The 576,716-nt window shown below is 36.5% G+C and overlaps 4 long non-coding RNA genes across 5 annotated transcripts; 2 read left to right on the forward strand and 2 right to left on the reverse strand.

The window, feature by feature from the left end:
* Positions 1 to 19,455: 19,455 nt before the first annotated feature.
* LOC139363748 (uncharacterized) lies at positions 19,456 to 31,194 on the reverse strand. Its single transcript, XR_011624613.1, has 3 exons — positions 31,122 to 31,194; positions 19,898 to 19,966; positions 19,456 to 19,618 (listed from the first exon to the last, which is right to left on the reverse strand). It is a non-coding gene; the product is annotated as an uncharacterized lncRNA (long non-coding RNA).
* Positions 31,195 to 155,921: 124,727 nt separating this feature from the next.
* LOC105466943 (uncharacterized) lies at positions 155,922 to 279,982 on the forward strand. Of its 2 annotated transcripts, XR_011624614.1 has the most exons (7): positions 155,922 to 156,001; positions 164,044 to 164,097; positions 191,451 to 191,527; positions 204,126 to 204,253; positions 260,805 to 261,019; positions 270,086 to 271,911; positions 277,697 to 279,982. It is a non-coding gene; the product is annotated as an uncharacterized lncRNA (long non-coding RNA). The 2 variants fall into 2 exon arrangements; XR_011624615.1 differs by lacking the exon at positions 204,126 to 204,253.
* LOC105466941 (uncharacterized) lies at positions 201,369 to 381,470 on the reverse strand. Its single transcript, XR_003014743.2, has 8 exons — positions 381,437 to 381,470; positions 366,848 to 366,911; positions 332,553 to 332,609; positions 241,168 to 241,412; positions 219,718 to 219,833; positions 206,076 to 206,221; positions 204,032 to 204,155; positions 201,369 to 202,615 (listed from the first exon to the last, which is right to left on the reverse strand). It is a non-coding gene; the product is annotated as an uncharacterized lncRNA (long non-coding RNA).
* A 92,624-nt stretch (positions 381,471 to 474,094) lies between these two features.
* Positions 474,095 to 479,487, forward strand: LOC105466945 (uncharacterized). The gene is made up of 3 exons (XR_978537.2): positions 474,095 to 474,107; positions 475,755 to 475,914; positions 479,414 to 479,487. It is a non-coding gene; the product is annotated as an uncharacterized lncRNA (long non-coding RNA).
* Positions 479,488 to 576,716: the final 97,229 nt, after the last annotated feature.

A 576,716-nucleotide genomic window follows, 5' to 3' on the forward strand; every position in this document is an offset into this window, starting at 1 on the left:
CGATGATTTCAAGAAATGATATACTTCTTGTTATGACGGTCACTGAATAGACTTCAAGCTCCCATCAAGGGAGGAGTACATATGTAAGTGTGTGCTTGTGCGTGTGCATACATGTACATGTGTGCAAATGTGTGTGTGAATCCAAACTTGTACTTTGGCTTAGGAAGAAAAACTTCTAAATTTCCATGAAAAAATAGGCACTTTTTTGCATATGCACACATACAAGCACACACATTTAACTTTCAACTTTGTCATTCTGGGGAAAGGAGAGACTTGTGAGCTAATGGTAGTGATGACAGCTCCAACCACCATCGCTATTGCCCACCTTCAACCCTTTGCCAACATCATCATCATCATTATTCATAGTCACAACAGAAAATAATTAGCATGTCTAAAATCTCATCCCACAAAAGCAGAGGCATTTTAATTAGGACTTGTAATTGATATACATGAACTAACATACAGTGAGGTCCATGCTAAGGCAAGGAATCAGTGAGATACAACTGGAGCTTTATGATTACTGCCAACACACAAGACAACAGATTTTGTGGTAAAACATGCAGCTTCATGCATTCTATCATCACTGCTGCCCTTTGTCTTGGCACCCCCACCTCTTGCCGTCCTCCCTATCCCTCACCCACAACCCTGAAATCAACCTTAAGCTGCCAGGTTCCTCTGTGGTTGATCTTTCATTCCCCATCTGCAGTTGAGAGACCTGCAAGGGTCCCAGTCCCACTGTGAAATGTGTGTTTCAGAAAGCCACTGGAGCTCTGACTGCTCACAAAAGTCACACAGATGATTGAGGTAATACACATTTAAAAGGCTAGTTTCATGATCTTGTGTATCTTTTCAAGCTGCATATAGAAAAAGACCTAGGAGTTTACGTATTCATTCAACAAATATTTATTGTGTTTCTACTATGATCAAGGCAGTGGACTAGTTCCTGGAGACATAACCTGTATTCAGTCTTCTTGGTTAAACATTCAGCTAGAGTCAATTACTGACATTAAAATCATGTCATTCATTGTCATTTTTTCTGTTTTTCTCTGCACTGTATTTCATGACTCTTACACATGAATGTCCTCCTTTTGTTCTTCCTCTGCCTAAGTACCAGCCATTCTTTTTCTCCTCAGCTTTACTGAGGTATAATTGACAAATAGAAATTGCCCATATTTAAGGTATGCAATTTGGCATTTTGGTATACATATGCATTATAAAATGAATTACCACAATCAAGCTAATTATTGTATTAATCATGTCACATAATTATAATATTTTGGGGTATGATGAGAACACTTAAGATCAACTCTCATAGCAAATACAATTTAGTATTATTAACCATAGACATCATGCTATATGTTAGATCTCCAGAACCTATTCATCTTGTATAAATGGACCTTTGTACTCTTTGACCAACATGTTCCTAATTTCCCAGACCCCAAGTCCCTGGCAGCCATTCTACTTTCTGCTTTTATGAGCTCAACAAAAGATAACAAGTGTTAGCAAGGATATGAGAAAAAGGAACACGCTGTTGGCGGGAATGTAAATTGGTATAGACATTTATGGAAAACAGTATGGAGATTCCTCAAAAATTAAAAATAGAGCCACCATATGATCCAGCAATCTCACTTCTGAGTACATATCCAAAAAGTCAGAATCTCAAAGAGATATTTGTGCCCCCCATGTTTATAACAATATTATTCACAATAGCCAAGATATGGAAACAACCCTAGTGTCTGTCAAGAGATGAATGAATAAACTGTGGAAACTATGTGTATATATACATACACACACAATGGAATATTATTCAGCCTTAAAAAAAGAAGAATATCCTGCCATCTGTGATAACATGGATGAACCTGGAGGACATTATGCTAAGCGAAATAAGCCAGACACAGAAAGACAAGAACTGCATGATCTCACTTATATGTGGAATCTAAAAAAGTCAAACTCATAAATGCAAGCCATTCTTAAAATCTCAGTTTCAATGCCAAGTCCATGAAGTCTTCTCAGATCACCCCAATGAGAAATAATCTTGCTTTGATAAAAAAAAATATATATAATGCCTTTATTGTTTGTTTCACTTATAATGAACATTACGTAATCCTTTACTTCTAAGGAACAAAATTTGGCAAAAGTGATACAATATCACTTCTGAGATTAGATTATAAAAAGGGTGGCTTGTATACCCCTCTCTCTCTTTTTCCCTTACTCTTACAGACGCGAGCTGCCATATTGCGAACTGCCTTATGAAGACATATCCATGTGGTAAGAAACAGAAGCCAGCCTCAGGCCATAACTAGGGAGGCACTGAGTCGAGCCATCAACATTATGAGTCAGCTCAGAAGTAGATTTATCTCACTTGAGTCTTAATATAACTACAGCCCCAACTAACACCTTTTTTCCATTTATTATTTTATTTATATATTTTTTAATTTTTTTATTATTATATACTTTAAGTTCTAGGGTACATGTGCACAACATGCAGGTTTGTTACATATGTATACTTGTGCCATGTTGGTGTGCTGCACACATCAACTCATCAGCACCCATCAACTCATCATTTACATCAGGTATAACTCCCCAGTGCCATCCCTCCCCGCTCCCCCCTCCCCATCATAGGCCCCAGTGTGTGATGTTCTCCTTCCCGAGTCCAAGTGATCTCATTGTTCAATTCCCACCTATGAGTGAGAACATGCGGTGTTCGGTTTTCTGTTCTTGCAAAAGTTTGCTGAGAATGATGGTTTCCAGCTGCATCCGTGTCCCTACAGAGGACACGAACTCATCCTTTTTTATGGCTGCATAGTATTTCATGGTGTATGTGTGCAACATTTTCTGAATCCAGTCTGTCACTGATGGACATTTGGGTTGATTCCAAGTCTTTGCTATTGTGAATAGTGCCGCAATAAACATACGTGTGCATGTGTCTTTATAGCAGCATGACTTATAATCCTTTGGGTATATACCCAGTAATGGGATGGCTGGGTCATATGGTACTTCTAGTTCTAGATCCTTGAGGAATCACCATACTGTTTTTCACAATGGTTGAACTAGTTTACAATCCCACCAACAGTGTAAAAGTGTTCCTATTTCTCCACATCCTCTCCAGCACCTGTTGTTTCCTGACTTTTTAATGATTGCCATTCTAACTGGTGTGAGATGGTATCTCATTGTGGTTTTGATTTGCATTTCTCTGATGGCCAGTGATGACGAGCAGTTTTTCATGTGTCTGTTGGCTGTATGCATGTCTTCTTTTGAGAAATGTCTGTTCATATCCTTTGCCCACTTTTTGATGGGGTTGTTTGTTTTTTTCTTGTAAATTTGTTTGAGTTCTTTGTAGGTTCTGGATATTAGCCCTTTGTCAGATGAGTAGATTGCAAAAATTTTCTCCCATTCTATGGGTTGCCTGTCCACTCTGATGGTAGTTTCTTTTGCTGTGCAGAAGCTCTTTAGTTTAATTAGATCCCATTTGCCAATTTTGGCTTTTGTTGCTGTTGCTTTTGGTGTTTTAGGCATGAAGTCCTTTCCCATGCCTGTGTCCTGAATGATATTACCTAGGTTTTCTTCTAGGGTTTTTACGGTATTAGGTCTAACATTTAAGTCTCTAATCCATCTTGAATTGATTTTCGTATAAGGAGTAAGGAAAGGATCCAGTTTCAGCTTTCTACTTATGGCTAGCCAATTTTCCCAGCACCATTTATTAAATAGGGAATCCTTTCCCCATTTCTTGTTTTTCTCAGGTTTGTCAAAGATCAGATGGCTGTAGATGTGTGGTATTATTTCTGAGGACTCTGTTCTGTTCCATTGGTCTGTATCTCTGTTTTGGTACCAGTACCAAGCTGTTTTGGTTACTGTAGCCTTGTAGTACAGTTTGAAGTCAGGTAGCATGATGCCTCCAGCTTTGTTCTTTTGACTTAGGATTGTCTTGCTTAATTGCAGCCACGTGAAAGAGACCACTGGCCAAAGGACCTAGCACATTCATGCTTGGATTTCTGACCCACAGCAATTTTGAGATAATTGTTCTTTTATACCACTAAGTTTATAGATAGTTTGTTGCACAGCAATAGGGAATTGACTCAATCCTGCAACTGTAACACTTTGTATAATATAGTATTTCATTCATTCATTAATTCATCAAATATTTAGTGCATACCTACTATTCTTTCTTCCAGGCACTGGGTTAGGCAAGGTGAGTCAGAAAGGAAAAGAGGAGGGAGAGCAAATATAATGGTGTTATTATTAAGAAGCAGGGTAGAAGTCAGACAGATCAGGGTCTGAATCTTCAATTTGCCACTTCATAGCTCTGTGTCAGTTGAATAAATTATTCACCTCCCTAAATCTGTTTCCTAATCTGTAAAATGGGGATAATGATACTATATTTCTCCGAAAGTTTTTGTAAGGATTCTATGACATCAGTCACCTGAGGCATTAAGCATGGTGGTTGGCAAATGATTTTGAAAATGGAAACAGTCATTATTTTTTAAAAGTATGTTCCTAATTTGTCTTTAAAACCAAGTTCAAGTCAAACAACATTGGCAGACATTAAAATATAACGCCCTGAGGGGCAGACCAGCTATTTTGTACGAAACACTTCCACTGGGAAATTATTCTTCCCACTGCCTGTGTTTTGCTGTTCCTGTGACACACTTCTTCTCAGAGTCCTCCCTAGCAGGAAACCAAAGGGGCATGAGCTGAAGTTCTAATTTCCAACCATGATCAAGACCTTGGTCTGAAAGGCTGAGATGAGACTTACTAGGAGATGTACCTGCAGACAACTGGATCTTCTCTCATTTAATGGTGGTAAGGGAGGTCTTAGGGTTGGACTTCAATGAAAAATTCAGAGAAACTTCTGTTTCACTTGATGGGAAATGTACTTGCCCAGAATAGAAGATGTTTACATTGCAGCCCTAGCTAGATTGTTAGGACTGTACAAACTTGAGCAAGTCATTTCAATTTTTTCATGATACTCTTCTCATATCAAATAATTCTCTTCCTACACATCTTGCAGAAGCTTTCTTGTTATATGAATTAACTTCTCATTGTAAACAAGTAGGAAATTTCACAGAAGTATAAAGAAGAATTATAACCACCCCAAACCCATCTCGCATTTTGTTGTAGATAATCCATTTGTTCTACAGTTAATTTTTTGGATTCCTATCATGTACCCAACATTGTTATTTCAACTTTATTATATAAGTTGTTATACTTACATATATAATTAAAAAATATAAAATGGATATGAATGTGCATAGTTGCATGTCTTCTCTGCTTCATTTAAGCCCAAGCCTTGTAGGATTGGCCTTTGAAAATATCTTTTTTAATGAGTTGCATATCAATGCATCAATTAAGAGGTTATACAATAATTAAATCTTTAAATTTATTATTCTACTGATGATATTTTGGTTTCTGGTTACATTTCTCTTCACACATATAATGTTAGTCTCTGGATATTTCCATAGGATAGCTTTCCAGGAGTGATCTTATTGGAAATGGACTTGGAGACATTTTAAAGCTTTTAATAACTTTTTAAGTAGGATGTACCAGTTTATGTTTTCTGCAGTAATATATGAGTAATCATTCTCCCAAGTCTATTTTTAACATTTACACGTGGAATCTTAGGTCAAAATTAGAAATGACCATGCAGAGCAACCTAGAGTAGCAACTTTTAAGCTTTTCATTCTTGCAGTGTGTTTGGAAACACTGTGGGCTATGACAGACAAATGAGCTTGTAGAGCTCGAAGGGTTTTTCCTCAGGTGTTCTGAGATATTCTCATTGAACAGACATTGGGTTTTGAAGGCTCTTGCTCAAAGTAGACACTTTTACAAATGTTGCTGATGGATGAGTGACTGCACCAAACTGATGATGATAAAGGGGAACACTAAGAAAAGACACACACACACACACACACACACACACACACACACACACAGAGAGAGAGAGAGAGAAACAGGGTTTTCATTTACTTTAGCCAAATCTTCTCTGTGGTTGAATACATCTGCTGTATTTTCATTGAAAATAAAACATTTTTGGTTGAATGTGAAAATCTATGTCATGAAATGTCCCCAAGAGAACAAAACATGTATCAGATGATAATGGATGTTATTACTAGAAGCAACATTTTTTCCTTTCTTTTTTTTTTTTTTCCTGGCTCTCACTCAACCATCTCAACCGTAGTAAATTTTAATATGTGTGTCAGGTTTCCTGCAATTTATATAAAATGAAACTCTTTGGGGAAGACAGCATCCGAATGTCCATATGATTTCATGCTGCTGTCTCAACTTAGATCTAAAGCTAATGTCAGTTCCTTGTACTTTCTCCTGGGGAGATGTCAACAGAATATGCTGGTTCAAAATAAATGTGTCCTTGTGACTGGTATTTTTGATGGACCTGGCTGCGTTTCTGCTCTCAGCAATCACCCCCTTCTATGATCACAAGAAAAATAGGCCCATCTTTTAAGACAGGAATAATTTTTGCTTCACTGAATACTGTTTTTAAAGTTGTTTTTAGTCTCAAAGTCTATTGGTCAATCTTTGTGTAATATCTTATCATGCAAAGAAGTTTAGTGTGTACTGGTTCCCAAAACAAGCCTTGAGCTCTAATGGAATATGATTGGTTCTTGAAGATTTCAAATAACCAAATAGTTCTTGAAGAACCAAATAATTCTTTCTTTTATTTTTATTTTTCTAGTCTTCTGAATTTGCTTCTACCAGCTATCATTCTTTTGCTCTTTTTACCACGTGAGGGTTGATATATATACTTGGAGGCATCATGAGATATACCACCAATACATATTGAGAGTGTATATTTGGACTAAAATAACCAGAAGGGTAGAGGATGTCAGTCCACAGTCAATAGACGACCATTGGAATATCCATGACTTTGCTACTTGCATAAGTCCAAGTTAGGAAAGCAGATAAGAATGATATCGTTTGACTTGAAAAAAAAGCTGAAGTGTGATCAGGTGGACATGTGAACCTACTTACGTTGTATAATACAGCAGAGTGAACTAGTATCAACAAGTAGGTTCTACCTCCCAAATATCTCTTAAATCCATTTCTCTTCATCTCAACCCTCCACCGCTCTAGTGTATGCCATTTGCATCAGTTGCCTGGACTACTACCACAGCTTCATAAGTGGTCTCCCCAGTTCACATTTGCTTCCCTCCAATTTGTGTCTTTCCCCGGCATATAACACTTCAGTAACTTCACATCACTTTAAACAAAGAGTTCAGAGTCTTAGATGGCTTACCTATTCCTGAATAATTCTGTTCTTTCCCCTCTTCCAGTCCTATTGCCTTGCCCTTTAGTCTTTGCTTCTCCTGTAGTGGGGTCATTGAGGAAGTGAACATGCATGCATCCATGTAATTTCATGCTGCAGTCTTGGCAGCGTACTCAGTTCCCTCTAGTTTTGGAAACTTCAAATATATTTCTCCTTTGGTTGGAACTGCCCTTTCTTCTTCTAGCACTTCCTTCATGCTCCTACTTGTACTATCTAACCCATACTTAACCCTTTAGGCTTCATGTATGCTCCTCCCTTCCTGTCCAGGCTATGTCCCTCAGATACCAGTTCTAGTGGCATTCTCTACCCCTTTTTCAGTGCTTTTCCTGTAATTATGTACACAGTGTCTATTTTCCCAGTTGCCTCAACACTGTATAAGGGAAGAGGCTGCTTTTTTTTTTTTTTTTTTTTTTTTTTTTACACATTGCTGTATTGTAGCAACTACAATATAGTATTCATTTGCCAGGAGATGCTTACATAATAAATAAATAAATATGTGTTGAGAAACTAAATACATAAAATGAATAAAATGAAATTCATTTGTTTTCTATTTGCACCAACTCTAACACTGAAAGTTTTCAGCTGATAAATTGGACAAGTTTTCAGTGAGGGTGTTGTCGTTTACTAGAAGTATTCTCATAGACGCTAGAAAACCTCTTGGTAGAAACAATGCCATGGCATACAGAAGACAGAGTAGGATAACTGCACTATAAACTTTAGTTGTTCTTCCAAGTCCAGTGATTCTATGATTTGTAAATTACTTTAAAGCTGTGTTTCGGGGATGGAGGAGACATAATATGTATAAGATTAGTAAGGAAGAGATTAAACTTTTAGCTAACGATGAATGATTTGAATATCTGGTTCTCCAATTTGCATGAGAAGGTTTGTGCTTGTATGGATGCTATGTCCTTGAGCATGGACAAAGGTGATATTCATTCATTCATTCGTTCATTGAACAAAGGTTTCCCTCCTGGGAACATAGCAGAGAATAAGAAAATAATGTGTTTCTCCTCAAGAAGCGTCTATTCCAATGGATAATAAACACAAAATTCATGAATAAATAAATGAGAGAAAAGTAGTAAATAATAATGAATAAGGATGAGATGGGAGAGTGGCTTCTTTAATCATAGAAGACTTACCTAAGAAGATAATATTTGAGTTGAGATTTGAATGACACGAAGGAGAAGCTGTGCACAGATCTGAAGGAAGAGAAAGAAGGGTAGGGTGGACCCCTAGATGAAGGCGCTAAGGCAGAAGTAAGCTTGGCATGTTGAAAGGGGAGAAGGAAGGTCACTGTAGAAGGTGCAGTGCAAAGAACAAAAGGGTGGCACAGAGACAGATCAGGTGGGGGTTTGTAGGCTGTGATGAGGAGACTGAATTGCTTGCTAATGAAATGAGCAGTCATGGAAGTAGAGGACTTACCTACTCACAGTTTGAGTTTGCCTTCCTATCCTTACTGTAAACAACTTTTAGACCCATTTACCCTGTGGCTCAAGGTGGGACTTTGTGACTTTGGTCACACGTGTTCTACTCTGTTCCTAGTTAGAGGAGAGCTCTGCTTATACTACCCAAAACAATTCCAAATGAATATCTTCTGAAAGTATTGGCTTAAGTAAAAAGCACTTTTGGAAGCTGGAAACATTGTGCAAAAGCTCAAAGTTGAAAGTAAAGACAACAACAAAATGCTATTTAACTGATGTGTCAATTTCTACAATTTTAAATCTTCCACCCTCTTTTATGTATTTCTAGAGAAATCACAGTTTCTCCCTCAGGACCTTTTAAATAGCAGGTAAGCTTCATACAAAATGAAAGAAGTCGACCTCATTCTGCATGACTACAAAAAGTCCAAACTCTCAGAATATATCTAAATATTTCCAAAAAGTGCTTGCCTGTCCTGGTTGATTTTTGTCATTCTTGCTCTGAATTGTAACTTCTAATTCCTCACCCTACCATTTTTGGATGTTTATCTCTACCTCTCCTTGTCATTTAACTTTCTTCTCTTTGTTTTGCTTAAAATGTTGACATAGCACCTTCCTTTATTTTCAAGACAGTGCTAACGAGAGACTGAAATCAAGTTGTAGCAGGATAGTAAATTTTGCTTGAAAATTGAATATATTATAAAGTCATGTTAATTGAGATGAGAACAATTTGACTCAAAACTAGACATGACGTTCCCCTGAACTAGTCATCTTTCCTGTGTCACGGGAAACTCCTTCCAGACAGTGCTCACTGTGGCTCCAGATTGGCATCCTGTTGATGAGGCCTTCTGGTTAGTTCTCTCATTTTGTCTCTTCAACCAAAAAATGGAACCCCAATTTTTGTTTCTTGACCTGTATAGAAATCTGCAATATTTGTTAGTGTCCTTGCTATGAGTTGAATTGTATATTCCACAAATTCTTGTGTTGAAGTCCCAATCCCTAGTACTTCAATAAGTGACCGTATTTGGATATAGGATCTTTAAAGAGGTAATCATGTTGAAATGAGGTCATTAATGTGGGCCAGAAACCAATATTATGGGTGTTCTTGTAAGAAGAGGATTTTGGACCCAGACATACATGGAAGAATGCCATGTGAACATGAAGACAGCCATCTACAAGCCAAGGAAAGATACTTCAGAGGAAACCAAGCCTCACATCTAGATGTTAGACTTCTAGCACCAAGAACTGTGAGAAAATAAATTTCTGTTGTTTAAGCCATCCACTCTGTGGTATTTTTGTTATGTCAGCCCAGCAGTCTAACACAACCCTCCAGTCTCTTTCCATACCTCTTCAGTTTTTTTTTCCCCCAGAGTTGTACTCTTCCTCAATAAAACACATGTTTATGTTACTAAACCATGCACTTACCATTATTGTCTGTAGTGTTTCTATTCTATTACCTCTATCCGTGGTAAAATTAACTAATATCAAATAGATATTTGAACTGCACTAGTATGAACAAGAAGCCTTTTTAAGTGATCACTTGCAGGAAAACAAAGAATCTGTCCTAGAGGTTTGTTCATGTCTCTGGGAAAACTTTTGCCATTCTCAGAGGAACCAGATTATCACTTGTTTCTAGCCATCACTTCCTCGGAAGTATTGATGTTTGGTTTCAGAGCACTCCATTATTTTCCTTTATAAATCCAGGCTTGAGCTTTTCCTAAGCTCTAAAAGCACTCATTTACAAATATTGATGCCTTCCTTTGGCATGACAATCAGCCCAGAGCTTTTCACACCTCTCTGTTAGTGTCCTCCTGGACTGCCGAAGTCAGCTCAAGCAAACTGTAGCTGGCCGAGCAGCATGCCAAAGCCAGGCACAGAGGTACACAGCTGTGTTTTCTGCTTCATTAGCACATGTGCCAAGTGGAAGCTGCCCCTAGTGTCTTCCCCTTCCAGCCATGTCAGTCTAAATTCCACATGCTGAATAAGATCTTATAGAAACATTTTGTGTGTCATGCCTTATGCTAAGGACTCGATATTTTATCCCATTCGGTCCTTACCACAACCCTCAGATATAGTAGTTACCACATTTTACAGATGAAGAAATGGAAGTTTGGAGGATTTAAATGGCTTACCAAAGTCACAGGCTGGTAGTACTGGGTTCCTGTGCTAAGGTGTACGTGCTATAGAAGTCCTCAATTTTTATCCTTCTGTTAGAATCATTGTGAGCCTGTCCCGGTTTCTTTAGGCTTAATCATCACTCCCTTCTATCACTTTTTATATCAAATGTTGCCATAACCACTCAGCACTTAGCTGTGGCCAACTTTGAATTGTTCTCTGTTTATTTAATGTGTGCTTGTCTGGTGACCCCAGCTATATTATCCTTCTTCTGTGACAGAAACAGTGCTAACAGCTATTCTATGTTTACTCCCATGCAGTTTTGCACTCAGTGCTGCTGATTTCCTAGGAACTCAATGAAATCTTATGAAATTCTCCTTTGGAATGTCTTATAATAACAAACACCAAACAAGGGGTAATTTGGTGAATTTTTTTGAGAGACAATGCAATATCAAGGTAAGAGCTGCAGCCTAATATTCAGAGTATCACAATTCCAGTCTCAACTCAATTCTTGCTGTCTCTTTTGTTCTAGAAAAGTTACTTTAACCCCTCTAAACCTCAGTTTTCTTATCTGTAAAGTGGGAATAAGCCACATTTCAAGGACTTGCTATGAGAACTGGAGGTCAGACTGGGAATGAAGGTGCTTCCTAGATAAAGTGCTATCATATACAAGGGACTATATACTTCAGCATTTGTACTTTTGTCAGAAATCTTCACCTACAATAAATGACATCTCTCAATGATTTAATTTTCTTCATGAAAAAAAAAAACCATGGGTGGTCTACAAAGTTTCTTCTTATTTTAACACTCTATGAATTTCTCCTTCTGGTGATCGTGAGAATGTGTGGGATTGGCTGGGGTGGCTGTGTAAGCCAGACCTTCCAAAGTGAGAACTGATGCCTTATATTCAAAGGGCTTCTCACTCACATCCCACTTGCAGCCAAAAGGATCACATCTCATGTGGGGGCTGTTTGTGTCTTCAGGGAAGGGGTGGTGTGGTTATATGAAATGCGTTATCACCAGTGCAGATTGAGAAATGCCATTCTCCATGAATATATGATTCCAATGACTTTCTTTCCTTCATGGCGTATATTAGCTCACATCTGTATGCTGATGTCTTTGAACTCTTACCCCAAAAAGAGAAAAACAAAATCTGAAGATAAACATTTTCTCACTTTCTTTCAAAGTGCAGTTATTTTTAAGATTACTTCCCCATACCCCCAAACACAAATTCCTTACATTTTTCTCTTCTCTCGACAAAGAAAGTGGGAATGAGGGCATGTTTAACAGAGGTGGAAATGGAACAAACATATATTCACAAACTAACTGTTAAAATGCAGTTTTATTTTCTATTGAACAAAAGCTCCAAGAGTGCTAAAAGGGTCTAGAAATGGCACTAGGTATGAACGTGAATGTGTTTGTGACATTACATTTCATGACTTTGCTGCAACTTCCTGTCTTGAGTACATTGAAGCAAAGTAGGCCATGCAATTGTAGAGGTTTAGCTTCTTCTGTAGGAAAGGTGGCAGTTGGAATTTTTACTACTAAAGTGCTCAACTACTGAAGACCTCTTTTCTTCAGGGAAAGTGGTTTTTAAATATTTAAAAATAACTGATTTCTTTCCAGATTTCCAAACATGTAAAAGCTAAATGGAGAGGTCAGAAGAGTTAAATTGACTTTGGGGAGCACAGCACCCATGAGTATAAGTCATTTTTCTCTGAGTTATCTTTTGAAACACAGATTATTTCACAGATTATTCAACTTCTTACCAGCAAACTGTACTGGCTCCAAAATATCTGTAAAAAATAGTGGACCTTCTGTGCTCTGGATTTCAGGATCCTCCATAGTTTTTCTCCAAGCAACTATCTTTCTGGTCATATTCCTTTCTCTAATCCTCTAGACATTCTGCATTTGGCCATACAAATCTCTTATTTTCTTCAACTACTAAGCAAGTTCGCACATCCTAGACTTCTGTTCCTAGTGTTCCCTCAGTTTGGAACAGTCTTGTAGTTATTAAAATCTTTATTTGTTCCTTAATTCCCCATTGAAATGTCATTTCCCCCACAACATTACTCTTGAGCTTCCAAATGGAATATTTATCCCATATTTCATGTTTTGAAAGTTTGTTATTTATAGCATTATTCAGTATTTTATTTGGGCTTGCCTAGAAGTTATGAAGCATCTGTTTTCCCTCTTTGATCATAAGCAAGTTGAAGACAAAAATGTTTTGAGTGTTGATTTCTTTGGCCCCTTTTAAATGCCTAGTTCTTCATAAACATGTTGTGAATGGATGAATAGAAGAATGGATGAATGGATGAATTAGGAAATAGCATAAACCGATGTAATAAATTATGAATTCATTATCTTACCTTTACCCTGTCTTAAAAGGATAGCTTGACACCATTGCAATGTATGTCAGTTAGTTGAATATCTGTTAGTTTTATTTTTATGCATTTCACAGCCTTTCATCTGAGGAAGAGTCTTTTACCAATTTCTTAGTAATCTGCTTGGTACACAAAGCTCAGATGAAGCTTACTCATGCTCAAATTTAGGCACACGATCCAGGCCTAATAGAGTATTCCTTTCACTGCAGTGCAGGGGTTGGCTTGGGGATGGAAAGAAGATCCAAGTTGGAACAATTCGATTTTTCTCCAAGACACTGAACAAAGTTAGTGGGGGAGACTTTCTTCTGGGAGATTTTGAGTATAAAGTTGATGTGAGCTGGAGCTACTGAAACCTTTATTCCCATCAGCAGGGGAAAAAAGTAGAGTTAAAGGAAAGAAAGAAAAATAATTATGATGATGGTGTTTGAATCATTTAGACTTAGCCAAACCTATATCTCACTTCCCAGGATGAGAGTAGACACATCCCATTATTTATTTTTTTTTATATTATTTTAAATTCAATTACAACTACTTGAAAGCAAAATAATTCTAACACAGGAATATTCAAATAAATTGTCCCAGTAGTGCCACTTTTTTTTTTCTAATAAACAATTGTATCTCTGAAGAAAATCATTGTAGTAAATGGGAAATCTAACCAGCTATTAAGACAAAGAAGAACAATTGTCAAAAATAAGTTGTATAACAATCTATAACTCTATGCCTTTGCCTTAACTTCTGCAAGTCCTCATTGCTGAAATCTTTTCCCCCCCTAGCCTGCTACTTCTTTCTCCCTCCACTGCCACTCCTATGACTCAATTCATCACCTTCCCTCACTCCACACCAACAGCAACCTCCAACTGGACTCTTGTCCTCTAATCCCCTCACACTTGGTCCCCTGCCCAAGAGCAGGAGGATCTTGCTTAAAGAGTCTCATATCAATCCTTTATTTGAATCACATGTCATTGTCTCCTATTATTCTCAGAAGAAAGTCCAAATTCCTCAGCTTAATTGACAAGGCTCTCCTTTCTGTCCATTGTTGTCTCTTTCAACTCCCGCTTGCCTTCCTTCCTTCAGCCATATTGACTTTAAAAATGAATTTTCTCAGTGCATCATACTCTTTCTTCATTCTAGGATTTTGCATAGTCTGTCTCAATTACTCTTTAAAGTGGCTCCTTCTCCTTTGGGGTGAGTTGAATAATGCCTCCCCAAAATTCATGTCCATCTGGAACCTCAGAGTATAGCCTTATTTGGAAATAAGGTCTTCGCAGAAGTAATTAAAGTAGAGATAGAGATTATATTGGATGAAGATGGGCATTAAATCCAATGACAGTGTCCTTATAGGAGACAGAAAGGGTCGTAGAGAGACACAGAGAAAAAGGTAATGTGAAGATAGAGTCAGAGACTAGAGTGATGCATCTGCAAGCCAAGCAACCCCAAGCAAGGAGTGCCCACAACCCACAGAAGCTGGGAAAAAGGCATGGAACAGCCTTTCCTCAGAGGCTCCAGAAGAAACAATCTGTGTACACACTGATTTTGGATTTCTGGCATCCTGAACTCTCAGCATACTGTTGTTTCAAGCCACCCTATTTGTGTGACTTTGTTATGGCAACCATAGCAAACTAAAACAACTTTCATCAGGTATCACTATCTATGGTGATACGTTCAATACCACTAGATTAAATCAAGGGTCCCTTGATGTGTTGCCATAGAATCCTCTACTTTTTCCACCTCAGTACAAGTTTTCTGTTTGCTTATCCTCTGGTAGGCTGTACCACGTGGGGCTCTCTCTTCCCCTGTTTTGTGCCTAGGACCCATCAAGGTGCCCAGTAATGAATATGTTTCCATAGCATGCTTTCATTGATTTTGTATATCATAGAAAATATTTCATTCTTTGACACCTAGTAGAGTGGCTGAGATGTAACAAATGCTCCTTTACTCAGTAATGGTTTCTGTCCATTGATTTGTGTTGTTAGCTGTAGTACAACCTATTGACTGTGCTTCCCACAAATCCTGGTCCTTACTAAGCAGTGGAGAGCTCACGCAGAGGGGGTTCTATTTGTAGAGCCCTTAAAAATTCCATAATTCTCTCTTATGCATAGCCACAGGTGACTGTGCAAAAACCCTCTGAAGAATGTTTAGGTAAGCAGGTGTATTTATCTCCAATTTACAGGGGCAGGGGATGGGAGCCAAATCTTATACCTAGGAAATGACCGTAGAACTGAGAAGTTCTAATTCTGAATCCATCATTCCTGCGACTGAAACCTAAGACCCTTGTTAATATTGGGACAAAAACATTCTAACAATTTTTTTTGATAGGGAGTTTCGATCTTGTTGCCCAAGCTGGAGTGCAGTGGCGCCATCTCGGTTCATTGCAACCTCTGCCTCCTGGGTTCAAGAGAGTCTCCTGCCTCAGCCTCCCAAGTAGCTGGGGTTATAGGCATGCACCATCATGCCCAGCTAGTTTTTTTTTCTGGTATTTTTAGTAGAGATGGGGTTTCACCATGTTGGCTGGGGTGATCTCGAGCTCCTAACCTCAGGTGATCCACCTGCCTTGGCCTCTCAAAGTGTTGGGATTACAGGCATGAGCCACTGCACCTGGCTACAAAATTCTGTTAGTGATCCTTGTGATAGGTAAAGAGAAGGCTGTTGGGAGAATTTAAGCAAGATGACAGGGGGTGTAGGGCAGTAGGATTCTAAAGGCATAAATCCCAAGGAAATGTCAAATAGCAGCACACAGCTATGGATTTTGAATGAGCTCTTATTAGTCTTCTTGGCCCTTTCTGAATGTGTTCTACCTCATTAGAAATATATTATGGAGCCAGCAAACTGGTAGGTGATACGAAAACTAAATGGACAAAGAGGTGGAGGAAAGACTGGAGAGTGCATACTTGTGCTAAATAAAGCAAGAGGGAATGCAATTGTGCATTATGATGAACAAGTAGTCTACAAAAGCCATGGGGTTGGTAGACGCTGAGGGCAAGAGCAATTGAGAGTGAAAAGCAGAGCACTCTGGGAATGGAGAGGCAGTCAAAAATAGCAACATGTTCTTGCTTTCAAAATTTCCACTTGAGAGGCATTTGGAGGGGCTAGTCAGGCCTTGGATTACCAGATTTCTTTGGGATAAATAAATAATGTTTGCTCTCTTTGTGTGTGAATGCTGATAGAAGAAAACCTTTTTTTTGTATTACTAAGAAAAAATACATAGAATGTGTTGAAACAGTATCTGCTCTTTGGAGATAGAAAAACACAAGACAGTGTGTATGTTAAGTAGTTTGAAGCAGGAGGCGCAGAGGAGTCTCCACACATTTTTACGCTGGGTGGCACACTGTCTGACTAAATGCATCGGCTTTGCAGTTAGACTGACTTAGCACAAATCTTGAATCTATTACTATTTCACTTGTATAGTCTTGGACAAGTTACTCTACTTCTCTGGGTCTCAGAATTCTCATCTATAAAATGAGTACAAATGATATACATAATTCTAGGTAAGAGTAAAGGGAATTATGATGTAAATGACGTAGAATAGCGCACAGCACACAATAAGCACTCAATACATATACACCCTTAGTTTTAATATCTATTTTATGTGGACTCAGCCATAAAAGTAGAAAGGTGAGAGAGTAATACACATTAAGAGTTAAATGCTCAGACTGTTGGGACAGGTAGACCCTTCCCCTCATTGACAGCTCACTACTGGGGAGCGATTTAACTTCTATAAGCTTGATTTCCGCTTTGGCAAGATAGGATAAGATGACAATAGAACCTTTCTCATAGGTTGTTGTGTCATATGAAGCACTTGCTTGATTTTCTGGCACATAGTACAAGGTCTACAAATAGCAGCTGTTATTATTACAGAGTTGGAATTAGGCATTGGCTGTGAAACCAGAATGCTTTAGTAAAATATAATGTGTTAAGCAGTGAAGCTTTTTATTCCATGGGCCTCCAAAAGAATAAGCTGATTTAATTCAGCCCTTTAAAGAAAAACAAACAAAAAACAAAACCAACCAACCAAACAGCGGCAGCAACAATAAAGCAAAGAAACAATCTTGCTGAAAGAAGGCATTGCATTTTTTATTACAAGGTTAAACGTACTTTCTCTCTCTCTCTCTCTCTCTCTCTCTCTCTCTCTCTCTCTCTCTCTGTGTGTGTGTGTGTGTGTGTGTGTGTCTGTGTACCAAAATGATAGCAAGTGTTTTTTTTTTTTTTTTAAATCAGACTTTATTTGGGGATGGCACCAAAAATGAGATAGCATAAACTCCTTTATGTAGCTTCAAGGTATTATCTTTGACCAAGAGGACTTTTGATCTGTGGAGTCAGTTTGATAAATATAATTAATTGTTAGTGTAGTCATTGGAAGTCTATATAATTTTGGAAAACTTTAAAAGTAGGAGGGTAAGAAGATTACTAAAATATTTCACACATTTCGGCTTTCAGTTGTATCTAAAATCATGAATTCAATTTAGAACATCTAATGGCTGAGGTACAATCACTAAGGCAAAAAGTTGTTGACAAAGATACCCTTTGAGGTGGCTTAAAATCTATGCTAAGAGGCAGGGATGAGGAAAGATAATTAGTGCTTCAATACACATGAGTGTGTGTGGGAAGGGGGGTTGAGAAGCTAAAGATTTTTCTCTGTTTAATTCTTACCACAAGCCTCTGAGGTATGTAATATGGTTGTGATTTAAGTCCAGATACTTTTGTTAAAGTAGGCTATGACTTAAATCCCAGCACTACCACCTTCTAGTTGCATAAACCTGAGCATCATAAGCCTCCATATTATCACTTACAAATTGGGGCTAATAAATCAGTTTTCCTGGTTTCTTGCCAGAATTATGTAAAACAATACATGTAAAGATGCTTGCACAATACCTGGCACAGAGTAGTTGGCCCACAAAAGAAAGTTATTATTGTTGTTATTATCAATTTTTACAGAATAGAAAATTATGGCTTTAAGAGAAGGCAAAAGCTGTCTAAAACTTGAAATCTTAACTGATGGAGAATTTGGCAAGATGATATAAAATCCATGTTATTCATAGGCGCTACCAAGTTTCTCAATTCTCCCTCCACAAACCACACTTTGGAATCTCAAGAGCTCACTCACCCACCTCCTCATGCTGTCACACTTAACATTCTCCTTCCCAACAAGAACTGCAAGAATTACTGCCACATGTGTAATATTTACCATGTGGAAGCTTTTGTGTAAAAAAAAAAAAAAAATCCTCCAGTGGCTTAACACACAATTATAGACCGAAGCAGGTTGGCAGAAGGGTCAGGATTGATAGTGGAGAAAGGCTGTGCTTTATGCAATCACTCCAAATCCCATGTTACCCTGTACTCAGCAGGCAGATGGGAAAATAAAAGAGATTAGAGATTTTGGGAAAGATTCTAATGGGCCAGGTCTCAAAATGATATCCACTTTCTCTTCCTTCTACTGTCTAGATCTCAGTCCCATGACAAAACTTAACTGCAAGGAAGTATGGGCGATGTGGTGTTTAGCTGGGTACCCCAGCAAAAGGCTGGGGTGAACAAGTTACTAGAGTCTGCAACAACAGCTGACCTCCTCCTACCCATCACTATTCACACACGGAGACACACACTCTTATAGAGAACTGGCCTGCAGGAGGGGACATGAAAATCTTGGCCATAACATTAATGAAGAAAACAAACAACAAAATCAATCTAATATATATTTTTCATGTGAGCATCAGCTACTGATGCAGTAGCTGAGATGCAGTAGATGAAATATGTACATCAATTACAAACAGGAATGGCTTGTATCCATCAATTATGTTTCTAGGTACTTATCTGAAGTAAATAAGTGAAAAACATACAAAGATATATGTAAAAGATGCTCATTACAGCATTATTGGAATACGGAAACCATAGATTAAAATGTACACCAATAGAGGATTGATTATGTAAATTGTGCATTTCTACAGTGCAGCACTCTGTAGCCTTTAAATGTAAAAAAGCGTTTTCACATACACTTATATGATAAATTGCCAAATACCAAATATATTACATCCTATGCAATTATCTGAGTCACTGTGTGCTGCCTGCACTATGTGAAGCCTATGCTGTGAAGCTGAACAGCACAGCAACCCTGCAAATATGTATAGCTATCTTTATATTTATGTCTCTATATGGAGACTCCTCCTGTTCCTATCCAGTAGATACTTCTTACAAACTTAGGGAGTGAATAGAATCACATCTTTTTAATTTTACCAGATTAATTGCTGAAGTTCCCATATACCTTAATTGCAGAAAATTCAGAATCTCCTCCATGATGCCCTTCTAACCCTCTGAGAAGTTCAAGAAAATGGAAGGTGTGAGGAGAAGCAATGGATCAGTTTGGCTTCCACTCTCGGTGGGGCGAGGGGAGTAAACCACAGTACGCTGTCTCCCAGTAGAGTCACTGGCACCTAGTGTGAGAGATGGTGTTGGTCTTCTACCACTCTGGCATCCTGCATAGCCCACCACCACGAAGCCGTGGAACTGTACCATCTTTCTTCACAGGGGGTCCCCCTGAATAATGGCCAGCTTTCCTCTAAATTCTCAAAGCAGAAATTGTTGGATTACATTAACTGTCACTTAATAAAGGTATCACTCACTAATTCCTCTGAGGGAACATTCTCTCAATGACTCTCAGGCAGTTTTCCTTTTTAAGAAAGACTCTTTAAGAGATTTCAAGGTGTACTCACATGAGTCCTTCCAGAAGGATGAGAAAGAAGAAGTTCCATCAATAATTGTGGATTACTGTACCTCTGACACTAGAAAATAAGTGATACAAATTTTATAAATGTAGAACGAATATATATGAACTTATAGAAAATATTTCTTTTTCTTCATATAAATGTGTCTATGTGCATATAAAGTTTTATATGTGACCTACGTATAATTTATAAAATCTACATAGATATGTATGAAAAGAGAGAGGGATATCTGGAAGGAAGGTCCCAAAATAGTATCAGTTGTCTGTAATAGAGATGTTGTTTTGCTCATTTAACTTATTTATTTATAAGTATATTATTTATTTTGGATATATAACTCATAAAATCCCATTCCTTGCATTTCTATGTGCTATATAATGCCTTAATTTAGCATGATGTGTAGGTATGATTGCGTGTGTATGTATTCGTATTTTAGTAAATCCTTGTTTAAATTTGTTTTTGCTGTCCTAGGTGAAAAGTCTTAGGAAACAAATTATTAAGAATTGTTTGTTAGTGCTTAAAGTTCATGCAAATTGGGCCTCTGGAAGGATCTGGGTGAAATGTAATTAGTTACATTCTTCTCTAAGCAATTTTAATTCCAAGATACCTTCTTTTCCTCAGTGACAGCCTGGTATCTGTTCATTAGGCATCTTTCTGTTCCTCTCTCCTTCATTAGAAAGTGTTGGCAGTCAGTGTTGGTGGCATTACCATTATGTCTTTGGGAATGATTTCACTTGTTCCTAATTCTATAAACAGTGTCTAATCATAATGGATAAAGGCTTGCAGGTGATGTATTTGCAAGTACATGGCCCCAGAGAAATAGAAGCTCTGGGTTAGAGGTAGAGGTTAGGTTAGAACCTCTAGAGACAAGTGTATTATAGTTCCACTGTCCCTTATAGAACCTTCACATAGTAGGTTCTCTATGAGTATTTGTCAAACTGAAATGACCTAAATTAGTTTATTGATTATAAATTAACCTGTTTCTTTTAGGGCCTGGGGTATCTCACAGTTTTCTCTTTCCAAGTAAATTTTCAAAATATTTCAAACAGAAAATTAAGGCCAACACTAAGAATATTTGTCACTGTTTAATGTACCTGAAGCAACAAAAATAAAAGGTTTCCTGTTGGTTCTAGGTTAAAAAAGAAAATCCTTCCTTAGCAAGCAGTCCACAGCGAGCTGTGAAGGAATGAGAATGCTATTTGGCGGAAGGCTCCAGTGACGTGGAAGGATGTTTAGGTGGCTGTGTTCAATACATTTTGCTTGACTACCTCTCCCACATGGGAGAGTTGCCCTTAAAGTGCATTATTTTGCTATCAAAGCTAGAAGCAGTGTGGCTGAAGTGAGACTCAGGTTTCAAACCCCTCTACTTTGAACACGAAGGGTCCCTGGGTGACCTGGCTTCTGACCGAAGGTTTAGGGTATCCTAAGCCTTCCTTTGAGTCCAGGCTGAGGCAGATAGGGCTGATTTGCAGAGATCCTCACCTCATTTCCTGAAGTTTTGATTCAGCTCAATGTGGGCTGGGACAAAAGTTCCCTTTCCACCATCCCCTGACTGTGAGCTGATGCTGACTTGAGTCCTCTACTGGCTTAAGCACATTTTTAAAAATTAAAAACAAGCTTTGATCCCTAATACAAAATTGCACAGTAAGTCCTCACTTAACAGTACCAATAGGTTCTTGGAAACAGTAACTTTAAGTGAAATGACATGTAACAAACCATTTTTTTTTCGTCAATGTTATAATGCTAAACAAAATGATGTTATTTTGAAGACCTGCTGTATATAACTTCATTTCATCACTTAACTGCTGACATTGAAAACTTACATTAAGTAACTTCTTTGTCAAAAAGTTAAAAGATAATATAATTAAAAGATTGAAAATAAAAACTACTCACACTCTCATCTCACACACACACACACACACACACACACACACACTCATGCTTGTTTTTGTGTGCATGCTGTATGGTAGAATTTGATGTACAGGTGCTCCGAAACTTATGATGGGGTTATATCCTGACAAACTCAGAGTGTGTTAAAAATATTACAGCTGGAAAGTGCTTTTAATACATCTAGCCTACAGAGCATCATAGCTTAGCCTAGCCTACCTTCAGTGTGCTCAGAATACCTACTTTAGCCTACAGTTGGGCAAAACCATCTGGTAACACAGTACTAAAGAGTATAGGTTGCTTATCCTCCCGATCATGTGGCTGATTAGGAGCTGTGTCTCCCTGCCTCTGCCTAGAACTGTGAGAGAGTAACATTCTGCATATCCCTAGCCTGGAAAAAGACCAAAATTCAAAATTTGAAATGTGGCTTCTGTGGAATGCGTATTTCTTTCACACTTTCATAAAGTCAAAAAATTTTAAGTTGAGCCATTATAAATTGAGGATCATCCATATTACTATGTTGTTAATATGTTAATATTTTAGATACATAAATATAAATATTTATCTTCAATATTTATTATCAGCTATTGACGCTAAAATAATGTACTGCAACCATTTCTGCTCATCCTTCATTTTGTTGGTATTTAGTTTGCTTTAAAACTAATCAGAATTCGTGGCTGAAAAGGAGGCAAGGAAGAATTTCAGCTGAAGAAATTTGAGGGTGGCCAGACAGATATTTGGGTGTGAAGGGAAGGTATAGCCTAGTAATCTTCAAATCTCATTTATTCTTGTAGGCACCAGCTCTTTTCAAGATACCATTTTTTATCTCCACCTAAGTAGTTAGCACAAGTTTCAGGAAGATTCTATAAAGATATTCTCAACTTCTTAAAACTCTGTTTTGAAGGACATATTCTTATCTCTGTATCTCTAACATTTAAAAATAATAAGTGACACACATGTACACACTATTTGGGATCAAAAGCCCAACTTAAATCACTGTTTTAGGTAAATTCCTCCTCCACTTATAAGGAAAAATATCTCATTTGTAAGAATTCGTGTGGCTTTGGAAAAATTTCACCATGTCTTATGGGAAACAATTTTTCTATTGGCCTAAGATTTCAAAACCTCAAAAGTTTTAATCCTTGTTTCCTAAAAAATATCTTAGGAAAACAACTGTAATGGTGTCTGGAAGTCAAAAGATTCGGTTAAGTCCTCTCAGAGAACTCAGAAAGCATTATTAATTTGATTTTTGGGAGGAGTACGGTAGAGGAAGGCACATATCACAGATTTTTGACAAGGCTTTGTCAGTTTTCATCTGTGTACATATATTATAAAAAGCACCTTCCCCCATTGCTTGTTTTTGTCAGGTTTGTAAAAGATCAGATGGTTGTAGATGTGTGGTGTTATTTCTGAGGCCTCTGTTCTGTTCCATTGGTCTATGTATCTGTTTTGGTAACAGTACTATCCTGTTTTGGTTACTGGAGCCTTGTAGTATAGTTTGAAGTCAGGTAGCGTGATGCCTCCAGCTTTGTTCTTTTTGCTTAGGATTGCCTTGGCTATATAGGCTCTTTTATGGTTCCATATGAAATTTAAAGTAGTTCTTTCTAATTTTGTGAAGAAAGTCAATGGTAGCTTGATGGGGATAGCATTGAATGTATTTGGAGAGTATGGCCATTTTCACAACATTGTTTCTTCCTATCCTTGAGCATGGAATGTTGTTCCATTTGTTTGTGTCCTCTCTTATTTCTTTGAGAAGTGGTTTGTAGTTCTCCTTGAAGAGGTCCTTCACAATCCTTGTAAGTTGTATTCCTAAGTATTTTATTCTCTTTGTAGCAATTGTGAATGGGAGCTCACTCATGATTTGGCTCTCTGTTTGTCTGTTACTGGTGTATAGGAATGCTTATGATTTTTGCACATGAATTTTGTATACTGAGACTTTGCCAAAGTTGTTGATCAGCTCAAGGGGATTTTGGGCTGAGACTATGGGGTTTTCTAAATATACAGTCATGACATCTGCAAACAGAGACAATTTGACTTCCTCTCTTCCTATTTGAATACACTTTATTTCTTTCTCTTGCCTGATTGCCCTGGCTAGAACTTCCCGCACTATGTTGAATAAGAGTGGTGAGAGAGGGCATTCTTGTCTTATGCTGGTTTTCAAAGGGAATGCTTCCAGCTTTTTCCCATTCAGTATGATATTGAGGGTGGGTTTGTCATAAACAGCTCTAATTATTTTGAGATACATTCCCTCAATACCTAGTTTATTGAGAGTTTTTAGCATGAAGGGGTGTTGAATTTTACCAAAAGCCTTTTCTGCATTTATTGAGATAATCTTGTGGTTTTTGTCATTGATTCTGTTTATGTGATGGGTTGCATTTATTGTTTTGCATATGTTGAATGAGCCTTGCATCCCAGGGATGAAGCCAACTTGATCGTGGTGGATAAGCTTTTTGATGTTCTGCTGGATTCCCTATTTAATAAATGGTTTTGGGAAAACTGGCTAGCCATATGCAGAAAACTGAAACTGGACCCCTTCCTTATACACTATGCAAAAATTAACTCAAGATGGATTAAAGACTTAAACGTAAGTCCTAAAACCATGAAAATCCTAGAAGAAAACCTAGGCAATACCATTCAGGACATAGGCATGGGCAAAGACTTTATGACTAAAACACCACAAGCTATGGCAATAAAAGCCAAAATTGACAAATGAGATCTAATTAACTAAAGAACTTCTGCACAGCAAAAGAAACTATCATCAGAGTGAACAGGCCACCTACAGAATGGGAGAATTTTTTTTTTTTTTTTTTTGAGACAGAGTCTTGCTCTGTTGCCCAGGCTGGACTGCAGTGGTGCAATCTCGCTCACTGAAAGCTCTACCTCCCGGGTTCACATCATTATCCTGCCTCAGCCTCCTGAGTAGCTGGTACTATAGGGGCCTGCCACCACGCCCGGCTAATTTTTTTGTATTTTTTTTAGTAGAGATGGGGTTTCACCATGTTAGCCAGGATGGTCTCGATTTCCTGACCTTGTGATCCAGCCGCCTCGGCCTCCAAAAGTGCTGGGATTATAGGCATGAACCACTGCACCTGGCCAAAAATTTTTGCAGTCTATCCATCTGACAAAGGGCTGATATCCAGGACCTACAAGGAACTTAAACAAATTTACAAGAAAGAAACAACCCCAGCAAAAAGTGGGTGAAGGATATGAACAGACAATTTTCAAAAGAAGATATTTATGCAGCCAACAAACATATGAAAAAAAGCTCATCATTACTGATCATTAGAGAAATCCAATTCAAAACCACAATGGGATGCCATCTCACACCAATTAGAATGGCGATCATTAAAAAGTCAGGAAACAACAGTTGCTGGAGAGGATGTGAGAAATAGGAATGTTTTTATACTGTTGGTGGGAGTGTAAATTTGTTAAACCATTGTGGAATACAGTGTGGCAATTCCTCAAGGATTGAGAACTAGAAATACCATTTGACTCAGCAACCCCATTACTGGGTATATACCCAAAGGATTATAAATCATTCTACTATAAAGACACATGCACATGTATGCTTGTTGGACACTATTCACAATAGCAAAGATTTGGAAGCAACCCAAATGCCTATCAATGATAGACTGGATAAAGAAAATATGGCACATATACACTATAGACTACTATGCAGCCATAAAAATAGAATGAGTTCGTGTCCTTTGCAGGGACATGGATGAGGCTGCAATCAACATAGGAACAGAAAACCAAACACCACATGTTTTCACTCATAAGTGGGAGCTGAACAATGAGAACACATGGACACAGGGAGGGGAACATCACACACTGGACCCTGTCAGGGATGGGGCAAGGGGAGGAATAGCATTAGGAGAAATACCTAATGTAGATGATGGGTTGTTGGGTGCAGCAAACCACAGTGACACGTGTATACCTGTGTAACAACCCTGCACGTTCTGCACATGTATCCCAGAACTTAAGGTATAATAATACAAAAAAAAATTTAAAAAGCACCTTATTTGCCTTTTTATGCTTCTGATTTAGGATGTTAATGATACTTAGTGTGACTATACTAGTTGTGTTTTCTATTTTATTTTCTTTTGAATTTTGTGAAATAAATTCTCTAACTGAATGAGAACAAGAAAAGCGACAGCCCTCTCTCTGATTTTTCTCCAGAGAGACACCTAGTTTCAAATTCAAGCAAGACAGATGGTTCAGAGCCCTTGATGGTCACTGCCTATGCACTTCCTTTTAATGACTACTGTAAGTAAATGTCAAAATGTCTTGTTCATTCAGAGATTAAAATGGTTCTGCATAGTCAGGAGGCAGCCTGACTTCATAACTAAAACACCAAAAGCCTTATTCTTCTTGGTAGAAGGATGTTTGTTCTCCAAAGGCCTGGGCTTAACTCTTGGGTATGTGAATTCATAGTTACGGGATCTTAGGCTAGTCCTTCCACCCCTCTTAAATTGGATTTCCTTATCTGTAAAGAACCCAGCACAGTACTTCTCTGAATGTGTGGAAAGTGATAAGAATCAGATAATATAATGAATTAAAATAAAAACATAGTGTATCAAATGTATGGGTTTATGTTAAAGCAGAAATCACTATTAGAAAAAGCTGACAAAATTAATGATCTAAGCATTTATCTTAAGGATATTGAAAAAGATAAGAAAATTAAAAACAAATTAATAGAAGAAAACAGCATAAGAATCAGAACAAAAACCATTGAAATAGAAAACCAACAAAATAGAGATTATGAGAACCTAAAACTAATTCATTAAAAAGAGTAATAATATTGTCAAACCTCTAGCTAGGTCGATCAAGCAAAACCAAAGAAAGCAGAAAGTAACCACATCAGTAATAAATGAAGGGGCAGCTTTAGATCCTCCAGCCGTTAAATGTTTAACAAGGGAATATAATAAACAACTTTATGAGGATAAGTTTGTCAATATAAATTCGTCACACAAAATCATGTAACTAAACAATTGCAATATTAATATAAGAAGAACTTTAAAATATGGGCAGTTCTATAAATGGTTTTTAAAACCACTTAATTTGTATTAAGTGAATTGTCATGATACATGAATGTGTTGGTTTATTTCTGAACTCTTAATTCTGTTCCGTGAATCTATGTATCTCTTTTTATGCCAATAACATGCCTTGGTTACTGTTTCTTTGTAATAAGTTTTGAAATAGGGAAGTGTGAATCCTACTTTGTTCTTCTTTTTCAAGAATGTTTTAGCTATTTAAGGTTTTTTGCTATTTCCTATGAATTTGCGAATAGGCTGTCCCACTACAGTAAAAACATAAAATAAAATAAAAAGCTGTTAATTTTTTTATAGGGATTGTATTGAATCTGTAGGTCATATTTTGGTAACACTGACATCTTAACAGTATTGTCTTCCTACCCGTGAACATGGAATGTCTTTTCACTTAGTGAGGTAGGTCTTCTTTAATTTCTTTCATCATTGTTTTCTAGTTTTTAATGTACAAGAATTATACTTCTTTTGTCAAATATATCCCTAAGTACTGTATTGTTTATACTATTGTAAAAAGTACTATTTTATTAAGTTAATTTTTATTGTTCAATGCTAATATATAGAAGTCAAACTAATTTCTTTATATTGATGAGGAATGCTGAATTTGTTTATTACTTCTAATAGTTGTGTGTGTGTGTATGCATGCATGATGATGCATTCGAATTTTCTAGGTATAAGCTCATGTAATCTGCATATAATCTACACAGAGACAGTTTTATTTTTTTTCTTTCAAAACTGCATGCCTTTTATTTTTTCTTTTTACCTAATTTCCCTGGCTAGAATTTCCAGTACAATGTTTTATAAGTGGTGACAGCAGACGTCTTTGTCTTGTTCTTGGTGGGCATAAGTATTCAGTGTTTCACCATTTAATGTGGTTAACTATTGGTTTAGGATAGATGGTTGTTATCAGGTTGAGGAAGTTTCCCTCTATTCCTCGTTTGTTAAGTGCTTTGTCATGAATAGGTGTTGATTTGTCAAATGCTGTTTATGTGCATATTGAGATGATCATATGGTTTTTGTCCTTTATTCCATTAATATGTATATTACATTTTTTGATTTTTATACATTGAGCTAACCTTGCATTTTTGGGGTAAATATCACTTGATCATTTTATGTAATACTTTTTATATGTTGTTAGTTCCGTTTTCTAGAATTTTGTTTGTGGCATTTTTTGGGAGTGGTGTTTTCATAAGGCATGTTATTTTGTTGTTTTCTTTTCCTATGATGTCTTTGGTTTAGGGATCAGGGTAATGCTGACCTCATTAGAATGAGTTGGTAAATGTTATCTTTTCTATTTTTTGGAGGTATTTGTCAATGATTAGGGTTAAGTCTACTTTATTTATTATTTATTTATTTATTGAGACAAAGTCTGGCTCTATTACCCAGGCTGGAGTGCAGTGGTGCCATCTCCACTTCCATGCAATCAACCTCCTCCTCCCGGGCTAAAGGCATCCTCCCATCTCAGCCTCCTGATTAGCTGGGAGTACAGACATGGAGTCTTTTTGTATGTTTTGTAGAGACAGGGTTTCGCCATCTTGTCTCAAACTCATGAGCTCAAGCAATTCCCCAGTCGTGTCCTCCCAAAGTGCTGGGATTACAGGCACGAGCTATCGCCCGTGGCCAAGTCTACATTGAACATTTGGTAGTCTTTTGTCAGTAAAGCCATCTGGATCTGAATTTTTCTTTGTGGATAATCTTTGGATTAGTAACTCAATTTCTTTACTTGCTATAATTTTATTTAAATTTTCTATTTCTTTTTGAGTCAATTATGGCATTTCTTTTTTTGTAGGAATTTGTTCATTTCATCTAGATCTTCTAATTTGTTGGCATACAATTACTCAGTATTCCTTTATAATCCTTTATATTTTTATAAGCTTGAGAGAAGGGTCTCTTTTTTCATTTTTGATTTTAGTTATTCATGGGTTGTTTTTGGCTGTTGTTCTTGGTCAGTGTAGCTAATGGTTTGACAATTTTGTTGATATTTTTCAATGAGCCAACTTTTGCTTTTGTGTTTTCCGTTGTTTCCATTCTCTCTAGTTCATTAATTTTCACTCTAATCTTTTATTTGTGATTTAGGTGTAGATTACTCTTTTCTAGTTTCTTAAGGTGGAAGGCTAGGTATTGATGTGAGAACTTTCTTTTTAAAACACTAAGTCATTTATAGGTATAAATTTTCCCTTAAACACTGGCTTTGTTACATTTCGTAAGTTTTATTTATTGTATTTTTGTTTTCTTTCATTTCAAAACATTTTCTAATTTTTCTTGGGTTTTCTTCATTAACCCTCTGGTTATTTAGCAGTGTGTTGTTTAATTTTCACACATTTGTGAATTTTCCAAGTTTTCTTTTCTCATTGATTTCTAATTTAATTCTGTTACAGTCAGAGAAAACACTTTATAAGATTTTAATTCTTTCTACTTTATTGAGGCTTGTCTTATGGCCAAGCACACAGACAATTCTATAGGATATTTCATGTGCACTTGAGAAGAAAGGGCAGTGTACTGTTGTTTGGTGGTATCTACTAGATTTTAGTCTTTCTATATTTTTAATAATTTTAGTGAGTGCTATAAGGATAACTATACACATATCTACTTTATTATGATCTATTTAATATTATTAGTTAATAGTGTGACACTTAATATAAAATGTAGAAATCTTCCATTCACATAGCTTTTTTAAAAAAATTTCTGCCACCACTGAACTTTATGCTTCGGTTGTCATATTTATTACATTGACATATGTTGAAAATTCCAGATGACAACATTGTGATTTTTGCTTTAAATAATTATATGTATTTTAAAATATTTATGGGGAAAATAATCTTTTATATTTACTCAAATATTTAACTTTTCTGGCTTTCTTCCTCTATTTGCAAAAACTCAAGTTTTCCCCTTTATTTTTGCCTTTAGCCTGAAGACCTTACTTTAGCATTTCTTATAGAATGGGTCTATTGGCAACAACTTCTCTTAATTTTTCTTCATCTGAAACTATCTTAATTTTGCCTTTATTTCTGTAGAACGTTTCTATAAGATATAGAATTGTATATTAATAGTATTTTATGTCAGCACTCTAAAGATGTTTTTACCATTTTCTGGTCTCCATAATTTCTACACATTGGACACTATAAACCATAAGCAGGCAAGCAACATACTGGTAGAAAATATTCACAGTACTGATTTCTGAAAATAAACTTGTATCCAAGTTATGTAAAAGCTTTTAACGACTCAGTAATAAAAATACAAATAATAATACAGTTTGGTGAAAAATTTTGAATACATTTTTAATAAAGACATATTACACATAACAAATAAGCAAATAAACATGTTCAACATCATTAGATGTTTAATGAAAGACAAATTAAAACCAAATGAATAACTAAAATTGAAAGAAATGAAAAAGCAAAATATTGGCAATGATGTGGAATGAAACTGTGAACCTTTGTTTATAGAAGTATGAAATGGCACATACACCTTGGAAAACTTTTAGTTTATTTTAAATTTAAATATATATTTGCCCATGACCCTTCAATTTTACTGATAGGTATTCCCCTGAGAGAAATAAAAATATATGATTACATATAGATTGGAAAAACATTGTTCATAGTAGCTTTGTTGATCCAAGTCACAAACTGAAATCCAAGTAAATGCTCATAAGCAGGAAATGATTTAACAAATTATGGTATATTAATGAAATAAAAATTTATTCAACTACTGAGACACACAATATTCTCAAAAGCATAATGCGGAGTATTATTTTGCTCAAACGAAAAATGTATTTACCTTATAATTACATATGTATGAGGTTCTGAATCAAGCAAAACTAATATATGGGGATAGACATTAGAAACTTGGTTGTCTTTGCCAATCCAACAGAAATACAAAAGATTTTCAGAGATTATTTTGCACACGTCTATGCACACAAACCAGGAAATCTATAGGAAATGGAAAAATTCCTGGAGACACACAAATTCCCAAGATTGAATCAGGAAGAAATTAAAAACCTTAACAGATCAATAACAAGTTCCAAAATGGAATCAATAATAAAACACATACCCACCAAAACAAAAGCCCCAAACCAGACAGATTCACAGCCGAATTCTACCACATGTACGAACAAGAGCTGCAGGCCAATCACGCTGGCTCGTGCCTGTAATCCCAACCCTTTTGGAGGCTAAGGCAGGAGGATTGCTTGAGCTCAGCACTTCAAGACTAGTCTTGGCAACACACTGAAACCATGTCTCTATAAAAAACAATTAAAAATCAGTTGGGCATGGTGGCACAAGTACCTGTAGTCTCAGATACTCCGTAGGTTAAGGCAGGAAGATTGCTTGGATCCAGGAGGTCAAGGCTACAGTGAGCCCTGATTGTGCCACTACATTCCACCCTGTGTGACACAGCAAGATTCTGTCTTAAAACAAAACAAAACAAAACAAAAAAAACAGAAGAGCTGGTGTAAATCCTACTGACACTATTCCAAAAAATAGAGGAGAAGAGACTCCCTCCTAACATTATATGAAGTCAGCATCATCCTGATACCAAAAGCTGGAAGACACACAACAAAAATAGGAAACTTTAGACCAGTATCACTGAGAAGCCTAGATGCAAAAATCCTTAACAAAATGCTAGCAAACCAAATCCAGCAGCATGCCGTGATCAAATAGGCAACATTCCTACGACTCAAAGTTGGTTCAACATATGCAAATCAACAATTGTAATTCACCATATATACAGAATTTAAGACAAAAACCATATGATTATCTAAATAAACCCAGAAAAAGTTTTCAATAAAATACAACATCCTTGAATGATAAAAACCCTCAAGAAACTAGACATCAAAGGAACATACCTCATAATTATATGAGGCATCTATGAAAAACCCACAGCCAACATCATACTGAATGAACAAAAGCTGGAAACTTTCGCCTTGAGCATTGGAACAAGACAAGGATGCTCACTCTCACTACTCTTATTCAACATAGTACAGGAAGTGCTAGCCAGAGAAATCAGGCAAGAGAAGGAAATAAAGGCATCCAAATAGAAAAAGAAGTCAAACTATCTCTCTCTTCACTGACGAAATGATTCTATATCTAGAAAACACAGAGGTCTCCATCAAAAGGCTTCTAGAGCTGCTAAACTACTACAGTAAAGTTTCATGATACAAAATCAATGTATACAAATCAGTACCATTTTAAAATTATACTTTAAGTTTTGGGATACATGTGTAGAACATGCTGGTTTGTTACATAGGTATACATGTGTCATGGTGGTTTGCTGCACCCATCAACTCGTCATCTACATTAAGTATTTCTCCCAATGCTATCCCTCCCCTTGCCACCCCACACCCTGATAAGCCCCAGTGTGTGATGTTCCCTTCCTTGTGCCCCTGTGTTCACATTGTTCAACTCCCACTTATGAGTGAGAACATGTGTTTGGTTTTCTGTTCCTGTGTTAGTTTGCTGAGAATGATGGTTTCCAACTTAATCCAAGTCCCTGCAAAGGACATAAACTCATTCTTTCTTTATGGCTGCATAGTATTCCATGGTGTATATGTGCCACATTTTCTTTATCCAGTCTATCATTGATGGGCATTTGGGTTGGTTTCAAGTCTTTGCTATTGTGGATAGTGCTGCAATAAACATACATGTTTATGTGTCTTTATAGTAGAATGATTTATAATCCTTTGGGTATATGCCCAGTAATGCAGTTGCTGGGCCAAATGGTATTTCTGGTTCTAGATCCTTGAGTAATCACCACACTCTCTTCCACAATGGTTAAACTAATTTACACTCTCACCAACAGTGTGAAAGTGTTTCTGTTTCTCCACATCCTTCCAGCATATGTTGTTTCCAGACTTTGTAATGATCATCACTCTAACTGGTGTGAGATGGCATCTCATTGTGGTTTTGATTTGCATTTCTCTAATGACCAGTGATGATGAACTTTTTTTCATATGTTTTTGGGCACATAAATGTCTTCTTTTGAAGTGTCTGTTGTAATCTATCCCTCTGAAAAAGGGCTAATAAGCAGAATCTACAAGGACCTTAAAGAAATTTACAAGAAAAAAACATCCCCATCGAAAAGTGGGCAAAGAATATGAACAGTAGCATTTTTATACATCAAAAATGTTGAAGCTGAGTGCTAAGTTAAGAATGTAATCTCATTTGCAATAGACACACACACACACACACACACGCACACACACACGCCCCTAGGAACATGGCTGTTGAAGGATGTTAAATATCTCTATAAAGAGAATTACAAAATAGTGTTAAAATAAATCAAAGAAGGAAGAAATAAATATAAAAGCATCCCATGCTTATGGATTGGAAGAATGAACATCATTAAAATGGTCATACTGCCCAAAGCAATCTACATATTTGATGCTATTCCTATCAAATTACTAATGTCATTCTTCATGTAATTAAAAAAAAACTCTTCTATAATTAATAGAACCAAAAAGAGACCAAGTAGCCAAAGCATTTCTAAGTGAAAAGGACAGAGCTGGTGGCATCACATTATCCAACTTCAAAGTATACTACAGGGCTACAATAATCAAAACAGCATAGTACTAGTAAAAAAACAGACATATAAATCAATGGAACAGAATAGAAAGCCCAGAGATAAAGCCACATAGCTAAAAAGATCAGATCTCTGACAACAATGACAAGAATAAGTAATGAGTAAAATACTCCTTATTCAATAAATGGTGCTGGAATAACTGGCTATCCATATACAGAAGAAAGAAGCTGGACTCCTACCTCTTACCATATACAAAAATCAACTCAAGATAGATTAAAGACTTAAATGTAAGGCTTCAAATTATAGATATAGACATCGTAGAAGAAAACCTAGAAAATATCCTTCCTGACATTGCCCTTGGCAAAGAATTTATGGCTAAGTCCGCAAAAGCAACTGCAACATAAACAAAAATTGACAAATGACATAAACTGAAGAGCTTCGGCACAGCAAAAAAAACTATCAAGGGAGAAAATAGACAACCTACAGAATGGGAGAATATATTTGCAAACTATGCATCTGACAAAGATCTATTATCCAGAATCTATAAGGAACTTAAATCATCAAGTAAACAACAACAGCAAACATTAAAAAGTAGGCTAAGGAAATGAATAGACACTTCTCAAAAGAAGATACACAAGAGGAAAACAAACATGAAAAAATGCTCATCATCACTAATCATCAGAGAAATGCAAATCAAAATCACAGTGTGATGTCATATCACACCTGTTAGAATGACTTTTGTTAAAAACTCAAAAAACAACAGATGTTGGTGAGGCTACAGAGAAAAGAGAACACATACACTGTTGGTAGGAATGTAAATTAGTTCAGCCACTGTGGAAAGCAGTTTGGAGATTTCTCAAAGAACTGAGAGTTGAACTACCATTTGATCCAGCAATTCGACTACTGGGTATATGCCCAAAGAAAAATAAATTGTTCTACCAAAAATACACGTGTACTTACATGTTCAACAAAGCACTGTTCAGTGTGTCAAAGACATGGAATCAACCAAGGTGCACATCAACAGTGGGTTGGATAAAGAAAATGTTGTAGGTATACAGAGTGGAATACTACACAGCCATAAAATGACCAAAATCATGTCCCTCACAACAACATGGTTGCAACTGGAAATGATTATCCTAAGTGAACTAAGGCAGAAACAGAAAACCAAATACTGTATATTCTCACTTATTAGTGGGAGCTAAAACACTGGGTACTCATCATCATAAAAATGGGAACAACAGACACCGGGGAATTTAAGATAGAGGAGGCAGAAAGGGAGCAAGGGTTGAAAAAACTACTTATTGGGTACCATACTCACTACCTGGGTTAGAGATTCATTCATACCCCAAACCTCAGCATCATGCAACATACCTTTGTTACAAACCTACTCATGTACCCCCTACTCTAAAATAAAAGTTGAAAAAAAAGTCTCTAATAGAAGAAAACAAACTCGGTCGTCTTTAGAGAGGGATTAAGGGACAGGAGGAAATTTTGGTATTAGTGTTGGTTATGTGATTGTAATTGCCAAAACTAATTAACTGTATATTTTAGGTTTTACATGTTACTGTATTTGAATTATGCAACAAATTATAAATAGCAAAATACATAAAAATGCAATAAAAAACTATACACAAAGAGAAGTTTTAAAAATTGACGAGTTTTAATTTAACAATAGCTGAGGTTAATTTGAAAGAAGATGTATTCTGAAAATAAACATTTAACTTAGAAATCCAAACATATCTATATGATCTAGTTACTCCAAGCAGGTAAGTCATACCAAGCTTGTTGTGTTAGATATGGTATGTCCAGGTTCCCTTAACAAACTGCAATCCAAGCAGCACATAAGAAACACAACATTGGTTGTAAGAGAGCTTCTGGTTTTGGACTTGCAGGTATAAGAGAAATAGAAGAGATATAAGAGAAGTGATTTATCTTCAGCCTGTGAAGCTTTCCTTCCACTGGTGCCAATCCTTTCAAATGCTGCTCAGTAAGTGCAGAATGAAGACGTACAAGAAAGGCATCCATTTATCAAAGAAAGAAAAATCTAAAAGCAATAGAAGTGCTTGCCATTTTAAGTTTACTTATGTTAAATTAAGTTTAATCTAAAGCTGTATCCTTACATATTTTAAGTTCAGCCTAAAGGTTTCTCTGTACATAGTGAATCATAACCTAATCAGGTGTAAACAGACTGTAACCTACACTTAAACAAGTAGCTAAGTCTCAACCAATCACAGTAGCCATAGTTCAACCACTCACAGGCAGCCAACTGCAAACTGTGTTCAAATAAGACAAATGCTGACCTATTTTGTTTTCTGTACCTCACTTTCCTCTTTCCGTCCATAAATCCTCTCTATGTGGCACCAGTGAAGTTGTTCTGAACCTCTTCTGGTTGGAATAGTGTAGCGGGGGGTGGTGCTTAATTTGTTAATTGTTCTTTGGTCAATTAAATTCTGATAAATTTAATTTGTCTTAAGTTCTTATTTTAACATTTATACTTCAGTGTCCAAATTGTTTAATTAGTGAGAATCTATCTACCTATCATCTCTCTAATGTACCTTATATATATCTTATATCTAATAGATACATTAGATATTTAGGTAGTATATAAAATATTATATTCATACGTGTGCAGAGAGGATGAGGGAGAGAGTAGGTTAATGCAATAATAATAATACAGACAGAGACTTCTATATGATTATCTTAATAGGTTTCTATTTTCTTCCTCATTCCCTATTTTCTAGCAGTTTCAACACACTCTTTTATGTCTACTTCGATCCTCGATCGACCCAGCCACACCATGGGCACAGCTCTCTTGAAGGTCACCAATGCCCATCATTTGGCTATATCTAGTGGATACTTTTTACTGTCTAATGATGACAACCTCTTTCTTAAAGTACCTTACTTTTTGACTTCTATAGCTCTAGTGTTTCATAATATTCCTCCTCCATTTGGGTAAGTTTTTTCTAACTCCTTTTTGGGCACATCTGCCTCTACCTCATCTTTAAATACTGGTGTTGTTCAAGCCTAAGTCCTAAACTCTGTGTTCTTCTTGTTCCATAGTTGCCTCTTGAGAAACATCACTGATCTATGTCATGGTGCTTCTCAAGTTCATATTTTCTTCTGGATCTTTTTTTCTGAGAGTCAGACTTGTATATCTAATTTTCTACAAAAATTTCAGCACGACTGTCTCACAGATGCCCCATTCTTCATACCTTCACAACTGGGTTCACCATCTTTGTGCTGGCAATACCTCAACCTACTTCTCCTTATCTCAATTAATATCCCTTTTGCCTATGTCATCTAAGACTACTCTCTTGCTGAACTGTCCGTAAACCTCATAAATCCCTCTGACGTCGTCTATTCCAAGGTACTGTCATCTTCTGGATACCTTTTAACTAGTCACCAACCCTTTCTCTGTATAAACTGATATTTTAAAAATTATCATACTATAGTATATGTTTTTCCTCAAAATCTATATTCCTCACCTGTGAAATCCTTGAGAAGAGGACCTGTGTCTTCCATGTATGTATTTCCAGGTATTGGCCATAGCAGGGACTCAATAAACTTATTAGCAGGGACTTAACACATTAACTAGTAGATATGATGTTATTTCATTTTGTAAGTAAAGAAGCCAGGCTTAAGAAAGTCAGATGATTTTCTGAATATCTGTTGTTAGAAATCTACATCATTTAAATTTTCACTGTACCTCATTCCTTCTTCTTGGCCCTGGATACTGAAATTCAAAATAATTCCCAAAGTTTCAAGCACCAGAACCTCTACTATTCGGTCTCTTCTGTGATGGTCACAGGCAATAAAATTACCAGATTATAGTTTTGTCTACTTTCTTTCACCTTTTATCACTTTGAGTGGAAACTCTAATAATATATTTGAAACTAAAAGTAAGATAAAAAAGGAGAAGAGTAAAAAAAATCTTGTATACTTTGCTGACGGAATAGCAAACCCGGTATAATTGAGAATAGCCTGGGTTTTTAACATGCCTCAAATCTCCATGAATCAGGAGGCATTTGCACTTGTATGAGTAAAAATGTCAGGAAATGATTTTGAAAGGCTCCGTTTGAGGGTGAAATGTTTCTGCATCTGAAATCCATTTTACTGAGCAAAGTACAGTAGTTATAAAGGCTAAGAGGTTTTCATTTCCATAATTTCATCTTTTTTTTTCAAAAAGAAGTAGAAAAATCCAAGCTTATAAATTTGGACCTGCACAGCTTAGCAAGAAATATATTTTAAATAATTGTTCTGACTGGCTTAACAAAGAAAATAGAAAACTATATGTGAGGTGTCCCATGAAGCTTCATCTAGTCTCTTAGCTGGATAGATCCAACAGTCTTCGAATTTTCTGTTGTATAGCATTCAAAACTTGAGGTAAGCTCCTTTTGCTTTCTGGATTCCTGAGAACAGCAAAAGATCCAGTTCATTCATTGAATTCATCCAATAAAACTTATTGAGCATCTTCTATGTATCAAGGAATTTTCTAGAAATTAGGCAAAAATCCCTGCCTTTGTGGAGTTAATAGTCTTGTAGAGGTAGGCTGACAATAAATAATGAAGAAATAAGGACTATTTGATCTTTGTAAGTGGAGAAAAATAAAGCAGGGGATTATGGTAGACAACCTTTGGGGTACAAGCAAACTGGGTAACATTTTAAATAAAATGATCAGAAAAGACTTTACTGAGATAGTTGAACAAAGAACCAAAGGAAGTGAGGTGGTGAAAAGTACAACCTATGAAACACCTAATATGCAACGTGGAAGACACTGTAAAATAACTGGCTAATACTTTCAAAACCTCAAAGTCTTGAAAGACAGAAAGATGAAGGAACTGTCAAGAATGGAGGAGACTAAGGAGACAGCGCAACTAAATACAATGTGAGAACCTGGATTGATTTCTGGAATGGAAGACAAGGGGTCTTAATTTATGAACTGGTGAAATCCAAAGAAAGTCTGCAGTTCAGTTATAGTATTACACTAATATTAATGTCTGAGTTTTGATAATTGTACCAGGATTATCTAAGATACTAATATTAAGGGAAGCTAGGTGAAGGATATATGGCAACTGTATACTATTTTTGTGACTCTTTTGTAAGTCTATAATTATCTCAAAATAAAAAGTAAAAGTAAAGGTACATACTATGAAAGAGTCTTCTGAAGAGAGGGAATAGCTAGTGCAAAGCTCTGTAACTTGTTAAAAAAAAAATCAAAGATGCAGTGTGGCTGGAGCCCAGTGAGTGGTGGGGGAAGATAGCAGAAGATATAATTGGGGCAGGAGTGAGTAAGGCTCTTCAGGCCATTGCAAAGGACTTTGACTTGCACTCTTGGTTACACAGAAACCATTAGAACTTTTTGAGCCAAGGAATGCCATGATCTGACTAAGACAGCAGAATCATTCTGGCTGCCGTGAAAATGGCAGGAAATCAGGGGAGAAATGATAGTAGCTTAGATTAGGGTGGAGAAGTGAGGATAAATTACAATTCTCAGTAAAACTATAAAATCCTTGATTTTGTTTTTCCATGTCTCTGGCTTATGACTTCTATCTTCTTCCATCTTGTCAATTCATATCTGTAACGTAGGGGTGGGAGTGTATTGAATTGAGCATTCTCTAAGTTTCTTCTAGTTCTAAATAAATAGGTCTCCAGTACTCATAACACAAGGTTTTTTTCTTCTAAAAAAAAAATGATCGAATAATTAACTCTATGGTATTACAACTTGGTATGTCCTTCTTCCTAGGAAACAAGAGGCTACCAGGGAGAAGCAACATATACTCAAAAGAATGAAGAGCTAACTTTGTCTGATACATCAGGGAGAGAAAGAGATTTGCTTGTGAGGCTTTCATGGCACCTCTTGCCATCCCCCATTGCATAGACTCTCCGCTAGTTTACTCAATGTGCATTTGTGAAGTGCACCACTATGCTCTCCCTTAAAAAGATTAGTGACACCTGGGCTGGGCACAGTGGCTCATGCCTGTAATCCCGACACTTTGGGAGACCGAGGCAGGTGGATCACTTGAGGTCAGGAGTTTGAGACCAACCTGACCAACATGGTGAAATCCGTCTCTACTAAAAGTACAAAAATTAGCCAGGTGTGGTGGTGGGCGCCTGTACTCCCAGCTACTCGGGAGGCTGGGGCAGGAGAATCGCTTGAACTCAGGAGGTGGGGGTTGCACTGAGCCGAGATCTCACCATTGCACTCCAGCCTGGGTGACAGAGAAAAAAAAAAAAAAAAAAAAAAGATTGATGACACCCTCAATATTCACCACATGTGCTGAGTGAAAAACTTGCTCTTTCCAGATGGCCCCAACAATGATTATATATTGGGTTACCAGGGCCTATCCATTTCTGCTCAAAGTGGGACTTCTCCAAAGGGCCATACTTCCCAGGGAGCTCTCTTTGGGGCCAGTTCAGTCTTGGTCAGACCTGCTTGTTGTCTCAGACAACCCTGCTCAATCTTGTTCCTTCTTTCCCTGCTCAATCCTACCTCCTCATACGTTTACTGTTTCCAAGTATACCCTCTCCCCACAATAAACCTCTTGCACCCCTAATTCTGGTTCAGTGTATGCTTCCTGGAAAACCTAACATACTCAGCTTGTTCTTAAAATCAATCTTGTCTTGCCTCTGCCTCTTCTGCCTTTTCCAGTATTTTATGCTTAGGCTATTATGTAATTTCTGGCACATGTAGATAATAAATTCATGGGCCCTAGTTCCAGTTTTTCTACAGGTGTTGTGTGTCACAGGATAGTTAATATCCTTAGAAAAGATCCATCTCTGTGTGCTTTCCATACTTCTGTCCAGAGGAGACCAAGCCTAGTGCCTCCATACCTCTGGAAGCATAATTTGATCTGACAATAGATGGAACCCATTAATAACCATGTTGAGTTGCTTTCATTAAGCAAACAAGTTTGATAGCAGAGGCTCTGCTGGCAGAATTGTAACAGACCAGTCACTGCGGGTTGGACAGTGATAAAGCAGAAAGGTCATAACCAAGCCTTTTAGGGCATGGGTTGGCAAGGTTTTTCCAAACAAAAAGCCAGATAGTAAATATTTTTGGCTTTGTGGTTCACATACAGCTTCTGTCACATGTTCTTCTTTGTTAATTTTCAAAACACTTTTAAAATATAAAATCCCTTCTTAGCTTGAGGTCCATACAAAACCAGATTTAGCCATTGGGTCATAGTTTGATGATCCCTGTTCCAGATAAGAGTTTTTTAGGTATAAAATATCCTGGGTAAGCACAAAAACAAACAGGCATTGCATCTTCTTTATATTTAATGTAAACCCATGGTTTCACCTGCACTATTCTCTGAGCTGGCAGGGCTTTTGTTTGCTGTATGGGGGTCTTGTTCCCAAGATTACCCTAACTAACTGGTTTCCAAATTGTTTCTTGGGAACTTCACAGAGTGCCTTAGTGGTTAATCAGGGAGGAATCGGATAAGAATCATGCACCCCCACCCCCGCAACCTGCAGCAATCCTGAGCGCTGCTCTACAAATGCACTATATGGGGTTCCTATTCCACACCTATTTTCCTTCCCTCTCTTCGTTTCTTTTCAAAAAATATATTCTTTTAAATCAAGAGTTTAAAAATCTCTACGTAAGAGAGAAACTACTGTGTAAGAGAGGGCAAGTTCCTGAAGTAGCCAGATTAAAGAAAAGCAAAATGCAGAGCAGGTGGGTAGGCCCTGGAATCAGGCCCACCTGGTTTCTAATTTAGACCATTTTCCCTTAGTGGCTGAAACAATTCACTTACTTTCCCTGTGACTCAGTTTCCTCATCTCCCTTTGGGGATTATTATATTATTCTTACCCTCTAGCTTATATATGAGGAATGAACTAGTCAATTCATATAAAAATGCTTATCAGTGTACTTAGTTCATAGTAGGTATTTCTCTAATATGTACCATTTGGTGATCATTGTAATACCCAGAACATGTGCCCTCCCAAACTCACAACTATAGCATATGCATTTTCTATTCATAGGCAAAGCTAAAAAGACAAGCAGTGAGCCAAAGTGATTTGAAAGCCCCCAAAATTTCATCATTTACACCTATTTATCCACAAGTCTCATAGGTCTCATATTCTCATGAACAGAAGCATTTATGATTACCTACTGCTTGTTGAAGGGGTAGGGGCAAAGACCCACACTTTTAGCCTTCTCTCTCTTCTACAATATATGCGTGAAATATCCCCACATGAAGGCATTAGGATCTCTGAAGTCCCTTGAGAAGCGAGCGTTGTGACAAATTCCTATCAACTCCAATGGAGATGGCACCAGATTTGAGAGGACTAAGAAGAAATTCAGAGACAGCAAACAAGACATGGGGTTTTATTGGAAGCTTACATACAGAGGAGACAGCCCAGTGGCCACAGACTGGACAGGAGAACCATAATCGTTTGCAGAAGGCGTGCAGTTTACATGCCATTTTCACTTAGCACCTTCCCTCTAACAAACTCCACCTGACAACCTTAATTCAACCCAAAACTCAGAGCCTTGATCCTCTGTACAGTCGGTGTTCCACAGGACAGACAAGAAGCTCAGATGTTTTTCAAAGGCAAGGAATGAATCTACAGGTTGGCCACTGCCATATTTCCTGGCTTGGAACACACATTCAGATGCATTTGCCATATAGGGTAGTTCTCAGGATATGCTTAAGTTATTGCTAGCAAGTGCAGTTACCCTAGAGCATGAATATCCCAATAAGAGCAAACACATTTATCCATGAGAGCCACTGCTGTGTTTGTAGAGTTTTGTTCTTTGTATAAATCTATAGGCCTCATTTTTTTTTTCTCATCTGATAAAGATGATAAAGTACTCCATTCTCTGGCTTTAAATTTGTGTCTGGCAAATCTGAAAGGTACATAGGACTAATCAGTCCTGACTGAACTCGGAGATCTGCTTATAGAATGCAGTTTGTTTGGTAAACCATCTTAATCAAAAAGAAGTATAGACAAGGACATAAATCTAACTGATTTCTAAATACATAGAAGGCCTTATAGCAGGAGAGATGGAGGAGGATGCTTAGTGTATTAGCCCATTCCCACACTGCTAATAAAGACATTCCCAAGACTAGTTAATTTATAAATAAAGTAACTAGAATTCCATGAATTCTCTAAAGATTCTGGATCATTGGAGTTCTTCTGTGAATAAGGAGCATGAAGATAAGAGCTATCCCTCCAACATGATTCCTTTTTAGCCTTTCAATTGGAATTTTATGAGGGTAAAGTGAGATATGAGTTTATGTAAAATACATAACCCATGACTACACTCAACTAGGCACTTAATATTCCTTTCATTCTCAAATTCTTTCATTGCTACAAGTTTTTAGTCTCTAGTGATCTCTAACAAGAAAGACTACCATAAATGCAGAGAACCAAGATGACTATTTCCCAAAATAATCTAGAATGTCATGAACAGGGAGTCTGTCAAGACTGAACACATTTTGTACTTAAGATGTTTCTGTTAAATATGCTAGTATTTTAGTGCCATTTAGGTATGCTCATAACTGTTAAAAAATGTGGAATGCCAAAGTTTTACAACTCTATAAATGTACATTCTATGGGATGAATAATCTGATAAATTTTGGTGGAAAAGTATGGTCACCATTTGCTGCTTGAAGACACCATTTTAGTCAAAAGAGATCTACTTGATTAACTCATGTCATCAGAACCTCTTGGGAGTTTTGTGTCTTCTTGCTGCCCCTCACAATAATGCTGCACTTCTTATTTACCATTAAAGAGCTTTTTAGATATCATTTTCGATCCATAACTCTGTGTTTAATTTTTAATTTGAACCATCATACCACTGGCTAGAGGGTGAATCTTAAATACTGCCTTTTAAGAGTATGCCCTGCCCCATCTCTTCATGGTTACTTTCTCATTGCTGCCTGGGTTATTTGGGTTCTTATTTGGAATTAGCGCATCAGAATGGCCTTACTTTGGTAGTGCTAATAACAACTAGATACTATTCTGGTGTAGCTGCCCCTTTATAGAATTCTGATGGACAGATGACCTTCTCGTAGCTTCTTTTGCCCCAATTTCCTCCTCCAAAATGGTTGTTTGTCACTGAAACCCTCATTCACAGTCCTTTCAGCAATATGTCAACCCTGACTCCTTTGACATTTCTGATATGTACCGTATCATGATAAATTGATAACTGAGGCTTTTTCTCTTTGACAACAGGAGTAGAATAGGGTCAAGAGACATGAGACCCAATCCATGTGCATGCTTGAGCTGACACTAATGACTTTTAATTCACCTGCTGTATCTGCTTGTCACCTAGAGATCTAGCTAGTGTTTCCAAAGGAGAAACCTTCCTATTAAAAAATTTAAAAAATCATTCCAATATCCTTGGATTTTTTTCACTTAACCAAAATCTAATTCATCTAATTCAAACTGAGAGTAACTCTTTGATCTACTTCTGGTTAAAAGAAAAGAAGAAGAAGAAGGAAAAATCGCTTGTCCTAATATTACCTGTATGGGACTATAATATGGTTTCATATTTATAAAACAAACTTTTTAATCTAAATAAATGGTAACCAGTTTGCAATTGGAATTTATTCCCTTTACTTCTCACCACTCCTACAAACAGCTCCAATCTGTGTGTACCAAGACCTATTGGCTCTAGCTTCAAAATACATCACCTTATCAGTACACTTCTCTTTATATCCACTGCTACCACCTTAGTCTAAATCACTATTGTGTCTTACCTAGAACATAGCAATAACCTCTAACATGTCTCCCTGCCTGCTAGCACATAATTAATTCTAAATAGATGCCTGTTGACCATAATCTAAGTAAAGATCCCAAACACCAAAAGACCATTAGATTTACCATCGCTTATAAAAAGGCATTAGGTGGCTAGACATCTTTCAATACCAAGCTCTCTTGGTATATTTAAAGTTAGATTCAATTTTTAAGAATTCTATTTTCACATTATTTATTTGTTTGTTTATTTATTTCAGAAATAACTTTATTTGTGGCTTAGAGATTGGGAGGTGGTGATGTGTAACTGGAGCAGAATCTAGCAGAAAACGGGAGGATGGGGGTCACCAAGGCTGATGGCTAGGAGGGCATGCTGGAGTAGCTGGATCTTGTTGGTGAAGGTGCAGTCCTCGGCATGCTGTTCCAGTGCTGCACCCAGCTGCCGGGCTCAGTGAGCAGAGTGCACAAGAGCTCCTCACAGGGCTGTGCGCTCTTCCTGCAGTGGCTCTTGGCCTTGATGGCCCATTACTCATTGTAGGCCAGAACATTCTTGTAGCAGTTTCAGGTCTAATTCTGGCTGGGGAAGTGTGAGCAAAAGGTGGCATTGGCCTTTCACATTCTGAGGTACTAGGGTTTAGGATTTTAACATACGAATTTTGGGAGGGCACAAGTCAACCCATAACAGAGGGTTTGCAAGGATGAAGTAGCATGATCAGTCAGAAGCACTTAGCAGAGTTGCTGGTTCATTGTAAATCTTAGGTTTTGCATTTATTATCTTTTTTCTATGAAACAACTTTTGTTTTTGTTGGTCAATGCATATAGCTGTTATAATCAGGGAGAAGGAAAACATCAAATGCTAGAACTAGAACTGAACTTTTTAACAAGTGATTTCTAGGGAAGAAGCCTTGATGGGACCCAGCTCAGCAGTCAATTGTCTGGGTCATAACATACCACTTTCTGGGTCTTAGAAACACAGTCTGGTTTCCTTACTGGCTTATACAAAAGATATAAAGTTCTGCAAGCCCGTCTCATTTAATGCACAGAGAGAAATGTCCTTCAGTAACAGCTGCAGCTAAATATAGTTCATGCTCATTGAAAATACAGCTCTCAGCTTCACAAGCCTCTCCCAGGTTTCTGAAATTTCCCTGACTTTTAGGTGGCCAAGCTAAAAGAGTCTAACTACTCAGCTTTTGGCAAAGACTGATATAATGTATATGTACTGATGTCTCATAATTTAATTCAAGTTAGCATTTAAGAAATTTAATGAAAAATACTAGTAACCATAACAGTAACAATAACCATGCATTCATTTGCAGTAGTCTTACAATATGTTAGATACTGTGTGTAGTGACTTATGTACGTCATTTAATTCTCTCATGCAATATTTATTGAGTACTTACTACATACCAGACTCTGTTCTGGTTCCTGGAGATACTGCAGCAAATAATACACACAAATTTTATTCCAACGGGAGATTATACATTAGAGAGAAGATAATGACATGGAATTCATATAGATATAGATAGATAAAATAGTATGTCAGTTGATGGAAAGTATTACAGAGAAAAATAAGGCAGGTAAAATAAATAGAAGAGTCTGTAATGCTAGAGAGTTTTGGGCAATGGGGCTCACTGAGAAGATAACTTTGAGAAAAGACCTACAAAAGATGAGGTCATGAGCCATGAGCATGTCTTGGAAGAGAACATTCTAGAAATAATGGAGAGTATTTAAATAATCTGAGGAAGTAATGTACCTGTGTGCTCAATTGTGAGTACACATATGGTGGCTGAAAGGAAGTGAGAGAGAAAAAACTTGTGGATGATAACATCAGAAGTAATGGGAATGCACCATTTAAGTAGGGTACTATCAGACATTGCAAGGATTTTAAATTTTATTTTTTAAAGATGGGGAGCCAAAAGAGGATTCTGGGCAGAGGAGTAACATGGCCTGACTAGCATTGTAAAAATGTAAGCCTGGCACTCCATTGAGACTTTAGAGGTCATGGATAGGATATTCAGTCCGACCTCTCTGATAGTCATTGCACCGAGTCATATCTTCCACACGGTTTCATTTTTACAACTTGTATTATTTCTATAATATTAATTGTGCAATGGAAAAATTTAGAATGGATAAGAAGTGTCTTTCTTCAGGTGCTCACAACATCATCAACCTCCTCACCCAGTCCTGCCTTCTAATCATTCTACTGAAAAGTTGTCATGTTTGGTCAATAGGAGCCCATTCTTACATTTTAGTCCAATCCTGTGACTGAGTGATATTTTCATTCCATATTTAAAGTAACAGCAACAGATGATTGAAGGGGAAAAAGGAGGAAGACCACCATCTACTACCAAAACCTGACAATTATTCTCTGAGAAGTATGTCATCTTGTACTGTCTTTACTTGTGTAGTTTTTGTTCACATACTTAATAATGAATTATATAGTTGCCTTATTGACTTCAAATTTCATTGGCAACTTCTTACCACTCACTATGGCTAGGTCCCCCTTTTCTTCCTAAACTCTAACTGTAAAAGTGACACAGGGATCACTTGTCTATATAGCCTCTCTAGGGAATCTCATCCCATGCAACGGTTTTAAATATTACGGAGACCCAGTAACTCCCAAGTGTAAATCTTCAGCTCTACCTGAGTCATAGACTTATATATCTGGTTCAGATCTCTTCTCTGAACTTCAGCTTGTATATTCTTCTAATTACTTGACATCATATCTTGTATGTTTTTGAGGCATCTCAAGCATAACATATCTAAAAGACTCTTTCTTGATTACCTTTCGTGAAATGTTTTCTTAATCTATATATACTATCTCAATATGAGTTACTATCATGACCTAATTGTTCCAGATTCATCTTTTTCTCTCATATGTAATGTCCAATTTCTCAGCCAGTCCTTTTATCTGTACTTAACCCTGAAAGTCGTATCTTTAAGTTGACATTTCCAATGATGGTCGTGAGTCCTTCATGCAAACTGCTATCATGTCTCACCTTGACCACTGCAACAGCCTTCTTCATTGCTTTTCTGTCTTCTATTCTTACCCACTATAGTCGGTTTCCATTCAGCAACAAGAGCAATAAGTTCAAAATAAATCTGAAAGGCAACAATCAAAAATAGACAGAAACACTTGCAGGTGAAGATGCAAAGCAACGGGAACTTACACATTGCCCGTGAGAATGCCAAACCATGCAGCCACTTTGGAAAAAAAGTTTGGTACTTTCTTCTAGAATTATACATATACTCATCATATAACCTAGTAATTCTTATAGGCATTTGTTTAAGTGAAATGAAAGCCTACGTTCACTCAAAAACTTACATGTGGATGTTTATAGCAGATTACTCTGTATATGGATGTTTGTAGCACATTACTTTGTAATTGGCAAAGAAAACTAGAAAGAAACTGTGGAACAGATAAATTGTGGTATATCCATTTATAACAATAAAAACTCAGCTCAGTAGTAATAAGGAATAAATTACTGATACTGTCAAGAACATGGATGAATAATGCATTATGCTAAACAGGAGAAGCAAGACTCAAAGACAAAATATGGCATTATTTATATGATATTCTGAAAAGGCAAAAAACTATGATCGAAAACAAATTTAGTGAAAGTGAAGGTGACCACAAAGAGAAATGGGGGAATTATTTTGTGATATGGAACTGTTGCATATCTTGATCATGGGGATAATTACGTAATTATGTGCATACATCAAAATTAGGAGAACTGTACATTTTTTAAATGGTAAATTTTACCATTAATAAAAATAGAAAAAAGATTAATCTAATTCATTTAATTCACAGTTTAAAACATGCAGTGACTTCCAATTTGACTCAGACAAAATACAAACTCCTTATGTATATAATCTGACCTCGGCCTACTCTCTGACGTCATCTTTTGCTCTGAGAAGATATGAAATTAGTTTTCACCTCCAGATGTTTGTATTTTGTTTCTTCAGAACATCTTTTTTTAGATCTCTCCATGGCTGAATACTGAATTCAGATTCTTTGCACAAATGTCTTCTGTGACCTCTTAAGATAAACAACATACTCTTTCTTTTTATTCCCTTTTTCTTCATAGCATTTAACCTGAATTAATTCTGACTTACTAATAAACTTCTTTACCCAACTGAAATGTAAGTTTCACTAGAGAAGGGACTTAGTCTGTTTTGATCACTACTTTTCCTTAGCACTTAGAATGATAGAAAGGAAGCATAATTAATATATATATACTGTTAAAAAGATGTTGAAAAAATTGACTGTTAGAAGGCCCCATGATTACAGCTGAATAGTTTCCCAGATTCTTGTAAAGCAGCTGTTGAATTGACATGTATTTTATTCTCTAGTTCCCATGGTGCTGCTACAGAAGCAAATGAGGCATGAAACCCTTTCCCACATACTGCACATGAGCTAACTGGTTCTTTAGGAATACAGAAGGAGTTGCCTGGGAAGTCTCCTGGCTCAAGTGACAGAACAGTAACTTAAGATACTTACAGATGAATACTAGTTCTGTGTCTATCTTCCTGTGTGAATTCCAGGGATACAAGAAAGAGAATGGAACCAACTTACCTCCCAGAATTGTTCAGTTGAATAATAAATTAGACTCTTTATTTTTTTGCAAAAATGAAGCATTGTTTTCTTTTTTTCCCTTCAACCTTTGATTTCTCTGATTCTACAATTAGGGTCCTCAGATTCAGTGATTATGGTGTATCAGGATGTTGCCTACGGTGATGGTCATGTGCACATAAGCATACCGTGAAAGAATTTAAGCATTGCTGAGATGTATAAGAATGTTATTTAACCGGCGGATGGTACCCTGTGCTTGCTATAGTTTGGATGTTTATCCCCTCCAAATCTCAGGCGGAAATTTGATCCCCAGTGTTAGAGGTGGGACCTAATGGGAGGTATTTGGGTCATAGGTGTATATCCCTCATGAAGTATAAGATATATATAACTAACACATAATTGAGTAATTCTATTTATAACATTTATAACCTTGGTAAGATCTGAAGCTTTCTTGTTTAAGTTCCAGATTTAACAAATTCGAGTCAAATGGAGAAAGTCAATCTGGAAAACAACATTAAATTAAAATTAATATAGAAAAAGGAGAGAATAGAATAGTCTGTAATTGATAATTTATATTGTTGAAGTATAAATGATGATACTAAGTGGTCAAAGATGCTAAAGATAAATTTAAATTAGATTACACTCTTCCTTTTTATTCAGGCTATTAAGCTACTTAGAAACTGCTTTATACAACATGGGAGCAAAAGGAAACTTAAGTTGATATGAATAATCAAAAACTCTAAGTTAAAAGTGTAATCATAATAACTAGATCTTATTGAGAATGAGGTCAATAGTTGAACATCAAGCCCTGCCCCCTCCATCCAATCTTGGAGGAGATAAAAAGAGGTGAAGGTAATTGGCTAAGCTCAGCTAATTCCTGAGAAAATCCCTAGGACATCAGAGAATAAAAATAATTCTATAAATATTTGTAAAATAATGTTATTTCCAAACTCAGTGCTTAGCTGACGCCCAATTAACTGGCAGGACTTTAGATCTCCAGGCATCGCCTTGGGATCAAGGGGAGGAAAAAAAGGAGGAAGGCTGACTTAATTTCTTTACTGATTTATTGCTCTAGCCAGGAACATATTCATTTCTAAATAGGGTTATAGTGTGTTTGATTAGTACATGATGACAAACATCTGAACAAAACCTTAAATTACAACCAAAATGTCCTTTGTTTTCTATGATGACTTACAGATGATCATACCATTTCTTGGTAATTGAGGTCTACTTGAGATTCTGGGTGCTATGAAATCTGACTTTTTTCCATGAGGGGTGACACTTGCCTTATCATTAGCCTAATTTTGCACTTCCACCCTCTTGGTTTGTGATAACAAAACGTTTACACCTTTAGATTCAGGTCTAACTCTCTCCTAACTCAAATCAATTTTAATTTCTGTGTCTCTGTATACACTTTGAAATCCCTGTAGGGGATTTAAAAGAAAAATGGACTTATGTCAGGCACTATGGTAATCACTTACAGGCCATATCTCCTCTAACCTTCAGACTCCAGAGTGGAAATTATTTAAAGATGGAAAAACTGAGTATTACGGAGCTGTAACATTTTCAAAGTAATACAGTTAAAGAAAAACAGAAATACCTGCTTCAAATACACTTCTGTCTAAAACTTATATCCTCCTTTCATATCATGATTTCATAAACCAAATCTCATGTCAAGGAACAAAGTAATTAACAAGTATTTATAGAGCTCCAGGCTCTGGTTTAAGTAAAAGTATTCAATTTTTACTTTTGCTTCATCCAATTCTGCCTAATTCTGTTCACATTCATATGCTCACTCACAGTTAATAAAATCCATTTTAAAAGTTCCAAGCCATGAAACCTACAACATTGGTTGCTAATAGAGTTGCAAAAATGAAGCACATTTGCTTTAACTTCATTTACTTGGTTTTAATTTTTACCTTTCTTTGTCAGGAACATTGTTGGATTAGAACATAGGTGTTGAAATTCATTCACTTAATGTCAGCATCACGGGTCAACCATACAGTTTTATCCCAGTAAGAATTTCAGCAAGTTGGCTGGCATTCTAGCTCTGTGAAAATTCTAACTTAGTAGAAAGCCAAAAGTTTCCCCAAGAACTAAGGAAAAAATCAAATCAAAGGGATTTAATGAAAAGTAAAAGTGAATGCACTGATCTTTTCTATACTGGAAACTCCCCTTCTATCCTCGAAATATTATGGAAACTTACAGCTGGAAAAGAAATTCAACACAATCTAAAAGTCTCATTTTACAAGTGGGAAAACAGGATCAGAGTTCATGGATAGCCTGTAGTACCACTATTGTTCTCATTTCACACAGTTTACATGCTTAGCTGGTGAAGAACTCAAAAACTAGTATATATGGCACTATTTCACATTCAAACATGTCTGGAAGTACCCTATGTTATGAAACTGTAAGTCAAAAAGGAAAGCAAAAGGGATCATTTTAACAATAAGAGAACAATCAAGAAAATAGAAATGACTATCAATGATATCTTACTTTTCTCAATTCCCATTTTATGTTATCTTGGCTCAGAGACAACACCTCAGATGATAATGATTGTTTTTATGAAGGGTAACCCAAATTTTCATTCCTCAAGTCTCAGTCCTTAGAAGTCACTTCTCTGGTGGGTTGCAGTGATCTTCTCTTAACATTTACCTCTGTAAGTGAAAGTAGACCTCGATAATCCTTTTGGTTCCAAAAATATCCAGACTTACCCCTTATGTTGAAACAATCTATTTTCCGTTCTTAGTTGGGATTTTTCATCGCATCCTCTTTTTTTCCTATTGATTTAGTGGCGTAGGGAACCCAAAATGACCAGGTGATATTCTTAACTTCGGGATCCATTCTGTTTTCCCTTGTGAAAATAGATTTTGTTTGTTTGCCTTGAGAATCAAGACCTCACAGGTCCCAAAGGTGTAGAAACATGCAAGAACAAAACACAAAAGTTGCGTGAATCTACCATTAGGTGGAATAGTGAAAACAGTTACTCTTTCTTTCACCCGTAGTTACAGGAGAAAATACACCAGACATTGGTCACTGGTTCAAAGCATATGCCACAATTTATAGGGTTAGCTTTCCAAAAATCCTAAGTGTTGTCACCCTGTTGGCCCTACAACTGGATCTTTAGTAGCTTTTCCACATTTTCTTCAGTCTGTTGCTTCTGGATGATGGGGAGCATAGAGAAGTAAATCTCAGAGGAGCAAGCTCATCGCCTGACTTCTAAAATGAGTTCCTGTGTCAGGGCAATGAAGTGTATGAGATCAAGATGGTGCATAAAGCATTAATAAATCCATAGATGGTGATATTGGGAGAAATTCATGTCCTACATGTTTATTTCATTTGAAACAAATCATGATGAGAGGGGGCTTAGAGGAGCAACCTGCTGCTGGAGAAATGATGTGCCAGTATTGGTCTCTGTCATCAGCAAGTTAGACCCTCAGTACTGGTGGTAGCCAGATCAGCCTTCGTGAGGGAAAGCCTAGACAATATCTCTGTAACTAAAGTCCTGACCACTATCTCTGTAACTAAAGTCCTGACCACTTTATTATAAAAACCGTTTTATCAAACAGTGGGCATTTGGGAAAACGGTGTGTATGACATGCATAGAGTGGGTCAAGTTACACATTTGGTTTTTGAGATTTTGAGATTCTTCTATAAAGGGAATGGTCTTTGGTTTTTGAGATTCTTCTATAAAGGGGATGGTCTTGGAGTACATGAGATGCAAATATTCTCACAGTCCATGCCCATTTCCAAGAGGTCTGTCCACAAAAACTTCTCCATTTTTGTTACTCCAAAATATCTGCCACATTATCAAACTGTTGGCCACTGGCCATGTGTCATTATAGACTACATTTCTGATCATCTTTCTTTCCAGAAAAAAATGGCCAACAAGATCACTGATCCACGCTCTGCTCCCTGGGAATGTTTCCTTTCCAAACAGTATTTTAAGGCCACCCTGAGTGAGGTTTTAATGTTACAGCCATCTGTTTCTAGCCAGTGCCAGCATATCACATAATATATTCAGTAATGAGGCTATAATTTTTTTTTCTCCTTCAGTAATCTGATCATGTGAAAATCTCTACTGGGTCACAGGTGTGGGTTGATGGAAGAGTACAATGCATTAGTCACAAGTGTCACGCATGTCAGAGTCAATATTCATCTAACTTTCTTGCACCATAAGAACATGCTTGAGCCTATCCTCATACTTACCATTTTAAATTAACAATAGAGGGCTTCTCTCCATGCTCAAATATATGACCAGTGAACACCCAGTTAATGAGTGGAAGATCAGGTTCCAGGGTCAGTTACAAATATTGTCCCACAATCAAGCATTTAGTTTCAACCAGTGCCAACAGAAGCTATCTCTCAATAGAATAGTTTTGTGAGGTTTTCCCCCAACGTTTGGTGATCTCCTATCAGAATTTATCAGAAGTTCCATACTGCACCCTGGTAAGTAATAGACCCCTGAGTACTGTAAGCCTGGTCACAGGCCCAAATAGAACACCTTAAAATCCAGCCTGGATCAATTACAGACCTTTTTTCTTGCTCTGAATTTCACTCAAAACAGTCAACTTTACAGATCATTTCAGAAACGGACTGAAGAAATACATTCATATATGGTGGCCAGTTATTTGGAATCTGAAGAGGTCTTACAAGTATTATGGTTTTTTTTCATATTAAAGAAAGTAATAGGTGCAGCAACTTGTCCTTTGGAGTAGAGGAACTGCAAAGGTATGTCGTAGACCAGTAGACCCCTAAGAACCTCAGTGAGGTCACAGGTACTGTATTTTTTTCTTATTTTCATCTCCTACCTTCTGGTGCACATTAATTTCACCACATCATTCCTGATTAGTAGATCTGATCATCCTTGTGTAGACCAATAGGATGCCATGTGAGATGGCAGGGTGCTCAAGATTTCTGCATGCCAGATTTTAAAAGAAAGTTGGTAAACCTGAGGTAAGATAGTAAAGTAAACTGCTTGCCCTGTTACAGATGAGAAAATTGTGTCTGGTGGATTTTGCTCATTGGTACAAAGGAAAATAATTTGACAGATCAATAGCTGCAAGTTGAATGCTAGGATTTATGTTGATTTGCTCAAATAAAGAGACAATGCTTAGAACAGCAGCTAAAATTGAGGTTACTGTGTTATTAAATATATGAGAATCCAGTCTAATTCCCCAAGACAGGTCTGTCTGCAACATAGGCAATAGAAGTAAATTAAATGGTGTAGGCATCACTACTCTATATTTCAGTCTTTGATACAACTGATAATCTCTAAAACTTCTCTAGGAATATAGTATTGCTTTTGGCTTACTATATTGTGATTATATGTGTGCATGTCTTTGATCAGCGGACTGGGGAGCAGTTCTAAAGACGTCAGTTTATCCTTCCTACCATAGTAGCCCTCACCCCAATAGGTCAGGAAGTGAAAGCAGGGATTCATCCAACATTCAGGTATGTCTGATTCTACTATGCATTCAGGAACTGAGAAATGACCCCAGATGCATTCTTAAATCCATCTGGTTTTCTGTAAGATGGACTTAAGAAACGCTTATTACTAAGCTTAAAAAACCCACATTTTTCCTGGTGAATTATAATGGAGTTTTAATTTCTCAGGATTAGTATAGTCTCAGAGTCCATAGCTAATGATCCTTCAAACATTGGAATGTTTCTTTTTCCCTTGGAAAATGGTCTTGGATTTCTTTAAGAAAAGTTGGGTGAAAGACTTGGGATATTGAGTCTTTCCTCAAAGAGACTTGGCCTACCTTCTATTCAAGGAATTCTGAATCTGTGAACAGGTTCAGGTCTAAAAGTTGGGTGGGAGATGACAGAGTAGGTTATATTATTTTCAAAACCCCACTTCCCTGGCTGTCAAGTGGACCAGAATGCTTGAGTTAGCTTTAACAGCAGAGGGGAAGCCAGACCCTCAAAAGATTAGTTGGTGAGGATGGAGTCAGAAGAACCTAATGTTTAAAATACCTTATACTTTATACAATTAGTATAAGAACAACCTTCACAGAAGAGCAATATATGCAAAGTTACGTGCCGTAAACTAATATTTTTTTAGACAGGACCTATGGGGGTCCTGATGAAGGATTTCTCTATATTCTCTCACGGTTGTCTACTCATTTTTTTTTTGTTCTCATTTATTTTTTCAAAACAGATGATACATGCATTTCATTATTTTTTTTACAAAACACATTCTAGTCCTGAATTTGAAATTTTCCAGAAAAATTGTATTCAAGCTTTTAGAATGCTTCTGCTAATTTGTTCCCACAAATGGATCACGGTCCTACTATGATACTTTTATGACTTTAAGATAGAAAAAGTCACTTTATTCCTAATTTGGGGTGGTATGTAGAGGAGAGGGACACCTCACTACAGCTCTTTATGGCAGTCAAGGGGACGGACACCTCACTATGGCTTTGATGGCAATCAGCAATAGTAGTCTAAACAAATAGGTACCTAATCCTGACAGAGCAAAAGGTTTGTGTGTATTACGGATCAGTTTTTTTTTCCTCCTAGATAGTAGGTAAAACCAATCTTGAGGTTTAATAGTCTCAGAATAATTTTCTCTCTCTTTCTCCAAGTTCATAGAAGAAAGTTCTTCTGACTAAAAAATTGATAAGCATGGAATGAAATCCTTATCTTCACAGCTGATCTATAATAATAGTGATATTCACTTTGTGTAAACCTATTAAAATGAATAATGGTGCCTAATACACTATTCAAGTTGTTTTACTATGGGAAATCATTCATCAAAAATGCGTATAAATCTGGAATTAAATTAATCATCTCATACAATGGGCTAGTCTCTTGCAATTTTTATTCTAATACATTTTTTCTTTAGAAAAAAATGTAGTTGTCACTGGAAAAATATCAAACCGGCACTTCTGAACAAATACATATGGATTTATAATTAAGCCCAGTAAAACCTATGATGAAATATAAAAGGTAGAGAGCAAAAGTCCAAATAAAATTGTTATAGAAAACAGTACTAGATTTCTTTTGGGTAAAGTATAACACATTTTGGTTTTTAACAAAACACATCAGTTTTTAAAATAAAATGTAACATGCAATTTCATGATATATTTGGTGAATAATCGATAGCAAGAAAAGCATGGCAACTATTAGAAAATTCCTATGGTTGTCTAATGTACTCTATTAAAATAGCCAGGCATACTACATGTTAACTTTAAAAATACCTTATGGAGCTAAAAGAGACAGTTGTCTGTCTGCCAGAAAAAATCCATATATTAAGGCCAGGACTATGCATTGCTAGACAAATAAAGGCAAACAGAATTGATTATCAAGGTTTTATTTTTTCCTTTCTTTTCTTTTTTCTTTCTTTTTTCTTTTTTTTTACAAATGGTAAAATGTTGCTGCCAACCACATGATCAATTAAAATAATACCAAATCAGAAAAATATGGGAGTGACTAATTTTTATTTCTTATTATTTTCTATTTAGTGTAATTCTTTTTTTATTTTTTATTTTTTATTTTTTTTTTTGAGGCAGAGTCTCGTTCTGTCGCCCAGGCTGGAGTGCAGTGGCCGGATCTCAGCTCACTGCAAGCTCCGCCTCCCGGGTTTACGCCCTTCTCCTGCCTCAGCCTCCTGAGTAGCTGGGACTACAGGCGCCCGCCACCTCGCCCGGCTAGTTTTTTGTATTTTTTAGTAGAGATGGGGTTTCACCGTGTTAGCCAGGATGGTCTCGATCTCCTAACCTCGTGATCCGCCTGTCTCGGCCTCCCAAAGTGCTGGGATTACAGGCTTGGGCCACCGCGCCTGGCACTATTTGGTGTAATTCTGATATCAGTTCAAGTCATTAAACTATTTTGTTAATTTACAACCAAAACTACTTTGACCTCAAGTACAATTTGTAAGAAATTCTGATGGTGCTACTATCTGCTTCAATCCTTCTCCCAAATCCTCTGGAATAAACCCAATTCACGTTTATTTTTCAAAACTGTTTCTACATCCAAAGTGAAAAATATATATCCATCATTTCCAATGTTATTATTACTACTATCTATTCTTTTTGATACACTTGAGATATGAATTAGGTAATAGTGTTTAACCCATAACACTGACACTGTAAGAAGTAAAAATTACAGTGCACAAGTCTGTATATTAAACATCATGTAATTATTCTAGTTTCATGTGAATATCAGAATATCAGAAAGACGTATTATGATACAAGCAATTTTTGTTGTTTATTTAAAGGATACATCTTCCAATAAGCCAGGTGAGTCCGTTCTAAGTAGATGACATGGGAACACAAATAGAAGTTACATTTATTCACACCCACTCTGTCCTGTTCCTGAAAACCTTTTTTATGAGGAAAAGCTGAAGTATATTTTACCGTTTCCTATTGCAACTGTAACAAATTCCTACAATGATAGTGGTTTAAAACAACAAAAACGTCTTATGATCTTATAATTCTGGAGGTTAGAAATCCTAAAATCAATTGTCAGTGAGACTTCATTACATATGGAGGCTGTAGGTGAGAATGGTTGCCTTGCCCTTTTAAGCTTCTAGAGGCTGCTACCTGTTGGGCTTAGCACCTGACCCCATCCTCCATCTTCAAAGCCTGACTCTCCTTCTGCCATTACGTTGTCTTCTTTGACTTTGATACTCCTGCTGTTCTGTCTTAGCTAAGCCAGGATAATCTCTCCACGTGAAGATCCTTAATTTAATCATATCTGCAAAGTTCATTTTGCCATGCAAGGTAACAAATTCATAGGTTCTGGGGATTAGGATATGGGCATCTGGGGAATGAGGCATTCTTCAGCCTACCATAGGTATATTTATGACATCAACTTGTTTTATTTTCAGCCTCCTTTTACTTAGAAAAATCTGGTCAAAATATTGATTTGTTCAGTTTCAGTATCTTCTAGACAAGATCAATATTACTTTGCCACAGTGATCCATTAATTAAATGAAATCATATTGGGCATTCGTATGTGCTAAACACCATTCTAAGTGCTGAAGGCACTATGACGAATATGACAGATCCCTGCTCCCAGAGAGTTTATAATCTTGAGGTAAAGAGCCATGTAAAAGACAATTGTGTTATTTATGAAGGGCTTTGGGATCAATGAGGAGGGATGCCTAACACAGACAACATTTCAAAGAAGCCTGCGTAGAAGAGGTGTCATTTAGGTTGAAACCTGAGAGAAAAACAGCATTGTAGGGAGAATTCCCGGCATTGTAGTGAGAATTCCGGGCCATGGGAACAGCATGGGCAGAGACCTAGAGGCATGAGGGAGAGCAAGTATGTTTGAAGATGGCAGATCGTTCTGGAATGCAGTTCGTGGGGGAGGAGTGAGAAAAGGAATGATTGTGGAGAAGTAGTCAAGGGCCAGCAGTGGGGAGCCATTAGGAGGTATAAGTGAAGGCATCATATAATTAGATTTTTATTTTATGAAGATTATTCTGGTTTACAGTGAGGATAATATATTCTAGAAATAAAACAAAATTGGGGCCAGAAATCATTGTTTAAAGGCTTTCTTGATAAAACTACCCCCTGTAAATGTCTGGATATCATTTTTGAGACTATATATCTAGTTCTATCTTGAAACAGTCTCCCATTCAAGCTTTGGGTGACTTTGTATTTTTGTTTCTATAAGATGCCAACTTCTTTCCTGTGTCAGGGACCTCATGAAAATTCTTCTTTCTGCTTGGAATGCTTTTCCCCCCTCTCTTAACCTGGAAGATTTCCTGATCTTCATCTGGAATTCCACTTTTGCAGATAAATCTGCCTGGAGCTCTCAAACAAAGGCAGGTCTTCTGTTATAAACTCTCATGATATCTGCCACCTCTTCCTTGTGTTACATAAGTACTGTTTTGTTAAATAAATTCATCAAAAAAGAATTTAATAAATTAATAAATGAAATAAAACAAATTGAACTACAGACCCAATATTTTTTTCTGGGAAAATTATGACTGTTTCATTTTGCTTGTTAATTCCAGATTTTCTATGTTTTTACAATTCTTGTATCTTTGTTAATAATCTCTATTGACAAGAAATTGTCATTATAGCTTCCTTGATTCTTTAGGATGGTTTCCTCTAATTATTTGAATATTTTTATAATAGCTACTTTGGAATCTTTTTTCTGCTAAGTGTGTCACCTGGGTCCCTAAAGTCAATTTTTATTTCCTGTTTTTTTCTTGTGCATTGATCATACTTTCCTACTTCTGTGCTAGTGCATTTTTCCTACTTCATTTTTATATTTTGAAAACTAGACATTGTAGATAATATTGCAGCAATTTGGGGAGACTGATCCGCTCTCTCCACTCCAGAGTTTATGGTTTGCTTGGTCATTTGCTTATGTGTTTAGTGATTTGAGTGAACTAATTATGAGAATTCTACTCCCCCCTGCCCTCCCGACACACACAGTTTACATGCTTAGTCTTTTTTCTTCCTGTTTCTCTTAGTCTGGTTTTGTATACACTCTAGACAAGTAAAGTCAGTTCCCTCAGATAGAGCTGCTCTTCTTCCTTATGGCTTGAACTTTCCCCTGGGCAGAAATCCTGTACCACTGCACCAGAACTGAGGGCAGGGATTTGCTTTCCTGAAGTGACATCTCCTGCCCTAGAAGTGGACACTGTGAAAATGACAAACTCTGAACTTCTCAGCTTGCCCCTCCTGTCATGCAACCTCTACCCTAGCAAGTTGGGGCAGAGGCAATCAGGGCCTCATGAATAATGATGCCTGCTATGCTAGAATAGAGCTTCTGTCCTACTAGTCCACAAGTGAGGACTGGATGGAGGAAGGTAGACCTGATCACCTCTGCCATGCCTGCCTGAAACAAAGCTTCTGCAACACAGAACTGAGTGTGGTCAAGGAAGGCAGGCAGTCTTCTTTCCTCTCCCAGGATAAAACCATAGTCTCAGACTAGAAGCTGTGAGGAAAATGATCCCAGGTTTTCTTGGCCTCACTTGTTGGAATAGGGCACCAGATGTAGAGCCTCCGTAACACAAGTTGGGGAGGAAAAAGGAATGGGTCACAGCTCAAATGCCATAGACTCATTTGCCCTTATATGCCCTTATCATATTTTCTTGAGACTTTACATGAGTTTTAAAAAATAATTTTTACCTGTTAAATTGTTGATTTGTGACATTCTTTACAAAACTAGAAGAAACTATTTTAAAATTCATATATTATAGAACCAAAAAAAGAGCCCAAATAGCTAAGGCAATCCTAAACAAAAAGAACAAAGCTAGAGGCATCATGCTAACTAACTTCAAACTATACTACCAGGCTATAGTAACCAAAACAGCATGGTACTGATATGAAAACAAGCACATAGACCAATGGAATAGAGTAGAGAACCTAGAAACAAGGTTACACACCTGCAACTATGTGATCTTTGACAAACCTGACAAAAACAAACAATGGGGAAAGGATTCCCTATTCAATAAATGGCACTGGGATAAATGGCTAGCCATATGCAAAAAATTGAAACTGGACCCCTTCCTTACACCATATATAAAAATTAACTCAATATGGATTAAATATTTAAATGTAAAACCCAAAACTGTGAAAACTCTGGAAGACAACATAGGCAATACCATTCTGGACACAGGAATGGGCAAAGATTTTATGACAAAATCACCAAAAGCAATTTTAACAAAAGCAAAAATTGACAAATGGGATCTAATTAAACTAAAGAGCTTCTGCACAGCAAAGGAAACTATCAACAGAGTGAGCAGATAACCTACAGAATGGGAGAAAATTTTTGCAAACTATGCAACCGACAACAGTCTAATATCCAGCATCTAGAAGGAACTTAAACAAATTTACAAAAAAAACAAAAAACAAAAAACAAAAAAAAAAACAAGCCCATTAGAAAGTGGGCAAAGGACATGAACAGACACTTTTCAAAAGAACACAAATATGTGGCCAAAAATCATATGAAAAAAAAGCTCAACATCACTGATTATTAGGGAAATGCAAATCAGAACCACAATGAGATATTATCTTACACAAATCAGAATAGCTATTACTAAAAACTCAAAAAATAACAGATGCTGGTGAGGTTGTGGAGAAAAATGAATGCTTATATGCTGTTGGTAGGAACATAAGTTAGTTCTACAATTATGGAAGACAGCATGGAAATTCCACAAAAACCTAAAAACAAAAGTATCATTCAACTCAGGAATCCCACTACTGAGTATATACCCAAAGGAATATAAACCATTCTATGGTAAAGACACATCCACTCGTATGTTCATTGCAGCACTATTGACGATAGCAAAGACATGGAATCAACCTAAATGGCCATCAGTGATAGACTGGATAAAAAAATATGGTACATATACACCACAGAACACTATCCTGCCATTAAAAAAATAGGATCACATTCTTTGCAGGAACATGGATGGAGCTGGAGGCCATTATCCTTAGCAAACTAACCCAGGAACAGCAAACCAAATTCTCACTATAAGTGGGAGCTAAGTGATGAGAATACATGAACCCACAGAGGGGAACAACACACATTGTGGCCTAATGGAGGGTAGAGAGTGGGAGGAGGGAGAGGATCAGGAAAAATAACTAACTGGTATTAGGATTAATACCTGGGTGACAAAATAATCTGTACAACAAACCCCCACAACATAAGTTTACCTATATAACAAACCTAAACATTCATCGCTGGACTTAAAAGTTAAATAAAAAAATTGAAATTGTTGATTTGCTAGAGTAGTGTCCGTCAATTTTCTTACTTCACCATTCTGGAATTCCTACTCTAACTTCTTCTCCCCATAGTTTGTTTATACTTGTTATTTATAACCAACATTGTATAATAACTCTTTACTCCACTAAGTATATATGCCAACAGTTATCTATCCATTTCATGTTGACAGACACTTAAGTGGCTTCCCCAGTGTTCCGTGTTATAAACAGTCCTGCTATTGTGGTATATTCAGGTCCTTTTGTGAGCTAAGTAGTTTTCTAAGATTGTTATACCAATTTACACTCCCACCAGAAGTGTATGAAAATTCTGGATGCTGCACATCTTCAACAATATTTGGTGTATTTTGTCTATTGAATTTCAGTTATTCTGGTGTGTGTGTGTATGTGTAGTAATGTGTTAAACTGTGGCTTTTATTTATATTTATCTGATAACTAACAAAGTTGACCACATTTTTATAAATTCTTTGGCCATTTGTGTTATGTGCGTTGTCTGTCTTGTCAATCGATTTATACAAATTCTTCACATGTTCTGAATGCCCTATTATGTTTTAAAAGAAATAAGAGGAAATACATGAATAGCGAGTCTGTTAGATATATTTTGAGAAAAAAATTAAGAAAATTTCAAAACCAGGAGGTTATGCAGAAAACAATTAGTGGACAGGGTTAAAAAAAGACAGGCAATTTAGGAGTTGAAAAATATTCTGAAGTTAATGTGGTTATGGTCATCTGGAATCTTGAATATTACTAAGACTGGATTTCTACTGCTAAAATTCTCAAACAGTAAACACTAATTTTAAATGAGTTCTAGGCACCAGGCTGAGCAGTTGTATTTAATTCTTCATGATCTTGTAGGGAAAATTTTATTAAGCCCATTTTAAAGGAGGAAATTGAGGCTAATTTTCCCAAACACACTGGGACCAAGGGCTACTAATGATTCCAAAGTCTAAGCAATGAGTATCATAGTACATGAAAAGACCAATTGGTCTTTTAGATACACAGAACCATTGATGAACAAAAGATATTTAGGAGAAAGAAAATAGATTCTAAAAGAAATTCTTAAATAAAATTAGTGTTCTTTATCCTGAAGAAGAGGAGTTTTATCTAAATGAACACCTTTAAGTACAAGTAGACTTTTAAGGGAGAAAATATCTTTGGAAACTGTAATAAGAAATAGAAATTGATGCAAATCGAAGCATGGTAGATTTCAGTTATTAATTCTCCTGATAACCTTGATAGCAATTTAAAAATTATTGATCATAGCATTCAAGGTCCAGCCTCATTATCTTATTGCTCAATCTTCTCTTCAGCCTCCTATGAAAGTCCAATAAATTGCTGGTCCTAAGTCTATTTCCATGTCTCTCTGACATTTTGTGTACACAAAATGTTTTATCTCACTTTCTTGATCTGACAAGTCTTACTTCTTCTACAAAACCATGTTTAAATCACCTCCTCTATGAGGTCTCCCCAAGTTCTTCCATTGTATTCAGAGAAATGCTCTTTAAATAAGCTTTAGCGAAAGCACATATCATGAGCTATAACAGAATAAATTTTGATATCTGTATCTCTTGCATAAACGTGTGAACTTTAAGTGGGGAAAAAGGGGGGTTTCATAATTATCCGTAGCTGGAATGTAGTAAGTACTTAAATAATATTGAATAAGTGTCAGCACCACAAATATGCAAGCAATTAGGGTTCTTAGATAACAAACAAAGCATGTGAATATAATAATACATGGCAGCAGATACTCTGTCCCAGCACCAAAGGACAAGAGGGAGGGTGAGGACTCATGAGTTGGAGAAAGCCCTCTCAGGCTGAAGTGGAACCCACTACTGAGTTCTGGCTAACTATTGCTATGCTGAAATGCAGAGCCTTTTTTGCTACATCCTCAGATTTGTTCACAAGAAGCCAAAATCAAAATCAAAATAAAAATCCATCCACCCATCCATCCACACATCCATCCACCCATCCACCCATCTGTCCGTCCATCCCTCCATCCATCCATCCATCCATCCATCCATCCATCCATCTATGTATGTGTGTATATGTGTGTACATATGTACATATGTGTATGAAACCTCCTGATGTTTACATACTGCTAAATTATTAAAACATAAATCATTTTGCAAGACAAAAAATGACAACCAAAAAACATATCTGTAGGTCGTATACAAATAAGAATGTGTAACTCTTGGCACAAAGGGATACTTATGAGAATTTAGTACTAAATTCTTCTGATACCTCTGCTTTTCAGGGACTTATGGAAACCTTGGAAAAGTCTCTAATGAAATCAAGAATACTATAGCTTGTAGTGGTCCACAGCGGGCCAGTAGTCAAAATGCCTTAAATAACTTAGTCATTAATTTTTAGTCTTTTCAGGACAACTGATCTTGAAGGGCTCCTCTTATTCTAGGATCTGAAAATCTGTCAGATGAGTCACTGAGGAAAAGTATTCAACTAGGCAAAATATGACCCTACATTTGTACTTTCTGTTTCATAATGCATATCAAATTATATAAGGATCTTAAATAAGCACTGTGTGTGCATACCAGCCTTTTGAGGAAGCCTGAGGCTTGATACAACATCAATAGTAAATTGGCTTATAAGCACGTAATTAGCTCATTTTTCCAGGCTTACAAAAACTAGACAAAACAAAGCCAACAAGAACAGCAAATCAATGTCATTCTTGTAAGCATGACATCTCATGAATCCTGCAAGAGGGTCTGACCCTAACCTTTACCCTACTTGCAGTAGCTTAGTTCAACTAAGCTTTCAGTGACTAAGGCAAAGAGTTTCCTTCTTTTGCCTAAATATATTTAATCAAACAAATCAAAGTGACAAACTCTCACTGGGAGTAAACATAAACCTTTTGATGTCTTAAGATTCATTCATTTGCTGGCCTCATGGAGTTTTTGTTAAGATTCAGGGGACTGCTATAAAGAAATAACATTGCACCCTGGAACACAGTATAGCTTTATAACTACTGGTAATTATTTTACTTTTGTTATTAATCAAGCTAGCCAGACATAAAAACATGTGATGGTTTAAGAAATAATAAAAATTATCGGTTTATTTTTAAAGATAATTGTAGGAAGTTCCTTATGCCCAACATGATCTAGAGTGTTGTTTCAGGATATTAATCAGAAATCATCAGAAACAGCAAACAGAGGAGGGAGGGGGGATGAGTAGACTCACCTGGAGGCTGTCTCACTTCCATTTGAACTCTTCAATCATTTTCCACGAATTCCCTGATGATCTGGATAATATCTTCCCCCTGCCCCAAAGGAATATAAAGTGCTTGAGGGGAATGAGAATCTATTTCAAATATTCACAGTGGGCTTCATGTTGAGAATTTCAGATACTGTACCAAGGTGAGTGTTGCATCACATGACCACAGAATCTATAATAAATTATGTTATAAAAATAAATCCTGTATTTTTGAGCACAGAATAGTACATTACATTGAGTTGTAATTTTCATGGCTAAATTGTGAAATGTAAAAATTAAAACTTTGTTATAATTTTGGAAACTCTATTTTGGGATGTCTTCATTTTTTAAAAAAAGTACTAGGTTAGTTTAATAAGTGAAATGACCCAGGTCTCACTCCTTTGAGAAGCTCGGTGGTCATACAGCCCTTTCCATATAATAGCTTCATTAGATGATAAGCTCCATGAAGTGTCAAATGTCCATTTCTGACATAGAGACAATTGCTTCATTGGTTTATTCTGTCTTGTGTCTTCCACATAGTCATTTCTCCATGGAGACTCCAAGAACAAATAATTTAACTGTAGAGAAGGTTGCTGAGCAGCTAGCTCCATTGGTTACACTGCCTTAGTTTACAATGATGCTAGCAGAGGCAATAGAGAAAATTACTTTTCTTTCTAGCAATTTTGGTGATATTTTTGATACACAATTGATGTTAGAGGTAGAAACTGTGCAATTATTTGGAAAAAATGAAGCCATTACAATAAAATGAAAAGTGTTCTGATACTCTTATGCAGCATGACTGGTATATAAAACATTCTGAAGTGTTATGCTTTATTCCTCTTGTTCTCTCCACGCACACACACTTATGCACACATATCCACACATTTTTATATAAATGCACAAATAAATGGACAATAAACTCTTATGGAAAGAATGAATCACTAGAAAGAAGAAAGCCTTCAGTTTTGTCTGAGAGGCACAGCGTGTGCTCTGCTTGAAGCCAGATAAAAGACAGGATGCCCAGAAAAATTTGAAAAAACAAATAGTTTTCTTAGCTTAAATGTATAATATATATTTAGTGTAAATATATTTCATATAAGGCTAAAGTTGGTAATCCTAACTTGGAGATAAAGAAGGAACAGAACCACAGTATTTGAAACAGCTGTGTGAGGAGTGGGTGAGGGAATGCACAGGACACTGAGGCATATGGCTGTAACCAGCACATAGTAGGTGCTCAGTAAATGTTAGCTTCTAACATTCGCCCAGGTACATGTGATAAGTGGCAATTCCTCCTTTCAGATCCTCTTGGAGAATAAGAGAAACCTGAACATTTTCAAAACAAAATCATATAACTCATTTTTAAAATATGTGTATTTAACAAATCAACACTGCCAGTACCATTAAAACCCTGAGGTGGTATGTTATTTATAATTACAGAATTTCTTTTTCAATATTAATTCACAAGACTCTAGATACTGCATGGTTCAGAGATAGCTAGAAGTTTAAAATTGGCTGACATCCTCCTTCAATGCTGTCAGATTACCTTTTTGACTATTAAATTCAGGTGGCCCTTGTGGGCATAGGGCCTGGGCCTATAATAGGCTCTATCTCCATGTTACAAGGAGGAAACTGAGTTCTAAAAGTGCCATATGAAGACCAGACCCAGTGAACTAGAAATGGCAGAACAGGGACTAGAATGTGGAATCCCGATTGGCTATATAGGCTGAGACCTGACCAGTTACATGGGCCCTGGGCTTGGGGCTTAATACTTTGCAATCACAGTTTTGAAATTCTTACTGATTTTATTGTTGAATCTGTGTCTTGTAAGTGAAGTCTGGTGGGACAGTGGCCCATGTCCTGGGGCTGTGGCACCTTAGCTCACACTCATCTTTCCTCCTACAGCTTCTCCAGAACAGGCTCTTGGCTGCCTGCTTCTCCACTCCCTACACACACTCCCACCTCCATCCACTGCCACTCTTCGCCCTGGCAGGGGCCAGGGTGCTCCCACAGGGAAGGTCCCACTGGGTGAACAGAACCTCAGTGGTCCAGGGCAGGGCATGGTAACAGCTGTCCTGAACCTGGGACAGCATGGCACAACTGATGAGGGGCCAGAGGTCACATTTTTATAAAGACTATGCCTTTTGTTTCTATGATTCAGGTACTAAGCAATCTTAGCATGGAGGGTGTGATGTCCTTAGGAGTCACTTTGTCCCCATGTTTTGGGGAAGGAAATGGGTCTGTGGGAAAAAGACACAGACACCCCTGAATCATTGTCTCTAAATCCTGGCCCCGACTGGGGTACCATATGCCAATCTGCAGCTGGCAGGTGAGGATCCCAGCAGTCTTCAGGCCTGAACAAGCCCGCATATGCTCCACCTTCAGGGACAGGGACCCTGGCACTGGAAGGGGTCTGCACGTATCCATAAGTATCCTTGTCCTGAGGAAACACTCCTTTGGGCTCACTCCATGTCTGGATTGGGGAATCTTCTCCTCCTCCTTCCAGCCTTCTTGAGTCTCACCTGTGTTTGTCTCTTCTGGCTTTCTCAGGTCATCCTTTAGGGAAATGCAAAAATGTAACTTTCATGATTTTGGATATGACTTAAATATTCTGATGTTTGTACTTAAAACTAGCCCTGCAAACTACAAAGATAAAACAGTAAAATTCATGCTAATAATTTCAAATTTCAAATTTTCTTTGCTCAAAATGACATTGAATAATAAGAGTCATCATGAGAAGTTTAAAAAGAGACTGCAGAAGACAAGGAAAAGTTTTATATTTTAGTATCTGTTAATGACACTTTTCCCCTTACTTTTAGAACAAAAGCCCTAGAATTTACATTTTACACTGTGTCCTACAAATTACATATCCAGTCCAAGAGAACCTCAATTCATGGTTGAATGGGCATTCTAGCCTGCAGGATTAACCATTTAAGAGATGGTTGGCCTCAATGTCTCTTTTCTCTTCCTCATGTAGATCAATTATCAATTTAATAGACTATGATATCAACAGAAAATCTTTCTGAACAATGGTCCATTTTAGAATATCACAACCAAACTAAAGATAGTGATCAAATCCTTTTGCTGGTTTTGATACTTTCATGTTGTTGGGTAAATTGCAATGTATTTCAGAGGGTGTCCATAAAAGCTAAAGGTGCATCTTCCATTTATGATAGTATGACACATAGGAGAGGTTCAATAAAGGAGAATGAATACATGATTAATTTGTAGGAAGTAATATTGCATGGTGATTAAAAAGGATTTCTTTAGAGTCAGTCAGACCGCTAGGTATTTTTCCTAAAATGACTTTTTCCACATTGGGTTGGCAAGTGAGTGCAGTATAATACCAGAATTATATGATACACAGTGGTGGAAAGAACCCAGGCAATATAATCATATAGGCTTCCTCGTGGCCATACTGCAAATTAAGTGAGGTAACATACAAAGTGCTGGTACTCAGCAAGTTTTTATTCCCTTGAATGGTGTTTTAACTTCTTTTACTGCTTACAAATATTTATTAAGTAACTGCAGCTGACACTCATTTTACTAGTTGCTTGAAATACATCTGTAAACAAAACAAATTACGATCTCTGTTCAATGGAGATTACATAGCATAAGTATTATTAGCATAGTTTTGTTTGTTTGTTTGTTTGTTGAGACAGAGATTCCTTCTTTTTGCCCAGGCTGGAGTGCAGTGGCACCATCTCAGCTCACTGCAACCTCCGCCTCCCGGGTTCAAGTGATTCTCCTGCCTCAGCTACTTTTAATCTCAGTAGCTGGCATTAAAAGCAAGTGCCATCATGCCCAGCTAATTTTGTATTTTTTGTAGAGACGGGGTTTCGCCATGTTGGCCAGGCTGGTCGGGAATTCCGAACCTCAGGTGATCCATCTGCCTGGGCCTCCCAAATTGCTGGGATTATAGGTGTGAGCCACTGTGCCCAGCCTTAGCATAGTTTTTATTACTATATAAATTTTAAAACATACATTAAAGTAGAAGAAATGGCATAATGAGCTCCTGTGTACTGATCATTTGCCTTCTGTAATTGTTAACTTTTGCCAATCTTGATTGCCATATCTCTCACTTTTCTTGAAATATTATAAAGCAAATCTCAGGTATCGTATCATTTAATTTGTAAATTTTTCAGTTAATCAAACATACTCTCTCTTTCCATATATGCACAACCTATCTATGTACACAGATATACTTGTATGCATAAAGTATAACAACATAGAAATAATTACATAAGTCATTGAATATCCAGTCCATTGTCAAAATCCTATAATTATTTCAAAAATGCCTGTTTAGTGGTTGGTTTGCTTAATTCGGGTTAGAAACAACTCCTATAAATTGCATTTGATTGTCATTTTAGGTCTCTTTCATTGTATAGTTCTTACCTCTCTCTTTTCTAATGTCATTGATTTGTTGGAGAGACTAATTTCTTTTTTGGCCTTGTATTATGTTTTATATTCTGGATTTTCCTGAGTTAATAACCATTGTGGCAGCTGCCTGGCACTGGGCAGCTAGAGCCTATCCAAAGAGGTCTAAACGTGAAGAAAGAAAAATCAAGAGTTATTTCTCATCGACGTCTAAATATTGATGATTCACAAATCTTATCTCTAGTTCAGACCTCTCCATTAAACTTCTGATCCCATATTCTACTGCTAACTTGACATCTTCCCTTCCTTCATATGTCCAAAACAAAGTTTGATTTTAACTTCTCTCAAAAGCATGTATTGCAGAATTCCCCATTTAGTAAATGGCAACTCCCTCTTTTCAGTGCTTCAGAAACTTTGAAGTCATCTTTGACTCTTCTGTTTTACCAAAACCCTACATGTTTTCCAGCAACAAAACCTGTTTATTTTACCTTCAAATCTGTACAGAATCTGAGCACTTTTTACCATCCCCACTCCATGTCTGATTTAAGACACTTCCATGTCTCTCCTGTATTATTGGAATAGCTTCCTTTATGTCTTTCCCCTGGGGATCTATTCTCAAGACAGCTGTTAGAATCACCTTGATGAAATATAAATCTGATCAGGGCCGTTGTCTGCTGAACACCTTCCAGTGTCTTCTCATCTCATTCAGCATAAAAGCCAGTGTTCTCACTATAAAGTGCCGTGAACTATAAACCTTTCATGAGCTGGCCTCTCATTAACTCTCTGACCTTATATCATGTTTTTATGCCTCTTGTCCATTTTGTCTTGAGCCATCTACTTTTCCTATTGTTCCTCAAACATGCCAGGCTTACGTCCGTGTGAATTTGCTATTCCCTATGCTTGGAAGGTTATTTCTCAGCTCCTATTTTGATAAATTCCCAATAAAATATAAACTACTTCAACATTTTCCCCTGCCTGCTTGAGCTTTCTCTTCATATTTATTTCTCTATATAACTTACCTTGTTTGTCTCTTCCACTAGAATGTAAGCATCATGAGTGTGGGATTTATTTTTCTATTTTATTTCCTAGTATAGTCCCAAGCATTAGGAATAGAAGAACGACATACATGAAAGATACTAAATAAGTCATTGTTTAGTAAATAAGACATAATTGTCATCATCATGATTGTCATCATCATCATCACCATCATCTCTTTCAATATTTTCTGTTTGTGAGAATTTTTCTTTCATTTCTACCTGTGTGGTGTCTCCATCCTCATTTATACATCTGCTTCTCTTTTAATTTTACATTTTATTCTTTGCAGAAGCAGGTTGACAAAGATCCCTTAGAGCTGCTGTGTCCTCAGTTTTTTCCACGCCAGTGGTCATCAAGATAGGAGGAACTGTAGCAGCAGCTCTAATTACCTCACTTGAAAATTATTTCTTTAGTGAGCAGAATTGCTTCAGTTTCTGGTCCTCCAGGCACAGAGACACCAAGAAAACAGAGTTAATTAGGCACTTCTGAGTCTAGACAATTGCCTGAAAAAGTCAAGCCGGAGGATTTCTATTTTACCCTGAAGGTTGGTAGAGTTAGATTTTGAGAGAAGTGTTTCAAAGTTGCCCTGGTAGAAAATGATGCTAATCAAGCTAGCGTTGAAAGGCAGTTCAGCCATGAAATAGATGGTCTGCCCATCTGTCTAGAGTAAAGGCTGCTGATTTTCTGTTGATGATTCTCAACCTTCTTGATAGGGGACCGGCTCTGCCTTAACTCTAAGGCTTTTCTTCTGCCAGTAATGCTAGGCTTCCAACTTGGCTGGGGGTAAATAAAAGGAATACTGTATGTTAGAAAATATGTAGAGCAGTGCTCCTCAACCAGGGAAAATTACATCTTCAAGAAAATTGGCAATACCTAGAGATAATTTTTATTTCACAATTTAGGGCACTGTACTAGCATGCATATATATAGGCACACACACATTACACACACGCACATATATACACATACACGTGTGTGTATATACATTTGTGTGTGTGTATGTGTGTGTGTGTATGTATGTGTGTATAATGACCAGGGATGTTGGTAAGCATACTGTAGTGCACAGAATAAACACTCACAGCAAATAATTATCTGGTCCCAAAATGTCAATTTTGACTTGGTTGAGAAACTGTGATGTAGAGTCATCATACCATTGTCTATAAGTATTACTCAAATCACGTGAATTAGAAGCAGCATATAGAAGAATTGCTATCTTCTCTGGGTCTCAGAAATCATAACACATTCTCCTGTTTATTCTTTTTCCTCTTGGCAATCTTTCTGAATCTCCTTGACTCTTTCCTCTTATCTCCCAGACCTCTTAAAGCTGTCATGCCTCAGGGTTCAATTCTCAAATCTTTTTGCTCTACATACTTACTCCCTAGGTGATCTCATCCAGTCTCATGACTTTAACCACCATGGACATGTTAAATACTCCCAAGTTTATGCCATTGCTGATAACTCCAGACTTGTACATCCATATGCCCACTTGGATTCTCTATTGGCCTATTAGACATTTCAAATCTCACATGCCTAAAATTAAACTTCTTCTTCTTTTTTTTTTTTTTTTTTTCAGACGGAGTCTTGCTCTGTCACCCAGGCTGGAATGCTGGAGTGCAATGGTGCTATCTCAGCTGACTGCAACCCCTGCCTCCCAGGTTCAAGTGATTTTCCTGCCTCAGCCTCCCTAATAGCTGGGATTACAGGCATGCACCACCATGTTTGGCTAATTTTTGTATTTTTAGTCGAGATGGGGTTTCACCATGTGGGCCAGGCTGGTCTTGAACTCCTGACCTCAAGTAATCTGCCTACCTCGGCCTCCCAAAGTCCTGGGATTACAGTTGTGAGCCAACGCACCCTGCCCAGCCTAAAATTTAACTTCTAATCCTTTCCTACATCCCAAATATGTTTCATCCACACTCCGTCAGTTAACGTTCTGGTGAAAAATGTTGCCGCTATATTTGATCTGTCTCTTTCTCATTGCACATTCCATCTGCCAGCAAATTCTGATGTCTTTAACTTCAAAATATCTCTAGAATCAGATCAACTTTTATTATTTCCACTATGAGCACCCAGGTTCAAGTCACTGTCATCTGGTGCCTTGGTTAATGCAATAGTCTCCTCACTGTTCTTTGTACTACTGTCATCCACTGAGGCAGAGACTACCAAATATCCCCCAGTATTTTATTTTAAACAAATGTTTATTTGTGACTTACACAAATTAGTCATATGCAAAGAAGTACTATCCAATGAGAAATAATTATTATTGCTAAGTGTATTTATTTCCTATTACTAATACAACAGGTTATCGGAAACTTAGTGGCTTAAACAACCTAAATTTATTTTCTTATAGCTTTGTAGGTCAAAAGTCCAATACAGGTCTCACGGGGCTAAAATGAAGGTGTCCACTGGTCTGTATTTCTTTCTGGAGGCGCTCAAAGAGCATATATATTTGTGTATATATGTATATATACACACATACACACAAACACACATATGCGTGTGTATATATATGCTTTTACAGGTATATATATTTATAGTTCATATATGTACATATCATATATAGCAAATATACACACATATATGCACATATTATATATAGTAAATATATACATACATATGCATGTTGGTAAAGTACCCCAGTTCTAATAATCAAAAATAAAAATATCTCCAGATAATGCCAAATTTCTTTGTCTTTTTTTTTTTTTTTTTTGAGACAGGGTCTTGCTCTGTCACCCAGGCTGGAATGTAGTGGCATGATCTTGGCTTACCTCTGTCTCTGCCTCCCGGGCTCAAACAATCGTGTCTCAGTCCCCCAAGTAGCTGGCACTATAGGCATGCGCCACCACACCTGGCTATTATTTTTTTCCCGGTAGAGATGGGGTTTCACCATGTTGCCCATGATATTGAAGTCTTGAACTAGTCTCCAGTTCCTGAGTTCAAGCAATCCGCTGACCTTGGCCTCCTAAAGTGCTGGGATTACAGGCGTGAACCACTGTGCCCAGCCCCCAATTTCTTTTATGAAGAAAAAATTTCCTCTGGTTAAGACCCCCTGCTCTACATATATTCTAACATGTATTACCTTTTTCAGATTTGAGAGGCATTCTGGGTGCCTTGGTTTATGGTTTTTTTCTTCAATTGAAGTCAGCAACAGTGAGTCTAATCGTCTAATCTTTCTCACATCACATTACTCTGACTTCTGCTTCTGTTTTTCTACTTTTAAAGACCCTTGTGATTCTATTGGGTCTGCCTGGATAATCTAGGAAAAATTCCTTATCTCAAGATCAGCTGACTATTTTTTTCACGTGCATTCTTAATTCCCTTTTGCCATGTAATGAAACAGAAACACAGTTTTCAAGTATTAAGACACAGACATTTTTAGGGTGATCACGATCTGTCTGCCACACTAATGAGAGCTTTTCCTGGTCCAGTGCTAACATTTTGATACTTGCAGCTCAACTCCCCCAATTTAATTTAATTAGAACAAACACTTGATATTGCATATTTACAAAATAAAATAACAAAATAATTTGTCATAAAGAAAATATTGAATTTTAAGCATAGTAGTATTTTCTTGGGAACATGTCTTATTTAAAAAAACTCAAATCAAAAGGAAAATGTTATTTTGACATGGAATTTGTTCAAAGCCAAATTTTCAAGACAAGGTACATTGAGAAAATGGAGTAGTATTTCAACTTATTTCTTCTCTGATTAATTCAACTACTTAACCATATACCTGTTTCTATGAGACAATAATAATAACAGTTAGCTGAGTGTCTGCTTTGCGCCAAGCTCAGTACTGAGTGTTTTAATGAATATTTCATTTAAGCTCATAGGACTTTCTGAGGGAGGCATTATTCCCCTCTCACCATCAACAGAAACGAGGCCTAGCTAGTTACTTGCTTGCCCTAATGAGAGGTAGCAGGGGGCTTGAACCCAAACAAGAAGGCCTAAGAGCCTTAAGTTACTTTCCAGGGGGAATTCAGAAAGATAGTAGCAGAGACAGAACTGGAATCTAGGAGTCGCAAGTCCAATCCAGACATTTTGTCACTAATCAGACAAAAAAAAAAAAAAAAAGTTATTAAGTGAGTTTTTTGTTGGTTTGTTTTAAAGGGCCTCTCCTGTCTGGGAGAACACTTCTTCACAAACAAGCAGTGTGGGAAAAGCAAAATTTTAATGGTCATGTTTACTGTATTCTTCATTTAGAGGAAATATCAAATTGCAGGCATAGGTTCACCAGCGATAAATTTACTTTAACTGGAAAAGTTACAGAGGATTATCTTAATTACTGCAGAACAGAAAAGACAAGTCAGAGAAACTATCCATTTCATTCAGTGGTAATTGGATACAAAGTGCTAATCTTAAAAGTTCGTGTTCCAATAATGCAATTATTTGCCAAAAATCTTAATAAAAAGCACATTTTGTTCCCTCATGCTTCTCAGACGAAAGTCACTTAAAACATTCCAACCAAAGACAAATGCAAAGGTTCAGAATACTTGAGATTCTTGTTACACACTTGCTTTCTAATCTTATGGTAAAAATATTAATATAAATGGTGTTATAAGGACCAAAACATTACTAAATGTGACACCATAAATCATCTCCATTACTAAATGTGTGTCAGGTTCTTATACATTTCAGTCTATTTTAAACTCACTCTCCAATATTTTATAGTATGCCTGAATGAATCCTGGTGGTTTGATATGGCAACTGAATCAGCAATCAAATCAACTCATCTTTCCTGGCCCAACTCCCAGCAGGTCCTGGAGGCTGAACTCCCAGTTTCAGCATACATCACCTTACCCGTTCCTTCAACTATTGGATCAAAGGGACCCTTTCTCTTCTTTTTCAGAAACTCTATTTTATCTTTTTTCCCCATTCAAGGGTGTGAGGATAGACTAAGGTTATGCATGTACACTTCACTGGTTTTACTGCCCAGGTGGAAACTGGGTGTCCATTTCCTTTTCCTTTTTCTTTTTTTTTTCTTTACTTTTTTTTTTTTTTTTTTTTTTTTTTTTTTTTTTTTGAGAGGGAGTCTCACTCTGTCGCCCAGACTGGAGTCCAGTGGCGCAACCTCGGCTCACAGCAAGCTCCGCCTCCCAGGTTCACGCCATTCTCCTGCCTCAGCCTCCAGAATAGCTGGGACTACAGGCGCCCACCACATCGCCTGGCTAATTATTTGTATATTTAGTAGAGACGGAGTTTCACCGTGTTAGCCAGGATGGTCTCGATCTCCTGACCTCGTGATCCGCCCATCTCGGCCTCCCAAAGTGCTAGGATTACAGGCTTGAGCCACCGCGCCCGGCCTGGGTGTCCATTTCCTAAACCAGAATGACAGCATGACATTTTCACTCCAAAAGTCTCTTCCTTCTTTAAAAACTTTGATTTGCAAAAGCAAGTTTCCTTGCCTTTCATGCTTAAAGGTTGAGATTTATCAGGGGATCTTAAAGATAAACAACTTCGGGGGCCTGTAAAGTCCTAGAAATTTTGCACAAATTTTATGTGTATATAGGGGGAAATGTGCTTTTTTAAAGGAGAACAATTAATTAGATTATCAAAAAAATTAAAAAGCCCCTGTGATCCATAGTAGTTAAAAAAAAAAAAAACTGGAAAGAAGATTGATAAAGGCTTTTTCCACTCTAAAATTGAAATGTTAATTCTAAATTTGCCGATGTCGCAATTTCCTTTGACAGGAACTGATGAGTATTGGTGTTTGTGCCACAATTTGAACAAGGCTAGATAAAAATATATATATATATTATATATAAACATATATATAATATATAAACATATAATATATATAAACTATATATATAAATAAAAAGAAAATCAAATAAGTAAGTTAGGTGTTTGTGATAAGAGGAAAAAAAATCTCCAATTCACGAAGTCCTGTGAAAGGAATAGGGCTCCCCAGTATAAACAAGCCTGCGTCTGCATTTTATGCTGTCAGAGAGAACAAGGAAAAGCACAGCTTCCCAAAGCTTGCCATGATTGAGCATAGCGATGAGGTCCCTCCTTTACTCACTGTTCCCGCTATGTATGGATATCAGTGAAAATACGTCAAGATAAGCACCACCACAAGGCTAAGCATAGAATGTTTTGAGTAACTATGGAGCACCTAACCTAGTTTAGGGAGTGGTTAGGTGCAGGAAGGGTCTTTAGAGGAGTTGAAATTTAAATTTAACAACAAACCATAAGGTCAGAATTAGCTAGGCAAAGGCTGGATGTTACAGATAGGAAGAAAGAACATTCCTTGGCAAAATGAATAGGATATTTAAAAGCCAAGGAACTGGACAAAACATGATCTTGACAAACTGAAATAAGCTCCAAATGGCTGAAATTCAGAATGGGAGTCTGAAACCTTCTTTGATGGCACTGTCCAAGTGCCCTGCTCTTGTTTATTTTATTTTATGGAAAAAAAAAAATTTTTTTAAACAGAGGCTCGTTCTGTCGCTCAGGCTGGAGTGCAGTGGCACAATCTTGGCTCACTGCAAGCTCCGCCTCCCGGGTTCACGCCATTCTCCTGCCTCAGCCTCCTGAGTAGCTGGGACTACAGGCACCACCATGCCCAGCTAATGTTTTTTTTCTTCTATTTTTAGTAGAGACGGGGCTTCACCATGTTAGCCAGGATGGTCTCAATCTCCTGACCTTGAGATCCACACCCTCCTCAGCCTCCCAAAGTGCTGGGATTACAGGCGTGAGCCACCGCACCCGGCCAGTGAATGTCCATGTTGAATTCTTGAATTACTTTATAGTACATATGGTCGTCTTAAATTACCCTTATTCAGTCAGTCATTCCACATTCAGTCAGCCATTCAACACCTACTATGTTTAAGGTTCTATGCTTGCTGTTGGGGATAGAGCAGTAAATAAAACAGATTATGCTCCTGCTCTCATGGGGCTTGGCATCTACTTCCTTTACTCATTTATCCACTTAACGCATATTTCCCCCACACTCAACAAAATGTCAGTTCTGTGAGGGCATCTTGTGGATTTTCTACATTATTCTCTCTTCAGTGTCTAGGACAATGCTTAGCAGGTAAGAGATGTTCAATGTTTCTTGAATAAATGAATGAAAGACAGAAAGAAGGATTTGGTGAGAGAGATGACATTGGAAAAGTGACTGGAATTCAGCTCATGGAGCTCCTTGTGAGCCATGTTAGGGAGATCAAGCTTTATTTTGTAGGTACTGTAGAGCCATAAAATATTTTAAGGAAAAACATAATATGATCAGATATTTGCTTAGAAAGTTCTTTCTGCCATGTTGTGGAAAATGGGTTGGTATAGGCAAGAATGGAGATAAAATGCTTTGTTCTTTGGATTCCAGGCCATCATGCTCATCTGGTTTTCTCCCTGCCTCAGTTGCCACTCCTGTTGGTCTCTCCTCCCACCATCTTAACACTGGAAAATCCCACTTGCTGTCCTTGAACTTCTCTTCTCCATCTTGCTTCTTCTTATTTGGTAGATCTTATTCCATCCGCTAGTTCTAAATGCCATTTGTATGCTGACAAGTCCACATATTTATCACCAAAGGGATCTCTTCTTTAAACTCGAGATTCAGCTTAAGGATTTCTCATTAGCTGTTCTTCTGTTTGGAATGTTCTTTTCCAATAAATGTACATAATTTATTTTCTCATCTCTTTTGAATCTCTGTTTAAATGTCACCTTCTAAGTGAGGCCTTCTTTGACCTCTTGGTTCAAAATGGAACCGTCTCCTTTATTACTCCTTAAATGGTTTTCATTTTTATCCATACTATTTATGACCTTCTAACATACTATATGAGCTACTTATTTAGTTCATTTATTGTTTTCCTCCCTCATGTGTAATATAAGCTCTTGGAGGTTAAGAATTGCTAACTATTTTATGCATTTATGTGATACAGTGGCTGGAAGTGTAACACATACCATACACATACAAACATACATGTATAATGATGTTGAGTTGCCATTATTAATAATATACAACCAAATGAATAACAAAAAAATGAATAAATTATCAAGGGCTAAAGTGTGCCAAGAAAGAAGCTAGATCTTAAGACTGTAAGGATGAGTAAGTCATCATCATTGTTTTAACAGACTTTGGTCTGTGTATATAAGTATGTGTTCCCTCCAACAGCAAATAGTAAAATAGGTGCCTAATAAATATTATTTTATTGAATCATTACCCAAAATATGCTTTTACTTTTTTTGAACTATACTATATACAAGAAAATTGAGAAAGTGAGACATTTTACAGGTTTTAAGAATTTAAGGGGGTAGGGACATGTTGTGTGTCTATGCATGTCTGTGTATAAATGTAAGTGTGCAGAATTTGTACACTAGGTGAAGTTTTTACAAGCAGCTTTAATTTCACTCTCACTTTTTGAGTAGTTTTAAAAATCATGGTTAAGCATTAGAAAGACTGGATTTGAATTGTAACGGCAGCTGTGTGAACTAGGGTAGGTAACGCCATCTTTTTTAGCTTCAGCTTCCTTATTGTCAAGCTGAAATTATAATATTGCTAACTGCACGGTTTTTTTTTTCTTTTCAGTGTGGGGAGTGAATGGTAAGAACAAAGTGAGATAATATTTGTAAAGCCCTTACAGTGCCTAGTGCCTGGTGAAGATTCAGTATAATGATATTCCACAAATATCAGATATATACCGAAATATTTGGCACTGTCTTTAGTTTTGAAAGACAACACTAAAGTGATAAAGAACTTGCATGTTCCCTGCATTTATTGTTGTAATCATTGTCATAATTATCATGTATTAACCCTTCAGGTGTATCTTTTCCTTTCTTTTCCACTTTGGCAACTTGATCCAACTAAAGAAATTCAACTTCACAAATATGCTGTGCTGCTCTGGTATAGAAATAAACTCAGTATGGCTTGAGCGCTGTCTATATTCGCATTCAGTTAGTTTAGAGTCATGTCATAGTGGGGCACTGTCAGTGACTTGGGGCCTTTGTATGGTGCTGATATTGACGGAGCCTCTGAAAGGAAGGAAACATGGGAGCCATTTGTGTAAAATGGTTCGAGTTCCTTGAAGTAGTCTCTCATATTTTTCAATCTTGTGAAAGTAAAAGGAGAGCAATATTCCAGCTCCTGAGGGAACACATTGTTTATCTCTGAGCCAACACATTCTGTATAGAAGAGCTTTGTAGGACAGGGTATTGGGGTGGACTGACTTGAAGGATGTGGAGCTCTGCTCTTCCCTGGAAGCTCTGCCAGGCTTGCACTGATGCAATTATTAACTGGAATACGGTATAGGAATCAAAGTGGCTGAACACACAAACAGTGCTTTTTGACAAGGAAATAAAATATTGGATTTTAAAAATCAACACTCAATGAAGGACTTCAAGATCATATATCTTTAGTTTATGACAATTAGCTTATGCTCCCTTAATTCTGTTCTAGCCTGCGTTATTCTATTCTACTTCCTCCCTAAAAGATACTGACAATACATACATCTGACAGAAGACTTGCATTTAGAATTTATAAATAGCTCTTATAACTCAATAATATGACCAACAACCCAATTTAAAAAATGAATAAGGGATTTCAACAGACACTTCACAACAGAAGATATATGAATGACCAACTAAGCACATGAAAAAATGCTCAACATCATTATTTATCAGAGGAATGAAAACTAAAACCACATGAGATACCATTACACACAATTAGAGTAGCTAAATAATAGAACAATTTGACAGTCTCTTATAAACATAGATATGAACTTATCATATGACCAGCAATTCTATTAGTAATACTTAGCATTTACACAAGACAAATGCAAACATATCTCTACATTGACACGTAGTCACAGCAGTTTTGTTATTAATAACTAAAAATCATAATGTTGAACAACAAATGATTGTGAAAACAAATTATTATATAGTCACACAACGGAATATATTACTCAGTTACATAAAGGAATGAACTGATACACAAAACAACATGAATATTTCTCATAAACATGTCAAATTTTAAAAAGACACAAAAAACCACATACTGTATCCTTTCATTTATGTTAAACTCTAGGAAAAACAAAACCAACTCTGTAGTGATAGAAAGCAAATCACACATGGACTTTGATGGGAGATGAGTGGTACATTGTTTGGGAAGGGACACAGGGAACTTTTAGAAGAAAACAGAGGAGTGTTCTATATCACTATATCAATAAAACTGTTGCATTTACTGCATATAAATTATAAGTTAACATTGTATATAAATTATATGCAATATATGCATTAAATTGCATATAAATTATAACTTTCAATCCTCTTAAGGAGGATTGAAAACAATGAATAAGTAAATTAGATATTATGGCATAAGACAATGAATAGAATAGAAAAAAGCAAAACTATAACACATTGAAGGTGAGATTCCTGAGGATGGTTGACAGTTTGTAACAATAAGTAAGTTAGATAAGGTCTTCAATTACAAAGCAACCTGTGAATAAAGGTGCAAAATACCTAAGCAAGTTATCTCCCTAGATATTTAAGGAAAGAATATTACATACAGAAAAAAAAAAAGCAGCTAATGCAACAGCTTAAAGGCAGAAAAATGCCCAGCATATTTGAAGAACAGCAGAGTCCAAAGTGATAGTAATATGAAGTCAGGTTAGAGTGTGAAGTGAGTGGACCATGAGGTCAGGAGTTCGAGACCAGCCTGGCCAACATGGTAAAACCTCGTCTGTAATAAAATTACAAAAAATTAGCCAGGCATGGTTGTGCATGCTTGTAATCCCTGCTACTCAGGAGACTGAGGCAGGAGAATTGCTTGAACCCAGGAGATGGAGATTGCAGAGAGCTGAGATTGTGCCATTGCACTCCAGCCTAGGTGACACAGCAAGACTCTGTCTGCCCCACCCCACCAAACCCTGGAAAAGAAATTAAAAAACAAAAAGAGTGATGTAGAAATCAAATCATATAGGAATTTATAGGCCATCATCAAGATTTTTAGACCGTTTCATTTTATTCTTTGTAAAACAGGAAGCTATTAGAAGGTTTTAAGCAGAGGAGTTGACTTATAAGTTTGTGGTATCATTCTATCTGCTGTGTTGAAAATAGACTATGAGAGACAGACAAGAATAGAAGCAAGATGATGAATTAGGCTACTGAAATAATTTGGGTAAGAGCTGAGAGGTTTTTTTGTCTGTTTGTTTACTAGTGTGGTAGCAATGGCAATGTGGAAAAGTAGCCATTTTCTGAGTATATTTTGAAGGTAGAGACAATGAGATGTTCTGTTGGATTAAAATTTGAGGGAAAAAAAGAGTCAAGATTCGTCAAGCATTTGGGTTGGAGCAATTGTAGTCAACTGAGTTGTGGAAGGCTATGAAGGGGATGGTCAGGAGTTCACTTTAGGATGCGTTTAGTTTGCTATGTCCAACTACACAGCCACATGTAGGTGTTGAGTAATTGTATACAGTGAGTGAACAGTTTAGAGAAGAGTTCCGAGCCAGAAGTATAATTTTGCAAGTCAGAATTTAAAGTGACCTGATATGATAAGAATCATTATGGAGAGAGTGTATATAAAAGAGAAGGTAAGGGAATAAATTTTAAAAAAGGAAGAAAGGAGCAAGAAACAGAAAGAAGAAAAAAAGAGAACGACTGATCCTGGATTGTCAACATTAAAACAATTAAGAAAAGAAGAGGAATTTCCACAAGGAACTGAAACAAGTGACCAATGGAATAGGAAGTAAATCAAGAGAGTGTGGTGTTATCAACATCAAAATTAAAAAGTATATCAAAAAGGCAGGAATTATCAAATATATCAAACACTTCTAATAAATAAGATGACAACATGAGTGCCCATTGTAGTGAACAAGCCATAGATCATTATTAACTTTGACAAGAGTGGTTTCAGATGAATGGTGGGGATAAAAGCACTATCAGAGTGAATTTAAGGAAAAATTTAGAAGTCAGAGGTGGAGTTACCTTAGATGACTTCTTAGAAATGCTTCGAAGCAATAATGAGCAAATATAAGAAATTGTTTTCGTTTTTCAAGATGATAACATGTTCACATGCTAATGGAAAAAAAATAATACAGGAGAAAGAGGGGAGAATTTCTGGAGCCCTGTTCTTGAGTAGTTAGAGGAGCTAGAATCTAGTACACAGTAGAGGGATTGGCTCTAAAAAGTAACATGGAGGGCCAGACATGGTGGCTCACACCTGTAATCCCAGCATTTTGGAAGGCTGAGGTGGGTGGATCACCTGAGGTTAGGAGTTTGAGACCAGCCTGACCAACATGGAGAAACCCCCATCTCTAATAAAAATACAAAATTAGATGGGCATGGTGGCACATACCTGTAATCCCACCTACTCGGGAAGCTGAGGCAGGGGAATCACTTGAACCTGGGAAGCAGAGGTTGCAGTGAGCCGAGGTGGTGCCATTGCACTCCAGCCTGAGCAACAGGCGTGAAACTCCATCTCAAAAAAAAAAAAAAAAAAAAAAAGGTAACGTGGAGATGGAGAGTTCACTTGTGTTAACAGGTGAGAAGGTAGGGTGTGGGGGTGTGGGCAATATTAGGAAGATAAATTGTTTCACCAAATCCTTACATTAATGTCAAGGTTTAGAAATTATTTAACTTTTTGGAGTCTTTTGCAGTTCGAAATATTTTTTTAAAATCTCTTTCTGTGAAAAAAATGTAATTGGAATTTTGGTAGAGGTTGCATTAAATCTTTAAGTTGCTTTGGATAATATGAACATTCTAACAATATTCTACTAATCCATGAACATGGAATATTTTTCCATTTATTTGTTTTTTATTTTATCAATATTTGGTTAAATTTATTAAGTGTTTTATTATTTTTGATGCTATGATAAATGGGATTGTTTTCTTAATTTCTTTTTTGAATAGTTTATTGTTAATATATAGAAATGTAACTGATATTTTATGTTGATTTTGTATCCTGCAACTTTACTGAATTTGTTTAGGAGTTGTAGAAAAAAAATTGTTTTTTTAGATGGAGTCTTTCTCTGTCACCTAGTCTGAAGTGCAAGCGGCACGATCTCGGCTCACTGTAACCACCGCCTCCTGGGTTCAAGTGATTCTCCTGCCTCCTGAGTAGCTAGGATTACAGGCACATGCCACTATGCCAGGCTAGTTTTTTATATTTTTGGTAAAGACAGCATTTCACCATGTAGGCCAGGCTGGTCTTGAATCCCTGACCTCAAGTGATCTGCCCGCCTTGGCCTCCCAATTATATGTTTTAAAGTATATACTATGCACTCATATTATATTTATATATATATATATATATATATATGCATAATGTGTTTATATAATGGAATATTATTTAGCCATAAGAAAGAAGGAGATCCTGCCATTTACAACAACATGAATGAATCTAGCGGACCTTATGCTAAGTGAAATCAGCCAGACAAAGACAAATACTATGTGGTCTCACATGTGGAATCTCAAAAGTGGATCTCACAGGAGCCGATAGTAGAAAGGTGGTTTCCAGGGGCTGGGGTTGGGTGGATGGGGAAATGTTAGGCAAAGGGTACAAACTTTTAAAGTAGTAAGATGAGTATGCGATAGAAATCTAACATACAGCATGGTGACTGTAGTTAATACTGTATTTTTTACTTGAAAGTGGCTAAGAGTGGATTTTTTTTTCTTTTTTAATACTTTAAGTTCTAGGGTACATGTGCACAACGTGCAGGTTTGTTAAATATGTATACATGTGCCATGTTGGTATGCTGTACCCATTAACTTGTCATTTACATTAGATATATCTCCTAATACTATCCCTCCCCCGTCCCCTCTCCCCACAATAAGACCCGGTGTGTGATGATCCCCATCCTGTGTCCAAGTGATCTCATTGTTCAATTCCCACCTATGAGTGAGAACATGCGGTATTTGGTTTTCTGTTCTTGCGATAGTTTGCTGAGAAGGATGGTTTCCAGCTGCATCCATGTCCATACAAAGGACACAAACTCATGCTTTTTTATGACTGCATAGTATTCCATGGTGTATATGTGCCACATTTTCTGAATCCAGTCTGTCACTGATGGATATTTGGGTTGATTCCAAGTCTTTGCTATTGTGAATAGTACCGCAATAAACATACATGTGCATGTGTCTTTATAGCAGCATAACTTATAATCCTTTGGGTATATCCCCAGTAATGGGATGGCTGGATCAAATGGTATTTCTAGTTCTAGATCCCTGAGGAATCGCCACACTGTTTTCCACAATGGTTGAACTAGTTTACTGTCCCACCAACAGTGTAAAAGTGTTCCTGTTTTTCCACATCCTCTCCAACACCTGTTGTTTCCTGATTTTTTAATGATTGCCATTATAACTGGTGTGAAATAGTATCTCATTATGGTTTTGATTTGCATTTCTCTGATGGCGAGCGATGATGAGCATTTTTTCATGTGCCTGTTGGCTGTATGAATGTCTTCTTTTGAGAAGTGTCTGTTCATATCCTTTTCCCACTTTTTGATGGGGTTGTTTGTTTTTTTCTTGTAAATTTGATTGAGTTCTTTATAGGTTTTGGATATAGCCCTTTGTCAGATGAGTAGATTGCAAATATTTTCTCCCATTCTATAGGTTGCCTGTTCACTCTGATGGTAGTTTCATTTGCTGTGCAGAAGCTCTTTAGTTTAATTAGATCCCATTGCCAATTTTTGCTTTTGTTGCCATTGCTTTTGGTGTTTTAGACATGAAGTCCTTGTCCATGCCTATGTCCTGAATGGTATTACCTAGGTTTTCCTCTAGGGTTTTTATGGTTTTAGGTCTAACATTTAAGTCTCTAATCCATCCTGAATTAATTTTCATATAAGGAGTAAGGAAAGGATCCAGTTTCAACTTTCTACTTATGGCTAGCCAATTTTCCCAGCACCATTTATTAAATAGGGAATCCCTTCCCCATTTCTTGTTTCTCTCAGGTTTGTCAAAGATCAGATGGCTGTAGATGTGTGGTATTATTTCCGAGGGCTCTGTTCTGTTCCATTGTTTTACATCTCTGCATTCATACCAGTACCATGCTGTTTTGGTTACTGTAGCCTTGTAGTATAGTTTGAAGTCAGGTAGCGTGATGCCTCCAGCTTTGTTCTTTTGGCTTAGGTTTGACTTGGCAATGTGGGGTCTTTTTTGGTTCCATATGAACTTTAAGGCAGTTTTTTTTCCAATTCTGTGAAGAAAGTCATTGGTAGCTTAATTGGGATGGCATTGAACATATAAATTACCTTTGGTAGTATGGCCATTTTCACAATATTGATTCTTCCTATCCATGAACATGGTATGTTCTTCTATTTGTTTGTGTCCTCTTTTATTTCACTGAGCAGTGGTTGGTAGTTCTCCTTGAAAAGGTCCTTCACATCCCTTGTAAGTTGGATTCCTAGGTATTTTATTCTCTTTGAAGCTATTGTGAGTGGGAGTTCATTCATGATTTGGCTCTCTATTTTTCTCTTATTGGTGTATAAGAATGCTTGTGATTTTTGCACATTGATTTTGTATCCTGAGACTCTGCTGAAGTTGCTTATCAGCCTAAGGAGATTTTGGGCTGAGACAATGGGGTTTTCTAAATAGACAATCATGTCATCTGCAAAGAGGGACAATTTGACTTCTTCTTTTCCTAACTGAATACCCTTTATTTCTATCTCTTGCCTGATTGCCCTAGTCAGAACTTCCAACACTATGTTGAATAGGAGTGGTGAGAGAGGGCATCCCTGTCTTGTGCCAGTTTTCAAAGGGAATGCTTCCAGTTTTTGCCCATTCAGTATGATATTGGCTGTGGGTTTGTTGTAAATAGCTCTTATTATTTTGAGATACGTTCCATCAATACCGAATTTATCGAGAGTTTTTAGCATGAAGCGCTGTTGAATTTTGTCAAAGGCCTTTTCTGCATCTATTGAGATAATCATGTGGTTTTTGGCTTTGGTTCTGTTTATATGCTGGATTATGTTTATTGATTTGCCTATGTTGAACCAGCTTTGCATCCCAGGGATGAAGCCCACTTGATCATGGTGGATAAGCTTTTTGATGTGCTGCTGGATTCGGTTTGCCAGTATTTTATTGAGGATTTTTGCATCGATGTTCATCAGGGATATTGGTCTAAAATTCTCCTTTTTTGTTGTGTCTCTGCCAGGCTTTGGTATCAGAATGATGTTGGCCTCATAAAATGAATTAGGGAGGATTCCCTCTTTTTCTATTTATTGCAATAATTTCAGAAGGAATGGTACCAACTCCTCCTTGTACCTCTGGTAGAATTCAGCTGTGAATCCGCCTGGTCCTGGACTGTTTTTGGTTGGTAGGCTATTAATTATTGCCTCAATTTCAGAGCCTGCTATTGGTCTATTCAGGGATTCATCTTCTTCCTGGTTTAGTCTTAGGAGAGTGTAGGTCTCCAGGAAACTATCCATTTCTTCTAGGTTTTCTAGTTTATTTGCGTAGAGGTGTTTATAGTATTCTCTGATGGTAGTTTGTATTTCTGTGGGGTCGGTGGTGATGTCCCCTTTATCATTTTTTATGGCGTCTATTTGATTCTTCTCTCTTTTCTTCTTTATTTGTCTTGCTAGCAGTCTATAAATTTTGTTGATCTTTTCAAAAAACCAGCTCCTGGATTCATTGATTTTTTGGAGGGGTTTTTGTGTCTCTATCTCCAGTTCTGCTCTGATCTTAGTTATTTCTTGCCTTCTGCTAGCTTTTGAATGTGTTTGCTCTTGCTTCTCTAGTTCTTTTAATTGTGATGTTAGAGTGTCAATTTTAGATCTTTCCTGCTTTCTCTTGTGGGCATTTAGTGCTATAAATTTCCCTCTACACACTGCTTTAAATGTGTCCCAGAGATTCTGGTATGTTGTATCTTTGTTCTCATTGGTTTCAAAGAACATCTTTATTTCTGCCTTCATTTCGTTATGTAGCCAGTAGTCATTCAGGAGCAGGTTATTCAGTTTCCATTTAGTTTTGATTGAGTTTGTAGTGATTTTGATTGAGTTTCTTAGTCCTGAGTTCTAGTTTGATTGCACTGTGATCTGAGAGACAGTTTGTTATAATTTCTGTTATTTTGCATTTGCTGAGGAGTGCTTTACTTCCAACTATGTGGTCAATTTTGGAATAAGTGTGATGTGGTGCTGAGAAGAATGTATATTCTGTTGCTTTGGGGTGGAGAGTTCTGTCGATTTCTGTTAGGTCCCCTTGGTGCAGAGTTGAGTTCAATTCCTGGATATCCTTGTTAACTTTCTGTCTCGTTGATCTGTCTAACGTTGACAGTGGGGTGTTAAAGTCTTCCATTATTATTGTATGGGAGTCTGAGTCTCATTGTAAGTCTCTAAGGACTTGCTTTATGAATCTGGGTGCTCCTGTATTGGGTGTATATATATTTAGGATAGTTAGCTCTTCCTGTTGAATTGATTCCTTTACCATTATGTAATGGTCTTCTTTGACTCTTTTGATCTTTGATGGTTTCAAGTCTGTTTTATCAGAGACTAGGATTGCAACCTCTGATTTTTTTTTTGTTTTCCATTTGATTGGTAGATCTTCCTCCATCCCTTTATTGTGAACCTATGTGTGTGTCTGCATGTGAGATGGGTCTCCTGAATACAGTAGCAAACTGATGGGTCTTGACTCTTTATCCAATTTGCCAGCCTGTGTCTTTTAATTGGACCATTTAGTCCTTTACATTTAAGGTTAATATTGTTATGTGTGAACTTGATCCTGTCATTATGATATTAGCTGGTTATTTTGCTCTCTAGTTGATGCAGTCTCTTCCTAGCATTGATGGACTTTACATTTTGACATGTTTTTGCAATGGCTGGTACCTGTTGTTCCTTTACACGTTTAGTGCTTCCTTCAGGATCTCTTGTAGGGCAGGCCTGGTGGTGACAAAATCTCTCAGCATTTGCTTGTATGTAAAGGTTTTATTTCTCCTTCACTTATGAAACTTAGTTTGGCTGTATATGAAATTCTGGGTTGAACATTCTTTTCTTTAAGAATGTTGAATATTGGCCCCCACTCTCTTCTGGCTTGGAGAGTTTCTGCCAAGAGATCTGCTGTTATTCTGATGGGCTTCCCTTTGTGTGTAACCCGACCTTTCTCTCTGGCTGCCCATAACATTTTTTCCTTCATTTCAGCTTTGGTTAATCTGATAATTACGTGTCTTGCAGTTGCTCTTCTCGAGGAGTATCTTTGTGGCGTTCTCTGTATTTCCTGAATTTGAATGTTGGCCTGCCTTACTAGGTTGGGAATATTCTCCTGGATGATATCCTGCAGAGTGTTTTCCCACTTTGTTCCATTTTCCCCGTCACTTTCAGGTACACCAATCAGATATAGATTTGTTCTTTTCACATAATCCCATATTTCTTGGTGGCTTTGTTCATTTCTTTTTCTTCTTTTTTCTCTACACTTCTCTTCTTGCTTCATTTCATTCATTTGATCTTCAATCGCTGATACTCTTTCTTCCAGTTGATCGAGTCGGTTACTGAAGCTTGTGCATTTGTCATGTAGTTCTTGTGTTATGGTTTTCATCTCTATCAGTTATTTTAAGGTCTTCTCTGCATTGATTATTCTAGTTATCCATTCATCCCTTCTTTTTTCAAGGTTTTTAGTTTCTTTGTACTGGGTACGTAGTTCCTCCTTTAGCTCTGAGAAGTTTGATGGACTGAAGCCTTCTTCTCTCAACTCTCAAAGTCGTTCTCTGTCCAGCTTTGCTCCGTTGCTGGCAATGAGCTGCATTCCTTTGGAGGGGGATATGCGCTCTGATTTTTTGAGTTTCCAGCTTTTCTGCCCTGCTTTTTCCCCATCTTTGTGGTTTTATCTGCCTTTGGTCTTTGATTATGGTGACGTACTGATGGGGTTTTGGTTTGGGTGTCCTTTCTGTTTGTTAGTTTTCCTTCTAACAGTCAGGACCCTCAGCTGTAGGTCTGCTGGAGTTTTCTTGAGGTCCACTCCAGACCCTATTTGCCTGGGTATCAGCAGCGGAGGCTGCAGAAAATAGAATATTGCTGAACAGCGAGTGTTGTTGTCTGATTCTTGCTCTGGAAGCTTCGTCTCAGGGGTGTACCCCACTGTGTGAGGTGTGAGGTGTCAGTGTGCACCTAGTTGGGGATGTCTTCCAGTTTGGCTACTCAAGGGTCAGGGACCCACTTGAGCAGGCAGTCTATCCATTCTCAGATCTCAACCTCTGTGCTGGGAGATCCACTGCTCTCTTCAAAGCTGTCAGACAGGGGCATTTACCTCTGCCGAGTTTTCTGCTGCTTTTTGTTTAGCTATGCCCTGTCCCCCAGAGGAGGAGTCTACAGAGGCAGGCAGGCCTCCTTGAGCTGTGGTGGGCTCCACCCAATTCGAGCTTCCCAGTGGCTTTGTTTACCTACTTAAGCCTCAGCAATGGTGGGCACCACTCCCCCAGCCTCACTGCCGCCTTGCAGTTAGATCTCAGACTGCTGTGCTAGCAATGAGGGAGGCTCTGTGGGCGTGGGATCCTCTGGGCCAGGTGTGGGATATAATCTCCTCGTGTGCCATTTGATAAGACCCTTGGTAAAGCACAGTATTAGGGTGGGAGTTACCCGATTTTCCAGGTGTCGTGTGCTTCAATTTCCTTTGGCTCAGAAAAGGAATTTCCTTTCCCCTTGCACTTCCCAGATGAGGTGATGCCTCACCTTGCTTCAGCTCTCACTGGTCAGGCTGTACCCGCGGACTAGCGCCAACCGTCTGACATGCCCCAGTGAGATGAACCCGGTACCTCAGTTGAAAATGCAGAAATCACCTGTCTTCTGTGTCGTTCACGCTGGGAGCTGGAGGCTGCAGCTGTTCCTATTCGGCCATCTTGGGCATGCCCTCAAGAGTGGATCTTAAGTGTTCTCGCTTACATACACACACATGAGGTGAGGTATGTGAGGTGATGGGTGTTTTATTTAGCTTGATTGTGGTAATCACTTTAGAATGTGTTTATGTCAAATCATCATGTTTTGTACCTTGAACATACACAATTTTTATATTTGTCAATTATATCTTATTAAAGTTGGATTTTAAAAAATCAATCATTATTTAAAAGTTGCTTACTCAGGAGGAGCTCAGTATATATTTATTGCCTCTTTCCCCTTTTGAAATAATCCGATTCTGTAGGCCTATTTACACTAAGATGAAAACACTGAGTTAGAACATTAGACAATAACATTTAGATGATTAAGTTAAACACTCATGTAGAACCGGAATGCTGTTTTCAACATCCTTGAGAAAGTTTAGAGTGTTAGCTAGAACACTGTTCATGACAGAGAGATCTCTACCCTGAAACTTGTCAGGAACATTTAGTGGATTCAGAGTCCAACATTATAATACCATGGCTAGCCTAATTCTCTCTTTGGGAGCAGCAGAGTCAAACCACCTGAGGGGCAGAACTTCCCAAGTCCTTATCCTGAAAACACTCTTCTGGGAGATGCTTGGCATTTCAGAAATAGCAAGTTCTGTTCCCGAATATGTGGGGAAATATCATCACACACATTACCATACGCAAGCTCTGAAAGGCCATGTAGTAAAGGAACATTTTCACACTGTTTAATTTAGTGTTCCAAAATTTTACCTACACGTGGAACCACACTCCCCTGGCTTTTTTATTTAGTACACTGCATTAGGCACCTGTAAAGCAGTGCTCCCCTGAACAGCGAGGTTGGGACACTGACTTTAAAGGGCAATACTGTAGGCATCTGCCCTTTCACAGAATCAAGGCCTAGAGACTGGGTCTCTAAATATGAACTTGTTAGACATGCAAATTCCAGGGTCTACTGTGTCAAAATCCCTGAGGGAGAGGCCAAGAAATTTGCATCTAACAAGTGCCACTGGTGATTTTTATGTACATTAAAGTTTGAAAACTATTGCCTTCAGTCTGGGCTATTAAGAGAGTGGCCTGTGGAGCAGCAGCATCTATATCCTTGGGAGCTTGTTAGAAAATGCAAAGCTCTGACTCCATTCAGACTGGAGTCTGTGCTTTCACGAAGTCATCAGGGAACTTGTATGCACCTTAAAGACTAAGGAGCATCGTACTGGCCAGTATGAAGCTCTCTCACACAGAAGTTTTGTTGTTGTTTTTGTTTTAATTCTTAACTCCTGGTCCTTTTTTTTTGTCATTTTAATCACCCCAGAGAAGTAGGTGACACAATTAGTAGGCCAACAATGTCACTTAAGATCACAGTTAGAGAATTTCTGAAATTTGAGTGGTTGACAGAAGAAAGCTATTCCCCTGCCAAGTACCCAACCTCATCTTAATCAATTATAAACAGATTACTATCAAGAGTATCTACAGCAGAGTAGTAAGCTTAATAGCATACTGTATGAACAATAAGAAAAGTTGCTAATAGTGAGCTGTGACTCTGTGTGCCTTGGCACCATTTTAAGTGTATGAATGGTCGGGCATAGTGGCTCACACCTGTAATCCCAGAACTTTGGGATGCCAAGGCAGGTGGATTGCTTGAGCACAGGAGTTCAAGACCAGCCTGGGCAACATAGTGAGACCCCAGTTCAAATAAATAAATAAATAAACAATATAAATAAATAAATAAATAAATAAATAAATAAAATTAACCAGGAGTGGTGGTGTGTGCCTTTAGTCCAGCTACTTGGGTGGCTGAGGTGGGAGGACTGCTTAAGCCCAGCAGGTAGATGCTGCAGTGAGCTGTAATTGCACTACTGCACTCCACACTGGGCAACAGCAAACCTTGTCTCAAAAATAAAAATAAATAAATGAAAATTATGTGTACAGTGTGTGTGTGTGTGCTCAAGTGTATGTGTAAAACTAACACCATGACCCTAAGAAGTTGGTACTGTTATTATCCTCAGTAGCCTGAAAGAGGTAAGGCTTTTTATGAAATTTATTACCAGGCAAAATGAAAACAAAGTTAAAAAAAATTAAACTATTTGAGGTGTTTTTTCCTGGACAAGTACATTAGAATGCAATAAAGGCTTAACTGTAAATAAAGTAAAATCCAAGACATAGAACTTTCTTAAAAGAAAGGGAATTTGTTTTACAGTTTAATTGATTTGGAGACAGAAATTTGCTGAGCAGGTTCTGATTATCTTGCTGAAGATGCAGCCAATTGGCAACAATCATACCGATTACAAGCCATTTAAGCAACCTCAATTAAATTAGTGGTAATTCTAAACTACTCTATCTTGCATAGAGATTGGTTTAATTTTTATGCAAATTCAAATTCTGGTTGTGCAAAACCTAATTGGCTGACAAGGAATCATGCTAGATTATTTTCATTTCTTTTTGTGGAAATCAAAGCTGTGTTCAAAGCTCTGGTAGGTATATACACAGACTGAAAACATTCTTGCAAGAAAGTCTTGCATGGCCGGGCGCGGTGGCTCAAGCCTGTAATCCCAGGACTTTGGGAGGCCGAGACAGGCGGATCACGAGGTCAGGAGATCGAGACCATCCTTGCTAATCCAGTGAAACCCCGTCTCTACTAAAAAATACAAAAAACTAGCTGGGCGAGGTGGCGGGCGCCTGTAGTCCCAGCTACTTGGGAGGCTAAGGCAGGAGAACGGCGTGAACCCGGGAGGCGGAGCTTGCAGTGAGCTGAGATCCGGCCACTGCACTCCAGCCTGGGCGACAGAGCGAGACTCCATCTCAAAAAAAAAAAAAAAAAAAAAAAACAAGAAAGTCTTGCAAAGAAGAAAAAAAGGGCCATTTTCTTGGCTTAGTGTGACAGGCCGACTATATAAAATAAGGAAAGTGGCAGATTGAGGATCACCAGGACTTAAGAAAAAAATAGAGTAGGAAATACACTGGACTTGGCGAGGGGACAGGGCATCTGGAGCCCTGAATTTTAATGCTGATTCTGCCATCTACTTACTGTGTAGTCTTGAGAAAGTCTCTATTATGTAGCTGCTGTGTAACAAAGAAATACAAACTTTCAATGGACTGAAACAGCATGCATTTATTTCTTGCTTAAGAATCTCCATAAGTAGGTTGACTGGGGTTTGGCTGATCTCAGTTGACTTCACCTGGACTTGGCTCCAAGCTGTAGCTTGATTCTAGGTCTGCTTTATATGTGCGTATCCTCCTTGGGCCAGCATTACCTAAGAGGCATTGACAAAAAGAGCCAAACTCTGAAAAATATTTCGAGAGATTTATTCTGAGCCGAATATGAGTGACCGTGACACAGCCCTCAGGAGGTTCTGAGAACATGTGCCCAAGGTGGTCAGGGTGCAGGTTGGTTTCATACATTTTAGGGAGGCGTGAGACATCAATCAAATACATTGAAGAAATACATTGGTTTGGTTCAGAAAGGTGGGGCAACTCAAATGGGGGAGGAGCTTCCAGACTATAGATAAATTTAAACATTTTCTGATTGACAATTGGTTGAGTTTATCTAAAGACCTGTAATCAATAGAAAGGAAATGTTCAGGTTAAGATAAAAGATTGTGGAGACCAAGGTTCTTTTCAAGTATTATAGTGGCTGCCCTTAGAAATGATAGATGACAAATGTTTCCTATTAAGACCTTTAAAAGGTGCAGGCTGAGGTGGGTGGATCACCTGAGGTTAGGAGTTAGAGACCAGCCTGGCCAATGTGGCGAAACCCCATCTGTACTAAAAATACAAAAATTAGCTAGACTTGTTGGTGCATGCCTGTAATCGCAGCTACTCTGGAGGCTGAGGCAGGAGAATCGCTTGAACCCAGGAGGTGGAGGTTGCAGTGAGGGGAGATCACGCCATTGCATTCCAGCCTGGGCAACAAGAGTGAAACTCCATCTCAAAAAAAAAAAAAAAAAAAAAAAAAAAATTCTTTACACATGCAAAATTTTCCCCACAAGGGACGGCTTTGCAGGATCATTTCAAAATATGACAAACATGTTTGTAAAATATTTGGGTTGGTAAACATGTTGGTAAAATATTTTGACTTTCTTTTTTGCCACGTAATTTTATGCCAGAGTCAGACTGGAAAGTAAGTCATGATTATACGGTTAAATAAAACATACCTGATGAGAATTTATGGTTTGTAGAGCATGACTCCCCAGACTCCTTAGATAGGAATTTGGACAAGATTTAAAAATCAGAGCTTAGTCCTCAGAGGCATCCTACCCAAAGCCAAAGGCAGGAATGCAAAAGAACAAGCTCAACCATGCAAGCTCCCTTCAATTCCTGCCATCATGTCTGTCTGCCCAATAATTGGTAAAAGCAAACCACAAAGTCAATCCTTCCTAAATTCAAGGGGAAAATAAGTCTATCTTCTTGGCCATGATGAGGGCATAACATAGGTGTGAAAGATCCAATAATTCAAGCTATCGTTTTCTTCCACTTCTAACATTTATGAGCTGTGGTAGATGGATTCCATGACTATTCAGGACACTTACAGCTCTTAATGTCAGTGTGCAATTTTAGGAGAAATATTATGAGATTCTCTAGCATTACGTATAAATGATTGTCCTGCAGGCTAGATTCAGCCATGTTCTGGTTTCTCTGCAGAGAATTATACAATAATTTTAATTAGTTGAAAGTATTTTTAAAACCAGGTTGTTTCACCCAAACATTAAAAATACTGATTTTTCTTGAAGACTCGGAGTAGCAGGTGATGGTGATTTTGACTAACAACTGACCCTTTTATGCAGAGCATTCCTCTCCAGATGAGCACGCACATTCCATCCATCCCACGCACTTTCTAGCTATTGTCATACACCTGGACCACTTCATTTATCTATATTAATTCCCTGAACCTTGTTAGCAGTTTTTGTTTCTGTCCTACAATTCCAGGTTTGAGCTCTAGCACTTCCTCTCTCACCAGCTACTTGCATGGCAAGATAAGTCATTTAATATATCTGGGAAGAGAAACAAAATTGTGGAGGTCTTTATGGGCTTTCCTGCTGTACCATCCTGTGATTCTAAGGAGGTTAGATCAGAGAGTATCATATGTTTCAGGGCATCTCATGAAAACAGGAAAGTAGTCTATTTCAAGAGACGACTGGATGACTCTTCAAATGAAGATATACAGACTGAAAGCTGGAAACTTAAAGCAAGCAGGGCAATCAGGAATGGTGCTTGGCTCTGTGGATCTCACGGGAGCTCAAGAGGGAGAAGGAGCAATTAAAGAAAAAGAGAAATTGTTGAGTTAGGCTGAATATCAGCAAGGTTTTAATAGGCAAGTCTTTAAACTGGCGTGCTTTCCCAGGAGAAGTGGCAGAAAGTTACCTAAGATAGAGCCACACAAAGCATTTTAATAACCCACTGTAAACAACATTCTCACTTAAATTAGAGCTATTGACTCAAAGGTAGGTTGTTTCTTTCCCTTCATTTTGTAAGTTGATTTAGATTTCTGTTGCATAAATAATGAACAAGATTAAATTCTGGAATGGAGGCTTGGAAACAGACAAATCCAGGCTATGCTCACATGCATTCTTCAGGCCTATTAGTTTAATGCAGATGGTTGAGGTATCTCAGAAATGATCTATTTTGCACCAGGCATCTGTGTTAAATAAACATATACAGAACATGAATGTAGTTATATTGTTTTGCACGTTGTCATGAATGTGTAGTTTCAGACTGTCATCCAGTTTGCCCTATAAAATTCAGAGCTTTTTGCTTTCCTCCTTATCTTCTGCACATCTGTTTTGGAGGTATTTTGGGATAATAGTGCTTGTTATTCAATTATTTAAGATAGACTGTTTGCTGACAATTCAATATTCTATTTTTTTCTCTCTTCTCTTTGAAAAGTGCAAAATGGGCAAAGTAAAATAACTGGCTTGGCTTTGGGATAGAGTAAGAGAATAAACAAACAAACTAACTAAAAATAAGCAAAAATGCTTGTCATCTTTTCAGCCAAGGTATTCAGAGTGACGAAGGTAAAAACTTAGGAAAGCATTTTGAAGTGCTGCATGCAGTTCACATACTCCTAGAGGATTAACATAATGGCAGCAAGTCGGCCCCTGGAATCAGCTCATTGACATAAGGGGAAAATTTGATTACAGACATACAAGAATGTGAGCTGATTACATTTGTAATAATCCATTATCCTAAGCAGTATCATATTCACTCATTGAATAAATAATTTCTATGCATCAGAGTTATTCTCCTAAAACTTGAGAGGCTGAGAAAAGTTGTTTTCTGTATATCCTCCCCCACCTCCCTTTCTGTTGCAGGACACTCCCACCTCCAAATTCATAAGTTCTTCCTTGGCCTTTTTGTGCTGCCAGGGAATCACCTGACACTCATGGAATCCTTTGATAAGTGTGTTAATAATTAAATGAATTCCACCTTGTAGATCTAGAAAGGAAACTAATTAAAAACAATGCTGTGAATCATTAATAGGAATCATAGTGGGGAGGATCTGGTTGGGGAAAAGAGGAATATTTCAGAGGACAAGGCCATTTAAACATTTTGGGGCTGGGTGCAGTGGCTCAGCACTGTAATCCCAGCACTTTGGGAGGCTGGGGCAGTAGGATCACTTGAGGCCAGGAGTTTGAGATTAGCCTGGGCAACAAAGCAAGAGCCCAGCTCTACAATAAATAAATAAATAAGCCAGGCATGGTGGCACGTGCCTGTAATCTCAGCTAGTCTGGAGGCCTAGGTGGGAGAATTACCTGAACCCGGGAGATCAAGGCTGCAGTGACCTGTGATCGTGCCATGGCACTCCAGCCTGGGTGACAGAGTGAGACCCCCATCTAAAAATAGTAATAATAATTGGACTCTTCTCCTCTGTAGAAGGTTGTCGAAAAATAAGTTTAAGGAATTCATAGAAAAGGAAACACAAGCCACTGATAAACATAAAAGAGGTGCACCTAACAAGTCATCAGGAAAGTGCAAAACAAAATAACAAAACCCAACTATAAATGCTTAAATTGGAGAAAACGCTATAAAGTATTAAAGAAGCCATAAGGAAATAAGCATTGTCATGTGGCAGACGATACTGCAGATTGATTCAGGCACCTTGGTGGGTAATTTGGTCACATCCATTAAAATGTTAAATGTCTCTTCCCTATGATCTAACAGTTTCACATTCCCAAATCTAACCTAGAGACACTCCCTGGTCTTTGATGGAAGACATGTTCAAGCACTGTTTATTTATATTAGCAAAAAATTGAAAAAAAACCTAAATATCCATCAATAAGAGAATAGTTTAATTTAGATTTGTCTATGGAATCTCCCAATTAAAAAACATTGCCAACTAAGCTGAATCTGTAAAAACAAAGTACATACAGAAAACAAGTAACCACATAGAACAAATAAAACATGGCTGTAGGCAGAATTCAGTCCACAGGTCCCCAATATAAATCTTTGGTTCAGTAACCAATCAAGTCCTTTAAATTCTGAAATTCAGAATGTGCCTTTGGAAAGTGAATAATACTAATTAGTAGATTATTTTTTACTCTCTGCTAAGTGTCCATTACCATGTTTGGGGTTTTTATGTGCTTTTATTATCTTTGCAACAACCCTGAAAGATACTTTCTAAGTTTTACAAGTGGAATGGTTTGAGAATTTCCATCTACGGAGGACAAGCTGTCCTTGTCACCAGCCTAATCTTGAAAGAGAGTCTCAGCCAGAGTGGCGCTGATTTATGTTTCCAGAGAACTGAGTCTGAAAGTCTCAATAGCTTTACAACTGAGCAAATCCAAAGAGGTGCCCGAGCCATTTATGCAGTTGCTCACACAAAGACAGTGCTTGGGGGAACATTCAGCATATCTCACATTGCCTGACTAAGGGGGCCTTAATGTTTTTTCTCAGCTTGACAAAACTTAGGTTTCTTACAGACTCTAAGCTCTGACTCTTTGCTTAGAGCATTTTTCTTAGAAAACTTGAAAGTATAAATTATTTCTCTGCCCCTTTGAGATGTAAATCTTTTTAACGTTCCCTTTCTACCTAGGACAGATTTTTTTCAAGGACCAGGGTGCTAGCTCTTTGAAATGTAAATATTAACTGAGATACCCCGCCTATTTCCATAGTTTCCATGGGAGAGTAGGAACCTGAATTAGGTGGACTTCTTGCTCCATGTTGTAAAACTACCTTTGGTCACAAAGATATGAGAAAGAATGTTTTCATTTTCTTCTTTGGGTAAGGCCAACTAGCAACCATAGATGGCCTAAGATCTCCCTTTCCCTGATGCCACCCAGGCACTCTCCTGCCCTTTGTTCCAGTGGAATTAATTCCAGACCGAGTTCTGCCTCTCTCCTTATTGCAATAGTCTAGAATAAAGTCTCCTTTGCTTGTTTAACTTTGGTGAAATTTTTGCTTTGACATAGCTTGCTTTGCATTTCAGGCTGACAAAGCTCTGATTGGAGAACCTCAGAGGTTATCAGGGAAAAGTGCCTAAGGGAAATGGATAGTAGAGTTCAGTCAACATACAGACATATCATGTCTTCTATATTAAGAAGAAAAGGAGGAACAAACAAAAAATCCCAAAACACATATATGTAAAGCCAACAAAAGTAATCTAAAGTCTGGCAGGCTATATAATAAAGCCATCTTACATTTTTGTAGCAGTTAGTAGTAGTTAGGTAATTTGATGTTTTCTCTAATCTTTGTTTAAATGCCCAGATACCATCCATCTTTTAAAACATGTCTTTCAACAAAGTCTCATTTCTTTGCAAGTGACAGAAGAGCTGATTCAGATGGGCTTAAGTATAAAAGTAATTAATGTTTTGCCTTAATAATGAGACAGTAGAGTGGTACTTAAGCAAGGTGGGATCCAGATACTCCTCAACGTCTTCAGTAGTTGTTCTCTGTTTTTAGGCCCTGACCTCTTTCTTTACCTCCAGTTATAAGCTGGAGCTGTCTCTCCATGAGGCCACAAAGTGCATGCCAACCTTAGGGTTATATCATAGCGAGTTGAAAAGGGTAGTTTTCTCAAGTAGTTTCATCCAAGGTCCAGAATTTGCTTATGATAAAAAACAAAACAAAACATAACCAAAAACTGACTTGTATGACAAAATTTTCTTTGAACTCATCAATATGGCCTAAGGCATGCAAGTGTTCCAAATTACTAGGCATGAAGAAGATGCCATCTCACTAAAATCACAAATACTAAAAATAGGGGAGAGGGTTCTTCCAGGAGAAAAGCAAGGTGTGGTGACAGAAAAAGAGGAAATGGAAGCTTATCAGTCTGTAGCAGGCCGATTACACTCTACTTTAATGACAAGCAATGTTCTCTGCCTCCAGTCAACATACAGAAAACATTGGTTGTCCTTCTTTTGAAGCACGAAGCTTCTTCGACTTCATATTACAGTTAATTGTGCCACCCTGAAAGCGACATCAAATTTATGATTTTATCTCCAATATCTACTTTCAATCCTTCTAAGGATGCCTTATATGTCTCTGCTAGGCAAGAGGCAAATAAACCTTAGTAAGTTCTTCAATTTTCCTATGCCCAAGAGGCAAATGAACCTTAGTAAGTTCCTCAATTTTTCTATGCTTTGATTTTTCCATTTCCCAGGAGCATTCATATTCATTTCTATTCAGACATTGACTTATTAATTCAAAAGTAATTTATTAGTTCTAAGAAAATAACAAATAAAACTATAACATGACAATACTAGCAACTAAACTGGCTAATATTATTGAGTTATTACTGTGTGCCAAGCAGGATTTTAAGTATATTTTGGCTTCTGGCTCTTTCTCTCCCACTGTCTAACCTACAATATAATAGTACCTCTAATTTCTTTCTTGCTTATTGTACTCTGGTCACACTGGCTTTCTTGCTGTCTCCGGTTACCCAAAGCTCATTTCTATGACAGAGGCTTGCTGATCCCTCTGACTAGATTGTTCTTCTCTCATTTACTCACTCACATGGCTGGTTTCTTCTTGCTATTTAAATATCAGCTTAAATACCATGTTCTCAGAGAGGACACCCTTGAACACTTGGTATAAGCTTATCCAAATATCTGATTCCCTTTACTTTTCACACATTAACCTTTTTTTCTTTATCCTCCTTTTCCTCTTCCTCTTTTCTTCTCCTTCTTTAAATTTCACTTATCATTTCTTAACTTTATCTTGATTATTTGTTTATTTATTTTCCTCCTTTTATTTTCCTTCTGGAATATGAATTCACAAGAGCAAGGACCTCATTTGTCTCAGTTACTATCATGCCCCCAATCCCTAGAAACATGCTTGGCATATAGCTGCCAGTGCTTTAGTTGCCTTATAAATTCGTCTCATTTAACACTCAAATGATTCTGTAATGTAGGTATAATTAATTATCTCCATTTTATAGATAAAGAAGACCAATGCTTAAAAACTAAGTGGCTTGCCCAAAGTCACACAGTTGGTAACTGGCAAAGACAATATTTTAACTGAGGAATTCTGACTGTTACTACGGCTCAGAACTAGGATTCTAAACTTTTGTGGCCAGGCTCTGTGTAGTGTGTTGGGCATAGAGACGTGAATAAATCACAATTCTCTATAGCTCATGGGCTTACATTCTAGAGGTAGCTAGAATTCAACAAGCAATAAATAACTGTAAAATTACAAATTAATAAATAATAGGAAGGAAAAGCACAGGACATTATAAGAAACACATAAAACCAAGACTTAATCTATGGAGAAATTAAGTGAAGTTAAGGTTTAAGAACGATTAGGTTTTAGCAAAAAGGAGAGTGTGAAGAGAGCTTATCAAATAGAATGGCATTGGCAAATCGCTGAGTCATTTGCCTAGTGCCAGGCTGGAGACAAGGACTGGGGATAGAAGAATGTGACCCTTTCATTACCCTTGAGGTGCTTTCGTTGATGATGTGAAAACAAAAGGTATACAAGACATTATTAGGCTTTAAAGGAATTTCAAGTCATTAAAAATAAAAAGGGCCATAAATAGTTATGAAAATGGAGAAATAAACAATTAGCTTGATTTATAGCTAATATTGAATTTATTTACCTTAAAAACTGAGAATAGATCTTCTTTTAAGGACTCATTGAATATTTGCAAAAGATTGACCTTGTTTCAGGAGCATAATTTCAATCAATAAATCAAGAATCAGGAAATGTTATAGTCCACATTCTCCATAATCAACTCTATGAAACTAGTAATTAATAATATCAGCATAAACAAATCACTTCAAATCACTTGGAAATTAGAATAATAATAGCTAATGTCTATTGAATGTTTACTATATACTCGCAGTTTGCTGAGATTTTTGTCTTAATCAGCTCATATAATCTTCACAAAATCTTTATTAAGTTATTATTTTCATTTTATAGATGAAGAAGCTTATGACAAGAGAGATATAAGATGTGTCCAGTTACAGAGAGAGTAACTTACATATGTGGAATATAAACAAAGCAGTCTAATTACAGTGTGTATGTGTGTGTGTGTGTTCAACCACTTTGCTATTCTGCCTCCCTTAATTAGCTTCTGGGTTAAAGAAAGAACCAAAGTGCAATAGCAGTTAGAGGGGAAAATGATAATATAAACAAACTAAAGAAAAGCAAGAAGAATTAAGAGGAAAGTATGCTAATAATTATTGAAGGTGTGTAGTGGGTACATGAGGCTTTATTGTACTGTGGGTTTTTTTGTGTGTATATTTGAAAGTTTCCATTATATAAATTTATAAATAGAAGATAAAAACAGAGATTAAAAAGGGTCTTTTAGCTCCAACAGGACTTCAATCAAACCTTTTTTTGTGGTGCTTATTGCTCCCTCCTTTTTATTGTAGATATTCAAGCCTAAAACTCTTCTGTAAATTATGACCTTTATTAAACATTTACTATTAATAATATTATATTATTGTATTTTATGCTCATAGTAACATTATGAAATAAACATTATTTTCTCCATTTTAAAAATGAGGGGAAAGGGGGTTCAAGAAGTTTTAGTAAGTCGCCCAAAGGCCTCATTTAAAAATAGAAAAATTAAAATTTGAGTTTGAATCTTTTTCATTCTGAAGTCCTTCCTCTGTACACTCTACCATGTGGCCACAATTATACAATTATAAACGTTCTGATGGCAAGACACTTTTCTAACTTATCTTTTCAGATAATTCCTGTATCATCTAGCATAGAAACTGTCATAAAGTAGGCATTCAATAAATACCCTGTGATAGGAACAAGGGAGAGAAGAAATGAAGGTGAGTTGACAGTCTCACTTTTTTATAAATAATATCAGTGGGAATTTTATTTTGTCTCTAAGATAAACTGTTAACTGACTTGCCTAAGATTGAACCCTTTGTTTTTGATGAGTTTAAAATGGCAGCCCAATAATTTCAAATTTCATGCAATTCTGTGAACAGAAACCCTTTGCTTCATTAACCAAGAATACACAATGTGAGCCAGGAGAGGCTTGCCATAGCAACAACTGTAAGATTTTAAGTTTAGGATTGATCAAATTTCTATTAATGTTTCACATGACTCTGAAATATTTTGAATCTGCACCCAATTGTCCTCCCTAATTTTGAGTCACCTGAAAAACATAATACAGATTTCATCTTTGATTTCACCTCAAAAACTGTAAAAACTTCACATAGAAAAATGATTAAGGGATAGCCTGAGACTTATTCTTCTAAAGAACTTAGAAACTGGTAGTTCACACATCATCTTACCCAAAACCAGAGCAAGGATGACTTTTTTTTTTAAATTTTGCTAATTTTTCTGATCAACTATATTAACAAGATTCTTGTAATCTGCAAATTTAGCGAAACAACTTAAAAATTAGACTGTTAGCACAATATGATTTGTCATAGTAGATCCCCATGGGTGTATCGTGGACACAACATTTTTTCCTCGGTATACTCATAAGTCTAGTAGTACATAAGCTACTTATGGCTTCATCTTTGTGATCATAATCAGGTTTGCTGGTTTGTAATTCTGAAATCGAATTAATTATAAACTGGGATTCTATGTACATACAAGTTTTTGATGACTCATCTCTTTTGCAATATTTCGTATGCATTCTGAAATGTATTTTTCTACTTGTGTGAGTTAAAATAAAACAATTTATCAAAATGGAATTCATCTTTACTTTCATTCTTCTCATATCATGCTCTTCTAATGACTTTTTGCCTTAAATCTCAATAATATGTCTTGAGTGCCTCCATTTTTTTTCCTACATCCACTGTACTGTCTATTTCATCTGATGGTAAATGTCATTGAAATATCTTCATTTATCTCATTTTGACACATTTCTCTCTTTCAAGATATATCCTGCAAATATGTGCTTAAACTTTTGCTGTGATGTGGGCAAAGAACACTCTGGCCTTTAAAATATGTACTAGCATTTAAGTGGCTTTAGGATGTTTAAAATACTATCTTATTCATTATTAATCTAAAAAGACATATCAACCCCACTATATGTCCTTTATTAATTCTGACAAAATATCACAAAAATTGGCAACCATTCTCTAGCATGTAACTTTATTTTATTATAATTTGAGATCACTACAAGTTTGAAATACACTTAACATCCTGTACTATTATGATAAATAAAATTATAGTTTATCAAAATTATGGAACACTATGTGGAACTTAAGAATAATGGTTTTTCTCTGTGTAATGATGTATAAAAGTCTCTGGGTCATACTACTGAGCCAAATTAAAGATGACTCAAAAATACATATTTATGTATCTATACATATAAGTACACATTTTAATAAATCTGAAAGAGTAAATCTTGGAGTTATAAAATTAGGAGAGAAGTTTGCTTTTTATCATTAACTTCTTACTTTAAAATTTATCAGGAACATATACTAACATTATCACTAGAAAACAATATAGACTTTTTCTATTTGAAAAGAAATGTAGTTTTTATATTATTTGTGAATAATCTCCCTATAAACACTTTTATGTTTTCATAGGTAATTTGGTGTTACAGACACCACAGAAATAATCTCTTTAATTAGAAAAAGTCCTCCAATAGTAATAATGCCAATGAAAATAGATAAGTGTAATAATTCATTGAACTATTAGCATGTGCTAAGCCTATGTGTATTATCACATTCAATCCTAAGGACGTTAGGAAAAATTATTATCTATATTTTACAAATGGAGTATAGCTGAGATTCAAATCTCATTCTATTAAATATCAAACCCATTACTATTCTACTAAATAATGTTCATTATGAAGTTATGAAGTGCAAAACCAACAACAAGTTTTCAGAATTTAGGCCCATAAATGTCTTTCAGTTATTTTGAGTAAATTTAGTAGAGCTGGTAAACAATTAGAATAAAGTGCTTAATAGAGATGAGAATTATAATTTGTTCAGGCCTGCAGCCTTCAGATCTGTTTTCTTGATGAAGATGATGAAGCTGCAGAGCACCAGTTCAATCCAAGCACCAGCTCTATTCATTCTCCTTCCAGAGGCTGTGCTGTGGTGGACCCCACTGTCCCATTCTAAGACCAGACCACACTTTGACTTTCACTCTTTAAGAGAAAGCACCACGGTTCTATGAGAAGTCTTCTGGGAGTCTGGCTGAGAGTCTCTAATAAAGAAATTTCACTTTCAGCATCTTGGCCACCATGAACCTTCTCCTTGACTGCCATTTCCAAAATGGAATGTTTGTGTGAACAATGCCAAGTTTGAAAGGAACCTAATTAGGCATAAGGTAACTAAGAATGCATGGTGCATCCCAGTTAGTTTGCTCAGCTCTGGAATGTAAGAAAATGTGAAAAGGTAACATCCAACAACCCTAGACCAAAACTGTCTCACAGTGTTGTATTTTAATATTTAACATTTCTATAGTAGGTCTCCTGAGCTACTTCTTGTTCTCAAAGATCAGAATCACCATATCTGTAAAGTAAGAAGACAGAGTCCTTCTAAAGTTTGGCAATATGAGACACACTGTCTAAAAATAGCCAAAAATGGTGTTGCAGTGGCAATTGCATTCTGACTGATAAAATAATATTATTTTGCTGATACATTGCTTATAGTAAAGAGAATATGCTACTTACAGTAAATAGAATATCTTTTGGTGGGGTAATTTTGTCTTAGTATGAATGAACACAGAGTGATCCAAATATACAATTCCTCTGCATATTTCCTCTCTGAAAACTGCATTACCATTCCTTGCTACTCTGCTGAATGCTGTCAACAGAGAGATAAAAGAGAATTTTAATATCATGTAATGCTTTACTTCAGAATTTTAAGCTCCCACAGTGGTTGCTTTTGGTTTTTCTTTCTGAAATGCTTAGTATTTTTGTTTCCAGTGTAGCATTTTATGTGTAAGTGGAATCTACATTGGCCGGTCAGTTTAGATTCAAAGTCAAGATTTGCCTGTAGCTCTCTGTAACTTTCCTTTATAGTTGACTATATCTCAAGCATGATGAGTTAAAATAGAAGCTGGTCTAAGAAATTTTTTAAATGTCATAGTTAGAAGTATATTCAGCCATGAAAAGATGCACGTGGAAAGTTCAAAGAGTACATACTTGTGATGGCTCCATTTCTTTGTCCACGAATACTCATCATTTCTTTTAAATAAGCAGGTTTTTCTTTTAGCCACCTACCTGAAGGTACATCAGAACTCCTTCTACTGGGAGGTGGTGTTCCATTGGTTCAAAAATATTATAGGGTTACAGGTGTTTTACTGAATAAATGCAAGACAACTCTCAGAATTTTCACAAGTAAGATACCTGCATATTGATGATTTCTAAAATGTAAACAATTATAATAAAATAGTCTGACTGACAATGACACTTTGGTTATAAAGAAGGACTATTGTTGAAGTTTTTTAGCTTATGCTCAGTCTGTTTTTTAAAGCAAACTGGTAAACATAGTAAGCTTTATACATGTATTTTACCTCCATAAAAAAAGTTTTAAAAAACTTTTAAAAATCAAATGGCATGTGCAGGAAATTATAACCTATTTCTTACTTCTCAGGAGATAATCCTGTAAATAGAAATATGGTATATTCTTTGAAAACTACCCAGAGTGGAAATAAATAGTGTAAATTATGTGGCCTTTGAATACTAATAGGTGTAATATAATACCATGGAATCAATCTTTAATTGGTGCTAAGATACAAAATAAGCATTTAAACTGGTGTGCTTGTCATTTATTTCTTGAGTTATAACCATATTAATTGAATTTTAGAACAGAAGAGGACTCCACGACCAGTTATGGATTCATAGAATAAGACCTGCCTTGAATCATGGCATGCTTAAAAATATCAATGATGGTCCAGTAGAAAAGGCATAAGCTCTATCATTCTGATTTATTGTTTTATCAATTGTTTAGGTTTAAGAAAATGGTGCAAATTAAATTTAAAAGTGTGTCTGGTCTGTAGCTGTAACGTTGCAACTAACAAATAGTTGAGAAAATACTCTTCTGGTACTTGAAAATTATCTTATTCAACAAAGAATTTGCTTAGGGTGATTGATAAAGAGGTAATGTTCTAAAGTATGTCTTTATTGTTTCATTTATGTATTTTTCATCTTGTTAATGTAAATGAAAATATTAACAAATACTCATGTCTGCACTATATTTAGAGAGCCAGTTATTAAACATCTTCTGCATGGAGCATAGTTCTCACCCAAACTTGGAAGGTTCTCGTGGCTAGTTCTACTGCCCTTATACTTCAGAGGCTGCAGCAAGACTGGAATTAGGAGGCACACACAGAGGAATGTGCAGTGGCAGCTGCAGCAGGAAAATAAAGCTACACAGTTGGAGAATCTCTTAAAAATACCTTTCTGTATTTTGTAAATTTTCTGTAATAAATATGTAGCACTTTTGGTTGAAAGTATGTTTTAATTTTTAAAGAAATTAAAGAGATGGAAATTGGGTGATGTGAGTATAGATGGAAAAGTTGAGGTGTGACCTTTGAGAAGAGGTGTGTGTGCACACATGTAGTGTACAGGGCCTGGAAGTGCAAAAAAGAATGCATGTATGTATTCAGAACACATGTAAGTGTTCAGAATTACATGTCTGAGAGCTTCAATATAAAGTTTTTTTTCCTGTACCTGGACAATTACACATTTAGCTGTGCAAAGTGTTTTTGTAAAATCTGAAACTTAGTTCTGCAGGTAACAGTTTGCCTTGATGCACAAAGTTATTTTAACCCTATGCAGGGTTGATAAAAATGTAACCATTTCTCTTTATGATCTTAGCGTTTAACAAAGTAAACATTAACGCAAAAGGTTGACGAATTTGCCAGGGATAAGTCTCCAACTAAAGATTTTGTATTACTCAGATTTCTTACAAAAAATATATATATATATATTCAGTCAAATGATCCAGACTGGGTTTTGGGTCTGGGTAGAGGTGGGGAAATAAAGAGGGTAACCCTTTGATGAGCCATCAGATTGTATAAATGCCTTCTTTTCAAATCTTAATACTTTCTAGGAGTAAAATTCTCAGTTTTAAGCTGTCATCCAAGGGATTATTTTACACTGCTAGTCCTCAGGACCAGGAACTCTCTCCCCAAAGCCTCTGTGTTTCTCAAGGCCTGTTTACCTGATTTAATGTAGAAATAAACCATTTAAAGTTAATTCTCATAAAACCTTGAAAGCTTTCCAGTGAAGGGAGCTTTTCAAAGAAAATTTATAATAGGAGGCTTTTCACATCTTGCCGATAAGATTCATTTCTCTCTATTCTCTATGTTCATTGCCTTTGAACCTTGGAGATGAGTTTATCCATTCAATGCCACCACATTCAGCACCTGCTATATGGTAGGAATTAACACAGCATTTTCAGGGTGGCTGTAGTTACTTTTACTGCTGCATAACCCACCACTCTGAAACTGAATATCTTACAATAACAATGTATTATTATTTTTCACATTTTACTGAGGATTGAGGGAGCTCAGGTGGTCAGTTCTCGTTAGAGAACTCAGGTTTGCAGTCAGCTGGCACCTGGGACTGGCTGAAGGCTCAATCAGGCTTGAATCCAAGATGGTTTCCCTACTCCCAGATGTGGTGCTCCCATCTTCCTTGTCCTCTTCTTTCCTTCTTTCCACATGGTCTCTCATATTCCATGGGCATCTTCACGTGGCTTGCTCTTCTGACAGGATGGTGGCCTTAGGATAGTCATACTTCTTACCTGTTGTTTGACTTCCAAGGGAAAAAAGAATAAAACTGATGGATCAGTTGAGGACTATACGCAAAATGGACACAGTATCATTTTGGCGATATTTTGTTGATCAAAGCAGTCACAAGATAGGCTCTACCTCTTGATAGGGGAATGACAAAACTCTATTGCAGAAGAGCATTGTTATGGGGAATTTTATTCTGGTTATCTTTGGAGGAAACAATATGCTTCATTTAGTATCTCAGGGATGGAGAACAGCAGAGCTATTCTCTTTCCATATCACATATCATGTTTCCAAATCCTTGAAACCATAGGGAACAGAGTGCCTTCCCTGTTTCTACCTTTCTCTTCTCTGTTTCTCATTCACAAAAAGTTATCAAATTCTCACAGAGGCATAGCCTCTCTATTACAGTCACATAATTGGACTCAGGTATTGGTCTCAGTTGTTATATGTTGTTTTTATGAACAAACTATATTCCTATGTCTTCTTCCTTTTTTAAGTCAAAAATTTATGGTTAAGATAGAAGAGAATAAATAACAAAGGAATAAATCCTTTCATGTTCAGAAGATAATCCCCATACCAGCTAGCTTTGGCTCAATAAATACTAGAAAACATCATTCATCTCTCTATTTACTTATTGCTGTTTCACTGTTTAGCAACTGGAAACTCAATGGTGGGCAAAACAGACATGATCCCTGTTATAGGATGAATTGTGTCCCCCAAATATATATGTTCCCCAGAACATCAAACTGTGACTTTACTCAGAAAATGAGTCACTGCACATGAAATTAGTTAAAATGGACTAAGGACCGTTATTGTGGACCTTAATCCCATATGACTGGCATCCTTATAAAAAGGGGAAATTTGGACACAGACATGCATAGAGGGAAGGCTATATGAAGAGACATCAAGAGAAGACAGCCATCTACAAATCAAGGAGAGAGGCCTGGGAACATATACCTCCCTCACAGCCCATGAAGAAACTGACTCTCGCATTACCTTAATTTCAGATTTCTAGCCTTCGGGAAAGTGAGACAATAAATTTCTGTTGTTGAAGCACCTCATTTCGTAAATAAGTATTTGGTTACAGCAACCCTAGCAAATGACTACAGTCTGCATTCTCATAAAGCTTATGAGCCAGGCATTAATTAAGTAATTTCAAGTAAAAATTGAGCTAGGAAATATGAAAGAAAAAAATGAAATTATATGACAGCAGAAGCCAGAAGAATCTTTCCTAGGCTTGTGGGTCAGAGAAAGTTCCCATAAAGAAATGATGTTTGAGTTCAGTCATGGTGGTTCACACGTCACCCAGCACTTTGGGAGGCTGAGGCAGGTGGATCATCTGAAGCCAGGAGTTCAAGACCAGCCTGGCTAATATCACCTGAAGCCAGGAGTTCAAGACCAGCCTGGCTAATATCACCTGAAGCCAAGAGTTCAAGACCAGCCTGGCTAATATCACCTGAAGCCAAGAGTTCAAGACCAGTCTGGCTAATATGGTGAAACCTCATCTCTGCGAAAAGTACAAAAATTAGTCGGGTATGGTGGCTGGTGCCTGTCATCACAGCTACTTGGGAGACTGAGGCAGGAGAATCACTTGACTCTGGGAGGCAGAGGTTGCAGTGAGCCAAGATACCACCACTGCACTCAAGCCTGGGTGACAGAGCAAGACTCCATCTCAAAAGAAGAAGAAGAAAAAAAAGTAGAAGTGATGTTTGTGATGAGAGATGAAAAGTGATAAGCAGTAACTTGAATAAAAATCAAGACAAACATGTCCTGGGTTGGAACATGAAGTGGTGTGATGTGGGGGCAGCACGTGGCAGAAACCTCTGTCAGGTGACAGTATGATGCAATTGAGAAACAAAAAGAAGGGCAGTGTGGTGTTAGTACAGAAAAGCCAAAAGGCCCATGCTCATGTGCGCCTTGTTAAGATATTTTGCAGTATCACAGCTCATTGAGAATCCCTAAAAGGTTTTTAGTTAGAGGTAATGTGATTATATCTGAGTTTAAAAAGATCATTCACACTGTCTTTGGGAAAACAAGTTGGAAAGGGTGAAGACTAGAGGAAAACCTGGACTCAGGGAAGACAAGGCAGGAGGCTTGTACAGGTGGGAGAGAATGCTAGCTCAATACAGAGAAGGGCCGGAAATAAGACACAGAAATGGATGTATTTGAGATATATTTTAGAAGGAAAAAAGGATAAGACTTGCTGATGGCAGAAATCAAAGATGACCATGGCTATTTCTTTCTACCTTCACTCAGTTTGAAAAATGAGAAGACCCATTTTGAGGGAGAAGCTTGTGGATATTGTATTACTCATGTTTTATTTGCACTGGAGAGCTGCAAGCTGAGAATTCAAGAGGCAATTGGATATACAGGGAGCTCAAAAAGTGAGTTCTGGGTTACAGATATAAATTTGAGGATCATTAGCAAATGGATGTTGATTGGGGCTTTGTGTGTAGTTCAGATTGCTAAGCAACAGAATAAAGAGAAGAGAAAAGGGCCTAGAACTGTGACCTAATTAATTACAACATTTATTTGATTTGTTTCTTATTTTGCCATTATATCATAATGGCAGTACTAGAGTTTGTATTGAATTGCTCCCGTTGGATCATTTCTTAAAACTTGGAGGCTTCTGAAACAAGCCATATGTCTCCAAGTTACTGTACAACCTTGGATATTTGTTAACTCCAGGTATTTTCATCAAACACAAAGACAAAAACAAAAAGATATTACAGTTCCTTTTTCCATTTCAGATTACAAAAGTAGAAAAATCTTTTTATGAATATTTTAGATAAAAATAAAGTAAGAATTGATTTTACTTTTCAAAACTTAAAAAAAAAAAAAAAGGATATCTAATTGTATCTTTAAAAACAACCTATTGCCCACAGGGAGAAAGAGGCCTTATCTGATTGTAATAGTGATTGGATTTTTTTTTGTATGTACTGACATTTGGTACAGGCCTTATCTTTGAATCCTTCAATTTCTAGCAGCATTATGACATTATTTGTGTTTATTGTGCCTGTTAAATAGAAACGCACATACATAAGCTGTTTCTCTCTTAAAGAAAACCCATTAGAGTTGTACCATTCCGTTGGCCTTCAGAAATTTTTAAATTATGCCTTTGCTAGTAAAAGGAGAGAATGTAAGTTTACTTAACTTCATCATACTAGGAGAAATGCTCTTATTAGGCTTTCAGGTGCCCACTGCTGCTAACTCCAGCCTTGACACAGGTATAGCTGAGAAGAAAACAGGACTAGAATAGGCTTTCAACAGAGTAGACTAGGCAATGATATTCCATCTTTGGGATAGGTTGGTCAGACCACAGGGTGAACAACACATATCCTTTGAGTTTACATATCCACTTTAAACACTTTTTAATTGTTTTAATGATGATGCCCAGTAATAGTGAGAATAGGTGAAAAGTGCTCATTCTCTAAGTATTCTTGGCTGTAGTGGTTTGGTAATATGCCACTGTATGTTAAAACTTTGCACACCATTTGCACCAGCAATTGTATTTGTAGAACTATAATAAATTCCGTCCAAAATTTGAAAGGTTTAATCTTGGAAATTATTAACTTTTATTAGGATTTTAGAAGCCACAACTTAGAAACAATTGCCTATCCAATTATAGCACGTGAGTTTAAAGCTGGCAAGGTTCATCTACATGATGTAATAACTTGCAGCTATTAAAATTACGATGTAAAAAATATAATGAATAGAAATGCTCAATATATAAAAGTAGTTTACAAAGAAGTTTATAAAGTACTATTTTTTTGTGAAAATGGCTATTTACAGAAAAATTTTGAAATCGTATGCATTAAATTCTTTCTTTTAACTGATGAATAAAAATTGTGTATATTGATGGTATACAACATGTGTTGATATATGCATACATCGTAGACAGCTAAATAAAGCTAATTAACATATCAATGGCTTTACACATACATTTTTTGTTATGAGAACATTTAAAATCTACTCTCATTAATTTTCAAGTATATAATACATTGTTATTGACTATAGTTACCATGTTGTGCAATATATTTCCTATGTTCATACCTCCTATCTATTGAAATTTTGTGTTATTTGACTCTCATCTCTCTGCTCCTTCTTCCTCCTAACCCCTGGTATAACCACCATTCTACCCTCTGCTTCTACGAGTTCAACTTTTTTAGATTCCACACATCAGTAAGATAATGCAGTATTTATCTTTTTGTATCAGTCTTGTTTCACTTGGCATAATGTTCTCCAGGTTCCTCCATGTTTTTGCAAATGACGAGGTTTTATTATTTTTTAATGCTGAATAGTATTCCATTCTATGAATATATCACATTTTCTTCATCCATTCATCTGTCAGTGGACACTTAGGTTGAATCCATAGCTTGGCTATTGTAAATAATACTGGAATGTACATGGGAGTGCAGATATTTCCCTGACTGATTTCATTTCTTCTAGATACCTATATAAGTGGGATTGCTGGATCATATGGTAGTTCTATTTTTAATTTTTTAGGAACCTCTATAGTGTATTATATAATAACTGTACTAATCTACATTTCTGCCAATGGTGTATAAAGATTTCATTTTCCTCACATCTTCACCAACACTTAACTCTTCTCTTTTTGATAATAGCTACCCTAACTGGTGTGAGGTGATGTCTCATTGTGGTTTTAATTTTGTATTCACAAAATTTGGGTTACTTAAGTCTGAGCATTACGTATATAGGTGACATTCAGATTTTCCTCAGTGGATGTATATGATTTTTACATAGATATAGCAAAAAAATGTAAAATATGATTCCTGTATGCAAAAGCATACCTATCCTTTTGTCTATTATCTGCTTGCTAATGTTTGACATCCTAAAACTCTTATTCTTCATCAATCCTGAAAATTACACTTGCACCCCATGAATTTATACAAATGAAAAAAAGAGGATTTACAAAGCCATATCAGTTGCTTACACCTCAGCTAAAATAACCTCATTAGCATCTTCCAGTGAGCAGTTTGTTGGGTCTAAATGAAAATGAAAAATGGGACAATAGGACACTTGAGAAGAAGCCAGAGTGCTCACAATATAAACTCACTAAGGCTCAGTCTTCCCATAGGAACCTCTGACGTTTTAGTATTTTTCCCATCTGGGGGAAATTGATAGTAACTTATTAATGTAGAAACTCTGGTCAAGGTCTTGGCGTTTTGAAAATTTTATCAGTATGTTTTGAGTTCCTTGTTTGTTTTTGAGAAGATTCAAATGGAGACTCTACCTCTTATTGCCCTAAAAGTAAAAGAATAAACACAGATTTGAGATCTGTGCATCTACTGAATAGGTTCTGCCACATTAATTCTGTTGGTCTTCAACTGTTTAAAATAACCTGGATTATTCTTAATCTTTTTCTTCTTTTGGAAATTTTCATTATTTATTCATTTCCACTGGGAAAATTGATTTTTGAGTAGAATATCATCCAAACAACCTAAATATTCGTCAGTTTTAGACAGGTTAAAGTAGAATTAGGCTACATCATTAAAAATAAAAATCACCCTATTTCTAGAAGTTTTATTACTATTACTACCAATGCTATGGTGATGATGATGATGATGATGATAAAGGAAGAAGGATTTATTGATTATCTTTTATGATTCAGTGACTAAAGAATTAAATTACACATCAAATTATTTATATAAGATAATTATATAAACCAGTTTAACTATATAGTTTTTAAAGTCAATGATTCGTTCTTGTTATACAGATGAAAAATAGAAACTTGAAGACTTTAAGCAACTTGCCCAAGTTCACACAGATAGTAAGTCCCAAACTAGATTTAAATCTTCATCTTCCTCCACTCTAAATTTCTGCTTTCATTCCGTATGCTGTGCTACTTATCTAGATTTTTAGAAGACAAAAAATAGAGACTCTATAACATGACTACTAGCACAGGCATCACTCCTGCTACCACCACCAACTAGCATGTGAAGTTTAGGAATGTTTTTACTGGAAAATGCATCACTGTAGCCAAGCTAACTGATTGTCACTCTGAATGCTTTTTAATGTTAAAAACTTAAAGTCAATCACAGTGTCTGATTCCTAGGTGATCTGTGCTATCTAAAGTGCTCAGATGGCCTTAGAGTCACTCAGAATTCTCTGACATCCATCTCCATTTTTTCTTGGCATAGCTGTCACTTCACACTTGAGTTTGTTTTCCTCATCTATCCTTAGAATCTTTGCAATCAAGTTACTTTAGACAATTGATGACAAAGTGGCACTTAAGTAACCATTTTGGATGATTTGAAGCCCTTATTTATTTTATCTCTGGTAGACATTTATTTTAGCATCCCGTAAGCTTGTACATATAAATGACAACTTAGGTTGAGTATATTTTCACTGTACTTGACAAGCTCACTTGACCAAAAGACCTCTAGCCCAGGTGGGAATAAACATGTGGAAATGTCTAAATGGCTGAAACATATTTTCTCTCAATCAGAAATGTGCTTTCTCACCAGGTTTCTTGAATGCAATTGGCCATTTTAAGGCCCATAGGAAGGAAAAAGAAAATAGTATTTTAAAGAATAGATGAACAATCTTGCTGGCATCCTGATTTCCTAGGCAGGCACGTTTGATTGTTGATTTGGTGGGGCTAGAAGAGAAACAACAAGAAGACTAAGGTATGGCCAAGGAAAAATGTATTTTTATATTTTTATTTAGAGTATATTAAATACACACACATGCACACACACACACATATACAATTTGTATGTATAATTCTCAATATTTCCCAATTAATTCCCATTTTACAGATAGGTAACAGACTCAAGCTGAATAATAAATTCATTCAAATGCAGATCATGGTTAGTAAGTCACAAAACCAATAATAATGTAAATGCAAGTCTTTTGTCTTTTGGCTCCACAGTGATGATACTAATCTATGTACTACACATCTTCCATAGTGGTATCCTGTCACTTACCCACATTTCTCAAGTTGTGGCCTGATGCTGTCTACATCAGATTCCCCTAGGGTACATGCCAAAACAATTCTGAGGCTCTTTCACTTACTTTTCAAATTAGAGTCTCTAGCGGGTAGGGAACAGCTTCAAAGATCAACATTTTAATTTGCTCCTTGGGTGACTTTCAAATAATGGAAATATTTCAGAACCAGTATGGCTAACAGGTAGGCCTATGACTGAAAGTAATACAGTGGAAAGAGCATAGTATCAGAAGTCAGGCATCCTGAGTTTTAATCCCTACTCTGTTAGTAATTAGCTCTGTGACTTTGGAAAAATCTCTTCACCTTTTGGGGGCTACTTTATCCCATCTGTAAAGTGGTAATGTTAGAGCAGGCATCTGCTCTATGTCCCATATTGTATGAGTCTATTGAAAATATTCATAAAATGTTAGAGCAGGCATCTAACATTTTATGAATATTTTCAATAGACTCATACAATATGGGACATACTAGTTCTGTTATGCTTCGCATTGATCAGTCTATATATACATAAGTCCTGTTACAGAACCAGTGACTATTTTAAAAGGGACTTTGACTGTCTGGAGTAGAGTCAAGAACTCCACTCCAGCACTGTAGCCGTTATAGACTCTATATAATCTGGCAGCAAGAGCAATTGGCTTTTTCCAGGATTTTCAAAATGCCATCAGGTATAATTAAAGACAGGTGAGTGAGTGCTGCCATTCCAGACTAATAGGGTTTAAGCATACCGGGTAGTTTTCTGTGAGCAGTAGCATACTTTCATGGAAAACAAGCAATGTTTCCTGTTTGAGAAAACAGAAGCCTATAGAACTGACAGCAACTGCTTCCTAATCTATTTCAGTGAAGAGGTAATCATTTCCAGTCTGTGAAACTATTCCTGCAAATCCAGCAGCATGCATTCATTTATGGCCCACACAACTGTACTGGCCTTTACAAGGGAAGTAAATATGTCCTCAGTGGCTGTTTTGTGTTTGCAATTAACTGATCTGTCAGAAGAATTTGGCATCTGCATATGCAAATGCACGTTTAGCAGTACACTGTGGAATGCAGGGACACATTTCATTTTGCAGGCATATTTTGGGAGCTTGGAAGAAAATGTAGTCTTTATTTTAATCTTCAGTGGCTTGTCCAGTGCTTTCCATACCAACATTTTACTAAATGAGTGTTTGATATTTAGATCCCGAAATAAACAGCTACTGAATATTCATGTATGTTGAATGCAATCAGAGAAAAATCCAGGAATAGAACCTCAGAGTGCACACTCCTACTTCCCATCTGTAGCCATTAGGATAAGAGGACTACAATGCCACAAGCTAGGTATAGTGTTATTCATTCAATAAACAATATATTAATTGCATATTACGTACAAGCCACTGACATAAGTAATGGAGGCTTGGGCTCTTTTTTAATTTCAAGGAGGATAAAATACCTGAAAGTAGAGAATTATAGCTAAGAGTATTCAACAAATATTTATTGAATTCATGCTATATAACAGGTACTAATATAGGCACTGGGGTTCAATCAATGAATTTTTAAGAAGTGACAAAAATAATTTCCCTCATAGGATCTATGTCTTAGTTTCAGAAAGGCAAAAAATAAAAATAAAATATACAATATGATAGACATATATAACAGAGTAGTGAATAATAGAGGATACCAGTGAAAGCGGATTGGTTTAAATAAGGAAAGCAGAAAAGTCTTACCAAAAAGATAAAATATTAATATAGATATGATGGAAATAAAGGAGTGCGCTACGGGGGTGCCAGTGAGAAGAGCATTCTAGGCAGAGGATGTTGTAAAAGCAATGTCTCCAAAGCAGGTGGATATTCAGTGAGTTAGAGGAACAGAAGGGAGGATACTATGGCTAAAGTAGAGGGAGTACATTTGAAGAAAGAAGAGAGAGAACAGGATGCCAGATCATTGGAGGTCTTGTAGACCATGAAAACTCCTTAACTCTGATTCTGCATGAGGTGAAAAATCCATGAGATTTGAGCAGAGAAATGATATGATTTAACTTATATTTTAAAATAATGGCATTAGCTTTTGAGTCGAAAGTGAAATCTAGAGGAATAGGGGCAGAAGGAAGTCCAGGTGGGTGGCTAACGCTGCTAAAAAGTTAATGAATGATGAAGGCTTGGGTCAGTGGAATAGTGGTAAAGGTTGTGAAACATGGTTTGGAATATGTTTTGAATGTGGAGCTTATATAATGACTGAAACACTAAACTACCTACTTTATTTTTTAATAAGATTTTACAGCTTTATTGAAGTATAATAGACAAATGAAAATTTATATATGTGTACATTCCAGAATAATTACCACAATCAAGTTAAATAATACTTCCTTCACCTCACATTGTTACCTTTTGTGTGTGTCTGTATGTGTGTGAGACAGAACACAACATCTCTCAGCAAATTTCAAGTATACAATCCATGATGATTACATACAACTGTGATGCTGTACATTAGATTACTGAACTTACCTATCATATTAGTTTATACCATCTGATCAACATTTCCTTATTTTTCACACCTCTCAGCCCTGGTAACCACCATTCTACTCACAGCTTCTGAGTTCAACTTTCTTAGATTCCATATGTGAGTGAAAACATGTAATATTTGTCTTTCTGTGCTGGGTTATTTCACTTAGCATAGCATCCTCCGGCTTTTCACTTTAACACAAATGACAAGTTTTCCTTCCTTTTATGATTGAAAAATATTCAGTTGTGTGTATATATGTATATATATGTGAGACACAATTTCTTAGAGTACTTGGCCATCCTGACACTCGTCTAATGATTACAATTTCTTTATTGATTCATCTGTTGATGGACACTTAAATTGATTCTGTATCTTGGCTATTCTGAATGATGCTGCAAAGAAGATTGGAGTGCAGAGATCTTTTTGAGATACTGATTTTATTTATTTTGTATATACACACAGAAGTATAATTGTTAGATATTATGGTAGTTACACTTTTAATTTTGTTGAGGATACTTTATACTGTTTTTTATAATGGGTATGCCAATTTACATTCCCACCAACAGTATACTAGGTTTCCCTTACCTTAATAGCCTTGCCAATACTTGCTGTCTTTTGTCTTTTTGATAATAGCAATTCTAACAGGTATGAAGCGATATCTTACTGTAGTTTTGGTATGCATTTCCATGATGATTACTGATATTCAGCACATTTTCATATACCCATTGGCCATTTGTATGTCCTTCTTTTTAAAGTCTATTCAGGTTCTTTGTCCATAATTTTATTGGTTTATTTGTTGTTCGCTGTTGAGTTGTGTGAGTTACTTATATATTTTGCATATGAACCCTTTATCAGATATGTGGTTTACAAATAGTTTCTCTCATTCCTTTTCATTTTGTCAATTGTTTCCTTTCCTGTGCAAAAGCTTTTTAGCTTAGGAAAAAATGTAACCAAGCAGGTAAAAGATCTCTATACTGACAATGATAAAAAATTGGTAAAAGACATTGAAGACAAAAAATGGGCCGGGCACGGTGACTCACGCCTATAATCCCAGCACTCTGAGAGGCGGAGTTGGGCGGATCACCTGAGGTCAGGAGTTTGAGACCAGCCTGGCCAATGTGGTGAAACCGTCTCTACTAAAAATACAAAAATTAGCTGGGCATGGTGGCACATGTTTGTAATTTCAGCTACTCAGGAGGCTGAGGCAGGGGAATCACTTGTACCTGGGAGACAGAGTTTGCAGTCAGCCAAGATTGCACCACTACACTCCAGCCTGGGCAACAGAGTGAGAGTCTGTCTGAGAAGGGGACGGGAGGGTAGGAGAGGGGACTCTGTGTTAGTGGATTAGAAAAAGTTATATAGTTAAAATGTTTATACTACTCAGTGTGATCTACTGATTCAATGCAATCCCTATCAAAATCCCAAAGGCATTTTTCAAAGAAATAAGAAAATCTTAAAGTTAATATGGAACCACGAAAGACTAAATAGCCAAAGCAATCTTGAGAAATAAAGAAAAAGCCTATTTTCTGATTTCAAACTATATTATAGAGCTATGATAATCAAAACAATATAATATTGGCATAAAAACAGACACATAGACCAACAGTATAGACTACAGAGTCCAATAATAAACCCAGGCATACATGGTGGACTAATCTTTGTTAAGTTTGCAAGAATACACAATGTGTAAAAGATAATGTCTTCAATAAATGGAGTTAGGCATTTCAGCTTCTATTTTGAAACATAACACACATGTAGAAAAATACACAAAATATAAATGCAAAGTTTAACAAATAATGTGAAGCAGATACCAAGTATCTACCACCTTGGTTAGGAAATAAAATGTTGTCAATATTCAAGATATCTATATATTCAACAGCTTGAAAGAAATTTTAAGCATAGTAGGTAGAAGCATAAGAGATATAAAAGAGACCAAATCAAACTTATAACAATTACAATGTCTTAAATAAAAAATTCACTAGATGGAATGAACAGCAGACTAGTCATTGTAGGATTAAAGACTAGTTAATTTTCCAAGAGATATATTTAATGATAAGGGATGGAATGACATTCTTGAAAAGTATGATGAACATCTCTCAAGAAGTAAAAGCTACTCCTGAGAGCTCTGTCACTTGCAGAAGAAATGTTTTCTTCACAGTGAAAAATGCAGATTGGATTAAGATAATTATTATTCAAACCTGTATATAATCATAGTGGCCACAAAATCTAGGGAGAAGAAAAAAATGCTGGCCTACATTCTAAATATTTGTTAGAAACTTCTAGTAACTTAAATGTTCTGGAATACAAGTTACATGATTATGGCCACAGTCAAGTCTCTTCCCAAGAGCCTGCTGGCATAGGAGTGCCTGCTCATTTTTTTCTAACTTCAAAGGGACAGTTACAGTGGCAGGAATTTTTTTAATTTAAAAATACTCTCCTAGTTTGGCTGCTATAACAATACCATAGACTTGGGAGCTTAACAATACATTTAGTTTTTATAGCTCTGGAAGCTTAAGTCTATGATCAGGATATCTCTAAGTTCTGATTCTGGTGAGGGTCCTTGGGATGGTTAATTTTAGGTGTCAACTTGACTAGATTAAAGTATACCAAGATAGCTGGTAAATCACTATTTCTGGATATGTCTATGAGAGTGTTTACAGAAGAGACTGACATTAGAATAAATGAACTGAATAAAGGAGGTCCATTCTCACCCAGTTTGGGTGGGCACAATACAATCGACAGAGGGCCATAATAGAACAAAAAGGCAGAGGAAAGGTGAATTTTCTCTCTCTCTTTCCTGGATCCAGGTCATGTAGGTTCTCTAACCTTTAAACTTGTACCAGCTGCACCCCAGGCTCTCAATCCTTTGGACTTGGACTGAATCACTCTAATGGATTCCCTGGTTCTCCAGCTTGCAGATGGCATATTGTAAGACTTTTCAGCATCTGTAATTGCATGATGCAATTTCCCTAACATATCCATTTATCTGTGGATATCCTGTTGTTTTTGTTTCTCTGGAAAACTCTAATACAATCCTCTTCTGGGTTGTAGACTGCCCTGTTCTTATTGCATCTTCACATGATAGAAGAGGACTAGATAGTTCTCTGAAGTTTCTATTACTAGGGCACTAATTTCATTCATGAAGGTTCCACCTTCATCACCTAAATTACCTCCTCAAAGCTATACCTTCCTAATACCATCACATGGAGGGTTAGGATGCCAACATATGAGTTTGCAAGAACATTCAATCCAAAATACTCTATCCTCAGCTCCTCAAAATTCACACCTTTCTTACGTGCAAAACACACTAATTTCACTCCAACAATTCCCACATTCTTAATTCATTATAGCATCAACTCTAAAGACTAAACACAAGTGTCTCATCAAAATATCATCTAAATCAACTATTAATGAGACTCAAGGTGCAATTTATTGAGACAAAATTCCTGTGAAACCAAATAAGTTATGTGCTTCCAAAAACAATGGTGGAGCAAGCATAGGATAGACATTTCCATTCCAAAAGAGATAAATAAGAAACAAGGAAGGAATGAACAATACCAAGCAAGCTAAAAACCTAGCAAGACAAGAACCCCGAAACTTTAAGGATCAAGAATAATCTTCTTCAGCTTGAAGTTTTGCTTTATAGACTAACGTGGGTGGAGGAGGTTCCACCTTCCAGACCCACAGAGGCAGGAATATCACCTCCACAGCTTGGCAGGGTGCTGTTCAACTTTGGCTTTCTGTGGCGATTCCACTATGCCTTTCTTCTCTTTCACAAGCAGTGGGGGGTCATGTACCTAGGACTTCAACAGGCAGCCCTGCCCTCACAGCTCCACTGGGCATGGGTCCCACTCTTTGAAATGGAGGTGGGAGAGCTGTGCCCTACAGGCCCATTCACTTTTGGCCTGTGGCAGGAGTGGCAGCCTTGATGATCTCTGAATTTCCTTTGAAGTTCTTCTGCTCTCAGCTTAAACAATAATACATGTTCACAGTTTAATAGCTCTATTGTCTGGTTCTACAGGGTCTAAGAAATCTAAGTCTTTCTTTATTTTGTCCCATTTTCTTTGTTTCCTTCAATCCCAGCTGGCACTCTTTCTGCTGGTATAATCCCATCTCTATTGCTGGCTTTTGTTGAGATTGTTATTTAAGTTGGTTCATATTATGGTTCATACTAATCTGCTTATCGAACAATTACTTGGCCACGCCCTTAGTATTCTCTTCTGAACATGCTTTCTTACTTTTTACAATACTGATAGGCTGAGAATTTTCCAGGTATTTAAGTTCTGGTTCCTTTTTGCTGAACAATTTCATTTTCAAATTATTTCCCTCTTTTTACATTTTACTATAAACAGGCGGAAGGAACCAAGATGCTTCTTCAACACTTCACTTAGAAAGCTCCTCAGCTTAATATCCAATGCCATTTCTTATGAGTCCTACTTTCCACAAAACACTAGAACACAAACAATTCAGCCACATTCTTTGTGACTTTGTTACAATAATCATATTTTCTTCATTGTTCAATAACTTGCTCCTTATTTTCATCTGAAGTATCATCAGAATGGCCTTTACTATCCATATTTATAGCAGTGTTCTGTTCATAATTACTCAGGTATTGTCTAGAAGAGTATGGTGAAAGCTTTCTCTACAGTTCTTTTCTTTCTGAGCTCTCACCAGAATTGCCTTTAAAGGTCCATTCATAGTAATATAGGCTTTTTTAAAGCATGCACCTCAAAACTTTTTCATCCTTCACCCGTTACCCAGTTCCAAGCTGCTTTCACATTTTCAGGTGTTTGTTAAAACGGCATCCCTGATTCTTAATACTAATTTTGTTTTGGGTACTATAACATGGAACCATAGACTGGATGCCTTATAAACAACAGAAATTTATTTCTCACAGTTCTGGAGACTGGAAGTCTGAAATCAAGGTGCCAGAAAATTGAGTGTCTGGTAAGGGCCTCTTTCTGGGTTCATATATGGCCATCTTTTTGTGTCTTTACATGATAGAAAGAGAACTAGATAGCAATTCGGGGTATCTTTTATAAAGGCATTAATTAAATTCATGAGGGCTCTACCCTCATGTCCAGAATTATCTTCCAAAAGTCCTACCTCCTAATAACACCACAGTGGAGGCTAGAATTTCAACATATGGATTTTGAAAATGTGCATTTAGTTTATAACAAATATGATTAAACAAAAGATCCTATTCCAGACTCTTCTTTTCAAGCAGCTATTGTGTTCCAGTAGCAGAAACAGTACCATAACAGTTTGGAAGAAAGAGCATGTAAAAGATGCTTTTGAACATATAGTGACAGTTTTCATCAGTGCCTCTATCTGTGGTCAGTTAAGCATATGAGAGAATATAGAGTGAAGATCTAACACATTTAATAGTATCAAAATACAGAGATGGCAATAATAATCAGGTCTGATTCTGAAAATCCCCTGGAAATTCTATTAAAAGTTTTAGATATTTTAGGTGAGGAATCTGTTGTTGAAAACTCAAAGGGCTACAAGATGGTGCTACCTTATTTTAGAGTTATTCAATAGAACCGAGTAGATATTTAATATCTTACAAAAATAGTAGAAGGCATGAAACAAAAAACAAAATGGGGCATTAAAGATATTACCTTCTGTTCTGTTGGAGCTGTGCTACATGTTAACAAGAGATATCTGAAATTGTTCCTTCAAGTTTAGTTATGTTGCAACCAAGAGCTTTGGAATGAACGCCTTCAAGGACCCATTTGCTGATCCCAATAAAAAGTCCCCAAGGGTCAACTACCTTTACATAGGATACTAGCAGACAATTTTGTTACACTTGAGGAAGGGAAAGGAGATGTTGAGGAATATGTTCATGATCTCCCTACTGTCTTCAAGAATGGGAAGGTAACAAAAAACTATTCATTTGATGAAGTGAGAAAAAGTGCACAGCTCATGATGGAACTGGAAGCAATGCCTCATTAGGCTTTATTTTATGACTGGCTGTGTGTGCATGCGGGTGTGTATGTGTATGCATGCATACACTTATTCACCCCTGAGTGTATGTAATGCATAATGATCATTGTATATATATATATATATATATATATATATATATATATATATATATATATGAAGTTTCTTTGTGTTTTATAATATGTTCCAGGCAAATTATTCGATGGCTTATGAACACACTGTCCTTATATTGTTTTTCCTTTTTTTCTTAATGTTTTGGTAATCTCAAATTAGAAAACTCAAATTAACCATGAAGAAAAGTAATGCCAACATAAGATTTTGAAGGCCCTGTATCAATAGAGAGTAGATAGTAATTCAATAGATAGTAATTCAATTTGGTATTTTTTCACAATAGCAGAACTGTGAAACTTTTATATATAACTGAAGATTACATAAAATAGATTGGCATTAAATTATCATCATTGACTTTTGTTTACACTTAATTTGTATTTTCATACCAACAAAATTATGTAAGATATATTAAAACTTTCAGTGATTTGTCTTTCCAACTTTTCATGAGAGTAGACTTTAAACAAAATCCTTGAAAATAATTTACATAGCCTTTTGTCCACTGACCAGCAAATGAAACATGGTCTTAACAAAGTTGTTTGTGTTATTGTATACTTTGAAAATTATGTCCAGGCATACCCTATAGAATTTCTAACCTAACTGCCCCTTGTAGAATATGTATTAATCATTCTATGTTAAGAAAAACAATGGTTCTTACAGGAAAGGTTGGGCATTCTGTAGTGACTAAATATGTATTAATCATTCTACGTTAAGAAAAACAATGGTTCTTACAGGAAAGGTTGGGCATTCTGTAGTGACTATATACCTTTGTCTTTATATTATACCAGTAAAATTTCAAATTTGAAAGACCTGTAGTGCAATTTTATATGCCAGATATTGCCTGTTGCTCTAGCATGTACTGTATAATGCTTTTAGAGAGAATTATTGTTTCTAATGTATAATATATGTAATTTTACAAAATGGGAAATAGTATATTTGAATTAATTATACTTCTGATTTTATTTTTTTCATATTCTGCATTTGATATGACTTGAATTACTGAAATGAAGAGTTATTTTAAATGTCTCATTTATGTTATATTTTTAATTTACATTTTAAAAATGTAAATTAGATATTAAATTGAAAATGATAGTGAATTTGAAGACATGGTAATGGAAATTATGAAAAATAAAATAGAGAAATAATACTGGAATAAAAAGAGCATCAGTGAACTGAGGAACAACTTCATGTAGAGTCCCCAAAGTTCCCAAATAAAAGAAGATAATAAGGGGAAAAGAAAAATGTATTTGAAAAATAATGGCTGAATAATTTTCAAGTTTGATAAAAACACAAGCCCTCATATCCAAGAAGCTCAACAAATCTGAAGGACAAGAAATATGAATGAATATACACTAAGGCACATTGTAGTCAAATTGCTTGAAACCAGTAAAGAAAGAAAATCAGCTAATGTAAAATGGATATATTATAAACAGAGGAACAAAGATAAGAATGACAGCCAACTTCTGATTGGAAGAAAAGCGTAAAGGCACTGAAGAAGCATCCTAAAAATACTAAAAGAGCAACATAAACAAGAGATGTCAACGTAGAATTCTATACCAGTGAAAATATATTTCAAAACTAAAAATCAGAAAGCCATAAAGACTCAGCTAAAAGGCTCCTGGAATGAATAAATGAATTCAGTAAAGTTTCAGTATACAAAATAATTATGTAAAAATTATTAGCATTTCTATACACCAATAATGTTCTAGCTTATGACCAAATTAAGAACACAACAATATTCACAGTAGCCACAAAGAAAATGAAATATTAGGAATTCAACTAACCAAGGAGGTGGAAGATTTCTACAAGGAGAACTACAAAACACTACTGAAAGAAATTACAGATGACACAAATAAAAAGAAAAATAATTCATGCTTATGTATTGGAAGAATCAATATAAGTAAAATGGTTATGCTGCCCAAAGCAATCTATAGATTCAGCACTATTCCTATCAAAATATCAATGTCATTTTTCACAGAATTAGAAAAATGTATTTCAAAATTTGTTTGGAACCAAAAAAAACATGCCGAATAGTCAAAACAATCCTAAGCAAAAATAACAAGGCTAGAGGCATCACATTGCCCAGCTTCAAACTATACTATAAGGCTACAGTAATCAAAACAGCATGTTATTGATGCAAAAGCAGACACATAGACTGATGTAACAGAATAGAGAACCCAGAAATAAGCCCACACAACTTCAACTATCGGATCTTAAACAAAAATAAGCAATGGGGAAAGAAACCCCTATTCAATAAATGGTACTGGGATAATTGGCTAGCCACACGCAGAAGAATGAAACTTAACCCCTACCTCTCACCATATGCAAAAATTAACTCAAGATGCATTAAGCATTTAAATGTAAAACCTCAAACTATAAAAGTCTGTGATGGTTAATACTGAGTGTCAACTTGATTGGATTGAAGAATACAAAGCATTGATCCTGGGTGTGTCTGTGGTGATGTTTCCAAAGGAGATTAACATTTGAGTCAGTGGGCTGGGAAAAGCAGACCCACCCATGATCTGGGTGGGCACAATCTAATCAGCTGCCAGAACAGCTAGGATATAAGCAGGCAGAAAAATGTGAAAAGAGAGACTGGCCTAGTCTCCCAGCCTACATCTTTACCTGTGCTGGATGCTTCCTGCCTTCAAACATCGGACTCCAAGTTTTTCAGTTTTGGAACTCAGACTGGTTCTCCTTGCTCCTCAGCCTGGAGACAGCTTATTGTAAGATCTTGTGGTCATGTAAGTTAATACTTAATAAACTCCCCTATATATATTCCATTGGTTCTGTCCCTCTAGAGAACCCTGACTAATACAAAATCCTAGAAGAAAACCTAAGAAATGTCTTACTTGACACAGGCTTTGGCACAGGGTTTATGGTTAAGTCCCCAAAAGCAATTGTAACAAAACAAAAGTTGACAAATGGGACATAATTACCCTGAAGAGCTTCAGCACAGCAAAAGAAACTATCAAGAGAATAAACAACCTACAGAATGGGAGAATATATTTGCGAACTACGTATATGACAAAGGTCTATTATCCAGAATCTGTAAGAAATGTAAACAAATCAACAAGCAAAAACCAAAACATCCAATTAAAAAATGGGCAAAGGACATGAACAGACACTTCCCGAAAGAAGATGTACAAGTGGCTAATAAACATGAAAAAATGCTCAACATCACTAATCGTTACAGAAATGCAAATAAAAACCACAATGAGCTTCCATCTCACACCAGTGAGAATTGCTATCATTAAAAAGTCAAAAAACAACAGATGTTAGCAAGGATGCAGAGAAAAGGGAACACTCATACAACTCATACACCGTTGGTGGGAATGCAAACTAGTTCAGTCACTGTGGAAAACAAACTGAAGACTGTGCCAATAACTGGAAATAGAACTACAACTTGACCCAGCAATCCCTCTACTGTTGGATATATACATAAAGGAAAATAATTCATTCTGTCAAAAAGATATATGTACCCATATGTGCATTGCAGAGCTATTCACAATAACAAAGACATGAAATCAACCTAGATGCACATCAACAGTGGTTTGGATAAAGGAAATAGTGTGGTACACATACACCATGGAATACTCTGCAGTCATAAAAATGAATGAGATCATGTCCTTTGTAGCAAAATGAATGGAGCTGGACGCCATTATCTTAAGCAAACAGATGCTTAGGATAGAAAACCAAAGCACCTGGTTTGATGCGAGAACAAAACAGAGTTATTCAAGAACAGAAAACCAAATGCCACATGTTCTCACTTATAAATGGGAGCCAAGTACTGAATACACATAAATGTGAAGATGAGAAGAACAGACACTGGGAACCATTAGATGACTGAGGAAAGAAGGGGGCATGGGCTGAAGAACCAGTTGTTGTATACTATGGTTACTGCTTGGGTGACAGGATCACTGGGATCCCAAGCCTCAATGCCACACAATATACCTATGTAACATAGCTACATGTGTATGCTTTGTTCTATAATAAAGTTAAAATTATAAAAGAATTATTAGGTATAATTACAATTAATTAGTAAATCTTTAGCATTTAAAAAAACAAACAAAAAAGAGAAAACATAAAGAACTCTTAAAAATTATTGAGAGAAAATTGCCCCAATTTGTTAATGGGCACAGTTCTTAAAGTGGCATTGTGTCTGTATGATATAAATATCAACGTAGTCAAAAGTGTATAATTAGTCATCAAATAAAGTGAAGTTAAGACAACAAGACCCTTTCCTATGCATCAACTGCAACAGATAAAATAAAAAAATTATTTAACATAATAAATGTTGGTAAAAATATGGAGCAACTGAAATTTTCATTTAAGAGATGGAGTGTGGTTTGGTAAAAATACTTTGGAAAGCTGTCAGCAATGCTTAAAGCTAAACGTATGTTATCCTATGATCTAGCAATCCACTTCTAAGTATATATTCAAGAAACATCAGTGTATTCGTACACCAAAAGAAATGTACAATAATGTTCATAACTTCTTTATTATAATCAAATGATATAAACAATAAAAATAACTATCAACAATAAGAAAGCTGAAAACATAAATTGTGATGTATCAAGTCATGGAATACTACATATAAATAATAATAGTAAAATAACTGTCATACTTGCAGTAAGCCAGATACAAAAGAGACCATGATGCATGATTTTATTTATAGAAAGTTGAAGAATGGGAAAACTAATTAATGATGATATATGATGCTATTGACTCGAAAAATGTCCAAAGGGGCTGTAATTCATGCTGTACCGACATTCTATATCCTGATTTGGAAGACAGTTAATTATATGTGTGTATACATAAATAATCGAGCTGTGCACTCAAAGTTTAGAATTTTATATGCGTTATACCTGAATAAAAATTAATTAAAAAAACAAAAGTCAGATGAAGACTATTCCAACACACAAAAACCATACATAGGAATTTACTATTTGCAGACCTTCAGTACAACAAATGCTAAAGGCAGTTCTTGGTACAGAAGGAAAATGATGGCAAAAAAAAAAAAAAAATCTAGATCTTCAAATAGGAAGAAAGAACACTAGAAATTGTAATTATATGAATAAATTTTGAAACAACTTTTTTCTTATTATTTAAATTTCTTTTAAAATAATTGGCTATTTAAAGCAAGATAACAATATACTGTGGCTGTTATACATAAAATAATAAAACATAATAATAGTAGCTCACTGAATAAGAGAGAAGAGAAAGAATTATAGCATTGTAAGGTTCTTATGCCATACGTAAGATAGAATATCATTTCAAGGTTGAATGTGATAAATTACAGATACATACTGTAAACCCTAAAGTCCAGTAAAAAAATCATAAGAAAGATTTATGTCTAAAAATCAATAATAAAGATAAAGAAAAATCATTTTAAAATTATTTAATCACAAGGAAGGCAGAAGCAGAAGAAAAGAACCAAAATTGATAGTAAATAAAAACAAATTGCAAGATAGAATTAATGCAACTATATCAATAAATACAAGAAATGTACATCATTGGAACACTCAATTAAAAGACAGAAACTGTCAAGTTGAATGATAAAACAAGACTCAAGCATATTATTTCATTAAGACATCCCGCGGTGGCTCACGCCTGTAATCCCAGCAGTTTGGGAGGCCGAGACGGGCGGATCACGAGGTCAGAAGATCGAGACCATCCTGGCTAACACGGTGAAACCCCGTCTCTACTAAAAATACAAAAAACTAGCCGGGCGTAGTGGCGGGTGCCTGTAGTCCCAGTTACTCGGGAGGCTGAGGCAGGAGAATGGCGAGAACCCGGGAGGCGGAGCTTGCAGTAAGCCGAGATCAAGCCACCGCACTCCAGCCTGGGCGACTGAGCAAGACTCCGTCTCAAAAAAAAAATATATATATATATAACATATATATATAATTTGAAGAATATAAATTATGCTAATGTTAGAAGAATGGCAGATGAGTACATAAATATCTGGCATAGTAAATTTTAGGGCAAAAAACAAAAAAAGAGGGTTACTTCACAGCAATGAGGCCGTTATTTTATCATGAAAATAATCCTTGATGTATCTAATAACAGAGATTTAAAGCACACAAAGTAAAAACTAATAAAATCTGGAATTTAAATTACACAATTCAGTGATAAATGATGCTTTAAGCATTCTTCTCTCAATAGTTGATTTAAAAACTAGAAAACTAATAAGAACTTGAATGACATCATTAACCAACTTTACCTAATCGTCACTTTACGACTAGTCTACCCAAACAGAAGAATACATTTTCATTTCCTGTGGAGACAGAGCATTTAACAAAGTAGACCATATTCTCCACCAGGATCAGCTAAGTGCCATCTGTAGGCAAAATTTGGCCTACTGCCTATTTTTGTAAATGGAAGTCTCAATGAATATATCCATGCTCATTAATATACGTATTTCTGTGACTTCTTTTGTTCTACAAGAACAGAGTTGAGTGGCACAAAGAGACCACATGGCCCCAAAGCCAAAAATAGTTACCATTTGAATCACTATAGAAAATGTTAGCCAGCTTTTAGAACGCAAAACAAATCTCAATAAATTCAAAAGAATTTAATATAAAATATGCCTTATGGCTATAAATAAAATAAAATTTAAAATCAGTATTTTATTAATAATGAAATGAAATTACAAATTAATGGTGAAAGATAACTAAAAAATTCCTCCAGAATATTTGGAAATTAAATATCATGCCTCTAAATTACTTATGGTTCAAAGAAGAAATCTAAAGAAAAAATAGAAAATATTGTATATAAAATAAAAATATAATACATCAAAATTTATGAGATACAGCTAAAGTAGTATTTCAAAAAAAATTACAGCACTAAATGCCCATATTAAAAATATAAAAGTAATTGAATCAATAACTTCAGTTTCATCCTTTGAAAAAAAAACTAGAAACAAAAGAGCAAATTAAGCTCAAACTTATAAGAATAAAATAATAAAGACTAGGGTAGAAAGAGAGGGGATAGAAAATAGAAAAATAGTGAATAAAAAATTAATCAAAACAATATTTTTTAGATAATCAATAATATTGATAAACTTATAGGTAGAATGAATAAATAAAGGTGACACAAAGTATCAGTATTAGGAATGGGAGAGGTACCATAACTACTTATTCTATGGATATTACAAGAATAGTAGAGAAGTTTTATGAGTAACTTTATGCCAATACATTTGACTATTAGACAAAATTTTAAAAACCTTGGAAACCACAAACTGCCAAAGCTAATTCAAAAAAATATAGATAGCCTTACTAGCTCTACATCTTCTAACCAAATGAATGTGTACTTAAAATCTTTTCTACAAATTAGGCATCAGATTGAGGTGATTTCACTGGTGAATTATACCAAACATCTAAAACAGAATAATTAAAATTCTTCTGGAAAATTAAAGAGAAGGGACTACTTTCCAATTCATGCTCTGATGCCAACATTAACCTGATATCAAAAACAGATAGGGGTAAGGGATGTAAAACACATCAGTAGCCCTTGTGGACACACACACACATATGCAACATACCCACACTCACATACTTTCTCTCTCTCTCTCCAAATTAAATTTTAGCTAAATTAATTCAAGAGCATGTAAGGATAAATGCATCATGACCAAGTGCGGCTCATATCAGCAATGAAAGGTCACTTTACATTTGAACATTAATCAATGTTAATTTTTATATTAAAATAATAAAAATACATATGAAAAAATAAAATATGTCACACTTATCATGATAGACTGAATGATTTTCTCTTTAGATCAGACACAATCCAGGAATATTTGTTCTTACCATTTCTAGTCAACAATATACATGAGGTTCTAGGTAATGCAATAGGAAAAGAAACCAAAGAGAAAAATAGCATCTAGTGTGGAAAGTAATAAGTACATCTATGTTGATTCACAAACAACATAATTCTCTATGTAGAAAATTTACTATCATCTACAAAAAAGTTTTCAGAATAAGAATGCAAATTCAATGTGCAAAAATAAAGTGTATCTCTACTAACAATAATCAAACTAAAATTGTGGGATAATATCATTACAAAAGCACTAAAATATGACAAGGATAAATCTGACAAAAATGTGCAAGATTTGCTCACTGAAAACTGTAAAATACTACTGAGAGATATTAAGTAAGACCTAAATAAGTAGTATGGATTAGAAGACTAAATATTATTAAGATATCTATTTTATGCAAGAATGATCCATATATTTGATGCAATATAAATGAAAATTCTAGTCACCCTTTGTAGAAATTGACAAGCTGGTTTTAAATTTATATGAAGATGCAAAAGATCTAAATTAGCTAAATTATTTTTGAGAATGTAGAGTCTAGATATAGATTTATACATACGTGGTCAATTGAGTTTTGATAAAGGTACATAGACACTTTAGTGAGTTTTCCACTAAAAATGTTCTAGAAAAATTGGATATCCATACGAAAAATATAATCAACTTCATTTCAAACTCATATACAAACTCATAAAAATAAAAAACAAACCTTGAAATAGATTATAGGCCTAAATTTAAAACCTAAAGCTCTGAAACTTATAGAAAAAAACCATAGGAGCAAATTTTTGTGACTTCGGTTTAGGGAAGATTTCTTAGCTGAGACATCAAAGCAATGAATGCTAAATGACAAATTTGAAAAATTGAACTTAATGATAATTAGGAGTTTCTGCTCTTTGAAAATCATTGCTGAAGAGAATAAAAAATCAAATCACAGATTGGGATAAAATGTTTTCAAATGTATCTGATAAAAGAATTGTGCCCAGAGTATTTAAAAATATTCCAAAGCTTTAAACAACAAATAAAACAACTCAACAAAGAAATGGGAAAAATATTTGAACAGGCATTTCACCACAGATATAGATGAATGGCAAGAAACAAAATGAAAAGATGCTCAGGATTATTAGATATTAGAAAAATACAAATTAGGCTGGACGCGGTGGCTCACGCCTGCATGTAACCCCAACATTTTGGGAGGATGAGGTAGGCAAATCACCTGAGGTCAGGAGTTCGAGACCAGCCTAGCCAACATGGCGAAACCCTTTCTCTACTAAAAATACAAAACTTAACTGGGTGTGGTGGCACATGCCTGTAGTCCCAGCTACTCAGGAGTATGAGGCAGGAGAATCACTTGAACCCGGGAGGCAGAGATTGCAGTGAGCTGAGGTGGCACCACTGTACTCTAGCCTGGGCAACAGAATGAGACTCCAAAAAGAAAGACAGAGAGGGGGAGGGAGAGGGAGAGGGGGAGAAAGAGAGAGAGACCCCAGAACATACCTATTATACCATCTAAAATTCAAGTCTGGTAATTACAATTATTCGTAAAGATAGGTAGCAACTGGAACTTCACAGTTTGATAGGAATGTAATATAGTAAATCCATCAGCAAAACAGTTTGGCAATTTTTAAAATAATTTAACCTACAGCTGCCAGGTGATCTAGCCATTCTTCTATCAGCACTTACCCAAAGGTAATTAAAATGTATGTACATACAAAAGGTTGCACATGAATGTTCATAATACCTTTATTTGTGCAAGCCTCAAGCTAGACACAATTCAAATGTTCATCAACAGATAATGGGCAAACTTTGGCATATTCATAAAATAGAACATTACTTTGAAATGAAAAGGAAAGAACTATTGATACATTAAGTAACATTGGTAAATCTTAATATGCTAAGTAGACATTCTAGAATACTTTCTCCAAGTTTATGTTCCATTATTTAAAATTCTACAAAGTACAAACCAATCTAGAGTGACAGAAAATCAGATCAGTTCCTTCATGGGGATCAGGGCAAGGGATGACATGAAATGGCAAGAGGGAGAAAATACAAAGGGACATAAGAAAATTCTTAGAGGTGATGAATATTAGTTATTTTAATTATAGTGATGATTTCAGATATATATATATATATATATATATATACATGTTAAAAATTATGAAATCTTATATATGAAATACATGAAATTTATCATATGTCAACCATAATTCAGTAAAGCTCTTGGAAAATAAAAATATATATGTGTGTGTGGGACTATTTCTGAATGGTTTTTCTGTTTTAATGATCTATTCATCGGTCCTCACTCTCTTTTTTATTTGTATTTTTATAAATTCAGGGAGTACAGGTGCAGATTTGTTAGATGATATATTGCATAGTGGTGGACTTTGGGCTTCCAGTGTTCCCATCATCCAAACAGTGAATGTTGTACCCAACAGGTGATTTTTCAACCCTACCCCTTTTTTGTCCTCCCCTCTTTTGTAGTCTTCAATGTCTGTTATTATCCCTTGTATGTATGTCCATGTGTACCCAATGTGAATATGAGATACGTGGTTTTCTGTTTCTGAGTTACTTCCCTTAGGATAATGGCCTCCAGCTCCATTCATGTTGCTGCAAAAGACATAATATTTTTTCTTTTTTATGGCTGTGTAGTATTCCATGGTGTATCTATATAGCACGTTTAAGTATCTTTTGCATGTAACAATTTATTTTCCTTTGGGTAAATACCCCATAGTGGGGTTGCTGGGTCAAATGGTAGTTTTATTTTTAGTTGCTTGGGTATTTTCAACACTGTTTTCCATAGAGGTTGTACTAATTTCCATTCCTACCAACAGTGTGTAAGTGTTTCCCTTTTTTAGCATTTCTACCATCTGTTGTTTTTTGACGTTTTGATAATAACCATTCTAACTGGTGTGAGATGGCATCTCACTGTTATTTTAATTTGCATTTCTCTGATGATTTGTGATGTTGAGCATTTTTTTCATGTTTTATGGCCATTTGTATGTCTTTTTTGAGGAATGTTGGTTCTTGCCCTTTACTCACTTTTTAATGAGGGTACTTGCCTTTTTCTTGTTGAGTTGTTTGACTTCCTTAAAGATTCTGGATTTCATCCTAAAATTTATATGAAACCAAAATGGAGCCTAAATAAAGCAATTTTAAGCAAAACTGTAACAAAGTTGGAGGCATCACATTACCTGAATTCAAATGATACTACAAGGGTATAGTAATCAAAAGAGCATTGTACCAATATACAAATAGAGACATAGATAAATGAAACAGAATAGAGAACCCTGAAATAAAGTCACACACCCACAACCAATTGGTCTGTGACAAAGCTGACAAAAGTATACACTGGAGAAAGAACACCATATTCAATAAGCGGTGCTGAAAAAGTTGGATAGCCACATGCAAAAGAATAAAACTAGACCCCTATCTCTCACCACATACAAAAATTAACTCAAGATGGATTAAAGACTTAAATGTAATAACTGAAACAATAAAAATCATAGAAGAAAACCTAGGAAAATCTCTTCGGAACTTGGGCATAGGCAAAGATTTATGACTAAGACCTCAAAAGGCAAATAAGATAAAAACAAAAATACACAAATGGGACTTAATTATACTAAAAATGCTTCTGCACAGCAAAATAAACAATCAGCAGAGTAAACAGACAACGTACAGACTTGAAGAATATATTTGCAAACTATGCATCCAACAAAGGAATAATATCCAGAAACTATGCATCCAACAAAGGACTAATATCCAGACTCTACAATACCACATTATATGAATTAATGCAGCTTTATATTAAATTGTAGCATAAGGATATTCCTCCAAATTTGTTATCCTTTGTCTAAAAATATTTTTTAGGTTTTAAAGATAACTTTTAAGTTTCTTTGCATTTTCATGTAAATTTTAGCATCAATTACTCAAGTCATAGAAATATGTGCTGGAAATTTTGTTGAATTAATACCCCAATTTTAGAAGAATAATCTTTGCAATACTGGGGTCTTCAAATCAATGAAAATGGCATATCTATTTAGGACTTTAAAAATCTTCTTTAGGTCTTGTTTAGCAATGTTTTGGAGTTTTCAGTGTTTAAACTTTTTGTATATCTTTTGTTCACTTTATTTCTTATTTATTTATGTAATTATATTTTAAGTTCTGGGTTACATGTGCAGAATGTGCAGTTTTGTTACATAGGTATACATGTGCCATGTTGGTTTGCTGCACCCACCAACCCATCACCTACATTAGGTTTTTCTCCTAATGTTATGATTGCCCTATCCCCCCAACCCCCAACAGGCCCAGGTGTGTGATGTTCCCCTCCCTGTGTCCAAATGTTCTCATTGTTCAACTCCCTTTTATGAGTGAGAACATGCAGTGTTTGGTTTTCTGATCTTGTGGTAGTTTGCTGAGAATGATGGTTTCCAGCTTCATCCATGTCTCTGCAAAGGACAAGAACTCATCCTTTTTTATGGCTGCATAGTATTCCACAGTGTGTATGTGCCACATTTTCTTAATCCAGTCTGTCACTGATGGATATTTGGGTTTGTTCCAAGTGTTTGCTATTGTGAATAGTACCAAAATAAATATACGTGTGCATGTGTCTTTATGGCAGCATGATTTATAATCCTTTGGGTGTATGCCCAGTAATGGGATGGCTGGGTCAAATGGTGTTTCTAGTTCTAGATCCCTGAGGAATCGCCACAGTGTCTTCCACAGTGGTTGAACTAATTTACAGCCCCACCAACAATGTAAAAGCATTCCTATCTTTCTACAACCTCTCCAGCATCTGTTGTTTCCTGACGTTTTAATGATCACCATTGTAACTGGCATGAGATGGTATCCCATTGTAGTTTTGATTTGCATTTCTCTAATGACCAGTGATGATTAATATTTTTTCATTTTTTCTGTTGGCTGCATAAATGTCGTCTTTTCAAGAGTGTCTGTTCATATCCTTTGCCCATTTTTTGATGGGGTTGTTTGATTTTTCTTGTAAATTTGTTTCTTTGTCGATTCTGGATATTAACCTTTTGTCAGATGGATAGATTGCAAAAATTTTCTCCCATTCTGAAGGTTCCCTGTGCACTCTGATGATAGTTTCTTTTATTGTGCAGAAGCCCTCTAGTTTAATTAGATCCCATTTGTCAATTTTGACGTTTGTTGCCATTGCTTTTGGTGTTTTAGACATGAAGTCTTTAACCAATGCCTATGTCCTAATGGTATTGCCCAGGTTTCCTTCTAGGTTTTTTATGGTCCAAGATCTTACGTTTAAGTCTTTGATCCATCTTGAGTTAATTTTTGTATAAGGTGTAAGGAAGGGGTCCAGTTTCAGTTTTCTGCATATTGCTAGCCTGTTTTCCCAACACCATTTATTAAATAGGGGATCTTTTCCCCATTGCTCGTGTGTGTTAGGTTTGTCAAAGATCAGATGGTTGTCGATGTGTGGTGTTATTTCTGAGGCCTCCGTTCTGTTCCATTGGTCTATGCATCTGTTTTACTACCAGTATCATGGTGTTTTGGTTACTGTAGCCTTGCTGTATAGTTTGAAGTCAGGTAGCGTGATGCCTCCAGCTTTGTTCTTCTTGGCCAGGATTGTCTTGGCTATGCAGGCTCTTTGTTGGTTCCATATGAAGTTTAAAGGAGTTTTTTTCCAATTCTGTGAAGAAAGTCAGTGGTAGTTTGATGGGGATAGCATTGAATCTATAAATTACTTTGGGCAGTATGGCCACTTTCATTATATTGATTCTTCCTATCCATGAGCATGGAATGTTTTTCCATTTGTTTGTATCCTTCTTATTTCCTTCAGCAGTGATTTGTAGTTCTCCTTGAAGAGGTCCTTCACATGCCTTGTAAGTTGTATTCCTAGGTATTTTACTGTCTTAGTAGCAATTGGAATGGGAGTTCACTCATGATTTGGCTCTCTGTCTGTTATTGATGTATAGGAATGTTTGTGATTTTTGCACATTTAATTTGTATCCTGAGACTTTGCTGAAGTTGCCTATTAGCTTAAGGAGATTTTGGGCTGAGATGGTGGAGTTTTCTAAATATACAATCATGTCATCTACAAACAGAGACAATTTGACTTCTGTTTGAATACTCTTTATTGCTTTCTCTTGCCTGATTGTCCTGGCCAGAACTTTCAATACTATGTTCAATATGTGTGGTGAGATAGGGCATCCTTGTCTTGTGCCGGATTTCAAAGGGAAAGCTTCCAGTTTTTGCCCCTTCAGTATGATATCGGCTGTGGGTTTGTCATAAATATCGCTTATTATTTTGAGATATGTTCCATCGATACCTAGTTTATTGAGAGTTTTTAGCATGAAGGGGTGTCAGACTCCCACACAATAATATTAGGAGACTCTAACACTCACTGTCTATATTAGACAGATCAACGAGACAGAAAATTAACGAAGATATTCAGGACTTGAACTCACCTCTGGACTAAGCGGACCTAATAGATATCTACAGAACTCTCCAACCCAAATCAATACCATATACATTCTTCTCAGCACCTTATCACACTTATTCTAAAATTGGCCACATGGTTGGAAGTAAAACACTCCTCAGCACATGCAAAAGAACAGAAATCATAACAAACAGTCTCTCAGACCACAGTGCAATCAAATTAGAACTCAGGATTAAGAATCTCACTGAAAACTACCTAACTACATGGAAACTGAACAACCTACTCCTGAATGACTACTGGGTAAATAGAGAAATGAAGGCAGAAATAAAGATGTTCTTTGAAACCAATGAGAATTAAGACACAACGTGCCAGAATCTCTGGGACACATTTAAAGCAGTGTTTAGAGGGAAATTTACAGCACTAAATGCCCACAAGAGAAAGAAGGAAAGATCTAAAATTGACACCCTAACATCAAAAGTAAAAGAACTACAGAAGCAACAGCAAATAAATTCAAAAGCTAGCAGATGACATAAAATAACTAAGATCAGAGCAGAACTGAAGGAGATAGAGACACGAAAAATCTTTCAAAACATCAATGAATCCAGGAGCTGGTTTCTTAAAAAAAAATCAACAAAACAGACCACTAGCCAGACTAATACAGAAGGAAAGAGAAAAGAATCAAATCGATGCAATAAAAAACGTATGTTCTCACTCATAGGTGGGAACTGAACAATGAGATCACTTGGACTCGGGAAGGGGAACATCACACACCGGGGCCTATCATGGGGAGGGGGAAGGGGAGAGGGATTGCATTGGGAGTTATACCTGTTGTAAATGATGAGTTGATGGGTGCTGACGAGTTGATGGGTGCAGCACACCAACATGGCACAAGTATACATATGTAACAAACCTGCACGTTATGCACATGTACCCTAGAACTTAAAGTATAATAATAATAATAAATTAATTAAAAATAAATAAATAAATAAATAAAAGTTTGGGCCGGGCGCGGTGGCTCAAGCCTGTAATCCCGGCACTTTGGGAGGCCGAGACTGGCGGATCACGAGGTCAGGAGATCGAGACCATCAAAAAAAAAAAAAAAATGATATAGGGGATATCACCACTGATCCCACAGAAATGCAAACTGCCATCAGAGAATACTATAAACACCTCTATGCAAATAAACTAGAAAATCTAGAAGAAATGGATAAATTCCTGGACACATACGCTCCCCAAATCTAAGCCAGGAAGAAGTCGAATCCCTGAAAAAAACAATAACAAGATCTGAAATTGAGTCAGTAATTAATAGCCTAGCAATCTAAAAAAGTACAGGACCAGACGGATTCACATCCAGCTTCTACCAGAGGTACAAAGAGGAGCTGGTACCATTCCTTCTGAAACTATTCCAAACAATAGAAAAGGAGGGAATCCTCCCTAACTCATTTTATGAGGCCAGCATCATCCTGATACCGAAACCTGGCAGAGACACAACAAAAAAAAGACAACTTCAGGTCAATATTCATGATGAACAACAATGAGAAAATCCTCAATATAATACTTGCAAATCGAATCCAGCAGCCCATCAAAAAGCGTATCCACCATGATCAAGTTGGCTTTATACCTAGGATGCAAGGCTGGTTCAACATACACAAATCAATAAATGTAATATATCACATAAACAGAACCAATGACAAAAACCACATGATTAACTCAATAGATGCAGAAAAGGAATTGTTCATTTTATTTCAAAGTACTTTGTAGTTTTTAGAAACTTTTCAAATTGTATTGATTTTTAAATTTTGTTTTGTGATTCTTTGTTACAAGATCTTACCATAATTTGTTTGTTTGTTTTCATTTTGAGACAGGGTCTCACTCTGTTGTCCAAGCTGGAGTGCAGTGGTACAGTTATGTCTCACTGTAGACTCAAACTCCGGGGCTCAAGCTATCCTGCCACCTCAGCCTTCTGAGTAGCTGGGCCTACAGGTGTGAGCCACCATGCCTAGCTGATTTTTTAATTTTTTGGTGGAGATGGGCTTGCACTATGTTGCCTAGTCTTTCTGTTCTCAAACTCCTGGGCTCAAGTAGTCCTCCTGGCTTGGCCTCCCAAAGTGCTGTGATTACAGGTGTGAGCCACTGTGCCTGGCCCACAATTTGCTTTTGTTTTGTTTTTGTTTTAATGATTATTATGTGTTGGTCTGTGTCCCCTCAAAACAAATATGTTGAAGTCCTAACTCCCTAACTCAGAATGTGACAATTGGAAACAGAATCTTTACAGAGGTAATCAAATTAAAATTAGGTCATTAAGGTGGGCCCTAATCCAACATGCCTGGTGTCCTTACACAAGGAGAAATTTAGACACAGGGATGGACACATACAGAAGGAAGGTGACGTGAAGACACACAGGGTGAATGCCATATGAAAACAGAGGATTGGAGTGGTGCATTTATAGACCAAGGAAAGCCAAAGATTACTAGCAGATCACATAGAAAATAGGAAAATATAAGGAAGGCTTCCTCTACATATTTTAGAGGGAATGTGGCCCTGCTGACAACTTGATTTGGGACTTCTAGCCTCTAGTACTATGAGACAATAAATTTCTGTTGTTCTAAGCCACCCAGTTTGTGGTTCTTTGTTATAACAGCCCTAGGAACCAATGCAGTGCCTATAGACCACTTCATTCTCTCTCACATTTCAAAAGACATATGACTTCTCTAGTTAAATTCTCAATGTTATTTATGTGCTTATCCTTATATGTTTTAAGCAGATTCTTTGGCTTTTCTGGTGTGTCTATGATCCAATTATAAATTTATTTTCTGCTTTAATTATCTGGAGTGTTGTTTCTTGTTTGCAACAAAAACCCCTTACAGATACACATTATTTTCAATTATTTAAAGTGTAGAGAGGATTTTTTTTTGTCTGTGGTTTTTCAAAATTACTAACTCTGCCTTATGAAGAAGGTAAGTGTTTGGGAATAGGCATTAAATACTTCCAAACATCACTATTTTGATAATAATGTATTATATCATTTTCAGTCACCATCAACAATTGTATTTTTCTGAAAAATCACTATTCTGTAATAATTACATTTGTGTTTGTATGCTGATTTATATTTTTCAAAATCCTTGCTAAGGAATGCTTGTTCCAATAAACTTAATTACCTTTTTCATTAATATTTAACTAGAAAGCCATTACTACTGCCAAATCTGTCTAAAAATTCTGTGTTTTTTCTATTGTCTTAATAAATTCAGAGCAGTATAGTGGCAGTTCTACACATACTCCGAACCAGAGGTTGAGGATTAGAGTCCTAAATCTCTCTAAAATTCTAACTTTATTTAAGTTGCTATCTTAGCTGACTTTTCTACAAAATGGAATTAACATTAACACCCACTTTGCTTATCTGACAGGACTCTTGCATGGATTGATAATAATATGTGTGAAAACATTAGATAAATGTATAATACTAAAATTTGGTTATTATTTTGTGTTTTTATATTAGTCTAAGCTCTATTGAACTTGAGTCTGATCTCCAAAAGATTTAAAAAAAAAAGATGTGTATTTGAATAAACAATAAAGAAACTAATAAATAAGTAACAAAAACTCTGAAGCATACTGAAGGCAAGACAACTGCTGCTTCTGTAGCCTTCCCACAAACGTTAAAACTGAGGAGGAAGAAAAATTTTAACTTATTTGGTAACTCCTATTTCCAGGATTCCCATGCTATTATACTTTAGTCAAATTTAGCAAAGTTGCAGTTTTCATCTCCTGGTGTAAGTTTCAGGGCCAGTTATAGTGTCAATAGAATTGTGGCAACATCTTGCAAGACCCAGTTAGTTCTTTTTTCCTTTTTCTTTTTTAGATTTTATTTCATTGTGATAATAACACAAGATGAGATCTGCACTCAACACAGTTTTAAGTGTATAATACAATTCTTTAAGTGTAAGCACAATGTTGTGCTTCTACCTAAAATGCTGTTCAGCAGATCTCTAGAATTTATCTTCCATAACTAAAATTTTATGCTCACTCATTAGCAGCTCCTCATTTTCCCCTACCTTCTGTCCTTGGCAACCACCATTCTACATTCTATGAGTTTGACTACATTAGATATGTCATTTAAGTAGAAACATGCAGTTCTTGTTCTTTTGTGACTGCCTTATTTCATTTAGGATAGTGCACTCAGGATTCATGCTTGTTATTGTATAATGTAGAATTTCCTTTTTTTGAAGCTAAATAATCTCATCATATCAATATACCACATTTATTTATCCATCCATCCACTGGTGGACATTTAGGTTGTTTCTACCTCTTGGCTATTGTAAATAGCCCTGTAATGAATATGAGAGTGCTAATATTTCTTCCATATTCTGATTTTAATTATTTTGAATAAATACGGAGAAGTGGGACTGCTAGATCATATGGCAGTTCTATTTCTATCTTTTTGAGAAGGTTTCATACTGTTCTTCATCGTGTCACACTATTTTGCATTCTCACCAACAGGGTACAATAGTTGCAATTGCTTCACATTTTCACCAGTAATTCTCATCTTTTGTTTTTTGGTAATAGCCATCTTAACAAGTGTGAGATGATATCTCATTGTGGTTTTAATTTGCATTTTTCTGATGATTAGTGACATTGAACATCTTTCATTTACCTTTTGGCCATTTATATGCCTTCTTTGTAGAAATCTCTATTGAAGGCTTTAGCCTATTTTAAAATTAGATTATTAGTGTTTTTGTTATTGAGTTGTAAGAGTTTCTTACATATTTTGGAAATTAACTCATTATTGTACATGTGGTTTATAAATATTTTTTCTCAATTATAGGTGACCTTTTCATTGTATTGGTTACTTCCTTTGTCTGCAGAAGCTTTTTAGCTTGTTGTAGTCTCATTTACTTATTTTTGCTTTTGTTGCCTGTACTTTTGGTATCATATACATGAAATTATTGCCCAGATCATTATCTTGACATTTTTTCCATATGTTCTTTATGTAGTTTTACAGTTTTAGATCTTGCATTGAATTACATTAATTTATTTTAGTGGATATTTTGTGTGTGTGTGTAGTGTAAGATAAGGGTCCAATTTTATTTTTTTCATTTGCATGTCCAGTTTTCTCAGTACTATTTGCTTTAGAGATGATCTTTTCTCTACTGTGTACTCTTGGCACCCTTGCCTAAGATCAATTGACCATATATGGGTGGATTTATTTCTGAGCTTTCCGTTCTGTTCCATTGATTTATATGTTTTTATTTATACCTGTTTCATAATTTATAAGTTACTGTAGCTTTGTAATTTATTTTGAAATCAGCAAGGGTTATGCCTCTAGCTTTGTTCCTTTTTCTAAAGATCAATGTGGCTAAAAAATTGTTTATTTTTAGAAAAAATACCATTGGAATATTCATAGGGATTGCATTGAATCTGTAGATCACTTTGTTTAGTATGGACATTTTCACAAAAGTAAGTCTTTAAATCTATGAACATGGGATGTCTTCCCATTTGTTTGTGTTTTCAGTTTTTTCATCAATATTTGTACTGTTCAGTGTACAAAGATTTGTAAGATTAACTAATATTTTACCGCTTTAGTTAAGTTTATTCCTAGGTATTTTATTTCTTTGATGCTTTTAGAAAATTTTTTGGCTACTTTCTTTTAGATACAATGGAATATTTTTCAGTCTTAAAGATACATTGTTATGGTATAGAAATACAACTAATTTTTGTATGTTGATTTTGTATCCTGCAACTTTAGTGAATGTGTTTATTAGTTCTAACAACTTTTTGTTAGAGTGTTTTCTATATATAAGTTAATGTTATCTGCCATCAGGGACAATTTTACTCTTTCCTTTCTAAGTTAGATGGCTTTTTTTTTTTTCTTGGCTAATTGTTCTGGCCAGGACTAGAGTGAGCATTCTTGCCTTGTAGAAGAAAAGTTTGTAATTATTCACAACTGAGTATGATGTATGCTATAGGCTTGCCATATATGGTTTTTACATTTCTGTTCCTAATTGCTTTTTATTGCATAAGATTTTTATTATCAAATTTGTAATTGATACATCATTGTACATGTTTTTGGCATAATTGTGAAATTTTGATACACACATAGACTGTGTAATAATCAAGTCAGGGTATTTAGGATATCTGTCACCTGAGCATTTATCATTTTATTGTGTTGGGAACAATTCAAATATTCTCTTCCAGCTATTTTGAAATATAAAATACATTGTTACCTGTAGTCACCGTACTGCGCTATCAAATATTAGAACTTATTCCTTCTATCTAATCACATATTTGTACACATAAACCTACCTCCACTTATCTCTCCACCCCCCTGCCTCCACCACACATACCCTTCCCAGCCTTTGGTAAATATTGTTCTACTCTCTACTTCCATGAGATCAGCATTTTTTAAAACTACCCCGTATGAGTGAGAAAATGTGATATTTGTCTTTCTGTGCCTGGTTTATTTCACTTAACATAATGACCTGTAGTTTCATCCATGTTGCTGAAAATGACATACTTTCATGCTTCTTTTTGTCTGAATACTATATAAAAGAATTTATTTCTATTTATAGTGTATTGAGAATTTTTATCATAAAAGGGTGTTGAATTCTGTCCAACCCTGTTACTGCATCTGTTGAGATAATAGTGTGATTTTTATACTTCATTCTGTTAATGTGGTATGTACATTAATTGATTTGTATCTGTTGAAATTATACTTGTAGTCTAGGGATAAATCTCACTTGATCATGGTGTATAATCCATTTGATGTGTGGCTTATTCATTTTTCTAGCATTCTGTTGAGAATGTTTGCATCTGTATTTATCAGAGATATTAGCATGTAGTTGTATTTCATACTTTGTCTGGCTTTGGAAGTGGTCATTCCTCTTCAACTTTTGGAATTTTTTTTAAAGGATAGGTATTAATTATTCTTTAAAAATTTGGTAGAATTTACCTATGAAACCATCTTGTCCTGTATTATTTTTGCCAGTGTGATTTCATTTTTCATCCTGGGGAAGCCTGAGAAATATCAGGTTGCAAATCTAAACCATTTGGAAATGTGGGCAAAGGGAATAGTAGAACAATCTCAATAATTAGGTTCTAGGTAGACAACATTTTATTATAGTTTAGTTGGTGAATATGTTTTATAAAAATGCCTTTATTCTCCCCAAAGAGGAGCCAGTGGTGTGCTGGATCCAGTTCACAGTGACTCCCCAGAATCCACATGTGCATCTTTCCCAGATCACCTTTCAGTGACATCATGTTGATAGCTTGAAATCAGCCATGATGACAGCATTTATGCCATGAAAATTGGGAAATGTTACAGAATAGGATTTTTTTTTCTTTTTGAAAAACCAGTCATTTAACACTTACCAGTGCAACATTTGGAGGACTAAGAGGCTAAAACACTATGCATTACAGGTATTGAGACTTAAGTCATTTTGTACCTGGCTCCCAGGCAAACAGACTCTGAGATAAAGATTTCTATGTAGAAAATTATATTAACCACATCTTTTATTTTCCATAATGTCAAGTTTGACAACTGAAGTGGTTTCTTGTCCTTCCTCGGAACTAAGGTATCCATTCCACTAGCTGCTGAGAATATTGGTGATTCATGGTAATTATCAGATCCCTCTCTGGGTAATGCCCTTAGGCAAAGAGCTTCTTCAAAGCCCAAGGTCAAGTCTCCTCTCTAGAGTCTGGACATGCCCTATTCTCATCAATACTGGGTTTCTAAACGTTTCTGAGGGAGGGCTATGGAGGTGTACCTCTGCTCATACTATATTATAGGAAGACAAAATCATCTGCCAAATACTATCTAACTTATACAATTGATGAACTTTCTCATGAAGTCAACATCACTTAAGAGAATAAATGCTGTAGTTGAATAGGTGCTAAAAGTTTATGCCAAATGCATAGTCAAATATTTCCCTTCAGTCTTGGCAGAAAAATAAATTAGCCATTTATAGCTTCGCAAAATCCAGCACACTGTGAAGATTTATCAGCTAGATCATGAAAAAAAAAATTGATGTCTTTGACAAAACAATTAAAATTAAAAATTGGTGCAACTGAAGTCCAAACAAAATAAGCTTCAAGAGCATAGTAAATGTGGAAATAAAAGTTGGTTGGATCTTGCCCTCTCTTTCTCCCTCTCCTCTTTTTTCTTGGCTCTAGCCTTTCATATCATTTTGAAGACTGGTGATTGACTGAACAGGATAGGCCTGAATTTAAGGACTGCTAAGTGTTAGGAAAAGTTGACAAAGGCTGATTAAAGCTGTTCATCCTCTAACACTAGTGAGCATGGGGCATGTAGCCAGTGTAGATTCTGAGTGGCACCAGTGTGATTCTAAGAAAATTTTTTGTTCCTAGTTGTTTTACCTTCAGCATTTAGAAAATAAAAGCTGTGTAATTTACACTGACTATGTCTTCATTATTTTAACAAGCAATAATAAAAATAAAATAATTAAAATATATCGTACTTGAGTAACAAAGTTATACGAGTTACTTAAAACCGATAAGAACCATTAAATCATTAGAAAACATACCAAAGAGAATGAGCTTCATTCAAAGAATGTTAGCAACTTTATATAGAGGAAGCAAACCTTGAGATTTCATAAGTATTCAAAGAAACAACTCTAGAGGTGCAGAGGGAACCGAGTCAAGGGGGTCAAAAGAAGACTACATTTCATCGTGAAGTTGAATATGTGGAGGTGTCTGTAAGGATACATCCTCTTTAAGATATGTTGTCTGAGTGCAATGTCTTAGTTGCTTCTTAATTCTTGCTTTGCATTCTATTCTAAATATTTATACAGCTATTCTAAATATTATACATGATCTTTTACTAGTGTCTGTACAATTCAGCACATATTTACTCTTCTGGTTCTATCTTTGAAGCAGTAGAAGATACAAAGTTGACTATTAACATTAGCTAATATATTTGAACATTTACTAAGGACTTGACCCTACATATATTTCTTTAAACCCTCAAAGCAGCTTTTTGGGGATTAGCTTATTATTATTTTTATTTATAGATGAAAAAGGTGAAGCTTGGGAATATTAAATAACTTGCCCAGAGTTTGTAAGTTGGGTAGGACAGACCAGGACCATAGTCAGTGTGACTGCAGAGTTTGAATGTTAAATCATTCTATTCTATATTATGTAATCTATAGGGAGAGAGTTATTGTTACAAGTATGTTTCTAGGAGATAGGAGAAATTGATTTTAACTTTGAAGAATTAGTTGGAATTAGGTCAGAAAGTGGTAGTTTCAGAGGGAGAAGAGTTTTGCTCAAGACACAGCTTCAGAATATTGTAGGACATCCTTAGAGAACACTAGTGGGAGTTGTATCAAGAATTAGTAGAAAATAAGATTCAGCAAGATTATAAGAGTTCTAGAATTTTTCCATATGTAAATAAATCCAGTAACTATTCTGAGCAAATGAAATGTTTACTTACATTTGATATTTAGAGGGATAACTGCATTGTCACTGTAGAGACCATATTACTGAGGGCCATATGTCAATGGAGACTTCTTAGAAACCAGCACTGCAAAAAGGTGGGAAAGTAAACTAAGCTTGTATGAGCCAGTCCTGTCATATAGATTGAATTGTTCGTGCGAGCTGACCTGTTGGGGTCAACTGTGGCAGGAAAGCACAGTGTGGTTGTATATTAGTGTGAAGGAATACCAACCATTTATTTTACATACCATTACCATTATACTGTTCTCCTAGCATCACTTGAGAGCCAAAGCATGGTTCTTCCTTATATGACTCATTTGCAGTAGGGTGCTCCATATTTAGGTTAAACGCCTAAAGAATTTTCATACGTAACATTTTCTAAGGTGCCAGATTTAAATAACAACCTTTTATAGACAGGGTAATTAGAAGACTGAAATTAGAAGATTGCAATGGTGGCATTTGTATTTGTAATAAGGGATGTAACTGGGGCATTGTATTCCTTGGGCCTGCCCCTCACAGGTTCTGGAATATAGTAAATGATCAGTGGATGCTTGTTAATTTCCTGGTCACCCATAAAACATATCCACCCTCCCTTTTGCTTTATTATTGTATGTTAAAGCCAGAAAAAATCTTGGTTCATAGCCCTTAGAATGCCCCTCAAAGAAAAGGAGACTCAAAGAAAAGAATTAATAAGGTAAGTTATTTTCCTACAAGCTATTGATTCTAAATGTTATTTCCTCTCCCTTGAATCTCCTTGTACGTTCTCAGACCTGTCGATGACACTCACCATGGTGAGAAAGCAGTTTTCCTTCCTGACTCCAGCTGATCTTTGATTTTACTGTCTACCCAACATCTACCCAGACCACCAAATGGATAAAAAGGCCATTGGATGGGGCTATTTTGAGAGGTTGTCTCTGGCTGTACAGAAACCATTAGTCCGAGTTACAGAAAAAGACTTATGGATTCCTGACTAGGGTGAGGAAAGCAGATCAATATGTCATCCTGCCAGTAGCCCTCAACTCTGATTTCCTTTTCTGGCTGCATTCTGGAGGTCACATATCCTCAATAGTAAAGAAAGAGGGAACATTTAAGAAAGCCCAAATTCCAGAGTAGACAAAGCAGAATGGATTTTACTTCATATAGCATCTCTGCTACACATTATCCCTTCAGAAGAAAAAATAAGCATGAACTCTCTCTCCCTCTCTCTGACAAACAGTTAAAATGTTTGCATTTGTTCTCAGAAAACTAATAGAAAGCAACTTTGAAGGGAAGTTGAGCTGATAGTTTTGGGTTGCCTCTTGTATTAGTCTGCTTTCATGCTGCTGATAAAGACATACTCAAGACTGGGAAGAAAAAGAGGTTTAATTGGACTTACAGTTCCATATGTTTGGGGAGGCCTCAGAATCATGGTGGAAGGTGAAAGGCACTTCTTACATGGTGGTAGCAAGAGAAAGATGAAGAAGCAAAAGTGGAAACCCCTGATAAACACATCAGATATGGTGAGACTTAGCTCACTCTCATGAGAATAGCATGGGAAAGACTGGCCCCCATGATTCAATTACCTCCTCCTGGGTCCTTCCCACAACACGTGGAAATTCTGAGCGATACAATTCAAGTTGATATTTGGGTGGGGACACAGAGAAACCATATCATTCCACCATGGCCCCTCCAAATCTCATGTCCTCACATTTTAAAACTAATCATACCTTCCCAACAGTCCCCAAGAGTCTTAACTCATTTCAGCATTAACCCAAATGTCCACAGTCCAAAGTCTCATCTGAGACAAAGCAAGTCCCTTCTGCCTATGAGTCTGTAAAATTGAAAGCAAGCTAGTTACTTCCTAGATACAATGGGAGTGCAGTTGTTGGTTAAATACAGCCATCCCATATGGGATAAATTGTCCAAAATGAAGAGTTTACAGGGCCCATGCAAGTCCAAAATCCAGAGGGGCAGTCAAATTTAAAATCTCCGAGATGATTTCCTTTGACTCCAGGTCTAACATCCAGGTCACACTGATGTAAGAGTTGGGTTCCCATGGTCTTGGGCAGCTCTGCCCCTGTGGCTTTGCAGGTTATACCCTCTCTCCTGGCTGCTTTCATGGGCTGGCATTGAGTGGCTGCAGCTTTTCCAGGAGCATGGTGCAAGTTGTAGGTGGTTCTACCATTCTGGGGTCTGCAGGATGGTGGCCCTGTTCTCACAGCTCCACTACGTGGTGCCCCAGTAGGGACTCTGTGTGGGGTCTCCGAACCCACATTTCCCTTCTGCACTGCCCTAGCAGAGGTTGTCCAGAAGGGCCCTGCCCCTGCAGTGAACTTTTGCCCAGGCATCCAGACGTTTCCATACATCTTCTGATATCTAGGTGGAGGTTTCCAAACCTCACTTCTTGACTTCTGTGTAGCTGCAGGCTCAACACCATATGGAAGCTGCCAAAGCTTAGGGTTTCCACCCTCTGAAGCCACAGCCTGAGCTCTACGTTGGCCCCTTTCAGCCATGGCTGGAGTGACTGGAACATAGGTCACGAAGTCCCTAGGCTGCACACAGCATGAAGACCCTGGGCCCTGCCCACAAAGCCACTTTTTCCTCCTGGGTCTCCAGGCCTGTGATGGAAGGGGGTGCCATGAAGTCCTCTGACATTGCCTGGAGACATTTTCCCCATGGTCTTGGGGATTAATATTAGTCTCCTTGCTATTTATGCAGATTTTGGCAGCCAGCTTCAATTTCTCCCCAGAAAATGGGTTTTTGTTTTCTGCTGCATAGTCAGGATGAAAATTTCCCAAACTTCTATGCTCTGCTTCCTTTTTAAAACTGAATGCCTTTAACAGCACCCAAGCCACCTCTTGATTTCTTTGCTGCTTAGAAATTTCTTCTACCAGATACCCTAAATCATCTTTCTCAAGTTCAAAGTTCCACAAATCTCTAGGGCAGTGGCAAAATGCTGCCAGTCTCTTTGCTAAAACATAACAAGAGTCACCTTTACTCCAGTTCCCAACAAGTTACTCAACTTCATCTGAAACCACCTCAGCCTGGACCTTATTGTCGATATTGCTATCAACATTTTAGGCAAAGCCATTCAACATATCTCTAGGAAGTTCCCAACTTTCCCACATTTTTCTGTCTTCTTCTGAGCCCTCCAAACTGTCCCAACCTCTGCTTATTATCCAGTTCCAATGTGGCTTTCAATTTTTCGGGTATCTTTTCAGCAACACCCTACTCTTTGTATCAATTTATGGTATTAGTCTGTTTTTACACTGCTGATAAAGTCACATCTGAGACTGGAAAGAAAAAAGTTTAATTAGACTTACAGTTTCACATGGCTGGGGAGGCCTCAGAATCATGGCGGGAAGTGAAAGGTACTTCTTACATGGTGGTGGCAAGAAAAAAAATGAGGAAGAAGCAAAATCAGAAACCCCTGATAAATCCATCAGATCTTGTGAGAATTAATTCACTATCATGAGAATAATACAGGAAAGACTGGCTTCCATGGTTTGATTTAATTATCTCCCCCTGGGTCCCTTCCACAACACATGAGAATTCTGAGAGATACAATTCAAGTTGAAATTTGGGTGGGGACACAGCCAAACCATATCAATTCTCCAGCATTTTTCCTTCTTTTCTGTCAACATCACCATTTGTTTTGTTTTTTTTTTCAGTAGCCTGCTCTTTCTATTTTAATCAGTGTGGTTTGAATAGGATTGATAGCATTCTTGAGGCAACTATCCTATGACATTCCCCTGGTCACAGTACTCATTTAATAGATGAGTACGTAACACCTTCATGACAAATGATAACAAAAGAAACAAAGAGTATTTTGAGAAGGCAACATTTCTTCTTCACCATGTAGGGATTATAAAAGGGATCCTTCTGTATTTTCTTTAGGGCTTGGTAGAAGGATGATAGGAAGCTTGAAGCTATTACAGTGATTTTTGTACCACAGAGATAAGGCAAATTAAAGGAAGTGTAGTTGAGAAATGAAGTTTTAATTCAGGGTCAATCTACACCTGAAGGCATATTTTAGATTTTTCAATAAAGTGGGCCAATACTTTTAAAAAATATAGTTGAGTAGATTTTTTTATGTTTTGCTAGAAGTGACTGTGGTAGGGCCCAGCAAGGTCTACCACATTCCAGTGTTCCCAGTGTTCTCTATAGGTCTTGTAGAGAACTGATTACACCAGTCTAGAGTCAACCACAATGTAATTGGACTTCTGTAATGCTCAATAATGTCAAAATTTAACCAGGAATCTAGATGTTAGAGTTCATCAATATCATGTGAAAGGGAGGTTTCCACAAAGGTAATTATACTTTAATTTTAGGGTGGCGTGACTGTGTTTATATGAGGCTTGGCAAGTCCCTCTTAGTGTTTCTTTTGACTGAGCAAGTCTTCTCTGTAGACAAGAAGAATAATTGGAGTATCTCTCCTGAGGAACTGCAGAAGCTCCAATACTCTTGCTTGCTGATTGCCCTGATATTGTATGGTATGCTCTGGTGAGAGTAGATCATCTTAAGTTATCAAAATATACTTTAACTTTCACTTGACTTATGTGTCAGAGAAATAATTTGTGCCAAAACTCTACACCAGTGAAATCTGAGACTTAGGTGATTCAGGATAGATTCAACAGGAAAGATGGGTCCTGATCTGTTCAAAGCTGGGAGGACATTAAAAGATGATGGTTACATTTTTTAACACTGGCTCCTCTATGGGTCTTAAATGGACACATAGAAATACATATTTCTACAGATTGTGACACCTTAAGGTCAACTCAGGACACAAATAAGTGGAACTGCTGTCCAGGGTAAATCCTCATGGAGAATCAACTCAACCATTCTTTTCTAACTGTGAGTCATTTGACAACAGACAGATATGGTCTGTGTATTCTCTACCCTGCTAACCCTGCTAGCCTTTGTTCACAAGTCACAGAAAAGGGAAATTTGAGGATACTTTTTCATATTGATTCTTCCTAAGGCAATTTTCTTTTTGTACTATGCTCCATCATTAGTTTCTGTGAACCCCCCTAACATCTAATCACCTTTCCTTTTAATGTCTTGCTATTATATAGCCTCCACATCCTCTTGGGTCTGGAGTTCAATGGGCTTCTACCTTTATGTTGCTCATATTTTCCAGACTATTCCCTACATTCTATACTTTTAAAAATCTTCCTCATTCTTTGGGTCCCAGTGAAAATGACTCTTACCCAGCTAGATCAAGCATCTCTGCTGTAATCAATCATTATATCTCATAATTTTTATTTGGAGGCCATATCATGTTTTGTATATATACATGTCTATGTACATATGCATAGACATAATTGTTTAACTCATTGCATATTGAACTAAACTTTAATGTTATCAAGGGTAAGAACTTTGTGTATTTGTTTATTGCTATATTCCCAATGCTTCACATAGTGCTTGGCATTTAGTAGACATTGAGTAAATAGTTTGTTATTCAGTGAAATGATTATAGATTTCTTATTACGTCCTCTGGGGGAAGGCTGTATTAAGAACCACGTGAATATGAACTAGTGGTTTAATAGCAGTTGAATGCATTTTTTTTTCATAGACACTCTGAGCTTGCACAGCAGCATCTCTTGCACTTTTGCCAGTTGCAGTCTGGCCGTCAGATCTGCAGAGCTTTGAAAGGGGCTGTTGGGGCAGAATGAGACGATCTACCAGCCCATGAACCCGGACCTCAGCCTTTCTGTTGTTGCTTTCTGAACCTGACTTGGTTGCTTTGCGTAAATTTATTATTCTCTTCCTGTCCAAGCACATTTGGGAAAGAACAGTTGCAAAGCCTGATGAGTCCTGGAAGAAGCAAACAAATCTGGATACTGTTGACTTGTCAGGGTGCATTGCAAAACTTTTAAAATGCTTGCAGCTTTGGCATTTGATTACTCTCATCACAGTCTCTGAAGAGGCATTATCTCAAATGTACCTTTAAAAACAAATTTAAATACAACTTGATGGCTTCATCCCCTCTCCTCCTTTGCTTGCACTTGGGAATAAGCCCAGTCAGATTTTGGGCAACCCACTCTTCACTGTTCTGGTCAAATGATACAACCTGTTCCATGAGAATGACTCTCAAATACTGTTACTGCCTGACAAGTAACAACAGGAACCATCTTTACCCTCTTTTCTTCCCTCTGGAGCAGTCATCTACCAATCCCAGGTGATCTCCATAGGCAGTCTATTTATAGCTGGTATTTCATGATTTAAGAGGTATCATGTTTTTTCAAGGGACCATTTCTAACCATTCTCTCTACATTCCAATGGCAACTCAAATTTTTTTATTTTTATTTATTTTATTTTTATTTATTTATGTATTTATTTTTGAGATGGAGTTTCACTCTTGTTACCCAGGTTGGAGTGCAATGGTACGATCTCGGCTCACTGCAACCTTCGCCTCTCGGGTTCAAGCGATTCTCCTGCCTCAGCCTCCTGAATAGCTGGGATTACAGGTGCCCACCATCACACCCGGCTAATTTTTTGTAGTTTTAGTAGAGATGGGGTTTCACCATGGTCAGGCTGGTCTTGAACTCCTGACCTCAGGTGATCCGCCCGCCTCAGCCTCCCAGAGTGTTGGGATTATAGGCGTGAGCCACCACACCCGGCCTTTTTTTTTTTTTTTTTTCTTTTTAAATTTTCAAATGCTCTAAAGAAAAATTGAACAAAGTTCTTAGGAAACAGTCTCCGACTTCACTTTGTGAGTATTTTCTCCAATCTCTTATTTCCAAGAAGAATGTTTTTTATAAACAAAATAGCTATATTAGACCTGGACAAGGACTGTTAACTGAGTTGCAGTCAACCAAACCAGACAACCTGTTGTTTTAGAAAGAAACAGTGGCTGGTCTCATTTGTCTTTTAATGTTCACAGTATCTGTTAGGTGAAATTTGATTTTAGATTAAAAGATGGGATTAAATGGATTTGTTCTTGAATCTTCTCTTTTTTAAAAAAAACCTCACTATATCCATTTACTTTAAGAAAACTTAATTGCAATAGTTTAGCATGGAGGGAAGTTTACTTTTGCTTTTCTAATAAATTATTCATACAGCTTAAGGGATGCTAGGAAAGATTTATATGAGTATACTCAATAGGCATGCACAGCAAAATATATTTTGCTGTTTGCCTAATCTTCTGGTTTTATGTTAAAACCTTTAATTTAATTTTCCCATTAACATCTAAAGCTTGACTGTGCACAAAATGATACAATATTAAGGGTAGCTTTGTGGCATTTAAATTCCATTTCCCCTCTTATTTTACCCATTCATAGTAAGGGAAATTTTTGAAATTAAGTATATATTTAGGTACAAATGGGACAGGAGGCCAAAATCAAAGTAGTGTCACTTGCAAAGACTCTCATAGTCTGTTAGCAAACTATGATTTCTCTTCACTGTTTTTGGGATGACAGAATTAAAACTTGCAAAGGAAATTGTCAGCATATTTGCCAAAGAGTGCTTCCAATTTATTAAATTTATGCCAGGCTCCCCTTTTATACTAAGTCTTAAATCTCATTCTCAGAACTCAGAAATCTTTTTTCAGTGTGAAGGTCATTAATTTTAATTAAATGGAAATCTTTTTTTTTACACTAACAAGAAAATGAGGATTAGTCTCAATAACTTTCATTAAATAAATAGTGCAAATTAAAATTTATAATACATCTTTAGATAGATCTGAAATGGTCTCATCAAAAGCCTATTAGTTGACAGAAAGGGAAGTGTCTCAGTAGGTTATAGTAAAAATGTCCCTAAAATCTAGAGGAAAGAGCATTTGTTTGCTGAGCTAGTTTTCTGTACTTCACAGACATTATATTATACTTTCATTATAACATCATAATAAGAAGGCAAATATAGCATTAACTTTATAGGCCTTGATTAAAATAACTCATTTACTATTATCACAATCTGTATTTGTATAACTTTTGGCAATTTACAAAGCACTTTTATAAATGCCACCTCTGTTTGAGTGGCTTACTAAAAATAGTATACACTTTAGACATAAATGTGTGTATTAAAATTTTTAATCTACCTCTTATTAGCTCTCACTTCAGAAAAATGACTTCAAATTTCTGAGCCTCAGCTGTCTTATCTTTAAGTAGGGATAATAATTCCAAACTTGCGGGGATGTTGTTATATATTAAATCTTCCAATCCATGAATGTGGGATGTCTTTCCATTTACAGTCATGCACCTCATAATGATGTTTTAGTTAATGATGCTTTGCATATACAATAGTGGTTCCCTAAGATTATAATGAAACTGAAAATCTCCTATCACACAAATACTATCATTGTGCTACTTTTTCTTTATACAATTTGGTACAGTGACATGCTGGATGGGTTTCTCGGTAGAAGCAATAGGCTACACCAAAGAGTTTAGGTTTATAGTAGGCTACACTATCTAGGTTTGTGTTAGTACACTCTATAAAATTTGCACGATAATATAGTCACCTAACTATGCATTTCTCGGAATGTATACCCATTGTTAAGTGATAAATGACTGTATTTTTGTCTTCAATTTATTTCATAAAGTTTTCTAGTTTTAGTATAGAGATATTTCACATTCTAGGCTATGTTTATTCCTAAGTATTTTATTCTTTTGGTGCTATTGTAAATGTTTTTTTTTCTTTAATTTCCCTTTCAGAAATTCATTGTTGGTGTAAAGAAAGAAACACTACTGATTTTTATATGCTAATTTAGCATCCTGCAACTTTACTGAATTTAAAAAAAAATCGTGGGCTTATTGTGTAGTCGTTATGGTGTTCTACATATAGAACCATGTCATTTGCAAGGAGAAAAAATTTTATTTCTTCCTTTCCAATGTAGGTACCCTGTGTTTCTCTGTCTTGCCTAATTGTTTCAGCTTATACTTTCAGTACTGTGTTGAATAGAAGTAGCAAGAGTGCATGTCCTTCCCTTTTTCCTGATGTTAAATTAGAAGCTTTCGGGGGGCGGAGCAAGATGGCCGAATAGGAACAGCTCCAGTCTCCAACTCCCAGCGTGAGCGACACAGAAGACCGGTGATTTCTGCATTTTCAACTGAGGTACTGGGTTCATCTCACTGGGGAGTGCCGGACAGCTGCTGCAGCCCGACCAGCGAGAGCTGAAGCAGGGCGAGGCATTGCCTCACCTGGGAAGCGCAAGGGGGAAGGGAATCCCTTTTCCTAGCCAGGGGAACTGAGACATACAACACCTGGAAAATCGGGTAACTCCCACCCCAATACTGTGCTTTAAGCAAACAGGCACACCAGGAGATCATATCCCACACCTGGCCGGGAGGGTCCCACACCCACGGAGCCTCCCTCATTGCTAGCACAGCAGTCTGTGATCTACCGGCAAGGCAGCAGCGAGGCTGGGGGAGGGGCGCCCGCCATTGCTGAGGCTTAAGTAGGTAAACAAAGCTGCTGGGAAGCTCGAACTGGGTGGAGCTCACAGCAGCTCAAGGAAACCTGCCTGTCTCTGTAGACTCCACCTCTGGGGACAGGGCAATAACAAACACAGCCGAAACCTCTGCAGACGCAAACGACTCTGTCTGACAGCTTTGAAGAGAGCAGTGGATCTCCCAACACGGAGGTTGAGATCTGAGAAGGGACAGACTCCCTGCTCCAGTGGGTTCCTGACCCCTGAGTAGCCTAACTGGGAGACATCCCCCACTAGGGGCAGTCTGACACCCCACACCTCACAGGGTGGAGTACACCCCTGAGCAGAAGCTTCCAAAGCAAGAATCAGACAGGTACACTCGCTGTTCAGAAATATTCTATCTTCTGCAGCCTCTGCTGCTGATACCCAGGCAAACAGGGTCTGGAGTGGACCTCAAGCAATCTCCAACAGACCTACAGCTGAGGGTCCTGACTGTTAGAAGGAAAACTATCAAACAGGAAGGACACCTACACCAAAACCCCATCAGTACATCACCATCATCAAGACCAGAGGCAGATAAAACCACAAAGATGGGGAAAAAGCAGGGCAGAAAAGCTGGAAATTCAAAAAATAAGAGCGCATCTCCCCCGGCAAAGGAGCGCAGCTCATCGCCAGCAACGGATCAAAGCTGGACGGAGAATGACTTTGATGAGATGAGAGAAGAAGGCTTCAGTCCATCAAATTTCTCAGAGCTAAAGGAGGAATTACGTACCCAGCGCAAAGAAACTAAAAATCTTGAAAAAAAAGTGGAAGAATTGATGGCTAGAGTAATTAATGCAGAGAAGGTCATAAACGAAATGAAAGAGATGAAAACCATGACACGAGAAATACGTGACAAATGCACAAGCTTCAGTAACCGACTCGATCAACTGGAAGAAAGAGTATCTGCGATTGAGGATCAAATGAATGAAATGAAGCAAGAAGAGAAACCAGAAGAAAAAGAAATGAACAAAGCCTGCAAGAAGTATGGGATTATGTAAAAAGACCAAATCTACGTCTGATTGGGGTGCCTGAAAGTGAGGGGGAAAATGGAACCAAGTTGGAAAACACTCTTCAGGATATCATCCAGGAGAACTTCCCCAACCTAGTAGGGCAGGCCAACATTCAAATCCAGGAAATACAGAGAACACCACAAAGATACTCCTCGAGAAGAGCAACTCCAAGACACATAATTGCCAGATTCACCAAAGTTGAAATGAAGGAAAAAATCTTAAGGGCAGCCAGAAAGGTCGGGTTACCCACAAAGGGAAGCCCATCAGACTAACAGCAGATCTCTCAGCAGAAACTCTCCAAGCCAGAAGAGAGTGGGGGCCAATATTCAACATTCTTAAAGAAAAGAATTTTAAACCCAGAATTTCATATCCAGCCAAACTAAGTTTCATAAGTGAAGGAGAAATAAAATCCTTTACAGATAAGCAAATGCTTAGAGATTTTGTCACCAGTAGGCCTGCCTTACAAGAGACCCTGAAGGAAGCACTAAACATGGAAAGGAACAACCGGTACCAGCCATTGCAAAAACATGCCAAAATGTAAAGACCATGGAGGCTAGGAAGAAACTGCATCAACTAACGAGCAAAATAACCAGTTAATATCATAATGGCAGGATCAAGTTCACACATAACAATCTTAACCTTAAATGTAAATGGACTAAATGCTCCAATTAAAAGACACAGACTGGCAAACTGGATAAAGAGTCAAGACCCATCAGTCTGCTGTATTCAGGAGACCCATCTCACACGCAGAGACATACATAGGCTCAAAATAAAGGGATGGAGGAAGATTTACCAAGCAAATGGAGAACAAAAAAAAGCGGGGGTTGCAATACTAGTCTCTGATAAAACAGACTTTAAACCATCAAAGATCAAAAGAGACAAAGAAGGCCATTACATAATGGTAAAGGGATCAATTCAACAGGAAGAGCTAACTATCCTAAATATATATGCACCCAATACAGGAGCACCCAGATTCATAAAGCAAGTCCTTAGAGACTTACAAAGAGACTTAGACTCCCATACAATAATAATGGGAGACTTCAACACTCCACTGTCAACATTAGACAGATCAACCAGACAGAAAGTTAACAAGGATATCCAGGAATTGAACTCATCTCTGCAGCAAGCAGACCTAATAGACATCTATAGAACTCTCCACCCCAAATCAACAGAATATACATTCTTCTCAGCACCACATCGTACTTACTCCAAAATCGACCACGTAATTGGAAGTAAAGCACTCCTCAGCAAATGTACAAGAACAGAAATTATAACAAACTGTCTCTCAGACCACAGTGCAATCAAACTAGAACTCAGGACTAAGAAACTCAATCAAAACCGCTCAACTACATGGAAACTGAACAACCTGCTCCTGAATGACTACTGGGTACATAACGAAATGAAGGCAGAAATAAAGATGTTCTTTGAAACCAATGAGAACAAAGATACAACATACCAGAATCTCTGGGACACATTTAAAGCAGTGTGTAGAGGGAAATTTATAGCACTAAATGCCCACAAGAGAAAGCAGGAAAGATCTAAAATTGACACTCTAACATCGCAATTAAAAGAACTAGAGAAGCAAGAGCAAACACATTCGAAAGCTAGCAGAAGGCAAGAAATAACTAAGATCAGAGCAGAACTGAAGGAGATAGAGACACAAAAAACTCTCCAAAAAATCAATGAATCCAGGAGTTGGTTTTTTGAAAAGATCAACAAAATTGACAGACCACTAACAAGACTAATAAAGAAGAAAAGAGAGAAGAATCAAATCGACACAATTAAAAATGATAAAGGGGATATCACCACAGACCCCACAGAAATACAAACTACCATCAGAGAATACTATAAACACCTCTACGCAAATAAACTAGAAAATCTAGAAGAAATGGATAATTTCCTGGACACTTACACTCTTCCAAGACTAAACCAGGAAGAAGTTGAATCCCTGAATAGACCAATAGCAGGCTCTGAAATTGAGGCAATAATTAATAGCCTACCAACCAAAAAAAGTCCAGGACCAGATGGATTCACAGCTGAATTCTACCAGAGGTACAAGGAGGAGTTGGTACCATTCCTTCTGAAACTATTCCAATCAATAGAAAAAGAGGGAATCCTCCCTAACTCATTTTATGAGGCCAACATCATCCTGATACCAAAGCCTGGCAGAGACACAACAAAAAAAGAGAATTTTAGACCAATATCCCTGATGAACATCGATGCAAAAATCCTCAATAAAATACTGGCAAACCGGATTCAGCAACACATCAAAAAGCTTATCCACCATGATCAAGTGGGCTTCATCCCTGGGATGCAAGGCTGGTTCAACATTCGCAAATCAATCAACATAATCCAGCATATAAACAGAACCAAAGACAAGAACCACATGATTATCTCAATAGATGCAGAAAAGGCTTTTGACAAAATTCAACAGCCCTTCATGCTAAAAACGCTCAATAAATTCGGTATTGATGGAACGTACCTCAAAATAATAAGAGCTATTTATGACAAACCCACAGCCAATATCATACTGAATGGGCAAAAACTGGAAAAATTCCCTTTGAAAACTGGCACAAGACAGGGATGCCCTCTCTCACCACTCCTATTCAACATAGTGCTGGAAGTTCTGGCTAGGGCAATTAGGCAAGAGAAAGAAATCAAGGGTATTCAGTTAGGAAAAGAAGAAGTCAAACTGTCCCTGTTTGCAGATGACATGATTGTCTATTTAGAAAACCCCATTGTCTCAGCCCAAAATCTCCTTAAGCTGATAAGCAACTTCAGCAAAGTCTCAGGATACAAAATTAATGTGCAAAAATCACAAGCATTCTTATACACCAGTAACAGACAAACAGAGAGCCAAATCAGGAATGAACTTCCATTCACAATTGCTTCAAAGAGAATAAAATACCTAGGAATCCAACTGACAAGGGATGTAAAGGACCTCTTCAAGGAGAACTACAAACCACTGCTCAGTGAAATAAAAGAGGACACAAACAAATGGAAGATCATACCATGCTCATGGATAGGAAGAATCAATATCATGAAAATGGCCATACTGCCCAAGGTAATTTATGGATTCAATGCCATCCCCATCAAGCTACCAATGAGTTTCTTCACAGAATTGGAAAAAACTGCTTTAAAGTTCATATGGAACCAAAAAAGAGCCCGCATCTCCAAGACAATCCTAAGTCAAAAGAACAAAGCTGGAGGCATCACGCTACCTGACTTCAAACTATACTACAAGGCTACAGTAACCAAAACAGCATGGTACTGGTACCAAAACAGAGATATAGACCAATGGAACAGAACAGAGTCCTCAGAAATAATACCACACATCTACAGCCATCTGATCTTTGACAAACCTGAGAGAAACAAGAAATGGGGAAAGGATTCCCTATTTAATAAATGGTGCTGGGAAAATTGGCTAGCCATAAGTAGAAAGCTGAAACTGGATCCTTTCCTTACTCCTTATACGAAAATTAATTCAAGATGGATTAGAGACTTAAATGTTAGACCTAATACCATAAAAATCCTAGAGGAAAACCTAGGTAGTACCATTCAGGACATAGGCATGGGCAAAGACTTCATGTCTAAAACACCAAAAGCAATGGCAGCAAAAGCCAAAATTGACAAATGGGATCTCATTAAACTAAAGAGCTTCTGCACAGCAAAAGAAACTACCATCAGAGTGAACAGGCAACCTACAGAATGGGAGAAAATTTTTGCAATCTACTCATCTGACAAAGGGCTAATATCCAGAACCTACAAAGAACTCAAACAAATTTACAAGAAAAAAACAAACAACCCCATCAAAAAGTGGGCAAAGGATATGAACAGACATTTCTCAAAAGAAGACATTCATACAGCCAACAGACACATGAAAAAATGCTCATCATCACTGGCCATCAGAGAAATGCAAATCAAAACCACAATGAGATACCATCTCACACCAGTTAGAATGGCGATCATTAAAAAGTCAGGAAACAACAGGTGCTGGAGAGGATGTGGAGAAATAGGAACACTTTTACACTGTTGGTGGGATTGTAAACTAGTTCAACCATTATGGAAAACAGTATGGCGATTCCTCAAGGATCTAGAACTAGATGTACCATACGACCCAGCCATCCCATTACTGGGTATATACCCAAAGGATTATAAATCATGCGGCTATAAAGACACATGCACACGTATGTTTATTGCAGCACTATTCACAATAGCAAAGACTTGGAATCAACCCAAATGTCCATCAGTGACAGATTGGATTAAGAAAATGTGGCACATATACACCATGGAATACTATGCAGCCATCAAAAAGGATGAGTTTGTGTCCTTTGTAGGGACATGGATGCAGCTGGAAACCATCATTCTTAGCAAACTATCACAAGAACAGAAAACCAAACACCGCATGTTCTCACTCATAGGTGGGAACTGAACAATGAGATCATTTGGACTCAGGAAGGGGAACATCACACACAGGGGCCTATCATGGAGAGGGGGGAGGGGGGAGGGATTGCATTGGGAGTTATACCTGATGTAAATGACAAGTTGATGGGTGCAGCACACCAACATGACACAAGTATACATATGTAACAAACCTGCACGTTATGCACATGTACCGTACAACTTAAAGTATAATAATAATAAATAAATTTAAAAAAAAATAAAAAATAAATAAATAAATTAGAAGCTTTCGGATTTTTATTATTGATTATGACATGAGTTGTAAGGTTGTCAAAAATGATTTTTACTGTGTTGAGATAAGTTCCTTCTATACATATTTTATTGAGAGATTTTGTCATGAATAGATGTGCAACTCTAACGTTCCTTCCACATTTATTGAGATGTTCATATGATTTTTACCTTTTATTCTGTTAATACATTGTATCACATTAATAAATTTGAAAATGTTGAACTATCTTACATTCTAGGAATAAATCCCACTTGATCATGGTGTACAGTTGTTTTAATATGCTGTTGAATTAATTTTGCTGTTATTTTATTGAGGATTTTTACATTTATATTCATCAGAGATATTTGCCTGTATTCTTTTCTTGTGTGCATGTTTGTTTTTTTTTTTTCTTTTCTTTCTGGTCTTGGTGTGTGTGTGATGCTGGCCTCATAAAATCAGTTTAGGAGTGTTTCTTCTTTTTTCTATTTTTTTGGAAGAGTTTGAGAAGAATTGCTATTAATTATTCTTAACTGTTTAGTAAAAATTTAATTGTGAAATCACGATAACTGAGGTTTTTTACCCTCTTCTTCAGTGTAATTCAATTTGTCATCATATGATTGTGCATAATCGTTCCTTTTGATCCATTTTATTCTGAAGCACCAGCTGTAATGCTTCTCATTTTACTTCTAATTTTCTTTATTTGCCTCTTCTCTATTTTATCTTAGTCTAGCAAAGGGTTGACAAGTTTTATTTATCTGTGTAAGAAGGTAACTCTTAGTTTTGTTGATTTTTTATATTGTTTTTCTATTTTTTAAATTTATTTCTGCTCCAATTTTTATCATTTCTTTTCTTCTGCTAACTTTGGGCTTAGATTGTGCTTATTTTTATATTTAGTTTAGGTATAATGTTAGAATGTTTATTTGATATATTTTCTTTTTTTAATATAAACCTCTCTCCTAGTACTCCTTTTGCTACATTCTATACATTTTGGCATGTTTTGTTTTCATTTTTATTTATCTCGAGATATTTTTAAAATTCCATTTTGATTTGATCTTTGACCCATGGATTGTTCAAGAGTGTGTTTATTCACAAGAGGTTACCATCATCTCCAGTGCACTTTTGACAATTTGATTATAATATGTCTTGGTGTAGATCTCTTTGGATTCATCGTATTTAGTGTCCTTTGAGGTTCTTAAATCTGGATGTCTATTTCTTTCCTCAGATTAGGGAAGTTTTGAGTCTTTTTTTTTTAAATCAACTTGTCTATCCTCTTTTCTCTGTCATCTCTTTTTGACTTTTATAATGAATATTTTTGTCCTCTTAGTAATTTTCCATATTTCCCTAAAAGCTATCCTTTTCATTCCTTTTATTTTAGCTCCTCTGATTGGATGGTTTCTAATGACCCATCTTCAAGTTCAGTGATTCTTTCTTTTGCTTGATCTAATCTACTGATGAAATACTCTATTTAATTTTTCAGTTTAGTTGATACTCTATAGCTCTATGTTTTTTGCTTGGCACTTCTAATATTTTCTATCACTTTGTTAAAAATTTTACTTTATTCACTGCTCTCCTGAACTTCATAAGCATTTTTATAACTATTATTTTGAGTTATCTGTTGGATACATCAAATACCTCCATTTGATTAGTATTTGTTTTGGAAGATTTATTCTATTATTTTATTTGGAACATATTTTCATGTTTCTTTCTTTTCTTTGACTCTCTGTGTTGGTTTCTGTGCATTAGATGAAACATCCACTTCTCCCAATATTCACATGCTTTTCTGATATAGGAAATGATGCTTGCCAATCAGTCTCATGAGAGATTCTGGTGCCTTTCAAACCTCTGTGCTTGTCCAGCTGCTATTTTTCTTCCTAGTGACCTCTAAGAAACTAGAGTATGCCAAGTCCTGTCAGTGCCCTGAAACAGATGAGATGGGATCCACTCCACTTATTAACCACTGGAAAAGTTCAGTACTAGATATGTGATTCAATTTTTCTCTTTTCAGGTAGAAGCTGGAAGCTGGAGCTTGTCACCCACTATCTCTTAACTGAGCCAGGAGGTAAGCTATGTCAAACACTCGTACAATCATTCAGACTTTTTGCTCTTTCAAAATGTTGCTTTGTTCTCTGTCACCCTCAAGGGGTCTGGAGAACGCCAGGCCTCATTAACTTTCAGATACAAGTGGGTTAGAGGCCAGTTCCTCAGGTAGCAAGCAGAAAAGTTGTGGAGTTAAAGGGGTAGTCAGACTCCTTCTGTGGAAACGCTGATTTTTTCACTGAAAGGAGCCAGGAGGAGGAGCAATGGGAAGTACCCACATGACCATAAATTCCCAGGGAACTACTGATTGCTTTCTCCATCAGCTCCAAGAAATAGGCAAGTTACAAGTTGGATCTTCAGGTAGCAGCTGGAAAAGACAAGGCTCCAGATGTGTAGTCTAACTTCTCCCAACTAGGAGCTTAGTTTTACAACTGGTGTAAGCCAGAGAGAAGAGTTGCAGAAAGCACCTATAGGGCCATTTAAAATGTCACTTTGTTTTCTACAGACCCTGGGGGATTAGTGAATCCCAAGGCCCTATTAGCTCTGGAAATTTAGTAGCCAGACCCTCAGACAGCAGCTGGAAAAGTCAAGGAACTAATTGTATAGATCAATTTCCAACATGAAGATGAAAGGCTTATTTTTTTTTTCAATGGAGCAAACCTAACAGAGCAGTCTTGGAAAGTGTCCACATGTCCATTCAAGTTCTCAGAAAACTAGTGACTGCCTGCCCCTTTAGCTTCCAGATGTGGACTAGTTAGACATCAGACTCTCAGGCAGCATCTGAAAAAGTTGAGAGGTTAGACATGCAGTATAACTCCTTCCTGGGAGAAGCTGGATGCTGGGGTTTATTGCTTTCTGACTGCACTGAGCAAGAAAGAATAGGTGTGTTAAGTGCACCTGTGCCTGTTTTAAAACCATCTTATTTTCCCTTCTGTGGTCCCAGAATACTATTGCCTACTGGTCTTTGTCAGCTTCTAGAGATAAGAAAGTTAAGAGTCAGACTATTGGGTAGCAGCTGTCAAAGTTGGTACATTAGATGTGTAGTCCAAACCCTTTGCTCCTTAGGGAAAAACTGAGAGAGGAGGGTTCTCTCCCATTTACCTGGTGCTGTGTTGGAAACAGAGTTTACGGCCAAAGTAGGTCTCAGCTTTTCTTACCCATTTTTAAATGGAAATTTTCTCAGTCATTTGGTATACAGGAGTCTCTTAACTAGTTTCTGAATTTTTCCCGGAGGGAATTGATCTGTACATAGTTGTTTATTTGGTTCATCTGTAGGTGGAGAGAGAGTCCTGAGCCTCCTCTTCTGTCATCTTGCTGATGTCTCCAATTCTCTGATAGTTGTAAGGAGGTAAATGGTTTTGAAATTTGTGAGACAGTTCCCAGGTAAACAACCAATTTAGTAGCAAGACACGGCCTATCTGGTTCAAAAAGATCCTAGAGAAACCACTGATTTCTCCTCATTGTGACACTATATATTTATTCTAAATAAAATAGATTGACATTATAAATGATCCAGGCTTGCAATTGGAGTGGTCTCTGCTCTTTTCAGATGGCTCCATTCTTCTCCTGTGTTCAACATAAAAATCACAAAACTGGTTTTTGCTCTCACGTAAATTTTATTTTTCATCATAACTGTCCTTACTTTCTTTTAGATCAATAAATAATAAAATACTTATTATTAAAAATACTGTATTTTAATACTCATTCATAGTTCTTATTTGTTAATAAATACTAACATGACCATACAATTCAATTGACACAATTCAGGTTTTTATTTGTTTGTATTTAGAGATGGCCTCTCACTCTGCCACTCCTGCTGGAGTGCAGTAGACCAATCACAGCTCACTGCCTCCTCCAACTCCTTGGTTCAAGCAATCCTCACATCTCAGCCTCCTTATTAGTAAGACTACAGGCATGTGTTAGTATACCTAGCTAATTTTTTAAAGTTAATTTTTAGAGACAGGGTCTCGCCATGTTGCCTAGTCTGGTCTTCAACTTCTGACCTCAAGTAATCCTTTGGCCTCAACTTCCTGAGTAAGACATAATTCAGTTTTAATCCATGTGGACTACTTAGGCATGATACTCTCAGGCAGCATATTTTCACACAAAGGTGGGGCTTTCTTTGTGTATGTGTGTATATATATTGACGGTTTAAATTATTTTTAAAAACAACAAAAGGGAAATTAAGAGTCATTTTGAGATATGTTTCTTCCTTTATCCTTTTTATTGTTTTGATAATGGCAAAAATGAAAATAAAGATAAAATAGCTTATTTAATCAATCTGGATTATAAACATGTGACTTTGTTTCTTTTTTCTTTTACTGCTTTGGAGTTGTAAAGACACAGTTTCTATGTTGGTGAGAAGTAGAATGGTATATTGCATTATGAAACAGGTAACAGATAAGAAACTATTTTAAATAAATAACTTGAGAATCGAGTGGCCCACTTTTATCTTGTAGATTTCCATAATTGTAGTATCTATTTCTGGAAGATGAGAAGGAACCTGTTGTCAACTTTGCTGCATATCATATCATAAGATAATTTTGATACTATCCCATTCCTGTGGGAGCACAACTAGCTCACTGAATTGACGAGAAAAACAAATGCTTTATTGATCAATCAGAACTTTTTCTTACTGCCAGAGCCAATGTGTGTGGTGGCCTTATGGTTTGTAAATAATTTTTGCTTCACAATGCACATTGGTGTGTACATTACTGGAAACTTTGTTTTATTTTCTACTACCTTCACTTTTCTGTTAACTTTCAGTAGTTAATAATGACTATAAAAATAAGTGAGATTCTAAACACTATACAACTGTTAATTCATTTAGTTTTTCATAAAAACACCATGAGACAAGTAGAATTATTGACCTTATTTGATGTGTTAAATAACCTGTTAGTGAGAGTCAACTAAGGAGTGGCCAGACCGTGATTCAAATATTGGCTACCTGGCTCCAGAGACTGCATATTTTAAATATCATGATTAAGAAAGTCCATATGGAGAAGCTAACATTTGAACAAAGACTTAAACTACTTGAAAAGTGAAGTATGTAGGTATCTGAGGATACTGCATTCCAGGCAGTGGAAAAGCAAGTACAAGTACCCTGAGGCAGGAGCATCCCTACGTGAGAGAAAATGGAGTAATGGATGAGTCTCAGCGTTTTTGCTGAACATCTGGAAGAGTATACTTGCTATTATTGAAAATGGGGGAGATTTGGGTGCTACAGGTGTGATGGGACAGCCAGAAGTTCATTTTTAAAGAGGTTAAATTTGAGAAGTCTATTAGATATTCAAGGAATGTTAAGTAGGCAGTCCAATACAGACTGGGTTTAGAGGACAGAAAGAATATGGGCTTGGCATTAAATAAAATAAATGAGGATGGACAAGCAGTCTAGGAACTGACTGTTCAACATTTGTAGCCAGAAGATAAGGAGTTAGTAGCAAAGAAACTGAAATGCAGCAGCCAGTGAGGCAGAAGGAAAACACGTGATGGTGGAGTCCTGGATTCCAAGTGAAGAAGGCCTCTCAATAAGGAGAAGCTGAACAGGTTTCTCAAATGTTGCTGGTAAGTCACATAAGGGAAGGACTTAGAATTGAGCACTGATTATAGCAATATGGACAATATCAGTGACCTTGACAAGATAATTTTTATTATAATGATTAAAGCAAGAATTTAATTAGGAGTGATTAAGAATTTTTCCCAAATCATACATCTAAGATTTGTTAGAGAACAAGTCATTTTCCTTATCCTTATTGATAACATCCAACAGTTCTGTGGAAATGTTTTAAAATGATAAAATTTCTAAATAAAATATAGAACCCGGAAAAAAAAGAAAAAAGTTAAAGGACAGGGATGAATGTGCAAAGTCATGATCAGTAGAGAGATTTAAAAGAGAAGTATATCTTGAAAGGATGGGTTGGATAAACAGATATGATTGGGGTATATTCTCATATTTGGAAGTCCCAGAGCATCAGTTAAACCTAACTTAGGGAAAAGAAATGCAGAAAGAGGTGGGTGGGAATTTATTGGCTAACATAATTAAAAAATGCAGGCATAGCTGAGTTGAGGTGTTACATACTATTGTCTGAATTCAGTGAGGCTCCATTTTCCAGCTCTGCTGCCCTCTGTTTGAGCTTTCATTTCATGCAGTCTCCCTAGTCAGGTTGGTAACCAATGGCTCAGGGCTTGCCTCTCACTGTCTAGCAATCCCTCTGGAAGGAGCTTTTCTTTTTCAATAGTTCCTGTAAATGTCACATATTGATTCTGATTAGCTTGTGTTACATGGAAGTTAATAAGTATTTGCTGTGTCCATGGAAATGGATTAGCTAGATTTAGATTTTTATCTGTACTTATTGGAAGTGGTGTAATTAGGCCAACTATTTCCAAACCATAAGGAGTAACAAGTAGAGAATTATCCTTAGGAAAAGTAAGGTTCTGATACTATATAAATGGGGAAATAGATGTTGGGTATATTTTTAAAGAGATGTTCATTATGTGAAAGAAGGAAAACGATTTGGAAAAAGAGAATGGAGAAAAGTGGTTATGTAGAATTTGCTATATACTTTACCTACATTTGTTGACAATTTCTCATTTAGTGACAACCCCAAGAGATGAATGCTTATGTTGGATAAAACTGAGAAAAGGGAAATGATCTCTAATATTTACTTCAGAGAAAATGTGCCCACAGGACTAAATTATAATCTAATCTTTCAAGCTTTAGGATATTTATATTCATAATTATACACTGAGAAAAATATGTATGGTTCATCTATGTAGCATTATAATCAACAGTCATAAAAACAGCCCTAAGTAAATAAATATAACAGAAAGATGTAGTCATATGATTTGATATGAGTCTAGAGGCTCTCCAGCTCAATTTCCCCAGCAACTGAACCTTTCAGCTTCTGAGGGTGAACGCTAAGTGATCAAGGTGTGTTAAGGGGTAATGGAGGAGCTCTAGGTTCAGGTGGGCAGGGGCAACAGCATTATATATTGTTATATGGTTTTCTCAATTTAGCCTCTCCTCTCTTCACTTCCTTATGGAACTACACAACACCTCCAACTCCTAAACCTTTCTGTTTATATGGCAGACCCCGGCTTGTTTCCCATTGGCTGCTGCACTTTAAGTAGGTAGAATTTATCTTGTTTTGCTCTGCTAGTTTGTTGCTATCCTTCCATCCACTTCCTTCCTTTGAATGCTGTTGACACCTTTCATCCCAAATCCTCTTGTCTGTCACTCTTTCCTTTTCTTTGTAGACTCACATCTTTATTTCTTCCACTGTCATTTTTTTCTTCTACTGGTGTTTTTGAGAGGTAACAGGCATTAACATGTACATTCAATCTACCTCATTTGACCAGAGGCCCTTCCATCCATTTCTACATCCTCCCTTTACATGCTTAATAATTAGTAATACTAAACATGTTATTACAATTAGTAATATTAAGCATGCTATTATAATCTTAGTTAGTCGTCAAAAGCCCCATCTCTCAATCTCAGTAAATCTTCCCACCCCTAAGGTGTATATATTTCAGTCTCTAAAGCCTAACAACATCCATACATTCCAGCATATTCCTTGGACTAAGTCCTACCCCTATATTTATTTGATTACCCTATTTATAGGTTAGTCCCAACTCTGAAGTATCAATGTGTCAAAGAGAATTTGCATTCATATAACACTGTAGTTAAGATGGTAAAAGATGCATGGTGAAATTTAGATTCAATGTTTTTAGCTGTGGTCACCTATATTTCCAAGCACGTGAATAATGTGATTCATCCAAAGTTTATTCTCATTTATCTGGAGTTTTCTAACCTACTATTGTAAATCCGTAATTGCCACATCTATATAAAGCACATATAAGGCACAGTGGAAGATCAGAAAGGTTGTTATAAAATGGTGCTCAAATGAAAATGTCATGCATCTCTCCATGAGACTTTAATAACTAAGAAAAAATATACATTTGGGAAGGATACTGAATCATAGCACCAGGGAAAAAAAGCAACTTGAAGCAGCTCATTTCTTTTAGTTGTCAGTAAATTTTTGGTTGTTGCTTTGCTTTGTTTTATAGCTTTCTTTGGCTCTATAAAGTATCTTGACATACTGCCTGAGATCTCTGGCTTGCTATCTATTCCATTTTTTTAAGGAAGTGAGATGCCATTTTAAAAGGCACTGAGACATCACTGTTAAATTACACCCACTGTATGTGCAGACAGCCATGTAGTGAGATCACTCCTACTTACTTGTTTGGCTTTAATTTATTTCTAGTTTAGGAGAGCAGTGGTGACCACTATGATGTCATGAAGTTGATACTTAGACAGATTCGATACATGGAGAAATCTTCCTAATAATGTCTAATTATTACTTAATATTTTACAGGTCAACAATTTTACTGGGAATTCAGGTATTCTAATCAAATAAAAAATAAGTAATAACTTGGAACATAAGTTAATAACCTGGCATATTGACTGGCATATAGTTGCTCAATAACTATAAGTTACTCAATTTCATTGAACACGTATTGCCAGTTCCTGCATTAAAACCTCTATCTTAGCTGTTCCACTGTCCTAAATGCCCTTATTCCAGATATTAGAATAGGTGTCTCTTTCTTAACTTTCTAGTATCAGTTTAAATATACCTTTCTCAGAGAAATCTCCACTGATCACTGTCTCCGTCGACCTCTTTCAATACACCCATTTTATTTTACCAGGGCTTGATATTTTCTTGATTATTAGTTCACTTATTTCATAAGAAGATATAATTCTATTTTGTCATTTGCTTTATTCCCAGTGCCTAGGGCAGTTCCTGGAATATATAGGTTGTGCATGTCTTCACATTTCACAGAGAAGGGGACCTTGCCTGGTTTGTTCATTGTGGTAGCTTTAACGCCTTGTATATGATATATCCTTTGTATGTGCTAAATTAATTAATAATGACTTTCCCTTTACAGTTTAATGTCTAATTTTATTAGAGTTTTAAAAGTAAAATACTTGGGAGATCACTTGAGCAGATCACTTAAGCCCAAGGTCAGATCACTTGAGCCCAAGGCAGGAAGATCACTTGAGCCCAAGGCCAGCCTGGGCATTATGGAGAAACCCTATCTCCACTAAAAAAAAGAAAAAAAAAATCAGCTGGGTATAGTGGCACATGTTGGTAGTCCCAGCTACTGAGGAGGCTGATGTGGGAGGATTGTCTGAGCCCAGGAATTCAAGGCTCTAGATCCACCACTGGACTCCAGCCTGGGTGAAGAGAGAGGCCACGTCTCAATAAAAAAAATAAATAATAAATAAATAAATAAAGTAAAATGCCCCGTTCTTGAGATTTACCCAAGACAAATGAAAACTTACATTCACACACACACACACACACACACACACACACACACACACACATATACACAGACACAGACACAGACACAGACACAAATGTTTTTAGAGGCTTTATTTGTAAAGTGCTGAATGACAGGATAAAGCATAAATTCTAGTGAATGGATTAAGAAACTCTGGTATGCATTCAACAGCATACCTCTTAGCAATGAAAAGAAACTACCAAAACACAAAACGAAATGGATGAATTCTAAATGCATAATTCTGTGTGAAAGAAGCCAGACTCAAAAAGCTACCTACTCTGTGGTCCTGGAAAAGGAAATACTATAGAAACAGAAAATAGATCAGTGGTTGCTAAGCCATGGGGATAGGGTGGAGTTTACAACAAAGGGCAGAGTGAGAAAATTTGGGAGAGTGAGGGCTCTGTTCTGTATCGTGATGGCAGTGGTGGTTACGTGCCTGCATGTGCTTGTCCAAACTAATAGAACTCTACTCAAAAAAGAGTGAATACTACTTTACATAAATTATATCTCAATATTTAAAAAGTAAATAGACAAAACATTATAATTCACTATGGTTCAAAATGACTAGGCTGTGATATAGCTGCCTAACTATTCTGCTCTTCTAGCTTTGCCTTGCCTGTCCAATCTCTTCTCAAACAACAGGCAGTGTGACACTAAGTAAACGTTTTACTCCTCCAACATCTTTCCACCTCAGTTCTTAAAATGGCCGAGAAGGCCTTCCCTGATCGGCTGCCCAACTGTTTCACTGATGCCATCTCAACTACTCTTTTCTCTTGCACTCTACACCAGCCAGAACAGCCCCCTTGCCTATCTGGCAAGACACCAAGCTCCAGGAGGGCGTTGCAGTTGCTATTCTTTGCTGGGCTGCTCACCTCCTGGATATCAACATGGCCTGTTACTTCACACCCTTCAGCTCTATTTGCAAATATCATCTTAACAGAGATATTTTCCAGGACTATCCCATACAAATAATACCTCCTTCCTTATATTCCATTTTACTTTTGTCTACAGAAAGACGTATTTAGTTTTTAAAAATCTGAGTACTCTCATTAGAATATAAGCTTTAAAATGTTTGAAACTATTTTTTATTTATTACTATTTCTCTATAATTCACATGTATGAATAAATACATGAACTTGGTCACTAATGTAAATGTTTTGGCAGAGACTGAGTAGATGCCCATAACACCCACTTCTTCTTCCTGAGCACATAACTAATTCTCATTTCCGGTCAGCCTTGCATCTAGGAGATCATATGACTAACTCTCATTAATGTAATGTAAATGAAAGAGATACCTTACTGTTTGGTCTATGAGCTATAATCAGTTTGCTTTCTGTTTGATCTCTCCCTCTTCCCTTATTCTGTCACATGGATGACACCATATGATGTTAAATTCCTGAAGGCATTTGTTGAAGTTGACAGAGCCACACCATGAAAAGAGTCTAGGTTCCTGAAGACTGTGTGTAGCAGAGGTCTTCCCCGCCTCCTCCAGTATACATTGTACTATGTAACATTAATCAGAAAGAAATCTTTATTGTGTAAAGCCATAACACCTTCAAATCATTTGGTAAGGATAGTTTTACTTAAGATGACTAATATACCTGGATTTAGAATCAAAAGATGTTTCCAATCTGAGGTTTGTCATATCTGACAATGTAGATGCTATGTATGACTCTATTTCCAGATTTTACAGTGGGGATAGAATACGCTAGCACTTCATAGAATGAAAATGCTGCGAACATAATTTGTATATTTTTAAAAGAATATCACAAATGTGAGTTCTGTAAAATGCCACTGTTTATACATTGCTAGTTTAGGTTCTTTTTTCCTAGATAGTTCTTCACTGATTTGTTCAATATTTAATATTTACTTATTTAGGTTTATTCTCTGTGCCTACCACTATGATGAATAGGAAAGATAATACCGACCTTTACTGTCAGTGAGTGGAGAAAACAACAATGAGATAATTAGTCACTGTGTGAACAGTACTTTCCTAAGGGAGTCTACAGAGTGATGGCAATGAAAAGTAGGGAAACCGAACCCATACTTGGGATATTAGGGGTGGGTGTTGTTCCACAGGAAGAGACTTTAAGTTGTGTAAGGAATTTATCTATTTCCTGCAGGTTTTCGAATCTGTTCGTGTATAGTTGCTCACAGTAGTCTGCAATGATTCTTTGTATTTCTGTGGTATCCATTTTAACATCTCCTTTTTTTCTTTCTGATTTCATTTATTTGGCTCTTCTGTATATTTTATTCTTAGTTTGTCTAGCTAATGCTTTGTTGATTTTAATTATCTGTTCAATAAACCAGCTTTGTTTTGTTGATCTTTTTTATTGCTCTTCAAGTTAAAAGCTGACAGAGACAAAGAAGGGCATTATATAAAGGGATCAATTTAGCAAGAGAATATAACAGTTATAGACATACATGTACCAAACACCGAAGCACCCAGATATATAAAGCAAATATTAGATGCAAAGGGAGAGCTAGATTCCAATACACTACTAATAGGAGATTTCAACACCACACTCTCAGCATCAGACAGATTATTTAAACAGAAAATCACCAAAGAAATATCAGATTTAAATGGCACCATGGACCAAATGGACCTGAGAAACATTTACAGAATGTTTCATTCACCCAACAGCTGCAGAATACACATTCTTTTCTTCAGTACATAGAACATTATCTATGACTGACCATATGTTAGGACACAAAACAGTCTTCAAGAAAATTAGCAAATTGAAATCATATTAAGTATGTGGTTGGAACACAATGAAATAAAACTAGACCAACAACAAGAGAAACATTAAAAACTATATAAGTACCTAGCAATTAAACAACAGGTTCCTAAACAACCAATGGTGAAGAAAAAAAGTTTAAAATTAAAAAGATTTATTGAAAAAAATGAAAATAGAATCACAACATATCAAAACCTACGGTACAGAGCAAAAACAGTATTAAGAAAGAAGCAGGTTTATAGTAAAAAATGCCTATATCAAAAACTAGAAACATTTTAAATAAACAACTTAATGATGCACTCCAGGAACAAGAACAGCAAGAACAAACCAAACCCAAAATTCATAGAAGAAAATAAATACTAAAGATCAGAGCAGAAACCAACAAAATTGAGACCGACTCATTTTTATCACAGGTGCCAAGAACATACATTGGAGAAAAGACAATCTCTTCAATAAATGGTGCTGAAAAAACTGCATAACCAAGGATAATTCAACATATGCAAATCAATTAATGCACAAACCACCATGTTAACAGAATGAAGGATGAAAATCACATGATTTTGTTAATAGATGCAGAAAAATAATTGGATAAAACACGCTTTCATGATAAAAATTCTCAACTACAGAGATAAATCATTTCTATATACTATTTGACCATAAAAAGAATGAAATCCTATCATTTGTAGCAACATGCATAGAATGTAGCAACATGCATAGAACTGGAAGGCATTATGTTACCTGAAATAAGACAGGTACAGAAAAAGAAATGTTACATGTTCTCATTCTTATGCAAGAGCAAAAAAAAAAATGATCTCATGGATGCAGGGAATAGAATGATTGTTACTGGAGGTTGAGAAGGACAGAGACAAAAGGGGGTTAAAACAAAATTGGTTAATAAGTAAAAAAATATGCTTAGAAGATTAAGTTCTAGTGTTCAATAGCACAGTAGGAGGATTATAGTTAACTATAATTGATTACATATTTAAAAATAGCTAGAAGAGAAGCCCTCAAATGTTCTCAACACAATGAAATGACCATTGTTTGAGGTGCTAGATATTCTAATTTTCCTGATTTGATTAATATACATTGTATCCTTGTATCAAAATATCACATGTACCACATAAATATGTATAACTATTTTGTATCAAAAATATATAATGAGAATTCTCTGAAAGAAGGTTAACAAAGGGAGGTCTTCAATCACCCCAGATATCTGCTTAGAAATACTTTCCCAACTCTTCTATATGGAGGGGAAATCTAAACAACAAAATGGATATTTTGCTTAATTAAGGACAAAGAGATAAAATTTAAGTGGGGCTGAAGCTCCAAAGAGGAAATAGATATGTAAGGAAAGAGCTCCATAAATCTGCGTGGAAATACTTTTATATGTTTTGCTGAATACTAAGACATGCAAGTATAAGGTTAGGTGAACATTTTTTGTTTAGATAAATTCTGCATTCTTTTTTGTTTAATAAAATGTTTGGTATAATGGTGATTCAATCTCGAGTTATGTCTCCTTGACCCAAGGCAGTAAGTTGAAAAGTATAAAATGTATTCACTTTGGTGGTTGTCTTCATATTCAGCAAGTTCGTTTTCCCACTGAATTGGTGCCTTCCTTTGTTCTGGAAGAACAGAAGATTGACCTCCAGAAATATCTTGTTTTAGCAAGTGGACAGATGAAATGATTAGGCTTGGTATGGCTCTTTTCCATTTTAAATCCCAGTGATGATTGCTGGCAGAAGGCAACAGTTATGTAGGCTCCACCTCAGGTGTGCAAGCACACTGCAATTAAGGAGAGCTACTCCTAGCCAGCCAGGAGGAAAGAGGCTGATCAAAGTGTCACATTATTTACTTCCAGTGTAAACCATAATTCCCAACCCAAAATACTATGATTTATTTAGCAAAAAGAGGGTATCAACAAAACCCAGACACGTATTATTCACAAATTGTAGTCTAAGGGAATGCAAATAGCATAATTATTTTCAGACAGGTAAACACATTGAGTGGCTTCTCCACATGCATCCTTATTATAAATAATTGTTCCAATTAGTGTTATCCAAATACTGTGCAAAGGCTCCAGTAAAGATGCAATTTAAAGCAATATAAGCAAATGATTTTTTATACTCAGTGAGATAAATCCAAGTCAGGGACGGGGCTCATGGCAGAGCAAAAGAGATGCAGGTAGCAAACTAATTTGAAAATTCCATCACCAGATTAGGTCAACAATAAGAGTATAATCTGTAGGCAAATAAGTGTAATTATTACTATCATCAATACTTTATATTGAGGAACTATGATCACTAGTTAATTTTATTTGAAATAAATCCCAATATGTAAGACTTCCTTGACTGTATAGTGTAGAAAATAATAATTGTGTACAAATGACCACAGTGTGTGCTTAATATTCACATTGTGTTACTTTTTTCAAATGGCATTTAATGTCTACTGTATCATTTTAACTTTACAATGACAGTATAATATTAAGAGCTTTTGCTCTGAAGCTAGACTGCTTGGAGTTCAAATGCTGACTCTGAACATGAACCTCTATAAGGCTCAATTTTCTCAGCTATGAAGTTTGAGCTAATAAGAGGATTTACTTCTTAAGGATGTTGATGATGAAAATCAATGAAGGACGTGCAGAGAGTTTAAATAACTACAAGAAGATATTGGCTCTGGTTGCTGATGCAATCAGGAAACAAAACACATAACATCTAGAATTAACTCTATCAACAATGCATACTGCCTCTTCTATCCCAGGGGTTTGTGAGGATTTAGCAAGACTATGCAAGTGGGGCACTTAGCCCACTGTGTGATGTGCAGCATTTAATGTCCAGTATCTAAGAGGAAGAGAGAGAAGTTAGAGGAAGAGAGAGAAGTTAGAGGAAAAGAAGATGGAAGATACCAGCTACTAGTACTAGATTAGAGGATTGTTTTTACAAATTTCTGCTGTAAAGGGCCAGAGAGTAAATATGTTTGGTTTTGTAGGATATATATTCTGTTGCAACTATTCAAATCCGTCATTATAGCTAGAAAGTAATAATAGATACACGTACATGAATGGGTATAGCTGTACCCCAATAAGATTTTATTTACAGTAACATGAATTGGACTAGATTTGTCTCTTGGGCCATAGTTTGGCATCTGGATCAGAGAATGAGAACTTGAAAACAGTCTTTTGTTGAAGTTCAGTATTCTTTGCAGCTTCTCCCAGCTGTCACCCTCTGGCCTATTTTATTACCGGGAACAGTGAGGGAATGAAACTATATAACCCCTTATGCTGTTTTCAGAACTGATGGTCTAAGAGTCTATGGTATCTCAATGCATCTGAAAATGGTTGAGTGACTGTTAACCAGAGAAAAGATTAAAATAATTAAAATGAATTATAAGCATGGTGGACATGGCTCCGACGATGGTAAAAACTATTTCTTTGACCCTCATTCTCTACTAAAATTAGAATGTTATCTTTGTTCAATGGGAGATATTTATTATTACCTGGAAGCCTTTACACTTTACATTCGCTGGCTTCTAGGTGTTGTTTGTAGGTAGAGTGATCATATGTCGTTTGCCTTTGAATGCTCCAGATTATGCCTAACTACTAATAGCATTTTTCTCTCTTCTAAAGTACTGCAATTTGCATGAAAAAAGGCGATTACTCTACTAATAGAAGATGAAACTCAATGCTGTAGGCTTCTACTTCTCTTTGGAAGCTGCAAAATTTCTACACAAAAAGGACCGAGAAGGCACATCTCAAGGAATACTTCCCGTCTTAAGATTCCCTCTATTTTAGCAACAATTTATTGAGTATCTAATATATATCATGTACTGTGAAAGACACTGAGAATCAAATGTGCTCTCAGAAGTTCTCATTTTAGTTTTGAAGAAAGGTTGTGAAGGTTTACATAAACTAATTCTCCACGTGAAATCTTTAAATTCCACAGGCTTTGGGCTGCTTCATATATTTTCTTCATCATTATGTATTCCACGTGAGCCAAAGCCACACAAGGGCAAATGCAGGGTATACCCTTTTACCCCTGTCACCAGCATCTGTTCATGGTTGCTCTGTACTAATTGAACCCTAAGTAAACACTCTGGAATAAATTTCAGCTTTAGTTAAAATTTCCTCATTAAGCATTGATTTCTGTTATTCCTATATTGCACTGAGAAAGGGAAGTGAATTATTTTATAGAACTTGAAAGGCTCATATGAGTAGCTATAAATACTTATCTTCATACTCTACACTTTATTGTTTGTTGAGAGTTTACTACATTCCAGGCTCCAGATTAAACTCTTATATACTATATAGCACTTAATCCTCACAATTGCCCTATGAGGTAGAAGCTAGTATTTTCCTCTATTTTATGAATAACAAAGTTAAAGCTCAAAGTGTTTAGAAAATGTATATGAGGTAACATAGCTAGTGAGTGGTGAAGACAGGATTTCGCCTCCCATTTCATTTTTATGAAGGCTGAAAATATTATGTTTGGTATACTATAATTTATAAAAGTTAATGATAGTATTGACTAAACTGCTTGATTTAATGCTACTAGTATCACTTCTACAAATATTGCATGGATTGCATTTATCCTAAAAGTGATTCTTGTTTATCTAAAATTCTAATTTAACTAGGTATGCTGTAATTTTATTTGCTAAATCTGGCAACACTATCTGTTACTCATCCTGTATAGGATATTAAACTAGGAAAACATCAAGAAGCCCTAGCACCGTTCCCATCTCAGTCGTTCTACATCACATCACTGATTTCATGGTCATAGCTATATTTGTACAAAGAACATGCTCCCAGTGTAGTTCCAACAAAAGACAATGAAAACATTGTTTATCTTGTATTCAGCTCTCGTGGTGTAGATTATTTTATCAACCAGAAACTGAGTACCCAAATGTCCCTTGAGCAATCAATATATCAAGCGTTGTTTCCCCACTGCTCAAGTTAATACCTGAGTATAATCCCTCTAGATTTCTTTTTGTGGGGGATGAGATGCAGTAGAGTTCAGCTGTATAAATGAACTACATGTAAACTACAGCCATAGCCACAAGCAAGTATGAAGGGTATCAGCCAGGAGCCTAACATATGCTGCCAATGTGAAGCCTACAAAGAAAGCCAAATTCCTTACTCAAAAATCCTGCCATCTTCTTCCAGAGAAATTAAAATAATTGCATACAAAACTTCTTACATGGAGAATGTTTGCCATGTTTTTGGCCCCTAGGCTTCTAATTCCAACTTCCTAAAAGTACACCAGATTTCCTTTGTAAAACCACCCTTCATTTTAAACCAGATTTGTTTAAGTCAATGACTGTAAAATTCATGACATCATTCTAGCTAAACCATTTGCTCAAAGAAAGCCTTATGATACAATCTGAACCAATGAGATGGAAAGAGGCATTTATTTCTGGAGAGAAGAGCATCTCCTTTATTCTGTGAAAGCAATCATAAGAAACATTTTCTCTTGTGGGTTTGGTGGTTCAGATGCTCTGGATGCATTCTCTGTTTCACTACCATGAGGAAAGAGAGGCTAGAACCTCCAAGGGCCATATTTGTGATGTCTGAGTATAAAGCTGATGCCACGGAAGGCAGAAAAAAGTGACTCAAGAAGTAGCCATGCCCTGGGTGACACCATTTGAACTTCTGGATCAAGATTCAGCCAACGTCTCTGGATGTTTTTCCTCATGAGCCAATAAATGATCTTTGCAGTTTAAGCCCATTTGAGAAGGAATATATTTTGTCACTTGCAATACAAGGAGACTTAAAATTGACAGATACACCTGTGTTTATTCATGTGTATTTCAACTTGCACCCACCCCAGAAAAAAATGTAAAGAATAGAACACAGATTAGAACTGTGTGATAAAGAAAAGATGTGTGTGTGTGTGTGTGTGTGTGTGTGTGTGTGTGTGTGTGTGTGTAGAGGGGGAGACATTTGGATATAAAATGGAGTCAGAAATTAGGGTCAGATAGAAGTGCTCACTGTGAAGTTTTTCCTCTTGCCATGAGTAGCCCAGATATTTGTTATAAACTTCCTAGCATGCAACACAAAGAAATAGATTGTTTATTTATCCAATTTGATGTCTTTCAGCTAAATGTTGACAAATTGCTCAGGAGAATCACAAGTTGTAAATATCTAAAAGGGGAAGTTAATAGAAGGGAAAATAATCACTTTCTGGTGGAGGGTTTATGAAAAGTTCCCCATAGAAGGTCAGTCTTGAGCTAAGCCATGAGAGAGGGGATGGGGTGTGTATGGAGGAGGACAAGGAACATTTCAAGATGGGGAAACACCATGAGCAAGCTCATATCTGGGGGTGAAGTTGCATAGAGGATGGTAAGATTAGCATAAACAAAGTTTGGAGACATGAACAGCTATTTTAGAACACAAGCTCAACTGCAGAGTGGTGTGAAAAAAAATCCCACAAAACTGCCAACACATACACACGCAACTCTACTCTTAAGAGTAGATGTCATCTAAAGGTTATCAACTAAGATTAAAATTGCTTAGAATCTCAAAATATATTCATGTCTGTAATATTGGTTTGATTAAAGTAGAAACAGTCTACAATGAATCTTGATGAAAAATAAAACTGAGAATAAACACACTCCCCTGCAAATAATAACATATGGAACTTAACTCTCCTGCTGTGTAAATTAGCCCTTAGGAGTAATTGAGGTAATTTTTACTCCTTAACCCAGAGATTTAAATATTTAATAAAATAAGTCTTATTTGCACTGTGTCAAAATTATACATCAGAAGTTTCAACACTGTTTTTGTAATCTCGTAGTATACAGAGTGGAAAATAATAATAGAATTATATGTTCAGAGGTAACAAATTCCCACTGTCATCATTCTAACTGGAATGCTCTATTAACTGGTCCTTTCACATACTTAAATTATAATGCCCATAAGTTACTCAGAAATCATGAATTATCAGTGGATAGTGTGTAACACATGCCCACTAAACACTTGTGGATTTCAATAATATTTTCATATAATTATCATACTAGCTCTATGACCTTGAACAAGTGATTTAACTTTCCTGAAACTCAGGTCTCTACTTTGCAAAATAGGTGCTATAATAACTTCCTCCCAGAATTTTAGGAGAATTAAGTGAGAAAATATACAGTAAGTGCCTAGCAGGAGTAACTGTCATTTGAACAATTACTATGGGCCAATGTCCTAAGCAACTTAAAGAAGTTATGTTAATTCTCATTAAAACCCTAAAGAGGGTTTTCCCTCTTTATAAATGAGTAAACTCAGACCCATAGAGGTTTACCAATTTACCTAATGTCATTTGTTTTAAAAAAATCATACCTATTACTTCTCTCTTTAGGAGATTACTAAAGTGACACCATTCACATGCCAAATTAACGAATATCACTTGCAACCCGTAGAGCTCTGATACAGATGGTTTTCATCTAAATTTAGGGCCATAATAGATAGAAATGCACTGGGTGGCAGGTTTTAAAGAGAGAGCCTTCTAAAATTGTTTTAAGGACAGTCATCAGGGTCTTATGCTCATTAGTGATTCAGGAATTTTAAAAAATACTTGTGAGTATCATTAACTGAGTATACTACATCAGAACTTATGCTAAAGACTATAACCTTTAATATCAAATAAACCTTTTCTGGTAAAGACTATTATTATCCCTATTCTACTTATGAGAAAAACGAGGCTTAGAAAGATTAAGAAACTTGTCCAAGATCATGCAGTTTGTAAATAGTCGAGTTGAGATAGATCCCTTGCTGCCTCACTGAGATGTTCACCCCTGCAGTGTATCAGCTCTAAAATGTTTAATAGTTTCAAGCTAGTGTAATTAGGCTTGCTCAGGAAAATGAAATGCATTGGAGAATTTGCTTTTTTTTTCTGAATTTAAACCGCAACTTGACTCCTTTATTTGGGACAATGGGAATTTATAACACATTAAACCTATCTTTTTATTATTCATGGCTGGCGGATCATTGTTTATCTCAGTTACTTCCTGTTTTCTAGTGGTTTAACATGTTTCATGATGGACCTGGAGTATGCTTTTGATCTTGTTGTAGGTAGAGTGATGCGGATGAAAAGAAATGGTAGTGGGGATTGCCACATCTACATGTGCTTCAAAGGGCCTTATCCTTCCTTCAGGCTTCTATGTATTCTATATGCTTATAAATTGATGCTCTTCTGCCTTTTGTTCAATTACTTTATTATCACTAGCCCAATACATGTTTGTATGTGCATCAGAGTGTACATTCAACTAGACAGCAAACTGGCCAGCCCACAGATTTCATGATTGGAGTAAGTTGATTTGATACAAAGGGACATGGCTTGCTGATGCCCTGGATGCTAAATGCAGCATCTGCTTGTGATAAACATTACTACTTCTTGTAGCAGAAACATTTGATGCTACAATCTGCCAATTTTAGTATGTATTTGGGTTATTGAAAGGAAACTGTTTTTTAATTACCTGGGAATTGTTTTTGACTAGTCAGCATTTGTGATGTTATATTCAATTATGAAAGTAACTTAGAATGTCAATGTTAATGTGTTTTAGATGACAGAAATTACAATGATGATACTTACCTAAATGCCAAGCCATTACTTGTGTGTTTTTTACGTTTTCCCATTCATTATAGACAGATTGAAAATAATGGCTCAGGAAGTAGAGGTTCAGGGTGGTTCAGGGACTTGCTAGTGCGTTGTGAAGCTTCGATCAAATCCATATCTGTTTGTTCTTAAGCTTTTAATCATGTATTATATTATTTAATCCAGTGTTTCTCAGTTTAGTGCTAATCACAATCACCTGGAGGGCCTTTGAAAACACAAGTTGCTGGGTCCCACACCAGAGTTTCGATTCAATCAATGAATGGGCGACTTGCCGCGATAATTTGCATTTCTAATAAATTCCCCAGTGGGGCTAATGTTGCCTACCTGAGTACCATACCTTAAGATCTACTAATATGGTCCAACTGCCTCACTTTAGAAATATAAAACCCAGACTTGGCAAAGGGAAATGACCCCCTCAAGATCAGAATGTGAATTAATGGGCAAAAGAAAACTCAAATCTAAGGTCTTCTCAGGCTCAGTCTCTTAGATCTGAGGAAGCAACTGTCCTGCATCCCTTGTACATTTACAACACAGAGAAGTGTTTGACTAAAGTCAGAAGTAATAACTCCTCTGAGTGATGCCCTTATTCAGCAAGTCGGCAGTCAATTATGAATTATAGTTAATTAACTTTCTTTAGTCTTAAATTTCTATAAAATTGGGGTTACCGATTCCTACTTTGCAGCACTGTCATAAGGATTGGAAATAATTAGGAATTTTCCTCACTGGAATATAAGCTCTGTGAAGTCAGGTGCTTTGTTTTTCTTTGTTTCTACCTGCACTTCTACACCCAGGAAAAGTGCCTCACACATATTAGGCATTTATAAATAATTTTGATAAATATAAATACTCAATGCATCATAGGAACTCAATAAGTGATGGCTTTATTGCTATTTTAATATCATCTTGGTTATCAATTGCCTGAGTTTCCTGGTTGTTTTCCTGTTCTATTTTCTCCCTTTCAGATTTTTTAGACACTCACTTTACCTACCAAGCTGTATCATATTTTCTGGTAATGATGTTTCCATTTTATGACTTCTGAAAAACAGACCAGATGTTTAGCTTGCTTTTTTGTTATTCTTTCAGCAAATTCACACTGCAGCCATTGATCTCTGGTTTTCAAATGGGGAGCTCTAAATTATTGCAAACATTGTGCCTTGGCTGCCTTTTAAATCTTTTCAAGCAGTCAGCTTTGAAGGGAGGATGGCCATTAGTCATTTGGGACATATTTTAATCTGTGAGATAATAGTTAGGCATCTTCTCCTACAGGGTTGGAAGTGGCTCTCCCATTGCCCCACACACCTGTCTCTCTTGCCTCAGTAAACAGTAAAACAGGAAAGAGGCTTTACTGAATTTATTTTGTAGCACATCCTTCAAACCCAAGATGGTTGGCACTAAGTATCCAAGCTGCTTGTGAAAGGAAGCATCCATGTGCACTGATCTAAGACATAGCTTTGAACAGCTAACAGTTTCTGGAGAAAAATAATGACAGAAGGGGAATAGTGTCCTGTCAGCTCTAGATCCATGGTTCTCAATCCTGGTTGCATGGTAGATTCATTGGGAGAACATTTTTAAAAATCTGAAGCAACAGACGTTATTTCAAGACTACTGGAATCAGAATCTCTGAGGGGTGGGTTCCAGGCACCTGTGTTTCTGAACATTTCAGTGGTTGCCCACTTCACTCCGAGGGCCTGTTTGAGTGTTGCAGAAATTTTTCATGGATCCTCAACATGGTGAAAAAACTGAAGTCAAACTAGCAGGATTTTCAAAATTCTAAACTTGGTCCTTTAATAAAGCTTGTTGTTTATTCGGAGAAGCCATTCTCCTTTGTATTAAAAAATCATTAACCATCATTAAATAGACAAAACGCTGCTACAACTCAGTTTGAAGCAGTCTACATATTATGAGAAGGAGCAAGATTGTAATCAAGCCTGTAATTGAGAACATCTGCCCTTCTGGCTTCAATCTAGAGATCATGTTTGAAGTCACCAGTTTCCTTTGTTTGGAACAGAGACATGTGACAATCTCAATATGTATTGCCTGTGTCTTCCTGTCAGCCATTACGAGGGTGTCTCTCTGAGCCTCAGTTTTAGCTGTTCTGGCAGAAGGATAGCTATTGCTTTTGGGTGCAATGTAGGTTTTCCAACATGACTTTCACGTGTGACAATCAGCCTATACTTTAAATCAGATTATGCTAGATATACACTGTAAATATTCTGAAGATCCAAATGGCGACATATATGAAATGTATTTAAGGACATAGGAAAGAACAACTTAATTTTATTTACATTAATTTTGTTCTTCCTGTTTTGCCTTCAAAATATTATTTAAAAAAATAACAGCAACAGTAATTGCAGCTTCAAAAAATTACACATTTGTGTGATAAAATAAAAATGTTGATAATACTCTTAGTGAGAGACCTTTTAGTTTATTTATTTTAGTTGTACTGATTTGTTTAATACAAAAGTCTGGAGTGCTACAGTCTGAAAATACTGAGAATATGGCCACTGTCAATCCTTGTTCTGCCAGGAATCACTGGTGACTGTGTGCTATTCAAACGAGCTACTTAGAGAAGGTTCTAATTTTCTCTTGTGACTCAAGAAACTACCAGACAACCACCCCTTATACATGTCCAGTTTCCATTTCATACAATTCTGAAACTCAAAATAGTTCCATTATAACTGAGTACAAGTATCAAATGACAACAGATAAATAAATGCTTTGTGAGAAGGACACTCTAGCGACAGCCTTGAATTGCTCCTTAAAATGCAGTCTTTCTCTCTTCTAGCCTCCTGTGCCACCTTATCAGTCCTCTTGACTGGCATTTATCACTAGCTTTCTTGAGATATATGTAATTATATACAAGAAGATTCTTGGCATCTTGTGAATTTAAAATTTCCAGTTTTAACTCTTCTTAAGTGACCCTGAAGAGTCTATAATTCATATCATTTGTCAGGTTGTTATATGAATTCAAATCATATATATTTTGGGCTGGTTTAAAGATGAGTGACTTAGCTACTGCAATAGCCTGGACAACCATCCAACATCTCCTTTCAACACAGCTCTGTGGTTTCCTGTTTGTAAAAACTGAAATAGTAGTTAATAGGTGGTATGAGGGTGTTTGCAGACAATCTTTGTGTTTTGATAGGAATGAGACTCAGAACAAATAATAACAAGCGATAATATTGAGTGCTTACTGTATGCCTGGCACTAAACAAAGAGCTTCACATTCATATCATTGGATCCCATAGGAAATGATACTTGAACTATAACTGAATGAGCATGCAGATAGCTGAGTTAGAAAATGCATAAATCCATAGGTAAGTTATATTATTAAATCCATTCTGCAGAAGAAAATGAAGCTTAGAAGGTTTGGCTTCGTCACATAGGTATAGCCAAGATGTGGGGGTAAAAAGTATATCTGACTCCAAAATATGTATTGTTTAACTGCTACTGATCTCTACCTGCCTCCTGCCAATAACTCCTCACGATTTCTCATATTTCTTCTATTGGACCATTAGTTCAACTTTATTTATATATTTATTGAAGGACCTACATCAGAATCTTTGTTATAACCATGATTTGCTGAATATAATAAGGAATGATGAATTTGCTAATTTCATTCACTTGCCTTCTTTTTACTTCATCAGCAAAAACTGAATGAGAACAAAATACCCTTCCATATGCATTTATTCCATGTACTTCAGTAATGCAGAAATTCTGAATGTTGCATAAGAGAAATTCCAGCTATATTTTTCAAGGCTCTCAGGTTTAGAAAGTAATAAGATATTTCTTTGATTAAAGACATTAAACATTATGAGTCAATCTCTGGAGCTCATCCCACTATCATTTACAGATTTCCAAGAGACCTGTGATCTGAACCCAAAAAATACCAAGAAGTCCCTGCCTACTCTACCGGAAAAGAAAGGAAACAATACCTGTCACCCATTCATGATAAACTGGAAGACTCTAAAATAACACATAGTTAATTTCTCCATCCACACATATTGCCATGAAACTAATTAGAGAGTTACTGGTTATAATTATAATAAAGAAGGAGAAGGACAGAGGGTTTTGAGAGTACATAACAGGTGCTCTACCCTATTTTGGGGGTCTCTGGGAAAGCTTCCCTTAGGAATTGATACTTGAACCGGAACTGAAAGAGGATGCAGATAGCTGAATTAGAAAATGCATTTAATGACAGTGGAAGTTGAGTTGCTGAAACAGAGAGAAGTGCCCAAGGAGATGAAGTATCATGTGTGAAAGTTTAAAGCAGAAAGGATCAGGAAGCACTTGATCAATTGAAAAAAAAAAAAAAAAGTGGGTGAATTTTGGGGACTGAAGACCTAAAACCATACTATCCTGAGAGGGAGGGAGGTTACCAATTGAGAGAAAGAGAGAGACAGAAATAAGAGATCACTCAGGCATAGTCTCCGTATTGTTAACCAATGAAAATAAAATAAACTATTCTTCAAAATGATCTCCTCCCCTCAAAAACCCCTTAAATACTTGCTAGTAATTATTGAATATAAAAAAAAGAAAATCAATTCTAAATTGAACTTTTAGAAAGCTGTGAAAAGAACACACCTTGCCACAACCTGTAAGACAGGGCAAAGCTTGTATTTTGAAGGTAATTAATAGTTTCAAATGCTTGATTACTAAAGAAAAAAACATTTAAAATGAGAAAGTCCTCATTTCAAAAATTAGTAAACAAACAAGAAAATATGTTAGAATAGATAGAAACAGAATTGAAAATCATGAAACTGAAAATAAGGAGTTAGCAATACACAAAAACAACAACAAAAAACGTAATAGAAATAAATTCACCAAAAGTCTGGTTCTCTTAAACAAATAAGCAAATAAACAAAGATGATATATTACTTCAAGAAAATATTGATACTCAGTACCGTTCTGGAAAAATACTTGCCCATGCTTGTGAGAGCCAACTGTACATATCTCTTCGCATTTCCACATTGCTTAGCATCATACTGATATCTCGAAATTATCAATGGAGGAAGAATTTATACCACTGAAATTGGTAAAATGCTATCAGTCAGAATACTCTTTTTTCCTTCAGAGATGGGGTGTATATATATATATATATATATATGTATAACTTCATGAATCTTTATGGAAATAAATTTTAAAAGCCAGGAAAAAATCTATGGTTTCTTAGCAGAATATAAGTTACCCAAATTACACCAATAAAGAAAACTAGGAAAACTTGAGACCAGTTATCGAAGATGTTGAAAAGGTATTTAAACCTGCCATTTTAGTCAGGACCATTAGCCAAGTTATATTTGTCTAATAAAGAGCAGATGACTCTAATGTCAAATAAACTATTTGCCTATTAAATATTTTTAAATCACTTTAAAGTTTTATAAAATCATAATTTAATGCCAAAATATGATAATGTTTATATTTTTATGGAGATGCCTACTTTGATATATTAACCAATAGAATCTGACACTATCACAGAAATGTACTTCATTATAACAAAGTGTTTGTCCTGGAAATGTAAGGTTTGTTCAATATTAACAAAAAAGTCAATACAAAATTTTACATCAAGAAACTCATAGAAAAATCCAGGTCTATGATTATATCAATAGTTGTGAAAAAAGGCAGTTAATAAAATATATTTTATTGGAAATACTTTTTGTAGCATTTTTTACAATGGCATACGTGCTATTTTCCTGTTAGGAATTATATAAAATTACATTAAAATCTGTATAGAAGAATACATATCTGGAAATTGTTAACAAATGTCTGGTAAGGATAAATAGTAAAGAAGTACATAACTCACCAAATTTTAAAGTCATGTAATTATGTATAGTTAATGTAATTGAGTAAACATTGTCTGGCCAGGTAAACTGATCACTGGAGGAGAATAGAGAATCTAGGAACACAGCTCAGTATTTATGACAATTTAATTTACATCAAAATTAAAAGATCAATATGATGGAAAAATTATATTTTTAACAAATGTTTCTGGCATAATTGGTTAGATATCTAGAAAAAAATGTTAAATCTTTAATTAGTACTATAACTAAAAATTCCAGATGTACTCAATACTTGCATATAGAAATAAAATAATAAAAATTATAGAAAATCTAAGAAAAACTTAGTAAAGGACCTCTTCTTTTTTTAAATTATAGATTCAGGAGGATACATATTCAGGTTAGTTACTTTGATATATTGCATAATGGTCAGGTTTGGGCTTACAGTGTACCCATCTCACAAATAATGAACCCTGTACCCAATAGGTAATTTTTCAACCCTCACCCTCCTCACAGACTCCCCCCACATACTCCCCAGTGTCTGTGTTTCTGAGTTATTTCACTTAGGATAATTGCATCTAGCTCCATCCATGTTGTAGCAAAAGACATGATTTCATGATTTTTATGGCTGCACAGGATTCCATAGTGTATATATATCACATTTTCTTTATCCAATCATCAGTTGTTGGACATGACTTTGCTATTGTGAACAGTGCTGTCATAAACATATGAATGTGGCTGCCTGTGGGATATAATGATTTCTTCTCCTTTGGGTAGATACCCAGTAGCGTGGTTGTTGAGTCAAATGGTAGTTTTATTTTTAGTTCTTTGGGAAATCTCCATACTGTTTCCCATAGAGGTTGTAGTAATTTACGTTCCCACCAACAGTATATACGTATTCCTTTTCTGTGCATCCTTGCTAATATCTGTTACTTTTTTATTTTTAATGATAGCTATTCTGACTGGTGTAAGATGGTATTTCATTGTGGTTTTAATTTGCACTTTGTTGATGATCACTGATATTGAGCATTATTTTCATATGTTTTCTGGCTGCTTGTATGTGTTCTTTTAAGAAATGTCTGTTCTTGCCTTTTGTCCACTTTTTAAATTGGGTTATTTGTTGTTTTCTTGTTAAGTTGTTTGAATTCCTTGTATATTCTGGATATTAGTTCTTTGCTGGATGCACAGCTTGCAGTATTTTCTTTCTTTTTCTAACATTTTTCATTAAAAAAAGAAAAGAAAAAAATTGCCACATATACACTGTGGAATACTATGCAACCATAAAAAAGAATGAGTTCATGACCTTTGCAGGGACATGGATGAAGCAGTTTGCAGTCTTTTCTCCCATTTTGTAATTTGCCTGTTTACTCTGTTGCTAGTTTCTTTCATGTGCCGAAGCTTTTTAGTTCAATTAAGTCCCTTTTGTTTATTTTGTTTTGCTATATTTCCTCTTGAAGTTTTGGTCATAAATTCTTTGCCTAGAACAATGTTCGGAAGTTTTTCCTAGTTTTATTTCAGGATTTTATAGTTTCAGGTCATACATGTAAGTCTTTATTCCATCTTGGGTTAAGTTTTATATATGATGAGAGATAGGGGTCCAGTTTCATTCTTCCACATATGGCTAGCAAATTCACCCAGGACTATTTGTTGAATAAGGAATCCTTTACCTATTTTTTGTTTTTATTGAGTTTTTGATAAGATCAGTTTACTGTAGATATGTGACTTTATTTCTTCGTTATCTGTTCTGTTCCCTCGATCTATCTGTCTAGTTTTATACCAATACAATGCTGTTTTGGTTACTATAGCCTTGTAGTATAATTTGAAGGTATGAAGTCAAGTAAGTAAGGCTTCTAGCTTTATTCTTTTTGCTAATAATTGCTTTGGCTATTTGTGCTTCTTTGGGTTCTGTATGAATTTAAGATTTTTTTTTTAGTTCTGTGAAAAATGCTATTGGTAGTTTGAAATGAATTGTGTTGAATTTGTAAGTTGCTTTTGGTAGTATGGTCATTTGAACAATAATGATTCTTTCATTCCATGAGCATGGGTTATTTTTCATTTTGTGTCACCTATTATTTATTTCAGCAGTGATTTGTAGTTTTCATTGTGGAAAACTTTCACCTTCTTGTGTAAATGTATGCCTGGGTTTTTGGTGTTTTCTTGGTGACTATTATAAATAGGAGTCAGTTCTTGATTTGGTCCTCAGTTTGAACATTGTAATTCTGTTTCTGTGATAAATCAAATATATTGATTTGGCATATTGAACCATCTTTGTATTCCTGGAATAAAGTCCCCTTGATTGTGATGCAAAATCTTTTAAATATACTGTTGGATTCAGTTTACTAGTATTTTGTAGAATTTTTTTGCCTCTATTTTCATTAGGAATATTGACTTGTAGCTTTCTTTTTTGTTGTTTTATTGCCTGATTTTGGTATCATGATTTTGCGTAATGAGTTAGAGAGAAATCCTCTTCCTTGATTTTTTGGGAATAGTTTCAGTAAGATGAGTACCAGCTCATCTTTGTATATGTGGTAAAATTCAGCTGTGAATTCATCTTGTCTTGGGCTTTTTCTTGGGATATTTTAAATCACTGATCCAATTGTATTACTCATTATTGGTCTCTTCAGGATTTCTGGTTTGAAAATATATTCTCCCATTCCATAGCTTGTCTTTTCAATTCATTGATTGTTTCCCTTGCTGTGCAACAGCTTTACAGGTTGATACAATCCCATTGCTTATTTTTGCTATTTTGCCTGTGCTTTTAGTGTAATATTTTAACAAATAATTGCCCAAATCAATGTCAACAATTTATTCTCTGTGTTTTCTTCTAGTAGTTTTAGGTCTTATGTTTAACTCTTCAATCCATTTTTGGTCGGTTTTTTTTTGTGTATGGTATGAGATTATTGTTCAATTTCTTTCTTTTTCATGTAGATATCCAGTTTCCTCAGCACCATTTATTGAAGAGATAATCCTTTCCCCATTGTGTGTTCCTGGAACCTTTGCCAAAGGTAAGTGGTTTTATTTCTGGGCAATTTTGTCCCATTTGGCCTATATGTCTGTTTTTATGCCAATATCATATTCTTTTGAGTTCTATAGATTGGAAGTGTATTTTGAATTCAGGTAGTGTAATGCCTCTAGCATTGTTCTTTTGCTCAAGATTTATTTGGCTATTAGGCATCTTTTGTGGCTTCATATTAATTTCAGGATTTATTTCTATTCTTGTGAAAAACACCATTGGAATTGAAATAGGGAGTCTATTATATAGGTAGATTTATTTGGATAGTACTGTTGGTATTTTTGCAGTATTATTTCTTCCAATCCATGGACACAGGCCACCTTACCATTTGTTTCTTTTCTTCAATCCTTTCATCAAAGTTTTATAGTTTTCAATATAATAACTTTTACCTCCTTTCTCCTCCTCCTTCTCCTTCTTCTTTTTCTTCTTCCTCCCCCTCCTCCTCCTCCTCCTCTTCCTCTTCCTCTTCGATGAAGTCTCACTCTGTTGCCCAAGCTGGAGTGCAATGGCATGATCTCAGCTCACTGCACCCTCCACCTCCCTGTTCAAATGATTCTACTGCCTCAGCCTCCTGAGTAGCTGGGACTAAAGGCACACACCACCATGCCTGGCTATTTTTTTTTTTTTTTTTTTTTGTATTCTTAGTAGAGATGGGGATTCACTATGTTGGCCAGGCTGATCTTGAACTCCTGACCTTGTGATCCACCCGCCTCAGCCTCCCAAAGTGCTGGGATTACAGGTGTGAGCCACCATGCCTGGCCTACCTCCTTATTTCTAAGTATTTATTTTTTTGAAGCTACCATATATTGTTTTCTTAATTTCTTTTTTAGATAGTTCACCGTTAGTGTTTATAAGGGAAACTGTTTCTGTATGCTAATTTTGTATCCTACAACTTTACTGAATTCATTTATTCTAACAAGTTTTAGTTGCGTCTTTGGTGTTTTCTCTACATATAAGATCACGATATCTGCATACAGAGACTATTTTACTTCTTCTCTGACTCAGGTAACTTTTCTTTCTTTTTATTGCCTAATTATTCTTGCTAGGACTTCTAATAATATGCTGAATAGGTGTGACAGAGCAGGCATCCTTTTACTATTCCTAATCTTTCAGTAAAATGTTTCAGCTATTTATGATTATGTATGTGAACTGTGGGGCTATCATATATGCTTTTTATTATGTTCATGTACATTTCTTCTGTAATTTGTGGAGAGTTTTTGTCATGAAAGGATGTTGAATTTGTCAAATGTTTTTCTGCATCTATTGAGATGATCATATAGTTTTTCTCTTGTACCCAGTTAATGTAGTCTGTCACATTCATTGTCTTGTCTGAGTTGAAAAGTCATTGTATTCCAGAGATAGGTATAATTTGATTGTGGGTGTTATCATTTTGATGTGCTGTTGAGTTTGATTTGATAGCACTTTGTTGATGATTTCTGCATCTATATTCAACAGGGATATTACCTTCAATTTGCTTTTCTTATAATGTCCTTGTTTGGCTTTGGAATCAGAGTAATGCTGACCTCATAAAGTGACTTTTCCAGTGTTCCCTTCTTTTTAACTTTTTGGAAGAATTTGAGAAAGATCGTAGAATTCACTTGTGAAGTCATCTTGTCCTCAGCGTTTCTTTGTTGGAAGAATTTTGTTTACTATTCAATCTTTTCCCTCATTATTGGTCTGTTCAGATTTTCCATTTCTTCATGATTCAGACTTGGTAGATTATATGTTCCTAGGAATTTATCCATGTATTTCGAATTATCCAATTTGTTGGTGTATAATTGCTCATTGTACTTTTTTATGATCCCTTGCATTTCTGTGCTATCAGTTGTAATGTCTCTTTTTAATTTGTAATTTTATTTGTTTTAGTCTTCTGTGTCTTTTTCTTAAATACTCTAAATGTTTGGCAGTTTTGCATATCTTTTCAAAAACCAACTCAGTTTCATAGTTATTTTATACTATTTTCTATATGATTTATTTCTGCTCTCATCTTTTTTATTTCCCTCCTCCTGCCAACTTTGGGCTTTGTTCTTTTTCTAAGTCCTTGGGATAATGATAGGTCATCTGTTTGAGATGGTTTTTCTTAATGTAGGCATTTATCACTGTAACCTCCCTCTAGGACTCTTGCTCTGTAAGTTCTGGTATGATGTGTTTTCATGTTCGTTTGTCTTAAGATTTTTGTTTATTTTTATTTGACTTCTTCCTTGACCCATTGGTTATTTAGGAGTATGCTTTTTAATTTTGACATTTTTGTAAATTTCCCAATTTTATTCCTGTTTTTGACTTCCAGTTTCATACTACTGTGGTCAGAAAAAAAATACTCTATATGATTTCAATCTTAAACTTGTTCATATTTGTTTGGTGGATCAATATATGATCTATCCTGGAGAGTGGTCCGTGTGCACTTGAAAAGAATATGTACTCTGCTGCTGTTGGATGGAATGTTCTGTGTGATTGTTACATTCATTTGCTATATAGTTAGGTTCAAGTACAATGTTTCCTATTTGGTTTTCTACGTGAGTGTTCTATACATTGTTGAAAGTAGAGTATTGAAGTTCCCTACTCTTGTTGTATTATTGTCTATTTCTCTATTCAGCTCTTCTTATACTTTATTTATTTAGGAGCTCTGATTTGGATATGTTTGTGTATATTATGTAATTACATACATAATTACCTGTCCTCTTGATAAATTGAAGCCTTTTTCATTACATAATGGCTTTCTTTATCTCTTGTGAAAGTTTTTAACTTAAAAGTCTATTTTGTCTGATATAAGTACAGCCATCATTCTCTCTTTTGATTACCAGTTGCATGACATAAGTTTTTTTATTCCTTTACTTTCAATCTGGTGTTCTTAAAGTGAGTCTATTGTATGCACCATACAGTTGGATTTTTTTTTTTAAATATCTTCAGTCACTTTATGTTTTTTGATTGGATAATTTAATTCATTTATATTTAAAGCAACTATTGATAAGAACAGTAAGTGCTTATGATCAGCATTTTGCCGATTGTTTTCTATTTTGTAGTTTCTTTGTTTATTCTTCCTCTCTGTCTTCCTTTGTGATTTGATAATTTGTTTTGTAGTGATATTATTTTTATATACATATATATATTTATACTTTGACTCCTTTTTCTTTGCCTTTTGTATTCTACCATTTTTTAAAATTTGTTATTACAATTAGGCTTACTTAAAACATCTTACAGTTTTAACAATTTTTTAAGTTGATAACAAATGAACTTAAATTATATACAAAATGCTACACTTTAACTTTCCCTCGTCTCACATTTATGTTATTGATGCTAAAACTTACATGTTTTCTATATCATATATCCATTAACAAATTATTGCAGCTATAGTTACTTTTAATGCTAGGCTTAAATTTATTTATGTACCACTCTTACTGTATTAGAGTCTTCTGATTTTTACTAGATCCTTACCTTTACAATGAGTTTTATATCTTCATGTTTTCATGTTATTGGTTATAATCCTTTTGTTTCATCTTAAAGAATGCTTTTCAGCATTTCTTATAATATATGTCTAGTGGTGATGAACTCTCTCAGCTTTTGTTTTTCTGGGAAAATCTTTTTTTCTCTTTCATTTCTGAACGACATCTTTTTCAGCTATTTGAATATATAATCCCACTATTTTCTTGCCTGCAAGGTTTCTGCTAAGAAGTCTGCTGATAATCTTAAGGGGATTCTCTTGAATGTAAATAATTATTTTTCCCTTGCATCCTTGAAAATTTCATCTGACTTTTGAGAGTTTGATTATAATGTGTCTTGATAAACATCTCCCTATATTTAATCCATCTGGGGTCTCGTGCCTCATACATTTAAATGTTCACTTTTTTTCCTACAGATTTAGGAATCTTTCTTTCTTTCTTTCAATAAGCTTTCAGCACATTCTATCTTCTCTTTCTGAGATTCCCATAATGTGGATTTTGCTGTGCTTGATGGTGTCTTAAAAGTTTTATAGGCTTGCTTCACTCTTTTTCATAATTTTTTATTAACATTTTTCTAACTGGGTAATTTATTTCAAAATATATATTTTGGAGACAGAATCTTGCTCTGTTACCCAGGCTGGACTGCAAAGACACAATCAGAGCTTACTGTTACCTCAAACACCTGAGCTCAGGTGTTGTTGCTCCTGTGTTAGCTCCCTGGGCATCTAGGACTATAGGCATGCACTACCATGCCTGGTGAATATTTTTTTGTACATATGGGGTCTTGTTATGTTGCCCAGACTGGTCTTAAACTCCTGGCCTCCAGTGATTCTCCCAGTCTGACCTCCTAAAGTGCTGAAATTACAGGTACAAGCCACCAATCCCAGCCTGGGTAATTTCAACTGATATGTCTTCACTGTTTTTCTTTATTTCTGCTTTACCAGGTCTGCTATTGAAGTTCTCTATAGAATTTTTCAGCTCAGTGATTGTATTCCTCAGTTCTAGAATTTTTGTTCATTTTTATGTTGTCTATTTCTTTGTTGAACTTCTAATTTTGCTCATGTATTGTTTTGTTGATATTATTTACTTGTTCATCTTTCTTCTCTTATAACCCATTGAATTTACCTAAGATGATTACTTTGAATTATTAGTCAATTTGTAGATCTCCGTTTCTTTAGAGTTCGTTACTGGTGCTTTATTTTTTTTCCTTTGATGATGTCATGTTTCCTTGATGATTTGTGATCCTTGCTCTGGTGCCTGGGTATTCAAAAAAAAAAAAGGCATCCTTTTCAATATTTACAGACTGACTTTAGTCACCCTGTCCAGAGGTTCTGGATGGGTAAGCTATTGGGGTCTGCTGATGGGCTTGCTGCTGGAGTTCTCAGGTGGGCCAGCCTTGTGCCAAGGTCAGTGACTGTGCAGCTCTGATGCCTGGGTCCACAAGGACAGGAATAGTGCCTGGCTACATGTGGTGGGGCCTGGAGCCTATGTTCATGGAAGCAAGGCTGAAACCTGGGTACACAGAAGCTGGTCTTCAACTTGAGTCTGTGGGGTGTGGCCAGACATCATGGTCCACTAGGGCAGGCCTGGTCCCCGGATCCTGTGGGAATGTCTGGTGCCTGGGACTGTGAGGGCCTGTCTGACACTGAGGTAGGTCGTAAGCCTGAGTCTGCAGTTGAACCTCTGGAGTCTGGGTCTTCTGAGAACAACATGGAGTCTGAGTCCATAGGAACTAGTCTGGAGCTTGGGGCTGTGGGGAGTAGACTGGTGCTGTTACAGGGTTGTCCTGGTACTGGGAGAGACCCGAATCCTGGGGCAACTGGAACCAGTTTCACACCAGGATTCACTGAGTGGGCCTGGTGCTGGGGTCTGTGGCAAAGTTGAATGATCACTTCAATCTCCTTCCCAACATGGAGGGAGGGTGATATGAGTAATGTGAAATAATCCTTCCCACTCTCTTCAGTGTGTCATCCTTTCTTATTTTCATGCTACACTCAGGTGCTGCAATCTCTCATCTGGATTCCTTAGGTCCCATGCAGGTATTTTTATTCATGGATGGTTGTTTAGATTGATGGTTCTGTGAGGGGTCAAACACTAAGAATTCCCATTCTGCCATTTTGCTGATGCCAGTTCGCACACTATATAAAGACATTTTCACAATATATTTTTAAGGGCAAAAGGACTAAGATACAGGAAAGTATATGTAATAGGGCTATCTTTATGTAGTGAAGCAAACAGATGTTTCTTAACTATTAATGTGTATGAGTGTGTTAATATGCATTATGTATATTGTTATATAAACATGAAGATAAGTATAGAAGGCACACCAAGCTATTTATAGAAATGGTTAGTTTGAGGAGGAGGACACAACTGAGGGAGATGGAAAGTAGAGAGTAGAAGATGAGGATTACGTTTCATAACTGGGGAAAAAAGCAATTAAACAACTTATGAATGATTTCAAATTATATAAAAGTATACATAGCTGTTGTATAGAAAAAAGGGAGAGAAATTGATAGCTACTTTTATATTTACCAAACTGTAACACTGGTCAAGATATGGTCACATGAATAAAAAAGTTGCAATGTAATATGTTTGCTCTATTTTGATGATTCTATTTATTTAAAGCAAAAACCTACAAACAAAAATGATACATCTACATTAGTTGATAAGATCTTATATTTTGTATCTATCTTATATAACTCTCTCTATCTATTGAGAAAGGAAGTTGTAGAATGATACACCTTATCTTAGAGGACTAGATGTGGTATTCAGCAAAATATTATAATTTTACTCAGCACAATATGTACATACAGACATACCTCAAAGATACTGCAGATTTAGTTACAGACCACTGCACTCAAGCAAATATCACAAGAAAGTGAGTCACACAAATATTTTGGTTTCCCAGCACATATAAAATTTATGTTTATATTATTCTGTCTTATATTGTTTATAATAGTATTTTATTTTAAATTGTACATGCCTTGATTAAAAAGTGATTTATTGATGAAAATACTAATGATCATCTGCGCTTTCAGTAAGTTGTAATCTTTTCGGTGGTGGAGGGTTCTTGCCTCAGTGTTGATGGCTGCTGACTAACCTGGATGGTGGTTGCTAAAGGTTACTGAGACTGCAGCAATTTCTTAAAACAAGATAACAGTGAAGTTTGTCAAATCAATGACTTTTACTTTCATTAAAGATTATATGTAGCATGTAATGCTGTTTGATAGCATTTTACCCACAATAGAACTTCTTTCAAAATTGGAGTAAAACCTCTCCAATCCTACTGCTATTTTATTACCTTAGTTTATGTAATACTCTATATTCTTTGTTGTCATTTCAACAATGTTCACAGCATCTTCACTAGGAGCATATTCTGTGTAAAAAAAGCAAAACAACTTTTTTTTTCTCATTCATAAGTAACTCCTCACCCATTCAAATATTATGAGATTGCAGCAACTCAGTCACATCTCCAGGCTCCACTTCTTATTCTAGCTCTCTTGGTATGTCCACCACATCTTCAGTGACTTCCTCTACTGAAGTCTTAAACCCTTCAAAGTCATCCATGAGAACTGGAATCAACTTCTTCCCCACTCCTGTTAATGTTGATATTTTGACTTCTCCCATGAATCATAATTGTTTTTAATGGTATCTGGAACAGTGAAATCTTTCCAGAAGGTTTTCAAAGTACATATTTTGCCCAAATCCATCAGAAAAATCAGTATCTATAGCAGCTATAGACTTACAAACTAAATTTCTTAAATAATAAGACTTGAAAGTCAAAATGACTTCTTGATTCATGGGCTGCAGAATGAATGCTGCATTTGCAGGCATGAAAACAACAACAATCTCCTATGTCTCTATCAGAGCTCTTTGGTGACTGGATGCGTTGTCAATGAGCAGTAATATTTTGGAAGAAGTCCTTTTTTCTCAGCAATATGTTCAAAATTGGACTTTAAATATTTAGTTAATCATACTGCACCTAGATGTGCTGTCATCCAGGGTTTGTTATTCCATTTATAGAGCACAGTCAGAGTTGACTTAGCATCATTCTTAACGGCACCAATATTTTCAGAATGGTAAGCAAGCATTGGCTTTAGTTGAAGGTCACCAGCAGCATTAGCTTTGAACAAGAGAGTCAGCCTGTTTTTTGAAGCTTTGAGTCCAGGCACTGATGTCTCTGTAGTTATGAAAGTCTTAAATGTTATTTTTTTTATAGTAGAAGGCTCTTGCCTCTACATTGAATATATGTTGTTTAGCATAGCCATCTTCAATTATTTTAGTTAGATATTCTGGATCATTGTTGCAGCTTCCACATCAACTCTTGCTCCTTTACCTTGCACTTCTATGTTATGGAGATGGCTTTTTTTTTTTTTTTCTTAAACCTCATGAACCAACTTCTGTAAGTTTCTCTTTTTTTTCTACAGTTTCTTCAACTATCAGTCTTCATAGAATTCCAGAGACTTAGGACCTTGCTCTGGATTAGCCTTGGTCTTAAGAGAATGTCATGGCTGGTTTAATCTTACATCCAGACCACTGAAACTTTATCTATATCTGCAATAAGTCTGTTTTGCTTTTTTATTACTTTTGTGTTCACTGCAGTAACACTTTTAATTTCTTTAAGAACTTTTCCTTTGCATTCACAACATGGCTGTTCGGCACAAAAGTCCCAGCTTTTGGTCTGTTTTGATTTTCAACATGCCTTCCTCACTAAGCTTAACCATTTCTAGCTTTTGATTATTTAAGAAAACTTTTATTTTAGGTTCAGGGTTACATGTACAGGTTTGTTATATAGCTAAACTGTGTGACACAGGGATTTGACATGCAGATAATTTTCTCACCTGGATAAGAAGCATAATATCTGATAGGTATACTCCAACCTCAAGTAGGCCTCAGTATCGGTTTTCCTACTATTCATGTGTTCTCATTGTTTAGCTCTCACTTCTAAGTGAGAATATGCAGTATGTGGTTTTCTGTTTCCGTGTTAGTTTGCTTGGGAAAAGGGCCTCCAGCTCTATCCATGTTGCTGCAAAAGACACGATCTTATACTTTTATGACTTCATAGTATTGGATGGCATATAAGCACCACATTTTCTTTATTCAGTCTGCCATTGATGGGCATTTAGGTTGATTCTGTGTCTCTGCTATTGTGAGTACTGCTGCAATTAACACATAGCAATATATACGCCCAATATTTTGGGTATATACCCACAAATGGGACTGCTGGGTCAAATAGTAATTCTGCTTTGAGTTATTTGAGGAATTGCCATACTGCTTTCCACAATGGCTGAACTAATTTCCACTCCCATCGACAGTGTATAAGTATTCCCTTTTCTCCACAACCTTGCCAACATCTGTTATTTTTTTGACTTTTTACTAATAGCCATTCTGAGTGATGTGAGATGGAATCTCATTATGGTTTTGATTTGCATTTCTTTAATTATAAACGATGTAGAGAATTTTTTCGTATGCTTGTTTCTTGCATATGTCTTCTTTGGAAAAGTGTCTGTTCATGTCCTTTGCCCACTTTTTAATGGGGTTGTTTTTTGCTTATAAATGTGTTTAATATCCTTATAGGCTCTAGTATCAGACCTTTGTTGGATGCATACTTTGCAATATTTTCTCCCATTCTATAGGCCGTCTGTTCACTCTGTTGTTAGTTTCTTTTGTTATTTGCAGCAGCTCTTTAGTTTAATTAGATTCCATATTCCATTTGTCAGTTTCTGTTTTTGCTGCAATGGTGTTTGGCATCTTCATCGTGAAATCTTTGCCAAGTCTTATGTCAAGAATGATATTTCCTAGGTTATCTTCCAGGGTTTTTATAGTTTTAGCTTTTACATTTAAGTCTTTAATCCATCTTGAGTTAATTTTTCTATGTGGTGTAAGGTTAAAAGTGAGAGATGTGTGACTCTTTCACTTGACCACTTAGAAACAATTGTAGAATTAATTGGCCTAATTTCAATATTGTTATGTCTCATACAATAGGAAGTCCCTAGGAGAGGAGAGAGATGGGGGAACAGCTGATTGGTAGAGCTGTCAGAAAATGTATAACATTGATTTATTAACTTTGCCATCTTTTATGGGTATGGTTCACATTGTCCCAAACAATTAAAATAGTAACATCAATGATCACAGATCACCATAATAGATATAATCATGCTGAAAAGGAAATATTGCAAGAATTACCAAAATGTGACACAGAAACACAAAGTAAGCACATGTTGGAATAATGGGGCTGAGAGTCCTGTCTAATGCAGGATTGCCACAAACCTTTAATTTCTAAAAACATAGTACCTGCAAAGTGGAATAAAGTAAAGCATAACAAAATGAGGTATGACTACATATGTAATTTTTAGTAATAAATCTTAAAATATATTTTTCAGCGTGTGCATAATGAAGTCCAAGATTCTAGCATCAGTAATAAAAAGTTGACAAGATGATATAAAGAATGATAATTCAAATGATTAAAAAGTTTCCATTTGGGCAAACTACTTTCTGGGCAGTAACTTAAGGTGCTCTTCAGTTCAAGGGCACCCAATCCATTAGGACTTAGCAGGATCTCACAGAGAAACAGAACATTTGGAAAATGATCTCTGGGTCTTAACTGGAAATTTGGACTTAATGTTCATGGTTATTGATAAAACTACACATCATGATATTCTCAAATGTATCTAAATGTTCTTTTGACAAGTAAAGAACTATATTGCCTTAATTTATTAGTGGTACTTCACATCTGACATATCTCCTCCCAGGCATTGGTGACAGTCATCTTTAAAGCAAACTGTTATCAGGATCCTGGGCAGGAAAAGATAAGAATTAGCTGTCTGAATACCTTTCTATTTATCTTCCAGTGTCAGCACTCTGATCTGGAATATTTGATAGGTGGGGATCATCAGTTTCATATACAAGCATTAGTTGAAAACTGGGGCTCAAGAAAATTTACTTGAATCATATTATGACAATATAAGTGGTATATGCTCACAGAAGGTCAAAAGAAGTAATACATGCAATATTGTGTAACAGCTAAAATGATAGTCATGTTTGCTTCTAGATAAGACATTTCATCGGTCTAGTGCCGGTTACCACATATAAGCCATGGAACCAAGAAAAACAAACAGGAAGCATCACAAATCACTGGAGCTGAGCTAGATTGACTTATTGTCAGTGGTGCAATTGTTACTTCTCTGAAATTAATGAGCCATTGAGCACTCAGTTCTAATTATATCTCCACTCAATATTCTATAGCTGTTTGCTATTGTGAATTGGATTAAATATGTATTCATTTGAAAGATGTTTAGGTTCTCCATGAATCAGCTTTTGTCTAGTTTTCCAACCTCGTTGTCATAGTTTACATCCAAATATTACCATTTTATTGATCTTCAAAGACACTTCGTTTTCTTATACCTCTAAATAATTTATTATGTTTACTTAATTTACTTTCTCAAATCCTGTTTCCATGAAGCCTTCTTTTCTGGTCCAAATGTAGGCACATCTTCCCCATATTCTCATCCATCTTATAAATATAGTAGCTATATTATGGCAACTGTCATATTGTGTTGTAATGTTTTTCTTTACATGGCTGTTTCTCCATGAATCTGTGGGCATTTTCAGGATAAATTTCTTCCTTTCAGTGTCTTCAAGACCTAGAAGAGTGGGAGACACATTGTAGATATTGACTAAATGGTGGATAAGTAAATGAAATGAAAATTTATTGAGTAAAAACTGTTCTAATTAAAAGAAAAATTATGTTATCATGGTTTTTATAAGAATCTTTAATATTGGTAAAAATAAATTTATGTCCATAGTTCTGAATCATCACTAAGAGATCAAGTTGTAGTTATTCCAAATGGACTTGTATAACACAGTTTCCCATGCAAACTGATTAGGAAAATCATATGGTTAAAAAAGTTAATTATCTACCTTAGAAAATAGAAAGTACAGTAACAATTCTTTTGATATCTGTATTGCATAAAATTATCCTTTAACAAAATAGATAATTCCTCATTACTTGTCTTGCCTTGAGAGAATGAATTTTATTTTCCATATTAATGCAGTTATTTTTAATGGTAACTTTATCACTTTATGAAGGCTTTCGATGAAAAGACAATGATTCTAGGAGAGCAATGCCAATGATTACAATCCCTTGAAGGAAAACTTTTGGGTAAGTGCAATTCCTTTTCCAGAAAAAGATAATCATAACTACAGTTTTTATTTCAGAAGGGACTATAAATAAGAACAAATATAGAGAAAGGACATATAAAGAGAAACTAAAACTTTATGACCTGAGGTTTCCAGAATAGTCTATGTATGCCAAAATATTACAAAATAAATACGTATTCCAAAGTATTGCTCAACAGACAGAAACAACAAACAACAAATGGAGATTAAATAAATAATATAAATATCTTTAAGTAAAACACTGATAACACTAGCAAGTTAAATTAAATTTACCGACAGACATTTTTTATGCAAAGCAGTACTCAACTGGATATTTTTTGAAAATGTATAGTTTAGTTCAATGGAATAGACATTTGTGCTTATTACCTAGCAGGCACTTTATTAAACACTGGGATACTTCAATCAATAAAACATAGACCCGGACATTGAATGTCTCACAGTCTGGGAGGATGCAGAACAGTACAGTGAGTAAAGCCCATATTATGGGGTTCTATGGACTTGGACTTAGATACCATAACATCAAATTATTATCCGTGTGACTTAGGCTACTTAATCTTTTTAGGTTTTCATTCATTTTCCTGTGGAAGGCAAACAATAATTGTCAATCACAAAGTGTTGTGAAAATTATATAAGAAAATTTCTTGTAAAGTGCTTGGAAGTACCTGACTGGGAGCAAACACACAAATATATTTTAATTAATAAAATTAAATAATCAGGTTTTTAATTTACATTTGCGTAGTTCCAAGTCTAAAAGGAATAACAGAAGTCCATAGTAATCTAAGAAATTATAAAACAGCAGCATGTTTTATAATTTCTTAGATTATTTTATCTATGAAATTATCAGTTCCAAAGATAATTTTTAAAATTACTAAAAATTGCACCTCATTTCTGAAGAAGAAGAAAGGGTCAAGTAATGATTCCATATGGACTTTGTGAGAGGTGGATGTGAAGAAACAGTTTTGTGTTCGATTCCAGGATGTATCTACAGCCATCAGAATCATCTGTCTAAAAACGGAATGAACTGCTTCATGAGTTAATACATTCTCTGTCATCAGATTTATTAAACACCATTGAAGAACAATCTGAGATTGTAGAGAGATAAGGTAAGTAATCATTTAGGAATAATTAGTAATAAGCAGTTGATCCAACTAGATGCTATGAAAAGCCTTCAACATTGAATTTATGACCTGACTCTCCATTTATTTTGCCACAGAAAAAAAGCCATAATCAAGTTTTGGCCATTGCCTCACCAGTCACACTGACTGTATTCTGGTTGATTATGCACTAATTTTAGAGCAACTTACTAACCATGCTGTGAAACTATTGATTTCCTAATGATTGGTCATCATTTTGTTTATCTGGTCTCCCCCAATGGGATCAACAAAATCAAAATAATTATAAATCATTGATGAAAGGGCTGTGCATTATTATTATATACTGAGTCCGCTCTTTATTTGGACTTGTGCTTGAAGCGCCGAAAAGAATGTTTTCTTTTTTTCCATTATCAAGGACATTCATCAGCGCATATTTTGTACTTTTACCAGAAAAAAACAACTGGTAGGCAGATTCATCACTGATTTGTTTTTTAAAGCATAGTCACTGAAAGTTATCATTTGGTATTGAAGATGATGGAGTTTAGAATCAGACAGACCCAGCCTTGAGCCTCAGCTTTATCTAGTATGACCTTCGGGAAAGTTAACTTCTCTGTGACTCAGCTTTCTTATTGATAATATGGGGCCAAAATACTTACTGCACAGGAAACTTATGGGATCTTAAAGATACAATGTTTTCCCATGCCTAGAATGGTATTTCCCTTTTTTAATATTAATTTATAAAAAAGGCTTTTTAAAAATTAATGTATCTTCTTGTTTTCATATCTTGGTATCTCCTACCATCGACTCATTCTGTATACTATAGAAAAAAACTAGAATCATAAAAGTCAGAGGTGGGATAAATTAAGAAATTATTTAAGCCTCTCTTTTTGAAGAGTGAGAAATCAAGATGCAACATTCCAGAGCTAAATAAAGGAAGATGCAGAATCCATCTACCTTCCAGCCCAATGCTGTTTCTACAACACAAGCTATTTGTGGTAATGTCACAGTTTTGAAAGAAATTTTAAGAAAATTGTAAGTGCAGCAAAAGGGAATAAAAATAACTGGGGATATGGAGTCTGATGGCTCTGGATTTGCCTCTGAGGATCTCCTATTTGTTGATTGGGTAGATCAACAATCTTTCTGACCCTCTATTTTCTCACCTAAACTTAAGGGTAATCATGTGTACCTTATGGAGCTTCTGTAAAAATTTGAAATGAAGGATATCATGTCCTTAAAACAGTGTTTTTCACATTGAAAATTCTTGCTAAATATTAGCTATTAATAAAAACAATAATAGAGGTTTAGGTATCCTAGCATGTCAAAAATAAGACAGAGGACAGCAAGTCCTCTTGGTTTTCCCTCAGTCCCATCGATGTTGGGCTTATGCTTGGAATAGGAATTAGCTTCTACAACAAGGAAAATCCAGTATACTGTGTCCTCCTTTTCCAGTAGTTACAGGAAAAGCACAAACATTTTTCTTAGCCTGTCCTGTCAGCTTTTTAAAGGTATAGTTCTTTCTCCACTCCTAATAAATATTCTCCTCAGGAATGTGACTGTATTGTTTGCAGCTCTATTTCTGGTCCATCTCTGTTTCTGAGGCACATGAGCACCCACGAGCACTGCACATCCAGGGCTGAGGCATCTATCAAAATCTTTTCAGATACTGTCACTGCCTCCAAGGTCTGTTCACTGTTCTGGTGAATTAACTTATACCCACAGCTAGAACTAATCCTGCCGAATTCTTCAAGGAATTCAGAGCTCCACAAGTTTAGCTCTCTAATCTCTACACACCAACATGCTATGTTCAACCAAATAGTGTGCACAATTTTACAGTATATTCCATCTGATTGCATCTTCTTGAGTTGCTTTGCTGTCCTCCACTTTCATAAGGATGCCTTGATCTGTGGATTTAGTTCATGTACGTATTTCCTTGTTTGTCAAATATTTCCGCTGAATAAGTTGGCCATAGAATGATTCCTTCATAGAAAAAAAATTCTCATGAGTTTTATGATAGATCCAAAGTTGTTTCCGCTAGAATTTTTTACAAATCACCCTAAAAGGAAGCTAAATCTTTTAATTTGAATATTGAAAACAACTAGTTCATTTGTATTGTGTCCATAATACTATGCTTACCAGGAGTCTTTATAACAATTTCAGGAAGTTTCTTAACACTGGTAGCTACTGCCTACCACTTTCTCTTTTATCCTTCCTTCATTTATGAATTGTCTAACTTTACACTTCTTCTTCTTCTTTACCCTTGATACACACTAAAATATGTAGATACTTTATTTCTAAGGCCAAGGTTAGAAGATGTATTCTAGAGTCAAATAAACCTGATTTGAATTCTAGTTCCTCCCTTTACCTTGTGATCTTATACAAATGGCTTAGCCTTGTCTCAGTTTTCTAACATGTTAAGTGGCATTATAATGATAGTGCCTTACTTATAATATTATGAGGGTTAAAGTATGCATGTGAAATGCATATGAAAAGACTGTATAATACTTTTTCAGGGAATATATGTTCAATAGTATTTATTTTTAAAAAGACTAAAAGCCTTACCCTAACATGGTTAAAATGTGATAGGACTCTAGGAATCAAAGGCATAAAGAATTTTGAATTACTTTAGTTTGTAACAGTCATCATGTCCATTACAAAATTTAAATATATTGTGCAATTTTTACAACAATTCCAAAAGTTAGGCATTTTTTTTTTCACAATTGAGTTAACTGAGGATCAGGAAATTTTAGTAACTTTCCAGGATTATTCAGTTAAAAGGCAGTAGAGGGGGAATTTGAACCAGATTGTATTAAAAGTTTGGGTTTGTAATCGTTGCTCTACATTACTTTTGTAAAGTTGAAAATTCTGGACAAATGTGTCAAACTGGCATCCCATGAATATCTTTTGATTGTTCTGATAAGGATTAAAAAAATCTAACATTAAAAACTTTGAAAAAAATCAGGATATCTTAACATCTGTAAGTTACATTTCCACTTGAACCCAGTTGTCTAAAACTCGCAGTCATTGCATCTATCAATGAGACATGCTTCTCCAGTTCTTACCACTCCCAATTAATAGGTTCACTTATTTCCATCATTTGCTTGACCTCCATGGTCACGTAAGTTTTGTAGCTCATTTAAGGATATATAAGTTATGCAGTGTGTATTAGTTTCTTAGCCTATCAGAACAAAAATTTTAACTTTATGTATTTTATTGAATATAAACTTGAATGCATTTTAAACTAGGAACACTGTAGGTACCATCTGTCTTTCAATAATAGTGGAGTTCCATTATTATTGTTTCATTCATTGATTAAGGATTGATATATTACCCTGTACAATTTGTAATGATATACTTCAATTCTGGTCCATATAGAAATATTTAAAATGGATTGCTTCATAGACACTGTTGCCTCCCTGTTCTAGTCCCTTGTTTAGATCATGGAAATTTTACGTTATGCAAACTTAAGGATGGGCTGCCCGAGTTGTCTCAATCCAGCAGAACTTATGAAAGTCACTAGGACAATGAGTGCTGTAATTTTCTCAGTCTGTGGTTCCTTCCCAGTAGCAATGCAAAGGGTAGAGCAGTTGGGATAATGTGGATATGCACACACATGATGTTCTACCTACACTGGTTCAGCTATTATCCATTAAAAGAAAAAAATCGCACAGCACAACTCGAGGCTTTGTTGAGCATGAAAGTGTAAGTTAACCACTTTATACATTTTTATATAAGTAATAATCTTATAAATTCACTTATTGTCTAAAGCCCAATCTCCTCCTAAACTCTTCTCTAGACCTTACCTGGCATATGCCTTTACCTGTAAATATTTTTCAAATTTTGTTTGTTTCCAGTTTTTCTCATTATAATAGCATTATCCTAGAGACAGTTTTGACAGAAGCTTTAAATATTTAACTCTAGGTGGTTAGATTATTTTATATTCTTAGCTTTCTTTATTTTTGTGTCAAGAGCAAACTATTTCGGAGTCCCACCAGTTTTCTTTGTCTCCTCTCTTTCCTAGTAAAGTCAGGTTAACTTCCCTTTTCTTCCAAATGTATTGATTTAACTCTTTTTTATTTCTAGCAATCTTTGATGCTATATGTTTGACATTCCACTTTCCTGAATGTACCTTCTAATTAGCATTGCTTATTTATGCCTACATGTCAATAATAATATTTTGACTTTTCCTTATCCACAAAAGATAAATAGATGATAGATGTCAGATGGATATACAGAAAGATATATAGATAAATATAAGTAGCTATATGATAAATAGTGATGGATGATTCATTGATTGATATATAGATGAACAGAGAGATATTGTTAAGCAATAATTTCCATTCTAAGCAAGAAAATGGAAACATGCTGATGCACCTATTTTTTAAATTAATCTTTTGGTCATTCAGCAAATTCTGTGTGGTCTATATTACTAAGAATTCAGTCACTTCACCACTACTGTCACCTCCATGCCAGTTCAGGATGCAGCATCCTGTCTATTCTAAACATACCAGCCAGAGTGATCCTGATGAAGCACAAGTCAAATTACAACAACTCTTTCTTGGAAACTTTCCAATGGAGTCTTATCTTACTCATAGTAAAAACTAAATGCTGTATCATGACCTTACAAAGGCCAACATAGCTTCCTCTCTTGACCCACCTTACATCTCTGACTTCATCTCACATTACTGTTCTACTCAATTGCCCACTCCAGGAACACTGGCTGCCTAGCTGTTCCCATGCATTTGGCTTGCAGCTGCTGCAAGTCCCCAGTATTGGTCATTTCCCCTGCCTGAAACACTCTTCCCTAAATTATCCCTATGGTGTTCTCACTTCTTTCAGTTTTTACCCAATAAACAACTCCAAGAAGCCTTCCTTGGCTACTCTTCTAAAGCTCCAAACTCCCACCCCAACAATTCCTATTCCATTTGTCTGCTTGATTTTTCTCCTAGGTTCTTATCACTATTTAACAAATGTTGTTTTACCTATTTCTCCTATTTATTATCTGTGACCTTCAGTAAGTTTCATGATGGCAGGAATATTTGTCATTTTTGTTTGTGGTGGTCACCAACCCATAGAATAGCACCTGACACTGAGAATAACTTTATTGAATATGTGTCAAATGAATGAGTGATTAAATGAGATAATACATGCCAAGCCCTTAGAGCATTGCATGATATCTATTCACACATTTTCTTGGTTTAGACAAAATGGAAAAGAGGATGAGAACAACTTATCCCTTTACTTCTTATTTTCAAAGATCCATTGCTCTACAATATCTTAGAAGTGTACTGCCCAAACTGAAGTGTAACCTGCTAAACTTTCTTTCTCAAGTCTGTTTTGGAAAGGTTATGTCATTCACTGTATCATGAGAGATTTTGTCCAAAGCCAAGTTCTTACTGACTCACTTTTCCTTCCACTGTGAAATGAAAACTAAAATAAACCAAAGTAGCATCTCAAGTGTCCAGTACAGCCCTAAACTATAAGTGCAAATGAATATGCTCCCTGATAAAAGAAAAAAAGTCAGGTGAGAAATTTATTTCAACTCCTGGCTCCTAGGGATTTTGTGTAAACAAAACCAAAGCAAGTTTTATACAAACTGGACTTTAGGATGCTTCTTTATTTATTATTCACAACTGTCAAAATGTTAAATAAGCATCAAATTTTATAAGCCCTGAAGAATCAACTGTATATTTATTTTTTTCATTCAATAACTTGTCAAAATCTCAAGATATCAGAAGTTTACAAACAAAGCAATTAGGCTCAGAGTGCTTTTTTGGCTTTTCTTGTGCTGACTGAGACTAAAGACCAATAAAGAACAAGGCGTCACCTTTAATAGATACAATAGAGTTTAAATAAGTTAGCAAAAACTCTCTTGTGCTTTTCTCAAAGCATCATTTGATTTTCTTACATGCATCATAACAGATTTGTGAAAATCAATACCTTTTGCAGATGTGAATCCTGGGATAACTTTTTTTTTCAATGTCAACCTACTTTTACCATAAAATCAACCTAATTTTCAATATCTCCTTTATGAAATTCAGTTTCAAAACCTTATAGGTTATGGCTGACCTTATGGTTTATGGCTGGCCTTATGCAGCCCACATCTGATAAAAATATATGAGAAAGTCAAATAGAGTTGTAATTCCCTGCATTGGCAACTCTAGGTGACATTTGTTATTCCTTGCCTCTCTAGTTTTGAGTAGCCACTCTTCTGCTAATGTACTCTAATATTCTTACAAGAAATCATATCTCCTTCTTCAGTAGAGTTTTGATGGTTTCACTAATCAAGGTGTCATGCTTGGCCCCTTGGGCTTTATCTTTAGAATCTTACATATAACAATACTTAATAATTTTGAGTGTGTACTGTGGATTTGACATTAAGCCTTTGTGTTACACAACCCAATAAATAGATGTCATTATTATCCACACTTTATAATTGAAATGAATAGCTCAAGACCAAAGAGCCAGTATTTAAGTGGTGGTGGTAGAATTTAAACTCAGGTCTGTCTGATGCGAGTGCAGATGCTTTTCAGCACACAGCTGTCCTGCTTCTCAGCGTACAGGGACTCAAGGACAAATAATTGGTGAGAGATTATTTGTCCCAGTAGTAACTTCCTGATCAAGTGGTTTATCTCTTATTGCTACCCGAAACCTTAGGGGTACCTGGATTTTCTTTTTTTTTTTTTCTTTTTTTCAGATTCCCTTATTTTTGTGAGCTGCACCATATCCTTCTAATAAGTTGACTTTTTGATTAAGATATCTAAAATCAGTGTTTTATATCAATGCGTCTTTTAAAAATTGATGAATAAAACTATGTATAGTCTTATGATGTAAAACATGTTTTGAAATATGTATACACTGTGGAATGGCTCAATTAACATATTCATTATCTTACGTACTTATTTCATTTTGTGTTGAGAACATATATTTACTTTTAGTGATTTTCAAGTATCCACTAAATTTTATTGACTATAGTCATCATGTCTTACAATACATCTCTTGAATTTATTCCTTCTGTCTAACTGAAATTTTGTATCCTTTAACAAACATCTCCACACTTTTTCCACAGCAATTTGTATCTACCATTCTCCTCTCTGCTTCTATGGGTTAGACTTCTTTGGAATCCACATATAAGTGACATTATATATTATTTGCCTTTCTGTGTCTGCCTTATTTCATTTAACATAATGTCCTCCAGGTTCATCCATGTTGTCACAAATAACAGGATTTCCTTGACTTTTAAGACTACATTATATTCCACTGTGCATATATAGCTCACTTTGTGTGTTCAGTCATCTGTTAATAGACACTTAGACTGATTCCATGTCTTGGCTATTATGAATAATTCAATAGTAAGCATGGGAGTGCAGACATTTCTTCAACACATTGATTTCATCTCCTTTGGTGGTATACTCAGAAGTGGGAGTGCTGGATCATATGATAGGTCTGTTTTTAAGTTTGTGAGGAGCTTCCATAATGTTTTTCATAAGGAGTATACTAATTTATATTCCCGCCAACAAGGTATGCCAGGTTCCCTTTTCTCCCCAAATTCAACATTTGTTATCTTTTGTCTTTTTGATATTAGTCATTCTAATTGTGATTTTAACTTGCATTTTATGGATGATTAGTAATGTTGAAACATTTTTCTCATATACCTGTTGGCCATTTGTATGTCTTTTTTTTTTTTTTTTGAGATGGAGTCTCGCTCTGTTGCCCAGACTGGAGTCTGGAGTTCAGTGGCGCGATCTCGGCTCACTGAAAGCTCCATCTGCTAGGTTCACGCCATTCTCCTGCCTCAGCCTCGTATGTCTTATTTTGACATTGTTTCATAGTGTTTATCTTTATTTGACTCTTCCAAGAGGATGTCGATGACAAGGTCTGGAAATTTTTGTTTTTTAAAAATCTATTTTAAAAGACTACGTCAGGCTGTGCTGGTCTGTCACCATGGGCTCTGTATATTATGGGGTAAACACTGTGCATTCCTGCTGTGTGAAAACCTGCTGTTCAGGGAAGGGCAGAGCTCTGCTATGCAATCAATAAAAAAGGAGTGGATACTTTAGTTGCCTCCATTAATCCCATTCTGGGTCAAAGGAATTGTTTGATTTTCTTAACTTCCAAACCATACATTTGTTTCAGCTTCAAACTCGTTACAAAGTCCCAGCAGAAGCCCACATCTTATCAGTCACGGGCTGCCGCCATCATACTCTGACATCCCAACCAGAATATTACAGCTCACAGGTGGCCAACCTAAGAAATGTAAATTCTCCAGTATCATCAGTGAAGATATGTTATTTCTCTCGCAATATTTCTCTCTCAATATTGATGCCTACAAGAATATGTTATAAACTCCTTTTAAAAACTGCTGGGGAACAATCAGTCCTGTTATTAATTTTTAAATTGGCCTTTTGAGAACCATACCTCCTCTCTTCTGTGTGCTATTTATTTATTTATTTGTGTGTGTGTGTATGTGTGTGTGTGTGTGTATATGTGTGTGTGTGTGTATGTGTGTGAATGTGTTTACTATCATGGATTCTGTTTTAAAAATTATACTTAACTTCTGGGATACATGTGGAGAACATGCAGGTTTGTTACATAAGTATACGTGCACCATGGTGGTTTGCTGCACCCATCAACCTGTCATCTACACAAGGTATTTTACTAATACTATCCCTCCCTTTGCCACCCACCACATGACAGGCCCCAGTGTGTGATGTTCCCTTCCCTGTGCCCATATGTTCTCATTGTTCAACTCCCACTTAATGAGTGAGAACATGTGGTGTTTGGTTTTCTGTTCCTGTGTAAGTTTGCTCAGAATGATGGTTTCCAGCTTCATCCATGCCCCTGCAAAGGACATGAAATCATTCTTTTTTATGGCTATATAGTATTTCACAGTGTATATGTGCCACATTTTCTTTATCCAGTCTATCATTGATGGACATTTGGGTTGGTTCCAAGTCTTTGCTATTGTGAATAGTGCTGCAATAAACATACATGTGCATGTGTCTTTATAGTAGAATGATTTATAATCCCTTGGGTACATACCCAGTAATGGAATTGCTGGGTCAAATGGTGTTTCTAGTTCTAGATCCCTGAGAAATTGCCACACTGTCTTCCACATGCTTGAAGTAATTTACCCTCCCACCAACAGTGTAAAATCTTTCCTATTTCTCCATATCCTCTCCAGCATCTGTTGTTTCCTGACTTTTTAATGATCGCCATTCTAAATGGCATGAGATGGTATCACATTGTGGTTTTGATTTGCATTTCTCTAATGACCAGTGATGATGAACTTTTTTTCATATATTTGTTGGCCTCATAAATGTCTTCTTTTGAAAAGTGTCTGTTCCTATCCTTCACCCACTTTTTGATGGAGTTTTGTTGTTGTTGTTGTTGTTGTTGTTAATTTGTTTAATTTCTTTGTAGATTGTGAATATTATCCCTTTTTCAGATGGATACATAGCAAAAATTTTCTCCCATTCTGTAAGTTGCCTGTTCACTCTGATGATAGTTTCTTTTGCTGTGTAGAAGCTCTTTAGTTTAATTAGATCTCATTTGTCAATTTTGGCTTTTGTTGCCATTGCCTTTGGTGTTTTAGTCATGAAGTCTTTGCCCATGCCTATGTTTTCTTCTACAGTTTTTATGGTTTTAGGTCTTATATTTAAATCTTTAATCTATCTTGAGTTAATTTTTGTATAAGGTGTAAGGAAGGCATCCAGTTTCAGTTTTCTGCATATGGCTAGCCAGTTTTCCCAACACCATTTATTAAATAGGGAATCTTTTCCCAATTGCTTGTTTTTGTCAGATTTGTCAAAGATCAGATGGTTGTAGATGTGTGGTATGATTTCTGAGGCCTCTGTTCTGTTCCGTTGGTCTATATATCTGTTTTGGTACTAGTACCATGCTGTTTTGGTTACTGTAGCCTTGTATTGTAGTTTGAAGTCAGGTAGTGTGATGCCTCCAGCTTTATTCCTTTTGCTTAGGATTGTTTTGGCTACACAGGCTCTTCCATATGAAATATAAAGTAACTTTTTCTAATTCTGTGAAGAAAGTTAATAGTAGCTTGATGAGAATAGCATTGAATCTATAAATTACTTGAGGCATTATGGCCATTTTCACGATATTGATTCTTTCTATCCATGAGCATGGAATGCTTTTCCATTCATTTGTGTCTTCTCTTATTGCCTTGAGCAGTGGTTTGTAGTTCTCCTGGAAGAGGTCCTTCACATCCCTTATAAGTTATATTCTTAGACATGTTGTTTTCTTTGTAGCAATAGTGAATGGGAGTTTGCTCATGATTTGGCTCTCTGATTATCTATTATTGGTGTATGAGAATGCTTGTGATTTTTGAACGTTGATTTTGTATTCTGGGACTTTGCTGAAGTTGCTTATCAGCTTAAGGAGATTTGGGGCTGAGACAATGGGTTCTTCTAAATATGCAATCATGTTTTCCGCAAACAGATAATTTGACTTCCTCTCTTCCTATCTGACTATGCTTTATTTCTTTCTCTTGCCTCGTTGCCCAAGCCGTAACTTCCAAAACTATGTTGAATAGGAGTGGTGAGAGAGGGCATCTTTGTCTTGTGCCTGTTTTCAAAGGAAATGATTCCAGCTTTTGCCCATTCAGTGTAATATTGGATGTGGGTTTGTCATAAATAGCTCTTCTTTTGAGACATGTTTCATCAATAGTTTATTGAGGGTTTATAGCATGAAGGACTGCAGAATTGTATCGAAAGCCTTTTCTGCATCTACTGAGATAATCATGTGGTTTTTGTCACTGGTTCTGTTTATGTGATGGATTATGTTTATTGATATGTGTATATTGAACCAGCCTTGCATCCCAGGGATGAAGTCTACTTGATCGTGGTGGGTAAGCTTTTTGATGTGCTGCTGGATTCGGTCTGCCAGTATTTTATTGAGGATTTTCGCATCGATGTTCATCAGGGATACTGGCCTGAAATTTTCTATTTTTGTTGTGTCTCTGACAGTTTTTGGTATCAGGTTGATGCTGGCCTCATGAAATGAGTTAGGTAGGAGCCCCTCTTCTTCTATTGTTTGGAATAGTTTCAGAAGGAATGGTACCAGTTTCTCTTTGTACCTCTGGTAGAATTTGGCTATGAATCCATCTGTTGCTAGGCTTTTTTGGTTGATACGCTATTACTGCCTCAATTTCAGAACTTGTAGTCAGGTATTTGACTTCTTCCTGGTTTAGTCCTGGGAGGGTGTATGTGTCTAGGAATTTATCAATTTCTTCTAGATTTTCTAGTTTATTTGTATAGAGATGTTTATAGTATTCTCTGATAGTAGTTCGTATTTCTGCGGGATCAGTGGTGATCTCCCCTTTATCATTTTTTATTGTGTCTATTTGATTCTTCTCTCTTTTCTTCTTTATTACTCTGGCTACTGGTCTATTTTGTTAATCGTTTTTTAAAAAACAGCTCCCAGATTCATTGATTTTTTGAAGGTTTTTTCGTGTCTCTATCTCCTTCATTTCTGTTCTGATCTTAGTTATTTTTTGTCTTCTGCTAACTTTTGGATTTGTTTCCCCTTACTTCTCTAGTTCTTCTAATTGTGATGTTATGGTGTCGATTTTAGATCTTTCCCACTTTCTCCTGTGGCCATTTAGTGTTATAAATTTCCTTCTAAACTCTGCTTTAGCTATGTCCCAAAGATTCTGGTACGTTGTGTGTTTGTTCTCATTGGTTTCAAAGAACTTATTTATTTCTGCTTTAATTTTGTTATTTACTCAGTAGTCATTCAGGAGCAGGTTGTTCAGTTTCCATGTAGTTGTGCAGTTTTGAGTGAGTTTCTTAATCCTGAGTTCTAATTTGAGTGCACTGTGGTCTGAGAGACTGTTTGTTATGATTTCCATTCTTTTGCATTTGCTGAGGAGTGTTTTACCCCCAATTATATGTCAATTTTAGAATAAGTGCTATGTGGTTCTGAGAAGACTGTATATTCTGTCGATTTGGGGTGAAGAGTTCTGTAGATGTCTATTAGGTTCACTTGGTCCAGAGCTGAGTTCATGTCCTGAATATCCTTGTTAATTTTCAGTCTTGTTGATCTAATAATGTCAGTGGGGTGTAAATGCCTCTCACTATCATTGTGTGGGAGTCTAAGTCTCTTTGTGGGTCTCTAAGAACTTGCTTTATGAATCTGGATGTTCCTGTAATGGGTGCATATATATTTAGGATACTTAGCTCTTCTTGTTGCATTGATCTGTTTACCATTATGTAATGCCCTTCTTTGTCTTTTTTGACCTTAGTTGGTTTAAAGTCTGTTTTATCAGAGACTAGGATTGCAACCCTGCTTTTTTTTTTCTTTCCATTTGCTTAGTAGTCTTCCTCCATCCCTTTATTTTGAGTCTATGTGTGTCTTTGCACATGAGATGGGTCTCCTGAATACAGCACACCTATGGGTTTTGACTCTATCCAATTTGCCAGTCTGTACCTTTTCCTTTCTTATCCTTAAAGTCTGGGATACATGTGCAGAATGTGCAGGTTTGTTACTTACGTATATATGTGCCATGGTAGTTTGCTTCACCCATCAACCCGTCATCTACATGAGATATTTCTCCTAATGCTATCCCTCCTCTAGTTTCCTGTCCTACAACATGTCCCAGTGTGTGATGTTAGTTTCCCTGTGTCCATGTGTTCTCATTGTTCAACTCCCACTTACGAGTGACAATGTGCAGTGTTTGGTTTTCTGTTCTTGTGTTAATTTGTTGAGAATGATGGTTTCCAGTTTCATTTATGTCCCTGCAAAGGATATGAACTCATCCTTTTTCATAGCTGCATAGTATTCCATGGTGTATATGTGCCACATTTTCTTTATCCAGTCTATCATTGATGGACATTTGGTTAGTTCCAAGTCTTTGCTATTGTGAACAGTGCCACAATAAACATACATTAATTGGGGCATTGAGCCCATTTACATTTAAATATTTAACTATAATATTGTTATGTGTGAATTTGATCCTGTCATTGTTATTTTAGCTTGTTATTTTGCTAATTAATTAATGCAGTTTATTTGTAGTGTCAATGGTCTTCACATTTTGGTTTGTTTTTGCAGTGGCTGGTACTGGTTTTTCCTTTCCGTATTTAGTACTTCCTTCAGGAGCTCTTGTAAGGCAGGCCTGGTGGTGACAAAATCTCTCAGCATTTGCTTGTCTGCAAAGGACTTTATTTTTCCTTTACTTATGAAGCTTCGTTTGGCTGGTATGAAATTCTGGGTTGAAAATTCTTTTATTTAAGAATATTGAATATTGTCCCCCGTACTCTTCTGGCTTGCAGGGTTTCTGCAGAGAGAGCCCCTGTTAGTCTGATGGGCTTCTCTTCGTGGGTAACCCAACCTTTATGGCTGCCCTTAACATTTTTTCCTTCATTTCATCCTTGGTGAATCTGACAATTATGTGTCTTGGGGTTGCTCTTCTCAAGGAGTATCTTTGAGGTGTTCTCTGTATTTCCTGAATTTGAATGTTGGCCTGTCTTGCTAGTTTGGGGAAGTTCTCCTGGATAATATCCTGAAGTGTGTTTTCCAACTTGGTTTCATTCTCCCCGTCACTTTCAGGTACACCAATCAAACGTAGGTTTGGTCTTTTCACATAGTCCCATATTTCTTGGAGGCTTCGTTCATTCCTTTTCATTCTTTTTTTCTCTAATCTTGTCTTCATGCTTCATTTCATTAAGTTGATCTTCAATCTCCGATATCCTTCCTTCCACTTGATTGATTTGGCTATTGATACTTGTTTATGCTTCATGAAGCTCTCACGCTGTGTTTTTCAGCTCCGTCAGGTCATTTATATTCTTCTCTAAACTGGTTATTCTAGTTAGCCGTTCCTCTAACCTTTTATCAAGGTTCTTAGCTTCTTTGCATTGGGTTAAAGCATACTCGTTTAGCTTGGAGGAGTTTGTTATTACCCACCTTCTGAAGCCTACTTCTGTCAATTTGTCAAACTCATTCTCTGTCCAGTTTTGTTCCCTTGTGGGCTAGGAGTTGTGATCTTTTGGAGGAGAAGAGACATTCTGGTTTTTGGAATTTTCAGACTTTTTGCACTGGTTTTTCCTCATCTTCATGGATTTATCTACATTTGTCCTTTGCTGTTGGTGACCTTCGGCTGGAGTTTTTATGTGGTTGTCCTTTTTGTAGATGTTGATGCTATTGCTTTCTGTTTGTTAGTTTTCCTTCTGACAGTCAGGTCCCTCTTCTCCAGGTCTGCTGGAGTTTTCTGAGTGTCCACTCCAGACCCTGTTTGCCTGGGTATCACCAGCAGAGGCTGCCTACTCCTTTTTTCTGGAAGCTTTGTCCCAAAAGGGCACCCGCCAGATGTCAGTTGGAGCTCTCCTGTATGAGGTGTCTGTTGACACCTGTTGGGATGTGTCTCCCCATCAGGAGGCACCGGGGTCAGGGACCCACTTGAGGAAGAAGCAGTCTGTCCCTTAGCAGAGCTCGAGCACTGTGCTGGGAGATCCGCTGCTCTCTTCAGAGCCGGCAGGCAGGAACGTTTAAGTCTGCTGAAGCTGCGCCTACAGCCGCCCCTTGCCCCGGGTGCTCTGTCCTAGAGAGATGAGAGTTTTATCTATAAGACCCTGACTGGGGCTGCTGCCTTTCTTTTATATGTGCTATTTACAAGGCTATAAATCCCCATCCTTACTTCCCAGACACAGGAATGGGACTCTGATCCAGACTGGGCAATCAGATCACCCAATAAATAACAGTTTGGCAAAAAAAAAAAAAAAAAAGTATGTCCTTCAAGCAGGATCAATTAGTGTTTCTTTTTAAGTAATTGATGCAGCCACCAAGAAGAGGAGAATTCTAGGGATTATAACATGTCAAAACAGAAGTTTAGGACAGCTTATACAGTCTGTACAATCATGAAGAGAGATCTAGAGAATAAAATAACTTGAGGGAAATAGAGAACAGCACAAGGAGGAGACTAAAGGCATCATTTGAACCTCCATACCCTACGTTGCCTAAAGCCAGAAATATCTCCTTGATTTCCCTTATAATGTCCTTTAGAGTTCCCCCTCCCTGATTACCACTTTGCCTAAAGAAATTTGACTTGAGCTTTTGTTACTTGTAACTTAAAAAGTCTTGAATAATCTTTGTGTGCCTGTAAACTAGAATATTTATTTAGGATTTTTAAGCATATTATTTCTTACACTGTAAATACAGTTTGTTTACACACACACACACACACACACATTTTCCTCAAGGTTTCAAGAAACTCATGGTTTTATGGCTATGAGTTACCCCTTTTTCACTTACAAACATTAAATAGAAATGTTTTCCTCTAAGACCCTAAACATTTGAAAGAAATTTTTTTAAAAAGTCATTTAGAAGCATGTTTCAAGTATCTATATGGTGTCATATGGTACAAATACCTTTCTTAATGATTAAAATTGATGTCTTTTGTTTCTCATGGTGAAAGGCTTTGGTATTTTTTTCCTCTTTACTTGGCTTCTCTCTTTATTACTTACTTCCATTCAGATGTTTGACATGATTCTCTTCCTCCACAATCAAGCAGTTTTTCCAGGAATTTGGTGGACCCATTAAATATTGTAATTCATTTTGGATCTCTCCTATCTTAGAAGGCCTATAAGAAGATAGTCGTATAAGTAAGCTGATGTTTGCCAATCTGCGTGCACTGAACATGGACAGAATATTAAGACAATTCCCAGTAAAAATAACATTCTATAATTCTATAGTACACATTTTTTAGATGTTGTCAATGCATTGCCTCATTTATTTTTCACAGTGCTCCCTTGCAGTAGGTACATTGAGATTATCACTTGTACTAGAGAAGGGAACAGATACTGAGAAAATCAGGTGACATGCCCCAATTTACTTAGCTATCAAAAGCCCCAGTCTGTTAGATTCAAATCCGAGTCTTCTGGCTCTAAGTCCAGTGATATCTTCATTCAGAGCCCTTGTCCTTTTATCTGCTCCATATGCAGGTATCCCGTTATATTTTATTAGAACAATAACTTCTTTTCTGCTGCATTACAAATTTTGAAAAAACTACATAATTGCATAACGTTTTTTTTTTCAAACTTTTCAAGAGACTGTTATGATGACAGCCTAACAACAGTGACTACAGCATATGCATTTATTGCTTGAGATTTAATTTTTAAAAAGTTTAGGTGTTAATTTGGGCCAAGGATTTGGAGGAAGGGAGAAAGCTTTCCACTTTTCCAGCATAAAAGAAAAACTGTTAGATTTTCCTTACATGTCATCTATCATGACAGTTACATTCTTTTCTGTCTAATCCTGGTCAGTTAGATTATTCATGCTGCCCTCTGTATTATAAGCCACATTCATTCCCAGACATTTTTTGACACAACAGCAGTTGTTAAGAAGTATATGAATTGGCTCTGAAACTAAAAATACATTTCTCTTCTGCCTGGTTAAATCAGTTGAACTCCTCCTCTGTGTGTAGCCATGATCTAACTTTATCTTTTGTTGTCCATTAATATCTGTGTTCTGATATCAAGTCACCCCCGCTGCTAGTGGGTTCATGCTACAGAGCAGAGTTTGGGGCCAAGGCTGAACTCCCCAGGTAGTTTGGTCTGACAATAGCTCAAAGTCTCTTGCCTCTCAGTGAAAAGGAAGAAAATCTATCATGAATTCTATTATTTTCTATTATTTTCAGGTGAATAGGATATAAAAACCTTCTTGCCAGTCGTAATCTCTTCCATGTTACAAATTAAATAAATGTGTTGTAATGTCTTTGGCTTGCAACCTCCTGTCTTCTGTTGTAGAACAACATGGTTTGCTGGGAGTTTGATCAACCCTATTGTAGGAAAAGGTCATATAAATCTCAGTGGAAAATGTCACCAAACCAATCCTTTTCAAAAGACTCTGAAATGATGATCCATTAGCTGCAGTAAATTGCTATGCATTTATTATCTTAGTGTATTTGCCATGTTATAGAGATGTGATTGAATTTTGCCCTTAAAATTACTTTACAATGGTATTTAAATTTAAATTCTGAGAATATGATTCTTGCTTTAAACTCCCTCCTTGGTTTTAGGGTAAAGGACAAACAAGTAAGTATACACACACGTGGACACACACACATTTTTATAACATTGACAAGCAATAAAGATAGTATAAGCATCTGGTTTTGGATTACACATTCCTGACTTAATGATGGTTTGACTTAGGATTTTTCAACATTACTATGATGTAAAACTGTCTGATTATGACATAATATACAGTATTTAATAAGTTACCTGAGATATTCAACACTTTATTATAAAACAGGCTTATGTTAGATGACTTTTTTCCTAACAGAGGCTAATGTAAGTGTCCTGAGCATGTTCAAAATAGGTTAGACTATGATGGTTGCTAGGTTAGATGTATTAAGTGTCTTTCAACTTACAATCTTTTTAACCTACTATGGTTTTATCGAATAAGTTGAGGAGCATCTGTCTACCAGGAATGATAATGATTTCTAATCTTCTTGACATTATTGTATCAAAATACTATTTTAATTTTTTTAATACAAAATTGGGGAAAAATTAAGAATGTGTAAAACAGTCATCCCATATTTTTGCCAATCCAGCAGCATCCATTTGGTTCTCTTAAACTAATAGCACCCCATTATAATTTTGGAGGCCACCACTTCTCCCCTCTGTGCCCATGTGGTTCAGCTGGGCTTGACCCTATCTCATATTCCCAGAAGAGGGAAATTATCTAGATGTGGCCTATCAAAGTATTATGCCTACTCTAGACCCCATGACTAATTCAGGGAAGGCTGTGAACAAAGCAGAACAGTGGCATTCAACTCTAGTACTTCTTATGGAAATTAAGTGAAGCTCATTTTCCACTGGGGTTACTGAATTGCTAGAATGCAAACCTATGATGCTATTTATTCTACATTCTCAAAGGGAAAACTTGACTGAGAATGAGCCAATATGAAACAAAGCAAAACTGAGATTGAGAGACACATTGATTATTTGCCTTGATCTAGCCTTGCTCAAACAGTCTGCCCTTAAAACATTCAATTACATAAGCCAGTAAATTTCTACTTTCCCCTTTTCTTTTCCTACTTCTTTCCCTCTCTCTTACCCAAGCCACTTTCAACTGGATTTCTGTCCCTTGCAATTGAAATTATCCAAACCAACATAATGATTCAATAAAATTTTGATAAATTATTTACCATAGTAACTCATCAACTTTTAAAATACTTTTATATTAAGACATATGGCAAAATGTTTTTGAGAAGAAAGAAGTTGGAGTAATGAGGAAAGCTGATTTGTGAGTCAAAAACAGCTTTCTTAAAGTAATAGTGAGAATTGCACAAGTAGCCTATATAAAGTAAAGGATTTTAAAATATAAAGATTTCTAGTCAAAAAGTTTTATGGGGGTGGGAGAACTGGAAAACTGGACTTATTCCTAGAATAGATTCAGCATTTTATCCTTATGAAATCACTGTGTGTTATAGATACAGATTGATTAAATCATGAGGAAATTTGGCTGACCACAGTGTTAGGACACATAAATCGTTGAGTCTAGGGTGTATGTTGCATGTATGCGTACCTGAATTGTACATAATCAATTCTACTAAAGTTGCATATTAAATAAATCTAAGTACTTTTTCTAGCTCTATTGCATGTCCATAACTGATGAAATAAGAGAGTAACAGTCACCATTTATTGAACACTTCCTATGTGCAGGAAACTGCTTTATTCTGCACACATCTCAAATTCTTCATTATGACCCTCAAAGGCTGGTGCCATTATTTTTCTTTTATAGATAAGGGAATTGAAGCCTAACAGAGTTTTTTTTAGCTACTTGGTCAAGGACACATTGAAACAGAAGGAAAATCTGAGACTTATACCAAGTCTATCAGTGCCATGTGTACAGGTCGAAGCACATAACCACCTTTAATTTCATGGGATCAGAAATGTTTTCATTTTATTTTTCTCAGGCATATTGGTGAATGATTGCCCTATTGATGAATACCAGACATTGTATGAGAAACTAGGGATTCAGAGTCAGACAAAGTAAAATCTCGGTGCTCAGGATAGTCACAGTCAAGAACTCTCTTTGAGAGCAAAAGCAAGAAGATAAGCTACTCTACTTGATATTACAACGTTATTGCCTCAGATTTTACTGTAGGACACTAGACTTCCCAATAGCATCTGTAAATCCCTAAACCAGGATAAAATGAGCAGAAACAAGGACAAGAGGGAAAGGTGTTCTGACCTGAAACTTTCCAGAAAAGTCAAGGCCGAATAGGAGATTTGGAATATTTGTTTGCATCCCTGTTCACCAGTAATTGATATAAAAACTTTAATGAGAGCAGTATCATACAGCATTTAAGGCATGAGTTACGATATCAAACAAAATTTGAATCTCATATTTACTACCTTTTGGTGTTATGATTTTGTGAAAGTTATTTGCAGTTTTTGACCTTCAGTTTCTCTATCCTTAAATGGAGAAAATAATTTCTAACTCAGAGGGTGGCTGCAAGGATTAAATGAAAAACATATGAGGTAGTAGACTTTTGTATTTTCCTGCTCAATATCCATTTCCTTTTACTTGAATTAGCAGCAACATGCTGGCTGCAAGGATTAAATGAAAAAAATATGAGGTAGTAGACTTTTGTATTTTCCTGCTCAATATCCATTCCCTTTTTCTTGGGTTAGCAGCAACTTGCTCCATAGGGAACCACCATTTCCCTTATCATCTCATTGTCGTTCATAGGAAGGTTATTAATTGTTTAGCTATAAAGTTTGACCTTTGATCCACACTTCCAAAATCAGAGTAATATTGATTTGTCCAAAATTAAATGTATCACCGAACATGGGTCAATAAATGAAATCCCAGGACTTTTGCTGGGACTATTGAAAAACTGCAGTTATGTTTCTTCTGGCATTGCTAATTGTTAGCCGAAATGTGGTGAACTGTTAATAATAAGCAGCTACTAGACATCCGCCACCTTGCAGAAAGGGCCAGCTTGATGACAAACACAAAATGGAGGAAAATAGAGCCAAAATATGGACAGACATATCTTTTTGAAGGTATTGATTGAGCCACTGGATCCATCCGTACTTGAAGGTGGATGCATCTCTGGACTTCCTTGACCTTTGGCATGATTTGATTATGATTTATCTCTTGGCAACTGAAAAAAATAGTGAGTACTCTGTGTACACCACTTATTATAATAATAGTGTACTTCCTCATGACATATCTTTAATTCTTTCCTAGAACTATTATTACTCTTTACGCTTTTATTAATTTTTATGTCATATTATTTATTGCCAATTCATCTGTGAATTTGAATTTTTTAGGTCAGGCACATACTTCTGTGTCTTCCCAGCCATCTAGCAATTAGGTATCAAATTCCTAACAATTTTATTCATTCTTTATTATAATTATTATAAGACACTGCCATTCTGGAAACAATAAGCTTCTGATTTTCATTTATCTTAGTGCTATGTTAGCCAGGATTTAAAATGACATCTAATGAAAGTCAGAGAAAATATTTTCAAAACATTACTCAGTCATTAAAATTATTTCCATGTTTAAAATCATGAAAAATATTGAAAACCAAATACAACAATAATGATTTTATATTTCAGATCTAGCACTAACAGTATTCACTTTTATAAGCTGATTTTTTTCCTTTAGATATACAATCTAAGTTGATGTTATATGGCCATTCCAGGGCAAAATCCATTTATGTAAAACATCAGGCTAAGTGTAAAATGGCAAAGCCCAAATTCTTACTTTTTGAGGCACATTCCCACTGACATCATGCAAATAGAATATGGGGACTATGTTTGCTTACAATTCTGGATATAGAGCACTTTTAAAATGTGGAGTATGCAAAGCTTTCCCAAGGTTTTAGTGATCTGCCACAAAAAGATGTCCTCAGTGCCTGCTTCCCATTCCAACATAATGCAATGGAATCATACAATCTCCTGTCAAAAATCATGGCATGATTTAATAGTCAGAAGACTATGTGAGGCAAGAGTCTTCAAAAAGAAAAGACCTCCATAACTACAATAATTTTTGCCTGTTTTCCTTTGAGGTTTTATCTAAGTGCTTACAAGAGTGGCTGTAACATAACAAACATTGAATATTTTTTCAATGAATGGATGAATAGTATTTTTCCTGTTTATAGGGATAAATGTAGTTAAACATGGAAAGAGAACGTCATCTAAATTTTAGTTCTATCACATACAAGTCCTGGAAATTTTATTCTGCCAGAATGTTGGGTCTTAGATTTCTATTACATCAGAAGAGAAAAAAATGAGAGAAGAAATGAAAATGTACACTTACTCTGTACCTTCTTTCACTATAAGATAATTTATGGTAACAAAACCTGGAAACAATCTAAATGCCTAGTAATAGGATACTAGTTAAAAATTATGGTATATACATATTATAGAATATTAATCATTAAAATATTTAAGATGTTTTAAAATGAACAAATATAACTATATAAAAAGTAGAAAAGTAAATTGAGATAGTTATATTTTTCACATTTATGGTACTGTATGTTTTAAAATGTATTCTCTAGATAGTTGAAAATTAACATTGAGCATTTCAATGGTTCCTGATCTACATAATAAACATGTTTAATATATTGATAGCTCTGGTAAGTGAAGACTTTACAAGCACAGTTGCTAGTGGTTTTCATTGTGGGGGAGGGCACTGTTAAATAATCTGGGGCATAAAATGTCTCTAAATATGTTTCAGAGGCAACACTATTGGTTCAAACTCTTCCTTCTTTCAATCAATGGTTTCTGAGGATTCTTGCTTGAAGAATTAATGGAAAGGGGAAATAATTTTATCTCCCCTGAAAAAGAAGGCAGAACAGATGGGAAATATGCTGTTCCAGTTTTCTTCCTTTCCCATAAAGAAATAGAAAGATAGAATCAATATCTTTTCTAGTGGAGATGCTCAAATTCATTTCTCTTTGTTTAGATGAGCAATTATAAGGGCCACAGTTATTGGGTTTTTGGAATTATGGTTCTGATGTTTCCAATATGATAGTATTGCCATGAATAGTATTAATATTTTCTTGAATAGGGAGCATGTTTAATTTTCTCTCTCATCAATATTTACTTGATGGTTGTTCCTGTTCTATGATGAATTTGTAAAGGTTCAATAAATTAACCTCTAATGTAGTCATATAATACACCTCCTTTTAAATAAATTTTGTAATTGTCACTACTAATATTTCAAAGCTCAGACCAAGGTTTTTTGACTCAGGGACTTTGTCAACTCTTCTCTAATGTGAAAATTGTAACCTAGACTTGCAGATGTGTTCATTATTCCTATATTATTACTTGTCTTACATAATTTTATATTTTCATTAATCAAGTTTTGGCTCTATTAATAACCCTTGTGTTGTATAATATAAATGATGACTACATTAAAAATGGCAATGTAAGGCTGGGTGCGGTGGCTCACGCCTGTAATCCCAGCACTTTACGAGGCCGAGGCAGGTGGATCACGAGGTCAAGAGATCGAGACTATCCTGGCCAACATGGTGAAACCCCGTCTCTACTAAAAATACAAAACTTAGCTGGGCGTGGTGGCACATGACTGTAGTCCCAGCTACTTGGGAGACTGAGGCAGGAGAAACACTTGAACCAGGGAGGCAGAAGTTGCAGTGAGCCAAGGTCACTGCACTCCAGCCTCGTGACAGAGTGAGACTCCATCTCAAAAAAAAAAGGCAACATAAAAGTTATATTTATAAAATTTCACTTTTGGATCATATTCGAGTCCATATTCCTAATATGTTTAGTGCTTTATTCTAAGGCAATAAGTGAAGTTTATATCACTGTGAAATTACAGCTTACCTTCCCTTAAAGTACTTAAGCAGCACATGTATCTAATAGCATTGCATTTGATCAATTAAGAAAGTAGATTTATCCGGCTGGGCATGGTGGCTCACACCTGTAATCCCTGCACTTTGGGAGGCCAAGGTGAGTGGATCACCTGAGGTCAGGAGTTTGAGACCAGGCTGGCCAACATGGTGAAACCCCATCTCTACTAATAACACAAAAAATATCTGGATGTTGTGACCTGCACCTGTAACCCCAACTACTCAGGAGGCTGAGGCAGCAGAATTGCTTGAACCAGGGAGGCAGAGGTTGCAGTGAGCCGAGATCACGACATTGCACTCCAGCCTGGGTGACAAGGGTGAAACCCTATCTCAAAAAAGGAAAAAAAAAAGTAGATTTACCCATCATTAAAAGATTTCCTGGCCCATCATCACTTGTAGCATTAAAAAAAAGGTCGATAAAGAAAATTAATCAGTATTGTCTTTGCCCATAACCAACAGAGTTTTATTCTATTACTTGAGCTATTCAAGTACCATATACTCAGGTCGAGTAGCATACACTGAGTTCAGAATTAACTGACTTTAAAAGGTATTAACAATAACGTTCAAGGACAGTTTTTTCACCATAACTGTGAACTTGCTGAAAACTGTGACTGTGCCATGTTCACGTTTGCATTTTTGGCATCCAGTTAATTATTTAGAAAGTTCTATTAAATTTAGTTCAGCAGTCAAGTAAACAACAAAGTTCCCATCTATTCTGTAGCTATATTGTACATTCAGTACCATAGACAATGGCTCAAAACTTTTATTTCTTTTTATAATTTTTTAATTTTTAAAAAAAGTTTGTGGTTACATAGTAGGGTATATATTTGTGGGGTAAATGAAATGTTTGATATAGGCATGCCATGTCAAATAAGCAAATCATGGGGTATCCATCCTCTCAAGCATTTCTCTTTTGAGTAACAATCCAATTATTGAGTATAGTCACTCTGTTGTGCTATCGAACAGTAGCTGTTATTCATTCTTTCTAATGATTTTTTGGTATCCGTTAGCTATCCTTATCTTCCCCCAGCCCCACAGTGTCCTCCTTAGCCTCTGGTACTCATCGTTCTACTCTCTATGTCCATGAGTTCAATTGTTTTGATTTTTAGATCCCACAAATAAGTGAGAACAAACAAAGTTTGTCTTGCTGTGCCTGACTTACTTCACTTAACATAATGAGCTCCTGTTCCATCAATGTTGTTGCAAATGACTGAATCTCATTCTTTTTTGTGGCTGAATAGTACTCCATTGTGTATTTGTACCACATTTACTTTCTCCTTTCATCTGTTTTTTTTTTTTTTTAATTTATTTATTATTATTATACTTTAAGTTGTAGGGTACATGTGCATAACGTGCAGGTTTGTTACATATGTATACTTGTGCCATGTTGCTGTGCTGCACCCATCAACTCGTCATTTACATCAGGTATAACTCCCAATGCAATCCCTCCCCCCTCCCCCCTCCCCATGATAGGCCCCGGTGTGTGATGTTCCCCTTCCTGAGTCCAAGTGATCTCATTGTTCAGTTCCCACCTATGAGTGAGAACATGCGGTGTTTGGTTTTCTGTTCTTGTGATAGTTTGCTAAGAATGATGGATTCCAGCTGCATCCAAGTCCCTACAAAGGACTCAAACTCATCCTTTTTTATGGCTGCATAGTATTCCATGGTGTATATGTGCCACATTTTCTTAATCCAATCTGTCACTGATGGACATTTGGGTTGATTCCAAGTCTTTGCTATTGTGAATAGTGCTGCAATAAACATACGTGTGCATGTGTCTTTATAGCAGCATAATTTATAATCCTTTGGGTATATACCCAGTAATGGGATGGCTGGGTCATATGGTACATCTAGTTCTACATCCTTGAGGAATCGCCATACTGTTTTCCATAATGGTTGAACTAGTTTACAATCCCACCAACAGTGTATAAGTGTTCCTATTTCTCCACATCCTCTCCAGCACCTGTTGTTTCCTGACTTTTTAATGATCGCCATTCTAACTGGTGTGAGATGGTATCTCACTGTGGTTTTGATTTGCATTTCTCTGATGGCCAGTGATGATGAGCATTTTTTCATGTGTCTGTTGGCTGTATGAATGTCTTCTTTTGAGAAATGTCTGTTCATATACTTTGCCCACTTTTTGATGGGGTTGTTTGTTTTTTTCTTGTAAATTTGTTTGAGTTCTTTGTAGGTTCTGGATATTAGCCCTTTGTCAGATGAGTAGATTGCAAAAATTTTCTCCCATTCTGTAGGTTGCCTGTTCACTCTGATGGTAGTGTCTTTTGCTGTGCAGAAGCTCTTTAGTTTAATGAGATCCCATTTGTCAATTTTGGCTTTTGCTGCCATTGCTTTTGGTGTTTTAGACATGAAATCTTTGCCCATGCCTATGTCCTGAATGGTACTACCTAGGTTTTCCTCTAGGATTTTTATGATACTAGGTCTAACATTTAAGTCTCTAATCCATCTTGAATTAATTTTCGTATAAGGAGTAAGGAAAGGATCCAGTTTCAGCTTTCTACTTATGGCTAGCCAATTTTCCCAGCACCATTTATTAAATAGGGAATCCTTTCCCCATTTCTTGTTTCTCTCAGGTTTGTCAAAGATCAAATGGCTGTAGATGTGTGGTATTATTTCTGAGGACTCTGTTCTGTTCCATTGGTCTATATCTCTGTTTTGGTACCAGTACCATGCTGTTTTGGTTACTGTAGCCTTGTAGTATAGTTTGAAGTCAGGTAGCGTGATGCCTCCAGCTTTGTTCTTTTGACTTAGGATTGTCTTGGAGATGCGGGCTCTTTTTTGGTTCCATATGAACTTTAAAGCAGTTTTTTCCAATTCTGTGAAGAAACTCATTGGTAGCTTGATGGGGATGGCATTGAATCTATAAATTACCTTGGGCAGTATGGCCATTTTCACGATATTGATTCTTCCTATCCATGAGCATGGTATGTTCTTCCATTTGTTTGTGTCCTCTTTTATTTCACTGAGCAGTGGTTTGTAGTTCTCCTTGAAAAGGTCCTTTACATCCCTTGTCAGTTGGATTCCTAGGTATTTTATTCTCTTTGAAGCAGTTGTGAATGGAAGTTCATTCCTGATTTGGCTCTCTGTTTGTCTGTTACTGGTGTATAAGAATGCTTGTGATTTTTGCACATTAATTTTGTATCCTGAGACTTTGCTGAAGTTGCTTATCAGCTTAAGGAGATTTTGGGCTGAGACAATGGGGTTTTCTAAATATACAATCATGTCATCTGCAAACAGGGACAATTTGACTTCTTCTTTTCCTAACTGAATACCCTTGATTTCTTTCTCTTGCCTGATTGCCCTAGCCAGAACTTCCAACACTATGTTGAATAGGAGTGGTGGGAGAGGGCATCCCTGTCTTGTGCCAGTTTTCAAAGGGAATTTTTCCAGTTTTTGCCCATTCAGTATGATATTGGCTGTGGGTTTGTCATAAATAGCTCTTATTATTTTGAGGTACGTTCCATCAATACCGAATTTATTGAGCGTTTTTAGCATGAAGGGCTGTTGAATTTTGTCAAAAGCCTTTTCTGCATCTATTGAGATAATCATGTGGTTCTTGTCTTTGGTTCTGTTTATATGCTGGATTATGTTTATTGATTTGCCTATGTTGAACCAGCCTTGCATCCCAGGGATGAAGCCCACTTGATCATGGTGGATAAGCTTTTTGATGTGTTGCTGAATCCGGTTTGCCAGTATTTTATTGAGGATTTTTGCATCGATGTTCATCAGGGATATTGGTCTAAAATTCTCTTTTTTTGTTGTGTCCTTTCCAGGCTTTGGTATCAGGATGATATTGGCCTCATAAAATGAGTTAGGGAGGATTTCCTCTTTTTCTATTGATTGGAATAGTTTCAGAAGGAATGGTACCAACTCCTCCTTGTACCTCTGGTAGAATTCAGCTGTGAATCCATCTGGTCCTGGACTTTTTTTAGTTGGTAGGCTATTAATTATTGCCTCAATTTCAGAGCCTGCTATTGGTCTATTCAGGGATTCAACTTCATCCTCGTTTAGTCTTGGAAGAGTGTAAGTGTCCAGGAAATTATCCATTTCTTCTAGATTTTCCAGTTTATTTGCATAGAGGTGTTTATAGTATTCTCTGATGGTAGTTTGTATTTCTGTGGGGTCGGTGGTGATATCCCCTTTATCATTTTTAATTGCGTCGATTTGATTCTTCTCTCTTTTCTTCTTTATTAGTCTGGCTAGTGGTCTGTCAATTTTGTTGATCTTTTCAAAAAACCAACTCCTGGATTCATTGATTTTTTGGAGGGTTTTTTGTGTCTCTATCTCCTTCAGTTCTGCTCTGATCTTAGTTATTTCTTGCCTTCTGCTAGCTTTCGAATGTGTTTGCTCTTGCTTCTCTAGTTCTTTTAACTGCGATGTTAGAGTGTCAATTTTAGATCTTTCCTGCTTTCTCTTGTGGGCATTTAGTGCTATAAATTTCCCTCTACACACTGCTTTAAATGTGTCCCAGAGATTCTGGTATGTTGTATCTTTGTTCTCATTGGTTTCAAAGAACATCTTTATTTCTGCCTTCATTTCGTTATGTACCCAGTAGTCATTCAGGAGCAGGCTGTTCAGTTTCCATGTAGTTGAGTGGTTTTGATTGAGTTTCTTAGTCCTGAGTTCTAGTTTGATTGCACTGTGGTCTGACAGATAGTTTGTTATAATTTCTGTTCTTGTACATTTGCTGAGGAGTGCTTTACTTCCAATTACGTGGTCAATTTTGGAGTAAGTATGATGTGGTGCTGAGAAGAATGTATATTCTGTTGATTTGGGGTGGAGAGTTCTATAGATGTCTATTAGGTCTGCTTGCTGCAGAGATGAGTTCAATTCCTGGATATCCTTGTTAACTTTCTGTCTCGTTGATCTGTCTAATGTTGACAGTGGAGTGTTGAAGTCTCCCATTATTATTGTATGGGAGTCTAAGTCTCTTTGTAAGTCTCTAAGGACTTGCTTTATGAATCTGGGTGCTCCTGTATTGGGTGCATATATATTTAGGATAGTTAGCTCTTCCTGTTGAATTGATCCCTTTACCATTATGTAATGGCCTTCTTTGTCTCTTTTGATCTTTGATGGTTTAAAGTCTGTTTTATCAGAGACTAGTATTGCAACCCCCGCTTTTTTTTGTTCTCCATTTGCTTGGTAAATCTTCCTCCATCCCTTTATTTTGAGCCTATGTATGTCTCTGCGTGTGAGATGGGTCTCCTGAATACAGCAGACTGATGGGTCTTGACTCTTGATCCAATTTGCCAGGCTGTGTCTTTTAATTGGAGCATTTAGTCCATTTACATTTAAGGTTAATATTGTTATGTGTGAACTTGATCCTGCCATTATGATATTAACTGGTTATTTTGCTCATTAGTTGATGCAGTTTCTTCCTAGCCTCAATGGTCTTTACATTTTGGCATGTTTTTGCAATGGCTGGTACCGGTTGTTCCTTTCCATGTTGAGTGCTTCCTTCAGGGTCTCTTGTAAGGCAGGCCTAGTGGTGACAAAATCTCTAAGCATTTGCTTATCTGTAAAGGATTTTATTTCTCCTTCACTTATGAAACTTAGTTTGGCTGGATATGAAATTCTGGGTTTAAAATTCTTTTCTTTAAGAATGTTGAATATTGGCCCCCACTCTCTTCTGGCTTGTAGAGTTTCTGCCGAGAGATCTGCTGTTAGTCTGATGGGCTTCCCTTTGTGGGTAACCCGACCTTTCTCTCTGGCTGCCCTTAAGATTTTTTCCTTCATTTCAACTTTGGTGAATCTGGCAATTATGTGTCTTGGAGTTGCTCTTCTCGAGGAGTATCTTTGTGGCGTTCTCTGTATTTCCTGGATTTGAATGTTGGCCTGCCCTACTAGGTTGGGGAAGTTCTCCTGGATGATATCCTGAAGAGTGTTTTCCAACTTGGTTCCATTTTCCCCCTCACTTTCAGGCACCCCAATCAGACGTAGATTTGGTCTTTTTACATAATCCCATACTTCTTGCAGGCTTTGTTCATTTCTTTTTCTTCTTTTTTCTTTTGGTTTCTCTTCTCGCTTCATTTCATTCATTTGATCCTCTATCGCTGATACTCTTTCTTCCAGTTGATCGAGTCGGTTACTGAAGCTTGTGCATTTGTCACATATTTCTCGTGTCATGGTTTTCATCTCTTTCATTTCGTTTAGGACCTTCTCTGCATTAATTACTCTAGCCATCAATTCTTCCACTTTTTTTTCAAGATTTTTAGTTTCTTTGCGCTGGGTACGTAATTCCTCCTTTAGCTCTGAGAAATTTGATGGACTGAAGCCTTCTTCTCTCATCTCGTCAAAGTCATTCTCCGTCCAGCTTTGATCCGTTGCTGGCGATGAGCTGCGCTCCTTTGCCGGGGGAGATGCGCTCTTATTTTTTGAATTTCCAGCTTTTCTGCCCTGCTTTTTCCCCATCTTTGTGGTTTTATCTGCCTCTGGTCTTTGATGATGGTGATGTACTGATGGGGTTTTGGTGTAGGTGTCCTTCCTGTTTGATAGTTTTCCTTCTAACAGTCAGGACCCTCAGCTGTAGGTCTGTTGGAGATTGCTTGAGGTCCACTCCAGACCCTGTTTGCCTGGGTATCAGCAGCAGAGGCTGCAGAAGATAGAATATTTCTGAACAGCGAGTGTACCTGTCTGATTCTTGCTTTGGAAGCTTCCTCTCAGGGGTGTACTCCTCCCTGTGAGGTGTGGGGTGTCAGACTGCCCCTAGTGGGGGATGTCTCCCAGTTAGGCTACTCAGGAGTCAGGGACCCACTTGAGCAGGGAGTCTGTCCCTTCTCAGATCTCAACCTCCGTGTTGGGAGATCCACTGCTCTCTTCAAAGCTGTCAGAGTCATTTACGTCTGCAGAGGTGTCTGCTCCGTTTGTTTAGTTTACTGTGCCCTGTCCCCAGAGGTGGAGTCTACAGAGACAGGCAGGTTTCCTTGAGCTGCTGTGAGCTCCACCCAGTTCGAGCTTCCCAGCAGCTTTGTTTACCTACTTAAGCCTCAGCAATGGCGGGCGCCCCTCCCCCAGCCTCGCTGCTGCCTTGCCGGTAGATCACAGACTGCTGCGCTAGCAATGAGGGAGGCTCCGTGGGTGTGGGACCCTCCTGGCCAGGTGTGGGATATGATCTCCTGGTGTGCCTGTTTGCTTAAAGTGCAGTATTGGGGTGGGAGTTACCCGATTTTCCAGGTGTTGTGTGTCTCAGTTCCCCTGGCTAGGAAAAGGGACTCCCTTCCCCCTTGCGCTTCCCAGGTGAGGCAATGCCTCGCCCTGCTTCAGCTCTTGCTGGTCAGGCTGCAGCAGCTGACCAGCACCGATCATCCGGCACTCCCCAGTGAGATGAACCCAGTACCTCAGTTGAAAATGCAGAAATCACCGGTCTTCTGTGTCGCTCGCGCTGGGAGTTGGAGACTGGAGCTGCTCCTATTCGGCCATCCCCTTTCATCTGTTAATGGACACTTAAGTTGTTTCAAATCTTAGCTATTGCAATCAGGGCTTCAACAAACATAGGAGTGCAGATATCTCTTCGATATTCTTATTTCCTTTCTTTGGGGTATATACCCAGCAGTGGAATTGCTGGATTCTATGGTAGCTCTATTTTTAGTGTTTTGAGGAACCTCCAAACTGTTCTCCATACTGGCTGGACTAATTTACATCTCCACTAACAATGTGCAACAGTTCCCTTTCTTCCATATCCTTCGCCATATTTGTTATTGCCTGTCTTTGGATATAAGCCACTTTAACTGGGGTGATGATCTCTCATTTTGACTTGTCTTGAGATGATCCATGTGCTGAGGAAAAGAATGTGCATGCCGCAGCTCTTGAATGAATTGTTCTGTAAATATCTGTGAGATCCCTTTGGTCTATAGTGAAGATTAGCTCTGATGTTTCTTTATTTTCTGTCTAGAAGATCTATTCAATGCCGAAAATGGGGTGTTGAAGTCTCCAGCTATTATTGTATCGGGGCAGCCTATCTCTCTTTTTAGCCCTAATAATATTTCCTCTATAGATCTGGGTGCTCCCATGTTGGGCACATATATAATTGTTATATCCACTTGCTGAATTGATTCATTTATTATTATTTTTTTAATTTTTCTTTTTTTTTCTTTTTTTTATTATTATACTTTAAGTTCTAGGGTACATGTGCACAATGTGCAGGTTTGTTACATATGTATACTTGTGCCATGTTGGTGTGCTGCACCCATCAACTCGTCAGCACCCATCAACTCGTCATTTATATCAGGTATAACTCCCAATGCAATCCCTCCCCCGCCGACCCTCCCCACAACAGGCCCTGGTGTGTGATGTTCCCCCGCCGAGTCCAAGTGATCTCATTGTTCAGTTCCCACCCATGAGTGAGAACATGCGGTGTTTGGTTTTCTGTTCTTGCAATAGTTTGCTGAGAAAGATGGTTTCCAGCTGCATCCATGTCCCTACAAAGGACACAAACTCATCCTTTTTTATGGCTGCATAGTATTCCATGGTGTATATGTGCCACATTTTCTTAATCCAGTCTGTCACTGATGGACATTTGGGTTGATTCCAAGTCTTTGCTATTGTGAATAGTGCCGCAATGAACATACGTGTGCACGTGTCTTTATAGCAGCATGATTTATAATCCTTTGGGTATATACCCAGTAATGGGATGGCTGGGTCATATGGTACTTCTAGTTCTAGATCCTTGAGGAATCACCATACTGTTTTCCATAATGGTTGAACTAGTTTACAATCCCACCAACAGTGTAAAAGTGTTCCTATTTCTCCACATCCTCTCCAGCACCTGTTGTTTCCTGACTTTTTAATGATTGCCATTCTAACTGGTGTGAGATGGTATCTCATTGTGGTTTTGATTTGCATTTCTCTGATGGCCAGTGATGATGAGCATTTTTTCACATGTCTGTTGGCTGTATGCATGTCTTCTTTTGAGAAATGTCTGTTCATATCCCTTGCCCACTTTTTGATGGGTTTGTTTGTTTTTTTCTTGTAAATTTGTTTGAGTTCTTTGTAGGTTCTGGATATTAGCCCTTTGTCAGATGAGTAGATTGCAAAAATTTTCTCCCATTCTATAGGTTGCCTGTTCACTCTGATGGTAGTTTCCTTTGCTGTGCAGAAGCTCTTTAGTTTAATGAGATCCCATTTGTCAATTTTGGCTTTTGTTGCCATTGCTTTTGGTGTTTTAGACATGAAGTCTTTGCCCATGCCTATGTCCTGAATGGTATTACCTAGGTTTTCTTCTAGGGTTTTTATGGTATTAGGTCTAACATTTAAGTCTCTAATCCATCTTGAATTAATTTTCGTATAAGGAGTAAAGAAAGGATCCAGTTTCAGCTTTCTACTTATGGCTAGCCAATTTTCCCAGCACCATTTATTAAATAGGGAATCCTTTCCCCATCAAGCGGACCTAATAGACATCTACAGAACTCTCCACCCCAAATCAACAGAATATACATTCCTCTCAGCACCACATCACACTTATTCCAAAATTGACCACATAATTGGAAGTAAAGCACTCCTCAGCAAATGTACAAGAACAGAAATTATAACAAACTGTCTCTCAGACCACAGTGCAATCAAACTAGAACTCAGGACTAAGAAACTCAATCAAAACCGCTCAACTACATGGAAACTGAACAACTTGCTCCTGAATACTACTGGGTACATAACGAAATGAAGGCAGAAATAAAGATGTTCTTTGAAACCAATGAGAACAAAGATACAACATACCAGAATCTCTGGGACACATTTAAAGCAGTGTGTAGAGGGAAATTTATAGCACTAAATGCCCACAAGAGAAAGCTGGAAAGATCTAAAATTGACACTGTAACATCACAATTAAAAGAACTAGAGAAGCAAGAGCAAACACATTCAAAAGCTAGCAGAAGGCAAGAAATAACTAAGATCAGAGCAGAACTGAAGGAGATAGAGACACAGAAAGCCCTCCAAAAAATCAATGAATCATTTATTATTATATAGTGACCTTTTTGTCTCTCAGGGTTTTTTTCTTGAAATCTACTTTGTCTGATATAATAAGCATAGTAACTCCTGCTTTTTTTGGGGGGGGGGGCTTCCATTGGCTTTATTTTTCACCTATAAAGACAAACATAAATATTCTATCACTTTATTTTCAATCTATGTTTTTATATGTGAAATGTGTTTCGTATATGCAACACGAACTCTTGTTTTTTATTTTTTTAAACCATTCAGGCAGCCTATGTCTTTTGATTGGAGAGTCTATTTACATTCAATGTTATTATTGATAAGCAAGAACTTACCCCATTTTGTTATTTGTTTTCTGGTTGTTTTGTCACCTTCTCTTTGTTTCAGTCCAGTTTTTCTCTAATGAAGATGATTTTCTCTAGTGATATGATTTCGTTTCTTGCTTTTTATTTTGTGTGTGTGTATCTATTGGTTTGAGGTTACCACGAGACTTGCAAAATCTATCTTATAACCTATTATTTTAACCTGATAACAACACTATTTGCATAAACAAGCAACAAGGAAAACTAATAAAAATTCTATGCCTTAACTTTGTCGCCCTGCTTTTAAGTTTTTATTGTTCTATTTATATTTTATTGCACCTCTTGAAAAATTGTTGTAGTTATTATTTTTGATTGGTTCATCATTTAGTCTTTCTACTTACAATAAGAATAGTTTACCACAATTAACAGTGTATTATATTCTGTGTTTTTCTGCATACTTACTATTACCAGTAAGTTTTGTACCTTCAGATGATTATTTATTGATCATTAATGTTCTTTTCTTTCTGATTGAAGTATTTGCTTTAGCATTTCTTATAGGATGGGTCTGGTATTGGTGAAATCCCTTAGCTTTTGTCTGGGAAAGTCTTTATTTCTTCTTCATGTTTGACGAATATTTTTGCCAGACATACTATTCTAGGATAAAAGTTATTTTCCTTCAGCACTTTAAATATGTCATGCCAATCTCTCCTGGACTATAAAATTTTCACTGAAAAGTCTGCTGCCAGATGTATTTGAGCTTCATTGTATGCTATTTGTTTCTTTTCTCTTGCTGCTTTTGGATCCTTTCCTTATCCTTAACTTTTGGGAATTTGATTATTAAATGCCTTGAGGTAGTCTTTTTTGGGGTTAAGTATGTTTGATATTCAATAACCTTGTACTTGGATATTGATATCTTTCTCTAGGTTTGGGAAGTTCTCTGTCATTATCTCTTTGAATAAACTTTCTACCTCTATCTCTTTCTCTATGTCCTCTTTAAGGCCAGTATCTCTCAAATTTGCCCTTTTGAAGGTATTTTCTAGATCCCTTAGGCATGCTTCATTGTTTTTTATTCTTTTCACTTTTGTAAAGTAAATTAGTTTTTACTTCTGTCTCTCCTCTGACTGTGTGTTTTCAAAAAGCCTGTTTTCGAGCTCACTGTCTTTTTTCTGCTTGATCTATTCTGCAATTAACAGACTGATGCATTCTTCAGTATGCCAATTGCATTTTCAGCTCCAGAATTTCTGCTTATTTTAAATTATTTCAATCTCTGTTAAATTTATCTGACAGAATTCTAAATTCCTTCTCTGTTATCTTGAATTTCCTTCTGTTTCCTTAACACAGATATTTTGAATTATCTGTCGGAAAGGTCTCATTCTCTGTTTCTCCAGGTTGGTCCCTGGTGCCTTATTTATTTCATTTGGTGAGGTCATGTTTTCCTGAATGGTGTAGAAGATGTCCTTCAGTGTCTGGGTACTGAAGAGTTAGGTATTTATTGTAGGTCTTCACTGGCTGGGTTTATTTGTAGCCACCCTTCTTGAAAAGGTTTTTCAGCTATTTGAAAGAATTTGGGTGTTGTGATCTAAGCTGTATCTTCTTTAGTGGGCACCCCAGACCCAGTAATGCTGTAGTTCTTGCAGACTCTCAGAAGTACCACCTTGATGGTCTTAGACAAGATCCAAGAGAATTCTCTGGAGTACCAGGAAGAGACTCTTGCTCTCATCTCTTACTTTATCCCAAACATACAGAGTCAGTCTCTCTGTTCTGAGTCACCTGAAGCTTGGGGTGCAGTGACACAAGCACCCTTGTGGCCACCACCACTGCGATTGTGCTGGGTCAGACTTGAAGTCACCACAGTGCCGGGTGTTACACAAAGCCTGCCGTAACCACTCCCTGGCTCAAGGCCCTAGGCTCTATAATCAGCAGGTGGCAAAGCCAGCCAGGCCTGTGTCTGTCCCCTCAGGGCACTGAGGTCCCTCAGGCCCCAGGTGGGTCCAGTAGTGAGTCAGGGTAAGGAGTCAAAAACCTGAGAAGTCTACCTGGTGTTCTATTATGTTGGGGCTGATTTTGCATTCAAGTCACAAGCCACAGTCCTTTCCACTCTTCCCTCCCTGTTTCAAAGACAGAAGAACATAACCCATAGCCACCAGCACCCCGGCCATGAGGAGTACTGCCAGACTTCCACAAATGCTCCCTTAAGGCCCAAAGTCTCTTATGTCAGATTGTGGTGAATGTTGCCTAGCCTGGGACTCACCCTTCAGAGCAGTGGGCTCCCCTCTAGCCCAGGGCAGGCACAGAAATGTCATCCAAGAGTCAACCCCAGGAATCAGGGATCCCTTGAGCCCACTTGCTCTACCCACCTGTGGCAGTTTTGGTACCTAAGGAGCAAGACAAAGTCACCTTTACTTTTGCCTCTGCTTTTCTCAACCAGAAGGAGTTTTGCCCTGTAGCTACCACAGCTGATAATATGCTGAGTCTCCCCTGAAGCCAGCAAGTCTCAGTGGCTCATCAAGGCCCTAGATATAGTTCCCAGGCATCACTGCTGGTTATACAGGGCCCACCAGCTCTTCAGTTAGCAGGTGATGAATGCTGCCAAGACTGGGTCCTTTTCTTCAAGGCAGCCAGTTCTCTTCTGGCCCAGGGTATGTCTAGAAATGTCATCTGGGAGCTAGGGCCTGGAATGGGGGCCTCAAGGCTCTGACCAGTACCCTATCCTGCTGTGGCTCAGTTGGTATTCAAGGTGCAAGAAAAGTCCTTTCCACTCTTGTCTCTCTTTTCCTCAAGTGGAAGAAAGAGTCTCCTTTGGAGCCACAAGCTATGCATCTTCGGGTTAGGGAAATGGTGATGGCAGCACTCCCTTGGCTGCCGCAGATAGTGTCTCAGTAGGTTGTGTGCCCCCAAGTCCACTGCCTCTGAACCTAGTTCAGCCCTATGACTCACCTATGAGTTGCAGCTTTTATGGCGGAGACTGCCTTTCAAGTTTACTTGGAGACACAGAGTGGCTGTGGTTCTCAGTGGTGAAGTTTGCAGGCATTCAAGTAGAGAATGCTGGGATGGGAGATTCCCCTCTGGCTAGGGCTGGTTTCAATGCTCTCTCTGTGGACAGGTGTCAGCTGAGATTGGTTGGGTTTTCCTTTCCGCTTTAACAGGGCAGCACTGAGTTTGATGCCTCACAATTGCTGTGTTCTCCCTTCCCCAGAATCCAGAGATACACTCCATACTCCACAGCTGCTCCTGGGGTGGGGAAGAGGTGGCACCTGCAATTCAGGACTGTGGGGGTTTTTTTGTTTTTTTTGAGATGGAGTCTTGCTCTGTCTCTCAGGTTGGAGTGCAGTGGTGCGATCTCGGCTCACTGCAACCTCCACCTCCTGGGTTCTGGGTTCAAGCGATTTTCCTGTCTCTGCCTCCTGAGTAGCTGGAATTATAGGCATGTGCCAAAACACCTGGCTAATTTTTGTATTTTTAGTAGAGACAGGGTTTCACCATGCTGGTCAGGGCTGGTCTTAAACTCCTGACCTCAGGTGATCCACTCGCCTGGGCCTCCCAAAGTGCTGGGATTACAAGCATGAGCCACCGTGCCCGGCCAGGACTGTTTTTTTCAATCTCTTCAGTGCCTCTTTCAGCGACGTGAGGTTAAAACTAGGTACTATGAGTGCTCACCTGTTTTTGGTTCTTATGAAGGTGTTTTTTCATACAGATAGCTGTTAACTTGGTGTCCTTGCTCGCGGAAACACTAGGTAGAGCTTTCTATTTGGCTAGCTTGCTCTGCCTCTCAGCTCTTTTCAATTAGGACTTCAACACGCTACAAACTAGATGTGAAAAAATACGGTTCAGTTACTTACCACCTCCTTTCAGGCACACTGAAAAGCCTCCATTTCTCTTTAAAGGTATCTAAGAAATCCTGATGTGTGTGTGGTAGAACTCCAGTTGTTTGGAAAGTAATGGGCTCACTGCTTCATATAAGGGAGATAAGGGAAAATAAATGTCATTACTTGTCAACTGCCTTATTTCTTCACACATATGGAAGTTCCACAGTTGCAGGAACTTTGTCTTGTTTGTTGCTTTATCTTCATTGCTCAGCCATAGTCTGTAACAAAATATGTAGCTGAAGAAATGATTCATGTGGTGCCTCTCTAGTAAAAATCTCATTAGTGAGCACAACAAAAACAACAAACAACAACAAACAAGTTGCTAATACTTGTTCATTAGAATGCCAGTAAAGAGACTTCGAAAATTGATGTGACTTGTGTAGCTGGCTTCCTTCAAATTAAAGTTCAACAGAGAACTCATAAATTCAATGTAACCAACAATCTACTGGGCTCTTAATTCATAAGTTCAGTGAAACCATTTTGTATAACTAAAATGCTTCCAAAGAAGAACACCATTAAAAATACATATTATTGAAGATTTATATCTGTGAAGTAGAGTAAAAACATATTATTTAGAGACTATGACAGTATAAATATGAGAAGATAAGTAAGATGCATGGCAATGTATCATGTCATGAAATGTTTAAACCTCCACATGGTGCAGAGATGAGTAGAGATTTATATACTTGCAGAACTGCACTGATGCCATTGACATGCATCATTGGAGAATGACTGCAACTATAAAATAGATATTGATGACTAGAACAACCCAGTATGTTTCAAACTAAGGTGAACAAAAATTCAAGAGGATGTTAAGTCACATGATACATTTTTGAATATGCAGGAGAAAAAAATCATACTCTGGTAAAGCCTGGTAGACTAAAGGCATTATACGTAGCTAATAACTGGTAATAATCTGGATATAACTCTTCATTTTGCCCTAAGCCCACAGTTACTATGAACTGAATACTAGTCTTTTTACCTTGAAAGTAAAAGAGATTGTTAATATATCACTTCTTTCTATTAATATTCATGGCATTATTTGACTCTAACTTGGAGAATTTCAAAGTAGACTTAAACAACAAAATGTAGAGGGATTTTGCTTTGATATATAGCCTATATGATTTGGGGTGCAGGGGTGATTGATAGGCTGCTTAACTTACTACCAGTGGCTTCAAATGTCTCTATAAACCCTGATGAAATGCTGACTGTACAATTCTGGATGAATGCAGTCACCATATACCTTCCTTCTAACACACAGAAACACATCTCTCCTGAAAACTTCTTTTCCTGTTTTTAAAACTGTGTAAGTTGCTGTTTTCACAGAATAAAAATATAGTTTATGTGAAACAAACAATTTCTGGTTGAAAGTTGTAAAATATCAGTTGATCATTTACTGATGCAATGCCAAGCAACTGATTTCATTGTTTTTTTTCTTTTTTTTTTTCTTCACTGAGCTATTTACACACACCTAAATCAGTGTTTTAGAAAAAAAGCAAACACAGTTAAATAAAATTTTTAAATGCCCATCAGATCTTGTGCAACAGGTTTAATTTCTTAAATAACCTATATATTTTGGAATGACTTCTATCAGATTTTTATTCCAAACAGACTTCTATGTAAAAGCACTTCTAGTAATAAACGGTTGACTCACATTCCAATAGATATAGCCTATATGGGTAACCACCACTACATGCAGTACTCGTTTAAGATAAAATGAGCATATGCTCATAGGAGAAAGAAAAGCACCACCGCAGAAATTGAACAATGAGAACACATGGACACAGAGAGGGGAACATAACACACGGGGGCCTGTTGGGGAGTGGGAGACGACGGGAGGGAGAACATTAGGACAAATACTTAATGCATGCAGGGCTTAAAACCTAGATGATGGGTTGATGGGTGCAGCAAACCACCATGGTACATGTATACCTATGTAACAAACCTGCACATTCTGCACATGTATCCCAGAACTTAAAGTCAAATAAAACAGTAAATAAAGAAAAGCACCACTTCTTTCACAAGACAATGACAGCATCGGTCAGTGAGAAGAGCCAACATTTCACTTTTCCATCTTTACCACATGTTTATAAGGCATTAAAGAAACAGCATAAAACTAGCAGACAAAATTTAATGACTAAAATACTGGGCTTTAGATTCAACCAGAATAAATTTGTGTCCAGATTCTTCCCCTTTATCTCAGGACCCATTTAGGTACTATACCTCCATTTCCATATCTGCAAGTTAGATAATGCTAGTACCTGACTCTTATATTGTGAGTGTTAAATGAGATAATATATCAAACACATTATTTGGCACAGTGCATGACACATAATATTCCTAAAAGATATCTCTTAATCTTGGTAGAATTTATGTCATTAACCAGCACTGCAATTTTTAACTGGTTGCTTACAAAATAGAGAGGTTAATGAATCTTATTTTTGGCCAGAGTCTACATTAAGAATTTCATCTGGATTAAATTAACATAAAATTAAATTTGCAACATAAACACAATTTCTCTTTTTATTTTTCATATGGAAAAAATTAAGTCACAAAGAGATTGAATAATTGACGCTAGATGACAGGTCAGGTATGACTGATATCACAAATTTGAACTTAGGCTATAAGTTAGAGTACACACATTTGCCAGCACATTCCTCACTTATTAAAATAGAGACAAGGGAAAAGAATACAAGAGGAAATTATTCCTACCAAGAAGATAGAAGAGAAAAAGAAGAGGACAGAAACTTCTTGAAACTCTAGTCTGCATGTGTTTAACCCTATGATAATTGTTTGAAGTGTACGGTTCATTTATTTTTCACTAACATTTTTAAGAAGTTATTACATCTATTTTTAATTATAAGATAATATGAAATCTGTGGAAAACATATAGAAGATAATTTTTAAAAGACCCACCTCAAAAAAGAACACATTGCCAACAGAATGAAAATTTCCTGACAATCTGATGAATGCACTCCTTTTCCTCATCCTTTGTTACAAGTATCCAATATTCAGAATGTAGGGTTTATACATCCACCAATTTTTTATACTTTTCATATATATGTTTATCCAAAACAATATAAAGCAATGTTTAGTTTATTTTAATTTCCATATGCAGTATTATAATTCATGCATTCTTCATAACATTGCTTTTTCATTTAAATGTATGCTACAATGTTCATCCATTTTTATATGTATAGCTGTAGTGCCTTCAATTTTACAATTGGATATTATTCAGTTTTAATAAAACTTACATTGTATTTATCTACTCAATTTTAAGAAAACATCACAGTTTGTTTAACTATTTTATCTGTTGAGGTTCTTTTTTTCCCCATACTGCACTAGTGTTTCTCTAGATGTTTTCTATATATTACCCAAGTGTCCACGTGGAAATCTGCAGGATTTTCTCTAGAACATATACTGAAAACTTGAATCATGGGAATGAACATTTCAACTATTCTAGTTATTGACAAAAATATTTCACTTCTTCAACTTAACTAGGTATTACTAAATTGTTCTCCAAAGCAGGTACACTAATTTATAAGGATTTCTCTTATTCCGCATACTCCAACAATTGACAATATCAAACTTTGACATGTTTGTAAACCTAATTGGCATGCGTTAGAATTGAATATTTAAATGCCATTTCATGTATTACTAGTGAGATGAAACACAATTTTCAGGTTCATTTGGTATTCACGTTTTTCCCTCCTCTACACTTCTGTTCTTACATTTGTCAATTATTTTAATTAGGTTATTTTGCTTTTCTTATCAACACGTTGGGGTTCTTTTTATTCTGGATTTTGCTCTTCTGTGAGTTATTTGTATTGTCCGTGTCTTCTACCAGACTTTGAACTTTTAAATTAAAGAAAAAGTTTTTGATAAACTTTTTATTGATAATATTCAAATACATAAATATTGTCCTTATCATTTGCACTCATTGTGTCTTATTTTAAAGCCATTTCCTACTAGAAGTCACAAACATTTCCTAGATTTCCCAGATTGTTCTCTAAAAATGTTAAAGTTGATTTGTATACTTTAGTCTTTAATCAACATAGAACTGATTTGTAGATATGGTACAGGTTAGGAAGCCTACGTTGTTTATTTCCACATGTGTTTTAAACTATTAAACCACCCAAAGTGACGGCAGTAAGTAAGTCAAAGCCAAATGGAGGAGGACATCAGATTTATCAGGATTATCATGCCAAGGAGATTGCATTTTATCCCAAGGCCAATGAGGAACATCGCTGCATGATGTAAACAGAATAGTGGTTTTCACCAGATAGGCAACAGAGAGAGTAACAAGGAGGCAGTTGTATTGTGCAGGTGACAGATAACAGGAGTCTGACCCAGGCGATGACACAAAAATCATTATCATTGCTACAACTTATGCTGGGAGTTACTAGGGTCTCTGTGGAGACTCAAACCTTGACGGCTTTTGCCATCTTGTGTAAATATTTATCTGTACATCTGTCTTTTCCCCAAAAAAATGAATTTCAGGAGGACAGAAAAACATCTGAACCGTCTGTGGGCCAAGACTGTAGCATTAAAACTGCCTTTCCAATTATCTCTCTTTAGCCTGCTGTTCAAGCAGTAAAAGAAAAATAATCAAACCACAAGGGGATAATTTGAGGAATTTAAGACAATGTCTACTACTGGTAGGATATTAGGTAACTACAAATGACAGTGCAGTTTCTTAGGACTAGTAACATCTGGGGACAGTAACCATCCCTAGTTCTGAAAGGACAAGAAGAAGTGAAATGGAATCTCGAGAATGAGAAGAGCTGAGAGGTTACCCCTTAGGAGTTGTGACTTTGATAATTTGTGAGTTTAGACAAGCCAAACTAAAAGAACTCTGGCATAAAGGATCTAGGTAATAGAAACTTTGATTTTATTCTCCTTCTCTCTAGAACACAGCCAGTGCTCACTATGGTCAAACTCAGTAGGCAGCTAGATGGGAAGGGAGCTTGCTGATGCCATCCACACGGATCATCCTTGGAGGTGCAGGGTAGGGTGAAGAAATGTGAGAAGGAGGTCTGGAGATGCTCAGAGCTGTGTCATTCTCAAACTTTACAATGTAAGTAGAAACTGTATACTTACAAGGCAAATGCAATCAAAGACTATGCTCCAGTTCTCCCTCCAGTCACATTCCTTCTTTTGAGTGCTAACGCCAACATCCAATACTGAAAGATTTCAATAAACTTTTCTTTAATCAATTTTGTATCACAGTGACATAAAAATAGGTTTTGCATTATCTTATTTAGTCCTTTTAGTACCCCATTACCTTAGATCATTTTTATTTATAGTATTACAGATGAGGAAACTATGAGAAGAGAGATTACTAAGGAGAGTTACAGAAAGCCAAAAAGAGGTTAAATAATTTTTGAAGGCTGTAGACTTCACTCATGGAGAGGAACCTAATCCAGGTCTTCAGATCCCAAAGGAGCAATAGTATAATATTTCAACTGCTCTACCAGAAAGTCAGAGCAGTGGCCTTGATACAAGGGAAGAAAACTACTCTGGGGTCTGTGTAATCTGATTTAATTCTAACTCTCAACTAGGCCACAGGACTTCCACGCTTCACTTCAGATGATAATTATAACCACTGTAAAGCTAACTTGTAAAACAGAAAGCACAGCTTTACTTTGAAGAACTGGTTATTTTGCAAGAAAAAAAAAAAAAAAGTGGTAAATAAAGTTGAAGAGGCTGCTGCTAATTAAATTCAGAAAACATGTGGAATTTGCCTTAACCTGAACACATAACAGACATTTTTTATCCTCATTTATCACAAAAATCCTGTCATCCAAATAAATAATAGATGACTAAGATGCAGAATGTTCAAGAGTCTCTTCTTATATTTGAAAGATTAGGGTCATCACAAGTGATAAATATTACAAATATGCCTATGAAGGAAAAGACAAATATTAAGATTGGAAATTGAGGAAATTAAAACTCTGTATTAAGGGAAATAAAACACTGGAGTCTTTTTTCCCCTCAGATAAAGTAATTGTGAAATATGAAAATTGGAGCAGGATATAATGTGCAATTAGGCACTATGAGGAAAACTAATTCCAGGGGGAAAAAGTTAGACAAGTAAAATTAGGGCTTACAGACAAAACAATTAATTATAAAGAATTATTTGGAGGCTAAATGTATTATTTTAAATAATACGCTTTCCATGAAAAATTAGCACACTACAACGATAAGGAGGCTTTTTTTTTTTTTAAACAGAGATTCTACTGAATAATCATCAGAAAGTAAGAACCAGAAAGCGTAGTAACAGGTATAGAGAAGACAAAAGGTTAATGAAGGTTCCAGTACTGGCTTAAAGGCAAATATGTCTGTTTTGTAATTTTGTATTATTGGTAGCAGTTTCTGTTAGGCCAAGATTAAAGCAACAACAGAATGTTCACAGTTCTCATCACTGGTTAGGTGTTTATTTCAGGAAAGACATTGTTTTCTATAACCTTTGTTTTCATTATCCTTTGTTAAACAGAGTCACTAAATATATTTTTCCTATTTTCCTGCTTGCTTAATCCCTGTGTTCCCACACAGATAAATCTCATATAATTAGCTTGAGCTTTGGAAAACTGTGTTGCCTGGCACACATGAAATGAAGTTTTATGCCATGCCAGAGGAAGTTACAACCTGTTATGGGAATAGAAATGCTTTACTGGGAGTTCCTTGCCCATGGCCATACATGAAATGAAGAGAACAGAGGAAATTATTCAGCACTGAAAATTTTTCCCCAGCCCCCCAAAAAGTATTTTATTTTCATTGATTGTCCTTGATATCTCACATCTAAAATTATAGTTTTGACTATACTGCAATCATATTAACAAAACTAATTGTAAGAAAAGATTTTAAAGAATTAGTCAAAATAGGTGATTTATTTATGTCTCTTCAGGGCCTAGCACAGGGCCTGGCACACAGTGATAATTCTTTTATAAAAAAATGAAAGATAATAGTATCAACTCTCTGAGAGTATTCATTGATAATACTTTTATTTTTAAATTCTGGGTTCAGTATCCCAACATTGTATTTTTTTTTTTCATTCTCATTGTAGACTTGGTCAGCTGCATGAATTCACTGCCATGGGGCATAAGCATAATTTCTAAGAGACAGAATAATAAGTTCAAAATATTATGCAGTAATAAATACGCACCTACATACATACACATACACGATGTACCAACGAACCAGGCACCAACAAGCAGAATAAACATAAATGGACATTCCATTTGCTCATTCAGCTCTTCCAAGACATACAAAAACAATATTAGTAACAGGCTGGACTTTGCATTTCTCCATTATCTGGAAATTTGATATCAAAGATTATACAGCATAAGGTAAAAACAGAAAATAAATTTTAGAACAAAAGACAGAATCTTTGATTACAAATTGATATGGTTTGGCTCTGTGTCCACACCCAAATCTCATCTTGTAGCTCCCATAATTCCCATGTGTGGTGGGAGGGACCCGATGGGAGATGACTGAATCATGGGGGCGGGTCTTTCCCATGCTGTTCTTGTGATAGTGAAAGGGTCTCACGAGATCTGATGGTTTTAAAAACGGGAGATTCTCTGCACAAACTCTCTCTTTGCCTGCCGCCATCCACCTAAGATGTGACTTTCTCCTCCCCACCTTCTGCCATGATTGTGAAGCTTCCCTAGACACATGGAACTGTGAGTTCTCCCTTAAACCTCTTTCCTTTGTATGTTGCTCAGTCTTGGGTATGTCTTTTATCAGCAGCATGAAAATGGACTAATACACTAATGTTGTTTGGTTTACATTATATAGGCCAGTCATTTTCCAAGGGTGGTGCCTATCTCCACAGCATCAGCATCACCTGGGAACTTGTTAGAAAAACACATTCTTGGGCAACTTAGTCTTCTAGAATCAGAAACTCTGGGCACAGAGCTCAGCAATCTGTGTTTTTTGAAGTCCTCCATGTGAGTCTAATATGGGTTCAAGTTTTAGACCACTCATCTAGCTTAACTCCCATATACTTGGTGTTTGTTATAAGTAGAGATTGCTATTTAATAAAGTATCCATTATTTTAAAAGGCAGGGAATACAATATTTTTTGGAGAGTGTTCTTGTGGGAAATAGCAAATAAAAAGATGAGCAAAGCATATTTTGCATGCTAGGTTGTTATTTTTACATTTTGCACTGGAGTAATAGACACACCTGCTATGTCGGTGCTACTTCATGTTCTGAACTATGCCAGCTAAAAGAAGGACAAATCATCCAAGCCAGATGAATAAGAGTTCTTGCCTAGGATTCTCCTTGTGGAAACTGGGATGAGAAATTCTCTTTCCTCGTTGATTTCTTGAACTAAAGGATCTGTGCTGAGAATTGCCTTCAGCCATATTCCTTGTTACGAGTTTTATTTATAATATTGATGGCCCCAAATCTCTGTCTCCAATGCAGACTTCTTTAAACACTAGACTCCAATGGCTACAATCTACTTATCTCTCCCTTTATGGTTGATGAGGATGTTGAACTGTATTCTTGATTTCTCCCAACAGTGCTCTTTAAACCTTCTCCTCCTCCAGTTTTTCCAATATCAGTAAATAGCCCAGCTAACCACACATCTACCCCCTCTGCTCAGGGAAATGTCCTTTGAATTGCATTGCTTATTTCTGTCTATGCTCTCATATTCAATCCATTCACAAGTCTCTTTGGCTCTACTTTCTTTTTTTTTTAATTATTATTATTATACTTTAAGTTCTAGGGTACATGTGCATAACGTGCAGGTTTGTTACATATGTATACTTGTGCCATGTTGCTGTGCTGCACCCATCAACTTGTCAGCACCCAACAACTCGTCATTTACATCAGGTATACCTCCCAATGCAATCCCTCCCCCATCCCCATCATAGGCCCCGGTGTGTGATGTCCCCCTTCCCGAGTCCAAGTGATCTCATTGTTCAGTTCCCACCCATGAGTGAGAACATGCGGTGTTTGGTTTTCTGTTCTTGTGATAGTTTGCTAAGAATGATGGTTTCCAGCTGCATCCATGTCCCTACAAAGGACACAAACTCATCCTTTTTATGGCTGCATAGTATTCTGTGGTGTATATGTGCCACATTTTCTTAATCCAGTCTGTCACTGATGGACATTTGGGTTGATTCCAAGTCTTTGCTATTGTGAATAGTGCTGCAATAAACATACGTGTGCATGTGTCTTTATAGCAGCATGATTTATAATCCTTTGGGTATATCCCCAGTAATGGGATGGCTGGGTCATATGGTACATCTAGTTCTACATCCTTGAGGAATCGCCATACTGTTTTCCATAATGGTTGAACTAGTTTACAGTCCCACCAACAGTGTAAAAGTGTTCCTATTTCTCCACATCCTCTCCAGCACCTGTTGTTTCCTGACTTTTTAATGATCGCCATTCTAACTGGTGTGAGATGGTATCTCATTGTGGTTTTGATTTGCATTTCTCTGATGGCCAGTGATGATGAGCATTTTTTCATGTGTCTGTTGGCTGTATGAATGTCTTCTTTTGAGAAATGTCTGTTCATATCCTTTGCCCACTTTTTGATGAGGTTGTTTGTTTTTTTCTTGTAAATTTGTTTGAGTTCTTTGTAAGTTCTGGATATTAGCCCTTTATCAGATGAGTAGATTGCAAAAATTTTCTCCCATTCTGTAGGTTGCCTGTTCACTCTGATGGTAGTTTCTTTTGCTGTGCAGAAGCTTTTTAGTTTAATTAGATCCCATTTGTCAATTTTGGCTTTTGTTGCCGTTGCTTTTGGTGTTTTAGACATGAAGTCTTTGCCCAAGCCTATGTCCTGAATGGTACTACCTAGGTTTTCTTCTAGGGTTTTTATGGTATTAGGTCTAACATTTAAGTCTCTAATCCATCTTGAATTAATTTTCGTATAAGGAGTAAGGAAAGGATCCAGTTTCAGCTTTCTACTTATGGCTAGCCAATTTTCCCAGCACCATTTATTAAATAGGGAATCCTTCCCCCATTTCTTGTTTCTCTCAGGTTTGTCAAAGATCAGATGGCTATAGATGTATGGTATTATTTCTGAGGACTCTGTTCTGTTCCATTGGTCTATATCTCTGTTTTGGTACCAGTACCATGCTGTTTCGGTTACTGTAGCCTTGTAGTATAGTTTGAAGTCAGGTAGCGTGATGCCTCCAGCTTTGTTCTTTTGACTTAGGATTGTCTTGGAGATGCGGGCTCTTTTTCGGTTCCATATGAACTTTAAAGCAGTTTTTTCCAATTCTGTGAAGAAACTCATTGGTAGCTTGATGGGGATGGCATTGAATCTATAAATAACCTTGGGCAGTATGGCCATATTCACGATATTGATTCTTCCTATCCATGAGCATGGTATGTTCTTCCATTTGTTTGTGTCCTCTTTTATTTCACTGAGCAGTGGTTTGTAGTTCTCCTTGAAGAGGTCCTTTACATCCCTTGTCAGTTGGATTCCTAGGTATTTTATTCTCTTTGAAGCAATTGTGAATGGAAGTTCATTCATGATTTGGCTCTGTGTTTGTCTGTTACTGGTGTATAAGAATGCTTGTGATTTTTGCACATTAATTTTGTATCCTGAGACTTTGCTGAAGTTGCTTATCAGCTTAAGGAGATTTTGGGCTGAGACAATGGGGTTTTCTAAATATACAATCATGTCATCTGCAAAGAGGGACAACTGGACTTCTTCTTTTCCTAACTGAATACCCTTTATTTCTTTCTCTTGCCTGATTGCCCTAGCCAGAACTTCCAACACTATGTTGAATAGGAGTGGTGAGAGAGGGCGTCCCTGTCTTGTGCCAGTTTTCAAAGGGAATTTTTCCAGTTTTTGCCCATTCAGTATGATATTGGCTGTGGGTTTGTCATAAATAGCTCTTATTATTTTGAGGTACGTTCCATCAATACCGAATTTATTGAGCGTTTTTAGCATGAAGGGCTGTTGAATTTTGTCAAAAGCCTTTTCTGCATCTATTGAGATAATCATGTGGTTCTTGTCTTTGGTTCTGTTTATATGCTGGATTACGTTTATTGATTTGCGAATGTTGAACCAGCCTTGCATCCCAGGGATGAAGCCCACTTGATCATGGTGGATAAGCTTTTTGATGTGCTGCTTAATCCGGTTTGCCAGTATTTTATTGAGGATTTTTGCATCGATGTTCATCAGGGATATTGGTCTAAATTTCTCTTTTCAAAATATAACCTGAGTTGAGTAATTTCTTGCCAACTTTACAGTTTTTACCTGAATTCACACCACTGTAGTTTCTCCCTAGGACTGAAGTGTCCTACCTCCTAACACTTGACTTTTTACAGCCTGTTCTTCACTAGAAAGATGTTTTTAACGCTTATACCTGAGTTTTTCATTTTCTGCTTAAAAGTTTCCAATGACTTCCTCTTAAAACTAAAATAAAATCTAGATTTCTTACCATAAGCTAGGAAACCCTAGATAATAGGTTCTTGTCTATTCAACAACTACATCCTACTTCCCCCTAGATCTTTTTGCTCCACCAATATGAGCCTTGTCTCTGCCCCTCAAATACACTAAGGTCATTTTCACTTTTTTAGGGTCTTTATATTTTTGGATCCTTCTTTCTGGAATGTTCTTGCCACAGAGCTCTGAATGACTGCTTCTATGTAATGCTCCAGGTCTCAAGTCAAGTATCATCTCTTTACGGAAGGCTCTCCTGATCACCTTAATTAAAGTACTCCATTGTCTTCCTCTAGCCTTAGTCCCTTACTTTATCCTACATTGCTTTTTTATGAAATATTTTACTATTTGAAAGTAGATTATGTATGAATTTATTTTTAGTTTAAATTCTTCCTTTACTCTCTAGAAAAGGGTACAAAGTGCTATATACTTGTGCATATAATTGGCCTGACTTGATTACCACTTTATCTAGACCTTAATACAGTGTTTCATACACAAGTAGTTGCTCACTAAATGTTTACAGAATTGATTAAATGAATCAATGAGACAAACCCGAATGCAGTAAGAAGTATCAAGTTTATGCAGAGAGTGAGAAAGAATATTGATGTCATTCAAGGTCTTGAATGTTTTCTATACAGGGCCTTCCCTATTCTTCCCCTTTCCATATTTTGACCATGTAAACCAGTAATGCAAACACATAAGCAAAAAGGCATGATTTACTTTGAATTGGTTTCCTACTTTTTATAATAGAAAAAGGTAAGACTGACAAAATTGCTTTCTCCATGTGAACATTTTAAGGGCAAAGCTACTTAAATTTGCTCCTTCTTACATGGATAAATTCCTTGTGATCCTTACACATCTAGAAAACTGATTAATAGAAATTGTTATTACATATGATTAGAGGAAGACTTAGTCAAAGCAGTGTAGAAATGATCAGCCCTGGGCTCTGCCTGTGTAAAGAGAAATGGAGGATTAGCTATGGTCTGCTCATCTAGGCCAATAACTTGAAGCCAAATTCAGATTATAATGCAGCAACTGGTTATTGAGATTGCCAGAAGAACTTTTTCCAAAACAACTGGACTGAATAAATATTATCAAGTGGCCATACATAGTTAGGGTCTTGGTAACCTTCTCAAAATGAATATATTTTACTCTTTCATACAATTATTGGATGCATAGTAATCTCTTTTTGTCTGAATGAGATTATAGAGTAAAACAATATCTGAGTCATTTTAGATTAAATCACTTTGTATTCTTATACCGTACTGTAAAAGATACTCAGGGCCTCCTATTCATTCAACCCCCCCCAAACACGTTGTCTTAGCTGTGCTCAATTACCAAAGCTTGCTGAAATCCCAGCACCTCTGACCTCTCACTGCCCTCACTGTGTGGAATGTCCTTCTATCTTTTTTTTTTCCCCCCCATGGGCATTCCCTGCTCATCCCTCAAGTATTGGCTTAAATAGCACTTCTTCTGAAAGACCTTTCTTATTCGCCCTAACAAGATCTCCCTGTTATCGTTTGCTTTTGCTGCATCATTCTTTTCTTCATAGAATTGGCCACAATTTATGATTATTCGATTTACTTGTCTGTGTACTTGTTCATGATCTTTTATTTTCTACTAGTATGAAAGCTCACTGAGTACAGCAGAGACAATTTCTATTTTATTTATTATTCCATCTGCAACACATCTCATAATATACCACAAGAAAGAGCTGTCTAATAAATGAAACCAAACCAGTCAAAACAGGATCAGAGAATGAATCATGTAAATGATACGGAGTCTGGATCCCCTTAAAGAGTCCCCACCCAAAACTATGCTTCTGTGTGAAATATTTGCTATGAAGTGGTACCAACACGGAAGGGAACCACTCTTCAGTAAGGAGCATGGGGGCAGTCTTTGTGACCTCTGCTCTGCTTAACTGAGGGTGACTGACATTGATGAGAGCATCGAGATTGCATATTATAAGGGTTTTTATCTTAGGAAATAAATAAACTCTTCTCTTTTCTTGTCCTGGCTGTTAAGAGCCATTTTCAGCTAAGTAGCCATTTACAACAGTGTCTTGCTTCATCCAGGGGTTAAATTTCAAGTCTTATCAACAAGTATCGTATCAATAAAGTAAGCTTTTTATAACTAGATTGGTTGTGTCAGTTTGGACAAGTTTTATAACCTCTTTAAATTTCAGTTTTCACACCTGTAAAATGAAGGAAAAGAAGAGTTTCTACCTTATAGAGTCGTGAGGATGAAATGAGCAATTAAACACAAAGAACTTAGAACATTGCTTGGTTCATAGTAAGCACTCCTCTCTTTATATGATTGTAAAACCTCTCCCTGGCTGTTCTCATCCAGTCCCATGGCCCTCAGCATCATCTCTGTGTTGATAATGAGCAGACCTGTCCCCTGAACTTCAGATTCATATACTCAGCTACTAGGGCATCTAATAGTCATCTCAGAATTCACATATTCAAAACTGAGCTATTGACTCCTTTCACCTTTTCCTCCAACACTAGCAATCCTCAGTCTTCCTCATCTCCATAAATGACAATTCACTTTAGCTGCTCAAGCCAAAACTTTGCATTTACTCTTAGTTCCCCTTTATCTCACTCTCCACATGCATTCCATAGGCAAATCTATTGATTTTTCCTTTGAAATAGATCCAGAATCTGACCACTCTTCTTCACCTCTATTGCTACAGCTAGTGGAAAAGCCTGCATCAACTTGCCTTTGTATTATCATTAATAGTCTTTTTATTTATCTCCTGCTTCCACTCTTGTTCTCTTTAACTAGTTTTATACAAGAAAATCTATGTGATATTTTAACTGAGCTAAATTGCATCATTTCTATGCTCAAACCTGCCCAATGCCCAGTGATTTCTCAGATCACTCAGACTAAAATCTCGACTTGTCACTATGGTTTACAAGACCCCACATAATCTGGCACCTGTCACTTCTCTGACCTCAAGTCCTTCTACAATCTCATCATGCTATGCTAGTCACGCTAGCCTCCTTGCTGTTCTGAAAACACACAAAGCAAGCTTGTGACTCAGGGCTTCCGTATGTGCTCTTCCCTCTGCCTCAATGCCTTTCCCCCTGCTTCTCAATTTCCCCTTCAGCCTCTCCCTAAATGCCACTGTATTGGAGAGAGGCTTTTCTTTTCTTTTCTTTGAGACAGAGTCTCGCTCTGTCACCTGGGCTGGAGTGCAGTGGTGCGATCTCTGCTCACTGCAAGCTCCGCCTCCCGGGTTTATGCCATTCTCCCGCCTCAGCCTCTGGAGTAGAATAGGATCACAGGTGCCCGCCACCACACCCGGCTAATGGGTTTCACCGTGTTAGCCAGGATGGTCTTGATCTCCTGACCTCGTGATCTGCCTGCCTCAGTCTCCCAAAGTGCTGGGATTACAGGCGTGAGCCACTGCGCCCTGGCTTGGAGAGGCTTTTTCTAACCCTCTTGTGTAAACTAGCCCCCATTTACACTTAATTCCAAATTAGGTTTCTTCATAGCCCTTATTGCCACCTGGAGGGTTTTATATTTTGTCTTTTGACATCCCCCTACTAAGGCATAAAATTCATAAGAGCAAAGATTTAGTTTTGTTCACTGTAATTTCCCTAGCACCTAGAACAGTGCCCGGCATATGGTAGAACCTAAGTAAATATTTGTTAAGTAGGTATATGAAGAAAATAATTATTATTACCTTTTGTTAAGAAATACTTCATCTATTAACTGAAAGCATTCCAGACATCAGAAAGAAGTCTGAGGAAAGTATTTGGCGGAAATGCAAAGTCTCTTGAACATTTCTGAAAATTTACTAAAAGAAAAACAAAATAATCTGTCCTGGCTTTAAATAGAACCCCCCTCCGCCGATATATTTGTCCCAGTACTGTCTTATAAGGACTGTCCAAATTCGAATTCTCAGGACATAGAAGACAGCATACAACTACACACACACACACACACACACACACACACACACAAATAAGTGCATGTAAAACTGGTGAAATCTGAATAAAGTCTATGGATTGTGCCAATGTCAGTTTTCTGGTTTGGGTTTTATACTATAGTTATACAGTATGTTACCACTGGGTAAAAGCTACATAATATCATCCTGTACATTTTGTTCAAATTCCCATTATCCGATAATTATTTCAAAATTTAAAAGTGCAAGTCTTCTTGATTCTCAGCACCAAATAGCAGTCAATATATATGGGGCTCCAAACAGATTCTTAGATATTAGAAACAAGATCAGAAAACTCCATTTTAAGCTGAAATGTCACCTACACTGGGAACTAATCAGATAGAAACATTGCCTCTGAAACTGGAGCTAACTGAAATCAATGTGAAAGAAGGAAGCCCTAGTGAACTCCAGTAACAACTCTCAGAAATGGTCCTAGTTATTTTTTACAAACTTAGGGCTAAGGTTCTCAACATCTGTTCTGAAGAAGAATATCCATTCCATGAGAATTTGAGAGGAAAAAACAAAAGTTAGAACCAGAAGGTACAGTGGCTTAGTTTTAAAATAAATTGGGGAGCTTGTGTGTTTTAACTTTCTCCTCTTACAGTCTCACATAGCATTATCATGGTCAAGCCTTTGAGAAGTCCTTAAGTAAAACTTTATTTATCCCAGCACTTGCCATACTCACTGAACCACTAGAGATGATGGTATCTTTTATAGCTCATCTCTGAAAAATAGGGTAGGGTTTTCATAATAAAGGAGGTTATATAATTAATTATGATACATCTAAGTCTGTATTGTCACAAGAGACCTGGAAGAATAACATGCCACTCTTCATAGGTGTTGAGGCCATTGTTCTAATAGCGGGTACCAGCTTATCTTATCAGAAGTAGTATGAACATAGACAATGAAAGTATTTTGAAGACACTGCCACTTGAATTTTAAAATGGGGTTGCTTTGCTTTTAATCACAGTAACTCACCTCCCAATATCATTTGCTCTCCAGAGTACACCCGACAGAGGTCTCCCATTTAAATGAATTATAATGTTCATCTTGCTAGACAAACAATTCCCAGTATAAATTTTTAGTTAATATATCATTACCTTGTGAGTTGAGTTAATGAATTTCCCCAGAACTTGATCAGTTTTTGATGAAGTTATAAACTCTAATTTCTTAAAGTGCCAATGTTGAAGGGGATGAGGCTCTGGAGACAATATAATCCATCTTCCCTCATCCTAATCACCCCCACCAATGACACTTTCACCAAAGTCCCCAATATCAAGTGGCCGTGCCTTTGTCAGTTAGCTACACTTTTGAATAAATAATGCCCAAATAAGTATGTCATGTGTTTTACTAGTGATTATCTACTTTTAACTATTTTTAATTATGTCTACTTTAACCAAAGTTCATCATGTGCCTAGGAGCAACTTTTATACGAAGTGACTTGGCTTATGTAAGTCCACCTTTACACTTCTATTGTATTTCAATATGGAAATGTGGTATGCAGGCATACAAAAACATCTATATGCATTGTTTAAGGGGGTCAAATTGACCAAGCATTCTCGTTTTGGGTTTTTTTCAGAGGACCTGGGCTGAGATCTATTCATTGGAATGAATGGTAGCTTCCCTTCCCAGATTTTTCACCAGCTCTGCCTGTGAGTTGGAAAACTTGGGCCCCCTGTTTCCCATTGTTGCCATAGCCTGATGTCTCTGCCAAAGTTAGAACAATGATTCCAAAGCTTGACTACTTTGGTTGGTTCTGACATTTACATTTATCTAATTTGTTGGGATTCTGTAGGCAGTCAGCATACTCCTTCTGGTATTTCATGATTCACAAGATTCTAAAATGAATAATGGCAGGTGGAGAAACTGTTAATATAATATCATTTGGTCTATTTTACAGGTACAGCCATCGACAGAATAGTTATTTGCATTTGAAGTGCTGTTCAGGGCACATAGATTATTAGATAGTAATATCATAATAGAAGTAACATTTTGCTTGCTAAAATAAACTTATCTGTTTCCAGGAAGTGTTTGGATTTTGTTTTATTTATTTATTTATTTATTTAATTTATTTATTTATTTTGAGACAGCAACTCGCTCTGTCAGGCTGTCTGCCACGTAGTGGCATGACCACAGCTCATTCCATCCTCAAATTCCTGGGTTCAAGAAATCATCCTGTCTCAGCTTCCCAAGTAGCTGGGACTATGGATACACACCACTTTGCCCAGCTAATTTTTTTATTTCTAAAAGTTTTTTTGTAGAGGCAGAGACTCACTGTGTTGCTTAGGCTGGCCTTGAACTCCTGGCCTCAAGCAATCCTCCTACCGCAGCCTCCCAATGCCAGGAAGTATTTTGAAATAACTTAAATTTGAATTTATGGTGGTAAAATAAGTCGTTTAAATTAAAGATAGTATAGATAGCCTGAATATTTGCCAATGTTCCAACAAGATTATGTGAATCAGTTACATTTTTTTAAGTTTCGAAGTGTTTTCTTTACTAATATAAAAATCTGTTCTTTGTTTTCATAATAGGTCAGTTCTACATTTTTTTTTTTTTTTACTTTGTGAACATCTGGGAGAATTTGCTCTTTTATCTGAAAGACTTGGCCTTGAACCCAACAGTTCTATTCCCATACATAGTTTAGAACATGCCTTGCATTCATGAGGTAGTGTTACAAAAGAAGCTGAAAACATGTAAGTGGAGAGCTCTGTGTAAAAATGTATGTGCTGTTCATCCTACCACATGTCACATCTCTATAAGCCCTGGTCACTGTCAAAAATTATAGGCACAGTCAGCCCTCTTTGCAGACTAATGTTCTCATCCCCGTACTTGGCCATGCTTCCTCTCTCCTGACACAATCTCTTATGGCTCCCTTGTCTCTAGTCTTTTATTTGAGACCCTCTGAAATCCCAGGCACATGGTGAAATTAAAAATTCATTTTCATCCACACTTGGTCACAGAAATTTCCTTCTGCCTCCCACCATAACCAAGCCTTGGCCTTTCACGGAGGATGCAGTATATGAGGTATCTCCTGAGAATTTCTCAGGAAGAGCTGCTCAATTCCTAACAAACCTCATACCTTGAGGTCAGAGAGTGGAACCTGCCTCTACACTAACCTCCAGCTCTTGAGTAAGCATCTCAGCTCTTAAGAGGACCAAGTCACAATGACAATGACCTCTGCACCCTCCCCTCCAAGTTGCCTTCTATTGATTTTCTGATCTTTCCACAGCATCCCCTGAAACTGCATCTGCAGGGAGAGCTAGGCTGGCTAAGCACAACAAGGGAGGGAGGCAGTGACCTTGTTGACACTTTGGCTTTACTTACTTGCCTGTTGTTCTCTAATTCTTGACTCTGTGGTTCTTGATGGCAGGTGCTTTGCCTAATTTGTCTTATTTCTCCACTGATTAGCATAGTGCCTGGCACTTAAACGGTATTTAACAAAGGGTTATTGGGAGGATTAATTAATCATGGAATGATATGACTATATGATATAGTAGCTCACCTTTTAGGAGCTCTTACTACATTGCAGGCTCCATCCTAAGCAATTTACATACATTGGCTCCTTTAAATCCCCATACCAACTGTAATCAAATGTTATTATTGCAAATTAGGAAATTTAGAGTTCATGAAATTACTTCACTCAGGTCATACCATTCATACATAGTGAAACTGGGATTTGAACCAAGGTGGTTTGCTTTCAGAGATCACAATCTTTTCTTTTCTTCCTTTTTTTTTTTTTTTTTTTTTTTTTTTTGACAGGGCCTCATTCTGTCACCCAGCCTGGAGTGCAGTGGTGGGCTCACTGCAGGTTTTGTCTCCCAGGCTCAAGCTATCCTCTCACCTTAGACTCAGGAGTATCTGGGACTACAGGTGCATGCCATCATGCCCAGCTATTTTTTTTATATTTTTTTGTAGAGACAGGGTTTCACCATGTTGCTTAGGCTGGTCTCTAACTCCTAAGCAGAGCTCACAATCTTGATGCTCTAAAACTTTTGGTATGACCAGCACGGTTAATGAAAAACAAGTTCATACTGAAAAGAGTCCCACTTTTTCTTTCTCACTGAGGACTGTTCTGTAGCGGTTGAAACAGGCATCCCACAAAAGCTCTGCCAGTATCTTGACATGGTGATGACAAGTGCTGTGGCCCCACAGGAAGGAGTCACCACTTTCAGTATCAGGGGACAACAATAGCCAGAGTAGCCTCCATGATGGTATTTAAGGCTATTTCTACTCTTCACAGCCTGGAAAAGGAGGAGGAGTGATAGAGGAAGGAGAAAAGAAACTGGAAAACAAAAAAGACAAAGCACCAAAGCACCAAATCAAGTAATACAGGAAATATTTACATGTTGGGGGATCAGCTGAGGAGAAACATCAAAGAGTTAAAGCTTTCAGTGATACCAGAGGAAGAGAAAGAAGAGGCAGAGATCAAAGTGAGAGGGGGAGATTCTGAGCCAGGTAAGAAGGGACAGGGGGAGGTAGGGCCTGGGTGAATGGGAACCATGTGAAGGCAAACTTTTGTAAATGACAGTGAGGTGCATATGATACTGTTTGATTTCTAAAGTCAGTACATAGTCAAAAATCACCTGGGGTCAGTTTCATCATTGAAAATTGCTAAAAATTCTCCATAAATGTAAATAAGGAGTTAGATATGTTCAATCCTATAGAATCACATTAATGTAGAATATAAAGCATACATATGAAAATCTTATTTTATAAGATAATCTTATAAGATTTTCATAGCATGAGACACAGTACGTGTGGTTTGAGACATGTTAAAATGTTTGCATGATGAAATGCTACTGTATTTACTGCTTTCTTTGGCAAACTCAAAATACTCACATTTTGCATACTCCCATTTGAAAATACTGGTGCCCCCTGAAACATACCTCTTTTGAGAGAAGACAGCCTACACAATATTTGCTTAAAATGTGCTTCACTCTTGACTCATTGGGTAGTAGGAGGTTTTCCACCTGTTATGGAATTAACGTGATGTTCAGGCCTCCGAGTTGGCAAAAGTGGTGTATCAATGCAAAGGCAGGCTAAGGTTAATAATGAGCTCTGCATGTCATAGAGTATGTATTCAGAATTATTCAGTTCTGAGGTTTGTAAACTTTGACATTGACATTAATCAACATTGAACTCTAGTATTCAATTTTCAAAACACACACACACACGCACACACACACACAGCTAAAATATTATTTGGAACTTTTTTGCAAACCTCTTTCAATATCAGCTTGTTTATTGAAAATTCCTGGGAGCTACAACATGCCATCTGTTTCCTTATCAAATTTTGCCCCCACAATCACAGGCAAATATAGTGGCTTTTTTTATTCATGAGGTTGCTTAGGAACAATGTGGCCGTATTCACAGGTCGATTATGATTGAGTCTCTGATAACGGGCCTGATGCAAGTATTAAAAAAAAAACTTTCCTAAATTCCAAAAATGACTTGAAAATCAGCTTCCAATCCAGAAACATATCCCAGAGCAAACTCCCTACGGCAGCATCTCACACAGGCACACATATTTAGAATGATGTCTTCTTTAGAATCTATCAACAGCCATGTAGCCTGATGGGCATTTTCTTGTCAGCTGGGAAATTTAGCAGTGGGCTCCCTTTGCAGGTGATCTTCAAAAAGCGTTAACAGTGTGCTTTTTCAGCCTCAAAAAATTGAACTGACTATGAAGAGCACCCCCAAAGAGTCCCCTCAGAAATGGGTTTCTTAAGTGGAAAATGGTTAGATGATCCTTTCACCAACACACCAGGGAAGAGTCAATATTCCAATTCTACTAGCTTCAATGAAAATAAAGAGAGATGTGAACAAACAGTGCAGAGAGTGTCAGAACATACATTCTAGAAGAAAGGTGGCCTCTCTGGAGAAAAAGGAAAAGGAGTAAAGAAAATCCAATGAATAAAAACGCTGTAATTTCCATGACTATTTATTCAGAGAAAAGTACCAGTTTGAAAAAAGTGAACCTAGAGGATTTTCTGTAGCATTGTTTTACCAAAGAGTTGATCAGATCAAACTATTTCATTTAAAATGTCTGAAAAAATCTTTTGCAAATTCCCAAAATAAGAAATAGTTATATGTATAATCTTAAAGCATTTTGCTGGACCTAATATTATTCCAAATATCTGACACAGAATTAATGTATCAGCAATAAGCATGATACTCAATCTATTCTGAACAATTGGGTGTATCAGATTGTATGCAAAAGCACTGATTCAGAAAAATATATCCCGCTCACCAATTATGTCCTTTATTTTTAATTTTTATTTATTTATGTATTTATTTATTGAGACAGGGCCTCACTTTGCCCAAGCTGGAGTGCAGTGGAATGATCAAGATTCACTGTAGCCTTGACTTCCTGGGCTCAAGCGATCCTCTTGCCTCAGCCTCTCAAGTATCTAGGACTACCAGCATGAGCCACTATGCCCAGCTAATGTTTTTATTTTTATGTGTTTCTGCAGAGACAAGGTCTTCCTATGTTGCCCAGGCTAGTCTCAAACTCTTGGGCTCAAGCAGTCCTCCCACTTTGGCCTCCCAAATTGTTGGGATTACAGGCATGAGCCACTGTTCCCAGCCTGAAATTTTGGCCTTTAAAACATCAGTTCTGTACAGTTTAGTCATGGCTCTTTTGTGCCCTAAGCCTTTGACAATATCTGAATTTCTATTTAAATTTATTTACTTTTCAAAGCTAATTTGAGCACCAACTATATGCTAAGGACTATGCGAGGTACTCCATGTGAGTTCAATTTTCCTAATGGTTCCATGGTACAGTTTATATTAGCCTTCCCATTTACAAATGAGGATACTGACACTCCAGATCTTAGAAACTTTCTTCATATTTGTTTGATTACAAAGTGGATGGTCTTTCCACCACATTACAGAATAATGCATTCATCCACGTGCTTAATAGCCAACAAAAGGTAGTCCTGTGCCGTTTAATACATGAAGCTCAGAAGTTTTCAGTTGAGCATTACAGCTAGAGTGAGTCAATCAAAGTAGAATACAGCTCAAGGTAAAAATACATACAGTAACCTACTACATTCTGGAAGCATTTTAGAGTTACGGCAGGTTGCCAAGTGGAACTGAAATCAGATCAGAGTCTGCCAGGAAATTAGATTCAAGGGTGACTAGCCAAGAGAAGCAGACAAGGGCACCTTTACTAGCAGCCTAACCCTAATCGAATGTCTCTATATAATGTTGGTCCTTATTACATCTCCTCTGCAAGCTGTAAAGTGGGAGGAAGTAGAGGCATGGAAGTTACTCTTCACATGCCAAAAGTCTGAATACACTAAAGTTTGTATTTGCACCCAGCATTATATAATGTTCTCAAAGTTACCAAGAATAGATGTCATCCTATGTTGTTGGGAATCCAAGAAAGAATGAATGTAACTTTTATATTGCAATGCTGTTAAAAAAGACCCATTGACAAAGTAACTGATCTCAACTGCATTGTTCTATTATTTTTTCTTTTTTTGTTGTTAGTGATGAGCACAGGTGGCCGAGAAGATCCTGTTCTTCTGTTTTAGGCACTACAATTTAATGTGCCAACATTTGAGGGGCTTTTATTTTTAATGTTTTAGTTATCTTGTTTGGCCAAGAAAGAAAAGATGTTTTACTGTCCCCAAACGATCTCACAAAAGAGGTATGGTGAAAAGTGTTGTGTAGCTTTTTTCATGCCAATCAAAACCCAGGAGTTTTAGCAATGGAGCAGCAGTCTTCTTCTTCTCAATACAGAAACGGGTTATACTTCCAAAAGTTAGAGACACTCCCAAAAGTTATGGATCTCTAGGCTATTTTCATCCCGTCATTATGTCCTGCAATGTCTAAAAGGTTAGGGAAAGAGTCCTATGCCAGACTGAAGCCAATTGTTCCCATTCTTGATTAAACCATACTCTGTGCTTCTTGAGTGATACAAAAAGGTGACTCTTCCTGTTGGATTATGTTAGTGCAAGCAAGCTTTCCATTAGAGGAAATATGGAGAATTCCTTAACCCTTGGCATTCCTTTCAACTTCAATTTTCACTTCTCTGCCGTTTTCTTCTATTTGTGTCTTGTTAATGGCTGTTATGTATGAGGCCATAGATTCCATTATCATTAAGTCTTCCCATTCTTTAGAACGGAGCATCTCCAAGGTACACCAAAAATCCCTTGCTAGAAATGATGGCCTCTAATTGTTTTATAATAAATAAATCCCTCCCTTCTAGAAATGAGAAGGAGGACTAGGCCACAAATTACTGTTTTATCTCATATTCTCTAACACTTGGGATTGTGTCATTGTGAGGAATAAGATCTCAAGGGGACCTTCTAGTTAGCAAGTCAGACAAGAAGTCTGCAATGTCCTCTGGCAGCTATGGCTACCTCAAATTCCATGGGAGCAAAGTAAGTGAAGGGCGACATGTAATCATTCTCTCATCCATTCATTTATTCATTCTTTAGTATGTTCATTCAGCACATACTTGTCAAGTGCCTACCATCTGCAAAGCAATGAGCAATTTTTTGTTTTTGTTTTGTATTGAGAGGAAAAATTCACAAGCCCATAATTCTATACCTTGAAAGACTATTCTTCAAAATTGAAAAAGAAGTAAAGACTTCTCAGACAGACAAAAATTCAAGAAATTTTTGTCAGTAAACTGCCTTGTGAGCAATGTTAAAAGTTCTTTGGGGAGAAGGAAATAACATAGGTCACAAACTCATATCTATTTAAAGACAGGAAGAAGTGAGTAAGTGAGAGTACAAAAAACCTTTTATTTTCTAATTCTTTTGTTTTAAAAAATAATGGTTTATACTAATAAAAATTAGTTTGTTCAAAATAATAAAAGCAACAACCTATTTGAATATACATTATGTATGTAATATGTATGTATGTTTTATGTATAAGTAAAATGAATGACAGTCATGTAAGGGGCAGGATAGAACACATAGGAATATTTTGTTATTATAAGGCAGGTGCTTTGAAGCAGTGTTGTGTGTTATTTGAAAGCAGATTTTAATTGGCTTCTAATGTATATTGGAAATTCCAGGGCAGCCACTAAAAATGGAAGATAAAGAAGTCTCACTGATATACTAAGAGAAGCAAAAAAAAATGAATCATATAAAGTAATCGATTAAAACCACAAGAGGTAGAAAACGTATGGCAGATAAAAATACAAGGAAAAGGGAAAACAAACAGAAAATAAAAACATGTGTGATAGACAGTAAGTCAACTGTATTAATAATCACTTTAAACATCAGTGGTCTCAATATAACTATTCAGAGACAGAAATTGCAAGGGTTCAAACAAAAATAAGATCCGACTATATGTTGTTTACAAGTAAACCATTTTGAATATCAAGACATATATAGATAAAAAGTAATGGGATGCAGAATGATATATCATGCCAACTCCAATCAAAAGAAAGTGGAAGTAGTTATATTAATTTCAGACAGAGATGACATCGGAGAGAGAAAAGTTATCAGAGACAAAGAAGGCATTACATAGTAATAAAAGTCTCCATTCTTCAATTATCCATAACAATATTTAATGTGCATATACCTAACAACAAAGCATCCAAATATTAATATGCAAGGCAACAACTGATAAAACTGCAAGAAGGAATAAATAAATCCACTAGTATAGTTGAGTGCTTTAGCACCCTGTTATCAGAAATAAATAGATCCAAAAACCAGATAATTAATAAGGGCATAATTGAACTGAACAGCATCATTAATCAACTGGATATCATTAACACCTACAGACTACTTAACAAAAGCAAAATAAACATTCTTCTCAAGCTCACAAGGAATATTCACTAAGATATCCCACATCTCAGTCCATAAAATGCATCTTACCAAAATTTTTTAAAAATAGTAATTATATAATATCTACTCTCAGACCACAAGAAATTAACTTAGAAATCAATCATAGATATCTGAAAAATTCTAATATTTGGAGATTAAGCAACACACTTGCAAATAACACAGGAGTCAAGGAAAAAACTCAAGAAAAAATTTAAATATATATTTTAAACTAAATAAAAATGAGAATACAACTTATCAAAATTTATGGGATACAGTGAAAGCAATGCATTGGATGCATATATTAGAAAATAAGGAAGATTGAACATCAGTAATCTAAACTTCCACCTTAGTGAACTAAAAAAATGCATAAATTAATTTTAAAGTAAGCAGAAAAACAGAAATAACAGTAGAGCCGAAATACATAAAATGGAAAACAGAAACTCAATAGAGGAAATCAATGGAACCAAATACTATTTGAAAAGATCACTAAAATTCTTAAGTCTCTGGACAGATTAAGAAATAAAGAGAGAACACACAAATTACTAATATCAGACATGGAAAAGGTGATATCACTGCAGATACCATGGATATTAAAAGGATAAAAAATATATTTTGAACAGGTCTATGCCCAGAAATTTGAGAACTTAAATGAAATAGATCAATTTCTTGAAAGGCACAATCTGCCACAACTCACACAAGAAGAAATGGACAATCTTAACAGGCCTACATATATTAAAGGAATTAAATAATAATGAATAATTTTTGAAACAGAAAGCAGTAGGCCCAGATGGCTTCAGCAGTTATACTGCCAAACATTTAAAAAATAAATGATACAAATCCTCTACAATGTCCTTATCTTCCAAAATATAGAGGTAAAACTATAAAGACAGTGAAAAATAAAATCAGTGGTTGTCTGGTTGAGGGAGGTGGGAAGGTTGAATAGACAGAACACATGATTTTCAGAGAGGTAAAACTATTCTGTATGATCCTACAGTTGTAGGTGCATATCATCGTACACTTGTCCAGACCTATAGAATGCACAACACCAAGAGTGAACGCTAATGGAAGTTATGGACTTTGGGTATTAATGATGTGATAATATAGGTTGACTGGTTGTTACAATTATACCACTGTGGTGTGAGATGTTGATAGTGGAGAAGACTGTGGGTGTGTGAGGATAGGGAACTTTCTGCACTTCAGCTTAATTTCACTGTGAACCTAAAACTGCTACAAAAAAATAAAATTTATTTTAAAAATAGTTTTTAAAAAGAACAAACAAGGCTGTTCCCTCGAGGAACATAATAATAAGCAAGAAATTTAAAAATTCAAATGAAGAAACTAATTTTAAAGGAAGTAGAAAGTGTCAAAGCACAGAAGAGGAATATCTAACCAGGATTTTGGGACATGTGTACTCATTACCTACGTTGCCATATTTAAGCAGCAACTAGTATTTGAACAGTTGTGCTGGACCACTGGCAACTGATCTCTTCTCTTACCATAGGAAAGTTTGGAAGTATAAATAGCATCCCGAGTTAGTCATGGGACTTCTAGTTCTGGCAAAATGAAGACTAATTATATCAATAAACCCTTCTACTAAAAAAGTTAAAAGAGAAAAAATGTTGCATGAAATAAATTATAAAAAAATCTCAAATGCATTAATCAGAGGTTAAAATTATTATCCCTGATTGGTTAAAAAAAATCTGGGTTTGGCATTTTCCTGAAGAACATTTGTAGGATCTGAAGACCTAATCAGGGTCTTGCAAATGTAAATATAAAGCATATAAAGCTAAGTGTGCACCAGTGATGGGAAATTTAATTAGAGATCTCACATGTTAGAGCTGTGATCTTAAAGGGCATACCTTCAGGTTAAGTGAGAAATAGAAATATGTGTCCTCCAAGTAACTACAAGAAAAATGTGTTGTCTTGAAACTTCACATTGAATGATGAAGAAAATAAACCTCTTCTGTGAATTTCAAAAGATATAATGCTTTTTGCAGGTTTGCATCATGAATTCATACTATCTGGGTAATCTGAAAAAATTGAAACAAGCTTCTTCAGTTAGGGACTAAAGAATTATTACAAATGAAATTTTATGAAATATAAAGTTATTGTTAAAAATAACAAAACACACAATGAAACAAGATGCCTTTACAAGGGCCAGTGAAAACAACAGACAGTAAATCCAGACCTAGCAAGATTTTAGATATTGGAGTTATCTGACCCAAAATTTAAATTAATAAATGTGTTTAGTATACTGACATCAAACAAAAACCTTGAGTAAATAACAAGATGCTATAAAAATGGTATTCCAATACCAATAATTGAAATAGATCAAATAGAAAATTTAGGTATTAACATATATAATTAAAATTAAAGCTTCAGTGAGTTGGTGAGTTTATTAGGAAACTCTTCTCAGAAGAAGACATAGCTCTTAACCTGTGAGATAGATATGAAGAACTGAGCAAAAATTCAGCACAGATGGATGGATATAAAAAACACAGAAAAGAAGAGGCATGAAGAACAGAGATGCAATATCTAACATAAAATGTAATTCTATCAGAAGAATAAAGGGGTTGGCAGCACCAATATATAGAGATAATAGCTATAGCATTGCAAAGTATGAATGTATCAGGCTTTAGTTATCAAATTTTTTCTGAAGTGTTTATACTATTACAAACTACACAGTGATGAATAGGCATATCACATCCGATAGCAATGAATGACTGACTCAGTAAGTTTCTAATCTGTACCAGGACGGTAGGAATCCAAAAAGAATCTTTCAAACTAATGAATTAAATAATTGGTTTCAATTAAGTAGGTAAATAAATAAAAAATTACCATAAAGGTGACAGGTTATGTGTTCTATTGGGGAACTTGAAACTGTGGTTAAGAAGTCTAAAATTCTATCTTCTAGATTATATTTACCTATTAAGACTTTGAAGCTACCAACTTTTAAAAACTTGTTTGTACCTAAAACTGAAAAGGAAGCAGACATTTAATCTTGAGAACAAGGATACTATATGATTCCCTTTCGTTAATGTTCTCATAACTGTGGAAGTGAACTCATGTGAGTCAACGATACCACCAGAAACCTTCCATGCTGCTTAAAATATTTGTACTATCTAGTTCTTTTTTTCAGGCAGGAAAGGGGAAAGCATTCATGTGAATAAAGTTTATACTAAGGTTTATTACTAGAAATATGGCCACATGCATCATGCAAAGTTTCTAAAAAGTCAGAGTGGTCCAATTTCTTCTTCACTAGAAAGGGAAATTATGAAGGCAAGTGACTGACAAAGCATAAATGTTGTCACTGCAGCCCTCATATAACTAATACCATCTTATATATATGCACACAAATACACAAATGTCAAAAAAATCTGAATGTTTTCATGTGACATTGATAATTTTACAAATTTCAAAGTCGAAGATTTTTTATTAAGCTGTCATATCTGGTAGCCAAATGAAAATCAGTTTTTGTTTGTTTTTCTCTTTCCTCTTTGCCTGACATGGCAGTTTTATGGAAGGCCTGTGATGTAAAGCAAACAAAACAGAAAAGAATCAAGCAAACAAAATATAGTCACTTACTGGAAGCTCCTGGGTGAAATGGCCAAGGGTTATATAAACCTTATACTGGAGTGGAATTCAAAGGGATATCAAAGCCGACAAATTAAATGTGCCTCAAACACACAGAGAACATACTGAGTTAAAGATGTGCTTCTTCTTGTCATTGCAGAGAGCTCAGATCCACTCAGTCAAATACCAGAGAAGAAGAAAGAAGAAAGGAGACTCCTATGGATACTCAAGTCAATGTAAAAGGGCATCAAAGAACTTCTGGCTTAGGGAAGATGAGATGTAGACCCATTACTCTCTGTTTCTCTTTGTGAAGCAGCACAGCTACAGACTCTGGAAATAATGCAAGAGGCAACCAAAGAGGAACTATGAAAGATGATAAGAATAAATTTTTGGCTTTCAACCCTAGAAAAGGAGGAAATTCACAGCAGAATACAATCTTATGTTGCCTTACCCAATGGAAGACCAACTCAGACACAACAGTCCACAACCCCTGATCCAGCAACTGAAGGAAGCTCATTCAGGTTTATTCCTCTCCTGGATAGAATAGGAGAGCTTGTGATATCAATCAAGGCTAACATAATTGTCAAGAAACATTGATCAAAAGTCCCACAAAAAATAAGTGGCCAAAATGTTCTTCTCTGACACGTCTAAGACTTTTCTCTGCTACTGATAAATGCCAAGGTGGTAGGCTATATCAATAAGAGGAACTCAGGCACAAAAGTGACCTGATTCAGGAAACCTTTTCTCTACTGTGGGTCTGAGACTTCCCTCCTTTATGGGAACACATCAGGTGGCCCTGCCTGAGTAACCACCTACCACCCTCTCACCCAGCACCAACAAGTACTAGGGAAGCTCCAGTAGCAAAGATAAACCATGCACAGCAAAATAACACTGCAATAACTTTGAAAATTAAAGTGTTTTTGGAACCACACTCCACAAAAATAGTCCAGGACCTGTATGCGAACTTGAAACACCATGACTACTTGCTAAAATAAGATTTGAATGAGACACTTGAGTATTTTAATATAACAAACAAAATGACCAGAATGCAATAGTAAATCGTCTATCATACAAAAAAAAAAAAAGAAAGAAAGAAAAAGAAAATCACAACTGAATGAATAAAGGCAATCCACTGATGACAATACTGAGATGAATCAGATCTTGAAAGGCATTTTAAATCAGTCATCATATAAATGACTGAATAACTAAGAAATTCCATTAAAATAAATTCCATTAAAAAAATAGAAATTAGAACATAAAAAGAAGCTGCATATAAAGAACCAAATGGAAATTACAAAACTGAATAGTACTCTAATAGAAATTAAAAGCTCACTAGATGGGCTTGATAGTAGAGTGGAGATGACAAAGGTTCGAATCAGTAAACTTGAGCATATGACAATCGAATTTAGCCCATGTAAACAACAGAGATAAAATACACTGAATAAAAAGCAAAGAGGAACTTATGGAACAATAATGAAAGATCCAACATTTGTATTATCAGAATTCCACATGGAAGAGAGAGAGGGAGAGTGGTGCTGAACGAGTCTCATAAAAGTAATGGAGATAGTCTTCTACATTTGGGGAAATATACAAGATTTAAGAAACTGACTTAAACTCAGATAAGATATCCATGACAAGACACACTGTATTGAACTTCTGAAAACTGGCGTCAGAGAAAAAAGAATTGAAAAGAGTCAGAGAAAATCCAAAGGGGAAAACTGATTTGAATGACATCATCTGAAACCATGATAGCCAGAAGGAATTGGTGAGACAAAAGTCAACTATAAACTCTATAACCAGCAAAATTATTCCTTAGAAATGAGGAGACTATAAAGACATTCTTAGGTAAAGAGAACTTAAAATAATCGATACTAGCAAATCTGTTCTTAAAAAATAGCAAAAGGAAATTCTTTAAACAGAAAGAAAATGGTAAAGAATCTTGGAGAATCAGGAAAAAATAAAGATACAATGAAAAAAAGCAGACATGTAAGTACATAAAATAGATATTTTATTTTTTCTATTGTGTTTGACAAAACATATTTGATGATTGAAACAAAAAATTATAATACTATGTGCTATTCAGTACAATAATATTAAAAAGTGAAGAGATTTTAGAGTCCAGAAAATTACCAGAGCTAAAGGGAGATATGGAGTAATTATAAAAGGATCATTCTAACAAGAAGACATACCAATTTTAAGTGTGTACACAGCTAACAACAGAGCCTCAAAATATGTGAAGCAAAAACAAAGATTTGAAAGGAGAAACAGACAATAACTCAGCGTGTCATCTCAGCAACTGGTAGAGCTAGTGAACAGAAAATTAGCAAAGACATGGAATATTTAAATAACACAGTCAAGAATATAATTGACATTATAGAATAGTCCTGTAACAACAGCAGAATACATATTTTTTCAAGTGTCCAAGGAAGTTTTCCAAGATAGACCACATCGTATGTTATGTATCAAATTTTAACAAATTTAAAAGATTTTAAGTTATACAGAGTGTATTCAATGACAACAATGGGATCAACCTAGAAATAATAATAGAAAGATAGTGGAATCTCTGAAAATGTAAAAATTCAAAACATACTTTAAAATAATCTATGTATATCTAAAAGGAAATAAAAATACTCATAGAACTAAATGAAAAGGAAAGAAATATAAAAAATATGTGGGATACAGCTAAAGCAGTGTTGAGAGAGAAATTTATAAACTAAATTCTTATACTAGAAATGATAAAAGTTTTCAAAGCAAACATCTAAGAGATTATACTTCAAGAAATTAGAAGAAAGCAAAATGATCCCAAAGCAAGCAGAAGGAATGAAAGGGAAGAGATCAACACAATTTAGACTAGGAAGTGAATACTTAATGGAATCAAAACCTGATCACATGGAGGAACCTGAAAGGCATCATGCTAAGTGAAATAAGCCAGGCACAGAAAGACAAATACCAAATGATCTCACTTATAAGTGGAATCTAGAACATCAAACTCACAGAAGTAGAGGATAAGAGAGTGGTGGCCAGAAGCTGACAAGGGGTTTGGGGTCAGGTGAAGAAAATAGAGAGATGTTAGTCCAAGGGTACAAACTTTTAGTTGTGCTGGTTGAATAATAACTAAGCACAGTGACTACAGCTAATGATGCTGTGTTGTGTACCTGAAATTTGCTAAGAGATTAAATTTTAAATGTTTTTACCACAAACACACACAAAAGTAGCTTTACTTTTCAAGTATGCAAGACTGGTTCAACATTGCAAATCAATGAATATAATCCACAATATCAACAGAGTATTGAAAAATTATATGATTATATCAATTCATATAGAAATAATATTTGATAAAATCTAACATGTTTTTCAAGATAAGAATTCTCTGAAAGTCAGCTGGGCGCGGTGGCTCAAGCCTGTAATCCCAGCACTTTGGGAGGCTGAGACGGGCGGATCACGAAGTCAGGAGATAGAGACCATCCTGGCTAACACGGTGAAATCCCGTCTCTACTACAAAATACAAAAAAGTAGCCAGGCGAGGTGGCGGGCGCCTGTAGTCCCAGCTACTCGGGAGGCTGAGGCAGGAGAATGGCGTAAACCCGGGAGGCGGAGCTTGCAGTGAGCTGAGATTCCCGCCACTGCACTCCAGCCTGGGCAACAGAGCAAGACTCCATCTCAAAAACAAACAAACAAAAAAAAAGGATTCTCTGAAAGTTGAGATTAGAGGGATATTACCCCAAATGATAAAAATTACCTACCAAATTCTATAGCTAAAATACTTATTAATTATAAAAGATTATTAAATGATTTCCCCTAAGATTGGGAACAAACAAAAGATGTCTTCTCTCGCTATTCCTATTCATCAGAGTACTGGAAATCCAAGACATTGTAACAAACCAACAAAGAAACTATGAAGACATACAAATTGAAAAGAAACGAATAAAATTGGTATCATTGTCTATGAGAAAATCCCAAGGAATCTACCAAAAAAAAAAAATTACCTTTTAGATTAACAAATAAGTTCTGCAAGATTGCAGAATACAAGATCAAAACAAAGTCATCAACCGCATTTCTGTATAATAAAAATGAACTTGCAGAAACTGAAAGTAAAGATAAAACACCATTTATAATTGCTTCAAAGAAAATGAAATATCTAAGTATACTCTCAATGCAACATGCACAGTATCTGTGTACTAAAAATTCAAAATGCTGATAAAGATCTAAATAAATGAAGAAACATACAATTTTCATAGATTAAAAGCCTTAGCATGGGTAAAGTAGGCAATTCTCTCCAAATCAATGAACATATTTAATGCAATTACTATCAAGAGACATTTCACCAAAGAGGATATACAGATAGAAAATACGCACCTAAAGCATTTTCAATATTCGTCATCTACAATATAAAACAAAAACCACAATGAGATATCACGCTTTTGCTAGACATAGACATATTTATTTCACAATTTTTCAGATAAACCACTGCCCCTAGAATACATAAAAAACATTAGAAAGAATAATAAAGTAACAGGAATCACTTAAACAGATTAAGTTTTACTATAGAGTTACAGTAATCAAGACAGTGTTCTATGTTAGAGAAATAGACAAACAAATCAATGGAACACAATAGAGAAACCAGGATTAGCCCCAAGCAAATATGCTCAACACATTTTTGACAGATGTGTCAAGGCAATTCAATAGAAGAAAGAACACTTGTCAACAGATAGTACTGTAGCAATTAGACAACCACAGGCAAAATTGAACTGTAGCTTAAATCTCACATCTCATACAAAATTGGCTCAAAATGAATAATGAAAAATATAAAATATTTAACCATAAAATCTTTAAAAAAATGAAACAGGGATAATTTTTGGTGATCTAGGAGTAGGTGAACATTTCATATGAAGTCCAAACTTAAAATCAAGGTGATGGTTTAGAAAAGGAAAATTTGATAAATAGGACCTCATCAAAATAAAAAATATTGCTCTGCAAAAGACCCTTTTGAGAGAATAAAAAGATAAGCTCCAGAGTGGAAGAAGATACTTGCAAATCACATATATGACAAGGAACCATTATCTATGCTATATAAAGAAGTCTCAAAACCCTACAGTTCAAAGCTTTCACACTAAAATCAGGAGCAAGGCAAGAATGTTTCCTCTCACCACTGCTTTTCAACATCCAATTGGAAATCCTATCTAATGCAATAAGACAAGAATTAGAAAGAGTATACTGATTGAGAAGGAGGAAATAAACTGTTTGCAGATGACATGATCGTCTTTGTAAAAATTCCCAGAGAATTAAAAAAAAACCTTCTTGAAAGGAGGTTATTATAATAACTTGTTAATAAATGATTATAGCAAGTTTGCAGGTTAATGTACAAAAATCAGTTACCTTAAAGAACAATTGAAGTTTGAAATTAAAAACATATTACCCTTTACATTAGCACTCCCCCAAAATGAATTAAATAGGTATAAACATAGCAAAATATGTACACAGGCTGGGCACGGTGTCTCGAACCTGTAATTCCCGCACTTTGGGAGGCTATGGCAGGTGCATCACTTGAGGTCAGCAGTTTGAGACCAACCTGGCCCATATGGTGAAACCCCATCTCTACCAAAAATACAAAAATTAGACAGGTGTGGTGGTGTGTGCCTGTAGCCCCAGCTACTCAGGTGGCTGAGGCAGAAGAATTGCCTAAACCCGGGAGGCGGAGGTTACAGTGAGTGGAGATAGCACTACTGCACTCCAGCCTGGGCGACAGAGCAAGACTCCATCTCAAAAACAAACAAACAAAAAAAACAAAAAAAAAAACAAAAAAAAAAAACATAATCTATAAGAGAAAAATCATAAAACTCTGGTGAAAGAAATAAAAAAACGTAAACAAATGGAGATATACTCCAACGTTCATGGCTAGAAAGACTCAATTTGGTCTATAGATTCAAGGTTAGCCTAATCAAAATGCCAGCAAATTATTTAATGTGTGTTGACAAACTGATTCTAAAATTTATCCGGAGAAGCAAGAGACCCAGAATTTCTAAATTAACATTTGTGAAGAAGAAAGTCAGAGGACTGACACTACATGACTTCAAAACTTGATATAAAGCTACAGTAACCAAGGCAGTGTGATGATGATAAAATAATAAACACGCAGATCAGTGGAACAGAACAGAGAGCCCAGAAAAAAACCCACATAAATACAGTGCACAGGTGAAATAGATCTTTGACAAGGGAGCAAAGGTATTAAAATGGCACAAAGATAGTTTTCAACAAATATTGCTAAAGTGATCGGATATCTATATGCAAACAAAACAAAACAAAACAAAACAAAAAACAGGAAAAAAAGCTACAGACATAGATATTACCCCACAATTAACCCAAAATGGTTTATAAATCTACGTATAAAACCATAAACTCCTAGAAGATAACACAGGAGAAAACCAAGATGACCTTGGGTATGGCAATAACATTTTAGATTCAGAACCAAAGGCATGATCCATTAAAGAAAGAATCAATACACTAGAATTTATTAAAAATAAAACCATTGAGTTTTGACAACATCAAGGAAATGAGTAGACATGATATTGCACACAGTGCAAAAACCCAAGGAGGTGGCAGTCTTACACTGCCAAAACCATCAGAAAGGTGAAGGAGAAAAGGCAGAAGGAAACCATCGGGCAGATGCTGAGGCCAAAATTGCTGCCAAGTGGAACCTCCCATTAGAAATACTTATGGAAGGACCCTTGGTATGGACCAACCCCCTCCAAGAGATTAAGCCCCACTATTCCCCAACTGAAACAGAATGGGGACATTCATGGAGGCATAGTTTTCTCCCCTTTGGGTGGTTAATGACAGAAGAAGGAAAGGTACTTATACCTGAAGCCAGACAGTGGAAAATACTTAAAACCTTCCACCAAACTTTTCATATAGGTGTTGAAAACACTCATCAAATGGCCAAATCCCTACTTACAGGGCCAAATCTCCTCTGGACCATCCGACAGGTAGTCGAAGTCTGTGAGGTGTGCCAAAGGAATAGTCCTTTGGTCCATCATAAGGCCTCTTTTGGGAGAACAAAGAATAGGTCACTATCATGGAGAGGACTGGAAGTTAGACTTCACCCATATGCCTAAGTCAAAGGGATTTCAATACGTTTTGGTCTGTGTTGATACCTTTACAAATTGGATAGAAGCTTTCCCCTGCAAGACAGAGAAGACTCAGGAAGTGATTGAAGTCCTAATTCATGAAATAATTCCTAGATTTGGGCTTCCCCAAAGCTTACAGAGTGACAATGGTCCAGCTTTTAAAGCCATGATAACTCAGGGTATTTCCAGGGTGCTAGGAATACAATATCATCTTCACTGCACTTGAAGGCCACAATACTCAGGGAAGGTCGAGAAGGCAAATGAAACACTCAAGAAGCACTTAAGGAAACTAACACAAAAAACTCATCTCCTGTGGCCTACTCTTTTGCGCATGGCCTTGTTGAAAATCCAAAATTCTCCTCACAAAATGGGGCTCAGTCCATATGAAATGCTATATGGACAACCTTTTCTCACAAATCACCTCCTACTTGATCAGGAAATGGCCAGCTTGGTCAAAGATATAACTTCCTTGGCAAAATATCAATGAAACCTTAAAAACCTACCTGAAGGATGTCACAGAGTAAAGGGAACAGAGTTGTTTCAACCAGGAGATCTAGTGTTGGTCAAATCTCTCCCCTCTACCTCCCCATCTATGGATTCTTTGTGGGAAGGACCATACTTGATAATCCTCTCTACCCCCACTGCAGTTAAGGTGGCAGGAGTGGAATCTTGGATTCACCACACCCGAGTTAAATTTTGGACACCCCCTGAGGAACCTGTGGGACTGCCAGCTCAGGAGTCCCAAGATCTGCCAGACCAGCCTCAATACACCTGCGAACTGTTGGAGAACTTGCATCTCCTATTTTGGAAGGAAACATCCCAGATTAAAAAGGTTCCTACCACTCATCCTGAGGAAAAACCCCTTGCTCCTTAAAAAAGATAAGTGACCTACATAATCTTTAACACCTCTTCTTGCCCCTTTAATGGAATCCTTTTACTATTTCACCATATTATTAAGCAGCATACTAACCATATTCTTTGTGATAGGACTATATACTGTAGCTCCTGCTGGAATGAAAATCCTAATCACATCAACCTTCTTTCTATCCTCCTTCCTCCTGACAGCAATTTACTCCTACCTTTAACTCAGCCTGGATAAAATGATCTCATCTTCCAGAGCACCCTCTTTACCTTCCTATTTACTCTTTGCCTATCTACCCCTCCTGCTTCCTTGGATACCTTATACAATCACTCCCCTCCCTTTCCACTAGCTCCTAATTACCTCTACAAGACTCTCAACTCAACCCACTCTCTGTTAAACCAGTACCCCGTCAGTGTAATTACATCCTACAACTTCAAGCCCCAACTGATCATAATAACTTCCGAGTTACCCAAACAACTCCATTCAGACGGCTTGTCCATTTCTCAGGGCCTCCAAAAATCATCACCTCCTCCCTGCTTAACAAATAGTCGGGGTTTTGTAATGGCAAACATACTCCCTGCATGACCATTCACCCCTGGACCCACTGCAGCAGCACCCTCACCACTATTGAATGCCTTCTCATCCTCTCTTTCAGTAGCTCTCTCGAATGGTTCCTAGTAGATACAAAACAATTCTTTCTCCAATGGGAAAGTAGAACACAGTGAGCCACTCAGTTTACTCCGAACAATCCTTTCCAGCCGCTCACCGGAGCTACCTTGGCAAGTACTCTAGGAGTATGGGAAAATTAAAACAACAAACGCACACACCTTTTTAACATACACAAGCAGTTCTGTCTACCCAGCCAAGGTATATTCTTCTTATGTGGAACGTCAACCTATATCTGCCTCCCCACTAACTGGACAGGCACCTGCACCTTAGTCTTTCTAAGTCCCAACATTAACATTGCCCCAGGAAATCAGACCTTATCAGTACCCCTCAAAGTTCAAGTCCGTCAGCACAGAGCCGTACAAGCAATACCCCTACTTATAGGGTTAGGAATGGCTACTGCTACAGGAACCGGAATAGCCAGTTTATCTACTTAATTATCCTACTACCACACACTCTCAAAGGATTTCACAGACAGTTTGCAAGAAATAATGAAATCTATCCTTACTCTACAATCCCAAATAGACTCTTTGGCAGTAGTGACTCTCCAAAACCACTGAGGCCTAGACCTCCTCACTGCTGAGAAAGGAGGACTCTGCACCTCCTTAGGGGAAGAGTGTTGTTTTTACACTAACCAGTCAGGGATAGTAAGAGATGCCTCCTGGCATTTATAGGAAAAGGCTTCTGAAATCAGACAATGCCTTTCAAACTCTTATCCCAACCTCTGGAGTTGGGCAACATGGCTTCTCCCCTTTCTAGGTCCTGTGGCAGCCCTCTTGCTATTACTCACCTTCGGGCCCTGTATTTTTAACCTCCTTGTCAAATTTTTTTCCTCTAGGATCGAGGCCACCAAGCTATAGATGGTCTTACAAATGGAGCCCCAAATGAGCTCAACTAACAACTTCTACCAAGGACCCCTGGACTGACCCACTGGCCCTTTCACTGGCCTAAAGACTTCCCCTCTGGAGGAAACTACAACTGCAGGGCCCCTTCTTTGCCCCTGTCCAGCAGGAAGTAGCTAGAGCAGTCACTGCCCAATTCCCAACAGCAGTTGGCTGTCCTGTTTAGAGGGGGGATTGAGAGGTGAAGTCAGCTGTACTTCCTGGATGGAGTGGGGACTTGAAGAACTTTTCTGTCTAGCTAGAGGATTGTAAATGTAGCAATCAGCGCTCTCTGTCTAGCTAAAGGTTTGTAAATGCACCAATCAGCACTCTGTAAAACGGACCAATCCGCACTCTGTAAAATGGACCAATCAGCAGGACCTAGGCAGGGACAAATAAATGAATAAAAGTTGGCCATCCCAGCCAGCAGCAGTAACCTGGTTACGTCCCCCCATCCATGCTGTGGAAGCTTTATTCTTTCACTCTTCACAATAAATCTTGCCACTGTTCACTCTTTGGGTCTGCACTACCTTTATGAGCTTTAACACTCACTGCGAGGGTCTGTGGTTTCATTCTTGAAGTCAGCCAGACCTCGAACCCATTGGGAGGAACAAACAACTCTAGACGCGCCACCTTTAAGAGCTGTAACACTCACTGTGAAGGTCTGTGGCTTCATTCCTGAAGTCAGCGAGACCATGAACCCACCAGAAGGAAGAAACTCTGGACACATCTGAATATCTGAAGGAACAAACTCCAGACACACCATCTTGAATAGCTGTAACACTCACTGCAAAGGTCTGCGCCTTCACTTCTGAACTCAGCAAGACCACGAACCCAGAGGAAGGAAGAAACTCCGGACACATCTGAAAGAACAAACTCCGGACACACCATCTTTAAGAACTGTAGCATTCGCCACGAGGGTCCGTGGCTTCATTCTTGAAGTCAGCAAGACCAAGAACCCACCAGAAAGAACCAATTCCAGACACAATGACACATATTGGGAGAAAGTACCAAGAACCCACCAGAAGGAACCAATTCTGGACACAATGACACATACTGGGAGAAATTATTTGCAAAACATAAAGGACGTTTATACAAAATGTACAAAGCACTCTTAAAACTTGACAATAAGAAAACAATCAAATGGGCAAAAATGGGCAAAAAGGTCTGTACAGATACTTCACCCAGATACACAGATAGCAAATAAGCATAGAAAGAAATGTTCAACATCATATGATGTTAGGGAATTGCAAACAATATGTTACCACTACATACATATCAGAAAGGCCAAAATCTGAAACAGCAACAGCACCAAATTCTGGCAAGGATGTAGGAACAACAGGAACTTCCACTTATTGCTGGTGTGAACAAAATGGTACAACCACTTTGGAAGATAGTTTAGTGGTTTCTTACAGAATGAATCAGAGTCTTCCCATATAACCCAGAAATTGTAGTCCTTTGTATTTATCCAAATTTATTGGAATCATATCTACACAAAAACTTGCATAAAGATGTTTATAGCAGCCAGTTTTGTTGGTGATTTTTTTAAACCTAGCAGCAACCAAGATGTCCTTCAGTAACTGAATGGATAAATAAACTGTGGTACATCCAGTCAATGGAATATTATTTTGAGTTAAAAATACATGAGATATTAAGCTATAAAAATCATGGAGGAACCTTAAATGCATATTATTAAGATGAAATGATTCAATAATGCTACACATTGCACAATTTCATCAATATATTAGAGTATTATGGAAATGAAAGCTATAGATACAGTAAAAAGATGAGTGAGGACCCAAGGTTAGGGAGAAGGATGGTTAAATAGAAAGAACACAGAGGAATTTTGGGGAAGTGAAACTATTCTGCCTGATACTACAAATCATGGATGCATGTCATTATACTTTTGTGCAAACCCTTAGAGTGTTCCACATCATAAGTGAACCCTAAGGTAAATTGTGGACTTCGGGTGATTATAATGTGTCAGTGTATGTTCATTTATTGTTTCAAATGTTCTACTGTGGTGCAAGATTTCAATTGTGGGGGAGGCTGTGAGTATGTGGGACAGGGTTATATGGGAACTTTCTGTACATACAATCCACTTAATTTTGCTGTGAACCTAAAACTATGCTAAAAATGAAGTTAATTAAATTTAAATAAAACTGAACAGTTAAAAAAATCAAATATTCCAATTAGAACGTGGAAAAAGGACTTGGAGAAATATTACCCAGAAGAGCAATATGATAAATAAGCATAGGAAAAGAGGTTCAATATAATTAGTTATTAGCAAACTTGCCAATTAAAATCACCCAGTACACACCTGTTAGAATGACTAAAATAAAAAATAGTGAAGCACCAAAAATTGTCGAGAATGTTACTGATTTGATCATTAAACTTTGTATACATATATTAAAATATTATTGTGTATCTCATAAACATAAACAACTATTACATGTTAACTAAAATTAAAATGAAAATAAAAGAAACTAGATCCATGATACATTACTGGTGAGAATATAAGTTGATATGACACATTGAAAAACAGATTATATCCTTATAAAATTAAACATTCCCTTACCATATGACCTAGCAATTGCACTTTTGGGTATTTATTCCAGAAAATTACCTGTCACTTTACAGATAATTTACAACAAATGTAAGATTGTGCACTGATGTTCACAGTAGCTTTATTCATAATAGTAAAAAATTGAAAACTATGCAGATGTCTTTAAATAGAATGGTTTTGTCAAATTATGGTACATTCATATCCTGGAATACTAATCAATACTATAAAGGAACAAGCTATTGATACAAACTAGAACTAGGATAATTCTCCAGATAGTATGTTGAATGGAAAAAGCCAATTTCAAAAGTTATATACTGAATAGTAGCACTTATGCAGCATTATTGAAATTAGAAAATTTTACATATAGAGATCATATTAGTGGTTGCCATTGGTTAGGAATGGGAGGTAGACACGGGTGGGAGGTAGACATGGTCATGAGGAGTAATATGAGGAAGCTTTGTGGTGATGGAACTGTTCCAAATCTTGACTGTGATGGGGGATACGGAAACCAACACATGGTAAAATTGCGTAGAACCAAACACACACACACACACACACACACACACACACACACACACACCCGAATACAAGTAAAAGTGGGGAAATCCTGAGTAACATTGATGAATTGTATCAATGACAATATCCTAGTGGTGATATTGTAGCATAGTTTTGCAAATGTCACCTTTTGAGGGAATTGGGTAAAGATTACATGGGATCACTTTGTGCATTTCTTATAAATGCATGTGAATTTGTAAATTTCAACAAAAGTATACTGGTAACTAAGTTTGAAAACTAAGAAAAGAGAGAGAAAGCAGGAAGAAAATAGATAACATCAGGTTTCTAAAGCTGCTTCTTATTACCCCTGCTCAGCTTTATAAATCATTTTCCAAAGCTTGTAGATCCAGTAAGTCACAGCTTTTCATAAATGCCAACATCATTATCTTGTAATATAAGCAAGACACTGTAATATGTTTCTCAACATCTGCATCTCCTTCTTCATTATCTTTGCATTCAAAGATGTGAACAAGATATTTATAATACATGCATAAAACAAAGGATTTGTATACAAGAATATAGCAAGAACTCACTCACTTCTCACCCAGGGAGAATATTAATCTATTCATGAGGGATATACACCTGTGACCCAAATACCTCCCATTAAGTTCCACCTCTAACACTGGGAATCAAATTTCAGCCTGAGATTTGGAGGGGATAAACATCCAAACTACAGCAAAAACAGGGTACCATCCTCCAGGATGCAGTGTATGGGTGAAACAAAAGTATTTGTAGGGCAGTGTCCCCAGTGGGAAGAATGCATGGATCCAAAAAGCAAACTATAGCAGGGCCCCAAACCAGAAACAGCCGTGCAACAGTCTAAATTGTAATTAAATATTCTGCTGCTTAATCCATAAAATCCAGCAGACTCTGTGGTGTTGATGACATCCGAGGGGCAACTAAATGTATCAATTCTGTGGCAGAGTCCAGTAGGAGAAGAACATCTCATGTCAAAGGAGACTAGAGTAAGGCTATGCTATATGTGGTAAAGAACTATATACACATTGAGAAAAGACCAACCCTTGGCCTGCTACTGAGCACTGATAAAGTTGGAATTTCAGACCATCGGCCTGTGTGCCCAGAACCAGCAAACCCTACAACTGAAAAGTTCAGGCCAAGCAACAAGCCACTGTAAAATGGAAGTGACACATTCAAGATTAAGCATAAGTAGGATTAGAAGGCCCAAGCAAACGTTATGATCAGGTAACCCAGACCCACAACTTCTGTACCACTGCTGCTTCCCTCAGTTAATGTCTATGACTACATGAGAACCCCTTGCTACTGATGATAGAAGAGGAAAATAATTCATATTCATCTTTAACTGTCTTTCATTGGTCTTCAATTGTCTTAATATGTGGTTGCAAGTTGAAATGAATGATGGCAGCACTGAGCCCCACTTAAGGGTGGCCTTCAAGGGGTGCTGAGGGGATATGTTCTCAATGGGCGGAGTATTGGCCACTGCACCTGGTTATTCAGCTATATATAATATATATATAAAATATTATATATAATATAGTATAATATTATGTATCTACACCTTCCAGATGTAAAATGAAACAGGTACTAAACAACCAAGTAGAAAAATTACCCTAGTCTGTTGGCATCAACCAATTTTTGTTGTAGGTTCCTCCACCAGTAACTAACCCAATGGGCATGTGAATGAATGTGCCCAAAGTATAAGAGATGAGAGCTTTTCAAAGACAAAACAATTTGAACTTGTGATTACCAAGACTGGTTTAGTTATAGCTGTTGGTAAATGTCCAAACTGCCAAAACAGAGACTAATGCTGAATCTTCAGACTCAAGGAGACTCATGTACATCTTGGAGCAAATTGACTTCACTGGGGGTATGTACATAATGGAGCTGTCAATGATTTGTAGAAGTAGACATGTTCCAAGTATAGATTTTCTGTTCCTGCATGAAAGACCTCAACCAGCACTACTATCTGAGGGCTTAAAGATATTTGCTCCAGGCCAGGAGCGGTGGCTCACGCCTGTAATCCTAGCACTTTAGGAGGCCAAGGTGGGTGGATCACCTGAGGTCAGGAGTTCAAGATCAGCCTGGCCAACATGGTGAAAGCCTGTCTCTACTAAAATACAAAAAAGAAAAAAAAATTAGCCAGGCATGATTGTGTGTGTCTGTAATCCCAGCTACTCTGGAGGCTGAGACAGGAGAGCCGCTTGAACCCGGGAGACGGTGATTCCAGTGAGCCGAGATCACATCACTGTACTCCAACCTAGGTGGCTGAGACCCCATTTAAAAAAAAAAAGATATTTGGTCCAGTTATATTTGTTATAACATTGCATTGGACCAGGGTATTCATTGTTCACTGCCAAGGAGGTGTGGGGTGAGCTCATGACCATGGATTCCCTGACTGCATTGCCCTAAACTGATAATAAATTTTAACAAGCTGCTGAAGAAACAGCTGAAGCACTAGTTTAGGAGTAAAACTCTGTAAGCATAAATGTTATCCTCCAGATACTATCCTCCAGGATGCAGTATATGCATGAAATGAAGATATTTGTACAGAGCTGTGAACTCAGTTGAAAAAATGAATGCATGGATCCAAAAAGCAAGGGTAGAAGACAACGTGGCTCTAATTTCCATTGCTTCCATATATTGACTCTGCTTCTCCAAAGTGAGGGATCAATGGGATTGAAGATCTTGGTACCCAACAGAGATGCACTGTTACCTGCAAACACAGTAAGAGTTCGACTGAATAAAAGCTATGGTTGCTTTTATTCAAGCACTACAAACTCCTTGTGTCCAGGGACCGACAGGCAAATAGTCATTGTCGTGAAGGGGTGGTAGATGGGATCATTAGGAGGAAGTAGACATATTGTTACCCAATTGGAAAGAATAGAGTAAAAAAGCAAGGTGATCCACATGTTTGTCTCCTGCTACTCTCCTATGCATTTGTGACTATAAATGGAGACATTCAACAACCCTAAGAAGGACATGGTGACCGGGGGTTTGGAAACCTCAAAAATAAGGTCTGAGCAACCTCTACCAGGTAAGGCAATGAGGTCAACAGAGGTGGTAGCTGAGGGCAAGGTGAATCTAGAATGGATGGTGAAGAGAGGAAACAATGAATATCCACTGCAGTCCAGAAACCAGATTCACTGAAGCTGTGGAAGCTGTAGTTTTTCCCAACATACCTCTCTCTCCTAAGTTTCTCCTCAGAAAGAAAACCCACATGAGTCTTGGAGAAGAAATTGCTTCTCAAAAATACATGGAGAAGTGATTTTGACTGCACAGTGACAAGAACACAGAGGCAGACGCCCCAGACCCCACAGCAAAGAGGGACTTGCTGCCTGTTGGTGGGAAGTGCAGTCAGTGGAGATCATTCAGTGGCCTGTGTACCTCAGATATAAACAGCTACTCTCTTCTCAGGGCAGCCTGCATTTGATGACTGAACAAGGTGGTGCTCAAAGGCTTGGCCATTTTAGTCTGATATAGGATACTCTGAAGGAAATGCTTGTTGCCAGCTTCTTCTAGGCTTTGTTGGTCCTGCATTGCAATTTGAGTTTTTTCTTTGAACAATCCTTTTTCCTCTCTCTCTCTCTTTACAGGTGTTGATCTCTAATAAATATCCAGTTCCCAAACTCCACAAGAACAATTTAAAACTCACATGGACCTAATATTATTGCCTTGGATTATACTAAGGAAAAGGTTAATAGACCTATAAAGAAAAAGTAGAACATTCACCCACATAGTAAGATATTTTAACATGTCTCTATAAATGGTACTTTAAATAGCAAGTCTAGTAAGATTAGTGAAGTTCTTAAGAGTATAATAAAAACTTTGATCTATGGGATGGAATAGAATATTACACTTAAAATGGAAAATGCATATTCTTCTCAAGCACTTGAGGAAATTGACTATGTCTTCTACCCTTGTGCTAACTTCATAAAATTCAAAAGGATCGCTACAGTAAAGACCATATTAAAAAATAATAATACTATGAAGTTAGAACTTAACAACAAAAAGAATTTTTAAAAACCCCACGTTTGAAAATTTCAGAAAAATTTAAGAAACTCATAAGCCAAAGAAGAAATCATAGTACAAATTTGAAAATACTTAAAATTGAAATTTAGGAATTCCATGTCCAACCATAATAAAGGAATGAGTATTGAACTTACCATCTCTTAACAAACAACTGTAAAACTAAACCAAATGACTATTTTCTGCCATTGGACAACAAGTATAGGAGAAGCAGAAATATAATCCCTGTGGTCCTTGACAAAGAAAAAGGGAAACATGTAGGTAAGTCTCACTTTTCCTACTGTGATGCAGGAAGAGGCACACAAACTGAGAAATCGGAGATTGGGTTCAGGACTAACAGGTGAGCTGGAAGTTAAGGATGGTTACAGGAAAAGGGGAGATATACAAAAGGAACCCCAGAATTGTGCAAGGGGGCTTGCCATGGCTTCTTGACTGGGTTTGCATGTGTAGTGCAAAGTGCCACAAAACTTAGAAGAAAACAGCTGATTTTTGCTGGTAGAAGAACAGAGATAGTAATAGGTATTTCACAGAAGAGGAAACACAGATGACTAAGAGAATATTAAAAGATGGTCAACCACATTAGTTGTTAGGAAATGAAAATAAAATTACATTGGGGTATTATTTCATACTTAACTCATTGCTCCACCTTCTACTCTCCTACACCATCAAAAATATAAATAAATCAAGTCCAGCAAGATCAGGTATTGGTGAGGCTAGGGCAAATAAGACTTTTATACACTGAGAATATGAAAAGTCATTTGTTACAACTAATATGGCATAGTTTGGGCATTAACTAGTATATCTGACATAGTGATTCTACCACCAAGTAGACCTTAGAGAAACTTTTGCCCATGTGTCCAGGAGATATGTGCTTGAATATTCACAGCAGCATTGTTTATAATTGCTTATAATAGCTAAAAACAAAAAAAGTAATGCCTATCAACTGTAGAATAGACAAATAAAATACAATTTTGTTAATACACAGAAATATTATATACCAGCAAAATGAATGAAATATGGCTTCATTCATAGATCTACAAGAATAAAACTCAAAAATAAAAGTACATCAAAACTTTAATAAACTACATACACTATTACATAAATTTCAAAGTAGAAACAATGAATAATATAGTGATTAGGTATACTAATATATAATCAACATATTGGAGGGGATATATAAATAGAAATGTAGGTAGGTAGGTAGGTAGGTAGGTAGGTAGATAGATAGATAGATAGATAGATAGATAGATAGATAGATAGATAGATAGAAGGATAGAAGGATAGATAGACTATAATACATAATTGACATGTTAGAGGCAAAACCATAAAGGAAAGAAAAGAAATATATAAAATTAGGTTATTCATTACCTCTGAGGAGGGAGATGAGCTATATAATTAGAGAGGGGCACAGAGAGAATATATACTGGTATGCTGTCATATGTAATCTGATTGATGGATCACAGTTGCTAATGTTATTCTTTTCATTAGTTGTTTATTAATACTTTTTACCTGTATGTTTGTATGTGTACAATAAACAGTTTATATATTTTTGTATGTATGATACATTTCATAATAAAATAAGATTTGGTAGAAGAATTGAGATTTAAATTCAGACAGAATATCTCTAGATCCCATGGTCTTAATCAATAAATATACATACAATGAATTAGCAAATGGATGGAATTATCTGTTCACATTTGCTTTGCTTTCACAGATGGTCTTTCCTTTGACATCTTTCTGTAATTTTGAGCCTAATAATTCATAGTCACCAAGATATGCTTCTAAATCTTCATTCAGTGTTTGATGCAACCACTTTCTGTGAATTGTCTCTTTTAATCTCCTCAACAAACCAACATGGGAAATGCCATTTTTATTTCCAATTTACAGATGGCAAAATACCAGAGAGGTCACATAGATGTAAAAAGCAAAAGTAGAGATTTAAGCCCTGCTTTATCTATGTCCAAAATGAGTTTTCCTAAGCACTACCAGATATTGTCTAAGAAAAACAAAGGTTAGCTTTTCTGTGTTGCTGCCTCTTTAAGAACAGAACTACTAGTCCACATATATAATTCAGCACTGGTGACTATTTCAGTTTTCACTTTTCCAGATTTGCCCCATTTTGTACAGCTTACTTGTATACAAAATGGACATATTACAAACTCCATTAGACCATGATCTTTGTTTTAACTTTATTTTATTGACAAGCTTTGTAATTTGTATTTAAGCAAAAATTTGTAAAATTGAGAAAGGAATATATTTCATAAATTAAATTAATCTAAGTATTTTTGTTTTCCGTATGCAGATGTATTCAAATTGACTGCAAAGTGCTGAGTATGGCAAAGTGCTGGCTGTGGCAGCAAATTTTTCTGTATCTCATTCACACTTTCTTTTGCTAGGCTCTTTCAGTTATTTCAAATTGGACTAATTTGTGTATTTGTACACACATATCTATTTTGTCCTCTATGAGTATCTTTCTAAAGGATAACAAAAGAAAGAGAATAAGACCTTTAAAAATCTTATTCCTTATTTTTATCACTTTACTTGATGGAAATTTGGGGGGACAATTTAATGTATTTGACTCTTCCAACATTCTGAAGTTTTATTTCTGAGATACTAATGAATACTAATAAGTCTTTAAGAGATTTATTGGAAAAAATTAGGAAGAAAGCAACAGATTGCAGCATCGTGAGGATACAGTTCAAAATAAAGAAATAGTTATTTTCGTTTCACATTAAACTAAAGTTCTCTCTCATATTTATTTCTTTCTGTTGCAAAACATAAGAGTTGAAAATAAAACCCACAAATTCCCAATAAGGAGAGCCTGGGGCTTGAAGTTCCTAGACACCTGCAATATACACATACATATGTGAAACTGGCTTAAGTAGCTGGTGATTTTAGAAGTGAAAATAGCCTCAATGCAGCTGTAAAAAGGACTCAAAAGGACTTTCTTTCTCACTATCTCCCCATCCCCATCCTCACCATTTCTCAGCAATACTTTCTCAGAACCATCTTCTTTCTCAGCATACCTCTTCCACATGATCTCAAGATGACTATCAGCATATCAGCAGTTCCATATTTTTTTTCAAAGTCCATATAAGGAAGAAACAATCTTTTTTTTCCCATAGCCAAACACCACTGAGTTTCACTGACTTTGAATTAACCTATTTTGTGTCTTGTGCCCATGTCTGAGTTTATTGCTATTGCCAGTAAGATAAAAAGTTGATTAACTGTGTTAGCCAGGATGGTCTCGATCTCCTGACCTCGTGATCCGCCCGTCTCGGCCTCAGGTGGCGGGTGCCTGTAGTCCCAGCTACTCGGGAGGCTGAGGCAGCAGAACGGCGTAAACCCGGGAGGCGGAGCTTGCAGTGAGTTGAGATCCGGCCACTGCACTCCAGCCTGGGCGACAGAGCCAGACTCCGTCTCAGGAAAAAAAAAAAAAAAAAAAAAAAAAAAAAAAAAAAGTTGATTAACTTAAGAAAATTTCAATTCAATTATAAAACTAGCAGTGAAATCAATTCCACTCATTTTTATAGCTGGGAAATTTGGAGTACTGCTAGGAAGAAAAAAGAGAAAATGATTATAAAAGAGGAAAACATCAAATGACCACTGAAATATTTATGTGGAAATTCAAGCTAAATGTGAGGAAATAAAAGTATCATCTTAGGTCAGTCCATGGTGGATAAAACTAGAATTCCATCTCTGAAGGTGGCACATGCCAAAAAAAAAAAAAACAAAACTAAAAAAAAAAACGTTAGGACAAATGTGTGCTAGTCACAGTGTCTTCCTTAGAGATCGGGGTAGTCCCCTAACTCACTTAATCAACTTTTCATCTTTTGATAGAGTTCAACTACTTTAATTTTCAGAATAAATTTCTGTGAGATAAAAAACACACATTTCTTGTTCCTAGAACCATTGTGTTTGTTTGTTTATGTTTGTTTGTTTGTTTGTTTTGAGATGGAGGTTCTCTCTTATTGCCCAGGCTGGAATGCAATGGCATGATCTCGGCTCACTGCAACCTTCGCCTCCCTGGTTCAAGTGATTCTCCTGCCTCAGCTTCCCGAGTAGCTGGGATTACAGGCGTGTACCACCACGCCTGGCTAGTTTTGTATTTTTAGTAGAGACGAGGTTTTTCCATGTTGAGCAGGATGGTCTCCAACTCCTGACCTCAGGTGATCCACCTGCCTCGGCCTCCCACAGTGCTGGGATTACAAGCGTGAGCCACTGCGCCCCCCTTGAATCTTTACTGGAGATGATTAGAAGCCTAGTGATCAAGTAAACATGACTTTATTTTGCACCCTGCTGAATTACCTGCATCAGATTACTATGTGAAAGAAAAAAAAATCCCACTTTGAAGTTGGCACTAATTCTGGGTGTGTGCCTAATTGTCAAATGAAGAGAAAAATCAGACACCTTGTGCTTACAAATAAAAATAACCCTTATATGAAATTCCCTCTATCCTTAACTAAACCCCTTATAATCTAATGGAGGAGGTAGATGTATTTCCCTGCAATATTTGAGGCAAAAAAAAAAGAGGATGTTTAGACAATGATTTTAAAGCTAATGAAATTAAATATATTACCCATATAGGAAACTATCTCAGAAAGTGGGCAGATAGAATACGTAACTAATTTGTTTGACTGAAAGAACATTCAGTCAAATGTGTCTATCTGCACAAAAATGGGTCTGGTCTTTAGTTGCTTCACTGACAAGATTAATTCCAATACTATTTTTAAGTACTTTCTTGTGCTGGTTACTGGGAACATGAAGATGGAACAGAAAAGACAAAGACCCATACTACATTGGAGCTGGGATGACTATCTTTTAAAATAATTCCAACCAGGCAGCAAATATTTCTCAAGATAGTTACAATTGTACTTACAGCTCTTTTTGTCTTTTTCTGAAGCATGTTTATTGGTAGAATTGGCCATGTCAAGCTTATAGACCTTGGACTCAAAGGGTCTCCCCATTATTACTTGAGCTTTAGTGAGAATGCTTTAATCTTAACACTGGTAATTTTCTCTTTTGAAAAATGTCACTTTTTTGAGTGATTTACTTTATAATAAAGTAATTCTTTATAATGAATAAATAAAATTTCAGGTAGGTAAAGAGCTGAGCAGAGTTTGTGGTACAGAGTAAGTGTTCAACAGATGTCAGATATTATTATAATTTTTATTATGACGGGTAATTATATGATGGATAATTTTAAGTGTCAACTTGATAGGCTAAGGCATGCTCAAATGACTGGTAAAACATTATCACAGTTGTGCCTGTGAGGGTGTTTCTGGAAGAGATTAGCATCTGAATTGATAAACTGAGTAAAGCAAATGTCCCTCAGTGTGGGTGGACATCATCCACTGAAGTCCTGTATAGAACAAAGAAGTGGGGTAAGGGTAGGAGCTGAGCTATTTATCTTCTACTACACTCAGACTTTGGTGCTCCTGGTTCTTGGGCTTTTGGACTTAGAAATAGACTTCTTACATCATTACCTCCCCAGATTATCAGACTTTTAGACTGAGACTGAATTACATGCACCACTGGCTTTCTTGGCTCTGCAGCTTGAAGATGGCAGACCATGGGACTTCTCAGCCTCCAGAACCACATAAACCAATTCCCATAATAAATCTCTTATCTATATTTCTATTTACCAATGTATATATGCATGTACATAGATATCTATCTATCTATCTATTTATCTATTAATGTATCTCCTATATATCTTATTGATTCTGAAAAACCCAATATGATTTATTATTATTAATAGAGATGGACTTTTGGACTTTCGCTCTTGTTGCCCAAGCTAGAGTCCAATGGCTCCATCTTGGCTCACTGCAACCTCCGCCTCCCAGGTTCAAGCGATTCTCTTGCCTCAGCTTCCCAAGTAGCTGGGGTTACAGGCATGTGCCACCACGCCCAGCTAATTTTTTGTATTTTTACTAGAAATGGGGTTTCACCATGTTAGCCAGGCTGGTCTCAAACTCCTGACCTCAGGTGATCCACCTGCCTCCGCCTCCCAAAGTGCTGGGATTATAGGCATGAGCCACTGCACCCAGCGTGTTATTTTCTATAATTATCTGGCCACATAGATAATTGAACTGAACTTTAGGGACCACATAGATAAATAAAGCTGAACTTTAGGGACTAGTTCTCTTGACATGTAATATTAAGCTTGTTGTATCAAAATATTAAGTTTATGTATCAGAAATTATCTGGAAGGAGGAGTTTTCATGGAAGACTGTGTGAAGTATATTTATTTTTTTCTATTCCTCCATATGTTTTCTGAATCTACCTAGATAGGTGGAGAACAGAATGTATATACTATATCACACTGGTCATACCAATGCTTATTTTTAATGAATTGTACTAGATAGAGTTTCGCTGACCGTTATGTAGAGTCAGTGAGAAAAAATAATACTATAAATTTTGTCACTGTATCCCCTTTTTAGAATGTTGTCATGTGTGATGTTCATTGTACCAAAATGGCCACTTCATGATGATTGTCGAGAAAGATTCCATCTCAGTGAGACTACCAAAAAACCTGTGCTTCCCTCTAAACATTATGTGTGTTTTTGTATTGTGGGAACTATAATTTGTACAACTGACCTTTTTTTTTTCTCCTTTACCAAGAGTTTAGATCCAAATTTTTCATGCATCCATAAGCAAATATATAGACCATGAATGGCAAATTATGAGTCATAAATCCCCCTTCAGTCTCCAATGCAGATGCCACAAATCAGACACAGTACTATTACCCATTATATGTGGCCTGAGAATCCTTTGCAACGTAGCCCTTCTGGAAATTGCTACCAAACAGTGAAAACTGGAACAATGGCTGAAACCCATCTGGCATTCTTAGAACAGTGCACTGTGGCTTGCATTTTAAGTCTCATTTCTACTAATATTTTATGTTTTTCTGCTTTTTTTTCTCAATTGGGCTTGTGTTATCTTTCATAGATTCACATTTACAAGTCACTTTAAATTCTATCCAGACCAAATTGTGGAAATCAATCAAAGCACACCTTATCTATCCCTTCAAGGAGTTCCCAATACTATGGGGACTAAGATATGTGAATAGGCAAACTTCTCAAAGTATGAAAATTGCTGTGATACAATAAAGCATAGAGTTATTAAATGGATGTTAGGAGATGCATATCCCCACCAGAACTCAAGAAACTTTTACTCATGGTGAATGGTGAAGTAGGAGCAGGCATATCACACAGCCAGATCAGGAGGAAGAGAGAGGGTGAGGAGACACATACATGTCTAAACAACCAGATCTCATTTGAATCCACTCGCTGTCAGGTGAACAGCACTGAGCAATGAGGCATCCCCAGAAGCCAAGCAGATGCTGGCACCATACTTGTATAGTCTGCAAAACTGTGAGCCAATTAAACCTCTTTTCTTTATAAATTACTCAGCCTTGGGCATTCCTTTGTGGCAACACAAGGACAACTAAATACAGATGGATTCATGATTCCTGTTTCTAGCATTCCTGTGAATGCTGATGTATTTGAAGGAAGTTGAGGCCAGGGTGGTGCTAGTAAATCAGATCAAGCAAAGTCAGAATCGATAGAGCTTGGCACAGTAGACCTGGAAAATGCAAGGGAGTCTTGGTTCTCCACTCAAGTCTACTTCCTGACTCACTCTCTCCTTACTCTTTGCTAAATCACAGTATTGAATTTCTATGTTCTTAAAAAACATACCCCAGATAGAGCTTATAATATTGCATAGGCTCCCACTGAAACTTGATTGCTTCTTGGTGACACTCAAAGAAAGCAGAATTTGAAGAGATAACCAGGTCCCCAGTGACCAATCACCACATAGACCAGAGTCCAAAGCCAGGAATTAAACAGCAGGCATCTGCCTTTCCAGGCAGTTTCTGAATGAGATATAACGAATTCTCTTTTGTTTATTTCTAGGGATTTTATATAGGATAGAAAGGAAAATGTGCTCTACTGCATATCTGAGTTGTACACTGCATGTGGGCAGAGCTTCCATTTTACTTTTACTACCCAAAGGTTCTGAAGTAAATCTCATTGGAACGTAAGATCCCAAGGGCAGGGATTTGGCCTGAATCATAAACAATAGTATCCTCTCTCTAGAATTGGGTTTGGCTGGTGATATTTACTCAAAAAGCATTTCATAATAAATATGTATCAGTTAGGTAATTTTAGCTGCAAGTTACAGAAAACTCAACTGAGATTGCCTTAAACACTTGGAAATTGATCATTTTGAAAGACTGGAAATCTAGGCATAAGACAGGTTAAAAGGAAGATATAGGGAACAAGGGCTTACCAATCTCTGAATTGACAGTGGTATTTAGTACTTCAGAGGATAATGCTCAGAGGAAGACTGTGATAGTCATTAATTTTGACCAACAAATATTTCTGGTTTCTTCCCCAGCACATATAGATTTGCATACCCCTGCTCCCTTGAAGTTAGAGATGATCATCTTTGCTAGTACAATGTGAATAGAACTAATGGGAGGTACCTCCTTGGTGTGGGCTCTGAAGGCACATGTAGATTTGCATTTTCCTGCTCCCATGAAGTTTGAGATGGTTACCTGGCTCACTTTTGCTAGTGCAGTGTGAATGGAATCGATATGAGTTTTTTCTGGGTATGGGCTCTAAAGGACATTTTTCTCCACTACAGTGATAAACATTGTTCTAGATAGGGGCTGTTCTGCTGGCGTATGTCCTGGGGAGAGGACAGCACGGAACTCCCATCACACTTGTGATAGAAATTAATATGAAAAGTATATAAATCTTTGCTCTTGTAACCCACTAATAACCTAGGCTATCCCGATGAATAACAAAGAGGAAGTTATTCCTGAATGATCTCTCAGAAAAGAAAGGGAAGTTTTAATGGGAATTCCCCCAAGTCTGCTCCTTTCATCTCATTGGTGTGAATTCTTGTTACTGAGTAAACCATTGGCAAAGGGGATCATTGCCCTAAGATCAGTCAGCCAAACCCTAGATTTTGAATGTTGGATTCTAATCGTTTGAGTTTCATAAGGTATGTGTATGGATACATCAAACCCCAAATAAAAAAAGGATTTTGATAGGTAAGAGGAAGACAATTTACAACTACAAATCAATGTGATTGTTTTTCCAGCACTTGGTTTGAGAGGGTGCTTAGCAGCCTGTCCCTTAAATACAACAAGTAGAACTCTCTTCCTGCACATTTCCCATAATCTCAGCTGGACCTTTCAAAACAGAAAAACACTCTCTCAAACAACGTGTTTCGGTGATTTCATCTCCTTTTGAGATAAGAGTTAGAGGAGACACAGAACTTACTATAAATTTTCATGTTACCTAATAAGGCACAGGTAAGATATCCACATAATAACTTTCAAGTATCCGAGAAAATCCAATTGCCCTTATTGGATTCACTAGTAGTACCATTAGTGCAGACTATCAGCAAATGGTGAGGACAATCTCTGTAATTACTGTTTATAAACTTTTAATTGTAATTTGTCTCATATGGTCATCTTCCCAGATATATTCTAATAACAAACACGGAACATACCAACTACAAATGAACAAGATTTCAAAATCAAGAATTTATTTACAATAGAAATTATAAAAGTATTAAGTCCTCTGAGCATCATATGTAAATTAACTCATTCCAAATTTCAACATTAGAGTGAGTTACATGAGGAGCACGTAACTATGTATATTTGATTCTAAAATCCTATCCTAAGATTTTACCAAGGTGGCTAGTAACCTCTCTGTTTTGTGTTCTCAAGTCTAAAAAAAAATGTAAGTCAGAGCACAATATGTGAAATACTCCTTGAGAATGTAAAGACCTTTTTAAATAAAATCACGTGCATGATAAGTTACCCTAACTCACTTTACCTTGAGTCTGATTTATGGGAAGTAACACCACCTCCAATTATGCACAGTGAATTTGAAACTCCTGAAAAGGTACAGTATTAAAACAAGACTGAAGTCCTAAATACCGCTGACAATTTGGAGATTGCTAAGCCTTTGTTCCGTATATCTTCCTTTTAGCTCACGGAAAATCTTCCAAAATTGTCTGTTACATCAACCGTGAATCTCTAATACATTTGTTCATTTATTCATATATGAATTCACTTGGAGAAGTGAGAGAAGAGGAGAGAGTGTCTTGGTTGTGAATATAGTTAATTGGATAAGCACTACTGTGCCAAAATGTGTATAATAAGGTTTTTGGAAATGTTATGTTTTGGATTATGTATTTGAGTAATGTTGCTCATTTTATTTCTCCAAGATGTTTTCAAAATGGAGCAGAAATTTCAAAAAATGTACCTACAGCCCTGAAAATAATCCTTCTGCCAGGCATCAGGGTCTAAAAAATTCAGGGCAGCAGACAAACAATTCATTTCCTAACTTATTTCATTCCATGTCTTCTAGTAAGAAACACATCGTCTTAATATCTGAAAAAATATCCTGTATGTCTAGAAAAAAAAAGTGGGAATGATTTAAAAATCTAAGACAATGCAGCAATCTAAATATAATGTTAGAACCTTGGTTAACCATCATTCAGCCAAGAGGAACCTTCACATAAGTTGAGAACCAGAAGAAAGTCCAGAGGCAATTTAGTCCAACCTCCTGGCAACATAGTCATCTCTTCCACAACATCCCTTTATTAGTGATCGTCTTTCCCCTGCAGAAATGTTTCCAGGAGTGACAACTTACTTCTCAAGATTGCCTATTTGATTCTCACACAGCTCTAATTATCATATCATTATTTATCAAGTTCTAGTTAAAATGCTCTTTCCTCTAGCTTGACTATCGTTTTTCATTCTAAAATGACAAACATAAGTCTTCTCTTTCTTAAATTAATATGATACTCTAATTTTACATGTAGGTGAATAAAGGAGAAAGAAACAAGTCATTAAAAAGCGAGTATTAAGTGAAACAAGCCAAGTACAGAAAGACAAATATCACATATTCTCACTCATAAGTGGATGCTAAAAACTGTTTTCACATGGACGTAGAGAATGGAATGATAGATAATGGACACTCAAAGGGGTAAGTGGAAAGAGGGAAAATGATGAGAAATCATTTAATGGTTATAATGTATGTTATTCAGGTGATGGATACCCTGAAAGCCCTTACTTGGCAACTATGCAGCCGATGCATGCAACAAAATTGCACATGTATCCCATAAATGTATACAAATAAATAAAAGTAAAAATTATTTTTAATTACATAATTCATTTTTTGACATATTCTGTAATATCTCCATATTTACTTTCAAATTCTTACCCTTATACACCCATAGCAGGAATGATACACACAAATTTAATTATGCTACTCCTCTGTTTAGACTCTTTCAAAGGGTTTTATCTTATCTTAGGATAATGTCTAAACTTAACTTCCTTCCATGTTTTATAAGGACCTAAACACTCAGGCCTCCTGCTACCCCTCTCACCTTCTGAATGCACCTGCCCACTTGTAGACAGACAGTCCCTTTATAGTAAAAGTACTTCAGTACTTGAAAACCAGTCTCTCTTACTCCCCCCCTCTCTCTCCCTTTCTCTCTCTCAGAATCACCTCGAGATTCTTTCATGACTCTTGCTCTGCATAACTAATTCTGGTCTCATCTCAAGCAACTTCTCTTGTGAAGCTTCTCTGACCATCCAAACTTGGATTTGGTGGATCTTCCACAAGCCCTCCTAGCATACTACAGTCTCATTAACATAGATATTGGTATGTTGTATTATAGGCTACTCACTAGAATTGCAAGTTATAGCGAGGTCTAAGGCATTCACTGCTTCAGTTATTTGTTGTTATTGTTTGAGGTGGAGTCTTACTCTGTTGCCCAGGCTGGAGTGCAGTGGTACGATCTCGGCTCACTGCAACCTCTGCCTCCTGGGTTCAAGCTATTCTCCTGCCTCTGTCTCCTGAGTAGCCACCATATGTGGCTAATTTTCGTATTTTTAGTAGAGATGGGGTTTTGCCATGTTGGCCAGGCTGGTCTCCAACACCTGACCTCAGGTGATCCGCCCGCCTCAGCCTCCCAACCTCAGGTGATCCACCTGCCTCAGCCTCCCAAGGTTCTGGGATTACAGGCATGAGTCACCATGCCCGGCCTTCAGTTCTTAATCCGATAATGCCTGGCACATGGTTGTGTTGGTGAATATTTGTTAAATGTATCCATAAATGATCAAATATGAAAAATAAATGTGAGCCAGTGCAAAGTCTGTCACCCAAGAACAATGAAATTATTTCTAGCATATTCTTCCTAATAAAGCTGGGAATAAACTATTTTAGAAAGTTTCAAATAATCAAAGATAATAGCAGAAAACAAGATTTCTAGCTAATTAAGCTGTAAGGTTCTTGTGGTTAAGGTCTATACCAAGCTTATACAACCCACAGTCCATGGGCTGCATGTAGCCCAGAATGGCTTTGAATTCAGCCCAACACAAATTTGTAAACTTTCTTAAAACATTATGAGACTTTTTTGTGATTTTTTTTTTTAGCTTATCAGCTATCATTAGTGTTAGTGTATTTCATGTACAGCTCAAGACAATTATTCTTCCAATGTGGCACGTGGAAGACAAGAAATAGAGCGTCTGTGGTCTCTATCTTATATTGAATTTTCACAGTCTTTGACACAAGGTGGTTGTTCGGTTATATCTTTGCTGGTGGATGTAAGTCTTATTGTGTTGTGATTAAATTATGGACATGTTTATAAAGAGTTACAGTTCCATGACCAGTTTTTAACAATAATTCAAAAAGGCTCTATACACACTCAACTATTATTCTTGATACTAGAAGGACATAATTTACCCCAAATCAATGTTTTCCTTCTTTTGACAATGAATAAATTGGGTTGGTAAAGAAGGTTGCTTCCAAATCTCACACTTAGGGTGGACTATTAAGTCACTACATGTTATCTGTTACAGGATAAGATCATAAAAATAAATTAACAAAAGGAGTAAATAAATGACCAAGAGATGTATGTTTGTCTTGTAAACCTTAAGCACATATCCAGCTTTCCTTATTACTTACCCAGCACGGACCTACAAAACAGTAAGCCAGGAAAGAAGCCTGGAGCTACATTTTATGTAATCAATGCCATGAGTTATTGCCTGGCCCCATTGCACAAAGGCTGTTTCAACCTTGAACGTGGCCTTTTGTTTGAATGTATCACCATATGTTCTCAAATTGCTATGCAAAGATGGATTGTTCCACAGTCTCCTATTAATATTTTGCCTGGGCATAATGTTCACTTTTATTTGTCTAAAATGTTTTAAATTGCCAAGTGATTTTTAAAGTAATTGTTAAATTTTGCAAGTAGAATCTTCTATTCTGTGATTGAATTGCACAGTTGAAATACATGAAGGCATCATGATCTGAGTTAGAATGGCATAGTAAAATAAAGATGACAACTGTCACTTTTCAGTTAAAGAGGTTGGGGCTGAAATCCAGGAAAAGACTTGGAATTTTTTTTTTCTTCTTTCCATTGCCCTATTGTTCATATTCAGCTCATTAGTCTTGAACTAACATAGTAGAATGATCTTTTAGGGAATTTAAATCACTTGAACAATACTCATTCCAGAGTTTCAGTAAAGGGTAGCATATGTTCCTAGTAAAATCTTTAATATTAATGGTCTCAATTCTTCCTTTGTTTTCTTCAAGGACACAACCAGTGTGACTCCATTTCTCAAAGGGTAGGGAGGAGTCTATTTGGAGATAAGGACTTCATTTTCCTTCTACCTATGGCAGCCTACATGCCCTCTGTCATGCTATCTTCTCTATAAAGTGGCACCCGAGTAGTCTACAGCAAATGTCATCTAAGAAAAATCACATACTGTAAGAAGCAACAACATAAGAAAGGTCACACACACACACATACAAACAAATTTTAATATCCTCTTGGCAAAGTGTGAGATCAGGACACAAATGAGACATTGAAATGGTGCAACTTTTAGTCGTTTTGCATCACCATATCATAGTGTTAAAAATACTATTTCTGACTGGGCATGGTGGCTCATGCCTGTAATCCCAGCACTCTGGGAGGCTGAAGCAGGTGGATCACCTGAGGTCAGGAGTTCAAACCAGTCTGACCAACATGGTGAAACCCCATCTCTACTAAAAACACAAAAATTAGTGGGGCATGGTGGCGGGCACCTGTAATCCCAGCTACCTGGGAGGCTAAGGCAGGAGAATCGCTTGAACCTGCGAGGTGGAAGTTGCAGTGAGTCGAGATCGTGCCATTGTACTCCAGCCTGGGTGACAAAAGTGAAACTCTATCTCAAAAAAAAAAAAAAAAAAAAAAAAAGAAAGAAAGAAAAAGAAAAGAAAAGAAAAAGAAAATACTATTTTCTTATTGCTCTCCCCCCAGGGAATGAAAATATTTTATGGTTGTTATTTATGTTTCTAGTGCCTCCTGGGAAGAGAAAGGCCTAGTGACTAAAAACATAAATTTTAGAATCAGTCATACTTGAGTATGAACCCTGGCTCTGCTACTTAAAAGCTGTGTGGTCACAATTTTCCCCATTTGCAAGAGGTAAAAATAATAGTGCTCTGTTGATGTGATGTGATATGATGAGGGGGTGATGTGAGGAATGAACACATTTTACATATAAAGTGTGTAAGTCCGTACCTAACTCACAGTGAGTACTCAGTAAAAGCTGAGCCACGATGACAGTAAGGAGGACGAGCTACTTTAGCTCAGAAACACATTGGAGAATGCTACAGGATACTTTTATTTCTCTATCTTAAATAAGGATCTAGAACTAGAAATACCATATGACCCAGCCATCCCATTACTGGGTGTATACCCAAAGGATTATAAATCATGCTGCTATAAAGACATATGCACACCTATGTTTATTGCAGTACTATTCACAATAGCAAAGACTTGGAATCAACCCAAATGTCTATCAGTGACAGACTGGATTAAGAAAATGTGGCACATATACACATGGAATACTATGCAGCCATAAAAAATGGTGAGTTAGTGTCCTTTGTAGGGACATGGATGCAGCTGGAAACCATCATTCTCAGCAAACTATCGCAAGAACAGAAAACCAAACACCGCATGTTCTCACTCATAGTTGGGAATTGAACAATGAGATCACTTGGACTCTGGAATGGGAACATCACACACCGGGGCCTATTATGGGGAAGGGGGAGGGGGGAGGGATTGCTTTGGGAGTTATACCTGATGTAAATGACGAGTTGATGGGTGCTGACGAGTTGATGGGTGCAGCACACCAACATGGCGCAAGTATACATATGTAACAAGCCCTCACGTTATGCACATGTACCCTAGAACTTAAAATATAATAAATAAATAAATAAATGAATGAATAAATAAATAAATAAATAAAGGTGTGAGCCACCACACACAAAAATAAGTTACATACCCAGCGGTATGTGTAAACTGAGGCTTAGAGTTATTTACTATATTACCCAAGATCAGACATCTAATAAGTGGCAGGGCTTAAATTTAGGCCAAGATGTGTCTGAGTTCATTGCTCATATTGTTGATTGGTCTACCACATTTACAGCATGGCCCTACATACACTGGGGAAGTGAGTGAATCTCTCATGATAATATGAAAAACTCTCATTCTAGGTCGTTGTCCAATATTCTGGCACCTTTGCTTGGGGTGATCCTATTTTACTGTCATACTGTACCTCTCTTTCCTCAGATGTAAATGGGTATTTTAGTAACACTAATAGCTATAGGATTGTTAAGGGGATTCAATGAGTTGATAAGCCCAAATCTGTTAGACTTTTGCTGTCACATAGTAGCAAACACTATATTCCTTAGTCTAGGTTTCTAAATGCTTTTATTATTATCATTATTGTTACTTTCAGCATTAAGGGAATGCTTTCAGTTTTGAGTAACAGAGATCCAGCTCGAAGTGACTTAAGTAAATAGTAACATAGCTTTTCCTCATGTAATTAAAGGTGTAAATAGGCAGCTCCTGGCCTTGGTTTCATGGTTTTATGATATCCTCAAGGACCAAAGGTCTTTCCGTCTTTTTACTCCACTACATTTAGCTTGTTGCTCTTTAATTATAGAAGTCTCAGGATATCTTCATGAGATCCAAGATTTACACTTGTATTCAAGTTAGGAAGACGGGAATAGAAGGAAGAAAAAAAAAGTAGTACAAGTGGTGACTGCCCCTTTCATGACAAAAATGAAATTCTCCTCAGAAGACCATCTCTGCACCGCTATAAGACATCTACAGATTTTTCCTTGCCAAAACTAAGTCAAATGGCCTCCAAGGTAGACCAGGAGAGTGACTTTAGGTTTTTTGGGTTTTATGTTGGAGATGGCCAGGAGGATGGAATTAGGAATGGATGTTGGGTGGAGCGACTAAACCTGCCTGCTATGTTCACACAGATCAATTTAAAAGTCTTGAAATATAAAGTAAGTTGATGGAAAAGGTATCATCTGTACTGATTTAACTTTAAGCTTTTATTTCAAAAGCATGAATAAAATACAGAAAAATTGTATATAACTGAAATACAGACAATGTTCTCATTTTTTGGCAGTGTGTTCAAGTTAACAGAGAATATTTAGACATTCCTGGGTCCTCGGGACTTATCTAGAGAGACAACTTCCAAACCAGCTTTGAAATCCATGAACACCATATGTAGAATCCTACAAACTGGTTACCCTTGACACAAACCTTGCCTGGAGGAAACTGGCCATGAAACCCTGAAAGTTTATAAAGACCAAACACTCCAGAAAGGCTTTCACCTGACTTGTTTACAAAATAATGTAACTTGCTATCCCAGGAAGTTAATAAATCAACACACACATAGAAATTGTTTTTGGTTGACAAATTAGACTTAAATTAAGTGTTTTTCTGCGACATCTTTCACTGGAAGTACTCTTTGATTTGTGAATTTAATTGTTCTATTGTCTTTGTCAAAAAATTCTGTAATTTAGGCCGGCCACGGTGGATCATGCCTGTAACCTCAGCACTTTGGGAGGCCGAGGTGGGTGGATCACCTGAGGTCAGGAGTTCAAGACCAGCCTGGCCAACATGACTAAACCCTGTCTCTACTAAAAATACAAAAAATTAGCTGGGAGTGGTGGCGTGTGCCTGTAGTCCCGCTACTTGGGAGACTGAGGCACAAGAATCACTTGAACGTGGGAGGTGGAGGTTGCTGCTGTGAGCCGAGATCGCACCACTGCACTTAAGCCCGGGCAACAGAGTGAGACTCCATCTCAAAAAAAAAAATTAATTCTGTAATTTAAAACAGCATATAAAGTTGTGTTTTAGATAGGCAAACAGGTACTTGTAAAGGCTTAAATTTAATACCTAGTTATTTCAAGATAGCTGCTTGCTAAGTATGTATTTGAAACCAAATTTTAATGAGAAAAAACAGACTCATATTTGCAAACACACATATTATGAGTGACTGACCAAAATTATAGAGAAGATACAAAATATTTTGGAAAATGCAAATGAGAAAAATTAACGACACCATCATTAAATAGCATTATCTGTGTTGTGCCTATTTGTAATAAAATTATTATATACTATTTGCTTAAGTCATTCCTGGCTGGATCACTCATAACAGAAACATTTCTTTCAGTAATAAGCAGAATGTAATAAAGATATTTAATAGACTTTCATATACTAGAGCATGTGTAAATGAGATGTTGGTGAAAGAAAAAAATAAAAAGAAATAAAAAAGTATGTTGTTCAAAGAAATGCCACAAATGGTTCCCTCTAAGGTCACTTTCCAACTGCAGGACTTTTCACAAGTCACTTTTTGACATTTTTTCCCCATAAGTAGATTAAGAATAATGACTGCTGTCCTGATAGGTGGTCAAGAGAATTAAAATGTGAACATAGCTAAAAACCTTCACAATACTTGGTATAGAGAATGTATTTAATACATCTCAGTCCTGCCTCCATTTCCTCAGAAATATCAGCAGGGATTTTATGTCACAAGTCTATGTTTAACTGTTATGGATAACGAACTGCTATTTAACTTCTCTGTACTTCGATTTCTTATTTGTAAAGAATAAATAAAACAGTACTTTCCTTCTTAAGACTTTTTGTAGGAGTGGTGGACATGCCTGTGGTGGTCAATTTTAATGTGTCAACATGAAGGGTATTTTTAGATGAAACTGACCTTTAAAATGATAAACTCGGGGTAAAGTAGATTGTACTCCATAATGTGGGTAGACTTCCACCAATCAGGTGAAGGCCTGACTAGAAAAAAAAAGATTGACCTCCCCAAGGAAGCAGGGGATTCTCTAGCAGACTGCCTTTAGACTTCATCCGCACTATCAGCTCTTCTGGGTATCTAGCCTGCCTGTTGTTAGACTAGAACCACAACTTGCTCTCCTGGGTCCCCAACACACTGGCCTATAAGACAGATTTTTAACTTGTCATCCTCCGTAATTACATAAACCAATTCCTTAAAATTAATAAACAAACATACATACATGCATACAACCTCTTGATTCTGTTTCTCTGGAGAATCCTAATCCTAATTAATACAACACTTTACAATGCTTCCCATGATTTTCTCCCCCTAATAATATCCCATGAAATATCAACAGTTTCTCTCTCTCTCTCTCTCTCTCTCTCTCTCTCAATCTCTCTGTCTCTCATTGCAGGATTTTTAAAAAGACATTACTATGACATTTTCAGCCTTAAGGAAAATAATTCTGAATTATCAAGCTTGTAGTTATTTTTTACACAGCAATAGAAAACTAACATATACCTGTCATTATTAAACAGAATGAGCTTCTAAATTTTTTTCTCATTAACTCTGCAATTTTGGTTTCTACTATTTCAGTGGTTTTAATTCCCAGAGATTTGATTTATATCAAACCAGCATACTGAGTTCCTTTCCAAGGGCAAAGGAAAAATGGAGCAGGAAGTGGAAGAAAGAAGTTGTAAATATGAATCAAGAGACCAGTTCAGAAACAAGGACTGTAATCATGTTGTGAATTTTTTGTTTTCTTTGCTATTAATATGTTTGCATATATTTGTTAATTTTTTTCTCTCTCTCAGCTCCATACTATCTAATATAAATGTGACAATCACATTTCAACCCACATCTCAGTATCTAAGTATTAGAATGTCAAAGCAGGAGTGAAACTCAACTGGAAGAGCAATAAGTTTCTCCAAAGATGGATAGAATCCATGAGATTAATGTGTCCTCTTTCAGGGAGCAACTAATTTGTCTTTAGTTGTATGTGGAATACATGCAGTTGTGTATGGGATATGGCATCATATGAAGCAGAAGCAGGATATTGTTCATTTTATTTGGAACCTAAATATGAACAAAAGGAAATAAAAATGCTAAATTGACAGAGGGCAGTGTACCAGAATGGGCGAATGAATGCTGTCCACATGGCAACATCACCACCAACCCTTTTTGTATTAGTTAGGGTTCTCCAGAGATACAGAACCAATAGGAAATAAATTTATTATGAAGAATTGTCTTATGCAAGTAAGGAGACTGAGAAACCCCCATGATTTGCTGTCTGCATGCTGGAGGCCCAGGAAAACCTGTGGCCTAAGAACTCAGGAAGTCAACAGTATAGGTCCCAGTCTAACTTCAAAGGCCCAAGAACTAGAAATACTGATGTCTGAGGGAAAGAGAAGATGAATGTCCCAGCTCAAACAGAGAAGGGAAGAGAAAAAGAGAAAGAGAGAGAGAGAGAGAGAGAGAAAAAGAATGAATGAATGAGACATTTGCTTCCATGGGATATTATTATTAGGGGTAAAAAATCATTTTGCCCTTTTGTTCTGTTAAGGCCAAAAATATATCAGATGATGCCCACCCAAATTGGTAGGGGAATCTTTACTAAGTCTACTAACTTAAATGGTAATTTCTTCCAGAAACACTCTCAGAGACACACCCAGAAATAATATTTTATTAGCTATCTGGACATCCCTTAGGTCAGTCAAGTTGACACATGAAATTAGCCATCACAACCATCACTCCTGTTGAGACTAGAAGCTATACTTTCCAGAATCCCTTTTACCATACAGGCCAGTTTTGAACTTTCGAATGAGAGGAAGTCGTGTGAGATTCAACAGGCAAGGTGAGGCAGAAGCTACTATTTTTGGAGGCTGTGGTAGTCAGAAGTGGTAGGCTTCCACATCTCTTTACAAGTTCACCTCCTTGGTCTTGGTGCTATGCAGATGTACTCATGACTGGTGGCTTTCTTTTCCAAATGCAATGCTTAGGGCTGTTTAGTGACCATTTATGCAACCCTCCAAGTGTGATTTCTCATATTTTCATTCTCCCAGACCTCTCCCCATTTACATAAGCTCTAATTTTAGTTCCATAATACTTAGAATGGGTCTTTTCTGCTGATTAAGTACACATTAATGTGATATGTAAAGTGTAGTAGATGTTGTGCTAGTGTTAACTTATTATTTCCAAGTATTATATCTTTGAGTAAGTGCATCTTGGCTTAAATCTTTCCTAAGAACATTCTTGCTTTATGCAATAAGACATCAAATTATGTACTTATAAGGGGCCTTTCTTTTCTATTAGAGGCCAAGAAATTAAAGCAAGTCATGATTTGACTTCAGTACACCTCTTGACAAGATGATTTGTTGTGCATGGGTATAATGGAATGTCATCTACAGAGAAAGCAGACACTTTGAGTGACAGTTAAAAAACTGTCAAACTGAAGTTTCTGTTCTGTGATAAACCACTTTGGAGCACAAGAAAAATTTGGACTCATGCATTTTATTCTAGACAAGTTGACTCAATAGAAGGAGCGCTCAGGGCCAGAAAGCACATCTCCAATTGGTCAAATGTCTCGGGGGCCCCTGGAAAGTCTTTTTGGCAGGCTAAGGCCATCAATATTTGCCATAATAGTGCTTCTGCCACTTTTCTACAGGTGGTCTTGCTGAATTGGTATTTGGAGGGCAGAATATTATAAGATGTGGCCTGGTATGGTGGCTTACACCTGTAATCCCAGCACTTTGGGAGGCCGAGGTGGGCAATCACCTTAGGTCAAGAGTTTGAGACCATCCTGGCCAACATGGTGAAACCCTGTCTCTACTAACAACAACAACAAAAAATAGTTGGACTTGGTGGTGGACACCTGTAATCCAGCTTGGGTGACAGAGCGAGACCGTTTAAAAAAAAAAAAAAAGATTTGTGCCATTCTTTTGCCATATGATAATCTAAATAAACTAAAGCAAGGGTGTGGAAGGAAAATAGTTATCTTTATATCTTGCTTTATATTACAGCTTAAGAACTTTACACATGGTAATATTACTATTTCCACTTGGTAATGCTGCTATTAGAAAATGAAGATAGCCTGTTTCTGAGTCCTCCAAACTACAATAGGACATTTGAATTGGATGGCATTATTGTAATCATCTCAGGTTTAAAAAAAATTAAGAGGGACTCTTCACACTGAAAAAGTAGTGAGAGTTCAGGTACATGGATCTTAACAGTATATTAAATTATTTCCATCTAACTCTCCTTAGATATAATTTCATTCTTTATACTTTTGAAACAATTTAAAGAAAGAAGTCTCACAAATTAAAATTGTGTGCTTAATTCCTGAATACTATTTAATATTAAAAAATAAATTTGGTCCTAAAAGTATAATGTACATAGATAACTGAAATAATTATAAGTGTACAGACTATTGAATTATCATGATTAGATTGTGACCACCAGATTAGGATTGGATCTGCCTTCCCCAGCCTACTAGCTCAAATGTTAATCTCTTTTGGCAACACCCACACAGACACACCCAGGATTAATACTTTGTATCCATCAACCCAATCAAGTTGACCCTCAGAATTAACCATCACAACGTGGAATCATATAGTTAATATGTGTTCTTCTGTGGCTGGTTGCTTTGCCCGATATTATGTTTACAGAATATGCCTATGTTGTTCCATTTAGTAGTAGCTCATTTCTAATTGCTGCAACCATTACATTGCATAAATCTACTACATATTGTCTATTTTAATACTTATTAGAAGTTGGGTTATTCTAATTTGAGGCTATTATATAGTGCTCCTTTCTTAAACAGTCATAAAAGTTAGTCCCTGAAGGCTGAGCACAGCTGAAAATATTTTGAGTCATCTAAAGTGGTTTTATCAGGGCTCAGTTTTTTGGAAGAATACAAGAGTTTCCGTTACTCAGGGAGCATCTCAGTATCTCTCAGAAAATGCCCAATATTTTCTCATAAAGTAACTTCTATGTAGTAGTTTTTGTCTTGTTTTTGCCTTTGTTAGAAAAAAAAAAAAAAGACAACTCCTGTGGTCCAGTTTATAAGCAATTTTTAAAAATGCCTTCACAAGAAGAGAATTGGAGAAGTTATACTATTTTGTTCATAATGCAATCTTATCAATCATAGATGCAAGGCCCCTTTTTATTGATTTATCTATTTTTCTATGATTGTCTACTTTAATAATACAGTAAGCATCTATGAAATTGCCATCCAACTCAAAAGGTAGAATCTTGGCAATAACTCAAATCTACCTATGTTTTCTACCCAGGCAGATTGAAATCCTGCCTTGTCAACCTGTGCTAACCAGTATTGTGAATCCTATGTATATTAACCTGATTACCTTTTAAGGTAATCTTCTCTACATATGGGTTCCAAAAATATGATTTTCTTAAGATTTTCTAAATTGTTACTAAAATAAACAAGGAATATTTATGTTTCAGAGCTTAAAATGTTATTATATATTGCTGGGTTTCTGGCCACTATAGAATAATTGGTACTGGACCAGATTTTCTGTTGTCAATATCTGAAATTCATTAAAAATATTTGGGTCCGGGCACAGTGGCTCACGCCTGTAATCCCAGCACATTGGGAGGCTGAGGCAGATGAATCACCTGAGGTCAGGAGTTCAAGACCAGCCTGACCAACATGGTGAAACCCTGTCTCTACTAAAAATACAAAAACTAGCCAGGCATGGTGGCGGTTGCCTGTAATCCCAGCTACCTGGGAGGCTGAGGCAGGAGAATTGCTTGAACCCCAGAGGCAGAAGTTGTAGTGAGCCGAGATCGTGCCACTGTACTCTAGCCTGGGTGACAGAGCAAAACTCCATCTCAAAAAATAAATAAACTTAATTTAAATAATAATAAAATAAAAATATTCGAAGTAACTGTTTTCAGGCACCAGATGACAAGCAGCACATGACAACAATCCCTGAGAAAACTCATAGAAAACTCATAAAGTTCCTATTTTGTCCCATCTTTCTGCATAGGAACAGTTTCCAGAATGTTTCAGACAGACATGGAATACAAGCAGAAAATGGTGGTCCCACTGAGCTGAGATGGCAGAGGGTAGAATTCCAGGCTGCTGAAATGTCTGAAAACTGTAGAGCAGGGTACTAGAGAGAAAGGAGTTTCACAGAGAAAACAAAACTAGAAGTCTGTGGAAGGAAGTTAAAAGCAATTATTTAGCAGAGGCTAGACTTTAGATGCTTACTAGGGAGTTACTGCTATTGGATTAGGGACAGAATAGAGATAAAAGAATGAAGAGGGTCATGCTGAAAGATAATGCAGTTCTGGACCACGCCAAATAAGCAGACCTTGTTAACGCCCTAGCCATCCAGGTGAGACACCAGATCACACATTAGGACGAAGGACCATGCTCTAGGGTAAGGTCTACTCTGGATTTCTACCAATAGAGGCAAAACCAAGCCTCAATAAAAATGGCATGGTCCTCAGAGTTTGGAGTTGAGTCTTGCCAAGCTTGAGAAATTTGGTAAAACTGCATGTTGGGCCATCGGCAATACGTAAGAAATATTTCAGAATAATTTGAGTATATTAGGTAGCCTTAGTATCCCTTATAGATACATTGATTAATCAAAGGAAACTTTGGATCGATAGTTGCTATAATGGATTTTTGTTGGCTTATTTTCCATTATCTGCTCCCATGGTTCTAGTAGAAATTCCCTGATATCCTTTTGAAAAGACTGAAAATATTTGACTTCAGTTTTGATAGGATTGCTGAAAAAGATATCCTGCCCGACCCTGGATAAATGGTTTCCATTTCACTTAAGTGAGCTTAGTTGGGCTCTTCTTCTTTACTAAGACCTTGAATCCTCAGCAGAATAAGTACAGAAACAAGCACAGTGAATTCATACCAACATCGATGGCCCCAGAATGCAGTAGGTTAATCATATTATTCCCTGTAGCGTGTGTCTTCAAAAATGATATAATTCTCCTATTGTTTCACTCTTTTTGAGCCTAGTTCTTTATGTTTCATTTCTTATTACGATACCCAAGTCATTACAGTAAGTTTGCATTCATAAGAAAAACAATAAAACTGTTTTATGTATCATTGTCCCTCTTTCTGTTGCTTATAGCCTAAGAACCTTGGCTAACCAGTATTTAGAGATGTCTTCAGAGTCACTGCCAAGCATTGCATCATTATGAGTTGTCAGCACAACTTCTTGGGAATTAAAGGCATCTTCCTATCTGCCTGGGTTTCAAGTTTACGTGTGAGTTTATTGACATTCAATAGGATTTGAACTTCTTCCAGCTGAACACAAGGGAGAAGCTGCTGAAGGTGACTCAAAAGTCTTTTAGCAATTCTATTCCCTTCTTCCAGTTTGCCTTGGGATGAGTTTGGTTTATGCTCCTCTGACTGGTCAAGCCTCAGCAAGTAAATAACGTGACTAAGAGAGTGGTTGTGGACAACGGTTTTGCATATCTTCAAAGGTAAACTAACAGGTTTAATCTGTTACATTGGCATCTGCCAATCTAAAAGTAAAACCTACTTATAATGCCCCAATGTTCCAAGGGCTCCACATTAAAAAATATTTTTCACCAACACTTATTAAATTTAGACCAAGCAAGTTAACAGAATCACTCTTAGTTGTCTGTCTAAAGGTGGGAATTTTCAATTATATAAACAGTTCTAGGCCCAGATAGGGCAAGGAGGGATGGTCAATGAAAGCGTAATTAGCACAGGTACTAACTCCTTATATGGACTTTTCCAGAAAAGTGAGAGGAATGTTCTTACCCTTTGTTTTACTTTCCGTAGGGCAGAATTTGTTGGTCTTTCACTTTATATATTCACTGATTTCCTTCAGCAATTTTCAGTAGAGAAAGTATTTTACATATATAATTTATATGAATTCTTACAAAGCAGAAAGGGTAAAAAGGCATAATTTCTCATCAAAGAGACTTTCAGCATTTCCATGCAATATATGTTCTCTTCCACAGGGCACAATGAGCAGAGGGACAGCCTCTCTTATGAGTGAGGCACAGAGACTCAGCCTAAGCATATGCTCAGAGCTTAAGAACCATGGATGGAATCTTTTTAGTGCCATCTTTTCCTGTGAGGGGGAGAAAATAACATGAAAGTTCAGATTCTACTTAAGGGATCGTTCTTTATGTCTCCTAAACCTCATACCTGGCTATAGTGACTGTGGGTTTCTTAAACATTCTCTCACTCTTTCTCTTTTAAATCATATGTGGGGAAGGAGATGACAAGGTATTGTGTCCGGCTCTTATTGCTTTTATTTTAGGTTAGATTACTAGAGCATAACCTAGTGGAAATGTGTGGTGGAGGTCAGTATAATTGTTGATACTGGTCACTGTCCAGTTAATATGGTTGATAGGATCTGGCTGAATCTATGCCATTCTATTTAATGTAACTCATGTAAACTGAACTAACAAGTCCAAGTGACCCAAACATCGAAAAAAACAGTTTTAGTAATCTGTAGACAAATCTTTCAGTTGAGAAAACCTATTACTTGATGTCTAAATTTATAAAACTTGCAAACATTTGCCTAGTCCTCCACTTTATATGCTCTTACTGTACAACTGAGTTACAGAAAAAAAATGCACTTTTATTGACTCAACTGGAGTGTTCAGCTCAAACACTCTGTTGAGGCTTCCTTCCTAAAAGTCTACTATATCTGGCCTGTTATGAACCTGTAACCTTTTTCTAAAGTATAAAGATGGAAACCTAACAAATTCTGAAATATACACAATTACTAAATATACAGCTTTTTCTGTAAATTATCTTTGTGTAATAATTTAATAAAGTGATGTGCCTGCATAACAAATGTTCATAGATTAATGTTGCAGGTAGATCACGTTTATCCACATCCCCATTGCCTTATGTCTAATCGATGGTTTTTAAGATAATATTTTTGGCAAGTTCTTTGTCTTCAATGAGTGAAAATGTTGACATTTCATAATTGGAGTTTATATCATTCCACAAGATTAAGGTAAAGTGACTCACTGAAAATATTACACTGGCTATTTACTGTTATCATGGTAATATTTTATTGTCATGGCACTATTAATTTACTAATATTTTGGACAAAAGGAACATTTTTCAGATAGACTGTCTAGAGGGCTCTCTTGATTATGATTACTTCATTTATGTTGGTGTGCTTGAAAAGAAACCAAGGAGAATATATATAATGAAATGGATAAAAGACCTAAAAAAGGAAATACGATTATTTTTGTAATTTAAGTATTTTGTTTCTGATTAAATCTGATATACCACAAGGCGAATATAACTAAGAAATCAAACTGAGTTAATCTGATTATAAGGAAATTCAGGAAATTCATAAAATAGGGATATTAAATGGCAAAGTCAATTATTATATATTTACTTGTTAAAATGCTATGTATTAGTAGACATGAATGTTTGTGAAAATAATGTTTCATGTTTTGAGAAAACATACTGTTTGTTATTTACTACTCTAAGTTCTTCTAAACTCATTTAACCCTTAAAACAATCCTATGAAATAGATACTCTTATTATCTCAATTATATGATGAAGAGAAAGAATGCAAGATTAAAGAACTTGCCCAAGATCCCACAGCAGGTAAGCCGATGGGGCCAGGTTCTGAATTCTGAATCCAGAGTTTGCACTCTTATATTGTCCTCACTGTCCATGTTTCGTCAGAGAAAATGTCTGTGATTTTCTGATTCTGCAAAACCGGAGCATTGCATTTGCTCATAAAATGCATGAACTGATTGCCACAGTGATGGCAAAAAGACTATTTCTGGGGATCTTTAGGAGAAAATTTAGCAGCATTAAATTCTCTGCTTTACTGTAAACATAATTTTCTATAGAATAGGAAATGCCTTTAACTTAAAAAAAAATTTAAACAGCCTAGGAGGCTGAATGCAAATGTAGTGGAGATATTCTATCTCTTTCTTACAGGTGACAGCTGAGGGCATGATTAGCTTCTGGAATGCTATCTACACATAAGAAATGAGTAGATTAACCATCTCCACTGCTCACTCCTAGGGCACAGACCTGCTCTGAGATAACCATAACTCCAAAATGCCCAATAATTTATCCCAGCTATATTAGAAACTTCTTTGGTAATTTTCTCAGTCTGGTAGGAAAGGTAGTGGAAAAGGGTACCTCTGTCCCACAAGAAGACAATTGGTTTTATTTTTTAAAATTCTAGCATCTTCATTTTTTCGGGTACCTTTCTTTTGTTCCATATACAAAATTCTGAAGAAAGGGTGAGCTGTTTGTTTTCTCTGTTGAACCTGACCTTGCCCTTTCAGAAAATTACTACCACCAGTAAATTCGCAGTATACTACTAGTCTAATGGAGAATATTTGAAACTATTTTTTGGGGGGGTAAGGTTTTGGATTTTTTCCTAAACTTTTTTTTTTTTTAAGTTCAAAGGTCCATGTGCAGGTTTATTGTATAGGTAAACTCATGTCATAGGGCTGTGTTGTGCAGATTATTTTGTCACCCAGCTACTAAGCCTAGTACCCAATATTTATTTTTTTCTGATCCTCTCCCCTGTTCCACACTCCACTGTCAAGTTCCTGTGTTAGTTTGCTAAGGATAATGACCTCCAGCTCCATCCATGTCCCTGCAATGAATATGATCTCCTTCTTTTTTTATTTAATGGCTGTATTGTATTCCATGGTTTATATATACCACATTTTATTTAACCAGTCTATCATTGATCAGCATTTCGGTAGATTCTATGTCTTTGCTATTGTGAATAATGTTGGCATAAATGTACAAATGCATGTATCCTTATAATGTAGTGATTTATATTCCTTTGGGTATATACCCAGTAATAATATTGCTAGATCAAATGGTATTTCTGTCATTATGCTTTTGAGGTATTGTCACAGTATCTTCTACAATGGTTGAGCTAATTTACACTTCCACCAACAATGTATAAGCATTTCTTTTCCTCCACAACCTCACCAGCATCTGTTATTTTATGTATGTATGTATGTATGTATGTATTTTGAGATGGAGTCTCACTCTGTCACCCAGGCTGGAGTGCAGTGGTGTAACGTAGGCACACTGCTGCCTCTGCCTCCCGGGTTCAGGCAATTCTCCTGCCTCAGCCTCCCAAGTAGCTAAGACTACAGGCACGCATTGCCACGCCCAGCTAACTTTTTGTATTTTTAGTAGAATCAGAGTTTCACCATGTTGGCCAGGATGGTCTTGATGATCTGACCTCGTGATCCACCCACCTTAGCCTCCCAAAGTGCTAGGATTACAGGCATGAGCCACCACTCCCAGCCCAGCATCTGTTATTTTTTGACTTTTTAATAGCCATTCTGACTGGTGTGACATGATATCTCATTGTGGCATTTCTCTAATGATCAGTGATGTTGAGCTTTTTTTCATACGCATGTTGGCTGTGTGTATGTCCTTTTTGGAAAAGTGCCTGTTCATGTCTTTTGCCCACTTTTTTGTGTGGCTGCTTATGTTTTACTTGTAAGTAGCTTATAGATGTTAGATATTAGACCTTTGTCAGATGTATAGTTTGCAAAAGTTTTCTCCCATTCTGTAGGGTGTTTATTCTGTGGATAGTTTGTTTTGTTATGCAGAAGCTCTTTAGTTTAATTAGATCCTATTTGTCCATTTTTGCTTTTTGCTTCCATATGAGTTTTAAAATAGTTTTTTTTTTTTTTTCTAGTTCTGCAAAGAAATGTCAGTGGTAGTTTAATATAAATAGCGTTACATCTAGAAATTATTTTGGGCAGTATGGCCATTTTAATGTTATTGACTATTCCTATCCATGAGTATGGAATGTTTTTTCTGTTGTTTGTGTCATCTCTGATTTCTTTGAGCAGTGCGTTGTCATTTTCCTTGCAGATATCTTTTATCTCCCTAGTTAGCTGTATTCCTAGGTATTTTATTCTTTTTGTGGCATTTGTAAATGGCAGTGTGTTCCTAATCTGGCTCTCGGCTTGACTGTTGTTGTTGTATAGGCACACTAGTGATTTTTATAGATCTATTTTGTATCTTGAGACTTTGCTGAAGTTGTTTATCAGTTCAATAAAGCCTTTAGGCTGAGACTATGGGATTTTCTAGATATAGGATCATGTCATTAAATAGGGAAATGGATATTTTAACTTCCTCTTTTCCTTTTTGGATGCCCTTTATTTCCTTTGATTACCTGACTGCCCTTTACAGGACTTCTAATACTATGTTGAATAGGAGTGATGAGAGAGAGCATCCTTGTTTCGTGCCAGTTTTCAAGGAGAATGCTTCCAGCCCTTGCCCACCCATGATAATGTTGACTTTGAGTTTGTCATGTATGGCTGTTACTATTTTGAGGTATTTTTCTTCAATACCTAGTTTATTGAGAGTTTTTTAACATGAATAGATGTGGAATTTTATTGAGAGCCTTTTCTGCATCTTTGAGGTAAGCATGTGGTTTGTCTTTAGTTCTGTTTGCACGATGAATCAAATTTATTGATTTGCATATGTTGGACCAACCTTGCATTCCAGGGATAAAGCCTACTCGATCATGGTGGGTAAAATTTATGATGTGCTGCGGGATTCAGTTTGCCAGTATTTTGTTGAGAATTTTTGCATTGATTTTCATCAAGGATACTGGCCTGAAGTTTTTTGTTACTGTTGTTTTATCTCTACTAGGTTTTGGAATCAAGATGATACTGTACTCATAGTATGAGTTAGTAGGAGTCCCTCCTCCTCAATTCTAATAGCCATTTTGACTGGTGTGAGGTAGTATCTCATTGTGGTTTTGACTTACATTTCTTTAATGATCAGTGATATTGAGCTTTTTCACTTTTAATTAGAAGTAGTGTTTTTGTATCGTAGTTCTATTTTTAATTTCTTGAGGAACCTCTATACTGTTTTCCATAATGTCTGTGCTAACATACATTCCTACCAAAGTGTGTAAGGATTCTCTTTTATCCACATCCTTGCCAGCATTTATTAACTTTTGTGTTTTTGATAATAGCCATTCTAACTGGAATAAGATGATATCTCTTGTGGTTTTGATTTGCATTTCCCTGACTAGTAAGGTTAAACTTTTTTTCATTTACCTATTGGCCATTTTTATGTCTTCTCTGAAAAATGTCTATTCAGGTCTTTTGCTCATTTTATTATCAGGTTATCTGTCTATTTGCTATAGAGATGTTTGAGTTATTTATATATTTGGGATATTAACTTCTTATCAGATATAGAGTTTGCAAATACTGTAGGTTGTTTCTTCACTATATTGATTGTTTTCTTTGTTGTGCAGAGCCTTTCAGCTTGATATAATTCCATTTGTCTATTTTTTTACTTTTTTTGCCTATGCTTTTGAGGTCTTACCCCCCCCCCCCAAAAAAAAAAAATCCTTACCCAGAGCAATGTCATGATGTTTTTCCCATACGATTTTTTCTAGTAGTTAAGTAATTGCACCCTAATGTAAACTTTTGTCTCATTGTCTCCTTGTCTCCATGCATTCAGTAAAAGTACCTAGATTCCAAATCCCAATAGTTTAAAATAGGGGTGAAGATTTCCAAACCTTTTTAGTTTTTTTTTTTTTAAATTTGCCTCCATAAAATCTCCAGAGTGAAGTAGGTATATATCCAAAGAAAATGAAATCAGTACTTTGAAGAGATGTCTACACTTCCATTTTTATTGGAACACTATTTACAATAGCCAAGATATAGAATCGACCTAAATGTACATCAACAAATGAATGGATAAAGAAAATGTGGTGTACATGTACAGGATGGAATACTATTCTGCCTTAAAAAGTAAAAAGTAAGAAAATTCTGTAATCTGTGACCACATGAATGAACCTGGAGGACACTTTGTTAAATGACATAAGCCAGGTACAGAAAAACAAATACAGCATGATCTCACTCATGGGGAAATTTTAAATGTTGATCTTATAGAAGTAGAGAATAGAATAGTAGTTACCAGAAACCGGCTTGGGGAAGGGAGATGAGAAATTGGTCAAAGGACACATAATGGCAGTTAGGCAGAAGGAATAAATTTAAGAGATTTATTGTATCACAGAGTGACTATAGTTAATATATTGTATTCTCGAGAAATGCAAAGAGAGTAGATGTTGAGTGCTCTCACCACAAAAAAGATAACTGTATGAGATAATGCATTTGCTAATTGGCTAGAGTTAACCATCTCATAATGTATATGTACCTGAAAACATCATGTCATACATGATAAATACATGCAATATTATTTATCAAATTAAATAATATTTAGCATGGCTAGTTACGAGATTAATCAGCAGCATGTGCCTCCTGATATGATGCACTGAGGACAACTCAGTATTGCCTTCTGGGCTGCAACTGCCAAAAGTACTAAACTTGAATCTATTCATGAGGAAACATGAGAGAATCCATTGAAAGACATTTTACTAAATTATTGACCTACACTCTTCAAAAATGTCAATGTCATGAACTACGAAGTAAAATCCAAGAACTGTAGAGAAAGACACAGTCTAAAAGGAGACTAAAGATACATGAGTCTGAATTAAATGCAATGCAGATTTTCAATTTTCTTTTTCTCTAAAGGAAATTATTGGGCCAACTGACAAAATATCAATAAGGTCTATAAATTATCTAATAATAATTTTGGGTATCAGTTTTCTTATTTTTTTCTTTTTTTTTTTTTTTTTTTTGAGACAGAGTATCGCTGTGTCACCCAGGCTGGAGTGCAGTGGCATGATCTCAGCTCACTGAGAGCTCCACCTCCCAGGTTCATGCCATCCTCCTGCCTCAGCCTTCCAAGTAACTGGGACTACAGGCACCCACCACCAAGCCCGGCTAATTTTTTGTATTTTTAGTAGAGACGGGGTTTTCACCGTGTTAGCCAGGATGGTCTAGATCTCCTGACCTCAGGATCCATTCGACTTGGCCTCCTAAAGTGCTGGGATTACAGGCATGAGCCACTGCATCCAACCAGTTGTCTTAATTTTTATAATTATACTGTGGTTATATAACAGAATTCCTTATTTTTATGAAATACAAACTGAAATATTTAGGGGTAAATGGGCCAAAAAAATGTAGTGTTTTCTTTGAAGTGGCACTGGGAAGAAATTAAAGTATGAATATAATTTAATAAATTGCATCCTTAATGTAAACTTTTATCTCTTTTTCTCCCTGTCTCAATGTAATCAATAAAAATCACTATAGCCCAAATATCAATGGTTCAAAATAGGTCTAAGGGTTTCCAGAAGTTTTTGTTTATTTCTTAATTTTTATTTTGCCTACCTAAAATCTCCAGTCAAGACAGTCCATATACCAACTGATTAGTTCTGTCCACTCTTTAAATACTTTTCTATTATTTCTTAATTATCTTTATGCCAATAATTTCAATTACATCAGTAAAATCCCCTTATTTCTCTGGAAAAGTCTGATATATTAGTGTCATTTTAAATAAAAACATCCAATAGAAATCTTTCTTTCCTGAGCTATTTACTCTGCTGATTTTTTGTATAATTTTATTTTGTTCAATTACATTTAATTGCAGTAAAAATTCCAGTGAACTTTAAATTGAAATTAGACACATACATGAAATATATGTGATTCTGCAAAATGTGTCTCTTGGAACAATTCTTTTCAACCAGAAGGGAATATCTGAAATTTTCTTAAGTGTATCTAAGGCACGTTTATGAAGGTATTTAATTAAGATTTAGTAATTTTTTCTTATCCACCAAAAATGTCAATACATTTCTATCTACACATTTATTCTTCAATAAGTATCTACCAGTATTTATATAAAGATCTATGTAAAATAATGTTATGTGTTCTACCTTAGTTTATTAGGCTAGTCATATGCTACAGAAAATGTTTTCATTTTATTTTTGTTTTTCTCTGCACTAAAATTGACTTCTTTAAAATAAATACATTCAAATTACTTTTCTACAGGGTAACAATCTTTCTACATTATGAACTCTTTGAATCCAGGGTCAGCCACTTATTAAAACATTTTTATTCCAACTTTCCAATTTTCTGTATTCAAGAACTTAGCAGGTTTTTTTTTTTTTTTTTTTTTTTAATGTAACAGACACTGATAATTTGTGGAATGATCTCTGTATCTAGTGGAATAAGGAAACCATGATGGAGTTGCTAATGAGATAATGATGATGTTGGTAATAGCATAAGAAGAGGCAGTGTATATGGTAATTAAGTAAAAATTATTTGCATTCAGACAGATCTAGGCTTAGTCTTAACGTCCCATCATTTGCTAGCTATGTCCCTGGGCAAGTTGGTAAACCTCTGTGATCTTCAGTTTCCTCATCTATAAAATGTAAATAATAATAGTACCTGCTTCATAGGGATTTAATGAGGATCAACTGACATGATGTTTCTACAAAACTTATCACAGTGTTTGGCATACTTAATCAATGCTAATTAATGTTGTTTTTAATTGCCACTGTTATCATTAGTCCATTTGCATTAATCAACCATCACATAATTTGTGGTGCTGAATAACTTAATCTAAAATATCCTTATGTATTTATTTATATTTAAAATAATCATTTTCATTAACACACAATCAGAATTTTTACATGGTAGAAATGTTGAAAATAAAGACAAGTGACGTTGTTAAAAACAATAAAAATAATGATAAAAATTTGCATCTCTACCAACGCAGATCTTAACTGATATTATCTTCAGCTCACATGTTTCTGGATTTTCTCTTTTCTAGCATGCTCAGGTACACACATTAACATGTGTGCACAGTTGTTTTTTACTAAAGTGAGGCCATATTATACACACTGTTATATATATATTTCAATTACTTTCTATTTTACCCTTATTGACACCAAATATCCTTTGTCACTTCTTTAAGCCAGTATCTAATCTAAGACCATACCTTACATCTGGTTGTTAATTTTCCCAACTACTCTTCCAATCAAGTAAAATACTTTCTTATAAAATGACTTACTGTAGAGATCAGATAGCAATTTGATTTTTCTATCACTTTCTCTTTTTCAAAGGAGTCTGGCTTAATAGCCATGGCTTCAAAAGTTTATATAATAGAAAGAGAGAAAAGATAGCCCTGTTTCAATCTACCATCTTCAAACAAGATAGTTACCTGTTTTTCTACCTCTTTTAAAAATGTTTTTCTACCTCTTTTAAAAATGTTGACCTGGTGTGGTAGCTCCACCTGTAATACCAGCTCTTTGGGAGGCCAAGACGGGGGTCTCGCTTGAGCCCCAGGAGTTTGAAACTAGGCTCGGCAACATGGTGAGACTCAGTCTCTTAAAAAAAAGATCACAGATAACATAATAAAAATATGGATAATTGTTAGATAGTTATATAGGATATTCATAATATTGGAGTGAAATAGGACCTTTGCCCATACCTGGCTCAGATAGAAAAATTTTCACCAAGTTTTATAAATATCAACCACCATTTCAATGTTTTATACAAATCTCTTCTAGTTCTTGACATGTCAGTCTCCCTCATATTAAAGACTGGGGCAAATGTGTAACTTACTATCGTACAAGTGACTTCCATTTTAGATTTGCAAAGTACCCTGGACCAGACACTTGATAAACCCTGGCTACTTTAAAAATTCTAAATTCTAGATGTTTAAGTATAAAATACTAACAGAAATTATCTATTTCCCAGTCTATATACATTTTTATGTAGTCCTAAGACTAGTCTTCAACTAAGATTGCACCAGCCCTTGACGGAACTATTCTAGTATGTAACACAATTGAGAAGTCAGATATACAAAGTCATTATGAATACACCTATTTGTACAAAAGAGAAGATTATGTCCCTAACAGGGAGAGGGGAAAGAAATGTTTCATATTTATCTGTAATCTCTTCCCTTTATGTTTTACTAATATAAAGGCAAAAATTTTGCAATTAATATCAAGATCCTGGATGGTCAAGTTTATGAGTCCTTAAGATATGATGTAACTCTCCAGAGCAACAGCCTTTCGAAACTCCCAGTAGAAAAACTGCAGCTAATCTATGGGTGGGAGATGAAAGTAAAATCAGTTAGGTGGTCTCTGAGAGGCAAGTATACCATCGTTCTGAGTGTCCAATAAACTAGAAGTAGTAAATGGGGTATCCTGATCACCTCTCAGAGCTTCTACCATTTGATCGTCTTCTGTTTCGCCCAAACATGTTTTTTATCCTTCCTAATTCTATCGTACTTAAGCCCGAACCAGTAAATAAGAATACAGAAAATTATAAATGTAAAAAAATAAACAACTGTGCAAATCTCTGTAGCAAAGCTCAGCAATTCCATAGCTAATTATACATGCAACGGAAATGCCCATGTATGCTTTCCAGAAGACACTGTACAAGAATCGTCAGAGTAGCACTATTTGAAGATTAAATTGTTTTAAATTTCAACCTCAAAACTGCCCAAGTGGCATTCAACAGTATAATAGACTTGCAAAACATAACGATGATGTATTCAATAATGAAATATGCTAAAGCCATGAAAACAAATTATAACAGCACACAATATTGGTGAATTTCTTAAATATTATTGAGTAAAAATACTAAGACACAAAAGAATACACATTGTCTGCTTGCATTTATACAAGGTGCAAACCATGTAAAGCCAATCCATTCTATTGGAAGTCAGGGTACTATATCCTCCAGGGAGAGGTTAGTGGTTTGAATGAAGCATGAGAGATCCTGTGGCACTAATAATATTATTCTTCTTGATCTGACATGGGTATGTGAAAATTATGTTTTGTGCATTGATTTATATATATTCATATATGTAAGTATTATGTGTATGTATACTTATAGTATACTCTCATATTTATAGTATACATACACATAATACTTTGATAAAAGTGAAAAGTTATTCTTTTTTTTCTTTAGCATCTATTCCAGCTCCAAGTTTTTGTCATACAAGAGTAGCAGTTCTGACAAAATGGAAAGTACATAAACTTGAATTCAGAAGACTTGAATTTTTTATTGTGTAACCTTGGGCAGGCAACCTCACTAAATATCAGGTTCTTCATCTGTAAAATTGAACAAATTCCTTATAAAGTTATCATGAAGATTAAATTAGATTATGCACAGTAAAGTTATTCTTTACTCATAAAGTATAATATAAATATATTGCATTAATAGAGAAAAAGAGACTGAAGAAATATGTTTCAGATTAACTGAATAGTATTTGACACAATTACAAGCATAGGGAAAATATCTGGTTCTGTTTCGAGTAATTGACAAACACTGCTAAAATTATATACTACTGAGCAGGTGCTACATCATAGTGGTTATGGATATAAAATTTCAAATTATCTATTAACATTTTCATTCTTTATACAGCAAATATTTATTCAGAGTCCACTGCAGGCTGTTCATTCCTTGAAGAACAGAAGAAAATAAAGTATTCTGGGTTCATGAATCATGCATTCTATAGAGGGGAGAGACAAGAGTTACATCTGAATCTCAGCTCTGCTATTTACTGGCCATATAATTTTGGGCATATTACTCCAATACCTGTCCTTACCTGTACAACATAAATGATAACAGTGTGTACCTCAAAAGTTGTTGCATTATAAGAGCTAATGCCTGTAAAGTTACTCGCTAACAATTTATTGTTCAGTAAATAAATACTAATAGTTGTTACTACTCCTACCATGGGCCTAGCATTCACGAAATCATATGGAAGTACTCCCATTGTCACTGTAAAAGAGTCTGTCCCATTTACTTAATCCAGTCTTCATAAGTCATGGTAGCTATCTTGATTTGGATTTGCATAAATTAAAAACATTTAATTCAAAATTCAGAAAGAAAAATTGTATTGACTTTCTAGCCAGCCTGAATTTTCCAAAGTTCCCAGTCTTGGCAATACTTGACTAATTTGCATGTGACAGAAAAATACACACGATATGCACCACTGATACCGCTTCCCAGCTGTTCTCCTTGCCTGTATTTCATTATCTGTCATTTATTTCGGCATATGCGCTTTCATAGTGATCCAAATCAAAACAAAAACTTAGGATTTCACTTTTATCTTCTACTCTTCAAAATTTCCTATTTCCTAGAAGACAAAGTTCTAGCTCATCAGGATAATACCTAGGATCTAGCAGATTCTGGCTGTCACCAAGCTGCCCAGTGTCATCTTCCAAATGTATGCTCCCAACCCCATACTCAAGACTCCATCAATGAGAACCACAGACATTCTGTATCATTTCTGCTAATGTGTCTTAATTGGGGCAATCTTACCTATTTGACATGTCCTTCTCCCTTCTTCCTGACTCCTCCCTACCAGCTCAGAGGGGCTTGACTTTCCTATACATAAAAACAAAACCACTAGCCTAATTTACTCAGCTTTTCTCCTACTTTCCTTTTTCATCCCATAGAATCATAAACAAAACTCTAATATATGATATGGGTAAGGGCAGGAATCAGGGTTTGCTTCTTGTCTTTTCCTTTATTTCCCAGGGTCTTCAGAACCACTAATTAGAGTGAGCACACTTTTTCTGTAAAGGCGTCTGCAGCAAGTATTCAACTCTACCATTGTAGGAAAAAAGCCATCCATCCACAACACGTAAACAACTGAGTGTGACTGTGTCCCAATACAATTGAATTTATAAAAACAAGTTGTGGTGCAGACTCAGCTGTCTGCTATAGTTTGCTGATCCCTGGGTCTAGATGATAGTGACAAGGATGATGATGATAGCACTGAAGCAGTCAGCTAAAACTTTTTGAGTGTTTACCATATGTCAGGTATTGTGAGGAATATTATGTCATGTAATACAATAACATTATAGCATAAGAACAGTTATTGCCATTTTATGAATAGGAAAACTAAAGGTCAGAAAATTAAGTACCTTCCCCATGTCCTGCACCTGGAATGTGTCTGACTGCAGCACTTTGCTCTTCTTCACCCCTCCTTACTGGCTAGAGAGTTTCCTGAGGCACTCCCCATTGTAATACTATGCCACTCTTTGACAGCTACTGCAGCAATGAATTTACAGCAGATAATCTTTTCATTCACACTTTGGCAAGTAGCCTATTATCAGGACTACAAATGCCTTTACAAATGTGTAGAGCTCCACATGGGAAATTCCACATAAATTGCAAAACCTTTCCAGGATGCTGATGCTGATTTTAGGAGATGCTAAATTGAATGTTTTTAATGATCTCTGAAACAAGATGGACCGGTTAATGCATTTAGTTTCATGGGAAAAGCCACCAAATCTCTCAGGAGATGAGGCCTGTCACATCTTTGTCCAGGTCTGGAAGCCTTGTGACTTGAAAACCACTTCTTGAGACAAACATATCAGATGTGAGTAAGACATAAAAGTCTCTCTGAGATTTTCACAGTAAGACTGGTAATAAAAAGTGATTACAATACTACTTGACACTGACTGATTAAGAGGCAGTGTCTGACTCGGATATTTCTTCAGTTCATGTTAAGAGAGAAAAAAGACCGTAATTCCTAGTACTCAGGGCCCAATCAGAATGATGAATCCAGCCAACTGAAGCTACATCTGAGGTTGGCTGCATCCTCGCAATGCAGCACCTCAAGTTACTTTATTCTCTACCTCTATTTCCCTCAGGAAGCGGTGGGTTTTGCTGAAAACCAGACTTCAGATTTATTCAGCTCTATATAAATTATGTAGGAAAAGCAATGACAAAGGAAAAAAGAAGAGAGGAAATTAAGTATAGAGAATGTCAGTCAATAACCCATAGGACAAAGGGGATATTAAGTGCATTTCTAAACTGAAAATTCAGATTCTTCCAAAAAAATGTAAAGTCTTCTAGATTCATGAAAAGGTTGATGAAAATAGGAGTAATTTATTTTCCTTCACTAAGTTAAACTTCCCTAAGCAGGTTCCATCTTTCCCTCCTATATTGGTGACATGTACCGTAATATTACCTCGAATTATTGTTATTTGGGTATTTGCCTACTCCTCAGTAATATTACAGAGGCAGTCCGGCTTTGTAATGGAGTACATGGGCTTTGAGGTCAGAATTTGTTCGAGTTCCGGATTAGTGTTTACTAACTCTATGACTTTCGGCAAAGTCATTTGTCTTCATTGACCCCCAGTTTCTTTCCTGTAAAGTGGATATGACAACAGCACGTATACTATAAATTTTTAGAAGGATTAAATGAGATCATCCACATAAAATGTCCAGCGCAGTGGCCAGAATATCATAAAGACAGTAAGCAAACAATAAATGCTAGTTATTAGTTATTATTACTATTATTATTATTATTTGAGACAGAATCTCACTCTGTCACCTAGGCTGAGTGCAGTGGTGTGATCATGGCTTAAAGCAGCCTCAATCTTCCAGGCTCAAATAATCCTCCTGCCTCAGCCTCCAGAGTAGCTAGGACTACAGTCACGTACCATCATGCCTATTTTTTTTTTAGAGATGGGGTCTTGCTATGTTGCCCAGGCCGGTTTTCAACATCTGGACTCAGGCAATCTTCATGCCTCAGCCTCCCAAAATGCTGGTATTACAGGGATCTGCCACCTCACCCAGCCTTAGTGTTAGTTATTATTGACATTATTAGGAAATTAGGAATGTACATAAAAGCAGGCATTCTAGCATGTACTCCATAAATTAGTAATTTGTGTATCGTCTGTGTTTCTTGGGGTACATGTATCACATAACTATATAAAGCTGGAGCTGTAGGAATAGGAATAGCTGTAGGAATGTGATGGATTTCCCAACTGTCCTTTGAGTGAACAGTCTATTTCTATCACTATGTACCCTTTCTTCTAACTTCTCTGTAGCCCTCCTGAAAACAAAGACTATCTCTATCTGCGCATCTACATATTGGAATATTGATTGATGTGGGAACCACATTGGACTGTATGGTTTCTTGCTCCATTCCATTGGATGTCATGTAGAACTAGGACAAATCACCCTACACCCAAATATCTACAGGGACCAGAGCCAGAAAATGGGAGTATGACTATAAGTTGAAGTAGTCCAACTTATTCAAAATTGTGGAGTTTTTTCCAAATATTTTAATGGTTTTGTACTAAGTTATACTAAGAGGCTTCAGTAGTGGTCTGATTGGCTTATTTATTTATGTATTAATTCATCAGTTATTTATTAAGAATTTGCCACATGCTAATCAGTGAAAATAAAAGCACAGTCTCTGCTTTCACAGAACTTAAAATATGATAATGAGCAAGCCAGAATATTACTTAAAATAAAACATGAACATTGTAATAGGGCATGTACAGGCTGCTTTGACAGCTAATAGTAGAGAGATACTACCCAGTGACACAAAAATATCTTGGCTATGACAAAGTTCTTTTTTCCCACATTGTCCTTCCTCACGTGCAGGCATCTGGGCAGGTCTGTTTTTGCTGCCTTAAGGACAGGATGCTGCTTCAGAAAGCAGAGGACAAAACAGATTTTCCTGACTTTTGATTGTCAAATATACAGGCTCTAAGGAAACAAAAAGGACTCCTGGCCCATACAAATGATTCAGAATGAAGCATCATGAGAAAAAGCAAGGCTGCCTCCTGCCAAATATAACTTATTTATTAAATGTAGAAAAAGAAAAGACCCTTTGGGAGTTCACAGACAAACAGACATTGCTGGGTCCCTGAGAAGGATATTCTGTAATCTATTTCACAGGCAAAACCCCAAATGGATATGTTGGATCCAGGAGTGGATCTTTGTTTCCTAAGTAGATCCCAAATAGAACCAAGAGAGAAGACATGACTCTCCGTTGGTTCCAGACAGGCATAAAATGTTAAATTCACAGTAATTTCCTCACTCCATTGTGATGCTGAAGCCAACTTGTTCCTGTGTTAAGGTAGATTCCAGCTATTTGAGCTATTCTATCAGGAATATATGAGGTGATATATTCACACACATGAAAAGGAAAATGTTAGTGAAAAATACTTCTACTAACTAATTTAAAACATTTGAGTGTTCATTGTTTGAATAATGAAAGGCCTGTCTGTGTATATCTACATTTTTAATAAAATTATCTGAACCAAGAGATTAATTCAGATTATAGAAAGAATTAGGCTTTTTTTGAAAAAAAAAATAGAATGTATTATTCTACCAATTTTCAAATATCACAAAATCATGAATGGCTGTTAGAGATAGAAAAAGTAACAGGTTAGCTCTCCCATCAGAGGAGACTCATGCAAAGCTTATGTTACATTTTGATTACTAAGTTGTTGCATTTGACATGATTATTTTTATAATCATGAGTAAGGTAAAATTTATTATAAAGAAAACAAAAGAAACTGAAATGATTCCAAAAAAAGAATAGCAATTTTTTAATAGTAGAAATCTAATAAAAGTAATTATATGTGAAGATACCATAGTAAAATATAAAATGCCAGAAATATATATTCAAATGTATTTTCCAATAAAAGATCTGTTGTGGATAATTGAGTAAGAGTTTCTATTTAAATTAAAGCTGAAATTTGTAGTGCTATATTCTGGTGCCAAATCTCTTGCAATTTTCTAATGAGGTTAAAATGTGGTTCGGTAGGAAGACGGTGAATAGAAGACAAACCTAACGTGCAGCCCCCACTAGAACAGACAGAACAGTGTGTGGAGACTCCTATTGTGAATTTTTGCTCCAAAAACCACCACAGGAACATACCAGTAAAACTGAAAGAATTCACTGAAGCTTTGAAAGAAGTGGCATGCCACTGCAAATTCCATAAGACAGATGTAAAACTGTGAGATTCCAAAGTGTGAGAGGGAGAAAACCTTGCTCCGAACACACAACCCCACTGGGGAACCTAAAATTCAGATCATGCACTCTCTCAGACCACACTGGAATAAAACTGGAAATTAACTCCAAAGAAACCCTTAAAACTATGCAAATACATGGAAATGAAATAATCTGCTCTTGAATGATCTTTGAACAATGAGATCAAGATGGAAATTAAAAATTTTTTGAACTGATAATAGTGACACAACTTATCAAAACTTCTGTGATAGAGTGAAAGCCGTGCTAAGAAGAAAGCTTATAGCATTAAATGTCTAGATCAAAAAGTCTTAAAAAGCACAAATAGACAATCTAACATCACACCTCAAAAAACTACAGAAGCAAGAATAAACCAAACCGAAACCCAGCAGAAGAAAATAAATAATAACACAGATGAGAGGAGAACTAAACGAAATTCAAACAAAAAAAGTACAAAAGGTAAATGAAACAAAAAGCTGGCCCTTTGAAAAAATAAACAAAATCAATAGACTGTTAGCAAGATTAACCAAGAAAAGAAGAGAGAAGATCCAAATAAGATCAATTGTAAATGAAACAGGAGAAATTACAACCAATACCACAGAAATACAAAAGATCATTCAAGGCTACGATGAACACCTTTATGCAAAGAAACTAGAAAATCTAGAGGAGCTGTATAAATTCCTGGAAATACACAACCTCCCTAGACTAAATCAGGAAGAAATAGAAACTTTGAACAGACCAATAGCAGACAGTGAGATTGAAAAAGCCATTCAAAATTACCAATTAAAAAAAAAAAAAAACAAGACAAGATGAATTCACAACTGAATTCTATCAGGCATTCAAAGAATTGACAACAATCTTACTGAAACTATGCCAGAAGATAGAGAAAGAGGGACTCCTTCCTAAATCATTCTATAAAGCCAGTATCACCCTAACAGGAAAACGAGGAAAGAACATAACAAAGAAAATTATACACCAATAGCCCTGATGAACACAGATGCAAAAAATTCTCAACAAAATACTAGCTAACCAGCCGGGCACAGTGGCTCATGCCTGTAATCCCAGCACTTTGGGAGGCCCCGGCAGGCAAATCACTAGGTCAACAGTTCAAGACCAGCCTGGCCAACACGGTGAAACCCTGTCTCTACTAAAAATACAAAAAATAAGCTGGGCATAGTGGTGGGCACCTGTAACCCCAGCTACTCGGGAGGCTTAGGCAGGAGAATCGCTTGAACCTGGGAGGTGGTTGCAGTGAGCCAAGATTGCGCCACTGCACTGCAGTCCAGGCGACAGAGTGAGACTCCATCTTAAAAAAAAAAAAAAATACTAGTTAACCAAATGCAACAGCATATCAAAAAGATAACACACCATGGTCAAGTGAGTTTCATACCAGGGATGCTTTAACCTATGCAAGTCAATAAATGTGATACACCACAAAAAAAGAATTAAAAACAAAAATCACATGATCATCTCAATAGATGCAGACAAAACATTTGAGAAAATTCAGCACCTTTATGATTAAAAACTTCAGCAAACTTGGCACAGAAGGGACATATCTCAAGGTAATAAAAGCCATATATGACAAATCCACAACCAACATTATACTGAATGGAGAATGCATTTCCCTTGAGAGCTGGAAAAAGACAAAGATCACCACTTTTACAACTTCTATTCAACATTGTACTGGAAGTCCCAGCCATAACAATCAGACAAGAGAAAAATATAAAGGATACCCAAATCAGGAAAAAGAAAGTCAAACTGTCACTGTTTGCTAATGATATGATCATATAGCTAGCAAACCCTAAAGACTCATACAAATGGCTCCTAGATCTGATAAATGTATTCAGCCAAGTTTCAGGATATGAAATCAATGTACACAAATCAGTACCACTGCTATATATCAACAACAATCAATCTGAGAATCAAACAAGCGCTCAACCCCTTTTACAACAGCTGTAAAAATAAATAAATTAATAAATAAAATACTTAGGAATATACCTAGTCAAGGAGACTAAAGATCATTACAAGGAAAACTACAAGACACTGCTGAAAGAAATCATAGACAACACAAACAAATGGAAACACATCCCATGCTCACAGATGGTAGAATCAATATTGTGAAAATGACCATTGTGCCAAAAGGAGTGTACAAATACAGTGTGATATCAAAATACCATATCATTCTTCACTGAACTGGAAGAAAAACTTAAAATTTACACGAAACCAAGAAAAGACCCCACATAGCCAAAGTAAAAAGATCAAGCAAAAATGAACAAATCTGGGATTATCACATTCTCAACTTCAAAATATACAACAAAGCCATAGTTACCAAAACAGCATGATACTGGTATAAAAATAGGAAAGTAGACCAATGGAACATAATAGTGAAACCATAAATAAAGCTAAATACAGCCAACTGATCTTTGACAAAGCAAAAAATAAAAAATAAAGTGGGGAAAGGACACCCTATTCTAAAAATGTGCTAAGATAATTGGTAAGCTGCTGTAGAAGAATGACACTGGATCCTCACCTCTCACCTTATACAAAAATCAACTCAACATGGTTCAAAGACTTAAATCTACGACCTGAAACCGCAAAAATTCAATAAGATAACATCGGAAGAAACTTCCAGATATTGGCTTAGGCAAAGGGTTCGTGATCAAGAACTCAAAAGCAAATTCAGACTGGGCATGGTGGCTCACGCCTGTAATCCCAGCACTTTGGGAGGCTGAGGGGGCGGATCACAAGGTCAGAAGATCGAGACTATCCTGGCTAACACGGTGAAACCTTGTCTCCACTAAAAATACAAAAAATTAGCCAGGCATGGTGGCAGGCATCTGTTGTCCCAGCTACTCAGGAGGCTGAGGCAGGAGAATGGCATGAACCTGTGAGGCAGAGCTTGCAGTGAGCTGAAATCGTGCCACTGCACTCCAGCCTGGGTGACAGAGTGAGACTCCGTCTCTAAAATAAAAACGAACATAAAAAGCAAATGCAACAAAAACAAAGATTAATAGATGGAACCTAATTAAACTCAAAAGCTTCTGCACAGCAAAAGAAATCATCATCTGAGCAAATAGACAACCCACGGGGTGGGAAAAATATCTTTACAAACTTTGCATCCAACAAAGGGCTAATGTCCAGAATATATAAGGAACTCAAATCAGTAATAAAAAAATCATAATTCCACCAAAAGTGGGCAAAAGACATGAATAGACAATTGTTAAAAGAAGATACACAAGTGGCCAAAAACACATGAAAAAGTGCTCAACATCACTATCAGGGAAATGCAAATCAAAACTATGATAATATACCACCTTACTGCTACAAGAATGGTCATAATTTAAAAATCAAAAAATAACAGATGTTTGCATGGATGTCGTAAAAACAGAACACTTTTACACTGCTGGTGGGAATGTAAACTGGTGCAACCACTAGGGAAAACAGTATGGGGATTCCTTAATGAAATAAAAATATAACTACTACTTGATCCAGCAATCCCACTACTGGGTATCTACCCAAAGGAAAGGAAGTCATTTTACAAAAAAAAAAAAAAAAAAAAAAAGGACATTTGCACATGCATGTTTACAGCAGCACAATTCACAGTTGCAAAAAATATGGAACCATCCTAAATGTCCATTAACTGATGAGTGGATAAAGAACATGTGGTATATACACAGCATGGAATATTACTCCACCATAAAAAAGAAGAAAATAAAAACATTTGTAGCAACCTGGATGAAGCTGGAGACCATTATTCCAAGTGATGTAACTCAGGAATGGAAAACCAGACAATGTATGTTCCCACTTATAAGTGCACTTATGCACTTATGCATGCAACCAAATACCACCTGTTCCCCAAAACTATTAAAATAAAAAATAAAATAAAATGTGGGAGAAGTTTCTTTTGATTATCAACTAAATGTTTTTATATACTATAAAATTTACTTCTTTGAAATTTACATTTTATATAACATATGAATTATTTTACTGGATTATTTTGAATAAAGCCATGTCTTATTTATTTAAGTACTTTCTAATAACAAGTGTTTCTTAAATGAATAAATAAGTGAATGGGTTAATGAATAGGTATTTCCTAGTACTAAGAGAAATTCATGTAACAATAATAATTACAATTACCTTTTACATTTGTGTGGTTGGCTCCAATTATAATATTTTTGGAAACATTTGATGGATCTGTGGGAGAAGAGGAGAACAAAGTATTTCTAACAAGTGTTTCAGAAAAAAAGATACAAGTTATTGCTCAAAGAAGCAGCTCACTGAATTTCCCAAGTGTTTTAAGGGAATATCCAAGCAAATTAAGTTACAATGTGCTAACAGTTAAAACCAAGTTATAATTTGACCTTTATTTAACTAGATAATGCAAGACATAATAAAGAACCTTTAAACTGCATTTTATCATGTACTTGTGTTTTGCAATTCGATTTTCACTAGCCGTCCTAAGAAAGGTAATTGGTGTTCTGTATCTGTGGGTCCAAACAACCATGGATTGCAAATATTTGGGAAAAAATGGATGGTTATACCCGTACTGAATATTTCAGAGGTTTTTCTTTACATTATTCCCTAAATGATACAGTATAACTATTAACATAGCATTTACATTGTCTTAGGTATTATAAGTAACCTAGAGATTATTTAAAGTATACAGAGGATGTGCATCGGTTTTATGCAAATACTACACTATTTTATATATGGCACTTGAGCATTCATAGATTTTAACATCCACAGGGGTCCTGGGACCAATCCTTTGTGAATTTCAATATTTGAATGTACAGCACAAGCATTATAACTCCTAAGAGAAGACATCCTCAGAGGTTAACTGCCTTTCCAGTATCATGTAATTCATATCTACTAATTATTCATTTACTAATCTTTCCACTCTTCAACTTCCCATTATGATCTCTCAGTCACAGAGATGCTTATTCTCATCATCTCTTCACTCTGACTGTAGGTGGGCCCTATGATCCCACAGGTTCAGCATGGAATTCATATCAAGTCCTGCTGTATTTGGTGGCCTCTAGTCACCGGTGATTTGTCAGATGCTGTATCATTGATACACTTAAATAACCTTTGCTGTGGATCTTCATCGTTTTCCCTGGTCCACTCAGACTTAGACTAAAAGTGACAGATGTTTTGGCTATCCAGATTTGCTGTTTGGCTTTTTAAGCATCTATTAGAGATTAGAACATTATTCTATGGCCTTTATATTTATTTGTTTCCAATGAGATATCTCATAGATTCTCTAATTTCTATTGTCCCTGGATTCTGTCTTCGGCCCATAGGGCTCAATCAACAAAAGGTACTGTACATTTCCTAATTAGCATGAAGTGGCTTAACTAGTCCTTAACTATTAACTCTCAGTTTTGAGAGGGGCTTTCAGAGCAGAGCCACCATCTGGTGGAAATAGACTGTAACAGTCCTGCATACCTGTGTCCCTCCTGGCTTACTTCTTCTCCAGGCTTACTTCTCACAGTTTTCTATTCCTATATGTGTAATTGAAATTATCTTTAGTTACACAAAATCCACACTGGGTAGTCTAACTGTATCATCCTCAACTGGGCTTAAAACTGGACCACCTGTCCTGGACTAGGAGAGACTATCACAGTACACTAAATATACCTGCACTAGGCGTTTCTTCCTTGAAACACTTCCTCCTTTATTATGTTTTTTTTTTTTTTTTTTTTTTTTTTATCCTTTGGAAAATGTGATCAGGGTGTTTCTCAGTAATTCAATTGTATTGCTAACCTGAAACAACAATGTATACATGAGAGAAAGAGATGAGGGAAAAGGGCAATCTAGGTTTAAGGAGATAAACCACTTTTTACAGCCTGGAGAGAATTATCAAATTTCATTTAACATGTAATTCAGTAAAACACAACCTAATTAGGTTTACAAACATACACATGTAATTATCACAATGTTGCTGAATACAAGTCAATTGGCATGTGAGAGCACATGTGGATAAATGGAACAGTTACCTCTCTAGAGCTGAAAGACAGAGCATTAAAATCTAGTCAAGGGTGAAATATCTTTTTATATTGGTATAATATTTCTCTGGCTTTCCCCAAGCGAAAAAAAAAAAAAAAACAACTGTTGTTTTAAAATCATACATACTCTTACGTCTAAGTAAGTTACCCAAATGGTTAACATGTGGATTGGGAAGTAAATACAAACCTGAAGTGTCAGAAAACTTCAGGTATCCTAAATTCCGATGCTTTTGTTCATCAGGTAAGGGAGCAGATAAATAATATGCCAGGAAGGCCCTTTGCCTTTGTTTTGAAGTATCTGGTCTGATTTGTCCTCAGTCATGGGTCTGGCTTGAATTTCTTTCTTACTCTCAGGAGAAGCTGCCAACTCAAAATGAGAATTTACTCTTTCTCCTTGCATTCAGTCGGCAATTGTCAGTCGTCACTCTGACTATTTTAAAAGACCGTCTGCAACAGGGACATCTGCCTCAGCCATCCTTCCACAAATTACCATGCTCAATGATGTTCAACTAGCCTTTTAACAATTCTAACTTCTCCAACCTGTAAATATTTACTACTTAATGAGCATCCTCAACCATATATTTATTAAGACATAGAGAAAAAGGAACTTTGGCTCTCTCAAAGGAGATGTGAGCTTGTAGAATTTGTCTGGTTGCCATTAATAATTAAACAGAAAACATCAGTTCAGGTATACACCAATTATTTAGCATTGACAACTGCCTAGGATTGTTCTGGGTGCCAGGGCAATTTAAAATGCATACACTTGAGAGGTAGAAGACAGACATTAAAAAATAATAGACTATCTTAGGAAAAGAGAACCTTTCTCATGAGGGCAACCACATTCATCTTTGTTTTCATGTCAGACATCACTAATCAATTACTGTATACTTTACTTCTGAGCCTCACTAGAGTCTTATGCAATCTGTCTACATAGCATTCCAGGCAACCTCTGCCAATTAAATTGTGTTAGCACATGAGTTGAAACTTACATGCTACCCTTGCATTGAAACTGTAATTTTCCCAAACACCATATAGTTTACACATTCCAAATCCTTCAACAGTCAATCTGAGTAAACACTAAACATATGTTTGCTTATTTAATGGATAAAATAAAAATCTTCGCACACCTCCAAATGTTTATACATTACAGCTCCTCCTAAAATGACATTAGTTGTTAAAATTTCAGTGAAAAATTCTCAATCATCCTTTTCCATCTTCTTTCTTCATGAACACATCATTATTGCTATGGTAATTATCCTCCTTCAGTCTTCAGTTTTTATTTTTTGTTTCCAAAATCTTTAGTAGCAGATGAATTTAAGGATCTGAAGGGACTATATGGCTTCAGACAAAGTCTTACAAATAATTGTCCATAACTGCTTACATTAGAATTCCTTGGGGGAGTTTTCTAAAATCAGAGATCACACTACAGACCAAGCAGACCAAAATTTCAGGAGAGGAATGTTAAAATGTATGTATGTGGGGTGTATGTGTGTGTGTGTGTGTGTAGGAAAGTAAGCAGCATGTAAGTTTAAAAGCCTCCCATGTGATTCTGATGTGTAGTCACTGAAGATTTCAATGTTTTCTTCCCATTCATCTCCAAAAGCAATTGAATCTGAGAGAACACATCAGCAAGACGTGAACCTTTCCTATGAAAGTTTCAATTTCTGAACTTCAATTCCATTTTTTAACTTCAGACATATACTAATGTCTTAATACTAATAAATTTGTCTTCCTATTATACTTTTTATCTTTTAAAAATGCATGCTTTCTGATATGAAACTCTGTCCCTAGGGTCTGGCAAATATCAAAGGAAAATAATGGAACTCTCTAGTCAAGATATTCTTATTGAACTTGTTTCCATTATTAAAATGAGGACTTTAACTTTAAAAGGATACAATTAGCCACATAAGAATGCATCCTTCTTTTGCTCCATCTCTAAGGAAATAACTGTTTCTTATGCAGTCTTACTTAAATCCCTTCTGTCTTACCCATTTTTCATAAAACAGTAACATTAACAATTAAAAAGCTGGATATACTTGTGTGTATATTTAGTGTGTGGTAAAACATTTTTCTCAAAAGAATTAATTTGCATTATTTTACGTAAGGCATGTGTCAATTCACCACATTTCCAACCCAAAGTATTTTCTTGTACTCAAGGTTTTTATATTCATCTCTTTATTCTCTGTAGACATTTGATTTATGACCAATAAACTTGATTCTCCTTCTGACAATCATCTGAGAGTCTTACTTGACATCACAACTTTGTGTCAAAACTGAAGTAACTAGATTCCTTATTTTACTTTGACTATTTTAAACTTATTCTATAGTCCAATTTGGAACAAACCTAATTTTCCACAATAAAAGATTTAAATCTCATGCAAGAGTAACTGAATAGCCACAAACACTTTAAAAGTCATGATTTTGGCTCTTTCTTGGACAAATTTTATCCTTTTACATTTACCTTCTTCAGAGGTCAGTTGAAAAATGGGGGAAACTATTCCTAATCTATTTCAACAGGGAGAAAGTTATATTTGTTGTACAGAATCTAGGCTGTTTATTTTAATTTGGGACATACACTGAAGGTGGGTTTTGAAAAAAAAAATCTGATCCAACAGGCAGGAATTTTTTTGTAATTATTTATAAACAGTCTTTAATGGCAGGAATAATTTTACCAGATAACTATTAACTAACATTAATTAAACCAACAAACATTCTTTGGGTGCTTGCTATGTGCCAGATACCATTCTGGGTATTAGAAAGAGAATTCTAGGGAACTGAAAATAACCATTTGAATAGTGTAAACTCGCTGCTCTCACAAAGTTGACTTTCTAGGCTCAAAGATAGAGAAAATGGGTTTTTCATAAAGACTCAAAGGCCCTGAGCTATGGTTTCAGTATTGACTGCTCTAGTTTAATCAGCACCAGCTAGGTGATAGGAAATATCTATAGTGGATAAACTTTTTAGCCTTTCTGGCATTGCTTATGTTTGTACTAGATCCTTATATTATGACCCAAGTTAAAAATATGCATAAACAGGAAAAGGAGTAAGGAAAGATATGAGGAAGAGATTTGCTTGGCTAAAATCCCAGGCACCAGAGAAGTTATGCATAATCACTTTTAATAAGGGTCTATGTTAATTTTGGAGCAGCTGATTTCTCACATAATAAGACCTGTCAAATGCAAGTCATCTCATTGTCCCCACAATATGAGTAGACATTTGTATTATCTGGAATATAGCAGATAGATATTGCTATTATGGGGAAAAGAGAAAAGGTGACAGGAATGTCCCATTTCCTGGTATGGTTGGGTCACATTTCATTTTAATGTGATTAGGGGCCATTTGACACTTTAATCAGGGTGATATCTCACATGTCTGGAACACTTAGCCTGGGACAGGAGACTGAACATTGACATTTTTTTTTTCTCCCCATGTTCAGTGGATCACTGTCATTCCAAGCCGGGGGTTATCAACAGGTGTATGGCAAAGATTATGGTTAAAACATTTTGGTGAGTTCTCCTTGGTCAAAAACCAGATGACAAACATAGCAATTCTTTTACAAATGTACTTCTTAAGGATTAAGCTAATCTCATCTTCATTTTACGCTTCTCTTAGCTCTGCGCTGTCTCTCTGTACTGAAGAGTTCCCCTGACCGAAATCTAGGTGGCATATGGTATTTAATATGGTAATCCTTTCATACTCTGATGGGGGTCAACTTTGGCCAACATTAATCAGTGATACAGGTACCAGACTAGTATTTTTTGATAAAATGTCACATTTAATTTTTATTACTGAACATAAAGACAAATATTTTATTCCCATTTCACAGATGAAGAATCTGAGACTCAAAGACATTAAATTGCTTACTTGAAAGTATACACCTTATAAGTGATATGGAAACTGATTATTTCTTCATGTGTCCTACAGCACTCAGAATATTAAAGCAACAGTAGGAGACCTTACACAGATAGGCATCCCCACAGCTCTCTGCCCCACCTCAACATCTGAACCCATACACTCTACTTTCCTTCCTATAATTGTAGATAAAATATCTGTGCTCCTTTCCAAAGCTAATATTTCCATTTGCATGCTAAATTTCACTTCCTTTTATCTACCTAGGAACAACTCAACAGAAATTGGCCCTCCTACATTATCAATATATTTTTTACTCACTGTCATATCATTCTCATTATTATGCAAATGCTACTATTACTCCCATCTTATTACTCAATTGCTCGTCAACTTCCAGCCCATTTCTTGCTATCTTCTTTTGCAAAACTCTTCTAAAAACATGCCTGTCCAGGCCGGGCGCGGTGGCTCAAGCCTGTAATCCCAGCACTTTGGGAGGCCGAGACGGGTGGATCACGAGGTCAGGAGATCGAGACCATCCTGGTTAACATGGTGAAACCCCGTCTCTACTAAAAAAATACAAAAAACTAGCCGGGCGAGGTGGTGGACGCCTGTAGTCCCAGCTACTCGGGAGGCTGAGGCAGGAGAATGGCGTGAACCCGGGAGGCAGAGCTTGCAGTGAGCTGAGATCCGGCCACTGCACTCCAGCCTGGGTGACAGCGCGAGACTCCGTCTCAAAAAAAAAAAAAAAAAAAACAAAACAAAACAAAAAAATGCCTGTCCTACTGTCTCACATTCTCTCTTAAAATTACTTTAATTTGGGTTTCCTAGCCATACATTTCTCACAAATCCTAGTCAGCAAACAGCCACCTATTCAATATCTGCATTTGGAGGATCAATAAACATTGCTATTTAACATAATCAAAACTGTATCCTTGGCCAAGATTAGTCATATTTGTTTCCTTCACTGATGGTTACAAATACCTAGACTAGAGTACTTACTAGGCATTGAATAACTATTTCTTGTTTAAATGAATTAATGAACAAATATCTACTCCCTGGCATAGTTGCTGGTACAAAATTTGGAATTCAACAAATGCTTTATAGACAAATGAATGAGTAAGTAAAAGAACAAAATAATGGCAGGACATGATTTGAATTCTAGATCATTCCTTCCTCCTCAGACCTGAATTTTATTTAAAGGAATAAAAATTACTTACAAAGTAAGAATTAGTCAGATGTCTCCTGTTTACAGAGCGATTACTAACCACTGCATCTAAATTCACCAACAATGCCCAATTCCCAACGCCCAGTCATTCTCTATTGCAACTGCAGAATCTCCATATAGGCATTATTATTTTCTATAATCACTTTGTTTACTTAGTTCTTTATTTTGTTTTAAGAATGTTCACTCCATTTGCAGAAGCACCTTTTCAGTTCACCACTGCATGGAAGAGTGCCTAGCACACAGTACATGTTAATATCATTTGTGAAATTAATGAACCAATATAATAAAGAGTAATATCTCTAGGTGTTAAATTGGATAATTTGGCTTACAAATTCTATGAAGGAAGAAAAGAGGAACAAGAGCTGGAGTTGACAAATTAAAGTCTTCATACAACAGGCATCACCTGACCACAGACGAAATTGGTCATATTTTTATAAAGAACAGTTTGTAGCACGAAGTATAGTGTTCAATTTCTCTACATCCCAAGACATTCTCAGTGTGTTCTTTCTCTCACCTACAAATGGGTAATGCTATAGCAGAGTTTCTCAACACTTTTTTCATTATTCCTCTCTAAGGAAACTTTTTAGACATGTTTTATCTAGTAGACTTATGACATTTTAATTCCACAGACACACTGTCTATGTGTTAATGTACTGTACGCACATTTATGCTTTATACATGTAAAGACTAAGGGGTTTTTTATCCTTCCTGTCCAAGACCCAATTTTCACCCCTTTGTGAAAGATACTGTGAAAAATGCTGAGAAGCTACTCTCCACAGCACCAGAGAGACTTCTCGAGCAGAACGATGTTCTCTTATTTCAGACATTACAATTTTTGAATAGATGCACTATTTTTGCCATAACTTTTATTTGTTGTTCCAGATGCACTGACTTTCCATATAACAGACGTGCAATGTTGGGTGATTGTTGTGCATATCATACCAACCCCTCATTTCCCCCGACATTCCCACCTCCTGCTGCAAACCGTTCATCATTTGCCTTCCACAATAGATTTGCCAAGGGAGTTTGGATTTCACCCTTGAGACAAAACTTAATCAGGCTTTAGGAATTCATGTATGTAACATTATTGAAGACTCTGTCCAAACAAAAAGTTCAGCTCCGTCTGCTCAAGAAGCTACTTGCACTCATGGACATCATTTCAGAACATGGAGTCTTTCATCTTCTTCTTTCCTTTCCCTGCTCCCAGTGTTTGGATTTGACACATTTCATTTACAGAGAGGAGAAATAATGCCCAGATGGGCAAAGTGACTTTTCCAAATTCCCTCAAGTAAAGAGCAGTTCCCTGTGAGGTTTCTTGACTCCTGCTGCAGCGTTCTTTCTAGTATATCCCACTGAGCCTACCTAGAAAAAAAGATATGGTACAAAGTATTTTGCTATGGTCTATGGAAGAATTTCAGTTCAGAAAAACACAATGTACATTACCATCATGAATGCAAAGGTACCAAGGACCAAGCGTAACAACATAAAAAAAATAGTGGAGACTGAGGAACGTTCGATAGAGATTGTATGTACCAAGAGCATTCAAGTCGTGAGTTCACAACACTGGATGTCCGACTGAAAAAAAAAAAAAAAATCAAATCAAATTCTGAGCTACACTAACATATCTCATGCTTTGTTTGAAAAGAAATATGGATATGAACATTTGTATAAATCACAAATTCGCAACCATTTTGGATGGATGAATTAGTAAAAGCAACCCTCTCTGGGTGTTCTAACTTTTGGAATTAGATAAGGCTCAATAATTTGAGATAGTTATTTGGAAAACACCAGAATAAGATCAATGGTTACCTGACATGACCTTGTAACTCAAGATCTTAGAAGGTATGTAGTGTCCCGGTGCTCCTTCTGTTAACTGGAGAGAAAAGCCACCATGAGAACCACATCACGGACCTATGCTGCCCTCCATGCTTTGTATTTCCTATGACAACGTCATTGGCTTGATCCTGAGCCCACATACTTTAGCAACTTGAAAATATTCTTAGTAGGCTTCCATAACCAAGGATGGGGAAAGAGAATGCAATATATATTAATAGCTTAAGTGTAAAATGGCTCTGGAATATTTTTCAACTGTTAAAAATATCCTAATTTTCTTATGATTTAATTTCCTTTCTACAACTTCCTTTATTTCAATCAATGCCTTTTCTCATTTATCCATACATTCATTTCTTCAGCAAACTCTACTAGCTCTATCTTTAAAACATATCCAGAACCTGCCTCCTTATCTTCCTCAGTGCACTGCTATCTTATACCACGTGGTTGACTGCAACAGTCTTCTCACTGTGACATTCTGTATAGTAGCCATTAGCCACATGTGGTTATTGAGTGCTCAAAATGTGGCTGGTCTGGATTGAGATATGCTGGAAGTGTAAAATGCATACTGTATTTCAAAGACTTAATGTAAGTCTGGATGTAATACTAGAAATTAATGTAATACTAGAAAATTGAAAATTACACATGTGGCTCTGTTTTGTGGTTTGCAATACATTTCTATTGGATGATACTTTTCTAACTTGTCTCCCTGCTTCCACCTTTGCTTCCTTTTAGTCTATTTTCGAATCTTCCACCTGTTGAAATATTATTCAAATTGTGGCACTACTGTGTCTAAAGATGGATTTCCCTTCTACTTAGGAAAAAAAAAAAAGTCTTTACCATAATCTTCAGGGCTCTCTTTATCTGACACTCACTTCATATTATTAATATTCATAACCTGCTACTTTTGTGGTTCCCACCATTCTAGCAACACTGGCCTTTTCGCTTCTCCCACAATTTCATTGCCTGTTGCCTCTGTCTGGCGTGTTCTTTCCCCAAAGAATTACACAGCTTTTTTCATCACTTCTTTTAGTTTCTCTCCATCTTTCCAAACCCTCCTTCACTCTTTCCCAATACTTGACATCATTCATTTCTACTTCAAGTTTTTTTTCTCTAACACTTATCCATTAATAATATGTAAGTATGTGTGTGTGTATATATAGACAGATACATAATGTATATAATTTAATGTTTATCTTTACCCTAATAATGTAAGCTGACGGCTGGAAACATGCATATTATTTGTTTATACTTATACTTCCACCACCTAGATTAATGCTTGTTGCATAGTCAATATTCAGTAAATAGTCACTGACCAAGAATTTGTTCAAACTCTTTACTATAGCCTCATGGCCCTCTATGAAAGTTCTGCTTATCCCAGCACTGTGAATTCTCAACTAACATTTTCTTTTCGTTTGTGCCATTGCATAACCTATTTTTATTCCTAAAGGTCAAATTCATCCCTATTTCCAGCCTTTATTTATTTTTTTCTACTGTCTAGAATATTCTTACCCCAAGATCTGACTCATTGAAAACACCAAAGTAAACAAGACAGATGAGGTTCAGTTTTGTTTGGAAGACTGAAAAGTCAATTATTATGTGATAAGTTTAAAGACAGAGATAAGCACAAGGAAATTCTGTGCTTTTTGAAATAGTGAATGGAAAATAGTGTTGCAAAACAAGGAGAAAATGTGACCTATTTTTTTTAACATAATTATGATCTTTCTTCCGTATTGTATTCCCACAAAGATCCCTGTCTCACCCTACACCCCTACACTGCACACTCATAGTCTTTTTTTTTTTTTTTTTTTTTTTGGGGGACACAGCCAAGTCAGTACATTTATTTTTTTTTAATTTTTATTTTTTATTATTATTATACTTTAAGTTCTAGGGTACATGTGCATAACGTGCAGGTTTGTTACATATGTATACTTGTGCCATGTTGCTGTGCTGCACCCATCAACTCGTCAGCACCCATCAACTCGTCATTTACATCAGGTATAACTCCCAATGCAATGCCTCCCCCCTCTCCCCTCCCCCCTCCCCATGATAGGCCCCGGTGTGTGATGTTCCCCTTCTCGAGTCCAAGTGATCTCGTTGTTCAGTTCCCACCTATGAGTGAGAACATGCGGTGTTTGGTTTTCTGTTCTTGTGATAGTTTGCTAAGAATGATGGTTTCCAGCTGTATCCATGTCCCTACAAAGGACACAAACTCATCCTTTTTTATGGCTGCATAGTATTCCATGGTGTATATGTGCCACATTTTCTTAATACAGTCTGTCACTGATGGACATTTGGGTTGATTCCAAGTCTTTGCTATTGTGAATAGTGCTGCAATAAACATACGTGTGCATGTGTCTTTATAGCAGCACGATTTATAATCCTTTGGGTATATACCCAGTAATGGGATGGCTGGGTCATATGGTATTTCTAGCTCTAGATCCTTGAGGAATCGCCATACTGTTTTCCATAATGGTTGAACTAGTTTACAATCCCACCAACAGTGTAAAAGTGTTCCTATTTCTCCACATCCTCTCCAGCACCTGTTGTTTCCTGACTTTTTAATGATCGCCATTCTAACTGGTGTGAGATGGTATCTCATTGTGGTTTTGATTTGCATTTCTCTGATGGCCAGTGATGATGAGCATTTTTTCATGTGTCTGTTGGCTGTATGCATGTCTTCTTTTGAGAAATGTCTGTTCATATCCTTTGCCCACTTTTTGATGGGGTTGTTTGTTTTTTTCTTGTAAATTTGTTTGAGTTCTTTGTAGGTTCTGGATATTAGCCCTTTATCAGATGAGTAGATTGCAAAAATTTTCTCCCATTCTGTCGGTTGCCTGTTCACTCTGATGGTAGTTTCTTTTGCTGTGCAGAAGCTCTTTAGTTTAATGAGATCCCATTTGTTAATTTTGGCTTTTGTTGCCGTTGCTTTTGGTGTTTTAGACATGAAGTCTTTGCCCATGCCTATGTCCTGAATGGTACTACCTAGGTTTTCCTCTAGAGTTTTTTTGTTGTTGTTGTTGTTGTTGAGACAGAGTCTCGCTTTGTCACCCAGACTGGAGTGCAGTGGCCGGATCTCAGCTCACTGCAAGCTCCGCCTCCCGGGTTCACGCCATTCTCCTGCCTCAGCCTCCTGAGTAGCTGGGACTACAGACGCCCGCCACCTCGCCCGGCTAGGTTTTTGTATTTTTTAGTAGAGACGGGGTTTCACCGTGTTAGCCAGGATGGTCTCGATCTCCTGACCTCGTGATCCGCCCGTCTCGGCCTCCCAAAGTGCTGGGATTACAGGCTTGAGCCACCGCGCCCGGCCCTCCTCTAGAGTTTTTATGGTATTAGGTCTAACATTTAAGTCTCTAATCCATCTTGAATTAATTTTCGTATAAGGAGTAAGGAAAGGATCCAGTTTCAGCTTTCTACTTATGGCTAGCCAATTTTCCCAGCACCATTTATTAAATAGGGAATCCTTTCCCCATTTCTTGTTTCTCTCAGGTTTGTCAAAGATCAGATGGCTGTAGATGTGTGGTATTATTTCTGAGGACTCTGTTCTGTTCCATTGGTCTATATCTCTGTTTTGGTACCAGTACCATGCTGTTTTGGTTACTATAGCCTTGTAGTATAGTTTGAAGTCAGGTAGCGTGATGCCTCCAGCTTTGTCCTTTTGACTTAGGATTGTCTTGGAGATGCGGGCTCTTTTTTGGTTCCATATGAACTTTAAAGCAGTTTTTTCCAATTCTGTGAAGAAACTCATTGGTAGCTTGATGGGGATGGCACTGAATCTATAAATAACCTTGGGCAGTATGGCCATTTTCATGATATTGATTCTTCCTATCCATGAGCATGGTATGTTCTTCCATTTGTTTGTGTCCTCTTTTATTTCACTGAGCAGTGGTTTGTAGTTCTCCTTGAAGAGGTCCTTTACATCCCTTGTAAGTTGGATTCCTAGGTATCAAAACCGCTCAACTACATGGAAACTGAACAACCTGCTCCTGAATGACTACTGAGTACATAACGAAATGAAGGCAGAAATAAAGATGTTCTTTGAAACCAATGAGAACAAAGATACAACATACCAGAATCTCTGGGACACATTTAAAGCAGTGTGTAGAGGGAAATTTATAGCACTAAATGCACACAAGAGAAAGTAGGAAAGATCTAAAATTGACACTCTAACATCACAATTAAAAGAACTAGAGAAGCAAGAGCAAACGCATTCAAAAGCTAGCAGAAGGCAAGAAATAACTAAGATCAGAGCAGAACTGAAGGAGAGAGAGACACAAAAATCCCTCCAAAAAATCAATGAATCCAGGAGTTGGTTTTTTGAAAAGATCAACAAAATTGACAGACCGCTAGCAAGACTAATAAAGAAGAAAAGAGAGAAGAATCAAAGAGATGCAATAAAAAATGATAAAGGGGATATCACCACCGACCCCACAGAAATACAAACTACCATCAGAGAATACTATGAACACCTCTACACAAATAAACTAGAAAATCTAGAAGAAATGGATAATTTCCTGGACACTTACACTCTTCCAAGACTAAACCAGGAAGAAGTTGAATCCCTGAATAGACCAATAACAGGCTCTGAAACTGAGGCAATAATTAATAGCCTACCAACCAAAAAAAGTCCAGGACCAGATGGATTCACAGCTGAATTCTACGAGAGGAACAAGGAGGAGCTGGTACCATTCCTTCTGAAACTATTCCAATCAATAGAAAAAGAGGGAATCCTCCCAAACTCATTTTATGAGGCCAACATCATCCTGATACCAAAGCCTGGCAGAGACACAACAAAAAAAGAGAAGTTTAGACCAATATCCCTGATGAACATCGATGCAAAAATCCTCAGTAAAATACTGGCAACCCGGATTCAGCAACACATCAAAAAGCTTATCCACCATGATTAAGTGGGCTTCATCCCTGGGATGCAAGGCTGGTTCAACATTCGCAAATCAATAAACGTAATCCAGCATATAAACAGAACCAAAGACAAGAACCACATGATTATCTCAATAGATGCAGAAAAGGCTTTTGACAAAATTCAACAGCCCTTCATGCTAAAAACGCTCAATAAATTCGGTATTGATGGAACGTACCTCAAAGTAATAAGTGCTATTTATGACAAATCCACAGCCAATATCATACTGAATGGGCAAAAACTGGAAAAATTCCCTTTGAAAACTGGCACAAGACAGGGATGCCCTCTCTCACCACTCCTATTCAACATAGTGTTGGAAGTTCTGGCTAGGGCAATCAGGCATGAGAAAGAAATCCAAGGTATTCAGTTAGGAAAAGAAGAAGTCAAATTGTCCCTCTTTGCAGATGACATGATTGTATATTTAGAGAATCCCATTGTCTCAGCCCAAAATCTCCTTAAGCTGATAAGCAACTTCAGCAAAGTCTCAGGATACAAAATTAATGTGCAAAAATCACAAGCATTCTTATACACCAGTAACAGACAAACAGAGAGCCAAATCATGAATGAACTTCCATTCACAATTGCTTCAAAGAGAATAAAATACCTAGGAATCCAACTTACAAGGGATGTAAAGGAACTCATAGTCTTTAAGATGTTTCACGGGGAGAAGCTGATGCTCTCATTGTGCCTCCTAGCAATTCCCAACACTTTCTTCCAGCTAACAAATTAGCAAATTAAAAGCTGTGATCAAGGTTTTGGCAACCTAGCACTCCAGATCACCTCTTGATGAGGCACTGGCTTCAGGGTTGTCCGGAAAAGGAAATGCTTCATGGTGTCACAATCAGAGAAGAGTCACCATGCAAAGACAAAACAGCCAATACATTAGAGGGACAGAGAACCTTTTTGTTCCCAGTGCAGACCCAGTCTCACCACTCACTCACTCTCTCTCTGATCAATCCCAGTAAGAAGCAAGCTCTGAATACTTAAGTACTGAGTGAATGAAATGATAAAATGACCAGAGAGAATAGCATGATTATTGAGATGGATAGAATCTGTTTGTATCCATGTCAACTCCTTAAAAGCCCAGTGACAATTGCCGTGTTGCTTATTCTCTGTAAGACTCATTCCCATTATCTATAAAATATAGGCAATGATAACATTTTCATGAGGCTGTCATAAATGTAATAAATATACAATACCGGTTGTAGTTATGGGCATATGATAAGCACTAAGTGAGGAGTAACTACTATTATTTCCAGGCTCCATGACATGCATCACATTGCCAAACTCTCCTAGGCCTCTGGAGATGAGGGTGCTCTCTTTCCCTCCTAGAGCCTGGTATCATATTCTGCCTGTTCCTGTGGGTGTGAGTAAATCTAGCAGAACCAGACCAGTCATTCTTTCTTATTAGTCTTCAGGGAGGAAAGTTGTTTCCTCTAAAATGCATGGACACAGACGTAAATGAGACATTAAAGATTCCTTAGTCTAACTCCATCATTTTATAGATAAAAATAAGTCCCTTGGGTGGAAAAGTGCTTTTCTATGGAAGCACATATTTTTTCCAAGGGTCTTAGTCGATCCCTTTCCAATCTAGAGAAAAGAAGAAGATGACCCAAGAGGTAACGGCATTATTCCTGAAACTGCTCTTAGTTCAAAGTCAGAATTTTAGGCATCCCTAATTATGTCTATAGTTAAGTAATAAAACATTGCAAATTATAAAGGATCAGTCAGGGAGTCAGCCCAATTTACCTAATGAAATATTCTAGGAGACATTTATAAAGCAGAAAATATAGTTGAAAATTGTAAAATACTACCTGAAGTCACCGAACACTGAGCCCATAGTGTAATCCACTGAGTAATAAGCACACACAGAACCGACTTCTTATTTAGGGCAAGAGATTACAATGAGGAAAAAGACATATTGAGGGAAATATCACAGGTTATAAGCATTCACGGAAACGTGTACATTTATTATTTGAAAGAGTATGAAGGTTCTTTTTTGCATTCAATTCCTGCTCAAGAGAAATTTTTGATTGGGTTAGTGTGGCTAACTAGTTTCTGAAATGCATGGCCAATGGTAGTAGTTTCAGTATCTTTGGTATTATGTGAATATTACTCTGCAGTGAACTCTTAATGAACTATGGAAATAATTTTCTGGTGAGCTCATTTGGAATAATACGATGTACTCATTTTTCCTTCCATTTGGATTGGCTTTTAGGATTGAAGGCAAAAGGGAAAATTCAACACTTTTGCTTATGCCAGAGGTACTTCCAGAAGACTAGCAAGCTGCCAGTGGCAATCAGTCTTTTCCTCCAAATCTCAAAATTAGGCATACGGGATGTTGCAGCTATACAGGTATTTTAGAACAGGAACAGAGTCACATGTTTTCATGTATTTCCTCATGTCTTCCAAGCCTCCAACTTTAAGGAAAAATAATTAGCTTTTGCATTGTACTTGTAAGGTAGAACCCACTTGACACACCCAATAATGTATACTCAGATCCCACTTCAAGAAAGGCCTTGCTGCTCAGCTTCTGGGACTCTGGCCAGTGGAAAGCCTCCAGCTACTAGCGCCTTGGAGCTGGTGTCAGTTTTTCAACCATGTTTGGCTCAAGTCAGTGACTGGAAAGCCTCTGATACAAGGGCTGAGCCGTTTCTGCCAACACAGAAATCTTGTAATGGGTAATCTTTGCTCTGAGGCACCTCATTGCACTGCTAGAGAATTTATAAGATCAATATTGTAGTCTGACAGGTCTCCCTTCCCAATTCTGTATTTTCCCCTTTTCTTTCACAGACCTTTCTTCCCAATACATTTTTTTTCACTCTTAACTTTGTCTCCAGGTTTGTTTCCCAGAAGTCTCAACGGACATACATAGAAACAGCTCCTGCAAAGAAGAACAACCTGGAAGAGAAGTATCAGGTATCGAAACCAAAATCCTTAAAAGATTAATTTAAAGGGAAAATTTAACACCCACACAAACAAGACAAAATAATTTTAAAAATACTGGTGAATACTGCCAGAAGTTTAAAGGGTTTAGAAAGTAGTGAAAATAAATAGAAAATGCACAAAATGAAATGAATTATAGAAAATGAAGGGTTTCCCAATGTCCTCTCAGGCAGAGTAGAGCTTCTGTCTAGCCAGATCTAAAGCCCACACTAAGGACTCCAGCTGCCGGACTGCCACATTTAACTTGCACACTAGATTTCTTCTATTAAGGGGCATCACCCTTTGACAAAAGCAATACATAAAAGAGATGGATGGAAAACTTTATGCCTCATGGAAAATGGTTTTCTTAACCTTATATAAATGTGTGTGTATTTGAAATATTCTAATCTAGCCAATGTCACGTTGATGTAATAATCGACGATATTTTCATTTGGGGAAGAGATGCAATGTGATGCTGTTCTATCCTGGATAGAATCCTCTTGGTCAAATGACTTGATACAAAAATCAAAATGTATGTAATGTTAAATATAGTGAGCCACAGAGAATACTTTAAAATCCTATGATATAGGATTATTCCAACTGAGGCTGTTGCTGCTGCATGCTTTGCCCAGAGATGAAGTCCATGGGCACTTTAGCCCCAGCAGGAATTTCTGAGGATTTCTAAGTCTGTGATGGATCTCCGTTAAATATGTTCATCTTCTTTGTGGAAATGTCATGAAAACCAAAAATTTTTAAAGATACCAGTGTCCTCAAACTAAAATTCATTATTTTTTCCTTTATTGAACAACATTGGTTCTATTTATCGTCACTTTCTATGAGACAGAGCAGGCCGAGGTTTTTCATTCAAATGCGGAAACTTGAGACTTCAATACAAGAATCAGCCATAAAGACTGTTATAAAATTTATCATTTGGTGACTGTTTGCTGTGTTCCGGGCACTCTGATAAGTTGCATTAATTAATATAAGGAATCTCAAATAATTCAAATGCCACTGGCATCAAATGATATTTATTATTCGCAATATGAGGCTGAGAAAATACAAAAGTTGTACCATTAGCAAGTTAAAGAAATGAGAATTTGAACCCAAGAGTTAAATTTGAAAGACTTGACTTTTAGAAAGCCTAATAAGGCAACTAAAAATGTTGATGCATTCAATGAGTACCTACAAAAAAGCAGCATGTGCTACGAACTGACTAAAAAGAAATAATGTGTTCCTGTGGGCAGAAATTCTGCCTAACCTCATTTTTAAAAATCATCAACATCAAATGCAATGCTTCGAACTCATTGGCTTCTCAAATATTGGCTCAATATCCACTCTGAAATCAGGTTTGGAACACTAGTATATACTTGAAAGCAGAGAGAGAAAAGAAAAAGGCTGTGCATATGATCCTCACACTCTTCTAGAATTTCTAAAAATTTCAAAATGGCTGACTATAAAAAAGAAGAATATAAAAAATGAGTGATATGAGCATGTGAATTTGTCCTGAAGTCACATTTTTGGCTCTGCCCCTTAATAGCTGAGCAAGGTACCTAATTCCTGGGAACCATAGTTTTCAAAAACATAGGTTTTATAATATCCTTATAGAGCCATTGTGAAGAGTAAGTAAAATAACACTTGCAAGGTATTTAAAATACTACATTATCTAACAGAATAAACACCTGATAATTTTAACAATTTTCCTCCCTAGCCTTAGCCATGAGCACATTGTAGCAATGTATGAATAACTTTTATGGCAAACTTATTGTTTTAGTTGTAGTTACACTATTTTGGTCATTGAATTTATTGATCCAAATGGGATGCTGTGATGTAAGCTTGCCAATTAGCAATTATCTTAGCAATTTAATGTTGTGTTTGAACTTTCTGAATCACAGGGGCTGTTTATTTCTTCCTCTTCTGCAAAAACTAAATGAAAAAGATAAGGCAATCATCTGAATAAATCTGCAGGTCATTTACTAAATCCAATTCCTCATATTCATAAATGATCACAATCTTTCTTCAAGCACATACAATTTTATATGATTTGAGTGTATAAGAATGCTGTGAAGTAGCATTATACCTGTTTTAACTAGTTATCATTATCCTGTTTTAAACAATGAGAAAACTGCAATTTTAGTAGAGAAGTAAAGTCAATTGCTCAAAGTCTCAAAGTCCCAAAGCTAGTCAGGGTAAGGTTGGTTATTTGGTGTGTATACACTCACTCACACATACATATACACACACACACACACACATACACCCCAAAGATCAATAGATCGATCGATCGATCGATCTACCTACCTACCTACCTACCTACCTATCATCTAATCTTCTCATGTGAATTGCTTATTTGATGTTTGTGCTTATTTTTTATGGGGTATTCAACTTTTAATTACTAATTTGTAAAAGCTGTTCATATGTTAGTAGCATTGAATGCATTAATTCTTTAAGACACTGGTGCATATGTCTTTTCTTGTTTGTCTATTTTTCTATATAAAAGGTTTAAACTTTTATGAGGTGAGATAGATATTTTTCATTATATTTTCTAGCTTGGGTGAAATACTTAGGAAGTCCTGCTTTATCCCAAGAGAACAGCAATAATTTCCTAACATTATTTCTAATTCATCTGGAACAAAACCCAAAACAACCTCCTTAGATCTCATCAATATTGGAATAAATATGTTTGGGTTGGTGGGTTATGGGTAATTTTTCACTTTCTTCCTCAGATTTTTAGTCCTTAAATACACTAGGACTCTTCCTAGCCCTTTAAACCCATCTAGGTCATGTGTCCATCCCTGGCCTAATTACAATGGCCCTGGGACACTTGGTCTTGAGAGAATTGGGACCCATCCCTGAAGTGCAGAGTGCAATCAATCTCACCCAACTATGTTGCTGCAAGCAGGGTACACTTCTTAATGGCGAAACGAATTGCTGTTTGGGAGGAAAATGAGGAATGCTGGTGATCTAATAACAAATGCCCTCTACAACCTGTACAAGTCTAACTTCAGAGTAGAGAGGGGTAGGAAAAGGGTAAATGCTAAAATAAAATGAGACGTAAACATTAATGAAGTTGTTTTCATCTCTCATCCAATCAGTGTCTTCCCAGAGTAGAAAGAGTTGTTATTTCTGGAGTACAAATTCTAAGGTATCATATCCAGCATCCCTGGCTTTGCTACAGACTGAACATGTTAACTATGTGGTCCTCAGAAGTGCCATTCATCTGCTTAATTAGCCCTAAAGGAAGCACTTGTTTCAAATTAGGAGCAACAGCATTTCTGAAAAGGACATAATAGCATTAACAATGGTAACTTGTTTAAGTAATAGAGCTTTTAAAGCTGATTTTTTTAATGAGACTGACTGAACCCATAATTATTTTCATTCACTTGGCTTTGCAGACTTCACAAGCATCCAGATCTTTACCATCACAAAGCACAGCTACCATCCTCATCATCTAGGAGGAAATTAATTGTGCAGCAATTTGTTGACTACTAGTGGAACAGGAAAGTTGTGATAGTATTGCAATCTTAACTGTGATACTAATACATAACCCTTTGAATTTTCTGCCCTGTAGTTTACACAAACTAGTTTCTATAAAAGATATTTCAACACCAGTACTCATGTATGCTTGAAGAAAATAATTGAGGCAGAGTAGGGGAGATGTAGAGAATTAGATAAAGAGAATAAGTTTGTTGACTTTAAGGACAGAATGTGTAATATTTTACTACTTGAATTATTCAAGTTAAATTGGTAATATCTCTTCCTTAACAGTTAGCAGTCTTGATTCAACAGGTGGAACTGTAAATAGATTTGCTTCACCCTTTTAGTTTTCATGATTGTTACTCTGATTTTCTGCAAATAAGCTTAGTCTCATCTTCATACTTCAGGCTGATTTCTTTACCTGAACTTATTTATCTTCGTTCCTTTATTCCCAGGTTCTTCAAACACTTTTGAGGGAAATATGTAAATTATTTACAAATAACTGCATACACATAGTAGACACTGTACATATGTAGAGCCTGCTATCTGGATGCTGTTTTTATTTTCAACCACATTTTATTTGAAGAACCAATGTTCCCTAAATCATACTCTCTATAATGTTGTCAATCATAGATGTTGGATCAATCGTCAAACAAACAAACAAAAATAATCCACACAAGACGCTGGAAGTTAATTAGTATCTCGGACCCCCGACAAAGAGATTAGTCCAAGGATGAGTTGACATATGCAAAAGTGCTAAAACTCTAGTCTCTCTTTTGGATCAAGAGCTATAATCGTATGGGCTTCTTTCCCACAACATAGAAAGATATGACCAGAGAATTGAAGTAAATAAAGCCGATAACCCAAAGAAGGAAACAGAGCTGATTGACAGCAAAAGAGAGAAACAACCCAAACCTCATTTTTTAACTCTTAGATTTAGCAGGGCCCACAGGCAACTATACTCTTGGATCCTCAATATTCATGAGCCAATTATTCTCTTTGTTTTGCTTAAACCACTAGAAGTTAGGTTTCTGTTGCCACAAAGAGACTTATAACCAATACATGTATGAAACTTACCTTCAAAATTATGTTCTAACATTTCATATTAAGCTGCACTTAATTGGTACTTAATAAACATTTGTTGATTTTAAATGAACAGTAGTTATATATTAGAACCAATATGCTACATAGAATGTGGACAGAACTAACCATGAGGATGAGAATATTGGTGATGATGATAGGATGTGACATGAAGGTTTTCAAGGGTAAAAAATTCATTAGCAATGTTAGAAGAGCCTTCCGTTAGAACACAAAGCTATTCTTCAGTCTTTAGCCACAATTTTCTTGTGTTGCAAATATAATTGCAAAAAACTTAGTTGGGTTCATATATGCAAAGCATCATTAACCTTGTGGAGAAATTTTATTTTAATATACTTGTTTAAAGGCATAGTCAGCATACCTAGATGGAGTCATTTTCTTGTGATTTGGCTTAATTGATCATTCAAGAAGCCTTCCCTTCCTCAAGTTTTGTCACTACAGAATGCAAAACCATTACTCACTGACTCTTCTCATTAATTAAGAGATTCAAATTAGCACGACCAAATCTCATCACAACTACATAGACCCAGTCTACATCAAATTATATACCTCAGTGTACTCCAGAAACTATTTTAGTGGTTTGAGTCATGTAAAAAGTTTCACAGCAGCATAGAATACTGGAGAGAAAGAATTGTTTAGTAGTTGAAAGCACTGCTCCTATGTTAAGGCTTAGCTTTCATATTTCAGCACCCCTCCCTCGTAATAGCGTCGCCATGAGCAGGTTACCTAGCCTGCCCACAATTGATCCCCAACCCATAGAATGGGAATGATAATAGAAAACCCCCAAAGAGTTGTTGTGGGGACTAAATAAGAAAATGCTAAAAGGCTTTCTTCCAGGAATACTAAGCTCTTCCTAAATGCCTGAATATATAAATGTGTGCATGTGTTTTTTAATAGACCCCAATATTAGAGCTGTAAAAAATAACGAAAACTGTAAGATCTCTGTTTATTAATGGTAAAACTGAAGCTCAGAGTAAAAAAGAATCTGGCCCAAGGTGGCAGAAGCAGAGCTAGGCCCAAAGCCTTCAAATTCAGTGAGCTCTCCACTGAACTCCCAGGCCTTCTTTTCAGAGCCTGCAGACACAAACCCAAAAGCCAATCACCACCATAAAGGCAAATGGCAGGTTGGAACCTGTCTGGGAAAACCACACACACACACACACACACACATCCATTCACACTCACATTTTAATCTTCACTCAGCTAACCTTAAAACGAACTACTCTGCTCAGCTACTCAGATTTCCCCTGTTTTTCAGATTTCTCTGACATGTAACCATTACCCCTCTGTTTTGTGTTCTGCCTGTAGAATCCTCTCTCTTTCAACCTGTGTGTGGATTAGTGTGTGTGTGCATTATTTCTAGTTGAACTCATGTTCCTGGTTATGCATGTACTGACCATAAGAACACTATGACTAACGTAAGGGTGTGATTAAGTTTCTGGTAGCCTCGCCTTACAAGCCTGATTCAAGTGGGATCCTGAAGGTTTTCCAAAGTGCTTTTCAATGCACTGCTCTTCACCCTGCCTCCATCCTCCACAAAATATGATTCCTGGGTTTGTCACCATAGCAAGAGGCCATGTGGGATACGGGAGATACAGGTCATAGGGCCCTGCTTTCATGGTTGGAGCACCATTATCCAACTTGCAGGAAGTAGGGCAACAGCTCCAAGAGGAACTCAGTTCACTTCACAAATTTGATGTTCATTTTTAAAAATTGGCTTTTTGGTGGCAAACATTTTTTTTTCTTGAAAAAATCACTTATCTCAGCCTGGAAAAAGCCTTTTCAATTTCTTTAAAATGTTCTGTAATGAGGAGGCAACTTGCTTTTTCTTTTTTCATTCCAAAGCAATTGGCTTTGATTCACTTTTGGTTTTTTATATCGTACTTAAAAAGCCCTAGCTCCTGAATCAATAATACAGGACTGCATTTTCTGTCCTAAACAATTATTTACAGAGAGTGGGAACACTTGTAATTTAACATGCCACTTAGGCAGTACAGGAGTTGAGCTGCTTGCCTTTTAACTCAATAGAATGGGGATAAAAGGAGCCATCATGGACAAGAAAAAGAAATCAGACCATAAGGTACCAGTATTCTAAACATCATCACTTTAGGAACCAGAAGAAACTTCTAGGTTCAGAGTAATTGGAGAGAAAACAATATTACAAGGTTAGGTTTACTGATGGCGAGAATGTCAAATTGTACAGGTGCTGAGCCATATTGAAAATGTATCATTATAAATAAATAGAACTATTCTTAGGTTTATTAAAAATGTTATTCTTAAGACAGGGTGTCATTGTGTCACCCATGCTGGAGTACACTGGGTTGATCATAGCTCACTGCAGCCTCAAACTGTTGGGCTCAAACGATCTTCCTGACTCAGTCTCCCAAGTAGCTGGGATTACAGGTGACTCCTGACAATAAACACAACTATAATTTTTGAATTGTTGGCTATCATAACAAATCCACAATGCAGATCATTTTATATGAGTATTCTTCACCACACCATGTAAGTCTCTATCCACTATATTTATTTATGACCAAGGCTCTGATCTGTATGAACAAAACTGCCTCAGTGTCTAAAAGTGCTGTAGCAAATGGCTAATGGAGAGGGTTTCAGAAATGTAATAGATATAAAATTACTAAGGCAAGAAAAATGAAAATGCCTATATATGGACCAGAAGGTCAATAGACTCTTAATAGCAGATCTATCCTAGATGTGAGTAAAATCTAACAGTATCATACCACAGGCTGGAAAATAGACTTCATCTCAGAAGCCACTTCTAATGTACGGTTTTAGCTTTCTTGGAGTGATATGTTGAAAGGAATTCTGAGGCTGCTCGTATGCTTGATATAATCCTTTAATAATTTCTATCATTGGTGTAGAAAGGGAAGGAGGTATGGTGACACATAAGCACTTTTACTCTTGTTCTGAGTAACTTCTTTAAATCCTCCTTTACTAGCTAGAACTAAGCTTTTATGCAATAAAGATTTGTTTAATGAATGTATTAATAAGGTTGCCACCTTATTATTGTTTTCCTTCTAGAATGCCATATCCCAATTCTCCTTTGAGTCCCTTACTTATTTCAAGATGCAGAATAAGCAGATTAGATATTTTAAAACACAGGGAGTATTCAATTTGATGACTGCCTGGCAAACTCCTTCACTGCATTCAAATCTTTGCTCAAATATCATCTTACATTGAGGTCTAACTGTCTTCTCTATTTCAAACTGCACTCATTCAATCTACTTTTTAAAATCTTTTCCCCTCATCTTCTACAATAACATCTTTATTAAGATCGTTTATCATTGCCAGTCCCCTCAGCCCCCAGATGAAATGTAAAGTCTACTACCGTAAGAATTTTTGTTTTCATCAGACTTTTCTGTTTCATCAGAAAAGTCGTAGTAGGCACTCGACAAGCATTTGTTCAATGAGTAACTTTTCACAGGTAACTTTTTCTGCCCAACTAATTTGTTAGCATTGTGAAATTAAAGGCTGAATTATATTTCTTTTGCATTTTTCCAGGACATATAACAAGGCAGTGGGAATAGGCAATTAACGAAACATTACTAATTGATTTTACTTAACATTTATAAACGATTTATCACACTACGCACTGCTACTGCAGCGGTAGGAAATATTTTGCATCACTTAATGTGTACTAGGCACCTTGCCAAATGATTTACATACATTATCTCATTTAATTCTCACAAAAATTCTATTAAACAGTTACTTTCATTATCCTCATTCCACAAATGATGACAATCAAGTTTAAGGGGCTACATTATTTTTCCCGAGTAACGATTCTTGGGTTGTATTGATGATACTTGACTACAGAACTCCAGCCTTTAACCTGCATTCAGAGAAAGCATGGATTTGGGAGCTAGTGTAAACTACCTACCAGGTTGGAAGAAACTTTCTGATTCTGATTCTGCCTGATGCTGGGTGATCCACTTTCTTTATCTCCTGCCTTTTTTTTTTTTTCTGTCTGACATTGACAGATCATTTCTGCCCAGGCTAAGAAAACTGACCAAAAAAATAACTTATCTGCAAAGCACTTGGGTTGCCTAAAGAGAGCCCTCTGTAGATGTCAAAGGTACTTAAAGGAAAATATTAGTTTGGGCTGCTAACCAGTTGTTGTAGGGAGGCTGGATTACAGCTATCAGAAAAACTCTTAAAAAGTCACAAACTGGCTGGGAGCAGTGGCTCATGCCTATGAACCCAGAACCTTTGGAGGCAGAGGCAAGAAGATCACTCGAGGTCAGTAGTTCAAGACCAGCCTAGGCAACATAGCAAGACCTCGTCTCTACAAAAATAAATAAATAAATAATAAAAAATAAAACAAATAAAAGAAAAATAAAAGAAAAAATTACCTGGGTGTGGTAGCATGCATCTATAGTCCCAGCTACTTGGGAGGCTGAGGTGGGAGGATCCCTTGAGCCTGGGAGTTTGAGGCTGCAGTGAGCTGCAATTGTGCCACTGTACTCCAGCCTGGGTGACAGAGCAAGACTCTGTGTCTAAAATATTAAATAAATACGCACATACATAGAAAGTCACAAACTAAAGCTCAGTGGGAAACACCCAGTTCAAAGTGGAAGGAGCCAGAGTACAAGAGTGGTACAGCCAGTCCTTTCTGAAAGATGGCAGCCATGGGGCCAAGCAGGAGGACACTGGATACACCCACTTAGCTGAATGGGCTACAAACAGAGCCAATATTTCTGAAGCCAGTTTTTCTGAACTTGTGTTATTGAGATAGCAAAGATACCCTTAAATATGCTCTATAGATATTAAATAGACAATAACTATTATTCTAATATCTATTGTCAGCTAACAAGCATTAACTTTCAAAGCAGAAAATTAATTAACATATTCATGAATTAGAGTCCTGTTTATCTTTCTATCACCCAGAAGCGACTGAGCAAACTTTTCTTAGTTAAATCTTACATTTACTTAAGGCCTGTTTCACTGCAAAGAACAGAGGTTCACTCAGAATTGCTTTATGAAAAGAGGTATGTTGTAAGGAAACAGACGTCTGGCAAAGACCACCATATAGAAACCATCATCCAGTAAAATATTACTGTAAGAGGAAAGCTGTCAGAACCCAAAGGAAGTTAGGGCTGGGTCTCACACACGCTTGTCTATTCTGACTCTCTCTGCACATTTGCTACCTTTTCTTCTAATAACCAACTTCCACCCCTTAATTTTGATATTTCGTATTATTTCTATTGTTTTCTTCCAAAACTCCCAATAGAATATTGGATCTCTTCCTCCGATCACATATATTTCTTAATCTATCTTTCACATTTTTTCATGATTTATGGGTTGCTTTCTGGGTAATTGACTCAGCCTTATCTTTTAGCTTTTTAATGTCTTTTCAGCTGTACCTAATCTGCTGCTTATCCCTTCCACTGAGTTTTTAATATCAGTCTCTATATGTTTTTCATTTTTAGAAAATCTTTTTTGCTCTTTTACAAACTAGCTTAAGTTTGTATAGCATTCTGTTATTTCACTGGGGTTTCTATTCATTCTGCTATAATTTTCTTTCTTTTAACATACTGTTTTGTTAGATTCCCATTCCTCCAGATTGTTCTATTATCTCAGATTCCCAGGATGATAATCTTCTTATTTGAAAAATAAATAGGACTTTCCATCATAGTGAATTATTCCCTGTGTGGTTTGTAAGTGTTTATGGTGTTTTGATATGTGGCAGAATTTTTTATCTGTGGTAGCTCTGTGAATTCTGAGTTATCAAAGTATTCCTCAAGAGTAGTTTGAGATTTGCTTCTTCAAGTTGGTAGTTTTATTGTGATAGGTTTTATGTTAATTTCTTGGCTTACGAACTCTATATTTAATGGATGCTGAACTTTGTGTCAAAGTCTGAATTTCTTAAGTGTGATAGTTGTTTATAACAAAAAGTAGTTCCATTTTTTTTTTCTAAACATGCCCCTTCATGGCCATGTTTCCTTCTTCTCTTTATAGTATGGACCTTCTTATTCTTTTCCTGCACCCAGCTGCTTCAGTTTTCAGTTACCTATCTTCAAATTTTCAAAACTGGCCTGTAACTGAACCACTTAATCTTTGATCCAGATAATACCAGTAACATGTAGAAGGGTACAACTGCTGAAAGTTTAGCCAAATACTTATTACTCACAGATTATATGCCAGACACTTAGCTAGATGCTTAGGGTGATCAACTGTCTTGGTTCATCTGGCACTGAAGGATTTCTGAGGTTATGAGAATTTCAGTACAACTAGGATAGTCCTAGGCAAACTAGAACATTTGGTCGATACGCTGGAAATAGTGATAAACAGGACAGTCTCATAGAGTTTCATGAAGCCTACAGCCTTCCTGAGAACACGGACCTAAACATGAAATTACAATTGAGATGAATGTAATAAAAACCTATATATGGTAAGTAAGAAACATACTGCAAAAATATTTTTGGGAGGGCTCTGACAAATCAGAGAGGTCCCTCTCCCTTTAAGAATTGAAGTATAAGCAATGAATTTTAAAGCTATGGTTTAAAGACCTAATATATGCCTGAAACTATCAATTTTTAAAACATGATTTAAATACCTAATATATGCCTGAAACTATCCTAGAAACTAAGGGATGATACTCAACAATGATGATAAGATCGCTTCCCTCAAAGGGATTATGATATAGAGGGATAAAAAAGTAATAATCGTATGAGAAAATAAAAGGCTAAGTAATTTCAGAAAGTGGTATTATGAGGTCAGTTAAGAGACTAACTGGTGGTGGAATGGTATTAGAATTTGAACTGAGATCAGAATGATGTATAGGAGCTAACGAAGTGAAGATTTGGGGTAAGAGCATTTTTATAAAGGTAAGACCTTTGGCAACTATGAGGCCGAAATGGGTTTTAACACATTCAAACAACACTCCCCGCTTGCTTCCTACATTCCAGCTGTGTTAAACTGTATTTCCTCAAACAGAACCACCAGTTTCTTGCCTGCCTGAGAAATGTGCTGTTCTCTTTTCTTTCACCATCCCCCTTTATCCCCAACTAGGGACAATTCCTTTACCTCATTTATACATGCTGTTGAAATTCACATCTTCAAAGAAACCTTCTATGGCTAGTATGTGTAAAATACCACCCACCTCCAAGGAACTGTTTAACCTAATCTTGTATTGCCCAGTACGATAGCCAGTAGTCATAGGTATCTATTTGCACTTAAATTAACTATAATTAAATAAAATTAAGAGTCCAATTCTTCAGTAACACCATCCACATTTCAAATCCTCAATAGTCACATGTGACTACTATATTGGATAACACAGAATATTTCAATCATTGCAGAAAGTTTTATCAGGCAGTGCCTCTCTAACTTGTTTTATCCCCTGCTGAGCACTTGTCATCACCAGGTTTTATTTGTTTACTCATTTATTTTATTCTCCTCTAAAATCTATAAAGGCGAGAAACTTAGTATTACCTTTTTTCATTTATGTATTCCAAGTGGTTAGAAGAGCACCTGACACTAATTATAAGCTAATTTGCTGAATTAATTTTTTAAAAAGGTTTGTATGACTAGAAGACATAAGATAGTAGAGGGATCATCCCTGTTGTCTAGGGTCTTGTCCATCAGAATTTTCATTTTTGAAAAGTTTTTGAGTTAAACTATTTTAAATGTTCAAATATACAAGTCCATCGTGTTGGTCAATAAATCAACACTTTAAAATAATGTCATTTTAACCATTCTGGCATCCCCTTTCACTCCCAGAAGTGTCTTGGTATGCCCGATACAGTATATTATTCTAGCTAAGCGAAAATGCATTATGAGACAAGAGCTAATAGGAGTATGAGTTTTACCTGGCATATACCATGTGAGTCATATTTATTTGGCTAAACTTTCAGCAGCTATACTCTTCTACTCATGACTGGTGTTAATGTTAACTGGCTCAAAGATTACATGGTTCAGTTAGAGATTAGTATTAAACACTTGAAAGTATGTAACTAAAGATAGAAGCAGCAAGATAACTAAAGAGTGAAGCAGCCAGGGATAGGAAAACACTAAGGAAGTCCACGATATAGAGAAAGGGAAACCACATGGCCATTAGGACCATGTTAAGAAAACTATGGAACTACTTTTGGTTATAAACAACCATCACATTTTTGAAATTTGGACTTATACTAAGTTCAGAATCCATTACAGTTAGAGTCCATAAGCTTATTCATGGTGTAACTCCCAAAATAACATTTTTAGAAATATAAAAGATCTTAGAGGTCATTTAGTCCAACTCTCCTATTTCTCAAATGAATAAACTATCTAGAGAGGGAAAGTGATTTGTTTAGGACCACTTAGACATTAAGCTGCAGAGAGAGAGTATGTCAAAACTCATCTCTCCAAATACAGTCCAGCATTTTTAAACTCTGCTGTATATCTAATTATATATCGGAATTAGCACTCCATAAAATAAATTTACATCTTAGCTTACTTTATAAGTATATGTAAAAAATCTCTGACTTCCAAAAGATCACATTACACCTATAAATTGGTACAAGAATACTGTGTGATTATGATTAATTATAATCTATAAAAGTTCTAGTTATTGTTATGTTATTAATTAGTTTAATGAAGCATTAATATAAATTGAAAATATGATACAAGTAAGGTTTTAATTTTAGAAATCAATATCTCATTAAGAAGTTATTGCTGTATCTATACACATCACTAGATTAATCTCCCAGTGTAAAAGAAGCAACACCCCAAATAGCAGAAAGTACTTAGATTCATGAAGCATTTTTATTTTTAATGTATTTAAAATAAATATATTTTAGTTCTGTAGAAAATATATAATGACTCTGATTATATCTCAGCCTTAAGTTCTAGCAAGTCTTGTATACAATCCCTTTCATTCTTAATCTTTGTGATATTGAAAATGTTTGAGCCATTTAATAATTATAGTTTAGTACAACACACACACACACACATCAAAATATGCTTTAAAAATGGTTATTATTTTCTGTGAGTTAGCCCAGAATTATTATCAATTAGTGAATATGCTGTTTTGTTTTCTTCTAAGCTATGGAAAAGGTCAGAATTAATGTCCAGTGTCAGAAACTTTAAAAATTAAATCAGGAAAGGAGCATAGGAATCATGAAGAGACCCTTGTCATGTCTCCAACCTCATCCCCTACATGTCTCTTGATCTCTTCACATTCTAGTTACATTGATCTTCTTCATGTTTCTTGAGCATGGCAAAATTACTCTCCTCCACCACCATTCACCCTGCCTGGTAGGATGTCTCCTCAGATCTTTCCATGGCTAAACCATTTTTATCATTCAGGCATTGACTCAAATTTCACCTTCTCAGAAGTAATCTCTACTCACCCTACCTAAGGTAAATTTCCCCCACCCCTAGTTATTCTCTAAACCAATTTTCTATTCTATTTATTTTTACAGTAGCTATCACCTTCTGTCAATTATATATTTGTTTGCATATTTTCCCTTGCTTTTCCAACTAGAATGCGAAATTGAATGGAGCAAAGATCTTGTCTGTCTTGTTCACAGTTGTATCTACAGTGATTAGTTTCAGCACTTCATACATAGCAAGACTCCATAAACGTTTTTCAATAAGTGAATCTAATATATCTTCTTCAAATTTGGGAGTCTGTGGCCCACTGACCAATAATAGTGCTGAGGCAAAAGCCCTAATTTTCTAATTTAAAGTCAAGAGCTCTTTTTATCACACATATTACCTCTATCCCATTTCTAACAGTTATTCTAAGGACATTTAAATATTTCTGAAAGTGGATAAATAATAATAATGTGATGGATGACATTTATTGAATGCCAATTAAGCTCCAAGCATTGCATTAAGTGTTTTACCTGCTTTCGCACATTTAATCTTTGCGATAAGTTTATGCCAGTAAATCCTAAATCCTATTACTAGAGTGGGGGGTGGGAGGTGGGGTGGGGAGAGAGACAGAGACTCAGATAGATTTAAGTAAGGTATCCATGTTCACACTGCTTTTTTTTTTTTTTTTCCTTCAATTCCAAACACTGATACTGTAATTGCTATGTTGAATGAACTTTACATGGTAATTTATTGGGCATTTGGGGTAAAAAGCATGCTCCAAGAATAAAAAACCTGAGGACACATAAATATCACAACAAATCAGGCTGGCTAGATTTATATTATTTGCAAGTCACAATGTGATGACAAGAGTGGCAAGAGTTTTCACTAGGTTATTTCATATTGATCACTAGACCACTGGGCTGCTGGAAAGGTCTATGGCCTGAGGCTTACTGATAGATTGTCCATCACCATAAATTCTCAAGGGCTTAATGGTGAAGTGTCTGCATTTGGGCCCCAAGGATAAAAAGATTAGTAAAACTCACAAGCCCATATTTCACATGTATTTTCTATCCTAAAATAAAGTAACTCCAAATCCTACATTTATCAAATTGATTTTCTGTGTGTTAATGTCAGAATTTACAGATTTCCTTTCAAGGTCCTCAAAAATCTCTAAATGGTATAATAAATAATACACTTACAAATTATTTAATTTAGGGAAGAAGAAAGATTCTCTTTTAATTCTCATTTTCAGGGTTGGACAAAGTTTAAGAAATAGAAATATTCTCCCCATCCAAAACTGAAATGGGAAAGGTGAGAACCCATTGAGTCCTGAGTTATTTGTATTTAGAAGTAACTTGAGGCAATTCAGATTATTAAAAATATTTGGAGACTGATTTCATACTTGAGATTTTTATAATATCTAAAATTAAATAATAGTAATGTATTAATATACAAATAATTTTAATATCTTAACTCCCTCTTTCAAGGAGCTTAAGAATCTTTGACAACATCCCTAAACTTGTATTTACTTCATCCCTAAAGAGAACTGGTTATGGTCTATCTATTAGGAATAGAGTTTTCCATTTAATTATGTGTAGGCAGGACAGCAGTGTGGGGGAAAAAAAAAAGAGGAGGGCATTAATTACAATCTCCTTGGGCAACATTGTAAGAAAGGTTAGAGCTTGTGATGCTTCAGTTTCCTCACATACAACAACACAGAAGTTGAAATGATGACCTCAAAGGTGACTTTCTTCCTCAGGTGGACTTAACCTTGGACCTAAGGACTGCCTCTTGTCTCACCCCATGCAAGTCCTTTGAATTAAATTCAAAAGGTTATAAAAAGACTGACATATATTTTAAATACATGTGTATGTCCATTACCACATTTTTTTGTTCTGAGTTAAGGGACAATAGTTTTATTCTGCTGGATTCTAAAAAGTGTTTATAACAACTCCACTGCTCTAATCTTAAGAGCCACTATCTAATTCTATCTATTAGAGGCAGTATCTTATAGTGGCTAAAATAACATATTCTGGAGTCAAACTCTTGGGTTTCCTTTCGACTCTTCAAAATACTAATTTTCTGACCTTGAACAAGTTACATAATTTCTTTTTATTTCAGTTCTCTTGTCAATAAAAATAAAGGACAATTATAAAATATTCTTTGTAAGGTTGCTTTAAAGAATTAAGAAGATATTATATAGGGAAAATGCTTGGCACATAATAAGCACTTGATGCTGTTTCTATTTATGTTTTAAAATAAAATTTCCAATGGTTCAGATAACATGTTTACCTTTCTTATATGTAAGTAGAGAATAACAGAGCTTTTAAGTATTTGTCAAATGAATGAATGATTGAGTCAATGAATGGATAAACTAAGGCTTTTGAGTAAGTAGTTTAATAAATATCTAACCTCAGAGATGAGCCACAATTGTGCTGAATAATGAAGGAGCATTAGAGGAAAACACTGAGGAAAATGCTTGGTCACGTCATCTTCATGTCATTTTCTTTCCCTAGTGCTAGAGCCATCATCCAATCTTCCCGTGCAAATAAACAGCCTGCTTAGAATTATCTTTGTTTTATTTCTTTGCTCTCACAAGTATATTTTTCCCGAAATCTCTAACCAAAATGTACTGTCTAGCTAATGATTTTTAAATAGCTTAAACTAATCTCCCCAGTATATACTCTATTTTGAGCCTTTTTTCTTCGATTTTCTTTCAGAATGTTAATTCTAAGTGTTATACAGATACATTAATACTCACAAAAGAAAGTGATAGAAAAAATGTGTGTGTGCATTCTCTGCGTGTGTGTATGTGTGTTATGTTCCTGTAGACTAATTGCAGCACTGTTGTTACTATTTCAATTATTAGTAGTAAGTATTTAGCAGACATCTGTTAACACTGGGGTTTTAGGCAGGCTTGTTCTCTAACAGCAGGAGATATGAAATAATGATCACTGAATATTAAATTCACCTTTGAAACGCATTTTGTACTCAAACATTTTGAGACATTTCTCACACTTCTTAATTATTCCAAACTTGAGACATGGTTTAATATGTTAGAAAGAGTCAAACTCAAAGTGGCTTTAATTCTAGTGCTTGCTCCTCCTCTAATTAACAATTAGAGTTCTGAAAAACCCTTAAACTCCCCAGGCCTTGATCTCCTCATGTATAAAATCAATGAAGGGAGGAGTTGGCTAGATAATCTCTACATTACAGGTCAAATAATCCTGTGATCCTAGCTCTGAAAAGGAAGTCAATGACATGAGTATTGAAAAAGTAAGTCCCATTGAGTTGCTCTTGCTAAATCAACCTGGAGATTTCTGTATGTTAATTTTCCTTTCAAGGATGAACATGGAAAAATAGCATAAAAAATACAAATTATCACCTTTAAGTACTTATTAAAACCAACCCTCACGTTACCCAAGCCCATGTAAGAAATAGGTGCAAGAATATGTACCCGGCCATTTTATGCCTACCTTGATCACTGTTTATATCCATCCATCAAACATTTGATGATCATTCACTATGCAGCAGTCATAAGACACAGAGATAAGTTGTACATAAGTCCAGTCCTAAGTACCCACAATAACAAAGATTTAAGATGATACTCAAGGTGACTTCAGCAAGATGGCAGAACAGAAAGCCTCCTAACCTTCAAAAACACTATTCAACAACTGTACAAGGATCAATTCCCTTTGTGAGAAATCTAGAAAAAAATTAAGAGGCCTCTGCCTTTCAGTGCAATACCAACCCATCTAAGCCAGTAGATTAATTTGTGGCATCTACTTACCCTAGCTGCTCCCTGCAGCTCAATGCAGCATGACTGGAGACAAATCCCAGCTCCAGGCTTCTCTCTAGGGAGGGAAACAGAAGACAAAATATCCATCCAATGTGCAGAATTTCTACCCAACAGCAGCAGAACATACATTTTCCTCAAACACACATTTATAGACCACATGTTAGGCCACCAAGTGGGACTTAAATATAAGAATATTGACATAATACCAAATATCTTTTTAATAAAATGAAACTAAAAATCAAGAGCAAAATCAATTTGAAAATTCACAAATATGTTTAAGTAAACAACATACTCCTAAACAATCAATAGGTCAAAGAAAAAATCAAAAGGATAATTAGAAAATATCTTGAGACAAATGAAAGTAAAAACACATCAATACGTATGGAATACAGCAAAAACAGTGCTAAGAGAGAAGTTTATAGGGGTAAATGTCTGTGTTAAAAGAAAAAGAGATCTCAAATAATCATCAGAGCTTTATACCTTAAGAAACCAGAACAAGAACAAACTAAATACAAAGATAGAAGATGGAAGGACATAGCAAAGATTAGAGCAAATATTAACCAAATAGAGAATAGAAAAACAGTAGAAGAAAATCAACAAAACTGAGGTTCTTAAAAAAAAAAAAAAAAAAAAAAAAAAAAAAAGACAAAAATGGAAATCTCAAACTAGAAAAACTAAAAAAAAAAAAAAAAAAAAAAAGAGAGAGAGAGAGAAAAAAACCACACACAAAGAAAATTAGAAATGAAAGAACTGCTGCAATAGGCCTTTAGTAATGTGGTGGTAAGTTGTGGGCGGAGGGGAAGTTTACTATAGTCCTGTAATTAGGTCTTGTTTTCTAGTGGAACTGTGCCTTTGGACTACGAACCATATAAGTGCTTCTCAATGTTTTGCCCTCCCTTTACGTGAGACAGGATAGCTATAGTGGGCTGGTGTTGAGTAATCCCTTTCTCCCACATGGAAGGATAGAGGGGGCTGGAGTTGGGAATCTCCTTCTCCGAAGTCAGTTAAGCTCTCATAAAACCCCAGCAGGTTAGGCACTGGTTAAATCTTTTTTCCTGACTGCAAAACTTGAGAACAAAAGAATATTCTGATATATCTCAAATGGTTCATTTTCCCCTCCCACTACCAAAAGCACAAGAGGATTTTTCTCTGATATTCACTGTGAGGACTTTGTGGAACTCTAAGAGATAAAGCTTGTGAAAGCGTGCCCCTCTCCCCTGAAGATTGGATCTCCTTGGAGTTTTTAGCACTTAGTATTGTTCACACTGAGCCTCAAGCAATTTTTCAATTACAGTTCAGGTTTCCCTGCCTTGGCATTGGTTCCCAAAGGGGTTTCTGCTCTTGGGTTCCTGCTCTGGTAAATTGTCATTCTCTGTATTCACCTATCAGTGTCTTTGATTGTGGGGACAGTGGTTTGCCCTGTAACCTCTCTTCTCTTAAGGATCGAAGAAGAGCTGAATTTTCACTTTGTTCAGCTTTTTAACTTCGTGTTAGGGCAAAGTTGTGACTTCCAAGCTTCTTACATGTTGAACCAAAAACCCAGAGCACCTGATACACAAGTTTTAAAAATTGAAACAAATTAAATATCCTTCATAAAAAGGTTAAATTTACCATGGTTCATGGAATATGGTAAGATGGAGTATGAAGCAACCACTATAAATGATGTTGTACATACTTATTGACAAAGAAAGATATCTACACTACTTAAGTGGAAAACAGAGTATAAAAATGTATTTATAAATAATTCTTTGTTTCAAAAGATATTATATGTGCAAACATATATATATAAAATGCATGAAATCTGGTATTATATACACAAAAATATTAATACAAGTTTTCTTTGGAGAGTATATGATGAATACCTTTTTATTCTCTTCTTTATGTTTTTCTGCATTTTATTTGTCTGTTACAATCAACATGCATTGCTTTTAAAACCAGGCTTTATATGTGTGTGGAGAGGGAACATAGTAATGCTGCATAAATTAATAGCCACAGCCTCACATGAATAAGTTGATCACAACTTGAAAGCCTGTAAAGTGAAGGAGTGACTGTCTTCTTTCAAGAAGGGAAGACCTTCTTGAAATTCTGTGTTGCAGTCTCATTTTCAGCTTTATCTCCCACTCCTTTTTCTCCGTGGATGTCCTCCAGGGACCCCTGAGTCTCTGGGATCCTAAGTCTCTCTGTTTTTAGAGTATCTATAGCATTTAATGTTCATAGGTCTCATCCACTCTTATCTACTGCCTTTAGTTATTAGCTCTCTCTTATGTACCTATGTTTTGCCTCTTGAACCAATCTATATGTTCTTCATGGATAGGTCTTGTACAATGTCTAAAATGAAAATGGTACAAATAATAATAATATATAATAGTAAGGAGTAAAAATGACCACTTACTGAGGATCGTTTTATTCTAGGCATTGTCCTATGGACATATGTTAACTTACTTTATGTTCATAATAATTCCATGAGGTTGGTATGATTGACCCCATTTTACAGATGAGGAAACTGAAGCCTAGGGAAATTAAATAACTCTCTCTGGGTCATAGATCCAGTAAGTTATTGAAGCAGAATCCTCTATAGCACTCATCACAAAGCTCTCTATATTAGCAAGCACTCGATAAAGAATGGTAAATGCCATGTTTGTTAGGCATCTTCTATCTCAGGCTACTGGAAACAAATTTTGTTTGAAATTTCTAGACCCCCTACACCATGGCCTAAGCAAGTACAGTGCTAGCTGCCCATAGTTCAAGTGCACCCTTAAGTATGCAGACATGCTCTGCCACAAGCAGAATTCCAGGTGTGTACAGACCTTTGGTCTTTGCTAAGTTTAGGGTCAAGATGTCCCAGAAGAATAGGCAGGACTGACTGAGATTTACTCAGCTGTTTACAGATTTTCAACATTATTCATCCTATTCACACTACACCTCTTGGTTTAATTCACATCCAATTCGTCTCTGTTTTTTGTTTGTTTGTTTTTGTTTTTATTTTAAAAGATTTCAGTCTCCATCATTTAACCAGTCATTGACTTGCACACCCCCATGGGTATGCTTATAGTGTTCCTTCATCTTAGAAACCCTCCTCCCCGTCTCTTGTCTACATTAAAGTTTTTTACTGAGACTTCTAACCCAGCTCAAACGTTATATTTTCTCTGTAACTCTCCTGGACCTTTCTACCTTGAATCCTTATCTCTGCATCTAAGTTCTATGCAGCCTTTGTCACAATGTATTATAATTATTTCCCTAGGTGTGTGTGTCCTCCACTAGACTGTCAGCTCTTTGAGGGCAGAGTAGAGTGTCACTTCACATTCCATGCCCCCTATATAGTAAGTACTTACTAAATGTGTGTTAAATTGAATGGGACTAGGAAGATACAAAGACCATGGTAGAGTTAAGCTAGCCATGCTTTAGGCCAGTAATTTTCCTCTCTCTGATGTGATTCTCTATTTCTAGCAATGAATTTAAAAAACGAAATAATTCTGAGTTAGGAGACGCTAAAGGGAAACATTCTAGTTTTCACAGTTTATCTTTTTATGTAGGGTGAGTATTGTTCTGAATTTGTAAAATATCAGGCAAACTCTTGTTAAAATCTCTGTATCAAAACTTATACCAATGCCAAGATTATTCTTGAAAAATATTCTATATTAAATTAACCATTCCCTTCCATTAGTAAAAACAATTGAAAACTGAAGCCAACCAAAACAACATTTAAAGCACATACATAAGATTTAGAGGCATGGAAATCCATGAACCAAGCTGCCACTGGATGTCCTAATACCAATCCTTTCTCCCAGATGTATTTATTAAACGTTTGTGAATTGCTAAGTGCTGTCAAACGTCTTCTAGAAAGAAGGACTGGATAGTCACCTTCTTCATGAGAGGGACTGTGCCAAGAGCAATATTGCTCATGTCATTAGTGTGTGGGGAGGAGATGTTGTGAACCCTCTTTGAGAGGTTATAGGAAAGTCGCTCTGCAACTGACAAAGCATCTTCATTCTCATTACTGGAAATGCCAAGTGGGAAGGAAGTGGGTCAGAGTGTCCCTCACTCTCCTTGAGATTGCATCATGAATAGTTTCTGGCCTTTGTCATTCAATGACTGTTTCAACTTCTTTTATTCTGTATTGAACTATATGTTCAATACAGAGCACAAGTAGGACTTTTTACAGTAGAAAGCTTTCTCTAATTCATTCTCATTAATCTACTGTAAAAAAATAATGACTCCTACTTTGGCCAGTCTCTTGGCCCCGTCATCTAATTGAGTTTTCTGAACAAGAATCAGGTCAACAGGCCTCAGTCACTTTGTCTCTTTGTTTTTACCCCCAGACAAAATGTGAATAAAAAGTCACTGAATTCTGTTTTTATAGAGAAAACTGATTCTGAAAAACTCATCTACTTTAGGACTTGAGTCACTCCTCTTACAATGTTTGATTCTTTAAAATATAGTAACACCACTGACACATACACACACACTCAAACTTCCCCTAAAGAGTTTATCTTTGAAGTAGTTTAATCCAAAGCCTTTTTCAAAACTAATTACTAGCTGAAAAATATAATTATCCCTTCTCAGGTAGTCACAGCATCTCAAAATTTTAGGGCAGGAAGGCAACTTAGAAATAATCTTAATCAATTCTTTTATTTCAAAGACAAGGAACAATTTCATAGGGTAACCACTATCCCACTGTTAATGACAGGACTCAACCTAGAACCTGAGCCTCCTAACTCTGAGCAGGACATTTGTGTTTAATTAGCTTTTTGTGCAAAAGGGGAGAAAACTGATAGATTGAGCTATAGAAACAGTAGAATCATAATATGCATTTGATTTTAATCTGCCTATGTGGATAAAATAATTACACATAATCAACAAAGAGAAAACCCTCCAATTTCCAAAGAAAAAATGGCTAATGTCAAAATAAACCCCTTTGCCTAATGGTAGGGGTCATGTTCAGAATATTGGTACGGCACACATGTTTTGATCAAACAAATGATTCATTAGGTTGGAATCAGTTTGTTATGAAAAATGCCAAAACAACCATTTAATTCAGTAAAACTGGATAAATCACTGAGAAAACAATTCCAAATTGGTCCATTCAAAAGAATTGAATGTAATATGTAACTAGATCTAGCCAGAAACTAAAAGAGCAAACAAAAAATGGGAGCACAGCACCAGAATCTTAGCAAACCACAGACATAAAGAAAGAAAGGAAACCATCTGGGGATGTGTTAAGACACCTTTTAGAGTACATGACTTCCCCCATTCCTTCTTAATTTCCCCATCCAAAAATGTGGGCTCTTGGTATAGATGCTTATATACTTTGAACAATGGCCCTACCATGCTTGACTGCACCAGAGCAGATCACCTGAACCAAGCTGAGGCAATAAGTACCCCTCTGGCAGTTGGAATTGAGACAAGATAAGTCAGCCTCATTGTGTGACTGAAACCCTAAAAAGCAACAAGAGAGGGTATGAAGATGTGTGCCTTCCATACGGACTGAATACGAGGGAGAGCTAGTTCACTGAAAAGTTAGCAGACAGGCAAAAAACAGAGTTTCTTATTATAATAATTGCTATCAGAAAAATAATCAGTAGCCCATGATACAGCATTATAAAGTGAGCGTAAGTCATGAGAGTGATGATCAGAAATTTTTTAACTGAGACCTAATGGATGAGGAGCCAGCCAAGCAAGGAGCTACATGAAAGATATTTTAGGGAACATAGATACTGTGAGCAAGGGCCATGGAGTGGGAAAGCTTCGCACTTTTATGGATCTGGAAAGGGCACAGTGATTGGAGCACAGTGACTGAGAGAGACAGAGAATGAGTTTGAAGGTACTTTGTCCCATTTGCCCAGAGCAGTATGGATTTAATTCTGTCACTAAATATTGTCATTCATAACATTTCTTGTACATTCCTTGTACTATCCAAATGCCACAGTTTTGATAATGAATTCAGTGATTGCCCTATTTAAAAGTAAGAAATTTATATTTTCTTCCACAGGCAAGGGAAACCATGGAAGATTTTGAGCTTGCAACTGCCAGCATCAGATCTATATTTTTGAAAGATCATTGTAGTAAAGAGTACAAATTAGAAAGCCGAAAGTACAATCTATGGATAACTGGGCTTTGGCTCTAATTTGGTATTAGTTTTCTTTCCCATTTTCATGTCCTTCATGTATTCAGGGACAGGAGTTGGTGGGTAGGCTTCCGAAGAGACACACTGTTGTGTTCTAAATAGCGCATGCATACAACGGCCATCATAGACAGAAGAGGACACAGAACATTCAGAACACACCAGTACAAAACAGAAAGGGTCCAGGAGCCCGGATTACCAAGATGATTATATCAGTTCTCCTTGTAGTCATATCCTCAGGACAATTATATAAGAATATTCACTCATATCTATTTAATGCTCTCAATTAAAGATAATTCTTCTGTAAAAAACTGCAAGCACAATCCTTTACCAAAGTCAGAGATGAAAGAAAAAATTATATGAGAAGTCAAAAAATGATTCCACATATAGCTCCTGAGTTCTGCATAAGATCAAAGATGATTTTGAAACCCCTGAAACAGGCATGTCTTTAAACAGAAAGTATGCGTGGCAATCATCAGTCCCCACAAATAAACATAGTTATGAGGAAAGAAAGATTACTAATTTAAAAAATATTGCTGGCTTTCAATCATACTAGCTGAAGAAAATTAAGACAGATAAAGTTGGTTTCCTTTTTTAAATGCGGGACTCCTCTTCACACTCCCTACTTGACTTGGGTGGCTATGGAGAGTGATAAGGAATTGCTTTCACAAATAAGCATCACCAAGAGCTCTGTGGGGTTATCTTTAAAGAAGTAAGAAGGTCAAATCAAGGGTGATGGCTGTATACACAGAAGAAAAGATTGTGGCGGTTTGTAAAGGCATCTCCAAACTCCATGGTGTTCCAAGTCATGGTCTATTCTAAATCTAATTTATAGGTTTGGACTATTTTAGAGATGCATCCTTTCCCCAGCCCAACCTCTCCACTTTTATATTCCTCATATCCCACTCCACCACAAAAGAAACAATATATTGCTTCTTCAAACAAAGATATCAGCCTATTCCCTTTATCAAGAGCAATTTTTTTCTTTTTTCTTTTTAAAAAAAAAAAAGATTGAATAGTCCTAAAGGATGCAATGAAAACAAGAGAAAAAGTAGAATTTCCACAGAAGTATAATTTCCACAGTATAAGTATCATTAAAAGTGCATATATATATACATTCTACCTGGAAAAGAGGTGACCTAGAATTGTGACATTATACAAACATTGCTCAATTCAATTAAATAAATGCATACAGAGTTGTCGTCTGCGCCCCAAATCATTCTAGGGTCCATGAGCAAGATGGAAGGAACCTAAAAAATGTTCCATGCTCTCAAGATTACGATATATTTTTGGAAAATGTCTGCAAAGAAGAAAAAGCATTGGGGCAGGAACAGGAAATACATCTATATGAGCCGGGGTGGTGGCAGGCGGGGGGAAATCCCAAAAGATATATAGAAATTGAACCAGCATTTGTCACAAGGTGATCCAAAGATCACCTGCATCAGAAATAGTTGGGATGCTTACACAAATACAGATCCTCAGATCCCTTTAGAAGCTGAGTAAATCAGATTTTCTGCAGATGGGACCTAGAAGGCCAATAAAATTATATCATTCTCCTGCTAAAAAGCCTCTAAACAAAATAAGAACAAAATTCAAATACTTTACTGGGACCTACACAATCTGGCACCTGCTTGATTCTCTGTCCATCATCTCTCCAATCCGCTAGTCTCTATGCCCACCCCAAACGCATACATCTCACTCTTCAGTTAGCCCTGAGTTACACTGATATTCTTTCCAGTCCCCAAGTGGCAAAGATTCCCTATATTGTCTCCTGACTTACTTGTCATGTTTCTTTGTTGGGAAGCTTTCTATCATCACCCTAGCTAGTGTTGGCATCTTAACAACACCACCATTTTCTATGTCACTAACCTGTATTATGTTCTTTATAATATTTTATCAGTTTTCTGTTGTTGCTGTAACAAATTGTCACAAACCTAGTAGATTAAGACAATACAACTGGATTATCTTACAATTCTGTAGTTCAAAAGTCCAAGTATCTTACTAAGGTTAAGATTAACATGTTAGCAAGCCTTCATTTCTTTCTAGAGGCTTTGGGTAATAAGCCATTTTTCTCTCTTGACTAGTTCTTCAAAGCCATCCACAAACCTTGGCTCCTAGACCCTTTTATCTACATTAAAAGCCAACAACGCTGCATCTCTCTGATCCTTTCTTTTGTAGTTATATCTATCTCTGACTGCAGCCAAGAAAGATTCTCAGTTTTTAAAGACTCAGATTCAGGTTAATGCAAGATAATCTCCCCATTTTAAAGTTCTAAACCTTAGTGACACCTGCAAAGTCCCCTTTGTCATGTAAAGTAACACATTTACAGATCCTACACATTAGAACGTGAATATCTTTTAGAGCCATTATTCTGCTTATCATAAGTACTTAAGATTATCTTAAGTTAACATATTTATTTGTTTCTTTATTCATTTATTATCTTTATTATCCTGACAAACCAAAGCTTACATTGATTCTGAGTGCCTAAAAACTAGGCCAGCATATGTAATAACACTGACTAAATGAATGATTGAAAGGATGATGGACATTTATACCAAATCTCTGAATAATTATTACATGTTCTTTTTTTTAAGCATCGTGCCAGAGGTTAATGAAGTTACAGTCACCAAGTCCACCTAACATAGTCCAATCTATACTACAGGGATAGAGCATCTAGTGTATTTGTAACATATTCTAGAAATACCTTGCCTATATTGAATAGTACCTACAATGTGGAAATGCTTTATGTCTAAGAAAAATCCCTTTTATGGCCACTGAAGTTCCTTTCCTCTATTGAAGCTTGAAGGGCAGAGAACATACTATTCTCTTAATACACTTCAAGATATGCAAAATAAAATTATTACAGAGGGACATGAAGGTGATGGAAATAAGTGAGGCTAGAAGAGTGAAAGACAATACAGAGGGGTGATGATTGTGTGTCTTGGAAAACGCATGCCTGGTGGAATGAAATAAGAATCTTATGTTGCCATAGTTGGTTATTTTTCAGGAGGAAAAAATCTGAACTTTTATATGCAATGAACCAATGTCTAAAATAATATGCAGGTAAAAGTTCTTTGGCTTCAAGCTATGATAGAGTAGCATTTCTCACTGACAGCAACTAAAAAGCCAAATCTCTCTCTCTCACACACACACACACACACACACCACAGTCTGTTTGGAGACAGTAAAAACGACTTTGCAACTAGGATATGGGAGGTCAATATCTTAGAAAAGTGAAGCTCATTGAGATGAGTTGCACTTACTGAATACCACTTTTCTACTGGGAGAATTTGTCCATTTTTAGCAGAAGAGAAGAGGCTAAGAAGCCAATAGTGAAGAGGCAGCTATAAAAAGGTAGAAAAGTCATCGGAGTGTTTTGGCAATTCCACAGGACTATAGAGACAACATTGAAGTTTAAGGCTGCTAACATTGCTAGTATGAGAGGGATCAACATTCCTGGGAGAATAGAGGGGAAAGACACAGCCTAAAACTCAGTAGGTTTCTCATGGAAGCATCTGCAAATTCTTAAGCTGTGCCTCACTTTATGCCTAACATAAATCCCTTTATTGCCTCAGAAGCTTCTTCCTCTGTTTAGTCTGAAGAACAGAGAATATCCTATTGTCCTACTTGATTTGACGATGTAGAAATCAAATGACTATAAACAAGTATGGGTAATGAAAATGAATAAGGATAGTTGGGTGCAAAACAGTATTGAGTGGTGGGATCTGTAGTGAACTAGAAAGTGTATGCTACATCTAAAGAAGAAAGGAGTCACTGAGTACCAAACAATTTTTGCCTTTTAGGAATAAGAATTCAGTGAGTATTAAACAAGACAGACATTTCAGCATTTCAGTGACACCACTGAGTAATAGAAATTGAAGTTCAGGATCCACTAAGGAGAAAGAGTCATAATAAGCACTCCAGGTTCTCAGTTGGAACCCCTGGAGACCTACACCATAGGATTTTTTATCTTCACACTGATCTTTTAAAAAACCTCTCCCCTCAATTGTATTGGGTGTATATGCTCAACTCTAGCTAACAGTCAGAGGAGAGGGTAAATAAATCTCTTGAAGACTGTAACATCATCCAGAACCTCTACAATTTTTCCTACAAATATTTAATCAAAAATTACCAGGAATGACAAAAAAAGTAATGAAGACAAAAAAGCAACAAAAACCTGTCTACAGATAACACCAACATTTGAGATATCAGACACAAATTTGAAGAAAATTATGACTCATGTGTGCAAGAAAATAGGTGACAAGATGGAGAGTTTCAACAGAAATCTGTACTCAGTTTTTAAAAATCAAATATTACAAAACTCAAAAATATTAAACTGATATTAATGGTGAATAAGAAAATAGACAGGAAAAAAATAGACTAAAGCACACAAATAGAAAATATGTTTGAAAAAATAGAAAGTTGCATAAGAAATATATGGAAAATGTACAACATACATGTAATTGGAGTTGCAGAGGGTAAAGAAAATGAGATACAAATGATCCTTGAAGTCAAATTGTTGAGAATTGTCTACAGCTGATTATAAAAACCCCAAAACATCAACCCACAGTTTCAAGAAGCTCAGCAAATCCCACAGGATTAAATACAAGGTAACCACACCTAGGCATATTATAGTCAAAGTTTGAAAAAAAAGAAAAGAAACAATCTTAAATGGAGAGAGAATATAGACATTAGTTTTAAATCATTAAAATAAAACCAACAGATTTTTATTAACTAAAATGATAGAAACAATAAGATGATGGAATGACATTTTTAATAAGCTAAAAGAAAATAAATGGGATTGGGGCCAAGATGACCAACTAGAAGCAGTGGTGAGTGGAGGCACTCATCAAAAACAACCATAACAGCATGCGAATCCTGCACTGGCAACTGAGGTATCCAGATTCTGCCATCAGCACCGACTAGAGAACTGACCAAAAGCAATTGCAACAAAAGCCAAAACTGACAAATGGAATCTAAACTAAAGAGCTTCTGCACAGCAAAAGAAACTATCATCAGTAAACAGGCAAACTACAGCATGGGAGAAAATGTTTGCAATCTATCCATCTGACAAAGGTCTAATATCCAGAATCTACAAGGAACTTAAACAAATTTACAAGAAAAAACAACCCCATCAAAAAGTGGGCATAGGATATGAACAGACACTTCTCAAAAGAAGACATTTATGCGGTCAACAAACATGAAAAAAACCCTCATCATTACTAGTCATTAGAGAAATGCAAAACAAAACCACAGTGAGACACCATCCCATGCCAGTTAGAATGGCAATCATTAGTAAGTCAGGAAACAACAGATGCTGGAGATGATATGGAGAAACAGGAACACTTTTACACTGTTGGTGGGAGTATAAATTTGTTCAAACATCGTGGAAGACAGTGTGGCGATTCCTCAGTGATCTAGAACTAGAAATAGCATTTGACCCAACAATCTGTTTACTGGTTATATACCCAAAGGATTATAAATTATTCTACTATGCAGACACATGCACATGTATGTTTATTGCAGCACTATTCACAATAGCAAAGACTTGGAACCAACACAAATGCCAGTCAATGATAGACTGCATAAAGGAAATGTGGCACGTATACACCATGGAATACTATGCAGTCATAATAAATGAGTTCATGTCCTTTGCAGGGACATGGATGAAACTGGAAATCATCATTCTCAGCAAACTAACACAGGAACAGAAAACCAAACACCACATGTTCTCACTCATAAGTGGAGTTGAACAATGAGAACATATGGGCACGGGGATGGGACATCACACACTGGGGCCTGTCAGGCAAGGGGAAGTATAGCATTAGGAGAAATACCTAATGTAGATGACGGGTTGATGGGTGTAGCAAACCACCATGGCACATGTATACCTATGTAACAAACCTGCACTCTCTGCACATGCGTCCCAGAACTTAAAGCATAATAATAATAGTAACCCCTTAAAAAAATCAATGAAAAAATTTTTTGAAAAAAACAAAATAGACCAGTAGATAGGCTAATATAGAAAAAAAGAGAGAAGAATCAAATAGACACAATAAAAATGATAAAGGGTATATCATCACCAACCCCACAGAAATAGAAACTACCATCATAGAATACTATAAACACTTCTCTGCAAACTAGAAGATCTAGAAGAAATAGATAAATTCCTGAACACATACACCCTCCCAAGACTAAAATTCCTGAACACATACACCCTCCCAAGACTAAACCAGGCATAAGTCAAATTCCTGAATAGACCAATAAGAAGTTCTGAAATTGAGGCAGTAATTAATACCCTACCAACCAAAGAAAAGTCCAGGACCAGACCAATTCACAGCCAAATTCTACCAAAGATAAAACAAGAAACTGGTACCATTCCTTCTGAAACTATTTCAAACAGTTTGAAAAGAGGGACGCTTCTCTAACTAATTTTACCCAAATAGAAAAATCTGGCAGAGACAGAAAAAAATAAAACTTTAAGCCAATATCTCTGACGAACAACAATGCAAAATCCTTGATTAAATACTGGCAAACCAAATCCAGCAGCACATCAAAAAGCTTATCCATCAGGACTTCATGACAAAAACACCAAAAGGAATTGCAACAAAAGCCAAAATTGACAAATGGCATCTAATTAAATTAAAGAGCTTCTGCAACACAAAAGAAACTAGCAGCAGAGTGAACAGGCAACCTACAGAATGTGGAAAAAAATTTGCAATTTACTCATCTGATAAAGGTCTAATATAGAGACTCTACAAGAAACTTAAACAAATTTACAGGGAAAAAAAAAACATCAGAATGTGGGCAAAGGTTATAAACAGACATTTCTCAAAAGACATTTCTGTAGCCAATAAACACGAAAAAAAGAAAACTCAATATCACTGATTAGAGAAATGCAAATCAAAACCATAATGAGATACCATCTCATGCCATTCAGAGTGGCGATTTTTAAAAAATCAGAAAACAATAGATGTTGGCGAGGCTGTGGAGAAATAGGAAAGCTTTTCCAAACTGTTGGTGGGAATGTAAATTGTTCACCCATTGTGGGAGACAGTGTGGCAATTCCTCAAGGATCTAGGAACCAGATATACCATTTGACCCAGCAATCTCAATATACCCAAAGGGATATAAATCATTCTGCTACAAAGATGCATGCATACATGTTTATTGCAGCACTATTTACAATAGCAAAGACATGGAACAAACCCAAATGCCCATCAATGATAGACTGGATAAAGATAATGTGGCACATATACACCATGGAATACTATGCAGCTATAAAAAGGAATGACATCATGTCCTTTGCTGGGACATGGTTGAAGCTGGAACCCATTATCATCAGCAAACTAACACAGGAACAGAAAAACAAACACCACATGTTCTCACTCATAAGTGGGAGTTAAACAATGAGAACACATGGACACAAGGAGGGGAACAACACACATCAGGGCCAGTCAGAGGGTGAGGGGAAAAGGGGAGGGAGAGCATGAGGACAAATACCTAATTCATGTGGGGCCTAATACCTAGATGATGGGTTGATAAGTGCAGCAAACCACCATGGCACATGTATACCTATGTAACAAACCTGCAGTTTCTGTACATGTATCCTAGAACTTAAAGTAAAACAAAACAGAATAAAACAAAACAAAATAAAATAAAAAATGGTTTCCTGCTGTCAGTCTCAGATTTTAGAAAATGTCTGCATCATTTTCTGATGTCTTTCCCTCACAGCATCTCCAAAACTTTCCTCAGATTAACTCCAGGTCTAGGGAGAAACGAAGGCTCTCCCATGGCCTGGGTTTCTCAGACCTCTATTGGAAATGTGATACACAGAGGGAGGCTCTGCCTCTCTCACATACAGAGGCTTCATCTACTTTTCTCAGGCAGTCACCTTGGGGATTCTGTGCTGGCATTCTCTCCTGAATGTGGGATGTCCTTATGGACTATCTTGCTATTTTCACGTGGCTGAGGCATGCTAAAGGCCTTTAATCTACCATCTTGCAGGGGAAAAAAAAGGAAAAAACTCTAATATGTGTTTTTAAACAGACTAAAGATTCATGATAACTAAATACAATAAGTTATTATGAATGTGTCCTACACCTGGAAAAATGGTAATAAAAATGTTATTGGAAGAATTAACAACATTTTGAATATGGATTTTAATTTATCAGGAGTTGGCAATCTATGTTGTGTAGGCCAAATTCCATGGCCTGTTTTTGTATGACTTATGAGCTAAAATTGATTTTTTATGTTTTAAAAGGTTGTGAAAACTACAAAAAAGCAAGAATATGCAACAGAGACCTAATAAGGCCCTCATAGCCTAAACTATTTATTATCTGGTTTAGTTTGTTAACTACTGGCCTAGAATACTAGTAAAAGTCAAGTGTATTTTGTCTTAGCTTTAGATCCAGCAGGAAGATCTTTGTCTTTGCATTTATAAGAGCCCACAGATCTACCTTGTTTTTTTAAGCCACTTCAGTTAGGGCTCTGACACTCGTATTCAAGAGTCTTGACTGATACCAACATTCTATACTACCATGGCAACATGGCTTTTCTTTCCTAGCTCTTTGTCGGTTAATGGCAGCAAGGCTTCAACTTGAGAATTTCTCCTTCAGTCTTTTTCTCCCTCACAAACCTAATGGAGAAGAAAATTGAGCAACACAGTCAACTACTTACATACTGTCTAGACTTTTTTGGCTATTACAAATCAGGATAATCTCTGAATTACCTATTTTCTTTGTTAGTGAAGACCATATTTAAGTCAGTGAAATTTTTCAGAAGCCTTATCAGATTTCCAATCATGGCTAGCATCACTGTGTATAGAAGTTTTGCGTTTCATCTGGTACGTATTTTTTTTGCAAGCACCTTTATACAGTCTGCTTCTCTCAGATGAAATATTGATAAAATGTGTCCAATGTAATTAAAAATGGATTCATAATGGAAATGCCAATTCAATGAACATAATAAATAACACTGTAAGTTCATATAATTACTTTTTAAATGGTCTAAAGATCTGATAGAAAAAAGGATTTCACTATCATATTATTATTTCATAAATGTATATTCCCAGAAAAATTATAAAACAATTTTAAAAAGAGAAGATAGTTGAAGGTAGATAAAATAATGTCAAAATGATCTAGAAAAAGAAAAATGTTTGCTTCTCAGAGTTAATCCCAAATCCTTTGTTTTTTCTCTTTTCCATGCATCTCAGCAAATATATATTCAGCAAGTAATGTGTGCTAGGTACTGTGGCAGACTAAGGATATAATACTTAATATAACATAGTCCTTACCATCAAGGTAATCAAGGAAGAGATTACCTTGTTAAGGAAAGAGACATCTCAGAAAATTGCAGTGCCATCTAAATGAAGTGAAAGTTTTATATGTAAAACTTATTTTCTAGGGCTTTGGAAACTTTGGGGAAACCTTCTCCAAAAAATGGACGTTTGATCTAACCACTGAAGGTGAATAGGAGGTTTCTAGAATAGTCTTGATGAACGAAAGAGGCATATGCCTATGAGAAAAGAATTAACTAATATGAGGAGTTTAAAATTATATAAAAAAGCAAAGACTTTTATAGACACTTAAAAAGAAAAAACTGTACAATCAAGTATAAATACAAAATAATAAAAATGCAAAAAGTTGAATTTTCCTTGTAAGTTTCTAGAAGAAAACCTTGGGTTAGGAGGGAGTCATCTTGGACAAATAAATGCAGGAAAAATATTTGGAAAAAATGAACAGAAATGAGAGAAAGGAAGGGAAAAAATAGAAAAGAAGAAAAGGAAGGATGGAGGGAGGGAGGGAGGCAGGGGAGGAAGGAAATAAGGAAGGAAGGGAGGAAGGGAGGAAGGGAGGGAGGGAGGAAGGAAGGGAGGAAGGGAGGGAGGAAGGGAGGGAGGGAGGGAGGGAGGGAGGAAGGGAGGGAGGGAGGGAGGGAGGCAGGCATTTGAGTTTGTTCCGTGTCTGTGCTATTGCAAATAGTGCCGCAATAAACATATGTATGCATGTGTCTTTATAGTAGAATGATTTATATTCCTTTGGGTATATATAAATATAGGGAGGGAGGGAGGGAGGGAGAAAGACAGGTACAGACAGGCAAGTAGGAAGGAAGGAGCCAGCTCAATGTGGGCTGAGAAAAGTTTAGATTATAACCTACCAAGAATGGCCATGTGAAGACGTTACACAGACTAAATAAGAGTAAACTGTGTTATCTTCCTTGAATTTGTGTCTGAGACATGACTTTGAGACTCCAAAGCTTAAGAAACTCATCAAACCTTTTTAGAGATGCTGATTTACATAAGATAATGTATGGGACCCAGAGGAACCTGCAAATGTGCCACAGGGAAAGAAAATGGTCACTTACTCTTTTTGCTTTTCCACCTTTCCCCATATTGTAAATAATATAACTCCACTTTCTTTTGGGGAACCACCACTTCCAGGGGATTTGGGTGAGCTAACATGACCCCAAACTAGATGCTCCATGTGACCAGTGCCTGGAAAATCATAACCTTGAATCCTTAGGCTTTAGCAGTTAGTTTGAAAATATAACCAACTTCTAGTTTGAACTGTTGGAAAAGATCTCTGTTTATTGATTCAACTCAGAAATATCAAAATATAAGGTTGATTCCACCTACGGTCATCATTAATAATGAACCATATGAAAAAGTCAACAGAAAGGAAGGTAGAGCCGTGAGATGGAATAAGATCAATGATGAGTTAATGGGTGCAGCAAACCAATATGGCACATGTATACATATGTAACAAACCTGCACATTCTGCACGTGTACACTAGAAGTATAATAATATTAATAATAATAAAGATCAAGTCCTAATCACTTCCTTTGTGCATCTGGATCTGCCAGTGCTAGATTTCTGAAATTATTGTTTTCTAGAATGTCTTTAATCCTCATTTTGAAGAATATTGTAATAGGAATAGAATTCTAACTTAGAAGTTTACTTTTATTGCTCTTGTTCATTTACTTCCTTTATAAAAAAAAAATATTTTGCTTTAAGTTCCGGGATACAAATGCAGAACGTGTAGGTTTGTTACATAGGTATATGTGTGCCATGGTGGTTTGCTGCACCTATCAACCCGTCATCTAGGTTTTAAGCCCCACATCCATTAGGTATTTGTCCTAATGCTCTCCCTCCCTTTGCCCCCTTACCCCCGATTGGCCCCAGTGTGTGTTGTTCCCCTTTCTGTCTCCATGTGTTCTCATCGTTCAACTCTCACTTATAAGTGAGAATATGTGGTGTTTGGTTTTCTGTTGCTGTGTTAGTTTGCTGAGGATGATGGCTTCTGGCTTCATCCATGTCCCTGTAAAGGACCCTATCTCATTCTTTTTTATGGCTGCATAGTGTTCCTTAGTGTATATGTACCACATTTTCTTCATCCAGTCTACCATTGACAGGCATTTGGGTTTGTTCCACATCTCTGCTATTGTAAATGGTGCTGCAATAAACATATGCATGCATGTGTCTTTATAGTAGAATGATTTATATTCCTTTGGGTATATACCCAGTAGTGGGATTGCTGGGTCAAATGGTATTTCTGGTTCTAGATCCTTAAGGAATCGCCATACTGTCTTCCACAATGGTTAAACTAATTTACATTTCCACTAACACTGTAAAAGCATACCTATTTCTCCACAGCCCTGCCAGCATCTATTGTTTCTTGACTTTTTAATAATAACCATTCTGAATGGCATGAGATGGTATCTCATTGTGGTTTTTATTTGCATTTCTCTAATGATCAGTGATGTTGAGCTTTGTTTTTTTTTTTTTTCATATGTTTGTTGGCTACATAAATATCTTTTTTTTTTTTTTGACAGATTATTGTTCTGTCGCCCAGGCTGGAGTGTAGTGGAGTGATCTCAGCTCACTGCAACCTCCGCCTCCTGAGTTCAAGGGGTTCTCCTGCCTCAGCCTCCTGAATAGCTGGAATTACAGGTGCACACCAGCACATCTGGCTAATTTTTGTATTTTTAGTAGAGATGAGGTTTCACCATCTTGGTCAGGCTGGTCTCAAATTCCTGACCTCGTGATCCGCCTGCCTCAGCCTCCCAAAGTGCTGGGATTACATGCTTGAGCCATCATCACTGACCTAAATATCTTCTTTTGAGAAATGTCTGTTCACATCCTTTTTCCACTTTTTGATGAGGTTGATTTTTTCTTGTAAATTTGTTTAAGTTCCTTATAGATTCCGGATATTAGACCTTTGTCAGATGGGTAGATTGCAAAATTTTTCTCCCATTCTGTAGGTTGCCTGTTCACTCTGCTGCTAGTTTCTTTTGCTATGCAAAAACTCTCTAGTTTAATTATATTCCATTTGTCAATTTTGGCTTTTGTTGAAATTGCTTTTGGTGTTTTCATCATGAAGTCTTTGCCCATGAGTATGCCCTGAATGGTACTGCCTAGGTTTTCCTCTAGAGTCTTTACAGCTTTGGGTTTTACATTTAAGTCACTAATCCATCTTGAGTTAATTTTTGCATGAGGTGTGAGGAACAGGTCCAGTTTCAGTTTTCTGCAGATGGCTTGCCAGTTTTCCCAGCACCGTTTATTAAATAGAGAATCCCTTCCCCCATGGCTTGTTTTTCTCAGGTTTTTCGAAGATCAGATGGTTGTAGATGTGTGGTGTTCTTTCTTAGGTCTCTGTTCTATTTTGTTGTTCTATATGTCTGTTTTGGTAACAGTACTATGCCATTTTGGTTATTGTAGACTTGTAATATAGTTTGAAGTCAGGTAGTGTGATGCCTCCAGCTTTGTACTTTTTGCTTAGGATTGTCTTAAATCCAGATGCACACAAAGTTAGTCATTTGGTGAGCAGGAAGCATGGCTGTGCAAGCATTTGTGTCTTGGGGCAGAGATTAGAGCACCTACTCTGAAGTGGAGTAGGGACCTCCACATCCATAACTAAGGAAATCATCTTAGCAGAAGGCACTGATTTTGTGCTCTTCCCAGTCACAAGCCTAAGGTGGAAAGTGAGATATTATAGCTGCAGTTTCTCCTGGGCAGAATGCTTGCAGCCAGAGCAAACTTGGTGACCTGGAACTGACCTGTATATGCCATCGCTGGCTGCCCCAACCTGCTCCCCCAGGATTGTGGTATAGCGAGGCTCTCTTTGCTCTAATTCCCAGGCTGAAATTCATGCATTTTGAGCACCCATTTACCTGGTTCAGCAGCCTGGCCAACTTCACCCTTCCTAGACATAGATTATGGCAATCTCCGCTCCATGCCCAGACAGAATTCCAGACATTCAGAACACCTGTTCACTCAGTTCAGTAGCCTGTGCCACCCCATCCTTCCTGGATATAGATCTTGGTGCTGCACGGCTCTCTCTGCTCCATGCTCAGGCAGATCTCCAGGAATTGAAGCACGTGCTCACCTCGATCGGTAGCTTTGCCCATCCCATCCTTTCTGTGCAGAGATCCTGGTGTTGGGGAGACACTCTCTGCTCCACACCCAGGCAGGTCTCCAGGCTTTCAAGAGCACCTGCTTGCCTGGTTCAGCATCCTGAAATGCCCTACCCCTCCTGTGCAGAAATCTTGGTTCAGGGGGTCCCTCTCTGCTTCATACCCAGGCAAATCTCCAGGCATCCAGAGCAACTATTCCCTTGACTTAGGAACTTAAGTCACTCTTCATCACCATGCAGACAACTTGAAGCTGGGGAGGATTCCCAGTTCCATGCTTACACACACATCTGGAAATATAAGAGTAATACATGCTACCATAAAAAGAAAAAAAAACCAGAACATTTTAGGTACATAGCCCACAGACCCTATGAAGCAAAACACAATAGAAACCACAATGCAACCAGGCGACAATGTCTTGATAGGATCAAAACCTCACATATAAACATTAACATTAAATATAAATAGTCTAAAAACTCCACTTCACAGGCACAGAGTAGCAAATTGGATTTTTTTAAAGAATCCATCTGTCTACCATCTTCAAGAAAACCATCTCACATTTCATGACACCTATAGGTTCCAAGCAAATGGTTAAAGAAAGAGCTACCACGTGAACAAAAGACAAAAAGCAAGGGTAATGATTCTAACATCAAATAAAATAGACTTTAAACCAACCGCAGTTTAAACAGGACAAAGAGCATTATATAATGATAAAACACTCAATTCAGCAAGAATACTTAACTATCCTAAGTAAATACACGCCCAACGTTAGAGTACCCAGATTCATAAAACAAGTACTTCAAGGCCCGCAAAACGAAAGTCACAAAATAGCAATGTGAAACTTCAGCACCCCACTGATAGCATTAGATGGATGGTCAAGACAGAAAACTAACAAGGAAATTCTGGATTTAAATTCGACAGTTGATCAACTGGACCTGATGGATATCTACAGAATATTCTACTCCTCAACCACAGAATGTATATTCTTCTCATCTGCACATGGAAGATACTCCAATATTGACCACATACTCAGGCATAAAGCATGCTTCAATAAATTTTTGAAAAAATCAAAATCATACCAACCATACTCTGAAACCACAGTGCAATAAAAATAAAAATCAATACCATGATCTCTTAGAAGCACAGAATTACACGGAAATTAAACAACTTGTACCTGAATGAATTTTAGGTAAACAACAAAACAAGACAGAAATAAAAAAATCTTTAAAATAAATTAAATTAGAGACATAACATACCAAAATATCTGGGATACAGCAGAACAGTGTTAAAAGGAAAGTTTATAATTCTAAATGCCTACCTCAAAAAGAAAGGTTTCAAATCAATGATATTACTCTACCTAGAATAACTAGGAATCAAGAACAAACTAAACCCAAAGCCAGCAGAAAAAAATAAATAACTAAAATAAAAAACCAGTACAAACAATCAATGAAATAAAAAGTTGGTTTTTTGAAAGGATCAACAGGATAGACCACTAGCTAGATTAACAAAGAAAAAAGAAAGAAGATACAAATAAGCACACTTAGAAAAGAAAAACGTGAGATTACAACTGATCTCACAGAAACACAAAAGATCCTCAGACACTATTGTGAACACCTCTACACACACAATCTAGAAAATCTAGAGGAAATACATAAATTCCTGGAAACACAAAATCTCCCAAAATTAAATTAGGAAGAAATTGAAACACTGAACAGACCAATATCAAATTCCAAAATTGAATCAGTAGTAAAAAACCTACCAAGCAAAAAAGCCCCAGTCCAGATGGATTCACAACCAAATGCTACTGAACATACAGAGAGTTGCTACCAATGATTCTGAAACTATGTTTTAAAATCAAGGAGAAGAGATCCCTTCTCAATTCATTCAACAAAGTCAACATCACCCTCATGCCAAAACCTGGCAAAAACAATTGAAAAAAGAAAATTACAGGTCAACAACCCTGATGAACAGAGATACAAAAATCCTGAACCAATTACTAGCAAACTGAATTCAACAGCACATCAAAAATTTAATGCACTATGATCAAGTAAGTTTCAACCCTGGGATGCAAGGCTGGTTCAACATGTGCAAATCAATAAATGTGATTTATCTTATAAAAAATTAAAACCAGAAACCATATGACCATCTCAATATACGTAAAAACAGCTTTTGATAAAATCCAAAATTTCTTCATGATAAAAACCCTAAGGAAACTAGGATTAAATGAACAAACCTCAAAATATTAAGAGCCACCTGTAACAAACCCACAGCTGACATTAGGCTGAATGGACAGAAATTGGAAGCAGTCCTTCTGAGATCTGGAACAAGACAAGATTGCTCAGTCTTACTACTCCTATTCAACACAGTACTGGAAGTTCTAGCCAAGGCAATCAGGCAAGAAAAAGAAATAAAGACATCCAAATAGGAGAAACTACCTCTCTTCATGAATAATACAATACTCTACATAGAAAATGCCAAAGAATCCACCAAAAGACTCCAGGAACTGACAAATGACTTCAGCAAAGCTTCAGGACACAAAATCAATGTACAAAAATCAGTAGCATTTCTATGCACCAATAATGTTCATGCTGAGAGTCAAATCAAGAAACAATCTCATTTACATTAGCCCCCCACACACACACACAAAAAATACCTAGAAAACCTATAACCAAGGAGATGAAAGATCTCTACAAGGAGAACCAAAAAAGCTGCTAAATAATAGATTACACAAACAAATGAAAAAACAATCCAAGTTCGTGAACTGGAAGAGTAAGTATTTTTAAAATGGCCATACTGCCCATTGCAATCTATAGATTCGATGCTATTCTATCAAACTCCAATATCAGTTTTCAAAGAATTGAAAAAAAAAAAACCTATTCTAAAATTTATATGAAACCAAAAAAGAGACCAAACAGCCAAAGCAATCCTAAGCCAAAAGAACAAATCCAGAGCTATCATATAACCTGTTTTAGGCATTTTCTACATTGCTATAAATAAATACATGAGACTGGGTAATTTAAAAGAAAAGTGGTTTAGTTGTCTCATGGTTCTGGAGGCTGAACAGGAAGCACAGCAACAGCATCTGCTTCTGAAGAGGTCTCAGGAAACTTAAAATTATGGTGGAAGAAGGAGCAGGCACATCACATGGCAGGAGAGACAGCAAGGACAAGGGATGTTCCACACATTTTTAAACAACCAGATCTCATGAAAACTCAATTACTATTGGGAGGACAGCATCAAGCCACGAGGGATCCACCCCTAGCACCCAAACAGCTCCCATTAGGCCCCACCTCCAACAATGGGAATTACATTTCAAAATGGGATTTTTGGGGGGGACAAATATCCAAACAAAATCACCAACTACAAACTAGACTATAAGTCTAAAGTAATAAAAACAGCACAGTAATGGTACAAAAAATAGACACATGGAACAAGAGAAAATGATAGGGACCCCAGAAATAAAACCACACACCTACAGCTCATCTAATCTTTGAAAAGTAAACACAAATAAGCAATGAGGAAAGGACTTCCTAATCAATACATGATGCTAGGATAGCTGACGAGCCATATGCAGAAAAGTGAAACTGGACCCCTTCTTTTCATTATATACAAAAATTAACTCAACCTAGTTTACAGATATAAATGTAAGACCTCAAACTATAAGAACTTCCTAGAAGACAACCTCAGAAACATCATATAGGATATGGGCACTAGGAAAGAATTTAACACTAAGTTAAAATTAACTTAGTGTTAATGCTAAGTTAAAATTTAACACTAAGTTAAACACTGGAAAGCAATTGCAACGAAAACAAAAATAGACAAATGGGAACTAGTTAAACTAAAGAGCTTCTGCGTAGCAAAAGTAACAGAATAAACAGAAAACCTATAGAATGGGGAAAAAAATTTGTAAACTATGCATCTGATAAATGTCTAGTATCTAGAATCTATAAGCAACTTCAACAATTGAATAAACAAACAATGGGCAAAAGCCATGAACAAACACTTCTCAAAAGATGACATACAAGTGGCAAACTAACATATGAAATAATTATTAGTGATGCTCCACATCACTAATAATCAGAGAAATGTAAATCTCAACCACAATGAGACATCATCTCAAAACAGTCAAATTGGCTATTATTAAAAAGTCAAAAAACAACAGATATTGGTGAGGCTGCAGAGAAAAGGGAATGTGTATACACTACTGCTGATCATGTAAATTAGTTCAGTCACTGTGGAAAGCAATTTGGAGATATTTTCAAAGGACTTAGAATTGCAATGCAAGCCAGCAATCCTATTACTGGATATATATCCAAAAGAAAACAAATTGTTCTACCAAAAAGGTACATGCACTCGCATGTTTATCTCTGCACCATTCATAATAGCAAAGACACGGAATCAGCCTAGGTGCCAATCAATCAATGGTGAATTTTATAAAGAAAATGTGGTACACACATGCCATAGACTACTATACAGCCACAATAAAAGAACAAAGTATGTCCTTTGCAGCAACATGGATGCAACTGGAGGCCATTAGCCTAAACAAATTAATGCAGAAACAGAAAACCCAATACCGTGTGTTCTCACTTATAAATGAGAGCTGAACATTGTGCATTTATGGATATAAAAAGGACAACAATAGACACCTGGGACCACTGGAGAGGGGAGGGAGGAATGGGGTAAAGGTTGACAAATGAATTTCAAGTACTATGCTCAGTACTTGGATCATGAGATCATTTGCATCTCAAACCTCAGCATCACACAGTATACCCAGGCAAAAAACTTCTACATGTACCCCTTGAATCTAAAATAAAAGTTGAAAATTCATAGATCCTTTGAAAGAAATGACATGCCACTGCAAACTCTGGGAGACAGGCAAAAAACTGTGAGTTCCCAAAGTGTGAGAGGAGGAAAATTTGCCTTTGAACACACATCCTCACTGGGGAATCTGAAAATCCAGATCATGAAGGAAGAATTTAGCCTTCCCTAGAGCTGGAACAGATTTAGGATGGCACTACCAGTCTCCAGCTTGAGCCAAGGGAAGCCATCCCCAACTTTATCCCACAGCAACCCTCTGGGAAGGCCGCCAGCAGAATTAGGGAGGTGTCACAGGGTGCAGGAATCTTCCAACTGAATTTTGTGATAATTTCGACTGGGCATAGATTTTCTTGAGCAGAATCCAGGAGATGCCGACATTGCAGGCAGATAGGGCCGGGGGCAAGGGGGTGGCCTGAAAGCTATGCCTGCTTTCTCAGCAGGGAAATTTCACTGTTAGTTGGGCACCACAGAAGCTAGATTGGCCTCACCAACTTTGTGGAGCTGAGTGAGGCCTTTTGCTACTAGCTATCCCCCACTTTTCTGGTGAACTATATGACACAACAGAGGAAGCCAAGACCCACTCAGGAACATAACCCCATTGGCCTGAGAACCACCGCCCAGTCTCCCAAGTGGCTGTAACAAGCACTGCCCAAGGACAGTCTAAACTCAGACACATCCAACCCTGCTCCCACCAAATGGCATTTATTTACCAACCCTGGTAGCTGAACACAAAAGACATAAAGTGTCAGGTGCTTTATGGCCCTACCTATCACCTGAGAAACCAAAATACTTCCACTGGCCAACTCAGGGCAAGCTCAAATCCCATTGTTAATACCACAGCTGGTGCTCTCTTGCAAATGCCACCTCCTGGCTAGAGGCCAACAAACTCAGCCATTACAGCAACTCATGACAGAATAACACTGCTTCCAGGAAAAAGAAGAAGGAAAAAAAAAATGAGTAACAACAACAAAAACAGCTAATACCATTGCCTGCAACATCCTGGCTAACCAGAAGTCCTGAGTCTGTCTATGTGACAACCTCACTGCTAGCATAAGAAGCATTCAAGAATGCCAGCACACTAAACTTGTCTAAAACCAAGGACTCCCACAGAGTCTACTTCACTCCCCTGCCACCTCCACTAGAGCAGGTGCTGGTATCCATGGCTGAGAGACCTGAAGACCAATCACATCACAGAATTCTTTGCAGACATTCCTCAGCACCAGCCTGGAGCCTGGTAGCACTGCTGGAAGGCTAGGCCCAGACAAGTATTAACAAGCACTACAGTCTGTTTCTCAGGAGTCCACATCCCTAGGGGAAGGGGGAGAGCACCACATCAAGGGATCACCCCCTGGGACCAAGGAAACTGAACAGCAGGCCTTGAGTTCCAGATCCTTCTACTGGTGCATATTTCTCACAGCAGAGACACAATTGCAGTGCTAGCTGCATGTAGGGAAAGTATGAACTTATACCCCAACTGTCAAGCAGCCTTTGTGATCTTGAAGGGTCTTGGTGAAGGGGTCTTTGTTCCCCCCAGCACTCCACTGCAGACAAATCTGGGGCTTCCATCACAGGGACGCAGTGTGAAAGCACCTATATATGACCTTTCTGGAAAAATCCGGGGTGACTGCAGCTACACAGGAGGAGCACACGTGAGATTCAGGCCAGCATGAGAGGTAGAGTCACAGTTCCTCCCTACTTGGGACATCAACATTCCTATAGATGAAAAGAGGTGCCTGTCTGATCTGAATAGCTGAAACACTAGGACAATAGTGAGGCTATGAGGTAACTAGCCTTTCTGCTGACTGGCTGAGGTAGTTCCCATTCTTCACCCTGATTAAATCTCAACACATGTAATTGATAGCTTCCCTAGCCACACTCATCAAGGCATGGACCTTAGCCTACCATTGGATATTACATCTACCCTCCTGCCTTAGCCAAAATTGTCGCCAGCCAGGAATACCTCCCCTACTGGCAGGAAGCCTGGATTGCCAACTCAGCAAATAAAACCCGAGGAAAATAAATAAATAAATAAATAAATAAATAAATAAATAAATAAATTGTATACCACAAGAGAATGAGATAGGCTTCAAGAGATCCCTGCCATTTCAACTTCATAGGAGATAGTAAACTTGCCAACACACCAAGAATATAACTACTACAACCAACATTGAGGAAAGCCAGCTCACAAAGACTCTCTGTAACTAAGGGTCTCATACAGAGTCCTCACCCCTACAAATGCCAAGAACCAAATTAGGCTAAAATAAATAATAAAGTCTGATACTTAACAGAGAAAAATTAAATTAAAAAAGACACAGCCCAATCAAAAATAAATTCAAGAAATAGTCTACCCAAATGAGGAAGAACCAGAAAAGTAATTCGCTAATATGACGAAATAGGGTTCTATAACATCCCCCAAAAAATCACACTACTACTCCAGCAATGGATCCAAACCAAGAAAAAAAAAATCTCTGAATTTCCAGATAAACAGTTCACAAAGTTGATTATTAAGCTATTCAAGGAGATACCAGAAAAGGTAAAAACCAACTTAAAGAAATTTTTTTAAAATACAGGATATGAATGCAAAATTCTGCAGAGAAATAAATATCATAAAGGAAAAACAATCACAACTTCTGGAAATGAAAGACACACTCAGGATAATACAAAATGTAGTGGAAACTTCCAACAATAAACTAGAACAAGTAGGAGAAAGAACTTCCAAGCTCAAAGATAAGGCTTTTGAATTAACCCAATGAAAGATAAAGATAAAAAATATTTTAACAAATAAACAAAGCCTCCACGAAATTTGAGATTATGTTAAATGGCCAAACCTAAGAATAATTGATGTTCCTGAGGAAGAAGAGAAATCTAAAAGTTTGGAAGACTTATTTGAGGAAATAATTGAAGAATCTCTTCTGGCCTTGCTAGAGAAATAGGCATCCAAATACAAGAATCTCAAAGAACTCTTGGGAAATTCATTGCTAAAAGACCATCACCTGGGTTGATCATCATCAGGTTATCTAAATTCAATTATACTCCTGTCTTACTGTTTCAGTTATTCAGATCAGACAGGCACCTCTTTTCATCCAAAGGAATGTAGATGTTCCAAGTAGGGAGAAACTGTGACTCTGCCTCTCAAAGTGAAGGAAATAATTTTAAGAGCTGAGAGACAGAAGAATCAGGTAACGTATAAGGAAAACCCATCAGATTAACAGCAGATTTTTTCAGCAGAAACATTACAAGCCAGAGGGATTGAAGTTCTATCTTTAGCCTCCTTAAACAAAATAATTGTTAGCCAAAAATTTTATATCCAGCAAAACCAAAATTCATAAATGAGGAAGAGATTGTCTTTTTCACACAAACAAATGCTGAGATAATTCACTGCTACCAAACTAGCACTACATGAAATGCTAAAAGAAGTTATAGATCTTGAAATGGAACCTCAAACACATCAAAATATAACCCACTTACAGCATAAATTTCACCGGGCCTATAAAACAATAACAGACTGAAAAATAAACAACGTATTTAGGCAAAAACTAACATGAATAGAACAGTATTCACATCTCACTACTAACAATGAATGTAAATGGCCAAAATACCCCACTTAAAAGATACAGAATGGCAAAATGGATAAAAATTCACCTATCAAGTATCTGCTGTCTTCCAGAGACTCACCTAACACAAAAAGACTCACAGAAGCTTAAATTAAAGACATTCCATGCAAATGGAAACCAAAAGTGAGCAGGAGTAGCTATTCTTATATCAATCAAAACATACTTTAAAGCAACAACAGTTAAAAAAAAAAAAAAGACAAAGATCAGATGGCTGTAGATGTGTGGTATTATTTCTGAGGACTCTGTTCTGTTCCATTGGTGATCTTTGACAAACCTGAGAGAAACAAGAAATAGGGAAAGGATTCCCTATTTAATAAATGGTGCTGGGAAAATTGGCTAGCCATAAGTAGAAAGCTGAAACTGGATCCTTTCCTTACTCCTTATACGAAAATTAATTCAAGATGGATTAGAGACTTAAATGTTAGACCTAATACCATAAAAACTCTAGAGGAAAACCTAGGTAGTACCATTCAGGACATAGGCATGGGCAAAGACTTCATGTCTAAAACACCAAAAGCAATGGCAGCAAAAGCCAAAATTGACAAATGGGATCTCATTAAACTAAAGAGCTTCTGCACAGCAAAAGAAACTACCATCAGAGTGAACAGACAACCTACATAATGGGAAAAAATTTTTGCAATCTACTCATCTGATAAAGGGCTAATATCCAGAACCTACAAAGAACTCAAACAAATTTACAAGAAAAAAACAAACAACCCCATCAAAAAGTGGGCAAAGGATATGAACAGACATTTCTCAAAAGAAGACATTCATACAGCCAACAGACACATGAAAAAATGCTCATCATCACTGGCCATCAGAGAAATGCAAATCAAAACCACAATGAGATACCATCTCACACCAGTTAGAATGGCGATCATTAAAAAGTCAGGAAACAACAGGTGCTGCAGAGGATGTGGAGAAATAGGAACACTTTTACACTGTTGGTGGGATTGTAAACTAGTTCAACCATTATGGAAAACAGTATGGCGATTTCTCAAGGATCTAGAACTAGATGTACCATATGACCCAGCCATCCCATTACTGGGTATATACCCAAAGGATTATAAATCATGCTGCTATAAAGACACATGTACACGTATGTTTATTGCGGCACTATTCACAATAGCAAAGACTTGGAATCAACCCAAATGTCCATCAGTGACAGACTGGATTAAGAAAATGTGGCACATATACACCATGGAATACTATGCAGCCATAAAAAAGGATGAGTTTGTGTCCTTTGTAGGGACATGGATGCAGCTGGAAACCATCATTCTTAGCAAACTATCACAAGAACAGAAAACCAAACACCGCATGTTCTCACTCATAGGTGGGAACTGAACAATGAGATCACGTGGACTCGGGAAGGGGAACATCACACACCGGGGCCTATCATGGGGAGGGGGGAGGGGGGAGGGATTGCATTGGGAGTTATACCTGATGTAAATGACGAGTTGATGGGTGCTGACGAGTTGATGGGTGCAGCACAGCAACATGGCACAAGTATACATATGTAACAAACCTGCACGTTATCCACATGTACCCTAGAACTTAAAGTATAATAATAATAATAAAAAAGACAAAGAGAGACATTATGTAATGATAAAAGAATTAGTCCAACAGGAAAATAGAAATCCTAAAGAAATAGAAATCCTAAATACATAGGAACCTAAAAGTGGAGCTCCCAGATTTATAAAACAATTACTACCAGACTTAAGAAATGAGATAGATGGCAACACAATAGTAGTGGGGAATTTCAATGCTCCACTGACATTACTAGACAGGTCATCAAGATAGAAAGTCAACAAAGAAAGAATGGACTTAAACCAGAAGCTAGAACAAATAGACTTAACAGATATTTCCATAAAATTCTAACCAACAGCTGCAGAATATACATTCTTTTCATCAGCACTTGGAACATTCTCTAAGATAGACCATATGATACACCACAAAACAAGTCTTGATAAATTTAAAAAAATCAAAATTATATTAAGTATCCTCTCAGACCAGAGTGGAATAAAACTGGAAGTTAACTTCAAAAAGAACCCTCATAACTATAAAAATATATGAAAATTAAATAAACTGCTCTTGAATGACCATTGGGTCAACAATGAAATCAAGATGGAAGTTAAAAATACTTTGAACTGAATGACAATAGTGATACAACTTATCAAAACCCCTCAGATACAGTGAAAGCTGTGCTAAGAGGAAAGCTTATAGCATTAAATGCCTACATCAAAAAGTCTGAAAGACCAAAAATAGACAATGTAACATCACACCTCAAAAAAACGAGAGAAACAAGAACAAACCAAACCCAAATCCAGCACAAGTAAAGAAATGACAAACAGTAGAGCAGGACTAAATGAAATTCAAACAAAAAAATACAAAAGATAAATGAAACAAAAAGTGAGTTCTTTGAAAAGATAAACAAAACAGACCATTAGTGAGATTAACCAAAAAAAAAGAGAGAGAGAATCCAAATAAGCTCAGTTAGAAATGAAACAGGAGAAATTACACCTGATATCACACAAATACAAAAGATCATTCAAGACTAGCTATTATGAACACCTTTGTGCATACAAAACTAGAAAATCTAGGAGGCATGGATAAAATCCTGGAAATATGCAACCCTTCTAGATAATCAGGAAGAAATAGAAACTCTGAACAGACCAATAACAAGTAGTGAGATTGAAACAGTAATTTAAAAATTGCCAAAAAAAAAAAAAAAAAAAAAAAAGCCAGGACCAGATAGATTCACAGTTAAATTTTGTCAGGCATTCAAAGAAGAATTGGTACCATTCCCTACTGAAACTATTTCAAAAGACAGAGAAAGAGGGAATCCTCCATAAATCATTCTATGAAAAAAGTATCACCCTAATACCAAAATGAGGAAAGGATGTAACAAGAAAAGAAAACTATAGACCAGTATCCCTGATGAACATAGATGCAAAAATCCTGAACAAAATACTAGCTAATCAAATTCAACAGCATATCAAAAGTGATAAGACATCATGATCAATTGGGTTTCATACAAGGGATGCAGGGATCATTTAACATAGGCAAGTCAATAAATGTGATACATCACATAAATAGAATTAAAAATTATATGATCATTTCAATAGATGTGGAAAAAGCATTTGATAAAATTCAGCATCTCTTTATGATCAAAACCCTCAGCAAAATCTGCATAGAAGGGATATACCTCAAAGTAATAGAAGCCATCTATGATAAACCCACAGCCAATATTATACTGAATAGGGAAAAGTTGAAAGCATTTTCTCTGAGAACTGGAACAAGACAAGGATGCCCACTTTCACCGCTTCTATTCAGTGTTGTACTATAAGACCTAGCCAGAGCAATCAAGAGAAAGAAATAAAATACATCCAAATCAGAGAAGAAGAAGTCAAACTGTCACTGTTCACCAATGATATTATTGTATACCTAGCAAACCCTAAAGATTCATTCAAAAAGCTCCTAGATATGATAAATGAATTCAGTAAAGTTTCAGGATACAAAATCTATGTACACAAATCAGTAATATTGCTATAAACTAACAAAGACTAACCTAAGAATCAAATAAAGAACTGAACTTTTTAAATAACTGCAAAAAAAATAAAATACTGAAAAATATACTCAACCAAAGAGGTGAAAGATCTCTACAAGAAAGACTACAAAACGCTGCTAAGAAAAATCACAGATGACACAAACAAATGGAAACACATCCCATGCTCATGGACGGGTAGAATCAATGTTGTAAAAATGATCATATTGCCAAAAACAATATATAGATTAAATGTAATTTTCATTAAAATACCCATCATAGTTTTTCACAAAACTAGAAAAAACAATCATAAAATTCATATGGAATCAAAAAAGAGCCCACATACCTAAAGCAAGAATAAGCAAAAATAACAAATATAGAGGTATCACATTAGCTGACTTCAAACTATAAACAAGTTTGTAGTTACCAAAACAGCATGGTACTGGTATAAATTTGGCAAGTAGACCAGTGGAAAAGAATAGAGAATCCATAAATAAAGCCAAATAATTTACAGCCAACTGACTTTTGACCCAGCAAACAAAAACATAAACTGGGGAACGGACATCCTACTCAAGAAATTGTGATGAGCTAATTGGCAAGTCACATGTATAAGAATGAAACTGGATACTCATCTCTCACCTTATACAAAAATTAACTCAAGATGGATCAAAGACTTAAATCTGAGGCCTGAAATCATAAACATCCTAGAAGATAACACTGGAAAAACTCTTCTGTACATTGGCTTAGGCAATTAATTCATGTCCATGAACCCAAAATCAAATGTAACCAAAACAAAGATAAATAAATGGGAATTAATTACACTAAAAATCTTCTGCACAGTGAAAGAAATAATCAGCAGAGTAAACAAATAACCCACAGAATGGGATAAAATAACCACAGACTATTCATCTGACAAAGGACTAATATCCAGAATCTACAAGGAACTCAAACAAATCAGCAAGAAAAAAACAATCACATCAAAAAGTTAATGAAGGACATGAATAGACAATTCTCATAAGAAGATATACAAATGACCAACTAATATGAAAAATGCTTAACATACCAATTATCAAGGCAATGTGAATTAAAACCACAATGAGATACAACCTTACTCCTGCAAGAATAGTTGTAACTTAAAAATCAAAAAATAATAGATCCTATAGTGGATGTGGTAAAAAGCAACACTTTTACACTGCTGGTGGGAATATAAACTAGTACAATCATTATGGAAAACAGTATGAAGATTCCTTAAAGGATTAAAAGTACAACTACAATTCAGTCCAGAAATCTCACTACTAGGTATTTATCCAAAAGAAAATAAGTCATTCCATGAAGAAGGCACTTGTATACACATGTTTATAGTAGCACAATTTGCAATTGCAAAAATATAGCCCCAACCTTGGTGCCCATAAACCAACAAGTGGATAAAGAAAATGTGTTATATATTCACCATGGAATACTACTCAAGCATAAAAAGGAACAAAATAATGGCATTTGCAGCAACCTGTATGAAGTTGGAGACCATTATTCTAAGTGAAGTAATTCAGGAATGGAAAACCAAATATTGTACATTTTCACTTATAAGTGGGAGCTATGCTACGAGGATGCAAAGGCATAAGGAGGATATAATAGACTTTGGGAACTTGAAGGGAAGGGAGATAGGAGGATAAGCGATAAAAGACTACACATTGGGTACAGTGTACATTGCTCAGGTGACAGGTTCACCAAAATCTCAGAAATCACTACTAAAGAACTTATCTGACCCAACAATAATCACTTGTTCCCCAAAAACTATTGAAATAAAAAAAGATAAAAATGAAAATAAAATGTAATAAAATAACAGTTGAAAATAAATAGCAAATAATAAAATAACATGAATGTCACTTTAGCTTGTTTTGTCTTTTTAAACTTTGTGTTTATATTTTTAATACAAAATTTTATTTTTATATTAATTTTTTAAGTTCCAGGATACATGTGCAGAATGTGCAGGTTGGTAACATAGATAAACACGAGCCATGATGGTTTGCTGCACCTATCAAACCATCACCTAGGTATTAAGCCCTGTATGCATTACCTCTTTTTCCTAATGCTCTTCTCCTACTCCACCCTTCCCAAACAGGCCCCAGTGTGTGTTGTTTCTCTCCCCATGTCTAAGTGTTCTCACTGTTCACTTACAAGTGAAAACATACAATATTTGTTTTTCTGTTTCTGCATTGGTTTACAGAGGATAATGGGATAATGGCTTTAGTTTAAAGAGGATAATGGCTTCCAGCTTCATCCATGTCCCTGCAAAGGACATAATCTCATTCCTTTTTATGGCTGCATGCTATTCCATGGTGTATATGTACCACATTTTCTTTATCCAGTCTATCATTTATGGGCATTTGGGTTGATTTCATGTCTTTGCTATTGTTAAGAGTACTGCAGTGAACTGATAAAATCCACAGCGGGTACTCAATAAATGATAATTTTATGACATATCAAGTGGTTTTTACAAAATCTCAGTAGATATGCTAGTACATTAGTGACCATCTAATGTAGAGGGGTCATGTTAAGTTAGCAGGTCCACGGCCTTTAGTTCAGATGTCAACAACCTATGACCAGGAGAGAGAGGATCTTATGATTCAAAGCATATAGATTTATTTCTAGGAAATCATCTGGGGCTTTCTTGGTCAGGAGTTACAAATCAATACAGGCTCTCAGAGCATCATGTTTATTTCACATGTTTAGCACTAAATTGCCATATTAAAAACAGAGTTTCCTGATAATTGCTGTCCTAAAGGTGAACAAAGTTTGGCAGGTTACTTATAATATCTCTTCTGACTGAGAAGCCCTGACATTGTTTAACTCTTGGATGACCTTCCTTGTAGCTTCAATGAACAGATTGATGCCCAGTGTGATAGGCCTCCCATTAATTAAAAGACTGATGTTCAAGGAGATAAGAACAAGGGTTGCGCACATGTTAGTCCTTGGGAAAATGGTGAGAAGAGAGGGAAACGGGGCGGGGGAGAGAGAATTGAGGGCAGAAATTACAGAAGTAAAGTAAATAATACTTGTGAAGAATATTGGTTATCTCTTGGTTTCAGAACTTGTTAGCTTGCTATGTGTGTTTCTGTAACATTTCCTAGTTGGATGGGTATCAGTTCAGAAAATGGAACTGAGATATTGATAGCATTCAGCTCTTTTGCCCCTTTGGGAGTAAGAAGAGGGCAGGGAGATATTGTATTAAAAATGTAGAAGAAGAGAATTGGGAAGAGAGGAAAAGTAGAGGGGAGGCTTGGAGTGGCCTTACAGTTCCCTCTGTACATGCTGTCCTCTAGCACGCTGAGGATTTCATAGGACACTCTCAGTAGTGCAGTTACTCTCAAAAACTATCTAGACATTATTATTGCAGAGGAAAATAATCTCTCTTCAAGGGAATTATTTTTGTCCATTTATTGAACATAACTGTAACAGAAAACTTAGAGAAAGAATATTATCAGCTAAGCTAAAGCTGTTCAATTTGCTTGGTCATTAAACATCTGCCTATTTGTCACTAAACAATCTGCCAATAGACTGAGGGGAGAGTATGCCTTTCAGGTTTTCCCATCGTAAAAACATAGTATAACACTCTATACAAAGGGTTGCTAAAAATTTATACCAAAAAATTGAACACTTATTATATGGCAGATATATGATAAAAGTTAAGAAACTGACAGTGTTAAGAGCTTCACATTTATTATCTCAATCATTATCATATAACCCAATGAAATAATAATAATTATTTTCCCAATTTTATCAATAAGGATACTATGCCATATAGGTCACAAATTGTAGAGCAATATTGGAATCTGATTCCATCATCCAAGCCTTTAAGCACTGTGTAGAAAGGTAGGCTTCATGGCCAAGAAAGAGGTTTAAAGTTGGGGTCAGGCAAAGAAGGCCTTGACTATCAGAATAAGAAGTCTGTACTTTATTATCTAAACATTTGAGAATTGTTAAAGGTTTTGATCAAAGATGTGACATCAGTAAAATAATTCTCTAGGAGGATAAATATGAGTGAATTGTACAGAAGGGATGAAAAGGAGAAGGAAGGGACATTCAAAAAATTATTAAATCTATCGTATATAGAACACCTGCTATGTAAGTGACACATATCATCTAATTTGATACAAGATATACAGCATGGAATAAAGCAAAGGAAATGGGATTCAAGCTAAGTAGACAAGTATACATAATATACAACAAATAGAATCAGGAGAATTAGCAACTGATTAGCAATAGAAATCAGAGTGTGACTCCCAGAATGTTCTCAAATAGACTTGTGATAGCTCATTCTTCTTACCTATAACATGAAGAAAAGTGTGATTATGGCAAGACTCAAAGGCACTGGGAAAACAGGGCAGCAAGCTGTAAAATAATCAGCCTTGTTTGCTGCCAAGAATCATCATGCAGGGAAACTAGTGCTATGGGTCAACCATGGCCAGATATATTATACAGGCTCAATCAAATTCACTTAAAGCATATGGTTTTAGCCTACACTTCATCAGTGAGTGAATAGCATTTGTTGAGAGCTAATAATGTGCACAGCTCTAAACCTGCTGCTGTATATCTTCTAATAGAATATCCAGAAAGTAGAAAGTATCACATCTCTATTGTGAAAAAATATATATATTTAATAATTTATATAGTGCCATGAGAATATCTATATAAAACTTCAGAGCTTACCTCAAATTCCCTCAAAGAGATTCTTTTTTCTTGGATCTGCACATGAATTTCACAGCACTGGGGCTTTGAACAAAAATGTTCAAAATTCCAAAACTTCATGAATAGCTTTGATGTAAAATATTTTTGAAGCCCACTGAGCTGAACATATTAAAAGATTTCATTTAGCATTTCCATTTTAGGGTTGATCCTAATTTACAGGAAATACTGGCATTATGCCAGTCTCTCAAAATTAAATTTTCTACTAATTGTTTTCTTAGCCTACAAGATCTTCAGTACCAGCTCTTCCCATTGTAGTGCATAGCTTCCCATCTACAACTCTTTATAAGGACTGAAAATATGGAAAGCAAGATGTATTTTAAGTGGAAAATTCAAATGTGAACTACGAGTTAGAAGAAGACATGTATTGGGTAAGGGATGAGGGATCAGATCAGTTACAGCAGGAATTGAGTTGACTAGCATAATTACAGAGAAGGGTGATAAGAATATGGCACAAAGTAGGGAATTTTCTATGTATTAACTGAATGACTATTAATTATACTCTGGGAGTGAATACTTAATATTTAAATATTATATCCAGAGAGTCTGTGACCATTTGTGATTCTGAAGACATAAAAAACTGGTTCAATAGTGCAATGTTATTTCTGACGTTCAACAAGATAGTTAATTTTAAATAGGTCAAATATCAGTGAGAAAATACACAACATGTACTGAGTATAAAGGTGCTTAATAAGTTGAGTCCTGACACTTAGTAAAATTTATATGTCCCCTGTTTCATGTATCTCTCACCACTAATGTAGGAAAATTGTAGCTATACTGGTTGTTGTATATACAAATTTAAATAAGGCAAGTATTTTCTTTCAAGAGAAAAGGGGGTTATGGGTTTATGTGTGGGTAGTAAATAAACTTATTCAGTGCTGTATTGTGAAAGTTGGTATTCAGAATGTGCTAGGGAAGCACACAGAAAGAATATAAAATCACATTTGGGAGATCAAGGATTTTTCCCAGAGGGTTTTAAGGGACCAGAAGAATCAAAGAGTTGGAGACAGACAGCCATGCAAAACAGAGGAAGCTTCATGGTTTTGATGGCTATTGACTTTTGGAATAAAGTAAATTCAACTACATGAAGGCATTCTAAACTCTGAAAGTGACTCTCAATTTGATGTTTTTTAGACACCCTCTCCTGCCTTCAAGATAATCTAGGCATGCTTTCAAGACTAACAAACTGTTACACAAACAGAAGAGCTCTCCTTACTTCTTAATCTAAAAGAGCTGGCCCCTGCTCCCATCACAGTCACTCTCTATTACCTTTTTCCATTTCATTTTTATAGCACATATAACTTTCTGTGCATCATTCACTTTGTATTGTCTATGCCCACTAAAATACAAGTCCCAAGGAGTAAGAACCAAGCATATCTTGTCTATCTCTATATCCCCAGTGTCTGAAACAGTCTGTGTCATATAGAAGATGCTCAATAGACACTTTACAAATAAAGGAATGGCTGCCTTCTGTGCAAAAGTTAGAAACATCTGGCATACTTCTGCCCTGGCATTTTTAGTAGCATATTAATTGACTGTATTCCTTGATTTTTGAATGAATATTGAGTCATAAAACAACATCAAAGCATCTATTCTGAATGGTACTAGACTTTATTGTAGTGCCAGTATTTGACAAAATATAATCACTGTCACTGTGTTAGTTTTATGCTAGAAGTCTACATATTTCTCACAAGGATTGCAAGTTTCAATTAATGACTTTTGTACTATGCATTTTAAATGCTTACCTACCTTATACAAGAACAAATAATACAAATGAAAATGAACTCAATTTACTTGGTATTTGTGGGTACTTATTATATGACAAAGCTTTTGAATAAAGAGAGTTATTAGTAATTACGATTTCAGGGCTGTTTATAAAGTTAATCTATCTTTCTGGAAGACTCATAATTAAAATGCCTTTCCATTTGGAAACCTGCTTCACGGTGCAAGAATAAGTTAGAAACTCAGTAAAGTAATCTTCAATTTTAAATTTTCCAAAGGTGTTCTCGTCTTCCTATGTGCTATTTCAGTGGTAATAATAATGATAAAATTCATTAAAATGACTACAATATATCAAGACTCACAGCAGATCTGGATCTGTGTATATGCAACATCCCTAAAATTCTCATTAAAATTTCATCAGTTGATAGTATGATTATCCTCATTTTGCTACAAGAAGACTGAGGCTTATAAAAGTTTGTTATGAAAAGTCTTAGAGGTATTGGGGTCAGGGCTTGTAACTATCTGACCATAAAAGCAAAGCTTCCAGTCACTACACCATATGGACTTAATAGTCTAGCTTTTTTTTTTTTTCTTTTCAAATGAGCAATCTATTTATTTGGTTCTTACCTAGCTGCTTTATAATTCATATTAACTTCTGTTCTTGAGTACAGCTTATCTGTTTATCTGTCTTATCACAGACTTAAATGCACAAAAAAATCAGTGATAAATTTATTTATATTGAACTAGTATCTTACTTTCATGCATAAGTTTCCTATGGGGACCACTGATGACCACAGAGTAAAAATAAAAATAATCAGACATCACAAGTATTGTGTTTCATCACAATTAAAGATCAGAAGTTCTACTCAGAACTCTTGTCTTGATTTTTGTTAACCAGCAGTTGCTATTATACTCCATATTTAATGAGTGGGTTAATTTGAGGTAGTGTAATATCTTTTCTTGTAGCTGTTAATGCACCATCTCAGATAAGGTGAAAGTATTTTGTTAATCCACCTAACACATTTTCCTACTTGCCCTCTTCCCAGGTTCCAGTGATACCTCATACAAATAATGGCTTTAAGTGATGGCGAGATCAATAATCCCGGACTGATCTGGCTTTTTAGCTCAAACTTAATTGTTAAAGTGACCATTTATGGATAATAAAAAGCTCAAGGCGTCAGCCCTCCACAGACCTGGGTTCAGTTGGTGGCCCTGCCTCTTCACATATATGTACTAGGAAAACTGGCTTATTCTTCTTAATCTTCAATTTCCTCCTCTACTTAAAAAAAAAAAAAAGTACTCCATGTACTTCTTAAGGTATTTTTTTATTAGACATCATACAAGCACAATGCTGGATGTGAAATAGGCACTCAAAAAAACGGTAACATACTTTGCTGACATAAGAACAATCTCAATATTATGGTAAAATTTCTTCCATCACCATAACCACGGAGTTAGCCCACATGAACTACTACAGGGTAGTAAAAGGACTGGCAAAAGTTGAGGACCCAAATTTTGTTTATGTTCCTGGCATACCCTGATTTCTCCCCTATCCAGCACAGTTGTTCCAGCTATGAAATTTAGTCTCCCTGGAACTACCTCCTGTTGTCTAGGCACAAATTTCACTGAAGGACATCAGAAAGCCAGTCAAGGGAAAGCTCTTTTCCTTGTACTTTGAATCATGTATTAATTAACTCATCCATTTTTGGCATTAAGGATCTAAGAAACTCACATATAACCAATACTGATGAAGAAGTATAGATGGTTAAATCAAAGATCTATGTATTAGTGCAAGTAGCTACTTGACTAGTTAGTGATTAGTGGGAGGTAGTGCCAAATTTGAGCATCAATACACCTAGAATCCCCAGTGTTCTCCGATGGGTACAGCTTACTCAAAAACCACCCAGTCAGCATGTGTATATTGTTTCCTTAGAGAATGATAATATGATTGTATGTTGTTTTCTTTTGGTGGTATTACAACTTGGACTATTCAGTTGCATGAAGTTTCTTCATTTTTTTAAAAAAAAGAAAACTTCAAACAAATCTTAATGAGAGTTTAAAAATAAAACTTAAAAAAGAAATCTCCCTAGGGCATATCCCATGTAGAAACAAAAGTGGAAAAAAAATACTAAGACATTTTAAATCAGCTTTCCTTAAATGATTCAAGCAACTCATGTCCATTTATTTTAATCACTACTTTCCTTTCAAACAAATATTGGCCAACACTACTATCTCCACTAAAGCAGGGAGCATTATCTGGTTTTGCACTCTGCACTGCATTTAGCAGAGCCAATGAATCAGAAAGAGGTTAGTGACTGGGCTTTACATATGTAAATATAGCAACTTTTTTCAGTTCTTCAACAAAGTCTCTACCTCTGCTCCTAGATCCAAAATGCTGCATGAAAACTTGATCAAAACCCAAAAGCTTGGCCGGGCGCGGTGGCTCAAGCCTGTAATCCCAGCACTTTGGGAGGCCAAGACGGGCAGATCACGAGGTCAGAAGATCGAGACCATCCTGGCTAACACGGCGAAACCCCGTCTCTACTAAAAAATACAAAAAACTAGCCGGGCGAGGTGGCGGGCACCTGTAGTCCCAGCTACTCGGGAGGCTGAGGCGGGAGAATGGCGTAAACCCGGGAGGCGGAGCTTGCAGTGAGCTGAGATCCGGCCACTGCACTCCAGCCTGGGCGACAGAGCGAGACTCCGTCTCAACAAAAAAAAAAAAAAAAAAAAAAAAAAAAAAAAAAAAAAAAAAAAAAAAAAAAAAAAAACCCAAAAGCTCAAGTGACAGGGAAATCAGATGACCACGCTATGGTCAGGGGAAGAGTAGTTTTGCTCACAAATCAACAGCAGGCATTAAGTAGTGGCAATTCTTTCTCTTCAAAGTCAGATTAATGTTGTTAGCTGCTTACTCTCTAGTGGCTGCCTTTTTCATGGGCCAAGTAACTCATTGGAAAATTTATGGTTTATTCATTTTTGCATTTTTAGTTCAAGTAATCATCTAGGACACATACATGTTTCTATGCAATACAGGCATATGACCATATCAGACATACCTTGAATTAATGTGAAGTGTGGAGAACATACAAGCAATAGAAGCTGATCATTTCGAGGTCACTAACTCATGTACTTGTTTAAGCTTTAGCCGCTCCTGAAAGCCTTTCATTAAAGATGAGAATGCAAAGGCCTGACTTTACTCAACCAAAGGTGATGCCTCACAATATCTATTCCACATGGAGCTTCCAGTCAGAAATTACACTATAACACTAAATTCCAATGAAACACTAAATTCCAGTACGTTGACCTATTACAAAATTTGATTCAATCTTTTTTTTGTATCACTAATTTTAACACACTGCCCAAAATAGATGATTTTGTTGAATGAGTGAACGAATGTTACCCTTGGGAATTCTGAATAACTTGGATACATGGCATGTAGATTCATTCACAATTAAAATATAGACATTTTAAATCTCCAGTTTAATATATAGTTAACCTTTCAACAGCACAGGGTTTCAGTAACCCTAATGAGCCCCCTCACAGAGTTGAAAATACAGCAATTTCTGACTCAAAAATTTAACTACTAGTACCCTACTACTGACCAGATAACAAATATGGGATTAACACATACTTTTTATGTTATATGTATTATATACTGGATTCTTGAAAAACAGGAAGCCAATGAAAAGCAAATGTTATTAAGAAAATCAGAAAGAAGAGAAAATCTATTTACTCTTCATTAAGTGAAATTAAATCTTCATGAAGGTCTTCATCCTCATCATCTTGACTTTGAGTAGGTGGAGGAAAAAGAGGAAGGTGTGCTCTTGCTGTGTTCCCAAGGGTGGCAGAGGTAGAAGAAAAGCTGGTTAGAAGTGGAACTGTGCATTTCAAACCTGTGTTGTTCAAGGGTCAACTGTTCACATATAGATATATAATATGTATAGTATTAAACAAAAATAAAATCGGCTTTTCATGAGCAGGGAGGATCATTAAACACTCATGGATCTTTTTAGTCCATACTTGCTAGGATGTTGTCTGCTTCAATGTCCTCCAACATAGAAGTTTAAATAATTATATCATAAAAAGAAAACAAAAGGAATGAAAGCAAGAAAAGACAGGAGGGAGGACAGGTAGAGGTAATGTAACCTTTCTCTCTCTTTTTCTTTTTAAACAGGTACCCTGCAGCTGTTTAATAAAACCATCTACTTACAGTGATAAATTACTTGCAAATTATATCAACCCTAAATTGCCTTCCAAAGTTTCTAGCTGCTGATGGCAGCAATGTTTTATGGAGATTTAAACAAGGTAATTTGGCAAAGAAGCATCAACTCACACTTGTGCAGCCCTGAAATGACTATTTAGGTGGCAGAAAGTGCCTGAGAAATGAGGTAAATGTCTGGAATACCTAATTTGTTACTTTGTGTACTTGTGCTTCCTGAGTTGGCAGTAGCACAAATGTTTAATGGTCAAAGATATTTAACCTTCATTACTGCTGGTGGGAGAATTCGTCTATATTATTTTGCGCTAAAGAAAAGAAGTGCTTCTATGCAGATGGCTTCTGACCTCAGTCTTCAGTAGGGCTTTTGCCATTGCTTTGTTTAATGCCATGTAAAAATAGTGACAAGAGAGAAGTGGGAAGGGAATACTTTAGTCTCTCCCTCTTTCTCTCTTACACACACACACCCCTCTTTTTCAGAGTGACGGCTTAATAAAAATTTAAATGTTGGCTTCAACTGAATCAAAGTTGAAACACAATCACATGACATTTTTGTTTTAAAGTGAGACATAGTCACTGCATTCATAAAATGCAAGAATTGTTATACTTACAAATCAAATAGCACAAATGCTTGTTCTCTTTGCTGACCTGGGCTCTGTTTTGCTGGCCCAGTTTCTCCCATTTCTCCCATTTAACAAAGTATTTGGCTGAGACTCAAGTGAAGGAATTAAGCTTCAATAGCTTGATTCAGACCATGGCAATGACATATATGCATCTCTCTAAAAGTCTTTATCAACAAAACATTTGCAACAGTTCAGATTTCCTGGAAGACCTTCAAAAATAAGTGACTGCTTTCATCAGAAACCACCTGGCTTAGTACAGAAGAGGCGCTTTTCATGCTTGGGCATCTGGTGTGAAGACCAATAATCCCTAGGGAAGGTACCTGCCTGATACAGTAGGGACTGCTAGGTAGCAGCTTAGTAAACCAAAGCAAAAACTATTTGTGAAGATTGCTATTTTGACTGATAGTGTTGCAGAAATACAACAGAAACCCCAGAGATGTCCAGAACTCACAGATGTCCTAAATTGCTTAGTTTTATCAACCTCTTATATCTTATTTATTCATTAATTCATTCAATTAACAAATATTTCAGAGTGCCTCCTAGCACCATATATTTTGTGAGGCACTCTAATACAGTAGCTATCAGAAAGACAGAATCTCTGCTCATACAATTATGTTCTGGGGAAGGAAGTAAACAAATAAATAAAATTATTATATGTAATTATAAGTGCTATAAAGGAAAAACAATTGACTATGAGATACTCTGTAACCTAGGGTGAAGTGGGGCTACACAAGATAGACTGATCTAGGATGGATTTTATGAAGAGCTGAAGGGGCTACCTTTAAACTGTGACCTGAAGAATGAGAAGGCACCAGATAAACATATGCAAATAATCAGGGGAGGGAATTAACACTGGGTCGGGCTGAGGCAAGAGTATGTGCACAGATTTGAAGACCTTAAAGAAGGCTTGGAAATGGCAGCATGACATCAACTTAGAGAAATAGCCAAGGACATTATGTCATATTAAGGAGCCTAGTTTTTTTCTTTCCTCAAGAATCTTGAGAAAAAATTAGGGCTTTAATTAAAACTCATTGATGACTAATGATTTTGAACACTTTTTCATGTATTTATTGGTCATCCACATATATTCTTTTGTTAAGTACACGTTTGAAATTTCCAGTTTTTATTTTTTGTAATTTCATTGATTTGTAAGAGTTCTGCCTATACTCTAACATGTCTATTGATGAATTCATGTATTTTGAATATTCTTTCCCATTCCCATTTACAAATTCATTTTCTTAATAATGTATTTTGAAGAGCAAACATTTTTAAATTATGCTCAACTTATCAATTTTATATTTTGTAGTTAGTGAATTTTGTCCCATTGTGTCCGGAATTGGTTCCTTCTGGTGAGTTCCTGGTCTCGCTGACTTAAAGAATGAAGCCACAGACCCTCGTGGTGAGTGTTACAGTTCTTAAAGATGGTGTGTCCACAGTTTGTTCCTTCATATGTTCAGATGTGTCTGGAGTTTCTTCCTTCTGGTGGGTTCATGGTCTTGCTGACCTCAGGAGTGAAGCCGCAGACTTTCGTGGTGTTACAGTTCTTAAAGGTGGTGCATCCGGAATTGTTCATTCCTCCGGGTGGGTTCATGGTCTCACCGACTTCATGAGTGAAGCTGCAGACCTCGACAGTGACTGTTACAGCTCTTAAAGGTGGTGCAGACCCAAAGAGGAAGCAGCAACAAAATTAACTGCAAAGAGTGAAAGAACAAAGCTTCCACAGTACGGAAAGGGACCCAAGAGGGTTGCAACCACCGGCTCCTGTAGCCTACTTTTATTCCCTTATTTGGCCCCACCCACATCCTGCTGATTGGTCCATTTCAGAGAGTGCTGATTGGTGCACTTACAATCCTTTAGCTAGACAAAAAAGTTCTCCAAGTCCCCTACCCGACGCAGAAGCTCAGCTGACTTCACCTCTCACTGTCACAGAAACCCTTAACTACACTGACATCACAAAGATATTCTCTACTTGCTTTGTTCTAAGTAGATTTGTATTCTAGATTTTATGTTTATATCTATGATCCACCTAAAATTAATTTTTATATGTGGGGTGAGGTAGAGCTCAACAATTTGTTCTTTTTTCCCTGCACTCCTATTTTCTATTGTGGTGTTACCTTTTGTTAAATTTCTTCTGTTAAAGAACTTCTGAGACTCCATTGAATTGACTTGGAACCTTGGTGAAAAAAATATCCATATATATTTGTGGTGAAAACAGTTTTTATTTGTCAACTTGAAAATAATTGAATTCAAAATAAAATAAAATAAATGAGTGATATCTTCAAAACTAAAAATCAACTACATATATGTCATCCTCTGTTAATCTGTTTGCCTTTCTTTATGCCAGTAACATGCTGAATTAATTAACAGCTTTTTAAGTCTTTAAAACAGGTAGTATAAGTTCTCCAACTCCTCTCCTTCTGTGAGATTGTGTTGCCTCTTCTACATACTTTTTATTCCTATATACATCTTACAGTCAGCTGGTCAATTTCTAAATATAAAGCTTGCTGGAATTTGGATTTGGGATTAAATTGATACCATAGTTAAATTTGGGAACAATTATCATTTTAGCAGCATAGAGTCTTTCAATCTACGAGCAGAGTATATCGCTCTAATTATTTGTTTTAATTTATCTCAATAATGTATCAGTCTTGTACATATCATATGTATTTAAAGTTATATAGTTTTTTGATTTTATTAAAAATGTTTTATTCATTTTCCAATTGTTCAATTGTTCAAGTTAATATATAGTATTTTGAATTTCTGTGTATTAACTCTGTATTAATGACTGCTAAAGTCACTCTTATCAGTGATGGAATTTTTATGTACATTCCATAGGAGTTTCTATGTGCACAATCATGTCAGCTGGGAATGAGAGAGGTTTTTCTTCTCTAACCTTTATAACTTTTATTTATTTTGCTTATCTTTTTAAACTAAGACTTCCAGGCAATATTGCATAGCAACTATCAGATGTTATATCCTTGCTTTGTCCAAAGTCTTAGAGAAAAATCATTCAAATTTTGTCATTAAAATAATGATAATTGGATTTTTTTCATAGATATCTTTTATTTTATTCAGACGATTTCCTTTTTGGTATATTTTCGTTTGCTAGATATTTTTAACATGAATTGGTATTAAATTTTGTCAAATGTTTTACCTGCTCTATTGAGATGTTCATATTTTATCTTTATGTTAATGTGATAAATTGCATGCATTACTTTTTAAATTATAGAACAAAAAAGTCTGTGTTCCTGACAAAAGTCCCATTTGGTCATGATCCTTTTAATATATTGCTGCATTTGATTGGTTAACACATTTCTAAAGATAGTAGGAAGATCTTGTTATTGTTAGTTTTTGTTTTTGTTGTTTATGAATTGAAATTGAATTACTATACAAAATAAAGAAAAACTGTTTTCTGTATCTTCTTGCATCAGTTTTGTTAAGTGTATTTGTCAAAAATTTGTCTCTTTCATCGTAGTTGTCAATTATTCACATGAAGTTGTTCATAATACCCATTATACTTTAGTATTTGTAGAATATAAGCATTTAAAGAAACAAATGTTTCTTTTTTTTTTTTTTTTTTTTTTTTTGAGACGGAGTCTCGCTCTGTCCCCCAGGCTGGAGTGCAGTGGCCGGATCTCAGCTCACTGCAAGCTCCACCTCTCGGGTTCACGCCATTCTCCTGCCTCAGCCTCCCGAGTAGCTGGGACTACAGGCGCCCGCCACCGCTCCCGGCTAATTTTTGTATTTTTTTAGTAGAGACGGGGTTTCACGTGTTAGCCAGGATGGTCTCGATCTCCTGAACTCGTGATCCGCCCGTCTCGGCCTCCCAAAGTGCTGGGATTACAGGCTTGAGCCACCGCGCCCGGCCAACAAATGTTTCTTAAATCATATCAAATATATTTTGATATGTTGTGGTTTATTTATCATTCAGTTTAAAATATTTTCTATTTTCCCTATGATTTATTTTGTGATTCATGTGTTATTTCAAGGATCTTCTCGATTTTTCAAATAATTGAGAATTTATCTTATTAGGATTGATTTTGAATTTGTTATTTTTATGGCCTGAAACATAATCTTTATGATTTAAATCATTTGCCATTTGCTGAAATCTAATTTGTGGCCCATGATATAACCCATCTTGAACGTGCATTTGAAAATAAAAAGTGAATTCTACAGTTCTGGAATGCAGTGTTTAAAAACAAATAGATCAAATTAGTTGATAGTGTTTAAAATATTTTCTATATTGATTTGTTATTCTACTAGTAGATCAATTATTTAAAAACACAGATAAAATGTTTAATACAATTATGGGTTTCTCTAGTTCTTCCTTTATTTCTGTCAAGTTTTGCTTCAGATTACATGCAAAAATATTTAGAATTCTTATATCTTCTTGATAAAAAAGACCCATATTTCATTATAAAGTTTCCTTCTTGTGGTAATACTTTAAGTTATGCATGAGTGTAGCCACACCACATTTCTCATGATTCGTGTTTGTTTGGCCTCTTTTCCACTCTTTTCCATTCAAGCGGTCTGTGTCTTTATATAAAATACATGCTTATTGTAAAAGCATATAGCTTGGTCTTACTTTCTCATCTATTCTTAACCTCTGTATTTTATTTTGCTTAAAGTTTCTTTTTATAATTGATCAAAAACGCTAAATGACTATATCAAGCAAATTAACATGTGCATTACATCATATATTTATTATTTTTGTGTGATTAGAATGCAAAATCTCTTAGCAATTTTCAAGTATACAATATATTGTTATGAACTGAAGATCTATTGCACATCTTGGTAACAACCACTTCAACAGGAAATTTAGACCATTTATAATTAGTATAAGTTTGATGTGGTTGGGCTTAAGCAGAGAACTTTGGAACTTGTTTTCTAATTTCCCACTCTGTTTCTTCTTTACCTTCCTTTGTGTGAATTGTGTATTTTTTATAAAAACTCATTTTTATTGGTTTTTCACTACATATTTTTTAGCAGTTACTGTGGAGATGATAATATGCATCTTCAATTTACCTCAGTCTATATTCATATAACATTTTTCTACTTAATGAAAATTGTATGAATCTTATAACAATATGTAATGGTTCTATTTATCTACTTCCTACCCCTTTTTGCTCTGTTGTCATACATTTTACTTTTACATACACTAAAATGTCTATGATATACTTTTATAAATTTTGTTTGAATTAGTCAATAATTGGAATAAATGTTTTAAACTAGTATACTAAAATTAGAGAATTAATTTACTTCTAAAGTTTTCCTCATTAGTATTTCTTATTCCCTCTTGCAGATCCAAGATTCTATTTAGTATCATCCCTTCAGCCTAATGAATTTTATTTCAGCATTTTATGTAATACAGGACTATTAGAGATGAATTATCTCAGTTTTATTTATCTTTTTTTTTTTTAGATGAACATGTCTATTTGTTTTTTATTCTTTAAAAATATCATTCCATTAACCTGGGGCCTTTATTTTACTGATGAAAAGTCAGCCAAAATTCTTATCACTGTCCTCCTGTATGTAATGTTTCTTCCTTAAATGGCTTTAAAAATATATATTGCTTTTTATACTTAGTTTTAAACACTTCCATTATATTGTGTCTAGATATAGGTTGATTATTTGATTGCTTTTGTATTTGGTCTACCTGATGCCTGTTGAGCCCTAAGATAATTCATATTTTATCAATTTGAAAGATATGTTATGGCTATGTTTTTAAGTACTTTTCTTGTACCATCTTCTCTACCCTTTCTGTGTAGTATTCTATTATATGTATGTTAGTTGGCTGATGTTGCCTCACTGGCATCATTCTTTTTTTGTTCACTTTGTTTTTCTCTTTATGCTTCTGTTTAGGTAAGCTTTAAGCTTACCGATTTTTTTCTACTATGTCCCACCATCAGTTGAGATTATCAAATTAATTCTTCATTTTTCCTATCAAGTGTTTATTTTGTCATTTTAATTTGGCATCTTTTTTATAGTTTATTACCCTGGTAAAATTCTTTGTTTGCAGATTTTGTCTACTTTATTATATTTATTAACATAATTTTCATTATTATGTTAAAATTCCTGTAATTATTATCTAAATTATTTCTCTGTCGGTTCTGTTGACATTTTTCTTTCTTAAGTTTTTCTTGTTTGTTTCTGCCATATGCTTTTTTAAAGAAAAATGTAATGCTGGTTATTATGTGTCAAGGAACAATGGAAGTGAAGTAAATAATATTACACTCAGAAGAGAAGGAAATGTTCTTTTGCCAGTCTGCTAACTTGTGATTTATCTGTGTCTGGTTTTTATTGTAGCTTTACTAAGATTCAGTTCCCCACTGGATTCAATTTTTTTTTTTCAGGGAAGAATCAGGACTTTACTTTCAACAGGGATTGAGATACAAGTGCTGATGACTTTCCAGAAATCTTCACATATTACAAACCATCTTCTAGCTTTTCTGGTTGGTAGGGAGTTCTCTGGGCTCTCTAGCCCTGCACCCAGATTTATGCACATGGACAAACCTAGCTCCTCCTCTTTATGCTTGAACTTTAACAACTACAGCCTTGCACATGATGAGGTGCAGTGTATTGCAGGGTTACCTTTCAATTTAGCTCAAGAGAAGTAGGAAAGAGTTCAGTAGAAAATGTTCAGTGATTCCAGGCAATTGTTCAGAGAGTTTTTACAATGCCCATTTCCTCTCTTTATGGATAAATGAAAATGCATGAGATATTTTACACATTCTAAAGTCCATATAATACTTTTAACATCTAAGATCTTAAGTGCTTTGTGATCAGTAGACACTCTGCATGTCTTTATTTTAGTTGAATGATAATGTAACCGGGACTGGCAAATAGAAAACCATCAGTTGTTCAGATCACATCAATTTGCACTATATAAAAATTAAAGAAGTACCAACAGGCAATTCATTAAGCAACAAAGCGCATGTGAATCCACACACCCCATATTCTCCCAGTATAAAACTCATTTTTATCTTTTAAAATAAATAAAAACAAAGTATCAAGTATTTCCTGGGAACTGAGGCTAGAAACACCCATATAAACAGTATATTCCATTACATGCATTCTTCATTTTGATATTGCGATAGAGGTCAACAGGTTAATTAAAACATAGGCTATACTGATTTTATAACTTCACTAACTCTTGGTCTTTTGCATTTCAGAAAAACATACCTCACTATACTTCTCATGTCAGTTCTTAATAGATATATGAAATTCGCCTTGAATTCTCTAAAAGCTATATTATAACAAAATATTATTATTCTCATTTCTCTTTAAAGAGGAGTTACTACAATTTGAGATGTGTAAGAATTATAAGGGGATGATGCTAAAATGAAGATTCCCAAGTGTCCATCCCAAGAAATATTCAGAAGTTTACAGATGAGGCTCAGTATATTAGGTAGGGTTCTTGAGAGCGACAGAACTAATAGGATATATGAAGGAGAGTGACAGAACTAATAGGATATATGAAGGAGAGTTTATTAAAGAATATTGACTCACACGATCACAAGGTGAAGTCCCACAATAAGTCATCTGCAAGCTGAGGAGCGCAAGGAAGCCAGTCCAAGTCCCAAAACCTCAAAGTAGGGAAGCCAACAGTGCAGCCTTCAGTCTGTGCCCAAAGGCCCGAGAGCCCCTGGCAAATCACTGGAGTAAGTCCAAGAGTCCAAAAGGTAAAGAACTTGAAGTCCAATATTTGAGGGCAGGAAGCATCCAGCACATGAGAAAGACAAAGACCAGAAGACTCAGCCAGTCTAGTCCTCCCATGTTACTCTGCCTGCTTTTATCCTAGCTGTGCTAATTAGATGGTACCCACCCAGATTGAGGGTGGATCTGCCTCTCCCAGTCCACTGACTCAAATGTTGATCTCCTTTGGCAACACCCTCACAGACAACCAAGGAACAACATTTTGCATCCTTCAATCCAATCAAGTTGGCACTCAATATTAACCATCACAATCAGTATCTGAATGTAAAGAGTGAGGCAAGCTCTACTTAAAATGTTGCCTTCTAGTAAAGCCCCAAATTTCAATCTGATTCATTACAACCTGATAAGGACATGTCCTGGCCCTTATCTTGCTGGTATCCTCCAACACTACTGAGTCCTCATTGCTTCAACATCAGCTACACTGATTGTCATTTAGTTTCTATAAAACTGCACGTTTCAGGCCGAGGCGGGTGGATCATGAGGTCAAGAGATGGAGACCATCCTGGCCAACATGGTGAAACCCTGTCTCTACTAAAAATACAAAAAAAATTAGCCGGACATGGTGGCAGGTGCCTGTAGTCCCAGCGACTCGAGAGGCTGAGGCAGGAGAATCACTTGAACCTGGGAGGCAGAGGTTGCAGTGAGCCGAGATTGCGTCACTGCTGCATTCCAGCCTGGAGACAGAGCGAGACTCCACCAAAAAAAAAAAAAAAAAAAAAAAAAAAAAAAAAAAAAACCCTGCACGTTTCTTCCTATCTTTATAACATCACATAAGCTGTTTCCTCTGCCTGAAACCCCCAATTTTGTCTGGTCAACTCCTTCTTATCCTTAGATCTTAACTTAAATAGTTCCCTAATACATAAATTATATTAGGTAGATTTAATTTCTCTGAGTCACCCTCCCACCCCAATTAGACTTATCTTTTAAAACTTGAATTCTTCAGAGCCATTTACACAGTTATAATTACTTATTTTGGTAAACACTGGTTAAATCACTGCCTTTTCCAGTATCAATATAAGCTTAGTGTAGACATTGATATTGCTCGTTATGCTTAACATACAAAGTGACTATTTCAGTGCTTGGCACAGAGCAGACATTTAGTAAGTATCTATGGACTGACTGATTTCATGTATGCAAAAAGCAGTTTCAATCATTAACTCTGTGCCCTTCCATATTACTTCACTGTTGTTATGTTCAGGTCTCATTCCTCTTCTTCTTCTTCAGACTTTCCCAAATTTTTCTCCATCCACATGGAGAAAAATCTCCATCCTTGGGTGCTGTCCTGTTATCTCTAATAACCTCTCCTCCTGACCACAGTTGATTGCTCAAAGCAAAGACGATTATAGTTCTTGTGCAAAAGTTTTAGAAATAAGGTCAAGAAAGAGAAGCAGTCTCTCCTTGGTTAATTGATGTAATAGATAAACAGGAAATTAATAGATAAAATACACAGGCTGCTGAACTGTTAGCAGCCATTGTTCATAGTTAACAATTGACAAAGTAGAGAAATTCCATCTCCAGAGGAAAAAAGGATAAAGTACACATGCATAGAGGTGTGTAGAAAAATAATCCTGTTTTAAGTCCAGACTAGCTATTCTTGAGGTCCAATCTCTTTCCTATATTTGGGCTTCCTAAGGAAATTCTCCACATTGGAAATCTGACAAGATCTCACTGGGTAAAAATCAAGGTGTCTGCAGGGCTGCATTCCTTGTTGTGGGCTCTAGGAAAGAATCCAATCCCTCCCTCTTTTCTAGAGGCTCTATGTTTTCTGTGGCTGGCCACTTCCCCCATCCTCAAAACTAGAAATGTTACCCTTCTCTCTAACCTCAGCTGAGAAAAGTTTTTGCTTTCAAGGACTCATGTGATTAGGTTGGGCCCACCCAGATAATCTCATCATGTCAAGGTCCTTACCCATAATCACATCTGCAAATCTCTTTTTCCAGGGAATATATCCAAGGTTCTGGGAATGAGGACAGGGACATTTTTGGAGAACCATTATTCTGCCCGCCAAATTCAGTGTCCTTGAAACAATTTCCCCTATGTGTATATAAACTAAGTCAGGTTGAATTTCTGTACCAAAAAGAGCTCCCTCTATAACCTCTTATGTGTCTTCTGTCTAGATTGATAGCAATCAAATTTCTAGGCTGGAAACCCAGAGCTTCCTGTCTTCTATTCATACTACACAAATCCAGTTATTCATAAAGTCCTGTACAACTTACCCCTAAGATGACTTGACTTAATCTTCATTTTCCATTTTCATTCTATTCAGTAATGTTTTAGTTCTGGGGTTTACCCCCTTTTTGTGACAATAATTTACAACCTGAATTCCCTGCCAATATCTTTCTTTCCATAACCACCCTCCTGTTAATAATTATATTTCACTACTTGTCACGTAATCACATAATGTTACAATTTCCTAATACAAAGCATTTAGTAGCCCTGTAAACCTTTAAGTTAAATTCAGAAATTCACAAAATGATAAAATTTAACCCAGGGTATTTCTATAGCAGGACAAGCCACAGACAAAACTCCTCAGACACCAGATTAAAGAAGACGATTTTTATTCGGCTGGGAGCATCGGCAGATTCGTATCTTAAGAACCTAGCTCCCCCAAGACAGAGTTCCTGGCCCTTTTAAGGGCTTACAACTCTAAGGCGTTTCACGTGAAAGGGTCGTGATGGATTGAGAGCACATGTAGTTAGAATTGGGGGTTAATCTTTTAACCTCAGGTCTGGTCATCAGTGGCACCGACTGGTCTTGCCACTGACTTCATTCCTGTTGTTTTTTCAACTTTTACTTCCTCCTCCTCCTCAGAGACAGGAGAAAGGAAGAAATGGCTTCTCTCCTCATTCCCCTCTTTGAGAACCTCACTCACTAGTGGGAGTTCTCACTCTCATCTTCACTACCCAGGTCTTCCTGCCAGTCCAGTTCCATTGATTCCTAGAGGTACATACTCTCCTACTGGGTGGCATTATACACACAAGTCCCTTTTAAACAAAAAGATTATTTCAACTTTTCTTTTCCTATCTCAGTCTGAGGAAGGTCAGTTGAAGTCCTTATTGTACAAGCCCAAAATCTAAGTTCCACGATAAGCTTCCTCATGCTTCGGCCATGCGTGGACCACTCAGCCTCCAGGTGTGACTGAAGCAGGTCTTGTCATCGTCTCCAGAGTCACTCCGTAAGGGTTGTCCGGGCTTAGTCTTGCCTTCCAGGTTTCAGGCGCTGCAGGTTTTACACGGCTGTGGTAGATCCAGGCTGGGATTCCCTCTATGTTTACAGCAGTGGGAGTGGTCAGCATGACAATCTGGGGTCCTTTCCATTATGGGCACAAAGAGGCTGCGTTCCAGTCCTCGATCCACACTCGATTGCCTCTGCCATCTTCTGTACCAAGTTAGCCACAAACGCCGACCCGTTATCTGAGCTGATCCTTAAGGGCAGTCCAAATCTAGGAATAAGATCTTGAAGCACGAGCTTTCTTAGTTCGCGTTGGATAAGCCTCCACCCACCCAGAGTTCAGTAGGCTCTTTTCTTTATATAATGCTCCATGTACTTGAAGGGTTAAAAAGGCATACTGAAAATCAGTGTAAATGTTTATAGTCTTACCTTCGCTGAGTTTTAAGGCCTGAGTTAAAGCAATGAGTTCAGCTTTCTGGGCTGAAGTGCCCTGGGGAAACAATCTGGCTTCAACAATGTCCAGGGCTACCACTGCATACCCTGCACATCTCTCTCCTTGTGGGTTGATGAAGCTGCTCCCATCCACATATAGTTCCCAGTCTACTGATGCCCAAGGCTGGTCCCAGAGGTCAGGTCTGCTAGAGTAAACTGAGTTCAATACTTCTACACAGTCATGCTCAACAGGGCTCTCTGATACTGGGAGCAACGTGGCAGGGTTCAGGGTGTTACAAACTTCAATGGTTATACATGGATTTTCACAGAATAAAATTTGGTACTTGGTGAGTCTAGCATTCGTTAGCCAATGATGTCTTTTAGTATTCATTAAGGTCACCACAGCATGGGGGGCCTTTATGTTCAGGTTTTGCCCAAGAGTCAGCTTATCTGCTTCTTGTACTAGCAGGGCAGTTGCTGCCAAGGCCCTCGAACACAGGAGCCATCCTTTAGAAACCCTGTCTAGTTGTTTAGAGAGGTAGGCCACCGGCCTCGGCCAGGCCCCCACAGTTTGGGTTAAAACCAACTGCCATGTTTTCTCTGACACATACAATGTAAAAGGCGTTGTCAGATCAGGCAGCCCGAGGGCTGGGGCTGACAGGTTTTTCCTTTAACTCATGAAAGGCTTGCTGCTGTTGGGATCCCCATTCAAAAGGCTCCTGGTTCCCCCTGTTTGTGACCTCATACAAAGGCTTGGCTAATACTGCAAAGTTTGGGACCCACAGTCTACAACACCCCCACAGCTCCTAAGAATTCTCTCACCTGCCTTCTGCTCTTAGGCTCCGGTAGACTGCAAATGAACAGCTTCTGACTCTCAGGGGCCTCCTACAGTACAAGTCTGGGGCAAGCAGAAAGCTTGCTTTGCTGAAACCCTGTGGCTCTGATTATGTCAATAGTCTTTTCGGATAAGGGGGCAACTGGGGCGGTTACTACCAAATGTTCAGCACCAGTATCCACAAGAACATCAATGTCTTTACCCCCGATTGTCATCCTGACCATAGGCTCTTTGGGGGCACTTGAGCCCGGTCCCCCTCAGTCCAATAACCCTTCTACCAGGTTGAGCAGGGCCCCTTCCTCCTTGTCTGGGGCCTCCTGCTCTGAGTCACCTTGTTTTCTTTTTAGCTGAGGGCATTTGTTCTTCCAATGTCCTATTTCTTTACAATAAGCACACCGGCTACGCTACAAACTCTGACAGCCAAGCTGAGTTTCTTTCCCAGGGCCCCCCTTCCCTTGCCTCTTTGGGGGGACCCCTCTGATTGCTGCAGCTAACAGGTTGGCATTTCACCGGGCCTGGATGTTCATTCTCTTTGTGGTTTTCCTTACGGCTTACTGCATCCCTGTTTACAAACACCTGGTTAGCTATTTCTAATAACTGTGATGTATTCATCCCTGCAAACCCAGCCTGTTTCTGCAGTTTTCTTCTAATGTCTTCAGTGCTTTAACTAAAGCCATGTTAATCATGTCCTGATTTTCAGGGCTACTGGGATCAAAGAGAGTATATATACTATAGGCCTTACACAGTCTCTCATAGAATTGTGCTGGACTTTCTTCTTTTCCCTGAATGACCTCAGAGAGCTTGTTAACATTTGTGGCCTTCTGGGCTCCCCTCTTTAATCCTTCCAAGAGAGCTTCCCTGTATCGATTTAGCTTTTGCATACCCTCTCTTTCATTCAGGTCCCATTGGGGGTCGGTTCCTGGGAACTGGGTCCTTACATACTCTTGGGGTTTTGGTAATCAGCCAGTGCATGTTCCTCTAGCCACTTAGTTGCTGCTTGGAGCACTCTCTGCCTTTCATCTGTGTTAAAGAGGAACATGAGCAACTGGTGGCAATCAGCCCAGGTGGGGTTGTGGGTCTAGATAATAGTTTGGAGCAAATCAATTAGAGCTTGTGGCTTTTTGGTATAGGACGGGGTATTGTTTTTCCAGTTGAGAAGATCAGCAGAGGTGAAGGGCTGGTACACAAAACCACGCCTCTCCACCATGTGCCCATCCTCATCTATCCCAGTATACCGCTGCTCTCTCAGGGGCATTTGTATCCCAGTTTTGGGTCGTAAACGAGCTGCCAAGGGAGGGGTTTCTCCTGAGGCTTCACCTCCTCTCTTGTCTACTCTGGATGGCCTAGGGATATGTTTGTCTTGAGGAGGTACAAGCACTGTGGGCTCAAGAGGGGGTAGCCTCTCTCCCTGGTAAGGGGAGGGCACCACTGGGATCACTGGTGCCATCTCTTGCAATGGATCTTCTGCTGTTGGGTTGAACAGAACTTCAGGAATTGATTTCCCTTGGCGGGTGGAGCGGGATTCTTCCTTGGCTATCTGTCCCTTTGCTACTAGCACTGCTGCTGCCTGCCCTGTTAGCCACTATCGGGCTGTGACCAAGTGTCTATGTATGGGAACTGGTCTAGATATCCTTTACCAGTTACCTTGTGCCACACCTTAGAAACAAGGGACCCGTCCAGGATTCCTTCTGATGGCCAACCCACTTCTAATGTTGGCCAATCTATTTCACACAAAGTTCTAAGTTTTCCTGGTGTCATAGTAACCCCATAGTCTCCACTAAACCCCTTCTTAAAATTTTTCAACATAGTTCCTAGTGGAGTGGGCTTACTTTGTGTCTGACCCATGTTTCCTCGAGACAAAACACCACACTCACACCACACGCACACCACAGAACGAAGAACGAGGTAAAAAGGGCACATACACACTTTTTCAGTTTACACCAAACCAGAATCAAAGCCAAAATCAGAGTCTCCAGAAATTCAAGCCAGGTCAAAACCAAATCTAAAGTATCAAGCAATTCAAGTCAAGTCAAAAACCAAAGTGCAGGTATAGGCACGCGGTGGATGATAAGGCCACATTTCCATTCAAATGGAGTGGGCAAGTTCCAAAGACCAGTCTTACCAAGTTTCAGATGTCCGGACTCAAAGTGCCAGTTCCTTCCCAGTGTTCAGCCACTGTGTTGATCCTCTGCTGGGGCCTGTTATGCACTGCTCTGAGGATGCGTTCCACCTGGGCAATTGCCTACCAGGCAGCACTCTCAGGATCCGCGTCGCACAAGCTGGCCCCAGTTCCACGCAGGATGTTCCACAGGGCAGGCCTAAGCAGCCCAAGGGGCTGCCTCGACCATCCATTAATCACCTCGCTTCCCAGTCAGGGAACCAAGAAATGCAGCAGGACCAGCTGCAGACAAAACTCCTCAGACACCAGATTAAAGAAGGAAGAGGATTTGTATTTGGTCGAGAGCGTGGGCAGACTCGCGTCTTAAGAACCTAGCTCCCTCAAGACAGAGTTCCTGGCCCTTTTAAGGGCTTCCAACTCTAAGGGGTTTCACGTGAAAGGGTCGTGATGGATTGAGAGCACATGTGGTTAGAGTGGGGGAGTTAATCTTTTAACCTTAGGCCTGGTCATCAGTGGCACTGCTGGTCTTGCCACTGACTTCATTCCTGTTGTTTTTCAACTTTCACTTCCTCCTCCTCAGAGACAGGAGACACTAAGAGAAATGGCTTATTTCCTTGTTTCCTTTTATTTTGCCTTCTTTGTCCACCCCCTCCTCCTGAGTTACCTTAAGAAGTTAATGAATGGCCGGGAGTTGTGTCTCACGCCTGTAATCCCAGGACTTTGGGAGGCCGAGGCGGGCGGATCACGAGGTCAGGTGATTGAGACCATCCTGGCTAACACGGTGAAACCCCATCTCTACTAAAAATACAAAAAAAAAAAAAAAATTATCCAGGTGTGATGGCGGGCGCTGTAGTCCCAGCTACTTGGGAGGCTGAGGCAGGAGAATGGCGTGAACCTAGGAGGCAGAGCTTGCTGTGAGCTGACATCACGCCACTGCACTCCAGCCTGGGCGACAGAGCGAGACGCTATCTCAAAAAAAACAAAAAGAAGAAGAAGTTAATTAATATTTATTTATGACATAAAATGTTTGCTTCATCCATCATTCATTTATTCCTGCACTATAGTAGGTATTATTAATGGTGGAAAGAAATGGAAGTATGGTCTAGGAAGGTTGATGAAAATGTTATGGTTCAGAAGGGGAGAAATCTACCATAGAGGAGATAAGCAGGGCATTCTGGATTCGAGGAAGGCCTGATTTGAAACACATAAATTATTTTTATTAAAAAGTATTCATTTCTTAATTTTAATAATTATTTAAATGTTTACTATCATTCTATGCTCTGAAGAAACTGTAGTGAATAGCACAATTCTTTCTCTCATAGAGGAGAAGATGGTAGAGTTCCAGTGGAGAAAACAGACAATTAACAAGTAAATATATATACAATTTTGGATAGAGGCATTGCAATAAAGAAAGTCAAGCAGGGTAAGAAATTAGAGAGTTTAGGTGAAAGCTGGAAGATCTTTCATTTGGGCTATAGGGAACAGTCTCTGAAGAAGTGACATTTAAGAACAGATCTGAATGATAAGAGACTTTCTGCTATGTGAAAACCTAAGGATACAGAACTTGAACGTAGGAACTAGCTGTGCAAAAGAGCATGGTTTGAAAATAAACATGTAGTATTTGAGGAAGAGCAAACAAGGCCAGTATGGCAATAATGCAGGAAGCAAAGGGGACAGCCACGAAAAATAACATAAGAGAGAGAAAGATGTGCAAATCTAAAATAACCCTTGTTCACCATGAATTGGAGTTTGGATTGAATTCCATGTGCAATGGAAAGGCATTGGAGAATCTTAATGAGAAAATCTGCAATTTGATGTGCACCTTAAGAAGCTCACTTTAGCTGCTATGGAGGGAATGGATTTTAGGGGAATAAAGAAAAAAGCAGAAACTAGTGAAGGAGCTACAGCAAGAGTCCAGGCAAGAGAGCTGGTGGCTGAGGCAAGGAATGTGGCAGGAGATATGAGAAATAACTGGATTTGAAACACGTGTCGAGGACTGAGCTGACAGATGTTAAGGAACAGAGTGTAAAAGTGGAGGAGAAGAGGTCTAAGGATCAAGCCCAGGGTGGCACTCCAATGCTTAAGACTTAAGAAAAAAGTCAGCAAAGGAAATTGATAAGGTAGAGTCCCTGAGGGAGCCAGGAGAGGACAGTGTGATATCTGGAAGTCAAGCGAAGAAAGAGCTTTAAGAAGAAAGGGATCTGCTATGTCAAATGAAGTTTACAGGAAGCACAAGGAAGAGGATAAGTTAAAGATCATTGATAACCTTAATAAGAGCCATTTTATTATTAGGACAAGAGTCCTATTGGAATAGGTGAAGGAGCAAAGAGGGGTTGAAAGCCAGAAGCTCTTTAAAGGACTTTTGCTGTGAACACAAATAGAAAAGTGAGTTTTTGAAAAACTGATATGAAGATGTTTGCATTCCTATAGGATTTAAGAAAATAATAATAAGCTTTATTATAATAGGGTTGACTATATTGCAAACGTTGATGACATCCCGTATGAAAAAGTTCTCTGCATAAGTCTAGTATTATAGTAGCCAGCACATTGTGTAATTAAAAAGTTAGGCCTATATGGAAATCTTGACCCTGCTTTTGGTAAATGTATGAGCTTAGACAAGTTAGGCTCCTTAAACAATTGTTTTCTTATCCAATATTGGGCTTTTTTAAAGGAGTAAATGTGATAATATAGAGAGAGTATTTACAGCAGTGCCTAAAACACTCAATAGTTGAGAGGAAAGATCATCATTACTGTTTAGTGCTTGACTATTAATACCTTCTACAATCAGTGGTATAGCCCATTAGGATTTTAGCTGCACCAAAGAGAACAATTTCTGTCTTGACATCCTCCCCCTTTATGTGTCTCTTTTTCCAAGCCAGACCCTAATATTATTTCCTATTTCAAAGTACCACAGGGGATATAGCCAAGGGGATGAAACAGCTGTGTGTCAGGCCACACACAGAAATGTAGTGAATTAATGTCATTTTAAACATAGTTTGCTTATGTGTAAATTAGCTTGCAGATTTTCAAGCTTCCTACCACTAATTACTAAATTAGTAAGAGTTCCCCTGCAGGGAAAGCAGCAATGAGGAAGACAAACATGGCATTCTTATGTGACTGCTCATTTGCATCGTTCATACAACCCTGGCTTGCAGGAAGACAACCCCCTGCTTCTCCTAGTTAAATCTAATATGGCATTTACAGTTTTATACAAGAATATTAAGCAACAAATTAGCCCAAAACTACAATTAATTATAATCCAGAATCAACCCAAGGGAATAGAGAACACAACACATTTCTTAACATTTAGCGCTCCTCTTGGCCCATGCAAGTTGGCAAGATAATTTCCTAACTCAGGACCTGCAGGTTGAAATTTCAGTAGAGAAGCTTTGTTAAGAAAGCTGTGACATGCACGGTTTCTGACATATGTAGTCACTTCAAAACAGTACCTCACTTCAAATCCCAATTCCCACTGATTAACTTCTTGCCTTGAGTGAATCTATTAGTCAGGACAATCTTGTATGCAAGAAAGGGGCAGAAGTCCAATTCAAAGAGCTTAAGAAAATATATGGACACAGTTAAAGTGGAGGTTGTGGATAAAAATGCTTTGGGCATGACTACATCCAAGGGCTGAAAGGATGTTATCAGCAACTGGTCTGTCTCTGTTTCTTGTGTTTTCTTCTGTGTACATCATCCTTACTGTGAGCAGTCTCAGCAGAAAAAATGCATTTCATTTATTTATGGCAACTTGAAAGTGCCCCTAGAATTTAGTCATGTACCCACCCCTACACCAATCACTGTGGCCTGTGTTGTATTAATGCTGACTAATCGGGCCCGGGTTACAGGCCTAATGCTAAAGACAGGTGGCGCCATCTTCCCCTAAACCACATGGAATGCTATTGGTTTCCTTCCCCCAGGGAAAATCAAAATATTGTTACTATCCTAAGGAAAGAAGTGTGAGTTGAGAAGTGTTAGAAAGGAAAATGCAACAGATGCCCAGGATTGCAAATGACGCAATTGCTTAAAGTTTGTTTCCATGTTTATGTAAATATATAACAACTATTATTATAGTACCTGTCTGTTCTAGTCCATTTTATGCTACTATAGCAGAATACTACAGACTGTATTTCATATATATATAAAATCTCTCTATGTATATTATATATTATGTATTATACATAGAGATATCGTTATATATTACAATAGAAATTATATATATTATACATAGAGATGTATATTATACATAGAGCTATTATATAATATACATAGAGAGATATATAATATATATTATATATACCTCTCTCTAATATATACCCAAGCTGGAATGCAGCGGTGTGAGCATAGCTCATTGCAGCCTTGAACTCCTATGTCATCAACCTCGATCCCTGTTGGACTGAACAAAGGATGATGAACATGGGACTAAAGACAAAGACAAAAGAGTGTATTTGGAAGAAGGAGTCGGGGGCTCCTTGCTTCTAGTGAACAAGGGCACTGAGCTTTTTCAGCCCTCCATATTTATTAGGTAAAAGAAATAGTGAGAAGGGGGGATGATTGTTGGGTGATTGTCATCAGCAGTTTGATTTATAGCAGACTTGCAAGACTATATTCTTTGAACAATAGACTCTAGATGTCCCAGTAGATAACCTCCCTCGAGGAGCAGAGTGATTGCCTTCAGCAAACCCTCTGGCGGCAGGAGCAGATGTGAGTTTGCTCACATCCTGCAGTCATGATAAACAGTTTGCTGTTTGATCATATAGCCTCAGTGGAATGCTGAGTTGGTCATGTCTCTTGGGCCTTCAACTCCCAATACTCCTAGCCTCAAGCAGTCTTCCCACCTCAGTCTTCCATGTAGGTAGGGCTACAGGTTCCTGGTTATTTTTATTGTTTTTTTGTTTTTCATTTTTTGTGTTTTTTTTTGTAGAGATGGGGCCTCTCTATGACACTCAGACTGACTCAAACTCCTGGCTTCAAGTGATACTCCTGCCTCAGCATCTCAAAGTGCTGATATTAAAGATATAAGCCACCAAAACTGGACCCTATTTTATGAGGAATAGAAATGTATTTCTAATGGTTCTGTAGCTAGGAAGTTCAAGATCGGGAGCTGGCATCTTGTGAGGGCCTTCTTGCTCATCCTCATATGGTGGAAGGCTGGAGGGCAAAAGGAAATAAATGCTGTGTCTCTGTATGGCAGAAGACAGTGAACTCCTTTCCACACCCTTTTTATAGGAGCATTAATGCACTCATGAAAGCAGAGCCCTCATGACCTAAGCACCTCCCATACTCCTAACACAGTTACATTGGGGGCTAAGTTTTCAACACATGAATTATGTGGGATCCATTCAGATAAAGGCGTTGCCTTATGGGATAAGAACATTTGACAAAAGCTAAAGGCTAAGTAATTGTTATTATTGCTTCCTCAAAGTTATTATGTGTATGCATTACTATAGACCCTAACAACAGATTTCACATTATCATTTCATATGTAATTACACATACATTGTGTGTTATAAATAAATTATTGTATCCTGTTTAGCAAGTGGTTCTTTGAGCATATGAAGGTAAATATTTCTCAAAGGCACACATCATATTACGAGCATGGTTAGTGTTAGCCTTCCAGACACCCACACTCAAAATATCCAGCCTCTTCTTAGATGAGTGAGGAGAAATTTATTGGATTTAGGAAGGTCAAACACCAGGAACCTTCACCTATAAAACCCTGATGATAAACCCCATATAAGGGTCAAGTATAAATATGACTGGTAACGCTGGTCAGTCATTCAATTGAGGTTATTGTATCTTACAGAATTTAACAAGTTATCACAGGTGTACTTAGGCCAATAACCTGCCTTAGTTTTTGACCATGTCATTTTGTAGTCTTTCTTAAATGTCATTTTAAACTTACACATTGGACCAAACAGGCTAAATGATTCTATTAATAGATTAGAAAATACTATATATCCTCTTTTGATCTTAAACGTTTGGTAGGTCCTATGTACACACAAAAAGTGGAACTACCTGAAGAAGATTTTCTCTGTAGCAATTGATATATTATTGTTGGAAAAGAGCAGAAAATAAACTCATACTGGTGTTAATAATAAAGGAAATGCATTGACCCATTTAACTGGATAATCCAGAGATAAGGTGAGAGATTAAGGATCATATTAAATAGGTTCCTATCTCATTTCTCTGCAAATAATTTAGCAGCTCTCTCCTCAATTTTTTCACTCTCTCATCTGACTGGCTTTTCCTATGGTAGAAAGATGCTTATATAAGTTTTGGATCTCATATCCACATATTCACTATCCAGAGGAAGAGAGCGTAAAGTGCTTCAGTGATGTAGGGAGTAAAAACAAGAAAGCTTTATTGTTAGAATTGTTATTAATAAACCGTGAACAAATATATCTTTGAGTATCTCTGGTCTGAAAAGAGCCATATATCCATCTCAGATGAAAGGCAAGGGCAGATGGGCTTAAGCCATTCAGAACCAACCTGTGATGGTGCCCTGGAAGAATACGAGCCAATTAGAGATGGGATCAATACCTACATTAAAATCATGGCACTGTCACTAGTTAAAGAGAGATTGGATGGTATTCATCTTAAAACAAAAAACTTTTCACTAAAAACCTCAAGGAAAAAATGTGTATCTCCAACCTACCTGACAACTCAGCTATTACTAAAATGTTATACATACTTTTCTATGGTTTACAAGTCAATTTTACAGGCATCTTCTCATTTAATTATTTTATTTTTAATTATTTTAAATTTACATACAATACACTTCTCTTTTAGGTGATGTACCATTCTATGAGATGTAGCATATGCAGAGACTCATGTAACCACCACCTTAAGCAAGATTCAGAGCAATCCTATCTCCGCAAAACATTCCCTTGGGATGGCACTTTCCTGACAAACCCTCCTTTCACTCTTCACCTCTGATAATTGCTAGTGTTTTCTCCATGCAATAGTTTTGCTTTATTTAGAATGTCATATAAATGAAATTAATATAGAACATTGTGAGACTGCTGGGGTTTTTGGAGTTTTTTTTTTTTTTTTCATTCAACAAAATGCATTCAAGACTTATCCACATTGTTGCTTGTCGTATATGTTTATTTCTAATTTCTAAGTAGTATCCAATTGAAGGAAGTTGTTTTCAGTTTTTAGAGATTAGGAATAATGATGCCATAAACATGCTTTTGTATAAGCATGTGTTTTCATTTCTCTAGAAGTGGGATTGCTAGATTCTATGGTAAGTATATGTATAACTGTATATAAGAACCTGCCAAACTGTTTTCCAATGTGGGTATACTATTTGCATTTCCACCAGCACTTTATAAGATTTCCAGTTACTCTACTTCCCAGTCAAAACATGATATTGTCCCCTTTTTATAGCTATTTTTATTGTTGTGTATTTTAGACAGTTTAATAGGTATCTAGTGGTAACTCATTGTGATACTTGTTTGCATTTCCTTAATAACATTGAACTTGTTTCATGTGCTAATTTGCCATGCTAATTTTCTTTTGTGAAATGACTACTCACACTCTTGGATCCCTTTTAAAAAAGTTGTTTAATTTTGAAAGGTCTTTCTACAGTGTGGTTACAAGTTTTTGGTTACATATATGATTTGCAAATATCTTCTCACAATCTGTGACTTGTCTTTTCATCCTTTAAGCATTGTCTTTTGCAGATAAAACTATTTGAATTTGATTAAATTCAATTTGTTAATTTTTATCTCATAGACAACAATTTTTATGTTCTATCTAAGAACTCTTTACTTAATCCAAGGTCGCCAAGACTTCAGTTAATGATTTTATAGTTTTAGGTTTTACATATAAGTCTATAATCATTTTCTTGTTTTCTTTAATAATTTAATAATATCAAAATTAAAATTAACAATTTGAGTATAAAATTGAGTGAAATTTGTTATATTCACAATGTTGTGCAACCATCCCATATATCTAGTTCCAAAACATTTCTACCATTTCAAAGTAAAATTCCTTACTCATTAAGCAATTTCTTCCCATTCTCCTCTCCCTCTAGGACTTGGCAAGCATCAATCTGCATTCTATCACTATAAATCTATTTATTCTGTATATTTCTTATAAATGTAATCATACAATATGTGACCTTTTGTGTTCAGCTTATTTTATTTAGTATACTGTGTTGTAAGTTTATGTATATTGTAGCATGCATCAGTACTTTATTCCTTTTCATGGATGAATAATTCCATTGTTTTTATATACCACAATGTGTTTATCCATTCATCCACTGATAAACATTTGGGCTGTTTTTTACCTTTCCTTTGTAGTGAATATTGTTATGAAAAACATGCATGCACTTGTACTTATGTCAGTAATTGCTTTTAATTATTTTGGATATATAGCTAGGGATGGAATCCCTGAGCCATATGGTAATTTTAGGCTTAACTTTTTGAGGAACTGCCAAACTGTTTTACACGTTGGTTGAATCACTTTACATTATCACCAGTAATACACAAGTGTTTCAATATCTCTGTATCTTTGCCAGCACTTATTTTTGTGTTTTGATAGTAGTCTTTCTAATGTGTGTGAAGTGATATCTCATTGTGATTTTGATTTACACTTCCCTCATGACTAATGATGTTGAACATCTTTTCATGTGCTTGTTCATGTGCATTTGTATATCTTCTTTGGAGAAATGCCTATTAAATTCCTTTGCTCATTTTTTAAAATGAATTGTTTATCTTTTTGTTGTTGAATTGTGAGTTATTTTATATTCTAAATACTAGAACTCTATCAGAGATACCATGTGCAAATACTTTTCTCATTTGGAAGGCTGTCTTCACTTTCTTGATAATCCTTTGATACACAATTTTTTTAAAATTTTGATGTAGTTAGATTTATCTATTTTTTCTCTTGTTGCTTGTGCTTTTGATGTCTTTAAAATCCATTATCAAATCCAAAGCCATGAAAATTTGTCTTTATGTTTTCTTCTGAGAGTTTCATGGTGTTAGCTGTTTTATGAGACAACAATCATTTTGAGTTAATTTTTGTATATGGTATGAGGTAGGAGTCTACGTTTATTCTTTTCCATGTGAATATCCTTTCATCTCAACATCTTTTGTTGAAGAAATTATCCTTTCTCCATTGCGTGGTCTTGGCTCCTTTATCAAAAATCAGTTCACCAAAAGATATGAATTTATTTCTGGACCCTCAAATCTATTTTATGCATCAATATGCCTATCCTTGTGCCAGTACCTGTCTTGGTTACTGTAGCTTTGTGGTAAGTTTTGAAGTCAGGAACTGTAAGCCCTTCAACTTTGTTCTTCTTTTTCAATATTATTTTTGCTATTCAAAGCCTCTTGTAATTACAAATGAATTTGAATTTGAGAGATGACTTTCCATTTTTGCCAAAAAAAGCTATTGGAATTTTGATAGAGGTTTCATTGATTTCTACATTGCTGTAGGTAGTGCTGACATATTAACAATACTGTCTTTCAACTCATATACATGGAATCTGTTCAAAATTATTTAGTTATTTTAAAATATATTTTAGCATAGTATTTGCTATGTTGATTACAGTCAGTTATATGGATGAACAACATATCAACTTTATGTACAAACTTAAAGGATTGTTTAGCACCATCTTCTTCAGCAGTCACTTTTCTTTCTGCCCTACCTAGAAGGCTGAGCTTTTATACTCCGTGCATTATTGTGCATTTCCCATTATTGTAACTGCCTCTGGGCAAAGCAGAAAGATGAAAGAGCCTATAGGGGTTTTGCTACCATTGCTGCCAATGCCAGTGTTATCACTACAGAGATGCAGCTTCATTATGGGTCTTGCCTCAGGTCAGTCTGTGATAGTTAAAGAAGCTGTGTCCTACATATACCCCATTTTTTTTGGTTCCCTGGCCATAAAGTCAGTGTTTACTTTTTAGGTAGGGGGTACTTTTTGTTTATACCTTGTGTGTAGTTCCAGGATTCAGAGTATCCTAGAATTTAAGACACATGAAAATAAAGAATAACTGGGAGGCTTTGGGTTTTACCTCTGATATATAAAGAGCTTGTAAGTTGTCATTACCACCCTCAAAACAAGAAAAATCCTTACAAATCAAAAAGCAGTGACTTTTTTTTGATCCCATCAGAAAACTAAGGTCATGGGACAAGCCATCACCTTAAAATCTGGAGAGACTGGTCCATTCAGAAAGATACAGTGCTTTAGATTTGCTTACCTGGAGAAGTCATCGAACACTATAAACTGCTAAAACCAGGTACTTTACTAGGCATTTTGATGAATTTCTAGGAGTTGAGTGCAAACTAACATGAGAGTCAGAAAGTCCTGGGATCCACAGTCATAAGGAGCTCCTTCACTTTTCATAAAGTTTTATTTCCTGGAACCCCACCAACCTATCCTGAAGTGATCTGAGAAGGATTGCGGCAGCAGGAGAAGACCCTTCTTGAAGTCCTCCCAGGCTCTTCCTTATAATAAAAAGCTGGTCTCCAGTGTAAGGAATTCTCCAGGAGGTAATTCTGAATTTTACCCCACTCTAGCAGGCTACTGACTTCCAACCTTACCTGAAGACAGAGAATATCCATAGTCAATGGGGCTTCAAGACAATGGATTAATGATGATGCAGTCAGAGAAGGAGGAAAGGAGAGAGAAGTAGGCCTACTCCTGGAGTAGGGATGGGAGCAATTGTGAAGGCCACATCTCTGTGACACAGCCCCATGGAAAAATCAACATTTAATAAGATTATAAGATCTTCTTTTTCCACATACTCTAACCACACCAAACAGTATAATAACAATGAATTGGAGCTGAAAGAGCTGCAAGAGTCTCTCTCTGCAGAGCAGTGCTAGGGAAATCCCCAGAGACCAGAAGGGAGCGCCTCTAAAACTTAAGGAAATAGAGGAATTGAAGGCTCTGGTACTTATATCTTTAAAAAGTTAAACACAGCCAAGCTCCTAGCCATGTTGATAAAATCCTTTCTCTAAAAATCTATTTACCTCAGTACCATTTATTGAATAACGTGTTTCTAACTTTACCCCCAAACTGGAAGGCAAACCAAAGGATAAATTTAAAAAAAAAAAAAAAAAAAAAAAAACCGTCTTAAGAGACAGAGCAAGCATCAGAACCTGACTCAGATGAGACATAGATATTGGAGTTACAAACAAAGTATTTAGAATAACTATGATTAATATGTTAAGGATTTTAATGTAAAAAGGAGACTACAGGCAAAATCAGTTGAGTAATGTTGGTAGAGAAATGAAAACTATAAAAAGGTTAGAAATAACCAAAAGGAGATGCTAAGAATCAAAAACACAGGAACAGAAAATAAGAATGCCTTCAAAGGGCTTGTCAGTAGACTTGACACATCTGAGGAAAGAATCAGTGAACTTGAAGATAGGTCAATGGAAACTTTCAAAACTGAAATGCAAAGAAAATAAAACAATTATTATTCTTTTAAAGAACAGAACGTGAAATGTGGTATGATTGCAAAAAGTAAGGCATACCCATAATTTGGACACCAGAAAATGAAGAAAAATAGAACTGGGAAGAATAAATATTTGAAGTAATAATGTCTGAGAGCATTCCAAATTTAATGACATGCAAAACCACAGACTCAGGAAGCTCAGAAAATAGAAGTAGGATAAATATAACTCCCCACAACAAAACACGAACAAACTCAAAAACTATAAAAACCATGTAGGTATATCATATTTCAATTGCAGAAAACTAAAATCAAAGAGACAGTCTTGAAGAAAGCCAGATAGGGGAAAAAACATGTTACCTACAGAGGAACAGAGATAAGAATTACAGCAGGCATCTCATCAGAAACCATATAAGCAAAGAGAGTAGAGATTAGCAGTAACCAAAAAATTCACTGCCACATGGCCCATTCCACAAGTTTTTACTATTTAGTTGGCCTACTATTATTTATTTTTCAGAGTCATCTTTGCTTTATATATTTCTTCTAGGATTTTTAGTTGTAATCAATGGGAGAAATAGAATAGAGTGTGCTGGCCGAGGGCAGTACCTGTAATCCCGGCACTTTGGGAGGCCAACGCGGGTGGATCATGAGGTCAGGAGTTTGAGACCAGTCTGGCCAACCTGGTGAAACCCTGTCTATTCTAAAGTTACCAAAAAAATTAGCCGGGTGTGGTGGCACGTGCCTGTAATCTCAGCTACTTGGGAGGCTGAGGCAGGAGAATCGCTTGAACCCAGGGAGGCAGAGGTTGCAGTGAGCCGAGATCACGCCATTGCAGTCCAGCCTGGGTGACAGGACAAGACTTTGTCAAAAACAAACAAACAAACAAACAAATAGAGTGTGCTTACTGTTTTATTTAATCCTAGTACCAGGCTTTCTATTTTAATTCTTATAATTATCCTATGAAGTAGGTAAAATTTTACTAATCTCTGAAGCAAGTAAAAATGTCTCAGCCTGTTAAAGGCTATGCAAGGGATTTCACTAGAAAATAAAAACAAATATTTAATTCACTTTACTCGTTTGTGTACACATGCACGTGCATGTGTGCATATGTGCGTATATCATAAAGCCAAATACAACAAGTTCTCTTACCAAATATTCTCCTCAGTGAGTAAGAGATACAGGTCACCAGAACTTATGTTAAATCAAATTAAAGACTAAAATATTTGGAATCTTATTTTAAAAATAATTTAATTTTTCTTTTATTTTCTTAAGAAATTCTGGATTACTTCCTTTATGCTTTTTTTGACAGATGGTTAAGAAAAACTATTCAGGCAAAGCAAGAGAGGTGAAATAATGCCATGCAAAGACAGAAGATACCATTTGTTTAATCAGTTATTAATAAATAAATGTTAACTATTTTTGATAAATTTCAGGCATATTCTGCATTTTATGAGTAATTTTACCTACAGAAATAGTTGGTCTCTTTAGAATTCCATAAGGTCAAATAGTGCTGTACCTATTCTTCATTGTAGTCATCAGAATTGTAATTTTACATATACTTATTTAATTAATATATATTCTCCTTTGCTAGATGGGACCTTAATGAGGGCAGAAATTCTCTTTGAATTTGCTAACAATTATTTCATCAATGCCTGGCGTGTTTCCTGGCACAGTAGGTTTTCGATAGTTGTATATTGATTGAAAATTTCTCCATGAAAGCTCAATAGGCCCTACAGATAAAGAAAAAAGATGGAAAAGAACGACATTTGTCTTGGCACATAAAGAATCTAGCTCAGGATTTAACCCATGTTTTTTTCTTGCTGTGTTTAGTCTGCTATTAAGCCCACCAAATGAATTATTCATTTCTGCTATCAAATTTTTCACTTTAAGCATTTATTTCCTCACAAGAAATGACTTTTTAGGGCCATTACAAAATATGTCAGATAAATATATTTTGGGGTGAAATATTTTGACTTCCTTTAAGGCCTATTTTCTGTCACATGATGCTATACAAGAATCAAGTTGGAATTTGTTATCTTATTGCTACAAAGAGTCTGTTTTGTCAGTGTTATAATCTCTATTTTAAGGTTAAGGCTGGTCAATTGTGCTTCCAAGCCAAAGGGAGGAGGGTATAAAGAGGCATATCTGACCTCCTTTCCTGTCCTGTCTTGAATTAGTTTTTCAGGTTTTCTTCAGGATCCCCTTGGCCAAGAAGAAGGGTCCATTTAGTCAGTTGGGGGACTTAGAATTTTATTTTTGGTTTACAGTATCTGACTTTTACCTAGTGAGTGCCTAATAAATACTTGAGTAAATAAAGAATCATCAGAAAAGGAGGAAGACATAGACATAAACATGGGTAACATTTTTTTTCTCAAGAGCAAAGGAAATTTTAGCCATACTCAATGATGAGTGAAAATAAATCTAAATAAATTCCAGAAAGGTACAAGTATTTCAAAGAAAAAAGGAACATGATAATTATCAAAAGAACCAAAAATAAATTCTCAAAGTTAAAAATTTGATAGCAGAAATGAATAATTCATTTGGTGGGCTTAATAGCAGACTAAACACAGCAAGAAAAAAAAACTTGAAAATTGGTCAAGAGAAAGTATTCAAAGGGAAACAATGAAAATATGAGAGGGAATAAAAAAATCAGCTGTTTACTTGACAATAACAGTTGGTCTAATATGTAAGTATTAAGAGTCCCAGAAGAAGAAAGAAAAGGCAGGAAAATATTTGTATCGATAAGGACCAAGGACTTTCTAAAACTGACAAAATACATCAACTCATAGATGCAAGAAGCTTAGTGAAAAGGAAGAAATATAAATACAAATAACCTTACATCTGAATATACATCATGGTCAAACTGATGAAAGCCAAAGACAGTGATAAAACAATATATGCACTGATATGGTTTGGCTGTGTCCACACCCAAATCTCATCTTGAATCTCCACGTGTTGTGGGAGGCACCTGGTGGGAGGTAAATGAATCATGGGGGCAGGTCTCCCCACTGCTATTCTCATGATAGTGAATAAGTCTGATGAGATCTGATGATTTTAAAAGGGGGAGTTTCCCTGTATAATCTCTCTCTTTGCCTGCTGCCATCTACATAAGACATAACTTGCTCCTTTAAGTCCACTAAACCTCTTTCTTTTGTAAATTTCCTAGTATTGGGTATATCTTTATCAGCAGTGTGAAAATAGACTAATACATGCTGTGAGAAAATAAGGAAGAAAGATGAGTTTTTTAAAAAAAGTATAGTAAGTCAAATCTATAACAATCAAATGATGTTCTCATAAATGCAACTTTGTTTCAACACTTAAAAATCAATCTGTGTAATTCACAGTAAAGAATAAGGAAGAAAATTCATGGAATAATATAAATACATACATAAAACATTTAACAAAATTTAATATTCATTCATGATAAACACTCTCGGCAAATTACAAGTGAAAGAAAATTTGCTTGCCTGATAATTGGCAGCTAAAATAATCTTGAAACCTGGCATGATATTTGACAGTAAAATACTGAATACTTTGCTTCTTAGGTCAAGAACAAGGCAAGAATGCCTATTCTAATGACTTCGATACAATATTGTACTGGTGGTCTTTTCCAAAGAAATAAGTGAACAGATAGGAAGAAAGAAGAAAAAGTTGTGTTTGTTTGATTGTTTGGACATGATGATTGTGTATGTAAAAGACTGAATGGAACCTATAAAAAAACTAAAACTACTCAATGAGTTTAGCAAAGATGCAAGATACATGGTCAATATGCAAAAATGACATGAATTTCTATATATTAGCAAGAAACAAAAATTAAACTAAAATAATACCATCTGCAATAAAGCCTAAAATATTAAATACTTTGGAACAAATGTAACAGCAAATGTGTAAGACTTTTGAAAATCATTAAGAATTCCTGCAATAAATCAGTTTTAGAAAACTTACCTTATAAATATTTTAAGAAATTAGATTTCATTGAGAGGAAATAAAACAATTTTGAACGTAAGTAGCAAAATGATTCATCTCATGTAATAACCTTGGTCAGTTGCTAAAGTATGCTTAGAACTTTCTGTTAAGAAGGATGGACCTGGCCTCAATGAGAGAGTGCTGTCAGAAACTAGCACTGTTATATCTATTATAAACAGAGGACAAGGCTCCAGTGTAGAAACACATGTAGTTTCTAATGACAGGGCTAATTCAGTACTATCTGATACTGATTCTCCAAAATGATCTATTGTGGTAAGCAGAATAATGGTCTCCAAACATGTCCATGTCCTAATTCCTAGAACCTGTGAATGTATTTTGTTAAATATTCATGTAATATTCATGGCAAGGGGGAATTCAGGCTGAGGACAGAATTAAGGTTGTTTATCAGCTTACCTTAAAATAAGAAGATTATCCTGGATTATCCATTTTGGCCCAGTGTAATCACAATGGTTCATGAATGTGGAAGAGAGAAGCAGAAGAGTCAGGGTCAGAGTGATGGGATGTGAGAAAGATTTGGCAGGCCATTGCTGACTTTGAAGATGGGTGAGGTCATGAGCAAAGGAATGCAGTGGATTCTTAAACCTGGCAAAAGCAAGAACACAGATTCTACCTGATACAGCTCGGCTGTGTTTCCACAGAAATCTCATCTTGAATTGTGGTTTATTTAATCCCCACGTGTCATGGGAGGGACCCAATGGGAGGTAATTGAATCATAGGGACGAAATCTCATCTTGAATTGTGGTTTATTTAATCCCCACGTGTCATGGGAGGGACCCGATGGGAGGTAATTGAATCATAGGGACGGTTACCCCCATGCTACTGTTCTCATGATAGTAAGTGAGTTGTCATGAAACCTGATGATTTTATAAGGAAAGGGCTTTCCACTCTTTTGCTTGGTATTTTCTCCTTCCTGCTGCCATGTAAAGAAGGATGTGTTTGCTTCCCCTTTAGCCATGATTGTAAGTTTCCTGAGGCCTCCCAGCTATGCTGAACTGTGAGTCAATTAAACCTCTTTCCTTTATAAATTACCCAGTCTTGGATTAAGAAAATGTGGCATATATACACCGTGGAATACTATGCAGCCATATAAAAGGATGAGTTCGTGTCCTTTGTAGGGACATGGATGCAGCTGGAAGCCATCATTCTCAGCAAACTATCGCAAGAACAGAAAACCAAACACTGCATGTTCTCACTCATAGTGAATTGAACAATGGGAATTCAATAATGAGATCACTTGGACACAGGAAGGGGAACATCACACACCGGGGCCTATTGTGGGGAGAGGGGAGGGAAGAGGGTTAGCATTAGGAGATATACCTAATGTAAATGGCGAGGTAATGGGTGCAGCACACCAACATGGCACATGTACACATATGTAACAAACCTGCACATTGTGCACATGTACCCTAGAACTTAAAGTATAATAATAATGATAATAAATAAAATAAAAAAATAAATTACCCAGTCTCAGGTATGTCTTTATTAGCAGTGTGAAAATGGACTAATACACTACCCTAGAGCCAACAGAAAGGAATGTAGTCAATACCTTGATTTTTAGCCCGGTAAGCTCCACATCAGAATTCTGGCTTTCAGAACTATAACATAATAAATTTGCTTTATTTTAAAAAACTAAGCTTATGGTAATTGGTTATGGAAGCCATAGAATATGAATAAACTTACTTGAATTATTAGAAAGAAGTTAAAGTGTTACCTTTTTAGCATGAAAACAAAAAGTTTAAAGTCTTTAAAACTGCTAGGTAAGTTAGTTTCTCAGCAATCAATTTTTTTCTTAGAAGATTATAAAAATTGTAGACTTATTCTTACCTATTTATCACTAATTCAAAAGTGGAGGGTTGAAAACAATTAGAGTTTCTCAGACTATGAAAATAAGCCATCTTAAGACACTAACAACTTCTAGAAGCATTCTATCACAGTGGTAAGCAAGAATGAATGCCAAATATAACTGCTTTTGCAAAAATTGTTATCAATGAGAAAAGTTTTAACAGTGAGCTGAACTAACCTATCCCCATCTTGCCTTTCCCTTAATTATCCCTGAGATTTGGGGCCAAGCTGACTTTAAGAGACATTTAGGCTATAGTTTAAATAATAGTAGTCTTTTCCCACAAACTCAACGACTTTTTAAGGCTAATGGGAGGCCAGCAGGTTGGGAGGAGGAGAGGAGCCTGAGACCTGCTAAGGAGTAGACATAAAGGATTTTCAACCATTATTCCAGAGTTTATAAGATATGCAACCTCCCCAATTATTCCTGCAGATAAAACCACTACTATAGATTTGTCTTTTGAGATATCTTTTCAGGATTTCTGTATGTCTGACACTCATGGCTCTACCTGGACCCACCCACCATGTACCTGTGACCCTACCCAGAAGCAATTTAGCACACAGCAGGACAACTTCAATTCCCTATGATTTAATCTGTGACTCAACAAATCATCAGCAAGCACTCGTTACCTGGCTACCCCCATTACTTCCCCCAAACTGCCTTTGAAAAACCCCAAACCTATGAGTTTTAGAGGAGAGATAATTTGAGTCTCCCATGTGGTGTGGCTGGCCTGGTGTCTGTTAAAGTCTTTCTTTACTGCAATGCCAAGGCATTTGTGCAGCAGGCAGAAGAAGCTCTTGGGCAGTTACACAAATGTCATTTGAGGATCAGTGGGAAGGTAGATAATGCCCTTGTTGTTGCAAAAGAACAGTTCCTCTGTTTATGGAAGAAATCCATGTGTCAAGACTCTATCTGCTTCTGCATCTATCTTCCAGAGTTAGAAAAGTACAGTTACGATTTAGCCAAATCTGCCATTTTTTTATAATCTCCAGATCTTATTTATAACTCGGGTTATCTCAACACATAATGAATATAGCTGTTATTTTCCTATGCATCCCTGAGTGTTCATGAGTTCTGCTTGTCTCATATTAGTGACTCATTCTCCCTCACCTCCCATTCCATGTCTCCTCTTTCCTCTTCAGATAGCATTGGCAGTGAGGGGAAGAGTGAGATCATGCTGTAAGCACATGTTTGTTTCTCATAGCTGTGTGCTCTATTCTTTGTATTAAATTCAAAATTGCACATAGGGGAACAAATGTACCATCATGGATAGATGAAGGGAGTGCTAGTTTTTTCACACATAATAGAAAATAAAGTTCACCAACTATGCATACCACAAGCAGGACATCTTTATGGAAACATTAAAAACCCCAGAACAGCCTCAAAATCCCAACTGCAGGTTATGTCCAAGAAAAATGAGCTATTAAATAGCTACCCAAAATTGAAAATTAAAAGGTGTAAACATAAAGGTGGAAGGAGATTTTTTTCCTTTCCAATGTGTGAGTTGTTTCAAGCAAACAAGGCAATCAAAACTAAAAGGAGCATTAATGAAGACCTAAACAAGGGCATAGAGGCACAGAGGAAAGCGTCAGGGGTGCCACATTCCCTTCTGAGAGGCAAGAAAGAGTGGGAAGGCCTGAGGGCTGGAGGAGCTTCCCACTCAGCTGTGAAAGGTGCTCTCAGAAGAAAGAGTATTGCCTTTGATCTTATGGTTTGTATCCAAAGGGATATAATTTCTAGTATTGAAACTTAAGAAAAAATTGTCTTTTGTTTTATCTTTGTTTTTTTATCATGGAAAACCTTGACTCTTTGCATACCTTGGGTTCTCACTGCTGTTTTACCTCCTTGATGAATAAATGATTGATGTTATATTTCATAATATTTTAATTGTTGGGAAAATACCTACATATTTGGAGGCTTTGACAAGTGTCTTTCTGATATATCTTCCAAATAGCAGAACACACAGTCATTTATACCTAGAGTTATCAGTGGGATATTTTAAGGGCCTTAAAAAATAATGGGGAAAGGGAGGGTTACCAGTATTTTACAGAAAGATTAGGACATGAGAGAAAAGTCTTTAAATTTGCAATAAAGTATTTCCCGTATTTAGTAACATATAAATAAACTATCATTTTCTCATTTTTCTTTGGTTCTGTCATGCATTCAAGCCACATGTGATAGGCTGCAGGCAAGTGAGTGAGGTAAAAACACAGAAGACTCAGGTTGGAAATACAATGCTGCTGATTACAAGCAGAATGATCTTTGCTAAACAGCTTAAACTCTCAGAGCCTCTGTTTCCTCATCTGCATTCACTACTTTTTTGTGAAAACTAGTAAGAGAATGCTTGGCACATAATACTTAATGAATAGTTATTGAATGAATTAAAATGAATGGATGAATGAATAAATAAATGCATTCAGGGAACTCCAGATCTCTCTCCCAAAAGTGCTCTACTCACAGCCTTTCCCATCTCCATTGATAATCACACTGTTTGGCACAGTTCACATCAGATATGTCAGGAAATTGTGAAGAACTTGATCTCTTATTATATTCATTGCCATCACCTGATCTGAACCATCTCTTGGATTTCTATAACAATTTAATAACAGATTTTCCTGCTTCTACCTTTGCTAACCTTCAATCTAATCTCAGAATGATTTATTTAAAAAATTATGGAATAATACTCTTGTCTGCTCAAAACCTTATTTTAATCAAAATAAAGACCAAAGTCCTTACAATGGCCTGCAAACCTGTGCAGTCTAGCTCCCTGCTATCTCTCCAGCCTCATCTTTTTCTGGTATCCTCCTTCTCTCTTGGCCTCTGCTATGTTGGCCACTTTGCAAATCCTAGACTTGCTGGGCATATAGCTGCCCCAGGGTCTTTGCACTGACTATCCTTCTACCTGGAATGCTATTCCTCTAGCTTTACACTTGCAACTCTCTCGTCACCCCCTAAAATCTTTATTCATATCTCACCTTCTCAATGATGCTTATAATGCTCAGCTCATTTAATACTACAGCCAGCTCCTATCCCATATTTTCTATTGTTTTACTTTGCTTTACTTTTTCCCCCTTTTTAAATGAACTTAATACTATGCATTATATATATTTTTAAATTTACTTATTATGTTTGTTATTACTATTTTGTATCTGTGTCTACATGCTAGAATTAAAACTGTCTGAGTATTTTGTTTGCTAATGCATTCCAAAAGCCTGGAATATAGGGTATGCTCAATAATTATTTTTTGAAAGAATATATTATTATTATTATTATTGTGAATAATATTATCTCATAGTATTTATACACAATGGTCTCCTGTATTGCCTTTTTACCTTGCTAAAGGATGGCAGTGATAAGAAGGTACTGGAAGGATGGAAGGACTTTTGACACCAGAAGTTCTGTCCCTAAGGGATGAAGATTGATTTTCTCCTCCCTGGCATGTAAAAATAAAGTCGTTGTCTTTGATGCTTATCCCCAGAACTTTAGACACAGCACCAATCAAAACCCCAGGGAAACTTCAGCTAATGGAATCAAATCACATATCAGATCAGTATCAAAGTCATCTCTGAGAAGAGAAATAAACAAGGAGGAAAACATCAAACTTTTGACATCAGGGGAGAAATTTAATAAAGAGAAGTCAGTGAAAAGCTCAGGGCAAAATAAAAACCAGAACTGTTCTCATCTTTTCACCAAGTTAAAAGCATTTTATACATTTTCTTTCCACAGACCCTGATAACATGCATGCTTGATGGAGTGAGATACCTGTACAATGATCTCTTGTATGTAAAGATAAAATATAGCCCCCAAATTTTACTGTAATGAGAATTATTTGAAGTGTTTTTTAATCAACACGTAATAATTGTACATATTTACAGTGCACATAGCAAAGTTTTGATAAATACAATATATAGTGTTCATATCAGAGTAATCAGCATACGCATCACCTCAAATATGTATTATTTATTTGTGTTGGGAACATTCAAAATCCTCTCTTCTAGCTTTTTGAAGATATTACATGATTGTTAACTATAGTCATCCCACAGTGCAACAGAACACTAAAATGTGTTCCTCCTATTTATCTGTAATTTTGGATATTCTTTAACAAATCCATCCCCATCCTTCCTTTCCCCCTACCCTCCAAGCCTCTAGTACCCTCTATTCTACTCTTTACTTCCCATGAGATCAACTTTAAGCTTCCACATATAAGAACATGCAGTGATTAACTTTCTGTTCCTAGCTTATTTCACTTAAGATAAAGTCCTCCAAGCTCATCCATGTTGTCATGAATGACAAGATTTCATTCTTTTTATGGCTGCATAGTATTCCATTATGTATATATTGCCACATTTTCTTTCTCTATTCATCCGTTTTTGGACATTTGGGTTGATTCCATATTTTGGCTATTGTAAATAGTGCTACAATAAACATGAGGTACAGATATGTATTTGATGTGCTGATTTCCTTTCCTTTGAATAAATACCCAGTAATGAGATTGCTGGATCATATGATAGTTTTGTTTGTAGTCTTCCGAGAACTGTTCTTCATAGTGGCTGTACTAGTTCACATCACCAACAACACTGTACAAGGGTTCTCTTTTCCCCATATTTTCTCCAGCATTTATTTTTCATTTTTTTGTTATTAGTCATTCTAACTGGAACAAGATGATACTTCACTGTGGCTTTGATTTGCATTTTTCTGATTATTAGTGATGTTGAGCATTTCTCATATATTCATTTGCCATTTAGATGTCTTCTTTTAAGTAATATCTGTTCAGATTATTTGCCCATTTTTAAAATGAATTGTTTCGGCCAGGCGCGGTGGCTCAAGCCTGTAATCCCAGAACTTTGGGAGGGCGAGACGGGTGGATCACAAGGTCAGGAGAACAAGACCATCCTGGCTAACACGGTGAAACCCCATCTCTCTAAAAATAGAAGAAAAAAAAAAATTAGCCGGGCATGGTGGTGGGCGCCTGTAGTCCCAGCTACTTGGGAGGCTGAGGCAGGAGAATGGCGTGAATTTGCAAAGTGGAGGTTGCAGTCAGCCAAGATTGCACCACTGCAACTCCAGCCTGGGTGACAGAGCAAGGCTCTGTCCCAAACAAAAATAAAATAAAATAAAATAAAGAATTGTTTTGTTTTTGTCTCGCACTTGAGATATTTGAGTTCCTTGTATATCCTAGGTATTAATCCTCTGTCAAATGTGTAGTTTTCAAATATTTTCTCCCATTCTGTAGATTTTCTTCTCACTCCGATTATCCTGTAATCAGCGAGTGACAATGAGAACACATTCTTAGGTCAGATTCCCTATGCGACTCTGGGAAATCATAGCTTGCTCATTGGTCAGTGCAGATAGGATTCTTGTAGGGATAAAATTATGTAATGCTTATGCAGCTCTTAGCACAGTGTTCATCACATAGAAAAATGTTAATTCTAGCTTGTGCTATAATATCTCATGTTTTTAAAGCAACAGTCTGTCAGTACAGTGAATTCTTTGGTCCCACGGAGCCATTCTGCAATGGAAGTGGCAAGGGGAATGAGCTTAGTGATAATCAGACACCATGGCCTTGGGCAAGTAATGTAAACATAATGATCCTTTTCACAAATTAAATGAGGATAATAATGCCCACCTCATAGGAGTTTATAGCAGAGATAATACACACAAGGGCAGTGTCTGGAACATAGGAAATGCTTAGTAAGCAGTTGTTATTTTTATTATGATGATCATGTCCACTAAAAGAATATATCCTGTGACTCTCACCACCTGTTTCTAAGTGTAGCTCTCCCTTCTTTCTGCCTTTCATCCTGTGAGCTGTTGCTGGGCCTCTACTCCTGATTGACTCCCCGCTCTTCTCCCTTTGCTGATCAGGTCATGAATTTCAGTTGGAATGATGTGTCCTTCTTCTCGGCCCCTTCACCAAAGCTAACGCTAGTGGCAGATTCCCCAGCTCTTGCCCTAGCCCAGTTCTTCACTTTATTCTCCCTTCAAAATACCTTCTTGCTATTAGATCCCAGTCTTCCTAATCAAGGCAAACCCAGATGTCAAGAAATGTGAAAAAACCTGGATGTGTTTTCTCTCTGTGAAAACATAAGGGAATCTAACTTTGCTATCCATATGAAGATTCATTATTGGTATTCTTACTAATTATTTGTTATATTTGCGCATCCAGCATCCATTTTTTCCCTTTTGGTAACAGAGTTTCCTTTGAGGATCCACCCTTCCCTACTCACAGCCTCGCGGTGTGAGTGGGCATTATCTTATCCCGTAAGTCAAGAGAGGATATTTGATTCTTTAATACTCACATAAAGAAAGCTGGAAAAGAGAGTCAGGGGGATGAACACAAAGCTGAGAGAAGAAAAGAACAAAAGCCAGTCTTGATGACATTGTTTGAGCCATAAGAAGAAGCCATGCCTGAAGCTGAACCACCTCTCTGTCAGTTACCTCAGCCAATGTGTCTCTCAATTGTTAATCCATGTTAAATTGAGCTTGCTGTCATTTACAACTGTATCTTGATACTCTATCATGTACAGTTCTTCTTCTCATGTTTGCCGAGGTATTTAGGTTTTTATAAGATCACAGGCCCACTCAAGAATCTGATGGAAGTTATGAACCCCCTTCACACACAAAAGGTATGGAATACAGAAACACGTATGTTGCACATATTTCAAGTTGTCTAGTACTGCCAGGATACCCAGATTCAGAGCCTTACCTCTATAGATTTAAGGGGAAAAAATTAGCACAATATAGCTTCTGAGAATGAGACATTTATTTCTTAATTATTTGGATGGGTTAAGGCAAGAGAAATTGCTTGAAGGGTGGATGTGGTTAGCCCCTTTTACAAAATCCTATAAAGGCAATACACGTGAGTTAAAGATAGAAAATAGAGAAAATATCTACCACTAAAATTTGTTCTGCAATGTGTAAATTAGTATAGGCAAAAACTATATTAGGTGCAGAATCAAACTGCTGCTAATATATGTTTGTTATTCTTATTTCTATTTTTTTTATGAAAAGTTTTAAAAATATACAAAATATGCAAACTAGCATAATGGGCCTTTGTATACCCATTAGCCAGCTTCAACAATTGTCAAATCATGGAACATATTGTTTCACCTATAACACTTTCCACTCTCTTCCTCTTACTTTTAATTTTTTATTTTTTAATTTAAGTGAAATTTGCATAACATAATATTAACTATTTTAAAGTAAATAATTCAGTGGCATTTACTGCACTTACAATGCTGTTCAATCACCATCTCTATCCACTTCTAAAACATTTTCATCACCCTAAAATAAATACCATACCAATTAAGCAGTTGCTCCCCATTCCCTGCTCCTCCGGGCCCCTAGCAACCATTAATCTGCATTCTGTCACTATGGATTTATTTATTCTGGATATTTCACAAAAAATGAATCATAGAATATGTAACCTTTTTTGTCTGGCTTCTTGCACCTAACATGATATTTTCAAGGTCCATTTATATTGTAGCATATATTAATTCTTCATTTTTATGGTTAAATATTATTCTATTGTATGAATATTCAGTAATTTGTTTATCCATTATTTGATCTACATTTGGGCATTTTCCACCTTTTGGCTACTGTAAATGGTGCTACTGTGAAGATGTGTGTGCTATGTACTTGTCTGAGTACCTGTTTACAATTCTTTTGGGGCATGATTCTAGGAGTAAAATTGCTAGATTGTAGGATAATCCTATGTTTAACTTTTTGAGGAACCACCAAATTGTTTTTCACAGCGGTTGAACCAGCTTACATTCCTATTCACAATGTACGAGGCCTCCAATTTCTCCAAATCCTCACCAAAATTTGTTATTTTCTATTTTTTTTTATAGTAGACATTCTAGTAGGTATGCAGTAGTACCTCATTGTGATTTTGATTTGCATTTTCCTAGTGACTAATGATGTTGAGCATCTTGTTCATGCATTCATTTGGAGAAATATCTGTAAGTCCTTTGGTCATTTTTAAACTGGGTTATTTGTCTTTTTGTTGTTGAATTGTAAAGGTTTTTTAAATATATTATAGAAAATAAAACCTGATCAGATATATGATTTGCAAATACTTTTTCCATTCTGTAGGTTTTCTTTTTACCTTCTTTATAATGTCTTTTGATATACACAATATTTTAATTTCAATGCAATCAGATAAATCCATTTTTTTCTTTCTTCTTTTTTTTTTTTTTCCTCATGCTTTTGGTGACATAGCTAAAAATACATTGCTAAATCTAAGGTCATAAAGATTTACCACTATGTCTTCTCATTATTTTATGGATTTAGCTCTTACATTTAGGTCACTGATCCATATTGTAGCTAACATTTTTGAGCCTGGTACTTATTATGTGCCAGAAACTTCACCTAAATTATCTCGTTTAATTCTCTCAAAAACCCTTTGAGTGAGGTACTTTTATGATCTCCATTTTATAGATAAAGATACTGATCTGCATTTGACCGTAGGCCCAGGACAGAGCCCAGCTGAGAAAAGAACTGTTCAGCTAACCCTAGCCTAAATTACTCACCCACAATATCATGAACTAATTAATTTAAATGGTGGTTATCTCAAGTGACTTAAGTTTTGGAGTGTTATTTTTGCAGCCCAAGCCAATACAAAGAAACAGGTACTCGCAGACATAACTGATAGGAGTATAAAACTTTTCTATGAAGGAAATCTGGCAATATCTAACAAAATTAGATAGCAGTACCACTTCTGGAAATCTATACTAAAGGTATACAAGTAAAAGTATTAAATGAATTATGTTTGGGTTATTTTTTGTAACATTATAATAGCAAGTGACTGGAAACAAACAAATACTTATTAATTTGTTAACACAGATCAGAATGTTATGCAGTTGTAAAAAGAATGAGGAAGATTTCTATGTACTGACATTGAACTCTGCAATACACATTTAAGTGAAAAATGCAAGATATAAGGAGGGGTGTTTATTAGGCTGAATGTTGTGTAAGAAAAGGGAGGAGATAATATGCATGCATATATGCTTCTGCTGGAAAAAAGCATCAGTGAAAATATAAATCAAAAACTAATAAAAAATGGTTACCTATAGGAGGTGAGAGTTGGGGTGAAGAGAACAAGGAAGAAAATGAAAATTGCCTGAGAGTACCATTTCACGTAGTCTTTACTCTTTAACCATTTAAATATTTTATATATTTAAAATACCATGAAATACTCAACAAAAAAGTTATAGTAACACACATGAAATAATCATTTTGTGTACCTTTAAAATACAGCTTTTTAAACTGAATATACATAGTGAGATACATACAAAGGACAAAAAGAAATACAAAAGTTATTCAGTATATTTAAATGTAATATAAGAATTTTTTTTTTTTTTTTTTGGATAAGGAGTCTTTCTCTGTTGCCCAGCCTGGAGTGCAATTAGACGATCTTGGCTCACTGCAACCTCGGCCTCCTGGGTTCAAGCGATTCTTCCGCCTCAGTCTCCCGAGTAGCTGGGATTATAGGTACCTGCCATCATGCCCAGCTAATTATTATTATTATTTTTAAATATTTGTAGAGACGGAGTTTCACCATGTTGGCCAGACTGCTCTTGAACTCCTGACCTCAGGTGATCCGCCCGCCTTGGCCTCCCAAAGCGCTGGGATTACAGGTGTGAGTCACCACGGCTGGCCCCAAGAATATTTTATAAACATTGTATAAAAATGTAAATAAACAATTATGTTAATATTGCTAGAAATCATGGATCTTCAAAATAAGAGAGATACACAAGTGTAAAATCAAAGAAACTGAGTAAAAACTGAAAATAAATATATTTTATGTTTTTTTTTTTTTTTTTTACACATACACCCTTTCACATATTTCTTGCCTTGGTCCATTAAAAGACTCTAGAGGCACTGTTATCCCAGCACCAAGATTTCAGTCTCTAAACACCATTCATTTTAAAACAAAATGAGTTCCTTGGAGAACGAGTTAATTCCAGGCCAGAAGAAGAGGTGGTGTAGATATACTTGAGACAACTTTTGCCTAAAGGTAAGAAAGTTTTTACAAACTAACTGGGTTTTTTAAAAAAAGAATAGAAGAGATGACTGGAAAGAGATCTCAGCTGGGGCAATCTGAGCATTAACAAGGAAACTGTGGCCGGGCACGGTGGCTCACGCCTGTAATCCCAGCACTTTGGGACGCTGAGCTGGGCAGATCACCTGAGGTCAGGAGTTCGAGATCATCCTGGCCAACATGGTGAAACTCCAGCTCTACTAATAATACAAAAATCAGCCAGGCGTGGTGGAGGGCACCTGTAATCCCAGCTACTCAGGAGGCTGAGGCAGGAGAATCACTTGAACCCGGGAGGCAGAGATTGCAGCAGTGAGCCAAGATCACTGCCACTGCACTCCTGCCTGGGCAGCAGAGTAAGACTCTGTGTAAAAAAAAAAAAAAAAAAAAAAACCGGATTGATGAACACAATTATATACACTCATATACATATGTATATATGCCATATGTATACATATATGCAAATTGTTAAGAATTCTTAAATATACTAAATAAATATGTGGTTGATAATTTTGCTACCTCTACTTACACTAAAGAGTAAAAAGAAGTAATGAGGTTATTATTCAGCACTACTTCTACTATGCCTGGTGCTAATTGTAAAATTCAAAGGAAGGCATACAGAATAGTGATATGGACTGAGATCTAGCTAACCTCAGATCTGCTCAACCCTTGGATGAGTAAATCAAATCTCTGATATAGTCTCTCAATCCTGAACTATCTTAATGGGACTCATTAAAGTTAAATGAGATAAGACCATGTGCTTAGCAGATAGTAAACATTCAATAAGTTTTATTCATAATCAGCATCACCCTCATTATCTTCATGCTAATTGCACTATCCATTAATTTATCTATTTGATATGCTATTTCAAAAGTGGATAAATTTGCCACATGGCTAGATTTAGCTTTTTGTAATTCTCTAGACCAGGGTTTCTCAAATTATGTTCCACATAAATATAAGTTTAGGAAGTATCAGTGGATGCATCATAAAACAAAACAATTCTGTAACAAATATAACAAACAGTTCTATATTCAAATAAGTTTGGGAAAAGACTATATTTTCTCCCAGAGATTTACATTATATATTAATATTTTAGAGATTATAAGTCAGAAATGAAGGGGCTTGTACAACTATGTTTATTTGCATTTAGCTCACTGTTTCCAAATTTACCAAAGCCTGGTACCCTTTCTATACTGCTTACAGATTAATGCCATGGAAAAAAAGTGTCTCAGAGCACCAATTTGGGAAATGGCTGCACATGGGCACCTGCATAAGAAATGTAGAGTTAGTTCCAACCCAGAGTTTTAGAGGGTTTGATTGTCTGGGTGTTCATTACCTATAGAACTCTGGTAGTTTTAGCTCCTGTCGTTCATAAAGCTGCTTTCTAAGACCAACTTAAGGACTCAGATTCATCAAATTTTTCATATTTGTTCTTATTTTTAACCAACCCCAAATCTGAACTAACTTCATTTCTTTGATTAATATGTTTATTTTACATATTCACTTATTGATTCATTCATTTGGCACCCTACATCTAAATATTAATCATGAGCAAGACATCATGCTAACAGGGGTTACAAGTATGTATTATACATTCTCCTTGCCCCGAAGGAGTTTGCAATCTAGTTGATTTCACCCATCTGATATACTACAAATGACATTTTTCAAAATGGACATGAATGCATTGGGCTAACAGTTCAAAATGTACACAAGGAAAATCTAAACTCATTGCAATCTCACAAAAGACTCTAATATTGAACTGTAAATCAACAAGTGATTATCTTGGCCGAATGATCCATTTCAGGGTTTTCACTGTTGTAGTTTTTGCTTGTTTTTGTTTTATTTTGATGAGTAAGGTCGTTTATTTTATGTTTGTGTAACTGAGTCTGGGGATTTTTCCTAAAAATTGTATGAGTATTTTCACTACATGTAATAAGCACCCTAAATGTATCATTGAGCGTGACAGAAGGAGAAGACATCCTTTTGTTGAATTCCAAGCTCAAAAAGAAATCAATGCATCTGCTTTCAACCAACAAGCCAGAGTACATTCCAGCTTTTTCTTTAAAAAAGGAGAAAAGCAGAGTTATTTTTAAGTCTTTCTTAAAATTTAATAGCATTCTTCCACTGATGTGTGGAAAATTGTGAGCAGGGCAGTTCAGGATTCAAAAAATCTAGGTAAATCTCATTTGTCACTTTAGAGAAACCACTTTCCTTCTCTGTATTTCTCAGATTACTCACAAAATTGATAAAATCTAAAATCATATTGATAAACAGTGCAGTTCAACTGCATTTTCTATGGAGATATTTGCTATGATATTCTAAATCTTCCATTGGTCTTGTGATAATAATGGCATTAGAGTAATAACAGTTGTTCTGCATTCAGTCTAGTTCTGTCAGTGCAGGGTTCTACTTACAGTAGCTATTTAATGAATTCTCGCTGAATAAAGCATTTCATTGGAGACAAAAGCTTCTTGATTTTTAATTGAAATTTAATTGCTTCATCCCCAGAGTTAAAAGATGATAGTAAAAGCTGGTTGTAAAATAAAATCATAATTGGTTTCAAGATAGACAGCCTCTCATCAGCCAAATGTTTCTTGCAATGTTATAATATAGAAACTCATCATCAAGCAACTTAATTTTCATCACAATATAGTGTACATCAGGTAGTCATATCCTAAATGTTTGAGTAATATGCATCTAACTGCCATGAATTTTTATGAGTATCACACATTTAGAAAATAAGTTTTGAATAAACTGGAGATTTTCTTTTCTATTTGCCAAATTAAAGAGACAATGTTTAAGGTGTGGAGAGATTTGAGAGGAGAAGAATGGGTATACAAACGTGAAAAAGTTCTTTATCAGGAAAAAAAAATGTGTCTGAGTTTTCAATGTCTAAGAAACCTGATTTCTTTCTTGTAATAATTACACAGTATGAAACCCAGAGTGAAACACCTATTCTGTTGTATAAGAATTTGCATACAAACTGGATCTGAAATGTCTTAACATTTTTCAGAGGAAAAGGCATGGAAGAGAGGAGTATACATCAATTTATATCTCACTATGTGCCATAGTGACCTGTATGTTTCATCCTCACCCCATTTAAAGAACACTTTATGCATATATTTTTATGGAATTATAAAGATAAAAAACATGGCACTTTTATTTCTCCCCTCAGGATTTTATTCTTAACAATAAAGTACACATATTTTTTAAACGTTAGTAATGCTTACAGTCCCTTTTGAAGTTGCCAGGATTATCTGTATAGATATTAAGGGACTAACAAGACATTGTGAAAAAAAATCAGACTAGGCTATACATTGAAAAATTATGAACTCTAATTTTGTAAACATGAAGTGAAAAAAGTGAACTTAGAGTAAAAAGTGAACTTGGAGTAAAACTTCTAAAAAATCATTATATCCCAAATGCCTTTAGAATAAATCTAACAATCATCACATGCTATGGAGCAATACATGTAAGGAAAGATTATTAACCTCTTTCCAGTTCCCATAAAGTGGATACAAACTGGGTTGGCTGACTGCTTCACAAAATTTTCAAACTTGTGCTACATACACTCAATTTCACATCACTACTTCTGGTAATACACTCAAGTCCCTGGTTAGAGGGGAGGATACTGACCGAAGGTAACAGTATCTTAGTGCATCCCTCCATCCTTTTGCCACAGTGTGTGAGCATGTGACCTAAGCAGTGCCAACCAGACTCCTTGCCCAGGATTTTTTCAAAATCAAGCTAGGGTTGTGGAAACTCTCCCTAAACTGGTGGTAACATGAGGACAAGTTCCATGCCGTAAAGAGAATATTCATCTGTAGAAGAAATTAAAAAGCTAAAGCACAGAGATCACCAGAGAAAAGAACAAGAGAATGAGAAATGTTGATCAAGTCCTACTCTTCTTGATGCCAATTTCCCCCTAAAAACCTAATTCATGTTTAGTTTCTGCCACTTGAAACCAATAGTTGTCTAAGTAATATTGCATCCCATAGCCCTATCTAATATACTCAGCAGCTTAGAACTAGTTGTCAATATTGGATAAATCAAATATATATTTTAAGCAAGTATTTATATTTTCATGAAAACCTTGGACCTGATTTTTTTCAAGGAGTAATGAAATTCATAGAAAAATTATGATGGCAGAGTGACTACTCTGAAATCACAGCTAATTTAAACAATTCAAACCACAACTCCCCTCCTCTTAACTATTTTTGCTTTTTTGTTGTTTGTAATTTCAATTATTATCCCAGTCTTCCATGCAGTATAAATCTGCCTAGATTTAGAGTGTTTTTTTCACTATAATCTACATACCTAAGTCAATAGTTGAATATTAATACAACACATTACTTATATTAATGTCATTATTAGAAGCTATTATAATGAGCATTAACTATGAGACAGACATTGTGCCAAGCTAATTTTATTTTCTCTTTTATTGGCTCAATGCTATTATAATTCAGGTATTATAATAATCCCATCTTATAAATACACTGAGGTACAGAAAAGTTAAGTAATGTGGCCAAACTCACACAGCTGGTAAATATGAAAGAGCCAGGATTTAAATCCAGCCGTTCTGAGTCCAAAATTAAAGAAGACATATTTAAACATAAAGCATTGTTTATAAGACTGATTGATTCTGGACTCACAAAGTTGTGGAAAATTTAAATAAACTGTATATCAAATGAGGTAGGAGGAATCATAAAGGCTGTACTCCCATTCCCATTGGAATTGTCAGTAATTATTTGGGCAGTTATTTAAAATTTCTCTCATCCCCTATACAGTTTCTTGGTTTCAATAATATCCCTAGTGCCTGGCATAGTGTCTAGGACATACATAATATTCACTTAATAAAAACTAAATGAATGGAAGATTCATTAAATAACTGAATGACTGAATAGGCCCAAGTGAAAATGAGAGTGGAGCACAAGGAATGTATAAAGAAATATTAAATAGAGAATTTATGAACTCTGTGAAGGGCATTGAAGAAAATTAAATCCTTCCCAAGAACTTGGAATTTGATGGCACTCCATCCTCCTACCAATTTCCACTGCAAACCCATTATTGGATAATTTTCAATCCTTTTGGGGATGTTGAAGGGCTTCAAGGACATCAGATTCCGACCCCATGCTTCTTCACCCCAAGTATTTCCTTAAGAAGGAATAACTATGTACATGTTGTAGGGCGCCTATTTTGGGGATGGCTCTCTGATTTCCCTGCTAATTTCAAGCTTCCCAAGACCAGCTTGTACCTTGAATACTTAATGAAGCCCACAGGCAAATGGAAAAACAAAACAAGAAAGGAGGTCAGGCCAGGATCTCTTCCCCCTGCCCCTCACCCACCGCCATTAGCATAGTTTTCTTTAACTGTGATAACTAAAAGATAAGTAAAACTAAGGTTTCCGGGTCCTTCTTTATTTTCCTTTCTTAGCTTCTTTGCAAAGAGAACCTGTTACCCTTGAGGATCTGTTCACTGCTGACCTCTCTCCTCTTCTTCACTTGTCATTGTTGGGACCAAGGACACAGTGTTAGGAACTGCAGGGGAGGGGAAGGAAGAGAAATTCTATTTTAATCCAACACTAATTTCTCAAGGGCTGTCTTATCCTGAACTCTATCACAGAAGAAAATTATGTGTATGCTGAATTAACCCTCTTTTCCCTGCTTTCTGTAGACTAGAACAGATGACTAAAGAGAACCAGGCAATTTTAATCCCCTAGGTCAGAACTCACACTGGTAACTTATGCTCTCAATTTAGTCTACAGATGTGTTTTATTCTCCTGACATGGTCTTAAAAAACATTAAGACAATATTTTTAAAATTTATATGGTTCACATAAAAATCCAAATTTTCTAAATAATCTTGAAATAGTCTTTTTCTCTTCAAAAATCTGCCAATACTTGAACCACATTCCTACAAGATAATGTGCACCAGGAGTTGGAATGTTACTGTTCCCCTTCCTGAAAAACTAGGCCCAGGGTCACTTGCTGTTTGTCATTATGCTTACATGGTATTTTTCCTTAGAGCAGTGAAATATCACTCTCGATATCACTATCAAAAGGACCATAAAGAGGAGATTAAGAGGGCAAAATGATTTCTTATGCCTACCTGTCTTCACTCATATACATTACCTACTGCCCCTATAGACTTCTCAATTTATAAGCCTTAGATATAGATGGTAAAATGATGCCTATTCATGGAGAAAACATGACAGCAGTCACAATGGTACTGATAATAATAGCTAACATTTAATTGATCACTTAGTGTTACTGCACTTTATATACAATGCATAATAAATAGTATTCGAAACTTTATTTTACACATGAAGAAGTAGAGTTTACAAAACTTATTTAATTTCTCAAGGGCATGCAGCTCGTTAGTACGTAATTTAGGAATCAAATGCAGGTGTCTTTGACATCCAAGGCCATACTTTCAATCAATATATGCACTAGCTCCATAAGATATAAAATGTTCAACTTAATAAACCAGCAATTCGTGCTCTTCATAGTCTTGTTTAAATGATTCCTGGGACCCTATTTAATAACATCTCTACATAAACACTGAGAGTGACAGTTATCCAAGACTCAGTATAGATTTAAAAAAAACATAAAACATATATGTTCAAGAAGTTTCCAACATTAACTTTTTAGCATGATTATTTACTAGTTTGATTAATTATTTTTACCATGATATATTTGAGTAATTATCAACAACTTCAAGCTGCATTATAAATGGCTTTTTTAAGAGCTATCAGTGCTGGCATATCACTTTGTAACATGGCTAGATTTCTTGGGCCAGGATCCGGCAGCTGAGTCTTTGAACACTGTAATCTCAGATGACAAGCCAAAGATACTTCTGTATCATCCAGGATCCTAGGAAAAAATCTGATGGCAAATGCAAATTAGGTCATTTAAAGAGAGTCATAGGTTTAAGCAGGGAATTGCATCATTGGCATTCCTAGGTATGAAAGGACATGGTAAGGGAGTGCTTACCAAAACCTAGAAATTGAGAGAGCCGTGTGGAAAGACTCACCTAAAAGCACTATAAGCTTTGCTTAAGGGAAGCAGTCAGGCCATGGTGATGCTGCAGGGATGGATCCAGAGAAAGGCACATCAGCACCACACTCTTTGGGCCTCCAATCTCTTACCAGCTCTTGACATAAGTCAGAGGGAAAGAGAACCCACTGATGTAACTGATACATGGTTAGCCCTTCCAAGGCACAAGGTGAGATGGAAAAGGGTGCAGGGTGAATCTTCAGTGGCAAATGAAAGATATTTGACACCCCTGTCTTAGCTAAAATGACTAGGATTTCCAGACGGACAGATATATTTTCCAATATAAATTCAGACAAACCATCCAGCAACCTGCACTTAACTGGGGAAAGCTCCAAACTAACGAAAAAAAAAAAAAAAGAAAAAACTCTCACAGAATTTTAGTATGGGAAACACATTCAGAGGTCTGGTTTTATTCCTTATCTGAAGCATTAATAACTGCTAACAATACCTCAGAGTGATCTCATCCATCCTTAGCTTGAGCACCTAAAATGATGAAGAACTTTCTTAGTCTCGAATAATCCACAATTCCTTAAGTTCCAAGTGATAGAAGTACAACTCATTGAAATTCAAACACTGATATAACTGGGGATACCAAGTGTGCCTTCATGCGAAGCTGGATTCAGGGGCTCAAACAGTATCATCAGGGACAGGGCTTTTTGTTATTGGGTTCACTCTCCAACAACCTCCTCTGGGATGTCGGCAAGATGGTTGCTGACAGCTCCAGTTTTACATGCTTCCCACTTCAGAAACAAAGATTCAGCAAAATCCAGAACTTGAATCTCATTGGACTAATAATTATTATGTTTCAATTCCTGAGCCACTAACAGTGTCAAGGGGATAAAATAATGAATTAGTCAGGCCTTAGTAAAGTGCCCAAACTGGAAATAGTTTATCCCACTCAGAGCACCTGAATTTAGAGTGGGAGACAACTGGTCTCACAGATAAATCAGGATTTTATTGTTTCCAGCAGTAGGAGAAATGGGTACTGGACAGGAAAAAAAAAAAAAAAAAAAAAAAAAAAAAAAAACATGTCCACTACATTCCTATTATTAGAAATTATTCGAAAATCTGCTTCTTGGTCCTAACTCTCCCTTGTGGAATCTCTAGGAGATTACCTGTTCCCTCTTCTGTGTAAATCCCTTCATATATCTGAAAATATCTTACGCTTCTGTATCACACCAAGTCTTCTCTATTCAAAACACTACATCAGCTTTTATCTACTGTTCATGGCTCATATTTTCTAGACCTTATGTCATCCTGAAACATTCTCCTCTCTATTCTGCACAGTTTATCAATGATTCTCTTAAGGAACACTGACCAGAAAAGGGCACCAAATGGGTAACTCTGAAAAATAATACAAGTTTGTATTTTTCGAACACCTTCTGTTTTCTAATCAATGATTCCAATAATGTTATATATTTTAACATAATCTTAATATCAGTCTTCTGGATTAGTTACTATTATTATTGCTATTTTATAAGGTACTGAGAAGTTAAGCAACTTTCCCAAGATGATACAGCTGACAAATGGAATATTATACATTCCAATGAGCAATTTTGCCTCCCAAGTTTGTACTGTGATCCACTATAGGAACCGAAAAGCACAGCAAAGTTATGTAAACACTTTAGGAAAAGTTTTCATACTAGAAATAAAGGAAATGGAAATTCTTCTAGTATTAGGGATCATGTTTAGCTATCACATTATCTTTTTAAAAAAATAATAGCCAAAATTGGTTGGTGAGAAATGCAAACTTTCTTTTGCTGCCGGTGGAACTTGTGTAACATTTCTGCAAAACAATTTGGCATCATGTAACTAGAGTCTCAGAAACATATATTCTTTCAAAACATATAGCTTATGGATGTATTCAAATCCATAACTAAAAGAATATATAGTGGCTCACGCCTATAATCCCAGAGCTTTGGGAGGCTGAGGCAGGGGGATCACAAGGTCAGGAGTTCGAGATCAACCTGGCCAATATGGTAAAACCCTGTCTCTGCTAAAAATTAGATGGGCATGATGGTGGGTGCCTGTAGTCCCAGCTATTCAGGAGGCTGAGGCAAGAGAATCGCTTGAACCTGGAAGGTGGAGGTTGCAGTAAGCTGAGATCATACCACTGCACTCCAGCCTGGGCGACAGAGTGAGACTCCATCTAAAGAAAAAAAAAACGTATAATGCTATGAATAATAAACATCAGAAACAATCTAAATAAACATTGAGCTTTTCGGGATTTGTTAAATAAAATTTTAAGACATCCCCAATGGAACATGAAACAACTATTAAAAAAATACTGATATACGTGGTTAATAATACACAAATATGTCTATTTGATGTTATGTTATTCTATTTTATTGAATTAGCTGGAAAAAAAGTAAAAAGTAAATTGAGAGAAACGAAACTAGAATGAAAGAGGAGGAGCTAAGGAGCTACTTATCTCATATAAATTTTCATTACTTTATGTAGTGACTTCCTTTTGCAAGTACTTTATGCAGTGACTTCATGTAGTGACTTCCTTTCACAATTGAATTCACAGAAATCTAATCCCTACGGATATTTCTAGGAGCCTATATATTACAGAGGGTGAGAATACCTGAATGAAGTGGGAGTCGTGCCTGCATCCCACATTAGCAATGGCCATTATTTATCAGATTGTGTTATGCCAAGGAACATTCATTTTCTGCGTCACTTCACCAGTTATGCAGAGAAAATCTCTGTTAGGTCTTTACATGCCACATTTCAGCAGAGTTTTCAACTTTCTGATCTCCAGTCCTTTTAGAAAATGACCTTTGGAGGCATAAAGGAAATTATCTGAATCTCCGCTCCTCTGAAATCTGCCTTATTTTCTCTCTAAATTTAATTGAAAAATAAAGTCTCCACCCTATATAAAGACTTTTCCTCTCTGCTTTGTACTACTCAAGCCCTACAACTTAAGGCATGGTGTTTTTGTGTACAAAATAACACCGTGTTAATTGTGGAAGGTATTAAAAATAAGGACAAACTTTTAAAAAATGAAAGAAAAGTATTCACAATCCTTACCATTAGTGCCACTTTTAACATGGAGATATACACCTTTTTTTACATAAATGAAATAGCGTGCTGCATCCTGTGCTATATCCCTTTTATACTTACTGAAATGGCACAAATATTCTTATCTATATTTACTGCATGTTTTAAAGCAGGATAATTACCAAATATATGTGAGTATATTGTTTAAAAAACTTTATTTCTCAGGTGAAGGAGTAAGAAAGCAAGAGGCTTTTGATACCTTAGTATGTGCTCATATTATAGTTGTCACAAAAAGCAATCATGGAGGACGGCTGTGGAGGACAAGAAGGAATCTAATCTATGTGTTATTATTATCCCTAATTATTGTGGGTACATAGCAGACATATGTATTTATTGGGTACATGAGATGTCTTGATACAAGCATGCAATGTGAAATAAGTACATCATGGAGAATGGGATATCTATCCCCTCAAGCATTTATCCTTTGAGTGACGAACAATCCAATTATACACTTTAACTTATTTCAAAATATAACAGTAAGTTATTATTGACTATATTCACTCTATTGTGCAATCAAATAGTAGGTCTTATTCATTCTTTTTAAATGTTTTTTGTACTCATTAACAATTCTCACCTCCTCATTCCCAACCCCCCACTACCCTTCCCAGCCTCTGGTAATCATCCTTCTACCCTCCATTCATGAGTTCAATTTTTTTGGTTTGTAGATCCCACAAATAATTGAACATATGTGATGTTTGTGTTTCTGTGCCTGGCTTATTTCACTTAACATAATGATCTTCAGTTCCATCCATGTTGCTGCAAAGGAAAGAATCTCCTTTTTTTTTTTTATGGTGGAATAGCACTCCATTGTATATATGTACCACATTTTCTTTATCCATTCATCAGTTGATGGACACTTAGGTTGCTTCTAAATCTTAGCTATTGAAAACAGTGCTGTGTTTATTCCCCACTTCCCACATGAAGAGTTTCAGACTCGGAAAGGTTATGTGACTTGCACAAGGTTATTTTACTATAAAATTGGGAGCCAGAAAAGAACTTGCTTGTGTTTGACTCCAGTCATATTACTATAAAATGGGAGAGCAAGACTATAAACAAAGTTGGGCCTTACTCCCACATATTCATGCTATTTCACTTTCTACTGCCTCCAGAAAATTCCTTACAAAGTTCATTTTTTTGGACAATTATCTATTGAATGCCTATGATTTTCCAAGTACTAGGTTAAGAACTGTGCACGTAAAACTAAACAAGCCAGAAAAGGTCCCATCTTGGATGAATTATACATGCTAGAGGGAGAACACTAGGAAATGGGAAAGTAAACACATAAACCACAATAAACATATAAACAAATAGGCCTTTCCACCCCTGTTTTCCTTTAGGAAAGAAAGTCTATACTTTGGGCTTTCCTAGAAGGGGTCTCTGAGTCAAAAAGCTATGTCCCAAAACTGTTAGATATCAGGACTGTTCAGTCACTAGGGGTCTCATTGTGAGAGCTCCTTTATTTTTTCTCTTTTTGATGTCTAGAACTCAGTACTGATTGATAGTGTCCACTTGCAGAGGAGTTCAGGTAATGGTAGGTTTTCCTTCCCAATCAGTGATTATGGGACCTTGGGATCAAGAAATATAAAAACACCAAAACCCATATTGTCAAAATGTATTGCATGCTGCTCAAGAGAACTAATTCTGCAGCCAGACTGCTTGGGTTCAAAACCTTTACAAGCTTCCAGTTGAGAACTAGGGCAAGCTATTAAACTACTCCAGCTTTGATGCTTTCCATTTGTAAAATGGAAATTACAATAACACTTATTTCATAGGTATTGTGAGTATTAAATGAGCTAAAATGTAGAGAGGACCTTGAACAGTGTTAGGTACATAATAAATACTTTTTAAGTGCTATTGCCATGGCATTATGATATGATATTATAACAGTGGGGGCACATCTCACCATTATGAGCATTGGAGTGGTGCATATCTTGTCATGTATCTGAGCCTTGCTTACTACTTATTGCCTGTGTAACATCAAACACATTACTTAAATTCTCTAAATTTTTTTTTCTTTTGTTTTGTTTTCTTTTTTTTTTTTTTTAGCATCCTTTAGACAAATTTCATCAATGCCTACTTCTGGAGACTGTTTTGAAAATTAAATGAAATAATGTATAAAAGGACTAAGAATTCTGCACAGCACATGGTAATATCCTACTAAATGTTAACTCTGATTAAATTTGCAGCCACAGAGCACATTAGAACATTTCTTTCCTGTCCACTGTTCCACCATGCTCCAACTTTATTGTTTCTCTAAGGTCTCTAATTCACTTTAGCACCACATTGTCAGGAGAAAAAACATTTCGCTTTCAATCAGGTGAAATACTTACTGTAAATAAGCTAAATCAGGAAGTTAAGACAGTGGAATAGTAAGCGTGTGTGTGTGTGCGCGTGCATGCGCACAGATGCACGTGTGTGTGTGTGCATATGTTAAGGAAATTAATTTTTATTATAGCCTGAGAGTACATCTCTCTGCTTGTAGATTCCCTGTGAACCTTCTTTAAATTGTTCTCTCTGTTGCCACACCGTTTTTTTATTTCCCTTGGTATATTACAGTATCAAATTTTTTTTCTCTTGTGATACTCTGGAACTATTATGCAAAAGAAGAAATGAGTTCTGACATAAGATTCACTATAGTAGCTTTCTGGAGTCCCTGTAACATTATGTTATGCTAAACCTGTAGGTCAAGTTCTCTTTGATTTTAAGTCAGCACTGCTGCTTGTTTTGCTGTTTTATTATGCCAAGACTATATTTTCCTGTAGAGTGTCAAGCAGAGACTCATATAATTGAACAAATTCTACCTCTTGTTTTGATCTTAGTAATAATAATTAGTAATTTGCACATTCAGGCTCTGATTATTAAGTACAGATACAATCCATATAATAGAAAACTGTGTTTTACATGGAAGCATTAGAAGCACCTCCTCATATGATATTTCCCGTCGTTACAAAATTTGTCTGTACAATCAATAAGGTTTACCAAGTGACTACTATGAACTGAACTGGGGATTCAATATTGAAAAAGATGGGTGAGTTTACACCTTATCGATTGTACATTCTAGTGGAGGACACAAGCAATTCATTAATACATACATAAATAGAAAAAAAATTATCCAGAAAATGTAAAGTGATGGGGAATAAAGCAGAGCTGATGACTGTGGGAGGGGGAGCTCAGAAAAGACCCCTCACTAGAGGTAATACCTGAGCCCAGGCCTAAAGTCAAGAAAGAGACAATAAAATGAACTCTGCAGGAAAATGAGCCAAGAGAAAATAGCAAGAGCAACATTTTGAGGTAGGAATAAATTTATCATATTAAGGCACAGAAAGAAGGCCTGCGTGCCTGTTACATGGTTAATGATGAAAGGATAGGAGATCAGAGATGCAGCCCAGTAGTCTCCTACTTGCTTGCTGCATGGAAAGAACTCTGATCCATTGTGTTTTATTTTTCTTATTTGTTAACTTTTCAACAAATGAGTAAGTGAAAGGAAGAACAGGTACAATGCTAAAGATGCACAATTTTCCTACAACTGCTGTTTAAGCCATGGAGTGCCATTTTCTATGTCTATATGATATAAGCATAGATCAATTCAGATTGGAGTCTTCACAATCTCACGCTACGATCTTGAAAGGCAGGATATGAGAAACCAACACATTGATGAGGTTCTTCTCAGCGTTAACTTCCTCATCTGCAAAATGGGGCTACTAATAATAGCATATCAGCATAAGCACATAATATCCACAGCATCAAGCTGCAGCATGGTGATAAACACATTGAAACCTGCATTTCTGAGATACTGTGGCATTAATCTTCATTTTGGTTTATGCATTTACACAGCAGCTGGGAAAACTGCCTTCTTAGAAACCCAATGTTGTGCTCACAGGGATGAATGACTCCACAATTCATTTTCAGGGCATAAATCATTTTTCCTTTACCTTTTTTATGCTTCATAATGATGCTAATGGCTGAAAGGTCACCAATTTCCTGGCTGTTTATATTCAGCAGGGTTAATTTTTTCAACTGGTCAGAAAATGTCAAGCCCATCAGTAGCATTATTCACTTCATTAGCTAATGTAGTATAATTTAATGTTTTGGGGATCAAAGAAAAGACACATTTGAAGAATACCTTGGAATAAGACTGAGAATATTATTCAAAAGAGAAATTCTCTACTTAAATTACCATAATCACTTCAGTTGATGACCTTTTCTCAGAAAATGACCATATATGTCTATATGTCAAATGACTGTATGTATCATTTTCCAAATAGCCCTGAGCCACGCTTTAAAAGAAAAAACCCTTAGTACCATTATATAATCATTCTAATGAAAAATATGTATTAAGCCCTTAATATGTGCAATGCTCAGCTGGGCATTTAAAAAATCATCTTACAGAACACTCATGACATTCCCATGAGAAGAAACTATTGTTCCTGTTGTGCAAATGAGAAAAATGAATGTCTCAGAAAGTCTAGGGGAAGGGCACCATGGTTCTGAGGGTACGTTGGTTGAGGCTTTACTGTGGTCATATGGGCACTGGTCTTGCATGACTCTTGGTTATGGCTTGGAATTAAGTGAAGTGGTGTTTTAAGGCTTAAATGGTAGTAAAAGAGCATGCTGTCGCTCTCAGCTTTGTGCATAGCTCTGTTCCGGCTTTGCCCTCAGCCTTCCTCTCTTCACCATAATCTACTTTACTGGAACGTTAACCATTGAGAGAAGAAAGATATCATCTCCCTGGGATCCCTGTATCAAGATTCCTCATGGTCTAGCTCATGGTGACCTCCGGGAATGCATTTCCTGATGCCTACCTCTTCCTCCACCTTGCTGCAGCCACCCTAGCCCTCTGTCCTTAACATGTATGACAGTGCTAGCACATAGTAGATACTCAATAAAAACATGTTAAATGCAGTATTAAATCCTACAGTGAGAAAAGGTAATGTGTGAAAGTATTTGTAATCCTCTCATTAAAACACAGTTTTCAGAACTTTATTTTTATTTCTATTTGAACCTTACTTCCAGGGCATATAAATTAAAATAAACACAAAACATGGTGCAGAATTTTCTCAGTTATTGAAGTAGCGATTGTCGTCTGACACTCTAAAGGGACTTATTCTTGGCATAATGTGACAGCAAAGAAAGTGATGGTACTGACTTAGAATCAATAGGAAATTAACCTGCAGGTGGGAAACCCTCTAATTTAGCATAATACAAACTTACAGCTGCCTCAAGAAAAGTCAATGATTTCTTTACTACTTTTACAAAATATTTTCAGAATATCATAACAGAGAAAATCATCCTGATACCCTAATTCCCAGGAGAAAAAGTAAGCAAAAATAAAATGATAATGGTGTTAGAGAATAGTATCATTTTAACAATTATTTAAGTAGATTAGGTGAGTACTCTAGCAACATTTGTCCTATTTTTTCACTAATTATTTTCTTTTCCTGTTGATAAAATACCAAGCCATAAGCTGTTGCAAAATAATGTTGTGTTTTTTAATCAGTGTTATTTATAGCTCAGTAAATCTAGTAACCCAGAGCTGATGCTGAAACGTTTGTCCCAAAAATGGTAAATTCCATGCTTTTGTATTCTCATGCTGTGAACTGGGCAGACCATTCCTAAACGCCCAGAGTTGGCAAATCTCATAGGATGGGATAGAAACCCAAGTGACCATGTGTATGCAAGGGGATGTGGAATGAGAAACTCTGCCCAATTTACAATTTTGTCAAGAGTTGGCTCTTGGAAAATGGAGGACAAAAATAAACTTATTTGTTATTAGACCTAAGAATAGTCCACATTAAAAATAGTCTTCATTAAAAATAAAAGCATATTTCCAAAAAGAAAGAAAAGAAAAACATGGAGGGAAGTAAGAAATGAAGGAAGAAAGGAAGGAAGGAAGGAAGGAAGGAAGGAAGGAAGGAAGGAAGGAAGGAAAGCAAACCCTGATATCCTGATGATCTGGTGGCCTGAGTATGGTATTGAGAGTCCAGAACACTCATATTCTAGATGGCTCTGCCACCTACCAAGTACGAAGCTTAGGATCACAGCTTAAACTCTCAGAGCTTCAGCATTCTACTTCATAAGATGGAAGGACAGCAATTTCTATCTCAGAAATATCTTTAGAGATAAACAAAACAAGGACTTTTTAGCAAAAAAGTGCTTTGTAGATTAAAATGCCAAACAACTGATCTATGAAGACTGATGTGTGAAGCAATTTATATAGCAGTTATGAGTGACTGGAATCTGTCCATTTTTTGTTGAAATTCCAGCTAGTGAGCTGAATGGCTTCGAACAAGTGATTCTTGCTTTCAGAACTTTAGTTTTCTTATCTGTAAAATGGGAATAGTAACAGTATTTCTTTGTGCTTTTTTTTTTAGATGGATTCTGGCTTTGTCACCCAGGCTGGAGTGCAGTGACTTGATCTCGGCTCACTGCAATCTCTGCCTCCCAGATTCAAGCGATTCTCCTGCCTCAGCCTCCCCAGTAGCTGGGACTATAGGTGCATGCCACCATGCCCAGGTAATTTTTTTTGGGTTTTTTTTGTATTTTTAGTAGAGATGGGATTTCACCATGTTGGCCAGAATGGTCTCGATCTCCTGATCTTGTGATCCGACTGTCTCGGCCTCCCAAAGTGCTGGGATTACAGGCATGAGCCACCGTGCCCAGCCTTTGTGCTATTTATTTTCTCTTTGCTTCTTCACAATCCCTCTCCTTTTGTGCCCATCCTGCTCTTTACCCACAGAGATGAGCTCTGTGGAGTAGATGGATAGGATGCCTGGCCATCTGACTTTCAGATCGATGTGGCCCATGGGAAGCATGGATGAACAGAACATGGGAAAGAGTGAGGTAAACATTGATTCTTCTGGATCCCTTCCTATCAGATCTCACTAGTTTGCCTGCCGCTCTCCACCTAAACCAAAGCTCCAGTTAAATGGTTCTCTCTCACAGCCGCAGCTATTCTCTTCAGATTCTGTAGCAACTTCCTGTCCGGGTTCCTTCAGGCCTAGAGGCAGTAATGACTAACTTGCTAGTTTACTCACCCACTCTGTTACCTTCTCTAACTGTGATCACAATTGTGTAAACAGTAGTTCCTTTATTCAAATCTTTTTCATTACTCTGTGTGAATGTCTTATTTGTTTTCTCACTTGACCACAGCTGATACGAAAGGAAGGCTTGAGGAAACAAATTCTTACAATAGAATTCTGAGAGTAGCACCTCACATATTTGAGGACACAGATACTCTCCTTGTAGGAGGTAAGTGGAAAAAGAGTATTCCATTAACTATGATGGTATTATAAATACACAAGTTATCACTGGCGATGCCCTGGGATGAAGTGCAAATGAAAAAAGCACAGTATCAGGAGATCAAGTGATTTTGGCACTTGGTTTCTATGGTGACAGTATTGATCAGAATGTGTTGGGGTTAGTTAACTCCTTCTGACAGCCCTGGAGACCTGATAGACCCCCAAAGAAAGCACAAATTGGAGTTTTTAACCTCATGGCTCATAACTCAAGTGAAAATCAGAAAGCCTTGATGATAACTTTGTAGGAGCCCTTTGCAGTAGTCCCATAGTCATGCATAGGGCTGATAAGTCTGCAGTGGAGCCCAGGGTCTGAAAGTAAGTGATCCTGAGTTGAGAACCAATTAAATATTCAACCTCATCACGTCATTTATACAATGACTGATGGAGAAGGAGTGGTAAAGGATACACTGGAAGGCTACATTTAGGCAGAACACAGATGAGGCTTAGAACTTTGCATCCCTAAACCTTCCTAACAGAGACAGGTATTCTAAATACAAAATCAATAAAGTAAATACTAGCATAGTCAAAACAGAGAATCATAAGACCTGATCTAAAAGGAAATAGTATACATGCCAAAATAGCTTCAGGACATTGCCAACTTACATTAGGAGAAGGGAGTTAGGGTAGCAGGTACAGGAGTGAACATTAAGGGTATTAGACTAACAATGCCAAAATATAAAACTGTCTATGAGCCAAATTTATTGATAGGGGTTCACTAACTAATTTATTGATAGGAGAATATAATTAATCATCTGTTTGGCTGATTCATTAAACTTGGCTTCAGTAATATCCTAAAGCCAATGAGGTTAAAATGTCAGAACTTCCCTGGCACCATTATTTGGGAAGGAGTCAGAAGATACAGGGAGATGGGGATAGTAGAATAGACCTGTTCAGTCCTGTCTTAATCACCATAGCACCAAGAGATTCCAGAGAACGCTCTCTTTACCAAAATCTTAAGAAATGCATCCATGAGGGGATATCGGCATCCTTTGAAAACAATACGTTGTCTGTCCTCCTAAGTTAGGCATAACTCAAAGTGTTGTAAAGGGAGCCGTTTTCCTGTCTTGATGGGAAAATGTGATCCTGGAGTAGTAGGGCTACCTCGGACTTGGATGCTGCGACTGAAGCTTTTGTCTTACTCCATCAGGTACAGAATTTTACCCAGCCAAAGTGCTGGCAGATGGCAAGAGTGTAATGGGTGGTGAAATAGAGAAGTTACAATTATAAACCTAGGCATCATGTCCAGAAACAGAAGTTGAAATTGCAACAGCTACCTTTGTTTATAAATACATTCTGTCCTCCTGCCTCATATGAAGAGTAGTAGTGGTAGCTGATTCTTTGGGAGAACTTTCCAGCTGAGTGGCCCTCTGCTATATCTGTACATATTCTCTCTAATTTCTAATAACTGCTCCTTTTTCAGACCCCATGAGCCTAGTGTTGCTAATGGATCAATGTTGCTCTTCACCAACCCCTATTGATTTTTCTTAATATTATCCATACCTTTGTAAGTTGTCTCTTTTAGAAGACTTTTTAAAATTTGTCACATTTAGGCATGCTGTTTCCTTCCAGGACCTCAACTGCTATAGTATCTCATTAGTTTGTTGTGAAGATCAGGTAATTAATAAAGTCTTTAGAGCAGTACCTGGCACATGTAATTACTCAATAAATGTTAGCTATTGTTATCCTGGCTGCTGTTGATTATCATTATCATAGTTAAAGGAGTTAGATAATCTGGTAAAGAGATACCATGACAGTGGAATACTAATGAAATGTCTAGGAAAGAGAAAACATTCAATAAATAGTTTTTTTATTACAATATTAAATTCTCAGTGTTTAAAAAGGATCCACTAACAGTCATTGAAATAATGGGCTTCTCTACCATAAAAACTTTATTTTACTTATTTCTTCTTTTATAAGTGTTCATTTTCTCTAATTAGCCAATCAAAACAGAATACTTTAAAAGGAATTTTTCATGCTTCAGTTCTCATGCTAATAATCCAGCCTCCCTTGGGCTGGCTGGCACAGGAAAATCTAGGTGGTCCACTGACAGTGTGCTCAATGATAAATTTTGACTTAGAAAGACATGCAAACTGCATGAAAAATAAAATATTTAAAATTCCCAAGCATGTGTAGATATCACACCATAAAATTTCATAGCAGCAGTAACAACCATGCAAAATTGATGTGGCTTTTCCACACCATCACCTAAGAGCCATAACTTGGGTCACTATGGAAAAGAAATCAAAACAGCCAGTTGAATAAAGGCTTCTATTGTGGAGTGTGAGGAGGAAGACATGAAAACATCTTTCCAAAATGTGTTCAAATAATATGAACTAATTTGTGAGTAGGATCAATAAAGGAATATTCCCTTTACAATGCTAAGCCCAGCAGCCATCATCAAATGACCCTCCCTAAATAGATAATCCTTCTCATGGTCTGATTTAGTTCTTGATACTAAATATGAAACCTAAGGAGGAAAAACAATTTCAGATAGATTAAATGATACAATGTAATTCTGCAGAATTTTAAAATTTTGCTCAAGAAAGGACCTAAGAACCCTGACATTTGAGATCTCCCAACAATACATAAGGTGACTGATATGTTTTTGCTGTATCCCCCACCCAAATCTTACCTTGAATCATAATAATCCCCATGTGTTAAAGTCGAAGACCAGTGGAGACAATTGAATCATGGGGGCAGTTTCCCTCATACTGTTCTCATGGTAGCGAATAAGTCTCATGAGATCTGACGGTTTTTTATAAATGGGTGTTCTCCTGCACAAGCTCTCTTGCCTGCCACCATGTAAGACATCTCTTTGTTCTTCTTTCATCTTCCACCATGATGGTGAGGCCACCCTAGCCATGTGGGACAGTGAGTCCATTAAACCTCTTTTCTGTATAAATCACCCAGTCTTGGGTATGTCTTTCTTATCAGCATGAAAACAGACTAAAACAATAAGTTGGTAACAGGTTTTGGAGCACTGCAGTAAAGATATGCAAAAATGTGGAAGTGGCTTTAAAACTGGGCAATAGGCAGAGGTCAGAACAATTTGGAGGGCTTGGAAGAAGACAGGAAGATGTGGGAAAGTTTGGAACTTCCTAGAGATTTGTTGAATGGCTTTGACCAAATGCTGCTCCTCTCAGATGGAGATGAGGAACTTGTTGGGAACTGGAATAAAGGTCAGTCTTGCCATAGTTTAGCAAAGAGACTGGCGGCATTTTGTCCATGCCCTAGAAATTTGTGGAACTCTGAACTTGAGAGAAATGATTTAGGGCATCTGGCACAAGAAATGTTTAAGCAGCAGAGCATCCAAGATGTGACTTGGGTGTTGTTAAAAGCATTCAGTTTTATGTATTCACAAAGATATGGTTTGGAATTGAAACTTATGTATAAAAGGGAAGCAGAGCATACAAGTTCAAAAAATTTGCAGCCTGACAATGAGAGAGAAAAGAAAAACCCATTTTATGAGGAGAAATTCAAGCTGGCTGCAGAAATTTGCATAAGTAACAATGAGCCAAATGTTAATTGCCAAGACAATGGGCAAAATGTCTCCAGGGCATGTCAGAGGCCTTCATGGTAGCCCCTCCCATCACAGGGCTGGAGGTCTAGGAGGGAAAAATGATTTCTTGGGTGAGGCTTAGGCCCTCCTACTCTATGCAGCCTCCAAACATGGTGCCCTGCATCCCTACTGTTTTAGCTCCACCTGTGGCTACAATGAGCCAATGTACAGCTCAAGCCATTCATTCAGAAGGTGCAAGCCCCAAGTCTTGGTGGCTTGCACATGATACTGGTCGTGTGGGTGCACAGAAATCAAGAGTTGAGGTTTGGGAACCTCTGCCTAGATTTCAGAGAATGTATGGAAATGCCTAGATGTCCAGGCAGAAGTTTTCTGGAGGGGTGGACCCCTCATGGAGAGCCTCTGCTAGGGCAGTGTGAAAGGGAAATGTGGGGTGAAAGGGAAATGTGGGGCACTGCCTAGTGGAGCTATGAGAAGAGGACCCCCATCCTCCAGACCCCAGAATGGCAGATCCTCTGACAGTTTTCACCATGTGCCTGGAAAAGCTGCAGATACTCACTGCAAGCTCATGAAAGCAGCCAGAGGGGGTCTATACCCTGCAAAGCCACAGAGGCAGAGCTACCCAAGGTGGTAGAAGCCCACCTCTTTTATCAGTGTAACCTGGATGTGAGACATGGAGTCAAAGGAGATCATTTTTGAACTTTAAGCTTTAATGAGTGCCCTATTGGATTGTGGACTTGCATGGGGCCTTATAGCCCCTTTGTTCTGGACAATTTCTCCCATTTGGAATGGGTATATTTATCCATTACCTGTAGCCCTGTTGTGTCCAGAAAGTAACTAACTTGCTTTTGATTTTACAAGTTTACAGGTAGAATAAGGCTTGTGGTTATTATTGACTTTTCTTAGACTTGACTTGTCTAAGATAAGACTTTGGACTCTGGACTTTTGAGTTAATGCTGAAATGAGTTCAGACTTTGGTGGGCTGTTGGGAAGGCATGACTGGTTTTGAAATGTGAGGACATGAGATTTGGGAGGGACCAGGAGTGGAATGATATGGTTTGGCTGTGTTCCCACACAAATCTAACCTTGAATTTTAATATTCCCCACGTGTCAAAGGCAGGTGGAGATAATTGAATCATGGGAGCAGTTTCACCCATACTGTTCTCATGATAGTGAATAAGTTTCATGAGATCTGATGGTTTTAGAAATGAGTGTTCCCCTGCACAAGCACTATTATCTGCCAACATGATCTTCTTTTATCATCTGCCATGATGTGATGCCTCCCAAGCCATGTGGAACTGTGAGTTCATTCAACCTCTTTCCCTTATAAATTACCAAGTCTTGGGTGTGTCTTCATTAGCAGTGTAACAACAAACCAATATAGTGACCAATCCAAATTTGGGGTATAGAGTTTTATTAGTAATCTAGGACCAAATAACGTCCCTTCCTAATTGCCCTGGGACCTTTGTTAGCAAATTTTCTCTGATTCCAAGTAGCAATCAGAGATAATTTTATTCTCCCCTGGATTCTAAATCTGAAAAATGGATTGATCACTTTTTCAGCTAATATTCGAGATTGGGGAAAATGTTTCCTTTCCTGACCTCTATCATCCTGGAGGACTCTGTCTCTGGGTACCACTGCCTCTGTCTATCCACACAAGTGAAGAGACTCAGAATGTTTGGCTTATTTCTGAAGCAGTGTTTCCAGTAAGGTCTTTGAGAATGGAGCCCAAACATGTGGAACATATCTGGAGATACATGGCCTTTTAGGTAATCCATGACAAGTCAGGTATGCCAAAACTTAAAAAGAATGGCTTCTTTGCTAGAAGGAAAAATGAAAAATTAAACAAACAAAACACTTGGAGTTCCAGAACTAAACCTTCCAGGGTTATAAATGAATATGAGGAATATCCAGGGAATTCATCCCAGTTGCTGAAAGGCCCAGAACTTTAAAATCACAGGTGAGTCTTTTAGAAGAGTTTTGAACCAAATCCTTAAGGCAAGTATAACATAAAACGCTTCTTTTATATTTTTCTGTAGTATTCAAAAAGTTTTTAAAACCTATGGCCTGAGTCCCATTCGAAGTCAGGACAGGAGAGAAATAAGTCATTTACATGAAAAGAAAGATGAGATCCTTTTAGGGTAGAGAAAATTGGTTATTTTCTTGGCCTTTGTATCTATTACCAGAGCCCAGCACTGTGCTTGACATATGGTAGGCATTCAGTACATGTTGCTTAAATGAATACATGGAGAGGAGAGACAAAGGTAGGCTGAAGATTTTCGGAAGACAATCTGCATCTACATTATTTATCATTTATCAATCAGCTAAGTTTCAAGCCATCATGAGACTTTCCTCTAGAAGACAACTGCTTTTCCAGAATATTTTCTTACTATCCTTATAACTCAAATGGAAACAAAAAGCAGGCATACAAGATCATTATCTTTCATAATCTGACCTAAAACAACTATGTTCCATAGCATCCTCTCCAGGATTTCATTCAGGAAATGGTTTTATTGTCTAATATACTATTATCCATAAAATTATTCACTTATTCAATGAGATATATGTATTGAGTGTTCTAATTATATTCCTTTATATATTCAAATAAGTTTCTCCCACTCTGTTTCCTATTTTCTTTCCTCCTTTCTGTCCTTTCTTTCTTCACCAATATCAGTCATGTCAACTCATTTCTTTCCCTTCGCTATTTCTATATTTGTGGTGAAACATGTCCTATCTTTTCTGATTATTTGATTTAAATATTATCATGTTTCTTTGATGTAACAATTTAATTACCCTTTCTAGAAAAAAAAGTATCTAATTTTAATTTCCCCCTTTCCTCATAATTCAATAATTGTACATTTGGTAGCTTAATCAGTTAATTGTGCATGTGCAAAATATGCTTTAATAGTTTAAAGACTCTGTTTTATTTAGTTGTTATCAAAAGGGATTAATGTTTGGGTTTAGAAGATGTGTGGGTAGATTATTTTATAGCTTCCACATCCTTTAATGGCATCAGGGGCCAATGTGACTTCTATTTTTAATAAAGGAAGAGCTTCTTATATACAGACTTTGGAAGCCTAAGAATTGAATGGAGGATATTTCTTACAATGAACAAAACAAAACAAAAACAAACAAAAAACTGTGCTTTACTGATATAGAGGCTTGTGGTTATTATTGAATTGATTATCCAAAGCAGCCATCTCCTTTTTGAAAATGGTAGAAAGTGTATAGAAAATAGGACATATCTTAGCCAAGGTCGAAATTTGCTCAGGCACTGATCTGTAAATTTATTAAAGTTTCAAGATTGAACCCTGAGGATTAGAAGTTAATTGATAGCTTTTGTTTTCTATCCACCATGGACAATATCAAGTATCAGAAATTTTTTAATGAATCCTCCAGCATTAATCTTTTACCCTAGGGAAAGGTTCCTATACGTAATGAGATTAAAGAGAACCACCAGCTACTTTAGCCTTCCTTTTTTCAGTGCATTTAAAAGTGACTTCAAGTTGTGAGTATCAGGCAGCTCTGAAGAAGAGCTGATGCCCTACTATGGCTATAAAAACTTTGCCTTTCCTTCCTTGCCCTAGTTCATCTCTTGTTCTTGAAGGTGCCGAAGAGGATAATTGCTCAGTTGCTGAGGCTCTGCAAGTCTTCCAAACCACAATAAGGGAAACTTAATTTCCCCTAAAGCACAGTCAAGTTTAATAAACGTTGAACATCCTTGAGGATAGCGCCTGTCTTATTTTACTTGGCGTCTCTCCTGACAGGTACAGTCCTTGCTCCTTGGAGCTAAAGTTTCAAAATTTCATCTTCTCCTCCCACATGATTCTTCTTCCTCTTTGTCTTCTCCTCCTAAATTTAAGTCTTTCCGTCACTTGCTTAGCCTAGTGAGTTTTGCTTGTTTGTTTGATAGTCGTGTATTTACACCTTAACTTCTGATTTCCTAATGGGATACTTACATATGACTGTGTACTGTGCGGGCCAGAAAGTGCCTCAGTGTACAAGTAAAATTTAGTGAGCTAAGGGCAGGTAAGAAATAACTGCTACATTCATACTTTAAAATTTTCCATGTCATATTACAAGAAACAAGTGCATGGTAGATGCTCAAAGTTAGTTATTCCTACTTGTCAATGAACTGATAAGGTAATGATGGAAGAATATTGTAATGTATGTTCACCTGTAAATGTACATAAATGCCTACCCAAAAATATGATGCTGACGTCAAGACTTTATCATAACACATACAGAGAGATAGGAAAAAGCCTGTTACTTTCACAATTGTAAGAGCAGGCAGACCTCTCCATCAGGTTCAAAGTATCTTGAGAAAGCAAGCAAAGGTGACTGGCTTAGAGCCAGTGTCCCATCAACATGTGAGGTGCTAACATAAAACTTAGCACTAGTCCATCTATGTCTGCAGGTGACCATAACAATAACACACAGGAATACAGAGGAGTGTCAAAGAATAACTTAAAATGCATAGTTTTGGCCAGGCGCAGTGGCTTATGCCTGTAATGTCAGCACTTTGGGAGGCTGAGGTGGGAGGATCACCTGAGGTCAAGAGTTCAAGACCAGCCTGGTCAACATGCTGAAATCTGATATCTACTAAAAATTAAATAAATAAATAAATAAATAAATAAATAAATAAGCTGAGCATGGTGGTGCATGCCTGTAATCCCAGTTACTCGAGAGGCTGAGGCAGGAGAATCATTTAAACCCAGGAGGCAGAGGTTGCAGTGAGCCAAGATCATGCCACTGCACTCCAGCCTAGGAGACAGGAGACTCCATCTTAAAAAAATAAATAAAAATAAAATGCATAGTTGGGCAATAACTCTTGTAAGGATTTAAGGAAGTCAACAGTCCCAATGAACTGGAATTGTCAGGGCCATCAATAGAGAAAGTATTACGCATTGGGTACATTTATTTCAAAAGCATCTACTGAGTAAAGCTTTGTGCCAAGTGTTATGGGTAGAAAGTTAAATACGACACAGATTTCCTTCTGAAGGAATTCAAAGTCCAGAAATAGACTTAAAAAATACAGAATAATCATAGTAGAATTACCCTGTATAGTAAGCACTGTAATGATAGTATGAAGTTGGTATATGGAAGCCTAGGAGAGTAATTGATTAATTCTGTCATTTGTGGGTTGAAAAGATTTCTTTATCTACTAGAAGATAGGAAAGAAAGAGAGCAACTAGTGAGAGAGTCCAGCTTAGCTACTGGACCATGGCACTAGCCCTGATCTGTCAAAACACGTCTGATGAGTCCAGTGGTCACTCTGTCCACTTGGGCAACCCTTAACCATCGAGTCTTCCAGCTCTTAGGACAGAGTTAGGTCTATGAATAAGCACAAGGAAAATAATAATCTTTCCTATCTCCAACCAAAAAAAAAAATATGTATGAACGACTTATCACCCTAATGAGAGCTGAACATTTTACTTACGGAATAGATACCACATCATTTGGAAATATATTATTTACTATACCAAGTACATTGAACGCTAGCTCTTAAAATCCCTTAAACTAAGTCTCTAACGTGTGTATGTTTGTCCCTATCCACTACTGACTCAACTCAAGTGCTCTTATTTTTTTTCTAAAGATGATCAAAAGAATATTATTTTGCAAATACTCTAAAATGTTCCCATGATTTTGATTTAAGCTATTTTAGATATAGACATGGTTGCAGGTTATAGAGTCAAGATTCTACTCACCAGCCAGCTCATAACCTTACTATATTATCATGTATCATTAAACAGTACAAAAAAGAAAGATTAAAACAACTACCCCTCTCACACACACACACCATGGATCAAAGTCAAAGAGAAAATAAAACATAGGCCACTTGTCCTGCCATCAATAAGCCTATGAAATAAAATAATGAGTAAAAATAGTCATAAAGAGACAAATATAGTAGACACCTTAACCTGATACCATGAATCTGACAGTAATATCTGTTAACTGAATACAGAAAGAAATCCAGTGAGGGACCAAGGCTAAGTCCTTTTGAACATCCTGTTATTTATAAGCAAAAGACAAAAAGATCAAGTGAAATAACTGTTCAATGAGTTGAACACTAATTGGTCTCAGTCAGTCAAGCCCTGCCTAGGGAAATGGCAGTTTCTTTGCCAACTATAATAATAAAGGAGTTTCTGACTGCTTTTCCCTCACTCTCTCCTTGCCTTTACTCAACACTACCTTCGGTTCAAACAATAAAAATCCATTTACAGACATATCATCCATTTACAGACAAATCCATTTACAGACAGATCAGTGGGCAAGGATGTTTGGTCCTTAGCTGGACCATCAAATGGCTGCATAGCCTGCAGTGGCAGCTGAAGAATGGCATTAAAAGTAATGAAGTAGCAAAAGTGGCAAAACCAGTTCAATGGAGGATTTCAATAAATAGTGCAGGAGCAATTGAACACCCATAGTCCAAAAAGCAAACCAAAAAGAACTTTTACCTAAATATCACATCTTTTTATTAAAGTTAACTTGAAATAGATCCTAAACTTAAATGTGAAACACAATACTATAAAAGTTCTAGAAAAAATGCATAGGTGAGAGTCTTCTGGAAAAAAGCATAGGAGAGGAGCTTCTAGATCTAAGTCTAGGTAAAGTGTTCTTATGCTTGACACCAAAAATACAATTCATAAAAGAAAAATTGAACAGCATTGAAATTAAAACCCTTTGCTCTGTTAAAGATCTTGTTAAGAAAATACAAAGACAAATTTTAGACTGGGAGAAAACATTTGCAAATTACATATCCAGCATAGTTCTTTTATGTAGAATATCTAAAGAACTCTCAAAACTCAATATTAAAAATTCCTAACAGCACTGCCTTAGTTCACTCAGGCTACTACAACAAAATACCATACACTGGGTTGCTTATAAACCACAGAAAATTATTTCTCACAGTTCTGATGTCTCAGAAGTCTAAGATCAAAATGTCAGCAGATTTGGTATCTAATGAGAACCTGCTTCCTTCTTAGATGAGCATTTTCTCACTGTAACTTCATGTGGCAGAAGAGGGAAAAAAGCGACCTTGGGCCTCTTTTATAAGGGCATGAATTCCATTCCTGTATCAGCTGTCATAATTTGATCACCTCCTATAGGCCATACCTCTTCACACTATTGTGTTAGGGGTTAGAATTTCAACATATTAATTTTGAGGGGAGACAAACATTTGGACTGTAGCAGATGCTCAACATCGCTAATTGTTAGAGAATTGTAAATCAAAACCACAATGACATTTTACCTTATACCCATCAGGATGACTACTGTCAGAAAAACAAAAAATAACCAGTGATGGCAAGAATGCAAACAACTTGAAACCCTTGTGTGCAGTTGGTAAGAACACAAAATGGTGCAGCCTTTATGGAAAACAGTATGGAGGTTCCTGTTTTAGTCTATTTTGTGCTACTGTAACAAAACATCACAGAAGGTCTTATGTATAAAGCAGAGAATTTTTTTTTCCACACAGTTCTGGAGGCCAGGAAGTCCAAGATCGTGGCCCCAGCAGGCTCAATTGTCTGGTGAGTGTTGCTCTCTGCTTCCAAGATAGCACCCTGCTAATGCATTCTTTCAGGAGACATGCTGTGTCCTCATGTGGCAGAAGACAGAAGGGCAAGGAGGCCAATGCTGCAGGTTGTCTTTTTTATAATGGTCTTAATTCCATTTATGAGGAGAGAAATGTTCATAACCTAATCACCTCTTAATACCATTACATTGACCATTAGTTTTTCAATGCCTGAATTTTGGAGGGGACACATTAATATCTTAGCAGTTTCTCAAAAAATTAAGAATAGAATTACCATATGATATAGCAATTCCACTTTTGGATATACATCCAAAAGAATTCAAAGAAGAATTTTGATGATATTTTTGCACATTCATGTTCGCCATATGGTTTATTATCCATAATAGCCAAGAGGTGGAAGCAACCCAAATATTCACTGACAGTTGAATGAATAAAGAAAATATGGTATTTACATGCAATGGAATATTATGTAGCCTTAAAAAGAAAGACATTCTGTCATGCACCACAACATTAGTGAACCTTGAGGACATTATCTTAGGCAGAGTAAGCCAGTTACAAAGGGACAAATACTGTATGATTCTACTCATATCAAGTAGCTAAAGTAGTTAAAATCATGGGTACAGAAAGTAGAAAGATGGCTATTAAGGTCTAGTGGAAGCAGGAGGCAGAATTAGTGTTCACTGGGTATAGAGTTTTCGCATTGCAAGATAAGCATTTTAGAATCTGTTACACAATAGTGTCAATGTACTTAACACTACTGAACTATATGTTTTAAAATGAATAAGATGCAAATTTAGTGTTACGTGTTTTTTAACACAACAAAAATATCCCATTAGAAAATGAGCAATCAAGAGGTTGAAAAAATAACCAACAGATTGGGAGAATATATTTTCAAAAGACATACCTGAAAAGGAGTGTTATCCAAAATATACAAAGAATTTCTAAAACTCAACAGAAAAAAAAAAAAGAAAAGAAAAGAAAAAGAATAAAACAGTTCAAAGACTTTCACAGACACCTTACCAAAGAAGATGTACAAATGGCAAGTAAGCATATGAAAAGGTGCGCCACTTGTCTCATTGGAGAAATATAAATTAAAACAACAAGGAGATCATCAGAGAAATGCAAATCAAAACCACAATGAAATACCATCTCGCACCACTCAGAATGGCAAATATTAAAAAGTCAGGAAACAATAGATACTAGTGAGGCTGTCAATAATTAGGAACTCTTTTACACTGTTGATGGGAATGTAAATTAGTTCGACCATTGTGGAAGATAGTAGGCAATTCTTCGAAGATTTAGAACAAGAAGTACCATTTGACCCAGTAATGCCATTACTGGGTATATACCCAAAGGATTATAAAAATTCTAGTATAAAGACACATGCTGTTTATTGCAGCACTATTTACAATAGCAAAGTAATGGGACCAACCCATATGGTCATTGATGATAGACTGCATAAAGAAAATGTGGCACATATGAATACTATGCAGCCATAAAAAGAGATGAGATCACGTCCTTTGCAAGGACATGGATGAAGCTGGAAGCCATTATCATCAGCAAACTAACACAGGAGCAGAAAACTAAACACAGCATGTTTCACTCATAAGTGAGAGTTGAACATTGAGAACACATGGACACAGAGAGGGGAACAACACACACCAGGACTTGGTGAGGGGTAGGGGGTGGGAGGAGTGAACTTAGAGGACAGGTCAATAGGTGCAGCAAACCACCATGCCACACGTATACCTATGTAATGAACCTGCACGTTCTGTACATGCATCCTGCTTTTTTTTTTTTTTTTTTTTTTTTTAAGAAATAAAGAAAAAAAAAAAGAGCTATCACTACATACCTATCAGAATGGCCAAAATTTAGAACACTGACAACACCAAATGCTAGTGAGGATGGGAGCAACAGAAACACTCATTCACTGATAGTGGGAATTCAAATTGTACTGACACTTTGGAAGAAAGTTTAGTGATTTATAACAGTAAACATTCTTACTATATGATGCGGTAATCACACTGCTTGGTATTTACTCAAAAGCATTGACAACATGTCCACACAAAAACCTGCATATGCGTGTTTATATTAATAGCAGCTTTATTCATAATTGCCAAAACTTGGAAGCAACCAAGATTTCCTTTGGTAGATGAATTGGTAAATAAACTGTGGTACGTACAGACCTTAGAATATTATTCAGCACAAATAAGAAATGAGCTATAAAGCCATAAAATGACATTGAAGAAATTTAAATGCATGTTATTAAGTGAAAAAAGCCAACCTGTAAATGATACACAGTGTATGATTCTAAATATATGTCATTCTAGGGAAGAAAAAAGTGAGGACAGTAAAAAGACCAGCAGTTACCAGGCAATGAGGGGAGCAAAGGGTGAATAGGTGGAGTACAGAGGATATTAAGGGAAGTGAAACCACTGTCTATGGCACCATAATGATGAATACATTACATTATAAATATGTCCAAAGTCATAGATTGTACAACACCAAGAGTGGACCCTTTATAGACACATCCACCCCTTTTCCCCCATTTCTCATTCATGACAGTCACTAATCTGATCTCCATATCAATAACTGTGTTATTTCATAAATGTTAATTAAATAGAATCATGCCATATGTATCCTTTTGAGACTTTTTTTCACTTAGCATAATTTCCTTGAGAGTCTTGTCATAACCTAGTTAGTATCATGATTGTCATTGTGGTTACATGAAGCTCCACATAAGATATAGCTCTATAAACATAGAGCTATAAACGGACACACACATACACACACTATATACACACAAATGAGTGCATATATAACTGGTAATATGTGAAAAAGCTCTATAATTTGTACCAAGTTGGACTTCCTGGATTTGATAATGTACTGTAGTTATAGAAGATGTTGACAATGAAACGGGCTAAGTAAAGGGTTCACAGAACCTCTCTCTACATTTTTTACAACTATAATGTGCAATGTATAATCGTTTCAAAATAAAATATTCTTTTCAAAATAAGTTGGAAGAAAATTTCAGTCCAGACAAGATAACGTAGATCTGTTTTTGCCCTGTTTCTTCCCATTAAGTCCAACTATACATTCTAAAAGTGGTATAAGAGACAATGAAGGTAGAAGTCTTAAACGTGTTTAGAAGTTGAGCTCGTTTTGGACTGCAGATCTGGAAAGCAGGGCATCTAGGTAACCCCACCCAACAGATGGTCACACAGACCTGGTGTCTTTCAACTCAGCAACAGTAGGCAATACATGTGGGTTTATTCCTGCCCCAAATGGAATGAGAATCCCTACAATGACATCAGATAAGCCAATAGTAAGGGGAGACCCATCAGGAGTCTCACCAAAAATAAGCATCCAGGAAAAACACTCTCTTTCTCTGCCTGGTTGAAGATTCTCTCTTTCTGCCAAGAGAAACCCAGGTGGATGAGTGGAACTCACAAGAGAGATACAGCAGCTCATTCTGAGGAGCCACTTTGTCATAGAAGGCCCAAAACTCTCCTCCCCTATCCAGAGACTTGGATATAGTGGGCATAAACAAAAGGAGGATCCAGCTATACCAAGCCTCCTGATCTGGGAAGCCTCAGCAGTAAACAGTAAACAAGTTAAAAAAGAAGAAGAAGGAGAAGGAGAAGGAAGAAGGAAGAAGGAAGAGAAGGAAGAAGGAAGAAGGAAAGAAAAACAACTAAAAACAATCAAAAAATGGCATTTTGGGAGGCCAAGGTGGGTGGATCACCTGAGGTCAGGAGTTCAAGACCAGACTGACCAACATGGAGAAACCCGGTCTCTACTAAAAATACAAAATTAGCTGGGCTTGGTGGCACATGCCTGTAATCCCAGCTACTCAGGAGGCTGAGGCAGGATAATCACTTGAATCTGGGAGACAGAGGTTGTGGTAAGCCGATATCGCACCATTGCACTCCATCCTAGGTAACAGGAGCAACACTCCTTCTAAAAACAACAACAACAACAACAACAACAAATAATAGAAAAACAGCAACAACTACAAAAAGCAATACAATTATAAACTGGGTGAAGAGAATGAATAGACATTTTACTGAAGAGGACATACAGATGGCAAATAAGTACATCAAAAGATTTTCAACATCATTAGCCATCAGGGAAATGCAAATTAAAACCACAATAAGATATCAGTACACTTCTAGCAGAATGGCAAAAATGAAAAAAAAAAAAAATAGGACCACCATCAAATGTTGGCAAAGATATAGAGACACTGGATCACCTGCGCATTGCTGGTGAGAATGTAAAATATTACAGCCTCTCTGATAAACAGCTTGTTATGTTCTCATAAAACTAAGTATGCAACTAAATAGGTTCCAGAAATTATACCCTTGGGCTTTTGTCCCACCCAGAGAAATAAAAACTTATGTTTACACAAAAATGTTAAGCATGAATGTTCACAGTAATTTCATCCAAAATAGCCTCAAACTGGAATCAACCCGTAAATCATTCAACAGGTGAACGGTTAAACACACTATGGTACATCCATAGTATGAGATATATTACTTATCAATAAAAAAGATTGAACTATTTATACCTCAACAACTTGAATAAATTTCCAGGTAATTACTCTGAGTTGGAAAAAAAAATTACAGTACTAAAAGTTCATATACTGTGTGTTTTCATTTATACAACAGTTTTGAAATGACAAAAATGTAGAAATGGAGGGCATATTATTGGGTAGAAGGCCTTAGAGGCAGGAGAGGAGAAGGGGGAAAGATATGTAGGGTACATAAGAGATAGCATATTATTAAAGGCTAACAGTAGATATTCTTATGTTGGAACTTTCAGGGTCTTGATTGTGGTGGTGGATAAATTAACCTACGTGTAAATGACTGCATAAAACTGAACACACACACCAATACAAATGTGAGTGGGAAAATTTGAATAAGATCAGTATATCGTATCAATGTTAACATTTTAGTTGTGATACTATATTATTTCCTCACAAAATGTTACCATCAAGGAAAATGAACAAAATTTACATGGGATCTCTCTGTACTATTTTACGAAACTGCTTGTGAATCGACAAATATTACAATAACTACTTCAACCACAAAAAAAAATCAAAGACCCATCATTAAAATAGAATTGGAAATGAATCAGATGCAATGTTTCAAATCTGCTGCCCTTGTCTGTCTCCCATGAGTTCTGTAAAGCAAGATGATCTTGAAAAGCCAGCATCCGACAACAGCATTTTTGTTTGTTTTGTTTTGTTTTTATCCATTCCTAGCTATTTGAGTTATGTCTTCCTAACGAACAGAACTGCAGACATTGACTTCATCTTACCTGTCCTTGTTATTCTGTTCTAATCACTAAGCCTACTTTAGACATGCCTGGAAATGCCTGTACTTTCTCACCTCAGGGTCCCTGCATTTACTGTTCCCTTTACCTGGTTACCTCTTCCTTCAGTCATCTGCACACCTTGCTTCCTTACTTCCTTCAAATCTCTGCTTAAAAGTCACCTTATCAGATAGATTTTTCCTAAGTATGCTAAATAACAGTACACCAGTTCTCTCTAGGCCACCTTGTCTCCCTTACTGTGCTCTGTTTTTCTTCACATCACCTATTATATTAGGTGTACTGTGCATGTGTGTGTTTGCTGTCTGCCTCTATTGCTAGAATGTGTGTTCTTGAGTTCAGGGACATTGTTTGCTGTTCCATCTCAGTACATGGAACAGTGAGGGGCACAGAGCTGGCACAACTAAATTCATATTTAATAAACTCTTGAATAAATAATATTCCTTTCTTCCTGCCAGGACCCTTATGAATTGTGAGTGATTCATCATTAGGCTGTATGTAGGCGGTGAAATTGGTGAGAAAGATCTTGGGATTTTATTTTCATCTTCTAACTTATAAATATTTTTGCAAAAGCCCATCTTTTTGAATCAGAGATCACTTGTGCCATTAGTTCTCTTGTTTGCATGGTTCAGGGGATGTCAGTTGATGGATAAAATTTTTTGAATTACAAGTTTTTGTATTACAAGTTTTGAATTTACAAAGTTGTGTTATTTTAACGTACAATATTCTAGGACCCATGTGGTACAACCAGGGGCATGGTGGGGTGGGAGGTGGATCCTGACAGTTGTCTGAGTAGCTAAATCAATAACAAAACTAAGGTTTTGGCAATAACACTCTACACTGTTTCATGATCAGTTTGGATTTTTCTCTCCTATACTTTATCACAAACTAAAAAGTGTCATGTTGGTGACTCCTAAGTCCTCATTCCTCTTCTATTTCATGTGCATCCCCCTTTAGAACTTTGTAATCCAAGTTATTTTTCCTTCTGCTCTCTCTCTATAAAACTAAAAGGAAAAGAAAATTGCTTTCCTTGACACCATTTGCCTCACTCCTACCATTTAAAGTTTCTTCTCCCTCTCTATCTCATACCAGCTCAGAACAATATATGACTGCAGCTGTTATATTGGATTTCTTGTCTCTTCTCCCTGACGTTTCCTAGATTCCCGTTCCCTCTTATTGCTAAGGCCAATGCTATATTCTCTGCTTTTTTCTGCACAAAACACCACTCTATCTTCCTCAGCATCCTGCTCCAGGAGGTCTTTGTGAATGTTATTGAGATTATCAGATGCCAATGATGTGAAAGGTGAAGACATTGTATTGATGTTCTTTCAACTAATATACCCATGTCCCCTGGGGAAGAATTTTTTTAAAATCAAATTGCTTTTCTTGGGCTTTGAAAGGACAAAGGAAATTAGTTGAAACAATTACTCAGATACTCCAGACCTTTAGAGCAACAGCTGCTGCTGATAATGAAATAGGATTTTGTTCTACACTACGTCACCTTTAATCACTTTTCCTAGATAAGTTCTTGACCCTCTACTCAGCCTTGGTGGAAGAGACAGTGAGCAGGACACTAGAGTTGAAAATATAGAAGAGAGTTAACTCAGTAACTTAAATCAATTGAAGTTGTTTTTGGATTTTATACTCTGAATGTGGCAATTGTAATTGATAATGGGAGCGATTCACTTCTCTATTACAAACCTGAACAATAGCCATGTTTCCAGTCTGCCTTACCTTGGACATTTTTTAAAACAAGTAATAAAAAGTAAAACAAAAAGATTAGATGTTTGTGAAGCAACTCTAACCTGGGTTAACTATTTTGTTACTCTTGAGAAAGTGTTTGGGGGACCTGGAACTTCTTTCTTTCTACACTTCATGTGACTAGAGGTTTCAGTCAGCATTATGCTGCAGCAAAGAGCAGACAGATCTATGCAGACAATCATATGCACTGAACTGATTTCTTGTTGGACCCAAGTGTCCCTGAGTAAGCAAATTTTTTAATTAAAATTTCTTTTTTAATTTTGTGCGTACGTAGGTGCATACATTTATAGGATACGTGAGATGTTTTGACACAGGCATGCAATCTGATATAAGCTCATCGTGGGGAGTGGGGTAACCATCCACTCAAGCATTTCTCCTTTGAATTACAAATAATGCAATTATACTCTTTATTTAAAATGTACGATTAAGTCATGATTGACTACAGTCACCCTATTGTGCTCTCAGATAGTAGGTCTTACTCATTTTTATAACTATTTTTTGTACCCGTTAACCATTCCCACCTTCCCCATCCGCCCCCCAACAAGCCCCTCACTACTCTTCCTAGCCTCTGGTAACCATCTTTCCACTCTCTATGTCCGTGAGTTCCATTGTTTTGATTTTTAGATCCCACAAATAAGTGAGAACATGCGATGTTTGTCTTTCTGTGCCTGGCCTATTTCACTTAGCATAATGATCTCCAGTTCCACTCATATTGTTGTAAATGACTGGATCTCACTCTCTTTTATGGCAGAATAGTACTCCATCATGTATATGTGCCTCATTTTCTTTATCTAGTCATCTGCTGATGGGCACTTTGGTTTCTTCCAAATCTTAGCTATTGAAAACAGTTCTGCAACAAATATAGGTGTGCAGATATCTCTTCAATATACTGATTTTCTCTCTTTTGAATATATACTCAGCAGCGGGAATGCTGGATCATATGATAGCTCAATTTTTAGTTGTTTGAGGAACCACAAAACTGTTCTCCATAGTTGTTATACTAATTTATATTCCCACCAATAGTGTTCCCTTTCCTCCATATTCTTGCCAGCATTTATTATTGCCTGTCTTTAGATAAAAGCCATTTGAGCTGGTTGAGATGATATCTCATTGTAGTTTTGATTTGAATTTCTGTAATGATCAATGATGTTGAGCACCTTTTCATATGTATATTTGCCATTTGTATGTCTTCTTTTGAGAAATGTCTGTTCAAATTTTTGTCCATTTTTATGGGATTATTGAACGTTTTCCTAGAGTTGTTTGAGCTCCTTATGTATTCTGGTTCTTAATTCCTTGTCAAATGGGTAGTCTGCAAAATATTTTCCCCTATTCTCTGGATTGTCTCTTCATTTTGTTGATTGATTGTATTCTTTACTGTGCAGAAGCTTTTAAACTTGATGTGATCCCATTTGTGCACTCTTGCTTTGGTTGCCTGTGTTCATAGGGTATTGCTCAAGAAATTTTTGCCAAGATCAATGTTGTGGAGAGGTTCCCCAATGTTCTCTTGTAGTAGTTTTATAGTTTGACATCTTAGACTTAAGTCTTTAATTCATTTTTATTTTCTTTTTGTATATGGTGATAAGTGTCTAGTTTTATTCTTTTGCTTATGAACATTCAGTTTTCTCAGCACCATTTATTAAAGAGACTATCTTTTCCCCAGTGTATATTCTTGCATCTTTGTCAAAAATGAGTTCACTGCAGTTGTATAAATATTTCTGGGTTCTTTATGCTGTTCCATTGATCTATGGTGTCTGTTTTAAGGCCAGTGCCATGCTGTTCTGGTTATTATAGCCCTATAGTATAATTTGAAATGGGTAATGTTATTCTTCCAGTTTTGTTCTTTTTGCTTAGCATAGCTTTGGCTATTCTGGGTCTTTTGTGCTTCCACATAAATTTTAGGATGTTTTTATATTTTTGTGAATAGTATCATTGGTATTTTGACAGGAGTTACATTGAATTTGCAGACTGCTTTGGGTAGTATGGACATTTTAATAATATTGATTATTCCAATCCATGAAAATTGATGTTTTTCCATTTTTTGGTATCCTCTTCAATTTCTTTTATGGGTGTTTTACAGTTTTTATTACCGAGAGCTTTCACTTCTTTGGTTAAGTTAATTCCCAGGTAGTTAATTTTATGAGTGGCTATCATAAATGAGATTATGTTTCTACTTCCTTTTTACATTGTTTACTGTTGGCATATGGAAATACTACTGATTTTTGTATGTTGATTTTGTATCTTGTAACTTTAATGAATATATCAGTTGTAATAGCTTTCCTGTGGGGTCTCTAGGTTTTTCTAAATATAAGGTCATATTATCTGCAGACAAAGATAATTTGACTTCTTCCTTTCCAATTTGGATGACCTTTGTATCTTTTTCTTGTCTGATTGCTCTGGCTAGGAGTTTCAGAACTATGTTGAATAACAGAGGTGACAGTGGGCATCATTGTTATGTACCAGATCTTAGAGGAAAGACTCTCAGTCTTTCCTCTTTCAGTATAATACTAGTTGTGGGTCTGTCATATACAGCTTTTATTATGTTGAGTACATTCCTTCTATCCCCAGTTTTTTAGGGGTTTTTATCATAAAGAGATGTGAAATTTTACTAAATGCTTTTTCAGCATCAATTTAAATGGTCATATGGTTTTTATCCTTCATGTTTTTGATATGATATATCACATTGATTTGCAAATGTTGAATCATCCTTGTATCCCAGGAATAGATCCTACTTGATCATGATGAATGATCTTTCTAATGTATTGGTTAGATTTGGTTTGATAGTATATTGTCAAGGATTTTTGCATCAATATTCATTAGAGATATTGGCCTGTAGTTTTCTTTTTTTCATGTGTCTTTGCCTAATTTTCATATCAGGGTAATACTGGCCTTGTAGAATTTGGGAGTATACCTTCCTCTATTTTTGGAATAGTTTGGGTACTATTGGTATTAATTCTTTAAATGTTTGGTAGAATTCAGCAGTGAAGCCATCAGATCCCAGACTTTTCTTTAGTGGACAACTTTTTTTTCTTTTTATTTTTTGAGATGGAATCTCACTCCATCACACAGGCTGGAGTGCAGTGGTGTGATCTCAGCTCACTGTAAGCTCTGCCTCCCGGGTTCACATGAGTCTTAGGCTTCAGCCACCCGAGTAGCTGGGACTACAGGTGCCACCACCATGACCAGTTAATTTTTTGTATTTTTAGTAGAGACTGGGTTTCACCATGTTGACCATGTGGGTCTCAAACTCCTGACCTCAAGTGGTCCACCTGCCTTGGCTTCCCAAAGTGCTGGGATTACAGGCATGAGCCACTGCACCTGGTTGACAACTTTTTATTATGGCTTAGATCTTGTTGCTTGTTGGTCTTTTCAGGTTTTGGATATCTCCCCAGTTCAATCTTGGTAGGTTGCATGTATCTAGGAATTTGTCCATTTCTTCTAGAGTTTCCAATGTGTTGTCATATAGTTGTTCATAGTAGCCACTAATGATCTTTGGAATTCCTGCAATGTCAGTTGTAATGTCTCTTTTTTCATTTTTGATTTTATTTACTTGGATTTTCTCTCTTTTTTTCTTAGTCTGGCTAAAGGATTGTCAATTTTGTGTAACTTTTCAAAAAACAACTTTTTGTTTGTTGATGTTTTGTATTTTTTTCATTTTAATTTCATTTATTTCTGTTCCAATCTTTATTGTTTCTTCTACTAATTTTGGGTTTGGCTCGCTCTTCCTTTTCTAATCCTTTAAAATGAATTGTTAGACTGTTCACTTAAAGTTTTTTCTCTTTTTGGATGTAGGCACTTATAACTATAAACTTCCCTCTGAGTACTGCTTTTGCTGTATCCCATAGGTTTGGGTATGTTGTGTTTCCATTATCATTTGTTTCAAGAAAGTTTTTTACTTTCTTCTTAATCCCTTCATTGACCCACTGGTCATTCAGAAACATATTGTTTAATTTCCATGTATTTGTATAGTTTCCAAAATTCCTCTTGTTATTAATTTCTAGTTTTATTGCCTTGTGGTCAGAAAATATGCTTGATATTATTTCAATTTTTTGAATGTTTTAAGACTTGTTTTGTGACCTTACAATGGTCTTTCTTTGGGAATGATCTATGTCCTGAGGAAAAGAATGTGTATCCTGCAGCTCTTAGATGAAATGTTCTGTAAATACCTATTAGATCCACTTGGTCTACATGCAGATTAATTCTGATGTTTCTTTATTGTTTCTTTCTGCCTGGAAGAGCTGTCCAGTGCTGAAAATGAGTGACCGAAGTCTCCAGCTATTACTGTATTGGAGCCTATCTCTCTCTTTAGCTCAATAATATTTCCTTTACATATCTAGATGCTCCAGTGTTGGGTGCATATATATTTAAAATTGTTATATCTTCTTTCTGAATTGACCCCTTTATCCTTACATAGTGACCTTCCTTGTCTCTTCTTATAGTTTTTGTTTTAAAAGCTATTTTGTCTGATATAAGTATAGTGAGTCTTACTTTTTTAAAAAAAAGTCTATTAGCATAGAACACCATGTTCCATCCCTTTATTTTCAGACTGTGTGGTCTTTATAAGTGAAGTGTATTTCTTGTAGGCAACAGATCAATGAGTCTTGTTTTTTCATACATTGAGCCAGTCTATGTCTTTTGATTAGAGAGTTAAGTCCATTTACATTCAATGTTATTATTGATAAGTAAGAACTTACTCTTGCCATTTTGTTATTTGTTTTCTGGTTGTTTTATAGTATTCTGTTTCTTTTTTCTTTCCTTCCTGTCTTCCTCTACTGAAGGTTATTTTCTCTTCTGATATGATTTTGTTTCATACTTTTCATATCTTTTGTGTATTCTTTATACATTTTTTGGTTTGAAGTTACCATGAGGCTTATGAATACTATCCTATAACCCATTATTTTAACCTATTAACAATTTAACACTATCTTCATAAACAAGCAAGCAAGCAAATAGAAAACTAACAAAAACTCTGTATCAGTCCACTTTCATGCTGTTGATAAGGACATACCCAAGACTGGGAAGAAAAAAAAGGTTCAATGGACTTACAGTTTCATGTGGCTAGGGATATCTCACAATCATGGGAGAAAATGAAAGGCACATTTCACATGGCAGCAAACAAGAGAAGAGCGCTTGTGCAGGGAAACTCCCCTTATATAATCATCAGATCTTGTAAGACTTATTCCTATCATAAGAATAGCACAGGAAATACCTGATCTTGTGATTCAATTACCTCCCACTGGGTGCCTCCCACACACTTGGGAATTCAAGATGAGATTTGGGTGGGTGCACAGTCAAACCATATCAAACTCTACATGTTAACTTTGTCTCCCCACCTATTAACTTTTCATTGTTTCTATTTATATCTTATTGTACCATGTCTTGAAAAGTTGTATTTATTATTTTTGATTGGTTCATTTAGTCTTTCTACTTATGATGAAAGTAGTTTACACATCACAGTCACAGCATCATAATATTCTGTGTTTTTCTGTATACTTATTATTACTACTTTATATTGTACCTTCAGATGATTATTTATTGCTTATTAATGTACTTTTAATCTGATCAAAGTACTTTAGCATTTTTTATTGGACAGACCTGGCATTAATGAAATCCCTCAGCTTTTGTTTTTCTGGGAAAGTCTTCATTTCTCCTTCATGTTTGAAGAATATTTTCACAGATATACTCTTTAGGGTAAAAGTTATTTTTCTTCAGCATTTTAAATATGTCATGCCACTCTCTCTTGGCCTGAAGGATTTCCACAGAAAAGTCTGCTGCCAGACATATTGGAGCTCCATAGTACGTTATTTGTCTCCTTTCTCTTGCTGCTTTCAGGATTCTTTCTTTATCCTTGACCTTTGGGAGTGTGATTATTAAGTGCCTTGAGGTAGTCTTCTTTAGGTTAAATCTGCTGGGTGTTTTATAATCTTCTTGTACTTGGATATTGATATCTTTCTCTAGGTATGGGGAGTTATCTGTTGTTATCCCTTTCAATAAATTTTCTACCATTATCTTTTTCTACCTCCTCGTTAAGGCCAATAACTCTTAGATTTGTCCCTTTGAGGCTACTTCCTAGATCTTGTAGGCATGTTTCATTGTTCTTTTTCTTTTGTCTTCCTTGACCATGTATTTAAAAAAAAAACTACCTTAAAGCTCACTACTTCTGCATGATCAATTCTGCCATTAAAAGACTGATGTATTTTTCCATATACCAATTGCATTTTTCAGCTCTAGAATTTCTGCTTGATTACTTTTAATTGTTTCAATCTTTTTGTTAAATCTATCTGATAGAAATCTGAGTTTTTTCTCTATGTTATCTTGAATTTCTTTGAGTTTCCTCAACACAGCTATTTTGAATTCTCTGACTAAAAGGTGGTAGATCTCTGTTTCTCTAGGATTGGTCCCTGGTGCCTTATTTAGTTCATTTGGTAAGGTCATATTTTTCTGGATGATGTTGATGCTGGTAGATGTTCTTCACTGTCTGGGCATTTAAGAGGTAGATATTTATTATGATCTTCCCTATCTGGGCTTATCTGTAGCCATCATTTTTGGGAAGGCTTTCCAGATATTTGAAAGGACTTGATTTAAGCGTTGTAATCTAAGTGTTTTGAGCTAAGATGTATTAGGTTGGTGTAAAAGTAATTGCAGGTTCTGTCATTATCTTTAATTAGGGGGCATCCCAAGCCCAGTAATCCTGTGGTTCTTGTAGACTTGTAGAAGTACCACTGTGATTATCTTGAATCAGATCTGGGAAAATTCTCTAAATTATCAGGCAGGGACTCTTGCTCTCTTCTCTTACTTTCTTCCAAACATACAGAGTCTTTCTCTTTCTCTCTCTCTCTCTCTCTCTCTCTCTCTCTCACTGTTCTGAGCCACCTACAGCTGAAGGTGAAATGACACAAGCACCCCTGTTGCCAGCACCACTGTGACTGTGCTGTGTCACACCTGAATCCAACACAGTACCGGGTCCGTGCCCTCACTGGCTGTAGCCCTCAGTGACTATGTTTGCAGGCACTCAAGTTTGGACTGCTGAGATGCATGATTCCTTTCTGCCGAGGGCTGGTTCAAATGCTCTGTGGATGAGTGGGCATCAGCTGAGTTTGACCCAGGTTTCCTATCTGCTCTAACAGGACAGCACTGAATTCAATGCTTCACAATTGCTGTGTTCTTCCTCCTCTAGTGCCCAGAGATGCTCTTTGCACCACGCCATGGTTGCACAAGGTTGGGGAGGTATGGCATCGGTGATTTAGGACTGTATTTTCTATCTTTTTAGTGTCTCTTTCAGTGATAGGAAGTTAAAACCACGTACTGGAAGTACTCACCTGACTTTTAGTTCTTATGAAAGTGTTTTATTTCCATGTAGATAGTTGTTAACTTGGTGTCATTGCAGGGAATGTAATTGGTAGCTCTTTCTATTCCACCATCTTGCTCCTTATTCTCCTTCAGTAAGAAAATTTCAGCTTGGAGCCACTTACACACACATCAGCCACTTGCCAATGCAATTACTGCATTGACACTGGGAGAAATTCTTGTGGTCATAAACTGACACATCAACATCTAAGCCAGTTTGCTGAAGCTCAGTCCGTAGTAAACTTTTCTCATTTCTGCAAAGACAGAAGGCAAAGATGATCCTGGGACAAAAACATTGTTGAACTACTGCTTAAGGTAGCTAGAGTAGAAAGACAATGAAAAGGGAAATGTAAGAATTTAATTTAATTATTTTGTTGAAATAGAAATAAAAGGAGACTCCAGAGACAACAAGTAACAGACTTTAATGAGAATGTAGTGAGCATCTATTAAATGTCAGTCATTACTTTAGCACCTGGGAATAGAGCCAATAACAACATAGACAAGGTCTCTGTTACGTGAAGCTCATAGTCTGAGTAGGAGAGAAAATATGCAAGTAAATAACATGCAAATAAGAACAATTTAAATCATGTGATGTAATTATTTATTAATTAATTGTTTTAAACACTTTAAATAAGTAACATGAAGATAAAACAGAGTGATATAACTGAGAGTAACTAAAATGCAGAAGACAGTAGGAGGCAGAGTAAACATGGAAGGTATATAAGCAGGGGACACTTGAGCTGAGATTTTAGTGACAACATTTCCGTGGGCAACTATTGGGGAAAAAATTCCTGACAAAGGGAAAAGGATGTGTGAACACCTTGAGAGGGAACAAGCTGGATGTGTTTCAGAACTCTCATTTACACAGATAAATATTTTGTGTAAAGAAAGTTAATACATATCAGGTACACACAGTGTATGGCACATGCATTGTTTTATATAATCCTTATTCCTTAATGTTACACTGAAAAGACAAGCCTGGGTAACTTTAGGAGTTTTGGCTAGATTGTATGGATACATGGCTATTTATATATTATCCTCATTTAAGAGCTGAAAAGGTGCAGGCTCAGAAAGGTTAAGCAACTTCCCCAACGTTACTGAACTACTAAGTGCCACCTAATTTCCCCAAATTCTTAATATTGAAGAACTCTAATGATTCCCATTTTCTTTCAACATCAATTTCACTGGTGATCTCATTCAGTCTCATGACTCCAAATGCCATCCGTATGCTGATAACTCCAAGTTTTTAAAGATAAGGACACTCTGGGTCTTTGATAATTATTGAGCCAATAAATCACTCCATATCTATTGTACTGAATAATGTTTATTATGTAGGAGAATGTTAAATCCCAGTTGTTTAAGTCTTTTTTACTTGAGTAGCCTGCCATCTGTACCTGAAAGTAATTTGACTACAAAGGCCATCATGATTATTCCGAGCCTGTGTCTAGTCACCCCAGCTTTCTCACCATTCAGTATCATTATTGTACATTGTACTTACTAAGGAAAACTCTAAGAAAGTCCAAGTATCTGTCACCCAAAGCCCTATCTGGAGGAAATAACCTCCAGGTGATTTTTTTCTGCATTTATTTAATAAATATTCAGCATCAATTATGTACAGGAAACTATTCAAGGCTTTGGGGCTACAGCAGCAGTGAATTAAACAGACAGACATCCCTGCCCTCATGGGTTTACATTCTCACAGAAGATAGAGCATGTATATGGTGTAGATTTCTAGTACTCACATATATACCATTCTCCTTTTTCTGTCCAAACACCCATACCCTTAGCAGGAAGAGTCATGTGACCAGCTCTGAGTAAGTTCTGGTGAATGGGTTGTGAGCAAACCTGATATGTGCTCCTTCTCAGCCAAAGCATTCTATTTTCAGTGCAAGAGACAGACCCTTCATCTACGTTCCGTGCTTGAAAGAACATGTATTAAGATAGAGGAAGTGCCACAAGTGACCTGGACTTCAAAGTCACCTAATGGAGGACAGTTGTTCTAGAGAATCATCATGTACTTTGTACTTTGCACAAGGGAGAAGCAAACTTTATTATGTTCTGTCACAAAATTTTGTAGTTGTAGTTTTAATTGTCCTAACTAATGCAATGTGTTAGATGGAATATTTGGCCATGAATCTCTCTTTTCAAAAATAATTTTCTAAAATAAATGCAACTTGAATAAACATTTATAAATTTTTCTCTGCAACAATTAGATTTATCTTCTTTAAACATACATGATTTTTGGTTTAACATGTGTGATATGGAGACACACACATATCTAACAAAACAATTACAAGTAAAATCAGATTGTGATTCTTACGTCATTGTTCACCACTTTCCTCTAAAAACACTCTCTCCTGTTCTGAAAAATCACAAGGTAATGATTACAAGAATCCGTACATTTTTAAAAAAATAATTGAGGATACTGGGGAAAGAAGTAAAAAGAAGCTAGACAGATTTGTCAATTTTAGAATAGAAATTAGAACCAACTAGAAGAATAGTGAATGTAGTCCATTTGCTGTAGAATAATAAGTGACTCTCCACCATGATTTTTTTCTGAGCTTTTTAATATGATTTTTCTCTGAATGTCCCAGGAAACTAAGCACCCATCTGTCATTCCAGGAGATTATTCTGTTGTGAACAGTGTTCTTTTTCAGCTGTTTTGTAAGATATTTGTTCTATGATCTTTTCCATTTCTAATTACGTACCACTGTAGTTTTTCTGCAAGATCTCAAGCACCAAATTCATCATGTTGTACATGTTTTTAAATAGTTATTAGATTAACTCTCAATGTAATACATTTTGTATTTCATACTTCATCATTTTTCATATACTAGTAACAAGGATTTCCTACCATCTCCCAAATGTCTCTAGGGAAAGACCTTTAGGACCTTTAGTTGTAAAAGTGAATTAATATTAATAGTTTTTAAAATGCTTTTCTAGAGTTTCCTCAATAGGATGCCCCTTTGGAAGATTTGGGCTCTATGAACATAGAGAATAGGCATGTACCATCCATTGCTGTATTTCCCAGGCTGAGTTTAGTGTGTATACAGGGTAGGTATTCAATAAAACTTGTTACGTACTAGCACATCCCAATTACCTTTAACCATTTGCATAAAGGCCACTATAAAGTACACATAGTTGTACTTAATTAATGTGTTAAGTGAATTTTAAAATGAATTAATGTGTAATTTAGCAATCTCTCTGAGTTGGAACTCCATTCATTTGATTTCATGACATCCTGACCCCATTTTCCAAAATTAGTAACATTTTTAAAAATAATAAATATTGAAATAAGAACCATGCTCCACACTCCTAGAAAAATAATAGTTAAATGTGCAAAAATCACAAGCATTCTTATACACTAGTAACAGACAGAGAGCCAAATCATGAATGAACTTCCATTCACAATAGCTTCAAAGAGAATAAAATACCTAGGAATCCAACTTACAAGGGATGTAAAGGACCTCTTCAAGGAGAACTACAAACCACTGCTCAGTGAAATAAAAGAGGACACAAACAAACGGAAGAATAATTTGAAGATACTGGGGAAAGAAGTAAAAAGAAGCTAGAACAGATTTGTCAATTTTAGAATAGAAATTAGAACCAACTAGAAGAATAGTGAACATAGTCCATTTGCTGTAGAATAATGTAGAGATGGTAGGAAATCCTCGTTACCAGTTCCCATGCTCATGGATAGGAAAAATCAATATTTCACAATCAATATTGTGAAAATGGCCATACTGCCCGAGGTAATTTATAGATTTAATGCCATCACCATTAAGCTACAAATGACTTTCTTCACAGAATTGGAAAAAACTACTTTAAAGTTCATATGGAACCAAAAAAGACCCTGCATTGCCAAGACAATCCTAAGCCAAAAGAACAAAGCTAGAGGCATCACGCTACCTGACTTCAAGCTATACTACAAGGCTATAGTAACCAAAACAGCATGGTACTGGTACCAAAACAGAGATACAGACCAATGGAACAGAACAGAGCCCTCAGAAATAATACTACACATCTACAGCCATCTGATCTTTCACAAACCTGACAAAAACAAGAAATGGGGAAAGGATTCCCTATTTAATAAATGGTGCTGGGAAAATTGGCTAGCCATAAGTAGAAAGCTAAAACTGGATCCTTTCTTTACTCCTTACATGAAAATTAATTCAAGATGGATTAGAGACTTAAATGTTAGACCTAAAACCACAAAAACCCTCAAAGGAAACCTAGGTAATACCATTCAGGAGATAGGCATGGGCAAGGACTTCACGTCTAAAACACCAAAAGCAGTGGCAACGAAAGCCAAAATTGACAAATGGGATCTAATTAAACTAAAGAGCTTCTGCACAGCAAAAGAAACTACCATCAGAGTGAACAGGCAACCCACAGAATGGGAGAAACTTTTTGCAATCTACTCATCTGACAAAGGGCTAATATCCAGAACCTATAAAGAACTCAATCAAATTTACAAGTAAAAAACAAACCACCCCATGAAAAAGTGGGCAAAGGATATGAGCAGACACTTCTCAAAAAAAGACATTCATACAGCCAACAGACACATGAAAAAATGTTCATCATCACTGGCCATCAGAGAAATGCAAATCAAAACCACAATGAGATACCATCTCACACCAGTTAGAATGGCAATCATTAAAAAATCAGGAAACAACAGGTGCTGGAAAGGATGTGGAGAAATAGGAACACTTTTACACTGTTGGTGGGACTGTAAACTAGTTCAACCATTGTGGAAAACAGTGTGGCGATTCCTCAAGGATCTAGAACTAGAAATACCATTTGACCCAGCCATCCCATTACTGGGGATATACCCAAAGGATTATAAGTCATGCTGCTCTAAAGAAACATGCACATGTATGTTTATTGCAGCACTATTCACAATAGCAAAGACTTGGAATCAACCCAAATGTCCATCAGTGTCAGACTGGATTAAGAAAATGTGGCACATATACACCATGGAATACTATGCAGCCATAAAAAGGATGAGTTTGTGTCCTTTGTAGGGACATGGATGCAGCTGGAAACCATCATTCTCAGCAAACTCTCTCCAGAACAGAAAACCAAATACCACATGTTCTCACTCATAGGTGGGAATTGAACAATGAGATCACTTGGACACAGGAAGGGGATCATCACACATCAGGTCCTATTGTGGGGAGGGGATAGGGAGGAGGGATAGCATTAGGAGATATATCTAATGTAAATGATGAGTTAATGGGTGCAGCACACCAACATGGCACATGCATACATATATAACAAACCTGCACATTATGCACATGTACCCTAGAACTCAAAGTATAATAAAAAAAAAAAAGCCCTCAAAAATTATAACAGAATTCCATGCTTACTTACACTCTTGATTCATTCATGCCTTTACACTTTCTTTACTTTTTTGTTTTCTCCATTTTTGCTAAAGTTGCCAAGAAAGAGAAGAGAAAGAGAAAGAAAGAGAGTTGGGGGCAGGGGAGAGACAGAGCGGGAGAGAAAGAGATCATTCACAATCATTGAATCTGTTAAAGAGTGAGTCTTATGGGTGTTTGGTACATTGCTGTGGTAGACAGAATACTGGATCCTAAAGATGTCCATATCCTGATCCATAGATTCTGTCAATGTATTTCCTTACATGGCAAATGGACTTTGCAGATACAATTAAGTATGATTGTAAAGATGTCTGTTTCTTTAGTCTTGCCAATTCTTCCTTCATGTATTTTTAAGTTCTATTATTAGGTTTGTACACATTAAGGGTCATTATGTTCTCTTGATAAATTTACCCTTTTATAATTATGAAATATTTCCCTTTCTATATGTTAATATTTCTTTTTGAACTGTTTTCTCATATTCATATGGCAGCCATACGCACACGTGCACGCGCGCGCGCGCGCGCGCGCGCGCACACACACACACACGGTTTCCTTTTTTATTCCATAAATGTCTTCCTTTTAATTGAAATGTTCAGTATAATTTTTATTTAACCTAATTGCTGATATGTCTGGGTTTCAGTATACCATCTCTGTTTTTGTGTGTGTGTTTTTTGTTGTTGTTGTTGTTTTTTGAGATAGAGTCTCGCTCTGTCGCCCAGGCTGGAGTGCAGTGGCGCGATCTCACTGCAAGCTCCGCCTCCTGGGTTCACACCATTCTCCTGCCTCAGCCTCCTGAGTAGCTGGGACTACAGGCGCCCGCCACCTCGCCCGGCTAGTTTTTTGTATTTTTAGTAGAGACGGGGTTTCACTGTGTTAGGTAGGATGGTCTCGAACTCCTGACTTTGTGATCCACCCGCCTCGGCCTCCCAAAGCGCTGGGACTACAGGCGTGAGCCACTCACTGCGCCTGGCCCCATCTCTGTTTTTGTTTTTGTTTTCCTCCTGTCTCTGAACTCTCTGTTTTTTGTTTCTTTGGCTGCTCTTTACTAACATCTTTTGGTCTGAGAATTTTCATTTTTTAAAACATCTGCATTACTGGCTTGTTAGCTATGGCATCGTATTATTTTTAAAGGTAAATGTCAAAATTCAATCTGAATCCTTCATGTCATTTCATTTAATGTATAATGACACTTAAACTTTGTAGGATTTAATGTATAAGAAAAAATCACAACAGAATAAATTCATGCCGTTTCTTCTGTTCCTTCTAATATTGTAGTTCTATGTTAAATCCAGAGGTATTTTAAACCTACAATACACCATTTTAGTGATTTTTAAACTTTTATAGATGTTCAATTGTCTTTTAAATAATATGATAACTCAGAGAAAAATAATCTTTATATTTACCATTTCAGTGCTCTTAATTCTTTTTTTGTAGATCTGAATTTTCAATTGTTAACTTTTTCATTTATTCTGGATACATTCCTTTGCAAGTTTTAGTCTCAGCTCTTATTTATATAAAATTTTCATTATTTTGTATTCATTTTTGATGTATATTTTGCTGAATATTTTTACATAATATAAATTTTCTTTCTTATTGCTTTATTTCACTCAGTACTTTAAAGATGGCCTTCCAATGTGTTCTAGCTTCGTGCTATAGCTGATGTTGTTGCTATAATTCTGATCATTATTTCCTTGCATGAAGTATGTCTTTTTATTTAGCTGTTGTTAAAACACGTTCTTTATATTTGATTTTCAGCTGTTTAACTATCATGTGTTCATGTTTGGTTTTTCTTGTATTCTGTTTGTTTTCATTTGGTTGTGTTTTTTTCTTGTTTGAGCTTTTGGAATCTATGGTTATTTTTACTTAATACATTTGAAAAAATTGCTAATATTTTGTCATCACTTTTCTATTCTATTCTTTATTATTTCTTTGGTGAGTCCAATTACATGTATGTTAAAATCACTTGACATGGTTTCATGATCATTAAGACTATATTTATTTTTCCCAACTTTATTTTGTGCTTCAATTTGTTTAAAAATTTGTATTGGCCTTCCTTCAAACTCATTGATTATTTCTTCTGCATTTTATAATTTGTGTTTAAACCCAGCCACTTCACTTTTTATTTCATATTTGTTATTTCTTCTGCATAATTTGTTTTTAAACACAGTCACTTCATTTTTATTTCAGATTTCATTTTTTATTTCAGATTTCATTTTTTAATTTTGGGATTTCTGCTTGGTTGTCTTTTAGAATCCCCATGTCTCTTTTGACGTTCATATATGTTACTTTCATATATATTGTTTCATATATTTTACTTGTTATTTTAAAGTCTTTGCCTAATTGCCTAGTTTGACTAATTTTCACAGCTGGGTTATCTGCAGGTTTGATTGTTTATTTCTCCTTATAGTCATATTTTCTTGACTTTTATTGTATCAGGTAAGCTTTGATTATAAAGTGGACATTATATGTGATTCATTGTAGATACTCTGGATTATTTTGTGTTCCGCTGAAGAGTATGAAGTTTTGTGCCAGCAGATAATTCAGTTAATGATAGTCGATCACTTTTATTCTGTGGTGGCTTGGTGTTAGGTTTTATTACTGAATAAATGATCTTAGTCCTAGAACATAGATCTTGGTTCTCCTGTATACTTCTTTTTTATTTTTTTACTGTAAATTCACAAATTATGGTTTTGCATATTTACAAGATACAAAGTGATGTTATAATTTATGGCTACAATGTGGAATAAATAAAGCTAATTAACATATTAATCACCACAAATATTTATCAATTTTTTGTGGTGAGAAAATCTGAAGTTTACTCTCAGCAATTTTGAGTGTACATTACATTATTTCTTACTATGTTTACCATGTTGTGCAATACATCTCAAAGGAAAACATAACTTATTCTTCCTGTCTAACTGAAGCTTTGTATCCTTTAACCATCATCTCCCCATTTCGCTCACCCACCTGCCTCTGGTAATCACCATTGTACTCTCTGATTGAGTTTGATTCTTTTAGAGTCCACATATTAGTAAGAACATGTGGTATTTGTTTTTCTGTGGCTGGTTTATTTCACTTAGCATAACATTTTCCAATTTCGTGTATGTTCTTGCAAGTGGCAAATTTTTCTTCCTTAAGGCTGAATTATATATGTGTGTGTGTGTATATATATATATACCACATTTTAAAAATTTATTCATCTGTTGATGGACACACAGGTTGATTCCATAACTTCACTATTGTGAATAGTGCTGCAATGATCATGTGAGTGCAGACATATCTTCAACATACTGATTTCAAATCTTTTGGGCAAATACCAAAACATGGGATTGCTCGAAGATACAGTAACTCTATTTTCTTTAAGAAACCACCATATAATTTTCCATAATGGCTGCACTAATTTGCATTTATTCTAACAGTGTACAGATGTTTCCTTTTCTCCACCTGCTTGCCAACACTTGTTATCTTTTGTCTCTTTGATAATAGCCATTTTGACAAGTGTGAGGGTATATGTCATTGTGGTTTTAATTTGTATCTCACTATTGATAAGTAATGATATATATATGTTTGTGTAACATATACACATATATGCACACATACATATACACACACATACACCCATACATATATATATGTACATGTCAACATCACTAATCAGATTACATATATTTTGGTCATTTGGTAATTTGTATGTCTTTTTCTGAGAAATGTCTATTCAGGGCCCTTGCCCATTTGTAAACTGAATTAGTTGTTTTATTTCTATAGAATTGTTTGAGTTTCTTGTATATTTTAGATATTAATCCCTTATCAGATATTTGGTTTGCAAATACTTTCTCTCAATCTGTGAATTGTCCCTTCCCTTGCTTAATTGTTTCCTTTGTTATGCAGAAGTTTTTCATTTTGATGTGATCCCATTTGTCTATTATTGCTTTTGCTGCCAGTGCTTTGGGAGTCAAGTCTAAAAAACAAATCACTGCCAAAACAATTTTGTGTATTTTGTTTGTTTGTTTTCTTCTAGCAGTTTTACAGTCTCAGGTCTTACACCATACAGTTCTTAACTCTAAGACATGGTCCCTTAGGGATTTAACTCAAAAGCCCAAGCTACTTGGTAACCTGCCCTAACTTCATGAGGATTGTATCCCAGACTCTCTTCCCAGCACCAGAAAACCATTAAATTTTTAGCTCTTTCAGCCTCCTAGGTTTTGAACTCCTTGAAGCCTCACCCTATGCATGTATACAGCTCAGGAATACATCAAAGATTTGATGAATGCAGAGAATATGTATGCAGATTTTGGAGTTTCTACCTTCTGTGGACTTCCTCATTTTCCGGATTCCTATTTCAATTCCCAGCCATTGTTGAGAGTGGGGGAAAAACATGTAAATATGGATTGCAACTAGTATATTTCCTTTTTTTCAATCATTTTATTCCCTCAAGTATCTGCCTGCTTGTGTCACTATCCTATGCTTTCAAATAACTATTTTATATGTCTTGTTTGACGTTTATAATTGTTAGTAGCAGAAATGTTAGTATAATAAAATCTGTGCCAACATTATTCAAGGCGAGATGTCCTTAGGAAAACTTTAAAAATACCTTCGTGAAATATAAAACTTAAGTAAAAATAAAATACATATATATTCCACAAATGAATGGACTCTCAATTGAATCAATCCTTTATATCTACGTACAAGCTTATGGGGGAAAAATATAAGATTAGCCAAACCACGAGGGAACTGATAAATTCAAAATGTGCAACATTCAGCAGGACAAGTGATCTAATTTCTCCAACAAATCAATGACATAAAAATTAAATAGAGATTTATAAGATAAAGCAGACTAAGGACACATAACAATCAAATATTATAACTGGTTCTAGGTTATAGTTTGAATTTTAAGAATAAACAAAAAAAGAACATTTTTGAAATAATCAGAAAAATTCAAACATGGACTAGGAATTAGATGACATCAGGGAATTATTGTTATATTTATATGCAACAATGGAATGGATGTAATGTTAACGTAAGTATTAGTAAAGTAGTTAAAACTACTAAAGTAATAAAGTGATACAACACTGGATCATGTTGTGTTTCAAACATATTCCAGTGATACCACACTGGGATATGTTTTAAAATTTAACAGAAAAAAACAAATAGGAAGCATGAATATAAAATAGCATTAGCAAAATATTGATGTTTTGTGGCAGGCACACAAAATCGATTTTACTATTCATTTTATGTATCTTTGACATTTTTATACTAAACATAGTTCAAAATAATAACTTCATAATAATACACTCACAATTTTTACTTAAGCCAGGAAAGGCAAATATGTGGTGTGCCATCACTTCTGCCTTCCTTGCCCAGGAGAGACACTGTTAAATGATGAAGGCACATTTTCCAATAAGCAAGACTAACTTTCTCAGTCAAACCCTCTGTCTGGACAAATAGGAAGAAAATAAATTGATGCTAGCATGAAAAAATAAAACATGTCTGCTGTTGTCCCTGTGATATAGTTTAAATATTTGTTTTCTCCAAATTTCATGTTGAGATTTAATCCCCAGTGCTCGAGGTGAGGCCTGTTAGGAGGTGTTTCGATCATGAAAGCACATCCTCCATGAATGGTTTGGTGCCATCTTTGCAGTTATGAATGAGCTCTCACTCTTAGTTCACATGAGAACTGGTTGTTCGAAAGAGCATGACACCACCCACCCCCTTTCTCTCTTGCCATATGATGCCTCCTCTCCTTTCCCTTCCACCATAATTGGAAGCTTCCTGACGCCCTCATCAGAAGCAGTTACTGGTGTCATGCTTCTTGTACAGCCTACAGAACCATGAGCCAACAAAACCAAACCCTTTTCTTTATAAATTACCCAGCCTCAGGTGTTCCTTCACAGCAACACAAATGAACTGAGACACGCTTTATTCCATTTTATTTTCTCTATCTCTCTTTATGAGCCAGCATTTCTCTGATTTTATCATGAGGTTTTTACTATGTATACCCCAAGAATCTACCAGGGAGAAGAAGATTGTGGAAGATAATACTAGAGCTCCTCAATACCAATTTTCTACTTCTAGGCCCACAGAAGTGTCTTCTTGTGTTGAGTAGATGGGAACAACAACTAAAAAGCCAGGCAATCTGTATTTTTGAATGACAATATAAAAGACAGCTGGCCTGAGGAGTTGTTTGGAACTACAGAAGTCTTTAGGTCAACAAGAAATAATATTTAATTGTGTTAAGCTGCTGTTATTTGACAGGTTTTTGTTGTTGTTGTTGTTGTTGTTGTTGCTGCTGTTACAGCACTGCCTATAAGGCTAGATTAGTTTGATTAATAAGGAGGTAGAAATGGTAATATTTAAGTATGTAATAATTTCAAAAAGGGTATTTTAAAATTGTATACTATAGTATATTTTAGCAATGATAATAATAACTATTAATCAGTTGCTTATTATATGTTAGATACCCTGATTTGTGCTTTACAAAAATTACTTTATATTTGTTACATGAATTATAGTCATAAGAACATACAAGGAGGGTTTTACATTTTTATACCCAAGAAAATTAAGGCTGAGCTGATAAATAATTTTCTCATGTTTACATAGCTACAAAACAAGGAAGCAAGAATTTGAAACTAGGTCTATATAACTCTGAAACCCATGCTCTTAACCATTGTGCTATAGGCTTTTTGATGGTAGACACAGGGCTCTGTATTTTTCAGTCTTAGTAAAAAATGCATATGCTGAATATAATAAATGAATACATTTTAATGCAGAGAGTAAAGAACACAATTTTAGGAAATAGGTTGGGAGAGGGCATTCAATAACTAATAAAAAGTCATCTTTTTCATATTTTAAATCATTTATAACAGATTGGAAGTTGCTGGTATACAGTTCCATTGCTATGTATGCTTTGGTTTTAAAGAGCTCATTTTAAACAAGCAATGTGTGTGTGGAGGTGAGAAGGGGATGGATTGGGAATACTAGGAAGAAACTCTAATCTTATTACTTATGCTGTTTCCAAATATTTGTTGAATATTACAAATATTAAAGTAGTAGAGTCATGATTAATATTTATGAAGCAATTGATAATGAGCCAGGCTCTGTGATAAATGCTTTTCATACATTACCTCATTTAGAGCTCAAGTAGTGCTGTATGAGTACTATTGTTATACACACTTTACTGATGAGAAACATGAGAGTCAGGGAGCTTAAAGGACTTGCTCAAGGGGACAGATGAGTTTAGTGGCCCAAATACTGATCTCAGTCCAGAGCAAAAGTTCTTAACTACTATACTCTGTCTTCAGCATTGTCCTCTCTGCTTCTCTTTGCCATCTACATCAGTGGCAAAGATACTTTGTGAAAAAGAGAAACATTTCTGGCAGAAGTTGGAATGGTGGTAAAAACCACAAAAGTTTGAGATTTATTCTTGTTTAGAAAGTTGTCTTTTTCTTCAAATGAAAAAGTCACTCCTTGGCATCCTTTTTAGGCAAAATTTATGGCTTCTTTTGAAATTGTTAATATTATTTCTGAATTTCCAGGAGCATCTCAATGGAGATGAGTAAATTTTAATAATTAAGGTTTCCACATAATTTGAGGCTCCTCTTGCAACCAGGTCAACAAGATAAAGACCTAAATTAACACTGACTTTACCTTCCCACTTGACTTGAACTTTGACCCAGGCCCTTTTTTGTCATCTGTTATCCAATTCTGACCTTTATAAAGATGAGTTGGAAACAAGAATAAAATATTTAAGTGTAGTTCTGTGAATTATAGCATTTTAGACTTAGAAGACATTATATTATCATCAAGTTCAAACTTCTCATTTTACAGATGAAAGGAGGGGTCTTGTGATCAAAATCTCAATGTGAAATCATTCTTATCTGTATAGAATGGCAAAATAGTCACCAAGCTTAATTTTAAGCATTGGAGGATGTACACGATAAAAGTAGTTAAATAGCAAATAAAAAACTAAAACAGCTATAGAGTTTCCTTCTCTATAAGTCTGGAAAATCCAAGTGATTTTCACCAATATAAAATAACATGTCACAAGCAGACACTTTTCAAAGGAAGACATACATACGGTCAACAAGCATGTAAAAATGCTCCACACCACGAATCATTAGAGAAATGCAAATCAAACCACAAGGAGAAACTATCTTACACCAGTCAGAATGGCCATTATTAAAAGGTCCAGCCACCACCTTGATGCTGGTGCGGTTGTGGAGAAACGGGAATGGTTAAACACTGTTGGTGGGAATGCAAATTAGTGCAGCCATTGTGGAAAGCAGTTTGGTGCTTTCTCAAGGAACTTTAAAAAGAACTATTCAACTCAGTAATCCCATTTTTGGGCATATACCCAAGGGAATATAAATCATTCTACCATAAAGACACATGCATGTAGTTCATTGCAGCACTATTCACAATAGCAAAGTCATAGAATCAACCTAAATGCCAATCAACGGTAGATTGGATAAAGAAAATGTGGTACCTATACACCATGGAATACTATACAGTCATAAAAAAAAGAATGCTATCATGTCTTTGGCAGCAACATGGATGGAGCTGCAGGCCATTGTCCTAAGTGAATTAACACAGAAACAGAAAACAAAATACCACATTATCTCTTGTAAGTTGGAGCTAAATATTGAGTACATATGGACACAAAGACGGGAACAACAGACACCAGAGCATACTTGAGGGTAGAGATAGGGAGGAGGGTGAAGATTAAGCAATTACCTATCAGATACTATGCTTATCATCTGGGTTTTGAAATAATCTATACACCTAACTCCCATGATGTGCAATTTACCTGTGTAACAAACCTGCTTGAACCTGAAATAAATTAAACATATATATATGTGTGTGTGTGTGTGTGTGCATAAAATCCATCAAAAAAGAAAAAATGACATCCTTATACTCTCCATAATAGCAAATCAACATTTGTTCATTGCTTCACAAATGTTTATAGGGTGCTTCCAAGGGGCCCAACTGCTTTTGAGTTCGAGTGGCAAGCAATACAGAAAACATACCTGCCCTCATGAAGCTTATGTTTTAATGAGAAAGAAAGGTAATTTAAAAGTGTAAAAATTAACCAGATAAATGTAAATTCGATATTATGAAGGACATAACAGAGTGAAGGAAGGGTAAATGGGGTGGAATCACTTTATGAAGGGTAATCAAGTAATCTATTGGGCTGATATCTAAAATACAAACACAATCACCAGGCAGGGCAGGTGCAAAGAATTTCAAGAAGAAGGAACAGCTAGTGCAAAGGTTCAGAAGTGCCTTGTATACATAAGAAACATGACTTCATGGTCAGCTAAGCAACAAAACGTATTTCTCTGGCCTCACTGAATCCTTGTATTAAATTTCCCCACTTAACGTTTTTAAATTTTCTTTCCTTCCCACAACCTGATTTCTTTTATTATTATTATTAATTTTTTTTGAGATGGAGTGTCACTCTGTCACCCAGGTTGGAGTGCAGTGGTGCGATCTCAGTTCACTACAACCTCTGCCTTCCGGCTTCAAGCAATTCTCCTGCATCAGCCTCCCAAGTAGCTGGGACTACAGATGCACACCACCACACCTGGCTAATTTTTGTTTTGTTTTGTTTTGTTTTTTTTTAGTAGAGATGGAGTTTTACCATATTGGTCAGGCTGGTCTCAAACTCCTGACCTCAGGCAATCCACCCACCTCAGCTTCCCAAAGTGCTGGGATTACAGGTGTGAGCCACCACACCCAGCCCCTGCCACCTGATTTCTTTACTGCTTTTATGTGGATGTCTATTTGTCCCAACCTAAAATCTCTAAGGAGATTCTAATCTTTCAATAACAACTGGAGGTATTCCCTGTACACATTTAATTCCAGTATGTCTATACTGATCAATCTAATTTCTGACACAGGCCAAGAGCCAACATCTCCATGTGTGTAGACAGATGGAAAAGAAATGTCTAATATCCTATCCCACAGAGATACTCTTCAGTAATTCCTTGACCACTATACCCACGGGACAACAAAAATAAGGGGTTTATAATTTCAGTGTTGTGTTAATAGAACATACTGATTAGCATTATTCATGTGTGTTGTCAGTGTGTCAGCTTTGATTTTCTACTCTGACAGGCATTTAACTACCAGGAATGGGCCTATTCTAGGTAGCGTAGAAATTGTAAATAACATTTGAAATTATGGTTCCTCTCTTCAAGACTGTAATATTTTTCTTCTCTTAGGGTAGAAAAATGAATTTATACTATTCATAGTGTCCTATATTTTTCCTCATTAGAAAATATGTTAATTGTAATTAAATATCCTTGTGAATAATTATTTAATATCCTCCACTAAAGGTTAAATGCCTTGGGAATAAGGGGAAGGTTTGTATTAATTGAATATTACATAAATGAACAGCTGTCACAGTGGTGCATAGTAGGTGCTAATCAAATATTCTTGGATATATGAATGAATAAATTAATTATACTTATTTGTGTCGCTCACAATCTAGAATGGGGCTAATCTGTTTGGATTGGGAAGAGGTAAGACATCAACTCATTAAATAGTCAGGAGGTGAGGCAATATTTATTCACTCAGCAGATGTTTTAGTAACTATTAGGTGCTCAGCCTTGTGCTGGGAATACATTAATGAGCAAAATTAGGAACGTTCTCTGCTTTTACTGAGCTGATCATCTGGTTACGGAAACAGATCCTAGTCAGAAAATCACATGCAGTAAAGCACATCTCAGGCAAATGCCATGAAATTGCTGGATTGTGGCTCATTTAGATTTCAGGAGCCCTAAGAAAGAGGTTGCCAGTGGAAAAGTGAAGATGGTTACCTGCCCATAGGAATGCAGGTATAGTTTGGATATGTCTTTTTACTACTCAAGAGCTATCTCTTTGTTCACGTCCACAGGCAACATAGAACCTGCTGCTACATTTCATCCACTGAGATACTCTTCTTATACTACATATCCCACCACCCTTTTCAATCTTTCTTCCTAATTTCTATTCAGGAACTTCATTCCTGGATTCTGTCTCTTCACTTGGTCAATTTAGATAGACTCACAGTTGATTACTCTGCCAGGCTTTCGGGTTTGGTTGGATTATACATCTTGCTTTCCCCCTCCAGATCCTTGCTTGGCAGTTGTTTGGACCAGTCTCTGTCCATCCCGGCAACCAACCTATGTCTCAGAATCCCAATCTCTGGGCTTTTGTTTGCATTGTAGGCGAGTTGTGACTTATGTCATATACCTCCCTGCCTCTGTGTCAGTAGCCTCTTTTCCACCAAGCTAATAGGGCATGTTCCATTTTTTCCAGCTTCTCTAAATCTAATCTAGATGTTCCAGATCTGTTCAAGTCTGTTACCCCCCAACAGGTTTCTCATCACTCTGTTGTCTCTGTACTTTACACAATTTTCTGTTACTCCACTCAGCAATAAAAGTAATACTTAAAAAATGTAAATTACTTAATGTCACTCCTTGCTTGAAACTCTCCACTGACTCCCCTTTCTACTCAAAATAAGACCCAAATGCCTTACTATGCCCTGCAAGGTCCTACTTGATCTGTCCCTACAATCCTCTTTGATAATGTTCAATATTATTCCATCACTCCCATTAAGTTTCTGCATACTGTCTTTCTTTGGGTTTGTAAAACATGTCAAGCTCCTTTCCACCCAGTGGCCATGGCATTTGGCATTCCTTTTGTGCACAAAACTTTCTCAGTCTCCATATCATTGCTGCTGTCTAGTTCCTGTCAATCTACCATTGTCTGCATTGAGAGACCTTCCTAGGGCATCCACTCCAAAGCTACTTCTACTGAACCCTAGTCAATCTCTATTAAATTGTCCTAATTTATTTTCTCCATAGCTTTTATTACTCTCTCAAGTTATCTTGTTTACTTATATAAATATAAATCTTTACCCTCATAAGTGCCTAAGGTGCCCAGTCAAGCTTGATTATTCAGAAGGATGAATGCATCTCTATTGCAGGTGATAATTTAATCTTTCCATGAACATAGGTATCCATTTGTACCACATTTTTTTTTTCTGCTGAAGTCTGTTGAATTTTTCCTGAACCCTCTTAGATAGGAGTTAAATCATCCTCCTCTTTCTTGCATGTTCATGCACATTTGATCCACGGACATTACTCAAATATTACCTGCCTCAACAAACTCAAGGACTGCAGGCTACTAAATGCTCCATTAACCACTATCAAAGCAACTAGCCAACCCATCTTTCACTTCCTTATTATATACTCCAGGAGGAAAAGGCTCAGGTTTACTGTGTACCAAACTAAAGAACAATCATATTAAACTTTTAGTAGTTCTTCCTCAAACACCTTTCCTTAACTTGAGATGAAGATGGAAGCAGCCCCACCTGTCCCATCCTTAGAAGAGGGGATCACACTCAGAGAAGCCCAAATGCTCTCTCCAAAAATCTTCTTCTGTCTTCAAATGCTGACATTTAGTTGTGCTCATTGCACGTAAGGAATTTGGAGATGTAGAAATAGATTTCAATACCATTTTTGAAATGTTTATATTATGGTCTCACGTTTCACTTTAGAACATGGCATTTATATCATGATGCTTCAGCCAAAACTTCTATTTCAACATTACTTAGTAATTATCAATATCTATAAGCGCATTCAAGATCTTTAGCAACCAATATGGCACAGGCACCTGCAAATAACAAGGGGAACTGACTGAAAACTGGTACAACTATGCTATTTATATCTAAGTAACATTAGCCCTCTCTGCCTCCTACCACTAGAATCTACACCCTGTGAAAGCAAGGAATCCATCTGTTTTGTTCACCACTGTGTATTATTTGAATCAAAAAGAATACCTGGTATAGATTACCTGTTCAGAAAATATCAGTTAAATGAATTGAATTAACTTTTACTATGTGCCAGAGAACACTGATAAAACATTTATATTAAAATACATTCCTCAAACATACTTATTGTTCTTTTTTAGATAAAAAGACTGAAGTTCACAGCAGTAAAATGGCTTTTTCAAGGTCATGCATGTGAAAATGTCTGAGCTGGAATCCAGATCTAGACAGTTTGACTCCAGAAAACTTAACTCATTCTATTAGACTGTCTTTCAGTTGCAAGTCTAATAGGTGCAGTGTACTGCCAGCCCTCCATGGCTAAAACTGAGCCTGGTACTTCTTCTTAGATTCTAACCAAAAAAACTAATAATAAAAACAGCACAGATAACTACAATACAATGTGTAATTTATGTGCTGTAAGACTTTAGGAGAAGGCAGGATCAAACTTCATTGGGTAGGTTGCCTTTCAAAAAATGTTCTTAAAGTTGGTCTCTTCTCAGACTACTCTGAAAAGAAGCATTCAATAGTTTTAGATGGGCAGTAAAATATTCTAGTAGAATGAAATGGTAAGGTTGTGGTACAAACAGAAAGAAGAGAATTAAGAGAAATTATGAAGCCAAATCTATCAAAGTTAGTAACTTACCAGATACTAAAGATGAGGAGAAAGACTCTTGAGGTAAGGATTTAAGAGCTCCAAATTAAAAACAGGGAGGCAAAGGAAATGTTACCACTAAGAGAAATACAAGTCTAACAGTAATTTGGAACAGAAGCTGAAGGGAATATAACAAGAGTTCTTAAAACCAGAAACATAAATAAAAGGACTAGCTTGAATCCTTGGAGGTCCACCCCAGGTAGTGAGGTTCAAAAATTTGTAATGAATCCAAAGAGCATTTTTCAAGAGCTCTAGCTTTGATTCCAGAAAATGGACAAATTGGTTAATTAAACTATCTCTTTCCACAGAAAGATTTAAGAGATGATACTTGGGCCAACATGGTCTTTGTGGTTCCTAATAGGTTTTTATTATTTTGGGGACCTTCATTACAATGCTTGGCAGATATACAGAGATTATGTTTGTCTTTCTAGAGTCTTGTTTCCCAAAGGTTACACACAGTCTTGCCTTTTATGTGTGACTACAGGAAACTCTGTATATGTGACTATAGGAGGGCTTTGAGAATTGTCCATCCTGCCTTTGAACAACATGGAATAGACAGAGTGAGAGATGACAGTAGTAAGGTATATAGACAGCATCTCCTTCTTCACACATACATCATTACCCAGGACCATTCACAACTGAGATTATAGTTTAAAAATCACCAGAGATATGTGAACTTTTATATATTTATCCATAGGTCATTCACATCTGTATCTATTTTTCCCTAAATGATGCCCTAAAATACCAAATGAGAATTTATTCCTGAAAGTGCTTGATTAATGTGAATATGACAAATCAGAAAAAGGTCTCTGTATCACCAAAGGAATGCTGAAATGATTAATATTGCTCGAACGTGTTTCAGGATTCACTTCAGGATCTCTAGTCCCAGAAATAAAATGGTGTGTGTGGTGATGAGTTGCAGATCAAAGTTTGACTGTTTGGATATGAGTAGCTATCCTTCCCCAATTTAAGAGCAATCTCAGTGTGTTTGAAGCTTATTTGAATGATGACAGTAGAAAATGTGGGCATTTTCATGTGATTCTTATCCTGTTTTTGGCAATCAGCAACCATTTGTCCAGTGTCTCAAGTCATGTCCATAGAAACAAGAATAGAGAGAGTAAAAGTTGAATCCAAGGTTAAACCCTATGTTACTTCTGCCATATCAAAAAGTTAGAGTTAAGAAAGCAAAACTAGCAACCAGAAAATACAAGTTCTAGTTCAATATTGGCAAAGTAAAAATATTTTTCACTTTTCTTACTTCCCAAGGTAGTTCTTGGAATAAAAAGGTTATAGTGGCTGTAACACTTTGCAATAAGCAAAATTATTTCGTCTACTCATTTGTTCTTTTCATTTATTAATTTAACAAATATTTACTAAGTATGGTAATCTCCCTCTTATCCTCGCAGCATACATTCAAAGACTCGCCATGGATACCGGAAACTTCCAAGACCTTCATGAACCCTGTATATACTATTTTTTTTAATCAAATAACTGAAACAGCTACTAAATGACTGATAGGCTGGTAGTGTATACAGGGTGGATCCTCTGGATGAAGAGATGGCTCTTGTCCTCAACAGGACAGAGACAGATGACATGAGATTTCATCACGCTGCTCAGAACAGAGTACAATTTAAAAATATGCATTCTTTCTGGAATGTTCTATTTAATGTTTTCATAACATAGTTGACCACGTGTAAGTGAAACTGTGATACACAAAACCATGGATAAGGGGGAACCACCTTCATTTGTGCAAGGTACTGTACTTAATCTCTAGGTAAACATTAGTGAGAAAAACAGAAATTGTCTTTGCTCTTTTGGGTCTTCCTTAATAACTAGTGGCATATTTATGTCAGATATTAGTATTAATATTATGCCATGCACAGGCTATATTCTAATGTAAGAATCATGCATATACATATGAAATACACATATGCATAAATATTTCTAATTCTGCTCAGGGGTTGTTCACTTAGAAGGTAGGATTGAAGTCAAGTAGACCTATGCTTGTAAGCAGGCTCTATCACTTACTAGAATGTGACCTGGAAAATGTACTCAATTTATATTATGCTTTGGAGTCTTTCTATGTACAATGAGGGGAAAAATAATTGCTTAATCTTAGGGTTGCTAGAATTTAATGAAATTAAATTTATGAAGCACTCATTTGACATACATAGGGTCCTCTATAAATTATGACTTAAAATTATATTTGGTTGAAATAAGCCAGTCACAAAAAGACAACTACTGTATGATTCCATTTAGATGAGGTACTTAGAGTAGTCAAAAATCATAGAGACAGAAAGTAGAATGGTGGTTGTCAGGGGTTGGGTTGAAAAAGAGAAAGGGGAGATTTAATTTAATTTGGAAAGAATTTTAGTTTTACAAGATGAAGAGTTATAGAAATGGATAGTGGGTGATGGTTAAGCAATATTATGAATGTATCCAGTACCACTGAAATGTATGCATACTTAAAAATGGAGAATATGGTAAATTTTACATTACGTGTGTTTTACCACATTAAAAAAAAAAAAAATTAGAACAAAATTGACTCGCAATGGTTCACTTCCGTCACATAGCGATGGAGGAATGGACTGTCTCCCCTCCTAGCTCTCAGCTGAAGCTTATAACTGAGGGCTACTTTTGAGTGTTTCTAAATAATGCACGTGACTACAGGCAGGCCCAGGCCTAGGTAGAGATGCTAGTTCAGCCTGCCTGATTTCAGTTCATAGTTCATTCCCACGCAGGATTTTCAGGTCCTGGTGCTCCCATAATAACCCAAAGTTGGCGAAGGTACATCCGCTCAAAGCTCCCCTGCTAGCTTAAGGGGGGTACGAGACCCCTGCAGCAGCTGGAAGTGGGGCCAAGTGAGTCAAATATCACCTTAGGGAACAGCTCAGGGACACTGATTCTTCACTTCCACTGGGAGGGGTTTGCCTTCCTCAGGCCATTCCCCCAGGAACCGAATGGGAAAACGGTCGGCCGGCGCCTCTCTCTCCACCCGAGGCGGGCAGTGGAAGGAACACCTGCGCTGCCCGGAGCCTGGCAGCCCGCCCGCCCCGCTGCTGCGGGCCCTTGTGCTGCAGGTGACAAGTGTGCACACCCCGCCCCGCTCGGAGGGCCAATTAAGAAAGCCTCTGGGTATAGTGCGGGAAGAATCGCTGAGGTAAACCTGCAAGAGTGTCAGGGGCTACTTCTACAGAGTCTCGCCGCGCATGCAGCGCTGTCAGCTCCTGCCACTTGAAAGCAATTGAAGCAGGCACTGCATTAATATGTATTACTCCTCCTTTAAACAGCATTTGATCTGAGGGTGTGAAATGCCATGCACGGAAGCTTCCCCATGAGCCTGCTCTCCTGCGTCCTACTTCTCTCAGTGACATCCGCTACCAAAAACCTGGAGGCTGGAATTTCCAGTTAATTAGCAGAAGACTGAGCTGCCACAGTGCAGCTGATGCAATGTTCTTTTCTCCTCGGTCTATCTATTTGGAGTTCTTTTCTGCTGGATCACATCAAAGATGCTACCCTAAAGTGCTAAGGGCTGTGTGTTAGTTTCTTAGGGCTGCTAGAACAGACTACCACTACATGGGTGGCTTAAAACAACAACAGAAATTTATTCTCCAGCTGTTCCAGAGGCCAGAAGTCTAAAATCAGGTGTCTGCCAGGTTGGTTCCTTCTGGGGGATCTGAATGAGAATGTATTCTGTGCTGCTCTCCTGGGTTCTGGTGGTTGCCAGCAATCCTCAGGTTCCTTGGCTTGCAGCAGCTGAACTCCAGTCTGCCTCTGTCTGTACCTCAGTTTCTTCCCTATGTATCTTCTATGTGTATCTGTCTTCAAGTCTCTCTCTCCTTATTAAGACACCAGACATTGGACTTAGGGTCCACCCTAATTCAGTATGACTACCTCTGACATTTATTACATTTGCAAAGGCCTTATTTCCAAATAAACTCACGTTCACAGGTACTGGGAGTTAGGACTTCAACCTATCTTATGGGCAGAGACAATTCAATCCACAACAGGGTAGAAGAAAAGAGAACTAACCAGAATTCTGTTCTACCTTTAGAGCAGTTTCTTCAAAAAGTCTCCTGGTCTTCCATGTAGTGAGTACATGGTAGAGCTAGAATCAGAATTCAGGTGGCAGCTGCTTACTCTGTTACCAGAGAAAGTGACAGGAAAATGGTGCAGTCAATTCTCATTATTCATGGTAGTTGTTCTAAAATATTGTCTTGAATACAGAAGTAGTAGATATTAAACCACTGCTCCTAGGGGAAAAACAGGATTAGGTTTCTGCAAGCCTCTGGTCACAACATTTTTGTCAACTGATCAATACATAACCTTGTTTTATATGTGTCTGTTTATAGACATCTTATTTCATATATATTGTTGATTCTTTAACATTGAACTCACGGCAAACACTATACCTCGAGCCTGAACAAAGCTTACCTAACACACACATTTTCTCCTTAAAACAGTGAAATCACCAGCGAAATGCTCAAAAAATGTGAAAAATGTAGCACTAAATAGATCCCCAAAGGACACTTGTTTAAAGCTAAAACAAGAAGGCAAAGCATTGCCTTGTGAAACCTCAGCTGGGAATATGCCTGTTAGGCAACTCAAGTTTCATGCCATTCAGAACACATCTGAGTGTGACCATAAAAGCAGCACGACTATTTGTTTTAGGATTACAAATATATTACAGTGAGTGTGCAAATTCACAAACATAGAATCTGTGAATAATGAGGACTAACTATAAAGTGTATATTGCAGCCATTCTCAACAGGTTTCATGAACAGGCACCATGCTGGGTACTGATGATATAAGAATGAATGATTGAGAGTTAGGTCCCCATATGGAAGGAGCTTAGTAAGGAAGATAGACATTAAACATATAGTAAAAATGTATATTCAATATTTACCAGTGTATGACTAAATGCTGAGTCCCTATCATACAGTAGGGATTTAAAAGTATGTTTCAATGTAGGTGTCATGGAGCATCTCCTTGGAAAAATAATGTTTAAGCTCATACCTGAGAATGAGTTAACCCTATAGTTTAATGAGGTGAGTGGTTTTCTCAGCAGAAGAACTAATGTTTATGAAGTTCCAGGTGCTAGAGAGAACAAAGTGAATTAAAAGCATGGAAAGTTTAGTGGGATTGCCATGAATTGTTCAAAGAGGAGAACAGTTCAAAATGGGCCATGAGAAACACAAAATAAAAAAATGTCAATGTCAGCAACATTAAGAAGTTTGGCACTAAAAGCATCTACTCTAAAATGGAATGTAAGATCATTGGCTTCAAAATCCAGCTGCTACAGAGAAAAGTAGTTTGATATAAGACAGCAATACTTTTATGGATACTAAAGTCCCCAAGACCCTTCCAGGGGGACCATGAGATCAAAACTGTATTCATAATAATAAGACGTGACTTGCCTTTTTCACTAGGTGGACATTTGTAGTGAGGAAGCAAAATCAACGGTGGATAAAACTGCTGGTTTCATTGTATGAATCAAGAAAGTGGCACTGGCAGCTCCCAGCAAGATCAATGCAGAAGGCAGGTGATTTCTGCATTTCCAACTGAGATACCCAGCTCGTCTCATTGGGACTGGTTAGACAGTGGGTGCAGCCCACGGAGCGGGAGCCAAAGCAGGGTGGGGCATCACCTCACCCAGGAAGCACAAGGGGTCAGGGAACTCCCTCCCCTAGCCAAGGGAAGTCATGAGAGACTGTGCCATGAGGAATAGTGCATTCCAGCCCAGACACTATGCTTTACCCATGGTCTTTGCAATCTGCAGACCAGGAGATTCCCTCAGATTGACTACACCAGGAGGGTCCTGGGTTTCAAGCACAAAACTGGGTGCCTATTTGGGCAGACACTGAGCTAACTCCTGGAGTTTACTTTAATGCCCCAGTGGTGCTTGGAACACCATTGAGACAGAACCTTTCACTCCCTGGAAAGGTGACTGAAGTCAGGGAGCCAAGTGGTCTAGCTCAGCAGATCCCACCCCTACAGAGCACAGCAAACTAATATCTTGAAATTCTCCCTGCCAGCACAGCTGATAGATAAAACTCACATCTCCCCAGAAAAAGTACCTAGGAGAAGGGGTGGCTATGGGTACAGCTTCAGCCAACTTAAACGTTCCTGTCTGTCGGCTCTGAAGAGAGCAGGGGATCTTCCAGTAAAGTGCTCAAGCTCTGCTAAGGGACATATTGCCTCCTCAAGTGGGTCCCTGACCCCCATGCCTCCTAACGGAGAGATACCTCCCACCAGGGGTCAACAGACACCTCATACAGGTGAGCTCTGGCTGGGATCTGCTGGGTTCCCCTATGGGACAAAGCTTCCAGAGGAAGGAGCAGGCAGCAATCTTTGCTGTTCTGCAGCCTCCACTGGTGATACCCCAGCAAACAGGGTTTGGAGTGGACCTCCAGTAACTCCAGCAGACCTGCAGCAGAGGGGCCTGTTAGAAGGAAAAATAAAAAACAGAAAGGAATAGCATCAACATCAACAAAAAGGATGTCAACACAAAAAACCCATCTGAAGGTCACCAAATTCAAAGACCAAATGTAGATAAATACATGAAAATGAGGAAAAACAAGCACAAAAAGGCTAAAAATTCCAAAAATCAGAACACCTCTTCTCCTCCAAAGGATCACAACTCCTCACCAGCAAAGGTACAAAACTGGACAGAGAATGAGTTTGACAAATTGACAGAAGTAGGCTTCAGAAGATAGGTTATAACAAACTCCTCTGAGCTAAAGAAGCATGTTCTAACCCAATGCAAGGAAGCTAAGAACTCTGAAAAAATATTAGAGGAATTTCTAATTAGAATAACCAGTTTAGAGAAGCACATAAATGACCGGAAGGAGCTGAAAAACTCAGCACGAGAACTTTGTGAAACATGCACAAGTACCAATAGCATAATTGATCAAGCGGAAGAAAAGATATCAGAGATTAAAGATCAACTTAATTAAATGAGGTGTGAAGACAAGAGAAAAAAGATGAAAAGGAAAAACAAGGCCTCCAAGAAATACAGGACTATGTGAAAAGACCAAACCTACGTTTGATTGGTGTACTGAAAGTGACAGGGAGAATGGAGCCAAGTTGGAAAACGCACTTCAGAATATTATCCAGGAGAACTTCCCCAACCTAGCAAGAATACAGAGAACACCACAAAGATACTCCTCAAGAAGAGCAACCCAAAGACACGTAATCATCAGATTCGGCAAGGTTGAAATGAAGGAAAAAATGTTAAGCGCAGCCAGAGAGAAAGGTTGGGTTACCCACAAAAGGAAGTCCATCAGACTAACAGAGGATTTCTCTGCAGAAACCCTACAAGCCAGAAGAGACTGGGGGCAATATTCAACATTCTTAAAGAAAATAATTTTCAACCCAGAATTTCATGTCCGGCCAAACTAAGTTTCATAATTGAAGGAGAAATAAAATCCTTTACAGACAAGCAAATGCTGAGAGATTGTTTCACCACCAAGCCTACCTTACAAGAGCTCCTGAAGGAAGCACTTAATAAAGAAAGGGAAAACTGGTACCAGCCTCTGCAAAAACATAGCAAATTGTAAAGGCCATCAACACTATGAAGAAACTGCATCAACTAATGGGCAAAATAACCAGCTAGCATCATAATGACAGGATTAAATTCACATATAACAATATTACTTTAAATGTAAATGGGCTTAATGCCCCAATTAAAAGACACAGACTGGCAAATTGGATAAAGAGTCAAGACCCATCAGTGTGCTGCATTCAGGAGACCCATCTCATATGCAAAGATACACACAGCCTCAAAATAAAGGGATGGAGGAATCTTTACCAAGCAAACAGAAAGCAAAAAAAAGTCAAGGGTTGCAATCCTAGTCTCTGATAAAACAGACTTTAAACGAACAAAGGCGAAAAAAAAAGACAAAGAAGGGCATTACATAAAGGAAAAAGGATCAATGAAACAAGAAGAGCAAACTATACTAAATATATATGCACTCAATACAGGAGAACCCAGATTCATAAAGCAAGTTCTTAGAGACCTACAAAGAGACTTAGACTCCCACACAATAATAGTGGGAGACTTTAACACTCCACTGTCAACATTAGACAGATCAATGAGACAGAAAATTAGCAAGGATATTCAGGACTTGAACTCAACTCTGGGCCAAGCAGACCTAATAGACATCTATAGAACTCTCCACCACAAGTCAAGAGAATATACATTTTTCTCAGCACCACATCACACTTATTCTAAAACTGACCACATAATTGAAAGTAAAACACTCCTCACCAAATACAAAAGAATGGAGGTCATAAGAAATAGTCTCTCAGACCACTGCCCAATCAAATTAGAACTCAGGATTAAGAAACTCACTCAAGCACTTTGGGAGGACAAGGTGGGTCCTCCCAAAGGACTTGAGGCCAGGAGTTCAAGACAAGCCTGGCTAACATGGTGAAAACCCGTCTCTAGTAAAAATACAATAATTAGCCAGGCATGGTGGTGGGCACTTGTAATCCCAGCTACTCAGGAGGCTGAGGCAGGAGAATCACTTGAACCTGGCAGGCAGAGGTTGCAGTGAGCAGAGATTGCACCATTATACTCCAGCCTGGGTGACAAGAGCAAAACTTCGTCTCAAACCAAAAAAAAAAAAAAAAAAAAACAAGAAACTCACTCAAAACTACACAACTACGTGAAAACTGAACAACCTGCTCCTGAATGACTATGGGGGAAATAACAAAATTAAGGTGGAAACAAATAAGTTCTTTGAAATCAATGAGAACAAAGACACAATGTACAGGAATCTCTGGGACACAGCTAAAGCAGTGTTTAGAGGGAAATTTACAGCACTAAATGCCCATAGGAGAAAGCAGGAAAGATCTAAAATTGACTCCGCTACACAATTAAAAGATCTAGAGAAGCAAGAGCAAACAAATTCAAAAGTAGCAGAAGACAAGAAATAACTAAGATCAGAGCAGAACTGAAGGAGATAGAGACATGAAAAAACCCTTAAAAAATCAATGAATCCAAAAGCTGGTTTTTTGAAAAGGTGAACAAAATAGATAGACTGCTAGCCAGACTAATGAAGAAGAAAAGACAGAAGAATCAAATAGACACAATAAAAAATGATAAAGGAGAGATCACCACTGATCCAACAGAAATACAAACTATCATCAGAGAATACTATAAACACCTCTATGCAAATAAACTAGAAAACCTAGAAGAAATGGATAAATTCCTAGACACATACACCCTCCCGAGACTAAATGAGGAAGAAGTCGAATTCCTGAATAGACCAATAACAAGTTCTGAAATTGAGGCCGTAATTAATCCCAGGAACAGATAGATTCACAGCCAAATACTACAAGAGGCACAAAGAGGAACTGGCACCATTCCTTCTAAAACTATTCCAAACAATAGAAAAAGAGGGAATCCTCCCTCATTCATTTTATGAGACCAGCATCATCCTGATACCAAAACCTGGCAGAGACACAACAAAAATAAGAAAACTTCAGGCCAATATCTCTGATGAATATCAATGCAAAAATCCTCAATAAAATACTGGCAAACCGAATCCAGCAGCACATTGAAAAGCTTATCCACCAGGATCAAGTTGGTTTCATCCCTGGGATGCAGGCAGGTTCAACATATGCAAATCAATAAACACAATCCATCACATAAACAAAACCAATGACAGGCACCACATGATTATCTCAACAGATGCAGAAAGGACCTTTGATAAAATTCAACACCCCTTCGTGCTAAAAACCCTCAATAAACTAGATATTGATGGAACATATCTCAAAATAATAAGAGCTATTTATGACAAACCCACAGCCAATATCATACTGAATGGGCAAAAGCTGGAAGCATTCCCTTTGAAAACCGGCACAAGACAAGGATGCCCTCTCTCACCACTCCTATTCAACATAGTATTAGAAGTTCGGGCCAGGGCAATCAGGCAAGAGAAAGAAATAAAGAGTATTCAAATAGAAAGAGAGGAAGTCAAATTGTCTTTGATTGCAGATGACATGATGTATACTTAGAAAACCCCATTGTCTCAGCCCCAAAACTCCTTAAGCTGATAGCAACTTCAGCAAAGTCTTAGGATACAAAATCAATGTGCAAAAATCATGAGCATTTTTATACACCAATAACAGACAGAGAGCCAAATCATGAGTGAATTCCCATTCACAATTGCTACAAAGAGAATAAAATACTTACGAATACAATTTATAAGAGATGTGAAGGATCACTTCAAGGAGAACTACAAACCACTGCTCAAGGAAATAAGAGAGAGTACAAACAAATGGAAAAGCATTCCATTCTCATGGATAGGAGGAATCAGTATCATCAAAATGGCCATAGTGCCCAAAATAATTTATAGATTTAATGCTCTCCCCATCAAGCTACCATTGACTTTCTTCACAGAATTAGAAAAAAATTACTTTAAATTTCATATGGAACTAAAAAAGAGCCCGTATAGCCAAGACAATCCTAAGCAAAAAGAACAATGCTGGAGGCATCGCACTACCTGACTTCAAACTATACTACAAGGATACAGTAACCAAAACAGCATTATACTAGCACCAAAAGAGAAATACAGACCAATGGAACAGAACAGAGGCCTCAGAAATAACACCACACATCTTCAACCATCTGATCTTTGACAAACCTAACAAAAACAAGAAATTGGGAAAGGATTCCCTATTTAATAAATGGTGTTAGGAAAATTGGCTAGCCATATGTAGAAAACTGAAACTGAACCCCTTCCTTACATCTTATACAAAAATTACCTGGAGATGAATTAAAGATTTAAACATAAGACATAAAATCATAAAAACCCTAGAAGAAAACCTAGGCAATACCATTAATAACATAGGCATGGGCAAAGACTTAATGACTAAAACACCAAAAGCAATGGCAACAAATGCCAAAATTGACAAATAGGATCTAATTAAACTAAAGAGCTTCTGCAGAGCAAAAGAAGCTATCATCAGAGTGAAGAGGCAACCTACAGAATGGGAGAAGATTTTTGCAATCTATCTGTCTGACAAAGCGCTAATATCCAGAATCTACAAGGAACTTAAACAAATTTACAAGACAAAAACAAACAATCCCATCAAAAAGTGGTTGAACGATATGAACAGATACTTCTCAAAAGAAGACATTAATGCAGCCACCAAACATATGAAAAAAGTTCATCATCACTAGTCGTTAGAGAAACGCAAATCAAAACTAAAATGAGATACCATCTCACGCCAGTTAGAATGACAACAATTAAAAAGTCAGGAAAAAACAGATGCTAAAGAGGATGTGGAGACATAGGAAGGCTTTTACACTGTTGGTGGGAGTGTAAATTAGTTCAACCATGGTGAAAGACAGTATGGCAATTCCTCAAGGATCTAGAACCAGAAATACCATTTGACCCAGCAATTCCATTACTGGATATACACCCAAAGGATTATAAATCATTCTACTATAAAGACATATGCACACGTATGTTTATTGCAGCACTCTTCACAACAGCAAAGACTTGGAACCAACCCAAATGCCCATCAATGATAGACTGGATAAAGAAAATGTGGCACATATATACCATGGAATACTATGCAGCCATAAAAATGGATGAGTTCATGTCCTCTGCAAGGACATGGATGAAGCTAGACAAAATCATTCTCAGCAAACTAACACAGTAACAGAAAACAAACACTGCATGTTCTCACTTATAAGTAGGAGTTGAACAATAAGAACACATGGACATAGGGAAGGGATCATCACACACCGGGGCCTTTTGGGAGGTAGGAGACTAGGGGAGGGATAGCATTAGGAGAAATACCTAATATAGATGACAGGTTGATGGGTGCAGCAAACCTCCTTGGCACATGTGTACCTATGTAACACACCTGCATGCTGCTCTGCACATGCATCCCAGAACATAAAGTATAATTTAAAAAGAAAAAAGAGAAAGTGGCTCCAAACTGCATTTGTAGTTATCCATCGTATTTTTCACTACTGTGCACTTGCATTTAAAAACAAACAATTTCACTAAATGGTATCATTGTCGAAGCAGTAATAAGTTAAATTTACTAAATATTGATCTTGAATATATGGCTTTTTAACATTTTGTGTGACAAAATGCTGAATTGAAATTTATGCAAGAGGCATGAAGTACCACTGCTGCATACCAATGGATGATGGCTGTCTTGGGGAGAAAGACTTGTGCGAGTGTTTGAGCTGCAAGCTAAAGCAACTGATTTTTGTGGGGGATATTGTATAAAATATAAATTCTGTTTGTTCAGACTTGGAAATTTGACATGAAGATATATTCTTGAGAATAATAAAGTGAGCCTATCACTTCAAAGAAACAACATTTGGTGTTAAAGATAACATTTGAATCGAAAAATGAGAATTTTGAAAACCTTGTAGCTGCAATCATAAACTTAACAGCTTCTCAATACACGAAGACTTTTCTGAAAATATTGGTGATACCACTAACAAATGTGATTTTTGATACTATATAATAAAATGTGATGAATAGAAAATCTTTGCAACTCAATGAATTAATATTTTCCAAATGAACAGAGCATAATGCCATAAAATAGTATATGGGGAAAATCTTCATTAAATATACATGATAAATTAATGTATTTTAAAGTAACAAAGTACAAAATGTTCATTAAAAAGGATGCACATTCAATATTACAACTGATATTTGAGAATCTATCCCTTGAGTTTTGGTGTAGTATCAACGAAAAATCGACAATTATCTGTAAAAGGTATTAAAATATACAACTATTTCAAACCACATATCTTTGTGAGTCAGCATTTTTTATATACGTCAACCAAAATATCAATTGCGACATGCAGAATGCAAAAGAAAAAATACAAAAACCTAGCTGTCTTCTATTAAGCCAAATATTAAAAAGAGATTTTAAGATGTAAAAAAAAAAAAACTGTTCTATTTTTTGTCTTGAAAAAATATGTTTTAATATAGTAATGTAAATACGTACTCTTTATATTATGATGTAATTTGTTTACTAATATTATTTTAAGTGAAATGACAGATCATATTTTTAAATTTTCTCAGTTTTAAATTTTAATACAGTAAATGTCTATAGAGACAAATTTTATCAGTAAAATATCTTTGGGGTCCTCAGTAATTGAGATCCTGAGGCAAAACCATTTAAGAACCATTGATATAAGCACTAAGGGAAAGAATATAGACTTATAAAGTCAGGGCCTGGACTACTCCATTTCTCCTCCTACATCACTAGTAGCAGAGTAATCCTAGATAACTCACTGAACTCTCCAACACCAGGCTCTTCTTTTGTAAAATGTGGGTAAACATGGTAATAAATGCTCACAGGGTCACTGTAAGAACAAAACGTGCTCATGTATGTAGATGTACTTTGTGTCCTCCAAAAAGGACTGTACAAAAGTTATTCTCTTATTATTATTCATGACAATAACAATTTGTGCTAAAATTTGGTGGATGATGTCAATAATGATAACCTTCCAGTGATAAAAATAAAGTGTTTTTATGAATCAGGTAAATCGTACTGCCCAAACATTTTTATCTCACCCCACACACAGGCTCAGTTGTTTGATTTTTATTATGCTGTTAGAGTCTTTAGAAACCTCAGAAATTCTGGTTACAGATAAGACCAATTTGGAAAATGGTTTCCCAAATACTTACTTGGAAGGAAATGCAGATATTGCAGCAAAACTCAGGAAAAGATTCACACTGGTCTGGAAGTAATGAGTAATAGTGTGGGTGCATTGGCCATCCATGAGATCCAAATTAAAACACAAAGATGAGATACTCTGACCACTCACTTCCTGCTGGTAGGAGCACAGAATGTTAGCATCAGAAGCAATATTATTAGCAGCCTTCTTATTCAATGCCTCATCTAAAACAAGAATCTCTTCTATGAGCCTCCGACATGCTATCTCATCTCTACTTAAATATTTATAGTTGTTGGACACATGCCATATCACAAGGCAGTTCATTTCATATGTTACAATCTTTTTTTTCATTATGCACATCTAATTATACAAAAAGTGAATGATTTTCTTGCACTTCTAAGATGCCAGGTGCATCTGCTGCTGCTGTTGGACAGGGACCACACTTTGAGAACCACATACTTAGGGTCTAACCACAATTCCTCACACAGTTTACAGGGTAACATGTTCTGAGTTGCATGCAACGGACTTGCAACAGTGCTCGTTCAGTTTTGGGACTTGTCTGGGTGGTGAATTATGAATAAAGGCTTTGTTAATAGGAGAGCAGTGGTGTGAATAATCCACCACTGTGGATAATCCAAAAGCCATTTCAGCTTGGTTTTGGAAGGTGTTCAAGCTGGGTTTTAATTTTGCAGCAGCCCTGGATTTACCTTCATAAAAAGGTTTGCTAAGGCCAATGTTAAAATTGAGCGACTGTTTCCTGAATAAATACATGCTTTCCACAGTGGGGGAGGCAAGGCAGCCAGCCTAGCTTGCTGGCCATGGAGATAAACCTGGCAGTCATAATTCACAAAGCAGACAACCTCCCTGACGGAAAACTGGGAGCTGAGTCCACATAAGACACTACAAATCGTAGTTCCTAAGAATGTGTGGGAGAGTTGTGGAAACCCCACAGTTGCTCTTTGTATACATGCCTGTACTAATTAAATTCATGTAGTTTATGACACTTAAATTATTTCCCTTGTACCCTCTGCCTAACCTCTCCAAAAAATCTGTGTGAGACTGTGTGTGTCTGTTTATGATTTGCTTTACAAATGTCATAAAAGAAAGACGCTACCCAAAAGCTCACAAATCCCAGTGTTATGAGTGATAGGCATGTCAAGGCTTGGGTTAAAAGTACTAATAATCTCTAAAAGTAGTTTCTAAGTGTTGATTTGTGAATGGACACTATCACAATAACCTGGGAATTTAAAAAATACAGATTCCTTCCCTTTCACTCTACTGCTAAAACTGTGTTAGTGGTTATGTGTATGTTTACTCTTCTGACAACCTTGTTTGTCCCCTTCCATTTTAGTGTCTCATCTATAACACAGAAAGAATCGGTTATGAATAACTCGAGGATATTTGGCAGAAAATTTATTTAACGGCTTTATAAATAAAATCTAATTCCCACAGAAATGTAACATAATCCCCAGAAGTGGAGAAAATGGTGATACCACCTATCAAATTTTGAGTGCTTCTTAGAGATTAGATGCTGTGTTAAATGCTGCACATGAGTTGCTTTCTTTAAGTAAAGCCTGTAAAGTAGGTCCTTTTCTTAGCCTCATTTTACAGGTAAGAAATCTGTGGCCCAAAGTCACATAGTCATGAAATGGCAGAACTAGGTTAAAAACCTCCTTTACTGGACTCAAAGTCCAGTGTTTTAACCTCTGTGCAATATTGCCCCCCAAGTGGACTTATGCTAATGACAGTTTCCATTTAAGAAAAATGCCTCAGGCTGGGCATGGTGGCTCATGCCTGTAATCCCAGCACTTTGGGAGGCCGAGGCAGGCGGATTACTTTAGGTCAGGAGTTTGAGACCAGCCTGATCAACATGGTGAAACCCTGTCTCTAATAAAAATAGAAAAAATTAGCTGGGTGTGGTGGCAGGTGCCTGTAATCCCAGCTACTCAGGAGGCTGAGGCAGGAGAATCGCTTGAACCCAGGAGGTGAAGATTGCAGTGAGCCGAGATCACTGAAGTCCAGCCCGGGCATCTCAAAAAAAGAAAAAAAAAAAGTCTCCTTGTAAATTAATTGGATGCCAAACACCTCTTATGTGCCATTTCGGGTGTTTTTGGCCTCATCAGTCTCTGGCCCTTGTCCCAGTCCCAGTTATCTCTGACCAACTGGACCCAACTTCCCGTAAACACAGGCTGACAGCATCATAACCTGTGTACGCTCTGTGCACTACTCACCTGTGTCCTCGGTGCCCCGGGCTGCTGAGGTGACAGATGCTGCTGGGAACAATAAGGGAATTAATACCCTAAAGGACTGAAACTTTGAACCCATGGGAATCTGGGGAGACCAGATAAATGTCTTCCTTCTTTCATTGTACAAACTGCCCTGAGAACAAGTCCATGAACTTCTCTGAAGACAGCCTCCAAGACAGCACTATCAGCTCCACTTGATACCAAGTGATTGCTGTGTTGATAACATGTGTTCATACTGGCACATTAGTTCTCACTGCTTCCCTGCTGCACACCCCTTCTCCTTTAATCAGGCTTATTAGAATTACATTATCTTCTGAAAATAATACCTCATAAGCCTTTGCCTAGGCTCTGCTTTTTGGGAAACTCAGGCTAATATAATTTGGAACCTCCCAGCTCCAAGGTGTATGCAAGTGGTATTACTTTTAGCCCTTGTTATGGGGTGGGCGGGGGGATGGGGCAAAAAAGAATAAGGAAACAAGGAATTGAGAACTGTGTTTTGTCTCTTTCAAAACTCTGGTTAAAGCATTTTTCTGCTCTACGTGATTCAACACAAATATTGCCACAGCTTTGTAAACAAAGAGGGGCACAGTTACAAATAGGTAAATAATGAATGCCTTGCTTTTCTTTTCTTACAGAAGCTCTTATTCTTTGTCTGCCTCCAGGGCTGTGTAGAACTCTATCCTGGGAATCCAGTCTATTGAGGCCAGGCCTTTTTAAAGGCCCTTCCAGTGAAAGAAGAGAAGTGAGTCTCTCAATCCAACATCAGAAACTAAAATGAGCCTTTCAGACATCGCTCCAGGTGGGATTAAAAAGCTATGGCTACTTCCCCAGAAATGAAGCTGTTTAGGGAAGGTGTGGCTCAGAGCCAGGGCTAGGAATGAGCAGGTGTGCCTCAGAAGACACATTTCCAGCACCTTCCCCAGACGAACAAAATTAACATGTGTTTCTTTTCTCCTCGATTCTAGGAGAACCTTCCCAATGGACCCAGAAAAAGCAGAAAAGATAAAGGAAAAGAAAATAGTTATTTCAGAAATCCTTAGAAAGCATGTATTTATGTATGTTGAATGAAATGAAAGGTGGAGCTGAAATATGTGTCTAAGTAACACAAGCTTCAAATATATTGCCCTGACATAAGTTTTCAGATGTGAAGGCACTAGATAATTGTGTTGTTTATTGCATGCTCTTTTGCTTAATGTATTTTGATAGGATATGTAAATTCAGTCGAGTTTCCCATAATCATAATGACCTAAATGCTGAACAATAGATCAGATAAATGAACAGTTTCCAATGTGGTCATGCCAGGGGTAGAATAATAATGTAACTGTGTGTTTATGTGTATGTGCATGTGCATATTTGTACGTGCATGTGTTCAAACTCAATACTTATTTTCTGAATGAATGTGTTATGGGCTTAAAAATGGATGATGGACTATCATTATATTAAGATTCAGAAAATACATATTAAGTTTGGACAATGTGGCAAGTCCTATGCTGGGATTACTTTAGAGTAATAAATAAACATGCATAAAACCTAATTCCAATATCCAATGAACTCAGTAAATAAACATACATAAAATATAATCCCAACATTCAGTGAACTCACAGGCTACCAGGAGATTATGGTTATTAGTATTGCTAGTATAATGGTTGCTAACATTTACTGAGTACTTACTGTGGTATTATATTTCTTTGGATATGTTATCTCATTTAATTCTTACAGTGGCCCAAGAAAGTAGATATAATTATTCTCATTTTACTGATGAATAAACAGACTCAGAACAGTTAAGAATCTTATCTAAAATTACATAGGTAGAAATAAGTTTTCTAGCTTCTTAACCTGGATTAAGTTTTTAACCTGGATTTGTCTGTCTATAGAGCTGACTCCACTATTCTATCTTACCTTTTAAAATTAACATTTGACTTCCATAATCATAGGTAAACAGGACAGTGACTCCTATTTTACAGTGAAGTCACATAGAGAAATGCAATGCCCCGTTTCTGTTCAGTTAATGAGGTAACTACTACTTGAACTTTTGCTGCCTTTGATTTTAAGTTTTGAGCACTTTCCCTCATACCAACACGCTCTCATGGAGGCCTGGACTATGTTTTCTATCTTCACTTCCAGTGCCTTTGACAGGGGATGGCGTCTTGGCCTTCCACTCAGGATTACCCAAGGCTTTATTGTGGAAACCTGTGGAGGTATAGAGATTTGGCTGACCAAGCATTGACCCTTCTCCTTAGAAAAAGTCACGTTTGAACATGCTCCTACCCCTCTGGCTACAGTTGATTAATCTCTGAGTCAGCAACCAACTCAAGACCTACTAAGTAGCTCTGTTCCCTAAATGTTTGTACGTTGGGCCAAAGAAAGAGTCTGGGCATTTTCTTTCTGGAGACTGAAGCCACAGAGATAGTAAACTCAGAAGCTATTGATACCATTCTGTTGCTCCTTAAGCAGAGAACAAGTCTGCAGTGAGAGAGAATGAACCTGACTTCACCAAAAAGGGAATTTCGAGAATCAGGAGGAAAGACTTGGTGGCATTTGAGGTCCTGTATCTATTTCTTCCTGCAGTGCAGTTGCTTATCTGCCTTTCTCGTGGTGTGCTTATTCAACCCTTCCTTGAATTATGTAAGTTAATAAATTCCCTTCTTGGACTGAGCTTAATTCGAGTTTTGTTTCTCTCAGATATAACCAAAAATACCTCGTTTTAATACAGGATCCAACAAGAAAGCAGACCAGAAAGCCACTTAAAAAACCACAAGTCGGCCAGGCATAGTGGCTTAAGCCTGTAATCCCAGCACTTTGGGAGACTGAGACTGGCGATCACCTGAGGTCAGGGGTTGGAGACCAGCCTGGCCAACCTGGCGAAACCCCGTCTCTACCAAAAATACAAAAATTAAGCATGCATGATGACACATACCTATAATCCCATCTACTTGGGAGGCTGAGGCAGGAGAATCACTTGAACCCAGGAGGCGTAGCTTGCAGTGAGCAGAGATCTCACCAGTGCACTCCAGCCTGGGTGACAGAGTGAGACTCTGTCTCAAAAAACAAAACAAACAAAACACTCACATCAATTATCAAAGTATATAATTATTTTATGGAGATTCATTCTTGTGACCAAATTGGACCGCTCACTTACTATCTGACTCATGGGTCTCAGCCTCGTCCATCCGGCAGAGCCCACATGCTATGTCCATGTGAGTGCACACCATCTGGCAACCCCAGGACAGCACCGCCTGCTCCCACGCCAAGTTCTGCAGTCTGCATTTTCAGGACCATCATTTTGGGCTGAGGAAAGACGTCTGCTTTGGCTCTGTAATGACAGGATACAGACCAGCTGCTGCCATTCCTGCCTGGCAACTTCCTGGAGGGGCTCAGATTTAAAATGCGGAATAAGAAGTTTTCTCTCCTATTCTTTCAGAATGACTAAAGCCTAAACAGGAGAGTCCTAAGCCTGTGGGCTGGAAATGAGGTTATCTTATGTTGGGTCCCCTAGATATAAGCCTGAGATAAAGGTCTGGGGGCACATGACTTATGGAGGGAGAGCTTTAATAGACAGCATCATAGATCTTCACAGGTTAGTCTCTTAGGTTGCCATTCCAGGCTCACTGACCATTAGAATAATTAAGCTCACCTTGCTCCTGATGCCAAGTGTTGCCTGTGGCTTCTAATAATCTGTTATCTTATTATATCAGCTGCTTCTAGGATCTCAGTTCTGTACCAGTGTCTCCTACTGTCAGCCCCACATGTGGAGTACAACCTCCACTGAGCTTCTCACCCATCCTGTGATGCAGGTACTATCCTTAGCAATACCTTTTTATCAACTTGGTAAATAGGTTGCACTCGGCACCCCTGCCCCAAGGATATAGTCAGCTGGTGGGTTTTCTATTCTTGTATAGTAGACTCATCCAAGCATACCAGTTCTCAGAGGCTTCTGAGGCCTTCCTCCACTGTGTGCCATGGCAGTTCTGGAACCTCTATATGGTCCACTATTTTATCTAAGCCTCCTAGGCTCATCCCAAAAACATATCAGGGCCGTCTCCCAGAGCCCTCGCCACCAAGGTGTTAAATCCTATGATATGGAGAGTCCCTAATTCAAAAAGGGCTCCATTATCTAGTTTACTGACCCTTCGCCCCGAAAATCCATCTAAGTCAGGCTCTGCCAACTCCACTTAGTCTATGATAGCCAGGTTCCGCGTCCCGCTTCTCTGGCATAGAGTTCCTCCTGCACCTCAGCAGGCCCAGAATTTGTTACCATCTGCCCTTCATTATCAGTCTGGTAACCAGGAGAGGAGGATCAGCATTATCTTGTAAGATAATCAGATCAGCATTATCTTACAAGGAACCTGCCTCATTTGAGGTTTCTCCACTGCCTCCAGCAAAGGGTGGAACTGGGCAGGTGAGCTTTGCTCTATCTCCAACAAAGAAAAATGGAAGTCTTCTGCAGGCCCACAGAGATCAGAGAATCTTACACTTCAAGTTGCTCAAGTACATCTATGCAGATATCCTCATGCCAATCTCAGAGTCACACTTTTTTCTTTATAATGCCCTTACTTGGCATGGGTGAAGTGCCACACTGAGACTATCAGCTTTCTCTGAAATTATGCCAGTCTCCCAGTTACACTATCTGCATGGTCTTCAGTTCCCCTACTCTCTAGTTCAGGTAGTGAGGATCTCTAACTGCTGCCTAGGAGGATCTCTGATCCTCAAGCTTTACTTGGAATTATTTTCTGAGCTTGTACCTCTGCAAAGCTTCAATGATGGTCAGCACAACATAATTGTTATAATTAATATTTCCCTACATCTTTCGTATAATATGCTAGAGGTACTGCATGAGTCAGTGCACTCTTCCAAGCTGTGTCCTGTATTGGGTCATCACAGGTGAAGGTCTTCACTCTCCAAGTGCACTGCAACCTCATGCTAGATCTACCACCACTCCATCTGCCATCAGTGACAGTATCCTCATTGCCAAATGGCTGGTGGGTGATCCAACTCCAAAATTCCATCTCAGCCAGCTGCTCCTAAGCCCACTCCTAGTACCAACTCTCTTAGGCAGGTTTCCTAGCAGCAGAAACTAAGATAGGATTTCAGGTGCCATATTAAGAGAGTGCTTTTTTGGTTTCCTTCTTTTTAGTATCATATTATTCTCTATTGCTGCTTCTGTTTATCTGCTTAACTTCTTTCACCCACAATTCCCTCCTTCTTCCTCTTCTTTTTCGCTCTCTCACTCTCATGGCAAACTTCTGCTATTCTTGAGCCTATATAGCCAAGAATGACAGGATAAAATCAGTTTAAACCTCTTCTCTTCAAATAGCAAGCAGTCTTTTTAGTATCTCTGATTTTTAATTTCAAATTTTAGATTGAGGAGAAAAAAAAAAAGATTGGTCTAGCCTTGAAAAAAGCCAACCAGCCATGACCATTGGTGTTGACAAGGTAATGGAACACAGAAAAGACACAACTGCTTGGGCCCATACCTGTGGACAGCAGGAACTTAGAGAAAAGGGTAATCAATTGAGCAGACACCCAAAACTTGTCTATTAGAGCTTCCTTCATTAGCAATAGACTAGTCAGCTTACTGACATGAGATTAAAGTAACTTACAGAGGGTGAAATACCCCAATATTTAAAGTAACTTACAAAGAGTGAAATACCACAACGTTTTTGGGCAAAATCTTTCTTCTGCTTGAATAAATGATACAAGAGGCAGGGTAGCCCTGTGTAGATCATTAGAAGTTTTATGAGGGCAGAAACTTTATTTTGTTCATTAATATATATTCCAGAACTTATAAAATTACCCATGTCATAGTTAGCTGTCAATAAACTTCCTGAATTGATAAATTTATAAATGTCTAATGTAATAAAGATCTACTTTGGAGTTCTAGATCCACACATTGGATTCTGGCTCAGTTTTCTCATCTTTAAAATGGGAATAATTATAGCATCTATGCTACAGGGTTATTGTGAGGGTTAAGCAAATGTTGACTCTATCATATTAAACTCAGTTTCAAGCACATAATAAGTTTTTAATAAGTAATAGCCATTACTAAGGGAAAGTTGGAATGCAATAATGGCTACTGCAATGGGAAAGAAGCCATAAAATTGGGAGTAAATAACACTTTCTCTAGACAAGATATATTTTCCTTTTTAGGAGAATTGAGATAATAATACAGATGAGTAATTAGAGCAGAAGCAAAGGCAGTCATACCTACAAAAGTAGATCCTTCCAATTGGTCATAAAAGAGTAATTAAAAACAACAGCAGCAACAGCAGGAATAAAACTATTAGCATAAAATCTCTTCTGACAGTTCAGCCTCTTGAAAATTAGTAGTCTTTGCCCTGTCTTTTCTAGAAAACCTGTTATATGGTCATGTAGGAATGATTTGAGAAAAGCAAAACATATTATAGATGCTGTCTATACTGTGTAAGAGGCCTTCAGTTTACAACCAAGAGTGTGAAATTGTGAGCTAATAGATGCTGGAGTGAAACTATGTCTAACTCTCTTCTACCTGCTTTTTTTCTCTTCTTTTCCTCTCCGCCCCTTGAAAACAGCACAGATGGGGAGGAGAAAAGCAGACGATTCAAACTGGTACATTACGTGGGCACAAACAAGTTAGGGAAAAACATCTTTGCATGGTGAGAAAAATTCCACTCCTTTCTTGGACAATTTCTGAAGTATTTGAAACCATGGCAACTAATATAAATGTAGCCCGTGCATTGTACATTCTCAGTCTGAAACAATGAAAAACAAACTTAGGATCTTCTTAGAAAGTTAAAAATAAACATAACTTGGACAACAGACTTCAACAAGTTTCTCATTGCCTTTGATGAAAACTTATAAAAATTCAGTATTTTAAAAGAAAAATAACTCTATGTTTTTGGGGCATATAAATAAATAAACATATTTGTACACATACATGTATACACAATGTATCTATAGTATATATGCAGGCAGTATATAGTATATGCATGTATATATATTTTACATATATATGCATGTATATATATTTTACATATATATATATATCCTCAGGGCTAAGTATATTTTTGGAACATAGCATTATTGAATAATGATTATATATTAATAAATGTGATATATAAGTGTGTTAAGTGTGTATAATATGTAATTAGTATCATTCAACAATACCATGTGTTAGGAAAAACACTGAGAATATAGGAATGGACAAATAGGATTCCTGTCCTCTGGAGGCATATAGACTAGTGGGTAAGAGTAAGTATTAGAGTAAGGAAACAAGTTATGCCAGGTCTGTGTTGCAGCATGGAAAACTCTACTTAAAGAAACATTAGTTACATAACCAACAAAATGAATAAATAATTACACACAACTCTAAAGTCAATGAATGGAAAGCATAGTATAACATGAGTAGGCATGATAGATGTAGGGGCCCCAACCCCCAGGGCCACTGACCTGTTTTCATCAGTGTCCTGTCTAGGAACTGGGCTGCACATCTGGAGGTGAGTGGTGGGCAAGCGAGCATTGCCACCTGAGCTCTGCCTCCTGTCAGATTAGCGGTGGCATTAGATTCTCACAGGAGCCCAAACCCTATAGTGAACTGCACATGCGACAGATCTAGGTTGTGCACTCCTAATGAGAATCTAATGCCTGATGATCTGAGGTGGAACAATTTCATCCTGAAACTCCTCCCCTGGCCTGCCATCCCCTCTTTGTACCTCCCCTACCCCCACCCCACCCACCATCTGTGGGAAAATTGTTTTCCACAAAACCAATTCCTGGTGCCAAAAGTGTTGGGGATCATTATGACAGACGACTTAATTTAGATGGGGGATATGAAAGTTGTTTAGAAAAATAAAGACTCACGTTGGCAGCTTGAAAAACTACTGTGTGCTTTGTTTTGGATATGGCTGTAAAGTATCTTATGGTACAGGAAAAATCAAATTCAATTAGTGAAAGTGTGAAAAAAGAGACTAATCCTTGGCTTGCCCTCATTAGAGAAAACCAGCAGAGGGATCAATTATTTCTATTAGAGTAAGGAAACAAGTTATGCCAGGTCTGTGTTGCAGCATGGAAAACTCTGCTTAAATGTTTAGAAAACATCATCAGAATAATTTGGTGATGGAACGAGTTGCTGACGGAATCAACTATTCTGGGGAAGCCAGAGGTGGTCAAAGGAGAAAAAGTTGCTGGAAGAAATACTTTTTTTTTTCTGTACAGCATTACAAAATACATATTTTTTTTCCATTTCACAAATATCACTTCATAAAATGTAGTGTTCCAATAATTCAGGTGGACCCATGCGACAGTTAATTAAAATGCCTCACCATCTTGCTTTTTTCTGTATCTTGGTTTTAGATCTTAAAGCCCTATATAAACCCTTTTTTTTCTTTTACTATAAGGCACTGTTAAATGCATTTTCCTAGTAAGTAAATGAAACAAGTGATTTGCTGTGGGTCCTTCAGCAGAGTTGTTGGTTGACCCAGGAATGGAGCATATATAATTGGACTGTGACTTTTGTGTATTAATGAGGACCATGTTTCCTGCCCTACAATGGGAACTAAAAACTTAATACTGGCTTGAGAAATAAAATGAAATAAAAACATCAAGTAAACCATACACGAGAAATTAGCTTCACATTATGTTGAGTTTTTCACATCCTGAAACAGCCTGCTTCTTACCTTTAATAAGTTTGAGTTTGCTGTGCTCAGCATAATTGGACACAGCTGCCTGCATTTTCTGCCAGGGTATGAGGAAAAATTGAGTTATTATTAGACTTTGGTATAACGACCTGCCTGGCCAATGTGAATCTTAAGATTCAAGTGTTTATTGGTCGTGAATTTTCCATTGTAAGGGCACCTAGGAAGTCTCTTCACTAATAGGAGCCTGGAGAAGAAGACTGAAAAGCACCCAGTATATAATCAGAAAATTAATTGGTTGACCCATCTGTAATGTCAAAGTCAACAATAGATACATCAGACCACACAAAATTGGGCTTTCCTCAAAATGAGTAACTGCAGGCAGCAATTTTGAGGACTTGTAAGTGAAGTTCGTGATGCTTTAAATTAGAGGCCTTTGTAAAAGCATTACTTTCATAGAGAAGTAGGTTTGAAATCTGTCTTGGTTTGGATTTCCCCAGCAGCACACTCTGAGATAAGGATTCAAATGCAAGTAGTTTATTTCAGAGAGTCAGGGAACACTAGCAGGGAAGAGAATAATGACAGAGGGAATGGAAAATAGCCAATAAAGGGTGCCTCATTAGGCTAGATAGCATAATGAGCAAATTGAGCTTAACCCCATGGGGAAACTCTGGGAGATTTTGTTAAAAATGTCTCATAATTATCCTATCCGAAATGCAAGAGAGCTGGGGTATTTATACACCAACTCCTGACACTGTTAATTCCTTGAGGTGTTAATTCCCAGAGGTGTTAATTCCTTGGCATTTCTGGCCGGCTGTGAGTAGGAGGAGAGCCACCTTCAATGACTTTGGAAAAAGCCCTTGGGCAAAAGACGTACAGATACTGGCAATGGAAGTCAGCTAGAATGCACTAAAAGGTTAGAAAAATAGAATTGGGAACACTAAGAGACTGTCACAAAATTCTTCTGAGTATGAGGACTTGCAGGCTAAAATGACAAATCCACTAGGTTGGTAATAACTTTTAGGACCACTATGCTGGTAGGGATTCTGAAGCAGATGGAGGGAAATACTGTAAAACATTAAAGATGTCTGCCATTGGCAGAGCAGGATAGACTATCAGCAAATAAGTCATCGACTTGTCATCTTTGATCTAGATTGGGGGCTGGCAAAACTTTTTCTGTAAAAGGCCAGGTAATAAATATTTAAGGTATGGTGGGTCACGTATAGTCTAAATCAAGTTGGCCTTGCAGTCTTAAAGACTAGGGCTGTGGGGTCTCACCTGGTGCCAGAGAGGTCTCTGGAGTCTCAGCCTTTGGGTATCAGCCTGAAATCTGTAGCCATTGGGGGCTGCCCGGTGCTGGTTTTTTTGCAATGGGCCGGGTGTTGGAGTCCAAGGCAAAGCCCTGTGCTTACTTCTATCTTTTTCTTCCAAGTGAACAGGATCTCTCTCCAGGCTGTGCTGCTTAGGATTGGGGGAGGCTAAATGTAAAATTGTCCTTTCTATCCTCTTCAATGTGTTTTTTCTTATTGTGTGTGACAACCAGGTACTGTGATCTTTGAATTGCTTTCCTTAGCTCTTGTGAAGGCATTTTCCTACATAGATAGATGTTTATATTGATGTTTCTGCAGGGAGATGATTGCTGGAGAATTCTAATCTGTCATCTTATCTGTCCCTTCTGAATATTCCTTTAAAAAAAAACATACAATATACATAAATACATATGCAATGCAGTAGTCTTCATAATGGTTATGTATAAAATGTAGTTACATATATACAATGTAGTTACATATAGTTAACATAATGTGTCTGTCATTTTGACATACATATACACACATATACCATAACAACTTTAGGTAACATCAATTAATATTTCTTAAGTGCTTTATCTATGAGACAGCATGCCTTGGAAGAGCTGTATGTAAATTATTTTATTATATACTTCTAAACATAAATTTATGTATTTATATATTCATTAAATATATTTAGACCCATAATATATGCCAGGCATTGTGCTATGATTGAAGTCCACACTCACAAGGTAGAAATTAGTATCTTGCCCATTATAAAGAGGAGAAATTGCTGCTCAGTACCATAATATGTCCCAGGTTGCATGGCAAATAAGGAGCTTAAATATGACCACTACTCTTCTGACTGTAGGTTTTGTCTCTTTCTTTGTCTCTACTCTTTATGTGTCAGAGTAAAAAGAGTTCAAAAATTTCTCCTAGTAACAAAGACTTCAATGAGATTTAATGTAATCTTAACATTTTTGCAATCAAACACCAAGTTCTTCAGTAATTCATTTCTGTTCACTACCTTCTCCACCACAGCTTTCCAACATTATTTTCCACTGCTTCTGTATAGGTTTCTTTTGTGTTGCTCTATCATTGTCCTCCCTTCTTTTCCAGTGTGAAGTTGTTTAGATACCAAAAGAAGAAAGTTATCTATGCTCCATTAGTCAGTTAACAAATCTATACCTAAACCACAAACACACTAAATTTATTTCCATTTATTTTACTTCTATTTTCTATAGTACCTGTATTCTGGAATGTTGGAAACAGAGACAAAATAAAGTCCCCAGTGACCAATCCAAAAGAAATGAAGCTGTATAAACTGTCCAGCAAAGAATTCAAAATAAGTGTTTTAATGAAGCTTGCTGCCTACAATAGTAAGTTTTTACTTATCAATAATTACCTTGAATATAAACGAATTAAATTCTCTAATAGAAAGACATAAAGGAGAGGAAGCAGACCAAGATGGTCAAATACAACACTCCAGTGATCACCCTCCATGCAGGAACACCAAACTGAACAGCCATCCATACAAGAAAGCCGCTTTATAAGAACTAAAAATCAGGTGAGTATTCACAGTACTTGGTTTAGCATGATATCAAGGAAAGAGGCCCTGAAGAGGGTAGAAAAGATAGTCTTGAATTGCTGATACCACTTATCCCACATTCCCTAGCAAAAGCTGTGAGGCAGAGAGATAGAATCTGTATTCTTGGTGGAATTGGAATGTAGTAATTGTGAGACTTTGCATTGGAATTCAAGTGTTTTCCTGTCACAATGGAAAGCAACACAGGGCAGAATTCAGCCAAGGCCACAGAGGGAGCATTTAGACAAGCCCTAACCAGAGGGGAATCATCTATCCCTCTGGTCAGAAACTTGAGTTCTGGCTAGCCCCACCACCATGGGCTAAAGTGCTCCAAGATCCTAAATAAATTTGAAAGGCAGTTTAGGCCACAATGACTGCAATTCCTGGGCAAGTCCTTGTGCTGTGCTGGGCTCAGATCCAGTGGGCTTGGAATGCACATTACCTAGTGAGTCACCAACTGGGGTGGCCAAGGAAATGCTTGTGTTACCTCTCTCCCAACTGTAGGCAGCATGGCTTACAGCACTGGGCTTGGGGTGACCCTTAATGCAGACATGGCTGCAGTGACCAAAGATTTAGATCACAACATTCCCATTCCCTTTGAATACTTGGAAAACCTTCTCACCAAGAACAGGTACAAACAAGGCCAGACTGTGAAGACTGGAATGAATATTTAACTATTTGATATGTAGACATTGACAAACAACTATAAGCATCAAGGCCATCCAGGAAAACATGGCCTCAACAAACAAAATAATTAAGGTACCAGTGACCAATCCTGGAAAAAACAGATATGTAAATTTTCAGACAGAAAATTCAAAAGCGCTATTTTGAGGAAACTCAAAGAAATTTAAGATAACAAAGAGAAGGAACTCATAATTCTATCAGATAAATTAACAAAGAGATTGAAATAATTTTTACAAATCAAGCAGAAATTCTGGAGCTAAAAAATTCAATAGACATACTGAAGAATGCATCAGAGTCTCTCAATAAGAGAATTGAAATTAAGCAGAAGAAAGAATTAGTGAGCTTGAAGACAGGCTACTTGAAAATACACAGTTAGAGGATACAGAAAAAAAGAGAATGAAGCATGCCTACAAGATTTAGAAAATAGCCTAAAAAGGGCAAATCTAAGAGCTACTGATTTTAAAGAGGAGGTAGGAAAAAAAAAGATTGAGTGGAAAGTTCATTCTAAGTGATAACAACAGAGAACTTCCCAAACCTAGAGAATGATATCAGTGTTCAACTAGAAGGTGATGTAACTCTAAGCAGACTTAAGTAAAACTATGTCTATACGTTTCATATGCATACCCTTAAAGGTCAAGGATAAAGAAAGGATCCCAAAAGCAATGAAAAATAACACACAAAGGAGGTCCAACATGTCCCAGAATAGACTACTCAGTGGAAATCTTACAGACCAGAAGAGAGTGGCATGATATATTTAAAGTTCTGAAGGATAAAGAAACTTTTATCCTAGGATAGTATATCCAGTGAAAATATACTTCAAACATGAAAGAGAAACAAAGACTTCTAGACAAACAAAAGCTGAGGAATTTCATCAAACAAGATCTGTCCTACAAAAAAATGTTAAAGTGAGTTCTTTAATCTGAAATAAAAGGACATTACTGAGCAACAAGACATCCTGTGAAGGCAGAAAACTCACTGGAATTACTAAATACACAGACAAATACAGAATATTCCAATAACCATACCTGTGGTATGTAAACTACTTATATCTTGAGTAGAAAGACTAAAAGATAAACTATCGAATATCATAACTACAACAGCTTTTCAAGACATAGACAGTATAAGAAGATACAATTAGAAACAAAAACTTAAAAAGCAGAGGGAATAAAGTCTAGAGTTTTTATTAGTTTTCTCTTTGCTTGTTAGCTAGTTTGATCATTTTTGCAAACAATATTAAGTTGTCATCAGTTTAAAATAATGGTTTACAAGATGTCATTTGCAAGCTCATGGTAACCTCAAATCCGGAAACTTACAATAGATACACAAAAAGTAAAAATCAAGAAATTAAAACATACTAGAGAAGGCCATTTCCATAAAAAGAAAGAGAGGAAGGAAGGAACAAAGGAAGAGAGGTCTATAAAACAATCAGAAAACAAGTAACAAAATGGCAGTAGTAAATTTTTACTCATCCATAGTAACACTGAATGTAAATAGACTAAAGTCTCCAATGAAAGTACAGAGCGGTTGAATGGATATAAAATAAACAAGCCCTAACTATCTACTGTCTATAAGAAACATACTTCACCTATAAAGACACAAATAGACTGAAAGTGAAGGCATAGAAAAATATACTTTATGCAAAGGGAAACTGAAAAGAGCAGGAGTAGCTATACTTACATAAGATTTAAATTTATTTTCAGTCAAAAACTGTTTTAAAAATACCAAAAACTTATTATAGAATGATAAATGAGTCAATTCAGTGAGAGGACATAACAATTTTAAATATATATGCACCAAATATTAGAGCACCTAAATATATAAAGAAAATATTAACAGTTCATGGATTGCTATACAATAATAAAAGGGAACGCTCAACTTTCAGCAATGAACAAATCATCAATAAGGAAACAATGGATTTATACTATACTCTAAATCAGGCATTGACTGTAATTTTAGTCCATCCAAGAACTTTTGATCCAAGAACTGCCTTTTCTCCAGCTGTGGCCTCAGGCTGTAAAAGAAAGATTCCAGCTGGTGGAGATTACATTTGCTGTAGGCCCCAGAGGTTCTAAAGCAGAGGCAGTAGTAAGCAGAGGGATTACAGCCAGCCCGAGGATGTTTCAATGCCTGCATATTTTGCCTGATTATGGAAAAAGTAAAAAGTTTTAATTTTACTTCCGAAAGTTTCATTCATTAAAACGAGCATATATTAAAGATTGGAAACATCATCATATGGCTGAGTAAAGGTACCCAGCCTTTACTCTTGTACTCCATACAATAAGACCAAAACAACAAATAAATAACAACATATTTAATAGAGTGTCTAGGGGTTACACTGGAATTCATCAAAGAAGTGATGAATACCATCTGAGTCATGAAGACTTGGGATGGCAATATAGAGAGGGAAGCAATGCACGTGCCCCACATCAACTTTGAAACAAGAGGGACACCCCCACAGTAAGGAAAAGTTAAGTGGGAGTCCCTGGAAGACCACGTTTCCATCACAGGCACCTGCAATCCTAGCTACAGGAGAATATCACAGCCCTAGCTGGCCTTGAGTCCAGTATAGGAATGTTCCTGGAGTCCACATGACTGCATTAATTCAGAGAAAGAATTCAGTCTGTATCTCTTCCACCCCAATGACTCCAGAAGCCACAGTACATTAGCATTTTCAGAAAGGAGTCACCACCAGAGTGTATCCTGCCCTGGAATCAAGTAGCCCCTGCAACTCCACATTCCTGAAGCCCTTCCAACAATCCATTACATTAATCCATGAGCTGCAGCATTACAACAGCCACACCCAGCAATGCAGCCATGACTCCAGCACCCCAGCCCACACAGCACCCTGAAATTCAGGACAAAAGCAGTTTAGAACAGAGGAGAGGCTATGCCTAGGTCAGAGGGGTTAAATATGTGTGCACACCAGAACCTAATAGCTTCCTGCCCAGGGTCTGCTGCCCCTGCTGGCAACCCCATCCCCCAGAGACAAATGTGGGAGCATATCAGGTGGCCAAGTTGAGTTTTGCTCAGTCAGTATCTCTGCTGCCAGCAAGGCTTTTCCACAGCTTCCACACAACCACAGCTTAGGCTATTCAGGCACTTGCACACACCACTGATGTGCATTACAGTCAAATAAATTATATGAAGTATACACTACTATGTTCACCCAAGGCCAAAACTAAAGCACTCTACCCAACCAACACTTTACAGTGTTGGTTTACACCCAAGGCCAAAACTTTACACCCAAGGCCAAAACTAAAGCACTCAACCCAACCAACACATTACAGAGAAAAAAAAAATCTTCCCCAATAAATATACTGCTTAAAATTAGAAGAAGTGACTTTTCTACCAGATGCACAGACATCAATGAAGGGACACAAGAAATATGAACAAGCAAGGAAATATAACACATTTGAAGAAACACAATAGTCTGTAACAATTACCCAAGGAATAAAAATATTTGAAATGCCTGAAAATGAATTTAAAATAGTGTACTTAGGGAAACTCAGCAAGATAGAAAATAACACAGATAGGAAATTCAACAAAATTAGAAAAAAAAATGTACACTCTTAATGAGAAATTAAAAGAGACATCACATGAAAAACCACACAGATACCTCAGACATAAAGACTTTAATGAGAGAGATTAAAAACACGATTGAAAGTTTCAACAATAGACTAGCTCTAGAATAAAAAAAAATGAGATTGAAGACAGATCTTTTGAAATAGCCCAGTTAGAAACAAACAAACAAAAAAGAATAAAAAATAAAAAGAAAGAAGGATGCCTATGGGATATATAGGATACCACTAAGTGAAAAAATATTCGTATTGTGAGAGTTTCAGATGAGGAAGAGATGGGCAAAGGCATAGAAAGCTAATTTAATGAGATAATAGCTGAAAACATTTCAAGTCTTCAGAGAGATATGGAAATCTATAATCTACAAAATCTACAAAACCCCAAAGATGTCCAAATACATTCAATACAAAAAAAGCCTCTTGAAGTCACCTTATAGTTAAATTGTTAAAAGTGAAGGACAGAAAATTCTAAAAACAGCAAGAGAAAGTGGCAGGTCACATCTAAGGGCAACCACATTAAACTAACAGCATATTTCTCAGCAGAATCCTTAAAGACTAGGAGAGATGAGGAAAATATATTCAAAGTGCTGAAAGTAAATAAAACCCTGCCAAGCAAGAAGACTATAACCAGCAAAGCTATCTTTCAGAAATGAAGGAGAAATAAAGTATTTCCCAGACAAGCAAAAATGGAGGGAACTCATCACAACTAGATCAGTTCTACACAAAATGCTTAATGGAGCTCTATATTTGGAAGCAAAAAAATAAAAAATAAAATCTACCAATATAAAATACATGAAAATATAAAACTCACTGGTAGAGAGGATATACAAATGAGAAAGAGAAAGATATCAGAAGTTATTTCTACAGCAAACCACCAGAATGGAAACATAAAGAATTAAATAGAAAGAAAAAATAAAGGATACACAAAACAACCAGAAAATAATTGACAAAATGGCAGAAGTCCACACTTCCCAATATCAATTTTGAATGTAAATGTTTTAAATTCCCCAATTAAAATATACAGACTGGCTGAAAAGGTAAAAGAAAACACATGATCCAACTATATGCCTCCTATAAGGAACTCCTTCACCTGTAAAGACACAGAAAGACTGAAAGTGAAGAGATGGAAAATACATTCCATTCAAATGGAAACCAAAATTGAGCAGAAGTAGCCATACTTATATGAGATAAAATCGAGTTTAGGTCAAAGAAACATAAAAAGGAGACAGAGAATATCATTATGTAATGACAAAATAATAAATTCAGCAAGAGGATATAACAATTTTAAATACACCCAACACTAAAGTACAAAGATACACAAAGCAAATATTATTAGCACTCAAGCGAGACATAGATTCTAGTACAATAATAGTTGGGGACTTAGACACTCTATTGTCATAGTTGGATAGATCACCTAGACAACACATGGACAAAAAAAAAAATGGACACAAACTGAAGTAGAGACCAAATAGATCTAACAGATATATACAGACCATTTTATTCAACAACTGCAAAAGATACATTCTTTTCATCAGCATATGGAGCAGTTTCCAGGATAAATTGTATGTTAGGCCACAAAACAAGTCTTAACAAATTTTTTAAATCAAAATATTATCAAGTATCTGTTCAGGCCACACACAAATATAACTAGAAATCAGTAACAAGAGGAACTTTGGAAACTACACAAATACATGGCAGTTAAACAACATGCTCCTGAATGATCAATGGGCTCAAGGAAGAAATTGAGAAGAAAATCGATTTAAAAACGGAGACAAATGAAAACGAAAACAAAACATAGTAAAATCCATGGAATACAAAAAAAATGCATTAAAAGGGAAGTTAAAGCAATAAATGCTTACATCAAAAAACCTCAGGGAACTAGGAAAGGAAGAATATATGCAAATCTAGTAGAAGAAAAGAAATGATGAAAAGCAGAACTATAAAATTGAGACCAAAAAAAAAAAAAATACAAAAGATGAACAAAATAAAAATCTGTTTTTTAAAAAGATAAACAAAATTGACTAATTATTTGCTATACTAACTTAGAAAACAGAAAGAAGTGCTGGGCACGGTGGATCGTGCCTGTAATCCCAGCTCTTTGGGAGGCTGAGGTGGACGAATCCTGCTGAGGCAGTAGAATCACTTGAACCCAGGAGGCAGAGGTTGCAGTGAGCTGAGATCCCACTACTGCACTCCAGCCTGGGCAACAGAGCGAGACTCCATCTCAAAAAATTTTTAAAAATAAAAAGAAATAAGATCCAAATAAGCAAAATCAGAAACCATTAAAGAGACACTATAACTGTTACAGCAGATATACAAAGAATAATTACAGACTGTCATGAGCAATTAAATGACAACAAATTGAAAATCCTGGAGAAAGTGAATAAATTTACATCCACATGTAACTTACCAAGATTAAACCAGTAATAAATAGAAAACCTGAAATGACAAATACCAAGTAACAATATTGAATCAGTAATACACTCTCCCAACAAAGAAAATACCAGTACTGGATGACTTCACTACTAAGTTTTAACAAGCTTTTAAAGAACTAACAGCAATTCTCAAACTGTTTCCAAGAGGTGGAGAGGACAGAAGTCTTCCTAACTCACTCGACAAGACCATTACATGATGCCAAAACCAGACAAGAACAAAACAGAGAAAGAAAACCAGAGGGCAAATTCTCTGATGAACACAGATGCAAAAATTCTCAACAAAAATACTAGCAAACAGAATCAAACAGCACATCAAAAAGATTATACACTGTAATCAAGTGTAATTTATCCCAGGATGTAAGGATAGTTCAACATATGCAAATCAATAAATGTGATAGTTTTACAGAATGGATAACAAAAATAATTATATTATCTCCATGGAAACAAATAATTTTAGAAAATTTATTATCCCTTCATATTAAAAATTCTCAAATATTAAGTATAGAAGAAACGTATTTCAATACAATAAAGGCCATGTATGACAAAGCCTGAGCTAACAACATACTAAACAAAGAAAAACTGAAAGATTTCCCTCTAACAACTGGAACAAGATAAAGATGGCAATTTTTACTACTCTTATTCAATACAGTATTGGAAATCCTAGATAGACCAATTAGGTGAAAAGACAAGAAGGAAGGAAGGAAGGAAGGAAGGAAGGAAGGAAGGAAGGAAGGAAGGAAGGAAGGAAGGAAGGAAGGAAGGAGCATTCAAATTGGAAAAAAAAAGTCAAATTGTTTCTCTTTGGAGATGATATAAACTTACATATTTTTAAAACCCCTAAAGACTATAAGAAAACTCTTAGAACTGATAAACACATTTAGTAAAGTTGTAGGATACAAAAATCAACATACAAAAATAAGTAGCATTTCTCTTATACATACCAATAACAAACTAGCTGAAAAAGAAATCAAGAAAGAAGTCTCATTTATAGTAGCTATAACAACTACAAAATAACTAGGAATAAATTTAATCATATAAGGGACAGATCTCTACAATAAAAGTACAAAAAACTGATGAAAGAAACTTAAGAGGACAAAAAAAATAAAAAGACATCCCACATTCATAACTTCAAAGAACTAGAGTTAATGCAAAAGTAATTGTACTGACCTAATAATATTATTAAAATGACCACACTACTCAAAGTGATCTGCAGATTCAGTGTAATTTCTGTTAAAATGTCAATGACATTTTTCACAGAAATAGACAAAACAAGCCTAAAAGACCACATATAACTAAAGCAATCCTGAGCAAAAGAACAAATCTGGAAGCATCATTCCACCTGGGACTTAAAAATATACTACAAAACTATATCAACCAAGGGAGCATGGTATTGGCATAAAAACACACACAGACAATGGAAAAGAAGAGAGAACACAGAAATAAATCCATGTATTTACAGCAAAACTGATTTTTGACAAAGTCAACAAGAATATACACTGGGAAAAGAACAGCCCCTTTAATAAATGGTGCTTGGAAAACTGGATATCCATATGCGGAAAAATCAAACTAAACCTCTCTCTCTCTCACCATATACAAAAATCAAATCAAAATTTATTAAAGATTTAGATGTAAGAACTGAAACTATATCACTACTAGAAGAAAACATATGAGAAATTATTTAGGGTATTAGTCTAGGCAAATATTTCATGAGTAAGACTTCAAAAGCATGGGAAAAAATAAAAATAGACAAATTGAATTATTACAAATAAAAAGCTTCTGCAGAGCAAAGTCAACAAACTACAGAATAAAGAGACAACTCATAGAATGGGAAAAAACTATACATATGACAAAGAATTAATATTCAAAATCTATAAGCAACTCTAACAACTCAACAACAACAACAAAATAATCCTATGTAAAAATAGGCAAAGAATTTCTCAAAAGAGACAAAAAAAATGGCCAAAAAGTATATGAAAAAATGTTCAACATCACTAATCATAAGGGAAATGCAAATCAAAACTAAATGAGATATAATCTCATCTAAGTTAAAATGACCATTATCAACAAGACAAAAAGTAACAAATGCTGGCAAAGATGTAGAGAAAAGACTATTTTTATACACTGTTGATGGATGCATTCCCACCACCAACAGTGGTTAGCTCTGTTAGTTCTAATAAATAACAAAGCCATTATTAACAACCACACTTTCAGACTACATCACAACAAAAACAGTAATAAATACTAAGAAAATCACTCAAAACCATACAATTACATGGAAATTAAACAACTTGCTTCTGATGACCTTTGGGTAAACAATGAAATTAAGGCAGAAATCAATAAATTATTAGCAACTAATGAGAATAAAGATACAACATACCAGTATCTCTGGGACACAGCTGAAGTAGTGTTAAGAGGGAAGTTTATGGTGCTAAATGCCCACATCAAAACATCAGAAAGATATCAAATTAACAACCTAACATCACAACCACAGGAACTAGAGAAACAAGAGCAACCAATTCTAAAGATAGTAGATGAAAATAAGTAACCCAAATGAGAGCTGAATTGGAGAAAATTGAGTCACAAAAAAGATACAAAAGATAAACAAATCAAAAATCTGTTATTTGAAATATAAACAAGATAGACTGCTGACTAGACTAAAAAAGAAAAAAAGGAGAGTAGATTCAAATAAACACAATCAGAAATGACAAAGGGGATATTACCACTAGCCTTCTAGAAATATAAACAGCCCTCAGAGCATACTATAAAAACCTATATGCACATGAGAGCTAGAAAACCTAGAAGTGGATGTTTCTAGAATCATACAACCTCCCAAAATTGAACCAGTAAAAAATTGAACCCCTGAACAAAGACCAATAATGACTTTCAAAATTCATTCAGTAATAAAATGCTGACCAATAAAAGAAAAGCCCAGAATGAGAAGGATTAATAGCCAAAATTTATCAGATGTATAAAAAGGAGCTGGTGATTTTTACACATTGATTTTGTATACTGAGACTTTGCTGAAGTTGCTTATCAGCTTACAGAGATTTTGGGCTGAGATGATGGGATTTTCTGAAAATACAATCATGTCATCTGCAAACAGAGACAATTTGACTTCCTCTCTTCCTATTTGAATATCCTTTATTTCTTTCTCTTGCCTGATTGCCCTGGCCAGAACTTCCAATACTATATTGAATAGGAGTGTGGAGAGAGAGCATCCTTGTCTTGTGCCAGTTTTCAAAGGGAATGCTACCAGCTTTGGGCCATTCAGTGAGATATTGGCTGTGGGTTTTTCATAAATAGGTCTTATTATTTTGAGATATGTTCCATCAATACTTAGCTTATTGAGAGTTTTTTACATCAATGGGTGTTGAATGTCATTGAAGAGCTTTTCTGCATCTATTGAGATAATCATGTGGTTTTTGTCACTGGTTCTGTTTATGTGATGGATAATGTTTATTGATTTGCATATGTTGAACCAGCCTTGAATCCCAGGGATGAAGCCAACTTGATCATGTTGGATAAGATTTTGATGTGCTGCTGAATTCAGTTTGCCACTATTTTATTGAGGATTTTCGCATCGATGTTCATCAGGGATATTGGCCTAAAATTCTCTTTTTTTGTTGTGTCTCTGCCAGGTTTTGGTATCAGGATGATGCTGGCCTCATAAAATGAGTTAGGGAGGATTCCCTCTTTTTCTATTGTTTGGAATAGTTTCAGAAGGAATGGTACCAACTTCTCCTTTTAACTCTGGTAGAATTTGGCTGTGAATCCATGTGGTCCTGAACTTTTTTTGGTTGGTAAGCTATTAATTACTGCCTCAATTACAGAACTTGTTATTGGTCTATTCAGGGATTTGACTTCTTCCTGGTTTAGTCTTGGGAGGGTGTATGTGTCCAGGAATTTATTAATTTCTTCTAGATGTTCTAGTTTATTTGCATAGAGGTGTTTCTAGTATTCTCTGATGTAGTTTGTATTTCTGTGGGATCAGTGGTGATCTCCCCTTTATCATTTTTTATTGTGTCTACTTGATTTGTCTCTCTTTTATTCTTTATTTGTCTGGCTAGTAGTCTATTTTCTTAATCTTTAAAAAAAAAAAAAAACAGCTCCTGGATTCATTGATTTTTTTGAAGGGTTTTCTGTGTCACTATCTCCTTCAGTTCTGCTATGATCTTAATTATTTCTTGTCTTCTGCTAGCTTTTGAATTTATTTGTTTTTGCTTCTCTGGTTCTTTTAATTGTAATGTTAGGGTGTCGATTTTAGATCTTTCCTGCTTTCTCCTGTGGGCACTTAGTGCTATAAATTTCCATTTAAACACTGCTTTAGGTGTGTCCCAGAGATTCTGGTACATTGTGTTTTTATTCTCATTGGTTTCAAAGAACTTATTTATTTCTGCTTTAATTTCATTATTTACCTAGTAGTCATTCAGGAGCAGGTTGTTCAGTTTCCAAGGAGTTGTGCGGTTTCGAGTGAATTTCTTAATCCTGAGTTCTAATTTGATTGCACTGTGATCTGAGAGACCGTTTGTTATGATTTCCATTCTTTTGCACTTGCTGAGGAGTGTTTTACTTCCAATTATGTGCTGAATTTTAGAACAAATGCTATGTGGTGCTGAAAAGAATGTATATTCTTTTGATTTGGGGTGGAGAGTTCTCTAGATGTCCATTAGGTCAGCTTGGTCCAGAGATGAGTTCAAGTCCTTGTTAATTTTCTGTCTCATTGATCTGTCTAATATTGACATCAGGGTGTTAAAATCTCCCACTATTATTGTGTGGGAGTCTAAGTCTCTTTGTAGGTCTCTAAGAATTTGCTTTATGAATCTGGGTGCTCCTGTATTGGATGCATATATACTTAGAATAGTTAGCTCTTCTTGTTGCACTGATCACTTTACCATTACGTAATGCTCTACTTTGTCTTTTTTGATCTTTGTTGGTTTAAAGTCTGTTTTATCAGAGACTAGGATTGCAACCCCTGATTTCTTTGCTTTCCATCAGCTTGGTAAATATTCCTCCAACCCTTTATTTTGAGCCTATGTGTGTCTTTGTGAATGAGATAGGTCTCCTGAATACAGAACATCAGTGGGTCTTGACTTTTTATCCAATTTTCCAGTCTGTGTCTTTTAACTGGGGCATTTAGCCTATTTACATTTAAGGTTAATATTGTTATGTGTGAATTTGATCCAATCACTATGAGGCTAGCTGGTTATTTTGCCCATTAGTTGATGCATTTTCTTCATAGTGTAGTTGGTCTTTAGAGTTTGGTCTGTTTTTGCAATAGCAGGTAGTGGTTTTTCCTTTCCATGTTTATTGTTTCATTCAGAAGGTCTTGTAAGGCAGGCCCGTTGGTGACAAAAATACAAAATCACAAGCATTTCTATACACCAATAATAGATAAACAGAAAATGAAATAATTAGTGAACTCCCATTCACAATTGCTACAAAGAGAATAAAATACCTAGGAACACAACTTACAAGGGATGTAAAGCAACACATCAAGGAGAACTACAAACTACTGCTCAAGGAAATAAGAGAGGACACATACAAATGGAAAAACATTCCATGCCCATGGATAGGAAAAATCAGTATCGTGAAAATGGCCATACTGCTCCAAGTAATTTATTCAATGCCATCCTCATCAAGACCATTGACCTTCATCATAGAATTAGAAAAAGTTACTTTAAATTTCATATGAAACCAAAAAAAGAGCCCGTATAGCCAAGATAATCCTAAGCAAAAAGAACAAAGCTGGAGGCATCATGCTACCTGACTTCAAACTATACTACAAGGCAACAGTAACAAAAACAGCATGGTACTAGTACCAAAACAGATATATAGATCAATGGAACAGAAGAGTGGCCTCAGAAATAATGCCACATATCTACAACCATCTGATCTTTGACAAACCTGACAAAAACAAGCAATGGGGAAAGGATTCCCTATTCAATAAATGGTGTTGGCAAAACTGGCTAGCCATATGTAGAAAACTGAAACTGCACCCCTTCCTTACATCTTCAACAAAAATTAATTCATAAGGACTTAAATTAGGACTTAAACATAAGACCTAAATCCATAAAAATCCTAGAAGAAAACCAAGGCAATACCATTCAGAACATAGGCATGGGCAAAGACTTCATGGTTAAAACTGCAAAAGCAATGGCAACAAAAGTCAAAGTTGACAAATGGGATCTAATTAAACTAAAGAGCTTCTGTACAGCAAAACAAACTATCATCACAGTGAACAGGCAACTTATAGAATGGGAAAAAATTGCAATCTATCAATCTGACAAAGGGCTAATATCCAGAATCTACAAAGAACTTAAACAAGTTTATAAGAAAAAAACAAACAACCCCACCAAAGATGGGCAAAGGATATGAACAGACACTTCTCAAAAGAAGACATTAATGTGGCCAACAAACATATGAAAAAAAAGCTAATCATCACTAGTCATTAGAGAAATGCAAATCAAAATCCCAATAAGATACCATCTCACGCCAGTTAGAATGTTGATCATTAAAAAGTCAGGAAACAACAGATGCTGGAGAGGATGTGGAGAAGTAGGAATGCCTTTACACTGTTGGTGGGAGTGTAAATTAGTTCAACCATTGTGGAAGACAGTATGGTGATTCCTCAAGAATCTAGAACCAGAAATACCATGTGATGCAGCAATCCCATTACTGGGTATATGCCCAAAGGATTATAAATCATTCTACTATAAAGACACATGCACACTTATGTTTATTGCAGCACTGTTCATAATAGCAAAGACTTGGAACCAACCCAAATGCCCATCAATGATAGACTGGATAAAGAAAATGTGGCACATATACACCATAGAATACTATGCAGCCATAAAAGAGGATGAGTTCATGTCCTTTGCAGGGACACGGATGAAGCTAGAAACCATCATTCTCAGCAAACTAACACAGGAACAGAAAACCAAACACCACATGTTCTCACTCAGAAGTTGGAGTTGAACAATGAGAACACATGGACACAGGGAGGGGAATATCACACACTGGGGTCTGTCAGGGGATAAGGGGCTAGGGGAGGGATAGCATTACAAGAAATACCTAATGTAGATGACGGGATGATGGATGCAGCAAACCACCATGGCACGTGTATACCCATGTAACAAACCTGCACGTTCTGCACATGTGTTCCAGAAATTTAAGTATAATTAAAGAAAAGGAGCTGGTACAACTCCTTCTGAAAATATTCCCAAAAATTAAACAGGAGGAGGGACTTCTTACTAACTCATTCTATGAGTCCAGCATCATCCTGATATCAAAACCTAGCAAAGACACACACAGAAAAGAAAACTTCAGGCTAATATACTTGATGAAAACAGATACACATAACCTCAACAGAATATTGGAAAACTAAATACAGCAGCATATAATACAGCTAATCCATCATGAACAAGTAGGTTTTAACTTTGAGATGCAGGGTCAGTTCAACATACATGAATCAGTAAATGTGATTCATCACATAAACAGAAATAAAAATAAAAACCACATGATTATCTCAATAAATGCAGAAAAGGCATTCAATAAATTTTGACACCCCTTAATGTTAAAAACCTTCAACAAATTGGGCATTGAAGAAACATACTTCAAAATAATAAGAGCTATCTATGACAAATGCACAGCCAACATCTTATTGAATAAGCAACAGCTGGAAGAATTCCTCTTGAAAACCATCACAAGACAAGGATGCCTTCTTTCTCCACTCCTTTTCAGCATAATACTGGAAGGCCTGGCCAGAGCAATCAGATAAGAGAAATAAATAAAAGACATCCAAATAGCAAGAAAGGAAGTCAAACTATCCCTGTTTGTAGACAATATGATTTTATACCTAGAAAACCCCATACTTTCTGCCCAATAACTCCTTGATTTGATAAACAATTTCAGCAAAGTTTCAGGAAACAGAATTGATGTACAAAAATTGGTAACATTTCTATATACCAATAACATCCAAGCTGAGAACCAAGTCATGAATGCAATCCCTTTCACAAAAGCCACATAAAGAATAAAATACCTAGGAATACAGCTCACCAAGGAGGTGAAAGATCTCTACAATGAGAATTACAATACACTGCTCAAAGAAATCAGGGATGACACAAACAAATTTTAAAACATTCCATGTTCATGGATGGGAAGAGTACATATTGTTAACAGTGGCCATACTGCCCAAAGAAATTTACAGATTCCATGCTATTTCTATCAAATTACCAATGACATTTTTCACAGCATTAAAAACACTAATTTAAAATTCATATGAAACAAAAAATGAGTTTGAATAGGCAAGACAATCCTAAACAAAAAGACAAAGCTGGAGGCATCACGTTACCTGACTTAAACTATTACGAGACTACCAGAACCAAAACAGCATAGTACAAATACAAAAACAGACACATAGACTAATGGAACAGAATAGAGAACCCGGTAATAATACTGCACATCTACAACCATTTGATCTTCGACAAAATCCACAAAAATAATCAATAGGGAAAGAACTCCCTATTCAATAAATGGTGCTGCAATAACTGGCTAGCTATATGCAGAAGATTGAAACTGCACCCCTTCATTATACTACAGATAAAAATGAACTCATGACAGATTAAAGGCTTAAATATAAAGCCTAGATGCCATAAGCCATTGCAATAAAAACAAAATTGACAAATGGAACCTAATTAAACTACAGCATTTCTCCACAGCAAAAGTCACTATCAACAGAGTGAACAGACAATCTACAGAATGGGAGAAAATATTTCCAAACTGTGCAAAGGTTTAGTATCCACAATCTATAAGAAATTTATATCAAAAAGCAAAAAAACAAGCAACCCCATTAAAAAGTGAGCAAAGAACACGAGCAGACACTTTTCAAAAGAAAACATACCGACAGCAAACAAACATGTGATAAAATGCTCAACATCACTAATCATTAGAGAAATGCAAATCAAAACCACAATGCGATACCATCTCACACCAGTCAGAGGGGCTATTATTAAAAGTCAAAAAATAACGTGTTCTCAAGGTTTCATAGTAAAGACAACACTTTTACACTGCCATTGGTAATGTAAATTAGTTCAGCCACTGTGGAAAGCAGTTTGGTGATTTCTCAAGGAACTCAAAGTAGAATTACCATCTGACCCAGCAATCCCATTATTGGGTATATACTCAAGGAAATAGAAACCATTCTACCATAAAGACACATGCACATGTATGTTCATCATAGCACTACTCACAATAGCAAAGACATGAAATCAACCTAAATCCCTGCCCATCAGTGGTAGACTGGATAAAGAAAATGTGGTACATATATACCATGAAATACTATGCAGCCTTAAAAGAACATAATTATATTCTTTGCAGAAACATGGATAGAGCTAGGGGCCATTATCCTAAGTGAACTAACAAAGGAACATGAAACCCAAGCTGCATATTCTACCTTATAAATAGAAGCTGAACGTTGAATACATAAACAAGACATCAGGGTGTCTGTTGAAGGCTGAGAGAAGGAGGAGAGTGAGGATTAAAAATGCCTCTCAAGTATTATGCTTATTACGTGGGTAGTAAAATAATCTGTATAACAAACCCCCGTGAAATGCAATTTACCTATATAACAAATATGCACATATACCCCTGAAGCTAAAATAAAAGTTTTAAAGAGTAGAATATGAAATAAAATACATAAAATCTAATTTTAACAAAAAAACAAATTTTCACTTTGTAGATCTAAAGAAATAGAAATGCTTCATGGTGTCCCATGGTTAAAAACACAACAGTGTGGCCTTTCTTCAAAAAGCTAAAAATATAACTACCATATGATCCTGCAATCTTATTGCTGAATATTTATCCAAAGGAAAGAAAATCAGTGTACTGAAGAGATACTTACACCCCCATGTTTATTGTGGCACTATTCACAATAACCAAGTTATGAAATCATCCTAAGTTTACAATGACAGATGAGTGAGTAAAGAAAATGTTGTGTCTTTTCTTTTTATGGACTACTATTTCTTATCTTTTTATGGACTACTATTCAGCCATATAAAGAATAAAATCTTGTCATTCACAGCAGCATAGATAAGCCTGGATTACATCATTTTAGGTGAATAAGTAAAGCGCAGAAAGAAAAAAACCACAGGTTCTCACTTGTACGTGTTGAGCTAAAAAGCTTGAGCTCATAGAAGTAGAGAATAGAATTGTGGGGTTTTTTTGAGCCTTGGAAAGGTAAGGTGTAGGGAATGATAGTGAGACATTGGTTAATAAATACAAAATTGTAACTAGATAGGCAGAATTAGTTCTAATGTTTGATAGCTCTGTAGGATGACTATTAGTACCAATACTTTATTGTGTATTTTCTAATAGCTAGAAGAGAGGATTTTTAACGTTTCCAACACAAAGAAATGATGAATGTTTGAAGAGACGGGTATACTAGTCCCTCTGATTTTATCATTACACATTATAAACATGTATAAAAACATCACTCTGTAGTCCATAAATATGCACAACTATGTGTCAATTAAAAATTAAATTAAATTTTATTAAAAGGAAATATTGAACAGTATTGCTGCTGCTGGATATGGGCAAGAAGAGGTAAGAGATACGAAGAGGTAGGAGATATGTGTATATGCTGTTGCATGCAAAGCACAATATTCATCTTTACATATCAGAAATTTGTGAAAAGCAAATTCCAATTTCCATTCCACTGGTATTTTATCTGAAAAATTTCTTCACTAGTTTATAGAGTCTATAAGAGCTGGGAACATATTGGCTTTGTGTGCTGCCTCATTATCAACCTCTAGCAGAGTGTTTCACATATGGATGTTAATTAATAATTTTTCAATGAATGAATAAAGTAATGAATGGCTTGAATAGAAATTTGGACTCAGAGAACACATCACAACAGCAGTTACTGATATGCATTCTTTTATTGCTTTTGGGTGTCCAGAGTTTACAAACCTCCCAAGTTATTAGTGATTGCTATGACATGGAGGCACAAATTGATATCCTTAGTTTATAAAATAGTATACAAAGACCAAACCAAGTAAATGTATCCAGCTCAAGAAGAAACCTTGAACTAATATTTGTCATTCCTGACTATCTCTGGGCCTGGCTAGTCCTCGACAAATGTAGGGATAGAAAGTGGTTTATACAGTGAAGGAAACTGGCCAATACACCAGGTATGTAGAGAATAAAACTTCAGTACAGCAGCATCAGTTCATACCCGGTTGCTAAATAATCAAGAAGCAAGTGATATGGTTGCCAAGGTTTGTTGGGCAAGAAGCCAGGAACAAACACACAACACACTGAGCTCAGCAGAATATAAACAAGAGATTCCATATTCCTGTGGCTTTTCTGGAAGCAATGAGCTGTCCAACAGGCCAACCCCTTTAAACACTTCAGTCAGCTAATGCAGAGCACTCTCAAGTGTGGGATGTGTAATATAGGACGTATTTGATTGGTTGAACTTAATAGCCCTATACTATTATTATTTTATACTCTCAGAAAGTAAGTTGGCTTCAGAATACAGAGGAGTTCATTTGACTATGACTAAATCCTATTATTTCAGTTATTTTAGAGGCATAAAACAATAACCATTTGTTACCCTCACACGTTCTGTAAATTAATGATACAGACAAGGCACAGCAGGGATGACTTCTCTAGTCCACAATGTCTGGTGCCTCAGTTGGGAAAACTAGAATGGCTAGGAGTGACTTGAACACCTGGGACAGGAGTGATTCTTCATTTATGTGTAATATTGTGTCTGGGTCCACTTGAATGCTAGTATCAGCTGGGACTGTTAACCACAGCTAACAACATATGACTTCTGCAGAGGGATGGGGTTTCTCACAGCAGGACATCCTCAAGTTTGCTGGACTACTTGCATGGCAGTCAGAGCTTTATGAGCAGATTTTCCATATAACAGAGGGGAAGCTGCATGACCATTTATGGCTCAGTTTTGGAAGCCAAATAACATCAATTTTACTATACTCTCCAGATTCAACAGCAGGAGATGTAAACCCACACTTTTCCATGGAAAGACTGTCAAAAATATATGGCCTTGTTGAAACCACTGCATTAATTATTATCACCTAGCTTGTCATAAAATAAACACAAATACTGAAAGTCAGTGGAGCAATATGGTTAAATGAGTTCTGAGTTCAAATATAAGCTCTACTACTTATTGGTTGTGTAACTTTGGTTACATTACTTGACCTTTCTTGGCTCAAGTTTCTTCCTCTATAGAAGAGGGATGATAATTGCCATGCTGTATTAGTCCATTCTCACACTGCTACGAAGAAATACCCAAGACTAGATAATTTATAAGAGAAAGAGGTTTAATTATTCACAGTTTGGCATGGCTAGGAGGCCTCAGGAAACTTACAATCATGGCGGAAGGCACCTTTTCACAGGGAAGCAGGAGAGAGAATGAGCACAGACAGGGGAAATGCCTGATGCTTATAAAACCATCAAATCTCGTGAGACTCATTCACTATCACCAGAACAGCATGCTAGAAACCCCATGATTGCATTACCTCCACTTGGTCCCAATCAACATGTGGAGATTATTACAATTCAATGTGAGATTTGGGTAGGGGCACAGAGCCAAACCATACCACACGTCTAACTCATAGAATATTGATAAGAATTAAGCAAGTTAATAAAGTGATTAACAGTATCTGAAACAAAGGAAACACCAATAAATGTTAGTTGTTATTATGTTTTTGTTTATCAAATATCAACATAGTGGACAGCAACAAGTACCAGTGATTGTTAACAGTCTCTAGAGATACAAAGATGAGTAATATGAAATCAGATGAAGAGCTCATATTCAAAATACGGAGAAGACTTATAAATTAAAAGAGCACTTAATGTGTGTATAAATGAGATAAGTTTGTATAACACCTTATACACTGGTCTTAGAGTCAGAAGCTAGAACTGGAGAGACAAGGCAACGGCTGTGCCTTGATTGTATCATTCATTAACAGAATCTAAATCTGTGAGTGTAACAAATTGTTACTATTTTATGCCTCTAAAATAACTGAAATAATAGGATTTAATCATAGTCAAATGAACTATGGAGATAAACACTGGTCTTGGGATTAGAAGCAAGAACTGAAGACCAGAATCTGATACTTTCTAGCTGTTTCACATGCTCAAGCCACTTAAATCCCTCCAAACATGATTTTTCTTTACCTATTAATTAAAAATAGTGCAGCATTTTCTACCTATATTATAGAGATGCTGTGAAGATTAGTGAAACAGAATGGATAAAAGTATTTCATGAACTCTAATGTGCTGTGTACACATAAGCTGCCATCATTGCCTGGGCTTCATACTGAACCCTACATAATGGGATTTAATCACTTAAGGCTCAAGCCTACACTGTTAGTCCCAGGCCCTGTCTCCAAACCAATTTCACACACACACACACAAAAAGACTCTATATCATTACAGAATTTAAAATCCCATAGTTCAGTAAGTGTATTGTTTAAAAATACTGCTTGGCCAAATATTTGCAAACTATTTCTCTCTTCTGTCACACACCAGGATTTATTCTAACTTCCAAGCTAGATAATTTTCTGGGCAGAATGGGTGTTACAAGGAACTACATGAGTCACTCGTGTGCTGGCATGGCTTTTTTTTGGCAATAAGTCATAAGAGATAAGTCCCAGAACATGGTTTTCTGAAAGTTATTAAAAATAAAAATATTTTAAGTTCATCCCTTTATACTGTTTAAGTAATTACAACATTACTCTCCTGCAGTAGGAAGAGATGGAACTTCAAAGGAGTATATTATCATCAATAGATATTTCTGTATTATGAAAGATGATATATTACATGGTATGTGAATATGAGTAGAGCCTTCAGAGTGTTTGGTCACAGCAGAAATTGGTCTTGAATAGCTTGTTCACATCACTGCTTATGAGAAGGCAATCATAGTAACTTCGAGTCTATTACTGCACATGATACAAGAGTAACGTATGGGATTGCTCTTAGTAAATTGAGATGAGGCCAAAGGTAGGAATGAAACGAAATACACAAATGGAAAAACTGACAGCATTTGGCTACTGGTGGATGTGGGAAGAGAAAGGGAGGCGATTACCAGATTCTGAACATTGATGCTAGGAGTCTGTAGATAGTGCCTATCTGATGATTGAGAGAAAAGGTTATGATCTTAGAAGGATGTGCTCAAAATACAAGATAAAGATTCAAGAGCCATCAGACTAAAATTAAGAAGGGAAGAATTCACCAACAAGGAGAGTATAGGGAAAGAAGTCCAGCAGTGTACCAGAAACCTTAGGGAGAGAAAAGAATCAGAAGAGTTAGTAAAGCTAGAAAAAAAAAAAAATGATCAGAGAGTAAGGAAAATAAACGGGAATAAACCTAGGTCTCAGAGGTGGAAAGAGTTTCTACAATATGGAAGGGATGACTAATGATGTTATAGGCCACAAAGATTGGTAGGAGAATAAGGAGTTACAGCCACCTTTTAAAAGTGTTACTTTCAAAAAAATTATTTTAACAGGAAAAGCTTTGTGGTTGAGGAATAAGTGCATGGTCATAAAAAGTATGCATTATGGGTAGACTTATTTCTCAAAGGAAGGATTTTCAGGATAAGGAATACTTGAGCAGATTTTCCATCTAGGAAAAAGTGTAAAAGGAAATTCGTTGCAAGGGGAAAAAAAGACAATTGAGGAACCGAAGACTCAGAGAAATAGGAATACGAGAATGGATAGAGATCCCTTACAAGGAAGAAAGGTTTAAAAAAGGAGAAAGTGGTATTATAATTTTGGATGTAGAAAAAAGTAAGCTAGGGGAGTTCACATTGAATTGACCTGCTCTTCTCAGTAAAGGCTCTGAGCTCTTACAGTGATTAGGAGAAGTATGGAATGAAGAGAATGCATGCCATAATAGAAAGACAACTAGATATTAACAAAAGATTACAGATTTCTGTAAAATACATGATGTTGTGCGTGTAGCATGTGTGGTATATACATGATATTAAATAAGTACATAGTACATATTGTAAAATGTTATGAAATACATAGTAAAATACGCTATAAACAAGCCCACTCACCTTGTTGCCCCACTTCTATAAAAATTTTGTGTGGATTTTAAATAGGGAAAGCCTTCATCAGTGATTGAAATAGGGAAGATCTCAGAAAAGTCAAATAATTTCTCCTAAGATATCTGCAGAAAAAATAGAATACAGATAGAATGAAAGACAATTGTTTCCTTTCTTATGAGAGGGAAGGTTTCCTGAAGAAGAAGTAAAGTACTTCACTAAATCTCCACTAACGTTCCCTCGGTAAGTGAGATGAGAAAAGGTAGTGTTGCAACACTCAAACAATGAAAGAATTATATGAGGCAGGGCTTTCTCCCAGAGGAAATAACTTAAATAGGGGGCAAAAAATCCTCTGGGTTTCTTTCAATGAGAAAATAGAGAAAATACTTCTACACTTACAGTGCAGTTCAAAAAAAGAGAATTACTTTAAAAAAAAAAAAGGTATCAAAGGAGATTCTTCTTTAACTGTGAGAAATAGAAGAGCATATTAAAGAATTTCTAATTTGTGTTTCCAAAATGATTTAAGAAAGTATTTTACATAGGAAAATAGAGCTTAGCATTTGTTTTGGAAAAAATATTTCAAAATCAGCAAAGGTTATATAAAGATTTCCTTTTAAAATATTAGCATAGTAAGCAGAAGGTTGGACACTCCCCATAAATTGATTTTGACAAATTCAAGAAATTCAAAGATGTTGACAAAATATTAACATAATGTAAAAGATGAGAGAAAGGATAAGTATATAACGAGAATCCCAAAGGAGATAGAAAAATTTCTTATTTTAAGACAAAAATAAGAAAAAATAAAAGAAAATAAGAAACAATAAAAGAAAACTTTGCTGAGTTGAGGAAAGACAAATGCGAACGGAGCAGATACTTTAAATATAATAAAGTAATGGATATAGAGAAAAATGTTTGTAATTTTAATTGCAATGATGTAAAACTATAGATAAGAAGTCAAAAAGAGAAAGGATGTTATGTGTGTAGCACCCGTACATTATTCTTAAAAAATAAATTACTTGTTGATGGTAACAGCTTTCTAGAGATGAATAAGAATATATTTCCAGAGGAAATGGTTATCATAAATTGTAACTATGAATAAAACTGAATTAAACAAAGTAAGGTTAAAATAATTTTTGTCAATATGGTTGTAAAATGTAGTGAAAAAATCCAAAATAGTTTTAGACTTGGACACATCATTGAACAAATTGTGATTAGCTAATAGTAATTTGAGGTTCCAAATCCAAAATTATATGAACAAATGTTGAGATGAGAACAAATAGAAGGGAGAATTAAGAATTATCCTAAAATTTCTATCTTATAGTCAATAGTCAATTTTTATTTCGATGTGTATCTTGTTAAAAAAATAAATTTCAAACATTTTTTAACTTAGGAGTAACCACAATTTGAATGAAAATATGATACATATCCTGTTCCATGAATTTAGGTTTTAGATATGGTCACTTCTCTTATTTTTCCAATTGTTCTCACCTACAAATGCTGCACTTGCAGGAGGTTTGATAGCTTCTACCTGATATTCGTCTATCCTCTCTGGAAATCCATGAGCCCCAGGGATTTACTCACACCCAGGAAGGTTAATCTGAAGGATATACATGGCAGAAAGTGTCCTGGAGTGAGATGTGTCCACTAAAACTGTTCCTTCTGATTTCCACAAGGAGTTGTGAATGAAGAATGGTTGTTTATAACTCAAAAAGGCTGCTGGCCCACTACTGGGAGAAATATTCAGTTCTTCAGAGAACTGCCCAAGCTGTCTTCATTCCTTAAGGAGACATGATCAAGGCAAGTACTGAGCATTGGTGGTCCAGGCGTGGTTTCCTAGGGTTACAGCTCTTAGCGCTTAGCTCTCTCAGTTGCCATAAAGACCTACTAGGAAGCCATCTCACCCTCCTCGGGAATACTGCCATAGGATGTATTCCCAATGACTACCTGCTAGACTCAGAAACATTTCCCTCTTCCTAAAGCAAATTCTTTTCAGTAGTTAAAACATAAAGATTCTGGTTACATCAAGTTTCTTTAGACAAATGAGCTTCTCATCTAACTTCCTATGGAAGGCCCCTAAGCAACTCCAAGGTGCCAAACCGTTCTGAGGGAGCACACCTTAAGAAACTCAATGTTGGTATACTTCCAAGAGTGATCTGAGATGATTCTTGTGTCCTCCTTAAAAGAGGGAAAACACATAAATATATATTTGATAAGGTCTCACTGTACATGCTTTCCTCTCAAATCACGGAAATAAAAACAAAAATATGTGTGTAGATGTGTGTGGGAGGGCATAAAACAAGGACACATCAGAAAGAAAACAAACGAAAAAATCAGGTTGGAAACATTATCAAAGCTTGACAATCAAGGTAAGGAAACCATCATTCTTAGCAAACTATCACAAGAACAGAAAACCAAACACCGCATGTTCTCACTCATAGGTGGGAACTGAACAATGAGATCACTTGGACTCGGGAAGGGGAACATCACACACCGGGGCCTATCATGGGGAGGGGGGAGGGTTGAGGGATTGCATTGGGAGTTATACCTGATGTAAATGACGAGTTGATGGGTGCAGCACACCAACATGGCACAAGTATACATATGTAACAAACCTGCACGTTATGCACATGTACCCTACAACTTAAAGTATAATAATAATAAATAAATTTAAAAAAAAATTTTTTTAAGTCATTTATATTAACAAAAATTAAATGTAGAAAAATACGTTAAAATGTGAGTCATGAATCTTCGGTAGTACCACAGCATTGAAATATAGTAATCAAAAATTGTCAGAATTACAGAGAATAAGAGATTTTTAGAAACACAATGAATTAGAAAAATTTAATATACCAGTCTCAGCTTTTGACAGAAGCAGCAGCAAAGCATATATATATATATATATATATATATGTATATATATATATATATACGTGTATATATATATATATACACACACACACACACACACACACACACACACACACACGATATATTGAGGTTTCAAATATAATGCATGGCTGTATATAGAATAGTTTTTCACATACCCAGAGGCCACCTTATTTTCCAGAGATTATGGAACATTTACCAAAATTGGTTTCATTCTGTGGCAATAAGGCCAGCATAAATTCTCAAAGGTAGATATTATATACCACTTTCTTTAGTACAACTCAATAAAGGTAGAATTAAACAATAAAAAAATTTACACTTACCAAAGGAAACTGTTTTTTAAAAAAGGAAAATCAAAACTATAACTTAAGCTTTTTAGAAATAATATTATTACTATAATATAGAAAAAGGCTAAATCTAAATAGAAATTTACACCTTTAAATTCGATCAATATCTTAAAAGAAATGAAAGAAAATATACTTAACTTTTAACTTTAAGCTTTAGAAAGAAAACATTAAAGTACATTTGATGAAAATCTATGAGAAAATAACTAGCCCAGCTGTTTAGGAGGCCAAGGTGGGTGGATCACCTGAGGTTAGGAGTTCGAAAACAGCCTGGCCAATATGGTAAAACCCCATCTCTACTAAAAATACAACAATGAGCTGGGCATGGTGGCAGGTGCCTGTAATCCCAGCTACTTGAAGGCTGAGGCAGGAAAATCGTTTGAACCCAGGAGGTGGAGGTTACAGTGAGCTGAGATCTCGCCATTGCATGCCAGAATGGGTGACAAGAGCAAAACTGTCCCAAGTAATAATAATAATAATTAATTAACCACAAAGATACATTAAAACAAACAAAAGCAAAAATTGATGAGTTTAAGAGACGATTTTGGAGTGTGGTACAGGGGATCTTAAGCCTGGTATATCAAGAAAAGAGCACAAGAAAAGAAAGGAAAATTCAAGACAAAAATATGACAACACATTTGAGTATTTACATATTTTCCTACCTATTTATCTGGATATATATTACACAGGCAGGCATGTATGTATGCATGTATATATATAAATTATGTATTATAAGAACATGGAAAATTTAAATAAAAGAGAACAAGTGGTAGAAAAATAAAATTACCAAAACTTTTCTAAAAAGAAAAAAAATCTTGAAAAAAATGACATTAGGAAAAACAGAAATAAATGTTGAAGAATTGCTTCTAAAATTAGTCACTGTGTTTAAATGGCTTTATAAGTGATAACCATCTAATGTTTAAGGCAGAAATAACTACTGCCTTCCATTGCCTCTCCAATAAAAAATGCAGAAAATTGTAAAACTCTCCATTTCATTTTATAAAGCAAAAATAACCATTACACCAAAATTTTACAGATGTACTGGAAAAGATTTAAAAGGTTTAATGAAATGTTAGTAAATTAAATTTACTAGCACATTAAAATAATAAAATGGTGGGTTATGAGGTCAGCCAACCTATTTAAAGCTTGAGTTTGGCATTTACACTGCTTTGTGAACTTATACAACCTAACTTCAATGACTCTTCATTTCCCAACTGTAAAATATTAATAGTACTGATCTCAGAGGACTGTGGTGAGGATTGAAAAAGATGATATACACCAAGTATTCAGTTATATTTATTGAGCGTCTACCTTTTCTTATTTTATTGTTAGCTTTTCAGGGAAATTTATTTGAGGAATAGAAGAAAGACTTAATATTACATGTGTACTAATATAGTTTATTGCATCAGCAGATCAAAGGATAAAAATTGTGTGATCACTTTGGTATATTCTAAAACAGCGTTATTAAAATTTAATATGCGCTCTTCAAAATCACTAAATTCCAAAAATAAGAGATGAACAAGGGGCATTTGACAAATTTAAAATTTATTCATGGAACTGAAAAATATAGAAAAATGCCTCTTAATCAACTTTTGGTTTGGAAATAAAGTCATTAAGTCAGCATTTCAACACTTCTCTTCCAAGAAACTATCTAAAAGCAACAAAGCAAACATGCACATTCCATTTTCAGCTAAATGAAGAGACAGCTAAAACCTCAAATCTTAAGACGTGTCAAAGGATTGCCAAAAGCAATGGAGAGAATGCAATAAAAATGTGTAGAGAAGGAATGGAGCAAGATTATGGCCTCAGAGAGTTAATTGCTCAAAGTACACCCCTGAAGCTGAGGATTGGAATGCGTTTGAATTCTTGGTTGACAGCAGTCCAAAGAGGCATGTGGGCTGGTAGCAGAGTTGTCCCCAAATGAGGCTACTATGAAACAGCCAGACACAACAGCACCTACTTAGAAACTCATCAGATGAGCAAACCATAAGTTCAGAAATTAATCTATATTTTTGGAAGCAGAGACAAAAGATGTTACATTCTGAATTATCTGTCTCCTGATATCATATCCTTAATATGGGAGAAACTAAATCTAAAACAAATCTCAGATCATAGGGAAAATACTGGCCAATCTTCATGATCCCTCCTCAACAGAAACTCTATTAAATAGCTGGTCCAGGAAAAATTTGCTTGTTTCAAATATGAATAATCAAACAAAATGAGCAGTCCCTAAATATGTACAAGATATTCTATAGAAACAGGAGGAATGAAATGATATGAAGAAATGGCTGACCAATAAAAGACGTCAGAAAATGTGACCCTGAATTCACCACAAATGTTAAAACTATTATGCGGCAATCAAGTGTCTGACATGTAAGCACAAAGCAGAGTTGAAGGAGCTCAGAGACAATATGTCAAGACCATAGAAAATGAAATGCAAGCTGGAAAAATTCAGGAAAAAGTGAAATAGAAATGTAAAAATGTATTAAATTAAGGTAGAATCAGGAGAAACACTGGAGCTCCGCTAAATATAACTAGGGAATGGGGATATTAAAAAACCGTCAAGTGGAAATAAAGAGAGGGTAACAATAATTTGAGAAACAGTTCTAATTTCCATTAACAGCAGGCTCAGTTATTCAAATCAACTCTCCCACTGAAAATGTCTAAGCATGATGTCTAAAATAAAGTTTAAAACAAAAAGCAGTAAAATATCAATATTAAAAGAAAATGGAAAGTCCCAAGCCAAGTTTTTAGCAAGATAAGTAAGCGCAGTATCAGAGCAGTAAAGCTGCTCCTGCTTGAAGGTCATCTTTTTATACCACAACATGGTTCTGGTTCTGTGGCTTCAATCCCTGAATTAGAGAAAAAACAGTCCAACACACAAGGCCCACTATACTTGGAATCCTCCTATGCTGAGCCAGGGCCCCAAGTGCAACTCAGAACAAGGGCAAGGCAGATCTAGAACCCTCTCTCCTTCCCCTCACTACCACTACTCACTTCAAATACTATAAAAGATGGAAAGAACTGACGTGGTGCTAAGCCGAACCAGAAAGTAAACAGAAAGGATATGGGACAGAAGTTATGCCTTCCCTCAGGTACAGAGCCTGAGTAGTCCAGGCAGTCCTGATTGGGAGTGCCTATGGAAGTAGAAGAAGCCTCTTGGAGGAAGGAAATGTATTCTAGACTTCAGGATAATTCACAAATAATTTTCCAAGGACAATGATAAGCAAGCAGTCAGAAGTTATAAGACATACAAGTAACAATACAGTGAGAACAGAAACCACAGATGGCAGCAATCACCTTTCTTAGTCCACATTAAGCCACTCTCAGTTGAGTTTCACTGACAGAGAGAGAGATAGAGAGAGAGAGAGAGAGAAGAGAGAGAGCAAGAGAGAGTGAGCAAGCCAGTGCACACAAGTTGACCAACTATTACTGCCCTTGAAAGCTCTACACCACAAATTTTAGAGCGAATTTCTATTACATAGTTCTACTTACATAGGAAAATCTTAAAAAAAAAAAAAAACTTTTCTGATTTTTTTATGTAACTTTTTATTATATGTTGACAAAATATTATTGTGTGCACTTATGGGGCACAAAGTGATATTATGATTCCTTAATACAACGTGGAAATGATTAAATCTAGCTACTCAACATCTCCATCACCTCAAATATTTAACATTTTAGACATTCAGAAAATTTGAAATTTACTCTCTTGGAAATTTTGAAATGTACAGTACTCATTTATTAGCTATAGTCACCACACTGTGCAATAGATCTCAAAAAAATGACCTAACTGATGATAGTGAAAGCTTTGCACCCTTTCACTATCATCTCTTCATTCCTCCGACCCCAAATTCTGATAACCACCATTCTACTCTTGCTTCTATGAGTTCAATTGTTTTAGATCCTACATGTAAGTAAGAACACGTAGTATTTGTCTTTCTGTGTTTGGCTTATTTCAGTTAGCATAACGTCTAAAATTCTACCCGTGTGCATCTGAATAATTTTTAATGAAATAAACAAAACTTTGAAATCAAAAGTTCAGAAATATTAGATGAAATCAATCTATATCCCAATCTAACTTATAAATATCATTTTAAAATTCTAAATCAATACATAAAATTATAAATACAATATTAACTGACAAAATCCAGAAATACATTCAAATAATTATACATCATGGCAAAGTGGAGCTTATTCCAGGAATGAAAGTGCAGGTAAACTTTAGAATATTAATTAAAATGTCTAACATATATAAAAAGAATTGTATTTATCTTCATAGATGCTAGAAAATGTTTTAACAAAATAAAAATGTATTTCTTTAAAAATCAAAAATTCTTTATTAAGGTAAGAATAAATGGAAACTGTCTAATATCATGACATGTGCTATCTCACAATGTAAGGAAGCACTTGAAGCGTTCTCAGTCAGAATCACAAATAAAACAAAGGTGTGTGTAGTCACTATTATTATTTAACATTGTTCTGGAGGATTGGAAATGCAATTAGGAAACAGAACACAACAACAACAACTAAAGAGAAAAAAATTGTAAAGGAGTCAAAATTACCATTATTTGCAGATGGTATTATTACAAACAATGACATTATATTTCCAGTTATGCAAATTAACAGGAGAGCAATTACAGAAAATAATAGAATTTAATAAGGAGTTCAGTATACACAATTAATATAAGGAATCAATAGTCTTAATATATACAAACAAGTTAGAAGTTATAATGGGGAATAAATCTCATTAAAAATTGCAATTCTTCTTCCCTCCTTCTAAAAAAAGATATACCACCTAGAAATATACTAAGTAAGAAATATCAGGATCTATATGAAGCAAATTTGAAGGGTCTTGAAGAATAAAGAGGGTGTAAGCTAATTGAAAGAGATGCCATGTTCTTGGTTAGAAAAGCTCAATATTGTAGATTCAAACCTGTCAAAAGTAATATATAAATTTAACCAAATCCTAAAACAGAAACAAAACTCACTGAACTTCATAAGAGGATACCAGAAAAACTAATTCTAAAATTCAAACAAAAAAATAAAGAAGAATATACAGGAAAATTCTCACCAATAAAAAACAAAAAACAAAAAAACAGTAATAACGGAGACCAGCTCTATACAGTATAAAAGCGAATCTTAAATATGCCTAATTAAAATCCTGTGTTACTGGCACATCAATAAAGAGTTTGATAGCACTCTAGTCAATGTATTAGTTACTGAAGAAATGCTAATTGAAACTCACAGATACTTTTTCAACAATTAGTGATTATTCAGATAAAGGTATTAGTCAAAGTTGGCAAGGGTTTGGGAAATTAGGAAGTCTCATACACTGTGTGTATTGATACAAACTAATTTCTTATAACCTACCTAACACTTTAAACAAACGTGAACTATTGAATCTCAGTACTTCTTTTTCTTTTTCTTTAAAAAAATGGCTTAAGAACTAAATAGAGATATATACAAATGTACTGAAATACTCAAGGCACCGTTATATAAAGTGGCAACCAATGAATCCAATCAAAACATTCAACAAAGGAAATAGGTGAAATAAATTTTAACACTTCCATAAAATGAAATATCTGTCACATTTATGGAAGCAACTGAATATAAATTTTTAAAAGACAGAATTTCAATTGAAAACGTGCAAAGGGTATGAAATAGCAATTTGTAGATAAGGCACCACAGATGGATAAACAGAATATAAAGATTTTCGTAAACTCACTGGCACAGAGAAATGCAAATTAGAATGATATCCCATTTGACACTCATTAGATTTCAAAAAGTTTCAAAACTTGGATCATTCCTAGAGTTAGTGAAATGGACATCCTTCAGCATTGCTTATGAGACACTTAAGTGGCACATGTGTCAAAAAAAAATCTAGCATTACTTATAGAAATTCAGCTGTGTATGCCCTATGACTGGGAAATCACACTCTAAGTACAGAGCCCAGTGAGATTCTTTTTCTTTTGTCACCCTGCTGTTCCATAGGTCTCAAAACTTATTTCTCCTATTTTTATTTTATTTTATTTTTTATTAATATTATTATTATACTTTAAGTTCTGGGATACATGGCCAGAACGTGCAGGTTTGTTACATAGGTATACACGTGCCATGGTGGTTTGCTGCAGTCATCAACTCGTCATCTACATTAGGTATTTCTCCTAATCCTATCCCTCCCCTAACCCTGCATCCCCTGACAGGCCCCAGTGTGTGATATTCCCCTCCTTATGTTCATGTGTTCTCATTGTTCAACTCCCACTCATGAGGGAGAATACATGGTGTTTGATTTTCTGTTCCTGTGTTACTTTGCTGAAAGAATGATGGTTTCCAGCTTCATCCATGTCCCTGCAAAGGACATGAACTCATCCTTTTTTATGGCTGCATAGTATTCTATGGTATATATGTGCCACATTTTCTTTATCCAGTCTATCATTGATGGGCATTTGGGTTGGTTCCAAGTCTTTGCTATTATGAACAGTGCTGCAATAAACATACATATGCATGTGTCTTTATACTAGAATGATTTATAATCCTTTGAGTATATACCCAGGAATGGGACTGCTGGGTCGCATGGTATTTCTGGTTCTAGATCCTTGAGGAATCACCACACTGTCTTCCACAATGGTTGAACTAATTTACACTCCCACCAACAGTGTAAAAGCATTCCTATTTCTCCACATTCTCTCCAGCACCTGTTTGCTGATTTGTTAATGATCGTCATTCTAACTGGTATGAGATGGTATCTCACTGTGGTTTTGATTTGCATTTCTCTAATGACCATTGATTATGACCTTTTTTCATATGTTTGTTGGCCACATAAATGTCTTCTTTTGAGAAGTGTCTGTTCATATCCTTTGGCTACTTTTTGATGGGGTTGTTTTTTTTTTCTTGTAAATTTGTTTAAGTTCCTTGTAAATTCTGGATATTAGCCTTTTGTCAGATGGATAGATTGCAAAAATTTTCTCCCATTCTGTAGGTTGCCTGTTCATACTGATGATAGTTTCTTTTGCTGTGCAGAAGCTCTTTAGTTTAATTGGATCCCATTTGTCAAGTTTGGCTTTTGTTACCATTGCTTTTGGTGTTTTAGTCATGAGGCCTTTGCCCATGCCTATGTCCTGAATGATATTGCCTAGGTTTTCTTCTAGGATCTTTATGGTTTTAGGTCATACGTTTAAGTCTTTAGTTCATCTTGAGTTAATTTTTGTATAAGGTATAAGGAAGGGGTCCAGTTTCATTTTCCCACATATGGCTAGCCAGTTTTCCCAACATCATTTAATAAATAGGGAATCCTTTCCCCATTGCTTGTTTTTGTCAGGTTTGTCGAAGATTGTATGGTTGTAGATGTATGGCATTATTTCCGAGGCTTCTGTTCTGTTCCATTGGTCTATATATATGTTTTGGTACCAGTACTATGCTGTTTTGGTTACTGTCACCTTGTAGTATAGTTTGAAGTCAGGTAGCGTGATGCCTCCCACCTTGTTCTTTTAGCTTAGGATTGTCTTGGCTATATGGGCTTTTTCTTATTTCATATGAAATTTAAAGTAGTTTTTTCTAATTCTGTGAAGAAAGTCAATGGTAGCTTGATTGGGGATAGCATTGAATCTATATGTTACTTTGGGCAGTATGGCCCAATATCATTTTCATGATACTGACTTTTGATATTTCATGATACTGATTCTCATGATATTGATTCTATTGATTTATGATATTGATTCTGAGGTCCAATATCATATTCATGATATTGAGTCTTCCTATCCATGAGCATGGGATTTTTTTTTTCCCATTTGTTTGTGTCCTCTCTTATTTCCTTGAGCAGCGGTTTGTAGTTCTCATTGAAGAAGTCCTTCACATCCCTTGTCAATTGTATTCCTAGGTATTTTATTCTCTTTGTAGCAATTGTGAATGGGAATTCACTCATGATTTGGCTGGCCCAGAGAGATTCTTACTCAGATTCATAGGGCAACATGTTCAGAGATATCCCTCACGGCATTGTTTACAACTATGAAATATCTACCAATTAAATAAGGGTGATAAATAATCACTATGGATACTATGAAACAGTTTTAAATATCACAAATCCAGGCCAGGGGCAGTGGCTCATGCCTGTAATCCCAGCACTCTGGGAGACCGAGGCAGACAGATTAAGTGATGTCAGGAGTTTGGGACTAGCTTGGCCAACATGGTGAACTCCCATCTCTACTAAAAATACAAAAAATTAGCCAGGTGTGGTGGCATGTGCCTGTAGTCCCAGTTACTCAGGAGGCTGAGGCAGAAGAATCTCTTGATCCCAGGCAACGGAGGTTGCAGTGAGCTGAGATCATATCACTGTACTCCAGTCTGGGTGACAGAGTGAGACTCCTTCTCAAAAAAAAAAAAAAAAATCTAAAAAATACAGTATGGGTAAAAATTATTAGAAGTGAGCCCCATCATTACTATATTATGATTTAAATAATTTGGAAAACATGAAATTAAAATTTTTAATCTATATAACATTTATTTATATAAATATCCATATATCTAGGGTCATGTATCAGACATGTGAGAATAAGTGTCTATAAAGGTGGGTGTGGGAGGAGTGAGGTAGAATAGGAGTGGGGACCAGGAATGAGCAGGACCCTACAAATTTTGAAAGTAGGAATGCACCCTGAATTCTCTGCACCAGAGGCTCAAAGAAAATAGAGAAAACTGTGATGCAGAAGATAATTTAATGCCATTAGAATATGTGCATAATTCAGGTGAGTAAAAATAAAAAATTATTACATATATCAATTTTGTTTAAGATATATTATGATCAAGAACAGATCAAAAAAGTAATACAATGTTCAAGACAATGTTATTTCTAAGTTGTGAGTGATTTTGATTTCTTTCTTTCTAGTTTTCAGATTTTTCACTTTCTACTAAATCCTCTGACTAATTTCATAATAAAAATAGAAACTGTTACAGGAAAAATTCTGAAAGGGCAGAGAACTAGAAAAAACACTCAGTTTCAAATCCTAGCTCTCTTGCTTACTAGCCATATAATTGGAGACTTCACATTTTTTAAACCTCAGTCATTGCATCTAAACAAAATGGTTGCAGTAATGCATTCGTAACATCTCAGGATTATTGTAAGGATTACCCAAGGTAACACATGGAATTATTTGTAACTCATAAAGTTAAAGGCATACAGGTTCCCCCCCACAAAAGTTAAACTTTGAGACTGTATACACTTCAGAATCCATATTTTTGTTTTAGAGACATAATGACATAGAAATAACATATATGTCATCTCAAAAAAGATCAAAGGAATGAGTTTGCAATCACATATTTCTTCAGTGAAATATTAATATTTGCACCAAGAGAACTAAGTAAATGATAGCCCTAGGTCAGTTGAGATTAGGAGATTGTTAATAGATTAGTTCAAGCTGTGCCAGATTTTGTCACCAGGTAAATCACAAAACCACTTAATTTTTGGAACTTTTTTTAGTATCAGATTTACAGATAAGGGATTCAGACTAATAGTCTTACTGGTATATCTATGTGAAATTAAAATAGATTCACTCATAAATTTATCCTCTGTATTAGTCTGTTTTTACACTGCTGTAAAGAACTTCCTTGAGACTAGATTATTTATAAAGGAAAGAAGTTTAATTGACTCACCGGTGTGGCTGGGGAGGCCTCAGGAAACTTACAATCATGGCGGATGCGAGCAAGCACCTTCTTCACAAGGTGGCAGGCAAGAGAGAAGTGTGAAGGAAGAACTTTCAAACATTTATAAAACTATCAGATCTCATGAGACTCACTCACTATCACAAGAACAGAATGGAGGAAATCGCCCCCATGATCTAATTACCTTTCTTTTTCAACATGTGTGGATTACAGAGCCCTCCCTCAATTATGAACTGACATGAGATTTGGGTGGGGACATAGTGCCAAACCATATCACCCTCCCACAAATTTACCTAGCAGTAAATAAACATAGATGTTTCAAGAACATTGAGAATGGAGTTTATTCAGAATTGGAGATGACAAATGTATTGGGCAGACGTTAAGGCTACGAAAACTGTGTTGGTTTATAAAAGAGGTTTAGTTGAATAGAGAGGCATGAGAACCCAGACAAGAAAGGTTTGAGGCCTTGAGATTGTGGTGAGGGTCAAGATCAGGCTTATTTGGGATGAAGAGAAATAAGAAGATGTTGCTGAAGGGGACTTTTCAGAGTTCCAAGTCTTGGATGGACATAAAAACCAAGGAATTTTATTCTAGGCTTGCCACTGTAACCCATGTTCACAAGCTCCCCTGGTCATGCTTAATTGTGCATTTATCCTCCCAAAAGTGAATCCTGGCTCCTCTGTTGAGTAATATTGTCAACTGTCACAGCTGCCAAGCCAACAGATGGTGTGGGCCTGTGTCACCAGCAGTTTCTAAATGTAAAAATATAGTCATTTAGATGTTTTCTGTGTACACCCATTTCCTCATTAATCTCCTAACTGCAGCTGCAAATGGATAATTTCCATGTAAAACGTAGTGGCATTCTGGCCACCTTCATTCACATACTTTCAGGCCACCTGCCCTGTCTTCAGTACTATAATAGAATTGAGGTGTGCAAAGAACATAGAATTTTTTTCTGATTATTTAGTAAAATCCATGTTTTATCTATCCATCTATACTTAAACCTCTTTGAAGAGAAGTCCCCTTTCTTTTAATTTTTTAAACTTGGATAACATAGGGCAGCTCTTAACACCTAAGAGTTAATGAATGTTTCTTAAATTGATTTTAAGTCAAATCTAATTTGGAAGAAGTGGCTCACAGCAAAAAAAAAAAAAAAAAAAGCACACACACACATACACACATAGTAAAAACAGAAGCAAACTGAAAGAATGACTCTACAAAGCATAAAGCCAAATATAAATGGTTATGAATTATTCCCTGCTTTTGTTTTGTAATCACTACTAGAAAGAACAATGGAAAGTTATTCATTTGTCAATTACCTCCCACCTTGAGGCTAGCATGAGTCACAAATTAGAATCTGTGCCAGTGATACCTTCCTTCTCCAACCCATCTTAAAAGTTCTGACCAAATGAATCTCCCTAAAGCACATATCCAATTTCTCCAGTTTAAAACTATAAAGACTTTCTATTATCCACTGAAAAGAATTCCAAAGGTCCTCGGCCTAGCAATTTTTTCTTATCCAGTCCCAAATGGCCCTTGCAACACCATCTTACGTTACTCTTTTAGTTGAAACCAGGGCACCATCAAAATAAATGCTTAAAAATATCCCTATTACCTTGTACATGCATTGATATTTTCCATGCAGTTTGTCAACAAAAGACCTCATTTGTTTTCCCTCACTTTGGGGTTGTTTGCCTCAAGGAAATAACCGA

The sequence above is a fragment of the Macaca nemestrina genome, chromosome 6, assembly GCF_043159975.1.
Source record: "Macaca nemestrina isolate mMacNem1 chromosome 6, mMacNem.hap1, whole genome shotgun sequence".
NCBI classification, from domain to species: Eukaryota; Metazoa; Chordata; class Mammalia; order Primates; family Cercopithecidae; genus Macaca; species Macaca nemestrina.